The following is a 576,716-nucleotide window of genomic DNA, read 5'->3' as shown; positions in this document are numbered from 1 at the left end:
TTCCCGGTTCACATCGGTCTCATGGAGGACCACTGGGAAGGCCCCTGTCCTGGGGCTCTGCACCTGTCGCCTCCAACCTGGTGGAAAACAGCGAGCATAAACATGTCTGCCCCCTAACCTCTGTGATTTCATCATAGTGTGTGACTCTCAAACGTCACCGCTTAGGGGCAGAGAGTCAGGGCTGGAGGGAACAAGCCCATCCTGACACTGAGAGTTTTGTCATCTCGTGTTCAGGACTGATTTCCTCACAAAGAGCCCATGGTTGTTGTGAAATCACTGCTTTAAGGAACTTGGCAGGGTTAGGAAAATCTGGTCTGAATCAACGTGGAATTTTTCGCATAATACTGATTTTTAGTAAAAGGTACAATTAATCATCAATTTCTGATCATGACATATGTAATTAAGAAGCCACTTACTTTATCTCAAATAAAATTTTATTTCAAATCTATCTTATAAACAGCTTAATTTTACATGTCAAGAAATTATGAAAAATAAGGAAAACTAAATTCAGATCTATCACATACAATGAAATAATATAGATTAGAGGGAGATAAAATAGAGGAGAGAAAAACAGTATAAAAATCAACGAACAGTTCTTTGCAAAGATCCACAAGTATGACAAAACTTTAAATAGATTGCTAAGAAAAAAGGCAGAAGATTCAACTACTCAAAATAAGACAAATGTTGTGAGCATTACTGCTAAAATAATAGAAACAAAGAATTCAAAGAGAACACTATGTACGACTGCACATCAGCAGATTCGATAATCCAGACAAAAGGGACAAATTCCTGAAATGTTCCAACCAAGACTGAATCAAGAAGAAATAGAAAATCTGAATAGACCTATAATTAGTAAGACAATTGAATCAGTAATCCAAAAATTCCAATAAAGAACAGTGCCACATAGTTTCACTGTTGCATTCTACTAAACATAAAAATTACTTAATAATCATCGTTCTCAAATGCTTCTCAAAAATTGAAGAGACGGACACTCTCTCTAACTCACTTCATGAGGCCAGTATTACTCTTCTACCAAAACCAGAAGAAAACAATATGAAAAAATAAAACAATAGATGGATATACTCATGAATAATAATAGAAATATCTTCAGCACATACTAGCTAGCTGAATGCAGCAGCACATTAAATGGACTGTGAAAAATAACCAAATGAGATTTATTCCTGGAATCTAAAGATGGTCAGATTGATTACATTCTTTGCATCTAAAGATGGAGAAGCTCTATACAGTCAGCAAAAACAAGACCAAGAGCTGACTGTGGCTCACATCATGAACCCCTTATTGCCAAATTCAGACTTAAATTGAAGAAAGTAGGGAAAACCACTAGACCATTCAGGTATGACCTAAATCAAATCCCTAACAATTATACAGTGGAAGTGAGAAATGGATTTAAGGGACTAGATCTGATAGACAGAGTGCCTGATGAACTATGGACGGAGATTCATGACATTGTACAGGAGACAGGGATCAAGACCATCCCCAAGAAAAAGAAATCAAAAAAGCAAAATGGCTGTCTGAGGACTTACAAATAGCTGTGAAAAGAAGGGAAGCAAAAAGCAAAGGAGAGAAGGAAGGATATACCCATTGAATGCGGAGTTCCAAAGAATAGCAAGAAGAGATAAGAAAGCCTTCCTCAGTGATCAGTGCAAAGAAATAGAGGAAAACAATAGAATGGGAAAAACTAGAGATATCATCAAGAAAATTAGAGATACCCAGGGAACATTTCATGCAAAGATGGGCTCAACAAAGGACAGAAATGGTATGGACCTCACAGAAGCAGAAGATAATAAGAAGAGGTGGCAAGAATACACAGAAGAACTGTACAAAAAATATCTTCACAACCCAGATAATCACAGTGGTGTGATTACTCATCTAGAGCCAGACATCCTAGCATGTGAAGTCAAGTGGGCCTTAGGAAGCATCACTACGAACAAAGCTAGTGGAGGTGATGGAATTCCAGTTGAGGTATTTCAAATCCTAAAAGATGATGCTGTGAAAGTGCTGCACTCAATATGCCAGCAAATTTGGAAAACTCAGCAGTGGCCACAGGACTGGAAAAGGTCCATTTTCATTCCGATTCCTAAGAAAGTCAATGCCAAAGAATACTCAAACTACTGCACAATTGCACTCATCTCACACGCTAGTAAAGTAATGCTCAAAATTCTTCAAGCCAGGCTTCAACAATACATGAACCGTGAACTTCCAGATGTTCAAGGTGGTTTTAGAAAAGGCAGAGGAACCAGAAATCAAATTGCCAACATCCATTGGATCATCGAAAAAGCAAGAGAGTTTCAGAAAAAAAATCTATTTTTGCTTTATTGATTATGCCAAAGCCTTTGACTGTGTGGATCACAACAAACTGTGGAAAATTCTGAAAGAGATGGGAATACCAGACCACCTGACCTGCCTCTTGAGAAACCTGTATGCAGGTCAGGAAGCAACAGTTCGAACTGAACATGGAACAACAGACTGGTTCCCAATCAGGAAAGGAGTACGTCAAGGCTGTATATTGTCACCCTGCTTATTCAACTTCTATGCAGAGTACATCATGAGAAACACTGGGCTGGATGAAGCACAAGCTGGAATCAAGATTGCTGGGAGAAATATCAGTAACCTCAGATACGCAAATGACACCACCCTTACGGCAGAAAGTGAAGAAGAACTAAAGAGCCTCTTGATGAAAGTGAAAGAGGAGAGTTAAAAAGTTGGCTTAATACTCAGCATTCAGAAAACTAAGATCATGGCATCTGGTCCCATCACTTCATGGCAAATAGATAGGGAAACAGTGGAAACAGTGGCAGACTTTATTTTTTGGGGCTCCAAAATCACTGCAGATAGTGACTGCAGCCATGAAATAAAAAGACGCTTACTCCTTGGAAGAAAAGTTATGACCCACCTAGACAGCATATTAAAAAGCAGAGACATTACTTTGTCAACAAAGGTCTGCATAGTCATGGCTATGGTTTTTCCAGTAGTCATGTATGGATGTGAGAGTGGACTATAAGAAAGCTGAGTGCCGAAGAATTGACGCTTTTGAACTGTGATGTTGGAGAAGACATTTTTTTTTCATTTATTTTTATTAGTTGGAGGCCAATTACTTTACAATATTGTAGTGGTTTCTGCCATACAAGAGCCCTTGGACTGCAAGAAGATCCAACCAGTCCATCCTAAAGATCAGTCCTGGGTGTTCATTGGAAGGGCTGATGTTGAAGCTGAAACCCCAATACTTGGGCCACCTGATGTGAAGAACTGACTCATTGGAAAAGACCCTGATGCTGGGGGAAATGAAGGCAGGAGGAGAAGGGGATGACAGAGGATGAGATGGTTGGATGGCATCACCAACTCACTGGACATGGGTCTGACTAAACTCCAGGAGTTGGTGACAGACAGGGAAGCCTGGCGTGCTGCAGTCCATGGGGTCGCAAAGAATCGGACACGACTAAGCGACTGAACTGAACTGAAAGATGGTCCAATATGTGGAAAGAAATAAATGTAATAGCTCAGAGTAAAATGCTGATGCTCTTTCAGAGAAAGGTGCCTGCTTTTGCTGTTTCTACTCCACATAGTGCAGGAGGACCCTGCTAGAGAAAATAGGCAAGAAAAAAGATATGAAAAAAACTATATTAAAAAAGAAGCAAAAAATGATCCCTGTTTCCAGATGAAATGGTGTAATGTGTAGAAACCCTCAGATTCACACAGACACAGACAGAGACACACAATAACCAATGCACACATTTTGACTCATTGGGGAAATTCAGCAAATTGCACAATATAAAATCAATACACCTAAGTTATTGTGCTTCTTCATGCTCATGAAGAACAGTTCAAACAGGAATAAAAATTCTTAGCAATAAACTTAAGCAGTGAGGCAAAACTGTACTATCATTCAATGTGGAAGGGACAGACTTTTTTCAACAAATTACATTGAGTAAAGTGAAAAGTGAAGGTAAGATAGGTATTTTTAATTCAAAATGAGATCCAAGATGGAGTCCTTTCCATGGGATGAGAACAATCCCTGGGATGATCAGTCCTTTCAATTTGGCCAATGAAAGGGCAGTGTTTTGTTTTCTCTGGGAGAGACATTCATCCTGGATACAGATTTCCATTTCCTGCATGCGATGCTTCCAGGTGTATTATCAATCGTCATGGTGTCCAACACACACTGCACAGGAAATGAAGTGTGACAGTGAGCAACTGCTCACGAAATTCACTGGTCCTTCCCTTTTCCAACCATCCTGAAGCAGGTGGCCCAACACAACAGTGGAATGGGCTTTTGAGAACAGAGAGTCTGTCCTGGGTGGAGATTCCCCATAGGGATGGTGCACTGTTCTTTGGGGAGGTGCAAAATTTCTAAATCATCATCCTTTATGAGGCCCTGATTTCTCCCATAACCAGGACTCAAGGGTCCAGGGCACAAACACGAGTCTGTCCCATTACAGACATGGTTACCTTTGTGAACATATATTATTTATCCCTGTTCTCTCCACATGCTGACCTACACAAAGTCAGGAAATCTAGTTCACCTTTGCCCTGTTGTACCCCAGCAGCTAGCATATTGCCTGCTCTGTGTAAAAACCAAAGTTCTAATGAATGGGTAAACCAAATGTGGTACATCCACACAGTGGAATGTTTCCAGGCTTTCAAAGAAGGAAATTCAGATACATGCCACAATAAAGATGAACCTTAAGGATATTATACTAAATGAAATAGGCTAGTCACAAAACAACAAATACAGATAAATTCGTTTATATGACTTACCCAGAACAGTCAAGTATTTAGAGACAGAAAGCAGAAAGGAGGCTTCCAGCATCTAGGAGATTTTATGGAAATAGAGAGCTGTTTAATGGACATAGAATTTCAGTTTTGCACATTCTCAAGCTTGGTTGCACAACAATGTGAATATATTTAACACTACTGAACTGTACACTTAAAAGTATTTTCAATTATGAGTTTTACTTGACCTATATTTTACCACAATTTAAAACTCACCTTCCCCCAAGACTCTCCTTGATGTAGACCTGCTGATTGTCTGGAATCTCATCTCCTCTCTCTCTTTCCGTCTCTTGGCTCAGCCACACTAGCTTTCTCACTGCTAATTGAACATATCAAGCTCATTCCCATGCCAGAATCTTTGCCCATGCTGTTCACTCTGTCTGGAATAATTTTCATGCCCAAATCCTTCTTGCCAAACTGGAAAACAGTGCAGATGTCACCTGCACAAAGAGGTACCCCAAACCTCTGGGTGAAGCTGCTTTTCCCATCTCTCTTTATTGATGCTCTTACTGCGTTTGAAATCACTTTATTTAGATATTTATTCTCCTGTGAGGTGTCTGTTGTCCATGCTAGATGAGGGTAGTGGCACTGCCTGCTTTGTCATTGTGATTCCTACCACCTGTATCAACTGAATGAAAACATAAATGGAAAAGTGCTTCACAAATAAAAACAGTCCACAAACTGACTGGGAGAAGTGAAACTCAGTGGGCACAGACTTTCTGCTCAGGGTGATAAAAAGTTTTGGAACTGGTGATGAGGGGGCTTCCCAGGCGGCTATAGTGGTAAAGAACCCCCCTGCCAATGCAGGAGATATAAGAGGCCGGGTTCGATCTCTGAGTCAGGAAGATCCCCTGGAGCAGAGCACGACAACCCACCCACTTCAGCACTCTTGCCTGGAGAATCCCGTGGGCAGAGGAGCCAGATGCCATGATTTTAGTTTTTTTTTAATATTGAGCTTTAAGCTGACTTTTTCACTCTATTTTTTTTCTTTTTATTTTTTTATTGAAAAATAATTGCTTTACAGAATTTTTCTGTTTTCTGTCAAACCTCAACATAAATCAGCCATAGGTATACATATATCTCCTTCCCTTTGAACCTCCCTTCCATCTCCCTCCCCCTCCCACCCCTTTAGATTGATACAGAGCCCCTGTTTGAGTTTCCTGAGCCATATAGCAAATTCCTGTTGGCTCTCTATTTCACACAGGGTAATGTAAGTTTCCATGTTACTCTTTCCATACATCTCACCCTCTCCTCCCCTCTCCCCATGTCCATAAATCTATTCTCTATGCCTATTTCTCCACTGCTGCTCTGTGAATAAGTTCTTCAGTACCATTCTTCTAGATTCCATATCTATGTGTTAGAATACAATATTTATCTTTCTCTTTCTGACACACTTCACTCTATATAATATGTTCTAGATTCAACCACTGCATCAGAACTGACTCAAATGTGTTCCTTTTTATGGCTGAGTAATATTTCTTTGCATATATATATACCACAACTTATTTATCCATTCATCCGTCAGTGGACATCTAGGTTGCTTCCACGTTATAGCTATTGTAAATAGTGCTGCTATGAACAATAGGATATATGTGTCTTTTTCAGTTTTGGTTTCCTCAGGGGTATATGCCTGAGGAATGGGATTGCTGGATCATATGTTGGTTTTATTCCTAGCTTTTTAAGGAATCTCCATGCCATTTTCCACAGTGGCTGTATCAATTTACATTCCCACCAATAATGCAAGAGTGTTCCCTTTCCTCCACACCCTCTTCAGCATTTATTGTTTGTAGACTTTTTGATGATGGCCATTCTGACTTATTTAACTTATATGCAGACTACATCATGAGAAACGCTGGTCTGGAGGAAACCCAAGCTGGAATCAAGATTGCCGGGAGAAATATCAATAACCTCAAATATGCAGATGACACCACCCTTATGGCAGAAAGTGAAGAAGAACTAAAGAGCCTCTTGATGAAAGTAAAAGAGGAGAGTGAAAAAGTTGGCTTAAAACTCAGCATTCAGGAAACTAAGATCAAGGCATCTGGTCCCATCATTTCATGGCAAATAGATGGAGAAACAGTGGAAACAGTGACAGACTTTATTTTTGGGGGCTCCAAAATCACTGCAGATGGTGACTTCAGCCATGAAATTAAAAGACACTTGCTCCTTGGAAGAAAAGTTATGACCAACCTAAACAGCATATTAAAAACCAGAGACATTACTTTGCCAACAACGATCTGCCTAGTCAAGGCTATGGTTTTTCCAGTAGTCACGTATAAAAGTGAGAGTTGGACTATAAAGAAAGCTGAGTGCTGAAGAATTGATGCTTTTGAACTGCTGTGTTGGAGAAGACTCTTGAAAGTCCCTTGGACTGCAATTCTAATGCCTTGGACCAATCCATTCTAAAGGAAATCAGTCATGAATATTCGCTGAAAAGACTGATGTTGAAGCTGAAACTCCAATACTTTGGCCACCTGATGCAAAGAACCAACTCATTTGAAAAGACCCTGATGCTGGGAAATACTTAAGGCAGGAGGAGAATGGGATGACAGAAGATGAGATGGTTGGATGGAAACACTGACTCAATGGACATGAGTTTGGGTAAACACTGGGAATTGGTGATAGACAGGGAGGCCTGGCATGCTGCGGTCCAAGGGGCTGCAGAGTCAGACACAACTGAGCAACGGAGTGAACTGACTGAGACCTGTGATGGTATTAAAATCACTCAACAGTTTTGTTGCATCCTATGGATTTTGGAAAGTTGTGCTCTCATTTTTATTTTTTTAACTATTTCCTGATTTCCTCTTTGATTTCTTCATTTACCCATTAGTTTGAGTTTTTCTGGTGTTGTTACTTAGTTATATAGTGTTTTTTTAGTTATATGTTTGTGTGTTTCTCATTTTATTTCCTATTATTTGTTTCTTGTTTCATACCTCTGTGCTCCAAAAATGCAAGAAGCAATTTCTATACTTTTAAATTCGAGGCTCGTTTATTGAGCTTTCATGTGATCTACCCTGGAGTATATATTCCATGTACACTATAAAAATATGTGTCATGCTGTTTTTCTGAATTGAATCTCCTGTATGTATTTATTAAGTACAACTATTCTAATGTGTCATTCAAGACCACTGTTGATTTTCTGTCTAGATGATCAGTCCATTGATATAAATGGGGTGTTCACATTTCCTGTTGTTCTTGTATTATTGTCAACGTCTCCCTTTATATAAGTTAATATTTGCTTTATCCTTTAGTTTCTATTATCTTAGGTACATATATACTAGCAAATATATATATATATATATATATATATATATTAGTATATACTCTTGTTGTGTTGATTCCTTTCACATTATATAATACCCTTCTTTGTCTCATATAATAAAAGATAAATTTGTTTTGAAGCCTATTTTGTTAGATATGGATACTGAAACCCCTCTTTCTTATAATGTTCATATGCATAAAATATATTTTTGCAGTCCCTTACATTTATTCTTTGTGAAAAATTCAGCTCATATATGAAGCATGTATGTGTGGGCTCAGTCACATCTAACTGTTTGCAACCCCATGAACTTTTTAGCCCACCAGGCTCTTTTGTCCATGACTTTTTCTGAAAAGAATCCTGGAGCGGGTTCCATTTCCTTTTCCAGTTGATTTTCCCAACCCAGGGATCTAAGCCACATCTCTTACATTTCCTGCATTGGCAGGTGGATTCTTTACCTCTGCACCACTTGAGAAGCCCCAGCATTTATATGGGTTTTGTTTTCTTATCCTCTCAGCCACCCTATGTCTCCTTATTGAATTGTTTACTCCATTGGCAATTAAAGAAATTATTGATATATATGTAATTTAAAAAATTTTATTACTCATTTTTCAGTTTTTTGGATAATATGTGTCATTTGAGAAAAATTATTTTTAAGTAATCCATGTTTCACCAATTAATCAAAATTTCCAAGTCTTTCTTCTCTAAGGCTGGGAACAACTTTGTGAAAGTAGGAAAATACACAAATGAAAATGGAAAAATAGGGAAATGGACAAAAGAAATGAACAGAAAAAAAATTCATGAGAGAGGAAAACTTCAACAGGTGAGTATACAAATTGTCTAAAGTGTTGAAGTCAAAGAAATGGAAATTTTAAGAAATTAACAGAAGGAGCAAATTCAACATTCAGAATCTGATCAAAGAATAAGAATCCCTTGTTTTAAGGCTTTGAGTCCTTCTTCAAGGACACTTCTTCAGACTCAGAATGATTTTCCTTTTTTTAACTGCCATCTGGATGAACCCTTTCAGAGCCCTCTTTATGTCCTTATTTCTCAGACTATAGATGAAGGGGTTCAGCATGGGTGTGACCACAGTGTACATCACCGAGGCTGTTGCACTTGAATGTGAGCTGTGGGCACCAGTAGAACTAAGGTACACTCCTAGGCTTGAGCAATAATATAAGAAGACAACTAAAAGGTGAGATACACAGGTAGAAAACGCTTTATATTTCCCCTGAGGTGATGAGATTCCACGTATGGAGAACACTATCTTAGAGTAAGAGTAAAGAATACCAGCCAGGGGGCCACCACCCAACAGCACTGCTGTAAAATACATAATTATATCATTAAGGAAAGTGTCACAACAGGCAAGTTGTACAACCTGTTTGATTTCACAGAAAAAGTGGGGGATTTCCAAATCTGTACAGAAGGACAGCTGTAGCACCAGTAAGCTTTCTAATAAGGAAAGCAGGGCACTAATGAGCCAGCACACCAACACCAGCAGTCCACAGAGTCGGGGGTTCATGATGACTGTGTAGTGCAGGGGGTGGCAGATGGCTAAGAAGCGGTCATAGGCCATCACAGTCAGCAGAAAATCATCCAGTGCTGCAAAGAGTATGTAAAAATACATCTGGGTGATGCACCCTCCATAGGATATAGCTTTACTCTGGATCTGTATATTTATTAATATCTTTAGGACTGTTGTAGTAGTGAAACAGAGGTCAACAAAGGACAAGTTGGAGATGAAGAAGTACATGGGGGTGTGAAGACGGGAGTCTGAACTGACAGCCAGGATGATGAGCAGATTTCCAAACACAGTGATCAGATACATGGAGAGGAATATTCCAGATATGATTGACTGCAGTTCTGGTTCCACTGATAATCCCTGAAGAAGAAATTCTAAATTTTGTGTATCATTTCCTGGTACCATGTGCAGGTGTTGATGACTACGAATAAAAAAAATGCATATATGAATTTGCACAGATGGATATTATTCATTTGAAATGCTACAATGTATAAAGTAAGTATATGTATATGCATATAATATATATACATACATACATGTATTGTCTGAATCCTCATATTTAATGGATGTTCTGTGACATCTCTGACTAGGAATTCTATTAAAACGAGGGGAAATATATAGACTTGAGTGGGAAAAAATATCTAAAGTTCTCAGGTGATCCTGGATTATTATGTGGAGAAATGTTTCAGACTTTCTCCCAAGGAATCATGCATTAAACAATTTTAATGAGAAATATTTTCATGCATTTGAGGAACATATGGTGAGTACTGGCCATTTCCTAGGTTTAAGATGCTGAGAAACAGAAGCCAACAGATATAAGGACAGTGAAAATGTATAAGAAAATAAGTATCATATATTATGTGACATAGTGACATATGTGAAGAAAGAAAAACAAGTATAAAAACGATGAGGGTTTATTTATTAGTGAGAGTTCAGGAAGATCTAAATATGATGAAGACAAAATTACAAAGTTGATAACAGTTATTAATATATATGCATCTAAAATAGAGGAACTGACATGTATATCGCAGTTATTGAGACCTAATAGAGAAAAGTGACAGCAACACAATCATAGTAGAGGATTTTAACACCCTGCTGGCCACAATAGATCATTGAAACATAAACTTAACAGGAAACAATAGTCTTATATGAAGCATTGGATCTGAAGGACATGATAGATTTTGTACAGAACATTCCATCCAAATACACATTCTTCTCAGGTGCAAAGCTTGGAAACTTGGCTTCTCAAGAAGCTTCCAAGTCTACTCTTGGAAGCTTCTCAAGAGTAGACTATATGTTGGAAAACACTACAAATCTTAACATATTTAGACAACTGAAATTATATCAAGCATTTTCTGATCATGATGGTATGAGACTACAAATCAACTACAAGGAAAAGCTGGAAATATATATGCACATGAAAAAACATGCTACTTAACAGCATTTAGAATATTACAAATCAAACAAGTCATAATATTTATGCATACAAATAAAAATATGACATACTTATATCTTTTTAATAAAACAAAAGTAGTAATAAGAGGGAATGTTACAGTAATTCCTACCTACCTCAAGAAACAAGGAAGACCTAAACAATCAAACTTTACATCTAAAGGCAATAGAAGAAGAAGAACAAAGAGCCAAAAGTCAGTAAAAGAAAGAACATAATAAAAGTCAGAACAGAAATACATGAAATGAAAATGATTAAGATGATGGGGAAAAATCAATGATTTGGTTCAGTCAAGCTGGTTCTTTGGAAAGATAAACAAAGGCAGACAAAACTTGACTAGATTCATTAAGAGAAAAGAAAAAAAAAAGAGTATCTGATTAAAATCAGAAATAGGGACTTCCTTAGTGGTCCAGTGGTAGAGACTTTCCCTTCCTGTGCAGAGGGTACAGATTCAATGCTTGGTCATGGAACTAAGATCCCATATGCCTTGTGGCCAAAAAAACAAAACATAAAAACAGAAGCAATGTTGTAACAAATTCAATAAAAACTTTAAAAACAGTCCACATCAAAAAAAATCAGAAATAAAAGAACAGAAATAGCAATAAATATAATAGAAGTACAAAGGATTATGAGACTATTATGAACAGCTATAAGCCAACAAATTGGGCAAACTAGAAAAAATAAGATCTTAGACTCACACAACTATAGACTGAAGGTATATAAAGTTTGAGTAGACCAATTATTAGTACAGGTATTAAAGCAGTAATCAAATAGTTCCTTAAAATGAAGGGTTTAGGGTAACAATTTCAAGGGTGAATTCTACAAAACATTCCAAGATTTAATACTTATCTTCACCAAATTCTTCCCAAAAAATTAAAGGAGAGAAGACCATCCTTACTGATTTTATGAGGCCAAATTTACCCTTTTGCAAAACCAGACCATGAAAACAAAGAAAATGCAAAAATTATAGTCCACTATATCTGATAAATGTAGAGCCAAAAGTCTCAACAAAATGTTAGTAACTGAATACAACAATGCCTTAAAAGGATTACACACCATATCAAGTGAGGTTTGTTCCTGGGATGCAAGGACAGTGTAACATCTTAAAGGTAATCAACATGAAAAACCATGAAAAACTAATGAAGAACAAATATATGATCAACTCAACAGATGCAGAAAAGATGATGATGTTGAAAGAGTGTTCAAAAATTCAATACCCCTTTATGATAAAAACTCTCAATAAAGTGAATATAGAAGGAATGTACCTCAGTATAATAAAAGTCATCTATGACAAACCCACTGCTAACATCAGAATCAATACTGAAATACTAAGTGCTGGTTCCCTAAGGTCAGGAATGTGACAAAAACGCCCACTCTCCCCATCTTTATTCAGGATAGTCTTGGAGTCCTAATCAGAGCACTCAAGCAAAAAAATAAATAAAAGACAGTTGAATTAGGAAGGAAAAGGTAAAACTATCACTATTTGCAGATAACATGATTTTATTTGTAGAAAACCCTAAAAGCATTAGAAATAATAAATATTGTGAAGTTAGAGGGTATAAAATCAACATATAAAATTTTGTTTCTATACACTAACTGTGAACTAAAAGGAAAATAAATTAAGAATACCATCCTATTTAAAATTGCAACAAAATGTTATAAAAAATCAACTCAGAATAGATTAAATTCTTGAATATGAGACCTGATAAACCATAAAACTTTTGGAAGAAAACACAGACTATCACCTCAGGCCCATTAGAATGGCTATTACCAAAAAAAACAAGAAATAACAAGTATTGAAAAGACTGGGGAGAAAAGGTAAACCTTATACACTATTGGTGGGAATGTAAATTGGTGGTGCCACTATGAAAAATAGTATGGAGGTTTCTCAAATTTTAAAAATAAAACTACCGCATCATTTAGCAATTCTACTTCTGGATATTTATGCCCCTGTCCCCCAAAAAAACCCTCAAACACTAATTTGAAAAGATACATGCACGCCAATATTAACTACAGCATTATTTACAATAGCCAAGATATGGAAGCAACCTGAGTGTGTATTGACAGATGAATGGATAAAGAAAATGTGGTATGTATCTACAATGGAGTATTGCCTGGCTAAAATAGAAGAACTACTGACATTTTTTTTTACAAAGGTCCATCTAGACCTCGAGGGTATGATGGAAGGAAATAAGTCAGAGGCAAAAAGACAGACACCATATGATTTCAGCCATGTGTGGTATATAAGAAAGAAAAAAATAGACATTAAATAAGTGAACAAACCAATTCACATAAAAAGAGACACTTAGATATAGAGAACAGAATAGTTCCCAGAGGAGAGAGGAGGGGGAGGTAAAATGAATAAAGATGAACAACTATGTGGTGATAGTTGGAAACTAATATTTTGGTAGTGAATACAGTGTAGTAGAACTCAAAATATAATGTTGTGTGTGTGAAAACTACATAATGTTATAAACCAATGTCACCTCAATTAAAAAAGAACGTAGAAGTAGTGCACAATTCCAATTGATAATTCTCTCAAGGACATGTCAACATGAAGATCTATATTTATATGTCCATTTTATGTCTAGTATTTAAGGAAACATAAAAAAGATTCAAAAATGGAGAGTGAGAGAAGAGATCTACACATCAGAGATAAAATGATCTAGAATGCTCAGGTAGTTTCTGAGACATTATGATGAGAGGGACTGTTTTCTGGTTCTGGCAGCATTCCAAACCATATCCCCTAAATGCATAGAATACCTAATAAAAGGAGGGGAAAAACTCGCAATTTATTCTCCAGAGAAACAAGGAATATTTTATAATGTTCTGACCTTTTACTGATTAAATATTCTGTTAGATAAATTCACTTAGGAAATAAATTGTCAATTTACAACAGAAAATATACAAGGTAAAATAACTATTGAACATTTTTAAAGATGAAAGATGAAAATATGACAGATTTTTTAAATGGTATTATATGCCAATTTGGGGCATCAGAAAACTGAGCTTTGAATCCTGGATCTACCACATGCTAACTGCTTTTCCATGAGAAGCCAACTGAACCACTGTAAGTGTTAATATTTTCTTTTCTTTATTTACTTTTAAGCCTACAGCACCCAGTATTCCCAGGTGGCTCCCCATCATCCAAGTACCAACCAGTCCTAACCCTGCTTAGCTTCTGAGATCATTAAAGGTCAGGTGCATTTCGTATGGTATTGCTGTTGACTAACAATTCTCTTTCAAATAGTAAGCAGAACAATATTTGACTTTCTGTTAAACTTCTTACACACTCTCAGGAAACTTAACCACAAAATGCCTCTGTGTACAGCCCAACCCTGAACACTGCTGTTTTGATTATGAGTATTAAATCTTTGACCAAAGAGTTTGGTGGTTTTGAGTTCACATATTTACCTAAATGATATATTAATGATCACTTATGTAAAACATATTCTGTATGCTAACATTATAAAATAAAGTTCCATTAAAAATATAGCTTTGGGGCTTCCCTGATGGCTCAGGGGTAAAGAATCTGCTTGCCAATGCAGGAGACACAGTTTCAATCCCTGGTCTGGGAAGACATCCCACATGCCATGAAGCAACTAAACCTATGCCCCACGACTATTGAGCCTGCGCTCTAGAGCTCAGAAACCGCAACTGCTCAGTCCATGCGCTGCAACTACCGAAGCCTGCGGGCCCTGGAGCCAGTGCTCGGCAACAAGAGAACTCACTGCAGTGAGAAGCCCGCTTGCCCGCAGTTAGAGAGTACCCCTGCTCACCACAACTGGAGGAAAGCCTGCACAGCAACGAGGAACCATAAATAGTGAGCGGAGTACTATCCATTGTCTGGAGGTGCTTGACATATTTATTCAATGTATGTAAAAATCTCAGTTCCCTCCTGGCAATAAATGAAAGGTATTCAACTGTTGATGAGATGGGCCTGATTTTTTTCTTCTACCTTTCAAATGTCACCATTGCTTCGCCACCTCTAGATAGTGAAACGATTGTAAAGCTTGTTAGCATACCACTTTTTTTCATATTAAGTACAATTTGTTTCCCATATGAATAACCAATTTTTGGGTGCTCCAAAATCACTGCAGATGGTGACTGAAGCCATGAAATTAAAAGACACTTGCTTCTTGGGAGAAAAGCTATGACCAACCTAGACAGCATATTAAAAAGCAGAGATGTTACTTTGCCAACAAAGGTCCGTCTAGTCAAAGCTATGGTTTTTCCAGTAGTCATGTATGGATGTGAGAGTTGAACTATAAAGAAAACTGAGCATCGAAGAATTGATGCTATTGAACTGTGGCATTGGAGAAGACTCTTGAGAGTCCCTTGTAATGAGAGGAGCCCCAACCAGTCAATCCTAAAGGAATTCAGTCCTGAATATTCAGTCCTGAATATTCACTAATGCTGGAGCTGAAGCTACAATGCTTTGGCCACCTGATGTGAAGAACTGACTCATTGGAAAAGACCATGATGCTGGGAAAGATTGAAGGCAGGAGGAGAAGGGGCCGACAGAAGATGAGATGGCTGGATGGCATCACTGACTCGATGGACATGAGTTTGAGCAAGCTCTGGGAGTTGGTGATGGACAGGGAATCCTGGCGTGCTGCAGTCCATGGGGTAGCAAAGAGTTGGGCACAACTGAGCAACTAAACTAAACTGAACTGAACTGAGACAACTGTGAATTCTTTGCCTTGGGAGCTGATGTTGCAAACTAAATCATCTCCCTTAGTCTGAGTCTTTCTAATAAACACACAAACATATTCAATTTCATCCCATCTTAAATATTTAAAAACTGACTTCAATTCAGTGCACAAGTCTTCAAACTTAATACTCTAGTTTATAATTCCCCTTAACTGTAAACCTCCTCAACTGTGTTCTAATTTTACTGGAACCATTTTACGCTTCCTTTCCTTCTTCATCCTCACTAAACTGAACTTCCTTCCCAGCTATTAGTTATAAGAGTGACCCTTATATTTCTGAGTTGAAAAGACATTTCTTTTATATATATATATATATATATATATACATATACATATATATTGTAGATGAATTAGTCTACCTAACAAAGAAACATGACAATCTCTCATCTCAGGGCTAGGGTTGTTTGGGTCTCAGGTGAACTTAGGTAAAAATTTTCAGGTCCATTTTCCTCTGAACCTTTCTTCACATACCTACTGAGTTCTCAGATGTACCTGGGTAATGTCTGTAACAGGAGAATCTCTGTGCAGACGTCTGAATTACTCTTTGGGTAATTGATGATGGAAGTTGAAGCTCTGTTCCCAAACAGACCAGTAGGAAGGACTAAAACATTGGTTTCTGAGCTGCAATAGGGACTCCAAATGCAACAACCAAGTCCCTCCAGTACCATGGATTTACACATTGTGGGGCTGTAGTAGGAATAGTTATAGCTCCCTAGGATGCTCATTAGGTGCTGTTTCCATTGTTACTCCCACCTCTGAGCACATGAATTCCCTCTGGGAACACTGGTCTGAACACAAAGAAAATGATTCCTGTTCATTCTCTGTTCCCAGGAGATCAGATTAGAAGTCAGGTGAATCTAGTCTTTATTCTTCCTTCTCCATGAACTCTCCTGCATTCCACAGGTTTCACCTCTTTACAGCTTATTGAGAGAATTAATTCGTATGTAGATTGATAAGGAGTCTGGCATCCTCGAGGAGTTGAAAGGGGTCCGGTGGAGAAAAGGACAAACTTTTTTTCTACATTTCTGCCTCTTAGTCACACAAGACATTTTTTTCTTAAACTCTGAGTTGTTATGGAAACAAACTACTTCTTCTAAAACTAAATTTCTTTAAGCCCAGAGCTACTGATTACACAACAAAATAACTCATCTTGCTCAGTTCAGTTCAGTTCAGTTCAGTCGCTCAGTCGTGTCCGACTCTTTGTGACCTCATGAATCGCATCACGCCGGGCCTCCCTGTCCATCACCAACTCCCAGAGTTTACTCAAACTTATGCCCATTGAGTCAGTGATGCCATCCAGCCATCTCATCTTCTGTCGTCCCCTTCTCCTGCCCCCAATCCCTCCCAACATCAGGGTCTTTTCCAATGAGTCCACTCTTCGCATGAGGTGGCCAAAGTATTGGAGTTTCAGCTTCAGCATCAGTCCTTCCAATGAACACCCAGGACTGATCTCCTTCAGGATGGACTGATTGGATCTCCTTGCAGTCCAAGGGACTCTCAAGAGTCTTCTCCAACACCACAGTTCAAAAGCATCAATTCTTTGGTGCTCAGCTTTCTTCACAGTACAACTCTCACATCCATACATGACCACTGGAAAAACCATAGCCTTGACTAGACGGACCTTTGTTGGCAAATAATGTCTCTGCTTTTTAATATGCTCTCTAGGTTGGTAATAACTTTCCTTCCAAGGAGTAAGTGTTTTTTCATTTCATGGCTGCAATCACCATCTGCAGTGATTTTGGAGCCCCAAAAAAGTAAAGTCTGACACTGCTTCCACTGTTTCCCATCTATTTGCCATGAAGTGATGGGACCAGATGCCATGATCTTAGTTTTCTGAATGTTGAGCTTTAAGCCAAATTTTTCACTCTCCTCTTTCACTTTCATCATGGCTATGTTTTTTCTTAAGCTGCATACTAATGATTATATAACAACAATGTATCTTGCTTGAGAACATGTTTCTCCTTAAGAACCTTCTGACTAATTCTGTTACCTTAAAATGTATGTCGTGGGCCTGGGTCTGGTAAGACCTTGCCAACCTTGAGACATTCTTTTGATCTATTGTTAGTAACCAGTTAAAAAACTATATAGCTCCTTGCTAAAGACTAGTGATGGGGCACTCTGCCCTCTTCTGATGTCTATGTTAGAAGCGTTCTCTATCCCTTCTTCACTGTAATAAAGCTTTTGCCATATGAAGCTCTGAGTGACTGAAGCCTCGTCTCTGGTCCTGTAGCGAAATTCTCTCCTTTGCAGATGACAAATCTGACACAGTTCACTGTTACCATTATCCCAACCTTCAGTTACTGTTTCTTCCAAATCCAAGACTGATGACCTGTGTTTACTAGGTCCCATGAGCTTCCAAAATATTGACTTGTGACAGGGGTATCTCCCAATATCTCTAGAAAATTAGTATTCCTCTTCTCAACAAGAATCCTATGCGTACATAAATTAACTAAATATAAAACAGCCAGTTGGTTAAAACAATAACAACAAAACACCCTTTATCTTTTTAACAAATGGGAAAATGGGAATAAAAACACTATGACCTCACTATACAAAAGGAAAGGACTCCTAGAGATAATTTACAGTGGATAAAATATGTATCCAACAAACCCATAAATATATTCAGCTTCACAGATAACAAAATAAATGGAAAGTAATCATATTATATAGTTTCCTTTCATGTGAACACCCACAATGAGATGTGTGTCTTGAAAAGTGTGTCTCAAGAACTGTTGTTGCAAGAACACATTTTCAAGCATTCCCTGGACTGGGTTTTTCTCATTAATATGTAAACAGTCAAATATGTGCTGTCTTAAAGCTAAAAAGAAATCTCATCACTTCACTGTGTATCTCTCCTCAGCTAAAAGGATATTTCTCTATTCCAGTTAATTGCAAATGTCCTTAACTTATATTCTACTTTTACTGAAATCACTGCACCCCTTCCATTCACTCTTCTAATCCAGCTTCCATTCAACTTTCAACATTGACCCTGCATTGCAGAGTAAAATATTCCATTCTCTTTGGACATAATAAATAAATATATTAGTTAATTAATGAGGCAATCAAGCGAAAAGCCACAATAATTTTCATGCTCCAGGTTAGGCAGGAATGGGTCTCAGATGATCTCATTCTTGTATATCATTTTCTCTGACCCAGTCCTATGGCATCCTTGGGCTCTCAGACTCACCTGGTAAGCAGAGACTTGACTTTGCTGACAAAGGTCTGTATAGTCAAAGCTATGGCTTTTCTAGTAGTCATGAACGGATGTGAGAGTTGGACCATAAAGAAGGCTGAGCACCAAAGAACTGATCTTTCAAACTGTGATGTTGAAGAAGACTTTTGAGAGTCCCTTGGGTTCCAAGGAGATCAAACCAGTTTCCTAAAGGAAATCAACCCTAAATATTCATTGGAAGGACTGATGCTAAAGCTGAAGTGCCAATACTTTGGCCACCTGATGCAAATAGCTGACTCATTGGAAGAGACCCTGATGCTGGGAAAGATTGAAGGCAGGAGGAGAAGGGGACGACAGAGGACAAGATGGTTGTTTGGCATTACCAACTCAATGGACATGAGTTTGAGCAAACTCGGGGAGATGGTGAAGGACAGGGAAGCCTGGTGTGCTGCAGTCCATGGGGTCTGCAAAGAGTTGCACACGACTGTGCAACTGAATAACAGCAACACACTTTTTATTAATCTGTTATATTTAAGGTTTACAAATTTTCCTTCCATATATTGTCTTTTCTCTTGCTGCTTTTATTCAAAATAGTATTGGAAGTTCTAGTCAGAGAAATAGAGCAAGGAAAAGATAAAATGTCTTTAAATTGGAAGGAAGAAGTAAAACTGTAACAAGGTATAGATGACATAATTTTATGTTTAGAAAATGCTAGATAACACCAAAAAATTGTTAAGCATGAATGAAGTCAACAACATGCAGAACAGAAAATCAGTTGCAAACCTGTTGCACTTCTATACATTAACTACAAACTATCAAAATAGAAATAAAGAAATAATCCCTTTTACAATTACATCAAAAAAATTAGATACCTAGCAATATATTTAACTGGAGAGGCATGAGATCTGTACAATAAAAGTATAAGATATTGATGAAAGAAATTGAAGGAGACACAAATTAATGGAAAGATATACCCTGCTCATAGCTGAAAGAATGAATACTATTTAAATGTCCATATTACCCAAAGAGCAATGGGTAATATGAGATCTCTAGTCTGCCTGTTTATGTTTATGTACACATTGTATATGAGTTATCTCTACTTCTAAAAAGTAATATCAAAATTAAGACCACAGAAAGAGAGAAGTGTGGCCACAATATCCTTTAGACCCCAGAGAAAATTGGCTAAGACAAAATTTCTTTTGCAATTACAAACCAGTTCTTTTTGCATATGCAATTAAAAACAGCTAGCTTGTTAAAAACATGCCTAGAAAAAAACCTTAACATTAACTCTTATGATGTCCTTGAGATACACAGCCCACCTTGCCTGAAATTTAAACATCCCCCCAAAAAACAGAGGAAGTAGGTCTGGCTTACAGGTGACTATTTTTGAATGGGAAAAGATACAGAAAGTTAAAAAAAAAAAAAAAGGCTTGTGAAAAGTGGAACCCGAGAAAAGAATTTTGTCCATGGTACAAGTTTGCTTGAGATCTTGAACTTTGCCTGTGAAATCTTCCATTGTTATTTTGGCTAAATGAATAACATTTAAATCAAACAGTCAAGGCTATGGGAGATCCAAGACAGCCACTTGGCCTTTCCCAGACCCCTGACAAACCTCATGTTTATTTGATGGGATAAAGCCTTCCCTAATCAAGAGGTTAACACCCTCACAATAAAAAAAATTTTTTTTACTCATGTTCAGGCCACTATTGATATAACAAGATGAGGTCCCCTCATGTTATCAATCAATAATACCTGCCCTAACCTTGGCCATAAATAAAAATTTTCCACTATTACTCAAGTTCATTCAGAGCAACAAACAAAATTTCAACCAAGGAGTAAAACCTCCCACAGTTATGGGATGAATTTAGTTAACACTAGGCTATAGTAATTTAAATTTAAAGGCTCTTCTATACCGGGAACAATTAAATCATACTAAGGATAATAAGTCTAGTGACACTAGAAAATAGTGTGAGTGCCTTAAGGACAATACCAATATATAGTTTCCCTAAGAAATAAGGATTGGTATAGAACAAACTAAGTCAGGTGACTTAGGTATATACTGGAATATACTGGGCTACGCCTAATGGAAGTTCTTTAGTTCTTACTTATGACCTTACTATTACTGCTAGCTACATTGTTTCGTATATTGCCTGTTTCATAAAGTGTTGCCCCTTACGTTATCAAGTGTGTGACTGAGCCACTGATAAAATGATAATATACAATTAATATGAGATCAATGATTGTAACAGTGTAACTCTCGTTATGAGAAGAAACAACAAAAGGGATCATCTTGCTGGACCACAAGAGACCAGTAAGTACAAGTAGTCCAGAAAATTTTGAATACTCTTTTATGGCCTAGTCTAGTAACAGCACATTGAGTGGCCTGTCAATGAAATCTTCACAAGACCTGGGAATGACCATTCCTGGCACCATGGGACAAAATGGTCGTGTAACGCCCCCAAGCCAAGGTCAGATTCATGACCTTGAAGGAGCTCTACCAATTAGAAATTGGCACTTACCAACTATCTTTACAAAGTTTAAATCATAGCTCACTGAAGCTGCTCACCTTCAGCACTCCCTGAAAGGAATTCAGTGTGGAAATTAGGAATGAGGCACTCTGTGCTCTGGAAAAACTGCCTAAAAAGGCAGTTAGTTAGTTAGATACTTCAGATACTTCAGATAGTTAGACACTTTCAGGAGATTTTTATGAGCCCTGATTCTTGCATCTTCTCATACCTAGAGAAACACTAACATCGTTGACAGGGACAGTTGCTTTGGCTATTAAGGAAAAATTACAATTAAAGTCAAAATAGAGTAGCTATGAAAATCAGTAGGTGCCAATATGGTGTGATTTCAGACAAGTCCTTTTTTGTTAAGAACTTGAGTTTTCTGAGCTGTGTCGGACTTAAGATGCCATCAGACATTCTAAAAACAAAATCTGCCATCAGCAGGTGACTACAACCTTATTTTTAAAAGGTCTTTTCTTGTAACCGTTATATATTTTAACAATGAAATTGCTCTAGATCATATGTTGGGGGAAAAAAATGCATAATGACCCATAGCCACATTAAAGGTTAAGACCTACTTAGATAAACCTAGATAACTGGTTACCTGGCTACAAGTCTTCTCCAGGTATTAAATCTAAATTAAGATTCAGACTTAAATCTTAGGCTTAACTTTTTCTATTTTGTCTATGTTCAGGTTGCCATTCCTTCAATTACTTCTGAGTCCAAATGGCTCCTACTTAGTTAGGGTCACAGAGCTTTCACCTTGTTTTATTAAGGGTTCCCAGGGTGACTTTTGTGGATATTCCTGCAGGATCTGTTCAGAGGAATAGCTGTAATCTTTTGGGGGCATGGATTTTCTTTCTGCATCATGATTATCTTGATGTAAATGTGTTGTCATCTGAGGGAGATAAAACTTAACAGATATTTTTTAAAAAACAGAGGTTATAATGGCTGAGTAATATTCCATGGTGTATATGTACCACAGCTTCCTCATCCATTCGTCTGCTGATGGGCATCTGGGTTGCTTCCATGTCCTGGCTATTATAAACAGTGCTGCGATGAACATTGGGGTGCATGTGGCTCTTTCAGATCTGGTTTCCTTGGTGTGTATGCCCAGAAGTGGGATTGCTGGGTCATATGGCAGTTCTATTTCCAGCTTTTTAAGAAATCTCCACACTGTTTTCCATAGTGGCTGTACTAATTTGCATTCCCACCAACAGTGTAAGAGGGTTCCCTTTTCTCCACACCCTCTCCAGCATTTATTGCTTGTAGACTTTTGGATAGCAGCCATCCTGACTGGCGTATAATGGTACCTCATTGTGGTTTTGATTTGCATTTCTCTGATAATGAGTGATGTTGAGCATCTTTTCATGTGTTTTGAATCACTTCTAATGAGATGGATGAAACTGGAGCCCATTATACAGAGCGAAGTAAGCCAGAAAGATAAAGACCATTACAGTATACTAACACATATATATGGACTTTAGAAAGATGGTAACGATAACCCTATATGCAGAACAGAAAAAGAGACTCAGATGTATGGAACAGACTTGTGGACTCTGGGAGAAGGCGAGGGTGGGATGTTTCAGGAGAACAGCATTGAAACATGTGTATTATCTAGGGTGAAACGGATAACCAGCTCAGGTTGGGTACATGAGACAAGTGCTCGGGCCTGGTGCACTGGGAAGACCCAGAGGGATCGGGTGGAGAGGGAGGTGGGAGGGGGGACTGGGATGGGGAATACATGTAAATCCATGGCTAATTCATATCAATGTATAACAAAAACTACTGTAATGACGTAAAGTAATTAGCCTCCAACTAATAAAAATTAAAAAAAAAAAAAAAAAACAGAGGTTATAAATCAGTAAAAGAGTTATTGTAACTAGGGGTCAAAGAGAGAATAAGAACCAAGTTATGTTTGGTGACAATTTTGATGGTGGTCCAGGTAGGGTTAGTGCTTGGGTCATCCTCTCCAAAGGAATGGAGCCATTTGGACTCAGAAGTAATTGAAGGAATGGCATTGATAATGGAGGGAATACACTGACGGGGGGAATTTTGTTGCAGTGAAAAGGGAAAAAGAAGAATGAGTTTTTCCCTTTCCTGAGAACAAAGAAGATAAAGAGAACAGTAAGCAGGACTGAACATTCCTCGTGTTTTACTTACCTACTCCTAATTTTTAATGTCTGTAACTAAGCTTGCTTTTCTGCCCCTTACCTCTGCAGGAGTTACAGTTCACATTTTTCCCTTTAACTCTATGCTAAATACATCCCTTATCTGGTGTTTACCTTTACAATACCCTTCCCCTTGTAATTACATATCAAAAAGAAGGCCTCAAAGCTACCAAATTGCCACACTCAATTCCTGGGTTACTGACACCAGTTTATGACTGTCTTTGAAACAATGCAAGAGGAAGAAATCAAGATCCTATCACCTTTGTTCCCCATCACAGACTCCTGACTGCAAGCCCTTGCCTTATATAAGCCCTTAGACTCCTCATGAAGGCTGGGGTGGGGGGCACAGTTCTTGAGACAAGAGCCTACTGTGTTCTCCTCTCTGCCAGCTGAGAATTAAAGCCACCTTTCTGTTTCCTCCAAACTTTGTATTTTTTCATTCGGCTTCGGTGGGCAGAGAAGGCCAAGATTTTGGCCAGTGACAATTTCTGAAGAAGAAATTTTAAAATCCTGAAGCTAACTGACAAAATTCAAAAGAGGTAGAGTCTTGGAGCTGCTCTTATTACTGGGAGTTTGATTTCAGCTATTGTTTCTAGTGTAGAAAAGAGTGAGCATTTTAATCACAGGAGAATTTGAAAAAAATAAAAATAAAAAAACTGACAAATAGTGGGAGGATTTGGCTAGGAGGAGCCCCTGTGGGGAAAATCCACCCAGTACAGTCTTAGAGCCTGGCACTGGGACCCCTACTCTGGACCCAATGCTTTGAGGGCCCTCTTTGGTCCTCATCCAACTGCTCCTGTCTCCACCAGGTGAGAAGCTCTTGAGGTCCATGGAGCTTGCCACCTTGAGCCCTGGCTCCTTCTCCCTTAGATGCCATACCTAGGTCCCCTGCACCATGATCCCCTGCCCTAATGGCACTGATCTTGCTTTCTGGGTCTGCAAGAGCTATTCCTAGATGTTATCCTCTGAAGTGCAGCTGAGCCAAAACAGGGAGATGTTGAATCAAAGAGGACACGGTTTGCTCTGGTGGATGGTGGAGACCGCACCTAGATGTGCAATATGGGAACTTGAGTGAACTGGAGAAGTCTCTCATGCAGGAGGGAATAGGGTCTAAGTAGAGACAACACAAGCTGTAATCAAGATTGCTGGGAGAAATATCAATAACCTCCAATATTCAGATGACACCACTTTTATGGCAGAAAGCAAAGAGGAACTAAGGAGACTCTTGATGAAGGTGAAAGAGGAGAGTGAAAAAGCTGGCTTGAAACTCAGCATTCAGAAAATGAAGATCATGGCATCCAGTCCTATCATTTCAAGACAAATAGATGGGGAAAGAATGGAAATAGTGACAGACTTTATTTTCTTGGGCCCCCAAATCACTGTGGATGGTGACTGTGTTACTGAGTCCAGGCTTGCTCTATTCACTGCAAGACAGGCCAGTGAATCCAAGGGATGAGGTGTTGAGGCAAGGAAAATGACTTGAATCAAGAAGCTAGCAGACCAAGACAGCAGGTTAGTGCCTCAAAATAACCATCTTATTGGGATCTGGATGCCAGGTTCTTTTATGCCAGAGAGAAAGAAGCAATGAGGAAGTAAAGTCAAAAGGCAGAATAGAGAGTGAGAGGCAGTGGGGAAGTAAAGTGAAAGGGTCTTCAGTCTCCAAAACATCTCCAAGAGAATGGCCGGCCTTTGGAAGGGGTGTGTTCATCTCTCCTGTTCACAGGTGGGCAGGGACAAACTATCTCTCCATGAGCTGAGCAATGGCATTTTAGTTTACAGTCAAGCAGAGAGGCAGAGTCCTCCAGATAAGCCATTGATGGTGACCTGGAGAGAACTGTTTCTGTGCTGGGGGTGGGAAGGTTGGTATGGTGCAAGGGGAGGAGCCTGGTTATATAGAAGTTTGCAAAAAGGGGCAGGTAATCTGAATATTAAAAGATTAATTAAGAAAAACTATAACTGGGAAGGGTTTTGAATTCATCCTGGCTTTGCTTCTATGACTTTATCCCTTAGCTTGTCGCTTTTATTACTGTAGGCATACAAAATGGACTACCTCAGGGAGCTAGCCTGACCCTTCCTACCTGGGGTTTCCCAGGTGACTCTGTGGTAAAGAATTCACCTAGCAGCTTTTTCTCAAGGACACAGATATTGTGAAAACCACCGTTAAACCTAAGTGAAAATGGGAAAGGAAAAGACCCACATCAACATCATTGTCATTGGGCACGTAGATTCAGGGAAGTCTACCGCGACTGGCCATCTGATCTATAAATGTGATGGGATAGACAAGAGAACAATTGAAACATTCGAGAAGGAGGCTGCCGAGATGGGAAAGGTTCTTCAAGTATGCCTGAGTCTTGGAGAAACTGAAAACTAAACGTGAGCGTGGTATCACCACTGATATATGCCTGTGGAAATTTGAGACCAGCAAGTGCCATGTTACCATCTTTGATGCCCCAGGACACAGAGACTTCATCAAAAACATGATTACAGGCACATCCCAGGCTGACTGTCCTCTCCTGGCTGTCGCTGCTGGGGTTGGTGAATTTGAAGCCAGTATCTCCAAGAACAGGCAGACCCGCGAGCATGCCCTTCTGGCTTATACTCTGGGTGTGAAACAGCTTATTGTTGGAGTTAACAAAACGGATTCCACGGAGCCACCCTACAGCCAGAAGAGATACGAGGAAATTGTCAAGGAAGTCAGCACCTACATTAAGAAAATGGGCTACAACCCTGACACAGTAGCATTTGTGCCTATTTCTGGCTGGAATGGTGACAACATGCTGGAGCCAAGTGCTAACATGCGTGGTTCAAGGGATGCAAATTCACCCGTAAGGACGGCAATGCCAGTGGAACCACCCTGCTTGAAGCTCTGGATTGCATCCTCCCACCAACTCAACCAGCTGACAAACCCTTGTGTTTGCCCTTCCAGGATGTGTATAAAATTGGTGGTATTGGTACTGTCCTTGTGGGTCGAGTGGAGACTGGTGTTCTCAAACCTGGCATGGTGGTCACCTTTGCTCCAGTCAATGTAACAACCAAAGTGAAGTCTGTAGAAATGCACCATGAAGCATTGAGATAAGCCCTTCCTGGGGACAATGTGGGCTTCAATGTCAAGGACGTGTCTGTCAAAGATGTTCATCGTGACAAAGTGGCTGGTGACAGCAAAAAAGGACCCACCAATGGAAGCAGCTGACTTCACAGCTCAGATGATTATTTTGAACCATCTAGGCCAAATCAGTGCTGGATATGCACCTGTGCTGGATTGTCACACAATTCACATTGCTCGCAAGTTTGCTGAGCTGAAGGAGAAGATTGACCATCGTTCTGGGAAAAAGCCGGAAGATGGCCCTAATTCTTGAAATCTGGTGTTGCTGTCATCATTGATATGGTTCCTAGAAAGCCCATGTGTGTCAAGACCTTCTCTAACTATCCTCTCCCGGGCCATTTTGCTGTGCGTGACATGAGAGATGGTCGCTGTGGGTGTCATCAAAGCAGTGGACAAGAAGGCAGCTGGAGCTGGCAAGGTCACCAAGTCTGCCCAGAAAGCTCAGGTTAAATGAGTATTATCCCCAATACCTGCCACCCCAGTCTTAATCAGTGGTGGAAGAACAGTCTCAGAACTGTTTGTCTCAACTGGCCATTTAAGTTTAATAGTAAAAGACTGGTTAATTATAACAATGCATCTTCCTTCAGAAGGAAAGGAGAATGTTTTGTGGACCATATGTTTTGTGCATGCCAGTTTAAGTTATTAGTTTTTAAAATCAGTACTTTCTAAAGAAAACAACTTGATCAAAAATCTGTCACAGAATTTGAGACCCATTAAAAAATGTTTAATGAGGAAAAAAAAAAAATCCACCTACCAATGCAGGAGACACAGGAGATGTGGGTTCAGTCCCCGGGTTGGGAAGATCCCTTTGGAGAAGGATATGGCAACCCACTCCAGTATTCTTGCCTGGAAAATCCCGTGGACAGAGGAGACTGGCAGACTGCAGTCCATGGGGTCTCAAACAGTCAGAAGCAACTGAGCATGCCTGTTCAACTCAGCCCACCAGTGAAGGAAGTGAAACTAACACATCCCCCTGCCTGAGGCTTGCAGCTCTAGAAGATACTTGCAAGAATTGAATGGTCTTTTGACTTTGTTTCCTCACCTCCCCTATCTCTGATCCATAAAAGAACTTGGCATCCAGGCCCCAACAAAATGGGTTTTTTGAGCCTTTTTTTGAGCCACTAGCCTGCCGTCTTCTTGGTCAACCAGTTCCCAGAATAAAGTGCCTTCTTTATCTCAACACCTCCTCCCTAGGATTTATTGGTCTATTCTGGGGTGAGCAGAGCAAACTTGGACTCAGTAACAAAACTAGATCTCTCGTGTTAAGGGATTTAGCACTCTGATGCTGGAGCTGAAGTTCCAATACTTTGGTCACATGATGCGAAGAGCCCACTCATTAGGAAAGACCCTGATGCTGGGAAAGATTGAGGGCAGGAGGATAAGGGGACGACAGAGGACAAGATGTTTGGATGGCATCACCAATTCAATGGACATGAGTTTGAGTAAGCTCAGAGATGGTGAAGGACAGGGAAGTCTGGTGTGCTTCAGTCACAGAGTTGGACACAACTAAACGACTGAACAATGTATGGGAAAATGCAAGTGTCCAGGTTTACTGAAATCATTTCTTTCATATGTATCTCAGCTATCTGGAACCAAGTCCTGCTTTTTGATTGTTCTCATCCTTAATTCCTCATTTACCATAAGGGGTAGTGGGTGTGGCAGTTGGCTGCCTCTTATGTTTCTCACACCCTACCCAGGTCCTCAGCCCTGGCTGATGGCTGCCAGATAGCTGGCATTGTTTCACCTGGGCTCAGAAATTTACATTTGGAAGGCTGGAATCCCTGATGACTGTGGCATGGCTTTTTTATTGGTATAGCAGAAAATATTTTATTTCACAAAAATATTTCGTTTTACAACCAGCAAGAGGCGAAAAGTGAGGGGGACCCCAGGTACATGCCAATGCTTGTATGATCCTGGAAAGCTACCGAGAGACCCAACTCTGGAGTACAGAACCAAGAATAGATTTTAAAACCATCAGTTCAGTTCAGTTCAGTTCAGATGCTCAGTCCTGTCTGACACTGTGACCCCATGGACTGCAGCACGCCAGGCTTCCCTGTCCATCATCAACTCCCAGAGCTTGCTCAAACTCGTGTCCATCAAGTCAGTGATACCATCCAACTATCTCATCCTCTCTCGGCCCCTTATCCTCCCACCTTCTATCTTTCCCAGCATCAGGGTCTTTTCTAATGAGTCAGTTCTTTGCATCAGGTGGCCAAAGTATTGGAGTTTCAGCTTCAGCATCAGTCCTTCCAATGAATATTCAGGACTGATTTCCTTTAGGATGGACTGGTTGGATCTCCAAGGGCCTCTCAAGAGTCTTCTCCAATACCACAGTTCAAAAGTATCAATTCTTCAGCGCTCAGCTTTCTTTACAGTCCAACTCACTTCCATACATGACCACTTTACTGACTAGATGGACCTTTGTCAGTAAAGTAAGGTCCCTGCTTTTTGGTATGCTGTCATAGCTCTTCTTCCAAGGAGCAAGCACCTTTAAATTTCATGGCTGCAGTCACCATCTGCAGTGATTTTGGAGTCCAAGAAAATGAAGTCTGTTACTGTTTCCATTGTTTCCCCATTTATTTTCCATGAAGTAATGGGACCGGGTGCCATGATCTTAGGTTTTTGAATGTTTTCTTATAGACATGTACATAAATCCCATCCCCTAAAGGGTCAGTTGACTTCCCTCCTCAACCAGGAGACAATTTTGCCTCCATTTACACATTGATTTCACTATTTCTTATCTATAACTATGTTTGTTCTTTGTCCTATGAATTGGCTTTGACATCTTTGTTATTCTTTGCCTTATTAACAATGATTTAAATAAAATTTTCACATCTATGAGAGTCATGATTTTACCTTTTTCTGAGAATTATCTTTTAATAAGACAACTACAGTGACATTTGTGGTGGTAAAACAAAACAAAGTATCAAATCAACTGTGAGTCTCAAATGACAGGTGAATGGTTAAGTGGCTTAAAACTGCCAGTTAATGGAATGAAAACAGTAAAATCTATTTGGTCCACTTGAAAGATGTTTTTATATCTATATCTATACTTATGGTAGGATCTCATTTTTATTTTTAAAAAGGAAAAAATTAGTATGTGTATATCTAGGTATTTTTCTATGAGTAAATTAAGTTGTGGACAGAAACACACTACTAATGTTGTTTATCTCATGTTGAGTTGAGTTTGCTTAACATGAGGCTTTGTGATTAATCCAGTTAATATATATAAATATACATTCAAGTTATATATATTCATATAAATAATATACATGTCCCATATATATTTTGAGTTGACTGTTACAAACAGCATACTTAACTTTTGTAATTTATAAAACTCCTATTAAGATTTTTTTTAAGGTATATGGAATCCAGAAAAATGGTACTGATGAAACTATTTGCAGGGCAAGAATAGAGACTCAGACATAGAGAACAGACTTATGGACATAGATGGGGAAAGAGGGTGGGACAAATTGAGAGACTAGCTTTGAAATATATAAATTACCATATGTAAATAGATGATGGGAAGTTGCTGCACAGCACAGGGAGATCAATCTGGTGTCTATGACAAACTCGAGGGGTGTGGTGGGTTAGGAGGTGGGAGGGAGGTTTAAGAGGGAAGGAACATATGTACACCTATGGCTGGTTCATGTTGATGTTTGCAGAGCCCAACACAACATTTTAAAGCAATTATCCTCCAGTTAAAAATAAATAAGGAAATAAAAAGATTTGTTTTATGAAAAGATACCAGAAGTTTCCTGAGGGACATAAGAAAAGGCTGGGAAAAAAATGACAAGATTCACCTTGTGTTTGAATAAGAAAATTTAGCATTTTAGAGATATCAATAATCCTTACAATGTTTGATAATTAAGACGCTATGTAACTGATACCAGAATAGAGAAGCTAATTGGTGGAAAAGAATTAGGGGTCTACAACTGCCCCATATGAGAACTTAGTATGTGGAAAAATGTTTTTACAAACCAGTGTTAGACTGTTAAATAAATTATTTTGGAAAAACCAGTTAGCTGATTGAGGGGAAGTTAGATGACTATTTTACTGCACAAACTAAAATAAATTTAAGATGATTCAAGGCATAATATTTTGATCCAAATAATGAGGAAAATATGGGTGAAGCCAGGAAAAATAAGGGGAGATCTCTCACCTGTGGTTTCTGAAACACTAATAAAAGATGACTAGATCAATACACAAATATACAAATAACTCAGAGAAGCAATGCAGAAGAGAAAAAAAAGTAAATTGTCAATAAACATGAAACTATATTCAACTTTCACTAGCAATTGATTAATGAAAACTGAAAAAAATAACCAGAAAGGAAACATCACTCTCAGGGAACAAATTTTCCAAAATGATCAATATCAATCATTTTTTATACTGATACTGATATTTTGAGAGACATGCAAATCAGTATTATCTTTCTGGAAGGCAGTCTGGCCCAAGGGGATAATTACATGGAAATGGAATTGTACATCACAGAGATTTTGTCATTTTTTATGTAATAGCAATACATATAAAAACTGTAAACAAAATCCCTAGAGGCTTGTTTCCTAGGAATTCTTCTATGGACCTACCAATAAGTGAGGTAGGCGTACATTGAAATAAATTGAGTAAAATAAGTACCTTATAAGCAATAAGGTATATAAAATTACATCACCAACTAGACCACACCATGTTTCTGTTGGGAGAGCTCAGACTAAAGCAATTCACCAGGAATGACCTCAAGACTCATGGATTGCTAATGGAAAAGTTTGCCCTTAATCAAATTGTTCCTTCTCTATCAGAAACTGAAACTGACCCTCTCTAAAACTGAGTTCCTTTTTGTGAGTTTGTGATTAATCTCTCTATTCAAAACTTTATTTACTTTTATTTTGACCTCAGTCCTGTGTCAACCAAACACTAATCAATCAAAATCAGACAACAAAAATTGCTGTTGTTTATAACATTGTTAATGTACTAAAATTGCTGTTGTAGGTACTACTATTAACACACAAACTCAGGTTTGTTTCTCCAGGGCAGGATAAGCTCACAGATGCCCCAGGCATGGACCACCTGACTAGGGAATCATAAACTAGAGATATTCTTATTTCCACAACTATGATTAAGAGATGTCACAGAATTGTCACAAGATGAAGATTAATCTCAACTTATTTGTTCTTCTCCTTTAAAAACACCCCCAACTCAAAGACCAAGTTGGAGTGGATCTGACTTGCCTTCCATTCCCTTGCTTGGAGCCCTGCAATAAAACCTTACTTTGCTGTAAAAATTCACTGTCAGAGTTTGGCTTTCTGTGCCACGAGAGCCGTTGCTCAATAACAAAACCACATGCAGTTGACTTAAAAGCTAGGTTGAAAGTAACACTGAAGACTGTTACAGGCTAAGTATGTGTTACATCAGTTATTATTTATTTATTGTTTATAACACATTGGATAGCTATTCTTGTATTATCAGATGTGCAAGGCCTGTTGGAAGTGGGAAAGACTGGACCTAAGGGAGCCAAGAAGGAGGATTAATTAGAAAATGTGGGCCAGTAAAAGCAATTTTTCTATTCTGTCTGCTGGAATAGAAAGGAGAGGAATAAATTCAGGGGCTATTTTCAGAATGCGTGCGTGCTAAGTCCCTTCAGTCATGCCTGACTCTTTGCAATCCTATGGACTGTTGCCCACCAGGCTCCTCTATCAATGGGTTTTTCCAGGCAAGAATACTGAAGTGGGTTGCCCTTCCCTTCTCCAGGATTTTCAGAATAGAATGAACAAACGTTAATGACAGCTTTGGGTGGTGGTGATGGGGAAGGGATGTATAAGTAGACTTATACATCAAATGCCTTACTGAAATCAGCTAGAAACAACAGGGATAAAGGTTCTCAGCTGTGATCTCAATGAGTGAAACCCACAAAGTTCTATATCCTACAACCATTTCCATTCATCAGCAACAACCATTGCTTCCCTCAGCTCCACCCTTCATCAGTCACCTACACTGGGGTTTTTTACCTACATCTTCCAGTAGTTTCACCTCCTTAAATTTACTCAGTCACCTCAGTGAGACTTCATCATAATCTCCCATTCCTACATTCCCAAGCTCTGTGCTGCCCCTCACCATATTTTTACTTCACCCTTAGAAGGAAAGGAAATCACCCAGTTTTCTCTGTTTTGTGAGGGTCACAGATTGGGAAATTACCTTATCAGTACTTGTTTAACTTTAGTTCCAGGACTTTGGTGGCTCAAGGTTGAGGGGAAGCATGGGTGGGGGTGGAGGGCAGGGCAGATGACCAGCAGGGGTTGGGTGCAAGTTGGGGTACCAGTCTTCAGACTGGTAGGGTCGAGGAAAGGAGCTACCTGGGGAGGGCTGAGATGGAAGAGCATGGTTGTAGGGGCGAGGGAAGCAGGTCACTGGGGGGGGTGGTGTTGGGTAGGAGTAGGGACAAGAAGGCGGCTCGGGCAAGAAACCAGAGAAGGTGGTAGGAGACAGGTGGGCCAGTGGCTGGAGCAGTGACCGCTCTTGCTTCCTCTGCTTAGCTCTGCGGTTCTGGAACCAGACCTGAAGAGGGGGAAGAAGAGCCACATCAGAGCCTCTCTCAAACAGGTGGCATTATCACATGCACCCTCTCTCCTTGAAGTCTGAAGGTACAGGGCATAAAATTCCCCCACATCCCCAGAGGAGGCAAAGCTCTTGCAAAAGGTATAACTGAACCAGGCCTAGTGACAAAGTGAGACCACACCATTCCTCCAGTCCATGTCTAAATTTGCCCTGCTTCAATTTTGGGTGAGTAAGAAATGTCAACTTCCAACAGGAAAGAGACAAACATGACAAAATGACATTTCCCTTCCCCAGAGAATGGGAAACTTCCTCTAGGGTTATTCGAGTTTAAGACTATGGATGAGTTTAATTGTCATAGACCAAGTTGGCTTTAGGGTATAGTTTATTCTAAGATTAAGATTCCTAAAATATGGTTTGCCTGGTGGCTCAGATGGTAAATGATCTGCCTGCATTGCAGAAGACCTGGGCTCGATCTCTGGGTCAAGAAGATCCACTGGAGAAGGAAATGGCAACCCACTCCAGTATTCTTGCCTGGAGAACTCCATGGACGGGCTACAGTCCATAGGGTTGCAAGGAGTCAGACACAGCTGAGCAACTAACACACATACACAAGATACGGTTAGAAATAAGGGAATATCACGCTGATCAAGTTTCAAGGCCATGGTTAGAGACAAGGTTACATATATGTAGGAATATTTAAGACTGAAATTCTACTGTTCAGATCACTATTAAGGTTGGGGGTCGATACTGGGGTTGATGTTGGAATTCAAGTTAGATTAGGTTAGTGCCAGGGTTAAACTCAAGTGACATTCCTGGTACAGATGAGGTCACCTTGACTGTTGGATAAGACTCTGTTACAATGCCCTGAGAATTTATGCCCCAGTAGTTCCCAAGCACTGAATCTGCATTTCATCTTGGGGGGTGGAGGCATGGAATTCTGGGCCATCACCTGGATTCTGGCCTCACTGAGGCCTGTGTCCTGAGCGAGACTTTCTCGTGCCCAAATGTCAGGGTACTGGTTCCTCCCAAAAGCTGACTCCAGCTGTTCCAACTGCACTGGACTGAAGGTGGTGCGGTGACGGCGCCGGGAGTGTGGCCGACCCTTCTGTCCTCCTTGTGGGGAAAGCTTTGGTCTCCCCACTCTTAGACTAGAGAGGTTCCGGTAGGGCCGAGTGTTCATGTCTGAGGAGGAGAGGGGAGGGAGAGGTTGCTGCCGTAGAGACCCATCCATCCATCGCAGACCACATATGCTGGAATCCCCAGAGTCTACTCGAGCCCAGTGTATTGCTCATATACTCTGCCCCAACCAGAAATTCTTCAGCTTTCAGAACCAGCTGAATCTAGCTCAGCCTTGGCTCCACTTTGCTTCTGAATCCCCTAACTCAGGCTGCCATCTTCAGATGAGGTCCACACCTCAGACTCATTTGTCCTGGGCATTCACGCTCTTTCTGCCTCACTTCTGCACCCTATGCCCCCTTCCTATTACATTCCCCCAGATGTGCCCCCATGTAACGCATGCCCCTCCACAGCCTTCCACCTCTCTGAGTATACATACCACCTTCCTGGATCTTACCCTATGTACCTTATGTTCACTCTGACACCCTAACAAATTGCCCAGGTCTCTAAGACCCCTATTACTTGCTCCCTGCTCTCATGGCTCACATGCAACTTAAAACTTTATGTTGTTCCCGTCCTATACCCTTCACTTGGGAAGATGAAACATCCCTCCCCCTTCTGCTCAGATGCACCCTCCCCGTTCATGCATTTCATCTTCTCCCCTATCCCAGTCCTGGCCCGGCCACCAGGCTGCAGGAACCTGAGCTCGTGGGAAAGGCTTGCCTCTTCTCCCTACAGGCTTACTAAGCCCCCACACTAATTAGTCTGAGAGCCAGTCAGGGAAGAGAGAACAGGAGCAAAAGGAAACACCTGGAAGACACACACTGAAAAAAAGATGTCTGGAGTGAAGATCCCATCCCCATGGGGACCCAGGAGGTGGTCCCCACCTGGTGCTCAATGTCCACCTCAGCCCCCTACTCTACTCAGATCCAAAGCTCTGGTCCCTCCAGCTGTCTTCCTCAGAGAAGGCTATGCAGTCGGTGAACTCCAAGGTCAGGAGTGAGGAGACAGATTTCAGCTCTGCCTCTGCCTCCTCCTCAGAGCAGGACCTCAGTGACCTGACTCTGTAAAGTGTAAAGTTGTATCACCCCGTGTCTCCTAAGGTTCCCTTATTTTTAACATTCTAGGATTCTGGTTTTCTATTTCTCCTCTTCATCTTCCTCATGGCAAACAGTCACCCCATGGAGCCCACACACCAGCTGCTTCCTCAGGAACACCACCCAAAAGATTCACTCACCCACTGAGGAGGTCACAGTCTCAGCGGCTGGGTAGCCCTCGGGCCACAGGCTGCTGCAAACTTGCTCCTTCGTTTGCTTACCCTGCTCACTTCTCCCTTCCGCATCCATGGCTCACGAAAGAGACCAAAGACAGTCCAGTCCTGTGTCCTGAAGTCTCTGATTCTGAATCAGTCTTTCTAAGTTTCTGTTCCCCTCTATGCCTGGTATCTTGATTGTTCTCCCTCTATTTATACCTCTTTCTGTATCTCTCTCCCTAGGTAAATATAAATACAGATATAGATAGATATCTCTGTCTTTCTCCCTCTCTCCTTTTTTTAACTTTTGTTTCTAATTTTCCATTCCCTCACTTAAGTATGATCTCATTCTCTGTGTCTTGCCCTCACTCTTTTTTCTCTGTTTTAGTCTCCACTTTTCTCTCCCTACCCCTTCTCTCTGGGATGCCGTTCTCTCCCTTTGCTCTCAGCTGCCTACTTTCCCAGCTTGCAATCCCACACTACCTCTTTTCTCCCTGAGTCTTGGAGGAGTGACCTCCTCCTCACCCCTGTGGGCCCATCCAATCACTGCCTGGTCACCAAAACCCCCATCATCAAGGGAGGATCACAAGCCGGATGAGAGAAGGTGCTCTGTTGGAGGGTCCAGGGACTGGGGCCAAGAGCTCATATTCCCAGAAGGCCAAATTCTTTTGTCCTTTTAAATCCCCTCCTGGGAGCAGACAGGGGAAGGAGGAGAAAATGCATTCTGCCTGAGACCCCTCCTCAGAAACCCATCATGAGAAAGGAGAGGAGGTACAAATGAGGGCCAGGAGTAGGGCCTGCCTGGTATCTCATTATGCAGGTGATTCCCAAAGACTTCTTCGTAGGAAACTAAAAAGCTAAAAGACACAAGCACATTCTGATCCTTCCTAGATAACTTGATTTTCAGAATACTCTGGACACCCCCTCAGAACAACATAAAGCATAGAATGAGTCTTCTGGCCAACCATAGTTCTCAAGTATTCTCTGCTTTCCTTTCCCAAATGTCACCTCCTTATTCACCCGGAACCCCCCAGGACTCCCTGAACTTCCAAGGTTGCCCAGAACTTCAGAGTACCCTGACCCTGAAGAGTGTCTGAATTCCAAGTACATCCTAATTCTTCCAGACCCCAAAACTCTGCAGAAGACTGACATTCTGATTCTTCAAGGAAACCCTGACACACCCAGCCTCCCTGAGCAGTCAGGACACCCTGACACCTGCAATAGTCTGCTTCTTGAGATTACTTAGCTCCAGGAAGTACATTCTGACATCCCTAGGACATTCTGACCCTTTAAAGACAACCCAGTATCCTAGGACTCTAGGGTCCTCTAGGACACACTGAAGCCTAGAACATTTCACCTCTACTAGGAGATAATCCCTGTCACCCACCATGAAGTTTTGAAATCTCAGTGTAGGCTGAATCCATGAGAATACTTTATTAGTCTTGGAACACACTGTACCCATAGGATCCCCAAGGTCATGCTAATCCTTCAAGCATATCCTTTAAAACCACAATTCAACTCAGAAAACATGTAATCTTCTAGGACCCTTAAGATTACAATATGATCCAGGGATCAGAATAATAAGCAGCACACAAAACCTTGTTAGAAATGCAAATTTGGGAACCCCACTTGAGTCCTACTGAATCAGAATCTTCACTTTTACAAGATCCCCAGGAGAACTGACTGTACACTTGTCTTCATTAGCTCTGGCTGCCATAACAAAATACGAAAGGATGGGTGGTTAAAACAATAGATTTCCATTTCTCACATTTTCAGAGTCTGAGAAATCCAAGACTAAGGTGCTAGCTGATTCAGGTCCTGAGAGCCCTTTTCCTGGATTGCAGACAGCCACCTTCTGTATACCATTTCTCACATTTTCAGAGTCTGAGAAATCCAAGACTAAGGTGCTAGCTGATTCAGGTCCTGAGAACCCTTTTCCTGGATTGCAGACAGCCACCTTCTGTATCTTCACAAGATGGAAAACTCACTCCTGGTTTCTCTTCTTCTTATAAAAATACTAATCTCATCTTGTGGTCTCACCCTCATGATCTCTCTTAACCCTAATCACCTCCCATAGGCCCACCTCCCAATATCATTACACCATATTGGGTTTAGGACTTTAATATAAGAGCTGATTGCTGGGAGAAATATCAATAACCTTAGATATGCAGATGATACCACCCTGATGGAAGAAAGTGAAGAAGAACTAAAGAGCCTCTTGATGAAAGTGAAAGAGGAGAGTGAAAAAGTTGGTTTAAAGTTCAACATTCAGAAAACTAAAATCATGGCATCTGGTCCCATCACTTCATGGAAAATAGATGGGGAAACAATGGAAACAGTGAGAGATTTTATTTTGGGGGGCTCCAAAATTACTGCAGATGGTGACTTCAACCATGAAATTAAAAGATGCTTGCTCCTTGGAAGAAAAGTTATGACCAACCTAGATAACATATTAAAACGCAGAGACATTACTTTGCCAACAAAGATCTGTCTAGTCAAAGCTAAGGTTTTTCCAGTAGTCATGTATGGATGTGAGAGTTGGACTATAAAGAAAGCTGACTGCCAAAGAATTGATACTTTTGAACTGTGGTGTTGGAGAAGACTCTTGAGAGTCCCTTGGACTGCAAGGAGATCCAACCAGTCCATCCTAAAGGAGATCAGTCCTGGGTGTTCATTGGAGGCACTGATGCTGAAGCTGAAACTCCAATACTTTGGCCACCTGATGTGAAGAGCTGACTCCTTGGAAAAGACCCTGATGCTGGGAAAGATCGAAGGAAGGAGGAGAAGGGGCCGACAGAGGATGAGATGATTGGATGGCATTACTGACTCAATGGACACGAGTTTGAGTGAACTCCAAGAGTTGGTGATGGACAGGGAGGCCATGTGGTTGCAAAGAGTCAGACACAACTGAGCAACTGAACTGAACTGAACTGAGAGGAGACACAAACATTCAACTCATAACAACGTGATAGTCGAGAAGCAGTGGTCCAAGATGTGAAACTTCTCCCCCAACCCCAGAATATACTATGATCTCCTAGAGAAACCTGAGCCCCATGGCAGCCGAACCTCCCAAGACTCTTTTAGCCAACTTGGACCCACAAGCAGACACTAAATTCCCATACTCTTGATGCCTCAAGAGATCCTACTCTTATAAGGGAACTCAGATTAGCCATCCAGAGCAGCCTGATGATCCCAGGACACTCAGATGTTACAAAGAAATGCTACTACCCTGTTTCCCAAGGACACTGAGACTTTACAGGTTTGACTTAACAACCCAGAATACCATTATCTCTTAAGAGGCTGGGATGCTGAGAAGAGTTGGTTTTCCAGGGCATCCTGTTTTCTACTTCCAACCCTGACCTTCAAGGAAGACTGATACCCAGGAGACTCTCACTGTACAAGAGGCAGGATGGTGTGGTGGGGAAGAATACAGGTACTGGAGCCAGACTGCCCCAAGTTCTAATATCAGCTATACTATTTACTAGCTATGTGATCCCAGGCTAGGCTCATTCCTTATATCTCTGCACCTCAGCTTTATCATCTAGGAATAATAATACAATCAATTCTCTTTATGTGAGGTAGTTATATTCAATGAAGTCACGATAAACACTTAATCAGTGAATACTGAACCACTGCTATTAGGAGAAATAGGTTCCTATGAACCTCTGCTCACACTGTTATTGGTCAACCAATCAATACATAACCTTGTTCTATGTGTGTTTCTGTTTAAAGATATCTTCCTCAATAAATAATTTGTAAATTCATTAACATTGAGCTGACAGCCAACAGCACTGTACCTGGTGCCTGAACAAAGATTATTTTCTCCATTAAACACATCATGGCCTTCCTGCACTTAGGAACAGTAGATATCATTGCAACACCATGCTTGGGAGCCATTTTGAATTGAAAAAGCAAGAGAGTTCCAGAAAAACATCTATTTCTGATTTATTGACTATGCCAAAGCCTTTGACTGTGTGGATCAATAAATTGTGGAAAATTCTGAAGGAGACAGGAATACCAGACCAACTGAGCTGCCTCTTGAGAAATCTGTATGCAGGTCAGGAAGCAACAGTTAGAACTGGACATGGAACAGCAGACTGGTTCCAAATAGGAAAAGGAGTATGTCAAGACTATATATTGTCACCTTGCATATTTAACTTATATGCACAGCACATCATGAGAAATGCTGGGCTGGATGAAGCACAAGCTGGAATCAAGAGTGCCAGGAGAAATAATAACCTCAGATATGCAGATGACACCACCCTTATGGCAGAAAGTGGAGAAGAACTAAAGAGCCTCTTGATGAAAGTGAAAGAGGAGAGTGAAAAAGTTGGCTTAAAGTTTAACATTCAGAAAACTAAGGTCATGGCATCTGGTCCCATAACTTCATGGAAAATAGACAGGGAAGCATGGCTGACTATTTTTTGGGCTCCAAAAGCACTGCAGATGGTGATTGCAGCCATGAAATTAAAAGACACTTCCTCCTTGGAAGGAAAGTTATGATCAACCTAGACAGCATTTTAAAAAGCAGAGACATTACTTTGCCAACAAAGGTCCATCTAGTCAAGGCTATGGTTTTTCCAGTAGTCATGTATGGATGTGAGAGTTGGACTATAAAGAAACCTGAGCGCCAAAGAATTGATGCTTTTGAACTGTGGTGTTGGAGAAGACTCTTGAGAGTCCCTTGGACTGCAAGGAGATCCAACCAGTCTATCCTAAAGGAGATAAGTCCTGGGTGTTCATTGGAAGGACTGATGCTGAAGCTGAAACTCCAGTACTTTGGCCACCTGATGTGAAGAGCTGACTCCTTGGAAAAGACCCTGATGCTGGGAAAGATTGATGGCAGGAGGAGAAGGGGCCGACAGAGGATGAGATGATTGGATGGCATCACCGACTCAGTGGACATGAGTTTGAGTGAACTCCAAGAGTTGGTGATGGACAGGGAGGCCATGCTGCAGTTCATGGGGTCGCAAAGAGTCAGACATGACTGAGTGACTGAACTGAACTATGGCCTGTAGTGTTTTGTAGAGAAATCAACTGATAGTCTTATAGGGGTTAATTTGTAATTAACTGTTTAATTTTCTCTTGCTGCCTTTAGAATTCTTTCTTTAATAGTTACTTTTATTACACATAATGTATCCTGGCGTAGGTCTTTTTGGGTTCATCTTGTTTGGGACCCTATGTGCTTCCTGTATTTGGATATTTTCCTTCTTTAGGTCTGGGAAATTTTTAGTCATAAATTCTTTAAATATATTTTCAATTTCCTTTTCTCTTTCTTCTCCTTCTGGAATTCCTATTATGCTTAGCTTGGCTTGTTTTATATTATCCCATAGGTCTCTTACATTGCTTTCATGTTTTCTGTTTTTAAAATTTGGCTCTCTGCTTCTTTGATTAGGTAATTTCCATCAGTCTATCTTCCAGGTCACTTATCCTTTCTTCTGCATTGTTCATTCTGTTATTCATTGCCTTGAGCTCAGTTTTCATCTTGGAAAATGAATTTTCTAATTTTTTGGCTCCCTCTTACAGTTTCTAGTTCCTTTTTTACAGTAATATGCATTTTTTTTTTTCAATAGCTTTTCTTATTTCCTTCAGGATTTTCATTACCTCTCCTAGGACTCAGTGTTTGTTAGACTGAAGAGTTCTGTTCCATTGCTCAGGGGAATTTTCTTGATCTTTTGACTGAGAGTGCATCCTCTGCTTTTTCATTTTATTTGTATTTCTCTTATTATGGGAGTTTAGGAGAAACAACTATCTACTGCAGCCTTGGAGGGCTATTTATAAGTGAGAGCATCCCTGTGTGGCTGGTGTGGGTTTAATATATTTTTGGCATGAGGGCTGTTTTTGGTTTGGATGCTTGCAGTGTCTTGCCTCAGCATGTGCTGGCTGATATCCCCTCAATAGGGGGCATGCAGGTATGAAGGCATACAGCTTATGCAGGTTCCCAGGAAGGGCAGGGGCTGAGGCTGGCTCCCAGGCATGAGTCGCTCTGCAGCAGCAGTGTTAGCGGTGGCAGATCATGCATGTGGTTGGCACCAGGCTGCAGCGCCCGTGGCAGCAGTGACAGGCTGTGTTGTCTCCCAGGAAGTGGGGGCAGTGGCCTGCAACACTCATAGGAGCCTTGGTAGTGGCACTAGCAGTGATCCACATCCACCTCTGGAGCCAAGATGGCACCTGCCCCTGGAGCACATGTTGGCATGCCCTGCCACCTGCGAGAAGCTGGAGAAAGCGGCTCCTGCGGCAGGCCCACTCCTTGCTAAATGTCCCTCAGTGGTCCCTTGTCTCCCTGGCCAGGCCCAGATTCTCCCCATACTCCTCAGTTGTGGTGCACTACACCCTAGCTCCCTCAGGCTGTCTTCATGTACCTAACCCCAGTCCACTCCCCAGGGTGTGAGCTCCAAAGCCCAAGCCTCAGTATCCAGTCCCCACCCAGTGCAGTGAGCCAGCGGATGAGTGTCTCTAATGAGTGTCGGTTGGCACTGACCCTTTGTGTAAATCTCTCTCTGCTTTGCCCTCCGCACACTTGTTTCTGTGCTCTTCTCTGAGGCTCCAAAACTCCCCCTCCATTCCTTATTCTCACCAGTAAGGGGACTTCTCGATGTGTGGAAACATTTCCTCTTTTACAACTCCCTCCCAGAGAGGCATTTTGCTGTGAAACTAACACTGATCTAAAAAAACCAAAATCTATTAAAAACATTGGTAAAATTAACACTAAAGCTAACTAAAACAACAACAACAACAAAAAAGTTGGTTTGGACAAGAAGATGAAATATCCAATTCAAAACATACTAAGTTTGAGACAAAAAACAAAACAAAACTAACACACCACCAAAATCCACTCTCACCTTGTCTACTGCTTAAAGAGATCAAGCCCTGAGCCTTTGGAGTGAGAGCACTAACTCCAAGACCCTAGACTACCAGAGAACTAACCCTAGTGAATATCAAGTACTGAGGATTCACACAAAGGAAGCCACTTGAATACTACACCTGGCATCACCCAAAGACCAGTAGCACCCTTTCCAGGACACCTACTCTAAACAACAAACAAAACAAAAAATATAAACCCAATCATCAGCATGCAGGATTACCACTTCACTCAGCCTTGCCCGTCAGAGGAAAAACAAACAAAACCTCAGCATAAATCTCACCCTATATGAAGGTTACACAAACCACTGGATCAATCTTAGGAGGGCAGAAATCAAAAGAAAGAAAGAATTCAACCTTGAAGCCTGGGAAAAGGAGACCTCAAACACAATAAGTTAAAAAAAAAATAATGAAAAGGCAGAGAAATACTACACAAATGAAGGAACAAAGTAGAAAGACAGAAGTTCAAATAAATAAAGAGGAAATAGGCAAACTACCTGAAGAAGAATTCAGAATAATCAGAGTAAAAATGAATAAAAACCTTGAAAACAAAATGGAGAAAATGCAAGAATCAATTAACAAAGACCTAGAAGAATTAAAGAATAAACATACAGAGACAAACAACACAATTACTGAAATTAAAAATACTCCAGAAGGAATCAATAGTGGAATATCTGAAGCAGAAGAATGAATCAGTGAGCTGGAAGAAAAAATGATGGAAATAACTTCAGAAGAGCAGAATAAAGTAAAAAGAATGAAAAGAACTGAGGATAGTCTCAGAGACCTCTGGGACAATATCAAATGCACCAACATTATGAGAAAATTTTTGAAGCAATTATAGTTGAAAATTTCACAACATGGAAAGGGAAATAGTCAATCAAGTCCAAGAAACACAAAAAGTCCCATACAAGATAAACCCAAGGAGAAACATGCCAAGACACATACTAATCAAACTAACAAAGACTAAACACAAAGGAAGAATACTAAAAGCAGCAAGGGAGAAGCAACAAGTAACATACAAGCGAAACCCCATACGCTTAACAGCTGATCTTTCAGCGGAAACTCTGAAGGCCAGAAGGGAAGGGTAGGACATATTTAAAGTACTGAAAGGGAAAAATCTACAACCAAGATTATTGTACCCGACAATGATCTCATTCAAAATTGATAGAGAAATAAAAAGCTTTTCAGACAAGCAAAAGTTAAGAGAATTCAGCACCACCAAACCAGCTTTACAACAAATGTTAAAGGGGCTTATATAGTCAAGAAATACAAGAGAAGGAAAAAGATCTACAAAATCAACCCCAAACAATTAAGAAAATGGCAATAGGATAGGAACATATATATCAATAATTACTTTAAATGTAAATGGATTAAATGCTCCAACCAAAAGACACAGACTGACTGAATGGATAAAAAAACAAGATCCATATATACGCTGTTTGCAAGAAGCCCACTTCAGACCTAAAGACACATATAGACTGAAAGTGAGAGGATGGAAAAATACATTCTATGCAAATGGGAAGCAAAAGAAAGCTGGAGTAGCAATCCTCATATCAGACAAAGTAGGGCTTAAAATAAAGAAATTACAAGAGATGAGGAAGGACACTACATAATGATCAAGGAATCAATCCAAGAGGAAGACACAAAATTGTAAATATCTATGTACCCAACATAGGAGCCCCTTAATACACAAGACAAACACTAACAGACATAAAAAGGGAAATTGACAGTAACACAATAATAGTAGGAGACTTTAACACCCCACTCACAGCAATGGACAGATCATCAAAACAGAAAATTAATAAGGAAACACAAGTCTTAAATGAGGCATTAGATGAGATGGATCTCACTGTTATCTTCAGGACATTCCATCCAAATGCAGAAGAATACACCTTCTTCTCAAGTGCACATGGAACATTTTCCAGGATAGACTACATCTTGGGTCACAAATCAAACCTGAGTAAATTTAAGAAAATTGAAATCATATCAAGCATCTTCTCCAACCACAACATTATGAGACTAGGTATCAGTTACAAGAAAAAAAAACTGTAAGAAACACAAACACATGGAGATTAAACAACATGTTTATAATTAACCAACATGTTATTGAAGAAATCAAAAGGGGAATAAAAAATTCCTAGAGACAAATGACAATGGAAACACGACAACCAAAACCTATGGGATGCAGCAAAAGCAGTTCTAAGAAGGAAGTTTATAGCAATATAACCGTACCTCAAGAAACAAGAAAAACAACCTAACTTTACACCTAAAACAACTAGAAAAAGAAGAAGAAAAACAATTACAAGAAACACCAAAATTAGTAGAAGGAAAGAAATCATAAAGATCTGAGTAGAGATAAATGAAAAAGAAATGAAAGAAACAATAGTAAAGACTAATAAAACTAAAAGCTGTTACTTTGAGAAGATAAACAAAATGGGCAAACCTTTAGCCAGACTCAAGAAAAAAGAGAGAAGAATCAAATCAACAAAATTAGAAATGAAAAAGGAGAGGTTACAACAGTCAAATCAGAAATACAAAGGATTATAAGAGACTATTATGAACAACTGTATGGCAATAAAATGGATAACCTGGAAGAAATGGACAGATTCTTAGAAAAGTTCAATCTTATGAGACTTAACTAGGAAAAAATGGAAATTATGGAAAAACCCAATTACAAGCTCTGAAATTGAAGTTGTGATCAAAAATCTCCCAAAAAACAAAAGCCTAGGACCAGACGGCTTCACCGGAGAATTCTGTCAAACACTTAGAGTAGAGCTAATGCCTCTCCTTCTAAAACTCTTTCAAAAAATTGCAGAGGAAAGAACACTTCCAAACTCATTCTATGAGGCCACCATCACCCTGATACCAAAACCAAATACAACAAGAAAACTACAGGCCAATATCACTGATGAACATAGATGCAAAAATCCTCAACAAAATTTTAGCAAACAGAATTCAGCAACACATCAGAAAGCTCATACACCATGATTAAGCTGGGTTTATTCCAAGAATGCAAGGATTCTTCAATATATGCAAATCAATCCATGTGATACATCATATTAACAAATTGAAAGATAAAAACCATATGATAATCTCAATAGATGCAGAAAAAGCCTTTGATAAAATTCAGCACCCATTTCTGATTAAAACGCTTCAAAAAATGGGCATAGAAGGAACCTACTTTAACATAGTAAAGGCCATATATGATAAGCCTACCGCAAACATTATTTTCAATGGTGAAATATTGAAAGCATTCCCCTAATATCAGGAACAAGACAAGGGTATCCACGTTCACCACTGTTATTCAACATAGTTCTGAAAGTACTAGCTACAGCAATCAGAGAAGAAAAAGAAATAAAAGGAATCCAGATCAGAAAAGAAATAAAGCTCTCACTGTTTGCAGGTGACATGATACTGTACATAGAAAACCCTAAAGACAGCATCAGAAAATTACTAGAGCTAATCAGTGAATTTAGCAAAGTTTCAGGATACAAAATCAGTACACAGAAATCACTTGCATTTCTATATACTAACAAAGAAAAATCAGAAAGAGAAATTAAAGAATCAATCCCATTCACCATTGCAATAAAGACAATTAAATATCTAGGAATATGGCTTCCCTGATAGCTCAGTTGGTAAAGAATCCTCCTGCAATGCAGGAGTCCTGGGTTTGATCCCTGGGTTGGGAAGATCCCCTGGAGAAAGGAACGGCTACCCGCTCCAGTATTATGGCCTGGAGAACTCCATCGACTGTATAGTCCATGGGGTCACAAAGAGTTGGACACAATTAAGTGACTCACTCACTTAAACTTACCTAAGGAGACAAAAGAACTGTACACAGAAAATTATAAGACACTGATGAAAGAAATCAAAGATAATATAAACAGATGGATAGATATTCCATGTTCTTGGGTAGGAAGAATCAGTATTGTGAAAATGACTATACTACCAAATGCAACCTACAGAGTCAATGCAATCACTATCAAATTACCAATGGCATTTTCACAGAACTAGAACAAAAAATTTCACAATTCATATGGAAACACAAAAGACCCCAAATAGCCAAAGCAGTCTTGAGAAAGAAGAATGGAGCTGGAGGAATCAACCTTCCTGACTTCAGACTATACTACAAAGCTACAGTCATCAAGGCAGCATGGTACTGGCACAAAAGCAGAAATATAGACCAACAGAACAAGATAGAAAGCCCGGAAATAAACCTATGCATCTATGGGTAACTTATTTTTGACAAAGGAGGCAAGAATATACAGGGGGGGAAAGACAGCCTCTTCAATAAATGGTGCTGGGAAAATTGGAGAGCTATGTGTAAAAGAATGAAATTAGAACACTTCCTAACACCATACACAAAGATAAACTGAAAATGGATTAAAGGCCCAAATGTAAGACCAGAAACTATAAAACTCTTAGAGGAAAACATACCCAGAACACTCAATGACATAAATCAAAACAAGATCCTCTATGATCCACCCCCTAGAGTAACAGAAATTTAAAAAAAAGTAAACAAGTGGGACCTGGTTAAACTTAAAAACTTTTGCACAGCAAAGGAAAAGACAACCCTCAGAATGGGAGAAAATAATAGCAAGTGAAACAACTGACAAAGGATTAATTTCCAAAATATACAAGCAGCTCATACAACTCAATGCCAGAAAAACAAACAACCCAGTCAAAAACTGGGCAGAAGACCTAAACAGACAGTTCTCCAATAAAGACCTACTAGATGGCTAATAAACACATGAAAAGATACTGAACATCACTCATTAATAGAGAAATGGAAATCAAAGCTACAATGAGATATCACCTAACACTAGTAAGAGTGGCCATCATCAAAAAGTCTACAAATGATAAATGCTGGAGAGGATGTGAAGAAAAGGGAACCCTCCTGCACTGTTGGTGGGAATGTAAATTAATACAGCCACAATGGAAGACGGTATGGGGATTCCTTAAAAAACTAGGAATAAAACCACCATATGACCCAGCAATCCCACTCCTAATCATATACTATGAGGAAACAAAATTTGAAAAAGACATATGTATCCCATTGTTCATTGCAGCACTATTTACAATAGCTAGAATATGGAAGCAACCTAGATGTCAATTGACAGATGAATGGATAAAGAAGTTGTGATATGTATACACAGTGGAATATCATCATAAAAAGAAACACATTTGAGTCAGTTCTGATGAGGTTGATGAACCTAGAACCTATTATACAGTGTGAAATGAGTCAGAAAAAGAAGGATAAATATCATATTCTAATGCACATATACAGAATATAGAAAAATGGTACTGAAGAATTTATTTGCATGGAAGCAGTGGAGAAACAGACATAGAGAATAGACTTATGGACATGGGGAGAGGGGAGGGGAGGATGAGATGTATGGAAAGAGTAACATGGAAACTTACATTACCATATGTAAAATAGATAGCCAAAGGGAATTTGCTGTATGGCTCAAGAAACTCAAACAGGAGCTCTGTATCAACCTAGAGGGGTGGGATAGGGAGGGAGACAGGAGGGGATTACAAAAAGGAGGGGATATATGTATACCTATGGCTGATTCATGTTGAGGTTTGACAGAAAACAACAAAATTCTATAAAGCAATTATCCTTCAGTAAAAAAAAAAAAAAATAAAAAAAAAATACTGAGTTTGAGATACCTAAAAGAGACACTTGTTGAAGGATGAAAATGATACTGATAACTCTGTCAATTAACATTGTGTTTGGTGTGTTAAATACTGTTATACTATTATTTGCTAGAAATTTTCCTATAAAAATATTATGGATACTAAAAATTATTTTGATTAAAAAATCACCTAATTATTTAATAAGTAAATTGGTTGTCAGTGGCTCATTTTACAATATAAGTCCTGGTAACCAAGTATATACTAACTTGTCTTCTTTTCTGTATTAAAAAAGCTAACAAGTGCATTATTGTACTTTTGTAAGTTTTGTAAGATGTTGACACTGGTGAAACATTAAAGTATACACAGGACCTCTGTGTGATATTTCTGATAATTACATGTGAATCAATAATTATCTCAAAGCACAGTTTAATTTTAAAAACAACCAAAGAATTGGGGGATAGATTATAGGTAATAAGCTCAGGGAATGTTTTCTCTTTCTCTGATGAAAGAATTTGACCTTGGATTAGCATTCTATTAATAGCTCTATTCCCCTGGTAACCAACCAAGAAGTATGTCTACTGTTTCTTTCTAATCAATCTTTTTTTTCTAATCAATCTTATTTATGGTTCTGATTGCCTTGGTAACCTGCTCAAAAGATTCATCAGTTGAATAATGAGGCAATATTGCTTAAGATAAAAATGACTCCTGATTGGTAAAGTGTATTTAGACTAGGTAAGTCTCTTGCAGGATCCCTGGAAACTAAGCTATGCTCATAGGTTGTTACAAGATACATTAGATTTGATGGGGCCTAGGGCTTCAAAGCCATCATGAGTCTTGCTCCCTTGTACTTGAGCTATCACCTGAAACATCCAAGGAGACAGTTACTGAACAGCTGTATGCACTTTGAAAAGACTATTCCCACTGAATGGAAATGTCTGACAAATACCAGCTGGCACATTGTGGTCCTTGTATCTATTCAAAACATAAATGGAACAATAAAATGGTGTGAAGTCAGCTGAAATTATGGCTGCTGGGCCAGAAGAGATGTCTGGATACTTGGTCAGGTTGATGGCCCTAAAATTACACCTATCTAACCTTAACTATATATTCTTGGACAGAAGATATAAGATCTAAACTTTTCTGTATGTTAAGATGTATGGGTACATTTACTAATCATAACTATCAACCTTTTCCTATTGGGATAGAGAATGCTCACTTCAGCCAAGAGACTGTTTCTCAGACTTGTCCTTCTGTGTGGGCTCATTTTTACCTGGTGTCTGGAGGCCTTTAGAACACACAGAATCACATGCCTTATGAGCATACTGCTTTGGGCACAGGAAGAAATCTGTAAAGGGTATCTTGAAATCTTTACAAAATATATGCTATGGTACCAAGAGGTTAACATGCCACAGTTTGCTGCTACTTGATGTTTGCTAAATAAGTTATTGTCACTTGATTTTTGTTAATGAAGGGAACTCAGATTCTATGAATTTTTCTTCTTTAAAATATTATTCTTGTATCAAAAAAAGGTAGCTAAGGTTGAAATGCTGCCACTCATAGGTTACTAGAGGTGATTTAAGAATAGAATTGTTAGTTGATTTTGCACCACTAAGTCACATTTCTTGGGCTGATGTATTGCTGAGCTGAGAAATGAAAGAAAGTATTAATGTAATGTCATCAATAACATGAATGAGAACAGAAAAAGTGTGGATGACTTGTCAGAACTTGATCAAGTGTAAATGTTTCAAAATATGTGCACCTTAAACCAACCGATAATTTTTGCTGAAGCTCCAGTATTTTGGTCATCTATGTGAACAGCTGACTCACTAGAAAAGTCCCTGATGCTGGAAAAGCTTGAGGGCAGAAGGCAAAGAGGGTGTCAGAGAATGAGATGGCTGGATGGCATCACCAATGCAATGGACATGAACTTGGGCAAACTTTGGGAGATGGTGAGGGACAGAGAGGCCTGGTGTGCTGCAGTCCATGGGGTCATGAAGAGTCAGACATAACTGGGTGACAGCAACAACAATAGGACAAGATTAGATTTGTATTTCAAAGTTATTAACCGGTATAGGTGTAAGGCAGAAAGCAAAGAGGAACTAAAGAGCCTCTTGATGAAGGTGAAAGAGAAAAGGTGAAAAAATTCACTTAAAACTCAACATTCAAAAAAACTAAGATCATGGCATCCAGTCCCATCACTTCATGCAAACAGATGGGGAAACAATGGAAACAGTGACAACCCTATTTTCTTGGGCTGTGAAATCACCATGGATGGTGACTGCAGCCATGAAATTAAAAGACACTTTCCCTTTGGAAGAAAAGTTATGACAAATCTAGACAGCATATCAAAAAGCAGAGACATCACTTTGCCAACAAAGGTCCATCTAGTAAAAGCTATGGTTTTTCCAGTAGTCATGTACGGATGTGAGAGTTGGACCATAAAGAAAGCTGAATGCCAAAAAACTGATGCTTTCAAACTGTGGTGTTGAAGAAGACTCTGAAGAGTCCCTTGGACTTCAAGGAGATCAAACCAGACAATCCTAAAGAAAATCCAGCCTGAATATCCATTGGAAGGACTGATGCTGAAGCTGAAGCTCCAGTACTTTGGCCACCTGATGCCAAGAGCCAACTCATTTGAAAAGACCTTGATGCTGGGAAAGATTGAAGGCAGGAGGAGAAGGGGATGACAGAGGATGAGATGGTTGGGTGGCATCACTGACTAAATGGACATGAGTTTGAGCAAGCTCCAGGACATGATGAAGGACAGGGAAGCCTGGTGTACTGCAGTCCATGGGGTCACAAAGAGCCAGACAGGATTCAGTGACTGAACAACAATAGGTATAATGATATACAGTAATGATTACAGATATATGTTGTTATGTTATAGGCAATTCAATAATTAAACCTTATATAGAAAAATTTTAAAGATGATGCAAGGATTGGAACCATGAGGATGATGGGCAGTGTGACCCCTAAAGTCTACTGATAGAATGAGCAGGGTGCTGCCAAATGGGGTCATCTGAAGACACAGGCTGTGCTCAGGCACACAACTGAGCAATGATGAACATGGCATGTAATGAGAATGTAGAGTCTCTGCTCAGGATAAATTTCTTAACAGCATGAAATAACTGAACTGAGTTGATAAGTTTTGATATCAATTTTTATCAATCCGAGTTAGAAACAATTCAGCCAGGCCTTTCAGAGGAATTCCCTACCTACAGAACCATTGTTTGACACAACTAAATTTACCAGGGGAAGTTTAAGAGCAGCTAAATTAAGTTAATGTGATCAAAAGACTAAGGGACAGTTCACGTTTATACAGCATCTAGAGGTTTAATAAAATTTAATTTATGGCTGGGAAAATAAGAAAAATAGCTCTAATGGAGCACATTCCACATCACTGCAATTCCTATCTCCCCTCAGACCTGCTTGTATCCTTTGGTACCAAATAAATCATATTTCACATAGTCCTTGAAAACTGTGATTGTGACTTCAAAGAGACTTGAGCAGATATTTCACAAAAGAACATATAAAAATGGCCCATGAGCACCTGAAAAGGGGCTCAAATCATAAGTCTTCAGGGAAATGCAAATTACAAGTACAATGAGACGCCATTAGTACTCAATAAAAAGGCAAAAACAAAAGAGATGACAGTACCAAGCATTGGTGTACTTGTGGGACAAGTGGAACTCTCCTACATTGCTCCTGGATGTGTAAAATGATACAATCACTTTGGGAAAATATTTAATAGTTTGTTTTAAACATTCCCTATTGTTATGTTCTAAATGTCTATGTCCCCCCCAAATTCATATGTTGAAGTCCTAACCCCAATGGGATGGGATTTGAAGATGAAGCCTTTGGGAAGTAATTAGGGTTTAGATGAAGTCATGAGGGTGGGGCCCTCATGATGGCATTAGAGCTTTTATAAGACACTAGACAGCTTGCTCTCTTTATCTTTTCTACACTCACAAAGAAGAGGTCACATGGCAACAGCCTTCAAGCCAAGAGAAGAGGCCTCAGAATAAATCCACCATGCTAATCCCTCAATTTTAGACTTCTCAGATCAGAACTCCCCAGGACTTTGTAGCCTCCAGAACTGTAAGAAATAAATTTCTGTTTTTTAAAGCACTCAGTCTGTGGTATTTTGTTATGGCAGCCCAAGCACAGTAACACCCCTACCCCACAATCAGTTGTTCTGGTCTTAGGTATTTACTCAAGAGAAGTAAAAGAATGCCCACCAAAATATCTGTGATCCAATGTTCATGGCAGCTTTATTCATAATAACTTGTTATTGTTGCTGTTCAGTCACTAAGTTGTGTCTGACTCTTTGTGAACACCAGGGCTGTATCTCCCCAGGCTCCTCTGTCCTCCAGTATGTCCCAGTTCAGTTCAGTTCAGTCGCTTAGTCGTATCTGACTCTTTGCAACCCCATGAACTACAGCACACCAGGCTTCCCTGTCCATCACCAACTCCCGGAGTCCACCCAAACCCATGTCCATCAAGTCGGTAATGCCATCCAACCATCTCATCCGCTGTTGTCCCCTTCTCCTCCTGCCCTCAATCTTTCCCAGCATCAGGGTCTTTTCAAATGAGTCAGCTCTTCCCATCAGGTGGCCAAAGTATTGGAGTTTCAACTTCAACATCAGTCTTTCCAATAAACACCCAGGACTGATCTCCTTTAGGATGGACTGGTTGGATCTCCTTGCAGTCCAAGGGACTCTCAAGAGTCTTCTCCAACACCACAGTTCAAAAGCATCAATTCTTCGGTGCTCAGCTTTCTTTATAGTCCAACTCTCACAGTGGCCCCATACATGACCACTGGAAAAACCATAGCCTTGACTAGACGGACCTTTATTGGCTAAGTAATGTCTCTGCTTTTCAATATGCTATCTAAGTTGGTCATAACTTTCCTTCCAAGGAGTAAGCGCCTTTTAGTTTTATTGCTGCAATCACCATCTGCAGTGATTTTGGAGCCCAGAAAAATAAAAGTCAACCACTGTTTCCCTATCTATTTGCCATAAAGTGATGGGACCGGATACCATGATCTTAGTTTTCTGAATGTTGAGTTTTAAGCCAACTTTTTCACTCTCCTCTTTCACTTTCATCAAGAGGCTCTTTAGTTCTTCTTCACTTTCTGCCATAAGGGTGGTGTCATCTGCATATCTGACGTTATTGACATTTCTCCCTGCAATCTTGATTCCAGCTTGTGCTTCATCCAGCCCAGCATTTCTCATTATGTACTCTGCATAGAAGTTAAATAATTTGACGTGCTCAAAAAAAAAAAAAAAAGAAGTTAAATAAGCAGGGTGACAATATACAGCCTTGACGTACTTCTTTTCCTATTTGGAACCAGTCTGTTGTTCCATGTCCAGTTCTAAATGTTGCTTCCTGACCTGCATATAGGTTTCTCAAGGGGCAGGTCAGGTGGTCTGTTATTCCCATCTCTTTCAGAATTTTCCACAGTTTATTATGAACCACACAATCAAAGGCTTTGGCATAGCCAATAATGTCTATGTCCATGTCCCAGAGTTCGCTCAAATTTACATCCACTGAGTCAGTGGTGCTACCTAACCATCTCATCCTCTGCCACTCCCTTCTCCTTCTGCCTTCAATCTTGCCAAGCATCAGGGTCTTTTCCATTGAGTCAGCTCTTTGCTTCAGGAGGCCAAAGTACTGGAACTTCAGCTTCAGTATAAATCCTCCCAATGAATATTCAAGGCTGATTTCCTTTAGGATTGACTGGTTTGATCTCCCTGCAGTCCAAGGGACTTTCAAGAGTCTTCTCCAACACCACAATCTGAAAGCAATCCAAATGTCCATCAACAGACGAATGAATAAACATTGTACATTTGTGCAATAAAATACTATACACTAATAAAAAGAAATATCAATATAGAGACAAAATTATACAAAAGAATTAAATTCAAATTAATTAAATAAAATTAGTACAAAAGAATTAATTTCATAAATATCATGTTGAGGGAAAGAAATTAGACACAAAAAAGTACATACTACATGGTTCCATTTATATCAGGTTTTAGAACTGGCAAGACTAATTTACAGCAAAAGATATCAGAACAGTGTTTGCTTCTGGGTGGGTCGTTTTGAGTGGGAAGTAGTTTGAAGGAACTTCCTGGGATGACAAGAATGTTTTGTTTTACCTGGGGTCAAACAAATTTATCAACATTTATGAAAATGTACACTTAAAAATCTGTATTTAAAAAACAGAATAGATAAACTAAGAAGTATCATTAACAAGACTGCTGAAAGTTGCTGCTTTGGCTAGTTTGTGATATTGTGATTTATAAAAACAAATATATATATACACATGATTTTCTTCCAGTTTCCCAAAACCCTTGGGATTTCCTAAGTGATAAGAGTGATAATCAAATCCCGCTGACCTTCAAAGTCAGATTCACTGGGGATTCCCAGTCTCTTTCCCAGATCCCCAGGTTGGGAAGTCTGTTGTGGGGCCTAGAACTTTCCCAGCAGTGCAAGAACCTCTTTGGTATAATTGTTCTCCAGTTTGTGGATCATCTGCCTGGCGGCTCTGTGGTAGGGCTAATGACGCCCTCCCCCAAGAGGAGTTATGCCAGAACACCACACCTCCCAGGATTGTTGCTGTCAGTGTCTCTGTCCCCACAGCAGGCCACTGCTGACCCATGCCTGTGCAGGAGACCCTCAAACACTCACAGGCAGGTCTGGTTCAATTTCTCGTGGGGGTCACCTCTCCTTTCCCTGGATCCTGGTGTGCACAAGGTTTTGTTTTTGCCTCCAAGAGTCTCTGGCAGGTATGAGGGTTGATTTTAAGAGGACTGTGCCCCTCCCACAGTCTCATTTTGGCTTCTCCTTTGTCCTTGGATGTGGAGTGTCTTTTTTTTCAGTGGGTTCCAACATCCTCCTGTCAATCGTTGTGTTGCAGGGAGGAAGCCAATTCTGACTCCATGTTGGAAATTGTTTCTTTGACTTGCTTTTCACTGCTTTTATTATTATAGTTCATACACAATGGCTTGCCTGGAGGCCCCTGCCTCTCTGCTTGACTGTAAACTAAAGTTCAGCTCACGGAGACAGTTTGTCCCTGACCACCTGTGAATACAGGAAATTAACACACCCCTTCCAAAGGCTGGACATTCCCTTGGAGATGTTTTGGAAGACTGAAGACCGTTTCACTTTACTTCCCCCACTGCCTCTCCCTCTCTATTTTGCCTTTTCACTCTAGTTCCTCACTGCTTCTTTCTCTCTGATCTATAAAAGAACCTGGTATCCAGACCCCAGTAAGATGGTTATTCTGAGGTGCTAGCTTGCCATCTTCTCAGTTTGCCAGCTCCCCGACTAAAGTCATTTTCCTTGCCTCAGCACCTCCTCGCTCAGATTCACTGGCCTGTCATGCAGCAAGCAAAGTGAGCTTGGACTCAGTAACAGCTGTTCAGTATCTAGTTGTGATTTTGGTGTTCTTGCAGAGAAGATGGGCACACATCCTTCTACTCCTCATACTGTGGACAGTGACTCCAGCCATGAAATTAAAAGTGGTGTTGCAGAAGACCTTTCAGAGTCCCTTGGACTGCAAAGAGATCCAACCAGTCAATCCTAAAGGAAATCAACCCTGAATATTCATTGGAAGGACTGATGTTAAAGCTGAAGTTCCAATACTTTGGCCACCTGGTGTGAAGAACCGACTCATTGGAAAAAACCATGATACTGGGAAAGATTGAAGGTAGGAGGAGAAGGGGATGACAGAGGATGAAATGGTTGGATGGCATCACTGACTCAACGGACATGAGTTTGAGCAAACTTCGGGAGATAGTGAAGGACAGGGGAGCCTGGTGTGCTGCAGTCCATGGGGTGGAAAAGAGTCAGACATGACTGAGTGACTGAACAGCAATAACAACAAAGAGTGATAAATGTGTCTTTTGATATTCATAACACCCCCTTTTCAACCACACCAGACTTTATGTTCTGGTGCTTCTCTGGTGGTTCAGATGATAAAGAATCTGCCTGCAATGTGGGAGACCCAGGTTTGATCCCTGGGTTGGGAAGATCCCCTAGAGAAGGAAATGTCTACCCACTCCAGTATTCTTGCCTGGAAAATCCCATGGACAGAGTAGCCTGGTGGGCTACAGTCCATGGGGTTGTAAAGAGTCAGACACAACTGAGCAACAGCAGCAGACCTTATGTTAATGAGGTAATTTCTGGAAAACACCTAAGGATGGGGGCTAACTGCCAGAGAACAAAATGCTACTAAAGGGTCGAAAGTAGCCCCATCCCATTCTCAGGGGAGGGAAGAGGGGCTGGAGATTGAGTTCAGTCACCAATAACTAATGATTCAATCAATTATGCCTATGTAATAAAATCTCAAAATGACTAGGGTTCAGAGAGTGAATCTGTGGAGGTGCTGGAAAAGTGGTCCTCAGAGACAGCAAGAAAGCTCTGCATCCTTTCCCCATACCTCACCCTATGAATCTCTCCCATCGAGCTGTTTCTGATTAATACCCTTTTATAATAAACCGGTTAGTAAGTAAAATGGCTTTCCCAAATTCTTTGAGCTGCTCTAGCAAATTAATCAAACTGGAGGAGGGGGCAAAGAAACTTCTGATTTATAGCCAATATGTTAGAGCCACAAATAACAACCTAAACTTGAGATTAGTGTCTGAATTGGGGGTGGGGCTTGGGGTGTGAGACAATGTTGTGGGACTGAAGCCTTAATTTGTGGCATCTGATGCCATCTCCTGGTAAGTTCAGTTCAGTTCAGTCAGTCGTGTCTGACTCTTTGTAACTGAACTGCAGCACTCCAGGCTTCCCTATGCATCATCAACTCCTGGAGCTTGCTCAAAGCCAGATCTATCGAGTCGGTGATGCCATCCAGCCATCTCATCCTCTGTCGTCCCCTTCTCCTCCTGTCTTGAATCTTTCCCAGCATCAGGGTCTTTTCCAAGGAGTCAGTTCTTCACTTCAGGTGGCCAAAGTATTGGAGTTTCAGCTTCAACATTAGTCCTTCCAATGAATATTCAGGACTGATTTCCTTTAGGATTGACTGGTTGGATCTCCTTGCAGTCCAAGGGACTCTCAAGAGTCTTCTCCAACACCACAGTTCAAAAGCATCAATTCTTTGGCACTCATCTTTCTTTATAGTCCAACTCTCACTTCCATACATGACTACTGGAAAAACCATAGCTTTGACTAGACAGAACTTTGTTGGCAAAGTAATGTCTCTGCTTTTTAATATGCTGTCTAGGTTGGTCCTAGCTTTTCTTCCAAGGAGCAAGCGTCTTTTAATTTCATGGCTGCAGTCACCATCTGCAGTGATTCTGGAGCCCAAGAAAATAAAGTCTGTCAGTGTTTTCATTGTTTCTCCATCTATTTGCCATGGAGTAATGGCACTGGATATCATGGTCTTAGTTTTTTGAATGCTGAGTTTTAAGCCATCTTTTCACCCTCCTCTTCCACATTCATCAAGAGGTTCTTTGGTTCCTCTTCACTTTCTGCCATAAGCATAGAGTCATCTGTGTATCTGAGGTTATTGATATTTCTCCCAGCAATCTTGATTCCAGCTTGTGCTTCATCCAGCCCAGCATTTCTCATGATGTACTCTACAGACTCTTTGTGACTCCATGGACTGTAGCCTTCCAGGCTCCTCTGTCCATGGTATCTCCAGGTAAACTGTGTCACAATTGAGTTTACAGCTTGGTGAGTGTTATAAAAAAAAAAAAAAAAAGACAGGTCTGACATTTAACATCCTCTCCTGTAGATGAATATTGAGCAGAGCTGAAAACAAAGTTGACATCAATGAGTAAGCTCATTATGGTTCTCTGGTTGGCATACATTTAGAAATATTTTTCACATCATCTCTTGCAGAAGAACAATGCTTGCTTTTAAAAAAAAAAGTGGGTATGTGCCATTTTAAGCACTCAATATCGTCTTTATCAGAGCCCTCATTGTTTTGTTCTTGCCATTCACTCTTTCTCAAAAGCAGCGCGTTATTCGACAGTTTGTTGGCTAGATGAAAAGTGAAGTGAGGTGAAAGCTGCCCAGTCATATCCGACTCTTTGTGACCCCATGGACTATACAGTCCATGGAATTCTCCAGGCCAGAATACTGGAGTGGGTAGCCTTTCCCTTCTCCAGGGGATCTTCCCAACTGGATCAAATCCAGGTTTCCCACATTGCAGGTGGATTCTTTACTAGCTGAGCCACAAGAGAAGCCCAAGAATACTGGAGTGGGTAGCCTATTCCCTTCTCCAGTAGATCTTCCTGACCTAAGAATTGAACTAGGGTCTCCTGAATTGCAGGTGGATTCTTTACCAACTGAGGTATCAGGGAAGCCCCGACTAGATGAGAAGGCACTATTGAATTACCACCACTACCAAACTGTTGAAGTATCTGGTTCCAGAGCCTGCTTAGGGCCTGCTGCTGTTGCTGCTAAGTCACTTCAGTTGTGTCCGACTCTGTGCAACCGCATAGACGGCAGCCCACCAGGTTCCTCCGTCCCTAGGATTCTCCAGGCAAGAACACTGGAGTGGGTTGCCATTTCCTCCTCCAATGCATGAAAGTGAAAAGTGAAAGTGAAGTCGTTCAGTCATGTCCGACTCTTAGGGACCCCATGGACTGCAGCCTACCAGGCTCCTCCGTCCATGGGATTTTCCAGGCAAGAGTACTGGAGTGGGGTGCCATCGCCTTCTCCCGCTTAGGACCTGTAAACCCCATTTTTAAGAGAAACATGACTGAAGACAGGGAAACCCCATATGTAGGGTCTTTCAGTAATCAGGGAAGAAGTCTTCCTAGAAAAGACTCATTTCAGTATTCCTAGATTGTGGCACTCCAGAGAGTTTAACACCATTGGGCACTGCATGAGGACAAGAGTCCTCTAGTGACTGGGAAGAGGGCTATTTGAAGAGAATTAAAAGAGAAGAGGACCTTCCTTGCTCAGGAGAACAGTGGAAATTGCAGCCTAGACATTAATTCCCTTACAGCTAATTAAATAGGTTTGTTCTTGACGGTGGTCTACTTGACCTGACTATCATTTACACAGATGCAGAGCTACAAGACACTGTCCTCGATGAACGTCCGTTTCCTCTCAGAAGAACTCAGAACCCAGGAGTCAGCAGCCCATAGAGCGCGACGACGAACGGGGTCTGGGTCTGGGCGAGTGAGCAGCTCAAAAAAGAGGGGCCTCTCCTCGCAGACAAGGGCAGCGAACTACACGTCCCAGAATCCTTGGGTTCTCGCGTGAACTACATTTCCCAGAGGGGTATAGCGACAGTCCCTGCCCCGCCCCTCCTGTACCTACTTGGGGTGCCTGGCTCCTGCAGCTGGCGTGAGCAGCCGCCTGGCCTGAGGTTGGCCCAGGCAGCACCTCGGGCGAGTACAGACCCGAAGCTGCTGTCAGGCTGTGGCAATTCCGGAGCCTCCCACCTGCAGCCCACGGAACCCCAGAGGCCTAGGTGAGGTGAGCGGCGGAGGGTCGGTGGGATGCGGGAGGGAAGACCCGGCCTCGGGAGGATGCGGCGTCGGGGCGCGGGACACAGGCCCAGCATGAGCGAGCTGGGCCTTTGTGGGCGCCAGCGGGCCGAGGGCCGGGCATCCGGGCTCTGTCCGCCTGACGCCACCGCCTCCCACAGACGTGCCCTGAACGCCACAAGTCGGACACTTCCTCCCTTTTGGCCGGGCTCAGCCATCCTTCTGCTTTCTCCAGATAGGTTCCCAGCGCGCTACCTGCCTGGCTCCTTCCGGCGTTTGAATTGCTCTGGGCCGGCAGTGAACGTGAGAAAATAATTTCCTTCCCCTACCGTCGCCGCTGCTCTCCCTAGTGACAGGCTTGTTTTGCCTGAGAAGTGAATCGCCGGCTTCCCCCAGTGGCAGAATCAGGACTGGAATCCAGGTCTCTGGTTGTCTGTACCTCGTTTCTCAAGACAGCAGCCTCCTCCGCCATAGGAGAACTGATACTTTCCCTTTCCAAAGCAGTTTTCTCTAAAAATCTGGACATTGTTTCCTTGCAAGGAGGAGGACGAGTTGGGTGGGAAGACTCGAAGTGCAGAAAAGTTGTCACATATGCACGCAGGGAGTTTAGAGCAGATGCCAGCCTCCCTGGCTGTGTGGACTGGGGCAAGTTGCTCCCACTCTGCCCTCAGTTTCCTGATCCATAAAATGGGGGCTGACAGTGTCAACCGTACTCAGTAATGCACGTAGTGCCTGGCACTTCATGAGGCTCAAGGAGTTGCTGCTGCTGCTGCTGGTTGAATCCTAGGACGTTTTTCACTGAGCCAGGGAAAGAGCTGGGCCTGGAACAGGATGACCCAGCCCTTCTGTCTGGTCCTGTCTACCCCTGGCTGCTTCTGACTTCCTTCTCTGAGGGCACTTGGCATCATTCTCAGGGAGTGTAAATGATTCAGAGCTGCTGATTCAGAGGGGTGGAAAATAGAAGGGGCTTCCTCCTGGCTCGCTTTGTCTTCCCTCAGATCTGGCTTCTGGACACTTCACCCATCCTCAGGGGACACTGCCCAGAAAGAAGACATGGCTACTGAACAGAGGGAAGCAAGGTCTCAGGTGAGTTCATTGTCCTCTCAAGTCTTAAGGACAGGTGGGGTTTTTTACCCTCAAAGTAAAATTCTGTACCCAATACAGTTTTCGCCAGGATTTGGAGCTCAAGTCCTTTTCTCTTGAAAGAACTCTTACACTGGTGGATGATGGGTTCTGTAGAGAATATTTGCCTTCCCCCTCCCCATCCCACCCTCCCCCATCCATGTCTAGTGTTTCCCCTTTTTTTTTTTACCCCCTAATAGGTGCTCTTTTAGTCATTAACCTCAACTTACTATATGATTACTGGTTTGAGAAGTAAGATACCATATGTCTTATACCACTTGGGGTCAGAACAAACAAACATACACCCTTGGCAGAGTTCCTTTCTGACATACTCCCTTTGCTAACTCATGTCCCCCTCCCTACCCTTGGCCAGAATGCTTTTCTTTTTCTTTCCACCCCTGAGAATCCTCATGATACTTTCCGAGGCTTTGCCCAGTCCATAGTTTTTCGTTTTTTCTCCTTCTTAACTTTCTGGATCATGTAGCTTGTTTCCATCACTGCCTTGAAAACTGCTCTTGACCTGCCGTTTTCATCTTTATGCTGTGAAAGTGAGAGTGGGACCCCATCCCGCTGAGCTAGTGTGCAAATAAAGGATAACCATGTTGGAGGGGACGTAGATGGAGTAGTCTCTTGACTCCAAGAGTAGCGAGAAGACTCCTCAGGAAGCAGCAGTGAGAGTTCCATAGGATATTGGTAGTGGAGGGTAGGGTATACAGTGATTACTGAGTGGTTCTTTTGAGCCGGATGGCCAGGTTTGTGCCCATCTTCTCTGTTGCTGTTAATGTGCCTCAGTTTCTTCACCTGTGTAAAGAAAAAATCCATGCCTACCTCCTAGCATAGATGAGAGGATCCTGGGAATTAGTGCATGGAAAAAGTTTTGATCAGGGCCAGGCGCGTAATAGCTATTCAGTATGTGATGGTTGTGGCGGCTGAATGATATTAATATAATATATGATACTATTATTGTTGGTAGATAGAAATGACGGTACAGTGTTCGTCTTTTACTCATCCTCATCTAACCATAATAGGTAATGTTACTAGGGAATATCCCGAGGGCTTTAGCTTTATTCTCACTGTTATAGCAAAGTAGAAGTTATTACCCCCATTTTACACTTGCCACTGAGGCTCAACAAAGTCAGGTAATCTGAAATCAAACCCAGGTTCTAAGTTCATGTTGGTTATCGTCCAGTCATTCCTCTTTTACCTCTTTTCAGAACACAGGGCAAGCCTAGCCCCCAAATTACCAGAGCTGTCTGCAGTAGAATATTGTATATTTTCTGAACCCATGAAATGTGGTGGTTGATCTGCAGCTATGGCTAGGACCTGCCTATGCACATTTGGGTTGCTTTCTTCTAAGGCTTTCTCATTCCATTCCAGCAGAGCCAAGCTGCTCTCTTGCCCCAGATCTTCTCTGTCCCTGTGTATGAGTCCTATATGACATTTCTCCCTAACCTCACCTGCTGTCTGTACATCAGTCCTGTGTGGACATGTGTATAAAACTCAGTGACAGGACGTTTAAGACTAGAGAATGAATATACCCACCAAGTGCTGGGTTAAAAGACAACTTCAGTTACTGTCTTGTCTCTGCCATAGATAATGTAGTATGTGCCCTGGATCTTATGTTCCTCATCTCTAAAATGAGGAGTAAACTAGGAAATGGTATATAGTCTTTTCCAGCAACACTTTTTTCTTTCATTGCTCAAATTATTCATGCATTTTTCCTGTCTACCAGTTGGATTGTTACTTTTTTTGAGGGCAAAGATCATTTCTTATATCCCTCCCCTGTGCCAATAAATTATCTTATTATATGGCACTGCATGTTAATGTTAAAAAAATTCAGAAAATAAAAAATACATATATAAAAAAGAAAGTAAAATCACTCTTATGCCAGCATCCCCTGGACAAAATAATGGTCATTTCTTTGGTATGCAGCCTTCAGAATAATTTTCTTTATACCTTTATTTATTATTTATTTATGTACATAATGTATGTGTGTACTTTTCTTTTCTTTGCATTGTTCACTTAAGAAGACTTTCTTTTCTCTCCTTGCTGTTCTCTGGACTTCTGCATTCAGCTAGGTATATTTTTCCCTTTCTCCTTTGCCTTTCACTTCTCTTCTTTTCTCACATTTGTAAGGCCTCTCAGACAGCTACTTTGCCTTCTTGCATTTCTTTTTCTCGGGGATGGTTTTAGTCACCCCCTCCTGTACAATGTTATGAACCTCCATCCATAGTTCTTCAGGCACTGTCTACCAGATCTAATCTCTTTTAATTTTTCATTGTGATAATATATACATAAGATTAAATTTACCACTTTAACCATTTTTGAGTATATAATTCATTGACATTAAATAACATTCACATTGTTGTGTTACATCATTACTGTTTATCTTCACTGTATGGATTATCTCATTTATTTCTTAACCCTGTGAGATAGGCGTTGAGAGGAAGTTTTGCAGAGTGGTTAAGTATGAAGCCTTGGATGTTCCCTGGATTGGAATTCTATCTCTACCACTGACCAGCTGTGATATTGTGACTTATAATATGAAGTATATATTTGGTCTTTGTCCTTGTTTCTGGCACATAATTTCCCAAACCCTTGTGATTTCCTAAGTGATTAGTAATAAATGATTTTAATCCCTGAAATTACTTCAGAGCAATGAAGGCAAAATGGATGTGCTTTGTTATTCATAACAAGGCCTTTCATTCACACCAGAGTTCGTTTGGTGACTTTTGGACCCCACCTAAAGATGGGGACTCATTGCCAGGGAAGCTTCATTAAAGGGTTGGAGCTTTCAGTCCTGCCCCTTTTACCCATGTTACCCACCCACCACCACCCTAAGAGATGAAAGTTGAATCAGTTGCTAACGGTCAATTAATTATTTAATCAATCATGCCTATGTAATGAACCTTCATAAAAATCCAAAAGGGTTCAGAGTTCTTCCAGGCTGGTGAACATTTAAAGAGTCAGAGAAAATGGCAAATCCATAGTGCACCCCTTTCCTGTACATCTCTTTCATCTGCCAGTTCCTGAGTTACATTCTTTTTATCATAAACCAGTAATCTAGTAAGTAAATGTTTTCCTAAGTTCTGTGAGCCACTCTGGCAAATTAATCAAACCTTAGGAGAGGGTTGTGGAAACCTCCAATTTATAGCCAGTCAGTCAGAAACACGGGTAAAAACCTGGACTTGTGATTGACATTGAAGGGGGGCCAGTGTTGTGGTTCGGATCCTTTAACCTGTGGATCTGACACTACCCTCAGTGTCAGAATTGAGTCTCGTTGTAAGACCCCCAGCAGGTGTTGCACAATTGCTTGGTGTATGGAAAACCCCCCACATCTGGTGTCAAAAGTGAAATAGTACTGTGTTAAGAGTCAAAGAGGCTTACAAGAGGGGTGATTTTTCCTTCATACCAGCTGTGTGACTTGGATAAATTTCTCCTTTGCTTTCTCATGTGTAAAGTGGAGATATTTCATAGGGTTGTTGTGAAGACAAAGATTTACACTAAAGATTAATATAAAGCTCTAAGAATAGTACTTGGCCTGAAAAAAGCTTTCAATAAATGATAGCTGTTTTACTTTTCATTGTTACTGTCTTCAAGTTTCAGGGAGCACAAATATAGTGCCTTAAGTTATGTAAACTAATCCCTCTCAGTGATTATTTGTTTCCATTTCTTTGCTGTTAGTAGGACGACGATAAACATCCTTTTATGTACATTTTTGTTCACTGTTCATTATCAAACAAATACAGTAATTGGAGCATTAAAGAATATGCACATTTTAAAGCTTGTAATGTGTGTTGTCAAATCGCCATCAGAAAGATTATTCTAATTGACACTCCCACTAATGGCATTAATACCTCCACACATCTTTTGTAGTGGTTAACAGGGCCTGGTTCATACTTCATGCTACTCAGTATATATTTGTCACGGGTCAATTGTTCATTAAACAAATGATCTGGAAGTTTCACAACCCAGAATAGTATAGAAGCATTTCATGGTAGCCCATCTACTACCCACTGCCATCTTTTTCACCCTGTGTGATGGGTGGTCCTGGCTGAGCTGGGATGGCTTGTCTCTACAGGTGTCAGTGACGTTCGAAGATGTGGCTGTGCTCTTTACACGGGATGAGTGGAGAAAGCTGGCTCCTCCTCAGAGAAACTTGTACCAAGATGTGATGCTGGAGAATTATAGTAATCTTGTCTCATTGGGTAAGGAAATTTCCCCTGTAGGTACAGAATTCAGAAATCTGGATAACTCAGTACCTGATTCCCTGGATAAAAGCCCTGGGTCATTTAAAAACTTTATCTGAGTTTTTTTTTTTTTTGTCTTTTTGCCTTAGCACTGTACAAACTGGATCTCCATAAATAAATCCAAAAAACTTTTCCTCTTCATAGGCATGGAATTGCCCCATGGATGGGACAGTCTACAGAGCTGCACATTAGAAATTCCCTCATTGTAGGCACTTCCCTCATTTTCCCTCTAAGACTGAGCTATGATGTGTTTGCCCATCTCTTAACAGAGCATCCCTCAGCCCTCTTCTTTGACCCAACACTTGCTTTTCTCAATTATCTTTTACGGGGGTCAGCAAACTTTTTCTTTAAAGGGCCAGGGAGTAAGTATTTTAGGTTTTGTGGGCCATATATGGTCTCTGTAACATATTCTTTTTTTTTTTCAACCGTTCTTTGCTCAAGAGACATACATAAACAGATGGTAGTCTAGATTTGGCATATGAGACCCATAGTTTGCTGACTGCTGCCATCTTTCAAAGGGGTCAGATAGTGTTTTCTCATTTTAAACAAGCTTCTTGATAATCCTTTCCATAGATACCTTTTACAAATGTTAATTTAGTCTGTATATGTAACATGCATTTAACAGTGTATGCATATTCCCTCTTGTATAGAAAACTGTTTATCCCTATTAATCAAGGCTGCACATTTATCATGCCTCACTGGCATACAACTAAATGCTTCATTGTCCCTTGCCTTTACCCTAACATACCCCCTCACATCGTGGGGTCACAACTTAAGCACCCCACAGAAGTTCTTTGTATCATCCTTTGAGTTTTCTACTCAGATTTCAGATTCTTTTTTGCGTCAAGGCAAAATCAAGTCTTTTTGTTTTCTTTTTTTGCTCTATGAGCAGGACTCCTATTTCCCAAACCCAAAGTGATCTCCCTGTTGCAGCAAGGAGAAGATCCCTGGAAGGTAGAGAAAGAAAGCCCTGGAGGCACCTCTCTAGGTGAGTGGGTGGGGAATCTCTGCAGGCAGCAGTCTGGTAAACGAGTGGGTGTGTGACTTGAAGATGTTGGTCAGGGAAGTTTTCCTGGCTTCTCAGTGCTCAAGAAGTGGTAGAGAAGGGATGCTAAGGCCCCCGTTTGCAAGCTTCCTTTTTTTCTCTGATACTTCACAGGTGGCTTTCAGGATCTTTTTTCTTACTCTTTCCTGTTGTTTCAGAGGAGAGCTGCATTTTCAGGTATTCATTCAGCAAGCTTAGTGTACTGAAGGAACTGCAGCAGATTCATTCTGACTGAAGCCCAGGGTCATGGGAAAAGAAAGAGATGAGGAAGGAAATAGATTAGAAAGCCAGGTCGGGGTCACACTATGGAGTGCTTTGGTTCAATTCTTAGGGATGGGAGCTGTCCATGGTTGATTGGAAAAAACTCAAGGATTTTAAGCCAAAGAATTATATGGTCCTTGATATTCTAGAAAAAATGGCCTCAGTCTGAGATACTATAGATAACCTTCGGTAAAATCACGCCTAAAGAAGCCAAGCACACCTACACTGACGACACCATAGTCATAAAGAAAGAGCATTGGTGGAGGCAGAGCTCCAAGGCATGTAAGGGACTGAAAAGCGAATTGTGGAGCACGATTATGACATGTCATCATTTGTGTCTAGAGAAACTTACATGTATGTTTGTTGGTATGCATACTAGGTGTCCTGGGAGAAAAGTCAGGGGACACCTAACCTGGTAACCAGTTCCGTTTGGATTAGGATTGAGAATGGGCATGATGAAAAGTGACTTCATTTACATGTAATATAATTAAAATTTTCACAGAGAATATATTAAGTCCTTATTTTGTAATTTGAATTTAATAAGAATAGTCACTTCAAAAACATTGTTGGGCTTAGATTTGAAGTGAGGAAAAACTAGAGGTGGGAACCTTCTGGAGATTATTGCATAATGTAAGCAAGACATTACCTAGAAGACACATGCAGTGGGTTCAGAAGGAAAAAATAGGGGCCCCTTTTTTTAAAGGTATAGGACAAGTTTGGTGTGGGATGGGTTTCATTTGAGATATGAGCAAAATACAGGTACAGGTTACCCGTAAACAGCTGTAGAAGAATTTATGGGTTGTAACTGAACAGGGAAGTCAGGGAGGCGTCAGTGCGAAGGTGACATTTGAAGCCTTGAGCTGAGCAGATAAAGTAATAGAGGAGCAGACAAGAGTCCCAGGAACCCTCAGTGTTTATGAGATGGGTTAAGAGGGAAGAATCTGTGATTGAGCCTGAGGAGAAGTCACCAGCAGATGGACTGCAGGACAGGCCATATCCATCCCTAAAGCCCACACACCTTTAGGAGAATGCTTTCTTCCTAAGGTGAGATCGTACAAGGTGAGATCTTTTGAGGTGGAAACCACACGTTTTCTTTGTTTATATCTTTTAACTGTCATTTGGGAGAAATACACTAATTTTGTGGGAACTTCTGGAGACCACCACAGAGTAAACACAGAACTCAGGCAGCGAGGAGCCAGTGGAGAGTCAGGAAGGATGTCAGTCCCTCTGTCAGGTATGGGCTGAGTCTGGCAGGAAAGGTCAGAAGAAGAAAAGGAAGAATTGTTCCCTTTCCCTTCACCTCAGGAGACTCTGATCCATGAGTCCCCCTTCCTGAGTGAAGTGTTAGTTGGATTAAACTGAATAGAAAGTATGACTGGAGTCCAGAGCTGTCCAGAGAGACCCCAAGGCCACCTAGCAGAGATGTGGAGTCCTTCTCAGGTTTGGGAAATTGAAGGAAAACTCTGAGTGGGTGTCTGGAGGAAGTAAAGACGTCAGAGCCAACCAGTGTGTGCATTTCTCTTGATGCGATGAACTTCCTCTCTTTGGTCAAAGGTGACAGTCAGATGGGGTGTCCTGGGAGTGCTGGCTTGTGTTGTGTCCCTCCTGCACCCCTGGTGAATCCCCCATCTTCCTGGGCTAAAGTACCCTTGAAACAATTTCATTCCAAGAGGAACTCACTGCCCTGTGTGCTCAGGTGTAGGACCTGGATGTTCTTGGAAGCACTTCGATTATTAACTCTAGACCAGAGCCAAAAACCAACCCTTTGAACAACTAGTGACAGAAAAGCTTATGCTTCCAAGGTAGGACTCCTAGGATCTTTAGTTGCTTCCAAATATGTTTTTTAAAATATTATTTTCACTTCAAAACTACTCACAAATAGGAAAAACAAACAAAAAGGGAAAACAAACTGTCATCCCTAGATCCATATGTTTTATATTGAAATATAGGAGGGAATGGCTCAAAAGGTACACATCTAATCTGAGTCTCTTACTTAAGAAATTAGTCCAAAGTCTATAATCAGTTTTCTGGAATATTATGTATATTATATGTGTGTATATGTACATAATTGTTCAGTTGCTCAGTCGTGTCTGGCTCTCTGTGACTTCATGGTCTGCAGCATACCAGGCTCCTCTGTCCTCCACTATCTCCCAGAGTTTCCTCAAACTCATGTCCATTGAGTCAGTGATGCCATCCAACCATCTCATCCTCTGCCACCCCCTTCTCCTATGCCTGCAGTCTTTCTCAGCATCAGGGTCTTTTCCATTGAGTCAGCTCTTTGCATCAGGTAGCCAAAGTATTGGAGCTTCAGCTTCAGCATCAATCCTTCCAGTGAATATTCAGGGTTGATTTCCTTTAGGATTGACTTAGTTTGATCTCCTTGCAGTCCAAGGGACTCTGAAGAGTTTTCTCCAACACCACAGTTTAAAAGCATTAATTCTTTGGTGCTCAGCCTTCTTTATGGTCCAACTTTCACATCCATACATGACTACTGGAAAAACCATAGCTTTGCTTATATGGGCTCTTTTGGGGAAAGATATCTCTGTTTTCTAATACACTGTCTAGGTTTGTCATAGCTTTCCTTTCAGGGAGCAGTCTCATTAGATTGTTGCTATAGCATGCAGTGGTTTATATGGCATGTATATGGTTTATAAATATATATGTATATATAAAAACCAGGAATAATGTGATTAAATCAACTTGAACATCTCATGAGTTTAGTTTACACCCAATGTAAAAATATTCTTTAATTCAAAAATTAAAAAAACCCAATGATGATTTGGGTAAACAATTCCCTCCGATGAGAAAGTGCTTTTCTTTGTCTTTTTCTCTTCCTTTGTTGTATTTATGTGAGAATTCAGGCAGAATGAACCTGGCAGGATGGTCAGCTGAGCAGTCACTTATGGGCTGCCTTCAACTTGCTGAGATTTGTTGGGGGGGCTGCATCTGCACAGAGAGTAGGGATCTTTTTCTAATTTGCAGAGAAGTGCTGTAGGGGATATAGCAGCAATCTAATGAAATAGCATGCAGTAGTTTTAAACAGTGGATTTCTTATAAGGTGAAGTGTGTTTAACATGTTTAAGTTAGTCTTGTTCTTGCCAATTCCAGAGGTATTTGGCAGATAAAAGCAGCAGGACTTAGAGATGGATCAGATATGGAAGATAGAAGAGATGGAGTTGTCAAGGATGCTTCACTTGGTCTGTGGCTTGTTCTAGGATGGACAATGATATCATTCACTGAGATAGTGGTGCTAGGAGATCAGATTTAGGGGTTAGTATAAATATGGTTTTAGATGAATTAAATTGAATTGTCTTTTGGTTGATCCAGTTATTCAAGTGAAGATGTCAAATAGCCTGTTAGGTTTAGAGTTCCATCCCTCATAATATAAACTGAGCATTAAATGTGAAGACTCTGTCACTAAAAGATAATTGAAGCAATGCATGAGTTTGAGTTAACCTGTAGAGTGATTCAGGGTACAGCAAGAGCAAGAAAGAGGATAGGACTCAATCCAGAGAAACTCTGGCATTTCATGGCTAGGTAGAGAGAAATGAACCTGTAGGGATGATAAAGTGTACTACAGACTAGTGTCATTGAAGTCAAGGCTCATAAAGGACGGTATCATTAGAGGTAGGGAAAATTAAATGAATTTGAGACTTATTTAGATGTTAGAAGAAACAAGCCTTGGTAATCGATTAACTGAGGGAGAAGTATGAAGGGTGCCTTTTAAAGTTTTGATTCAGAACTGGTGCCATTTATAGAAACAACAGGTGCCATTTATAGGTTATACAGGTTGGAGGGAGGGAATAGTCATAAGTTCAGTTTTAGGCATGTTGAATTTGAGCTGTCTTTGAGACATCTAATTGCTGTTTTGAGTAGGATGTTGTATAATTAGGTATGGAGAATAGAGAAGTCTTGCCTAGAATGTTTGTAGATGAACCTGGCCTGTGGAAAGGGTACCGAGTGGAAAGAATTGGGGGCCTAGGACTGAACCCTGCAGAACTCCAAGGATGAAAGATCAGGTAGAGGAGAAGGAGTGCACAAAGGAGACTGAAAAGCTGCAAAGGAAATTGAGGCTGGTGGACCATGATAAGAATGTGGAGGCGAGCTCAGGCAGAGAACTCCGGCAGCTGCTTACTGTAGCTTAGGCAAAGAACTTCTCAATGAAAAGGAGGAGTCAATATTGGATGCTACTGAAACGTAAGTTAGGCGAGGACTGAAGAGCACATCTTGCTTTTATCACATGGAGGTCATCGTTGCCTTAAAGAGAGTGGTGGTAAGAATAGAAGCCAAAAATGAGCCCATGAGAGGTGCATGAGGAAATGAACACATGTGGGATACTATAGAAGGTGAGATGTGATGAGGAGGCAGCAGCTGGCGGAGCTCTTATTTGCAAATATAAATACATATTTCTTATTTTCCTTTGTCCACTCCAATTATATTATACAGCATACATTATTCTACCCCTTTCACTTGGTATATATTGAAGCTCTGTGTATGTCAGTTCATAGAAAGCTTTCTTACTCTAAGGAGTAGTTCTATGGTCTTCAGCTGACTTTCTTCCAGGCAGAAGAGGTGGTTTTGATTGTATGTGACTTTGGGTAATGTTAACCCAGTTAATCCAACTGTCCATCAAAGAAATCTGCTTGAATAAACTGGGTACATTCTCACCAAGAAATTCTTTGCAGCTGTAAAAAGGAATGAGGGGAGATCTCTGTAAATTCCATTGTGAGATGATAATATTACTAAGTGAGGAAAAGTGCAGATAGCAAAGAAAAGAAGAGATACCAAAAAAGAAAAAGTGTGTATTTGCTTGTATTTAAAAAAAAAAAAAAAAAGCCAAAAAAAAAAAAAAAAGGATGAAAGCAGATCAATAAAGAACCCAGCTGCCAATGCAGGAGACACAAATGCCATCCCTGGGTTGGAAAGATCCCCTGGAGGAAGGCATGGCAACCCACTCCAGTATCTTGCCTGGAGGATCCTATGGACAGAGGAGCCTGGTGAGCTACAGTTCATAGGGTTGCAAAGAGTCAGACATGACTGAAGTTACTTAGCACACACACACATATCAATAGAAAAGGTTACCTGTAAGGTGAAAGAAGAAAAACAAAAAGGATTAAGACAATGCTGCTGCTGCTGCTGCTAAGTCGCTTCAGTTGTGTCTGACTCTGTGCAACCCCATAGACGGCAGCCCACCAGGCTCCACCGTCCCTGGGATTCTCCAGGCAAGAACACTGGAGTGGGTTGCCATTTCCTTCTCTAATGCATGAAAGTGAAAAGTGAAAGTGAAGTTGCTCAGTCGTGTCCTACTCTTAGCGACCCCAGGGACTGCAGCCTACCAGGCTGCTCCGTCAATGGGATTTTCCAGGCAAGAGTACTGGAGTGAGATGCCATTGCCCTCTCTGGATTAAGAGAATAAGGATAGAATTAAATAAAACTGGAAAAGTGTTCCATAAATATTGAAAGCAAAATGAAACAAATGACCCTAATAGTATATCATATTGTTGGCTTAGTCACATAGAAAAGAATTATCTCAATTGCCTTTAAATCACAGCAGTTTAAATAAAGATCCTTAGTGATTTGTATCAATATTATGATTTATAATAAAAAATATATATTTGGTGCATGAGTGCTCAGTTGTGTCCAAAACCCTATGGACTGCAGCCCACCATACTCCTCTATCCATGGAATTTTCCAGGCAAGAATACTAGAGTGGGTTACCTTTTCCTACTCCAGGGAATCTTCCTGACCCAGGGATCAAACCTGCGTCTTCTGCATTGTCAGGATTCTTTACCCCTGAGCCGCCTGGGTACAGTTCTTAAAATCCATGGCTGATTCATATCAATGTATGGCAAAAACCACTACAATCTTGTAAAGTAATTAGCCTCCAACTAATATGAATAAATGAAAAAAATAAATAAATTTTTTTAAATGGTCTATAAGTTACTTCTATGACACACCTTAGCTTTTTTGTTCTTGAGGCTTTTTGTTGCTAAATAACATGGGATCTGGGAAGAAAAGAGGCGAGCGGATGGTCTCTTGGCGTGGTCCCAATTGTGCCGACTGTATTCCCGGTAGAGAGCTTTGTAGGTTCTGTTACGATGTCCCTCAAAATAAATCAAGCTTAATATCTGCTGGGTCCAGATGGTACCTGTAAAAATAATCTTGTTTTCAATTCTGACTTAATTTTTAATAAAAGTTCAATAGGAATGCCATCTGTCTCAAAATTAAAAAATAAAAAAAAACCCTGGGAAATCCTAGGTGATGAGAGCCCCAAAGCTTTCTTTGTTATGTTAATGATGTTTCTCTTGGACCCTACCTTAGAATGGGATTTGGTTTCCAGGACCAGTCACGTGGTGAAAGGGTTGAAACTTTTAGTACCACACCAGGGAGGGGAGGGGGCCTAGAGGTTGAACTGGTTGCAAGTGACCAATGATTTAATTAATCATGCCCATGTAATAAAGCCTCCATAAAACCTCAAAAGGACAGACTCAGAAAGCTCCTGAGTTTCTGAACATGTGGAGATTTGGGGAGAGTGATTCACTTGGGGAGGGCCTAGAAATTCCATGCCCTTTCCCCATACATTGCCCTCTACATCTGTTCCATCTGGTTTTTCTCAAGTATATCCTCTTATAATTAACTGGTGATCTAGTAAGCAAAAGTGAGTTATGAGCCACTATAGCAAATTAATCAAACCTAAGAAGGGGGTCATGGGAACTTTTGATTTATAGCCAATTGGTCAGAAGTACAGATGATAACCTGGGCTTGTGACAGATGTCTGAAGGAGGCAGGGCAAGTCTTATAGCACTGAGCCCATAACCTGTAGGATGTGATACTATCTAGGTTTTAGTAGGAAATGGCAACTCACTCCAGTATTCCTGCCTGGTAAATTCCAGGGACAGAGGAGCCTGGTGGGCTATAGCCCATGGGGTCACAAAGAGTTGGATATGACTAAGCATGCATACTAGGTATTATAGATAATGTTAGAGTTGGATTGTAGGACACCCAGTTGGTATCCAAGAATTGCTTATTGATGTTTTAACCACCCCTGAGAAGCACATTGGAACTGAGTGAAGAACTATCTTACAGGCAAAAATAAGTTCAAACAATTATGTTGGTTTTGGTGGATATAGTAAAAGTATGTGGTTGTGTTTATAAGTGGAATTTTATCTTTGATAAATGTGTTCTGAAATATTGATGAAATGATATAATAGGGCATTAGCATACTTTAGCATACTCTAATAGAAGAGATATAAGGGAATTATATTGGGTTGGCCAAAAAGTTCATTTGAGCTTTTCCATAACATCTTACAGAAAAACCCGAGTGAACTTTTTGGCTTTCTCAGCCTGTTCCAACAAAGTACCACAATTGTGTGGCTTTAAGCAACAGAGATTTATTGTCTCACAGTTTTGTGGAACCATGCTTTCTCTGAAACTCCAGATAGGGTCCTTCCTTGCCTCTCCCTACCTTCTCGTGGTGACCAGCAGTCCTTGTTCCTTGAGTTACAGCTGCGTCACTCCAGTCTATGCTTCTGTTGTAATTTGATGTTTCCGGGGGTATCTTGACATGATCTTTGTGTGCTTGCCTGTGTCCAAATTTCCCTACTATAAAGACACCAGTCATATTAGATCCCACCCTAATCAGTTCATCTTAACTTGATTGAATCTGTGAAGTTACTATTACCAAATAAGGTCATATTCTGAGTTACTGGAAATTAGGACTTCAACACATCTTTTTGGTGATACGATTCAACCCATAGAAAGGTAATAAATGTAACAGCATTAGTAATTGTCGATGCTGGCCTGGCCATTCATTGTACAATTCACTCTACTTTTGTACGTGTTAAACATTTTCTGTAATACAGAGCTTTAAAAATTAGAATTACACACGACAAAATTTTTAAAACAGCATTTCTCTTTTTCATCAACATATAAGCATTATGGAATACATTTTCAGATATGTAGTTCTATCCCCATTGTGGTGTTATGTGTAATTCTCAGCAAATAGCTCCCTCAGTTCTCTGACTGTGGAAAGTCTTGAGACTGCAAATGTATGTGACATTTTTATAGGAATAATTTTGAATCTGACCACCTGTAGAATAAGGTGGGGAAGGATATAGGTCTGGAAAGTTGGCTTGGGTTCAAAGATTTTAATGCTGCCTTTAGCCTTCACACTACCCCATCCATCTAACCTATGGCTAAGCCTTTAAAATCCCATTTTAGACATTTCTTCCCCAAACTTTTGACCACACCTCTATGCCTTCCCTCCTTGTGCTCACTACTATCTGAGGGTAGTTTGGATGCTGTTCTAAGCTCACATTTGTATCCATTTCTGTCTTGTGTTTTTGTTGTATAAATTATCACATTGCAATGTGATTGCCTACTCCTTTTTTGTCTCTAATGCAAAACAGTGAACTCCTTAAAGAAATTAACTGTTTCTTTTCATTACCAGATCTGGAATGTCTTGTGGATCATGTACCTAGGATAGAGCCTAACATATTGTAGGTGCTTTGTAAATATTTGAAGAATGAGTTAAATACAGTACAATCAGTGCTTTTTGAAATAAGAGTTCTATATAGTAAGAAGGTTAAATTTGGTAGGAAGTAATATTGGAAAGGTGAGAAACAGATCAAAGGATTAAATTGAAGGTCAATAGCAATAGTTACTATAGAGTAAGAAGGTCCCGAACTTGGATGTATTAATGATGGTTGTTAGAAACATCTTAGTAATACAATTTAAGGGAATTTGATGACTGACTAGACATGGAATGCAGGAGAGAGAAGGTTCTGAGATCAAACTGAAAATTTATGGCAAAGGAGCTGAGGAGGTTATGATATAATTCAGAGCTAGGAAAGACAGAAAGAAAAGTTTGAAAGGAATGTACTGGTTTCAGATTTGGACAAACTGAATTTGAAGAAAAATACACAAATGGAAAATCTAGCAGGCAACTGGAAATAACTCTCTAAAGTGATTTGAGAGTCAGTATAGTCATTGACATCGGAGGTGTGGGAGTGGATGAAATTATGTGGGAAGAGAAGGTTGAAGAGAGACTCACAGAGATTCATAAGCACCAAGGGAAGAGAATCTAGACCTAATGACAGGTTTTAGTTGGGATGGTAGTCATTGGCAGAATCACCTGGTCTCTAAACTTCTGACCTAAGTTATAGCCTTGTTTATGACATAACTCAGGCTCAGGCTTGATTCTGAGAAGAGCAGAAGTTGAACTGCACTTATGGAGACACCTCTGTGGACTTACCAGAAACAGATCACAGAGAAGAATTAGGATGTCCACAATCCAGGACTCATATCCCCTTCAACGCGCAACACGAATTTTGGACTACGCTATTGGCACTTGAAGTAGAGTGAAATGAGTTTCCCATTATTGGTATGGAACCTTGTAGCTGTAATTACTTCCATTAAAAAATTAAAACTGCCCAAATCCTGTTTCTCTATTCTCCTTTAAACAAAACTTTTCAAAAGCCTTTCTATACTTGATGTTTCTCCCAGTGTTTCTGTGCACTCCAGTGGGGCTTTTTTCCTGTTCCATGAAAAGTAGTTCCATGAAAAGTCTCCATCTTGGCACAATCAGGGTTAAGTTTTTAGTTCTCAACACACACAGTCTACTAGCAATTCCAGTTCTGTTAATAGGTGATAAGAATGTAGTCACCATATACTTTTGCCTTCTTTTTCACCTACTTAACTACAGGAACCTCGTAATCTTCCCTGTTTCCTGCTTCTACTTGTATGTCAACACTGTTCTCTACACAGTAGCCAACTTGAGTGAGGATGTAATTGCCTGTGACTTCCCAGCATACACAGAATAAAATTCCAGAGTCCTTACATGACCTGTTAGGCCTTATATGACTTGCCTCTACCTATTGCTTCAATATTATTTACCATTTTCTCTCTTGCTCAATGCACTCTAGTAGCCACACAGCCTCTTTGCTGTGTCTCAGAAGTCACCACACTTTGATATTTGCTGTTTCCTTCACCTAGGAAGCTCTTGCTTCACACATCCATATGGTTGTTATGTATTTACTTATTATTTGTCACACCTTCCCACACATACACACATACAAACACAAACACAAAACCAAGGTAAAAGCTCCTTAAAGACTGAAATTCTTAGTCATCACATTCTCTACATTCCCTAGAACTTTACCTGGCCCATAGTAGGCACTTAATAAGTATTTGGGAATGGAAAGGATGTCTGCAGCATATGCAAAGATAACACACACACACACAAAAACAAAAATGTAGGGCTCTGGAAATTGCATGTAGTTCAGCATACCTGGCAGGAAGCCAGGGAAAGGAGATGAGTTGCAAGCTGAACAAAGGTTAGATCATCACATACTTTGTTCACCCTGTTAAGTACTCTATACCTTATAAATTGAAGATAAGTTGGATGATCTTAAGGAAGTTTGCAGCATGGTAAAATGAGAATTTTAGAAAGATTAGTCTGTTACAATGTGGAGACTGAATTGGCAGAGAGCAAGACTATACAAAAAAATCTTCATGAACCAGATAACCATGATGCTATAATCACTCACCTAGAGCCAGACATCCTGGAATGAGAATTCAAGTGGGCCTTAGGAAGCATCACTACAAACAAAGCTACTGGATGTGATGGAATCTCAACTGAGCTATTTCAAATCTTAAAAGATGATGCTGTGAAAGTGCTGCACTCAATATGCCAGCAAATGTAGAAAACTCAGCAGTGGCCACAGGACTGGAAAAGGGCAGTTTTCATTCCAGTCCCTATGAACAGCAATGCCAAAGAATGTTCACACTACCACACAATTACACTCATCTCACACGCCAGCAAAGTAATGCTCAAAATTCTCCAAGCCAGACTTCAACAGTATGTGAACCATGAGCTTCCAGATGTTCAAGCTGGATTTTAGAAAAGGCAGAGGAACAAGAGATCAAATTGTCAACATCAGGTGGCTCATCAAAAAAGCAAGAGAGTTCCAGAAAAACATCTATTTCTGCTTTATTTACTACATCAAAGCCTTTGACTGTGTGGATCACAACAAACTGTGGAAAGTTCTTCAAGAGATGGGCATACCAGACCACCTTACCTGCCTCCTGAGAAATCTGTATGCAGGTCAAGAAGCAACAGTACCGGACATGGAACAATGAACTGGTTCCAAATTGGGAAAGGAGTACGTCAAGGCTGTATATTGTCACCCTGCTTATTTAACTTATATGCAGAGTACATCATGTGAAATGCTGGGCTGGATGAAGCACAAGCTCGAGTCAAGATTGCCAGGAGAAATGTCAATAACCTCAGATACACAGATGACACCACCCTTATGGCAGAAAGTGAAGAAGAATGAAAGTGAAAGAGGAGAATGAAAAAGGTGGCTTAAAACTCAGCATTCTAAAAACTAAGATCATGGCATCCCATCCCATCACTTCATGGCAAATAGATGGGGAAACAATGGAAACGGTGAGAGACTTCATTTTGGGGGGCTCCAAAATCACTGCAGGAGGAGAAGGGGACAACAGAGGATGAGATGGCTGGATGGCATCACTGACTCAATGGACATGAGTTTGAGTAAACTCCGGGAGTTGGTGATGGACAGGGAGGCCTGGCGTGCTGCTATTCATGGGGTCACAAAGAGTAGGACATGACTGAGTGACTGAACTGACTGGACTGAACTGAACTGAACTGAACTGAAAATCACTGCAGATGGTGACTGCAGCCATGAAATTAAAAGATGCTTGCTTCTTCGAAGAAAAGCTGTGACCAACCTAGACAGCATATTAAAAAGCAGAGACCTTTGCTGCCAAAGGTTTGTCTAGTCAAAGCTATGGTTTTTCTAGTAGTCATGTATGGATGTGAGAGTTGGACTATAAGAAAGCTGAGCCCTGAAGAATTGATGCTTTTGAACTGTGGTGTTGGAGAAGACTCTTGAGATTCCCTTGTACTGCAAGGAGATCCAACCAGTCCATCCTAAAGGAGATCAGTCCTGGGTTTCATTGGAAGGACTGATGTGGAAGCTGAAACTCCAATACTTTGGCCACCTGATGGGAAGAACTGACTCATTAGAAAAGACCCTGATGCTGGGGAAGATTGAAGGCAGGAGGAGAAGGGGACAACAGAGGATGAGACGGGTGAATGGCATCACCAACTCAATGGACATGAGTTTGAGCAATCTCCAGGAGTTGGTGATGGACAGGGAAGCCTGGTGTGCTGCAGTCCATGGAATCACACAGAGTTGGACACGACTGAACTGACTGAAGTCTAGAGGTGGTGATGGTTGTTGTTAAGTTGACCAATTGTATCCAACTCTTTTGCAACCCCATGGACTGTAGCCTGCCAGGATCCTCTGTCCAAGGGATTTCCCAGGCAAGGATACTGAAGTAGGTTGCCATTTCCTTCTCCAGAGGATCTTCCCAACCCAGGGATCGAACCCGCATCTCCTGTATTAGCAGGTGGACTCTTTACCACTGAGCCACCAGAATTAGGAGACTATGGTAGAACATTAAAGCATGAGAAGCAGAGTACCATTTAGGTACCCGAGTTCAGTGCTCAAGAGCTCTAGTAAACTTGTCAGTCATAAAACAGCAGTCTTTACATACAGGCCTATATAAAGGTATAGGTCTCTAACAAAGGCAGGATCTCTAACTTTACATTATAAATGACAATCCACAATTTTGGAATCTTTCTTTTTCCCAGCACTTGTAGCCTGCAACCAATGACTGGTGTTCACAGGGAAAGTACTCCAGTTTTATGACTGCCTCCCACTCTTCTACCCAAATAATGTTATTGAAAGTTGATCATTTAGCAAGATTTAGATGGACAAGGAACTTGGAAGGTATTAACAGAAAATTTAAAAAACAAAAACAAAACCTCTTGTTTCCATAACAGCAAATAGGAAAGATGAGAGAGATTTTGAAACAGCAGAAAGATTTTGTGATTGGCTAAATGAAAAGAAGCTATTATTACACTAAATACACACTGTGTGCTTTTCCAGAAGATGTGGTCCCTAATTGAATGAATGATTTGTTGATATTTAGTTTTGTTTTTTTTTTAATGAGTGTTATTCTCACTTGCCCTGCATGGCAAATACCAGTACCTTGAAAAATAGGAAAAGAAATAGTAAAAATGGGTGCATATAAAATTAGTCAAAGAGAATGTGTAGAGTGAAGGGAAAAAAATCCCAAACGCTAGAGAAAGCAATTTTTAAAGGGGGAATAGAAGAAGTTACCCATGAAAGAAACTGAGAAGTTAACTCTGGTAGAAGAAAAGACAAAAGCAAAATATATTATGTTCACCAAGCAGAGACAATCTGTACACAGATTGTGAATGTCAAGTAGAAATGTCAAAATACAGTAGGATGTAGAGGAACCCTTGAAATGGTTACTCTAACTCAGGAGAAAATAAATAACTATATGTATACTTGTTCCCCTGGCAAATTTTAATATTCAATTAATTGCATCCTTACCCAATTAAAATTTATTTAACTTAATTCTTTTCTTTACCATGTTATCATGTTAGCCCTTTTTACCTTTTTTATATTTGATCTTTGACTCTTTTATATGTTGCTTGCATAGCCTCTCTTGCTTGACGCATTAGCAAGGTTACTTTCCTATCTTGCAACCTTTGGTTTCAGGCCTACCTGTTGTTACCTCAGTAGATTAATCTAATTCCTTTCTGTTTGAAGTGGCTCTGAGACCCCTCATTACTTGTGTAATGTACTGTCCTGGAGGCAACTGCTACAAGTGTTTGAATGATGTGTGTGTGTGTGAAATTAATATATAAGTAATTGAAAGTATTTGACATTGTTCAAAAATTTATATATAAATTGTTGAGGAAGATTAGTAAAACATTTTGTATATAATTCAGATGCCATTAGGAGGATCTGCAGGTTAAAAGGGCATGCTAATCTGCTTGCAAAGAATACTTAGGATAGAAAAGGAAAGTGAAATATACTAAGATATAGGTAGATAGGTATAATTACATGTGTAGAATATATATATATATTTTTTATACTGTGATGAGTGCCTGTAATAAGAGGAATGGACTGTGTAAACTCACAGTACCCCTGTGTTCACTATTTACAATAGCTCAGACATGGAAGCAACCTAGATGTCCATCGACAGATGAATAGATAAAGAAATTGTGGTACATATACATAATAAAATACTACTCAGCCATAAAAGGAATACATTTGAGTTTGTTCTTATGAGGTGGATAAACCTAGAGCCTATTATACAGAATGAAGTAAATCTGAAAGGAAAAACAAATTTCATAATTAATGCATATATATGGAATCTAGAAAAATGATACTAATGAACCTATTTTCAAGGCAAGAAGAGAGATGCAGACATAGAGAACAGACTTTGGACACAGCAGGGGAAGGAGAAGGTGGGACAAATTGAGAGAGTAGCATTAACATATGTAAATTACCATGTGTAAAATAGCCAGTGGGAAGTTGCTGTAGGCACAGGGAGCTCAACCTGGTGCTCTGACAACCTAGAGGAGTGGGATGGGTGGGAGTTGGGGAAGAGGTTCAAGAGGGAGGGGATATGTGGATACTTACGGCTGATTCATGTTGTTGTATGGCAGAAGCCAACACTACTGTAAAGCAGTTATACTCCAATTAAAAATAAATATTATTATTTTCCACAAAACAATTAGAAACACTCAGTTAACTTTTGAATGGATTCTGAATGATACAAAGGAATTTGGCATGAGGGAAAAGGGATGAAGACTCTCCAGATTATGAATGATTATACAAATAAGAGAAATGTCAAGAAGATAATTTAAAATTCTGTCATGGGCTTTGGACTCTCATCCCAGACTGCCATTTTCAATTTATGTTCCTCTTTTAATCCTTCTTCTCCATTTTTCCATTAACTGATTCTCCTGGTCACTCTTACACTCACCCTCTTTAAATGGGTTTGTTTAATCTTTTCTCCACTCTCTTGTTCTCAGCTTGTATTGGCTTATTTCTCTGTACTGCTTAATTAAATCTCCTAAGTTTTTCTTATTATCTTTTGGCCAAATGAGACCTAATTTGAACACCATAAATATTCAGTCTATACATTTAGTAGCCAAATGCTGTATCACATGAAACATTTTCAGTTTTTTCTTTCCTCTCCAGGATGGAAGAACAGTTATAAAACCACAAAGTCAACTCAAACACAAGGTCATTCATTTCAGGAACTGATAATGAAAGGATCCAAAAGGAGTGGACCTGGGGACTTCAAATCAGAAAAACCCTGCAGATATGAAGGCAGATTAGAGAAAAAGCAGGAGAAAAAAGAAAGTGTACAGATAGTTTCAGTCACTCACAAAAAAATCCTCTCTATAGAGAGAAAACATAAAAATACTCAATTTGGCCAAAACTTGAGCCCAAAGTCAGTCTTTTTTAGGCAACAGGTGATCCCAAGAGAAAAAGCCCCACCAAAATGTGAAATACAAGGAAAGAGCTTCAAACAAAATTTCAGTTTATTTAATCAACAAAAAACCAACACAGCTGGGAAACGTTATAAATGTAGTATGTGTGAGAAAACTTTCATTAATACTTCATCCCTTCGTAAACATGAGAAAAACCACAGTGGAGAGAAATTATTTAAATGTAAAGACTGTTCAAAAGCCTTTAACCAAAGTTCAGCACTTATTCAACATCAAATAACTCATACTGGAGAGAAACCCTATATATGTAAAGAATGTGGGAAAGCCTTCACTCTCAGTACCTCCCTTTATAAACACTTAAGAACACATACTGTGGAGAAATCCTATAGGTGTAAAGAATGTGGTAAATCCTTCAGCAGAAGATCAGGCCTTTTTATACATCAAAAAATCCATGCTGGAGAAAACCCCTATAAATATAATCCAGGTAGGAAGGCATCTAGTTGCAGTACATCCCTTCCTGGATGTCAGAGAATTCATTCCAGAAAAAAGTCCTACTTATGTAACGAATGTGGTAATACCTTTAAGTCTAGTTCATCCCTTCGTTATCATCAGAGAATTCACACAGGAGAGAAACCTTTTAAATGTAGTGAGTGTGGGAGAGCCTTCAGTCAGAGTGCATCTCTCATTCAACATGAAAGAATTCACACTGGAGAAAAGCCTTACAGATGTAATGAATGTGGAAAAGGCTTCACTTCTATTTCACGACTTAATAGACACCGAATAATTCATACTGGTGAGAAGTTTTATAATTGTAATGAATGTGGTAAAGCCTTAAGTTCCCACTCAACACTTATTATTCATGAAAGAATTCATACTGGAGAGAAACCATGTAAATGTAAAGTGTGTGGGAAAGCCTTCAGACAAAGTTCAGCTCTCATTCAACATCAGAGAATGCACACTGGAGAAAGACCCTATAAATGCAATGAGTGTGGAAAAACATTCAGATGTAACTCATCCCTTAGTAACCATCAGAGAATTCACACAGGAGAGAAACCATATCGATGCGAAGAATGTGGGATATCTTTTGGCCAAAGTTCAGCTCTTATTCAACATCGGCGGATTCATACAGGAGAGAAACCCTTCAAATGTAATACATGTGGGAAAACTTTTAGACAAAGCTCATCACGTATTGCCCATCAGAGAATTCATACTGGAGAGAAACCCTATGAATGTAATACATGCGGGAAACTTTTCAATCACAGATCATCCCTTACTAATCATTATAAAATTCATATTGAAGAGAACCCCTAGGAAGTAGATTTGCGTGTGTGAAGTTCTGAAACCAAAGCTCACCAGAATACATGAGAGTGATGTGATAAATGTAATGGATATGAAAAGCCTTTCTATAGTTTAGTCCTCATCAGATGATAAATCCTAAGGACAAACCTGTGTAATGCATATTGAGGAAGGCTGTCAGACAGTAGTAATAACCTTAAATGAAGAATCCCTGACTGGAGACATTGACTTTGGGCATTTGTAAAATAATTGTTTTCTCTCCACAGCAGTGTAGACTACCTGTCATATGTAATTGTTACAAGCATCTGGGTGATGAGGGGAGGTGTGCACTGGATTTCCCATTGAAATAAATGTTAATGCTTTTTTAAATAACTGACATTGTAATAGCATATAACGGATGTGGTCAAAGAAATTATACATTTTTAGAAAAAAGGACCAAATAAAAGATAAAAATGAACTGTAAACTACCTCTCAATTTCTGGGGTTAGTCCTTTTCCTGAGTTGCTGTCAAACTTTGTGCATGGATTTCATTTAAAAATAGAAATAAAAGTCTGTTCTCTTCTTCTTTTGTTCTTCTAGTAATTGCTATAAATTTCAAATTTTCTACTCAGAATTTTTTTCTTTTTTTGCTCTGAATTAATTTATTACAAAAGTATACTTGCTAAATACTGTGAGCTGTCATCTTAGGGATATTAAATGGAAAAATAAGCAGTTTTCAAAGCTATTTAAAGTATTTAATACAGTATTGAAAGTTATTAAATGTTTAATGTATATGTATTTAATAATATAGATTCTAATTTCACACCAGAAGGGCCTGTCAAAAGTAGTTTAATGAATCTAGCATACATGCCAAAATGTTGAAAGGTACATTGATCACGTCATGAAATAGAGTATGTTTTTCCTTCTTGGTGTTCTTTAGTATCAAAACAATTTCAGGAAAACAAAAGGAATAATTATAAACAACTCAGTGGTTTGTTTTTCTCCTAGCCTTGGGGCAGGTACTGTATTGCACACTGGAAACTTCAATAAAAAAGTCACAGACCTTTAAGAAGCTATGAATGAAGTAAAGGGAATAGAGTTGAGGAACTATCAGATGAGTAAAGCAAATTATGTCAGTGTACACAAGTGTGGTTGTTTTAACAGGCAAATAGATTGTGAAAATATTTTGCAGTCCAAGAACATTGTAGCAATTTGGACATGAAGAAAGAGATTGAACCTAATTAAGGAAGCCTGATTACATCAGAGAAAGTTTTCCAGAAGCAATGATCCCTGAGTCAGGTTTTGAAAGAATAATAAGAACTCTCCAGAGGTTGAGATAAGCCTTCCAAATAAGAGGAAAGGTAGAGGTGGTTAGTACTGTGACATCTCCGTAGAAATTCAAGTATAAAACTAATGATCAGGAGAATGGCAAATGTTAGTTTGAGTAGAAGGCAAGAGACCAGATAACAAAAGCCCTATTTGCCATGCAACGAAGTTTAGATTTTATCCTGAAACTGATAGTTAAAAATGTTAAGCAAGGGACATTGTTTTGGCAACAGTGTGTGGAGAATGTATATAGGATTTATTAAAGCTGTGTAGACTGATGCCTAGAAATCTGAGCTATGATAATTCAAGTGATAGATAAATCAGAGTCCAAACTAGAACAGGAACAGCACATTTGGAGAATAGGATACAATATATTAGAACAAATAAGATGGTGTTCAGAAGCAAATAAATGAGGTTGGTGAGTGAGAAGAAAGCTAAGAAGGCAAGTAAGTTTGACAGGTATCCTGTATATAGTGAATATGTCTTGTATGGACTGATTAAGTTGCCCTTAATGTAACTAAGTTGTATTTTTTCCTGATAGTGAAAACTGAGCAGTTAGAGCTGTATTTCTGTTTCAATAATTGGCACTTAAATTACTTAAACAGCAATGCTAACTGAAAACTGTACCTCCACAGATCTGAACAATTCTTTATAGTCTATCCTATATTTTTGGCTGAGAAAAGACCAAAGTGGAGGGTTAGGTGTTGAGGGTGGGGTATGTGCTAAGCTTAGTCACATCTGACTCTTTGCGACCCCATGGATTGTAGCCCACCAGGCTCCTCTGTCCACGGGGACTCTCCAGACAAGAAGACTGGAGTGGATTGCCATGCCCTCCTTCAAGGGTCTTCCCAGCCCAGGGATCAAACCCAGGTCTCCCACATGGCAGGCAGATTCTTTACTGTCTGAGCCACCAGGGGAGCTGGGGGGTAGGGTGGGAGAAGGTAACTGAGAATTGAAAGTCTTCTTTTCCATGTTAAAGAAAAGACGTTTTTTTGGTCATAGTCTCAAGTTGTAAGCAAGTAATCACCATTAATTAGAGATTACTTTGGATCAGTACACATCCTCTAAAAATCAGCAGCAGTGACCCCTGCATCTGACAGTTAGCAAGTTAATGAGACTCCAGCTTCTGAAAGTCAGCCTATCATTTACCATCCCATGCCTGTAAACAAGTCAGTCATCAAACGCCTCAGTTCAGTAACTATATTTCTAAAAGTATAGAACAGACTTGTGGACTCTGGGAGAAGGCGAGGGTGGGATGTTTCAAGAGAACAGCATCGAAACATGTATATTATCTAGGGTGAAACAGATCACCAGCCCAGGTTGGGTGCATGAGACAAGTGCTTGGGCCTGGTGCACTGGGAAGAGCCAAAGGGATCGGGTGGAGAGGGAGGTGGGGGGGGACCGGGATGGGGAATACATGTAAATCCATGGCTAATTCATTTCAATGTATGACAAAAACTACTGTAATGATGTAAAGTAATTAGCCTCCAACTAATAAAAATAAATGGAAAAAAAAAAAAAAAAGAATTTAAGTCACATAAAATAAATAAATAAATAAATAAATAAATAAATCTGATTACTTCAAAAAAATAAAAATAAAAAAAAATAAAAGTATGCCAATCAATAACAGCTTTATTCTAGTGATCACACTAACACAATTGAAAGACTGTCATTCCATAAACACTCCTGCTTCTGAAAATCCACCAGTCCTTGGACTAAGCTTCCCAAAACCTTGTATAACATCAGCTGTGGCTTTCATTGAGAGGTTGTTCCTTGCAGATACAGCTCTCCCTTGCGGCCATACATGAAGTTCATTTTTTCTGCAGCACATACCAAAGTTCAGTTTGTTAGGTTGCAACCACTTCAACAATTCAACCTCAATTTACTGTTATAAATTTAGCTTCATGAGTGACAACTACATTAATGATATTATGAGACTATCAAATTCAATATTTTCAATTTCTGTGGTGTTTGCTAGCATCTAATTTTTATTTGTGTATTTGAATCTTGAATGCAAATGTAGATTTGTGATTAACTTTCAGAGCATTGGTTATCTATTAAATGAGAGAAAAGTCCCTTTGAAACTTTTTTTGCAGTATAAAGCTTCATTCAATACAAAAAAATGATAGAAAGTCAGTAATAAACCAGTATCTATTAACAGCTAAACCTAAGAGATATGTGGTTCCTCAGCTATTAAAAAAAAATACATTTTCTAATTAAAACAAATTCAGATGAAAATAATCACAGCAGAAGTTGTAAGATTGTTCACGTTGTGTATCATCATGATCAACCTTGTCAGCGCAGATAACTGGTCAAACATACCAGGAGTATTTTCTGATTCTAAAATTGAAAGGAAATTTTAAGTGCCAGGATAAAATGCTACAATAATAAAAAATGTAATAGCTCTATTTACTATTACAGAGATTATTAAAGATCTAAAATACCTCATTTTTTAAAAACATAGCCCAAGGTACAGGTAATCACAATATCAGAAAAAAATTCCCTTTCCTTGTATGTTGTTCCTCATGAAAAAGCCTTGCTTAGAAGGCTGCTGCTCACTTAATGAGTTAATGAGAAGTGTACTGCTTTTGATAGAGATAATAAAAATGCAAATTTTGGTGTATATGCAGAAGTGCGAACAATTTAAAGTTGAATCAAAGTGTAGTGGATTCTATGCAAGGTGTTGGCTATCCTGCACACATTCTGCACTTTTGCATAATTCTGCACAGACAACATCTGACATTTTATTGACCCAGAGTAATTATTGTGAAACTGTTGCATTACTTGAGCATTTAAACATTTGAGGAGTTAAAGAATTTTGTGACTTTTTTGCATTTTATAATCTCTAATTTTCTAACATTCAGAAACTTGTTTGGACTTCCTTTCTCAGCTTCTATGCTGTGAACAGTTTGAAAGTGATTACTCACATTCTTACAACAAGAATAAGTTGTTGGACAGGCTGAAAATCAATGACTTTCCTTTTATTTTCCTGAGAACTGAGGTTGCTGGGCAAATTGCAACACTGGTATGCAAAATCTGGTATGACAGGCATACTTGTATTCCAGAGAAATACAGCCAAGATCTGCTTACCTGGATCAGAAACTACAGGAACCACAAAATGTTAGAAATATTAAATGCTTATTTTGATAAATTGCCGGGTCTCTTTTGAGACAATTTTGATAAATTGTAGAGCCACCAGGGAAGTCCAAATGCAGACTGTCTTGAGAGTGAGAAATTCCTTGGGGGCTACGGTCTTAGGAGGTCATCCACATTTCCACTGCCATTAGATTCGGAAACTCTGATGGATTTGCATGGTGGAGACCTGAGAAATACTCCCTCAGTGCTCTAAGAGATGAAGGATAACCATTGTGAAACACATCTAGAGTTCACCAAAAATGTCTACTCTCCTGGGGAAGAGTTTACCAGAGTCTTATGCTAGCTAAGATAAGGCCATTCCTCCTACTTTAGCCCATCGAACCTTGCTGTCTCACTAAGGAGGAGAAAAAAACAAACATGGAGTTGGGGGTGGGGGGGGGGTTATTCAAGGAAAAATATTAGGAACGCTGCAGTCAGAGGAGGGAGCACAGGGCAAGGAGCTTGGGAGAAAGCTGTAGCACTGGATAAATATTTGTCCTAGATAGTCCCACTAAGACTGAGATTTCATTGGAAAATTATAGACTCCTCCACTACACCCTGACCCCCACCCCAGAACTTTCCGCCACACCAGCAACTCTGGATTACAGCAGAAAGACCTACAAGATACAGACTCTCTTTGAGGAGTGTTCTGCTTGTAATGTGGGAGACCTGGGTCCAATCCCTCGGTTGGGAAGATCCCCTGGAGAAGGGAAAGGCTACCCACTCCAGTATTATGGCCTGGAGAATTCCATGGACTATATAGTCCATAGGGTCACAAAGAGTCGGACATAGTTGAGAGACTTTCACTTTCACTTCAGGAGTGGTCAGTGTTTTGTCAATAGTGGAGACAAAGACAAGGATACTAGAGGAATTTGAAGACTCTGGCACCTATGGTTGCCCAACTCCTAGCCAGGAAGTGAAGTGAAGTCGCTCAGTCGTGTCCGACTCTTTGCGACCCCGTGGACTGTAGCCTACCAGGCTCCTCCATCCATGGGATTTTCCAGGCAAGAATACTGGAGTGGGTTGCCATTTCCTTCTCCAGGGGATCTTCCTGACCCAGGGATCGAACCCGGGTCCCCCGCATTGTGGGCAGACGCTTTAACGTCTGAGCCACCAGGGACCAAGTTAACATAAATCTGGGATAAAAAACTATGACCATGTGGGATTTATCCCAGAAATTGAGGATATGTACAACATAAGAAAATCAATCAATATAATGCACTGCGCTAGTAGAATGAAGGCAAAACACACATACACACACACAACCATCTTGATGCAGGAAAAACATTTCACAAAATTCAGTAACCTTTCATGATAAAGTTACTGAGCAAACCAGGAATAGAAGGAAATTTCCTTAACATTATAAAGTGCTTTAATGAAAAATCCACAGCTAATCTCATATTGAAGAGTGAAAAACTGACAGCTTTCCCCTAAGATTAGGAACAAACAAGGATGCTTGATTTTGCCACTTTTATTCAAGACTGTACTGGAAGTTGTAGTCAGAGCAATTAGGCAAGGAAAAGAAAGAAAAGGCATTCAAACTAGAAAGCAAGAATTTTCTCAATTTTCAAATGACAGAACTTTATATATAGAAATCCAAACAACCATCAAAAATCAGTTAGAACTTTTATGGAGAAGGAAATGGCAACCCACTCCAGTATTCTTGCCTGGAAAAGTCCATGGACAGAGGAGCCTGGCAGGCTGCAGTCCATGGGGTTACATGACTGAGCATGTGTGCACGAGGGTGGAGGGAGATGGGTTGGTAGCAATAAACTGGTAGAACTAAAAAAAAAAAAAAATCAGAACTTTTAAATGAGTTTACAGTGTTTCAGGATACAAGACCAGCATGTAAAAATCAGTTTTATTTCTTCATGCAAGTAATAGAAAATATAAAAGGAAAATTCATGTACAATAGCATCCAAAAGAATAATGTATTTAAGGAGAAATTTAACCAAGTAAGTCCAAGACTTATACAATGAAAACTACAAAGCATTGTTGAAATATATTAAAGAAGACCTAGATGTAAATAAATGGAAAGAACACTTGATATTCATGAACAAGAAGACATAACATTGTTAAAATAACAATACTACCAAAATGATCTACAAATTCAATGCAATCATTATCAAAATTCCAATAGCCTTTCTGTAGAAGTAGAAAAGCAGATCCTAAAATTCATGTGCAATTACAAGGGATCCCATACAGTGTAAGCAATCTGGAAGAACACATCTAGAAGAACATTTCCCAGGTTCAAAACTTACTACAAAGCTACAGTATCAAAAGAGTGTGGTATTGGCATGTAGAAAAATATATAGTTTAATGGAATCAAACTGAGAGTCTACAAAAAAAAATTGTAAAATTGATTTTTTACAAGAGTAAAAAGACTGTTCAGTGGGGAAAATAATCTCATCAATGGCTAATGCTGAGACTACTGGATATCCACATGCAAAAAAAAAAAAAGAAATTGGTTCTGGACACCTACTTCACACCACATACAAAAACTAACTCTGAATGAATCAAAACCTAAATGTAGTGCTAAAACTATTTTTAAAAACTATAAAATTCTTAGAAGAAAACATAGGTGAAAATCTGCATGACCTCGAATTAGGCAACATTTTCTTAGATATGACACAAAACACAAGCAAACAAAGAAAATGTCAATAAGTCAAACATCATTGAAATTAAGACTTGTGTATCGAAAGACACTAGCGAGAGAATTAAAAGGGCATCTCATAGAATGGAACAGGATATTTGCAAATATTTTCTAAAAGCCTCAAGTCTGAAATATTTTTTTTAAAAATTCATAATGCAACACAATTCAATTAAAAAATACAATGCAACTAAAAGTGGGGCAAAGTAATTGAATAGACATTTCCCTAAGGAAAATATACAAACAGCCAACAACCAAATGAAAAGATGTTCAACATCATTAATCATGATGCAAGAAATGCAAGTCAAAACCACATATATCTGAGATATATCAGATCCATTATGTGATATAATAAATCCAAAAATACCACAAATGGCTATTTTTAATAACAGATGTTAGTAAGGATGTGAAGAAATTGAACCCTTGTGCATAAATGATGGGACGTTAAATGGTGCTGCTGCTGTTGAAAACAGTTTAGTGATGTTAAATACAGAATTACCATAGACCAAGAAATTCAACTCCTAAGTATATACCCAAGAAAACTGAAAACAATTGTTTACACAAAAACCTGTTCACAATATTGTTCAAAGAAGTACTATTCACAATAGCCAAAAGATGGAAACAACTCAAGTATCTATCACTCAGTGAATGGATAAATAAAATGTAGTATATCCATACAGTGAAATATTACCCAGCAATAAAAAGGAATAAAATGTAGATACAAGCCAAAACATGGATGAACCTTGTAAACAGTATGCTAAGTGAAGGAAGTCAGACACAAAGGTTATGCATTATATGACTCCATTTATGCAAAATATCCACAATAGGCAAGCCAAGAGAGTAAATTACTGGTTTCCAAGGGCTGGAGAACAGATGAATGGGGAGTGACTGCTTAATGGGTACAAGATTTTCTTTGGGGGATGATAAAAATGTTCTGAAGCTAAGTAATGGTGAGGGTTGCACAAAAGTGGTTGTAGTAAATGTCACTGAATTGTATGGACTGAAAACAAATAGACTGCCAGTTATTTCACCACAAAAACTGAGTTTATTCAACAGAGAATTATAATTCAGGGTCTGCAAGCATGGCAAATCACAGGCAAGTCCCCCAAACAGCAAAAGAAGTAGAACTCAAATATTGTCTGCTTCAATTCTGGGAAATCTTTACTTTCAGGTCACCTGATGATATGCAGGTCCAGTTAGGGTAGGAATTTTAGAGTCTCCAGTAAGACTGGGTTGTTGTTTGGTCCAAATCAGAGCATTCTCTCTTTTTTTTTTTTTAAAGTAATTTTTAGTTAAAGAATAATTGCTTTACAATATTGTGTTCATTTCTGCCATACAACAATGTGGATCAGCCATAAGTATACAGAAATCCCCTCCCTCTTAAGCTTCTCTACCGTGCTCCCCTCCCCAACCCCCAGGACATCATAGAGCACTGGGCTAAGCAGAGCATTCTTTTTTTATCAAAACAATTACTGAATTTCCAATCTTGTTTTTCCTTTCCTGAGGCCAATTGTTGAACTTCTCTGGGCCAGTTTTCCTAAGTTATCATTTGGGGAAATACCCTTTTGGACCATGACAGAGGTTCAGCTGATATCGGTCCCCTTAAGAGAAGCATTCCTTGTGGAAATGTCAATAAGATAAATTTCCCTTAGCTTCTAGAGCATTAAGTTTAGAATGCCCCGAAATCTTAAGAGCTAAATTGGCAGGTAAAAGTATTGCATCTAATAACACCTAAACATAAGGGCCATTTCAAATTTTACTTCAGCTAGAAGTAAGCCATGACGCATTTACAACATTCCAAAATAATAAGCTACAAAACATACAGAAGTTTGTCTATATGAGAGAAACTTGAAATACATTTTCAGCAAAAGCTGACTAATCTGAGAAAACCTTGCAATTAATGTTTGTTTGGGGTTTGGGGACACTTAAGGACACCATAAAACCTATCTGGAACTAGGTATAGCTCTTGTTCTCATATCAAATGCCCTAAATATCAAACCTGGGTTTGGGCAAACTACAGTTTTCCTTGACAACCTCGTGTCCCTTTAATGGTAAAAGCTTCAGCAAGTGGATGCTGTCTTCCTGTGAAGAGGCCTGAGGACAGCAAAAAGCAAATCATCCACATACTGCAACAAAGCAGAATTTCTGGGAACTTTATATTATCTAGATCAGCCTTGAGGATTTGTGAGAAATAAGAACTCTCAGTAAAACCCTGAGGCATTACTGTACAGGTGAACTGGTTTTATTCCAAGGTGAAGGCAAAAATGACACACAATAGTCCATCGACTGAAATACTAAAAAAATGCACTACATAAATTGAATTACAGTGGGACATTTATATCCAGTGGGAATGGATGTTAGTAAAGTATGAGGGTTAAGAACAACAGGGTGGGAGGGATAACGACATTGTTTATTGTCCTGAGGTCCCCAGCAAACCTCCACCCTCAGCCCTCAGGTTTTCTCATTAGTAAAATAGGGGTATTACAGGAACTATTGCAAGAAATGGGTTTTTGAGACTTGGAATGTCCTATCATTGGCTTTATGCCATGAAAGGATTCTTTACTTATAGGATATTGATTAATTCTGGGGAGAGGTTTTAAGGGATCTATTTGCTCCTCCCTCCATAGGATTCTCCAGGCAAGAATACTGGAGTGGGTTGCCATTTCCTTCTCCAGGGGATCTTCCCAACCCAGGGATCGAACCCAGGTCTTCCGCATTACAGAAGGACGCTTTAACCTCTGAGCCACCAGGGAAGCCCAATTTGAATCAATGGCTAGTACACTGTGAATTTTGTCAATATCAATTAGTGATTTTGTCTATAAAGAAGGTAGTAGTTGATTTAATAAAGATAAATGATCAGTGTTTCCGGAATCAGCTCAGAGACAGAGCTGATAAAGGATGTCAAAAGGGATAGCCAGTGGGTGGTGGCCCTTGCTGGGGACCCGCCAGTGACCCAAGGGGACAGAAGTGGCTCTTAGTCCAGCACATGCATATCGAGGCAAGTTAAAGGATTTAGTATGAAGCCAAGAAGCAGATAATGCCAGAAAGCAAGCAGTAGTTGGTATACATTTAGTGAGTGGGGCAGCATTTCCTTCTCCCACTGCTGCTGAGATGGCAGAAATTAGTCGAATTCAGTAGGAAATGGAATACACCAAAGGTCAGTAAGTGAGGGTCCTGGAAAAATGAATGATAACACCAACAAATGCTGACCTGGAACAAGGATTCCAAGAAGAAGTTTCAAATGCTAGTGTGATTATGCAGATTCCAGAGAGAATTGTAGCAGGAAATAATGAACATTCCATTTTCAAGACCAGCAGATTTCAAGACCAGACCTTACACAGTCAACTCCCTTTAAGCCTATGGCACTAAAAACACCACCTCCTGTGCTTACCCTAAGTGAAAGACCACTAGATTTTCTGGGTATAGAAGGACCTCCTCCATCCCCTCAAAATGAAGAAATCCATGCAGTTGGCAGGCTAAAAATAAAGCTGTCTGTGAGTGAAAATGCTGTTCACCAAAATGGACAGCTGGTTAGAACTGACTCCATGTATGGCTTTTCAAATATATAGGCAATGATTGAAGGAACTTAAGGAGACATGACAGTTGTCGATACAGCATCAATACGACTACAGATAAACTAAATAGATGTCTGCAGCTTCTGGAAGAGGAGAACAAAGAACATGCTAAAAAGAAATGGTCATGTGTTCAATTACTGTAGGCTGCTTAATAGCTGGCTCTGGTTTTGCCACTAGAGGTAACCTCAACTCAGAAATGTTGTCTCAATAGCTGGAAACATAAAGAACTTGCAGACTTAAAAAAAAAAAAAAAAAAAAAAACATGTCAAAGAGTCACTTAATTCATCTGGTTGGCTGCTTTGATGGCTATTGTCAAATTCCAGAATTATTTTCCCTTCTCAGAAGAAAGCAATTTCAGCATGATACTACTTTAACAAGAATTATCAGCATAATACATGAAAGGGGGCAGAGGAACTAAGGAGAAAAGAGTGTGTGTCTCTCAAAGGGCCCAAATAAAAGGGAATCAGTTTACAGACAGGAATCTCTTGTGAATATCATTAGAGATCCCCATTATTTGAACTCAAGGCAGGGACTGCTTTATAGTAGTGGGGTTGAGCATCAAGAGTGGCTCAGATGGACTAGGAGAGATTCATCTCAAATGTGGAGGAATGGTTCTCCAAGCTGATTAAGAGGGAGGATTGAGAAAAGCCCCTACAGTTCCTTGGAGCCCCACAACTGGGAAATGGGAAGAAGTTAGAAAGCCCGGTTAGAGGGCTGATGGTGACTGAAGTGCTTGAGTCTGTTAACAATCTCTTTTCCAGTGTCCTCTTTGCACTAATAGCAGAAGCTAGGAAGGTTTTTGTTTCTTTTAGGAAACTTTATTTGCTGAAATTTAAGATTAAGAATTTAGGCAGTTTTCCTTTTAGGTGACTCATCCAGAGTGTGAGAGAGCTCGTTTATCAGATTAAGTAAATCTGGAGTGGACAGTTTCCCACTACACCCTGCTCCTTTTCACTAGATCCTTGTTCAGACCATTAATAATCAGAGTTAAATCTACATGAGTGGGATCAACATCTGAAAGAAGACCAGAATTTTCTTTAAAAATAACCCGGAGTTGATTATAATAGCGATGAACAGATTCATTAGATGTTTATATGTAAGCATGAGTTTTGTTCCTTTATTCCAATCATTAAGCTTTGGAAATGTGCTAGGAATTGCCCAATGAAGTCATCTAGGGATTTCTTGGGCCTGATGGTACAAGTTAGAAGGTTGCTCTCCTGGTTCTAATTCTAGAGACCTTTCAGGACTTTCCCAATCAGAAATTTTCATTCAATGCTGGAAATGGCCTTCACCAACAAGCATGGGGTCACTAAGAGTCGGACACAACTGAGCAACTTCACTTTCACTTTTCACTTTCATGCATTGGAGAAGGAAATGGCAACCCACTCCAGTGTTCTTGCCTGGAGAATCCCAGGGACCGAGGAGCCTGGTGGGCTGCCGTCTATGGGGTCGCACAGAGTTGGACACGACTGAAGCAACTTAGCAGCAGCAGCAGCAGCAACAAGCTTATGATCTAACTGATATAGATCAAAGAAACAAGATTGGTAAGATTGATATATTAAATTCCTTAGCAAATCTGCAAGGATCTTTGTTTACTTTGGGAAACACTTTGAATAATGCTTGCAGTTCAGTTTTAGTCCAAAGAATATAAAAATTTAAGAGTTTAGCCTCTGGATTCTCAGAAGGCTTACTTAATTCAAAGGGGCAGGTTCTGAGGGGTTCAGAAGAAAATGGGATGAGGAGAGCTTCAGGAGGAAAGGGAAGCTCAGTGAGAGAATTAGTGTGGGGAAACAGGGTACAGAGGAGGAATAGGCAGTGTAAAGGGGGAAGGAAAAAGGTGACCCTGGAGGCAGGGTCTGAGCACAAGTCCCCAGAAGAGGGGAGCAAGATAGTGCTAGAGGCAGAGCCTGAGACAAAGAGGCTGGGGCAGAACGTGAGTCTTCAGGAGCTAGTTTATCTTTCTTTAATCATTTGTTTGCCTCAGTTGATCTTAAAAATCTTATTTTGCAGTGAGGCAATTTTAGAACACCCGATCACCACCCTACGCTGGGTCATTTGCCCCTTCCAACATAAACACAAGGCTCTATCCTTTCAGGTTCTTAGCTGCGTGCCATAGAGGGTTGTGGTTTGTTTGTTTTCATCTCTCCTGTAGCATTTAGGAGGACAGGATATTGAGCTCAGAGCCCGACTGAAGTAGATTCTATTAGCTGTTGCTCGATTTCAAGTTTCTTGTTTCTATGTCCAGATTCAGAGTCTGCATGAGTATATCTGATTCCAGAAGTGCAGTGGGGAGGCTGCAAATGGAAGCACCTGTTATTTTCTGGAAGATTGTGTTATTTCTTCCCAAGACCTTTAAGTGGGGAAACTCCTAAAACATAAGATAGAGGCTCAGCAGCTGAGAAACTGAAAGGATGGATGATAGGTTCTAGAGGGCACTGCATACTTCAACTTATACAAAGAGGAAGCACTGGAGACCACGCGTGCCATCTGCCTTGGGATTTCCACTCTAATGCGCTGTGCTTAGTCGCTCAGTTGTGTCTGACTCTTTGTGAACCCATGGACTGTAGCCTACCAGGCTCCTCTGTCTGTGGGGATTCTCCAGGCAAGAACACTGGAATGGGTTGCCATGCCCTCCTCCAGGGGATCTCCCAACTCAGGGATTGAATTCAGGTCTCCTGCATTGCAGGCAGATGTTTTACACTCTGAGCCACCAGGGAAGCCCTTCTACTCTAATATTTTATTTTATAGTTGTTGATGCCACAAAGCATGTTCGACTCAACAGTCAGCTAGATGACCACAGGGAGTTGCCGTCTAGGTGAAAGCAGACGCCAGCTTTAAGGGCCCCTAGTAGGTGTTTTGTCAAGGACACCACTGAGAAGAGTTGGCATTTTAAGCAGATCTGAGAGGACTGGATGGCAGTGAATAAGACAGAGAACAGGAGACATTGATCTTAGTCCAGAGAAGGTGAAATTGGAACCAGCAAAACGTGGACTACAGCAGCTCAAATGGGTAAACAAAATGTGATATATCCATACATTGTATATTGTTCACTCAGAAAAGACATAAAAGGACAAACACTGCAGTATGGTTGAACCTTGAAGACATTAGGCTAAGTGAAAGAAGCTAGTAAAAATAATCCAATATTATATGATTCCATTTATATGAAATGTTAAATAGAGCAAATCTGTAGAGACAGAAAGTGGATTAGTGATTGTTTAAGGCTGGAGGTGGGAGAAAGAAGTGACACTCCATTTCTTTCTTTTTGTTTTTTGTTTCTTTATAGATATTCTCAGTATGTTAAGACATCATTTTTCATTTTTTAATGTAAATGAAATATTTATTTCAACTAAACAGCAAAGAATGTCAGACTACATATAAAAGCCATATTCAACTATATGCTACCAATAAAAGATGCACTTTTTTCTTTTTCTTTTTTATTGAAGGGTAACTGCTTTACAGAATTTTGTTGTTTTCTGTCAAACCTCAATATGAGTCAGCCATAGGTATACATATAGCCCCTCCCTTTTAAACCTCCCTCCCATCTCCCTCCCCATCCCACTCCTCTAGGTTGATACAGAGCCCCTGTTTGAGTTTCCTGAGCCACACAGCAAATTCCCTGTTGGCTATCTATTTTACATATGGTGATGTAAGCTTCCATGTCACTCTTTCCCTACATCTCACCCTCTCCTCCCCTCTCCCCAGGTCCATGAGTCTATTCTCTATGTCTGTTTCTCCACTGCTGCCCTGTAAACAGATTCTTCAGTACCATTTTTAAGATTCTGTATATATGCATTAGAATACGATATTTATCTTTCTTTCTGACTTACTTCACTCCGTGTAATAGATTCTAGGTTTATCCACCTCATTAGAACTGACTCAAAGGTGTTTCTTTTTGTGGCTGAGTAATATTCTATTGTGTATATGTACCACAGCTTCTTTATCCATTCATCTGTCGATGGACATCTAGGTTGCTTCCATGTCCTAGCTATTGTAAATAGTGCTGCAATGAACAATGGGATACATGTGTCTCTTCCAGTTTTGGTTTCCTCACAGGGTATATGCCTAGGAGTGGGATTGCTGGGTCATACGGTGGTTTTATTCCTAGTTTTTAAAGGAATCTCCATACCATCTTCCATAGCGGCTGTATCAACTTATATTCCCACCAACAGTGCAAGAGCATTCCCTTTTCTCCAGGGAAGTTTAAATCATTTGTAAGAGGGCAGTCTTCCATGTCTTTGTTTTTCTCTACCCAATCAACCTGCTTTGTTCTTTGACTCGGGGCCCTTCCCTCTGTGCTTGCACATCCTTTAGCCAAGATGGATTTTCGCACAAGGGCCTTTGGGAAGTTAGTAAAACTTATTATGGTTTGGCGTCCCCTCCCTTTTTGACCCCACAGAACCTTTCTGCACATCCACAGTCCAGGTCTCCCTGACCCCAAGGATGAGAAATACATGACCTCTTGATCTTTTACCTAGGCAGTGCTTAATCCCTCTCTGTCCCTGTCATTATTGTTATCTTAAAGTGTCCACAGGAGACAAAGTCCAGGTATTTACCCTGTTCTTGTTGTTATTTCTATCTTGAAGTATAAACAGGAGGCTGGCTGTAAACTTCTGATCTGGAGCCCATCTATACCCTGCCTCAAGAAATATGAAAAGGAGGCTAGTTGTAAATGTCTGACCTGGAGCCCATCTATCTCCTGCCTCAAATCTACACAGAAATGCACATGAGGAAGGACCACAGTTTTAAAACATAAAATGCAGGGTCCCTGTGGTTGATGGGGGCAGGGGCAAATGCTCCTTCAAAATATTTAGATAACTGGGATCCTATTTCCCAGAAGTTTTCCTCTAGAGTAGAAGGACAATTTACAAAAAGCCCTAACAGCTCAAAAACCCTGCAGGCATTAACACCAGCCAGTTTCGAGGCACAGCCCAGTCCTGAAAGACTCAGGCTGAAAGCTTAACAGCACAGATCTAATAGAAGAGTCCCTGTTCCAAAAGGAATCAAGCTGAAAGTGAGGGAATTCCAGTTGGAACAGCTTGATTTCAAGTCAGGTCAATGTGCCAAAAGAGTACTTGAAGACAAACAAGGCTTTAATCAGAAAGGACAAAACCTTAATATAGATCCTGAATAAAACCTGGAGATCTGCAAAGCAAAGAGGGCAACTCAGATCCAGGAGAAAGACTTAACCTTCAAACCCCAGGGTCCCTAAGAAAAGCATCAAGCATCAGTGAGCTCATTACTGGTATCACATCTGTTTGAGCACCCACCTTCCAGTTGTTGGAGGTCTTCTCTGGATCCCTATGTGGGCCAAAAATGCTGACCTTAAATAGACTGACAGTTATTTCTCCAGCAAAAACAGGTTTGTTCATGATCATCAAAGAATTGCAATTTGGCATCAGCAACCATGGAAAGCCACACGCAATCTTTTGCAATAAAGAGAGAACTTATTTATGGGGGGTGGGGAGTGAAGGAAAGAGTTCAAGCTATAGTAGCTTCTCATTTATTGCACTGTAACCATCTTTCATTGACTGAGTTCTTGCCAGGCAAGTGAAGAAAGTCTTTCACGTTCCACTATGGTTTTAGGGTGTTAGAGCTCCCCCTTCTGGCCTCCTGGCTCCATTTTTATCAACAGTTGAGATTTCTGTGTATTAATTTTTACAGGCATCATCTTTTGATTGAGCATTACTAGGTCTTCTCAATCCTGAACCAGTCAGTTGTTCTATACAAGGTTCTAACTGTTTCTTCCTGACCCGCATACAGAAACTAAAGAACCTCTTGATGAGGGTGAAGGAGGAGAGTGGAAAAAGCTGGCTTAAAACTCAACATTCAAAAAACTAAGATCATGGCATCTGGTCCCATCACTTCATAGCAAATAGAAGGGGAAATGGTGGAAGCAATGACAGATTTCCTCTTCTTTGGCTCTAAAATCACTTTGGAATAGTGACTGCAGCCATGAAATTAGACCATTGCTTCCTGGAAGGAAAGTTATGACAAACTTAGACAGTGTGTTAAAAAGCAGACATCACTTTGCTGACAAAGGTCCATATAGTCAAGGCTATGGTCTTTCCAGTAGTCATATACAGATATGAGAGCTGAACCATAAAGAAGGCAGAGTGTCAAAGAATTGATGCTTTCAAACTGTGGTGCTGGAGAAGACTCTTGAGAGTCCCTTGGACAGTAAGGAGATCAAACCAGTCATTCTTAAAGGAAATCAACCCTGAATACTCTTCGGAAGGACTGATGCTGAAGCTGAAGCTCCAATACTTTGGCCACCTGATGTGAAGAGCCAACTCGCTGGAAAAGACCCTGATGCTGGGAAAGGTTGAAGGCAGAAGGAAAAGATGGCATCAGAGGATGAGATGGTTGGATGGCATCACCGATTCAAGGGACATGGACTGGGGCAAAGTCCTGGGAGATGGTGAGAGAAAGGGAAGCCTGGTGCACTGCAGTCCAGTTCTTTGAGGCCTCAAAGAATCGGACAAGACTCAGCAACTGAACAACTGTTCCTCCTGGCAAATTTGCAGCAGGTGTTTCTTCCTTCAGTTTCTTTGACAATATAACATAGATACATGTTATTATCTCCGTGTCTCTTTCATCACTTTCTGCACATGTCCTAGGAGATATTTATCAGAAAGAAAGCACTTCTCCTCTGTGCAGACACTACTTTCACAAGTCTTCACCTTAAGCAACTTTTACATTATTCACACATATGAACATGCGCATACACACACATCACTTTATTTTCACTTCTCTAGTTATAAAAATACAAGGCAAAAAATATGAGATTTGCATCCCTTGTCCAATATTGCTTTCTAGGAGGAGATTATGAGTTTTGTGAGAACTCACTGGACTGTGTGGCCAACTTAGGGCTCCATTCACTAGTCCTTAAGGTGAAATATCCTCCAAGAATGTCAAGACCTTTGGGCTTGTTTGGGAAAACCCAGGTGATGCATGGGGCTCTGCCAGACCCCTTGGTTGTGTGCTAAGGACATGCTGGTAGGCCACTTAGGCAGGTGTAGTCACTGGCATCACATCAAGATGTGATTGCAGCACTCCAACCTGGGCTCAGTGGCCCTTCCCCATGGGACCTACTCATTGTACCCTGAAGATGCCCAGGGGCTCCAGATGTCCCAAAGGTGCCAAGTCCTTCAGTGGCTCTCCAGAGATCAGGCAGAAGAAGCAGACCCAAACTCATCAAGGGCTCTAGGGGCTGCCCCTGGGGTTTTCATCTAAGGGCAGGGGGCTTCCTGAGATGGAGTGACCCTAACCCTCTTTCATCCACTCTCCATCCCCCATCTGCCACAGGATGCTAGCAATAACATCGCACTATGAAGAGCATGGGAGTCTCAGTGGAATCCATGATGCTCTGTTTGCATGATGACCCAGAGGTCAAGGGCATCTGTCACCCCACATTCCCGCCAGAAGCCAGTCAGAGGAGTCAATGTGTCCCAGCTTTTAGAATGTGCTCAGGAGCACCTGACTTATGCTCTTAATTTCCTCTAACTATCTTGTACAAAGGAAAGAGTGTATTTATAACTGATATATAAGGCCCTTGTCCAAGTTGGTCAACAGTGTCTTCTCTGGATATGCTTCTCTGGATCAATTTACTCTTGTTTTGTTGGGACTGGAGCATTTCGCTTTTGAACTAAGGCAAATGCTGTCAACTTTTTTAAAAATTTGTATATTATAACTCATAGGAAGAAGGTTATCACCCCCAAAATAACCACTGAATTTGGGGAAATAATTTACTCATCCATTTTTTTTTTTTTACTAACTTCAGGGAAAAAATAAGACAGGACTATAATTTTTTAATCTTCATTGCACTTCTGCCTCTAAATTTCTTCCTATACATCAACAGGGCATCTTCATCCCACTTCAGGATCTAAGCATATAATATCCCCTGTCCTTGGAATGTTCTCCAAAAAGAAAGTTTTTTGGGGTCAACTTGTTTGTTTTTAAAATTTTTACTGGAGTGTGGTCAGGAAGATGCCCTGGAGGAGGAAATAGCAACCCACTCCAGTATTCTTGCCTGGAGAATCCCATGGACAGAGGAGCCTGGTGGGCTACAGTCCATAGGGTCCCAAAGAGTCTGACACGACTGAAGCAACTTAGCACACATGCAGTTGCTTTACAATGTTGTGTTAGTTTCAGGTGTACAACAAAGTGAATCATTTATACATATATCCATTTATTGTTTAGATTATTTTCCCATGTAGGGAAAATAATTATTTTCCCATATACTTCCATTACAGAGTATCGAGTAGAGTTCTCTGTGCTATGCACTAGGTCCTTATTAGTTATCTATTTTATGTAATGTAGTGTGTATTTTTCAATCCCAGTTTCCCAAATTACCCCTCCCCCCCCCACTCTTGGTAACCAAAAGTTTGTTTCTACATCTGTGACTCTATTTCTGCTTTGTAAATAAGTTCTTTTGTAACATATTTTAGATTACACATATAAACAGTATCACATGATATTTGTCTTGCTCTGTCTGACTTACTTCACTCAGTATGACAATCTCTAGGGGCATCCATCAGAGAAGGCAATGGCACCCCACTCCAGTACTCTTGCCTGGAAAATCCCATGGACAGAGGAGCCTGGTAGGCTGCAGCCCATGGAGTCGCTGAGTCAGACATGACTGAACGACTTCACTTTCACTTTTCACTTTCATGCATTGGAGAAGGAAACGGCAACCCACTCCAGTGTTCTTGCCTGGAGAATCCCAGGGACGGCAGAGCCTGGTGGGCTGCCATCTATGGGGTTGCAGAATCGGACACAACTGAAGTGACTTAGCAGCAGTAGCAGGGGCATCCATGTTGCTGCAAATGGCATTATTTCAATCTTTTCATGTCTGAATATTAATAATATTAAAAGGTACCAATTTACATTCCCTCCAACAGTGTGGGAGGATTCCCTTTTCTCCACACCCTCCCCAGGATTTATTGTTTGTGGATTTTTTGATGATATCCATTTTGACTGGTGTGAGGTGATATCTCATTGTAGTTTTGATTTGCATTTCTCTAATAATTAGTGATGCTGAGCATCTTTTCATGTGACTTTGGCCTTCTCTATGGCTTCTTTGGAGAAATGTCTATTTAGGTTTTCCACCCATTTTTTCATTGGGTTGTTTGTTTTCATAATGTTAAGTCTCATAAGCTGTTTGTAAATTTTAGAGTCACATCAGTTCAGTTCAGTTCAATTGCTCAGTCAAGTCTGACTCTTTGTGACCCCATGGACTGAAGCACGCCAACCTTCTCAGTCCATCACCTACTCCCAGAGCCTGCTCAAACTCATGTCCATCAAGTCACTGATGCCATCCAACCATCTCATCCTCTGTTGTCTCCTTCTCCTCCTGCCTTCAATCTTTCCCAGCATCAGGGTCTTTTCAAATGAGTTGGTTCTTCACATCAGGTGGCCAAAGTATTGGAGTTTCAGTTTCAACGTCAGTCCTTCCAATGAATATTCAGGACTGATCTCCTTTAGGATGGACTGGTTGGATCTCCTTGTAATTCAAGGGACTCTCAAGAGTCTTCTCCAACACCACAGTTCAAAAGCATCAGTTCTTCAGCACTCAGCTTTCTTTATGGTCCAACTGTCACATCCATACATGAAACACTGGATAAACTATAGCTTTGACTAGACTGACCTTTGTTGGCAAAGTAATGTCTCTGCTTTTTGATATGCTGTCTAGGTTTGTCATAGCTTTTCTTCCAAGGAACAAGCATCTTTTAAAGAATTTCATGGCTGCAGTCACAATCTGCAGTGATTTTGGAGCCCAAGAAGATAAAATCTGTCACTGTTTCTAGTCACATCATTTGAAATTATTTTCTTCCACTCTGTGGGTTGTCTTTTCATTTTGTTTAGTTTCCTTTGCTGTGCAAAAGCTTTTGAGTTTAAGTAGGTCTTATTTGTTTATTTTTGTTTTTATTTCCACTATTCTGGGAGAAAGATTGAAAAGCATATTGCTGCGAACTATGTCAGAGAGTGTTGTGTCTGTGTTTTCCTCTAGGAGTTTTATAGTGTCCCATATCACATATAAGTCTTTAATCTAGTTGAAGCTTATTTTTGTGTAGGCTGTTAAAGAATGATCTAATATCATTTTTTACATGTAGCTGTTCAGTTTTCCCAGCACCATTTGTTGAAGAGACGACCTCCAATATTGTGTAGTCTTGCCTTCCTGTCCTAATTTACTTGGCCATAGAGCATGGATTTATTTCTGAGGTTTCTATCCTGTTCCATCAGTCTATATTTGTTTTTGTGCCAGTACTATACAGTTTTGACAGTCTCTTCAACAAAAGGTGCTGTGAAAACTGGACAGCTACATGGAAAAGAACGAACTTAGAACACTTTGTGACACCACACACAAAGGTAAACTCAAAATGGATTCAAGATCTAAATGTAAGACCAGAAACTATAAAACTCTTAGAGGAAAATATAAGCAGAACACTCTCTAACACAAATCACAGCAATATCCTCTATGATCCACCTCATAAAGAAATTAAAAAATAAACATATGGGACCTAATTAAACTTAAAAGCTTTTGCACAACTAAGGAAACTATAAGAAAAGTGAGAAGACAACTCTCAGAATGGGAGAAAATAATAGCAAATGAAACAACTGACAACGAATTAATCTTCAAAATATATAAGCAGCTCAATATCAGAAAAACAAACAACTTAATCAAAAAGTGGGCAGAAGACCTAAACAACATTTCTCCAGAGAAGACATACAGATGGCTAATAAATACATGGAAAGATGCTCAACATTATTAGAGAAATGCAAATCAAAATTACAATGAGGTATCATCTTACAGTGGTCAGAATGGCCATCATCAAAAAGTCAACAAACAATAAATGCTGGAGAGCGAGTGGAGAAAAGGTAACCCTCTTACACTGTTGGTAGGAATGCAAACTGATACAACCACTATGGAGAACAGTGTGGAGATTTTTTAAAAACTAGGAATAAGACTCCCATGTGACCCAGCAATTCCACTACTGGACGTATACCCTGAGGAAACCAGAATTGAAAAAAGACACATGTACCCCAGTGTTCATTGCAGCACTATTTACAATAGCTAGGATGTGGAAGCAACCTAGATGTCCATTGGCAGATGAATGGATAAGGAAGTTGTGGTGCATATATACAATAGGGTATTACTTAGCTATAAAAATGAATGCATTTGAGTCAGTTCTAAGCAGGTGGATGAACCTAGAGCCTATTATACAGAGTGAAGTAAGTCAGAAAGAGAAACACAAATATTGCATATTAATGCATATACATGAGATCTAGAAAGATGGTACTTATGATCCAACATGCAGGACAGCAAAGAAGACACAGGCATTAAGAACAGACTTTTGGACACAGTGGGAGGAGAGGGTGGGATGATTTGAGAGAACAGTATTGAAGCATATGCATTACCATATGTAAAACAGATAGCCAGTGGGAGTCTGACATATGACCTACTGAACCCAAAGCTGGTGCTGGGTGACAACCTGGAGCGTGGGGTGGAGAAGGAGGTGAGAGGGGTGGTCAGGAGGGAAGCGACACATGTATGCCTGTGACTGATTCATGTTGATGTATAGCAAAAAACATTACAATACTGTAAAGTAATTACCCTCAATTAAAGTAAATAAAATTTTAAAAATTATATAGCTTAAAATATCCAAGAAAAAAAAATAGTGAGGAGAATAGGTCAAGTGCCAAGGTCTCAGATGCCAGCCAAGAGCCTACCCTAAAGTAGGTCCTTCTGAAAAGAGCAGCTTCAGGCCTGCTATGTTAACATTTTTTTGCACATTGGTCTACTTAGTTGTCTGTTACTGAGCTTGTTTTAATAGTTTATATTTACCTGGAAAATAATCTTTGGCTTGGACTTTTACGTTAACTGTTATATTGTTGTCCATTAAATTCCATTTTTGTTCCTCATGTTGTATGTGTCTCATTCCTAAAAATTGCTCCAGTGTAAAGCTTACTTGTTAGTCTTTCTAAAGAACAAGATCTTAGTTTTATTCTTTGACTTAATTTTTTGTTTTCTTTAACCTGTGCTTTGTCTTTATTGATTACTTCGTGTTTTACTTTGCTAGTTTTCTCTCTTATACAGTTGAACACTAAATTGAAATAAGTACAAAACTGTAAAACCCATTAATGACTTTTATAGCAAAAAAAATTTTTTAAGGGGCTGTCCTCTCGTTGATGACATTGTTAAAAAAAACAAAAACAAAAACAATGAAGTCACCCAAAAAAAAAGCCCAAAAAAGTACTGTTAAATACACTGTGAAAAAGGCACTTCTTTATAGTATGCGAGCTGGAACAAAAAGGCAGAGCATTGACTTGCTTGCCTTCAGGTGGGAATGTACACATTGATAGAGAAATCTTTCTGCTGCTGTGCTCACGTCCATGAATGAGCGTGGAGGCACTATGAGGATTGATTTGGGAGGAGAAGGGGGTGACAGAGGATAAGAAGATGGTTGTATGGCATCATGGACTCAATGGACATGAGTCTGAGCAAACTCCCAGAGATAGTGAAGGACAGGGAAGCCTGCCATGCTGTAATCCACGGGATCGCAAAGGGTCAGACATGACTGAGCAACTGAAAAATGACAACAAATAAATTTTAATGAGTAGCTAAATTTGTAAATGCAGAATCCCCACAAATAATGAGGATTGGTTATATACAAATATTTATTGGTATTTATTGGACATTTCCCCACAATATACTGCAAAGAAAAGTTACAACATGAAACAAGTAAAACTGTGGAAATTTGTTGCTTTACAAACAGGAATAAAGCAAAGATGTCCCTTATCATTCCTTCCTAGAAAGACAAAGTGGTGAAATAGAACAAAGAACACAGCCCTTGGATCTAGGAAAAAACTCTCACTGGTGGTGAATTCGGATGAGATTCAAATAAGAGGTCAAACACTAGCTTATGCAGTAACAGGAAGCACTTGAATAGTATAGGGGCGATAGCAATTATAAGAATTATTGGGTTATCTGCCTTTGGCTTCTCTGGTGGCTCAGAGGGTAAAGAATCTGCCTGCAATGCCAGAGACCTGGGATCAATCCCTGGGTTAGAAAGATCCAGGGAGAAGGAAAATGACTACCCACTCCAGCATTCTTGCCTGGAGAAATCTATGGACAGAGGAGCCTAGCAGGCTACCTTCCAAACAATCATAAAGAGTCAGACACGACTGAGTGACTAACACAACAAAATGACTTTGGTTAGCTGTTTTAAAACCTTTAAAAAAGGAAAACGACAAGATCAGGACAGCCAGCTGTCAACTTAAGGTACACTATAAAGTCAGCTGCCTCCTGTAGCCACAGTGAAGATTGTGTTGAAAATTAGACACAGGATCTAATTTTAAGGGCAACAAAGCTACAGAGTAAATTGAATGCATAGCCTAAATGGTCTTCTACTCTAAAGATCAGAATTCTGAGAAGCACATCTCTAGTGTATTTAATACCTTGCCCTTCCAATCTGTTCTCAAATCTTTATTTAAATATATATGTATCCTTGAAAATATGTAGTGTGGTTGGTGTTTTTAAAAATCTGCCTAAATGGGATTGTGTTATAAATTACATTTTCTTCTTCACTCAACATTAAGTTTTTAGGTCTATTTGTAAATCAAGTTCACTGCTTTTAACTAATACACAGTATACATCCATTTTACTTATCTATTCCCCTAGTAATGGACATCTACATTGTTTCCAGTTTTTTCTGCCTATCACAAAATGTCAAAATATCTTCACATACATGTCCATATGGGGTTAAATGAGACTTCCAATGGAGTTCTGTCTCATTTTCATGTGACCAACTTCTCTCCTTTCAGTTCAGTTCAATCACTCAGTCGTGTCCGACTCTTTGCAACCCCATGAATCGCAGCACGCCAGGCCTCCTTGTCCATCACAAACTCCCGGAGTTTACTCAAACCCATGTCCATCGAGTCAGGGATGCCATCCAGCCATCTCATCCTCTGTTGTCCCGTTCTCCTCCTGCCTTCAATCTTTCCCAGCATCAGGGTCATTTCAAATGAGTCAACTCTTCACATGAGGTGGCCAAAGTATTGGAGTTTCAGCTTCAGCATCAGTCCTTCCAATGAACACCTAGGACTGATCTCCTTTAGGATGGACTGGTTGGATCTCCTTGCAGTCCAAGGGACTCTCAAGAGTCTTCTCCAACACCACAGTTTAAAAGTATCAATTTTTTGGCACTCAGCTTTCTTCACAGTCCAACTCTCACATCCATACATGACCACTGGAAAAATCATAGCCTTGACTAGATGGACCTTTGTTGGCAAAGTAATGTCTCTGCTTTTTAATATGCTTTCTAGGTTGGTCATAACTTTCCTTCCAAGGAGTAAGCGTCTTTTAATTTCATGGCTGCAATCACCACCTGCAGTGATTTTGGAGCCCCCAAAAATAAAGTCTGACACTGTTTCCACGGTTTCCCCATCTATTTTCCATGAAGTGATGGGACCAGATGCCATGATCTTAGTTTTCTGAATGTTGAGCTTTAAGCCAACTTTTTCACTCTCCTCTTTCACTTTCATCAAGAGGCTCTTTAGTTCATCTTCACTTTCTGCCATAAGGGTGGTGCCATCTGCATATCTGAGGTTATTGATATTTCTTCCGGCAATCTTGATTCCAGCTTGTGCTTCTTCCAGCCCAGTGTTTCTCATGATGTACTCTGCATATAAGTTAAATAAGCAGGGTGACAATATACAACTTTGATGTATACCTTTTCCTATTTGGAACCAGTCTGTTGTTCCCTGTCCAGTTCTAACTGTTGCTTCCTGACCTGCATACAGGTTTCTCTTCTTTAGCCCTAAATGTCACATCTGCCAAGAACACTTCTCTTACCACCCTATGTCTAGCAAGCCCTTCTCAGATATTCTTTTGGTTTCTAGTTTGTCTTCTTCATAAGATATATAAAGTGTTGAAATATTTGTTTCCTTTTTTTTTTTTCTTTCCCCACTGGAACCTGAACTCTAAAAAGGCAGTTACTTTGATCTTGTGTGCTTTTTGCATCCTCAGCACCTAGGACATTGTTTGGTATAAGTCCGTGCCCAATAAATATTTTATGAATGAATGAAGGCAGAAAGAATGACTAGAAAAAGGGAGAACGCTCTTGAGAGAAAATGTGAGGATGATCCTAAGGAACTTGGCCAGTTGAGTCCTAAGGAGCTAAAAGCCAATAAGAAATCATCTGTGATGAGAAATGATTGGCACCTTCAGAACTAACTATGAATCCTGATACTAAAATGTAAGTTCTTTTTGTTTCTACACTGTACCTACCCAAGTATCCTCAACATTTTAAGCCTATTCCTCATAAAAGCTACATAGTCTTTAGAAAACCAAGGAGAAGAGGTCTGTGTCAATACTTGGTACAAAATGTTATGAAGCAAGGATAGCTACTGCAGATAATGTAGTATACAGGAACTGAGGGATAGAGCCAGGAATGGGAATTTAGAGAGGTGACAGGAAGCTCCAGAGAAGTTAACACCCTCTCTAGAAATCATCAGAATACTCTGAAGGATACTATACTTCCTACAATTACATAAAATAGGAACTTGATACTCATACACTAAAATAAAAGGTAAACCCAGAAGATTTGGAAACAAATATATGTATTACATGTTTTCATATACTTGTATAGGATTCTACAGTATTCTTAAGAAGTTTAGAATGTAAGTAAATGTATTTTCCCTCAATGGTTTCCCTGGATAGTTGACAGTTGAGACTATTGGTAGCATGTGTTGACAAACTAATTTACTAACTTAGGTCCAAAGCCCTTTCATATAGAAGTAGTGAAAACTGACAATAAGATTGGAAAGATCAGTCTATCCTATTCCTAACACAACGTCTGAATTAAATCATTCCTAGCACTCCTCCATTCCACACCTCATATACATGCTGCAAAGTGCATTGCGTATCAGGGGATGTTTCTGGCAGTGTTTGATGGGGCTGGATCCTGCTTCACAGTGTGCTGTGTGAAGATCCTCACAAGCAATCTCAGGAAATATTGGAGAAACCTGGGATGTTATCCATCTTCAGCAGCATGGGATGCACGGGAGACCCTTTGTGACCTGCTGCTGAACAGTGAATATGGCACCCTGAGATCTTTGATGGCCTTGATGTGCGGGTGATAAACTGACTCATTGTTTCATCATGAGGAGCCTTTGATGATATATCATCTTGAAAGGTATTTTTTTAAGGCAAACTCCTTTGGTCTCACTGAAAGATGGACTCAGCCAGTTTTCCCTAATGACTAAGTAAAGTAAGTTGCCATGTATCAACACTTTGCTATATGATTTGAAGCAGTCAGTAGAATGGGTTAAACACAAGAGCTTTGGAGCAAGTAAAACCTGAGATTGAACCTTGGTTCTGGTACTTGATAACTGTGAATGCAAGCCTGTAACCAATGATCACTTTATAGAGCTATTAAGGTTATTAAATGAGATCATGTATACCAAGTGGTTAGCACATAAATGAGTATAAACTGATAGCTAAAAGCACACAAAAATGTATAATTAAATATAAATTATCAGTAATAACAACTTAGAAATTATAAACCCGTAAAGGTTTATACCTTTGAAAAGGTTTCTCCATAAAAATGACAAGCTTTTGTTAAACTTAATTTACATTACAACACAGACTTTTACTCTGGAACTCTGCTTTCAGAGATGACTTTTACTCTAGAACTCTGCTTTTCCTATGCCTGAAGTTAAACCTATAGAATATCTATACTAGAATATACAATAAGAATATTCCTCTGGTTGCTCTTCAAAACTAAGATTTTCTTTACATATGGCTTACCTTAAGGTTTTCTTAAGACATACTTTTTCTTGTATTGAGATGAAGATACCAGATTAGACAGTTTTTTCTGGTGTTAGTAGTCCTTGGCATTTAGTCGCCAAATCATGACTGACTGTCTTGTGACCCCATTGACTGTAAGCCCACCAAAGGCCTCTGTCCATGGGATTTTCCAGGCAAAAATACTGGAGCAGGTTGCCATTTCCTTCTCCAGGGGATCTTCCCAACCCAGGAACTGAACCTGTGTCTCCTGCATTAGCATGCAGATTCTTTAACACCAAGCCACCAGGGACACCCTGGTGTTCATAGTAGATTCCGAGAAATTTAGACAAATTTTTGTCATTAATTCCTCTGACTCAAGGTGTTCATTTTCCAGGAAACTGACTTAATAGAAAGAGTTAAGATGTCACGTAAGATTATTAAGCCAACTAGCACAGGAATTTGGGGAGTGAATTTCAAACTTTGATTTAATTCAACTTAACTCAATCGAGCAAAACAGTCAAAAGCAGCTTTCATAAGCAACCTATAAATATGTACCAAGTTGTAGCACTAAGACACCAAAGATAATATAAATTAGGTTTCTGTCTCCATTCAAAGCACATAAGCTGCAGAGAGTAACTAGGGGCACCATGCATGTAATAAGAGAAATGCTACTCACAGGACATTCTCAGCCTCCTCCTGATCACAACACACTTTCAAATATTAGGCCTTAATATTTAATTGGCACACAAATTTAAATACTCAGAATGACTCTAAAGCAAGACAGCAACAACTACAAAGCACAATCTGCTACTGGGTAATGTTTTGTGAGGTCTATTTATCACTCTGTAGGTGTCCTTCCCACTTGGCTGTCTTTTAACTTTATATTGCTGTTTGAGCAAAACTGTGCACTTTCTGACCACTTTCCTGATCCTCATGAGACAAAGATCTTTCATGCTCCAGCAAAAACGGGAAGTTTTAAGTGCCAGCTTAATTTATGCCTTTGTATGCCTCAAGCTGAGTCCGACTTTACCTTGCAAGATGGCCCAGTCTACTTAGCTAAACATCCTAACTGATAGATGTTCTTGAAACAGTAAGTATAATCAGTTGTAGAACCAATACATTTCACTCTATGCGCAAAATTGGTCAGCATATTTTGATGGCTCCAGGCACACTAGTGTGCCTTGGCCAACTGTTTGAGGGCTTCATCTCTAACTGGAGTAGTCAAGAAGAGGGAGATGAGTGGGAACTAATGCAGTCGGGGACAGCATCTTAGAGACAGACATCGAAGGATGGCTGAGATTTAAAATTGTAAACACAGAAATGGTGGCTATTCCAGGTGAGGAGAATAAAGTTGTCTGTTTCATTCCACAGCATAGCAAATTTTCACTTCCAATTTTCCAATTATCTTTTCAACTTCACTTCTTCACATGGGATACAATTTCCATAACAATTCAGTTTATCCAAAGTGGGTGGCACGTTTTCTATGATACTAGATCATGAAATGACAGTTCCCTCCTTTCACCTAACAAGGTACAAACCCATGTTCTATTTGGTTTAGGCCCACCACAGTCCCAACTCTGCCCTCTCAAATTTGATTTCTGACTTTTTCTTTTATTCATCTGTTTGTCAGAACACAAAATCCTCTTGACACTTTTCAGCACCAACCCTTCCTGTTGCTTCTCTAGCAGCTGTCACTGTCAGTCTTTTTCTCATTTAACCCCTTCTCTCCTTTAATCAGGGCTTCCTGGACTTCCCAAGTGGTGCTGGTGGAAAAAATCTGCCTGTCAATGCAGAAGATGTAAGAGACAGGCGTTTGATCCCTGGATTGGGAAGAGCCCCTGGAGTTGTTGTTCAGTCACTAAGTTGTGTCTAACTCTTTGTGACCCCGTGGACTGCAACATGCCAGGCTACCCTCTCCTTCACTATCTCCTGGAGTTTGCTCTATTTCATGTCCATTGAGTCAGTGATGCTATCTAACCATCTCATCCTCTGCCACCCCTTTATCCTTTTGCCTTCAATCTTTCCCAGCATCAGGGTCTTTTCCAATAAGTTGGCTCTTCCAGTCAGGTGGCCAAAGTACTGAAGCTTCAGCTTCAGCATCAGTCCTTCTAATGAATACTGGAGTAGGAAATGGCAACCCACACCAGTACTCTTGCCTGGAAAACCCCACGGACAGAAGACTCTGGCAGGCTACAGTCCATGGAGTTGCAAAGAGTCAGACACCACTTAGCAACTGAGCACACATATCCTTACTCCTATCCGTTCTTACTACCTTACTCTGACACCAAGCTCTTGGTTCTCTCCTTCTGATCATTCCTTTTCAGGCTTTTTTCCTGTCCCATAAGTGCTCCCCGGGGCTCAAATTTTGACTCTCTCTTTTTTTTCCTCTCTCTCTTTTCTTACTTAAAGCTCACAATGGGAAACTGTCCAGGGATTCTTACAACTGTGAAATCCCTTATTTTAACTGGGCTCACTAGCTCTCATATATTATTCTGACTTGGTTGAATAAAACCCACAGGGGTAAATAAGAAAAACTTTGTTAGGGAAACTTCAGTTACCAAATCTGCTCAGGAGGCAGGTAAGAAGTCTCAACTGAAACTTCTCTTTTTGTTGCTGTTTCTCTCAGGAGTACAGGCCTTAAAAAGATAAGCACCTCCGAGCTTGTTTCCTAGGCTATCCTCTAAACTATCGGAATCCATTTTTAGACAGGAAGTTGCAAGCAGGCTCAACTACACTATCCCCAGCACCAGTCTGGACCTGGTAGTGAGCCGATTTGGGGCTTGTCTCTTGCGTGATGATTGTGCCTGAGTTGAGGGACTGAGGGTGGGAGTAGAAGGGGACGACAGAGGATGAGACGGTTGGATGGCATCACCGATTCAATGGACGTGAGTTTGAGTAAACTTCGGGAGCTGGTGATGGACAGGGAGGCCTGGCGTGCTGCGGTTCATGGGGTCGCAAAGAGTCGGACACGACTGAGCGACTGAACTGAGCAGGCAGCCAAAGTGCCATGGTGCGGCCCACTCGGGCAGAAGAGCAGGAAACGGAGCCACCGTTGGCTCTGCTCAGAGGTGCTGCGTTCAGAATAACTCCTCCCATAGCTGCAGACTAGCGCCACAAGCTTAGGGCGTTTCCTCCCAGTTTGACCCAGGTGCTTCCAGAACGAAAACAATCTAGGGCGCAGCCTCAACCAAAGCAGGTCTCGGGGCGGGGACTGCTTGGCCGTGACAACTGCGTGGTGGAGGGCGGGGCCAGCCCTAATGACACGTGGAGCCCGCCCCTTAAGGGGTGGGGCGGGAGCGCGCGAGCTCTGTTACGCAGGCGCGTTCGCCTGGTGTGGGCGGTGCTAGAGGCTGCGGGGGTTTGTAGGAAGACGGCGCTGCCGCCATTTTGTGGGGTGTTTGTCGCAGCTACTGGAGAGAGAAGACGGCGGTTTGCCGACAATTCTCGGCCAAAGGGCCTTTTGTTTTTGCGGAGGTAAGGCTTCGGTCAGTGTGTTCTGGGCCGGGCGGCTTCCCAGTTTTGTAAGTCTCGAAGCCAGGTGTGGGAAAAACGACGGGATTCGGGGCCTCGGTGACCGGGATGCGTTTGGGACACAGCTCTGCTCGTGACATTTAAAACCTAAAGTTGCCCAGGCGTCATAGTAGATTTAAAATATAAGGGATAAAAGGCCTCGGCTCTGCTGCTAGCTTTTTTCAGAGAACCCAGGCCTCTCGCATCATGGCTACTGAGGCCGTGCTTCGTCCGCCGGTCAGAGTCAGGACCTGTCTGGAGCCCTCCTAGAACCGCCTGGAGCAAGTGTACTCCTAGGTCAAGCCTTCCCCAGGGTGCCTGGCCTCAGCTGTTTGTAGCATTCGGGGATTTTCCGGGGTCAAATCTCTTTGAGTGCGCCAAAGGCCCTGGCCAGGTGCCCTGGCGGATAGGCTGGGGCTGTGGACTGGGCGTCCGAGGAACTGCGAGTCCAGGTGGTGGGATTTAGCTCGTGCTTATGAGGTTTAAATATGGAGAGACTCATCCTTTGTGCAAACTGTTTTTAAAGTGGAACGTGTCGTTATTGCAGCAGATCTGCATTTCTGATGCTTTTGAATCACACTGTCCTTGATTACTGAAGCAACCGCGGTATGCTTATCCTATCCTTAGGAAACAACACTCCAGACTGACCGGGTCAATCTCCTGGTCTCATTTGATAGATATCTTTGCTGGTGCTCCATACATAAACCTTCAGGCTTCTTGTTATCAGGTACAGCCCTCTTGGAGCCATCTAATCATACCTTTAACCTTTATAGGTATTTTAAAGCCATATATAGATATAAAATTGTTGGGTAAAATAGAGTGTTAAAAGGCAGTAGAGAATCAGGTTTCCAAGACGGATATAAGCATATCTGATGTTTTTTGTATCTGGTGTTTTTATTGGAAGCTGTCTGATGATTCTAACATGTAGAATTCTTTATTAATTACAGAGGTAATGCAATAATTCTAGGGGGTGGGGTTTTTTTTGTTTGTTTGTTTGTGTGTGTGTATGTATGTGAAGGAAGTTAATTTGTGTACCCTGGGTCTGTGATTCTTTTCTTGGCCTCCTGAGAAAATATTTCTAAACAGTAGTGAAGGAGGGCTTCCTAACAGATGAATTTAAAAAAGTAGTGAACTTGGCTAGAGAAATAAAAAACTTTGGCTCTCCCAAGACTCTTATTTTAATATTTGCACATTGATAACTGGTTATATAAGAATTATGTTTTGTTCACAGGTGAGCTAGTTACGGGTGGCTGACAGTAGAAGGAAAAAAGCTGAAGCAGACATGTTTTGCAAAAACTTATGTATTAGTCATAATAATAAGCATCAGTCATTAGATGGGATTTTGCTTGGTATGATTTAAGAATGCTTAACTAAGCAATTTTAAAGTTACTATGTGATTAAAATACAATTGGGGTAATCAAAGGGTCAGAAGAATTCCACTAGAAATACAGTTCTTTTTACGGCTTCTCTGATGGTCATTTTTGCTCCTTAATTTGTACTTCGGTTTATTTCCGTTTCCCATAATCAAATGACCTATGAATATGTCATAGGTCATATTCGAATGCTCACTTACCAATTTCCAGTGAAAACCTTGACTAGAGTTTGAGTTTTTGTTTGACTTAACCAGTGCCTTGTCTTCCTTTTTTAAAGCATGCTAAAAGAGAAGCTACATATGAGAAGTATGTTTGATGGGCATAGCGTTAGAATCAGCAAGAGAAGTGAGTTAAAAGGTCTGGATATTAGTGGCTTCAGGCTCTGATGGCATGTTACTTATATTTTCTTAGGGAATACCTCCCAGGAGAAGCCTCATTTCAAAATCTTGTTTAAACCATTTGAAATCATGTAGGTTTTGTTACTTGAATTCATTTCTTGTTACTGAGCCATCTGGTCAAACTGAAGGAGGTTAACTAAGCTGGCTTTGCTCCAGTTTACCTTTTTTTCAGCTCCTTGCTGGGTTGTGAAACTCACGGCCTTCAACTGATTTTGGACACCTGTTAAAAACGAAGCTGCTTTGTGAAAGAGCTAAGATGTGGAGAGGCAGATAGGGATGACTTGTTAGAACACCGATCCTGAAAAACCTAATGAAGTTTGTAGGTTGCTGTCTGATTTTGGTGTGACCATATTCATCCTCATAGGTTCATTTTCTTAGTCACGCCAGATCTACAGCAGATAACATTTAATTTTTTAAAAGCTGCAGGATGATCTGAAAACAAACTTGTGGTTAGAGGAAATGAGTTCATAAAATGACTTTTTATTGCTCTTCAGGTTCTCAGTTGAATACTGTATTCTGTTCACACCCTGAGTTCTATTCAAAGCTGAGAGTCATTCTCTCAAGATTTAGAGAATGGAACTCTTGAGTGTTTGAGAAAAAGGATCTTCATTAGTGGTTCTTTACCTTTTAAAACAAAGTCATCTCCTATATTAGTATCCCTAAGTATTTCTCTGACTGCAGTTATTTGTGTTACAATGTTTTACTAAAGGTGGGTGATACTTGGTGATACTTGTTTTAAACTAGCTCACCTTTAAAGTTAACATCAATAACTTACAGTTTGATAATAGCAGTAATTTAAGGGATTAGTAGTAATTTACCATAGGAAAAAGGTAAGCTTCCCAGATGGCGCAGTGGTAAAGAATCTGCCTGCCAAGACAGGAGACACGAGAAATACTCCAAGCCTGAATCCTGACTCTTTATTTTTAAAATAGCAGTTGGCGAATGTTAGTTGAAGACAAGCACCACACCAAACTAAGAATTTATCCAGAAGAATTGAAAAAGAAAGTATTAAGGTCTCACAGTGTTATCATTCAGTACCAGGATCTGTGTGCCACTTGGAACCTGTCATCTGACATACCAGTGGAATAGTGCCCCCATGCCTCAGGAAACATTACCTGCAAACATTTTAGAACCTGTACGACCCAATGTCTTGGGTGTTTTTGTATTTAATCAGTATTAATGTAAAGTACTGTGTTTACTAAACAAGCAATCTGTGATTCCACAACTCCCTTTTTATTTCCATTAACAGATGCGGCATTCCAAAAGAACTCACTGCCCTGATTGGGATAGCAGAGAAAGCTGGGGACATGAAAGCTACAATGGAAGTCACAAACGGAAGAGGAGATCCCACAGCAGTGCGCAGGAGAACAGATACTGTAAACCACATCACCAGTTTAAAGACTCGGATTGGTAAATTACTCTTGAACTAGTACCATTGTAACACAAAGCGTTTAAATGATTTGCCATTAGCTTGTATAGCTTTCATCTGTCAAATTGTTTTTATAAATCCGTCAACAAATACTCATTCAGAAAACATTTCCTGAGTGCCTATTATATGCTAGACATTACTGTGAGTAGAACAGAGTTCCTGCCCTCATGTATCCATTTGGGACCTGTGGGAGATAGTTGACTAAGTCTTGCTGCCAGTAACGTAGTTGTGTGAAACGAGACACCAAAGTGGTGATAGGACACACGAGTGAAGTGAGTGATTAAAGGACCAGCAGGTGCCTTCAATTTGTATGTGAATACTAGGCAGATGTGTACATTGGGCACTTATTAGAGTTCCACAAATGAGAGAGAATGAAGGGTGGGGAGAGTTATCCAGATTAGAAAAATAGTGTGCCCTGTGAGAATGATAACATGCTTTGGGGATTAGTTGCTTATGCTCTATTGAAGATAAGACCAGGGAATATATTTGGGATTTTTCAAAGCTTGGATGTTTTAAGAACCATTCCTTTGGGTAGGCAGTAGCCAGTAATTTAGGGAAGGGCCGCAATAAAAATTCCAAATGTCATGTGTTCTGTTTTAGTGTATTTTTACCAGTGTAAAATTTGGAGGTAATACATTTATGTAGAATTGGAGGAATTTTGTAAAGTTCCTAAATGATTATAACAAAGCCTAGGTGAGTAGTTTCTTTCATTTTGTCCTCCATTAATTTCCCTTTCTCATTTGTTTTTGTTGGTTCTATGTTTTCTCCTTGTTTTGTGCAGATGTTCCATTGGGACTGTTTGCCAGATTGCTTTCTAAATTAGCCAGCTGGGGTTACTTTAAAAAACAGTATGTAATTTTTTTCCTTTTCCATGCTAAAACAGACTTGTTCTGCAGAACAGTGAGCTTGTTGGTAATCAGTGCAGACTAATCCTTCTTCACATGCTATTGTATGAAGAGAAAAGAGAATCTCTGCCAGGATTTCAATGACCTAAGCTAAATTAATGTACTATAGAGGATATTTGTATCCTATATTAAAATAAATACAAAATACTCTGTAAGGCATAATGTCATAATACTAACTATTCATAAGTTTATTATACATTGTGTAGGTGAAAAATAACTCGTATGATTTATGAACAGTTCATTTATGTTATAAAAGGAGATGCCGGGGATCGAACCCAGGGCCTCATACTTGCAAAACATGTGCTCTACCACTGAGCTACATCCCCAGCCCTTTATTATGCATTGTGTAGGTAAAAAAGAACTCGTTTGATTGATGAACAGTTCATTTATGTTATAATTAACTGTATAAACATGATTGTCCAATAACTGCTAGATTAATAGTTTCTTCTTGGCACCAGAGATGTCTGGTGGTAATTACTCCCTATAATCTGGAGTAGTCTAATAGTCTTTTTAAGATTCAAAACTTTACGAGTGTTTTTTAATAAAAATATTGAAAAAATGAAAAATACAGAAGTGTATAAAGGTAATCTTGATAGGATGCTAATCCCCCATTATTTGGATGTAAAATTTTTTCTGATTATTTTTAAAAATACCTATGGGTACAAATCTTTGCCTCTGATATTTCTTGGAAATATTCTAAGAGGAGGCAGGACAGTTTAGAATGTGAACTCTTACAAGACTCTTGCTACATATTCATGTATTTTTCCAGAAAGTTTGTATCAAGTTCTATTCCCAACAACTTGTTTCTTCATTCTCTCATCAGTCTTGGTTATTTTGAAATGCCAAGAATAGTGTTTTGTTATAATTTGAATTTTTAAATTTCTGTTGAGTTTGTCCTCTGTCATATATTTACTGACCACTTGAGAACATTATTTTTTTTAATTGTAGTTCATTTTGAACATTATCTTGGTATCCTTAGCCTTTTTTTCTATAAAAGTGTATTTTCCTCACTGATTTATAAGCAGTTTTATTGTATATGAGTTATCGTACTTTTTTTCACATATATTGTGAAGTGTCTTTATTTTCCTGATTCGTAAGTAGCCTGTAAATTGCCCATTTTCTACAGGCTTGATCGATTAATTCTGCACAGGAAAACTGATGTAGCTGTGAACACTGACTTTGTATCCTTAAATGTCTTCCTGAAACATAGAGCTGTTGTCGTTTAGTCGCTAAATTGTGTCTGCACTCTTCTGACTGCAGCCCTCCAGGCCCCTCTGTCCATGGTATTTCCCAGGCAGGAATACTGGAGGGGTTGCCATTTCCTTCTCCAGGGGATCTTCCCAACTTGGGGATCGAACCTATGTTTCCTGCATTGGCAGAGGGATTCTTTATTGCTGAGCCTCCAGGGAAGTCCCTGTATCCTAAGAGTATCAAGCCTTACACGAGTGGTTCTCAAACTGTAGTGTGACTAGGATCACCTTGGAGGTATGTTTAAAATGCATATTACCAGCTTATTCAGTGAGCCTCACCTGAGACCAGGGATCTTCATTTTTAATAATTCAGTATTTTGATATTGTTAATAAACAAACCATCCTCTGAGAAACACTGTTTTAAGCTCTTCAGGCTGGCATGCAAGATTCTGGATGATCTGTTCCCGGCTTATTTGCTTATGCATCCTTATTTGAAAATTGCTCTTGCTGAAATTATTTCCTAAGTAATATGTAGACAAACTCATCTCTGAGCCACTGTGGTGAAAGTGCTCTATAAATAAAAGATGGTAATATGCCATTTTTCTCCCCTCTCATTTCTTCTACTTTTTACTTTGTCCAAATTCTGATTTCCCTTTAAGATGCAACTCTTCCCTTTTTCATGAGATTTTTCCGTGACCATTAATTTAAGGATTTTGAGATTTTTTTTTTCCCCTCTGTGACCCTAAGCACTCATATACAGGCTTTTGACATTTCTTGCATTGTTGAGTCATTATTTGTTGGCAGAGATTTTTGCCTCATATATATTTTTTATCTCCCACAGGACCTGTGTGGAAATAAAAAGGAATGGGCATAGCCTCATTAGTCTTGACTCTTTCGAAGAACTGTAGTGAAATATTCACTGGGTGATTAGTGAATATTTTTAGAAATGAAATCAATCTATTCATCCTGTTCACTCTGTCCATGTAGCCTTTATAATTCTGTAGGTTTTGTTCATGTAATCTCTAAGCTTTGGTTGTTACAGGTTGAAGAAGTCCTCAGCTTTTTAGTTTATTCTCATGGTATTACTTCACCCTTTGTTTGTTATTATGAAGATTATGGTTATCAGCAGCTCTAATCTCATGCACCAGTCCAGCTAAAGATAATTAGTGTTAGTTTTTTTCTGATAAATTTTAGCCTTTTATGGGAAGGATGCCTTACAGGATTAAACAGGTGCCCTTTAGAGTATAGTAATGTCTAGCTAAATTACTAGCTAGTATAGTAATGTCTAGTAAATCCCATATGGTTGCAAGCAACTGATAGATCTAAAGTCTTACCCTAACATCCTGAGTTGTTTCTCCAGTGGCTAGAACTTAAGGCTGACACTGGAGAAAGGGGAAAAGGGGTTTCTGCATCTCCCCAGCCTGGATTTGATGCCAGCCCTGTTGAGTAGGAGTTTTAGAGATGCTTCTCCTTTACTTCTGCCTAAAGCAGCTCCCCTGTGAAAAAGAATGACAGCATGTTCTGGGGGAAAGAAACCTATTGGTGAGGGCAATCTAGTGAACATCTGTCACTCCATTGCTTGTTAGGATTATTTTAGCTGATGTGTCTGACTGGGCAGGTGTCCCCTCTCTCCCTCAGTGCTCCATGTGCATCCCTCTTGAAGCTTCACACTCTGTTGAAGAGGACTCTCATCCCAGGTAGAGGGGGGACGGGAAGCTGGGCCAATTGAATGTGTGTCTTTTTCTTTCCATCAGATCAAGGCTGCTTAACTGAAATCCATTGACTTCCAAGGTCCATGGCCTCTGAAATTTCTCACCAAGTTTTGTTTATGCATTTTTGCATTCTTATGGGACAGGGTCCATATCATTTATCAGATTTTCAAAGGGATCTGTAGATTCAGAAGTTAAGCACTGTGGCACCAGTTGATGCTATTTTCCCTGAATTCTTGTTTATTTCTCAAGCAGGAATGACAGGAAATTCGAAATGCACAGGGAAGATAGGGGGTTGGGTAAAACCAAGGCAAGCAATTACAAGATCTTTTTCCCATTTACGAGGAATATATTTTAGATATCTTTTGGCACATGAAGCAGCCTTCAAAAACTGTGTTGTCTATTTCTCAGAGGATATAGGAAGCTCGAAATAAAGAGGAGAGATGGGATAGGTGAGGTGTAAAATTGGCACACACAATAGTATTTAGAGTGTGCTCTTCAACCATAGCAAATCATTTCCCTTCTAGGGATCTCAGTTTAGCCATGTAAAATGAAAGGACTGAAATATATTTGATTCCTTTTATCTCTGATTCAGCTTTCTTGAGAGAATTCTTTGTGCCAGAGAAATCTAAAATTCACTTCCATTAAGAACAGAATCCTTTTTTGCCTGTCTCATATTGTGTGTAGTTCTGAAAAAAGGAAGAGAGCTTAGTTACAGATGTGTATATCCTAAGACTGATGAATTTCGGAAGAGCAGGTTTTGTGAATTTTCTTTGGTCTTAACTTTGACCAGAAGATAAAGGGACTCTTAAGTAAGCACTGAGTATGTTGAATGATTTGACTCCAACTTTATTTCTTGATAGCAGTATATAGTAATACCGGATATATGAACACATTTACTTGTTGGTTAAAGTAATTAAGTTTTATGAATTAAGTATAAATCGATCCATCAGTTTGTACTTTTTTCTTTTATTGAGTTAGCTGTTTAAACCAGCAGTACTTTTTAACCATATTATTCTAGAATGAAGAGTGTAATTTTTAATACTTTAATGTGTTTGCAGTCATTATTTAGAAGCAAGGTCCTTGAATGAGAGAGATTATCGGGACCGGAGATACATTGATGAATACAGAAATGACTACTGCGAAAGATATGTTCCTAGACATTATCACAGAGACGTTGAAAGCAGTTATCGAATCCACTGCAGTAAATCTTCAGTCCGAAGCAGGAGAAGCAGTCCTAAAAGGAAGCGTAATAGACACTGTTCAAGTCATCAGTCACATTCGGTATGATTCATTTTGTTTTTATTTTGGGTGGATACTTGACTTGTGTGTAAAAGCTCTTATTGGGCCAATAAGTTTGGAAAAGTTTATAATACTGTATGAATATAATTGTGTTTAAATTACTTGAATCCTTAAAGGAAGTATCAAAATTCTTAAAACTAATCTGTATTTATTGATAGTTAGCTCTCATTTACCTACATTTACTCATTTTCTGTAGACCAGATCATGAGTTTCTTCATATTAATATTAAAAATATTTTTATGCTTTGTAACAATCTTATGAAAAGAAAAGGCACCCATCTTTTCTTTCATCTCAAATTTTTTTTCTAAAAGAAACCTGTTTCCCAATACTTGGAAACAAATGTAGAAAGTTGCACTGGTGGATACTTAATCCTGACTGTAACACAGTCCAGTAGCACAGTGCATCATCCTTGCAACTAGTTACGTTGGAGTTCTGAAAGTGGGTGCCGAATGGGAAAGTAATTGTCCAAAAAGCCCGTTCTTTTTTTTAATTCACATATCTTCACTTGTTTGATAAGTAAATTGAGTTAATTATTTTCTTTCCCTAATTTTCTTCAATAGAACTAGCATTGATTAGATTGAACATTAAAATTAGCCTTTATTTTCCCCTTATATTTTAATCATGTATGTTTAAAAATATGCTAAATAATAAATTTGTTGAACTAATATTGACATTTCAAAACATTTTTCTGACAAACTAGACATCCCAACTCACAGCATATGCTGTTTTATAACGAGATTAATAGATCATGACATATGCATTCTTTAAATTTCAGACTTCAATTAAGTCAGTATTTTAAAGAGACAATTGTGTTGTTTTTTTTCTATTGCCACTTTAAGTATCTTATCTGAAAATCTGTTCCTTGCCATGTTTTTCTTCTGTAACATAAACTGTGCCCTGTGAATTTCTGGGGACTGAATTTGAAATTGCTCCTGCCAACTGTTCGTGGCCTGGTGCTTATCTGAATGCCTGAATATCTCCCCGCTGAATGAATTGCGTATTCTGCCCTGAATTCACTCTGATATATTGATTGGCTGGACGATCTTGGTGCTGCCCACTTGCCGTTCCAGAAGAGCCACCGAAGGAAAAGATCCAGGAGTGTAGAGGATGATGAGGAGGGTCACCTGATCTGTCAAAGTGGAGACGTTCTAAGAGCAAGATGTATAGAATATTTTTCAACACTTTTTAAACTTTGCAGACAGAATAATCTTTTTAAGAATAGTTTGTCAGCGGGGGGCTAAAGAACTCTTCATTGCTTTTTTGTTTTGTTTTTCGTGGGTTTGTTTGTTGTTCTTTTGTATTTCTTCTTTTCTATAGAGTTTAAATATTTCTACTCTAAAGTTCCAAAATAATCAGTGGAATTTGAGATTAGAGCAAGAAAGATAGCTCTGTCTGAATTGTTTTTGTAACAGCTGAAAATAAAATAATTTTGAGTGCTGAAACCTTAGTTATGCTTTGATAGAGATCATTTGAAAATATTCCACACTTAAGCATTCATTGTTTGAATAACTGATAATTTGTACTCAGGTACTTATACTTCTTTCTCCCCCCCCCTCACTTTAGATGAAATCGTGGACACTTTGGGTGAAGGGGCCTTTGGCAAAGTTGTAGAATGCATTGATCATGGCATGTAAGTTTGTTGTTTTTTCTTTTTGGAATATTCTAATATTCTTGGTGGGGAAGGGTCATAATTTGGATGAAATTGAATTTAACTGGTAGCTGTGTGTTTCCTGGGACGTGTAAGTATTCAAAATTTCTTTAACTGTGTATGATTTATTTACCATGAATGTGAATTTTGATCAGGAATGTTGAAAATTTTTATCAGATGGAGTCGATTGAAATTAAAGTGTGTTCCAGTGAAGAGTTTCTCAGAACATAGGCCCTTAGCTTTCTAAAAAAGATTTGGAGTGCTTTACCCTACTTCTGAATTGCAGAGTCAATAGACCATGGCTAATCTTGGTTCAAAAACCTTTATTTCCAAAAGATATTTGCACGTTATGGTCAGCTTCTTAAACTATGAAGAAATTACTTAAAGCCTACAGAATAAAGTTCAGATTGAGTTATACAACCTTTTTGTTACTTGATCGTCTCTGCTTCACTTTTCATGTTTTGTTCTAGAATCTCTATTCTGTGGTTGCAAGTTTTTTTGTAAGTGAAACTCTTAAAACTGTTGAGTGAAAAGTGCACATTTTTAAATTGACATCTAACTTTGTCATCATAAAATAGTTGAGGGTATAATTTCCAGCTTATTGTTAGTGTTGATTTTTTTTTTAGTAAACATGTATCCTTATGTTTAGGGGAATGTAAGTACAATAGCTTCATACTTCCTGTCATCCATGAACAAACTTTTCTTGACTACTTATAAATGCTTTTTCCTTGAACTTACTTTTACTCCACTTTTCATAAAGAACATTTTCCTAAATGTCCTTTTCTCTCTACCACAAAAATGTGAACATAAAGTAACATTTTAAGATATTTTGAAATCCTTTGACTTAGCGAAAGTGTTAGTCACTCAGTTGTGTCCGACTGTTTGTAACCCAATGGAGTGCAACCCACCAGGCTCTTCTGTCCCTGGAATTCTCCAGGTCAGGAATACTGGAGTGGGTAGCCTTTTGCTTCTGCAAAGGATCTTCCCAGGGATCGAACCCAAGTCTCCTGCATTGCAGACCAATTCTTTCCCATCTAAGCCATCAGGGAAACCCCACTTTGACTTATCAAGGTTGCTAAAATAGTCCAAAGAATTCCCATGTATTCTTCACCCAGATTGCACAAATGTTAACATTTTACAGTATTTTTTATTTTCTATATTTTCATAATATATGTATTTTCAAATTTTGTCTACTAATTTGCAGGTTAGACTCAGATTTCACTAGTTGTCCCATTAAAATTTTCTTAAAATACCTTGAGATTCCAAGACTTAAGTATTTGAGACATTCCAATTAATAGTATTCAATTTGATCAAGTACACAAAGATCTGTTACAGATTTTGATACTAGACCTAAAATGGGTTTCACAAGGTGGCTCAGTGGTAAAGAATCTGCCTGCAATACAGGAGACCTGGGTTTGATCCTTGGGAGGGGAAGATCCCCTGGAGGAGGAAATGGCAACCCACTCCAGTATTTTTGCCTGGAAAATCCCATGGACAGAGGAGCCTGGCAGGCTATAGTCCGTGGGGTTGCAAAGAGTCAGGCATAGCTAAGCACGCACCATGCATGGTTACTATAGTAGCATTAGCTAACACTGTTACCCATCTTTCATTTTTATAACTATTAGCCCTTAGAAAACTTGGCTGTACAATTAAACAGATGAGACAAGAAGTTTTGCCATAGCAGTTTTATAGTAATTCTTTTTTTAATTCATTTATTTTAATTGAAGGATAATTGCATTACAGTGTTGTGTCGGTTTCTTCCATACATCAACATGGATCAGCCATAAATATACATAATGTCTTCTCCCTCTTGAACTCCCCTCCCCATCCCACCCTTCTAGATTGTCGCAGAGATCCCGCTTTGAGTTCCCTGAGTCACACAGCAAATTCCCACTGGCTCTCTGTTTTACATATGGTAGTGTATATGTTTCCATGCAACATATAGTAATTCTTTTAAGCCTTGAGATATATGCCATGCATCATAGATTTTATGATCATCAAAATAATTTTTGAATGATTTACCAGCCTATAACTTCATTGTGGCCTTCTTAAGCGAATTGGAAAGGTTTGCTATCCAGCCACTAGAAAAATTTGTTGGCCTCAAAGATTTTTTTTTTTTTTGGACAGCTTAGTGTACATACCTTGCCATATTAAGTTTCACATCCATGAGGTTTTCTTTTCTAACATGAAAAGGCTATAGTGAAGAAAACAGGTTTGAATTCTTGCTTGTCTTCAAGAAGCTCAGCTTTAGGAAAGAGGACAAAAGGAAGTTTCAGATTTGGAAACCTTTTTCCTCAAAATCATTCAGAGCTGTATCTTTTGGTGAGGTGGGTGGACCTCCTCACATGGCTTGCAAGATCTCAGTTCACCATCAGGGATCATACCTGAATCCACGGCAGTAAAAGCCTGTATCTTACCACTTGACCACCACCTCCCTCTATACTTTGTAGGAAGTATCCCTTGGTGGCTCAGTTGGTAAAGAATCTGCCTGCAGTGTAGGGGACTGTTTGCAGTGCAGACCTGGTTCAGTCCCTCAGTCAGGAAGATCCCCTGCAGGAGGGCATGGCAACCCATTCCAGTATTCTTGCCTGGAGAATCCCGTGAACAGAGGAGCTTGATGGACTCCGGTCCATAGGGTCACAAAGAGTTGGACACGACTGAAGCAACCTAGCACACGCATGCACATGGAAGCCCCAGTCTAAAGCACACTGCCCTGGATTGTAGCTGTTTCTACCTGTTGGCATCCGTGAATGAACTAAACATGGTTTCGGCTTCATGGCTTAATGATGGTGTTGCCTCTGCTGGGATTTTCTCCCAAATCTATTGGATCGACAGTTGTCTTTGAGGGCTCAGTTGTGTGTCTCCTCTTTTCTGAAGATGTCTCAACCCCGGTAACCCCAGTCACTAGGTTCTTTCTTCTGTCTACTCCATATCAAGCACTTGAAACCTTTATGATAGGTTGTTTGTGTCTGTCTTTTCCATTAAACTGAGAGACATAGGACAAGCCCTTTTTAATCAATAATATCTGTTCACCATCTGTCATAGTCTATCTTAGTGAATGACCAAATGCTTTCAGCAGTAGTATACTCTATTCAAGGTTTATATTTTTATCTTTCTTCTCCAAAAAGGGAAAAAAATCTCAGTAAATTTAAACTTTTGGAAACAAATATTAGCATTCACAGGTATTAAGAGAATCATCACTCCATGTAAACAGAATTTTGTTAAAAATGTTTTGAAAAAATATTATTATAGAGCTCCTTTAATAGGCCCTGTAAGATTATTTTAGGACACATGTCTTCAACCACCTCCTGTACATTTATCATTTTCATTTTATTTTTAAGGGATGGCATACATGTAGCAGTGAAAATTGTAAAAAACGTGGGACGGTATCGTGAAGCAGCTCGTTCAGAAATCCAAGTGTTAGAGCATTTAAATAGTACTGATCCCAATAGTGTCTTGTAAGTATAAACTTGGAACTGTGATCATCATGTTACATGAAATAATCAGAGTTTTATGAACTGAATCATTTTTATTTTGATCTGTTTTAGCCGATGTGTCCAGATGCTGGAATGGTTTGATCATCATGGTCATGTTTGTATTGTGTTTGAACTCTTGGGACTTAGTACCTATGATTTCATTAAGGAAAATAGCTTTCTGCCATTTCAAATTGACCACATCAGGCAAATGGCATATCAGATCTGCCAGTCAATAAATTGTAAGTACACTTTGTTAAATTTTTAAATACCAATAAAAGTTTTTATTATATAAGTAACATCAAAGTATTGTCACTAAAACTGCACATATTACAAGTAAAGATGAAACTGCTTTTGATTCCTACGTCTATCACCAATCCTCCCTTCCCCAGTATAGATTAAATTTGTCAGTGAAACTTAATAATGTCTTTTTGTTCTTTTGTAGTTTTGCATCATAATAAATTAACCCATACAGATCTGAAGCCTGAAAATATTTTATTTGTGAAGTCTGACTATGTAGTCAAATATAATTCTAAAATGGTAAGTTAAAGACTTGTTTTAATTTTGGTAGTTATCTTTAAAATTAATTTAGCTTGATATGATGCTTGGATGAGAAATTTTACCTCTAAGACTTATTATATCCTGGTGTTTAACCCAAGAAGGGTAGTCCTTTGCCTTTCTCGTGGGGTTATATTGAAAATCAAAAAGGCAGTTCATTGGCAAGCCTTTTGGAATACTGCTGTAAAGTATTTTATATAGTGATCTTTGTGTTTACTCAACTGTTTTCTAGAAACGTGATGAACGCACACTGAAAAATACAGATATCAAAGTTGTTGACTTTGGAAGTGCAACATACGATGATGAACATCATAGTACTTTGGTATCTACACGGCATTACAGAGCTCCAGAGGTCATTTTGGGTCAGTAGACACCAGACTTCCTAATACTTGAATTGAAAAAGATATTTTTGTTCTCTGTAGCTTCTATTGTGGGGGGCCCAGGTAGTGGGTGGATAGCTGTGATTTTCTTAGCAGTGTACAGAAAATGTTTTCTGTTTCCATAAAAGCTGTCTGGTCATTGCTATAATTATTTTTCCTGAGTGGGAATAATATGATACCATCTGTAAAGGTATTCCAAGTGGTCGTTATTTTTGAACAAGTCAGTCTTACGTGATCATAGAGAACAAATTCTGTTGGCTTAATTACATCGTAGTGTCTTTTTTGAACTGATGTGAACATCTATTTTTGTCTCATCACTAAAGCTTGGTGCTGATGAAAATGCTGAAGATCTAGTGGGCAGACATTTGTGTGCAGGGTGGATGATAAGAGGGAGCTTAGGGAAAGAGCATCTTGTGCCTCAAAATTTAGAAGTTAGTCACCAGGTCATGTTGATAGAGCAGGGAAGTCAAAGACAGCTTTGAGGGGCTTGGAGACAGTGGGAAAATTCAGATCCGGTGATACTGGGAGACATAATAGTTAAATGGAATAACGATAATACTTGGCTGAATGTAAATTTCAACTGAGGTTGGATAGTAAAAACATTTTCATGGAATCAGTCTTTTCCACTTTTTACGTTTTTGTCCAAGAAGACTGGTAGTTCAGAATAGGAGTATGAAATCAAACTAATGATAAGAGTAGAGGATTGGTAAAAGGGTAAGGATTAAGAATATTCTATAGTACTAGCCAGTAGAACTTTCCATGATGATACAAGTGTTATATCCACACTGTCCAATATGGTAGCCATTAGTAGCTATAAGCAGACTACTGTGTACTTGGAGTGTGACCAATTAATTTAAATTTTAGATTTAAATAGCCACGTGTAGTTAGTGGCTACTACATAGGACAGTGCAGGTTTAGAGCTTGTCTTCAAATTGAGGTTGATGTTATTAGGATTTCTGCTTAGTGTGGTCTGAAAGAATCTGCTTCTGTTGCAGTATTAGAAAGTATGTTTATGGTTGAGGACTGAAGGCTGCAATGAAGGTAAGAGAAAAGAGTGTGGAAAGAGATGTGGATGGAGAGGTATTTTGAGAGCTTAAAAAGAGTAAACTTGCTGGAACTTCCCCAGCAGTCCAGTGGTTAAGATTCTGCTCTTCTACTGCAATGGGTATAGGAAACTAAGATCTTGCGTGCTGTGCAGTGCAGCAAAAAAAATTAAAAGAGATAGCTTGCTGTGTTTCATCAATTTTAAGAAGCAGATTTTCTCCCACATTTTAACATGTGGGAGAACATAAAACGATGGCATTTTTTTTCTTTGTTATTGGTGTGTAAAACGGCAGTGTATATTACACTCAGTTAATGGTCTTTTCCTAGGTTGGGTAAGATAATACAGTCCCATGGGTGGCCAGGCTGGAAATAGTTGATATAAATCCGAAACTGGGGTTCTTGGTCTTTAGGAGAAGAAATGAAGAGATGGGAAGATTAGAAGCATTCATTATGTGTTTGTGTGAAGTGTTACTCCTGAAGATAAAGGCAGAATTAGGTTGAAGAGGAAGATATAAGAGGAAGACAGTTGATATTACGTCTTGGGTGTTGGTAATAAACAGAAGTTAGGAAATTCCGGTAAAACTGAATGATCTGAAATTCCAAAGAGTGTTAGAGCTAACCCATAACAGAATGAGATGATGTACAGTGGTATGCTACAGAAGGTTACAGTCATTTGCGAGAAAGCTGGACTGGGAGAAAGGAGTAGTTGGAAAAGAAAACTTTCATCTTAGGTTGAAGCTCTTAATCATTTGCAAATTTTTTATGTGTTACTATAAGTAGAAACAGGCTCCATCTTCCATTTGTTCAAATGATATGCCCTGTGAGGGTTAACAAAAATGACTAAATCATAAGTTCCTTGCATATATCGTTTCTTCCTTTGTCTTTAAATTCAGTGATATTACTGGAAGAAATTGAAATGTCTTTTAAAGTAGGTTTTCTTTGTACATTATTGTTGTATTAAATACTTAAACTTTGAAAGATGAAAACATCTGTGTGGTTTCCTCTTTTCTAATTAAGTATAGACTTAAGGCTAGGTGTCTTTTTCTTTTTTCAATATTACTATTGAGAGTTCTGAAGGAGAAAGTATAATATAGATCATGTATAAACAATCTGAAAGTACATATATAGATAGCTCTGTGTGAACTTTTAAATGTGTAATTCTGCTTATAGGTGCTTAGAATATCTGTAGTATCTATTATATCTGTATCTATTATAATATCTTACAATTCCTACATAATTTATGTGGTACAATATTTCTTTTAATGGAAACAAGAAACTCAGATATCAAGCTGACAATTGATAGGGGGTTAGTAATTATATTCTGAGGATAATTGTTGATCTATATTTGCATTAATAAAATGTAAAATTTCATAGAACAGCCATGAACTGGATATAATAGAGTTCCTCTTTGCACAATCAATTAAAGCACAAGCAATTAAAAAGACTATGAAACATTTGCTAGTCCCTCTTGTTTTACATAGAAAGCCTCTTCCCCTAGGTTAAAATACTATAATTTGATATGAGGATATGGAGGACTCAAAGGATACTGAATAATGTTTGATATAAAACTAAAAACATAAGCTGTGGATTTACCATCATTCTTCTAAATAGGCTATATAAAGAGAGCACCCACAGAGGAAAGGATTTAGTGTATTGACAGTTAAATTGTTGCATAATAAAATGTTTGGTTTTGTTTTTAAATAGCTTTAGGTTGGTCTCAGCCTTGTGATGTTTGGAGCATAGGTTGCATTCTTATTGAATATTACCTTGGTTTCACAGTCTTTCAGGTATGTATTTACTAAATGTTATTTACTAATTCTTTGCTTTATGTATATATGTATGTATTTTTGGCTGCACTGGGTCTTCATTGCTATGCACAGGCTTTCTCTAGTTATGGTGAGCAGGGGTTCCTCTAGTTGCACTGCACTATAATGAGCTTTAAATGTTACAGGCCTATTGAAATTTTGGTTTCTCTTTTGAAAAGTTGCCATTGTGTGTCATTATTTTTAAGATTAAAATTTGCATATGCAAAATAGTCATCCTCTAAAACCATAATGGAATGAAATACTACTCTCAGTGAATGGTCATAATTCATTCTGCATGTGATTGAAGATTTTAAACATATGGTTTGTATTGAATATGAAAAACATGGTTCATGTGAATGTGATCCATTTTTGTGTATGTGTGACATGCTTTCATGAATTTATATTAGTGTAACTGTGGTCAGTTTTCATTCAGTTCTGGTTATGTTGCACTTGTTTTTTAAAGGAATTAGGATACAGTATGTTGTATTAAGCATCTGTGACACTTGATAGGCACATTTCTAAGCACTACGTGTACAAAAATGAAAAGACAGTATCGCTGTCCTCCAGGAAGTCATACACAAGATAGATAATGCGAGAACTGTTAAAGAGTATAATGTGATATTTGTTAAAATGGAACAGTGTAAAAAGTGGTAGAAACCCAGAAACAGTGAACAGTTAAGTTTCCTTAGAGAAGGCATCACTGAGGAGTAGAGAGTTTAATCCATGCCATGAGGAGGAGTAGAAGTTTGTCATAAAGTTAGAGTGTGTGTGTGATGGGCATATCAGGAAGAAGAAATTGTGTTCATAAATGCAGCGGGCATGCAGGAAGCTACTCTAGTTGAAGAAGAATGAAGAGTGCTATCAGGTGTTTTGGATAAGTAGAAAAATAGTGTCAGTAGGCAAGTACTGACACTTGTAGTGTACTTGTTTGCCATAGAAAGGTATTTGTTTTATCCTACAAGTCGGTTCAGTCCCTCAGTCATGTCTGACTCTGCAACCCCATGGACTGCAGCATGCCAGGCTTCCCTGCCCTCCTGAAGCTTATTCAAATGCATGTGTATTGAGTCGGTGATAGAATTCAACCATCTCATCCTCTGTTGTCCCCTTCTCCTTCCAGTCTTTCCCAGTATCAGGATCTTTTCCAGGGAGTCAGTTCTTCGCTGATCCTACAAGTCAGTGGTTTCCAGATACAGACTGGTCTAAAATGAAAATGATTTTGTAGAGTTGCCATTCTGGCTTTCAAGTAGAAATTATCCCTCCTTGTTTTTTGTTGTTTGGTTTTTTGTGGTGTTTTTGGAATTAAAATGTCCCTTTTATGAGATGATAATAGTTATTTATTTTTTAAAAAATAAAAGTCCTCACTTGGCAAAGTAAAAGGGTGAAAATGTTATTTAGGTCTCCACATTTTTTCCTCATAATTTTACTTAACGTCTGAGAGCTCAAACTCTTGAAAGCTTCAAGTGGTTAACCATTGAAGAACTTGAAATAGGGTTGTAATGTGATCAAAGTATGTTCTGGGCAGGGTGAGGGCTGTTAGGGAGTTCCTGGCTAATTCTGTCAAGGTTGATTTGAGGTTATGACAGTGCAGGATGAGGAGGAAGCTGTGATGAATTAAGTCGTTTAGGTGGCTGTTGCAGAATACATGTGTTTACTACTGTGGGGCACCTCATGCTCTTGTCTGATCTGTAGCGATCTTGTTAAAAGTACTCTCGATAAGTTTGATATCTAGAAAGTAGCTATTGCAGCATTCCTAGGAGGTGGTATCTGATTTTGTTGTAGTAAGCTGTAGGGTCAAGGAAGAAGTTGAGCACAGTGCATGCTTTCTTCATTCTGACACACAAATTTTTTCAAATGGTTTTATGATTATAAATCACTGGGATCTTAAGCATGGATTATTAACTTTGGCTTGAGATTCGGTTTATATTTGGATATCACCCTCCAAAATGTCTTCAACTAAGGTGCTTTGTGAAGATATGGAGCTTGTATTATTTATTCCTGTCATGAATTAAGAATATCGTTTTGAAAGTAGTTAATGGGTTTAAAAAGCAGACTCCAGAGCAGAGGTTGGCAAACTGTATCCTGCCTGATGCCTATTTTAAAGAATGAAAAAGAATATGTGATAAAGACCATCTTGTGACCAGCCAAGCCTAAAATATTTGCTTTCTGGTCCTTTATAGAAAAATTGCCAGCCTCTGCTCAAGGAGTGTACGATTTCAGCTGTCAGTTTAACAGTTTATTCTACTTTAGCCAAAACTCTTACTATGTAATTTAAAAATAAAACATTTTCACTTGGGTTCATAGCTCGTGTTTCCTCATTTATGAACTATATAATATTGAGCTAGTATCTTAACCTCTCTGAAAGTCATGTTCCAACATACTTAGCTCTGGGTTGTAAGAGTTACTGGGATGGTATTTTTATTATCTAGGATTAGGAAGTGTTACAAGGTCGCTATCCACTCAATCAATGGAGGTTAGTTAAGCAACTGATAAAATGGGACAGAGTTTTGGTAATCTTCCCCACGCATCTTAAACACTGCAATAAATATAAGTAAGGGAAAACTGTTCAGTTTTACATTAAACAAATTATTCAAACTTTGTAAGTCAACTCTACGTCAATAAAATACATTTTAAAAACCTGTTCAGCATCTGCTATACAGCCCTTACTGATCCAATTCAGAAGGACTTCAATTTTACTGGGCTTGCATTAAATAATAACAGCTCATTCAGTTACAGTCCTCTGAAGTGGAGTGTAATATAAATTGTATAATTGTTTAACCTGGCCCTTTTATGGAACCACTGTTTTGTCTCCCTTTATTGCATGTAGAGAAATGGAAAGTGCTAAGTTTCTTTTTCCTACTTTTTTTAGACTCATGATAGTAAAGAGCACCTGGCAATGATGGAACGAATATTAGGACCGATACCAACACACATGATTCAGAAAACAAGGTATGTTTTTTAAGATTAAAGCCCTTGGGTACGTACAATGGCCTGTATTCAAACTACAGAAAATCCATCTTTGTTTGTTATTGCTTATTCCAAAAATTTGTAGATTGTGGGTTTTTTTCATGAAGTCAAGTTTTTTTTAAAAGTAATGCAGTATTTACTTTGTGATCTAGTTAATAAAATGGTGTTTTTATACTCAGGCGAACCTTTGCATAAATGTTTTCCTAGGTCAATACAAAAATAATACATAGAGTAGTAAAAAGACCTTGATTTTAGAGTCATGTCAGTCTTAAGTTTGAATTCCACACTTTTGCTAACCAGCTGTATGTCTTTGAACAACATACTATATAAGAGGTTTCAAACATAGCTTTACCACAAGTCACCCATGGAATTGTTAAAGATTTGCAGCCTCATTCCAAATCTAATAACATCAGAATTTACACAAATGGTTATAGGAACCTGTTTTTAAAGCTGGCATTGTTATATGTGTGGTTATTTGGGGACAACTTAGGTGGGATACTAAACCCTAATAAGGGTACAAGATTAAGAAAGATACCATTCAAGATATCTGATAAATAATTTTTGTTGAGATTTTTAGAAATTGTGTGCTTAAGTATATAGAGAGAGCTGCTTATGGTTCAAGTTTCTGTCTGTTACCCTTGTTCTCTGGTGAGGGCAGGGTAAGCATGTGAATCTTTTAACTAACCGAGACTTCTCTTTCCTGTAGAAAACGCAAGTATTTTCATCATAATCAGCTAGATTGGGATGAACATAGTTCTGCTGGTAGATATGTTAGGAGACGCTGTAAACCATTGAAGGTAAGAAAAAAAAGAACTAAGTTTTGTTTTGTTTTTTAACTTTTAACTATTTTTTAATGTCCTTCTTTAACATCATTTTTCTCCTCAGGAATTTATGCTTTGTCATGATGAAGAACATGAGAAACTGTTTGACCTAGTTCGAAGAATGTTAGAATATGATCCAGTGAAAAGAATTACTTTGGATGAAGCATTGCAGCATCCTTTCTTTGACTTATTAAAAAAGAAATGAAATGGAAATCAGTGGTCTTACTATACTTCTCTAGAAGAGATTACTTAAGACTGTGTCAGTCAACTCAACATTCTAATATTTTTGTAAACATTAAATTATTTTGTACATTTAAGTGTAAATACTGTATGTTTTGTATCAATAGCATAATTACCTTATTAAGCCAACATGGTCTTGATAATGAAATACAAAAGCTAAAATTAATTTTCCTTTTTTGAGATTACCATTTTTAAAAACCTTTGGAATACCCTTTGTGTCCAGTGATAATTGTGATTGATCTTGTGTTTTGTACATGAAAGTTGACTCTTTGAAGTGATTTTTTTTTTCCTGAGTAAAAGGAACTCTTGACTACTTCATTCTTAAATGACTATACCTCACACTTCTAATTTTTTTTTCTGTAGTTATTGAACAGGTAATAAGTATTATTAACTCTAGGTAGGCAGGTATTAGAAACCAGATCCCATAGGAAATGTTTGCTGTTGAAATTTCATTAAATTTTAAGTACTGTGTTCTGTTTCCTTGGGTGATGTCAGTGGTGGTAAGTAGCATGGAAAGATACCAACTTGTGCATCGTGATAGGTTAAGGAAACCACAACACACTTCATTTAAGATTAAATGGGAAGTTAGCCTGGAAAGCCCTATTTTCCAATGGCTATTTATATCACAAACATAGAAATAGAAGTTCTGATTACTGAGGTTTTCAATGCCAAATCTTCAGGTGTTGAAATTGTTTACTATCTATTTCCTTATCACATGAAGTATAAATACCTAACTAAACCTCAGCCTGTGAGACTTTAAGGTTATTATTAAGCAGCTTATATTTATGTTAATCTTCATTGGAAAAAAAAATAGATGATTTGAATGGAAAACACTTGGATAAGAAAACTGCAGTTTTCAGACCCTCATTGGCTAACATGACCTTTTTGTTTGCCTGGAAGTATTTTTCCTTATTATTACCTATTTGACACCAAAAACTATATGGTAAATTTTTTTTTTTTTTTTTTTTTTTAAGCTGTTGATCAGTCTGCAAGGTAAAAATTTTTTTTGTTGTAGAATTCATGATCGATTATCTGGATACAGGTTTTTTGTTAAAGGTATCCCCATTTCTGAAGTGCCTTACCAAAGATTTGAGTTTTACCGCTTTTGAACATCAAGTGCATGTAAGTTTTAGTTTGACAAATAGTGAAACCAAGGTGGGTTTCTGTATGGAATCCACTGGCAGCATTTGCACATACAGTATAAAGATAAGTTCCTGAGGTTGGCTAGAAATTTTAAAGCGCTGAAATAAATTTTGGCAAAGCATCACTGCATAAGTTAAGACCTCTGATGCAGTCCACATGTAATTGAACTATGTTATATATAATAAGGTTTCTTAAAGGCGAATTTGATAAAAAGGTTTTTCCTGAACACAGAGAGATTAAAGAGTCAGCCACCCTTTATTTTCCTCTCCATTTCCATATTGCTATGCCAGTGAACTACCTAAGCATCCAACCTTTCCCTACAAGTACTTCGAAGTTCCCAAATTAATATTTACATTCTCCCCTATCGGAAACTCAAATTTATTAGCTGATACCAGGATATAGGAGGAAAGGGAAAAAATCACATTATTTCTTACTAATAAGTTAATGATTGCTAATCCCTTTCCTTTCTGAAAAATGTTTGCATTCTTTACTAAAGGGTACTTGCTAGTGTCTAGGCCTAATTCATGAAAGTTTAGGAATTAAACTTCCGTGAATTAGGTAGAAAAAGTTAAGTGGTGTGAGGATGGTACTCTTATTACATGAGTATCTACTAATTTTTCCTGTCTTCTGGAAACTTTCCTTTTTTTTTTTTTTTTTTTTTTTTCGGCTTTGCTGAGTCTTTTTTGTGGTGGGTACCAACACCAATACCTGTGGGGTGTTGCTGCCGAGGTAGCTCAGTGATAAAGAATCCATCTGCCAATGCAGGAGACGCAAGTTCAGTCCCTGGGTCAGAAAGGTCCGCTGGAAGAGGAAACGGCAGCCCACTCCAGTACTCTTGCCAGGAAAATCCTGTGGACAGAGGAGCCTGGCAGACTACAGTCCATGGGGTCGCCAGTCAGACACGACTTGGTGACTGAGCACACACATGTGGGGTCTTACTAGGTTGGTGCAAACTTAGTTTCAGACCATGAATTGTAAATCTTTTTAACTAGGTTCAAACACATCATTATTAATCAAAATAGAAACCATTATTATTATTATCATCATGTTTTTTACCAATGAGAAATAAGTTTGTTTATTCCTGTAAAGTAAAGATCCATGCTTTGGGATTCAGTAAATTTTTGGAACACATTTTCCCTGCAAAAAGCTGTTGAGATGCTTAAGTCATTTGGCAAGAGGTCAGGTGAATGTGGTGGGTGAGGCAAACTTGGTGACCCAGTTTAACTTTTTGAAAGTATTGGTTATGTGATGTGCAGTCGGGTGTTGTCACGGAGAAGAACTGGACCTGTTGACCAGTACCTGCTGCAGGCATTGCAGTTTTCAGTGCCTCTCAATTTGCTTAGCACGCTTCTCAGGTATAATGGTTTCACCGGGATTCAGAAAGCTGTAGTGGGTCAAATGGACAACAGAGCACCAAACAGTGACCATGACCATTTTTTGGTGCAAGTTTGGCTTTGGGAAGGGCTTTGGAGCTTCTTGGTCCCCACTACTGAGCTGGTCATCGCTGGTTGTTGGGTGTATAAAATCCACTTTTCATTGCACATAATGATACAAATGAGAAATGGTCCTTTGTTGCATACAATAAGAATTTTTTTTTACTTTCTGGTCAGCTAGACAGGCACCCACTTAACAGTTTTTTCACTTTTCCAATTTGTTTCAGATTCTGAACAACTACAGAATGGTTGACTGAGTTCTTTGACAGCTGCTCATGTAGTTGAGAATCAGCTTTGAGCATCAGCTTTGCTGATTGCTGTCAGTTGGTCATTGTCAACTTGCAATGGCTGGCCACTGCACTCATCTTCAAGGTTCTTGTCTTTGCAAATGATGTTGCAAGTTGTCTCTGCTGTTTTATGACCCATTTTGAACTCGAATAAGAGAATTACTCAATTTTCCTTTTTGTCTTAACATCTCCCTAGTCTAAAGTAAATACAAACAGCAAGTATTGTCATTAGAAAAACATAAAGCGAGGAATGCACATTAAAATGATGTATAGCATAACCCTATTTAAGAATGTATTTCAGTATCAAAGCAAAGATCAACAATGCAAAACCACAATTAACTTTTGCACCAACCCAACAGTTCCCCGGCCAGAGATCCCGCGTTCCCAGTATTAGAAGGTGGATTACCAAGTTCCTATTCTTAATTGCCTTTTTCCTTGTACTTCTGAACTCATTTTCCGAAACCATCAGGTTTTTATTTGAAAGTGTTGGGAGCATCAGGACTAATGGGAGAGGTTTAGAGAATGGCCAGTGTATAAATATGCATCTTTTGTAAAAGCATTTTCCCTAATGATTTGATGTCTCATAATTTAGTATTTCTAGAAATCTCATTGACATCAAACTTGGCTTTAAAAGTGCAGTGAAATATTTTATTTCCAGTGTTAAATGTGCTACTGCTTATTTTCTGAGGTCTTGCCCACAGTTAGATACTGTGGTCACCTGAATTAAATTCACCCATTCCTATCCATTTTAGTTCTCTGATTTCTAAAATGTCAATGCTCAGTCTTGCCATCTCCTGCTTGACCACATCCAGTTTACCTTGATTGATGAACCTAACATTTCAGGCTCCTAAGCAATATTGTTCCTTATTTCATTGGACTTTACCTTCACGACCAGACAACATCCACAACTGGGCATCCCCGCTTTGACTCATCCTCTTCATTCTGGAGATACTAGTAATTGCCCTCCACTCTTCCCCAGTAGTATATTGGACACCTACTGACCTGGGGTGCTCATCTTTCAGTGTTGTATCTTTTTGCCTTTTCATACTGTTCATGGGGTTCTCAAAGCAAGAATACTGAAGTGGTTTGCCATTCCCTTCTCTAGTGGACCACATTTTGTCAGGCCCTGACTAGCAGGGACACGTCCTTCAGCTGCTCCACATAGCTGGATGACATGTCTGGCATCCTGGTGGTCCCACTGTTGGTCCTTGTTGAGTGTGTAAACCTTCACCAGCTGTTGCATGTTGATCACTGTGCTGCACGGGCGGAGGCAGAGGCCCTGCTGGAGTCACAGGGAAGGGGGTCCAGGGAAGTCTCGAGCTGGTGTTGGAGGATGCCCAGGAGTCGACGGTCCCTGCCATCACTGCTGCTGTTGGCCACCCTGGGGCTGATATGCTGCCCAAGACAGAAGGCGCCCTGGCCTCTCCACTGCCCATACTCTGCATTTAAGTTAAATAGAGAGACAATATACAGCTTTGACATTCTCCTTTCCTAATTTTGAAACAGTCTGTTGTTCCATGTTCGGTTCTATGCTTCTTGGTGTGCATATAAGCTTCTCAGATGATAGGTAAAGTGGTCTTGTATTCACATGCCTTTGAGAAGTTTCCTCAGTTTTTTGTGATCCACACAGTGCAAGGCTTTAGCGTAGTCAATGAAGCAGATGTAGATGTTTTTCTGGAATTCTCTTGCCTTTTCTATGATACATGTGTTGGCAGTTTGACCCCTGGTTCCTCTGCCTTTTCTAAACCCAGTTTGTACATCTGGAAGTTCTCGGTTCACATACTGCTAAAGTCTAGCCTGAAGGATTTTGAGCATTACTTTGTGAAGTGAACACAACAGTACAATAGTTTGAAGATTCTTTGGCATTGCCCTTCTTTGGGATTGGAATGAAAACAGCTTTTCAAGTCCTGTGGTCATTGCTGAGTTTTCCCGATTTGCTGGCATATTGATTGCAGCACTTTAACAGCATCATCTTTTAGGATTTTAAATAGATTAGCTGGAATTCTATCACCTCCACTAGCTTTGTTCTAAGTGATGATTCCTGTGGCCCACTTGTTTTCTCACTCCAGAATGTCTGGCTCTAGGTGAGTGATAACACCATCCTGGTTATCTGGGTTATTAAGACCTTTTCTGTATGGTTCTTCTGTAATCTTGCCACCTTTTGTTAATCTCTTCTGCTTCTGTTGGTCCAGTTGCTCAGTCGTGTCTGACTCTTTGCGACCCCATGAATCGCAGCACGCCAGGCCTCCCTGTCCATCACCAACTCCTGCAGTTTACCCAAACTCATGTCCATCGAGTCGGTGATGCCATCGAGCCATCTCATCCTCTGTTGTCCCGTTCTCCTGCCCCCAATCCCTCCCAGCATCAGGGTCTTTTCCAATGAGTCAACTTTTTGGCATGAGGTGGCCAAAGTATTGGAGTTTTCAGCTTTAGCATCAGTCCTTCCAATGAATACCCAGGACTGATCTCCTTTAGGATGGACTGGTTGGATCTCCTTGCAGTCCAAGGGACTCTCAAGAGTCTTCTCCAACACTACGGTTCAAAAGCATCGATTTTTCGGCACTCAGCTTGCTTTATAGTTCAACTCTCACATCCATGCATGACCACTGGAAAAACCATAGCCATGACTAGAACCTTTGTTGGCAAAGTAATGTGTCTGCTTTTTAATATGCTGTCTAGGTTGGTCATAACTTTTCCTTCCTGCTTCTGTTAGGTCCTTGCCATTTCTCCCCTCTATTGTGCCCATCTTTGTATGAAATGCTGTCTTGGTATCTCTAATTTTTTTTGAAGTGGTCTCTAGGTTTTCCTATTCTATGTCTTTGCATTGTTCACTTAAGAAGGCTTTTTTATCTCTCCTTGCTATTCTTTGGAACTGTGCATTCATCTGCGTATATCTTTCCCTTTCTCCTTTGTTTTTTGCTTCTCTTTTTTTCTAAGACATGTGTAAGGCCTCCTTAGACATCTGTTTTTCATTTTTCATTTTTCTTTGGGATAGTTCTGGTCACCACCTCCTGTACATTGTTACCAGTCTGTCCATAGTTCTTCAGGCACTCTATCAGATCTAATCCCTTGAATATATTTGTCACTTACACTGTATCATCATAAGGAATTTTACTTAGGACCTGAATGGCCTAGTGGTTTTCCCTACTTTCTTCAATTTAAGTCTGAATTTTGCAGTAGGAGTTCATGACCTGAGCCACCGTCATCTCCAGGTTGTGTTTTTGCTGACTGTGTAGAGTTTCTCCATCTTCAACTGCAAAGAATATAATCAATCTGATTTTGGTGTTGACCATCTGGTACTGTCCATGTGTAGAGTCATCTCGTGTTGTTAGAAGAGGGTGTTTGCTGTGATTACTGTGTTCTCTTAGCAAAACTCTGTTAGCCTTTGCCCTGCTTCTTTATGTATCCCAAGGCCAAACTTACCTGTTACTCCAGGTATCTCTTGACTTCCTACTTTTGCATTCCAATCCCCTATGATGTAAAGGACATCTTTTTTTGTTGTTAATTCTAGAAGGTCTTGTAGATTTCATAGCATCATTCAACTTCAGCTTCTTTGGCATTAGTGGCTGGGGTGTATAGACTTGGATTACTGTGATGCTGAATGATTTTCATTGGAAATGAATTGAGATCATTCTGTCATTTTTGAGACTGCACCCAGGTACTGCATTTTGGCCTCTTGTTGACTGTGGCAGCTACTCCATTTCTGTGGCAAAGGGATTCTTTGCCACAGCAGTAGATATAATCATCTAAATTAAATTCACCCATTCCCATTCATTTTAGTTCACTGATTCCTAAAGTGTTGATATTCAGTCTTGCCATTTCCTGTTTGACTATATCCAATTTACCTTGATTCATGGACCTAACATAACATTTCAGGTCCTATGCATCAGACTTTCACCACCAGACACATCCACAACTGGGCATCGTTTCTGCATTGGCTCATCCTCTTCATTCTTTCTAGGGTTATTTCTCTGCTCTTCTTTCCCTGGAGTATATTGGACACCTACCTACCTTTGGGGCTCATCTTCCACTGTCAAATCTTTTTGCCTTTTCATACCGTTCGTGGGGTCCTCAAGGTAAGAATACTGAAGTGGTTTGCCATTCCCTTCTCCAGTATACCACATTTTTGTCAGAACTCTTCACCATGTCCTTTCCATCTTGGGTAGCCCTGCAAGGCATAGTTCATAGTTTCACTGAATTACATGGTGCTGTGATCCAAGTGATCATGTGTCTCTTGTAACAGTCTTTATTTTATGGGTATTGATATGGGTATTGCTACTCTTATCTTTCTTTTGATTTCTATTTGCATGGAATCTTTTTCTTGTCCCTCACTTTTAGTCTATATCCCTAGATGTGAACTGGCTGTCTTCTAGACAGCATACATACGGTTCTTGTTTCACATCCATTCAGCCAGTCTCTGTCTTTTGGTTGAGCATTAATGCGTTTTCATTTAAGGTAATTATTGTTATGTATTGGAGCTTCTTAGATGTCACTAGCAGTAAAGAACCCGCCTGCCAATGCTGGAGATGTAAAAGATGCGGGTTTGATCGCAGGGTTGGGGAGATCCCCTGCAGGAGGGCATGGCAACCCACTGCATTATACTTGCCTGGAGAATCCCATGGTCAGAGGAAACTGATGGGCTACAGTCCATAGGGTCGCAAAGAGCCAGACATGGATGAAGTGATTTAGCATGCACGTCTGCATACTGATATCTATTATCCTATTACCATTTACTTACTGTTTTAGGTTTGTTTTTGTAGGTCTTTTCCTTACCTTGTATTTCCTGCCTAGAGAAATTCCTTTAACATTTGTTGTAAAGCTGGTTTGGTGGTACTAAATTCTCTTAACTTTGGCTTGTCTGTAAAGCTTTTAATTTCTCTGTCGAATCTGAATGATATCCTTGCTAGGTAGAGTAATCTTGGTAGTAGGTTTTTTTGTTTCATCACTTTAAATATATCCTGCCTCTCCCTTCTGGCCTGCAGAGTTTCTGCTGAAAAATCAACTGATAACCTTATGAGGAGTCCCTTGTAAGTTATTTATTGCTTTCCCCTTGCTGCTTTTAATGTTTTTTTCTTTGTGTTTAATTTTTGTTAGTTTGATTAATACGTGTCTTGGCGTGTTTCTCCTTGGGTTTATCCTGTGTGAGACTCTCTGGACTTCCTGGACTTGGATGGTTATTTCTGTTCCCATGGTAGGGAAGTTTTCATCTATGATCTCCTCAAATATCTTCTAATATACTTTTTCTTTTCTTCTCCTGAGATCTCTATTATTTGAATGTTGGTGTGCTTACTGTTGTCCCAGAGGTCTCTAAGAGTGTTTTCATTTCTTTTCATTTTTGTCCCTTTATTCTGCTCTGCTTATTTCCACCATTCTTGTCCTTTCTTCTGCCTCAGTTATTCTGCTAATGCATTTTGCTAGTATATTTCTGCCTCAGTTATTTTGCTAGTGTGTTCCTTTAGTGTATTTTTTTAATTTCAGTTATTGTGTTGTTCATTGCTGATTTGTTAAAAATCTGTTGTATCTTCTTGATCCAGGCCTTCATTTTCTTTATCTTTGCCTCCATTCTATTTCTGATATTTGGGATCATCTTTACTATCATTACTCTGAATTCTTTTTCAGGTAGACTGCCTATTTCCCCTTATTTGCGTGGGGTTGTGGGGTTTTACCCTGTTCCTTCATTGCTGCATATTTCTCTATCTTCTCATTTTGTTTGGGGTCTCGTTTCTGCAGGCTGCAGGGTTATAGTTCTTACTTGTTGTGTCTGCCCCCTGTGGGTGTGGTTGTACCATTGCCTTCCGTAGACTTCCTGGTGGGGGTCTGTGCCTCTGTTGTGGTGGGTGGAGCTGGATCTTATCCCTCTGATGATCAGTGCTGGATCCAGTGATGTGTTTTTGGCTGTCTGTGAACCTAGTATGGCTTTAGGCAGCTTGTCTGCTAATGGGTGGGTTTGTGTTATTGTTTTGCTAGTTATTTGGCGTGAATCATCCAGCACTGGCACTTGCTGGCCATTTGGTGGAGCCAGGTCTTAGTGTAGCGATGGAAACCTCTGGGAGAGCACTCACAAATATTCTAAGAGGTCTGGAGTTCTCTGGTGGTTCAAAGCCCTGGACTCAGGTCTCCCACCTCAGTGGCTCAGGCCCAACCCCTGGCTGGAGCATCAAGACCCCACAAGCCACATGGCACAGAAGGAGAGGAAAAAAAGAAAAAAACAAAAACCAACCAACCAACAAGCAACACAAATCTCTGACAAATGGTGAAAGCAAAACTAAACATACAAAAACACATAAAGAAAGGCAATTTGACTCTCACAAAAAAGGAAAAAGAGGCAACAAAAAAGAGAGCAATCAAATCAGCAAACAAACCCATAAATGAAAACAAACACAAAACCAAGAGCAAATCAAATGCAGAAAGCAAACTAGAAAAAGGCAAAGAAAGCACAGGCTGTGGGGATGCTGGTTGGCACTGATCTCTTTGCAGAATTCTCTCTGCTTTGCCTTCTGCATACCTGTTGCTACAGTCTCCAAAACTCTCCACTGTCCCTGCCAGTGAGGGGGCTTCCTAGTGTGGGGAAAATTTTCCTCCTTCACAGCTCCTTCCCAAAAGCACAAATTTTGTCCCAATTCCTTCCTATCTTGTTATGTGGACATGAGCTTGCCTTTTTGGAAGTCTGAGGCCTGCCAGAGCTCAGTAGGTGTTCTGTAGGACTTGTTCCACTTGCAGGTGTATTTTTGATGTATTTGTGGGGAGGAAGGTGATCACGTCTTACTCCTCTGCCATTTTGAAGAGACCCCTAAGTTACTTTAAAGTAATTGTGCTTCCTTACTTGGAATTACTTAGGGGTAATATCTATGTTACAGGGTGATTAAAAACATCTAGAAGATTACCTGGCTTTTAGTAGTCTCACTAGTAAATAGCAATTATGTACTTTGTTTTATGCTTTAACCCAGGTTACTTCATTAAAAAAAAAAATTCCCAATAATGTTTGTTGTTCCTCTTTATGGCACCAGGTATGACAAAGCTATCAAAAATTCTGCTTTTGACTCCCTAGTATAGTTGTTTTTATTGTGACATTCCACTGAAATTGAAGGGGGAATAGAATTTTCAAAGAAAAAAATTTTTAACCAATCAAGAATGTCTACTATTCAGATACATTTTCTAACATTCACTCCTTACCTGGATTCAGTTTGTTTTTAAATATAGTTCTAGAGAGAAGTTATATATAATTAAAGACTTTAATGTAGGTTTAATTATAAAGAGCTGAAACCACTCTAAATATCCTTTGAGGCAGGCACCTCATAGCCTAGATCCTATTAACAGCAGTTACATGTAATGAGGTTAGTTAAAGATTAACTGTAGATCTGGAGGAGTTCCCATGCATAGCCCCCCTTCGTGACTTAAAATGTTTCCCATTACAAATATAAGTGAAAAAAGTTTTTTAACTTAAAAAAAAAATCAGTGCTACTTTTTAAAATCATGAGGTTTGAAATTTTTTATTGAAGTATCGTTGGTTTACAATGTGTTAGTTTCAAGTACACAGCAAAATGATTTGGTAATATATGTATCGGTATATGTTTTATTTTCAGATTCTCTTCCATTATAGATTATTATAAGATATCAAATATAGTTCCCAGTGCTATACAGTAGGTCCTTGTTTATTGTACATGCAGTAGTTTGCCAATCCCAAACTTCTAGTTTATCCCTACCTCCCTTTCCCCTTTGGTAATCGTAAGTTCGTTTTCTATGCCTGTGAGTCTATTTCTGTTTTGTACATAAGTTTATTTGTATCATCTTTTTAGATTCCACATGTGGTATATTCGTCTTTGCCTGAGTTAGTCAATAATCTCTAGATCCATCCACATTGCTGCAAATGGCACTGTTTCATTCCCTTTTCATGGCTGAGTAATATTCCATTGTGGATATATGCATATGTGTGTGTGTATCTTTATCCACTCATCTATTGATGTACACTCAGGTTGCTTTCATGTTTTGGCTATTGTAGATAGTGCCACTATGAACATTGGGGTGCCTGTATCTTTTTAAATTAGAATTTTCATTGTTTCTTCGTATTTGCCCAGGAGTGAGTGGGATTGCTGGATCAAATGGTGGTTCTATTTTTACTTTTTTGAGAAACTTTGGTATGTTTTTCATAGTGGCTACACCAAATTACATTCCTACCAACAGTGTAGGAGGGTTCCTTTTTCTCCACACCCTCTCCAGCATTTATTTTTTGTAAACTTTTCGATGATGGCCATTCTAAATGGGGGAGCTGATAAATCAGTAGTTTTGATTTGTGTTTCTCTACTAATTAGCAATATTGAGCATTTTTTGTATGCCTGTTGAACATCTGGATATCTTCTTTGGAAAAATGTCTGTTTAGGTCTTCTGCCCAGTTTTTGACTGTTAAAATATATATATATATATATATATATATATATATATAGAGAGAGAGAGAGAGAGAGAGAGAGAGAGAGAGCACTGTATGAACTATTTGTACATTTTGGAAATTAAGCTTTTGTTAATCACATTGTTTGTAAACATTTTCTCCCAGGCTGTATGTTGTTCTTTCATTTTTTAATAGTTTCCTTTGCTGTGAAAATGCTTATAAGCTTGATTAGGTCCCATTTGTTTATTTTTGCTTTTATTTCTTTTGCCTTAGGAGGCTGAATAATGCTATTATTTCTGTAAAAGAACATTTTGCCTATGTTCTCTTCTAGGAGTTTTATGGTGCCATGCCTTATATTTAAGTCTTTAAGCGAGTTCATTATTATGTATGATGTCAGGGAGTATTCTAACTTCATTAATTTACATGCGGCTGACTGTCCAGCTTTTCAATACTACTTACTAAAGAGACTGTCTTTTCTCCCTTGTAAACTCTTCTTTCCTTTGTGAAAGGTTCATTGACCATCAGTTCAGTTCAGTTCAGTTCAGTCGCTCAGTCGTGTCCTACTCTTTGCGACCCCATGAATCGCAGCACGCCAGGCCTCCCTGTCCACCAACTCCCGGAGTTTACTCAAACCCATGTCCATCGAGTCGGTGATGCCATCCAACTATCTCATCCTCTGTCGTCCCCTTCTCCTCCTGCCCCCAGTGCCTCCCAGCATCAGGGTCTTTTCTAATGAGTCAACTCTTCGCCAAAGTACTGGAGTTTCAGCTTCAGCATCAGTCCTTCCAATGAACACCCAGGACTGATCTCCTTTAGGATGGACTGGTTGGATCTCCTTGCAGTCCAAGGGACTCTCAAGAGTCTTCTCCAACATCAACATCCAATTGATGTTCAAAAGCATCAATTTTTTGGACATAAGTGGGTTTATTTCTGGATTCTCTATTCTGTTCCATTGATGCATAGTCTGTTTTTGTGCCACGACCACACTATTTGATTACTGTAATTTTGTATTATTGTCTGAATTCTGGGAGGGTTTATTTTTTTTTATTCAGGATGCTTTGGCAACTCTGTGTCTTTTATGGTTCCATCTAAATTTTAGATCATTTGTTCTACTTCTGTGAAAAATATCATGGGTAATCTGAAAGGGATTGCATTAAATCTATAAATTGGTTTGGATAGTATGGCCATTTTAATGATATTAATTCTTCCAATTCAAGAACATGAGATATATTTCCATGTCTCTGAATCATCTTCAATTTCTTTTATCATTACATAGTTCACAGCGAATAAGTCTTTCACCTCTTTGGTCAGATTTATTCCTAGGTTTTTTTTTTTATGTGATTATAAAATATTATTTTTACTTACTTTTCTGATATGTCAACCCTAGTGTAAAGAAATGCAACAGATTTCTATATGTTAATCATATATCCCGTTACATTGCTGAATTAGTTCATCAGTTCTAATAATTTTTGTGTGGTGTATTTATGGTTTTCTATATAGAATATCATGCTACCTGCTTATAATGAAAATTTTACCTCTTCCTTTCCAATTTGGATGCCTTTTTAAAAAGAAATCCAGTGCTTTTAAAAACTGCTGGATTTACTCTTAACTAAAGGCAACATAGGTAGGTACAGTTTTGAGAATAAATGCCAAGAACAAGCCTAAATGATTAGAGTGTGTCATTAATAGAGAAGTTTTAAATTTAAAAGATGTTGCTATTTTTTATGTTTTTCAATTTTTTTAGAAACATTCAAATTATTTTGTGTATCCTCTGTAGTCATAGTTCAGTTCAGTTCACTCACTCTTTGCAACCCCATGGATTGTATGTAGCACACCAGGCCTCCCTGTCCATCACCAACTCCCAGAGTTTACTCAAACTCATGTCCATTGAGTCGGTGATGCCATCCAACCATCTCATCCTCTGTTGTCCCCTTCTCCTCCTGCCCTCAATCTTTCCCAGCATCAGGATCTTTTCAAATGAGTCAGCTCTTCACATCAGGTAGCCAAAGTATTGGAGTTTCAGCTTCAACATCAGTCCTTCCAATGAACATTCAAGACTGATCTCCTTTAGAATGGACTGGTTGGATCTCCTTGCAGTCCAAGGGACTCTCAAGAGTCTTCTCCAATGCCACAGTTCAAAAGCATCAATTCTTAAGTGCTCAGCTTTCTTTATAGTCCAACTCTCACATCCATACATGACTGTTGGATAAACCATAGCCTTGACTAGACGGACCTTTGTTGGCAAAGTAATAGTAATATAGTCATAGTAATCCAAGTCTGTGCCCCCAAACACTAATGCCAAAGAAGCTGAAGTTGACCATTTCTATGAAGACTTATAACACCTTCTAGAACTAACACCAAAAAAAAAAAAAAAAAAAAAACCATTCATCATAGGGGATTTTCCAATTTGCTGTCATATTGAGTGCAGCACTTTAACAGCATCATCTTTTAGGATTTTAAATAGCTCAGCTGGAATTCCATCATCTCCATTAGCTTTGTTTGCAGTAATGCTTGTAAGGCCCACTTGACTTCATACTCCAGGATGTCTGACTCTTAGGTGAGTGACCCCACCATCGTGGTTATCCGGGTCATTAAAACCTTTTTTGTATAGTTCTTCTGTGTATTCTTGACAGCACTTCTTAGTCTCTTCTGCTTCTGTTGGGTCCCTACCATTTCTGTCCTTTATTGTGCTGCCCATCCTTGCATGAAATGTTCCTTTGATATCTCCAATTTTCTTGAAGAGGTCTCTAGGTTTTCCCATTCTATTGCTTTCCTCTATTTCTTTGCATTGTTCATTGAAAAGGTCATTTTATCTCTCCTTGCTATTCTCTGGAACTCTGCATTCAGGTGGGTACATCTTTCGCTTTCTCCCTTGCCTTTTCTTCTTTTCTCTGCTATTTAAAAAGCCTGCTCAGACAACCACTTTGCCTTCTTGCATTTGTTTTTCTTTGGGATGGTTTTGGCCACTGCCTTCTCTACAGTTACAAACCTCCATCCATAATTCTCTCAGGCACTCTGTCTGCCAGATCTAATCCCTGGAATCTATTCATCACCTCTACTGTAAAATCATGGGATTTGATTTAGGTCATACCTGAATGGCCTACTATTTTTTCCTACTTTCTTCAAATTAAGCCTGAAGTTTGCAAACAGGATCTCATGATCTCAGTTACAGTCAGCTCCAGGTCTTGTTTTTGCTTCTCCATCTTTGGTCACAAAGAATATAATCAATCTGATTTTGGTATTGACCATCTGTTGCTGTCCGTGTGTAGAATTGTCACTCGTGTTGTGGAGGAGAATGTTTGCTGTGATCAGTATGTTCCCTTGACAAAACTATATTAGCTCTTCCCTGCTTCATTTTGTGCTCTAAGGCCAAACTTGCCTGTTATTCCAGGTTATTCCATTATTATTCTCTTGACTTCCTACTTTTGCATTCCTGTTCCTATCCTGGGCTTTATACTATTTTTGCCATACATTTTACTTAGCCATATGTTAAAACCCCACAATACATTGCTATTTTGCCTTAAGCCTTCTATTATTTTTTAAAGAGATAAAAGATGTTCTTTTTTTTTTTTTTTCATGTTTCAGTCTTTTTCCTCTGTTTCATTTTGGATAGTTTCTATTGTTATAGTCTCAAGTTCATTAATCTTCTGCAGTGTCTGCTCTGCCTTTAATCCCATTCAGTTTATTTTTCACGTCAAGTGTTGTCATTTTAACCTCTAAATTAGATCTTTTAACAAAAATCTTTTGTGTCTCCTAAACATGTTCAATCTCTCCTATTTCCTTGAACATATGGAATACTTTTATAACTTTTAATATCCTTGCTATCATCTTTTCATTTCTGAGCTTGCATTGCTTTTTATCATATCATGGGTCATATTTTCTTGCTTATTTGTGTGCCTGGTGATTGTGGCTTTTTGTTTTACCTTCTTGGATACTGGGTATTTTTATATTTACTTGAGCTTTATTATGCAACATGATTAAATTACTTGAATCATTTTGATCCTTTCAGGTTTGTGGTCTAAGCTCTGTTAGACAGGACCAGAGCAGCATTTAGTCTAAGGCTAGTTTATCCCCACTATTGATGCAAAATCTTTTGAGTACTTGACCCATTGCCCTCTGAATTGTCAGGTTTTCCATGCTGGTTGGTGAGAAGAGCTATTCCTGGCCAATGTGAGCTGTAGGGTTTGCTTTCTCTCTAATTAGAGTCTCATCCTTCTTCGTGGATCTGTCCTGGCCCCGGTAGTTTCCTCACAAATGTGATGATCTCAGATGGAGAGTTCTCTCTCTGTCTGCAGCTCTGCTCTCCAGTCTTTTACCCTGCAAATTCTGACTGCCTCCGCGTCTCTGGACTTGTAGCTCCTTCACCTTAGAGTAGCTGTGCCTAACTCCCCCTCTCTGCGCTGTCACCTGAGAACATCTCTCCAGACAGTAAGCTGGGACAATCCTTGGGCTCACTTCACTTTCCACCCCCATCTCCCAAGGATCACTGTCCTTCATTGTGGTCACTGTCCAGTATCTTGAAAACTGCCATTTCATACAGTTTCTCTAGTTTTCTAGTTTCAGATAGAGTAAATTTAGTCCTGGTTGGTATATCCATTTTACACACTAGAAAATTGAAGGTCTGAAACAGTAAGTAGCTGTGAGCTCCAGTAAGTAGTAGTGGAGCCAGAACTGGAATCTAGGCATTATAAGGCATTATACACCAAGACCTGGTGCTTTTCCCACAATGTCGTGCTGCCTTTTCTAAGTAGCAATGTCCTTATGTAATTGAAGTTTACCCCTTTAAGCCTTAAAGTTTAAGCTAAGCCATTTTTTGTTGGAAAAAATTAAAAAATGATTAAGTACTCCCTGCCTTCTTAAACCTCTTCCAAGGTGGTGCTAGTGGTAAAGAACCCACCTGCCAATGCAGAAGACCCAAGAGGTTCTGGTTGAATTCCTGGGTTGGGAAGATCTCCTGGAAAAAGGCATAGCAACCCACTCCAGTATTCATGCCCAGAGAATCCCATGGACAGAGGAGCCTTCTTAAACAGAGCATTTTGAACATATTTGAATCTCTACATTATTAATATTAGTTACAATTTTCTGTCGTGGTTATCAACCCTATCTGACCTAAGCAATCCCTTTTTATTTTTTATTTATTTATTTATTTTTTTTAGCAATCCCTTTTTAATGAAATAGTTAATTAGTTTAGTAGTTAGTCCCTTTTATTCTGAAGCATCTGGACCCTTGACAATCACCAGGCTGGGACTGCTGCACTTGCTGCAATTGTGATGGGCAAAGAAGTGCCAGCAGGTCCCTCACTTGCCCGACTGTACTAAGATGGCCCTCCTCTTCCTGCTGATGAGGGTCAGTTACCCCTGTGTTCAGGTCCCTAGACACAGAGTTCAAAGTGCCCTGGGGGGCAGCCATAGCTTATAGCTGAATGGACTCTTGCTGTGGGCCCTGGCAAGTGTAACCCTCTTGAGAAGTAGGACCTTCAACCCCGTAGGGCCCAGCTTTGTGAGAACAGCAAGGGTAACCCCACCACCACCACTGTGAGTCATGGGGAGTAACAGTGAATGGGGCTACTCTTGCTTCTATCCCTTGTGGTTCCTAGACCCACATATTATTGAGAAAGAAGGATCATTAGAGGTCCCTCATTTAACGCATATCCCACATTCTGAAAAATGGCAGTGCAGTCTTTTAGTGTATTGACTCTGAATACTATGAGTTGGTGCTTCACTTGTGCCTTCAAAAGGTAGTTCCAGTGTTCTGTGAGGCTGCTGCTTCTGGCTGGTGCAGGATGTAATATATAATATAACTAGTGGGTTCCATGGTCATGGGCTCACTCCCACACTTACTTTGCCATGAAGTGGGTTTCCTGGTTGGATGCTATGTTATATAGGATACTTGTGGATTGCGGAGTCTATATAGATAGTAGTGCTGGCTGAGGCTCTGCAAACAGGGAACACAAGCCCTTACGTAGAACAGCTATCCATCCCTGTGAGGAACAAACTGCTGGCCCTTTTGGGATGAAGGGAGTCTGAAGTAGTTGATTCGCCAAGTAGCCAGTTGGTCTCTCTGAGGATCAGTGCCTATCGCTGACAGGTTAGCCATTTCAGAGCAAGAGCAGCTAGACTGACCTTGGTGATCTATATGCACGTTAGGGAAGGCAGTGGATTCCCATCCCCCAGATCTTCCTTCCACCACTCTGACTCAGCTCTCTGCCCTTAGGAGGCTGACCTCTTTGTTACCGCATCATCTGGGCTCCCCTGCCCTATAGGTTTGATCACTGGGAGGCCCAGAAGATCAGAGAGTAAGAGGAAAGATTATCTCCTAGCTTATCTTCCAAGTCTTGGTTTTGCAGACCTGTCAAAGGACACACCTCCTCTAGAGCAGACCTTTGTCTAGCTCTGAGCATTCACAGGATTCCAACAACAGTTCCCTCTTCTCACTTCAGCGAGAAATAGTCATGGCCTCCCACTGTTTATACTCCAGAATGCTTCTTTCACATCCCCTGTCGGCTTCACTTAATCTGCCCCACCATATAAACAGTCTCTACAATCAAACTATCTTCAGTTTGAATACTATCTCTTCCTTCCAGGGTCCTAACTGACATAAGATAGAATATTTTCTTCCTTACCTTTTAAAATGATGTGTAGACAGTAAACATATTTTCACCTTTCCTTAATTCACTTGACAAATATTTGCCAGATCCTGCACTGTTCTTTGAGAGAACAGTGGCGAACAAGACAAAAGGGCAACTTTGTCTGTTAATAAAGAGGTAGCTTCAAACAGTGATAAATGAGTCCCCTGAGTAATCCTTCTGAAGACTGTGAGTGAAGCTTCCTTAGATTGGACAACATGGGTAGGTCTTTCGGAGATAGTAAGGTTTAAGGACCCGAGGACCTTATCCTAAAAGAGGAGCTTGCTCAAGATCCTAGAGCAGGGCATTGCAGACAGTGAGGCAGTAGGCAAGGACAAAGGCCAGAGGAACCAATGAGCTTGGCTTTTTTTATACACAGAAGCTTCTGGAATATAGTGAACAATACATGCAGGTGATGGGCAATTTGCCTATGTGTTTGTAGCAAGAACGAAGTGCCAACTTACAATATGGTGTTGACCTCTTTTCAAGGAAGACAGTCCAGTTTGCTGAGCAAATACTTTTCAGGCTACTTATTGGGCATATACTAGATTTTAGCAAGACCTTCTCTGTCTAACGACTCAACTGTAACTCCAAGTCACCTAAGGTCACAGCTATGAAGTTGCAGGGGTGAGGTGCCAACCATTTCTGTTTTACTCCAATCTCAGAGGTACTTTTCTCCTCCAAGTTAAGGGAGTAAGGAGGAACATGTCAGCCGAAGGTCCTCAGCAGTTTTAAGAGCTTTGTAATGTGTCCAAAGAAGCTAATAAACCCGAAGATACCCAGAGAGGGAGCAGGAAGATACACAGGTCCTTTTTTTTCTTTGTTTTTTTCCTCAAACCACTGCGTATTTGCCCAAATTACAAAGATCCAAGTTAGTCTGTTGTTTTTATTTGAGTATTACTGGAGTCAGTGGGAGACTATGTAGGACTCGTTTTAGGATATAATATGCCAAGTAGGAATTGAGCCAGCAGAGAATGCGCCTGACTTCAGTCTTGCCCCCCTTTCTTAAAAAAGACTGTTCCAGCCGCTTGATTATCATTCAGGTTTTCCTCCTTTAACCACGTGTTAAAGAATATACAGAATCACAGGATGGCTTAAATGTGGTACATACTAGATGATTATTTTTGGCCATATTGTGTTTCCATTGGGCTTCACTGGTGGCTCAGATAGTAAAGAATCTGCCAGCAATGCTGGAGACCCGGGTTCAATCCCTGGGTTGGGAAGAACCCCTGGAGAAGGACATGGGAACCCACGCCAGTGTTCTTGCCTGGAGAACTCCATGGACAGAGGAACCTGGCGAGCTACCAGTCCGTGGGACCGCAGAGTCCGACACGACTGAGCGACTAACACGTTCTTGTGCTTCCATTACAGAATGAAGCTATCATCAGCTCATCAAAAGTTGGAGTTCTTTCCCCCTATCTTTTGCACTTGTTAAAAGTGTTAATTTTCTCAAAGGAAAGCCTTTACCTAGGTCAGTAATTGTAAGACTTATTACAATGGTCTGGCACATAATAAATGGTGAGGGTATTAAAGATTCTTAGACTCACTCCTCTGCCAGACGCAATCCCGATTAACTGCGTCTGTGTGAATGCACAAGAGGTCCCTTTCCGCCACCAAACGGCGCTAGGACACCATCCAGAAACGACTCAGCAAGTTGGCCCTAGGGTTTAAAGTTTTGAACTCTTTAAAAAAGTGTCAGAAAGGTTAATTCACAAGTTGAGGGGAATCTTCCCAAGAAATGGGTGATGCCGCAGCCAGCGGTGGGCCGCCGAAGGCGCTCTCAGTCTCCGGGTGCACCTCAGACCTCTTGGGATTTTGCATCTGGAACTCGGGCTGGGGAGTCGCAGACGTGCGGGAGCGGCAGGGGGTGCAGCCCGACGGCGAGAGCAGGTAAGGGCAGAGGTGCGTGCTGAGCGCTCTGGGCTCGCCGGTTGCGCTCGGGGGGTGCTCGGAGGAGCGGGCTTCCTTCCCGCCCCCGCCCCCTCGCCGCGCCGGGCCGCCGGGGCCGCTCCTCCCCTGGGTGGGTCCCGGCTCCTTTTCTGGCAGGGTCTATTTGCATAGAGGAAACTGCCCAAAGTGGCCGCTGTAGAGGAGCTGGCAGCGGGGAAGGGGGTGTGCGCCGCGGTCCAGCAGCTGCCCAGAGGCCGCGTCCCGCGCCCGGCCGACCTCGTGCCTCGGGCTCTCCCGACCGCTCCCACACGCTCAGCCCGCGTCCCCGGGCTCTGTGCACCGCCGGTTCCGAGAGCTCACGCTCGACGAGCGCGCCATGAGTCCAGGCCGGCGCGCCTGCGAGGACGAGCGGAACGGAGAGCCGGCTGGCGGCGGCGGCGGCGGACCGGTGAGCCCGGCGACTGGAGCGCGGGCCTGGGCGGTGAGCGCGCTGTGCCTGCTGCTCTCCGCGAGTTCGGCGGTCGCCTGCCTGCTGCTGGGCGTCCAGGCGGCCGCGCTGCAGGGCCGGGTGGCGGCCCTCGAGGAAGAGCGGGAGCTGCTGTGGCGCGCGGGGACCCCCGACGCCTTGGCCGCCTGGGCCGAGCCGCGGCTGGAGCGCCTGCTGCGTGAGGTAGGGCGCGGCGTGCCGGGCGGGGAGTGTCCGTGCGCCGGGAGCCGTGGCGCTGGGGAGGGGTCGCCCGCCAGCGGTGAGCGCCCGAGTGCGTCCCGGCAGGCTGCACGGGGAGGGGTCGGAGACGACGGAGGCTGGGGTGCAGGCGGCCGAGCGATCGGTCCTACAGTTCCCGCCCCAGCCTCAGGGTCGGCTTGCGGGGAAAAACAAGCTTAGAAGGGCTGTTTCGGGGACAAGCAGGGGGAGGAAGAGGAAAGACTGCGGACTTTGAAGTAACAGATCAAGGGGCGAGTTTCCACGGGTGTGCGCGCTTGGACCGGTGGCTTCCCCCTGAGTTAAGCGCCTGCCCTCTTACCTGTGCCGGGATAATGAAGGAAGTGTCTGGTGACTCTTGTCGCCGGTAGCAGCTGCTGTCCCCAGCGCTGATATATTTGCAGAGGCGTGGGGCCTCCAGCAGACCAGAGGTTTCCTGGTGGCGGGAAACCTCTGTCAGACCCGGGCCAGGGTCCTTGTAGGGACATGGTCAATTCAGCCTGCCCTGTCCACCCTCTGACCCGTCAGCAAGGTGTTTCGGAGCAGCTCCATCTTGGGGGTGCTGTGCTGTTCCTGGGACTCCTTGAGCTCCGTGCGCACTCAGCGCAGTGGAGACTTGTGGGGACGCCAGCATCAGCTTGGCAGGGTGAGGGGAAGAAAAAACAGGGCCAGAAAACCCAGATTCTAGTTTGGGTTGACTCCATCTGGGCGATGCCACCTGGGCATTATGGACACAGTAGATCTTGAGTTTCCTTGCTAGAAGTATCATAAGAGATTCTGTGACACTTCTGTTAGGGTTGCTGCTATACGTCTTCAAAGCAGGAGTCACATTTGGGACTTCAAACTTGTACCCATCATGTTGATCAAAACCACCTTCTGTGCAGCGGGGCACCTCTCAACAGAATGGTGGTGATAGACTGACCGGCGCACCCCCGGCTGTGCTGTCTTCCCTTGCCTGAGCCATCCTCTACTTCCTAGGAAAGGCGGCTAACCGGAGATCCGCAGCATACTCCCCAAAGTGTTAGTCGCTCAGCCCTGTCCCACTCTTTGTGACCCCATGGACTGTAGCCTGCTAGGTTCCTCTGTCCTTGAGATTTCCCAGTCAAGAATACTGGAGTGGGTTGCCATGTCTTTCTCCAGGGCATCTTCCCCACCCAGGGATCAAACCCTGGTCTCCCACATTGCAGGCAGATTCTTTACCATCTAAGCCACCAAGGAAGCCCTCAAAGGACATCCTTAACTATAGTGTGGAAAGCACTACAGAGTTTCAAGGTAGAGGAGAGGAAGGGTAGGCTTGTTACTGTGGAGTCCCCTGAATTGTGCTCAGCTGTGATCTTTATTAATGAGCTGTGTATCCATTGTTGAGTTGATTCGAGTTCTTTAAAGAGAGCAGGAGAAGACTGCAGCATGCCTTCTTGATCACCATACCTATTTCTTAGTCATTTTAAGCTAGTATTACATCTCTTCTAGCTTGGTTTTGGACAAAATTGCTCCTTCATGAAATGATTTTCTATGTTCCTCCTGAAAGTGCCTGTAGACTTCAGAAATCTTTCTGGAGCACTGCTGGCAACTCCTGGTGTTGGTTTCATAGTTGCAGCCCATTATCTTTTGGCAAATCCTTAGAGACCAGGGTTTTGAACTGATTTATGGAAGTCTAGTAAAATTTCTACCTGTTAGTGCAATAATCATGGCTGTTCTTTTGAATAGGGGGCCCCTCTCACTTAGTAAAAAATAAACTCTAAGTTTGATTGAGTACATTAGAAATCCCGGTAAAACTCTTTATGAGGAACTTGCAAATTGTGTCCATTCCAACGGGGAGGACGGTCCTAGGAAAGCAGCCACCGCTGAGAAGTGTGGATTCTTAAGTCCTGAACTACGCAGATCATAGGAGAGACTGTAGTTGTTTCATCCTGCTTCCAAGGAGTTACTGGGCAGAGTATTCCATCTCTGCCTCTCTCCACCACCACCCCCTTTTCTCTTCTTCAATAGTGAGGTGAAGGAAAAATGTCAAATCCTGGGATTTTCACTTGAAATTTGCTATTCCATTCTGCAGGCTATGCCTTTAGTATAGGACACATCTCAACTAGCCAGACTTGATGTGGAAGAGTCTCTACTTGGAGCTTCTGAGATGCCATACTATGAGTGTAGACGGGGTTGAGCTTCTGGCTGTTTGTGCGTCCCTGTGAAACGGGATCTCTTTCCCAGGGCACCAGGCTGTTCCTTCTAGCCATTCTTCTCACAGATGTCGCTGGATGGGAAATGTACACAGCCTGGACAGTGACCCTGAGAGCCCCTGGCTGAGATGAGGGGACTGTGGGAAGTGCATAGTGGGAGTTGGTAATTGGCTTTAAATAGATCTGAATATAACTTTAAAAAAATACTATTCAATATGAAGGACAAATAAATGATGAACTGAAAAATCTCTTAAAGAAAGCACATTTGTACTTGAATATGTTTTTCAGTTCTAATTGTTCTCAGGAAGCATCCTTTCAGCCTGTGCTGAAGTGGTTGTGTATGTGAGGGTGCCTGCAACTTGTCCTTTTACCAACAAGCTTGTTTTCAGAGAAGAGAAATCCTTGCCAACTATACACAACTTTCATGTCAGAAAAATAGAAATAAGCCGACAAAAGCCACTGTTAACATGGAACCCACTGTCTTTGTTCCCTTGGGAACGGAACCCTGAAATAACTTCTTTGGGACTGATTGATGTGCCTGATAACATAAATACAGAAGCTACAAAAAAGAATATTCATGATAACTCATGATTATTAAAGACCCTTCCCATGGTATGAAATAAATGGTTTTCAGAAAATAAGCAAGACTTTGGAGCAAGAGTCCTTAACAGTATATCTTCAGTATGACCCCAACATATAAATGCAAAACAAGCATCTGATATGATGCTTTTTAAGTGCTTTAAATAGCTTACCTCAGTAGTCAAACCGTCCCATTAGTTATACCTAAAGTATTACAAAAGCTTAAATTTTAGAGTAAATAAAACAGCTGTTGCTATACCACAGTAAAAATCTTAATGCAAGGATTAAAGAAACATTTAGTATTAAAAGAAACTATTCCCAGCTTACAATGGATTTATTGTTGGCTGCTGGTCTTCCCTTGTCCAGACCAATCAGTTTAAGAATAAGAAAAACCCAAAGACTCAGGGTAAAATTCAAGCCCTTTCCTTCACTACCATCGACTATATATATATATTAGTAAAGTTAACATAAAACCCAGAATCAAATGGAGCTTTTTTGGCCTCTGTGGCAGCTTATCACTTGTCAGGATTGCTCTGTGGTACACACTTAAAAATGCCAGTTTTTAAATCCCTTGGGTCAACTGGAAATGGTGTATAAATCATAGCTACATTTATTTCCTTGACATTTCCTGGTTTCCAAACCAAAAAAAGTTTCTTTCCACTTACTTCCTGGCATGTTCACTTTATCTCTCCACTTTTTTTTTTTTTTTTCTTTTTGCAACAGTTTAGGAGAGCTTTATAATAACAGCAGCATGTTTAGAACAAGCCAACTGTCAGGGTATTCCTTTCACAAAAATATTTTTAAATTGTTGAATTGGAATTTTATGCATTGGCTTTAAAGATTTATGGCATCACTCCTGAAGTTGGGGATCTATAAGCTGAATAAATTTATACCAGCATGCCGAGAAGGGTAGATGATAAATGGGATTTCAGTCCCACAATTTACTAGTCCTGGCATCTAACCTCTTCAACTTCCTGAGCTCCAACTTCCTCTTTCCTAATATGATGGCCACAACTACCTATGCAGTGATTCGCAAATAAGGTAATGTAAAGTGTTGGTCAGTAAGCCTTTTGATGGCAAGTACCAGAATACCCTTGTGGCTCAGCTGGTAAAGAATCCGCCTGCAATGCAGGAGATCTGGGTTTGATCCCTGGGTTGGGAAGATCCCCTGGAGAAGGGAAAGGCTACCCACTACAGTATTCTGGCCTGGAGAATCCCATGGACTCTATAGTCCATGGGGGTCGAAAGGAGTTGAACATGACTGAGTGACTTTCACTTTCACCAAAATACCCAAGTGTGATCCCTTAAATAACACAGTTGTTGAATTTGCTTGCATAACCAGAGAAGCCTGAAAGTCAGGCTGCAGACCTTGGGTCAGTTCCATGACTTGGCCATGCCTGGGTTCCAGGTTATTATCTGCCATTCTCTTGGCCTTTCCTCATGGTCACAAGATGGCTGCTGCAGCCCCAAGCATGTGTCTTCACAAAAGAATAGCCAAGGTAGAAGGGACGAGAGCAGGAAAAAGCCATCTTCTCGTGAGACTTTCTCCTTTATTTGAGTCAGGGAAATTTCCTTATAGCCACCAGCCAGAATCACGACCAGTGACCATCATCATCCTGTCAAGGGTAATGGGGTTGCCACAGGAGACTTTGGCCAAGTTTGGTACATCCTCTGAGTCTGGGCATGTTGCCAGTGGAAGAAAATTGTAGCAACTAACAGGGGCAGGTGGGTGCCTTAGAATGTTGCCTTAGAGGAGGACAAGAGTGGGGGTAGGGGAGGGGAAAGTCATCAAACTGGTGCCAGAGTTTTCGTAGCCATATTCTCTTCACTGCTGCACACTTTGGGAATACTCTCCAGCCGCAAAATTTCTGTTTCCTTCAAGGTCCTGCTTTCCAGCTCTGCCTCTAGCCATAGTCAAAGACAAGGTTGATAGTTTGGGATTCTCTCTGGCACAATCCTATGCTTTGTAGTTTGTGATCTTGAATCCTTAAGCGCCTCCTGTTCTGATCCCAAAATGACTGGCTGAGTGGCTGGGGATGGCACTCTATGGTCCTGCTTTCCAACTCTTTCCACATCATGGCACACACAAAAAATGATGACACCTGCACAATACCGGGCAGTAAGTGGAAGAGGTTCCTCGGGCTGGAGGGAACTGTCCTAGCTGCTCTGAGGACCGAGGAGATCAGTAAACCTGAATCCATATGTGGTGCCTTGTACCCATCAGGTATGCCCAGACAGCTCTGCTTCCCCTCCTCACCCCAACCCCAACTGTAGGTCCCCTTGGTTTTTTTCAACATCCATATCTCACCATGACCTCCAGATCCCCTTCTAAAGTGTGTACAGTTACAATCATGGTCCCCAGAGCAGGATGTTTCTTTATCTTCACCGAGCATCATCTCATTAGGTTCCACCTCTCTAGTTGTCTTTGGATCCTTATTCTATCAAATGGCAATGTGATAGAACCCCGACTCTCACTTAATTAAAAAGGGAATTCATTGGCTGGAGTAACTGAAATGTCCAGGAAATGTCTGCTCAGGCACAGTTAGAGGTGCCTTGATTTTGTGTGTCTCTGTGTTGGCTCTGTATTTGTCAGAGATCCCCTTACTCTTCCCATGAAATGGCAGAGCAGCTGTCAGCAGCTCCAAGTCCATATCCTCAGTGTTAGAGTTTCTCTTTCCCGATAGTTCCCCTGAATCTCTCCAGTGGTCAATATGGTTTGCCTGAACTGGTCACTGAGATGAGCCAGGCAGCCTCTCCGATCACAGGGTCTGGGAGTGGGGGGATGGGTTGTGCACCTGTGCACATCTGTGTGTACCCCACTGGAGCTGAAAGGACTGGGGGTGGAGGATGGTCCCTAAAGGACAATTTGGAGTGTTGTTATTAGAAGAATAGGAAGAAGGCATGGGGCCAGTCAGATCAAGTAGATGATCATCCAAGGAATAACAAGAGAGGGGCTTGGGCAACAAGCTGGAGCCACATACTGGAGAAATTCTTCCTCAATTACTTGACATCCAGCTAAAGGATTTTTGATCAAATGGAATAGGCTGTAGGTTGGTAGAAACTTGTTCTGTAGGTGTTTATGTATATTGATAAATTGGGGTTTATCTGTGGTTGTATCAAAATCTATATATCTCTGAATATAGTATGCTCACAAAATGTAAGCTTAACAAGTTATAGGATAACTTTAAATCTTAAAACTTCCCCCACAACCGCATCATGAGTTTTAGAAGACAGAGGTTATTGTCCTTGAGGAATGTCACTGAGAGGAATGCCAGGACCTGTTCTGGGCACACAGGCAAGGCCTAGGCTCTCTTAGGGCAGCAGAAGTCTTTGGCAGGAGGAGTGATAAGGGAGGGTGCATCTTCTCCACCCTTGGTATGAGGTTCATGTCCAGCCGAGGGCAGTCAGGACCGCCTGCTCCCAGGGCCCACCTTCCTCAGCCCACTTCCATCCGCTTCCCAGGGAGTGCTCTTCCCATAGGAGTGTACATGTGAGGAAGGAGACTGCTCTCTGTCCTGGTTGAGGAGTGTTGGGGTGCCCTGAGTCTCGGTGACCTGGAGCAGTGAGGCCGGGAGGTTGCTCAGCTTTGCCTGGTGCTGTGGGTGATGGTGGGCTTGAGGGGCCTGAGTCTGAAGAGGAGGTACTCTGGACAAGAAATCAGAAGTCCACTGTCTTTCATTTGTTCAAGCTGCTGTTACAAAACTGGATGGCTTAAACAACAGATACTTATTTCTCACAGTTGTGGAGGCTAGGAAGTCCAGAATCAAGGTATCAGCAGGTTTGGTGTCTGGTGAGGACCTGCTTCCTGGTTCATAGATAGCTGTCTTCTCACTTTGTGCTCTTAGGGCAGACAGAAGGGCTGAGGGAGCTCTCTAGGGTCTCTTTTTTTGTTGTTTTTTGGTCAATAAGTTGTGTCTGACTCTTTGTGACCCCGTAGACTGTAGCCCTTGCTTGCAAGGTCTGATGCTGTAAAGAGCAATATTGCATAGGAACCTGGAATGTTAGGTCCATGAATCAAGGCAAATTGGAAGTGGCCAGACAGGAGATGGCAAGAGTGAATGTCAACATTCTAGGAATCAGAGAACTAAAATGGACTGGAATGGGTGAATTTAACTCAGATGATCATTATATCTACTACCGTGGGCAGGAATCCCTTAGAAGAAATGGAATAGCCATCATAGTCAACAAAAGAGTCTGAAATGCAGTACTTGGATGCAATCTCAAAAATGACAGAATGATCTCTGTTCGTTTCCAAGGCAAACCATTCAATATCACGGTAATCCAAGCCTATGCCCCAACCAGTAACGCTGAAGAAGCTGAAGTTGAACGGTTCTATGAAGACCTACAAAACCTTTTAGAACTAACACCCAAAAAAGATGTCCTTTTCACTATAGGGGACTGGAATGCAAAAGTAGGATGTCAAGAAACACCTGGAGTAACAGGCAAATTTGGCCTTAGAGTACAGAATGAAGCAGGGCAAAGGCTAATAGAGTTTTGCCAAGAGAACACACTGGTCATAGCAAACACCCTCTTCCAACAACACAAGAGAAGACTCTACACGTGGACATCACCAGATGGCCAACACCGAAATCAGATTGATTATATTCTTTGCAGCCAAAGATGGAGAAGCTCTATACAGTCAGCAAAAACAAGGCCAGGAGCTGACTGTGGCTCAGATCATGAACTCCTTATTGCCAAATTCAGACTTAAACTGAAGAGAGTAGGGATAACCACTAGACCATTCAGGTATGACCTAAATCAAATCCCTTATGAATATACAGTGGAAGTGAGAAATATATTTAAGGGACTAGGTCTGATAGAGAGCCTGATGAACTATGGACGGAGCTTTGTGACATTGTACAGGAGACAGGGATCAAGACCATCCCCATGGAAAAGAAATGCAAAAAGACAAAATGGTTGTCTGAGGAGGCCTTACAAATAGCTGTGAAAAGAAGAGAAGCAAAAAGCAAAGGAGAAAAGGAAAGATATTCCCATTTGAGTTCCAAAGAATAGCCAGGAGAGATAAGAAAGCCTTCCTCAGTGATCAGTGCAAAGAAATAGAGGAAAATAACAGGATGGGAAAGACTAGAGATCTCTTCAAGAAAATTAGAGATACCAAGGGAACATTTCATGCAAAAATGGGCTCAATAAAGGACAGAAATGGTATGGACCTAACAGAAGCAGAAGATATTAAGAAGAGGTGGCAAGAATACACAGAAGAACTGTACAAAAAAGATCTTCATGACCCAGATAATCACAATGGTGTGATCACTCACCTAGAGCCAGACATCCTGGAATGTGAAGTCAAGTGGGTCTTAGAAAGCATCACTACGAACAAAGCTAGTGGATGTGATGGAATTCCAGTTGAGCTATTTCAAATCCTGGAAGATGATGCTGTGAAAGTGCTGCACTCAATATGCCAGCAAATTTGGAAAACAGCAGTGGCCACAGGACTGGAAAAGGTCCATTTTCATTCTGATTCCTAAGAAAGTCAATGCCAAAGAATGCTCAAACTACTGCACAATTGCACTCATCTCACACACTAGTAAAGTAATGCTCAAAATTCTCCAAGCCAGGCTTCAGCAATACGTGAACCGAGAACTTCCAGATGTTCAAGCTGGTTTTAGAAAAGGCAGAGGAACCAGAGATCAAATTGCCAATATCTGCTGGATCATTGAAAAAGCAAGAGAGTTCCAGAAAAACATCTATTTCTGCTTTATTGACTACGCCAAAGCCTTCAACCGTGTGGCTCAGAATAAACTGTGGAAAATTCTGTAGGAGATGGGAATACCAGACCACCTGACCTGCCTCTTGAGAAACCTGTATGCAGGTCAGGAAGCAACAGTTAGAACTGAACATGGAACAACAGACTGGTTCCAAATAGGAAAAGGAGTACATCAAGGCTGTATATTGTCACCCTGCTTATTTAACTTATATGCAGAGTACATCATGAGAAACGCTGGGCTGGAGGAAGCACAAGCTGGAATTAAGATTGCTGGGAGAAATATCAATAACCTCAGATATGCAGATGACACCACCCTTATGGCAGAAAGTGAAGAGGAACTAAAAAGCCTCTTGATGAAAGTGAAAGAGTAGAGTGAAAAAGTTGGCTTAAAGCTCAACATTCAGAAAACTAAGATCATGGCATCTGGTCCCATCACCTCATGGGAAATAGATGGGGAGACAGTGGAAACAGTGTCAGACTTTATTTTGGGGGCTCAAAAATCACTGCAGATGGTGACTGCAGCCATGAAATTAAAAGACACTTACTCCTTGGGAGGAAAGTTATGACCCACCTAGATAGCATATTAAAAAGCAAACACATTACTTTGCCAAGAAAGGTCCGTCTGGTCAAGGCTATGCTTTTTCCAGTGGTCATGTATGGATGTGAGAGTTGGACTGTGAAGAAAGCTGAGCACCGAAAAATTGATGCTTTTGAACTCTGGTGTTGGAGAAGACTCTTGAGAGTCCCTTGGACTGCAAGGACATCCAACCAGTCCATCCTAAAGGAGATCAGTCCTGGGTGCTTATTGGAAAAACTGATTCTGAAGCTGAAACTCCAATAATTTGGCCACCTGGTGCGAAGAGTTGACTCATTGGAAAAGACCAATGATGGATGGCATCACCGACTCGATGGGCATGAGTTTGAGTAAATTCCAGGAGTTGGTGATGGACAGGGAGGCCTGGCGTGCTGCGATTCATGGGGTCGCAAAGAGTCGGACACGACTGAGCGACTGAACTGAACTGAACTGAGACTGTAGCCCACCAGGCTTCTCTGTCCATGGGATTCTCCAGGCAAGAATATCCTACTCCAGGGGATCCTCCTGACTCAGGAATGGAAGCTGCATCTTCTGTATTGGCAGGCTAATTCTTTACCACTAAGACACCTGGGATGCTGGCGTCTCTTTTACAAGCATACTAATTCCATTTGTAAGGGCTCCGCTCCCGTGTCCTAACCCCCTCTCAAAGCCCCCATCTCCTAATACCATCATATTGGGGATTAGGTTTCAACACATGAATTGCAGGGAGTGAGGGGCACAAACATTCAGTTTATAGCAGCCTCTACCACCTGCTGACTGTGTGGCCCAGGCTGCTCCAGAACCTCAGTTCTCTACGCATGAGGTGGGGCTGAGAGCACTGCTCATCCTGTGGGGAGGGGCCATGGCGATTCAGGGAGAGAAGGGAGGGCTGGACAGAATATTTTGTGCAGCCCAGGGTGAGCTCTGAGCCTTGAATCTCACTGTTCTTACATGTCAAGGCCCCACAGAGCTTTGGTGTAATCCTGTACCTTCAGGGAGCCTTCTTTTTCACCACAGATTTCTACACATTTCCTCCTTTTCCCCTATAATTCTGACTCCTGACCCCCACTAGGCATTGTTAGTTATTGGTGGGAGATGTAGTTCTTTCATACCCTTTCTCTTTGCTCAGGAATTTCTCAACTCATCCTCCCTTAGGATGTTAGACCCAGTGTTGGGAATTAACATGCCTGCTTGGCAACCCTTCCGCTTTCTCCTTTTTTAAAAAATTTAAATAACCAAGATGTATGCTAGTCTAACATGGTTAATATTATTGATGATCCCATCACCCTAAGACAAGGACTATGTAACCTTTTGCGTGATTTTCTCCAGTCTTTGTTTGGATGTACAGATTCATAGATCTCTAAGTGTGCACATCATTTACACCTTGCCTCTGTGTATTTCAAGCTTTTTATCAAAAACGTTTTTCCAAGTGCTGTGCAGTCCTTGTGGTCATGTTTCATGACCACATAGGATTTCATAGGTGGAATCTGCATCCCTCTATTAACACAACATCTAGGGCAGTTCACACCTTTGTTGGTACAGTACGGCTGATGGTTTTGTGGGGAAGGCTTCTTCTATTATTTTTTATGATATAGAGCAACTGCCTAAAAAGGATCATTTTTAGGGCTTTGTATTTTGTCTTGATTTTGAAACATCCAAGTTTGTCCATGACATACATGTTTATCCTCCTGTGGAATTCCCAAACTGTTAAATCATTTTGTTAAATGATTTTGTTATATCAAATTTAAATCAAATTGTTAAATCAGGCTTCAGGTTTTATGATGGGAAAAGTGGATTCAATCTGTCTTTCGGTTGAGCTTCTATGTCAGTTATGTCTGTTGTTGAAAGAAAAAGCAAAAAGCAAATGATAAAGAAGTCTGGAAATAAGATTTGGAAGAACTCTGAAGATTTCATTTCAGAATTAGGCTCATTTGTTGATTTGATGCAGAGTCCTCCTTAAGCAGTGTTTTGCGGAGCCGAGCACTGCACTCCGTCGGCAATGCAATTTCTAGTTCTGTGAACAAATGTAACAGTGTAAACTTCTCCACAGGCCACACAGGACCTCCAGCTCTTCTCCAATAGATTTTCTTTATGTGTAGGATCAGGATTAATCTTTAACTGTTGACACAGGCATTTAGAAAGCAGCCCCTTCATCATGTCTGGAAACATATTTCAGTACTAAGCACCAACCACTGGGAGAAAAAAACTAAGTTTGCAGATATAATTTTTTAAAAAATACTATGTCTGCCCTACCAGATTTTATTTTATCTTATTATTTATTTTGGCTCAGATGATAAAGAATCCACCTGCAATGTGGAAGACCTAGGTTTGATCCCTGGGTCGGGAAGATACCCTGGAGGAGGGCATGGCAACCCACTCCAGTATTCTTGCCTGGAGAATCCCATGAACAGAGAAGCCTGGTGAGCTACAGTCTATGGGCTTGCAAAGAGTTGGACACAACTGAGTGACTAAGCACACATTATTTATTTTTGGCCATACTGCGTGACTTGTGGGATCTTAGTTCCCTGACCAGGATTGAACCCAGACCCTCAGTGATGAAAGCTCAGAGGCCTAACCACTGGACTGCCAGAGAATTCCTTGCAGATATAGTTTTAAAGAAAGGCATGTCTGTGTACTCCTGAGGCTACAGGGGAAATGGTTAAGGGCCTCCCGGTATACACCTTGGGCAGAAGTCCACATATCCATTCTTGTGGTATTTCTTTTTATTTTATTTTATTTATTTATTTTTCTTGTGGTATTTCTTAACAACCCCATCCCAACCCCTGCTAGACAGGCTTCAGTCTCCCAGAAGGGGCAGTGACCAGCCCGAGGTGGGGCTGGCAGTGTACACCCGAGCCTGGATGACCTGACTGAGCCCCAGCTCGGCACCCTTTCTCCAGCCTCACAGCAGCCCCCCGTGGAAACAGTACCTTAGCTTTTCCTGTCAGTGTGGACATCCTCTGCAGGTGTTTGATGTGTAGAGCGGCAGGGAATACTTCAGCTTTAAGCAGAACTGGGTTCACATCTGAGCTCTGCCATTTCCCAGCTATGTTGTTGTTGTTGTTTAATCGCTGAGTTGTATCCAACTCTTTTGCAATCCCATGGACTGTAGCCCATCTGGCTCCTCTGTCCATGGGATTTCCCAGGCAAGAATATTGGAATGGGTTGCCATTTCCTTCTCCTGGGACTCTTCCTGACCCAAGGATCAAACCGGCGTCTCCTGCTTTGGCAGGCAGATACCTTACCACTGAGCCACCAGGGAAGCCCCCCCAGATGTGCAGATTTGAGTGAATGGTTGTTTTTCCAAACCTCAGTCTGCTCATCTACTAAATGGGGATCATTGTATTTGCCTCATAAGGTTTCTGTGGGGATTAAACCAGTTGATATGTCTGAAGAGCTCAACACATCGTATACATCCTGAAAATGGTTCTTTTTGTTGGAATACTTTCTTTGACTGAATCCAGAAGGAATGTCTTTGTCTGCTAATTGAACAGGAGGTCCTGTGGTTACAAGCATGATCTTAAGATCTTTTTACCACTGGGGTTCTGCCATCCTGTTAAGGACACACAGAAGAGAAAAAGGTATCAACATGTCCAGTCTCTGAGTCAGTGATGTGAAATGTGACTTGGTTGTTGAAGAAAACCAGACTGCATTAGTTTCATAGCCCCATTTTTTTTCAGTCTCTCATTTGAGCAAAATGAGATTTTTCCATTTAAATTAAAAATTTCAGTTTTTATCACAATAAAAATATAATTATTAATGAAAATTATTAGATGGATTTTCATTGTGAAAGGACTCTCAAATAGCCAATAAGTTTGCTTTAATTAATAAGTTAGTTGCTTTAATTAATAAGTCTGCTTTCATGAATATGCAGTATGGCACAAGTACTCCAAATGCTCATGATTAAACTAATGAGTTAAGAGGCCTCACACGTCTGTTTCGATTCATATTGGTAAATGAGAAAACCTTTATTTTTCTGATGTAGCCACAAAATTAGAGACGCAGGAGTACCATCCAATAGGTAATGTGAACTTTTAAAACAGAATTTGCTTCCAACTTTACTGTGTGAAATAAATCATAAAGTAGTTGGAAAGATTTCTGGTGTTTTCAGAAGACAACTTAAATACATTCTATCAATACTTAACTAGGGCCTCCAAGGAGGATCATCACACAAAAACCAGGGTCTGTTCATTTACTTAACTGTGCTTTTTTGTGTGATGTATGGGCTGTTAACATCTTGTGTTCACACCCATCTTTTGGTTCAGGTGAATGAAGGACAAGTTTACGCAACACTGGGATTAGAGTGTGTGTGTGTGTGTGTGTGTGTGTGTGTGTGTGTGTGTGAGGGTGAGTGTGTGTGTTTGTGTGAGGGTGAGCCAGTGCAGACTGGGAGGGCCTGAGAGTGTGCATGCGTATGGGTGTGTATGTGTCTATGTGTCTATGAGCAAGTGTGCACACGTGAGCATGAGGCCTGTGTGTGTATACATGTGAGTACACATATGTACCTAAGTATGTACATGAATGTGAGTGTGTGCATGTGTGGGGGTATGTATGAGCGTGTGTATACACATATGCAGATGCTATGTTGTCTCACTGCTCATCCCTACTACGCCATTGTCTTGCGATATCTCACTGTGCGCACTGTTCACTGAGCCCAGGGTAGGCAAGGTGAGAACAGGAAGCTGGAAGAAAACTCGAAGAGCTGTGGGAACTGCAGGCATGTTTATTTCCTCTGGGCTGGCAAAGCAGTCGTAGCAGCAGATATAACATGACCTCTCATAACATAACATCTCCTAAAATAACATCCCCAGGGCTTTCCAGGTGGAACTTATATATGCTTGCAGAACAAAAGTAGCCTGTGGCCAAGCAAGTATCTTGTATCACACGTGCAGTGCTATAAATCATCTCATCTGTTACATAATCATTATTCACAGAACACGGGGCAAGAGCAAGAGGATGTGGGGCGAGAGAGCCTGACCACACCATCTTGGCTCATTTGCTTTTTTCCTACATATGTGTACACGGGAGCTGGGAAGGAAGTGGGAAGGACGAGACCAACTTAACCTCTTGCCTCCCCACAGAAGTTGTCCCACCTGGAAGCCTGGCACAAATCAAGCCATTGCTTCAGAGCTGGGAGACCTGGGTTTGAGCCTGGAGCTACCTCTAAACTGACCACAGTGTCCTGGGACAAATTAGTCAACCTTTCCAAGCCTCAGCTTCCTCCTCTGGAAAAAGGGTGATGGTGTCTGCTTCACTACATTTCTATGAGAATGCAGTAAGGCCCCTTCCCCGGACTTCCCTGGGTGGCGAGGGGCCAGCCCTGCCCTCCTTACCTACTCCCCACATGGCTGATCCTGGCCATGGGGATCTAACTAACATCAGTGTCACATCCTTCCTGGGGACAGTTCCGCCTCCTCCTTCCAGCTCCTGTGATGAAGCTCACACCTTAGGAGTGGCCGTGAATGATTTGAGCCGGAAGAAGCACCATAGTATCACTCAGCCCAGCCAATCCAGGTTCTGCTGCGGATGTCTTCCTGGGCTTTTGTTTAATTAGTGCTCCCTGAGTCCATGCTCCACACGGGTCTGGCTACTGATCATCCTGCCCATTCCTCTTCTTAAATATGCTCAAAGGTGTCTCCCTTCCCTCACCCCCATCAACCCTCAATGCCTCTCATCGCCTGTGGGCTCATAAGGTGAAGACGTCTCAATCTGCCTGGCAGTCAGTCCCTTTCAGCCTACTCACCGCCTCCTCTCACCGCAGTGCACTTGGGGATAGTGAGGAAGTGGAGTGGGGTAGGGGCAGGGGTAAGTGAGGGGACCCCATCTGTTTTAGTGTACTGGCGCTGCCCTAACAAATTACCACAGCCAGGGTGGCTGAAACAACAGATGTTTCTTTTCTCATCATTCTGAAAGCTAGAAGTCTGAGATCCACATGTCAGCAGGCTGGTTCTTCCTGAGGCCTCTCTCCTTGGATAGCCATCTTCTCCCTGGTCCTCACACGGTCCTCCTTCTGTGTGTATATGTGTCTGAATCTCCTCTTCTTAAGAGGACACTGGTCATATTGGATCAGGGCCCACTATAATAACCTCATTTTAACTTAACTATCTCTTTAAAAACCCCATCACAAATGCAGACACACTCTGAAGGACAGGGGGTTAGGACTGCAGCACATGAATTGTGGCAGGGACACGATTCAACCCACCACCACCACTTTAATTAGACTTAACACATCAAGAAATGCCAGATGTTCACTGTGGACAGGATCAAGAGTGCAGGGGTCAGCACAAACAGGTGGAACCCAGTGTGGGGATTAAAGCAGGCCTGACATGGTAGCTGGCCTACGGTGTGGAGAAGGCTTGGAGGCCTCACATGGGAGCAGCCTGAGTGCTCTCAACATGTCAGAAGCCATGATGGAGGGAATTCCCTGGCGGTTCAGTGGCTAGGACGCCACATTCTCACTGCCAAGGGCCCGGGTTCATTCCCTGGTTGGGGAACTAAAAACCCCACAAGTCACACAGTTTGGCTAGAAAGAAAAAGAAAAACAAAGCTATGATGGAAATTGTTCATCCCCCTCGCATAGCTCACATAGTTGCTGGGATTTCTTTCTGTCACGCTGGTGTAATGAACCTTAGAAGAGGGGTTCTGACGGGAAGTGATGTGTGTGTCTTTGAAAAATAATGAATGGGAACATGAATTAACGATTACTGGAGACTTGCATTTTGTTTGCAGACCACACCTTTCAAAACACACTTACGCATTTTGGGACTGAACAAGGACCCTTAAGGAAATGTTTGCCGATGTGGTTTATAAGAGCCATTCAGCATGCCGATGGAAGTCACCCATTAAACTCACATTCTTTAGAGAAAAGTTTCTGAGCTCCTGCCAAATGCCTGGGTTGGGCTAGATGTTCTCATTGTCTTTACCTGGCTCTGCTGGGATGTTTACCTGGCACCGTGGTGGAAGCTGAGGCTCAGGGTGGCGAACGGATGCCTCCTGAGCCCAGGATTCCTGCCCCGCCGGCCAGCCAAGCCCGCGGGAGCCAAGGGCCTGGGCATCCTTGTCCTCTGGCCTTTGTTAGGTTGTATGTGACATATAGTGAACTTCATATATTTGAAATGTGTAATTTGCTACATTTTGACACATGTGTACACCTGTGAGATCATCTCCACAGTCAAGATAGTGAACACGCCCAAGCCCGTGACCCTCAAAACTTTTTCCTCTTTCTTCCTTGAATTCTGTCCCTTCCATTCTTTCCCACCTGCCACCCAGGTATTGCTGATTTCTTTTCACAGTTGATTAGTTTTCCTTTTTGTAAGATTTTTATATGAATGGAATCATACAGTATGCATTCTTTGGGGGTGGGGAGGGAAATCTGGTTTCTTTCACTCAATATGATTATTAACTCTTGGATACTTTTGCATACATTGTTTGTTCGTTCTTTTCTGTTACTATTACTATGTGGATTTACCACAACTTTTTAATCCTTTCACCTGTGAGTGCATATTTGGATTATTTCAGTTGGAGGCTGTTACAAATAAAGCATCTATGAACATTCATGTACAGGTCTTTGTACGGAGTATATGTTGATTTCTCTTGGGTATAAATACCTTGGAGTAGAATGGTTCATTGTCTGATAGATGTGTGATTAACTTTTTAAGAAACTGCCAAACTCTTATTCAAAACCATCTTGTCATTTTACATTCCTACCAGCAGTATATGCAAGTTTCATTTATTCATATAGTATGTCTTTTCTGGGGGGTGCTTTTAAGACTCTTTTTATCCCTGGTTTTAAGGAATCCAATTATGTGATGCCTTGGTGTCATTTCCTTCTTGTCTGTTTTGCCTAAGTTTCATTAAGATTCTTGAATCTGTGAGTTTATAGTTTTCATCAAAATTTGAAAAATTTCTTGGCCATTTCTTCTTCAGTTGCTTTTTTTTCCTGTCCTTTGTGGAACTCCAGTTACACACATATAAGTCCACTTGAATCCAAAAGCTCACTGACATACTTTCTTTTTAAAATAATTCTTTCTCTCTGTGTTCATTTTGGATAGTTTCTATTACTGTTTACTAATCTTTTCCTCTGCAGTGTTTAATCTTCCATTAATCCTTTCTGTCTTCTTTTCCATCTCAGACTTCATAGTATTCATCTCTAGAATTTCAGTTTAGGTTGTTTAATATCTTTGATGTCTCTACTTAACTTTTTGAACATAGACCACACAGTTCCAATCCTTGTTTTAAGGTCTTTGTGTGCTATGGCAGTTGTGGGTCGTTCTCAATTAACTGATTTTTTTTCTCCTTATTATGGGGCCTATTTGTCCTGCTGAAAATTTCTTATTATATGCCAGACATTATGAGTTTTACCTCTCTAGGTGCTGAATATTTTTATTTTTCTATCAATATTCATGAGCTTTGTTAGGTCATAGTTGTTACTTGGAAATAGTTGAATCTTTGGGGGTTTTGTTTTTAAGATCCATTAGGTGGAGTCAGAGCTATATTTAGTGTAGAGTTGATTATCCCCTACCCCTGAGGCAGGACCCTTCTTGGTACCCTGTTCAATGGCATAACTAATGCTCTTCCCAGCCCCGTGTGAGAGCTGGGCACCGTTCCCACTAATCCTTTCCTTGCCTCAGGTTGTTTCTTCACACACATGTGCCCTCTGCTGAATACCCAGTGAAGACGCTTGACGGCTTCCGTGGTTTTCTGTATGCAGGTCTCACCTACCAGGCCCTTTGTTCTGCAAACTCTAGCTACCTTGGTATCCCTGGACTCCTAGCTGCCAGCTTCCACCTGTATCTCTTCTTCTTGTGCCACAGCCTAGAAAACTCTTTCCAGGCAGGAAGCCAGAGTAGTTTTTTTCCTGTGTCTTTGAGGATCATTCGCCTTCCTTGCTTTATCTTAATATCTTCAAAACCATTGCTTCATTTTTTTGTTTGTGGATTTTTTTCTATTGTTGTTGTTTGGATTTTTGACATTGGTTTAGGCAGGAAGCTAAATCTAATCATTCCTACTCCATCTTGCCTAGAAGAAGAAAACTGTGATATAGCCTTAAAGATTTTTTAGAATAATTTTAGGTTGTGTGTTGAAACATTGTGGGCTTCCCTGATAGCTCAGTTGGTCATCTGCCTGCAATGCAGGAGACCCGGGTTCAACTCCTGGGTCAGGAGGACCCCCTGGAGAAGGAAATAGCAACCCACTCCAGTATTCTTGCCTGGAGAATCCCATGGACAGAGGAACATGGCAGGCTATAGTCCACAGGATTACAAGAGTTGGACAGGACTTAGTGACTAAACCACCACCAGAAACATTGTACGTGCATACATAACCACAGTGCATGCATGCTAAGTCACTTTAGTTGTGTCCGACTCTGCAACCCTATGGATTATAGCCCACCAGGCTCCTCTCTCCATGGGATTCTCCAGGCAAGAATACTGGAGTGGGTTGCCATGCCCTCCTCCAGGGGATCTTCTCAACCCAGAGACTGAACCCAATTCTCTTATGTCTCCTCCATTGGCAGGTGGTTTCTTTACCACTAGCATTACTTGGAAATCCCACATAATGATAGTACATTTGTCCAAAGTAAAAAATTAAATGTGATGCAGTACTCTGGAAGGCAGAATTCTAAGAGTGCTCCCCCATTCCTTGTTGTACACAAGGATAATTCCCTCCCCAGGAGTGTAGGCAGAACCTGTGATTATGATGATAAAATTGAGTTACTCAACCTATGATTGAGTTACTAATCAGTTAACTGGGTTAATTTAAAAGTTTATCCTTGGTGGGTCTGAGTTAATTTAATTAGGTGAGTCCTTAAAAAAGATTGGACCCTTCCCTAAAGCATTAGAGGGTTTGTAGACAGGACCACATGGCAAGAACTGGCAGCAGCCCCTCACCAGCAGTTAGCAAGGACTGGAGGCCTTGGATCACAAGGAACCACATGAACTTGAAAGAGGACCCAGAGGTGCAGAAACACTGAGATGACACATTGATTTTAGCCTTTTGAGACCCTGAGCAGAGAACTAAGTTCATCTGTGTCTAGACTTCTGATCTCATAAACTATTAAGATAGTAAATTTTTGTTATTTCAAAAACTTCTGATTTGGTGGAAGTTTGTTATGCAACCATGGAAAATGAATATGATTGCTGCTAACTAAAAAGAACCAGGTCAAATTCATGAGTAACAATAACCTACTATTCATCTAGAAAGATCTCAATAAAAATGAATGTGAAAAATGAAAGACTCATGTGAGGGCCAGCATGAAGCCATGGACCTCTCCCATCACCTCCAGTTGTCAGGGTGCTTGTTACACTCTCATACTGTGGTTCAGTTGGAGATAGTTAGAATTCTGATCAAGAATGGATTGATTTTATGAGAATATATTTGCAAATTATATATATGATGAGAATATAGTATCCAAATATGTAAAGAACTCTTATAGCTAAACAATAGACAAACAACCCAATTTAAAAATGGACAAGCAGCTTGAACAGACATTTCTTCAAACAAGATATGCAGATAGTCATCAAGCACATGGAAAGGTGCTCAGCATCGTTAGTCATTAGGGAAATGCAAGTCAAACCCATAATGAGATGCCATTTCACATCCATTAGGATCTGTTAGTGAGGATGGATCTTCATACACTGCTGGTGGGAATGTCAATTGGTTCAACACTGTGGAAAATTTTGGTGGGTCTTCAAATTGTTAAATATGGAGTTACTATATGACCCAGCAATTCCACTCCTATATATACACCTAAAAGAATTTTAAAGGATTCAAACAGTATATGCACATACATTTATGTTCAGAGCAGCACTTCTGACAATAGCCAGAAGGTAGAAACAGCCCACATGATCATCACAGAATATATGGATAAACAAACTGTGGTATGTATATACAAATGTAGTACTATAGTACTATTAAGCTGTAAAAGGAATGAAGTACTGACACATGATACAAAGTGAATGAATCTGAAAAACGTTTTGGTAAGTGAAAGAAGCCAGACACGAGGTTACGTGTTGTGTGATTCTGTTTATGTGAAATATCAAAATTAGGTCAAGCCATAGAGATGAAAAGCAGATTGGTGACTAAGAGGAGGGAGGAAAGGGAAGCTACTGCTTGATGGGTAGAGGATTTCCTTTTGGAGTAATGGTAATATGTTGGAACTAGATGGAACTCCATAAAAGGGGTGGTTGCCCAACATTATGAATTCCCTAAAGGCTACTTAATTTTTCACTTTAAAATGGTTAACTTTATGCTATGTGAGTTTTGTCTTAATTTTTAAAAAAAGAATAATCTGTTATAGAAAATAGCAAAGTTATATCCTAATCAGTGGTGAGTGAAAGTTGCTCAGTTGTGTCCAACTCTTTGTGACCCCATGGACTATACAGCCCATGGAGTTCTCCAGGCCAGAATACTGGAGTCGGTAGCCTTTCCCTTCTCCAGGGGATCTTCCCAACCCAAGGACTGAACCCAAGTCTCCCACATTGCAGGTGGATTCTTTACCAGCTGAGCCATAATCAGTGGCAAGTGACTGTAATTCTGCTACCCATTTTTTTAAAAGTCTTTATTGAATTTGTTACAATATTGCTTCTATTGTTAACATTCTGTTTTTTGGCCCTGAGGCATGTGGGATCTTAGAATCTTAGCTCCCCGACGAGGGAGTCAACCTGTACCTCCTGTATTGCAAGATGAAGTCTTAACCACTGGACCACCAAGGATCTGTACCCATTTTTTTTTCAATAGGCTAATTACTTTACATCATTACAGTAGTTTTTGTCATACATTGAAATGAATCAGCCATGGATTTACATGTATTCCCCATCCCAGTCCCCCCTCCCACCTCCCTCTCCACCCGATCCTTCTGGGTCTTCCCAGTGGACTCTGGGAGAAGGCAAGGGTGGGATGTTTCAAGAGAACAGCATTGTACCCATTTTTTAAGTGAACCACAGACTGCATTTAGATCTTCTCACCAGTTGTTCTTCTAATGTTCTTTTCCTATTCCAGGATCCCATCCAGGAGACCACATTGCATTTAGTTGTCTTATCTTTTCCAACCTATGACACCTGCTCAGTCTTTTCTTGCTTTTTATGACTTTGACAATTTGAAGGCATATTGGTCAGGTATTGTGTAGAATGTTGCTCAGTTTGGACTAGTGTGATGCTTCTCATGATTGGACTGAGTTCTAAGTGTTTGGGGAAAATACCAATCGGGTGGATTGCCACTGTCATGACATCATGTCAGTGGTCTGTGATGTCACATGACTTATCACTGTTGACATTAACCTTGATCACTTGATTAAAGTGGTATATGCTAGATTTCTCCATTATAAAGTTATTGTTTTCCTTTTCCTACTCTACGTTTTGGATGTAAGTTCCTAAGTCCAGGCCATACACAAGGAGAGGAGAATTTAGCTCTACCTCCTGGAGACAGAAGTATCTACATATATTACTTAGGATTCTTCTTTAAGAAAGATTTGTCTCTTCCCCCTATTTGTTTATTTATCCAATCATTTATATCAGTATGGACTCATGGGTATTTAATTTTTTATTTAGATTTTAATTCAATACTACATCATTTATTTTGTGGCTTAACTTGTTCGAGCTTTGGCCATTTGTCTTGTTTTTTTGATGTACCTGCCCTAACCCACCCTTAAAGCGTTTCCTTATATTTTGATACTACAAGATAACTCCAGGCTTATCTTATATTTTTCCTGCTCTGGCTCTAGAAGCAGTCTCCAAGGAGACTCCAAGGAGTCATGGTTCTTGGAGAATGGTATTTAGAAACCAAGATCTGGATGCTGAATGTGCTTATTGCTACTAGGGTGTCATTGGTTGTAGGTCTTCTCTGCAGACAGCAAAGGCACAAAGGCACTCTTTTATATTCACATAACTGTAATTATTTCTCTATGCATCTGTGTACATAACATAAGCATGATCTCATAGTGGTGTCTCTGACTAATCCAGCACCACACTGTTCATTTTAGCTTTCCCCCTTTGCTTATTTATAACTTATTTCTCGGATAGTGAGAAACCTGACTCTCATTACCCATAGTTTACTTATTTGCTCAACTCCAATATATATGCATAGTGATTTCAAAATTGCCACCCTATTCCCCTGTGTGAAACAATTATACCTACCAGAGTATTGCCTTTATGGGCAGTTCCTTTGGTCTTCAGCCCATAGTTCTCAATTGAAACACTGTTTTGCAAAGTGACTTAGGTCAGCTGCACGTTTTTCCCAACTACTTTCAGTGAGGTTATATCATGTAATTTTAATATAGTTACATTAATTTGTCTCAGCCTGCATTCCATCCTGGACTTTTTCAACATCCTAGTCAATTTTTAAAAAATTTGTATCCATTAAAGTTTCCTCTTTGTGATGTATGGTCCAATAGTTTTTGACAAATGCATGGAGTATATCCATCATCCTAGCACCATACAGAACAGTTCTCTCACCTCACAGCTCCTCCATGAGTCTCTTTGTGCTTCATTCCTCCTGCTCCCTCAACCTCTGGCAACTATTGACCTAGTTTCTGTCTCTGTCATTTTGTATGACTTGGATTTTTTATAGAAACTCTTTTTTATTAGACATGAAAAGTGCTTGTAAACAGAGGTTGTCTTACTTTGTGATTGAAGTTAGTTGATACCAGATTCAAGTCCAGTCCTGATGCTTACATTCCTCTCAGTCTTAATTTTCTCATCTGTAAATGAGTCTAAAACTTGTCCTATCTTCATGGGGTTCTTGGGAGGACTCAGTAAGATAACAGTTGTAGGGCACAGTACCTGGCACATAGTAAGTAATCAATAAACTTGATGGTAATAATACTTTATATTTGTTACCTTATCATCATCAAAATCATCATGACCATGGTGGGATGTTAAAAAAAGACTGTTAAAGAGGCCAAGATATGCTGCTCTCTTGAGTTGCTGGTAGTTATAAGAATGTACCCATGGGCCCTTCCCTGCAGGGGTTGGAAGGAAGGCAGAGAGGATGTGACTATAGCAGGACATTGATCTTCTGCAAGCCTTCCTCTGGTGTTTGTGGTGCCTGTGTGTTTTATCAGGGTTGATCCTGAAATTAGGGCTTCCTGAGAAGACAGGATCATGTCTGTCACTCAAAAATTGCCCTAGGCAAGGAAATTTTAGGGCTTCGTTTTGGCTTTTCTCCTCCCCAGGATTTTTTTTTTTTCCACTTAGAAGATATTACAACGTGGAAAAAACTTTTTAAAAAGTAAATCACTGTGATCCATACACCCAAGTGGGTAGATGTTTTGGTAGTTGCTGCCATTCCATGGCTGCATTTTTACACAGATGTAAACATTATTTATTGTATCATGAACATTTTTCTATGTTGCTACGTAGTCTTCATAATGATTTTTCATGAAGATATGACAGTTTCATGAAGGGGATTCATCATCCTTCACTAAAATATACCCACTGTTTTGCAGTGCAACAAATCATGAATGCAATTTTTTTGCTCCTAATGATTAATTTCCTTGGGATATACTTCCTAGAGTAGGAATTTTCTGTCAAAGGATAGGAATGCCTTTGTGGCTTTATTTGTAGCATTTTGCAGAAATAAATCATATAATCCCTTTTGTATATTAATCTTTATTTCATCAAAAGGCAGCTGTTCGGGGATGTGATCAAATAAGCGATGAAGTGTTTGAGACTAATGCTTCAATAGATCACTGATAAATTTTACCATCTGAAAATTTGGAAACCATGATTTTCCCTGGTTAGTTTTCTCCCAACTCTCACCACCCCTTCCCCCAACGCCAAGTTGTCCTCAGTTCTTTTGGAGGGAACTCCCAAAGTCTTGAGTCTTTTCTCAGAAATTCATTCTTTATTTACTTTTGGAGTTAGGACTTGTTTGCATATGTAAAACCAAGACCATATTGTTGGCAGATGCTGGGGTACATATAAAAAGTTGAGGCTTTTGAGTCATTTTTACAAAACAGGACACAAAAGATTTTCTCAGGAATTTAAAGAAAAGGCATTGAAATAAAGATTATGGGATTGGGTTTCTAATACAGACATTTCACTTTTGTGTTCCTAGTCAGTTTGTTTTCAACTCCAGAATTAGGGACTCTAAAATGAGGAAAGAGTAGAGGACTAAGAGATAAAATTTTGCAGATTCATCATCTAATCCAGAAAAACAAATACACAGAAGGAGTTAGAATAAATAACGAAACAAAAACTCAATCATTTATGATCCCATCTACTAGCCTTAACAGTACATTTTTTCCCCCTTTCTTCAATAGGCTTCTGTTTAGTTTTTGTCTGAAGATAAGAGTAGCTTAAAAGTAATTGTTTCCTATCAGCATTTGATAAAGTCCCCTTCCCATTGGGGAGCTGCCCAGATGTGATGGCACTTGTTGAAAGCGAATTGTGTTTTAGCATTAAATGCTTTTATTACTGAAAAAAAAAAAAAAAAAGAAATTGGTGTAGTTTCTAGTCTTTCTAGAAATGATAAAAACAGATGAGAGCTTCTGGTTCAAATTAACTAGCTTAAACTAAAAGGCTGGATTATTTAGCCAAGTGAATTCTGAAATCTGTAATAGTACCTGCAAGTACAGTGAGGGGAAAGTGAGTTTTGAGGTCCTGATCTTGTGCCTGCATCAGGGCAGCTTCTGTAGCATTCCAGTTCAGTGAGGATGGGCGTGGCCGGGATGCTCCGGAGTCCAGGGCACACGGTGAGCTGGGGGTGGGAGTGGCATCTGCTGCTGCTGGTGGTGTCGCTTACCTGGTCGGAGACTGTGACAGCTGTGGGGAGACCTCTTTAGGTTCTCCGCCACTCCGGGCTGCTCTCAGGGTGGCTCTGAGCCAGGTGGGCAGCTCTAGGCAGAGGGCCTCAGGTTTGAGCAGGAGTGAGTGACAGGTGGGAGTCTGGAAATGAGAACCTGGGGCTAAGAGGCTTAGTTAGCCAAGTTCCGATTTCTGGGACAAGCCAAGGCCTTTGGTTGGTGGGAGGGAGGGGATGGCACTTAAAAAGGTATGGGGAGGATAGAGAAGTTTTGTCGTGGTACTGCTTTCACAAACACCTCTATCACGGGGTTCATAATCGTACATCCTCCAGTTCTCTAAAACCTTGACCTTAACTCTAGCTCTTGCCAGTCAGTCTTTGTGGCCCATCTGGAAAGTGAGGGCGAGGCTAGTATGTTAGAGTGGAGGTGGAACTTGAAAAGTGCTTCGTAGCGACCAGAGCCTACCCTGATTGTTTTTTATCTCAGGCTCCTGGGCTGGCCTGTTCAGCCCCATTTATTGATTGACTGATGGCTGTGCCACATGGCTTGCAGCATCTTAGTTCCCTGACCAGGGATTGAACCCAAGCCCTCAGCAGTGAAAGTGAGGAGTCCTAACCGCTGGACTTTCAGTGAGTTCCCTGTTCAGCCCCTTCTTATGTGAAATTTCCAGGCTTGGTGGTCAAGGGCTCAAGACTGAGAGTGCCTTTCTTACTTCCTCTAAAACAGTGGTTTAAAAATTACATTTTAGTTTGTTTGCTGTGCTATTTTCCAGGTCTTTGTACTTGCATTTTTAAATTTTTATTGTTGAGAAAAATTACATTTTAAGGTTTGAACCTTCAGTAACCCTTTTAGTGGTGGTATGCATTTTTAACTCAAGTTAACACATTCCGAATTTGCTTTGCTTTATGTTTAGGAAGTTATTTTGTTTTGTTTTTTCCCCAAGAAAAAGGTTAATACTTTGTATATTCTTGTCAAGACTCAAGTCTTGGCTAGTTTTGGGATTATGGGTCAATTGCTTCACTCCCCTAAATCCAGATATGGGATTGGGGATTAATTTCTTAATTTTTCCAAGCTTGTGTCGCCTGTCTGTGAAGCAGGGACAATAATTCAGTCCTCACATCAGGTGATGATTAAGCCAGGGCTGGGCTGTGAGTTGTCATAGTAGCAGAGCTGTGACTTTTGACTGCATGTCTATGGTAATTCTTTTCCCTTCAGCCAAATCCAGCACAGGGCTGGGCGTGTGTAGAGATTCTTGTTAAATTGTACTAAACCAGAGTTCCTAGGCCAAGGTAAGAAAGAAGGAAAATATCATCAGGTTGCATTAAGCCTAAGCCAGTGGGTCTGAAGCCTATGGGCTAGAGGGGCTGCAGCCAAGGGGGCTCTGGGATTCCTTGAGGTTCAATGGGGGTGGTCTCTGGATCAGAGATAGCTATTAGGAGTAAGCTTTTTAAAATTTATTTATTTTTAGCTGAAGGATAATTGCTTTACAATATTGTATTGGTTTCTGCCATAAAGCAACATGAATCAGTCATGGGTACACATATGTCCCCTCACTCATGAAACTCCCTCCCACCTGCTTTCCATCCCCCTAGGGTGTTACAGAGCCCTGGTTTGAGTTCCTTGCGTCATACAGCAAATTCCCATTGGCTACCTCTTTTCCACAGGGTAGTGTATATGTTTCCATACTCTCTCCATTCATCCCACCCTCTCCTTCCTCCCCACTTCCCGCATCCATAAGTCTGTTCTCTGTTTGCATTTCCACTGCTACCCTGCAAATAGGTTCATCAGTACTATCTTTCTAGATTCCATATATATGCACTAATATACAATATTTGTTTTTCTCTTTCTGACTTACTTCACCCTGTATAATAGGCTATAGGTTCATCCATCTCTTTAGAACTGACTCAGATGTGTTCCCTTTAATGGCTGGGTAATAGTCCATCGTATATATGTATCATAGCTTCTTTATCCATTCATCTGTCAATGGACATCTAGGTTGCTTCCATATCCTAGCTATTGTAAATAGTGCTGCAATGAACATTGGGGTACATGTGTCTTTTTCAATTTTAGTTTCCTCAGCGTATATGCCTAGTAGTGGGATTGCTAGGTCATATGGTAGTTTTATTCCTACTTTTTAAAGGAGTCTTCATATGGTCTTCCATAGTGGCTGTATCAATTTACATTTCCACCAAGAATCAATATTGAAAATTACTCTACTACTAAATGCAATCTACAGATTCAGTGCAATCCCTATCAAATTACCAATGGTATTTTTCACAGAACTAGAACAACAAATTTCACAGTTAGTATGGAAACACAAAAGACCCTGAATTGCCAAAGCAATCTTGAATAAGAAGAATGGAGCTAGAGGAATCAACCTTCCTGACTTCAGACTATACTACAAAGCTACAGTCATCAAGACAGTATGGTATTAGCACAAAAGCAAAAATATAGGCCAATGGAACAAGATAGAAAGTCCAGAGATAAATCTGTACACCTGTGGGTACCTTATCTTTGACAAAGGAGACAAGAATATACAATGCAGAAAACATAGTCTCTTCAGTAAGTGGTGCTGGGAGAACTAGACAGCTTTGGTGTAAAAGAATGAAATTAGAACACTTCCTAATACCATACACAAAGATACTCTAAAAGTGGATTAATTAAGATGAATTAATTTAGATTAAGACTTAATGTAAGACCAGAAACTATAAAACTCTTACAGAAGTAAGTTTTGATTGGCCCTACCTGGCCTCCCTCTGCTCTGCCCTCCTGTCTTCATACCAGGGACTGCAGGTCCCTTTGTCATTTCTGGATTTATATTTGAAAGTGTTACAAAGAAGAAACCTGCCACTTTCTATTCAAGGACTCCCAAGTAATTGCTCAGTGTTTATTTCTGTTTCTCCTCCCATTCTAAACCTGCCTATAGGATTTAATGATCCTTTAAAAACCATTCTTGAGAGCCCCAGCACCAACACTGTAGATCTTTCACATATTGGCTTTTGCTGATTTTTCCACTTCTACCCAATGTCATCCGAAACTCATCCTTATTTTTCCCCCCTTTTCTTCCTGATTCAGAAGTTGGAGGGACCAGTCAAGCTCCGAACAGTTCGAGAAGCACCGACAGACTGTGTCTGCCCCCCAGGTAAGTGGATGTTCAATCCTTGCTGGCTCCTGACTTCTAGAGACCTGGCCTTCTCTCTCCTGTCTGCTCAAAACTGCCAAAGCCATGGTCAAAAGAATCATCTGAGGTTTCAAGCTATCTGTGGTACCTTGTGGATCATCCTTTCTTCCTACATCTTCGGCGGTAGGTGTGTCATAAATATTCAGGCAAAATTAACTGACTTGGGTAGATAAGGACAGTGGTATTGGTGGAGGAGCTAAAAACTCTTTGAGATGACTAATATTAAAGGCTCAAATGCTAGGAAAGTAGCAGCCATCCGTTTTTAAAGATGGAGGGAAAAAAGATGGAGAAACAAGCATGAACCATCCACACAGTGTTGACGTTGTGTTCTGTTTCAAACATAAGGGGGATGACAGATGGAATAATGGTACAGGAAGAGGAAAGGAGCTGCAAACATGGTCTGATTTGTTCAAATAACCATGTCTCTTGGATTTTGGTTGTATAGACCAGGGCGGCTGTGACTGGAATTGAGGATTTGTTGGTTCTTAGTCCATGTGACTCAAATCCCAATCCATATTGGGTCTTCTGGTTGTCCTCATTAGAGCTCTGTACATATTATGATTGAGAATTTAGGGTGTAGTCTCAGCCCCACTGTTTTTAGGGCTTAAACTTATCCTCTCATAGAACAGTGTATAATGCCAGTGAGTGAGTGAAAAATCATAACATTTCCCAGACATCTCACCATGCCAGACAAGGTGAGAAAACACAGGAGCTGAACCCAGGCACCCTGTTCCTTGCTATCATGCCTTCCATTAGACAAATTGCCTGGCATTTCTGAAGCCATTTCACCTGGTCCAGAAACTAAGCTTACTGATGGTTGTTATCTCCAGGTTGGGAGATACCCTGAGATTTGTACAAAGGTGGACCTGTGCTGTGGAAATTCAGTCTCTGGGGACCCAGTGGAGGTTGAGCTTGAGCTAGCCTTTGATAGGAACTCTGAGAAGGAAATGGCAATCCACTCCAGTATTCTTGCCTGGAAAATCCCATGGACAGAGGAGCCTTTCAGGCTACAGTCCATGGAGTCTCAAAGAGTCAGACACCACTGAGCGACTTCACTTTCACTTTCTTTCTGAGGTTTTAGTAGGATGGAAAAGGACATGATAAGTAATGACAACATGAGCAGATCAGGAAGTCAGAAGTTGCAGTTCAGTGGGGGAAAAAATTTCAGTTCCATCAATGAATTTCTGGCTGATCTGAAAAATGTATAAAATAATCCCTTTTGTTCCTTCCCTGTTCTGAGTATTGTATGGATGTAAAATCATGTGAATTATGTAGATGAGATTTTTCAAAACTAGGAGTCACTGGGAATTCCCTGGTGATCCAGTGGTTAGGACTCAGCACTCTTACCACTGAGGGCCTAGGTTCAATCCCTGGTTGGGGAACTAAAAGCTCACAAGCTGAGCAATGTGGCCGAAAACAAACAAACCTGGGAGTCACAATGCATTTATGAGACATGAAATCAGTTATGTGGGTTGTAGCCAGTGTTCTGAAATTTTGAACTAGCCGAGATTGGAATAAAAATATTGAAGTTTTTGTTTCAGCTATTTATATATGCAATTGCCAATGTTAAATGGGTTCCTTGCTATGGGTTGCAGACTGAAAGTTTGAAAATCATCGATACAGATGATAGATGGAGAGGGAGAAGGGAGGCAGTGAGGGGACTTGGAGCTCCCAAATATATCCAAACCAGGTCCAAATCTTGGTCAGCCATTCACTGTTTGTATCAGCAAATGATTCCAATACTGGAGTGGGCTCTGCAGGCTTTTTTGATGTTGTAGAGGAAATACAGGTCAAAGGCCAGGACCTGGAGACAGTCTTGTGTCCTGTCTTCCCTCAGGGACTCCTGACCCACCAAGAGGGTCTCTTGTATGAGCATGGAGGCTGAAAGCCTGGTCAGAACCATGGTGACCTGCCCTCCTCTCTGGTCATCACTGTTCTGCCATTCATTGTCCGAGGGGCTTGTGTCTGTAACCAGGCCATCCTGGCAGGTGAGGTCAGCATAGCCCAGGGGGTGTGGCATCACAGCCTGTGTCAGGCCCCAGTACACACCCATGTCCACATCTGCTTTTTCTCTCCTGTCATCTTGAGCTGGAGGATTGATCTGAGCCCTTCAGACTAGAACCTTTTATCAGTGTGAAACCCCATAGGCTAGCACATTCTCTCTGCCATAAGAAGCACAAAGACTGTTTCCTCCAACACCAGAAGCTTAACTCATTCCCTTTCTTTCTGGCTCTGATCTGCCCTCCAGAATTTTGGCGTCTGGACGCGGAGACCACCCTCTGTAACTTGGATCCCCATCTCATTTGAGATGCCCACGGATCCCCCTGGCCCAGTTCCTTCCCACGGCCCAGGGGACAGTGTAGTCTTTTGTCAGATCCTAGGATGCAGCAGGCAGATAAGCCAGGCCAGAGAAGGGGGCGGCTCTTCTGTGTGTATTGCCCATTGTGAAGTGGGTGCTCGGGGAGCTCTGAGGCTGAAAGGAGGGGTAGGCTTTGGGCTGGAAGGTCAAGATTCTTCTCTTACTGGAGTCAGTGGTGGGATGAGAGGCTGAACTGTGCTCTGAACTAGCCCTGTGACCTCAGGCAAATGAGAGGCCCTTGAACTCTTTGTCTATAAAACAGTATAGCTGAGGTTGAATTGTGTCCCCCCAGAAGATATGTCCCAATCCTAACCCCTGATCCTTGTAAATGCGACCTTACATGGAAATAGGGTCATTGCAGACCTAATTAAGGATCTTGGGATGAGGTCATCCAGGATTTAGAGTAGGCCCCCAAACCAATGACGGGTGTTCTTATAAGACACAGAGGTTTAAGCGATTTGAGACACAGAAATACCCAGAGGAGAAGTCCATGGGAAGTTGGAGGCAGAGGCCAGAGTGATGCTTCTGCAAGCCCAGGAAAACCCAGGATTGTCCGCAGCCACAGAAACTGGAGAGAGGCATGGGTGCAGTTCTCACTCAGAGCTTTCAGAAAGAGCTAGCCTTGCCGACACCCTGGTTTTAGACTTCTGACCTCCAGAACTGTGAGAGAATAGGTTTCTGTCATATTAAGTCACCTCGTTTGTGGTCATTGGTTGTGGCAGCCTCGGGAAACCAAAATAAATGGGGCTATTAATCACTCTAATTATGAAGTTGCTGAGATGATCAGAATGTAAGGGACACAGGAGCTTCCTGCACCACCAGGTGTGAATCAGGTGTGTGTGGGGCTGCATCAGGAGCCCCCTGATGCTGCTGGTTCTCATCCACCTGCCCCAGGAGAGACTTCTCTTCCTTCAGCAGAGAGTGCCAGGCTGTAGATTCATGTGGCTTACCCGTGTCCCTGGGGATTCCAGTATCTTCTTTTCTTATGTTACTTATGTACTTATATGTTTTCAAATGTGTTTAAAGTTTTAAAATATTCATTTTTGAATAGGAAAATAATACGTGTACTTTAAGTACTACAAACAATTACGTGTGAAAAATAATTCCCCTCCCCCTTTCCGCCCTGTTTCTCCTGCTCCCCTTTCCAGGGACCCATTACCCATTTGCTGAGGTCCTTTTGAGCAGTCCTTTCCAATAGAACTTTCTGTGATGATGGAAATGTTCTTTCTCTCTGCTAATATAGCAGCTACTGCTAGCCACATGGGGCTATCAAACACCTGAAATGTGGCTACTATGACCAACAAACTGAATTAAAAATTTTTGTTTTACAATGGATAAACAAGGTCCTAATGTATAGCATTATAAATAAGCCATGATGGAAAAGAATATAAAAAAAGAATGTGTGTGTGTGTGACTGAGTCACTTTACTATACAATAGAGATGAGCACAACATTGTAAATCGACTGTACTTAAATTTTACAAAAGCTTGTTTAATCTTAAGTTGCCATGTGTGACTGGTTGCTACAGAGTTGGACAGCTCAGTTTTTGAGGTCATTTAGATCCATTGCAGTGAGTAGCTCCCCTCTTGGCTTTACGAAAACATGTTGTGTGTTGCCTTCTCGGTCTGCCGCTTCCCTCTGAGATGGTCTGAATCAGTCAGTCCATGGATCAGAGAGCAGTGCTGCCCCATGTTGGGTTGAATGAGGAATCCTGTCAGGCTGTTGGGCAGTCCTGTGAGGTACCTGGCCTGTCCTCCCACCCCAAGGACATTTGAGTTGTTTCCCATCCTGTGTTCTTACAGACCGTCCTTCAAGGAAGTGTTGGTGGGAAGGAGGCCTGTTGTCTTGCCCTGTCCCCTACCTTCCTCTTGCTCTGTACTGAAAGCCATCACAAGGGAGGACTGCTCCAGGACTTCAGGTCGCGGGGCTGAAAGGCCAGGAGCCCTCAGTCTGTTCGGGGAGCTCCCTTCCCAGAGCAGCAATTCTGGAATGTTGCAGGAAGGGCAGTGGCAGGGGGTGGCCCCAGAGTCGGCTCTGTGGGAGACTTGGGCACCACCTGGTCCCCACTGTGCTGTGAACACGTGAGCATCCCAAGGGATGGGTCGGGACTGGCCCTAGAGCCTGAGAGGCCCGGATTTGACTCTCGACTCTGCCACTTTGAACAGCTGCCGTGTGGGTACGGCCTGCACCTCCTGGACATATGGGCCATACTGGTGTAAAAGCTCCTTGCGTTAACTAACTCTTAATTATGTTTAAAACGAAGAAAACAAAGAGATTAGCTCATACGACTGGAATGGAGAGGTTAGAGATAGAGTAGAGGTCAGGTATATCTGGGCCCAGGGGTTTCTCTCCATCTCTCAGCTCTTCCCTGTGTCATTTTCAGACACCATCTCCATGAGGTGAGAAGGTGGCCACTAGTGGCCCTGGCGGTAGATCAGACCTTCTGAGCAACCCCAGCAGGTAGAGCACTCCCCATTCTCAAAGATGGCTGTGTTGAGGAATGGGAAGTGTTACGGGCTGAATTGTATCCTCCTCAAATTCATATGTTCAAGTGCTTACCCCTCTGAACCGCCCCCCGCAACAGTACCTCTTAAAATGTGACTGGATTTGAGATGGCGGTCTTTAAAGAAGCAGATAAGATAAAGTGCGGCCATTAGGGTGGGCCCTCATCCACTAGGACTGGCGTCCCTGTAAGAAGAGGTTGGGGCACAGACATTTGCAGAAGGAAGATGACAGGAAGTCAGGGAGAAGATGGCCACCTACAAGCCAAGGAGAGAAGCCTCGGCAGAAACCAACCGTGCTGACTCCTTAATCTCTGACTTAAAACTTTCAGAATTGTGAGAAAATAGATTTCTGTGGTTTAAGTCACCCAAACTGTGGTACTTAGTTTTGATAGCCCAAGCAGACTAATACAGGGAATTATTGTTGCTGACTGGGCTTCCCAGGCGGAGATAGTGGTAAAGAACCCAAACCTGCCAATGAAGGAGATGGAAGAGTGGCGGGTTCAGTCCCTGGGTCAGGAAGACCCCTGCTGGAGGAGGGCAAGCCAGCCCACTCCAGTGTTCTTACCTGGAGAATCCTACGGGCAGAGGAGCTGGTGGGCTATGGTTCATGGGGTCGCGAAGAGTCGGACATGACTGAAGTGACTTAGCATGCATGGTTGCTGGGTACAGAGTTTACATTTGGAAAGATGGAAAAGTTCTGGAAAATGGATAGTGGTGATGGTTATACAACACTGTGAATGCATTAAATGCCATGAAATTGTGCACTTTTAAGTGGTTAAAATAGTTATTTAAACTTTGTCTATATTTTACCATGATTAAAGAAAGAAGCCCCAGAGTTGATCCTGATTTGCTGGCCTGGGGCAGATGCCTCTCCCTGAACTAATGCTGTGCCTGGAGAATGGGACACATTGATTGGCCAGATGTGGGTCATGTGACCTTCCTTTGACCTGAGGGCAGGCTGGTGTGGGGGAGGGTTGACACTACCACAGTCATGTGGGCTGAGACTGGGAAAGGGTGGTTACCTCAAGGAGAATTAGGGTGCTGTTCTCAGAAAAAGAAAAGGGGTGTAGCTGGGTACACACAAGTAATAGATAACTGCATTAGTCCTGCTTCTGGGGGCAGCTGGCCAGACGTGTCCAGGAGCTCCTCAGCAGGGACCCTAGGTCTGACAAGGGATTTGCCTCTACTTCAAGCACGTGAGTCTTGTCCCTCTGTTGAACTGGTCCAACAGACCGTGTGGCTCAGTGATCAAACACTTGAATTTTGGACCCAGACTGCCTGATGCAAATTCTTTGTTCCTTACCAACTCCATGACTTCCTGTTGCTTCAGTTTTTCATTCTGTGAAGTGGAGTTTCTAATAGTACCTACCTCATGGAATCATGCAGGACTGAATGAGCTTGTAGAGAGTTTGTAACAGGGCTTGGCACTGCTTCCTGAAAGTGAGTTGGTGGTTAGGAACCCAGATCCCTTACCCCCAGGCCAGTCCAGATCCACTGTGTGCAGCCTCTTACCTTCCTGATTTTCACTGAAGTCAGTCAGGGCTGAAAGATAGGGAGAAGGCGATTCAGAGTTGGTGGTTGGCTGGGAATATTCTAGAGGGAAACAACAAAGGCCTGGCAGACTTTCTTGGCATGTCCTTCTGAGACACGGTGAGAAAATGCTAGTGACAGAGCCCAGAAGTAGGGAACTGGAAAGGAAAAGAAAACCTGTGGCCTATGAACTCTTGTCAGCCACTAATGGCATATGAAAGACCCCATCGTGCCAAACATGGAGCTCCGTACAGTTTGCACTGGTTTTTAACTGGGCTCAACCTGCCCTGGAGAGTATCAGGAACTTTTCAGAAAAACAGTTAATAGTTTTCATTTCCTTTTTGTGCCTTTTTGTGTCCTTGCATAATATCCCAAAGATATGGCATGTGGTTTCCAAATGACAGGCACTGCGCTTGCAGTGTACGGTGACTTTCCAGAAATTAATAAGCAGATTAATCAGAGTTAGAAATTGGCTGGTCTGTGAAAATGTTTGGAAGTTTGAGCAGAGGAATGAAACTGCTTAGGAGAGCATGAAGTTCAATGGGGAAGTGATACAAAACCTGATACATTTTATGGCAAATGTCACATAGCGGAACATAAATGGTCAGAGTTACTCTGTTCAGCCTGTTTACTGTATTAGTTGCTTTAGGAACTTGCTTATTGTACTTTGAAGCAAAAAGTTACTATCCCCTTTGAGTTATTTATTTGTAGAATTTTAAAAATGATAGTTTTTTTAACTTGTTAAACCCTCATTGACTTGTGTTTATGGTAAAACCAAGTAGCTTAATGGCAGTTTATCCCACTATTCACACTGTACAAAGTTGAAGAAGATAATTTGTGTGTCTGATTTTTTTTTTTTTTCGCCAGAATTCTCTGGAGAATTCATTCATTTGTTCGTTCATTCATCTCTCTCTACCCCCAATTTTGTGTTTGTCCTATGGATGATATTGACTGAGATTGTTAGAGGACTTGCAGACCCAGTTGTTAGAGTAAAAAAGCCCAGAGAAATTAAAAGAAGGGAGAGATCACCTCAGATCAAGGAGACCTGGGGGAGAGACGACAGTTGGGCAGGGTGTTGAAGACTTGTTGGCATCTTAGCCATCTAGGATTGGGGGCACATTCCACAAGGTCTGGCACCTGAGCAGAGGCAGCGGGGAGCTCTGGGAGTGTCAGGGAACTCTGGTTGGAAGGTGGTGAGGGTGGGTCTTGATTATGAAGGGATGTGGGCTTCGTTCCCTGGGAGACAGTTGAAGGTGTGTCAGTAGAGTCCAGCTTTAAGAGGAGGACTACAGAAACAGCATGGTGGATGAACTGGATTGCATCACCCACTGAGAGGGTGCTCGGGATGAGGCTGGTCTTGTCTTGCTGCCTAACGCGTCCCCTGAGCCTAGAACAGTGCTGGAGTATGAAAGAGGGATGATAAATATCTGCTGAATGAGTCCCCTGGAGGAGAGGTCATGAGAACTTGAATGAGGGCCATGAGAGTTGACGGCAGGGAACAGCTGTGAGAGGCACGGGGCCGTGTGGTGGACAGAGCTCACAGACAGGGTGGATGGGCACTGGAGGGAACAAAGATACCCAAAGCCTCAAGCCCGGGGGAGGGAGACATCCTGAACAGAAACAGGAAATCCCCAAAGAGGGCATTAGACGGGAAGATGATAACCATAGTTTTAGACAGTGATCTTATGAAACCAATTTGTCAACCCACTGATGGATGGAAGAAAATAATTAGAAGTCTTCTCTTAAGGCATTGTCTAGCCACTCTGAACCTATTAATTATAAAATATACTGTGTCCTATAAACGAAGGTCTTGAGGTTTAGCTATGTATTGACCATTGGGATTTGAAGATTTTCTGTGACCACTAGAGGGAGCCCACTATATTCATTAAATTCTATAGAAATCTAACAGGATTTTTTTAGAAGGATAATTAATGTTTTAAAAAATATATTAGAAAGTACACAAAACTCAAAGCAAGGACAGTGAAATGCAAAGTTAACCTTTCACTCTGGTGTTTTGTTCCTACTAAAATGGAAGATCGTTGAGAATTTTCCAGATTCCAGAATTGAGTGGTGTGTTGTTGATTTCAGGTGATGTTGATTATGTAAGTGGTAAAATAGCCACTAGCAAACATATGCCTAAAATAGTTGTCCCATTCACCCAACATTTATTGAACACGTCTTGTTTAAACCCAGTAGAGACTTGCTGAAGCTGTGGGAAGATGAACCTGCACGTGTCTTGGCCATCTTGGCCAACTCCATGCCAACTGTTGGGTGACAGGTGCAACTCTTCACTCTGTGAGGTGTCATATAACTTTGTACATTGGGATTATTAAATGTCTCACATATCAAGAGCTACACACATGGTGGGACTGCCTTTTCCCAGGGGTAAGTTCAATGCAGTCATAATATTTCGTTTCTTAGCTGTCTTCTTATGCCAAAGTATATTCCACATGGATTGAAGACTTAACTGTGAAAAATAAAACCATGGGGGGCAAGATAAAAATATAGTGGGTCACTTTTAAAAATTGTGAAGTGGAACTAGCCTTTATAAGCACGGTCCTGAAGTCAGAAACCACAAAGCAGCAGTTTTCAACCAGGGACGACTTAGCCTTTGGAGGATTTTGACAGTGTTTAGAGACATTTTTTTATTTGTCTCAACTTGAAGGGTGTCTCTGGCATCTAGTGGGTAGAGGACAGGGAGGCTGCTGAACATTCTACAATGTACTGGAGAGCCCCCAACACAAAGAATTATCCCACCCAGATGTCAGTGCTTCCAATGTGGAAAAACTCTGCTATAGAATAAACACTTTCTTAAATGTTTAAAGCTTAAAAGCTTAAATTTTCTGTCTAGAAAGAAGATTCCACCTTAAAGTTTAAAGATAAATGGTAAGTTGAAAAAAATTCGGCTTATATAACAAACACATTGTTACTATTCATGAGCTATAAAGTGCTTTTGCAAAAGAATAAGGAAAAGCCAAATATCTTAGTGGAAAAATGGACAAAGGATATGAGTAGGGAGTTCCTAGTAGGAAAAATACAAATGCTGGCACTTTCCTTCAGTGAATGCTTCTGGAGAATGTGTTCTGCTCCGGGCCCTGGAAAAGATGGTCCACATCATGAATAATTGAGGAAATATATAGTAAAATAAGATGTTAGTTTTCACTGATCAGATTGATAATGTTTATTTGTTTCAATCTTTCTGGAGGACAGTTTGTCATATAAACGACATTTTTAAAAGCACAAACTTTTCCCAAGCATTTCCACTTCTAGTTTCAGTATATAAACTGACCCCTGTTTACAGGTGATGTTTATCAGAGCATCACTTATGGTAGCAAAAATGTAGAGAATAACATACATAGCCCTTTATAGGGGAAAGATACCCACAATATTTCAACAATGGGGAGAAAACTGTTAATATCATAGTGTGAGCAGTGATGATCACTGAGTGATTAGATTTGAGCATCCATTATAATCATAATCATCCAGCATAATCAAGAACAAAAAGCAAAACAGCTGAAAGGTATTCATTCAAAAAGCAAAAACAGAGTTTGTCTCTGGCCCTGGGCTAGTCACAGGCCTGTCCAAATGTGTTACTGGGTCACACCCATCCTGCCTACCTCATCGTGTGCTGCGGGTGTCTCCTCGACCCAGGGACTGAACTCGGGTCTCCTGCATTGCTGGCGGATTCTTACCAGCTGAACCACCAGGGAAGCCTCAGAATACTGCAGTGGGTAGCCTATCCCTTCTCCAGGGGATCTTCCCAACCCAGGACTTGAACTGAGGTCTCCTGCATTGCAGGCAGATTCTTTACTGGTTGAGCTACCAGGGAAGCACCCTGGGAGAGCAGCCCCTGTCTTATTTAATGTCCGTGGTCCACACAGCAAGATACCTGGAATATCACAGGTGCACCAGTGGTGTTTGTGTTTAATAAATATTATATTACTAAAGGATCTATTAAAGCTGAAAAGTGTGCTTAGATACTGGTTAATATAGACACCCATGAGGAGTGATGGACAGTTCCTCTTCTGGTGTGAGACAGACTTGGAGCTGAGTCCTGGATCTGCCATTTAAGTGCTGAATGACCTTGGGCATGTTATTTAACCTCTCTGTGCTCAGTTAGCCACTTTTTCATATTGATACCATAATCCTAAACTTAGAAGGTCGTTATTTGTTATTTTATTTATTCTTCATTCAAATGTACTTACCATGTTAGATTTTGAGGACACAGTAGTGAGCAAGACAAAGTCTGTGCCACATAAAATTTACATTCCAAGTGTCATGAATGGGGTAGAGGAGACAGACAAATGGAAACAGATAAACTTACAGATGAATGAGATAATTCTGAATTGTGATGAGAGCTATGGAGGCATGGACCAGGTGCTTTAGTGGAGGGTGCAGGTGGGTGCTGGTGTTGAGATTTTCTACTTTAGAAAGGGAGGTCAGGGAGGCCTCTCTGGGGAGGGAACATTGATGCCAAGATCTGCAGAAGGAGAAGAAGCCAGGCATCCTAAGATATCCCAAGGCCCTAAGAATAGTTATTTGATTCTTAGGTATCCAAAAGTTTGGGGTGTCTTCTAGGGATAGGGAGGGAGTCAGTGTTTGAAGCGGGCAGGGATGGGCGTGATGAGATAATGCAGTAGATGTGTCTGACCCTCTTGGCCACAGAGAGTGTATATGTCATCCAAAAAGCGTGGGAAATCATTGCTAGGTTGAAATAGAGAAGTGACATTGTGCAATTTATGTTTTGAAAAGCTCAGGCTGATACAGAAGGGAGAATGGTCTTGGAGGTGGGCCTGTGAGGAAAGTAGGAGCAGAGGAAGTGGGAAACCTACAAGGAAGTTATTGCAATTGTCCAGACCAGATGAGGGCATGGTGGTGGTGATGGAAAGACACAGATGGAGTTGATGTGGATTTTGGAGACTACACTGACAGGACTTAGAGGTGGACTCAGTAAGGGGGAGTGATTGGATGACTCCCAGCTTTTGGATGACACCCGAAATTTTTGGTCAACTCAGTGGTGCCATTTGCTTTAAAAGGGGTGATCAGAATGAGGACTCTGTTCAGATCTGTTCATTTTGATGTGACTAGTGGACACCTTAGAGGAGATGCACAGTCAGCTCTTGGATTAAGTGACACAACAAAGGTGGAGGCAGCAGCAGAGGGCCTCACTTTGAGTGGGCATGTGTCACGGTGTGTTGACTCTGAGCACACATGTATTCATGTGAAGATGGCCTGGGCTGCAGTGTGTCTTGGCCTGAAGTCTGGAAGATGTCTTTATTCCTTACTGTATTAGTCAGGGTTCTCCTAGGAAACAGAAACAATAGGATATGTATATCTGTCTATCTGTTTACTGGCCTGCCTACCTACCTACCTGTGTAAAGAGACTTGTGTTTTTTTTTTAATTTCTTTTTAATGGAAGGATAATTGCTTTACAATACTGTGTTGGGTTCTGCCATACATTAACATAAGTCAGCCATAGGTATACATGTGTCCCCTCCCTCCCCGCTCCCACCCCTTCTCACCCCTCTAGGTTGTTACAGAGCCCTGGTTTGAGTTCCCTGAGTCACATAGCAAATTCCCATTGACTGTCTGTTTTATATAGTGTAGTGTATATGTTGCTATGCTCCTCTCTCCATTCGTCCCACCCTCTGCTTCCTCCCGACAGCCTGTGTTCACAAGTCTATTCTCTATGTCTGCAGAGAGACTTATTTTAAGTAACTGGTTTATATGATTATAGAGGTTGGCAAGTCCAAAATCTCTAGGGTAAGTTAGCAAGCTGGAGGCTCAGGAGAGCCGATGTTCCAGTTAGAATCCTAAGGATTCTCTCTTCTTTGAGAATTCTCTCTTTTAGTTCTATTCAGACCTTCAACTGGTCAAATGAGGCCCACTCACACTGTGGAGGGCAATCTGCTTTACTCTAAGTCCTCTTGTTTGAATGTTTATATCATCCAAAACTCCTCATGGAGAAACACCCAGTATAATGTTTGGTCACATATCTAGGCACTGTGCATTCTTCCTCTTCTCTCTCTCTAGCCAATCAGTTCACTTATCCTGCTTCCCATGCATTTAGGATCAAGTATGCAATCCATAAGTTGGCATTTGTGAATCTGATTCTTGCTTCCCTCTCTAGACCCATCTCTCAAATTGTATCACCTTCCTAAGCCTGTCTCTAAATCATGTCATTCACTTGGAACCTGCTTGTCATTCCTTTGCTTGAAATGTCTCCCCTCCCAGCTTTTTACTGGAAGAATCCATATTCATTCCTCATGGACCAGCTTTGATCTTTCCTCTTCTGGGAACCTTCTTCATCTTCTAAGCAGAATTAATTGCCCCCTCCTCATGCGAAGAGTTGACTCTTTAGAAAAGACCCTGATGCTGGGAGGGATTGAGGGCAGGAGGAGAAGGGGACGACAGAGGATGAGATGGCTGGATGGCATCACCGACTCGATGGGCTTGAGTTTGAGCAAACTCTGGGAGTTTGTGATGGACAGGGAGGCCTGACGTGCTGTGGTTCTTGGGGTCGCAAAGAGTCGGACACGACTGAGCGACTGAACTGACTAACTAACTGTGATCTGACCGTACTCTGGGGACCCCCTCAAACAATTCCATATTGTAGTTGGGGTTGCTTCACTTACTGTCACCACTGCTGCCCCAGCCTGTGAAACTCTAAAAGGCAGGTGCTATATTCCATCTTCCCCTCACTCCTACCCCCAGGATCATAACAGATCTTCCACTGAGTGTTAGATGGGGGTGGGGGAGGGGAGGAAGGCCAAATACTGCTTTTACTATGGGAACATACAAAATTCAGCTCATATTATAAATACATTTAGGTGATTTGTGGAGTGACAGTGACAAGTCTGTTAGAGAGCTGTTACAGAACAGGGGTAATAAAAATCTATAAATAAAGCTGCCGCAGCCAACAATATCCTTGTTGAATTCCTCACTGTCCAGGAACCAGGCAGTCCTGTCTCAATGCCTGTGGAGAAGCCCATTGATGGGATGTCCACCCTCTTCTTATTTTTAGACTTTATCCTGACTCTCTTTCAGTTTTTCTCATGCTTTCACCATGTGACTTTTTACCTTGCTTATCTTAGACTTAACTCTAGCCAGGGTGCTCTGCTGAGTTCTGAGTTGGCCCCAGGGGCCAATGACTGGATGACTAAAGTTATCTGCATTTTGGTTGGGTGCTGGCCAGTGTCCCTTACCCCTGAGTCAGATCCGGTCCTGCCGGCTTGCCTTGGGTACTTGCCATTCTGTGTCAGAAATCTATTCCCTACAGGGAAAGAGTTCGAGAATCTCCCTGAGAAGCCTTCTTAACCATGTGCAGCTAATGTTCCTTGTACATTCTGTCCCAATCCCCAGATTGCCTAAATAGAACAAGCTTTGGAAACTGTGTAGACTCAGGCATTCCCAGCCTCCTCCCAAGGTTGGAAGGCCTAGCCTCTGAACACATATGTCTCCCTGAATTTCTTCTCTGTCCTTTGGCCATTGAGCCTGTCCCCTTCCCTCTTGTGGCTTCACCCTAGCTTGGAACCCCCCTCCCCCATGTACCATCCTAAAGCTGGGAATACACAGCCTTCTGGAGGTAACGCAGGCATGCTCTGCCGTGAACCTGGCACCGGTTGGCCTCAGCTTGCCGTCCGTCCTGGTGGGGCGATTGAAGTGGGTGGCATGGACAGAAAGAACCGCCCTTGCTGAATTGTACAAATAGGATTAGCTATGGCTGAAACCCATAGGAAATGTTCCTCTTTCCCTTGGCCTCTTAGTTTGGCTCACGCTGTCCCACTCTGCTGCTTGCATCCTTATTTCTGTCCCTTTATAAACTTGTCTCAGGAGCTGGGCCCTGGGGTGAGCCCCCAGACCTGACCGACCATGAGAGAGGCAGCTTCGGAGGGTAAATAACCAGCCTTGCAGGGTCTGTGCTGTTCTGGGGAATAGAGATGGGGGAAGGAGGCTGGATGGGTGGTGAAAGAGATCGTGTTCTCTGATCAGTAGCAACAGAAATCAACACAAACAGATTTAGATCCAAAAAGAAAGTATAGGAAGAAGGGCAGGAGCTCACAGAAATGAAATGTGTGCTGAGGAAGGAGGCTGGGAAAGGACAGGATGCAGGGCAGCTCTGGGAATCCAGCCAGCGGGAACAGAGGAGCAGTACCCTGGGGAGTAAGAGGTGTCTTGGATGTGTCTGTATCGACTGTTTTTTTGGTTTATCGCAATGCCTGAGGTTCAGGGTCTCAGGATAGAGAGCCCTCCTGGGCAGCCCTGACTCCTGTGTCCAGCCCTCTACCTGGGGCTTCCAGATCAGGGTTGAGAGGTGAGAGCACCTCCCCACCAGGTGCCAGGGTGCTGCACAGAGTAGGGGAGGGGAGTCTGGGTTTGATGCGGGTAGATTTGGTTATGAATGCCAGCTGTGGCCGCGCACTGGCTCAGTGAACTCAGGTAAGTGATCTGATTCTTCAAACTCTCCATCTCCTTGTGTGTAAGATGGGGAAAATCTCATGTACCTCGGGGGTTTGTGCTGAGGCTATACTGAGACAAGTGTATGTGGACATGCTTGGCATACCCTAGGCATCTCGTCATGCCTGTTCATTTATCCCTAGGGAAAGGGGTCTGTGGTCCCCAGGGGGTGAGAGGCAGACACAGGCCATTATTACAGGGCAGGGGGCACTTAGTAAGTAAAGCCAGCTCTTTCCTTTTGTTGTCTCCTCCACATTTTTGCTTAGATCCCTGGTTCATTTAGTGTCAGAATCCTCCAGCAAACCATCTGCTCAAAGATGGAGGAAGAACAACTCCTGGCTCCTCCGGGAGCCCTTTTACTTGGGGTTCCTTCTGTTGCCTTGTAGATGCTCAGCAGGCGTCTTGGTAAAGTCTTTTTCTCTTGGCTGGCCCTGAGGTTTCCTTCCCGATCCACCAAAGGCTCTTCTTCCCTGCTCCACTGTTCTTTTTTCTTTTCTTTTTATTCACTGTTCTTTTTCATTTTTGTTTAGTCCTGCTTTTAGAAATAGGATGAAGGCTTCTCACGAGGTGGTGATTTTCTTGACACGATCACACTTGAGGTGCCTGTTGTCTGGTCATTTCTTTAGAAGTAGGCTGTGTGGTCCACTGGCAGGGGAGCACAGGAGGAGTTAGAGCGCTGGGGCTGAGGCTCCGGAGGCAATGGGGACTCCAAGGGGCAGCCCAGAAAACAAAGGACGGTGTTGAGGAAGGGCTGGCTCCCCCATCGGAAGTACACACTCCTCCCTTCGTGGGGCATTGTGAAAAATGTACTTTAAAAATGCAGAGATGAGACCATATGTGTCCTTGAGTGGGTGGGGTCAGTGGATGACCTGTAGGCAGAGCAGAGAACGGGCTGTGCCACCCTCAGAAGGACTGGACAGTGACTTTACCCCTGGGTGTCACCCCCATCCTTGGCACTGCCTGCCCCACAGGTGGGGGTAAAGATGGACTGTGTTGGCCCAAGTGCTTGCAGAAAAAGGTCAGCTGTGCCTGGGAGCAGAGGATTTATTAGCTATGGCCGTGGGCTCACAGTGCCCTGTGGGAAGGGGGCGTGATCTAGCCACGGATCTTGATACTTTCTGTGTGTGAAATGGTGGGAGGCTCCAAGAGGACAGGGGACTGCCTCTGAGAAAGGCCAGGAGCAGCTGCCCAAGAGTGACCTCCCCCTCCCCTACATGACCCCCAAGGCAGAACTTGGGCTTAATTTCTAGGAGGTCAAGGTAGTACCTTCAGATCACCCCATGCCTGTTAGCTCCCTAAAGTGCACACCCTCTCCTCTTGCCCCCACCGCCACCCCCTTGGGATCCGGGAGCTCCGTCAGGAGCTGGAGGTGGAGGGTCTGTGAGGGTCCGGTTCTGCTACCTTGGGCACTCACCCTTCAGTGCTGGGGGTGGTGTGTAAAGAGCAGGGAGGTCTGTGTGTGGAGAGGGTGGGGGCTTGGGGGGGAGGTGATAGACTCAGGAGGGAGAGGGTGGGGAAAGCAGGGTGGATATGAGGTGAGGGAGGGGTACGGGAGTGGGGGAGAATGGAAGAGCAATGTGTGAGCCCTGGTGTACCTGCCCAGTGTCTGAGGGGCAGGGACTCTGAGCCCCCAGGGCTGGCTGTGGGAAGGTTCCAGATCCTCTAGCCAGAATCCTCTGAGGGCCAACTCAGTTGGTCCCAGGTCCTTTCTTAGGATTATTGAGAAAGGCTCATTTCCTACCTAGAACATACCACTTTCTTCTTCCTGAAGGTCCCCACCTCCCCACAGAGGCCCCCTTCTAGGCTTCTTTTATTTTTAAAAAATTATTATTATACAAGCAAGCTACCTTCTTAAAATTATCCTATTCTTTCCTTCCCCCAGAAAAGTCTCTCTTGTATCCCCACCTCACTACCCTATCCAATCCCAAGCCCTAGATGTATATGTTTGACCAGTTTAGTTTGCATTCTGGAGACCTTTTTCTGTGCTTCAACAAATAACATACATTTAAATTCTTACAGAAATAAAATAATGTGAGTTATTCTGTAAATTTTTTAACTTCACATTATGAGGGTACCTTTCCCTATTGGTCCAACCTGAATGGGCTCCAGGGGTCCACAGACCATTCTTCATGGAGACCCATTCAAACGAACACCAGAATGAGACTCAAGGTGCTTGCTGTGGATCTCAGCCCACTCCTTCCACTCTTCACCTGAGCTCTGATCTTTTTTTTCCCCCTCCCTCTGCCTTTCTGGCCTTTTTCCACATTTCCTTTCATACCGATTGTTTTCACTCTTTCCTGTGTATAAGTCTGTCTGTATGTTTCCCGCTGTTCCTGGCCTTTCTGTCGTTTCTTCTGGTCAGTTCATCTGAAGCTATGGTCACAAGCAGGCAAGCGCAGGAGCTTCTGCGGGAGGTGCTAGAAAGGTAATGAATCCCCTCACATTTAATACTGTGTCCCTGCAACCATTAAGAGCTTTTGTTACTATAACATCAACGTGTCTGTACATCTGATGTCTGCCTCATTATTTGTTTTAACTTTTTGTCAGATGGAAGTTACTATAGGCACTAGCACATAGCCTAAGTCTGGAGCTTGATGAATTTCCACAGCCAAAACACATCTGTATCCAGGTCCACAAATATGATCTGTTCTCCAGAGATCCCCAGATACCTGTTTCTCACATAATAGACTAGCTTTGCCTGCTTTTGAATTTTATGTGGATAGAATCACGCGTTGTAGATTCTTTTGTGTCTTTAGTTGAGCGTTATAAGGTTTATCTATGTTGCTGCATGTAGTGGTGGATTGCTCATTTATTTATTGATTGTATTATTGTTGGGCATTTGGGTTTGTTTCCAGTTTGGGGCTATTATGGGCAGTACTGTTTTGAGCAATCATGTATGTGTTTTGGGGAACATATGTATGCATTTCTGTTGCCTGGCATCTTATAGTGGCATTGCTGGACATAAAGTAAGATGTTAAATTTTAGTCACTAGTTCCACGTCATTTTCCAAAGAAGGTGATAGTTCTGCCAAGGGTGTTTGAGAATTCCTGTATTCCAGGTGAGTGACTGAATAGCAACAACCACTACATCCTCGCCAACACTTGGCATTTTCTGTTTTGTTTCAGCCATCCTGGTGGCTGTGCATGTCTGGATCTGAACCGCCTTTTCTGTTCCATTATCCTGTTTGTCTATCCATGAGTAGTTATCACCTTATTTTAATTACCAGAGCTCCGCTGTTGGTATCAGGTGGTATCTTGTGCAGAACTGCCTTTGCTGTTCTTGTTGTTCAGTCGCTAAGTCATGTCCTACTCTTTGTGTCCCCATGGGCTGCAGCACGCCAGGCTCCTCTGTCCTTCGCCGTCTCCCAGAGTTTGCTCAAATTCATGTCCTTTGAGTCAGTGATGCTGTCTAACCACCTCATCCTCTGCCGCCTTCTCCTTTCGCCTTCAATCTTGCCCAGCATCAGGGTCTTTTCAAATGAGCTGGCTCTTCATATCAGGTGCTCAAAGTATTGGAGCTTCACTGTCAGCATTTGTTATTTTTAGGCCTTTGCATTTTCATACAAGTTTTACAACCCGTTTGCGACTTTGTATTAAAACAATGACAATAAAAACCCCAACCCTGAGGTAGCTTTGAATGAAATTCATTGACTCTTGATAATAATTTAGAAGGAAATGACATCTTCACAATACCAAGGCCTTCAATTTATGAGCATAGTGTATTGTTCTATGTATTTGGTCTTTAATTTTATTTGACAGTATTTTCAAGTTTTTAGTGTAGAGGTCTTGTACATATTTTGTTAGCTTTATTCCTAGGAATTTAATGGTTTTTCTAGATGCTATTTTAAAAAATAATATTTTAAGATTTGCTTTTCATGTTCCCTTATTTTCAGTGTTCTTGCCACTTCAGTTTTTAACTCTGATAGTTTAATAGTCTTCTAGATTTTGTGTATTTTCTATTATGTCATCAATAAGTAGAATTTTATTTTTTTCCTATTCTTATATCTTTATTTATTTACTTTACTCATTGCTTTGGCTAGGACCTTCAGTGTGCTGAAGAGAATTATTACCAATTCCATTGCAGGCATCCTGGTTTTATAACTGAAGTCAGAAGAAGCATTAAGTATAACCATTGCTTTAGGTTTTTGTAGATATTGATCAAATCAAAGAAATTCTCTTCTTAGTTTGCTGAGAGGTTATTTTTTAAAGGTTATGATTGGATATTAAGACTTGTCAAGTGGTATTTCTATATTCAGGAGACAATCTTATGATATTTTCTATTTTCTATCAAAACACTGAATTACAATGATTGATTTTAGAATGTTAACTACCTTTGCATTCCCAGAATAAACCCCACATAGATGGGCTCTATTATTTTCATATGTTGCTGGATTCAACATTTTGTTTAGAGGTTTTTGCATCTGTCTTCATAGAGAGATGGTCTGTGATTTTTCTTTCAGGTTGTCAGGTTTGGCTATCAAGGTTATGCTGGTCTCATAAAATGAGTTAGGAAATGTTACTGTATTACCTGAAAGAATTTGTGTAAGGTTTAGTGTTGCTTCTCTTTTCAATATTTAGAAGAAATTACTAGTGAAAAATCCAGACCTAGGATTTTCTTTAGGTTTTAAATAATTTAATTAAATTGTTTTAATAGCTATAGGACTCTGCTTTATTTTTTTAAAAGGACGTTCTTTATAAACAATATTTCTTTCTTTCTTTGGCTGCATTGGATCTTAGTTGTGGCACACAGGGTCTTTGTTGTGTCAGGCAAGCTCAATAGTCATGGTGTATGGGCTTAGGTGCTCCTGTGGCATGTGGGATCTTAGTTCCCCGACTAGGGATCGAACCTGCATCCCCTGCATAGCAAGGGGGATTATTAAACACTGGACCACCAGGGAAATCCTCTGCTTCATTTTTAATAACAAGTTTATTAAGATATAATTTATATACTGTATGATTTGTGTATTTAAAGTGTACAATTCAGTGATCTTTTTAGTATATGCACAGAATTGTGCCAATATCACCACAATCATTTTTAGAATCATTTTTGGAGCATTACTCCACTTGTAAATCCAGTTCCCTCTAGCCATCATGTTCTAATCCCTGTATCACTCCTAGCCCCTGGCAACCCCTCATCTACTTTCTCTCTCTATTTGCCTGCTTTAGGCATTTCGTATAAATGTGGCCTTTTATATCTGGCTTCTTTCACTTTACATATTGATTTCCAGGTTTACCCAGTGGCGTGTGTCAGTACTTCATTACTTTTTATGGCTGAGTAATACTCCGTTGTATGGATATACTGCATTTTGTTTATCCATTCATCCACTGATGGACTTTGGATTGCCACTGTTTGGCTATTGCGAATAAAACTGGTATGAACATTTGTGAACAAGATTTTATGGGTACACATGTTTTCGTTTCTCTTGGTTATATACTTAGGAGTGGAACTGGTGACTCATGTGCTTCATTATATTTTATTGCTAAACCATAATACGGAGATACCAAAGTATATTTAGCAACTACTTTATTGATGGTCATTTAGATGTTTTCATTTTTGCTGTTAATCAGTGCTTCAGGCAATGTTACTCAAAATGTGGTTTGTGGATGGGTGCCAGCCTTTGAAATGTTTGTTACAGATCTGTAACAAGATTTGGATAGAAACTGAGAATGTTTGGAAACTTTTATTGTCTTTTAACCAGTAATTTTATGTCAGTTGAATCTAAAAATTTAAAAAATGGCCAATACTTTTATGGGTTTGGTTTTTAAATTTTTATTTTGTACATCATTTTTATCATATTTCACAAAAGTATTCAGTCAGTTCAGTCACTCAGTTGTGTCCGACTCCTTGCAACCCCATGGATTGCAGCACACCAGGCCTCCATGTCCATCACCAACTCCCAGAATTTACTCAAACTCATGTCCATTGAGTCGGTGATACCATCCAACCATCTCATCCTCTGTCGTCCCCTTCTCCTCTCACCTTCAATCTTTCCCAGCATCAGGATCTTTTCAAATGAGTCAGTTCTTCCCATCAGGTGGCCAAAGTATTGGAATTTCAGCTTCAGCATCAGTCCTTCCAATGAATATTCAGGACTGATTTCCTTTAGGATAGACTGGTTGGATCTCCTTGCTGTACAAGGGACTCTCAAGCCTTCTCCAACACTACAGTTCAAAAGCATCAATTCTTCAGCGCTCAGCTTTCTTTATAGTCCAACTCTCACATCCATACATGACTCCTGGAAAGGTAATAGCTTTCACTAGACAGACCTTTGTTGGCAAAGTAAAGTCTCTGCTTTTTAATATACTGTCTAGGTTGGTCATAACTTTTCTTCCAAGAAGCAAGTGTCTTTTAATTTCACGGCTGCAGTCACCATCTGCAGTGATTTTGGAGCCGCAAAAAAAAAAGAAAAGTCTGTCACTGCTTCCACTGGTTCCCCATCTATTTGCCATGAAGTGATGGTAACGGATGCCATGATCTTAGCTTTCTGAATGTTGAGTTTTAAGCCAACTTTTTCACTTTCCTCTTTCACTTTCATCAAGAGGCTTTTAAGTTCTTCACTTTCTGCCATAAGGGTGGTATCATCTGCATATCTGAGTTTATTGATATTTCTCCCAACAATCTTGATTCCAGCTATTGTGCTTCATCCAGCCCAGCGTTTCTCATGATGTACTCTGCATATAAGTTAAATAAGCAGGGTGACAATATACAGTCTTGATGTACTCCTTTCCCTATTTGGAACCAGTCTGTTGTTCCATGTTCAGTTCCAACTGTTTCTTCCCGGCCTACATACAGATTTCTCAAGAAGCAGGTCAGGTGATCCGGTATTCCTGTCTCTTGAAGAATTTTCGACAGTTTGTTGTGATCCACACAGTCAAAGGCTTTGGCATAGTCAATAAAGCAGAAGTAGATGTTTTTCTGGAACTCTCTTGCTTTTTTCGATGATCCAGTGGATGTTGGCAATTTGATATCTGGTTCCTCTGCCTTTTCTAAATCCGGCTTGAACATCTGGAATTTTATGATTCATGTACTGTTGAAGCCTAGCTTGGAGAATTTTGAACATTACTTTGCTAGCATGTGAGATGAGTGCAATTGTGTGGTAGTTTGAGCATTCTTTGGCATTGCCTTTTTTGGGGGGTTAGAATGAAAACTGACCTTTTCCCATCCTGTGACCACTGCTGAGTTTTCCAAATTTGCTGGCATAATGAATGTAACACTTTCACAGAATCATCTTTTAAGATTTGAAATAGCTCAGCTGGAATTCCATCACCTCCACTATCTTTGTTCGTGGTGATGCTTCCTAAGGCCCACTTGACTTCACATACCAGGATGTTTGGCTCTAAGTGAGTTATCATACCATCGTGATTATCTGGATCATGAAGATCTTTTTTGTGTAGTTCTTCTGTGTATTCTTGCCACCTCTTCTTAATATCTTCTGCTTGTGTTAGGTCCATACCATTTCTGTCCTTTATTGAGCCCATCTTTGCATGAAATGTTCCCTTGGTATTTCTAATTTTCTTGAAGAGATCTCTAGTCTTTCCTATTCTATTGTTTTTCTCTGTTTCTTTGCATTGGTCACTGAGGAAGTCTTTCTTATCTCTCCTTGCTATTCTTTGGAACTCTGCATTCAAATGGGCACATCTTTCCTTTTCTCCTTTGCCTTTCACTTCTTTTCACAGCTATTTGTAAGGCCCCCTCAGACAACCATTTTGTCTTTTTGCGTTTCCTTTTCTTGGTGATGGTCTTGATCTCTGCCTCTGTACAGTGTCACGAACCTCTGTCTGTAGTTCTTCAGGCACTCTATCTATCAGATCTAATCCCTTGAATGTATTTCTCACTCCACTGTATAATCATAAGGGATTTGATTTAGGTCATACCTGAATGATATGATTTTCCCTAGTGGTTTTCCCTAGTTTTTTCCATTTAAGTCAGAATTTGGCAATAAGGAGTTCATGATCTCAGTATTGGTCCCTGACAAACTGGAAGTTAGAATAAAAAACACAGCTGGCCCTCTACCACAGGTGGAAGGTACACCTGCTTGTCCATGTATGTTTCTGTTGGAATGATGGGCTGAGGCTACAATCAGTCTCTGGGATTCATTTGTGAGGAGGAAGGGGAGCTCCTCACCTCAGTTACTCTGCATGAGTGAGGTGGATAAATTGTAAAAACAGATAAATGGATAAACAAAATGTAGCATATACATGTGATGCAATAGTATTCGAGTTAGAAAGGAAGGAAATTCTGATGTGTGCTACCATGTGGATGAACCTGGAGGACATTACACTAATAAGGTAAGCCAGCCACAATAGGACAAATACTATGATTCCACCTAAATGAGGTCCCTTTAGCAGGCAAAGTTATAGAGGCAGAGAGTAGAATGTTGGGTTCCAGGGGTTGGCACGGGGGAGGAGGAGGGAAAATGGCAAGTTGTTTAATGCAGCAGTCCCCAACCTTTTTGGCACCAAGGACCAGTTTCATGGAGGACAGTTTGCCCATGGACCGAGGTGGAGGGTATGGTTTCAGGATGATTCAAGCACATTGCACTTATTGTGCACTTTATTTCTATTATCATTATATCACAACTGTACCTCGGATCATCAGGCATTAGATCCCAGAGGTTGGGGACCCCCAGTTTAATGGATACAGAGTTTCAGTTTGGGATGATGAAAGAGTTCTGAAGATGGATGGTGTAAATGTATGCAATGCCCCTGAAGTATACACTTAAAAATAGTAAGTTTCCCATTACATATATTTTCATACCATGACAAAAAAATATTTTATTTTTATGGGCTCTGAGCCTCTTAGTTCTTCAATCACCATGATAGTCACTGTAGGATAAGGGAGTTAGAGAAGGCGAGGTTTAGAGAAAGAATGAGACCAGCCTTTACGGGAACAGATCACCTTTAATGTGGCAAGAAGGGGCAGCAGTCAGATTAGTGAGCTGCTGCACTAACCCAAGAAAAGAGTAAGTGTATATAGGCATATATGTGGAAATCTACCGTCTTAAGGGAGCCTGTTCTTCTCCAAGGTTGTTTGGATTAGTTATCTCTTAAACGGCTGGGGCAAGGAATTCTGGAGATCGGCCAGAGGCTGGCACCAGCTGGGAGTTGGGCGTAATCAACCTTAATGTCCATTTTTTCCTTCCGGTGAGAGTTCTTTGTTTTGCATAGAATTGTGGGGAGGACCCAGAGGGGAGTTTTAACTCCAGGTTATTTTGAACCGTGTAACTTTCCTTCAGTCACAATCTCATTTACCCTTACAACTCCTAGTAAGGTGGGAATTTCCCCATTTACAGACAGGAAAAATTAGTTTCAGAGTGGGTAAGTGATTTGCTCCAGTGGTGCAGGGGTAAGTGAGAGAGTGCCAGAAAGGCTTCTAGCCTGTTACCTCATTGTTTTGGTCTGCTCAGGCTGCAGTGACAAAGTACCATAGACTAGGTGGCTTAAAAAACATAAATCTACTTCTTACAGTTCTGAAAGTCCAAAATCAGAGTACCAGTATGGTCGAGTTCTGGTGAAGACCCTCATCCTGGCTTGCAGACAGCTGCCTTGCTATGTGCTCGCATGGTGGAGAGAGAGAGAGAGAGTTCAGTCCCTTCCTCTTCTTTTAACGGCACTAATCCCATAATGAGGGTCCCACCCTCTTGAACTCATCTAAAGGTAATCACCTCCCAAAGGCTCCACTTCTGTATACCATCCCACTGAAGGTTAGGGCTTCAACATATAAATTTGGGAGAGATACAAACATTCAGTCTACAATACCTACTCACTTGTGTGTGGCCCTGGGCAAGTCCCCGCAATGCCTTGAGCCTCAGTTTTCCCATCTGTAAAATGGGGACAGTAATAGCCAGAGCACTCTTATGGGGGTCACCACATGACTCAAGTGAAGTGACAGGTGCAGCTTTGTAAAGTGCAGCCTGATGAGCTTAGACTTGTCTGAGATCAGCTTGAGTTTGTGTTTCCAGAACTTTTTTCTCAGAATACCTTGGAGGCCCTGTTAGCTGAATGCATGTGGCACAAGGTGCTCTTGCTTCTCCATCTCTATAAGGCTGCTCCCAAAAAGGGCCCTTTCCATTCCCATGTTTTTTAGATTAAGGCAGTCACAAAGTAAGCCATCTCCCAGGGCTCCAGACATTGGAGTTTCCTGTTAATGAATGATTATTTTTAAAGAGATAATACTAAATCACAGCTAGGTGAATAGCTTCAGCCAAAAATGTGCCTGCTGTAAAACCCCCAGTCAAAACTCTCAGCTTTTTAATTCCTCATGGAGTGATCTTGGGCCTTGACTGGGGCAGGACCTGCAATGGGGGTCTCTCTCTGAGTGAGCCTGCCCATGTCAGCAGCCGACCTCTGTGCATGGTCATGGGTGTGTGGGGTGTGGCAACACTTATTGAGAGCCTCCCTATTCTGTTTGTCAGATCAGGTCTGTGAATCTGTCCAGTCACATCTCTGAGGGCTTTGGCAGCCCAGGTCAGTCTGATGTTGTAGCACAATGACTGCATGACTAAGAAAAGCAGCAGGCACCTTTTTTTTTAATTCTTCTCTGGCCAGAGGGAGTGTGTAGAATGCCAGGAAAGGCTTGGCTCAGCTTAGAAGGCTGAGGGTGAGTGAGGGCCAGCTTGCTGTGAATAGAGGAGCATTTCTGGCAGCAAGCAGGGTAGTAGGGAGCTCTCTCAACTTAACCCCTTGACTTACAGCTCAGCTACAGAGTTTTTGGCAACAGTAGCAAAATAAGTTGGAAGCACCACAGTAGGAATTTTCAATCCAGTGGAGTTTGAAAGCCAATGTTATCAGTTAGGCATGCATTTGGCTGCAGATAACAAAAATCCTCTCTTAAATGCCTGAGGATTTCTTTTCCTTGTGTGATAATTCCGGAGGCAGGCAGTCCAGGGCTAGTGTGGCTCCCCGGGGATGTTTCCGGAACCCAGGCTCCTTTTATTCCTCCATCCCTCCATCCTTCATGGCAGGCCTTCTTCTTCACAGAGAGGTCAGGGAGAGGAGTTGGAATGGGTGTTGTGTCAGCCCTGGGCTGACAGTGCAAAGAGCACCCTACTTGCAATCCAGAGAGCTGGGCCCATGTCCTCATCTGATCACCTTGGGTCTTCTGGTCACTTTCATCTTCTGGACTTTTTCCCACCCATAAGATGGACAAGTTGAACTATATTACCTCTAAAGTCTCGTCCATCTTGTTCCAGTTATCTATCTGTGGCTTTTTATAAGCCACCTCAAAACCTTACAGCTTACGATGTCTATTCTGCTCATGAGTCTTCAGTTTAGGTAGGGCTCAGCAAGGACAGATGACCTCTGCTCCACTCAGTGCTGGCCAGGGGTGTCTGTCAGGGGTACTGGGTATTGTCTGGGACCGCAGCTGGAGCTTGGCCAAATCGTCTGCTCCTGGACTTCCAAGTGGCTGCTTGGCTTCGTCACCACATGGTTACTGGATTCTAAGGATGAGTGTCCTGAGAAAGAAGCCAGGAGAGGCTGAGTGGCTTTTTCTAACTGGCCGGGGAAGTCATGGAAAATCACTTCTGCATTCTCTTCTTTAGAGGTAAGTCACTAAGGCCAACCCCTGTTCAAGAGATGTAGAAGTAGACAGAAGTCTACAGGTTTAAAACTGTCATGCACCTATAGGTTTCAAATTCAGTGTTCCTCTTTTTTTGTGTGCTTACTCTCACTATTCTAGAAGACAAGAGAAGATGCTTCTCAGTGCAAGGATGGCAGGTAAACTCTTACAAGTTTTTGCTAGTCTTGGACCACTTTGAAAAGCCCTGGCCTGATCCCACTGGGACCAAGACTGGGACCTCCTCAGTCTTAAAAGTGAATGATATCTAGTTCATTTGGAGAGTTCCAAAAAGACCAGCACCAGTTGACTCCTGGAAACAGAAGTCTTGAGAATACTTATCCAGCAGCATTTGAAAGTGAATAGTATGATAACAGTTCATCAACTCACTTTCACTGACCATTTCTCAAGTGCCCAGCACTCAGGCCTGAGAGCTAGCCCCATCCCTTGCAAATTTGTAGTTTTGTGGGGTGACAGACCTCTAGGGACTCCTCCATGTAGCTAAGTCAGCTATATCTGCTTTCAGTTTGTGTCCCCAGTGTCTACCCTGGGCTTACCATAGAGGTGGCGTGGGTTACAGTATTTGTCAGTGGCAGAAACCTGACTCAGAATTATAGTTAAACACCAAAAACAAGAGTTTTGTTTATTTGTTTGGGGTTTGTGTAACTGGAGAGACTAGAGTAGATCTCTGACTTCAGGCATATATGGTTCCCAGGACTACAGTGATGACGTTAAAAACCTTTCCTCTAAAAAACAAACAAACAAACAAAAAAAACCTTTCCTCTGATTGTCTAACCTGTGTATTAGACAGTTACTCTGGTGGCTTCCAGTGAACCAAGTTTCTTAATATTCATGCTATGTGTAGCTCCCTCCAACACTCAGTCTGAGCTTGGATATGCAGTTTGTTTTGGCCAATTGGACGTTAGCAGGTGTGGTACAAGTAGAAGCTTAATGAACTGCTTGCATACTGGGGCTGGGCTTCTTGGAACCTAGCCACCTAGCTGTGAAGAAGCTCAAGGCTAAACTGTTGAAGGATGAAGGGCCACATGGAAAGAGACCTTGAAGGATGAGGCCATCACAGACATTCTAGCCATCTCAGACAGGCTCTCAACTGAATGCAGCCACATCAGTGACCTCAGCTGTCACTACGGTAACAAAACTGCTCATCTCAACCCAGTTAGTCCAAAGAATCATGAGAAATAATGAACAATGTATTAGGATACTAAGTTTGGGGTCGCGTTGTTATGTGGCCATAGGTAAAACTACTACACCCTAAGTGTTGGCAGGACAGCTGCCAACAGCTCCAGGCTCGTAAGTCCCAGTGGACCTAGAGTACCTCTTTTCTGTGGGATTGACTTATTTAACTAATAGAAGTTGCTACTCATCTTGGAACCAGTCACTGTGGCCAGGAGGTGAAGACCAGGCCAGAGATGTGTGCCCATCCTTGTAACAAGTGGAGGGTTGGGTCAGTCCTACCCAACCCATGAGTTGGGATAAGGTAGGGAAGGGAGAAAAGTGAGGCTTCTGTAACCAGAAAGTGGGAGATTTGAGACTTAATAGTCAGAAACCTCCACAGGGAGTGCATTAAATTGGTGAGGAGGTGAATGAATAATCATGAGTGTGGCTTTAGTTGATGAAGAATTTAAAAAATTTTTTTATTTGGAGGAAGATTGCTTAACATTATTGTGTTGATTTCTGTTGTACAACAACATGAATCAGCCACACATGCATGCATATTAAGTCATTTCAGTTGTGTCCAACTCTTTGCGACCCTGTGGATTGTAGCCAACCAGGCTCCTCTGTCCTTGGGACTTGCCAGGCAAGAACACTGAAGTGGGTTGCCATTTCCTCCTCCAGGGGATCTTCCCAACCCAAGGATCAAACCCACATCTGTTTTGTCTCCTGCTTTGGCAAGCAGATTCTTGGACCATTAACGCCACCTGGGAAGCCCGAATTAGCCATAAGGATACATATATCCCCTCCCTCTTGAACCTCCCTCCCACCCACCTGCCCCATCCCACCCCTCTAGGTTGTCGCAGAGCACTGGGCCGAGCTCTCTGTGTTATATAGCAACTTCCCACTAGCTATCTGTTTTACATGCGGTAATATATATTTTCAATGCTACTCTCTCAATTCATCCTACCCTCTCCTTCCCCCACTGTGTCCATACACTCTATGTCTGCACCTCTATTCCTACCCTGCAAGCAGGTTCATCAGTACCATTTTTCTAGACTCCATTTATATGTGTTGTGTTTCTCTTTCTGACTTCACTCTGTATAACAGGTTCTAGGTTCATCCACCTCAGTTCAACTGATTCAAATTCATTCATTTTTATGGCTGAGTAATATTCCATTATATACATGTACCACATCTTTATCCATTCATCTGTCAATGGACATCTAGCTTGTTTCCATGTCTTGTTGTAAGGACATGGAAATAGTGCTGCAATGAACATTGGGGTACATGTGTCTTTTTGAACTATGGTTTCCTCAGGATATATGCCTGTTAGTGGGATTGATGGGTCATATGGCAATTTTATTCCTAGTTTTTTAAGGAATCTCCATACTGTTCTCCATAGTGGCTGTATCAATTTACATTCCCACCAACAATGCAAAAGGGTTCCCTTTTCTCCACATTCTCTCCAGCATTTATTGTTTGTAGATTTTTTGATGATGGCCATTCTGACTGGTATGAGGTGATACCTCACTGTGGTTTTGATTTATATTTCTCTATTAATGAGCATTATTGAGCATCTTTTCATGTGTTTATTGGCAACCTGTATGTCCTTTTTGGTGAAATATCTATTTAGGTCTTCTGCCCATTTTTTGATTGGGCTGTTTGTTTTTCTGATAATAAGCTGCATTAGCTGCTTGTATATTTTGGAGATTAATCCTTTGTCAGTTATTTCATTTGCAGTTATTTTCTCACATTCTGAGAGCTGTCTTTTCATCTTGTTACAGTTTCCTTTGCTTTGAAAATGCTTTTAAGTTTAATTAGGTCTCATTAGTTTATTTTTGCTTTTATTTCCATTACTCTAGGAGGTGGGTCAAAGAATGTTCTGCCTATGTTTTCCTCTAAAAGTTTTATATTTTTGGCCTTACATTTAGGTCTTTAATCCATTTTGAGTTTATCTTTGTGTGTGGTGTTAAGAAGTATTTTAAGTTCATTCTTTTTCATAGAAGTGTCCAGTTTTCCCAGAACTACTTTTTGAAGAGGCTATCTTTTCTCTATTGTATATTCTTGTCTCTGATAAGGTACCCATAGGTACATAGGTTTACCTCTGCACTTTCTATCTTGTTACATTGATCTATATTTCTGTTTTTGTGCCAGTACCATACTGTCTTGGTGACTATAGCTTTGTAGTATAATATAAAGTCAAGAGAATTTGTTCTTCCAGCTCCATTTTTCTTTCTCAAGATTGCTTTGGCTATTCAGGGTCTTTTGTGTTTCCGTACAAATTTTGAAATCTGTTGTTCTTATTCTGTGAAAAATGCCATTGGTCATTTGATTGGGATGGCATTGAATCTGTAGATTGCTTTGGGTAGTATAGTCATTTTCACAGTATTGATCCTTTCAATCCAAGAACATGGTATATCTCTCTATCTGCTTGTGTCATCTTTGATTTCTTTCATCAGTGGCCTATAGTTTTCTGCATACAGGTCTTTTTTCTCTTTAGGTAGGTTTATTTCTAGGCATTTTATTCTTTTTGTTGCACTGGTGAAAGGGATTGTTTCCTTAATTTCTCTTTCTGATTTTTTCCTTGTTCATGTATAGATTTGCAAGGGATTTCTCTGTATTCATTATGTAGGGGAGGAATTTTTTTTCATTTATTTTTATTAGTTGGAGGCTAATTACTTTACAATATTGTAGTGGTTTTTGCCATACATTGACATGAATCAGCCATGGATTTACATGTGTTCCCCATCCTGAACCCCCTTCCCACCTCCCTCCCCATCCCATCCCTCTGGGTCATCCCAGTGCACCAGCCCTGAGCACTTGTCTCATGCATCCAGCCTGGACTGGCGATCTGTTTCACACTTGATAATATATATGTTTCGATGCTATCCTCTCAGATCATCCCACCCTCGCCTTCTCCCATAGAGTCCAAATGTCTGTTCTATACATCTGTGTCTCTTTTTCTGTCTTGCATATAGGGTTATCGTTACCAACTTTCTAAATTCCATATATATGCGTTAGTATACTGTATTGGTGTTTATCTTTCTGGCTTACTTCACTCTGTATAATGGGCTCCAGTTTCATCCATCTCATTAGAACTGATTCAAATGTATTCCTTTTAATGGCTGAGTAATATTCCATTGTGTATATGTACCACAGCTTTCTTATCCATTCGTCTGCTGATGGGCATCTAGGTTGCTTCCATGTCCTGGCTATTATAAACAGTGCTGCGATGAACACTGGGGTACATGTGTCTCTTTCAGTTCTAGTTTCCTTGGCGTGTATGTGCAGGAGTGGGATTGCTGGGTCATATGGCAGTTCTATTTCCAGCTTTTTAAGGAATCTCCACACTGTTCTCCATAGTGGCTGTACTAGTTTGCATTCCCACCAACAGTGTAAGAGGGTTCCCTTTTCTCCACACCCTCTCCAGCATTTATTGCTTGTAGACTTTTGCATGGCAGCCATCCTGACTGGCGTGTAATGGTACCTCATTGGGGTTTTGATTTGCATTTCTCTGATAATGAGTGATGTTGAGCACCTTTTCATGTACAAGGGTTTCTAAGCGGTAGGCAAGCTGAAGGGTAGAATAGGAGGTAAAAGAAGGCCCAGAGTGGGAATTAAAGCTCTGGGTAAGTGACAGCTGGATGAGGATGCCAGACAGATCATGCACTGCCCACTGAGATGACCGGATGTCTTAGCTGAAAGCTGTTGTGTTTGCTGAGACTTCAAATATGTCATAGACTTTTCCTCCTGAATGGAAAATTCACTTGTATTTTAAGAAAGAAAGCATCCAGGTGTTTCTGATTTATTTACACTTAAATCATTTGTATATGTGTGTGTGTATGTGTGTGTGTGTGTGTGTGTGTGTGGTGTGAATGTGGGGAGCTATTTAATGTCCAAGAACTCCTAAAAATGTTTAGTTTTGGCACTTGCCATTTCAGACTATTTATCTGAGGAGTTAGAGGCTACATTTGACTGGGATCAAGCTTCCTTCAGCTGTCCCAGGCTTGCGGCAGGAACCTGCTTGAGGTCTCAGTGTCCAGGCTGCCCAAGAGGCCGAGCAGGGGCTCTGAGCAACAGCTTGCAGCTAGCAGGCAGCTGGCCCCAGGAAAGACCTCCGAGGGTGCCCTAAAGCGGATTGCAGCCTACTGAGGACACACAGCTGTCTCAGCTCTTCAGAGACCGGGCAACCCCGCCCCCCACCTCAGCCTAGCTGGTCACCAGAGAATGAGGACAGTTTGTACCCAGTGATGTGCCCAGCGTTAAGTTTGTTACATACCATCCAGCCAGGCCAGCCACCTCCCGGAAATAGAAACGAGCAGGATCTGTTCTTACAGAAGGTAGAGGTGCGCCCCAGGGGCCTGTTGGAGCTGGCAGACACCCAGGAACAGGAGAGGAGGGGTCGGGTACTTATCTCAGGAGAATTGGACCCATGGAGAGGGCCACGGCTGCTCCTCATAACGGGAGCCAGGAGGATGGGAGAGACCGATGCCAAGAGACACATCTCGGGGCGAGTGACATTCAGATTAGTGCTGGGGCTTCCTCCTGGCTGCTGTTGCTCATCTTGCCCACACACATACACACACACACACACACACACACTGTTCTTGCCCCCTGTTCCCTGACCCTGCTGTCTATACCCCTCTGGCTGCCCCTCTGATGACCAACACCCCCACCTTTTCCAATTTGGCTTTGACCCTGCAACTCTAGAGGCCCTTGGCATGGCTCAGCTTCTGGACCCAGTCCCTCCCTCTCTGCCTGGCCATCAGTGTCCCAAGCAGTCTCTGCATGCTGGGGAACTCAGATGAACAAGGCCAGTTTTCTGGATGACAGCAATGTGAGGATGATTGATGATTTTAATTATTTAATGCAATAAATTAAATACATTATTTAATACAATAAACAGAGTCCAGGAAGCAGCAGAACGGAATCTTTCTTGAACTCTCACAGCAGGCATTTATCCACCAGGCATCAAGGCAGCAGGGGCATGTGGCTGAGGGAGCACTGGACAGCCGCTCTGAGTCTGAGCTCACATTTTGGGGTTCAAGCCCTTTGTGGCCAGCCTGACACCCCTGTGTCTAAGTCCCCCAAGCTCAGCAATGGAAGCACCCCATCATAGACTCAGAGTTGGTCCCTCACTGTCCCCCAAACCTCCACATTTGAATCAGGACTCCTTTTATTGCAGCTGATGGGAGCATAGCTCAAACTGGCTTAAGCCTCAAAGGAACGGTTGGGAGCTCTAGGGGATTCTGGATTCACGAGCAATTGACATCCTTGTGGTGGATTTGCCTATCTTTCTGCTCTGTGTTCCCATGTTGGGTCCATTCTCAGGTGGTCTCTTCTCCTGTGAGGGTGGAAACAGCCCCTGCCAGCTCCCGCATAGTACCAGCTCTTCTGCTCCAGTGATGCAAAGGACTTCCCCTGGTCTAGCCACAGCTGTGTATCCCCCAGATCTGTTACTGTAGTTGAGAGAGTGTGGAGATTTGCTTGGTCAGGTCTGGATCATATGCCCACACTCGAGTCAGGGATAGGATCAGTATCACCTACACCCATGTGGGCTGAGTGCGGCAAGGGGTTGGCTTTCCAGAGGGATGCTAGTAAAAGAATGAGAGGGACACTGGGAAGGCAAAACCCACAGATGTTGACTCCAGTGTCCAAACCCATCTGAGTACCTTTCTTTCCCATTCCCCAGCCCTGAATCTGCCCTCTACACCTTCTCTAGGTTCTCCCAAGCTCATCTCCTCTAGGAAGCCATCTCTGATTTATAGACTGAATAGGCAGTGTATGTGAAAATGATGCCTAGCAGAGTGCTGGACTCACAAACATCAACCAAATATGAGTCAGTGAATGAATGCATGAATGGTCAGTTAGTTCCTGAGCCACACAACTTGTAGGACTCTAGACAAGGAAATCCTATGAGAAAAGAAAACCCTATTTCATGGTATGGAGGAAGCCTCAGCATAGACAGCTGGACCAGAGCCAGCCCATGGCTACATGCCCTAGGCTAGGAAGTCTAGAAGGTGGGAAGTTCTGCAAAAGGATCAGCAAGTATGGTCAGCAATCCGCTGATGGTCAGGTAGCCCCATCTTGTGGAGAGGAGAAGTCTGGTAGGGTCTGTGAGCTGATCAGGTCAAGGCCAACCACCATGTTGATGTTTGCCTGTGCTGGGCAGCACCGCATCTGTCCCCACTTCTTATGGTGAGAGAATCCTGGTTTTCCTGGGGCAAACGCCCTTCTCTAGTCCCAGGCTATGGCTTGAGGGTAGGCTGACCCCACTATCTGGTAATTAGCACATGACCCACTCACCCCCAAAGAGGCAGATTTCAGACTTTTTCTGCACACTTTGGCATAGAGAGTGTCTTTTCCTGCTGAGGTTGCATAGGTGGTAGAATGCAGTCCTGGAGCCACAGGGGGCCTCAGTATGGATAGCACACACACATGCCTGCCATCAATAAAGCCAACATAAAGGAACTAGAGCTGAGAGATGGGGAAGAAAAGTCCTGTTGAAGTCACTGGGGCACCTGGATCCTGCTGTACCTGAATCTTTGTCGATTTTTTCAGTTAAAAAGAAGCAGTGTGTTCTTTGTTTTAAAGTTACTTTGATCCTGTTCTGACTTTGACAATAAAAGTCCTGGCTGCTATGCTACCCTACTGAAAGAAATTGTTCTGCAGAGATCCCAGCCGTGTGACACAGAATCAGTTTCCACATTGATGCTCACTTCTATGAGTAGTTTTGTCTTGAGGTCCTTGTTGGAGGTCATGCAAAGAAATGGTCATAGAGGTAGGAAAGTAGGAGAGGTTCTCAGGAAATCAATAATACAGTGAATGAATGCTGTGTTCAGAGCCCATGTACCAGAAATTGTCTCATTCTCAGTAACAGCACAGTGTCCTGTTGTGGCTCGGTCCCAGCGGCATCGGAATCTAGAACGTGTGTTGACCACATTGAGAAAAGTTTCCTTCCCATTATTCATCATTCAGGGTCTCATTTTGTTTTTTTCTGGGTATGCTCGTGCATATTTCACATGAGCTGTTGGTTCAGTAATGGAAATAATTACATGCACTGATAAAGCATGGCAGCAAATGAAAGAGAATGATATAAAAGCACCGCCCTTGTGCTTCCATGGACCCAGAAGATGAGAATTTCCACCCGTGGTTAAACAGGAACAGAGCTTTGGAGCTGCTCTTCTCAGGCTATTTCCAGGGACACATCTTCAGCTCTGGGTCACATAGATTGCTGGGAACTTGTCCACACCATGCATTTTTTTTCAAATTCATGTCTGGACCTAGATAGGAAGCTGTCCTAAGGATGTTCAATATAGGGCAGGGGTTCACAGCTCATTAAGGAAACTGTGCCAGGATTGTAATGTACTGGTGTCCAAGGGTTCAAGATGAACCTTCTTATTCTCAGAAGAGAGTAGGGGTGGGGGTGGAGGCTGCAAAATAAGAGGAAGGATGCCGTTTAGCATAAGTAATCAGTGGTCCCTGTGAACCGACTCTGGTCACCGGACAGTGAGCATGTCTCAGTGTTTAGTGCCTGCCTTGATGATGCCTTGTGGTGTCAGCGATGTCATCAAAAGCCCCATCCTGCTCTCCAGCACTGCCCGCTTGTCCTCAAATATTAACTCATCACCTCCCTTTGGGTACATTCTTTCTCCAAAGACTCCTGGACACAGCTCATGGCCTGAGATGGCTTGGAGTCATCCATCCCTGCTTGATGACTGAGGTTAGGGTTTGTTCAGCCTTCAAACCATCTCTCAGACACCTGGTGAGGGTGGCGAGGGCCGTCTTGATCCTGGTGTAGACTGCTGAGACCAACTGTTGTCCCTGTTACAGTATGTCCAACTGGAATTCATGTGGGCTAGATAAATACATCTTAATTTATGATGAGGAAAAACCTATTCCATGTTTTATTGCCTTCCAAAGGCAGTAACTTGCCTGGTTACTTTTTCTCTTTCTCTTCTCTCTTGATCCCAAATTACAGAAAGAAAATATCCAGGTCATGTTTCCAAATTTCATTTCATAGCTGAAAACACATTTTAGGTCTCAAAAGGCAAAAGACACCTTCATCTAGTTAACTCTTAGACTTTTTAATGTTTATACAACAGGAAGCCATGTAACTCTTTTCTTTTTTATAAGCAAAGTAGGAGAATTGTTACTTGCCAAGATTTCCTGTTCTTTCTAAAAAAAATTCTTTTACTGGAGTAAAACACATTTTTCACTTTAACAATTTTAAGGTCTACAGTTCAGCAGCATTAATTATAATGGTGTGAAACCATCACCACCTTTTGTTCCCAAAACTTTCTCATTACTCCAAACAGAATCTTTGTAACTGTTTAGCAATAACTCTCCATTTCCCTCCACCCCAGGTCCTGGTATAACTACTTTCTTTCTCTGTGAATTTGCCCAGTCTCTGTATTTCACATAAATGGCCTTTTGCATCTGGCTTTTTTCACTTAGTGTTTCCAAGGTTCAGCCATGTTTGAGAATGAGTCAGTACTTCATTCCTTTTTATGACAGAGTAATATTCCATTGTATGTATATACCACATTTTGTATATGCATTCATCAATCAATGGACATTTGAACCTCATCATTCTTAAGTTTTGGTCTTAAAACAGTTATGAGGAGTAAATTTAATATCAATGTTTTATTACTATAAAGTCTTCATTCATAATACCACTTGGACTATTGTATAGAATTAAATGGAACTAACATTTGTTGATTGTCTTCTATAAACCAGTCTCTGTGCAGGGCCGTGCACATAGTGTCATCTCATTTAATCTTCACAAACAAGGTATGAAGCAGATGTTATCACCCCATTTTGAAGATGAAAACACTGAAGCCCAGAGATGATAAGCGACTTCTTAAGGTCATGTAGCTAGTGGGTGGCTGAGCTGAACTTTGAGCTGGTTCCCCTCACTTCCTGCTGTTAAAGCAATGCTCTCAATATGCCTGCAAATTTGGAAAACTCAGCAGTGGCCACAGGACTGGAAAAGATCAGTTTTCATTCCAATTCCAAAGAAGGGTAATGCCAAAGAATGTTCAAACTACTGTACAATTGCACTAATCTCACAGACTAGCAAAGTAATGCTGAAAATTCTTCAAGGTAGGCTTCAACAGTATGTGAACTGAGAACTTCCAGATGTTCAAGTTGGATTTAGAAAAGGCAAAGGAACCAGAGATTAAATTTCCAACATCTGCTGGATCATAGAAAAAGCAAGAGAATTCCAGAAAAACATCTACATCTGCTTCATTGAATATGCTAAAGCCTTTGACTATGTGGATCACAACAAACTGTGGAGCATTCTTAAAGATATGGGAATACCAGACCATCTTACTTGCCTCCTGAGAAATCTGTAGGCAGGTCAAGAAGCAATAGTTAGAACCGGACATGGAACAATAGACTGGTTCCAAACCGGGAAAGGAGTACGTCAAGGCTGTATATTGTCACCTTGCTTATTTAACTTCTGTGCAGAGTACATCATGCAAAATGCTGGACTAAATGAAGCACAAGCCGGAATCAAGATTGCCGGGAGAAATATCAGTAACCTCAGATATGGAGATGACACCACCCTTATGGCAGGAAGTTAAGAGGAATTAAAGAGCCTGTTGATGAAAGTGAAAGAGGAGAGGGAAGAAGCTGGCTTAAAACTCAACATTCAAAAAACTAAGATCATGGCATCCAGTCCCATCACTTCATGGCAAATAGATGGGGAAAAAGTAGAAACAGCGACAGACTTTATTTTCTTGGGCTCCAAAATCACTACAGATGGTGACTGCAGCCATGAAATTAAAATACACTTGTTCCTTGGATGAAATGCTATGACAAACCTAGACAGCATATTAAAAAACAGAGACATTACTTTGCTGACAAAGGTCTGTCTAGTCAAGGCTATGGTTTTTCCAGTAGTCATGTATGGATGTGAGAGCTGGACCATAAAGAAAGCTGAGCACGAAAGAATTGGTGCTTTTGAATTGTGGTGTTGGAGAACTCTTGAGAGTTCCTAGGACAACAAGGAGATCCAACCAGTTCATCCTAAAGGAAATCAGTCCTGAATATTCATTGGAAGGACAGATGCTGAAGCTGAAACTCCAATACTTTGGCCACCTGATGCGAAAAGCCTACTTATTGGAAAAGACCCTGATGCTGGGATAGATTGAAGGCAGGAGGAGAAGGGGACGATAGAGGATGAGATGGTTGGATGGCATCACTGACTCAATGGACATGACTTTGAGCAAGCTCTGGGAGTTGGTGATGGACAGGGAAGCCTGGCATGCTGTAGTCCATGAAGTCACAAAGAGTCAGACATGACTGAGCGACTGAACTGAACTGAATTCTTCTCACTCCTAAATCCACATATTCCCATCCTGTCTGTCCTTTTTTATTAACCATGGATACAAATTGGTTCATGCCATTTTTTCACACTTAGAGATGTGACAAAGGTGCCTTCTCCCCAAATGCATCAACAGAACCTCAAGCCCTGGTCTAAAATGACCCAGATTTTTCCTTTGGCCTTAGAGTTTCCCTTATCAGCTCTTAGCGATGAAGGAGAATATGTAGGAATCACATAAATACTGTTGTTAGGGAGGTGTTGGGGGAGTTTGGAGGAGACCTTTGAGTAACTAACATATCTATTTGCATTGCAATTAGGGAACCAAAGACCAGCTACCTCACTGAGCTCTCTGATCTGGTAGCAAAATCAAGGACTATCCAAGTCAACAAATCAAGGACTTGTTGGTCACACATCAATTCTCTCCCTTTCCTTTTCTCCCTCTCTTCCCATTACCTATCTATCCACCCATCCACCCATCTGTGAATCCATGCATTTATCCATCTACCCATCCAGCCACCCCTCCATCCATACATACATCTAGTCATCTATCCATTCATCTCTTCACTTATCCATCCATCTATCCACTTATCTATCCATTCATCTAGATAATATTTGTTGTAGGCCTGATAGATGCTAGCTGCTGTTCTAGGTTCTTGGATATAGCAGAGGATAGTACCAATAACCAATGAGATAAACATACTTCAGTAGAGGATGGATCCAACTAGTGTATGACAGAAACCAACACAACATTGTAAAGCAATTGTCCTCCAATTAAAAATAAATTTTAAAAGGTCAGGAAACTTTATTTTGAAATCCCGATTCCTGACTACTCTTGGAAAAAATGCAAGACCAGGCTGCCCTAGAGCCCAATTTGCTATATTGCAAGTGCCGACCAGAGCTATGTAGCGCTGTGTCGAGCATTGACCTCTCGTTCATCACAGCCCTGGCTACTGCCTGTTGCCTTGTACCTGGATAATAGTGCGTGCCTGACCTGAGAGGGCTTTGGGTCTGTGCCCCCAACTAGGACTGGATTTGCAGCAGCCGCCGCCTTGCTTCACAGTCTGCCCTAGCCTGAGACCTGGGCTTTGTTCCAACACATTCTGCCCCTGAACTTGCCATCCCCTCATCTGAAAACTAAGGGTTGAGGGGAGTTGGTGAAGATGATAAAGGATCTGTAGACTGTAGAATGCTGTTCAAAAGAAGGGGCTGCTGTTGCTGAGAGCCTGAGCCTCTGGAAGAGAGGAGAGAAAGGAACCTGGTTAACAGGCTGGGTGTTCGACTTAACAGGCTATCTTGTTAGCTGAGGTAAACCAATGGGTGCCAACCTTCCTGCACGTTGCTTATTGCTGTCAGTGGTGGGCACGTGGTCCTGTTGCTCCTTCCAGACCCACGTATGGACAGGCCTCAGGGAGCTTCTCACCCTTCCCACTGAGTCTTTGATTATGAGACGTTGGCATTTGTCACTCCTTTCCCACTGGCAAGGGGCGCAGGTTTGCTTTTATCCACTCACTCATTCATACCGCAAATCTCTATTAAGCACTTATTCTAGACTTAAGAATAAGATGGGCAGTAGTGGAATAAGATTGACAACTGTTAAAGGGCTTACCTTTCCCCAGAAGAAATGACTGTACATCCTGCCATGCCCCGCTGCACTTCTCTAGTTGTTCTTTGGCTGGGGGATTAGGTGGATAGATGGGACAGTGGGTGTGTTGCTGAAGCTCTCAGTCAGCTGGAATCTCTGTTCCAGGTGGGTCCTGGCCCCAGGCTCAACTGCTTGCCATCACGGCCTCCTTAAGTTATAAGCATTGATGAGGGGACACCCCCACTAGAGCCCTGCCTGCAGGCTCATCTGTGCACAGTTCTGGATTGTTTGCAGATGCACAGCCAGGATGTTTCAGCTTTGTGTACAGGAAGACCCGCCCCATCAGTTACACAGCACGTCCTAATCCCTCATTCTTCTACTTAATGCTAATATTTAGCACTGGCATAAGTTTGAAGTGTAGGGACATCTGGAGGGCAAGATAGGCATGTCCCTGACCTCACGGAACATTTAGGGAGGACTGGAGGAACACTCAATCCAGGCCTGAGGTGTCAGGGCACTTTTGAAGGGAAGTGACACCTAAGTTAAGAAGCATAAGTAGGAATTGGGAGAGGAGACCATAAAAGTCTTCTCTAACCTGGAGTGTTCAAGGATATGAGTTCAGTCAATATGGTTAGAAAGTGGAGTTTGTATATATGAAGGTTGGGGGAGGTGAAGGCAAGAAGATAGGCAGGAGCAGCGATGCTTGAAAGGAATGAGACTAGAAAGAGGGTTAATTGGCATTTAGATTATTTAGTGCTTGTACCATGTTCAGGAGGTTTGAACTTATCCTAGAAGCTAGGGAGACCCATGGAAGTTGTCAGTTGGGGAAGCATTGAGATCTTTGGCATTCTAGTTGGGTGAGGATGGATTTGAGGGCCCAGACCTTGGGCAGCAGCTGGTGGGTGAGCTGGGATGTTGCTCAGGAGTATGGGGTGAGAAGAGTAGATAGTAGCTGATTCTTCTGGTGCTTAGGAGTAGAATTGCTTGGGGCTTGGGCTTCATTAGCTGTGAGAGGGGAGGGAGGGAGGAGCATGGGCAGGCTCTTGGGTTGCTGGTCTGGGTGGCTGTAAGGAACAGGAAGTTGGAACAGGTTGGGTGGAGAGAGGCTTGTCCAGGTGGAACATCACAGTGGAGGTGCCCAGGATCTGTTTCTCAGGCTCTGGATTGACAGAAAAAAATCAGGGAGGAGGTGGGATCTCTCAAGAGGGCTCTACAGAGACAGAAGAGGAGAGAGCTTGTCATGCAGCCTGAGGAGTCCACCCAGATGAAGGAAAAGATATAGGAAGAGAGGAGGCAGCAGACAGAAGCAGGGTGGCACCACGCTCCAAAGTGCGACCACTGGGTTCAGCAACAAAGAGATCATTTTAGAACTTGGTGGGTTATTTTGGGGGGCAGTGGACTGAGGAATGGGTGGGAGGTACAGAGGAGAGGAGGAGGTGAGACCAAATGGGCAGCACCTGGGAGGGGCATGGAGCACTGGGAGGTGCTCCCGAGGGAAGGGGTGTTAGCATGGTGGCCAGAGAGCATGGGAGACCAGAGGGTTGAAGCGAGTACAGTATTGAGGACCCTGAAGAGGTAGGAGGAGGTGGGGATCAAGACCAGGAGGAAGGACAGGTGGGGGTTGGGAGACTGAGAATGTTGCCCCTGTGGCTTCTGTTTCCTTGATGAAGGGGGAGGTGTGCTGAATGCCTCAGAATGAGAAAGAGTCACAAAGTTGAGTAGACTGGACCTGAATGTATGAGGAGAGTGGATTCTAGGCGTTCAAGGGCTGTGGATGATTTGTGGGTCTGGTGTGCCTTCCCTCACCACCACCTCCTACTCTGGCTGCTTAGGGCTCCCCACCCCTGAAAAGAAAAGCACTGATTCTGAACCAGAGCTTCTCCTGGGCTGACCCTGACTAGCAGGGTCACAGCAGGTATTGACTTGAGCGTGGTCCCATCCCCACCCAGGTAGGCAAGCTGCAGAAGGAGCCTGTGTGGGCCTGAAGACTAGAAACTGGGGGCTGCTGCCAGGCACATAGAGAAGCGAAAGAGGCCGTGAGCAATGTGGCTTCCAGAGGAAAGTCCCCTGCAGCAGATGTGCCAGGAGGGCTGTCTGGGAGCTGAGCCTGGCCAGTCCTCCTCCACATCTGCAGCTCAGCTGCTCCAAGAAGCTTGAGCAGCAGATGGCTCTTGGGTATCCATTGGAATAGGCAGCAACTTTCTTCTGCATGGAGAAGTTTTGCTCAAAGAGAATGATTTTATTTTCATTGGACTCTGGGGGGAAATAACTCTAAAAATTAGAACCTTGGCAGAAAACACAAATGGAAATTGGTCCTTTTACTCAGCTTTGTCCCTAATTATTAAGCCATGCTCTGAAAATCCTAAGCAATAATTGAATTTATAGCCAGTGTTATGCATTTGTGGGTGAGAGTAACCTGTGCCCTGTGAGGAACTGGGATTCTGAAGCTGGGAAAATGTGACCAGTCCTTAGAGTGTGATGTTTTTCCTCCCGTACATGTCAGTGACAAATGTGGATTTTCTGTGTTGGCCCACACCTTGAATTCCCAAAGTGTCCCCTTTGTATGTTGCTGGGAGTAGCAGGCTGCTGTGTCAGCCTCCCCATTGGGCTGAGTCCCAATTGATTCATGTCGTGGCTTCAGGCCTTATGGGCCCAGGATGTGGCACTGAGTGTGGTGGTGGATTTGGGATCAGTGGATCATTGGATGAACTAATGAACATATTAGAAAAAAAATCTCTGGGCCCCTCAAAGAGAACCATAGACTACAGGGTTTGTTTCATGCCAGCTTCCAACCCCTCAGTCTAAGCCATGTGCTGTCACCAAAATAGTCTTCCCAATGAAACCCTGCCTTCAGAGCTTCTTCCTTTCCTCAGAACCTTCAGTGCCTCCTTGTTTCTTCAGCATCAAGTCAATGGGTCTCAGCCTGGCACACCTTTGGAGCCTCTGGGCCAGCCAGGATAGGTTCCACCCTGCCCTCCAAACACACCTGCTTCCTCTTCCTCTGCGCCTTTGTCCCTAGGTCCTTGTACCCAGACCACCCTTACAGACAGCATGGAATTAAAGGCATAGGCTGTGCGTGAAGAATATCTGCATTCAGAATGTAAAATGGTGCAGCTGCTCTGGAAAACAGTATGGAGGTTCTTCAAAGAATGAAAAACACAACGACCATATGATCCAGTAATTCCACTTCTGGCAGTTCCATATACCCACAAAAGATTGAAAGCAGAGACATGAAGAGATATTTGTACCCTGGTGTTCAGAGCAGTGTTTTTCACAATAGCCTAAGGGTGAAAGCAACCCAAGTGTCCATGTATGGATGAATGGATATGCAATGGAATATTATTCAGCTTCCAAGAAAGTTCTGAACATGCCACAATGTGATGAACCTTGAGTACACTATGTTGAGTGAAATAAGCCAGTCACAGAAGGACAAATACTGTGTGATTCCTTTTATATGTTGTTCCTAGAGTAGTCATATTCTTTGAGAAAAAATGTAGAATGCTGTTTGCCAGGAACTGGGGAAGGAAAAAATAGCGGGTTATTGTTTGAGTATAGAGTTTCACTTTTACAAGATGAAAAGAATTCTGGAGACGGGTAGTGGTGATGGTTTCACAACAGTATGAATGCTACTGTACTGTATACTTTAAACTCGCTAAAATTTTTTGTTATATATATTGTTACCTCGATTTACAAGAATAACTTTTGCAAAAAAATGGAAGACGATTGAGAAAAGGTAAGTCAGAGATGCGCACTATGAAAAGGACTCCACCACTGGTGCTAACTTTGAAAATGGAGGAAGGAGGCCCTGAGTCAAGGAATGCACCAGCCTCTGGAAGCTGGGATCCACCCTCGTTTCACATCCAGAGAGAAAGAAATGTAGAACCTCAGTCCTATACCCACAGGAACTCAATTTTGCCAACAACCCAAATAATCAGAAAGGAGACTCTCTTCTAGAGCCTCCAGGAGGGAACATAGCTTTCTGACATCTTGGGTTTAGTCTGATGGGACCTATACTTGACTTCTGACCTACAGAACTCTTACGGTAATTAGTTTGTGTTGTTTTAAGCCAGATAGGGGCAGGGGGAGACTATTTGGGTTGGAATCATGGCTCTATCACTTTCCAGCTGTGTGGTCTTGGTCAAGTTTCTTAAGTGCTGTGCTTCAGATTCTTTATGGGATAGGGATACCTAAGAGCACTGCGAAATTTAAATGAGTTAATAGAGGTAGTGCTTAGTGCAGTGCCTGGCATCACAGTAAACCAACACATGTTGCTGTTGTTATTGTTGCCACCACAGTCATCAACTCCCTTGGGCCCTGTCAATTGCTTCCATTCTCCATGGTTAACCTATGCCCATCTTGCCCTCTGAAATGAGGGAGTTTACTATGCACTGGCATCTTGTCTTCTTTCTTTTTCTCTGTCCCTCTGGGGTGTGCAGTTCCTCTCCAGCTGGAACTCCTGAAGCACAGTGTACTCTTTTTCCATCCTCTTTACACTGGATGTGGTGCAGGGCAGTGAGCACTGAGCTCCAAGTACTAATCCAGATCTGCCTTCGACCGGCTATATGGAGGGAAACATGAATCAAGGATGGGGGGAATGGATGAGAAAATTCGTGTGATCCTGACATGAACAGAGCAGGCACAGGGCAATCGATGTTAGTCCCATCAGAGCTGGGTGCAGGTACTCAGTGAGTGCTCAGCTATCCCAGCAGAAGCCCCACAGCCTGCAGGAGCTGTGACGAAGGGCAGAAGGAGGCATCTCCTTGGGGGTTTGCAGCTGCAGCGGACCTGAGAGTAACCCCTTTGCTCCTCTCCAGTCACAAGGCTTCTCATCCTCTCTGAGCTGAAACACAGTGTGAGGGATTGCCGCCTCCCCCACTCCCCCGCCCCCAACAGTTCATTTTAGAGCCTGGGCCAGGCTGCTACATCTTTGGTACATACTGGCATGTTCCAGCTGTCTTTCTGTTGATCCCTTTCCCCTGCCAATCTTTGTGCATAGGTCTCTCCCTCAAGGGATAGGAGACGTGTTAATTTGCCATTTATACCCAGGAAGTACTGGGTTAAGAAAAGTCCATAAATAATATTCTCTTTCTCCAACTGGATATCCTATACATGGTACATGCATATCTTTATCTAGATATATAGTCTCTCCTCACAAAGCAGAATCATACAGTAAATATTATTGCTTAAATATTAATAGCTCAGTATTCCATTGACCATTTCTTTATGTGATTAAGTATACTTCTACAGCTTTATTATTGCTGAGTAAGATTCCATTGCATGCCTGTGTGAAAACTTATGTACCAGTCTTCTACCATTGAACACTTAGGCTTTTTCCAGTTTCCTGCTTATAACTAATACCTGAACATCCCTGTACATTCACATTTGCTCTTCTATCTAAATTCCTTTTGACAGATTCCCCCAAATGGATTTGCTGGGTCAAATGATATGCCAATTTTTATAGCTTCTGTTACACATTGTATTTCTAAATTGAGCTATCACTGGCCACATCAGTATAGACTCCCACTAGGATATATGAGTGTCCATCTTCATCGATCAATGAATGGCATCAGTTTAAATTTGTTCTCATTTTAAAAATTGATAGGATAGGGCAGAGTGGAAGGATGTGTGCTCATCTTCTCTTGCAAGAGCACCAAAATTAACTAGCTGTTGAACAATCATTGACAGGAAGACACTGGAACCCACACAAAAAAAGATACCCCACATCCAGAGACAAAGAGGAAGCCACAATGAGATGAGAAAGGGCACAAATATGATAAAATCAAATCCCATACCTTCTGGGTGGGTGATCCACAATCTGGAGAAACAATAATACTAAAGAAGTTCTCCCACTGTTGTGAAGGTTCTGAGCCTCATATCAGGCTTTCCAGCCTGGGGATCTGGCAAAGGGACTGGGAATCCCCAGGGAACCTGACTTTGGAGTCCAGTGGGATTTGATTGCAGGACTTTCACAGGACCAGGGGAAACAGAGACTCCACTCTTGGAGGGCACAAACAAAATCTTCTGTGTGCCAAGACCCAGGGGAAAGGAGCAGTGGCCCCACAAGAGACTGAGCCAGCCCTACCTGCTAGTGTTGGAGGGTCTCCTGTGGAGGTGAGGGTTGGCAGTGGCTTGCCATGGGTACAGGGTTACTGGGAGCAGTTGTGCTGGTAAGGGCCCCTTGGTGTAAGTCCTCTTGGAGGTCACCATTAACCCTACCATAGAGCCTGTAGACCCCAGGGCTGGGTCACCTCAGGCCAAACAACTAACAGGGAGGGAACACAACTCTACTTACTGGCAGATAACTGGATTAAAGTGTTACTGAGCATGGCCTTGGCCACCAGAGGAAGACCCAGTTTTTCTGACCACCAGTCCTTCCAGCAGAAAGCTTATATAGGCCTCTTAGATAGCCTCTTCCACCAGAGGGCAGACAGAAGAAGCAAGAAGAACTACAATCCAACAGCCACCAGTACAAAAACCACAATCACAGAAGGTTAAACACAATGAAAAGGCAAAGGATTACATCCCCGATGAAGGAACAAAATAAAACCCCAGAAAAACAACTAAATGCAGTGGAGACAGGCAACCTTCCAGAAAAAGAATTAAGAATAATGATAGTGAAGATGATCCGGGATCTTGGAAAAAGAATGGAAGAAATGCAAGAAATGTTTTCCAAGGACCTAGAAGAACTAAAAAACAAAAAGAGATGAACAACACACTAGAAGGTCTCAACAGCAAAATAACTGAGGTAGAAGAACAGATAAGTGATCTGCAGGACAGAATGGTGGAAACCACTGCTGCAGAAGAGAATATAGAAAAAATAATGATTAAAAATGAAGATAACCTAAGAGACCTCTGGGACAACATTAAATACACCAACGTTCACATTATAAGGGTCCCAGAGGAGAAGAGAAGGAGAAAGGACCCGAGAAAATATTTGAATAAATAATAGTTGAAAACTTTCCTAACATGGAAAAGGAAATAGTCAACCAAATTCAGGAAGCACAGAGTCCCAGGCAGGATAAACCCAAGGAGAAACATACTGAGACACATACTAATCAAAATGATGAAAACTAAAGACAAAGATAAAATATTAAAAGCAACAAGGGAAGAATGACAGATGACATACAAGGGAATTCCCGTAAGGTTATCAGCTGATTTCTCAACAGAAACTCTACAAGCCAGAGGGAATGGCACCAAATATTTAAAGTAATGAAAGGGAAGAACCTACAACCAGAATACTCTACCCAGCAAGACTTCCATTCAGACTTCAGAAATCAAAATGTTTCCAGATAAGCAAAAGTTAAAAGAATTCAGCACCACCAAACCAGCTTTACAATAAATATTAAAGGAATGTCTCTGCAGTAGGTAGGAAACACAATAGAAGGAAAGGACCTACAAAAATAACCCCAAACAGTTAAGAACCGGTAATAGGATCATACATATCAATAATTACCTTAAATGTAAATGGATTAAATGCACCAACCAAAAGACATAGACTGGCTGGGTGGATGAGAACCTGTGCATATATGTACTTCCACTTACCACATCACTCTACTTAACTTCCCAAATTGTATGTAATTATATTGTTAGATCAGTCATGTTTCCATTATGGCTTACAATTGTAATTACCTTTTATTTTTTATCTGGTTATTGACTGTGAAAACTGATAAACATCTTTTACGATTGTGATTGTTGTTCAGTCATTCAGTTGTGTCTGACTCTTTGTGACCCCATGGACTGCAGCACACCAGGCTTCCCTATCCTTCACCATCTCCCGGAATTTGCTCAAACTCATGTCCATCAAGTCAGTGATGTCATCCAAGCATCTCATCCTCTGTTATCCCCTTCTCCTTCTGCCTTCAATCTTTCCCAGCATCAGGGTCTTTTCCAGTGAGTTTGCTCTTCGCATCAGGTGGCCAAAGTATTGGAGCTTCAGCTTTAGCATCAGTTCTTCCAATGAATATTCAGGACTGATTTCCTTTAGGATGGACTGGTTTGATTTCCTTTCAGTCCAAAGGACTCTCAAGAGTCTTCTCCGACACCACAGTTCAAAAGCACCAATTCTTCAGTGCTCAGACTTCTTTATGGTTCAACTATTGTGATTTTGAAACTATTGTTCACTTAATAACATTGTATCATAATTAATCAACAGAAAATAACAGAATTCTATATTACTAAAACTATCATTTAATAGAAAAACTTGCAGTCACTTTTTAAAATCCAGATGCATAACAATTATCTTGGAATTTTTTGAAAAATACAAATGCCCAGGTATTGCTATTCTTATCCAAAGCTCCAGATATGTTTCTAATGAACAACCATGTTTTAATTTAAAATCAACTGGACTATATGATGATCTTTTACTTTTATCTAGTTTGTTTCCCTTTTTTATTTCATATTTAGTCCTCCATTTCATTTAGTTTATGTTTTCCAATTTCTCTGTCTCTTATTATTGTTTTTTCTCAAGCCTTTATCAACCATAGTAGAAAATCTTTTCTATACATATGTGTGTGTGTGTGTGTGTGTATGTGTGTTGGGGGGGGGCGGATAGGACTTCTCTGGTGTCTCAGAGGGTAAAGAATCTGCCTGCAATGCAGGAGATCCAGGTTCCATCCCTGGGTTGAAAAGATCCCCTGGAGAAGGAGAAGGTGGGGCTACCCACCCCAGTATTCTTGCCTAGAGAATTCCAGACAGAGGAGCCTGGCGGGCCACATTCCGGGGGGTCGCAAAGAGTCAAACATAACTGAGTGACAGTTTCACTTTTATATATATACATATATATATATATATATATATATATATATATAGAGAGAGAGAGAGAGAATGTATAATAAAATATATATATTTAAGAAAATTTATGAATTCTTGCCTACCTAAAAAAATTATATTTTGATTCCACTTGTTGACTTAATATGAATAGAATGTTAGATTTCTAATTTATATTCACTCTAAACTTGATGTAGTTTCATGTATTTTGGCATCTAGTATTACTGCTAAAAGTCTAGAAAATTTATTATCTTAGTGATTTAAAAAAAATTTGAATGAGGTTTGAAACTTCTAAGTCTGAGGATATAATGAAATACTATGTTATTAAAAAAGTCAGGAAATTAACAAGTGACTGCAAGGAGATCCAACTAGTCAATCCTGAAGGAAATCAGTCCTGAATATTCATTGGAAGGACTGATGCTGAAGCTGAAACTCCAATACTTCGACCACCTGAGGCGAGAGAACTAAGTCACTGGAAAAGACCCTGATGCTGGAAAAGATTGAAGGCAGGAGGAGAAGGGGGCAATAGAGGATGAGATGGTTGGATGGCATCACCAACTCAATGGACATCAGTTTGAGTAAGCTCCAGAAGTTGGTGATGGACAGGGAAGCCTGGCATGCTGCAGTCCATGGGGTCACAAAGAGTTGGACACGACTGAGTGACTGAACTGACCTGACAGTATTAATTAAAGTACAGATTTTGTTCGAATTGCACAAAATTTTATGCTAGTGTCCATTATTTGTTTTTATATCTTATTCAAGACTCCATATTGTAATTAATTGCATTGAGCAGCTTCAGCTGCATGCAACAAATTCTGGTAAATTGTCTTTTCATTTTTTTCTATTACAGATATTTTCTAACTTTCTTCTTAGATAGACCCATCATTTAAAAGTGGACATTTAACTTCCATCAACATAGGATTTGTTTAAGTATCTCTAATATTAAATTCTAACTTTGATACTAATTTTTCACTTAAATGCTTTCTTCTCTGCAGTCACCCTCTGTGTTTTTTTCAGTCTATTGAGACTTTGAGTGGCTAAGTTGAAGATCTCTCTTGTTAAATGTCACATTGCATTTGAAAATATGTGGGTTATTTTCAAATATCTTTTGATATTGCTTTCTAACACAATTCTGCAGTGATAAGAGAACAGACTACATATTTTCAATACTTTTTGACCATGAAATTTTTGCATCTTGTTTTATATCCCTGGGTATATTCCAGTGACTCCTAGTTTATGGGAACTTGAATAGAACTTGTATCCTACTGTTGTGTGAAAATTGTATAAGTCTTAATTATGTTGAATTGGTTCACAGTGCTTTTCAGATCTATTATATCCTTCTGCTTCTCTATATATTCATTCTATTAATTTTTGAGTTTGCTATTGAAACTCCAACTAAAAATCTTAATTTATCTACTTAAAAAATTATTGTAATATATAGTGGAATTATGTGTAACCTTGTTTTGTATTTTCCAAGTCTCCTGTAAATATGTTATCCTACTTAAATAATTTTAAAAAATTAAAAATTAAAAAATTGATAGGATATAGTCAATGTCTGAGATAATGTATTTTTTAAAACATTTTATTTTGTATTGGAATATAGCCAGTTAGCAATGTTGTGATAGTTTGAGGTGAACAGCAAAGGGACTCAGCCATACATATACATGTATCCATTCTCCCCCAAACTCATCTCCCATCCAGGCTGCCACATAGCATTGAGCAGAGTTCCAGGTGCAATACAATAGGTCTTAGTTATCCATTAAAATATAGTAGTGTGTACATGTCCATCCCAAACTCCCTAACTATCCCTTCCCCACATCCTTCCCCCAGCAACCATAAGTTCATTCTATATAAGTCTGTGAGTCTGTTTCTGCTTTTAGTGGCCTGTTTTAGAGGTCTTTCTTGTCTACTACTGTGTCCCCAGTGCTTAGGAGAGTGTCCAGCGCATAGAAGGTCCCAGTGTTTGTTGTTGTTCAGTCACTGAGTCATGTCTGACTCTTTGCGACCCCATGGGCTATACGGTCCATGGAATTCTCCAGGCCAGAATTCTGGAGTGGGTAGCCTTTCCCTTCTCCACGGGATCTTCCCAACTCAGGGATCAAACCCAGGTCTCCCACATTGCAGGCAGATTCTTTACCCACTGAGCCACAAGGGAAGCCCAAGAATACTGGAGTGGGTAGCCTATCCCTTATCCAGCGGATCTTCCCAACCCTGCATTGCAGATGGATTCTTTACCAACTGAGTTATCAGGGAAGCCCTGTGGACATTTAGGTTGCTTCTAAATCTTGGCTATAAATACTGCTTCGGTGGACGTTGGGGTGCACATATCTTTCAGACCATAGTTTTCTCTGGATATATGCCCAAGAGTGGGATTGCAGGGTCATATGGTAGCACTATATTTAGTTTTTTGAAGAACCTCCATATTATTCTCCATAGTGGCTGTACCAATTTACATTCCCACCATCAGTGCAGGAGGGTTCCCTTCTCTCCACACGCTCTCTAACATTTATTGTTTGTGGATTTTTTGATGATGGCCATTCTGACTGGTGTGAGGTGATCTCATTGTAGTTTTGATTTGCATTTCTCTAATTGTTAGTGAGATTTCTCCCAGCGGTCTTGATTCCATCTTGTGCTTCATCCAGCCTGGCATTTCGCCTGATGTACTCTGCATATAAGTTAAATAAGCAGAGTGACAATATACAGCCTTGACTTACTCTTTTCCAAATTTTGAACCAGTCCATTGGTCCATGTCTGTTTGTAACTGTTGCTTCCTGACCTGCAAATGATCCTATTAGGTTAGGGTTAGGGTAATGATCCTATTACCATTTTCTTACTTGTTTGGGGTTTATTTTTGTAGGTCTTTTCTTTCTCTTATGTTTCCTGCCTAAAGAAGTTCCTTTAGCTTTTGTTAAAAAGCTGGTTTGGTGGTGCTGAATCTCTTTTAACTTTTGCTTACCTATAAAGCTTTTGATTTCTCATCAAATCTGAACAAGAGTCTTGCTGTAAGTTGGTTGTAAGTTTTTCCCTTTCATCACTTTAAATATATCATGCCGTTCCCTTCTGACATGTAGTTTCTGTTAAGAAATCAGCTGATAGCCTTATGGGAGATTGCCTGTATGTTATTTGTCATTTTTCCCTTGTTGCTTTTGATAGTTTGTCTTTAATTTTTGTCCGTTTGATTACTATGCCTCTTGGTGTGTTCCTCCTTAGTTTTATCCTGCCTGGAACTCTCTGTGCTTCCTGGACTTGGTTGACTGTTTCCTTTCCCATGCTGGGAAGGTTTCAATTATTATCTCTTCAAATATTTTCTTGAGTACTTTCTCTCTTCTTCTTCTGGAGCCCATATTGGGAATGTTGGTGTGTTTAATGTTATCCCAGAGGTCTCTTAGGTGACTTTCATTTCTTTTCATTCTTTTTCTATATTCTGTTTTGTGGCAGTGATCTCCATCTGTCTCCCAGGTCACTTATCTGTTCTTCTGTCTCAGTTATTCTGTTAGTTATTCCTCCTAGTGTATTGTTCACCTGTTTGTTTGTCATTTAGTTCTTCTAGATCTTTGGGAAACATTTCTTGCATCTTTTCCTTTCTTTTTCCAAGATCATGGGTAGTCTTCACTACCATTATTCTGAATTCTTTTTCTGGAAGGTTGCCTGTCTCCACTTCATTTACTTGTTTTTCTGGGGTTTTATTTTGTTCCTTCATCGGGGATGTAATCCTTTGCCTTTTCATTGTGTTTAACTTTCTGTGATTGTGGTTTTTGTACTGGTGGCTGCTGGATTGTAGTTCTTCTTGCTTTTTCTGTCTGCCCTCTGGTGAATGAGGCTAACTAAGAGGTTTGTATAAGCTTTCTGCTGGAAGGGACTGGTGGTCAGAAAAACTGGGTCTTTCTCTGGTGGGCAAGGCTGTGCTTAGTAAAACTTTAATCTGATTGTCTTCTAGTTGTTTGGCCTGAGGTGACCCAGCCCTGGAGTTTATAGGCTCTATGATAAGGCTAATGACATCCTTCAGTAGGGCTCATGCCAATGGGCACATCCCAGAACTTCCAGGTGTGCTCTAGACCCTACAGTGAACCACTGCCACTCCAGCCCTCTGCAGGGACCTGCCAATACGAGGAGGTAGGTTTGGTTCAGTCTCTTATGAGGTCACTTCTCCTTTCCCCTACGCCCTGTTACACACAAGATTTTTTGTCTGCCTTATAAAAGTGGAGTCTCTGTTTCCTCCTATCCTGTGGCACTCCTGCAGTCAAATCCTGCTGGCCTTCAAAGTCAGATTCTTTGGGAATCCCTAGTCCCCTTTTGCTGGATCCCCAGCTGGCAAGCCTGATGTGGGACTCAGAACCTTTACAACACTGGGAGAAGTTCTCTGGTATTATTGTTCTCCTGTCTGTGGGTCACCTACCCAGGGAGTATGGGATTTGATTTTATTGTGACTGTACCCCCTCCTACCATGTCACTGTGGTTTCGCCTTTGTATTTGGGTGTGGCACATCTTTGGTGAGTTCCAGCATCCTCCCGTTGGTGGTGGTTCAACAGCAAATTGCAGTTTCTTGTCTGTCACAAGAGATGTGCACATGTCTTTCTACTCTGCCATCTTGAACCAATTCACCAGTGATAACATATATTCATCATTGCCCTATCACAGGAACCTTCAAAAATTTTCTCCCCTCATTTAATTTCTCCCTATGAGGAAAGCATAAATATCCCCATTATAGGCTCAGGGAGGAGGCTCAGGAACCTCTCAGGGAGCATGTAGATTGGGGTCACTGTAGATCAGGGGACAATGGGTCACCAGCCTGGATAACTGGGCCCCAGGACTTACCACTACTATCAGCATATGAGGGAAGTGAACTGGGGCTCCCTATGAGTGAGGTGCCAAAGAAAGGGTTGGTACATGGGCTAAAAAAATTTTTTAAGCTTTTCGTCCTTTAATGAGTACACATTTCACTGGCAGTATACAAATAAAGTTTTATTTTAGTGGGGATTGAGGGAAGAATGAATGATAACTCACAGCTACAGGTTATGAATTAACCTCTTTCAAGATGGTAATTTTCAGCCTTGAGATCTTTTGCCCTGTAGCTACTGAGAACTTCTTGATGCTGAGGCTTTGATTATTAATTCTGACTCACATCACTGTCAGATTCCACATAATGGCATTGTGGATGAACCTACAAAGAAAAGTTGAGCTTTGATCTATTCCTAAGTGAATCCTCCCAGAGTGATCTTGGTGTCACTATAAGAAGCTCATTTTTTTATTTAATGAAAAGTTGCCAGAATGAAAAATTTTGGAAAAAAATGAGTACAGGAAATTAAACCCATTCTCACCATGTTAAAATACCATTTCTAATTTTTTGTTCCTTCCTTTTTCATTCTTATTTGCATATATTATTATAATCAATAGCATATGTTATTTTCTATTCCAGTTTTCTTACCTAATATTGAATAAACATTTCCCTATGTTTGAATACAGCCTTCCTAATTATTTTAAACGGCTCAGTGGTAGTTCATCAAATGGAGATATACCAATTCTCTAATGTTTGACTTTTATATATCATGTCCCAGTTTTGCTCTCATTTTTTGCTGTCTTACAAATAAACTCTTGCTTTTGCTTTATTAAAATAAAGGAGTGGATTTTCTGAAAACATCATTTTGCTCCATAATATGTATTGCCAATATGTTTTCTAAAAAGATTGTGTCATTGTGAACTACAAAGTTTACATTGTAGTGTGTGAGTACCAGTTGTAGCACTATCTCTTCACCATTGAGTATTGTTATTTAAAAAAAAAAAAGTTTCCTTTTTGATATCTCAGAACAAAATATAGGCTTATTTATGCTCATTTTAAAGTTTGATAACTATAGTATATTCTCATTACTAATTTCAAGTAGGGACTTGAAAGCTGTACTTAGAGCACATTCTTGGTGAAAATGATTATGTATTTGAGTCTCTCCTATGTGTAGGGAACCAGATGATGAACAATAAAGCATGTGGAAGTCATGGTCTTTGCTCTCTAGGAGCTTTCCAGGAGCTGTATACAACCTCAGTTTCTGAAAAGATATTCAGTTCAATAAGTCCAATAAGAATACATGATACATGGTTTAAATAGTGGCTCAAGAAGAAAACAGGCAAGCTGTCACTAAGCCGATGATAAATCATCTTGCTAATGGTCTAGAGACGGGTCATTTAAGGCATTTAGAGGGTAGTTCAGGTTGTAGTGGTCAAAGAAAACATTATGCTTGGGATGGAGTGGGGCATGGTGGGATTGTGCTGCACCTTAAACAATTGTTAGTATCATGTGGCCAGAGTGGAAAGGTCAGAGCATTTCAGCAGTGGTCTGAGGGTGGGAAAGTTCAAGATAAGTAAAGTCAGGGCTGACAGTGGTCTTAAAGGTCACCCAGAGCACCACTTCTCAAGCTTCCTTCAGCCATACTCAGCTGAGGGTCTTGTTAAAATGCAGGTTCTGATTCAGTATGTTACAGGGAAGGGCCAATATTGACTCCATGTTGGGTCTGTTTCTTTGATTTTAACCTTTGGTTTTCTTTGTTTTTCTTATTATAATTATTCATAATGGACCTTCATCAAAGAACCCTGCCTCTCTGCCTGAATGTTAGATGACAGTGCCTTTGTTCAGCTCTCAGCGAGACAATCTGACCCTACCTACCTATGAATGGTTGCTGAAAAGAAGAAATTAGCATATCCCCTCCCCAAGGCTAGCCGTTCCAGGAGATATTTGCAATATTTATGACCTTTTTACTTGACTTCCTCACCTCCTCCTCCTCTCTGTTCTATAAAAGAAGCTGGTATACAGAACTGGAAAGATAGTTATTTTCAGACCCTAGTCTGCCATTTTCTCAGTCAACCAGCTTTCCAAATAAAGTTGTATTCCTTGTCTCAACACCTTGTCTCTCAGATTTATTGGCATGTCATGCATTGAGCAGAGTGACCTTGGACTCAGTAACAAGTAAGTTGAGCTTGGTGTCAGATTCTGCATTATTCACAAGCTCCCAGGGACTGCTATAGCCCATCCATTGAGCACCAGTGATCTACACCAATCCTTTTCTTTTAAAGATGAAGAAACTGAGTCCAACTGCAACAGGATTATAAACAATTTGAGCTAGAACTCAGGATTTATTTAGGAAATATTAGGATGTAATGTTGGAACTGATTAAGAAAAATAAAGAAGTTATTTATAGTATATGTTCTCAATGCCATGTACTTGACAGACTTTTATCTCACTTTCTCCTCATGACACTTTTACATAATAAATAGTTTGTTTTTTATTTTCCAGAAGGAAAACTGAGCTTTTGACAGCCAAAGCAGTTTGCCCAAAGTCAAATTAGTGTCCTTGCAGATCATTCCAGCACTACATCCATGACCTTTTATTAGCACCTTCACTGCCATCAAAGGTATTAAAGTATTTGCATCGAGCACTGTGACTATTTTACTTTGGCTCCACTTTGACATTTGAAACAATTTACTTATTTATTTTTTATTGATGTATAGTTGATTTACAATGTTGTATTATTTTCTGGTATAAGCAAAGTGACTCAGATATATATTTTTTTCATATCCTTTTCCATTATGGTTTATTACAGGATATTGAATATAGTTTCCTGTGCTATACAGTAGGGTCTTGTTGTTTATCCATTTTGTATATAATAGTTTGTATCTCCCAATCCCAAACTCCCAATCTATCCCTCCCCTACCTACTTCCCCCTTGGCAACCACAAGTCCATTCTCTGTGTCTGTGAGACTGTTACATAAAACATTTTAAATGCTCCAAGTCACTTTCACTTATAGAAAGATGAAGGAGAGATGCTTTTTCCTATTCTTCCTGCTAAGAACAACTAAAAGCCATGGACATTAAATAAGAAGCCAACATAAGATGACTGGTATGGTGGCGAGAAGACGGGACCTCAGGACACAATAAATGATAGTGGAGAACTCCCAATAAAAGCCTACTTCTACTAGCCAGATGAACAGGAAAGTCGCAGCCTTGCAAGAGAGAAAAGTTTAGATAATAACTGCTGGATTCCAGCCAAATGATGTCAGTGGAGGCTCCCTGAGGAGAGCCCCACCCAGCCAGAATGAGATCAGTAGAGGCTGAATGGGGAGATGAAACTCCCACTCCCAACCCACAAGTACCAAGGAGACTGTCCCCACTTCAGGTCTCAACAGAGGGCAGGTGAGGAACCTGGAGTCTACTCCCTCCTGTCAGTAATGAAAAGGTATCTCTTCTCCTGCTAGAGTGCTATCAGAGGAGTCAGCTGAAACAGAAGATTTACATATCTAACTCATGATGAATGTTTTACAAAGAATCTCATTTACACAGAATCCCATAATTCTATGTAAGATTTGCATAGATTTACACAGAATCTCATAATATAATACTCAAAATATATGGTTTTCTTTTTTTTTTTTAAGATTTATTTATTTATTTGACCGTGTTGGGTCTTAGTTGTGGCATGTGGGATCTTTGTTGGCACACGGGACTTCTTGTTGCTTATACACAGGCTTCTCTAGCTGTGGCGTGGGCTTAGTTGTCCCACGGCATGTGAGATCTTAGTTCCCTGATTAGGGATCGAACCCACATCCCCTGCATTGGAAGGCGGATTCTTAACCACTGGACCAGCAGGGAAGTAAAATATATGGTTTTCAGTTGGCAATGACTCATCATAACAATGGAGCAGGAAATAGCAACCCACTCCAGTGTTTTTGCCTGGAGAGTCCTGTGGACCGAGGAGCCTGCTGGGCTGCTGTCCATGGGGTCACATAGAGTCAGACACAACTGAAGCAACTTAGCATGCATGTATGAATTGGAGAAGGAAATGGCAACCCAGTCCAGTATTCTTGCCTGAAGATTCCCAGGGACGGAGGAGCCTGGTGGGCTGCCATCTATGGGGTTGCACAGAGTCAGACATGACTGAAGCGACTTAGCAAGCAGCAGCAGCATAACAAAAGGAGGAAAATTATAACCTGAATAGAAAAAGGCAATCAATGCTCACAAGTATAAAGATGGCAGAGATGTTAGAATTATCTGCAATGACTACTAAAGCAGCCGTCATAAAAATGCTTCAGTGAGCAGTTATGCTTGAAACAAAGGAAAAAAATACAGTTTCAAAAAAAAAAAATAGAAGAGATAAAAGAAAAGCAAAATGGAGATTTTAAAACTGAAGATTCAGATACAAAAATAAAAAAAACTCAGTAGATGGTATCAACAGCAGAATGGGGATAACAGAAGAAAGAATCAGTGAACAGGGAGATAGAGTAATAGAAAGTACACAATCTAAACATCAGAGAAAACAGAGCAAAACAAAACGAAAGTGAACAGAGCTTTAGGGACTTGTGAAATTACCACAAAAGATCTATCATTTGTGTTTTTGGAGTCCCTGAAGGAGAAGGGAAAGAGGGCAAGTTGAAAAGTACTCAAAGAAATAATGCCTGAAAACTTCCAAATTTGGCAAAAGACATAAATCCATAGTTTCAAGAAACTAAGAAAATCCCAAATAGGATGAACCCATAGAAATCCACACCAAGACACAATTTTCTGAAATCTCATGAAAGAAACAATCTTGAAAGCAATCAGAGAGAAGCAACACCTTACCTTAAAGGAAGAATGTAATTTGAATGACAGTATATTTCTCATCAGAAACCATGGAGGCTAGAAGGAGGTGGCATAATAATTTTCAAGTGCTGAAATAAAAGCATTGTTTTAGCCCAGAACCTGTGAAGGGGAATCAAAATGTTCTCAGCTGAAACGAAAACTAAGAGAATTTGTCACCAGCAGACCTACCCTAAATGTATAGCTAAAGGAAAATTTCTTAAAGGAAAGAAAGGAAATATTAAAAGAGGAATCTTGAACGTCAGGAAAGAAGACCAACAGAATGAGTAAAAATATTTTTCTTCTCCTCTTGTATTTTCTAAGTGTGATAGTTGAAATAAAAATACTACACTGTTTGATGTGGTTTTAAATGTATGTAGGGGAAATAATCAAGGTAATTATAAGTGGAGGAGGGTAAAGGAACTTAACAGGATATAAGGTTTCTATCTATATGTCATCAAACTGGTTAATGATTACGGTGATAAGTTATGTTTGTATGATGTCATACCTAGAACAACCACTAAAAAAACTATACAAATTGATATAACAAAGCCAGTAGAGATATATCAAAATGGAATTCCAAAAAGGTGTTCACATAACCCAAAAGAAGACAGGAAAAGTAAAACAGAGCAATTAAAATTAAAAGTACACACTTAAGCCCTAACAAAAAAGATCTTCACGACCCAGATAATCACAATGGTGTGATCACTCACCTAGAGCCAGACATCCTGGAATGTGAAGTCAAGCAGGCCTTAGAAGGCATCACTACGAACAAAGTTAGGGGAGGTGTTGGAATTCCAGTTGAGCTATTTCAAATCCTAAAAGATGATGCTGTGAAAGTGCTGCATTCAATATGCCAGCAAATTTGGAAAACTCAGCAGTGGCCACAGGACTGAAAAGGTCAGTTTTCATTCCAATCCCAAAGAAAGGCAATGCCAAAGAATGCTCAAACTACCACATAATTGCACTCATCTCACACGCTAGTAAAGTGATGCTTAAAATTCTCCAAGACAGGCTTCAGCAATACGTGAACCATGAACTTCCAGATGTTCAAGCTGGATTTAGAAAAGGCAGAGGAACCAGAGATCAAATCGCCAACATCTGCTGGGTCATCGAAAAAGCAAGAGAGTTCCAGAAAAACATCTATTTCTGCTTTATTGACTATGACAAAGCCTTTGACTGTGTGGGTCACAGTAAGCTGTGGAAAATTCTTCAAGAGACAGGAATACCAGATCATCTGACCCGCTTCTTGAGAAACCTGTATGCAGGTCAGGAAGCAACAGTTAGAACTGGACATGGAACAACAGACTGGTTCCAAACAGGAAAAGGAGTACGTCAAGGCTGTATATTGTCACCCTGCCTATTTAACTTATATGCAGAGTACATCATGAGAAACGCTGGGCTGACAGCGTAGTATTTTTGTTTCAACTATCACACTTAGAAAATACAAGCTGGAATCATGATTTCTGGGAGAAATATCAATAACCTCAGATATGCAGATGACACCACCGTTATGGCAGAAAGTGAAGAGGAACTAAAGAGCCTCTTGATGAAAGTGAAAGAGGAAAGTGAAAAAGTTGGCTTAAAGCTCAACATTCAGAAAACTAAGATCATGGCATCTGGTCCCATCACTTCATGGCAAATAAATGGGGAAACAGTGGCTGGCTTTATTTTTCTGTGCTCCAAAATCACTGCAGATGGTGACCGCAGCCATGAAATTAAAAGACACTTACTCCTTGGAAGAAAAGTTATGACCAAACTAGACAGCATATTAAAAAGCAGACACATTACTTTGCCAACAAAGGTCCATCTAGTCAAGGCTATGGTTTTTCCAGTGGTCATGTATGGATGTGAGAGTTGGACTATAAAGAAAGTTGAGCGCCGAAGAATTGATACTTTTGAATTGTGGTTTTGGAGAAGACTCTTGAGAGTCCCTTGGACTGCAAGGAGATCCAACCATTCCATCCTAAAGGAGATCAGTCCTGAGTGTTCATTGGAAGGACTGATGTTGAAGCTGAAACTCCAATACTTTGGCCACCTGATGCGAAGAGCTGACTCATTGGAAAAGACCCTGATGCTGGGAAAGATTGAGGGCAGGAAGAGCAGGGGATGACAGAGGATGAGGTGGTTGGATGGCATCATCAACTCAATGGCCATGGGTTTGGGTGGACTCCGGGAATTGGTGATGGACAGAGAGACCTGGTGTGCTGCAGTTCATGGGGTCTCAACGAGTCAGACACGACTGAACAACTGAACTGAATTGAACTGAAGCCCTAACATAAGTAATTACACTAAATATAAATGTAAATATTCTAAATACACCAACTAAAAGAGATTATCAGAGTGGATTAAAAAAAAGTATGATCCAACTCTAAGCTACCTACATAAATTCTCTTAAAATATATGACAGGTAGGTTGAAAGCAAAAGGATGGGAAAATACATGTCATGTAAACATTGATCAAAAGAAAGCATTAACTATATAAATATTAGATAAAGTTCCAAAGGAAATTATCAGAGACAAAGAGAGACATTATATAATGATAAAAGGGTTTATCCACCAAAAAGAGCCAAAAATCCTGAATATGTATTCTCCAAAGACTAGAGCTAGTTTTTGTGAAGCAAAAACTAAGAACTGAAAGGAGAGCTAGACCAGTCTACACTTACTGTTGTAGAGGGGTAGTGTGAGGAAGATCCTTATGATGACGAAACATTTCTGTATTTTGAGTGCAGTGATAGCAACACTAATCCACATCTGTGATAAAATGACATAGAAGTGTACACACACAGTGCATCAGTGTCAACTTCTTGGCTTTGATATTGCACTGTAGTTAAGAGTAAAAAGCTTCGCTTGTAGCTCAGTCGGTAAAGAGTTTGCCTGCAATGCAGGAGACCAGGGTTTAATCCCTGGGTCGGGAAGATTCCCCTGGAGAAGGAAATGGCAACCCACTCCAGTATTCTTGCCTGGAGGATCCCATGGACAGAGGAGCCTGGAAGACTACAGTCTATGGGGTCGCAAGAATCGGACATGACTGAGCGACTCACCGCACACATAGTTAAAGGCTTTAGGGTAGTCAGTGAAGCAGAAGTAAATGTTTTATGGGCTTCCCTGATAGCTCAGTTGGTAAAGAACATGCCTACAATGCAGGAGACCCTGGTTTGATTCCTGGGTCAGGAAGATCTGCTGGAGAAGGGATAGGCTACCCACTCCAGTATTCTTGGGCTTCAGAAACCAAAGTGACAATGTAACAGGCAGGACTGTGGAGGGAAGTGGAGGCCTCAGGATAAAATGCAAATAAATGCTGGTTAAGGCTGCACTTGGCAATGGAGCATTGCCTGTGAGACATCTTGCAGACTCTGATGGTCATGGACAGTGTTCCCCAACTTGCATCCGGGGAGGCTCCGATACCACCACCAATTCATTTGCATGCTGTTATCTGATTTCTGACATCACCTGGCTGACAGTTGTCCAAGTGAGATTCCCAGCCCTTCCTCAAGATCTAGAACTCAGCCTTCTAGTTTGGAAGTTGGGTTTGCTCTGATGATGGATGTCAGCCCACAGATGACTTTCCTTTAGTTAAAGCTACACAAGAGGCTACATTTCCTTAGAATCTTCCCACATGATTTTCTCTCTCCTGGAGAGTCTTTCCTTATCCCTCTAGTAACTAAGCCTCAGGCATCAGGCCTCCTCTGTCTACCTGGCGTACTTAATGTAAATGAGAACCCAATTCAAACTTGCCTAGTCAGAAAAGGACTTTCTTTCAGCCCACTTAACTGAAATCCCCAGTGTCCAAGAGACAATGTTGAGAATCTGTCCTTCTCCACCTCTTAGCTCTGATTTCTTCACATTCTCCCTTGCCATATATTGGCCCCTGGCGGTTCCAGGCTTACATTCAATGAGATTGACATTCTGGTGGAAATGGAGAGAGCCTCTTTTCTAATAGTTCCTGGTGAGCTCTAGGGCTGACCCTCATTGGTTGTGCTGGGTCTTGTGCCTGTTCTTGAGTCAATCATTGAGACCCTGGAAGGTCAGGCCTGGGTCATGTGCTAACCTAGGAGACAGGGGTTGTTGGAACTCCATGTGTTGAGAAAGGAAGCCTGGGTTGTGGTTTCCATAGGAAAGGGGTGGGTGGGATGGGCAAACCAGCTATCATGGACAGCCTCTCTGATCTCCACTGTTGTCCAGTAACACTTGTTCTTATACCTCTGGTAGCACTCAATGCATTAGGCAGATAAAAATTTACATTTCTCTATCTCCTTTCAGACAGTGAACTTTTAAAGCCCTAGGCTACAGGCAATTAAAATAGAATAGAACAACAGCAGCAGGAAACATTTATTGACTGTTCACTATGTGCGAGGCTCTGTGCTGGGTATTTTAAATCATGTTAACTCATTTTGAACTGTGAGCTAGATACTATTGTTATTCCCATTTTACAGATGAGGAGCCTGAGGTTTGGAATATTAAATGACCCTCTCGCTGATGAGAGACAGAGGGTTCAAAATTGAGCCTTTTAAAAAGAATGAAGTCATACATGAACAAGGCTATAATTTGCAACACTGTTTGCAAAGCTGAAGGTGGGGGATCTCCCAAGAATTCACCCAAAGGGAACTGATTGGACCAACTGTGGTACATTTGCACAGAGGTGTAGTGTAGAGCTGTGAGAGGTAATGAGGAGGGTCTGTATCACTGTGAAGTTATTGTCAGAATACTTTGCTAGCTGACTAGGAAAAGACAGGATATAGAACTGTGTATATAGTATGCTGCCTTTCATAGAAGCAAAAGGGATATAAATATGTATATGGGCTTCCCTGGTAGCTCACCTGTTAAAGAATCCGTCTGCAATGCAGGAGACCTTGGTTCGATTCCTGGGTCAGGAAGAGAAGGGATAGGCTATTCATCCCAGTATTCTTGGGTTCCCCTGGTGGCTCAGACGGTAAAGAATCCACCTGCATTACTGGAGACCTGGGTTCAATCCCTGGTTTGGGAAAATCACCTGGAGGAGGGCATGGCAACCCACTGCAGTATTCTTGCCTAGAGAATCCCCATGGACAGAGGAGTCTGGGGGGGGGTGGGGGGGAGAGGGTTACAGTCCATGGGGTCGCAACGAGTTGGACATGACTGAGTGACTAAACACAGTCCAGACACACACATACACACAGACACACACATACATACACATGTATACACACACACATATATACACATATATACATATTTGTATTTTGAAATAGAAGCAATAGAAGAACAACCCACAGTTTTACAAACCAAGCAAGGTACGATGCTTCATAAGTTGGCTTTGGAGCAATGTAAACATTTTACATAGCTAAAAACTACATGAAACCAAAAGAGAATGAAAACCATCTCTTAACATCAAAAACACATTGAGACAAATGATCCTGATAGCATAACTTCACAGAGAATTGTTTCAAGTGACTTTGAAACACAGTAATTTGTGTATTAGGAGTGGGACAAAGAGACAAAAAGAACCACAAACACACACACAAAACCTGCATTCCATGTCTTGCTGTTGGTAATAAAAATGGTATTGTTTTTTGAAGCTATTATATATACAAATATACGTAATTTAACCTTAAGTAATTATATTAATGTCTTGGGGAACCAAAGCTTTTGTTGTAAGAGAAGGGATACAAAAATCTTGGAAATTAAGTAAAGTCTTGTGGTCATAATAAGATTTAGAAACAGCAGTGTGAAGTTCTTTCTGTATTCCATAAGTAATTGTGTTAATGTCTTCAGGGGCAACTGCAGCCCCACACAAGGCCTCCTGCCTGAATCAGACCTTCCTTGCAGCTGAGCCTCATTTCTCCCACAGGCCTAGGCATTTATCGTCATTCATGATTGTTTGGGCCAATGTTCACTGGATGCACGGGAGTGAAAATTTCCGTGGCTTCTGTGGCTCTAAAGTCTGTTTGGAGGACTTACCACGGGGCCCTTGGATTTCCTGATGAAGTCCCCTGAGTATAGGCACCAGCTGCCCCTCTTGTGTGCAGGCTGCAGTGGTGTGGGGCACCCAGGAACCTGTGGCCTCAAAGAGCTGTCAGGAAACCACAGGCTGGAAACCACCCTCACCAAGGGCTGGAAACACACCCAGGCTGAGCCTTGACTGCCGGGACAGGCTTCAGCCCTGAGGAGTGGCAGCGTAATTCAGACCTGGTCAAGGAGTTGTTGCTGTTTTCTTTATCTTTCTTTCTTTATTTACTTGTTCAATCCGACTTCTCAGATCCTTCAGCAGATCTGGCTTCCCAGGTGCTTCACCAGCTCTGGGTGCAGTGCTGGTGGGTATGTCCCATCAGAAGCCTCACTCGGGGTCTGAAGGCCCTGGCAGCCATGGGTTTGACGGGCTGGTTTACCTGTGGTTCCTCAACGACGTGGAGACTTAGGATAGGGTCACAGCCTGCCAGGCTTCCTGGCCTCTTGTATTCTTCTCTCAGCAGGTGCCCATGCCCTTGTTGGCAGACTCAGTCTGGCACAGACCCTTCTATGGCTCTCATTCCAATGATTGGACACCCCATCCCTGAGTCCTGGCCCCACCCTGAGCCCCACTCTGGTTGTAGCATGATGCTCCTGGGCCTCAGTCACTGCTTAGATCATCTGCTGATTACCCTAGTGTTATATGTTGACCTGTGTCCTCCTTTGGGATTAACGTGTTGAAATTTTAATCCTCAGACCCATAAATAGGACCTTATTTAGAAATAGGGCCTTTGTAGGTTATCAAGATGAGGTCATTAGGGTGGGCCCTAATGTATGTATGCCTATGTCCTTATAGAAGGGGAGAAATTTGGACTCACACACACACACACACACAGACACACACACAGGGAGAACATCATCTGAAGGTGAAGGCAGAGATCAGGGTGACTCATCTACAAGCCGAGAAGCACCAAACACTGCAGCTGACCACCAGAAGCTGGGAGGGAAGCCCAGGACAGAGTCAACTCACAGAAGGACCCACCCCTGCTAACAGGGTGATCTTGGATTCCAGCCTCCAGGACTCTGAGAGAAGACGCTTTTTGTTGTTTAAGCCACCCAGTCAGTGGTACTTTGTTATGACAGCCCCAGAGAGTGAATAAACTTAGTAAGGAGGTCACCAAATGGTGGCCATCACATATTCATGAGGCCTGCTTCTTGTTTTAGAAAGCTTTGAGCCAACACTTATAAATCTGTCGATCTCACATAATGTTCAGTTTCCCTTGAAAAATCAGAGCAACTCTGGCCATTCCGATTCCAAAAATCAGAAAAAAATCTGTCAACTCTAGGCCGTTCCTGCTTAGTCACAGGTCACTGGACAGAGTCCCCCTCGGTTGGCCACAGATCCTACAGCCAACTCAGTGCGTGTTGACGCACATGTGTAATATAGACAAGGAGTTTCAGCCCCACCCCCTGGATGCGTTTGCTTCACTCAGCAGGTGACTGGCCTGGCCCCATGAGATATCTGAGTTTCTGATCTTTGCTCCGGTACCTCCAGGACAAAGACTGCACCTCCTCCTTTTCCCACCCCCGCCCCCAGTCCACTTCTCCTACGGCAGCCTATTGCCTATGCCCGCACCCCCTCACCCTGTACTTCTTGCTCCATCTGGGAGGCAACCCTTCTCCCTGCATGGACGCCCCCCCAGTGCTGTCCCCATCCTCCCCAGCTCCTGTGTCCCTGCTGCTCCTGGGAGCTGCCCCACCACGGGTAGCCTGTGGCTTACAGGTCAGCGCTCATGGCCCCACACCACTGTGGGTGGTCATGTGGGCCTACTGTGTCCCAGACCCAACAGTTGGTCCTTTCACCAAAGGGAGATTTGTGAACATTATTTTAAAACTCAAGAGTAGTAAACTGACCTGTCTGTCCAACTTAGCAGTTTCTCTTACAATTTTACTCTTCCTGCTCCAACCCAAAACTATCTGAAGGGAGGGATAAGATGGGAAGTTGTAGAATACATAAATCAAAGAAAAATATGAATCATTTTATCCTTCCAATGAAAAGATTCTAGGTATCAAGTATATATTCAGCACTCCAGTCAGTATCAGCCTGAAATGTCTTTCCTGGTATAAGATGTTTTATTTTTTTATCTTTTCAACTGTAATGTTTGATTGCATGCAAATGATAATGCCTGCATTATAAAGCATAATAATATAATGAACACCTGAGAACCTGTTTCCTACATCAAGAGTCAGAGCACAAAGGAACCCCGCATCCATCCCTCTAACCTAGCCTATTCCTGCCCAGCCTACCTCAGGCAGTTGTTATCCTGAATTTTACCATTCCCTGTTCCCTTCTTCTTCTGAACTCCTTACTTTGGAAATAATTTCACATTTGCAGAAAATTTAAGAAAGTAAAAAGAGTACAAAGAACACCATTAGCCTATACCCTTGATTCACCTATCATTAACATTTTACCCTGTTTTCTTTATCATTTGATCTCATTCTCTTTCTCCTTACCTGTCCCCCTTCCCAACACACACACACACACACACACACACACACACACACAGAGTTTTTGTGGGGAACCATTTGAGACTATCACATTATGTCACCCTGAAATACTTCAGCGTGTATTTGTTTTCCAACAGTAAGAATATTCTATTACTTAGACATTGCAGTTTTAGTAACCTCATAGAATTTCTTGCCTCCAGTACTAGATGTACAATAGCTGTGTCTCCTCACCATTGTTTAAAAAGGACACATTTCCTCAGACTTTCTTTTGTTACTGTGGACCATGTTGCTGGGAACATCCTTGCACATCTGTTGGCACATATGTGAGAATTTCTTTAGAGTTTACCTGGAAGTGGAGTTGCTAGATCATCAACTGTGGAATGTTCAACTTTTCAAGATAATTTCAAGTTGTTTTCCAAAGTGGATATGGTTACTGATCCTGTACTATCAATGAGTAAGAGTTCCTGTAGACTTTTAATTTTTTGGTCATGTAGTGTATAGTGTGTGTGAATTATTGCCTTGTGATGGTTTTAATTAGCACTTTTCTGATTACTAATGGTGTTGAGCATTTTTTCATATTTTTTGAGCATGCGTGTGCCATTTCTTGTGAAATAGCAACAATAAAAAGCCCTGGGCCTTATATATAAAACAATTCTAAAGAAAATTTAAGAGAGACTATTTTAAGCAAACACATAATTTAATCATAAAGCAGCCTAATGAAATAGGTGCTATTTTCTATAAAATAGGTATTTAAAATAGGTATTCTCTTTTCTGGGCTTTCCTGGTGGCTCAGTGGTATAGAATCTACCTGCAATGTGGGAGATACAGGAGACACTGGTTCAATTCCTGGGTCAGGAAGATCCCCTGGAGGAGGGAATGGCAACCCACTCCAGTATTCTTGCCCGAAGCAACCCATGGACAGAGGAGCCTGTCGAGCTACAGTCCATGAGGTCGCAAAGAGTCAGACACGACGGAAGCAACTGAACACGCATGCATTTTCTTTTCTCTTCATGAATTTTTTCCATTTTCCCATCAGGTTGTTTGTTTTATAATCCTTGATTCCTTTTACACTTCTGTTTTAGCTGACTTTCTCTGACACCACTTGGGCAGGGAAAGGGGAGTAAAGACGGAAGACAGACACCCCCCTCCTCTGCCTCTCTTGACACTCCAGGGGTCTCCCTCTGACTGCTGGGCTCAGTGGGAGTTCCAGTACCCAAAGTGGGCTCCAGCAATACCCCTGGCGGGGCTCGTTACTGATCTGCTTGGGTGAATGTCCCGGTCCCCTTCTTGGCCTTCTCTGCCTCCACGCCAGCAGCGGTGTCAGTGCGTCCTTATGCGGAGCCTTCTGAGGCTTGAATCTAGGCTCCGCACTCACCCCTCAGTGGCAGCGCTAAGAGTAGTCAGTTTTTCCTGTGTGGTTTGGCTGAAGTAGAGAGGAGTTATCTAAAAGTCTTGACAGGATGCCCTCTTCCTGGTCCTTTGGCTGCAGAGAGCAGGTTTCTATTTGAGGCTCTTTTGACCTGTGTTCCTTGCTGGCATCTCCAGTTCCAAGTCTGGGATCTATGAGACAAAAAGAAAACTCACCAGCATGTCATTCCTTGGGTCTTCCTTCTTCTTTTCACTGTTAGAGACGTCTTGTGTTTTCTCTAGAACTGTTTTATATATAAGGCCCAGGGCTTTTTGTTGTTCTTTGTGGAAGAAATAGTAAAAACCATATCCACTCCGTCTTCCTAGAAGTGGAATCCTTATTAACTTGTAAGAGTTCTTTATGTATTCTGAATACTGATTCTTAGTTGAGGAGTTTGACACTCCTTCTTTACTGAAAATATTTTCTCAGTTTGTGGGCTTTTTAAAACATTTCTTTATTATGCTATTGGCATCTGTTTTGTCAGATGTCCTTGATTTCAGTGTAATTTCACTTATCAATCTTTTCTTTGTTGTTTTTAGGTTAGTATTTTCTTTCTTGTTTAAGAAATAATACTTATCCCAAATTTAGAAAGATTGTCTTTCATAGTGCCTTATAAACTTTTTAATGTTTTTATTTCTCATTTAAACTCTTAATCCACCTGGAATTGGTTTTGGTATATGTATGTTTCGGGGTAAGGACCCAATTTCACGTTTTTAAACAGCCTCATTGAAGTATAAATTGATGTACAATAAAGAAAGCATATTTAAAGGGTACATTTGAATACGTTTTGATATATATACATGAACACTGTGAAACCATCTCCACAATGAAGAAAATGAACATATCCATCACTCCAGAAGTTTTTTCCTGCCCCTTTATAATCCTTTCTCCCTCTATCTTCCCATCTTTCCTCTAGCCCTAGGCAATTTCTGATTGGCTTTCTTTTACTCTAAATTAGAATGAATTTGTGAGGTTTTTTATATAAAGGTAGCCACACAGTCCATACTATTTTTGTTTGGTTCGGTTTCTTTCATTCAGTATAATTATCTTCTTAAAAGGTATCAATAGTTCTTTTTATTGATGAGTATTATTCTATTGTATGTCTGTAACACACTTTGTTTATCCATCCACTTGTTGATGGACATTCTGAGACTGTTTCAAATCTGCTGTGTACATTTGTATACAAGTCTTTATATGGAATATGCTTTCCTTTCTGTAAGGTGTAAGTATCTTGGAGTAGAACAGCTAGTCATATGAAAGACGTATGATTAACTTTTTAAGAAACTACAAAACTGTTTTCCAAAGTTTTACATTTCTACCAGCAGTGTGTGAAAGTTCCATTTGCTCCACTCTTTTCTCATTTTAGCCATTCTAACAGTGGTGTAGTGATATCCCATTGTTAGTTTAGTTTGCGTTTCCCTAATGACTAATGATACTGAACATCTTTCTATGTACTTTTATATAATTTTCACTTAAATCAATATTTAATGTTATTAAATCTGTTCCAGTATTGTTTATAGTTCAGAATGTGTTCTGGATTCTTTTTGTTTTGCTTGAAGTTAATATTTGCTTGGGGTTTGTATTTGCTTCATTTGTGTCTGTGTTTATTGCTAATTCTTCCCACATTGTTACCCAATGGCATTCCCTTTTTGTCTTATTCTTTGGGTCTCATGTCTTTTTCTTTTTCCTCTTATTTCATTACTTTGGTGGAGCATATCCTCCAGGAGTTTTTTGTTTTTTTTTTAAATTTACTTCCAGGAGTTTCATCAGGTTAAATAGTGGTATGGTGGTGAGAAGCATAACAATGAACACATCTCATAACACTGTTCCAATCTGGACTGATTGCCCTTTATGTTTGGTAACTCTCATTATCCCAGATGCTTTGTCTTTAATTTGGAGAGTTACTTATTTTTTTCTATATTACATTTTCTGTTTTCTGTATTTCATGTCTATATCCTTCTGAATTTACCCTCTTATTTTGGTGGAAATTAACCTTCATACAGCAGGATCCTCTATGACCCACCTCCCAGAATATTGGAAATAAAAGCAAAAATAAACAAATGGGACCTAATGAAACTTAAAAGCTTTTGCACAACAAAGGAAATTATAAGCAAGGTGAAAAGACAGCCCTCAGATTGGGAGAAAATAAGAGCAAATGAGGCAACAGACAAAGGAGTGATCTCAAAAATATACAAGCAACTCCTGCAGCTCAATTTCAGAAAAATAAATGACCCAATCAAAAAATGGGCCAAAGAACTAAACAGACATTTCTCCAAAGAAGACATACAGATGGCTAAAAAACACATGAAAAGATGCTCAACATCACTCATTATCAGAGAAATGCAAATCAAAACCACAATGAGGTACCATTATACGCCAGTCAGGATGGCTGCTATCCAAAAGTCTACAAGCAATAAATGCTGGAGAGGATGTGGAGAAAAGGGAACCCTCTTACACTGTTGGTGGGAATGCAAACTAGTACAGCCGCTATGGAGAACAGTGTGGAGATTTCTTAAAAAACTGGAAATAGAACTGCCATATGACCCAGCAATCCCACTTCTGGGCATACACACCGAGGAAACCAGATCTGAAAGAGACACGTGCACCCCAATGTTCATCGCAGCACTGTTTATAATAGCCAGGACATGGAAGCAACCTAGATGCCCTTCAGCAGACGAATGGATAAGGAAGCTGTGGTACATATACACCGTGGAATATTACTCAGCCATTAAAAAGAATTCATTTGAATCAGTTCTAATGAGATGGATGAAACTGGAGCCCATTATACAGAGTGAAGTAAGCCAGAAAGATAAAGACAAATACAGTGTACTAACACATATATATGGAATTTAGAAAGATGGCAATGATAACTCTATATGCAAAACAGAAAAAGAGACACAGATGTACAGAACAGACTTTTGGACTCTGTGGGAGAAGGCGAGGGTGGGATATTTCGAGAGAACAGCATCGAAACATGTATATTATCTAGGGTGAAACAGTTCACCAGCCCAGGTTGGATGCATGAGACAAGTGCTCGGGCCTGGTGCACTGGGAAGACCCAGAGGGATTGGGTGGAGAGGGAGGTGCGAGGAGGGATCAGGATGGGGAATACGTGTAGATCCATGGCTTATTCATGTCAATGTATGACAGAAACCACTACAATACTGTAAAGTAATTAGCCTCCAACTAATAAAAATAAATGGAAAAAAAAGTAAAAATATTTGACATCTCTTATGTCTGCAAATATTATTTTATTTTGACATTTCATGGGTAATTTGACTGGATGTAGAATTCTAGACTAGAAAGCATATGCCTTCAGAATTTTTAATGAATCACTCCATACCTTCTTGCTTTCAGTGTTGTTGAGAAATTTAAACTTGCATGGTTTTCTCTCTTTCCTCAGTGTTCTAAAAGGGCTTATTATGCTGGGTACTTAGTGGATTGGAAATTTGTATTTTTTGGTTCTGGGATTTTATTTTATTTTATTTTACAGGATGACTTCCTCTTCCCCTTGTTTCTCTCTCTCTCTTTTTTCTTGAACTCTTATTATTTGGATGTTAGACTGCCTTCTAAGTTGCTTATCTTTACTATTCTACTTTCAATATCTTTTTATTTTTGCTTTATTTTCTAGGATGTTAACTCTATCTTTCAACACTTTTAATGAGTTTTTTTTACTGTCAATTAAAATGTCTTAAAAAAATTTTTTACTGGAATATAATTGCTTTACGATATTGTTAGTTTCTGCTGTAGAGTGTTGTGAATCAGCCATATGTACACATGTATGCCCCTCTTGAGCCTCCCTCCTTCCCCCCACTCCTCCCATCTAGGTCTCAGGGAGCACTCAGCTGGTCTCCCTGCGCTATGATACGCAGCAGCTTTTCATCATCTGTCTGACACGTGGGAGTGTATATATGTGTCAGTGCTGCTCTCTCAGTTTGTCCCCCCGCCCTCTCCTGCTGTGTCCACAGGTCCCTTCTCTACATCCACACCTCTCTTCCTGCCCTGCAATAGGCTAATCAGTACCACTTTTCTAGATTCCACATATATGCAATAACAGGGTATTTTTCTTTTTCTGACTTATTTCACTCTGTATGACAGGCTCTAGGTTCATCCACATCAACTGACTCAATTTCATTCCTTTTTATGGCTGAATAATATTCCGTTGTACCATATCTTCTTTATCCATTCATCTGTTGATGACATCTAGGCATCTTCTATGTCCCAGCTATTGTAAACAATGCTGCTATGAACATTGGGATACATTTGCCTTTTTGAGATATGATTCTCAGGGTATATGCACAGTAGTGGGATTGCTGGGTCATATGGTAATTTTATTCCTAGTTTTTAAAGGAATCTCCATGCTGTTCTCCATAGTGGCTCTACCACCGACAGTGGTAAGAAGGTTCCCTTTTCTCCACACCTTCTCCAGCATTTACTGTAGATTTTTTTAATAATGGTCATTCTGGCCAATGTGAAGTGATACCTCATTGTAGTTTTGATTTGCATTTCTCTGATAATTAGTGATGTTGAGCATCTTTTCATGTGCCTCTTAGTCATGTGTATATCTTTTTTGGAGAGATGTCTATCTAGATCTTCTGCCCATTTTTTGATTGGATTATGTGGTTTTTTAATATTGAGCTCCATAAGCTGCTTGTATATTCTGGAGATTAATCAAAGAGTGTTTTCCTCTAAGAGTTTTACATCCTCTTACATTTAGGTCTTTAATCCATTTTGAGTTTATTTTTGTGAATTGTGTTAAGTAGTGCCCTAATTCATTTGTTTTAATTCTATTTATGCTTTTAATTTTAAAAAGCTCTTTTTATTATAAACATTTTAATTTTCAAATAGATTTTAGCTTATAGAAAAATTGCAAAGATAGTATAGAGAGTTCCCATATACCTCACACATAGTTTACCCTATTTTAACATCTTACATTACAAGGGTACATTTGTTCACTTAATGAACCAATACTGATACATTATTAATTAAATTCCAAACTTTATTCACATTTCCTTAGTTTTTGCCTAATGGCCTTTTTCTGTTACAGGATCCCCTGCAGGATACCATATTACAGGGGTCTACAACCCCTGAACCAAAGACCGGTACCTATTAGGAACCGGGCCACACAGCAGGAGGTGAGCGGTAGGTTACTGAGCAAAATTTCATCTGTATTTACAGCCACTCCCTGTCACTCGCATTACATCTGAGCTCTACCTCCTGTCAGGTCAGCGGCGGGATTAGATTCTCTTAGGAGTGGGAACTCTACTGTGAACTGCACATGTGAGGGATCTAGGTTGCATGCTCCTAATGAGAATTTAATGCTTGGTCACCTAAGGTAGAGCTGAGGAAACGATACTTGCACTGGGGAGTGGCTGCAAATACAGATTATCATTAGCAGAGAGGTTTGATTGCACAGAGACCATTATAAATCAGTCACTTGCAGACTCATATCAAAACCTGGTCAGTGAGTGGCAAGTGGCAATTAAGCTGCATCCAGTGGCACGCTTTGTAGTGGCAAGTGAGTTGATGCACTTCAATTGTACAGGCATCTGGTATAGGTGCATCAGGTGTCAGAATCCGATACTTATATTGGTCCATGAAAGTTCCACCCATTGTTTTATTGACCTCTTCTATCTGTGCCTCTGTCCCGCACTACGCACTTGTCTCAATCACAGTAAGTTAACCTGTGGTAAGCCCATAGGTTAACCCTAGACAAAATGAGTAAGAAATAAATGTCACTGGGGAGCTTCTTTGAAAAGGGGGTAAGACCCAGTGAGACAGCAGAAGACTCCCCAAGACTGCCAACAGAAAGAAAGCTGCATTGAAAAGAAGATCCTGACTCCTGCTTAAGCTATGGCTTCACTGCAAGAGGTGATTCACATTCTTCTTCATGCCAGTTTTGTATATTATGTGGCAACCAGCTATCCAATGAAGCAATGAAACCTTCAAAGTGCTTCGCCACATGGAGACTAAGCACCCTGCATTAAAAGACAAGCCTTTAGAGTTAAAAAAAAAAAAAAACCATGAAGAACAGAGCAGTTAGAGAAGACCACTACTTCATCAAATATGTATGCACTGAGAGCATTGTTCTTAATGGCTAACCACATTGCTCATGCTAAAAAGCCCTTTCCTATTGGGGAAGAGTTGATCCTGTCTGCTACTTAGAATTTGTCATGAACTTTTAGGAGAGATTGCAGTTCAAAAGGTGGCACATGTTCCTCTTTCGGCTAGCACCATAACTAGATAAATTGTTGAAATAGCAGAGGATATTGAGGCACGGTTAGGATTAATGAGCCACCACGGTACACAATCCAGGTTGACAAGTCTACCAGTGTTGACAGCAAAGCAACGGTGCTTGTTTTTGTGTGATCTATTTTTCAAGAGGATGTGCATGAGAATGTGTTATGTGCACTTTTATTGCCAACCAGCACCACAGTTGCAGAACTATTCAAGTCATTGAATGATTACATATCAGGAAAACTGGGCTGGTCATTTTCTGTTGTATTTACATGGACATAGCAACTACCATGACTGGACTACTGAGGTCAAAGACATTGCTGCTCTGCTAATATATGATATTTGTTTTTCTCTTCCTGACAAATTGAGAAAGTAGCATTGACACATATATACTATCATATGTAAAATAGATAACTAATGGGAAGCAGGTATATAACACAGGGGGCCCAGCCTGGCACTCTGTGATAACCTGGATGCGTGGAATGTGGCGGGGGTGGGGGGTGGGGAGGGAGGCTCAGGAAGAAGGGCATATATATGTATAACTGTGACTGATTGAGGTATGAAAGAGACCACCACAACATTGTAAAGCAATTATCCTCCAATTAAAAAAAGAGAGATCACTTCTGAATGTTAGTCTACACATTATGTCATCCATAAATGTTGGCTAGTAAAAAAAAAAAAAATGCCACCTGAACTTAACAACGTTTTGCAGGATGTAATTAAAATTATCAACTACATTAGTGTACATGCTTTTAACTCACATCTGTTCTCTCAGCTCTGTGAGAAGATGGATGCAGAGCGCACACGTCTCCTCTTATACACAGAAGTAAGATGGCTTTCTAAAGTATATCACTAGCCAGAGTTTTTGAGTTTTGAGAGCCACTCCAGAGATTTCTTTTAGAAAAAGTCACCAGTAGCAGCACATTTCAGTGACACAGAGTGCGTCACAAAACTTGCTTACTTGTGTGACATATTCAACCCCCTCAGTGTGTTATTTCAGAGGAGGATGACAACTATGTACAAGTCAGCAAATAAATTGCTGTATTCAAAGGCAAACTGGAGTGATGGGGGCTATGAACGAACTTTGGAATTTTTGACATATTTCAAGCATTAGCAGAGATTTTGAAAGACACTGAGTCATGGCATTCTTTTCCTAGCTGGTGCATGATCACCTGTCTAAGCTTTCAAAAGAGTTGGAGCATTACTTGCCAACCACAAAAGACACCCGAACTGGAAAGGAGTAGATCCGCAACCCATTTGTGAATAAGCCAGGTGAATTGACTTTGTCCATGCTGAAAGAGGCTCAACGGCTTGAGATTACAAATGACAGTGGCCTTAAAAGTATGTCTGACACGACTTCAAATCTCCATACGTTCTGGAGTAGAGTCAAGGTGGAATATCCTGAGATTGCCACAAAAGCACTGAAAAGCCTGCTTCCATTTCCAAAATACTGTCTTTGTGAAGCAGTGACAGTAACCAGAATGAGATTATGAGATTACGGAATAGACTGGACATAAACAACACACTTTGGGTGTCACTGTCTTCCCATCGCCCCCAAATGGGACAGTCTAGTTGGAGGAAAACACGCTCAGGGCTCCCACTGATTCTGCATTATGGTTAGTTGTATAATTACTTCATTATATATCACAATGTAGTGATAATAGAAATATGGTGCACAATAAATGTAATGTGCTTGAATCATCCTGAAACCATCCTCCCCAACCGGTCCATGGGAAAACTGTCTTCCATGAAACTGGTCCCTGGTGCCAAAAAGGTTGGGGGCTGCTGCTGTGTTACATTCAGCTGTCATGTCACCTTAGGCTCCTCTTGTCTGTGACAGTTTCTTAGACTTTCCTCATTTTTGATGACTTTGAAAGTTTTGAAGAGTAATGGTCATGCATTTTATAGAATGTCCCTCAACTTGGATTTGTTTGTTTTCCTAATGGTTGGACTTGGGTTATGAATTTTTAGAAGGGAGACCACAGAGGTAAAGTTCCATTCTCATCACATTATATCAAGGGTACATGCTATTGATATAACTTCTCGTTGTTAATCTTGATTATTTGTTTGAGGCAATGTGTCTGGCTTACCCACTGCAAAATTATTCTTTTTTTTCCCCTTTCCATAGAAAGAGCTCTCTTTATTCCCCTAATTTTAAAAATAGCATCTTGTCCCTGTTTTGTGGACATTTTTCTTATCTCTCTGAAAGTGTTGATGTTTGTTTTGAAGTGTTTTGTTGTTGTTTTGTTAGTATTTGTCAAATATATCTTTTCCCAGTTTTTTGCTTTTAATGTTTCCATGTCCTTATGTTTTAGGCAATATATGTTTTCTCAGTTTTTTGCTTTTAATATTTCCATGTCCTTATGTTTTCAGCATGTCTCTTATAAACAGAACATGTTAATTAGTTGGATCTTATTATTATCCAACTATCCATCTGTTTCTTTTAACCAATGAGTTTTGTCTACTTATTTACATAGTGATTTCTGATATAATTGGACTTGTTTCTTTGATCTTCTTAAAAGTTTTCTAATTGTTTCCCTTTTTCTAGACTTTTTTACTTCTCACCTTTTGCTTCATTATTTGTTTTGTTGTCTATATTCTCTTTTTTTATATGTTTCCTTTCTATCAGTCTATAACATGCACACTCTACTACTGTGCTTCTCATTTTTTTTTAATCAAAGTAAACTTAGTAAGTAGTAAGATGCACAAACTTTATGTATATGGCTTGATATTTTTACTGAACACACAATTTTAGACCATCTTTTTTTTTTTTAACACTTTGAAGATATTTCATTGGCTTGCTTCCAATGTTTGTGTTGAAAATTTTTTCTACTGTCACTCTATTAGTCCTTCTTTTAAAGGTGAATTGCCTTTGCTATGCAGATACTTTTGAGATCTTCTCTTTGCCTTTGGTCTTGTGTAGTTTCAATGTACCTAGGTGTGGATTTCTTTTTATTTGTCTTTACTTGGATTGTGTTTTATATCCTAGTGTTGTGGATTTTTTTTTTCCTATTTGACCCTAGGAAATTCATAGACATTATCTTTTCAAAATATTTTCTCTTCTCCATTTTTTCTATTCTTTTTTTGAAGATTCATTCTGTTCTCCGCATCTCTTAATTTCTCATTTGTGCTCAAAGCCTGTCTTACTCTGTTGCATTCTTGGTGATGTATTTTGTATGTACTCCAGTTTATTAATTCTCTCTTCAAAAGTATCTTTAACATATCTATTTAATTTTTTTATTACAACTATTATATTTTCATGTATAGAAGCTACACTCCCCCCTACAATATCTGTTAATTCCTCATAGTCTTGATGCCAAAAGCTCAGCGTCTCTGTACACTGATGCTGAACTAAATCTCGGAAACAGAGTTTTGAGTAAAGTAGAAAAGGGTAGCTTTATTACTTTGCCAGGCAGAGGGGGACACAGAGGGCTCCTGCCTTGAAAAACTATGTGTCCCCCAACCCAGGAGGATTTGATAAGGAGTTTTATAACAATACTTCTCGAAGCTGATATTACTGGTAAGATTAGGGTGTGTACAGAGTCTCAGGATCTCCTAATCCTCTTTTTTCCTTTTTAATATTTATTATTATTTTTATTTATTTTTTTGCCTATGCCAGGTCTCAGTTGTGGGACACAGGATCTTCAGTCTTTGTTGCAGCATGCTGGATCTTTAGTTGCAGCATGTGGAGCCTAGTTCCCTGACTAGGGATTAAACCCAGGCCCCCTGCTTTGGGAGCATGGTGTCTTAGCCACTGGACTACCAGGGAAGACCCAGGGTCCCCTGATCTTGATGAGCTTCTCTAGTCTTTTTAATCTTGCTTCAAGTGGTTTCTTAACTGCTTCTCTCTTAATTAGCAACTGTTTGAATCTACCCTTTGAACTCAGGGAAGGTCGCGAAGGCTGGAGTATTGCCTACAAGAAAATGGGGGATAAAAAATAGGCCTCCATACCCAGGAACCTCACAGGGCCCCACTTGGTTTCACTGTTTCCCCCTTTGCCTGGCAAAGTAATAAAGCTGTCCTTTTCTACTTCACTCAAAACTCTGTCTCTGAGATTCTGAAACTGTGCAACTCAGATTGGGACTTAAGCCAATGTTTAAATTGATATGACACACATGGTCCCAGGACTTAATGAAGCTCAGGTTCTTGATGGTCTCATTGCAGAAAGAATTCAGTGAGAGACAAAGTGATAGGTAAGAAGTAGATTTATTTAGAGAAGAACCACACTCCACAGGCAGAGTGTGGGCCATCCCAGAAGGTGAGAGGCACTGATATATGGTGTGGTTAGTTTTTATGGTCTGGGTAATTTCATAGGCTCCCTTCATGGATCATAGCAAAGTTGTGGTGAAGGTGCTTGAGTAATTCAATCAAGTTGTTAAAATAAGCCATGCCATGCTGGGCCACCCAAGACAGACAGGATCACGGTGGAGAGTTGTGATGAAACGTGGTCCACTGAAGGAGGAAATGGCAAACCATTGGCGAACCCCATGAACAGTAAGAAAAGACAAAAAATACAACACTGGAAGATGAGCATCCCAGAAGGTGTCCAGTATGCTACTGGGAAAGAGCTGAGGGCAATTACTTATAGCTCCAAGCAGCTGGGCCAAAGCGAAAATGATGCTCAGTTGCGGATGTGTCAGATGGTGAAAGTTAAGTTTGATGCTAAAGAACAGTATTGCATAGGCACCTGGAATGTTGGGTCCATGAATCAAGGTAAATTGGACGTAGTCAAGCAGGAGATGGCAAGATTAAACAATGATATTTTAGGAATCGGTGAGCTAAAATGGACAGAAGTGGGTGAATTTAATTCAGATGACCACTATATCTACTACTGTGGGCAAGAATCCCTTAGAAGAAATGGAGCAGCCCTCATAGTCAAGAGAAGAGTCTAAAATGCAGTATTAGATGCAACCTCAAAAATGACAGAATGATCTCAATTTGTTTCCAAGGCAAACCACCATTCAGCATCACAGTAATCCAAGTCTATGCCCTAACCACTGATGCCAAAGAAGCCAAAGTTGACTGGTTCTATGAAGACCTACAAGATCTGCTAAAATTAACACCAAAAAAGATGTCCTTTTCATCATAGGGGATTGGAATGCAGAAGTAGGAAGTCAGGAGTTACCTGGGAATAAAAGGCAAGTTTGGCCTTGGAGTACAAAATGAAGCAGGGCAAAGACTAACCAAGTTGTGTCAAGAGAAAATGCTGATCATATCAAACACCCTTTTCTAACAACACAAACATGGATATCACCAGATGGTCAATACTGAAATCAGATTGATAATATTCTTTGCAGTCAAAGATGGAGAAGCTCTATTCGGTCAGCAAAATACAAGACCAGGAGCTGACTGTGGCTCAGATCATGAGCTCCTTATTGAAAAATTAAAGTTTAAATTGAAGAAAGTAGGGAAAACCACTAGACCATTCAGGTATGACCTAAATCAAATCCTATATGATTATACAGTGGAGGTGATAAATAGATTCAAGGGATTAGCTCAGATAGACAGAGTGCCTGAAGAACTATGGATAGAGGTTTGTAACACTGTACAGAAGGCAGTGAGCAAAACCATCCCAAAGAAAGAGAAATGCAAAAAGACAAAGTGATTGTCTAAGGAGGCTTTACAAATAGCTGAGAAAAGAGGAGATGCAAAAGGCAAAGGAGAAAGGGAAATATATACCCAACTGAATGCAGAGTTTCAGAGAATAGCAAGGAGAGATAAGATAGCCTTCTTAAATTAACAATGTAAAGAAATAGAGGAAATCAATAGAATGGGAAAGACTAGAGATCTCTTCAAGAAAACTGAAGATATCAAGGGAACATTTCATTTAAATTTGGGCATAATAAAGGACAGAAATGGTATGGACCTAACAGAAGCAGAAGATGTTAAGAAGAGGTGGCAAGAATACACAGAAGAGCTATACAAAAAGTGTTTGAATAACTAAGATAACCACAATAGTTGGTCACTCACCTAGAGCCAGAATCCTGGAGTGTGAAGTCAAGTGGACCTTAGGAAGCACTACTATGTTCAAAGCTGGTGGAAGTGATGAAATTCCAGCCAAGCCATTTAAAATCCTAAAAGATGATGCTGTGAAAGTGCTGCACTCAATATGTCAGCAAATTTGGAAAACTTGGCAGTGTCCATAGGACTGGAAAAAGTCATTTTTCATTCTAATCCCAAACAAGGGCAAAGACAAAGAATGTCCAAACTACTGTACAATTGCAGTCATCTCATGCTAGCAAGGTAATGCTCAAAATCCTCAAGCTAGGCTTCAGTACTGTGTGAATCAAGAACTTCCAGGTGTACAAGCTGGAACCAGTGGTCAAATTACCAACATCTGTTGGATCATAGTAAAAGGCAAGAGAATTCCAGAAAAGCATCTACTTCTGCTTCACTCACTATGCTAAAGCCTTTGACTATGTAGATCACAACAAACTATGGAAAATTCTTAAAAAGATAGGAATACCAGACCATCTTACCTGCCTCCTGAGAAACCTGTATGCAGGTCAAGAAGCAAGTTAAAACTGGACATGGAACAATGAACTGGTTCAAAATTGGGAAACAAGTACGACAAGGCTGTATATTGTCACCCTGCTTATTTAACTTATATGCAGAGGACATCATGTTATATGCCCAGCTGGGTGAATCACAGCTGGAATCAAGCTGCCCAGAGATCTAGCAGCAACCTCACATTTGCAGATGATACCACTCTAATGACAGAAAGTAGAGAGAAGCTAAGGAGCCTCTTGATGAGGATGAAAGAAGAGAGTGAAAAAACTGGCTTAAAGCTCAACATTCAAAAAATGAAGATCATGGCATCTGGTCCCATCACTTCATGGCTCGTAGATGGGGAAAGAATGGAAACAGTGACAGACTTTGTCTTCTTAAAGGGTTCCAAAATCACTGCAGACAGTGACTGCAGCCATGAAATTAAAAGATGCTTGCTATGACAAACCTAGACAGCATATTAAAACATAGAGACATCACTTTGCCATATAATCAAAGCCATGATTTTTCCAGTAGTCATGTACAGATTAAGAGTTGGACCATAAAGAAGACTGAGCACTGAAGAATTTACGCTTTTGAACTGTGGTGCTAAGGAGACTCTTGAGAGTCCCTTGGACTGCAAGGAGATCAAACCAATCAATCCTGAAGGAAATCAATGCTGAATATTCATTGGAAAGACTGTCACTGAAGCTGAAGCCCAATACTTTCGCCACCTGATATTAAGAGCCAACTCAATGGGCATTAGCTGGAGCAAACTCCAGGAGATAGTGAAGTACAGGGAAGCCTGGTGTGCTGCAGTCTATGGGGTTGTAAAGAGTCGGACATGACTTTGCTAAGTTAGCAACTGAACAATGAACAGTAGCAACCAATATGATATTGTTGGAATTTTAGAAATACATTTTTATATAGTTCAAGTTTTTTGAAGGTCCAATTACCAGTGGCCTATGGTAAATTCTGTATCACCTGCCAAAGTCCTCTTCATCCATTTCATTTATTTACACATGTCTGTTGGATGTTCATTTGAGCCGACTCATTGGAAAAGACCCTGATGCTGGGAAAGATTGGAGGCAGGAGAAGAAGAGGGCGATAGAGGATGAGATGTTTGGATGACATCATCAAAACGATGGACATGAGTTTGAGCAAAGGCTATAGCAAAAGACAGGGAAGCCTGGCTTGCTGCAGTCCATTGGGTCACAGAATGTCAGACATCACTGACTGACTGAACAACAATTGGTTGCTCACTGTTCTTACTTTGCTAAGGGCGGTGGATCCGTGGGGTCAATGTTCGACATCTTAAAGATACCCGGTTTATTACAGACTCTTTACAAATACATATTGTCATCCATTGAAAAGAAATAAAGCATCATTTATGGCCCCCTGATGCTTGGACTTTGAGAAGCTAGACATATAAGCAGCCATAATGTCACATGGTCATTATTAGTAGTCTCCTGCAAAAGGTCCATGGGGTGGGAGGCAAGAAGATTTGCCTAAGTTAGGAAGGACTTCACAGAGAGGAATCCGGAGCTGACCTGGAGTGAGAACTGGTCCTTGTTCCTTTGATAAAGTCCTATTCCTTTGTTTGGTGTTTTTGCTTTGCTTTAATATAGTTTTCATTATATTAAACAGAATGAAAACAAGTTCCGTTTGAAAATCTCTTACCTAGCACAGGATTGGTGCCAGGATATAGTGTTCTGTAATACAAGGAAGCAAGTGGGCATTGCTGAGTCTGCAATCTTTTTCCTTTTGTGCACATACTGACTACAGTATAAAAGTTTCCTTTTAAAGGCAAGCCCCGTTGCTCAGTGCTGCTTACCACTTTGTGGAGTAAAGATGGTCAAGTTGGAATTGAAACCCACAAACAAATCAAACTGAACCTAATATTGGAAAGAGAGACTCAAACCAAAACAAAATCAGAGGAAAATAAAACAAAACAAGCAAGGGAGGGATCTGTATGCATAGGGATAAAAGCCAAACTTTTCTGAATATGCCTTGTGGTTTTTAGATTTGACTTTGGAAACAAGTAAATATTTAAACATATAAAAAGCTAAATGATTTTTGAAAACCAGACCTCATACTTCTTATTTTTTCACATGTGTCTTCCCACTCTAAGTGGTAGTCAGTCAAGCTACCAGAGAGGGAGATATGAACAGAGAGAATCTACAAGTTCCTTGTCTTGAGATAGTTTATTCCTGTGCAGCCCCTTGTTCCTTGGAGCTGAATTTCAGTAGCATCTCACTGGGGATGCTGTCCAAGCACACGGTCCCACCCTTTGGAGAGTCTTTTTATTAAAAAAATAATAATAATTTCTGTTTCATGGGACAGTTAATACCTTTTATAATAAATTCCTATAAAATTATCTCCCTAATAATACATTTTGAAGGAGAATTATATTAAATAACATGTAAATGCTTAACTCTAAGTGTCTTGATAGCTCAGAATTGATACTTTACAAGCCTTACCAATGTGCCAAAATGGTTATTAGTGACCTGTTTATTAGCCCTATTCACTTTTTTGTGTGTATGGTAGTATGTACATAACACGCAACAGACCTAAGAGATGTGGATTCGATCCCCAGGTCAGGAGTATCCTCTGGAGGAGGACGTGGCAACTCACTCCAATGTTCTTGCCTGGAGAATCACATGGATACAGGAGCCTGATGGGCTACAGTCCACAGGGTTGTGCAGAGTCGATCACAACTGATGCGACTCAGCATGCATGCACACATGTACATAACATAAAAGTTACCTTTTTAACCATTTTAAAGTGTACAGTTCAGTGGCATCAAGTGCATGTACATTGTGCAACTATCCCCACTATCCATGTCTAGAACTTCCTCATATTCCCCAACTGAAACTCTGGATCCAGTAAAGAATAGCTTCCTCATTCTCTCCCAGGCCCTGACAACCACTATCCTACTTTCTGTGTCTCTGAATTTGACTACTCTATGTACTTCATGTAAGTGGAATCATACAATATTTGTCCTTTTGTATCTGGGTTATTTTGTAAGAGCATTAGCATAATGTCTTCAAGGTTCAACCATATTGTAGATGTATCAGAATTTCATTCCTTTTTATGGCGATATAATATCCCATTCTATGTACTATAAATTGAATGTTTGTGTCCTCCTAAAATTCATATGTTGAAATCCTAATCCCCAAGGTGATGGTATTGGAAGTGGAGCTTTTGGGAGGTGATTAGGTCATGAGGGCAGAGCCCTCGTGAATGGGATTAGTGCTCTCATAAAAGAGGCTAGAGCTCTCTCTCGCCTCTTCTGCTATATGAGGATATAAGAAGTCAGCAGTCTACAACACAAGGAGGACTCTCACCAGAACCTGACCGTGTAAGCACCTTGATCTAGAACTCTGAGCAGTAAATTTCTGCTAATTATAAGCCACTCAGAATGAACTAAGCAATGTTCATATAGCATCCAAAATGGACTAAAACAACGTATATACAACATTTTATTTATCCATTCATATTTTGAGATTGTTTCCACCTTTTGACTATTGTGAATAATGCTGCCACGAACATTGGTGTAAATGTGTCTGTTTTGAGTCCCTGTTTCCTTTGCTGTAAAGCTAAGAATGGAATTTCTGGGTCATGTGGTAATTCTACATTTAACTTTTTGAGTAACTGCCAAACTATTTTCCACAGTAGCTGCATTGTTTTTTACATTCCCAGCAGTTCTGATTTCCCCATATCTACACCAATACTTGTTATTTTCCTTTTTTAAACAAAAAATCATAGCCACACTAACAAGTGTGACATGGTATCTCATTGTGATTTTGATTTGCGTTTCACTAGTGACTAATGATTTTGAGCATCATTTCATGTGCCTAACAGAACATTTGTATATCTTCTTTGGAGAAATGCCTATTCAGGTCTTGTACATTTTACCTTGTGTTTCTTGTAAAGTTTTAGGATTTCTTTATACATTGTGGATATTAATCACTTATCAAATATATTATTTGCAAATATTTTCTCTTATTAATAAGGTTGTCTTTTCACTGTATTGATTGTGTCCTCTGATGCACAGAAATTTTTCATTTTGATGAAATCTGGTTAATTTTTTCGTTTCTTGCCTCTGCTGTTGGTGTCATATCCAAGAAATCATTACCAAACCCAATGTCATGAAAAATTTCCTGTGCATTCTTCTAAGAGTTTTATACTTTTAACTCTTATTCTTAGGTCTTTGATCCGTATTGAGTTAATTTTTGTATAGTGGTCACATGCACTTTTGATATTAAGAATGTTTATGAATATCCCTGGCATCTTATACAAGATGAAATTACATATTCACATCATTGTTGACAAGACACCAGGATGTTATCTGTGAGAAACTTTGACTTTTACCTTGGGAATTTCCACTGTGAAATTACCTTTTGCATTTGAATTCATTTGTTGAATGCAAAATAACTGAGACCCTGCTGCTGATTGCATTGCAGTACTGATTGCATTGCAGTACAAAGACGTATCATTCAAAGCAGGAGACTGAAAATCCCTGAGGAGTGTTCACAGACCACGTGTTTTTAAATGAGTTGCAGTGGTGTGGCAGGGGTCTTGGGATGGAGTGGTGTACATCCAGTTCAGGAGCTCCGGAAACGGGGCTGTGGGCCAGGGTCCAGCTGGTTGAGCATTCCCTCAGCCTCCTGGGGAAACTACAGTGAGGGGCCTGGGGTGGCCAGTGGACCCAGGACAACAGAACTCATTCTGGAACCTGGCCCATCTGAGATATTGAAAGTCACTCAGTCGTGTCTGACTCTGCGACCCCACGGACTATAGTTCCTGTAATTCTCCAGGCAAGAATACTGGAGTGGGTAGCCTTTTCTTTTTCCAGGGGATCTTCCCGACCCAGGGATCGAACCCAGGTCTCCCACATTGCAGGGGGATTCTTTACCAGCTGAGCCACAAGGGAAGCCCAAGAATACTGGAGTGGGTAGCCTATCCCTTCTACAGCAGATCTTCCTGACCCAGGAATCGAACCAGTAAATACAGTTTAATTTGGTTTAGAGAATAATCTTAGAATCCCCTGATCAAGCCACCCCTCTAGCTTCAACAATTATCATCAATTTGATCTGGCTTCATCCATCATCTCTACCTGTTTTTCTGGAGTATTTTAAGCAAATCCCAGACACCTTATATTTCACTTGCAGGTACTTCATTGTGCATTTCTCAAGGATTGGAATTTTTCCCCCTTATAATCACAATACCATTATCACACCTAAAATTAACATGAATCTTGAATATCATATAATTTCAATCCAAGTTCAGATTTCTCTACTTTTCCTAAATGATATATCATCAGACTCCCTCTGGATACTTCCTGGGAACTGGTTCCACATCCTCTGGCCTGAAGGAGCCAGAATTCTTCCTGTAGTGTAATAAAGAGTTGAAAGTGAAAGTGAAAGTCACTTAGTCGTGTCCAACTCTGCAGCTCCATGGACTATACAGTCCATGGAATTCTCCAGGCCAGAATACTGAAGTGGGTAGCCTTTCCCTTCTTCAGGGGGTCTTCCCAACCCAGGAACTGAACCCAGGTCTCCCACATTGCATGAAGATTCTTTACCAGCTGAGCCACAGGGGAAGACCTGTGAGTTGAAGACACCTGTTTTATGTTGTATGAAACATACATATTGTATGTTGTATGAAAACACCTATTATATGTTGTTGTGTGTTGGGGGGAGATGGTCATGGGGTAAACTGGTGTCCCCAGTGATAGCACAAGTGAGGCTACCTGTAGGGGAACCAAGAAGAAAGGGGAGCCAGCAGCCAGCTGCTGTTGCTGCTAAGTCACTTCAGTCGTGTCCAACTCTGTGCGACCCCATAGACGGCAGCCCACCAGATTCTCCAGGCAAGAACACTGGAGTGGGTTGCCATTTCCTTCTCCAATGCATGAAAGTGAAAAGTGAAAGTGAAGCCGCTCAGTCGTGTCTGACTCTTCGTGACCCCATGGACTGCAGCCTACCAGGCTCCTCCGTCCATGGGATTTTCCAGGCAAGAGGACTGGAGTGGGGTGCCGTTGCCTTCTCCGAGCAGCTAGCTAGACGTGTGTATGTCTGTGGTTAGGAGCAGGGGCTTGGGATAAAACAACCTGTGTTCAGGTCCTGGCACCCATCCCCAACACCTGTTTGACCTTGGGCAGGTGTTTTTATCTTTATGAACCTCCATTTCTTCAGTTATAAAATAGGGATAATGAGTACTTGCTTCATCCTAAATAAAGCACATAAAGGACCTGGACAGTGCTGTTAAAGAATTCAGTGCAGGTTGATTGTTGTCATCAACAGTGCTATCACTGTCATCCTTATTGGGGTAATCATTATTATCCTGGTGAAGATCATGGGCCACTAAAGTTCCCCTACCATGGCCCGGGAAAATCAGGGTTACAAGGAAGCCCAGGGTTTTGAAGAGTGGTCCCTCTTGGAAGACCAGTGGCATTTCGATGCTCAGAATGGTGTCCACATTCAGAAATCCTGGCAGAGTCTCTGTGCCAGCTTGCATTTTGGGACCCTGGCATCTCTGTGCTCTTGTTCTCTGGGGGAGGCCCTTGGACTATGTCTTCTCCACATCAAGGGGACAAAATGGAAGGCACTGATATCTTCAAAGGGTCATGTTACCTTCTTTTGTAGCTATTTCTCTTTCAACCCAAGTATATCTAGCTTCAAAGATAAAACAACTGGCCTTGGTTCTCCTTCCCAAATATTAATTAAAAATATTTATTTGATTCTTCCAGACAGTCTCTCCATGGACACAGGAAGGGAGGAATTGGCGCAGGAAATATTTGCCACCCAGACAGGACCCATGCTGGGGCATCCAGCAGTGCAGTGGGACTTGATGCTAGTATAGAGGATACTAGAAAGAAAGAGCCACTTCCAAGTAAAAGGGACCAGAGCTAGGAAAAAACAGATAATAAATAAATAGCATGTAGATTATATAAGAAACAGCTATTGTTCTGAATCTGGAAGCCATTCCTCCTGCAGTAGTCAGACACATAGCCCAGGGGAACAATTGTTCCAGTTAGCCCAGAATAATCCTGGTTTGTTTCCCTCATGTCCCAAACCTTCACTGAATTCTCCTGACCCCCTCAGGCACTTGGCAACCGCTGGTTCTTCTGGCTAAACCCTGGGATCTTCCCATCTCACATGTACACTTCCTGAACAGGGCTCAGAAATAGCTTTCATCTTTAATGCCCCAATGTGGTTCAGTGGGGCCTGCCAGGGTGCCCAAGGCACCATCTGGCCCTACTGGGTTGAACCTTACCAGATTCCCAGCCCTGGCTGCTTTCCCACCTGCTCCCCCCATGGCTAGAGCCTCTTCTCTTCAGCTCCATGCCCTGTGTGCCCAGTTATGTCCTCACTCTGAGGCCTCCCAACCAAAATGAGGTGGCTCCCCTGGTAATTGTCACCTACCTTCTTGTGTTTAGTTCTCTATGGGCCTCAGTTTCCTCATCTGTGAAATGGGGATGGTCATTCCTGTCTCAGAGTACTGCCATGAGCTTCAGTGTGGCAAGCTTCACCCTATAGAATCAATATCCATAACAGTCCTACTGTGTAAAGCAAATTTCTTGTCTTGTTGTACTTCAAAACATTTTTCTCCACCGTATTTTATGTTCTCTTGGGAAGAGATGGAAGAAAGGAGGGATATGTTGACAGTTGTAAACATACGTGTTTTCACTTGAAGAGGATTCAAGCTGTTTTGCATTTCTCAGAGGAGCCTTCAGATGATGCATGTCCTTCAAGGTCTTTGCTTCCCAATTAGGCAACACACACAGTGATTTACCACCCCTCCTTTTGAGGCCAAATTGTCTAAAAGACCCAGTGGCGCCTAATGAGGAGCATAAGAGATACTCCTTTGAGAACAGTTCTGCTTACACTGTCTGCTTTTCATTTAAACAAGTCATTTGTTTGCAGGCAAGATGGATTGCTGGGTTACACGGGTGACTCAGTACCCTGCGTGAGTATTGGTAACACTGGAAGATTCTACTCATTTGTGTTTGCTTTGAGCTTGCCCAGCCATTCTGCTTCTGCCAAAGAATTGATGCCTTTCCTTAAGCCCCAGTCACTGTTTCTCCTGCTCAGAGCTTTATTATCAAAGATGACTTCATGGTTTGGCTGTTTTCTGAAACTTTGGGTTGCCTAGAAAAACAATTTCTTCCAGTAAATGAAAGTAAAAGTGCTTAAAAATAATGTCAACAGCCACGGTCATTCAGCCTTTTTTGGCCTTTGCTGTTTAGAAGGTGCAGTTGCTTAGAGAATTATTGCTTAGAAAATCCAAACACTAGTCCTGACAGGAAAGAGGCACAGATATTTTGTTAACTTCACTATAGCAAATGAAAGTCATTCAGTTGTGTCCAACTCTTTGTAACCCCATGGACTGTAGCCTGCCAGGTTCCTCTGTCCGTGGAATTCTCCAGGCCAAAGTACTGGAGTGGGTTGCCATTCCCTTCTCCAGGGGATCTTCCCAACCCAGGGATCGAACCCAGGTCTCCCGCATTGCAGGTGGATTCTTTATTGTCTGAGCCACCGGGGAAGCCTGCCATATGGAAGGGCAGACTGAGACTCAGAGCAGTTGGGTGACACAGATAGAAAGTAATAAAGCTAGAACTGGAATCCTGACTTTTTGATTGGTGGTTTAGTTGCTAAGTTGTGTCTAACTCTTGCAATCCCATGTACTGTAGCTCACCAGGCTCCTCTGTCCATGGGATTTTCCAGGCAAGAACATTGGAGTGGTTTGCCATTTCTGGGCTTCCCTGGTGGCTCAGGTGGTAAAGAATCCACCTGGAATGTAGGAGACCTGTGTTCAATCCCTGGGTTGGGAAGATCCCCTGAAGAAGGGATAGGCTACCGATCCCAGTATTCTGGCCTGGAGAAAAATGATATAGAAGACTTTTTAATACCTTGAGTTCAAATCCTGGTCCTATCTTGGTATTTAGGACCTTAGAGAAATAATTTAAGTCATTTGAACTCTAGTTTCCTAATCTGTTTAACAGAGAAATTAATAATGCCAGCATTGAAAGGAGGTTTAGATGTTGTACATACAAAGTTCCTAGAATGGCTGGCACAACCACGTGGGCCCTGCCCCTCTGCCTTTTTTCTTGCTAAATCGGTGGCAAAGAGGCAACCCTGCTCAGCTTGTTGACAGGTGCACACTAGGCACAAACGAAGCATTCTTGCAATTTACTGGTGGTTACAGTACTGGGAGTGGAATATGGGTAGGGCAGGAAGAATCCTAAAATAGCCCCCAAGAGTCCCACCTCTGGTGTAAAGCTCTTTATCCTCTGCTGTTGAGTGTGGGCAGAAACTGTAAGTATGATGGGATATTACTCCTGGGATTATGCCACATTAAGATCAGTTCAGTTCAGTTCAGTCGCTCAGTCGTGTCCGGGACCCCATGAATCGCAGCACGCCAGGCCTCCCTGTCCATCACCAGCTCCCAAAGTTTACTCAAACTCATGCCCATCAAGTCGGTGATGCCATCCAGCCATCGCATCCTCTGTCGTCCCCTTCTCCTCCTGCCCCCAATCCCTCCCAGCATCAGGGTGTTTTCCAGTGAGTCAACTCTTCGCATAAGGTGGCCAAAGTACTGGAGTTTCAGCTTCAGCATCAGGACTATTGCAGATGTGATTAAGGTTACTAATAAACTGGGTTTGAATTAATCAAAAGGGAGATTATCCGAGCACATCTGACCTAATCACAGACTTCTTCAATTTGCATCTAGAAATCAGAGACAGAAGTCAGGGGATTTGAAGTATGAGAGACTTTTGTAGAGGCCACATGGCTAGGAACTGTGAGTGGCCTCTAGCAACAGCAGTGGATCCTGGCCAACAACAAATGACAAATGAGGATCTCTACCCCACAACTTCAAGGAACTGATATCTGCCAACATCAGCATGAGCTTGAAAGAGGCCCTCAAGCTCCAAAAAGGAACATAACCCTACCAGCACTGTGATGTCAACCCTCCCAGAGCTTGCAGATCCTTAACATAGTGCCCTGAACATATTAATGACCTGCAGAGAGCAGCGATGGCGACAGACCTTGAGAACAGACTTTATGGACACAGCTGTGATGGGGAGAAGGAGAGGGTGGGAGATATGGAGAACGTACATGGAAACGTGTATTTCCATATGTAAAGTAGATAGCCAAGGGGAATTTGCTATATATGACTCAGAGAACTCAAGCCGGTGCTCTGTGACAACCTAGAGGGGTGGGATGGGGAGGCAGGTGGGAGGGAGGTTCAAGTGGGAGAGGACGTGGGTAAACCTATGGTTAATTCATGTTGATGTTTGGTAGAAACCAGTGCGATACTGTAAAGCAATTATCTTTCAATTAAAAATAAATAAATAAATAAATAAATAAATGATCTGCGGAAACTGTGAGTTAAAGTTTTAAGTTGTCAAGTATGTGGTCATTTGTTTTCAGTGATGGAAAAGTAATACTACAGGCAAGTTTGCTTCATGATGACCGTATTAGTTATCTGTTGATGCAAACAAATTACCACAAAACTTTAATGGCTTAAACCACAAACATTTATTATCTCACAGTTTCTGAGAGTCAGGAATGCAGGTTAATTCGGTGACTCTGCCTCAAGGCCCCGGATGTCTTCTGGCTCATTCTTTCACTTCATTTATGTCTCTGCTCCAGTGACACTTCCTTCAAGAGACCTTCCCCAACATGCCAGCGCCTGTCACTCTCTGTCTCCCATATAGTCACTTAACTTTTTTCATGATACTTGTTGTAGGATAAATTGTATTCCCCATATATATGTGTAGTATATGATAGTTTTTCTCTTTCTTACTTCATTTTGTATAACAGGCTCTAGGTTTGTCCACCTCAGTTCCACTGACTCAAATTCAGTCCCTTTTATGGCTGAGTAATATTCCATTATAAACATGTGCCACAACTTCTTTATCCATTCATCTGTCGGTGGACATCTAGGTCGCTTCCGTGTCCTGGCTGTTGTAAACAGTGCTGCAGTGAGCATCGGGGTACATGGCCACCGCAAGGGAAGGGAAGGGTGGGATGAACTGAGAGAGCAGCATTGAAATATATACACTACCATATGGAAAATAGATATTCAGTGGGAAGTTGCTGCGTAACACAGGGAGCTCAGCCTGGTGCTCTGTGACAACCTAGAGGAGTGGGACAGAGGCTTAAGAGGGAGGGACTATATATATATTTATATCTGATTCACATTGTTGTGGGCTTTCCTGGTGGCTCAGTGATAAAGAATCCGTCTGCACTGTGGGAGCTGCAGGAAATGCAGAGTCAATCCCTGGGTCAGGAAGATCCCCTGGAGGTGGGCATGGCAACCCACTGCAGTATTCTTGCCCGGAGAATCCCATGGACAGACAAGCTTGGCAGGTCAGACCATAGGATCGCTAAGTCAGACACAACTGAAGCGACTTAGCACATACACTCGCATGTTGTTCTATGATAGAAACTGATACAACATTGTAAAGCAACTATCCTCCAATTAAAAGAATTTGTATCCCCCCCTACAAAGATAGGTTGGAGCCCTAGCTGAGAATGTGTCCTTATTTGGAAACAGCATCTTTGTGGATGTAAGCAAGTTACGAGGTCATGTTGGATTGCGTTAGGATAGGCCCTAACCTTATGACTGGTGTCCATACAAAAGGAGGGAATTTTAAACACACAAGCACATGGGGAAAACATCATGTGACAAGTGAGACAGAGATTGAAATGGTGCATCTACAGGTCAAGGAATGCCAAGAATTGTTGGCAACCACCAGACTCGAGGAGGGAGGTGAGGAATGATTCTCCTCTAGGGTTTTCACAAGGCCCTACTGACCCCTTGATTTTAGGCTTCTGGCCTCCAGAGCTCTGAGACAATAAATCTCTGTTATTTTAGCCATCAAATTGCGGGTATCTGTTACAGCAGCCACAGGATACTAATATAGTGCTCATCATTATTTTCTATCTATCTGTCTATCTAGTTTATGGTTTATAGTTTATAGCCTATATTCCCCACTGGCATGTAGTTTCTTGGGAGCAGTTGACTTTCTTTTGTCCCAGTGGAATCCCTCTGGACCTAAATCAGAACTTAATAAAAATGTGCTGAGTGAACTGATGAATACTTATTTAGTTAAAAAAAATAGTGTCTATGATATAAATCCTCTCTATGCCACATTCTTCTACAGTTAGAAAGATTAAGAAAGATCAGTAGCAAGTTCCATTGATCTGTTTCAATATGAATATTTTATTTTTTACTTCTCACAGGGGAAGAGAAGATACTGAATCTTTAAGAAAAAGAATATTTTCAATAAAAACATCAGACATGAAATCCAATAAAACAATCATTTATTATGAATAAGATAAAGGAATAGAACCATTTAGAATTTATTTTTTGTGTAGTCTACTGTAATATTACCATAAACATTTTATAAACTAAATTTCACTGCCTGCTTTTAAAGCAGGTCATACTTTCATTGAAAATCAGAAAAAGGAAGAATAACTCTTAAAGTTAATTAGGAAAGAAATTAAAACAAAATTCTGACTTTTGAGGGGGCTCCTTTGAAAATCTGATGAAAGCTAAGGCCTTAGACAAAAGTGCCCATTCATGTAAAATCTCACATGTAATTTCAGGGTTTAAGGATTTGCTGAAGCCAAGTTCTGAAGAATTTATCAAAGCAAGTTCATGTTCTTGACTGGAACTGACTCCAGTCCTTTTGCTGAGGTCCAGTTTCCTTTCGCCGGGGATGAGATGGGGCTGGTGCCTACACATCAAAGCTGAGCATCATTTCTTTAAGTGCTAGTGAAATAAAAGTGATTAGATCTCATTAAAGGAAATGAAGTTATTTAAATGCAAAATGAATAAGTAACCTTGTGTGGCTGTTCAGCATCTTTCTTTCAAAGCTCTCAAGGCACTTATTTTTTTAAACAATTATAAAACAAAACCCCATAAGGGATGCTGAATACCACTGTAAGGGTCATGAGAGGGCCACTCAGTGAGGTTTTGGGACGGGCGAGGGTATTTTTAATCAGTTGCAGGCTTCATCGTTCAGAGGTGGATGTCAGAAAGCACAGGAAAAACAATACCAGTTTTTGGGTCAGACTCCAAATGGCAACTCTCCCATTGACTAGCTATGTGCCCTCAAATGAATTATTTAAGCACCCTGAGCCTCATTTTTTCCATCTATATAAGGTGAGAATAACACTTACTGTAAGGGCTGTGGTGGAAATTAGGAGTTATACATTACAAGCACCTGCTCTGTAAATGGTAGCTATTACTGCTGCTACTGTTATTAATATTCACAAATACCTTATATTTTGTAATGTATATCCCATATCTGGCTGTGTATCAGAAATATCTATGAAGCATTTAGGAAAAATTCCCAGGCCCCACCCAAGAACTATTGATTGAATGAGACTTTCTTAGGTTAGTGCTCAGGGTAGGCAAGCTGAGTAAGTTTAAGATTGCCTGGTTTGAATAATTTTGGCAGGCTCTGGGCTAAAGGGATGATCCTGGCTCTCTAGTACCTGGCCCTGAGGTGATTTAGGGCAGGGGAAATATTGGCTTGGTGTGTGAGCCTATAAAAGAGGTGGTAACAGGTATGGCCTTTAGATTGGTTGGTTTGCATATGAGAAGTATGCTGGAGGCAAGCTGTTTGCTATCTTTGGGAATTAGCAAACACTGAGAGGGGTAGTCTCTCCCTATTCAGCAAAGCATCAGATGTTACAACATCATAAAATATCAAAAAAATATAAGTAAGTCTATGTGGAAGGAAGATGTGGGGACAGCTGCAGCATGGTGCAGCTGGGAATGAATGGAACTACAGGCTTTGGGGGTGTGAGGAGGGGCTCTTGGGCTTTCCCAGGCATTGACTGCAGACCTCAGACTGGCTTCTCCTAGATGGGTTTTTGGATTGGGCAGCTGCTCCAGGAGGTCCCAGAGCAGAGGGTCAGCTCCTTAGAATGGGGGTGTCTAGGTCCAGTGTTCAGAGGGAAGAACCATTTTCTTTCAGTGAGAATTCTGTGAGAATCCAGATGATTCCAGGCAGTAGGTACCCAGGAACACTGGGGACATTTCTGGATTTTCTGCGAAGTGGGGTGGTTCTGTAGCATGAGCCAGACCTTGTCTTTGATCCACATTGCGGTGTCCATCCCCCTCCCTGTCTTGCTTCTCCATGTTCTTTTTTCCCCTCTGGTCTATCAATGAGCTTATATTTAGACCTTCCCCATCTTTCCCCCAGCGTCCCCTCCTGTTCCATACTCTGGGCTTGCTCTGACTTCTGGATTCTGGCTCTGGGTGGGAAGCTGGAGCCTTGATGGCCTGGGCACAGGGTGTGGGGTGGGGGTGGGGTTGCCCAGCTCTGTGGTTTTGCAAGTTTTGCATGATTCTTTTAGGCAGGCTCTAGAGTCAGGAAGACAGTACTAATTAATGGGCTGGTTTTGCAGGGATCCATAATCACAGGAGCCCAAGCCCTCTTGGCTGGCCCGTGAACACTGGCTCCTGGCTAAAAAAGGATGCAGAAACAGAGAGGGTGAGGCTAGGTAAGAGCTAAGAGGTCCAAAATAGCGGTGCTAGAGGAGGAAGGATTGTGAAAGCCTGGATTGTCAGCTCAAAGCAAGCTACGGTTCTGAAGAGAGGACTGAGGAAGGGCTGAGCCAGCAGCTGATCAACCAAGTGTGCGTGCGTGCTAAGTCACTTCAGTCGTGTCCGACTCATTGCAACCTCATGAACTGTAGCCCACCAGGATCCTCTGTCCATGGGCTTCTCCAGGCAAGAATACTGCAGTGGGTACCATGCCCTCTTCTGAGAGATCTTCCCTACCCAGGGATCAAACCTGCACCTTTTACATCTGCATTGGCAGGCAGGTTCTTTACCACTAGCACCACCTGGGAAGCCCTGATCAACCAAGACTTCCTGTTAATTTATGAGTGTGGCCTGACAACTGCTGTGTGTTTGTCAGGCAGATGTCCCATGCCAAACCTCCAGTCTCTTGAAGTGGAGGGGTTGAAGTCTTTGGCATGTGAAGGGTAAGTTTCAGAGTGGTTCAGCTGTCTGGAGTAACCACTTGCTCTATTAGACAAACTGGGCGAGGTGGGAGGGGTGGTGGTGGGGCATTTTTAAATGAATGGCCCTTATTATGGTGATTGCTATCAGAAAGGCCAGTAAGAGGAGATGCCTAAGAAAAATAAATTAAAACCATGTTAGTGTGATGAAAGCCCCATCTGGACCTCTGCATAAGGGGCTGGGAGGACGAAATGCTGGTGACCCATCCTTGCTTTTAGGACTGGAAGGCCCTGTCCATCCTAGGACTTTCAGGAGGGAACATGCCCTCTCTTCCGTGACCCAGTCTGCTTATCACCAGTTTCCACCAGTGTGGCTAGGAGACTGCTTGACTGGGCAGCTTGACTGCTATGTTGACAAGCAGGGGCTCTCTGAAGAGGGCAGCAGATGACAGGATAGAGATGCTGACAGACACAGTCGTTGAGTCCCAGCTACCTGCCTCACACTCTCCTCACTCAGGGGCATGGAGCTAACTGGAGCCTTTCTCCAGGATCTGGAGTACCGAGTGTCCCATTTCCTGTTCCTGGAACTGATGCTCCTTCAGAATGTATGTATAGAATGTATTGAATGTGTAGAATGTGATGGGGCTTATGAAACAAGATCTCAGAGAAAGGCGTGAATACTGCCCAGGCAGACTAGGCTGGGATCAAAGAGGGATGGGCAGAATGGAGGGAGCCTGCTCCTGAGCAGTGTCCCAAAGATAACAAGGGCCTTTCTGATCATGTTTAAGCTGAGAATGTATCCACTTCTGGGCATACGCTCAAAGGACTTAAAAGCAGGAACTCAAACAGATGCTTGTACACCCATACTCATAGCAGCGTTATTTACAACAGCCAAAAGGTGGAAACAACCCATGTCCATCGAGGGATGAGTGGATAAGCAAAAGGTGATCTATTCATACAATGTAAAATATTTAACCTTAAACCAGGAAGGAAATTTCAGCATATGCTGCAACATGGATAAACCTTGAAGACATTACCTTAAGTTAAATAAGCTGGTCACAAAAGAACAAGCATTGTATGAGTCCACTTATATGAGGTCCCGGGAGTAGTCAAATTAATAGAGACAGAAAGTAGAATGAGGTTGCCAGGGGTGGGAGTGGAGAGAGAAAGGGGAGTTACTGTTTAATGGGGACAGAGTTTCAGTTTTGCAAGATGAAAAGATTCAAGATGCTGGTGATAGTTGCCCAGCAATGTAAATATACTTAACATCATCAAACTGCGCTTAATAATGGTTAGAATGGTAAATTTTATGTTCTGTATATTTTTACCATGATAACAATGTTTTTTAAGTTGGGAATTTATAAGTTAAACATCAGGTCCTGTCCCCAGGCACACCTTGAACGGTACTGTAGGCTCCAGTACCCCTGCCCTTCCCTCTGAGCTGCCTCCCAGGCAGAGGGGCCAGGCCTGTCTGGGCTTCAGAGGAGCCTGGAGACTTGAAGGAGGTTGAGCATGGATGCTGAGAAGCGCTTACCTCTGCGCCCAGCCCCACAGTCAGCATCTCCGCCTCATCTGGTCCTGCTGGCCACCCCAGCTGCCCAACTCAGGGGGCCAGCAGTGGTAGGGGTATGGTGCATGAGGTGAATCAAGTTCAAGGACAGTTTTGGAGGCTTTCACAGAGGAGGAGGGCAGCGTGGGAAACAGTCTTTGAAGCTTGAGGCCAAGAACTACATGGTCTCTCACAGTCAGGTAATACTATTCCTCTCCCACCTTGTCTCTTGCTGTTGAGGCCAGGAAAGGATTAAAGTGAGATGATGCTCTCAAGTCCTGAGGGCAGTGCCTGACCCCCAGGAAGCCTTCGGTAAAGCGGAGTTGCGGTTGTCTTTGGTATCCTTGCACTCACCATCATCTGCACCAGTTTCCCCCTCACCCCTTGAGCTCTGTCCATTTCCTCCACAAACACACAGTCACTCCTGCAGGCCCCCACCTTTGCCAGCTACAGCAGCTTCTCCCAAAACAAGGGTCGTGCACTCCTGGGAGAGGATGTGATGGGATGCACACACAGGGCATTAGGTAACATCATCTTACTTTGGAGAATGTTGCCCTGTTCTGCTTCTTCCTAGAGGATGTTGAGGAGAAAGTCTCATTGGTGCTGGTATATCCTTGACACCTCTCGAACTCTCACTGGTTCGCTTTTGTCCCAAATGAAGAGCGTAGGCCTCAGACTCTGAGACTCCAGCAAGCTGCAGTGTCTGGTTATAATTTAATAACTTCCTTTCCTTGTATTTACTTTTAGGGTTTCTCTCTTATTTTGGCAAATGGAACTGGTTTTCTATTTACTGTAATATATAACATTTACTGTTAAAATATTTTTGAGTGGGGGAAAAAAAAGCATGTATCAGATTAAAGGGAAATATTAAATCAGCAATAGAAGAAGCTTGGAACTCTGGCAGGAATGGGGGGTTGCAGAGCGGGGGCACCCTAGGGAGTTTCTATATCTCCTCCCAGTGCTTGCTCAACGGTAACCTCTTTTCCTCTGTAGTTTTCCCTGATGTCCTACCCTCCCTGCAAACAAGACAGCGCAAATAGCAGCCGATGTTCACGGCACATGCCACACTATATGGAACTTGAGTCTTTGCAGGTGTAAAGAATACATTTCCTAAGACAGGGAACATGGCAGGGCCATCACTGGGTCCCCAACCTCCAGCTCAGAGCTGGGCCAGAGCAGATGTGAGAGAGTGTTTGTCACTTCAAGACTCGCAGCTGACAGGGGTGGAAGGGTCTCCTTGTAGGAACAGGGACCTGTCAGACCCCTGTGTTTCTGTAAGGTGAGGTCAGCATTCCCAGACCTCTCTCTTTTCCCCAAAGACTCTCTTGGTCCAGGCAACAGAAATCCCTGTTCGTGACTCTAAAGACATCAGTTTAGGAAGGGAACAAGGAGTTCCCTGTGAGAGTGAGGTAACTGAAACTCAAGGAAAGGACTCCAACTCGGTCTCCAAATCAGGATTATTTTAGTCCTTTAGTCCTTGTGTCTCAACTCACCTTTTTGTGCACTTCTTCTACTTAATCTTCTAGTAACAACAGTAATATGTTCCTATGCCATTTGCTGTTTTATAGATATATTTTGCGTGTATTTTTAAATTTTTCTTCTGAATAAGCCCCGATGGAGGAAATGTTATTCCCATTTTACAGCTGGGAAAGCTGAGGCTAGCTTGCCACACTGACATGCAGCTACAAAAGGGACCCACTCTGCCTTCCTCCGATTCCCACCCTTGTTCATCCTGCTCCCCTGCCTCCGGGAGCTGTGTTATCAGCTAACCTTCCAACAACGCTGCACCATACCTGGCCTCAGCTCGTGGGGTTACAGTTGCTCTGGCGGCCCCTCTCAGGTAGCAGAAATTGTTATGGACTCCATACAGGCACACACTCAGTTCCAAATGAATGATAATGGTGGCTCTGACTTTTTCCAGTGTGGCCAAGAGGCAGCAAGTGCAGGGTCACCACTCCCAGCTGCAAGGACCCAGGAAACAGCAAAGTGCCCTTGGACTGTGGCAGGATCCAGAACAAGGGGCCCCTGACATCTGGGCCAGGGACAAAGGTGTGGCTTCATCATGCCAGAGGCCCCTGGAAAGCACGAAGCCTGGCACACCCCAGCCAGTCTTGGTTTTCCGCAACTGTGTTTGAAAGTACTGGGATGCTCAGAGTGATCACACAAAGAAAGGTCAGCTCTTTCTTTTGTGGAAGCTATAGAAAAATAAAAAAACTCAGCTTTAAAAAGCAAGCTACTAAATTTCATATATATGTGTTAGTATACTGTAATGGTCTTTATCTTTCTGGCTTACTTCATTCTGTATAATGGGCTCCAGTTTCATCCATCTCATTAGAACTGATTCAAATGAATTCTTTTTAATGGCTGAGTAATATTCCATGGTGTATATGTACCACAGCTTCCTTATCCACTCGTCTGCTGATGGGCATCTAGGTTGCTTCCATGTCCTGGCTATTATAAACAGTGCTGCGATGAACATTGGGGTGCACGTGTCTGTTTCAGATCTGGTTTCCTTGGTGTGTATGCCCAGAAGTGGGATTGCTTGGTCATATATGGCAGTTCTATTTCCAGTTTTTAATCTAGAGTGAAACAGATCACCAGCCCAGGTTGGATGCATGAGACAAGTACTCGGACCCGGTGCACTGGGAAGAGCCAAAGGGATGGGATGGAGAGGGAGGTGGGAGGGGGGATCGGGATGGGGAATACATGTAAATCCATGGCTAATTCATGTCAAAGTATGACAAAAACCACTACAATATTGTAAAGTAATTAGCCTCCAACTAATAAAAATAAATGAAAAAAAAAAGCAAGCTACTGCAACAACTGCTCCTCCTCCCACTAACAGCCAGCATACTGACGTGTCCGCTCATCTCACCTCCACAGCAGCCCACGTGTCCTATTCATATTCTATTTAGTTGCTCAATCATGTCTGACTCTTTGCAAGCCCATGGACTATAGCCCTCCAGGCTCCTCTGTCCATGGAATTCTCTAGGCAAGAATACTGGAATGGGCTTCCATTCCCTTCTCAAGGGGATCTTCCCAATCTGGGATTGAACCCAGGTCTTCTGCATTACAGGCAGACTCTTTACCATTTGAACCACCAGGGAAGCCATTCATGTTCTATTTTAGAAATGTGGGCACAGGCAAAGCAAGAGAAGAGACTGAGAGGAGTTTAGAAGGAGGGCCAGGCAGCCCTTGGGGACAGTTGATGACGGTAGTGACTTCATGGCTTGAAACTCATCACTTGGAAGGCAGATGAGTTTCATCTTTTATTGAGATAGGGTCCACAGTGGAGCAACTGGGAGGCCTGAGAAGTGGGTTGGTGTGGACTTGTAAGAGCCTTTCTCCAAGATTTTCTGGTGTTTTGTTTTTTGAAGTGTGCATCGCACATGAAGGTCTGTCTGGAGTTGATCAGGAAGCTGGACTGTTTCCAAGGTCACCATGGTACCCATGTTAGTCACTGGTTAATATTTAATATCACACAGTGGGACAAATCCTACGTGATCCCATTTGTATTAGGAATCTAAAATAGTCAAGCTCATCAAAGCACAGAGTGGTTGGCAGGGGCTAGAAGGAGGGGGAAATGAGGAGGTGATGGCCGAAAAATGTGAAGTTACAGTTATGCAACGTAACTTACAGTTATGCAAGCTAAGTAAGTTCTGGAGATCTACTACCCCACACAGTGCCTGTAGCTCACAGTACCATGTGGTATACTGTAATTGTGCTAAGTAGGTAGATCATGTGTTTAGTGTCCTTATCTCTCACACACTAATAATTAAGAGAGCAAGAGGAGACTTTTGGAGGTGTCGCATCTTCTGGGCATAGTTGTGGTGGTTCCACAGATGTGTAAGTGATAGTCACTCAGTCATGTCTGACTCTTTGCGACCCCATGGACTGTAGCCCACCAGGCTCCTCTGTCCATGGAGATTCTCCAGGCAAGAATACTGAAGTATTCCCTTCTCCAGAGGATCTTCCCGACCCAGGGATCGAACCTGAGTCTCCTGCACTGAAGGCAGATTCTCTACTGCCTGAGCCACCAGGGAAGCCCTACATATGCTCACCTCCAAAATCAATTTACACGTTAAATATACACAGCTTTTTGTATATCATTTATAGCTACAAAATGTGGCTTTAAAAATATATTTACTATCACAGGTCTCCCTACTTTCAACACTCCAAATCCCCATAACACTCCCTAGATAAATGTTCGATGTTATCACCTTGCCCTCTTCCACCCATTTCCTGTGAGAATCTGGACTCCAGGAGGGCAAGACTCCCTGCGGTTTTGTTCACTGCTGTGTCCCCAGCATTAAGGGGCTCAGAACGTATGAGAATATGCTACAGGGTCCAGAAGGCACACCCAGGCCAAACCAGGCCTCTTCTCCAGCCCCAGGTGGACTGTGTGGGAGCTGTACCCACAGGCCGGCCCGGCTCGGCCTTGGAGCACAGCAGGCTTGCTAGGAGCCCGTGTCGGGGGTTATCTGCAGCTGTGTGAAGAATGCTTTTAAACCTGTGCCTGGGCTCCTGACCTTTTAAGAGAGAAAACAGATGCACTGTTTAACCCCTTCTTGCACAAGAAGGGCCCTATCATCTGGGGTTTTAGGAAGTGGGGTCAAGCTAGAGAATTTCTGGCCCCTGGGCCCCAAGGATTAATGAGAGCCTGGTGTTCCCAGGACCTGAATCGTGTGAGTCCCAGCGCTCTCAGCAGGATTTCTGAAGGCCTGTCTCCTCAGAAGCCTGCCGCCTATCAGGGTCCTGATTAGCAGAAGGCAATGCTTGTTTCCTGATGGATTCAAGGTACACATTGTGCAAGGTCGTAAAGGTGGAAGTAGTGTTTTCTTTTCATTTTTATTGGAGTGTAGTTGATTTACAATGTTGTGTTAGTTTCAGGTGGAAAGCTAAGTGAATCAGTTATGCGTTTACATATATTCACTCTTTTTTTTAAAGATTCTTTCCCCGTATAGGCCATTACAGAATATTGAGTAGAGTTCCCTGTGCTATACAGTAGGTTCTTATTAGTTATCTGTTTTATACAGAGTAGTGTATACATATGGGCTTTCCAGGTGGCATTATTGGTAAAGAATCCACCTGCCAATGCAGTCAGAGACTCAAGAGACGTGGGTTCAATCCCTGGGTCGGGAAGATCCCCTGAAGGAGGAAATGCCAACCCATGCCAGTATTCTTGCCTGGAGAATTCCATGGACAGAGGAGCCTGGCAGGCTACAGCCCATGGGGTCACAAAGAGTCGGACACAGCCGAGTGACTGAGCACATTGTATTTAAGTCAATCCCAATCTCACAGTTTATTCTGTCCCCCTTTCTTACCCCTGGTAACCATAGGTTTGTTTTCTACATCCATGACTGTACTTCTGTTTTGTAAATAGGTTCATTTGTACCCTATTTTTAGATTCAAAATATAAGCTATATCACATGATATTTGTGTTTCTGTGTCTGACATTTCACTCAGTATGAAGCTCTCTAGGCCCATCCCTGTTGCTGCAAATGGTGTTATTTTGTTCTTTTTTATAGCTAAGTAATATTCCACTGTATATATGCACCACATTGTCTTTGTCCATTCCTCATGTTGATGGGCATTTCCATGTCCTGGCTATTGGAAAGAAACGATGTTTTCTTTTGCCACCAGGAGGTCAGATGCAGTCCATACAACCTGTGTCCGGGCTTTGGATATGCTATCCAAATCTCATTAACATTTAGGACTCTATTCAGAGTCACTTCTTCACTCATGTTAACAGTAATGCATTAAATATGTGGCCCACACTGTCATTTATGAAGCATTTTCACAGGGGCGATGCAACACATGGTGTTTTGGGAGGAGATTGAGCTTAGAGCTGAAGACTTTTCCTCATGCACTGGTGCTGCTGTGTGACCTTGGTCTGATCTCTTAACCTCTCTGAGCTATGCTTCCTCGTCTATAAAACTTGCTGCACAGAGTTGCTCTAATGTCTTGGTCACATGGGGGATCTACAAGACATGGTGTTTTAAAGCATTAGAAGTAACAGTTTAAAAATATGGGAGATTTCCCTTAAAAATTCCATTTGCTGTGTCCTTTAATAAGTGGGAGGCTCTAGCAGCACTTCTGGTCCTCCCGATTTTCCACAGTTAAGGTTGAGTGATAACAAAGCCTTCTCATATAACCCCGGAGGGACAGTGCCTTGTAGCTAGTGACGTGGTGTAACCACACATTACACTGAGAAGATACTAGTTCTGCAAAGGATACATGAACATGGAAGCAACCCGGTGTTCCTCGGTGGATGAATGGATGAACCAAATGCGGTCTGTGCAGGCAGTGGAGGGGTGTGCGTGTGTGCTCACTCGTGTCTGACTCTGCGACCCCATGCACTGTAGCCTGCCAGGCTCCTCTGTCCACGGGATTTCCCAGGCGAGAATACTGGAGTGGGTTGCCGTTGCCTCCTGTATGGATCTTCCCCACCCAGGGATCAAACTCGTGTCTCCTGCGTTTCCTGCATTGCAGGCAGATTCTTTACTGCTGACCCATCGGGGAAGCCCACAATGGAATATTGTTCAGCCTTAAAAAGAAGGAAGTTCTAACACATTCTACAACACAGATGAACCTACAGGACAGCGTGTTAAGTGAAATAAACCAGTCACAAAAAAATCTGGTATCATACAATCCCATTTATATGAGGTACCTGGGGTTGTCAGACTCATAGAGACAAAAAATAGAATGATGGTTCCCAGGGGCTAGGGGAGGGGCAAAAGGGAGTTATTGCTTAATGGGTAAGGAGTTTCACTTTGGGGTGATGAAAAAGTTCTGGAGATGGATCGTGGTGAGGGTTGCAAAACAGTGTAAATGTACCCAGTGCCACTGAGCTGTGCACTTAAAATGGTTAAGATGGTCAATTTTATGTTATGTGTATGTTCCCACAATAGAAGATGGGGGGATACTTGAACATGATTTGTTAATTGATGCCGTTAGACCGAAATGTCACTTCCAGCTCCTCAGCCTGCATCCTTGCCCAAGCCAATTGTTGGAAACCCTGTGCAACTAGAGACATGCTTCTCTCCCTGACCTCTCCATAACCAGGCTGGTTTCCCAAAGAGCGAGGCCTCCTGCTATTTATGCCACGTGGCCCAGGCAGGCCAAAGGGCCCGTACCTGCACAGTGTCCAAGGCCGCACGGGAAGGACCAGATGTTTGAGCTCTTCCTTGTTTATAAACGAAATGTCTGTTCTCATCCAGACCCTCTGTGTTTACACGACAGTAGGGGTTGGGGGTAGCTGTGTGCATTTGGGAAGCATCTCTGGGCAAGTGCTCCAAGGCACTCACCGCTCACTGTTTAGCTGTGGAACCTTATAGGAATTCATCCCGTAGAGAAGGGAATGGCTACCCGCTCCAGTATTCTTTTTTTTTTTCTTTCATTTATTTTTATTAGTTGGAGGCTAATTACTTTACAATATTGTAGTGGTTTTTGTCATACATTGACATGAATCAGCCATGGATTTACATGTATTCCCCATCCCGATCCCCCCTTCCACCTCCCTCTCCACCCGATTCCTCTGGGTCTTCCCAGTGCACCAGGCCCGAGCACTTGTCTCATGCATCCAGCCTGGGCTGGTGATCTGTTTCACCCTAGATAATACACATGTTTCGATGCTGTTCTCCTGAAACATCCCACCCTCGCCTGCTCCCAAAGAGTCCAAAATTCTATTCTGTACATCTGAGTCTCTTTTTCTGTTTTGCATATAGGGTTATCGTTACCATCTTTCTAAATTCCATATATGCGTTAGTATGCTGTATTGGTCTTTATCTTTCTGGCTTACTATTCTTGCACAGAGAATCCCCATGGACAGAGAAGCCTGGCGGGCTGCAGCCCATGGGGTCACAAAGAGTCAGACATGATTGAGCAACTAACACACATAGGAGTTCATGTCTTCTCTTACCTGTTTCTTCATCTGTGAAACAGAGAAACTGACCTCAGAGGGCACTGTCTCAGGGAACGTTTGCAAAGCGCTGATAACAGTGCAGGCAGCAGCAAACTCTCAGGACATGTTCATTAGTGTTATTCTGCCCCCTCTTTTCCTGACTTTTTTCCCTTCTTGTTTCTGCTGCCTCTTTCCAAACACAATAGCAGTTTTACTCAGCCTCCGGCAACAGTTCAGGAAAATAAAGCCAAATCCATGGACATCTTGGGCTCTGTGAGAAAATAAACTCATCTGTACACATTTAATAAATAGCAGAGTTTTTAAAAACACTTAGAATTCAGAATGTTTGTTTATTCTTCGGTGGTACAGAAAGAAATCTGTCTTTCCCTCACATATTACCTAGCCTGCTGTAAAAAAGATCCTTGTCGTGACTAAAAGGTGTGTGGCTCTCAAAATCACTGGAATCCCCAGAGCAAAACAGCCCATCGGAGCGGCTAAAGTTCAATTACACTTAAAAAAATATTTCCCTTTATTTAGCTGTGCAGTGAGGCATGAAATTGCACCTAACCATCCACTTGCTAGACCTTTTGAACATTTCATCCTCCCTAGCATTTGGGCAAGGTATTTGGGACTAGCCTTCAGCTGGTTCTGCTTTGCTAGTTATTCCAAATAAATAGCAAATGCTCCTTCCTTTTTCTCTCCTTGTTCTGCAGTTGTCTACTGTTCATAAATGTTCACTAATTTTCACACCAATTTCCATTTTGGCTCTAGTTATGAAGAGGGATCCATGGGGATGTTTGTTAATGAAAAATCTGGGAAATTTGATTTGGGAACCATTCTTTTTATATAAGCATTTAATTGTTGAAAGGATCTGACGTGTAATTTGTAGTTAAATTTGTTAAATCCTGCAAGGTTTTGATTTTTGTTTTTGTTGTTCCAGTAAGGCAGAGTCAAAATTAAGTTAAAAAATTTTCCAACTTTGTGTTTGGCTTGGTTTTATGTTTTCATCAGCTGTTATGGATGGGGGATATTGAATAGCACAACAATAGTAATTTAGGGATTTCAGAGCTCGATGGGGATGATTTATAGAAACCTAAAGTTCTTAACATAATATTTTGTTAAAAATGTTTCCTCTTATTGTGCCTGATTTAATACAGATTCTTCTCTTTTGTTCTCTATGTCTTTAAATGGCTGAAATAAGTTAAATGCATGCAGGTTTATCTTACCCTCAAATGCAAAGATAAAAGGAATCAATATGAAAAACTCCCTGTAAGTTATATCAATGACAGAAGAATGTTGAATTTTCATTACTGACCCGGGTAAATGCCTCAGCTGCTTTTGTTTAAAAGCTTTGCTGGGGATTGGACCTGATTGCTGGCGGGGGAAACCTCTGACTTAACCTCCTGGAGACCCAATGCCATCTGTGAAATGGTAGTAATAAAAGGAGAGTTAAATTATGTGGAAATGTTTACCGTGCCTGGCAGAGAGCAAGTGTTGGATAGATGACTGCTTTTATCATAATTCCTTCCATAATGTTGAATAAGCTCCTACTATGTTCCTGGAGCTATGCTAGGTGCCAAGAATATAGTGCTGAGCAAACTCACCCATTCAAAACTCAATTTGTAGGACTCTGTCTGATTGCTTAGGCAGGAACTTTTGGAGCAACTTTTTCTTTCTTTTTAACTGGAGGATAATTGCATTACAGTATTGTGTTAGTTTCCACTGTTCAACAACGTGAATCACCGATAAGTGTAAATGTATCCCCTCCCCGTTGAGCCTCCTGCAGCGCTAGGTCATCACAAAGCCCCGAAAGTTTCTTTCAAATATAACTTGTCCATATCTCCCTCTGAGGTTCCTCCTGAAGTCCTGCCTTGACTGGTTTAGAATTCTCTCTGTGTGTTTTCTAGTTTGCATTCCTGTTATCCTGAATAGGAAAAAATACGACAACAAATATCCCTAGTGCTTATTGAGACCACACAGTGTGGTGGTTGCGGGGACTGCTTCACACTCATACCCTTATTGCTTCCTCTCACAAACTCCCTATGAGGAAAATACCATTGTCTTCCTCAAGTTACCAAAGAGGTGAAGCAAATTGCCCAGGCTTGAAGCAATTTCTGGATGGGGCACCTCTGTATAAACTTTTGCAGGTGGCTACTCAGGTGTCTCCAAAGTAGAGAAATGGTTTAAAATATCCCAAAGCCTTCCCACAGTCGTCCGAGCTAGTAAAAGTTGGTTCTGTTTTTCCAGACAGCAGTACTCATTCACCTTGCCAGCAACAGCCCCTTCCCTGGGTGGAATCCAGGCCCAGTGCCTGCTAGAGCCGGGCTGGGGAAAGCAAGGGGCACAGAGCTGTGGCTTGCCCCTTGGCCCCTTCCACCAAGCTTTGCCACTGCGGCCCCTTGTGGTGTAAAGCCATTGCAGTCGGGAGAGGTGACCAGATGGCCTGCCCATTTCTCAACAGTGACCAGCCTGAAAACACACGCTGCACCTCTCTGGAGGGTCCTTCTGGCTGTAGTGTCAGGGAAAGGGACCTGCCCCCTAGGGGCAAGGCAGCACCAGGAATTCAGCTCTGGGCTGCAGCCAGTTCCCACCCTGCACAGTCACACAGAAGGTACCCGGCCCTGCTGCCAAGACGGTGAAGTGGCTTGTTTCTGCTTGCCAGCCTTCGTTAAAGAAGGGCTCTCTTAAAGGTGATACCATCCGGACTTTCCCATGAGAATTCCTCCTGTTTATTTCCTGAAGTTTAAAAAAAAGAAAAAAAAAGTGCTGGTATGAACGGAGATGTCCCACCCACAGGCCCCCAAAACTCAAATATCCCAAAATAGAGGGAAGGATTCCAGGAGCTCTTGTGTATCTGTCTCCAGTGCCAGTGGACTTCAAACATACCAACAAGGTCTGGGATTTACTTTTCATCCCCCATAGGTCCTAAACACATATGGCTGGTAAAGCTGATAAGACCTTTTTTAAAATGTGAAGCACAAGAAAATTTTTCCCAGGCGAGCAAGTGTAAGGCCAGAAAAAGGAAATGGATTTTATGGATATGTCTATTTCCACTGGAACACAAGGCAGCTAGGTAGGGGGTAGATATTTGTTAGACTAGATGGTAGAGCATTTTGGAAACTAGGCTTCTGCAACATTTTGAATCTTCAAGTGGGGAGATTGGCCACACACAATGAGCATCCTTACTGTGTCACCCTCTCACAGAGCCTCTTCTGATGCCTCAAATTATGTTTTCTCCTTGGAATTAGCAGGTTATTAGAGTTGGTTTTTTTCATTGAACAGAACTTTCTTTTCAGGTTTTGTGCGTGTTAGCATGGGCCTACTGCCTGGTTCTGTTCTGTCCCTGTGGGCTGCAGGCCCCTGCTGGGCCCCGGGCTGGGGCCAGCTGTCCCCTGCTGGGAGGGGCACTGCTGTGCTCATCTTTGTAAAGGATTTTTTTCTGCTTGGCTAGTTTTCCCTTGATGTAAAAAATTGTGGGCTCTGTTAAACCTTCTCAGCCTGAGAAAGGTGCTTCTGTATTAGGTCTGCTGTACAATGTTTATGTTATTAAGTCTAGGATTCTCTCTCTGCACAGAAAAAAATCTCTGGGTTCATGGCAGTTCCAGAGACTGTTGGAATTGGTTAGGCCAAAGCAGAAATAAACACCCTATGAACATAATAAATTTGCTTTCCCAGATAAATTCCAAGTTAAATGCTTTTAAAAATATATTTCTATAATTATAAAGGAAGGCCTCCTGACTGCAGAAAACTGAAAATATAAGGAAGTAAAAACCACCCATTACATCGCTATAAAGAGAGATGACTTGTTATTAACTGTATGTTGAATTTTTTTCTTCTTGCTTCCGAATTCTTTATGTGTGACAACACTGTTAGTTCTGTAGGTTTGTCCATCATTACCATATCATGGGCATTTCTCCATGTCACTAAATCGTTTTGAGAAAAATCTCATTTAAAATGTTTCTTAAATCTTTTATTTTAGAAAATTTCAAACATTTTACATAAGTAGAGAAACTAGTATGAACCCCCAGGTGCCAATCAGCTGGTTTTGGCAATTATCAAATCATAATCAGTCTTGTTTCATCTAGACCTATGAACCACTTGGGATATTTGGAAGCAAATTGCAGGCATCATATCATTTTCTGGGTATCTTGGTATAAATATTTAAAAGTCAAGGGCATTTAAAAAAAACAGAACCAAAATACTATTCATTATACCTAAAAATTTCTTAAGTTTAAAAGTGCTTAAAACCAATTAAATATCAAGTTTCCACAATTGTTTCATAGTTTTTTAATAGTTTGACTCAGGATCCAAGTAAGGTTCATCTATTGTGATTGGTTGATGACTCTAAGTCTCTTTTAAAAGTCTATAGGATCTGCTTTCTCTTTCATTTATTCCTTTCAATTTATTATCGAAGGAATTGGTCATTTGTCCTGTAGAGCTTCCCACTGTCAGGATTTTGATGGTTGCATTCCTGCAGTATCATTTAAAATTTTCCTTTGCCCCTGTATTTCCTGTAAATTGATGAGTAGATCTAGAGGCTCGATAGGATTCGGGTTTGTTTTTGGGTAAGAACACTTACTAAGTGGTGATGTGTGCTCCCACCAAGAAGCATTGGGTGAATGTGTTTCTTTTGTGATGTGAATAGTCATTGGTGATTATTGCCTAGATCCATTATTTTATTAGGGACATGTAAAATGGTAATATTCTAATAATGCTATTTTTCTTTATTATCCAGAATACTTCTATGAAGACAAACTGCTTGATTACACTGTGGTAGAGTTCACTTAAGAACAACACGATGTTTTATTTTTTCCCAGTTGCTTACCAGTTTTCATAATATTGAGTTGGTTCCCTAGCTCCCTCCAAAGGTGACCACTGAATTTTATTTTCAGTCCAATATGACCACATGCACTCAAGCATATTTGGTGTATTTTAATCTATTGCACCTATTTTTACTGATGCCTGATGGGGCCCTATCTTTAGTCAGAGGGAACCTCTTCAAGTTGAGTCATGAGTCCTTTTGTTATGACCCTTGTAGTTTCTGATAGTTTATTTGCTCTTACTGTGACCATATCCAGACTCATCTTATATATTCCTTTAATTAGGAAATATATGGAGATCATAATCTGGATGTTGTGAGTAGCTATTGGTTAGTCGTTTCTTTTTAGGCCTTGTCAGTGGAAAGGACTAGAAAATGTTTATCTGTTTCTATGATAAAATGTACCCTGAGCACATATTGCTAATTCCAGTTTAAATTCAGAGCTAAAAGTTTGTATTTATTTATTTTATTTTTATTGAGGTAACATTGATTTACAACATTACATAAATTTTCTTATGCATTGTATTTCTACTTCTGTATACACTGCAGTGTGCTCACCACCAAAAATTCAGTCACCGTTGTCACCATACAATTGATCTCTTTACCCATTTTGCCCTCCTCCTTCCCTTACCCTGTGGCAGCCACTACTCTCTTCTCTGTATCTACATTGTTTGTTTTTGTTTGGTTTGGTTTGTTCATTTATTTTGGTTTTGTTTGTTTATTTAATATGATCTTTTTCTTATGCTGAAAAACCTGCCTCTCAACAACACACACCAAATTCACTTGTTTATCCTATGATACACATACAAATATACATACAATACATACACATAAAACAGTCTCAGAATAACAAGGTCACACTGCCTTCAACAATAGGATTACTAAACACGTTTTTTAGCATTTCTTTTGGACCTTAAGGAAAATCTTTCTGATGGGGGCATGATAGTTCATATTTGATGTAGAAATTTCTCTCCTTGTGGACATTAGGCTTGCCTTCAAATTTTTGCTATTATAAAGAATGCTGTGATAAACATCCTTGCCTTTGTCTTTTATTTCTAATCAGTTCTTTAGGCCAGACTTTAAGGAGTGACATGAGACAGTCAGGGGTAGTGGACATGTCTAAGCGCCCCGGCCCTACCCTCCACCTCCCTGGCCACATAGTTCCCAGAGCCTTTTTCAAAACCATCTGTGCTTGGAAGAACCTGCCTCCCTGCACCCTGATCAACATTTTTCATTACTATTAATAACTAATGTTATTATTCTTTACCAAACAGATCAAAAACAGGGTACCTTGTGGTTAACGGGTTTTTTTTTACTATTATTAGTCATATATTTATTTCACAGTTATAGTCCTATTTTGACTTGTCTTTGGGGTGAGAAGTCCAGTTTAAGTGTTTTTTTCCTGTTGATTTGCAATATTTTGCGGGGGGGCCCACACTGCATGGCATGTGGTATCTTAGTTCCCCAGCCAGGGACTGAACCCTTGCCCCTTTATTGGAAGCACAGGGTCAACCACTGGACCTCCAGGGAAGTCCCAATTTGCAAGGTATTTTTAATATCTTGAGGACAACTATCCTTTGCTGTTTGTTACAAATGTTCTTCTCACTTGGCATTTGACTTTCAATTTTATGGGGAGGGTTGATGTTACAAAATTTAAAAATTTTAATTAACCAAATTTGTTGATCTGTTTCTTCCACTGCTTTTATACTTAGAGAGTCCCACCTGATATTAAATATTTACCTCTCTTTCCTTCAAGTTTTTGTAATACTTCATGTATTTTTCCATCTTTATTGTTTCTTTCCTCTTATTTTAAAAGGAATACTTGTTTACTATAAAGGACAGGGTGGGGTGGGAGGGAGGCCCCTCAAAGAGGGAGGGGATAATATATGTATGCCTGTGGGTGAGTCACTTCATTATACAGCAGAAACTAACACACTATTGTAAAGCAGTTATATCCCAGTAAATTTTTTTTTTAATTTTTAAAAAAGGAAATAAAGAAGGTTTGGTCTCTGCACCTGAAAAAAAAAGCTTATGGGAAATATGGAAGTCTTATTTATTTTTATTCTTAACTACTTTTTAAATCTGTAATTTATTATGGTACACAATGTGAGGAGAAGATCTAACTTGAGGATCTTCCCAATAACTAGTTATCTCAAAACCATTTGCTGAGCAGCCTGTTTTTCTCTTGAATTATACAAAAAATTATTTGGTACATGAACACCGTTTTTTTCCAAAATATGTACCCCTTCCAATTTGTTTTAATTCCTATGGCTAGGTAATATTCCTTAACAGTTCATATCACTTTCTTGTTATTTTTCTTTTTCAAAAACACTTTAGCCAATTCTTGTCTGTTTATTCTTTTAAATACACATGAAATTATTTTTGTCGAGTTATACCAATGACAAAGGGATTGGAATGGCTTTAAATGGGGTTTGGGCTTTCTTCTGATGGGTGTGCTGAACTGGGGTGCGTTTCGGACAAGGGAGTGATGCTGGGGTCTGTTTCCCATGGCTCCTCTGATCTGACACTCTGTGGGGCATGGGTAGGAGGTGCCACAGCTTTCCAGGAGAAAGATGCTAGGCTGGAATGACACAGAGGAAGTACTTTAAATAGATAATAAGAAGTGGGATGACATTGTGCTTGGGTGTGCAGACTGGAGCAGAAGGGAACCTAGGATTATCCCTTAATCTCCCATTTGATCAACTAGGTAAATCACGGTGCTTTTTACCAAGACAGAATTAATGGCTCTAAGTTTCTGCACTTTTGCTACTTGAGAAAAAATGGACTACGTGCTCTGGGCATGTGTATGTGTCGGTGTTTATCCAGATAGTGAAGTGATATTATTCGTTTCACACAGGAGGAACTGAGGCTCACGTCGGTAAATGACGTACTCTCGGTCAGGCAGGGTGTATGTGGTGGTCCTGAGATTCACACCCTGTTGGATCTGCCAAAGTTGAGGCTGATCCTCATACACAGAGTAAGCATTGTCTGGCCCTTCCCAGTATCACTCTGTGCCAGACTCTCTTTTACCCAAACAGACGCTAAGTAGAAAAGGTCTAGAGCAAGCGCTTGGTCTTCTTTGTCACCCTTACATCGATGGACTCGATAAAGGATTGCTCAGTCTGGATTGTGTATCCCCAACAGATTTCTTAAAGTCCTAACCCTCCCTACTTCAGAATGTGACCTTATTTGGAAATAGAGCCATTGTTGATATACTGTAATTGATTAAGATGAGGTCATAATGAAGTAGGTGGACCTTTAGTCCACTATGACTGAGGTCCTTCTAATAAGAGAGATGACAGACAGGGAGAATGCCTTGTGATGACAGAGGCAGAGACCAGAGTGATTCCTGCCTTCATAGGAGGGAGGATGTGTTGTCTATAGTTATCCTGTGTGTTGGGAAGAAGGGAATTCTGATGCTGAGTCCCTGCTGGGAGCCAGCTTCTTAGTCCTCAGCAAGTTTGCTCATCTGAGCCTCACCATTCTGTAAAAAGGATATTATTATATCCATTTTACAGATGAGGAAACTGAGGCCTACAGACATTAAATGTCTCACCCAAAGGCCAGCCTTCTACTTCTTCCTGGCTACACTCAGCTGAGTACCTCTGCCCATTTGTCATTGCTGGAAGGCTGTGGGGATCCGGCTGTCACACAGGTGTGTTTCAGCTGACAACGTGCAGGCCTATGGGCTAGGTTATTAGTACATTTGATAATCATAAAGGAAGTGGTCATTTTGTTCACATTTTGATCTGAGCTGCTTTTTATAGGCTTTTAAATTTAGAAATTGGTTTGAATGAAGTACTATCATGAGCTTTTAAATTTCATGTCAGTAATTCTCAAGCGTTGCCTGAGTTTGTTAACCCAGTATTTGAGGTGGGATGGGGGTGGGGGGAGAGGAGAGGAAGGGGGGAGGGCTGTGTGTAAAAAAAAAAAAAAAGCCCTTTCAACTTCATCTGTGATCACTTTTCAGGGCTGCTACTTAACTACCCAAATGTTGAGTCTGAATGTAATAATTACTGTGCTCCATTTTGTGAAGAGAGAAAGAAAGCTTGCAAAAGCAAAAATAAATGTCTCCTTATTCTGAGAGTGTGATACTTGAACTCTATGAAATGACTTTATTCTGTATTTACCTGGGCACAAATAGTAACTATACCCCCGTTCCTAAACAGAAGCTCCTGAAATATTGGGGGTGATTTTTTCTTTTATTTTAATATCTTTCGTTCAACACATGCATGACAGGGAGTGGCCTCCGAGCATCAGTATGGAATCATGGTGAGAGACAAGACAGACTCCCTGGATCTAAATCCCTACTCTGGCACTACCAGAGGAAAAGAAAGTGGCTGTGGGCAAATCATTTCCCTTCACTGTGCCTCAGTTTCATCATCTGTGAAATGGGAAAAAAATCAGTCAGCAGCAGCATCTTGAGGCTGAACTTTCGTCTTCATCATGGCCAACTGGTTGATTGAAAAAATGAACTGGTCTCTAATAAATATATTGTGGACCACTCTTAAGAATCCTCTTAGCTCTGTGCTCTGGGATTCTATCAAAGTTGAAATTTTTTAATTAAGGGGCGGATTTTACGTCCAACTAGAACTTGGGTGCCTGAGGATGAATATTGCAATTAACAAACAGAATTGAAAAAAGATTCCAGATCCACATTGCAGTTACCCCATAGCACTTATAACAGTACCATGTACATAGAAAGTACCCAGAAAGTGAGTGGTTCAGTGAGATAAGAAGAGAAGTGCTACAGTATGTTTGTTTTTTAATGGCTGAAAAAATTTAGTAGGTCAAAAAATGTTAAGGTATGTAGGATGTACTGTGTAAAAAATATGGTGTTGTCCAAGTGTGCAGTTATCTTCCCCACAGAACACTGGTGCTTTAGTTTTATTGTACATGCCTCCAGAGATATTTTACACATATAAAAGCATATATTAGTATGTATCTCTTTTCCCACTTCTGTACAGCACGGGAACACATAACTCATGCTGCTCTGCACCTGTTTCCCTCATTTAACAATACATTTAACAATATTGGAGATATTTCTCTACTAGTATGTAAAGAGCTTCCTCATTCAGTTTTCTAACTGTATAGTATTTCTTTGCTTGGATGTGCCCTACTAGCTTTAGCCAGTCCGCTATTTATAGATGTTTAAAAGTGTCTGCTTGCTTGCTTTTACAAAAAATACCATGAAATAAATTCATGTATCCATCATTTCCCATTCATAATATATGCATCTGAGTAATTTTAGTGGATATCAAGTGGGTATCAAGGACACACATATATTACTGATCTTGCTGGATGTTAACAAATTGCCTATTATCAAGGGTGCACCATTTTACACTCCTGGTTTTACCCTTGCTTCAGTGTGCTATGAGTCTGGGCCATTCTCAAGAGTTAAAAATAGTATCTCAGGGAAGTTTTAATTTGCAGCACTCTTATTTTGGGTGAAGTTGAACATCATTTCCTTTCTGTAAATTATGTCATTGTAGCTTTTGTTTCTATTAGATTATTGGGCTTTTTCCTAACAATTTGTGGGAGGTCTTTGTGGATGAGGGAAATAAGCTCTTTGTTAAATGAGTTGATTTCTTCTCTGTGTGTTATTATTATTTTGATTTTGTTTATGTTAGTGTTTTGGTCTCTAAACATTCTTATTTTTATAAACAGTCATCCTACTTTATCCCCAGGTTCTCTTTACATGGTTTCGGTTACCTGAGGACTTCCAAAGTCTGAAATATTAAATGGAAACGTCCACAAATAAACAATTTATAAGTTTTATGTTGTGTGCTGTTGTGAACAGCATGATGAAATCACACTGTCCCATTCCATCGCATCCAGGACATGAATCATCCTTCTGTCCAAAATATCCCACCTGTTAGTCACTCAGTAGCCACTTACCAGATCAGATCTCAGTATCACAGTGCTTGAGTTCAACTAACCCTTATTTTACTTATTAATGGCCCCAAAGTACAAGAGTTGTGATGCTGATAATTTAGATAAACCAAAGAATAGTTGTAAAGTACTTCCTTTGAGTGAAAGGTGAAAACTTCTCAATTTAAGAAGAAAAGCAAAAAATGTATGATTGTATCCTGAGATTGCTAAGATCTACAGTAAGAATGAATCTTTTATCCATGAAATTGTGAAGAAGAAAAAAGAAATTTGTGCCAGTTTTGCTTTCGCACCTCAGACTACAAAAGTTATGACCACTGTGTCTGTTAAATGCCTCGTTTAAGATGGAAAAGGCATTAAATTTGTACATGAAGATATTTGGGGAGAGAAAGAGACCATATTCACATAACTTTCATTACAGTAATTACTGTAATTGTTCTATTTTATTATAAGTTATTGTTGTTAGTTTCTAATTCATAAAGTAAACTTTATTGTAGATATGCATATATAGGGAAAAACAATGGATACACAGTGTGGTACCATCCTAGGTTTCAGGCACCCACTGTGGGTCTTGAAATTTATCCTGCACAGAAATAACAAGGGGAAAACTATAGTCCATTTTATAAATTCTATTTTTTATATTTTTTATTGTATTCCATTGATCTTTCTATTCGTGTGTCAATGCTAGATTTAATTATCATGATTTTATTATACATTTTAATATATGATGGGACAGTGCTCATGTGCTTAGTTGCTCAGTATTGTCTGACTGGTTGCAACCCCATGAGCTACAGCCCACCAGGCTTCTCTGTCCATGGGGCTTCTGCGGTGGTTCAAGTCTTCTTTTGTATCTCTTAGAAGATTTAAGATTCTTCATGCACATATTGTAAATTTCTTATTAAATCTATTCCTAGGTATCTTATATTTTCAAATAGGATAGGATAAAATAGAATAGAATTAAGATCTTTTCTGTCATTATCTCTTCTAACTTGGTTATTTTAACATAGGAAAGCTATTTCAGTTCAGTTCAGTCGCTTAGTCATGTCTGACTCTTTGCGACCCCATGAATCGCAGCACGCCAGGCCTCCCTGTCCATCACAAACTCCCAGAGTTTACTCAAACTCATGACCATCGAGTTGGTGATGCCATCCAGCCATCTCATCCTCTTGTCCTCCCCTTCTCCTCCTGCCCCCAATCCTTCCCAGAATTAGAGTCTTTTCCAATGAGTCAACTCTTCGCATGAGGTGGCCAAAGTATTGGAGTTTCTGCTTCAGCATCAGTCCTTCCACTGAAAACCCAGGACTGATCTCCTTTAGGATGGACTGGTTGGATTTCCTTGCAGTTTTATATTAAATTTCTATGTCACCATATTATTGGATTCTTTCATTGTTTCTGATTCTCTTGGGATTTCTAAATAAGCAATTATATTGAGAATCAGAGTTTTGAGCTAAAACTTGGATAGAGAATGAAAATAGATACGAATTATACTGATTTAACAAGAAAATTGGATTTGGGAATTACGTGAACTGATGTTTCTCCTTTGGGAGAGTGTATTTTGAAAACACCAATTCTTAAAACATAAATAGCCATTCAATAGATTTAAAGGTTTCCCTTTTTTCTTCTTTTTAATAGAAAACCTTGGTTTGAAAATGAAGTCAATGTAGAAGTTGAAATTTCAGTTCTGATAGGATTTCATTTTAATCAAATAGAAATCTATAATTCCTTACACTATTTGTGGCTCAGAAATTTTGACTTTGAAGTGGTATGCTCTTAAAAATAACCAGGTAGAGAGAAAAAATAATTCACTTAGAGCAAGTAAGTACCCAGCACAGGGTAATAGGAAGAGCCCAAAATTGAAAGCTTAAACACTCGAGTTCAAGCCATGGCTCTGTCAACAGTTCATTGCAGTGTTGTCCACCTCGTTGGGCATCAGGTTCCTAATCTATTAAATAGGACTGATGATAACTATCTAAGAGAGTTATTGTGAAAGATCAGATGAGATCATATAAATTGAGAGCATCTAGCACACTGCATGGCACATGGCTTATATACAACAAATGGTGGCTGTTATTATTAATACATCTATTAAAAGTCATCTTTGGTGTGTTAAAGATACAGATCAGGCTGCTACAACATAGACTACTAAATACTATAGTTATGAAAATGTGTTTTCTGCTTGTGTAACAATACGAGCAGTGGTACAGTGGCACCAAGGTACTGTACACCCAGGTTCTCAGAGTACTGAGACTCTACCATTCTCAACACATGGTGTCATCCCTTGGTCCCAGAAGACTGCTGCAGCTCTCATCATTGCCTGATCACTCAGCCTGCAGGAAGTGAGAAAGAGAAGGCAGGATGAACACACTTTCTCTTTAAGATCATGCCCAGGGAACTGCTCACGTGACTTCTGCTCACATGCCATTGGCCATAAACTAATCACATGGCCACTCCTAACTGCAAGGGAAACTGGGAAATGTAGGGTTTATGCCTTTCTAAAATAAACACCGGGGACAACTAGCAATTGGAGCCATACTTGGTATATGAAAATGACACTTCCCACATATCACCAGATATCCCTGTGTCTGAGCCCATTTGTGACCTACTTTGGTGTTGGGGTGGGGGCTGGTTACAAGTGCGAAAAGGCTCAGGATCTGGTGTCATGCCTTATTTAACTGTAGGGTCATGAAGATATACAACTACCATATCCAAATCAGCCCTGCCTATTCTCTGGGACTTGCTTTGGGAGGTTGCCTTTTCATGGTAAGTGGATCTTATGGTGATGAGGCAAAACCTAGACTCAGCATCTTTTTTTTAAATAAACTTGATTTGTTTGGTTTCTTTGGTTGTGCTGGGTCTTCACTGCTGTGCAGGGCTTTCTCTTATTGCCGAGAGCAGGGGCTACTCTGTAGCTGGGGTGCACAGGCTTCTCATTGCAGTGGCTCCCTTGTTGCAGGCACAGGCTCTAGGGCCCGAGGCCTTCAGCAGTTGCAGCTCCCGGGCTCTAGCGCAAAGGCTCAGTAGCTGTGGCTCACCAACTTAGTTGCCTCACAGCATGTGGGATCTTCCCTGGACCAGAGATCGAACCCATGTCTCCTGCATTGGCAGGTGGATTCTTTACCACTGAGCCACCAGGAAAGTGCTCAGTCATCTTGCTATTTGCTAAGATGTGGTAGACACTGTGGGTAGAGGTTGAATCTTGATTGTTTTTGCTACCATCTCAGTGCATGGACAGTGCCAGACACACAGCAGAGGCCTGCACATGTTGATTGATGACAACTAGGCTGATTCTAATGAAAGGATCATTTGGACACAAACAATGAACCTCGGTTCACATCATTTGCTTAAGAGCTCTGGATGTGATCATGTGCCAATGCTTTTATCTCAAGAGTTGTAGAAGAGAGTGCTTTATGTATCAATTTTCTTATTAAGACCAGACAACAAAACCTTCCCTGTCTCTCAGACCACTTCTCTAATTAGGAAAAGTAGTAACTAAAAAGATGAGGAGGAGTGGGGGAGGTAGGCATCTTTCCACTTTGAAAGCTGTATTTAGGCTGGGACCGTTGTGCCTGTAATTATCCTGTCTGAGCTGACTTTAATAAGCATTATTTTTAATGCTTTCCTCTCAAAGGGAAAAAAGTGATTTTTGCATCCAAGTGTATAAAACAGCTTTATTCACTAAGCTTGAAAGACATAGTCATCACTGTTCGATCTGTAGAGACTCTGAGCCAGAAACCTCATATCAGAGCCTTGGCCAGAAGGTAAGAGTTGATTGCTTTCAAGGAATCACAGGATTCAGGCTGGCTTAGGCCCTCCTCCTCTTCCCATGACCATCTCCCAGTGGTAGACATGTGGGAAAACAGTGCTGGGTTCAAGGCAGGCAGGATCAGCCTCTTGAGAACCTGACATATAAACCATGTCCTCTTTCTGGGTTTAAGGCATCACCATCTGCTCACTGCCCCAGCTAGAAACCTGGGTCAATCCCTTTAACCCTGCATTCCAAGGGTCCCCACCAGGCTAATCAACACCCTCCCTACCTTACTTCAGACCCTTCACATTCTCCTGCTTCCATCACATTTTCTATCTTGCCACCTAACTTACCTCTTCTTTTTCTTCTCTTCAATAAACAGTTTTGTAAAAAGAATAAAAGTAATATGACTACATTTGGAAAACAGAAAAAAGTAAGAAACAATCTTGTATAATACTACATCATAAAAGCTATCATCAACTTTTATAACATTTCCTTGTAGTATTTTATTTATTTATTTATTTATTTATTTAAACCACACTGTGACATGTAGGATCTTAGTTCCCCAGCCAGGGATCAAACCCACACCCTCCTGCGTTTGAAACAGAGTCTTAACCACTGGACCACCACGGAAGTCCCTATTTCTAGTATTTTTTAATCATAAGCATAATTATTCTTATAATTTTAATTATAGTTTACAAACAGCCTTTTATCAAATCAATGGGTTCCAAAGCCTTTTCCAAAAACTTCTAGCCAGTTCTCTAGACATATCATTTTTTATTTTATGACTCTCCTATTATGAGATACTTTGGTGGGCTTCTAATTTTTCATATTTACAAATAGCTCTGCAGTGAACGTTTTTATTTGCATATGCATAACCTTTTCAGTGTTTGAATTATTTTTTTGTGATAGATTCACGAGTTCAAAGGAAATGAAGTTTTTAATATCACAGAATTGATGTTCAGAAGTTGTACACCAATTTGTAATGCCATAAACAGTGTTTGAAAAACTTTTAATACCTATGAGTCTCTTGATTTTCTGAATTTTTGTTGTTGTAAAAAAAGGTAAAATTATCCATGGAAAAAAATTGTTTTATTCTTATTGGAAAAAGTAATACATAGTTGTATAAAATGAGAGAAGCCAAAAGAAAACTAAACTCAACTATAATTTTTCCCTCAGTGAACCATAAACACTGGTAATATTATGGTCTGTATTCTATCTGAAGTTTTAAGCAAATGTATAGGTAATTTCTTTTGCTTTCATTCTTTCTTTTCATTTCCCTTTTTTTACATTGACTAGAAATATTTTCCACATAACAGTTTTATGCTATGTTAACTTTTTAGGACATTAAATATTGTTTTCACACAATTCCCCATTTTTGGAAATGTATATTATTTTCAATTTTCTGCTATCTTAAATAATATTGTATGACCATGTTTATAACTAAATATTTACACATTTTAAACAAATGAATAGATAAAGAAGTTGTGGGCATTTATACAATGGAATATTACTTGGCCATAAAAAGGAACAAATTTGAGTCAGTTGCAGTGAGGTGCATGAACCTAGAGCCTCTTATACAGAGTGAAGTAAGTCAGAAAGAGAAAAGCAAGTATCATATATTCATGCATATATGTGGAATCTAGAAAAGTAGTATCAATGAACATAGTAGAGAATGGACTTGTGGACACAGTTGTGGAAGCTGAGGGTGGGACGAGTTAAAGTACCATTGACATATACACACTATCATATGTAAAACAGATAGTTAGTGGGAAGTTGCTAAATAACACAGGAAGCCCAGTCTGTGATGACCTAGAGGGGTGGGATGGGGGGCGGGGGAGAGAGGTTCAGGAGGGAAGGACTATATATATTTATAAATATATAATTATGACTGATTTGTATTGTTGTACAGCAGAAACAAACACAAAATTGTAAAGCGCTTTTCCACTAATTAAAAAATAAACAAATTTTTTTTTAATGGAAAAAAAGACTTGTTTGTAAGTACTCTCTCTGACTTGTGTCTTCTGCACTGGATATTTATTACAATGTTAACAAAGATATACATTGGAAAACTTTTAGGTAAAAACCTGTCTTGTTTGACTTGTAATTCATGTAATTAAAAAGGCAAAGTCTTTTTCATATGTTTATTGGACAGTTGTACTTCCTTTGGAATTGTTTGTTACTTTCTTAAATTTTCCACTGGATATTTTAACTCTTTCCTATTTTGCAAAATAATTTTCAATTTTTAAACTGCCTTCCAATTTTCTTTATTCTGGTTTAACTTTTTTGTTTATTTGTGGGGTTTTTTTAATTTTAAATCTTGTTCTTCATGATATCTATGTTTATTGTCATATCCTGGAAAGGTCTTTTGCCTCTCAACATCACAAATATTTTCTTCTAATACTTTGAAGGTTTAATTTTTTACACTTAAATCTTTAAACTCTCTATACTTCATCTAGCCAGATGCTGAATGTGGATTATAATCTTTTCTTCTCCAAATAGGTAGTGAGGAGTTCCAAATGGTAATGTCATAGAGGTCAATAGCTGGTTACTTTAAATGTCATCTCTTTTCAAATTAATATGTACATTTTGTATAATTTCCGTCAATCTTAATGAGATATTTTGGGAATTTGACAAAATGAGTCTAAATTTTATCTAGGAGAATAAATATTTTAAGAACAACCAAGAAAATTTTAAAAGGAAAAAGTTTCAAAAGGAGGGATCTTAGGTTTTCAGATAGTAAATTATATTATAAAGATATAATAATGAAAATGAAAGTGTGTAATCAGTGTAAGAACAGTCAAATCAATGAAACAATAGAAATTTCAGAAACTCAAGAACATAGAATTTGGTATAATTTAGTATAGCGTATCATTAAGAGTGTGACTTCCCTGATGGATCAGATGGTAAAGAATCTACCTGCAATGTAGGAGACCTGGATTCGATACCTGGGTTGGAAAAATCGCCTGTAGAAGGGAATGGCTACCTACTCCAGTATTCTTGCCAGAGAATTCCACGGACTGGCAGGGCTCCAGTCCATGGAGTTGCAAAGAGTCAGACATGACTTAGCAAGTAACACTTTCACTTTTCACTTTAATCATTAGAGTAAAATAGTTCAGATCAGCGAGAAAAGGAAGGATTGCTTTCATATTGAAATTTCATCCTTACAATTCTAGAATGAATAAGATTTGGACACCGTGTATTATTCTTTTAGGCTGTGTTTAAATTGGATAGTCGATTTAGGACATTAGGTGCCACTAATAAGTGACACTGATCCATATAGCTATAAAGTTTGGGTGTCAGAACTGAACCTCATATTGCTAATCATCCTCCTCCCTCCCCCACTTGCCAGGAATCCAGAATCATCATATCTCCCGCATTTCACAAAGCTATCTGTGCCCTCATTTTCCACTGTACTTCCCTGGGCTCCCCACTTCCACTTAGACTTCTGCCCCACCTATTGTCCTAACAGCCACATGGACTTTTTTTTACATAAAATGTCTATTGAATTTTAGAATCAGAAGTGTAAGTTGCTTAATTAGCTTTTAAAATATTAATATTGAGGTGAAATACACACAAAAGCTACCGCTGTAACTGTTTTAAAGTGTACGATTCAGTGGCATTAAGTATATTCACAATATTGTGCAACCATCACCATTATCTAGTTCCAGAACTTTTTTTAATACCCCAAATGGAGATTGCATGCTTATGAAGCAGTCACTTCCCATTCTCCCCTACCTCCAGCCTCTGTAACCATTCATCTGCTCTTTGTCCCTATGGATCTGACCCACTCTGGATAGTTCATATAAATGGAATCATGCAGTACACAGTCTTGTGTGACTAGCTTATTATTTAGCATACTGTTTGCAAGATTCATCCATGTTATAGCATATATCTGTACTTCATTCTTTTATGGCAGAATAATATCCCATTGTATGCATATATCACGTTTTCTTTATCCATTCATCCATCAGTGAATGTTTGGGTTAATTCTACTTTTTGGCTATCGTGATGAAGCTGCTATGGACATTTGTGTACAAGTATTTGCTTGAGTATCTGTTTTCAAACAATGGACCTGTTTTTGATGGAAGAATGGAGTTGCTGAGTCATGTGGTAATTTTATATTTAGCTTATTGAGGAACTGCCAAACTATTTTTCAAAGCAGCGGATTCATTTTACATTCCTACCATCAATGTGTGTATGAATGTTCCAGTTGACTCTACATCTTTTCCAACACTTACTATTTTCCTTTGAAAAAAATTATGGTCACCCTAGTGGTTTTGAAGTGATATCTCATTCTTTGGATTTGTATTTCACTGATGACAAATAATGTTGAGCAGTTTTTCATGTTTTTTTGACAATTTGTATATCTTCTTTGAAGATAATCAAATTCTTTGCCTATCTTTTAATTGGGTTATTTTTCTTTTTTTTTTTTGTTGAGTTGTGAAAGTTTTTTATACATTCGGAACACTACACTCTTACAAGACAAATGATTTACAAATATTCTCTCTCATTCTGTGGGTTGTTTTTCACTCTCTTGACAGTATCCTTTGATGCACAAAAGTCTTAATTTTGATGAAGTCTAATTCATCTATTTTTTTCTTTGGTTACTCATTCTTTAGATGTCATATTTAAGAAGCCACTGCCAGATTCAAACAGTTACTGTTTAGAGGAGTGAGGGAATGCAGAAACAATGAAAAGGTAGTCAAGAAACAATGGTGCAATGATGGGAAGGGTCCTGGTTCCTCCTCAAGGGATATACATAACAATCTGATACAAATTTCTGAGTTCTTCTACAGGACCTAAGGCCCCCACTTAGGTGGAGGATGGTAACTTCAGGCTGAGCACAAGCACTTGGACGCCAGACTGTTTGGTACCACAGGCTGATGATTGAGATCCCTGTTATCTCCCTTCCAACCAATCAGAGGAAGGTCACACACCCTGCAGACCTCACCTCAGATTTTGCCTTTAAAACTCATTCCCTGAAAATGATCAGAGAGTTTGGGTTTTTTGAACATTAGCTGCCCTGGCCTCCTTGTCCGGTGCCTTACAATAAACACTGCACATTCCTTAAAAAAAAATAGATAAAGACCATTACAGTATACTAACACATATATATGGACTTTAGAAAGATGGTAACGATAACCCTATATGCAAAACAGAAAAAGAGACTCAGATGTATAGAACAGACTTGTGGACTCTGGGAGAAGGCGAGGGTGGGATGTTTCAAGAGAACAGCATTGAAACATGTATATTATCTAGGGTGAAACAGATCACCAGCCCAGGTTGGGTGCATGAGACAAGTGCTCGGGCCTGGTGCACTGGGAAGACCCAGAGGGATCGGGTGGAGAGGGAGGTGGGAGGGGGGACCGGGATGGGGAATACATGTAAATCCATGGCTAATTCATTTCAATGTATGACAAAAACTACTGTAATGATGTAAAGTAATTAGCCTAAAAAAAGAAAGAAAGAAAAGAAAATAATAGAAATAGCTAACAAAAAAAAAAAAATAGAAACCTTTGCCAAATCCAAGGTTAAAAAAAATCTCTCCTCTGTTTTCTGCTAAACTTAGCTCTTAAATTTAAATCTTTGATCCTTTTTGAGTTAATTTTTGCATATGATGTGAGGTAAGAGTGGAGAAGGAAATGACAACCCACTTCAGTATTCTTGCCTGGGAAATCCCATGGACAGAGGAGCCTGGCGGGCTGCAGTCCATGGGTTCACAAAGAGTCAGACATGACTGAAGTGACTAAGCATGCATATGTGAGGTAAGAGTCCAGCTTCATTCTTTTGCTTGTGTATATCCAGTTCATCTGCTCCATAGGCAGAGTGTGGTCCATCACAAAAAGTGAGAGCAGTCCTAAAATATGGGGTGGTTAGTTTTTATGAGCTCAGTAATTTTATAGGCTAATACATGGAAGGATTATTCTAGCTATTTTGGAGAAAGGGCAAGGATTTCCATGATTTGGGCTACCACACACTTTTTGACCTTTTATAGTTAGCCTCAGAACTGTCATGGTGCCTATGGGATGTCATTTAGCTTGTTAATGTATTAAAATGAGCTTATAATAAGGCTCAAAATCTGCTGAAAGTCTAATCTTCTACCATCTTGGGTGTAATCAGTTGTTTTATCCACAGTGGTTCTACCATTCTTCTAAAGGTTGTGCCCTACCCATTTCCCTCCTGTTTAAACTTGAGGTCTCCTCAGGCCCATAAAACTCTTTATTGCCCCAGGGCCTTTGCACATGCTCTTCCCTCCACCTTCCATATCTCTTCTTGTTGCATGTCAGCTAGTTAAGTGTGACTCATCTGTTGGGGAGCCTTACCTAAATCATCAACCTGCATATAGTAGTTAGGTTTCCTCTGGTTGTTCTCTTTCATAGTTCTTTGAAGTTTCTTGATAGCAGTGACCTCTGTTGTAATTAATTGTTGATGTGGAGCCCAGCTGGCTCCTACTGGGGTCTTGGGGAGGGGTAGCCTGGTGTGCTGCAGTCCATGGGGTTGCAAAGAGTCAGACACGACGGAGAGACTGAACAACAACAAGGGTGTTGTAACTAATTAATGATATGACTTTTGGTTTATTCTTGCTTTTCCCATGGACTTTTGGTATCATGATGGTAGGTACCATGTCTGTCTTTAGTTCACCACTAAAACCTCTGCCTGGCCAGGTGTCTTTCACATGATAGATATTTGGTCAATATTTACCAAAAGTATGAAGGATGATAGTAGCTAGTAAATAGAACTGGGAAGATTTCTATATTTCTTAAGATGTATGTAACAAAGTTTAGAGTAATTTAAAATTGTCTATTCCTTAAATGGCTCAAGCAACATGATTAAAACCTTAGTTGAACCGCAGACTGGCCAATTTTCATAATACTTATTTTTCTTTTAAAAATGTTTTTTAAATGCTGGAGGGGGTATGGAGAAAAGGGAATGTTGATGGGAATGTAAGTTGGTGCAGTCACTGTGGAAAACAGTATGGAGGTTCCTCAGAAAACGAAAAATAGAATTACCATATGATCTAGCAATCCCGTATCCAGACAAAACTGTAAGTCAAAGATACATGCACACCTATGTTCATAGCAGCACTATTCATGATAGCCAAGATAGGAAACAACCTAAATGCCCATTGACGGATGAAATGGATAAAGAAGATGTGGTACATATACACAATGAAGCTTTACTCAGCCATAAAAAGTAATGGAATAATGCATTTGCAGCAACATGGATAAAACTAGAGATTATCATACTAAGTGAAGTAATCAGAAAGAGAAAGACAAATATCACATGGTATCACTTATATGTGGAATGTAAAATATGACACAAACGAACCTATCTATGGAACAGAAACAGAATCGGGGACATAGAAAATAGACTGGTGGTTGCCGAGGAGGAGGGAGTTGGATTGGGAGAGGGTTGGACTGGGAGTTTGGAATTCGCAGATGCAAGGTGTTGTATAAAGGATGGATAAACAACAATGTCCTGCCGTATAGCACAGGGAGCTATATTTAGTATCCTGTGATAAACCATAATGGAAAAGAATATGAAAAAGAATGTGTGTGTGTATATATATATAACTGAGTCACTTTGCTGTACAGTTGTAATTAACACAACATTGTAATTCAGTTATACTTCAATAAAAAACAAATTTTAAAAAATGGTTTTTGAGTTGTATGTGGTATTCTACATTTTCCTGTCTCTCATACCTCTAACTTTCGCTGTTAAGTATAGTGATTTTACTCTGTTTATTCTTAAATAGGCTTTCCAAATATATATATGGTTTATTTATGTGCAATTGAAGCTTTGATTTTTCTTTTGGACCTAAGCATTTTAACAGATTTTCTTTAAATTATAAACTCTTTTTACATTTAAACTTTTACTGTTTACTTTTAGTTGTAGAGCATAATGTTTAGCCTATATCCTTTCTGATATTGGAGCTATATTGTAACTTAATATATGGCCACCTATAAAAAATATATTATGTTCAGATATGAAGAAATATCAATTCAATAATTTTCTGAAAATATCAAGATAGATCTCTTCTTATTAATTTTACCTGGTTCTCAGTGAGACTTTTTGAGCTTAAGACTCAATTTCTTTCATAGTTATTTTCCTGTGTTCTTTCCTGAAATTTCTATTTTGAATCTGTGTAGGTAATACATTTTCTCTCCATGTCTCTTTTTTTTAGTAAGAGGCAAATAAGATGAGGCAGTAAGACAGTACAGTTTACTGGACATAAGGCAAATTATTTAAGCTCTCTGCCCAATTCTCCATCTGTAACATCGGGATAGAAGAGTACCTACATCATGTGAGGATTTTTTTTTAATATTTCTTAATATTTATTGATTTATATGGTTGAACCAGGTCTTATTTTTTTTTTTCATGTAACTCCATGGCTGATTCATGTCAATGTATGACAAAACCCACTGAAATGTTGTGAAGTAATTAGCCTCCAACTAATAAAAATAAATGAAAATATATATCATGTGAGGATTAAAGGAGATAAAGTATCATTTGTGGTTTGCCTCCGAGAAGCAGCCATACTTGGTGCTTGTATCTCCAATGCAAAGCAAGAGTCGTATGGGCCTGGGACCCAGGGTGGAGACCAACATTTCATGAAATTGAAATATCTCCATGTCCTCTCTGACTAAATTGAGTTCAGCTGGTGAAGAAGGTGAGAAGGAGATATGGTTGTTGGGTAGATGTTTGAACTTGGTTGGCAGTCTTTTTCAGAAGGCACTTATATATCTAGTATACATGGGTATCATGAGAGACTTTTTCACCTGACTGTTAATTCATCATCAGTCCAGATGTGATAAATAAGGGACATTCTGCTTATACTATGCCCACGACATTCACCTCACTGTTGAGAAACAAGACATGGATAGTTTGTAATGATTTGTCCTTAGTGCACAGCACTTCCAGGACTCACCATTGTCTGGCTTCAGGAGTTTTGTGTCTACTGGGTTTGTTCACTTTGCAACCCACCCAGCCATCTCTAGCTGTATATCCTTCTTCCTCAGCATCACCTATGAGTCAAGAGTAGAGATAAATAATGAAGCCTGTGAGTGGAATTGCTCTTTTCTTTGAGACCCAACAGGTAAAAAACTTGCTACTCTCATGTTCTTGTTCTGGGGCTAGGTCACTGGAAGTCAGTCTTAGTGGTAAGTTTCCTGGACGATGTATAAAAAAGCCCATGACTACGCTGAAACCTGGCAAGAGGAATTTTTTACAACTGGTGCACATGCAGAGAGGCATGATCATTTGTTTGACTGATTCAGTGTTGGCTTTTTGCTGTGTGCCATCACCATGCTGAACTTGGTGTGGATTAAAAGATAAATTAGAGGCTACTACTGAAGCAGGGGGAATACTGGATATGAAGTTAGGAGACTAGGTGGGAGGAAGATAAGCCTCTTAATTTTTCTACCCTCTAGTTTTCTTTACTGTAAAATGAGAATAATAATGTCTACTTTCTCGTGCTGTTGTGAAAATTAGATAAGATGATGTATATGAACTTGAGTGGTGCCTGGAATTTAGTGGGCATTCAGAACACCTGATTGAATAAAAAGAAGCCCAAACCCTCATGGGGAGATAGCACATTTGGACAACTTTATTACATGGTAGAAAGTAGATGCTGTGCTTAAAAATTTCTGACCATGTAAGATTGGTTCAGTGTGCTAAAATCAATCAATGAAATCCACTATGTTAACAACTAAATAAGAAAAATCACAATTATATCAATGCATGCAGAAACAGAATTTTATAAAATTCAACATTCATTCACAATAAAAACTCTTAACAAACTAGAAGAGAAGTAGAAAGAGACTCTCAGAAATAGAAAGAAATGCCTTTAACCTGAAACCAGAGGTAGATCTCAAAAGCTGTTATTCCATTTGCATGTCATTCTGGAAAAGGCAAAACTTGTAATGATAGATCAGTGGTCTTCAGGGTTAGGGATCAGGGGCTAGAATGACTGATAAAGAGCATCTGCCAAAATCTGCAACTAACATCATACCACATGGTGAAAAGTTGAATGCTTTCTCCTATAACCAGACAGAGAGCATTCCTATTCATTATTGTACTGAAAGTCCAAGCAAGTGCAATAAAGTATGAAAGAGTAATTGGAAGCATTCAAGCTGGAAAGAAAGAAATAAATTTATCTATACTCATATAAGATATGATTGGCTACATAGAAAATCTAAAGAACTATCAATAAAAAGCTCTTGGAACTAATAAACGAGCTGTATTATGGGATATAACGTAAACACTAAAAAAATAATTGGAAACTGAAATTTAACGTGCGGCCCATTTACAATACTCCCTCCTATTTTAGACATAAACATAACAAAATATCTGCTGAAAACTATAAAATGTTGATGAAATAAGTCGAAGAAAGACTAAATAAATGGGGAGACTTACCTGATTCATGAACTGAAAGATTCAGTATTCGCTGTCAGTTCTCCCCCAATTGATCTATAGATATAATGTGATCCCGATCAAAATCCAATTAAGATTCCTTATAGATATCAAAAACTGTATTCTAAAATTCATATGGGAAGGCAAAGGAACTAGAATAGTGAAAACAGTTTTGAAAAAGAAGGACAAATTTGGAGGAAACCAATCACGACAAGGTAATATTGACAAAAGGATAGTCACATTGATCAATGGAAGAGCATAAAGAACCCAGAGACAGACTCAGGCAAATAGAGGTAACGAATTTTTGGCAAAAGGACAAAGGCAATTCTTTGAAGCAAGGACAGTGGTTTCAACAGTGGTTCTGGAATAGTTGAACTTACATATGCAAAAAAAGTGCCTCCCATCCTAAACCTCAGACCATATCCAAATATTAAAATGGATCAGAGGTATAAATACCAAGCGTAAAACTTAAAACTCTTAGAAGAAACCATCAGAGAAAATCTTCACGATCTTGGATTAGGCAGAGAGCTCTTAGAGATGACAAAAGTGCAATCTGTTTTTTTAAAAAACAGTAAATTGAACATAAGCCAAATGTAAAACTTCTGCGAAAGTGAAAGTCACTCCATCGGGTCTGACTCTTTGTGACCCCCTGGACTATACAGTCCATGGAATTCTCCAGGCCAGAATACTGGAGTGGATAGCCTTTCCCTTCTCCAGGGGATCTTCCCAACCCAGGGATCGAACCCAGGTCTCCTGCACTGCAGGCTGATTCCTTTCCAGCGAGCCACCGGGGAAGTCCTCTGTTCTGTGAAGAACTTCCTAAAATAGAATGAGAGGACACCCAAACACTGGGAGAAAATACTTGCAAATCATATAATGAACAAAGGCGTTGTATCCAGACTATACAAAGTACTCTCAAAATTCAACAATAAGAGAACAAAGAACCTGATTAAAAATAGGCAAAAGTTGTTAATCCCTGGAAGTCCAGTGGTTGAGACTCTGAGCTCTCACTGCTGAGGGCCTGGGTTCAATCTCTGGTTGCGGAACTAAAATCCCACAAGCCTCATGGAGCAGTCAATAAATAAATAAGCAAAAGTTATATGGAAGACAAATAAACCCATGGAAAGATGCTTGACATCATAAGTCATAAGGAAAATGCAAATTAAGACCACAGTAGATACCACTATACACCTATTAGAGTAGCTCGAAAAATACCAACAACACCAAGTGGACGAGGATGTACAGCACCTAGAATTCTCCTGCTTTGCTAATGAGAATGAAAATGGTTGAAAGTTTCTTAGGAAGGTAAACTTATTCTTGGCAAATGATTTAGCAATATTACTCCTGGGCATTTATCCCAAAGAAATGAAAACATATGCTTACACAAAATCCTACATATGAATATGTACAATAGCATTATCTATAATCACCAAAAATTAGGAAAAAACTCAAATGTCCCTCAGTGGGTGAATGGATTTAAAAAAAAAAAAAACTTGTACATTCATATAATGGTATATTACTCAGAAATGAAAAAGGAACAAACTATTAATGCATGTAATAACTTGGATGAATCTTAAATATACTAAGTGAAGGAAACTAGTTTCAAAAGGTTATATACCTTTTGAATCATTAATAAATGATTCAAATCATTAATTAATTAATTAATTATTTCATTTATTAATATGTCACATCTGGCAAAGGGAAAATGGTAGTAATGGGGAAAAGACCAGTGGTCACCAGGAGTTAGGGGTAAGGGATGGTCTGACTGCAAAAGTATTGCATGAGGGAATTTTGGGGTTTTGATGGTAATGATCGTCTTTTGTCCTATGTGTTAGTCGCTCAGTCATGTCCAACTCTGCAACCCCATGGACTGTAGCCCACCACGCTCCTCTGTCCATGGAATTCTCCAGGCAAGAATATTAGAGTGAGTAGCCATTCCCTTCTCCAGGGGATCTTTCTGACCCAGGGGTCGAACTCGGGTCTCCTGCATTGCAGGCAGATTCTTTACCGCTGAGCCACCTGAGAAGCCCTCCTTTATCCTTTAGTGAAGTCGCTCAATCATGTCCGACTCTTTGCGACCCTATTGCCTGTAGCCTGCCAGGCTCCTCCACCCGTGAGATTTTCCAAGCAAGAATACTGGAGTGGGTTGCCATTTCCTTCTCCAGGGGATCTTCCCAACTCAGGGATCGAACCCACACTGCAGGCAGACTCTTTACCGTCTGAGCCACCAGGGAAGCCCCCCTTTATCCTATAAGCAGTAGCAGTTACTTACAAGAATTACAAGAATCAATGCATGTCTTAAAATTCATAGAACTGTACAGTTAAAAGTTTTTATTGTGTTTTAACTTTTTAAAACTCTTGCCAGAATCTGAACAAAGAGAAGGCAGGTGGCCATAGAGCATTGGCCCCTCCGTGTCTGATGTTGAATCACCTTCCTTAGGAAGGGGGTTCAGTACTGAGTTTGGTGGCATGCTCAAGCCTCCCAAATTTCAGCTCCCTTTAAATGTAGGGTTCATTTGCTACCTCGAACCAAAATGGCACATGGTAAGTGTTTTCACATGGGTACCATTTCTGTGCCTCTAATGGGTTTCAGGGAAACGCTGTAGGTGGGTCGGGGCGCAGACATGCAGATGAACTTTCTCTAACTGAGGACTGCAGGCCACACAGGCCGGAGTGAATGCAGTGGCACAGATGGGACTGCACTGGGACCACACAGATGCACAACCTGCTTCAAATCTTTCAGAGCCAGAAATTCCCGGCAACTAAGAGGAAACAGAGAGGCAGCCTGGGGTGCTGGAAATATCACTGGCCTGGAGACAAGGGAAGGTTTGGTGAGACAGTAGGCTGGGTAACGAAAGGGATGCAGGAAGTCAGGCCTAGGTTCCCTGTGCCCAGTAACAGCCAGAGCTGTTCCACTCTGATTCTTTTATAGACTGGACCTCTGCAAGATGTCTTCTATTTAAAGAGCAGCTCTCTACTGCTTTAAACAAGGTTTAATCACTACAGGGGGCTTCCCTGGTAGCTCAGCTGGTAAAGAATCTGCCTTCAATGCAGGAGACCCCGGTTTGATTCCTGGGTCAGGAAGTTCCCCTGGAGAAGGGATAGGCTACCCACTCCAGTATTCTTGGGCTTCCCTGGTGGCTCAGATGGTAAAGAATCCACCTGCAATGCAGGAGACCTGGGTTCGATCCCCAGGTTGGGAAGATCCCCTGGAGGAAGGCATGGCAACCCACTCCAGGATTCTTGCCTGGAGAATCCCCATGGGCAGAGGAGCCTGCTGGCTACAGTAGGACATGACTGAGTGATTAAGCATAATCACTACAGGACCAAGTGATCTCTAAGATTCCTTAGTCGACTGAGTGACTAAGCACAATCACTACAGGACCAGATGATCTCTAAGATTCCTTAGGTGCCTTATGATTCCCTGTGCCAGCAAGAAGTGAGCTGTGGCTCCCCCCGCTGTGGGCGGTGGCCCCAGCTCCTAGTGAGGGAGAGATACAGACCTAGGAATTCCAGATTCATGAGAGCTTCACTCTGGAAAATTGCTTTTGATGTGCCTGGGGGTAGGAAGTATCTCGAATGAAGCTCCAAATAATTTAAATGTGATGACATTGTAAGTTGTGTGGAGGGGAGGGTAATCTTAAAGAATGTTCCCATCTAAGTTTGCAAACCTGTTTGTACAAACAAGTCAAATGCAATTTTCTTCGTGGAATTACCAGCACATAGTACCTTATATTTTTGTGCTTGAGATAAGCTTCTTCCTCTTTTCTGACCACACACAGCCCCCAGCCTTTCATAAGACAAAGACAGACTGAGTTCAGACTCTTTTCCCATTAATTTTGGGGATTTTGGCCAAGGAGAAGAGAGAAAGCAAGGGCCAACCTGGGTGGATGGATGAGGCTGCAGGACTTGCCATCAGTTGGATGACCCCGAAGACAGGCCAGTCGGTGCGGTGGAGGGGGGCGGTCATGTTGAAAGTCAAAGACCTGGCCAAACAGATGGGGATTCAGGACAGAGCAACTGAGGCATGAGCTTATTGATGGGCCCTCTGCCTAGTCATGCTCTGGCTATCAAGTCCAGTTTCTTTTGTAAAACCCAAGTCCTTCCATTATGGATGATTTGGGGCCCCTGTCAAACATTTGATGGGTTTCCTTTGTCACTGCCATGCATTGGGGCAGGTTGACTCCTGAAATCTGGGCAGTGTCACATGTTAAACCTAAAGACAGGGAAGAAGATAATGCTGAATCTTCCAGCCCTGTATTATCAGTTAGAGGTTCCTTGGCAATTTTTTGGTTTGTTTCTAAAGCATTTTTGAACCCTCTATACATCAGGAGTTAAATGAGATCTTCTGTGCCCCACACTATTAAGACCAAGAGGAAGCACTTATAAACTCCCCCTCACCCCAGGTCTCATGAGGTCTTTGTGAGCTGGGGTCAGAGCTAACTTTCATTGGGTGAGACCCTGTGACCCTGCACTCAGAGGGCCCCCTCTTTGGTGTAATGCTCTGTTATCATTAAATTCTTAAGAGTTTTTGAATGAGGGGACCCAAATTTTCATTTTGCACCAGACTCTGCAAATTAGGTAGCCAGTGTTGCCAGGCATTTTAGGTCTGAATTATTGCTATTACATTTTTATTTTTATGTTGTATATCTTAACTGTCAAAGTGTACTTGAAAATTAGAGTTAGTGTTAACAACTCAGATATACAGTGACTATTTGAACTTCTTGCCTAACTTGCTGCCTAACTATAGGAGAAGGTGTACTGTGAGCTAACAAACAACTTTTTAAAATCCATGTGTGGGTTGTGGTCATGGAAAAAAATATAAGACACAAATGGATATATAACTGAGTTTTGGGGGGATTTTTACATTCACACGAAACCACTCTTTCGTTGAGCAGACACTATATTGGGTGACTTTTGGGTTCCAACCCCGTGCTGAAGAAGGGACTACAGAGAGACACAGCGCAACACCTGCCCTCAAGGAACTCCCTAATTAAGCGTTTTTTCAGACTTTTTAAACATCAACACAGAGTATGGAAAAAGCCATGTAGTCCACATTCAGAAAAGGTGAAACAATAGTTTCATAAGGCTTACTACTCACAGTGCATTCTATTTTCTATTGTTTCATTTTTTTTTTTCATTTTTTTTTTTAAATGCTGGTTGTACCACATGAAGTTGATTTCACAACCCATTAGCCTAAGTTTTAAAAGCATTGCTGTGGAACTTTGCTGGTGGTCCAGTAGTTAAGACTCCATGCTTCAGATGCAGGGGGTGTGGGGAACTAAGATCCACATGCCATGTGATGCAGCAAAAAAGTTCTTTAATTTTTAATAAAAATACAAAATAAAAGCACTGCCATAATGGGAAAGATTAACGTGTAAGCAAATAATATTTTGATAATAGGTAAGGGTGATGTGGACTTCTCAAATGAGTGTTATTTGCTCTGAGTCCTGAAGGATAAGGAGTTTTCCAGGGTGAGAAGGTGGCTGTGGAAATGAGAAATTCCAGACCCAGGGGCCATGTCTGTGACTGAAGAAAGGTAAGCATTCCATGGGGTGTGAGAACCTGGGAGTTGTCCTGGAAAGGAACATACAGGGAGGCTCAGCATGCCAGGCAAGGAGCTCCTTCACTATCCTGTGTAAGCCATCAGAAGATTTTTTTAAAGTTTTATTTGAAGTATCATTTATACATCATAAAATTCACCCATTCTAAGTGTACAGTTTCTTGATTTTTAGTAAATTTATATAGCTGTGCAACCACCTTCATGATCCAGTTTTAAGACCTTTCCATCAGTCCAGAAATTTCCCTTGCTCCCATTTCCAGTCAATCCCCAATCCTACCTACAACCCCAGTCACCACTGATCTGCTTTTTGTCTCTAGAGATCTATCTTTCCTAGAAATTTCATACAAATTCATACATTACATGATGTTTTGTGTCTGTCTTCTTTCCCACGACATCATGTTTCTGAGATTTATCTGTGTTGTTGCATGTATTAGCATTCCACTGATGGGATATACCACAGTTTATCCATCGGCCAATTGATGGACATTCGGATTGCTTCCAGTTTGGGGCACTGTGAGCCTTTGCATCCAAGTCTTTGTGTGGACATTTGTTTTCATTTCTCTGGGGCAATCCTAGGAGTTGAATTGTTGCCACAGTGGCTTCTGCAGTGGCTGCACCATTTCACAATCCCATCAGCAACCTCCAAGGGTTCCAAGAGTCTCCATGTCTGCTGGGGGTTGTGAGCAGAGAAGAGACAGGATGGGGATTGCATTTAAAGAGATTGCTCCAGCTGCAGGGTGGGGGTTAACTGGGAGGGAGAGGGAGGGGGCTGAGGCAGAGACAAAGGGAGAAATCAAGGACTTGGGCTCAAACTAAGGCTGTGGGTGTTTAGAGAGGAGAGATGCACCTGATGGGGCCAGGAGTCAAAAGGACAGGAGCCACAGAGCACTTCTCCTACTGGCTCCATGTCACACAGTTAATAAGAGGGAGAGAGAAGGTAGTGACCTGAAAGCGAAATTTGCAACTAGACTGAAACGATGGTGCTAAAGCCCATCTCAGGTTCCATCAAGAAAGTTGGGCTCAGCAGTCACATCCCTCAGGACTGTTCACAAATCCTTTGAAGGAAGTGGTTTCCAGCCCTGGATTCCATCTGAATCACCTGGGAAACTCTAAAATCTGCTGACTGGTCCTGGTGATCGTCATGGGTGCAGCCAGGACATAGAAAAGTTTAAAGATCCCAGGTGAGTGCAGTGTGGACCTGAGCGAGCACCACCCTCCAAGGCAAGTTCACCGACTCTGGTACACATGCTGTTAACCCCTGGGGAGTTTCACAAGCTGCAGATGCCTGGGTCTTATCCAGAACTTTTGAAATAATTGGCAAAGAGTGACCACTAGAACTTAAAAAATCTCCACAGGTGATTATATTGTGAGGCCACGTTTGAGAACCACTGCTCAAGGCAGTTTGTTTGGAACCAAGAGTCAATTCTGAGCAGATGCTTCCAATGCCAGCATTTCCTATGTGTGTTCTTGATTCTCTTGGATTTCAGAAATAGATCAAGAAATCTTTTTTTTTCTTTTGAAATGCACAGATCATTTTCCAAACAATTCTATAGTACATGTTGTTAAAAAAATGAAATCAGATTCCAGTGTACATGTTCTATAAATCCATCTGGTTTACATACAATATTTACAAATACAGTTACCAAAAGAATTCAAAGATGTTTGTGGGTAAGGAACCAGCATGTTAGCTATGTATTGCCTGCTCTGTGGTCTATACAGCACATGTATACATAAACACACATCAGACGCTTATGATGAACTGAGTAACTATAGGTAAAACCGTTTATTTTGCCAGGATCCCAGATCATAATGGAAAGCTCATTTATGCATACTTCTCTGGCCTAAGTATTTTCAGACAGTAAACTAAATAAACAAAAATGATGGCTTGTACCTTTTAGTTCCTCCAGGTGTTTGGCACTTGTGCATTTCTACCCATGAAACTCAAGTATCTTTTAACTCTTATAGCAGTAACTTAATAAAGAGGCTGGTTTTATTTTTTTAAGCTGGGTTGTTTTACCAAATGCCCTGCATATTAAGTTCTCTGGGTACTGTTTGCAGTCTTCAAACTTATGCCTTAATCCCTTGGTGTGGTCCAGAGCAGAGTCTCAGGGGGAGGCAAGTGCCCCAGAGGAGCCTTGCCTCTGCTTGTTTTCGGCCCTGGGATTATGGCACACAGGCTAAGGTTTTTTGAGGCCTGACCAGAAGCCTTGGGTCAATTTTAGGTCAACTTCGGTGTTTATTCCCTGTGGCCATCGGGGACCTTTAAGCCTATAGTGGGCACATAGACCTGTTCCCCCAGGCCTAAGCGGAGGCCTACCCCACCATTCTCCCTCTCCCTGGGTCCACTTTCTCAGTGACCTCAGATCTAGGTCAGTTTCTTGACTTCTGCATCTTGAACAATGGAAATGATCCTGAGCCTGGCCTCAGAGGGGGCTGATGAGTAATGGAGAGCACAGGGTCTCCGCTAGGGGGACCCAAATGGGACAGTGGCATCCACAGGGCCTGTTTCCTTGGAACTCAGAGCAGCACCAGGGCTATAGGCTCAGAGGCTGGATTCCCTAATCAGGGGCTGGCCCCCACCCCCACCCTACCACACCTTTACTCCTCCACGGCAGTCTCACGGGTGGGGCCTGTACTGGATCCAGACTGACATGGATGAGGACCAGCTGATGGGGCCCTCCAGCTCCTGTGCTCCTTTCCTCTCGCCTCTCCCCTCTGCCCAGGCCTGTTTCACCCAAGGTAGAGCATAAAAAGTCAGAAGGTGATTCTGATCACACCACCACCCCGCCTCCTACCAGGAATGAGATGAAAGACCAGGAGTGTGGCCCACTGAGGTGGAGGCGATTATACTGTCTCAAGGAACATTGTACCTGGAGACAAACATCCCAAGTTCAAGTACCCTTTCTATCACTTCAGAGCTCTGTGATTCTTGGGGGGCAGACAGCTGGGAAAAATAGTTTTCATGGCGATGAGGCTCCAAGAGTACTCTGTCAACTGCATAGGCTAGACTGACCCTGATTCTACTACCTTCCACTATGCAGCTTAGACTGACAAGGTGTACACTTCCTTTGCAAAATGGGGGTATCTCCCCTCAAATATTAAATGAGTGGAACCCATCAGGAGTTTAGCACACTTTCCAGACAGTTAAGCACCTGATCAATGTGAGCTGTTGGTTCTATGCCCTATACAGATGCCCTGTGAGGTGAGCAGGGCTCATCTCTGGGTTCCTACCCACTTAGCTCAGTATGGACGGCTTAACTGTGTCACCAGAGGCCACACAATGACACCATGAGAAAAGCAGCAGCTCACCCACCATCCTGGTGCTTTTGTTCTGAGGCATTCCTGATGAAACCTTGGCTATGGTACAATTTGGGGAAAGCACGTGGGGCATTTCCAGGTGGTTTTCAGCAGAGATGGTGTTCTGTGCATCCTGTGAAACAGCATCACCACCCCGCCTGCCCCTCTGCCCCCTGCTCTTCCTGCCCTCCCAGCCACCCTGATCCCCCGGGTCTTCTGTCCTCAGTCTCCCTGCCTTAGCCTTGGCCTCAGGCGTCTCTGGCAGGCTCCCAACTAATCGCCCTGCCTCTATCTCTGTCTCTCCACACTGTCAACACGGCTAAACACCAGGCACCTGAGTTTGGGACTCAGAATCCTCCTCCTGAGATGGTATTCAAGGCCATTGGCTTCCTTACCTGGCTTTTTTGCTGGATGCTCTTTGTGCCCTCTCTTTCCACTCTTGCCAACCTCTGAATGCCCTGCCCTGAGCCCTGGTGTGTCCACTGAGGCTCAGTTAAAATGTTACCAGTTACCAGCTCTATGAAGTCAACCCTGGATGCCCAGGAAGAATTAAACTGGCTCTCTCTGCCCTCTCATAATGCTTGGCACATTGTGATGCTGTGATAATGGCCAGTATGGCTGCCTCTCCCGCTGTTTTGTGAACCTACCCAGTATCCTGTTATTAACAAATACAACAATAAAAAGAATGACAGTCAGCATATTCCATGCTAACTAGGTGGCAGACATTGTGCTAAGCGATTCTCATACGAGATCTGATGCATTCCCCTGAAGCAAGGCCAGGGAGTTGTGGGAGGCTAAGGGGAGCCTTTTCTATGGCCACCCCCAAAACATACCATCTAAGTAAAAACAGTGCCCTTCCATGCAACTGAGACTTCAAAAACAGCTCCCACCTCACCACCCTGAAACCAGATTGCCTCCCTTCCCTATACTTTTCCTAATGAGAAATTCTGGAATGCCAGGGCCTAGGCGATAGGTCCTATTATTGTCCAGTCTTAGAGATAAGGAAACTGAGTCTTAGAGAGCTGAAATCCCCACCCCCAGGTCACAAGGCAGAGCCAGAACTGGAATCACACGCGTCAGCCACCATAAACCTGTAGTTAAAATCAGGGGCCTCAACTGCCTTTCTGTGTGCCCAGCTCTGGGCTCGGCTACAGGCATAGCTTTGCTGAGTTGAGGTTTGAACCTGGGACTCCTGAACCGTCTCACATACAGTTGAAGGTCACTTCTGGTCCCAGTGGAGACCCTCTGTTCCCTGGGCTCCATGTATGCAAATGACTGATTCAGAGTGAACTTTGGCCAAGGAGGTAGTGCAGCTCCAATCTCTTGCCCTTACCCCTCTCCACTTCATCTGCTGATTAAAAGGGAAGAGGAAAAAAATATAATACATGCCTCCCCTAGGGGTCCAGAGCTGCAGGATCTGGTTCCAGAAAGAGAAAGTTTATTAGCTGTCAAAGAAATTTCTCTGTGACCCCAAAGTAATTTCCCCAGAGAGACACAAATCTCCAGAAGCCAAGAAGAGATGAAAAGATTATCGCTCATCCTGCTGGGCTAGCGGCCCCTGATTCCGGCGCCATTCAGAGTCTGGATTGGTGCCTACCCCCTCCCTCAACCTCAGAGGCTCCTGGGAAACTTGGGTTCTACAGAGGCAGCTGCAGGGTCAGTTGTGGGGTGCCCTGTGTGAGCCTTACTTTGAGCACAGAGACAGATGTGACAGGTCGGGCAGGGCACTCTGCACTTCAGAAGGGAATCATGGCCTCTCAGGAAGGGCTTGGAGCTTCGAATTCAGACTGGGTTTGATTCCACCTCTATTAAATTCTAACTCCGTGGTCCTGAGAAAATTATATCCTCTCTCCACCAACAGCCCAGGCCTCAGTTTCCTGGGCTGTGAAATGGACGTGTGGGAGAGGTGCCCGGTCTCTCTGGGAGCACAGTTCTCCTTCTCAACAGCACCGTCACCAAAGTCCCCTGCCCAGAACTGCCCACATGATGGACAAGGTGAGGTCACCAGACTGAGGTCCTGGGACATGTCCCCAGAGGGAGCACTTACTCCGGGCTGAGGCTCAGCCCAGGCTGGTCTCTGGGCTTGGCAGCCTCCGCTACCCTTGGCCAGCCTCACCATTTTACAGATGAGGAGTGAAGCTCCATTCCCACCAGTCACACAGCCACCACATGTTCCAAGTCAGGTCCAGTCATTTCTCCCAGCCCCACTGCGGGGTCTATCTTGGGGGGACCACGTGTGGCCACAGCATCTGTCTAGAGAGGAGCCACTTGGGGCCACTGAGAGTGTGTTGAGGAGATGCCGGAAAAGCAGCAGAGTAGGCAGATCATGTTCCCCCACTTTCCTGTGGTGTGGCTTAGAGCGTGAGTGCTTGACCTTGGGCACACAGCTTAGCCCCTGTCACCCTTGATTTCCCCATCTGTAAAGTTTCCCTGGTGGCTCAGACGGTAAAGAATCCGCCTGCAACATGGGACACCTGGGTTTGATCACTGGGTTGGGAAGATACCCTGGAGAAAGGAATGGCAACCCACTCCAGTATTCTTGCCAGGAGAATCCCATGGACAGAGGAGCCTGGCAGGCTACATACAGTCCAGGGGGTCGCAAAGAGTCAGACACAGCTGAGCAGCTAACACTTTCTTTTCATTTTCAAAGCACAGATAGTAATATTACCTGCCTCCTGGGGGTGTTGGGAGGGTGTGTTTGTATACTCGGGCTGCTGTAAGAAAATAGCACAGACTGGGTGGCTCAGACAATGTAAATTTATTATATCACAGCTCCAGAGGCTAGGCATCCAAGATCAAGGTGTTAGCAGGTTCAGTTCCTTCTGAGGCCTCTCTCTTTGCCTGAAGATGGCCACCTTCTCCCTGTGATTTCACATGGTGTTCCCTCTGTGATTGTCTGTGTCCTGATCTCCTCTTCTTATAAGAACAACAGTCATTGGATGAAGGACCACCTTAATAACCTCATTTTAACTGATTGCCTCTTGACTGGCCCTATCTCCAAATACAGTCAAATTCTGAAGTTCTAAGGGGTGGGATTATCACTGTATGAATTTGGGGCAACATAGTTCAGCCCATAACAAAGGGTTAAAAGAGGGAGAGTATGGTATGTGAAAAATAAATAGGTGGTCTTTGTCCCTGGTTCCTAGTATACAGCTCTTAAAACCCTTGGAATAGCCAGTGTTAAAAGTCTTTTGTGGGACTTCCCCGAAGCTCAAAGGGTGAAGAATCTGCCTGCAATGCAGGAGACCAGGGTTCAATCCCTGAGTTGGAAGATCCCCTGGAGAAGGGAATGGCAATCCACTCCAGTATTCTTGCCTGGAGAATCCCATGGACAGAGAAGCCTGGCAGGCTACAGTATGTGAGGTCACAAAGAGTCAGACACAACTGAGTGATTAATTTGTGCACACACACGCATGCACACACACACATACACGTCTTCCATATGCTAATAAGATGACTGGTGGATGAGGGGGCCCTTCCCTAGCTTTGGGATGTAGACCGGTAGCTACAAAGCCCAAACCAGGATTACAGGTTTGGAATTTCAACTTAGCATTTCCTTCACCTCTGGGGAAGGGAGACGGGGCCAGAAGTTGTGTGCAGTCAACTTGATCAATCTGGCCTGTGTAATGAAACCTAAACTACAAACCAAGGCTGTTTCAGGTTCAGAGAGCCTCTGGATTGGTGAACATATCTACGTGCCAGGAGAGTGGTACACCCCAACTGCATGGGACAGAAGCTCCTGCACTCAGGCCTTCCCAGACCCTTCCAAATGTATAACCTCTTCATCTGGCTATTCATGCAGGCCCCTTATGGTAAACCAGTGAACATAAGTAAAGTGGCTTCCTGAATTCTGTAAGCCACTCTAGCAAATCATCGAAGCTTGAGGGTGGGTCATGGGGACCCCCAGTTTATAGCCAGTCAGTCAGAAGTACGGGTGGCCCAGTACTTATGACTGGCGTCTGAAGAGGGGGCAGTCTTGTGGATCAGCGCCTTTGAACCTGTGGGGTCTGTGTGCTAACTGCAGTCCAAGTTCACGTCTTTGATTGAGTTGAATTGTGGTACACCCAGTTGATGTTGGAAAGTTAGAGAAGAATTAGAAAATACACCGTAGTTTGGGTGTCAGAAGGGCAAAAACCTCTCAGTAAAAAAAAAAAACCAGTAAGCTTGAGTTCTGATGGTCTCAGCAGTTCAGAGCTCTAGTGAGGGTTGGAGGGTGATGGTCCTTAAGATTTGAGTTGGCTGATGAAGGTGAGGGGAGCTCTGAGGGGCACTAGCAACCAGTGCAAAGAGGATAAGGGCCCTAAACAGAGCGACTGAATAGCTGCAGTGGGAGTCTGTGCCTGGGACAGAGCTGGCAGAGCAGGAGAGAAGCTAGGTGCACACAGCCAGGAGAGATGCTCAGGCCTCAGATCTGCCAGTGGGGTGGAGGCACTTGCTGTCCCCTGTCCACAAGACTTGCCTGCTCTCTCCTTTCTGCTTCTGCCCAGCATCCCTCCTTCCCGGCATGAATCTCTTTAGTGGGAGGGTGACACGGGCATCACTGGGTCCAAATCTATGGACCCAGCTCTGGGTGTTGGAGAGTCAGTACATGACTGTGCCTATTTACAGTCAGCCTGTTCCTTCTCTGCTCTGATCGTAGAATGACTGGGCCCTGAAGACTGTGTTCCCCTGCCTCTGAGGTCTTCTGAATTCCTGCTAGGTTTGGCCAAAGAGAGTGCAGAAAGAAGGTTAGAGGATGGGAGAAGAGAGACACCGCCTGCCTCCCTCCCCGCCATGGGCTACACTGCCTGCTGCCGCTCCAGCTTTTGTTGGCGACCTCAGTCCCTGGGCTCCAGTAACACACACCGCTCTCGTTTGTCATTCTCATTTAGGGGTGCTAGTAGCTTTCTGCTGTAAACTTTGGATTATTTTAAATGTCGTCTCTTTGTCTTCTCAACTTCTCTAACACCTGTGTAACTGGCTCCCTGCATTGAATTCCGTCTGTTGTAAATACTTGTACTGGGTTTCACTTTTCTTCATTAGATCCTGTCTACATAAGTATCAGAACTTTGTTCTGAAGCCTTCAGAATAAAAGGAAAGTGTTCTAGAAGTTGCTTGAAAGTATCAACAGTGATTAATGGCAACCAGAGTCCTAAACACTCAAGGAAATGCCAGTTCTTTATTCCATGACCTTAAAAGCACATTGTAAAAACCCCTATCTTTTTCAGTAGGACTTTTAACTTCTTATGTTTCTAATCAGAATTTGTAAATCATTTCTTATTTCTTATGGATTCCTGATTGATTTCTGTTCTCTCCCTAGAGAAAGTTTAGGTAAAAGATTTTTCTCCCCATCCCATGTTTATTTTACTTAGCTGAGGTTATCACAGACAACTTTGATATAATCCTTCTCAAAGTGAGATGTTTTCATGGCTGGCAACTTGCAGCAATTCAGGAAGGGTCTGTATAAATTTTCTGTGGTTGCTGTCATGAATTACCACAAACTTGGTGGCTTCAAACATCATACATTTATTCTCTTAAAGTTGTGGAGGCCAGAAGTTCAAAATGAGTCTTACCCTAAAATCAAGGGTCAGAAGAACCGGTTCCTTCTGCAAGGGAGAATCTGTTCCTTGTTTCTCCTAGCTTCTGGGGGCCACCAGCATTCCCTGGCCTGTGACCACATTAGTTCAGTCTCTGCTCTGTGGTCATATTGCCTTCTCCTCTTCCAAGTCTAATCTCTTTTTGCTCCCTTCTTATAAGCACACTTGTGGCTCATGTGTGCGTGACCGGCAACCTGGATCTCACAGCCTGGCACAGAGCAGACAGTCGGGGAACATGAATTGTTTTGACTCAACCAAGCAGATAACCTTATTCTCATTTCATCAGAATACCCTAGTTCCCAAGTTGCCATTTAAAGGAATCATGTTAATTCTGTTGATTTCCTTTCTCAACATCCTACCTGGTAGTTGAGAATGAGCCCCAGTATTCCTTGCACACTCATATGTGTGTGTGTTTATTACATGTGTACACACATGGACCTTTCCTACAAGGTGGACAAGTCAGATGGTTGACAGCTCCCAGGAATAAAGTTTACCTTTTTAAACTTCTAATATTTATTTATCTATTGGCCACACAATGAAGCTTTCAAGATCTGAGTTCCTGAACCCGGGGTTGAACCGGGACCCAGCATTGGAAGTTTGGAGTCCTAACCACTGGACCACCAGGGAACTCCCAAGTTCACCTTTTGAGAAAACAAAACTACTCTTCTTTCCCTCATCTTCCCAGGGCCATTTTGTCCTTTCCAGGGAACAACCATTCACATCCTTGGGAAATCAGAACCCAGTTCTGGAATTCTTGGCAACAAGTGGCAGAATTCCAGTGGGTGGAGGTCATGAAACTTTGGCCCGTGGGGATACCACCTGTGTGATATCACCTGTGTCTTTGTTAACTGCTTGCAAGGAAGAAATTCCTCATGGGGTGTGATTACTTATTCCCAGCAGGAGGAGAATTAAGACACAAGCTCTCAGGAGATAGGAAATAATGCAGTTGAGATAATGCAGTACACTTTAGATTAAGCAACTTACATTCAGACTTCAGGATTCAAAGTGACAGTTCTACCTATGAATATTTAATGCTCTTAAAATTCAGCACGGTGGCAAACCATTGCACACATGTCTTTCTGGGTAGAGGTCTAACCTTTCTGTGGAGAGGCCTGACCTCTGGCTGACCTCCCTGACTGAACAACACCTAGGAGAGGACACAAGGTATGAAAGCTGACTCTCTAGCCTACCTGTACAAGGAATGTGGAAGGGCAATGCCAGCAGAAGGAAGGGCATGGCCAGTGGGGACAGACTGAACCTGAGCTCTTGCTGTGCCTTGGAAGGGCCAAGCAGGTAGTAGTGTTAGAGCCAGGCCACAGGCCACAAGGAAGAAGCAGAACCACCCCACCTGGTGAAACCCTCTCACAAGAGGCTGAGACACTTAGCTCCCAGAAGGAGCCATGGGGAGCCATGGCAGATAGAGTAGGGAGGAAGGGACAAGGTCAGGGCCCCAAGCTCAAAAAGTCCCTCTGTCATCAGTTTGGAAACATGCTGGGGGAGACAGTTAGGGGTCTTTGCAGGGTCCAGGCAAGAGACTATACAGCCTCACCAAGAAGATGGAGCCTTAGACAGGAATTCTGGGTCACCCCTCACATAAGTGCCCCATGGGCCTGGATTACCATGAAGCTCAGATCAAGGGGGGCTTCCCTGGTGGCTCAGTGATAAAGAATCCGCCTGTCAGTTCTAGAGACACAGATTCAGTTCCTGGGTCGGGAAGATCCCCTGGAGAAGGAAACAGCAACTAACTCCAGTATTCTTACCTGGGAAATCCCCTGGACAGAGGAGCCTGGCAGGCTACAGTTCAGGGAACTGCAAAGAGTCCGATACGAATGAACGACAACAACAGATCAAGGGAGCAGAGGAAAAGAGAGAAGAGGAGAGGAAAGGCACTGTACTCTTGGGGTGTTGAAGTGGGGAGCTGTGGTGTGGTGGCAGGAGTGTGGGCCTAAGGCAGGCAGACCTGGTCACCCAGCTGCCCTTTGTTTTCTGAGATGCATCACTCTGCCTTCCTTATCTTCCATGGTGGCTCAGATGATAAAAACTCTGCCTGCAGTGCGGGAGACCCAGGTTCGGTCTCTAAGTTGGGAAGATCCCCTGGAGAAGGAAATGGCAACCCACTCCAGTATTCTTGCCTGGAAAATCCCATTGACAAAGGAGGCTGGTGAGCTACAATCCATGGGGTCACAAAGAGTCAGACACAACTGAGCAACTAACACACACACATGTGTGTGCACACATACACACACTATGCCTTCTGGAGGGGCTTAGACCCACCCATCTACCCACCCCCCACCATCTCTAGAGTGGGGACGACACCCACCTCCCAAGGCTGTAATTGGCAGGTGTCCGGTCCAGGCCAATGCTCCTGCATATTTGCTTGTTCCTCTCAGTCTCTCTCCCACACCAGGGCCAGGAAGCAAGGTTGTGCACCTCGACAAATACCAGTGAGAAGGATGCTGGCCTCTGTGGGAGTAGGGTGCAGCAGGGTCTCAGGAAGCCAACCAACGGGCTGCCTCAAGTACATGCTGGCCCTCGAGAGCCCTGGATGTGGGAAAGGAGTTGGTTGGGCAACGATGCAGGTGTAGCAGCAACCCCCTCCCTCACCAGAACACCTGAGGCCTGGAGCTGATGGGCTCATGGCTTCTGCTTCCACAGCCCCCATCTTGGCAGCAGAAGGGTTAAAATCCAGATGCTGGGCCTTGTTTAGGAACAAAAATGTGGCACTTCAGTGAACTCCTGCAGGCACAGAGAGTGACAGTGTCCTGGAGGGACAAGAGACAGCCTGTCCTCAGCCCAGCTCAGCCCTCACACACAATCCAGGTGCTGACATAAGGAGATCAGGAGAAATAGCTGCTGTCCTGGTTCAAGGCCTGCTGCCAGCCTCGAGAAACCATCCAGTAGGCCAGGCTGTGGTGTTCAGCTGTAGGTCCAGCTTTGTGTTCAGCTTTTATATTATTGCTCCATGTAATTAGGTTTGATTGCTTTATATTTTGGAAAAATAATGAGGAACATGCAGTCTTAAGGGACTCATCTCATCCTGGTCCCACAGTGTCCGACTGGTTAAAGTGTTTTTTGTTTTATAATTTTATTTATTTATTTCTGGCTATGCCGGATTTTCTCTAGTTGTGGTAAGTGAGAGCTACTCTCTAGTTGTGGGGCACAGGCTTCCTTTTGCCGTGGCTTCTCTTGTTGCAGAGTACAGACTCTAGGGTGCATGGGCCTCAGGAGTTGGGGCTCCCAAGCTCTAGAGCACAGACTCAATAGTTGCGGCACATGGGTTTCATTGCTCTGTGGTTTGTGGGATCTTCCTGGAACAGGGATCAAACCTGTATCTACTGCATTGGCAGACGGATTCTTAACCACTGAGCAACCAGGAAAGCCATGGTTGAGATTTTTAAGAAAAGTATTTTAAATGTTTTTGGTTGAGGATGGCTTCTTAACATTCTTCTTCTTTCAATTTAAAAAGCAGAAGAGCTGGTGCAGGTTCCCTCAGCTTTTGGCAGAGGTAGCCAGCCTTGGCAGCTGCCCAGGCACCTTCTTGCTTGAATGGAAGTTGGGTTGGGCAGTCAGAGGCCTCCCTCCCAGCAATGCCTCAAGGAGCCTGGAGTGGAAGACTCGGTCACTTTGCCAGCTCAGCCTTGTTCACTTGAAGATCTGGTTGTGCCCTCCTGAAAGGTTTGCAGTGACACTTCCCCTCCTCACCAAAATCATTCCTCTGAGCCTTGAGGCTGCAGGGCCTTCGGCCTTGCTTGCTCTGATGCCTGGTTCTGATGAGGACAGTACTTCCCTCTCTCCCGTGATGGGGTCAAGAGGAAAGGGCCCTGGATTGGAGTCACAATGTCTGAGTTTAGTTCTCTTATTAATCAGTTGTGTTACTAATCAGTTGTGATGCAGATCCAACTACCCCTGCCCTTAGTCTCTTTTTTGGGCTTCCCTGGTGGATCGGATGGCAAAGAATCTACCTGCAATGCGGGAGACCCAGGTTCAACCCCTGAGTTGGAAAGAGCCCCTGGAGTAGGAAATGACAACCCACTCCAGTATTCTTGCCCGGAGAATTCCCTGGGGCAGAGTAGCCTGGCAGGCTACACTCTGTAGGGTCACAAAAATCGGACACAACCAAGCATCTAACATTTTTACTTTTTAGTCTGTTTACCGGAAAAATGAACTCAATGGCACAACTCCATGGGGCACCTAGAAGATGCAAATAATTTAGTGAAAACACAGGTAGGGACCTCCCTCCATGCTGGTCCCTCATCCCCCTAGCACGATGGGACTTGATTGCACTGTGCGGGGTACCACGTCCTGTCTTTGGTCCAAGTGGTTCTGGGGCAAACTCCAGAGAAAACAAGGCTTGAGGAGGCCGCGGGAAGATCTTGGAGCAGACTCACCTGTGTGGTTACTGGCACAGTGGGACTCTGGGATGTTCAGCTCCCAACATACGGGAAGGGTGACCATGTAAATGTTAGCATGGTGTTGGTGGTGGCCTGGATTTCAGCCATTCTAATGGGTGTGCAATGATTTCTCGTTTTAATTTGGTGATATATGATGTGGAACATCGTTTTGTGTGCTTATTTGTCATTTAGTGTATCTTCCTTGAAGTGTCTATTAAGGTCTTTACCTGCTTGCTTAGTCAGTCGTGTTCGACTTGGCAACCCTTCGGAACGTAGGCCGCCAGGCTCCTCTGCCCTTGAGATTTTACAGGCAAGAATACTGGAATGGGTTGCCATATCCTTCTCCAGTTAAGATCTTTACCCATCTTTTAATTGGATTGTTTGTTTTCTTACTGTTGAGTTTTAAGAGGGGGTTGTATATTTGGGGTAACAGTGTTTTTTTTTTATTTATTTATTTATTTTTTTTGTCTTCACTCGGTCGTCATTGCTTTTACTTGGGCTTCCTCTAGTTTCAGTAAGTGGGGACTGCTCTTCCTTGCAATGCATGGGCTTCTCATTTCAGTGGCTTCTGTTGCAGATCACAGGCTCTAGGTACATGGGCTTTAAAAGTTGCAGCATGCAAGCTTAGTAGCTTTGGCACACAAGCTTAGTTGCTCGGCAGCATGTGGCATCTTCCTGGACCAGGGATCAAGCCAATGTCCCCTGCATTGGCAGGTGGATTCTTATCCGCTGTGCCACCGGGGAAGTCTGGTAACAGTGTTTTATTCGATGTGTCTTGCAAATATTTTCTCCCAGTTTGTGGCTTGTCTGACAGTCCAAATGGTTGTTTTAGATCCTGCCCAGTAGAGAAACTGACAGAGTCACATGCTGACTGCTTTTGACAGTGGGCAAAAGTAAGGGATGTGTCCGAGCAAGACCAGGATCTATGCCCTGATTTCAGCACTGAGTGTGACAGGAAATGCAAGCCAGGTCAGTGATCAACAGAGTGTTCTTAGGGTGGGCACATGAGAACACCATGGCCCCAGGCATTTCTCACAAGGAACCTATTAAAACTGGTATTTATGAAGATGAGGACACAATGTGGGAAAATGTGAGTCACCAGATAATGTAGCAGAGAACACAGGCCACAGAAAGGCATGAGCTGCAATGAAAACTCCAGGAGTTTTGTGCGTGAGATCATAGACTAGAAGGGAAAGCACCAAGAGTTCTGTTGGGTCCATGGACTTGAAAGTGAATTTTTCTCTTTTCCATTTTCCAAAGGAAGGATAATGGTCTAATATCGTTGTTTATAATGATAACTTTTAATGAATATCTATTTATTTTTAATTGGAAGGTAATTGCTTTACAATGTTGTGTTACTTCTGCCATATAACAACATAAATCAGCCATAAGTATACATATTTTTCCCTCCCGCTTGAGCCTCCCTCACAGCCACCCCAACCCCCATCCCACACCTCTAGGTCATCACAGAGCACAGGGCTGAGCTCCCTGTGTTATATAGCAACTTCTCACTAGCTATCTGATTTGCACATGGTAGTGTATATATGTCAATGCTACACTCTTGATTTGTTCCCCCCTTTTCTTCCCCAGCTATGTCCACAAGTCCATTCTCTAAGTCTGCATCTCTATTCTTGCCCTGCAAATAGGTTCATCAGTACCATTTTTCTAGATTCCATATATATATATATACATATATATATATATATATACACACACACACATATATGTGTGTGTTAATATATGATATTTATTTTTCTCTTTTTGACTTACTTCACTCTGTATAACAGGTTCTGGGTTCATCCACCTCAGGTCCTCTTTGGAGAAATGTCTCTTTAGGTCTTTCAACCATTTTTTGATTGGCTTGTTTGTTTCTCTGATATTGAGCTGTATGAGCTGCTTATACAGTTTGGAGATTGATCCTTTGCCAGTTGTTTCATTTGCAATTATTTTATCACATTCTGAAGGTTATATTTTCATCTTGTTTATTGTTTCCTTTGCTATGCAAAATCTTTTAAGTTTAATTAGGTTGCATTTGTTTATTTTTATTTCCATTATTTTAGAGATGGTCAAAGAGGATCTTGCTGTGATTTATGTCAAGAGTGTTCTGCCTGTGTTTTCTTCTAAGAGGTTTATAGTTTCTGGCCTTATATTTAGGTCCTTAATCCATTTTGAGTTTATTTTTGTGTACAGTGTTAGGAAGTGTTCTAATTTCATTCTTTTATACATAACTGTCTACTTTTCCTGGCACCACTTACTAAAGAGGCTGTCTTTTCTCTCCATTGTATATTCTTGCCTCCTTTGTCAAAGAAAAGCTGCCCATAGGTGTGTGGGTTTATTTCCGGGCTTTCTTTCTTGTTCCATTGATTTATATTTCTGTTTTTGTGCAAGTGCCATACTGACTTGATTACTGTAGTTTTGTAGTATAGTCTGAAGTCAGGAAGGTTGATTTCTCCAGCTCTGTTTTTCTTTCTCAAGATTGCTTTGGCTAGTCAGAGTCTTTTGTGTTTCCATACAAATTATAGAATTTTTTGTTCTAGTTCTGTGAAAAATGTCATTGGTTATTTGATAGGGATTGCACTGAATCTGTAGATTGCTTTGGGTAGAATAGTCATTTTCCCAATATTGACTCTTCAAATCCAAGAACATGGTATATTTCTCCATCTATATGTGTTGTCTTTGATTTCTTTCATCAGTGTCTTATTGTTTTCTGCATACAGGTCTTTTGTCACCTTAGATAGGTTTATTCTACATATTTTATTCTTTTTGTTGCAATGGTGAATGGATTTCTTTTCTTAATTTCACTTTCTGATTTTTCATTGTTACTGTATAGGAATGCAAGGGATTTCTGTTTATTAATTTTCTATCCTGCAACTTTACTAAACTCATTAATTAGCTCTAGAAATTTTCTGGTGATATCTTTAGGGTTTTCTATGTATAAGATTATCTGCAAACAGTGAGATTTTACTTCTTTTCCAAACTGGATTCCTTTTATTTCTTTTTCTTTTCTGATTGCCATGGCTAGGACTTCCAAAAGTATGTTGAATAATAGTGGTGAGTATGGGCACTTTGTCTTGTTCCTGATCTCAGAGGAGATGCTTTCAGTCTTTACCATTGAGAATAATGTTTGCTGTGAATTTGCTGTATATGGCCTTTATTATGTTGAGGTAGGTTCCTTCTGTGCCCATTTTCTGGAGAGGTTTTGGTTTTTTTTTTTTTTAATATCATAAATGAGTGTTGAATTTTGTCAAAAGATTTTCTGCATCTATTGAGTATATCATATAGTTTCTAACTTTCAATTTGTTAATATGGTGCATCACATTAATTCGAGTGTTGGTACATTTACTATGGTCCCAGAGGTCTCTGAGACTGGCCTCAATTCTTTTCTTTCTTTTTTCTTTATTCTGCTCTTCAGCAGTTATCTTCCAACTCAATTATCCATTTTCTGCCTCAGTTATTCTGCTACTGATTTCTTCTGGATTATTTTTAATTTCAGTAATTGTTTGTCACTGCTTGTTTATTCTGTATTTCTTCTAGGTCCTTGTTAAATGTTTTAAATGATGTTTGCATTTTCCCCTTACTATTTTCAAGATTTGGGATCATTTTTAATATCATTACTCTGAATTCTCTTTCAGGTAGTTTGCCTATTTTCTCTTTGTTTATTTGGTCTTGTGGTTTTTACCTTGTTCCTTTGTCTGCATGATATTTCTCTTGACATTTCATTTTTGTTTAACTTATTGTGTTTGAGGTCTCCTTTCACCAGGCTGTAGGGTTGCAGTTCTTGCTTCTGGTCTCTGCCCCTAGTGGGTGAGGTTGGTCTTGTGACTTGTGTAGGCTTCATGTTGGGAGGGACTAGTGCCTGCATTCTGGTGGGAGAAAGTGAGTTTTTTTCATTCTGGTGGGCAAGGCCATGTAAGGTGGTGTATTGTGTGGTGTCTGTGGGCAGCCTGACTGCAGATGGTTGGGTCTGTGTTCCTGTCTGGCTTGTTGGGTGATGTATCCAGCACTGGGTGCTGCAGACAGTTGGGTGATGCTGGGTCCTGGATTTGGGTGGACGCCTTTGTGAGAGTTCACATTGATTAATACTCTCCCGGGGTCAGGAGTTCTCTGGAGGTCTAGTATCTGGACTCTGTGTTCCCATTCCAGAGGCTCAGGCCCAACTTCTGGTTGGCGAACCAAGACCCGCCCTCTGAAGCCATTTGTCATGGCAATAAAGAGGAATTAAAACAAACACACACATGCACACACAAAAAAATGAAACCCAGACAAATGGTAAAAGCAAAATCAGGCAAGCAGAAACAAAACAAAGGAACATACATACACATTCATACAAACACACTAAAGAAACCAGAGCAGACTAAAGAAAACAAAGTACAAGAGAGTGACCCAGAGAACAAAAGAAACCAAAAAAATGATATCAACCAATTAAAGCAAACTAACTAAGACAGAAAACAAAACCAAAGGAGAGTGCTGAGGAATAAAGCAATGAGAACAAAACAAACAAAAATGGTGGAAAAGTTAGAAAAGTAAAGTTAAAATACAAGTACATAAAAAAGATCTGTATATATTGAAAAACAACAAAAAAGAACCAAAATTTTTTTAAAAAACAAAGGGTAAAAAACACAAACCAGCAGAAAGTCAAATAGAAGTATTAATAGAAATATATAAAAAATTAAAAAGTGTGATTTAAAAAATCCCCAATGCCTAAATAGAAATTTATGATAATAAATACAATAACTACAACTGAGAAAAAAAGAAAAAGAAAAAAAACAGAACCAATAACAGAACAAAACAAACATAAAAAAATAATAACAAATATTTTCCTGCAGTATCGACTGTCAGTGTCCTTGCCCCCATTGTGAGCTACAGTCCACCTCCGCCTCCCTCGGAGGCCCTCCAGTGCTGGGGAGGGCTGGTGTCGGGACCTGCTGTAGGGACAGCTCAGACTCTAATCTGGCCTACTCCTGCATGTACTTACCTCCCATGTCCACAACTTCCAGAGCTAAAGTGTTTTCTTTTGTGGGTACATTATAGTCCTTTTATATATTCCATAGACCCAGAGCCTACCTAGTTGATCATGTGGGCTTAATCTGCAGCTTGTGCAGCTGATGGAAGATTTTCGATCCTCTTCCTTAGTTGCTCTGACCCTGGAGCTTAACTGTGGTTTTATTCCCACCTCTGTGTGGGGGCCGTCCACAGGAATCTGCTCTTGAGGCTGCCCTGGAGGACGTGGGTCTGGTCTTCCTCAGTAAGGACAGGACATGGAGGTGGCAGGGCGGCTTGGATCATGGGGACGCTGGTGGCATGAGGTGCACAGGGAAGCCGGTGGCCATGAGCCAGGAAATATGGCTCTACTAGAGTCTTTTCTAGCCTCTGGCGGTTGGCACTCAAAGGGCCACCCTGGCTGGTCCTTCTCTATTATGTATCTGCCAGTCCTAGCACGTGAGGAGAGAAAGGCTACAATGGTGAGTCCATCCCCTGTATGTGACTCAGCAGTAGCACCCCGCTTCCTTGGCTGCTGAGTTTTCCTCCAAAGGCATTCCCTGCTGCGAATTTCCTCTTTCCTGTTCCCTCGAGCCATCTCCTGCAGTCAACAGCAGTCTTTCCCCAGAATTGCTCTCCAGTCTCCATGCTCCATGGAGAAGGAAATGGTAACCCACTCCAGTATTCTTGGCTGGAGAATCCCATGGATGGAGGAGCCTGGTGGGCTGCCATCTATGGGGTCGCACAGAGTCGGACACGACTGAAGCGACTTAGCAGCAGCAGCAGCTCCAAGCTCCTGCTCCCAGCTACCTTGCACACCAGTGGATACGTATCACTCTCCAGGGTATGTAGGGCCTTGGCATGGATTGTCTGTGTGGTTCTCACTCTATTCAGACTATCACAGATCAGCTGCCTCACCCTCCGACAGCCTCAGATGCTTCCCTTCCATCCCAACCAATTTCACCAGATGCAGGAATCTCTCCCCTCCTCCAGCCCCCCAACACCTGGGCACAGGTCTGGTCCTGCTGGCTCTCCTCCTCCTTCTCCCTTCCTTCTTTCATCCTACCCAATTACACATGGATTCATATAATCCTTTCCAGTGGTCAGGGACTTCTGCCAGTATTCAGCCAGTGTTCTGTGAGAGCTGTTGTATCTGTACATGTATTCTTGATGCATTTGTGGGGAGAGATATGCTCCACATCCACCTACTTTTCCACCACCTTGTCTGAAGTCACATCAGTTGTGTCGGACTCTTTGCAACCTTCTGAACCATAGCTCGCCAAGCTCTTCTGTCCATGGGATTTTCCAGGCAAGAATCCTGGAGTGGGTTGCCATTTCCTTCTCCAGGGGATCTTCCCAACCCAGGGATCAAACCTGCATCTCTTAAGTCTTGGGCATTGGTGGGCAGATTCTTTACCACTAGCACCACCTGGGAAGCCCCCCGGGACAACTATTTATTTAAAACAACTGATTCCTGAAGCTTCTGCTGCCATTCTTGACCACGCTAACCATGAGTTCTACAGTGGCATTGAGGGAAGAGCCAGGAATGGGAGCTCCCCCTAGCTGTAACCCCATGCTCTGGAAAGAATAGAGAAAGGAGTTCCTGCCCCTGAACTGTGGGGCCTCCCTGGGGGTGTACTCAGGGAAACTGGAAGTAGGTGGGGGGAGCTGGTTTCTTGCCCTCTGTCACCTGTGACCACTGTGCCACTGTGCTTTCAGGGCAGAAATGTCTCATGCTTTCCCAGTTGGCTGATATCAAAGCATCTTTCCAAATAAAAGCTGAGGCCAGATAACAAACCAGTAATTGGAGGCAGGCACTGATGGTGGCTCCTGTGTTTTTTAAAATTGAAAATGACCCCCCCTCCCAAAGCCGTAATTCAGTGTGTTTCATCTCAGCTCCTCCAAGGCTGCCTACAGACCCACACTCTACATTAATTGAGCACCCATTGCATGCCAGACACATGCTAACTGTTTCCACGGCTGTCATATCATTTGATTTTCACCCATCTCAAAACAGCCTGTGGTGTCAGTATGAATACCGCTGTTTTACAAATGAGGAAATTGAGGCAAGCAGTAAGACTGGAAAAGACTACCCCTTTGCACAGCTTTAAACTTTACAGATAGCTTCATTTTTTTCTCTCCTGGTTTTCTCAATGATCCTGCCAGAAATTCATTGGAATCCCCTACTCTACAAAGGAGGAAACTGAGGATTAGAAAGAAGGGCCCCAAGGCAAATAAGTAGTAAGTAAAGACAGACTCCAGAGAATTGCATGGCAACTCACTCCAGTATTCTTGCCTGGAGAACCCCATGGACAGAGGAGCCTGGCAGGCTATAGTCCATGGGGTCGCAAAGAGTCAGACACGACTGAGGTGACTTAGCACACACACACGAAGACAGACTCACACCGCCCCAGTTGGTTTCCATTTCTGCTTCTTCCTACCCTGACACTACTTCCTGAGAAGGAAGTAAAGGCAGGACCCCTCTTTGGTTTCCTCAAATGAGAAGGGTACCTTAGGTTGTTTGCCGAAGCCTTCGCACTGTATAATTTTACACCTGAGTTCTCATTGAATCCTCGAGATGACCTGTGAGAGTGGACCGGGGAAGAGACTACAATCTGTGTTTTACGGATGTCATGTCTGAAACTCAGAGGATACATAACTTGCATCTAGCTGGCAGTATTAGAACCAGACCCACAACTATAACCACTCAGATTTAACTGAGGAATTATTATTTTAAGGAAGAAACTCAAGGACTCTTAATCCTTACCTGTAGAACACCAAGTGACTACAACCACCCAGATAGTTCAGTTCCGAGAGTTATTAGAATGTCTTGTCCTTGCCCTAACACTGACTCCAGAGAACATTAAATGTTCTCTCTCCAATTGGTGTGTACTGCCTCTTCCAAGGCAGTGACAAAGCAGAGAACACAACTGGGACCTGGATCAAAGAGTTTTCCCTGAAGCCTCGCTGTTCTGTCTGTGTCCAGTGGAACAAGTACTCACCATGGGCAAGCGGGCCAGATTTTAGATTCACAGGACATTTCCTGCCCAGTGCAGTGAAGCTGCTTTAACAAGCAGTTTCATAGCCTTTGTCTTGGAGAGGATTGTAGAATTGCTTTGGCATGTAACACAGGGGAAGCCACTGTGAGTGAATCAATGAATGCACGATGCTGAAACTAACATTTGTTTGCCTGCCAGTGAGGCTGCATGATTTAGTTCCAGGCCACCACCTTGCAGCAGGGAGTGAGCAGGAAATTCCTCCAACTATGATGTCATCACTGCTGCAGATAGGAGAAGGCTGTGGTTTCTGATATTTAGTTGTGTGATGGGTTAAGGAAGCCACTGAGCTCTGCCAAGCCTCAGTGCTGCTGCTGCTTCTGCTAAGTCGCTTCAGTCGTATCCGATTCTGTGCGACCCCATAGATGGCAGCCCACCAGGCTCCCCCGTCCCTGGGATTCTCCAGGCAAGAACACTGGAGTGGGTTGCCATTGCCCTCTCCGGCCAAGCCTCAGTGTCCTCATGTAAAATGGGCTTTTCCCACCTCTTGATCCTCAGCCCTCCTAATTATCTGCTCAATCAGGAGGGTGGGAGCGCCAGCTACACCCTTCCCTGAATCTCAGTCTCTGCCATTCACGGACATCTCTGCTCGGAAGGAACGAGCATCCTGACCTTAATATCATGAGCGTGATCATGATACAGAGAGCCAGGTGCCCATCCTGCTGGCAGCCTTCACTGCCCCAGTCTCTTGGTGGTACAATAAGGACAGTAAATGTCCCTATAGGATCACTGTACTAGAGTGAGGACCAAATGAAGGGAGGGAACATGCTAGGGCTTTGCATGTGTTTATGGTTGCATTTTTATATAGAATCATCATTTAATTATAAATACTACAAGTGCTGTTTCATGTCGTGATGACATACTCAGGCAAGGGCTGAAGGACAAAGAGCAAACACACATAGAAATGCAGAAAGTCCATATTCCCAGCATCTTGGTAACCATTAGGGTGATGACAAGACACACAAGCTTGTCAGGGATGAGTTAGCGGGATTTGCGGGGGGTGTTAACAGGTCCTGCTCAACCACCTCCCAGGAGCTGTGACTTGGTGTGCCTACCAGGTGGGCCACACTTGGGCACAGCCGGCCTCTGAATGGTCCATGTGGCCACTGCCTGCTGGCTATTCTGTCCCTAGGTTCCCAGAGCTGAATGTCTCCTCCAACTTGATTTTTGCCTCTAGTTGCTTAGGAGACTGTTGCTCTCAAGCCTGTTTTTATTTGTTTGTTTGCTTGTTTTTGTTTTTGTTCTTTTGGCCTTTTTTTTAACAAAACTTGATACCGCTTTGGAGCAAGTGCAGCTGGGAAGTAATTATTCCATGGGGGAGGGGAGACCTTTGTACCTGGAAGATGTCTAGTGTTTGACAGTCAGACAGCATTGTTCTTCACAGAACTGGGAACTGTCCCCCCTAGGAGCACCAGCAGCTCACCTGTTACACCAATGCTGTATGCTTCTAAATCTTGATGGAGACGTGGGGATGGGGTTAGCTAGCTTTTTATACAAACTTAGGACTGGGGAGCGTGGAGAGCCCTGAGATCAAGCCCAGGTCCTTATGGTACAAGAGAGACAGACCTGGAGGGAAGGGGTGAGTCCACAGTCACCCACAAGGAGCTGTCTGCTCAAGACAAGCCCCTGGCGGCCCCTGCACCATCTTTGTGCTGTCTCTCCACTGTCCTTAGCTTCAGACTTGCCCCCAGTCTGTCCCACTAATGCAGCGAGCCTGACATCCTTCTAACCAAGGGCAGCTGGGGTGGGGCCTCTGCAGAAGCCTGTGACACCAGGGGAGGGGTCATCTCATGCTGAGACTTTAATTCATCATCAAATTCAGTTCCCAGAGCAGATGTAACTATCTGCATTTTATAGAGGAGGAAGCAAAGCTCAGAAAGACTGAGTGATCTAAGCAAGACCACACAGCTAGTAAAGGCTTGGGAATCCAGACCCTTCCAATGTCCATTCAGCTGACTCTCCAACATGTTTATTCTTCTATAGAAAAACATTTTCCTCATGGAACATACTCATTAGTCAAGCAGTATCTGTAAGATCATGACTGTTGTTACTGAACACTGTGGAAATTTTTAACACTTACAGAACCTTTTTCTCAGCCTAAACTACTTATTCAGCAGATAGTGTTTTCAGCTTCGCAGTAAACAAAGAACACTAGTTATCGTCTCTTGGGTTGAGAGTCTGTGACTGCCCTCTGGGGGAGGGGAATTCTGTTTTTATTTCTGCTTCCATGGGGCTTTTTCCTTGAGACTGGAATTCTGTCTCATGTCCTACAAATAAAGTGAAAACAGTGAGGGCCCTCTGAGTTCAGCCGTCCCCACAGGGGGGCATGACAACCCCTAGAAGAGCCCAGTGTTTCCCATTTTGGGGGACGACCTTTGCCCTTCTGAGGCCCAGAGCCCACGTTCCCCTTGTGCTGTAGCCAAACAGGAAGTAACATCTCACAGCAGGAAAGAGAATTAGGACCTGTTCTGTACAAAGCTGTATGCTTCTTGTTTAATCTGCACCGCAGCCCCATATACATACATACATACATACATGCTGTCACTTCAGTCGTGTCCGACTCTTGCAACCCCGTGGACTGTAGCCCACCAGGCTCCTCTGTCCATGGGATTCTCCAGGCAGGAACACTGGAGTGGGTGGCCATGCCCTTCTCCAGGGAATCCTCCCAACCCAGGGATCTGACTCACATCTCTTATGCCTCTGAATTGGCAGGCAGGTACTTTACCAGTAGTGCCGCCTGGGACAGTCCCACAGAAGTGCTTTATTATCCCTGTTTCACAGAGAAGGAAACTGAGAAATATAACATTACTCCCCTCCAGTAGAGCGGCTGTAAGTGATGGACTGAGACATACACTCAGCCTTGCGGACAATTGGACTCTTGGTTGAGCCCTTCCCTGAGTCTGCAAGCAAGGCAGGGGGGAAAGGGCTGAGACCCTCCAACCCCGGGGGTCCGGCCGGTGCCTTGAGGGAGGCAGCAAAGCACCAGAGGCAGTGCTGAGTCTGGGTCCTGCTGCCTGGGTTCAAATCTAGCTCTGCGATTTACAGCCCTGTTCTTGGCCTGTTGCTTATCTCCTGGTACTTTCCTTCTCAACCTACAAAATAATAGTAATAATTATATTTACCTCGTAGATTAAAAGAGATAACTCAGGTTAATGGTGCCTAGCACAGTGCCTGGCACAGAACAGATTTTCAGTAATTATTTATGTGTTAGGATCAATGACTTAAAGAGATGAGAATACCAGACCACCTTACCTGCCTCCTTCAAAACCTGTATGCAGGTCAAGAAGCAACAGTTAGAACTGGACATAGAACAATGGACTGGTTCCAAATTGGGGAAGGAGTACAGCAAGACTATATATTGTCACCTTGCTTATATAACTTATATGCAGAGTACATCATGCGAAATGCCAGGCTGGATGAAGCACAAGCTGGAATCAAGATTGCCGGGAGAAATATCAATAACCTCAGATATTCAGATGACACCACCCTTATGGCAGAAAGTGAACAGGAACTAAAGAGCCTCTTAATGAAGGTGAGAAAGGAAAGTGAAAAAACTAGCTTAAAACTCAGCATTCAAAAAACGAAGATCATGGCATCAGGTCCCATCACTTCATGGCAAATAGATGGGGAAACAATGAAACGGTGAGGGACTTTATTTTCTTGGACTCCAAAATCACTGCAGATAGTGACTGCAGCCATGAAATTAAAAGACACTTGCTCGTTGGAAGAAAAGATATGACAAACCTAAGCAGCATATTAAAGAGCAGAGACATTAACTTTGCCAACAAAGGTCCATCTAGTCAAAGCTATGGTTTTTTCACTAGTCAGGTATGCATGTGAGAGTTGGACTGTAAAGAAAGCTGAGTGCTGAAGAATTGATGCTTTTGAACTGTGGTGTTGGAGAAGACTCTTGAGAGTCCCTTGGCCTGCAAAGAGATCAAACCAGTCAATTCTAAAGGAAATCAGTCCTGAATATTCATCGGAGGGTCTGCTGCTGAGACTGAAGCATACTTCGGCCACCTGATGTCAAGAGCCGACTCACTGGAAAAGACCCTGATGCTGGGAAAGATTGTAGGCAGGAGGAGAAGGGGATGACAGAGGATGAGATGGTTTGATGGCATCACCAACTCAATGGACATGAGTGTGAGCAAGCTCTGGGAGATGGTGAAGGACAGGGAAGCCTGGCATGCTGCAGTCCATGGGGCTGCAAAAAGTCGGACATGACTGAGTGAGTGAACAGCAACAACAAATCAGTGACTTCAGCCTTGGCATTGAATGGTTGGAAACTTGCCTCACTCAGCTCTGCTGGTCTCCCCTTGTCCTGGGGCAGTGACCCATGGTGTGGCCTTGGCCAAGTTGAACACCACAGGCATTGCCACTCACCTTAAAAACTAATGCTGAGACCTGGATGGAAGGAGTCAAAGATCACGCAGGGTGGGGGCAACTGTATTCTCTTCTGTCATTTTACATTTTCTTGAGCATCTACTATGGGTCAGACATCATTCTGACACTAAGTAGTAAATAAGGCAACAGGGTCTTTGCTCTCCTGGGCTTACATCCTAGAGAGAAGAGGCAGGTTATAAATCTGCAGTTTCATGATCTAGTCTGCAGAATACCTGGGTCTCTACATTCCTGCTAAAACTGAAGCCATGTAGTTTTCTATCTCTGACCAAAGATTCAGGGCCTGGCTGCCTCCAGACCCAGATAAGAAAAGACTGATAAATGTGTCTGAGGCTTGTTTTCAGATTCTTTCTCTGATTTTCTCATCTCCATCCTACTGCCTCCAGAAGGCCTGAGTGGGACATGAGGTTAGAATCAGCATTAAAAGTGAGTCTTTGTGGGGCTGGAGGACTGGCTGAAGAGTTAGCCAGCTGACCAGTACCCCAGCCGCAGTAGGTTTAAGTAGAGTTAAGGGTTGAGGTAGGAGGCCCTGCCTAGGGGCAGCAGGCTGGACTAGGCAACCAGGGGCAAGACCACTCAAACTGGAGGCATATGGCTGAAATGTGCACAGGGGCTAATTCCAGTTTCTCGTTAAAGGGGCCACAAGGTCAGTCTGACCAGGAGGGCAAAATTTAGGTAAGGGCTCTAGTCCATGGAGGAACTTTAACAGGGCGAGAAAGCTAAGACTGGAGCTCAGACAAGAAAATTGAGCTAACTTAATAATTATCATGATCATGATGTTAGTAATAATAATAGCCAACCCTTACTAAATGCATGAGACCCTCGTACTTTATGTGTTCTATCTCATCTAGTCGTCACAACCCTCTGAGTACATGCTATCATTGTTCACAGTTTTCAAAGTATGACATAAAGACACAGAGAAGTTAAGTAACTTAACCGAGTCACACAGCTTCCTGAGTGACAGAGCTAAGACTTTAACCCAGTGAGGACATGGGGGCAGGCCCTCCAGACACTGGGTCCTCCACACAGGACTGACTTCCTGCAGTCCTACTTGCTGGCAGCCTAAGGCTGTTTCCCTGGGGCTGATTCTAGTATTAGGGAGCAGCCTTGACAGAGAAACCCAAGACTGAAACATGAAGCCAAATAAATAACAGGACCTGAATAAATGTTTGTTAATTGAACTGGAAGGGGAAAATGCCATTTTCTTTGGGCCCCAGTCAGATGTTGTTGCTGCAGCCCAGGTTCAGAATGTCCTTGTTTCTGCGGGTAGTTTGTTATCTTTATCCTTAGGATAGAGAAAAGCCACATCTGTTCTGCTAATGAACCCAGTCTCCTTGGCCTGCATGAGGGGGGCAGCAAAGGCGCAGGGGCCTCACTCCCTATAAAAACCATCTAATCAGATGCTGGTGTTTCTGGGCATCCTTTCAAATGTGCCTTTATCAGCGAGGGTTCGATTTCCCTCTGACACAGACCCCATGGTTTTCTGCTGTATAAGGATATCTCACTGGGGGAATGTAGGGTACAGTGAGGGAGCAGTGCCATGGCTTTCTCCCAGATGAAGAATCCAGAAAGCTGCGTGCCTGGCTTGAAAGTGCTAGTCACTCGGCCATGTCTTGATTCTTTGCAACCCTATGAACTGTAACCTACCAGGCTCCTCTGTTCATGGGATTCTCCAGGCAAGAATACTGGAGTGGGTAGCCATTTCCTTCTCTAACGGATCTTCCTGTCCCAGGGATCGAAGCTGGGTCTCCTGCATTGCAGGCAGATTCTTTACTGACTGAGCCACCAGGGAAACCCATAAAAATATGGGCAGTAACTAAAAGGTTTTCATAGCAAGGAGGCAGAATTTCTCAGCATTGATCCAAAGGCAACAGTTAGTAGGATCAAGCCCTCGTAGCTAGATTGTGCATGTGTATGTGTGTGTCTTTGTGTTGTGTGCATCTGTGTATATGTGTCTGTCTGCACTCTCTTATGGGCTTCCCAGGTGGTGCTAGTGGTAAAGAACTCACCTGCCAATGCAGGAGAAACAAGAGATGCAAGTTCGATCCCTGGGTCAGGAAGATCCCCTGGAGGAGGGCATGGCAATCCATTCCCGTGTTCTTGCCTGGAGAATCCCATGGACAGAGGAGCCTGGTGGGCTACAGTCCACAGGGTCACAAAGAGTCAGACGTGACTGAGTACGCACACACATACTCTCTTATGGTGTACAGGTGCCATGGGTATGATTGTATTTAGGCTGTTTGTGTGCATCCATGTCTTATGCACCACTGAGCGACTGAACAACAACAATTTATATTCAGTGAGCGAATGAATGCATGAATGAGCAAATGGGGGGGTCTAGACTGAGTGGGGAGAATGGCATCAAGGCACCTAATGCTTAATTCCATGACCTGGCAAATTACCTCTGAACCTCTATTCACAGTCCACGGCTGAGGGACCCTGGTATACCCTGACCCCTTGCCACCCTTCCACCCACCTGTTGGCTGTGACATCCCCCACTCCCTGAAATTTCACTCTGGCCCTGTCTAGCACCCTCGTCTCTGCAGCAGGGCCCACCTCTTGCAGTCCTGCCTTTGAGGAGCTCACAGTCTAATTGTCCCTCAGAAGTTTTGGCACAGATGTGGCATCATGGCGTCTGCTGACTGGCCACCTCACTGAACACCCACAAGGCCCCTCTCTCTTTGTGGAGACAGAGATGGGTTCAGAATGGAACTATCTTTGAATTTTCACCCCAAGACCTTCCCAGCAGCAGTGAACACACCTCATGCAAGCAGTGGATTTGTTTGCAGTGTGTCTGAGAGGAATATGCATCCTCCTGGCTGTAGAGACTTTAGCTGAGAGTGGAGATGTTTTTGGAGGTAAGATCTAAACAGAGCAGTTGCCTCGTGGAAGGAGGGGGAAGGCAGGACAGGTGGTGGTCCAGAAGAGATTGGCCCTGAGCCGGGCAAAGCTGAGTAAGGCTGCAGCCTGAACGCTGAGTCTGTGGGACACATGACTACTTGTAGACATGCACCTCATTTGGAACCCTGAATATTCATTGGAAGGACTGATGCTGAAGCTTCAATACTCTGGTCACCTGATGCCAAGTGCCTACTCACTGGAAAAGACTCTGATGCTGGGAAAGTTTGAAAGGCAGGAGGAGAAGGGGATGACAGAGGATGAGATGGTTGGATGGCACCACTGACTCAATGGACATGAGTTTGAGCAAACTCCAGGAGATGGTGAAGGACAGGGAAGCCTGGCATGCTGCAGTCCATGGGGTCGCAAAGAGTTGGACATCACTGAGCAACTAAACAATAGCATCTGGTTCAGCACCATGGACTTGGGGTCTTCAGCCCCCTACTGCTGGCACAAACCACGTCACTCACCCTGCAAGGCAAGCTCATGCTCCCCACCCTGACCTACATACCACGTAACCAACTAAATGAGGACCTCAATCAGGGAAAAGTGTGTATAACTATTCCAAGCAGATGTCAGCATCACTGACTGGATTTTAACTTCTTCCGAGAGGGTCAGAGGCTGAATCCAAGTAGCTCGGCTCCCTGCGGGGAAGCAAAGAAAGTGGGCAGACTCTTCAACCACCAGCCCTCATCTTTTCTTGGGAGCCAAGAAGCAAATCAGCCACATCTGAATTTTGGATTCCAGAAGCCTGACCCTCCCCACACATACCATGCCACGTGGGTGGGCTCAGTAATGTTGCTTGTCTTCAAGCAGGGTCATGGGCTATGGATTGCAGCTGCCTTAGCTGTGTTGGGGGTGTCTGAGAAGTGGACCCAAAACAGGGGGTTCTGTGTTTCTGATTCCCTATTTCCACATAGACATTTACCTGCCATTTGAGGAAGCAGGAAGTGGGAAGGGAAATTGTCTAGTTCTTCTTCTTTTTTTTAAGAATGTGTGTGTGTGTGTGTGTGTGTGTGTGTGTGTGTGTGTGTGTGTTATTCGTTCAGTCATGTCTGACTCTTTGCAACCCCATGGGCTGTAACCCACCAGGCTCCTCTGTCCATGGGATTCTCCAGGCAAGAACACTGGAGTGAGTTGCCATTCACTCCCCTCTCCAAGGGATCTTCCCGACCCAGGGATAGTTAGTAGTTAATGTCAGAGTCTGAGCACTCTCCCAGGCCCCCTCCTGGGTGGTGATGTTGCAGAGCATAGCTCCTGCCCTCGGCGACTCATGCTCCGGTAGATAAATCACATGGTCGATGCTCATCTGATAGCAGTGCTTTGGCTGTGGGGGTGGCCAAAGCCACGTGATGCTGGCCCAGCACAGGAAGGTTGTCTCTACACATGAAATCCACAGAGACACCAGTGTGGCAGCCGGAGGCCCAGGACCCCTGCCTCAGTACAACTGGTGTCTTCCCATTATCTGGCCCAGGCCCCGTATGTTCAGTGCCCTCCTAGCTACCCCAGTTTGAACTCCAGGCTCAGAGCAGACATAGAAAAGCTGTCACAAGTACAAGTGGAATAGGATGGGATCTAAGGAGTTCCTGCACATATTGTCTGTTGGTGGAAACAGCCTAGATCAACTAAAGAGGAAATCCCCACCCCAACCCCCATAATAAAGCAATAGTATAGAGCTTATACAACAACAGGGCTTCCCAGGTAGCACTAATGATAAAGAACTCACCTGCCAAATGCAGGAGACACAAGGGACATGAGTTCGATCCCTGGGTTGGGAAGATCCCCCGGAAGAGGGCATGGTAACCCACTCCAATATTCTTGCCTGGAAAATCCCCTGGACAGAGGAGCCTGGCGAACTACAGCCCATGGGGTCACAAAGAGTCAGACACAACTGAAGCCACTTAGCATGCTCGCACACTTAACATGCTTTAAATTTCTTGTTGGGCTACTGTTGACTCATTACTCGTTTTTTTCAGAATTATCAAAGCTATTTTATGTGTTTTCTCCACACGAACCCTAATATTATTTTAAGTTACAAAGTAAGATTATAGATATGATTTCTGATACCTTATCAATTTTATAGATTAATTTAAGGAGCATAAGCATCTTTCCATGTTGAGTATCTGTTTAGCTCTCTAAGTCCAAGAATGCTTTCCATCATGCTTGCATTGTCAATATCCCTCAGTAGAGTCATTTTAGGTTTTCTTCCTATAGATCCTTTGACTTCTTGTTGAGTTTAGTCTCCAGTGTTTTATCCTTTTCTTGTAGCTATTATATAAATGGAGCACTTTTCCATTATGCCTTCTAACTGGCTATTATTTGTATATGGGAATGCCATTCATTTTTTTCAATATATTCTATTTATTTTTATGAAGTATAGTTGATTTACAGTGTCATGTTAATTTCTGGTGTATAGCACAGTGATTCAATTTTACATATATATTATATATCTATTTATATATATATATATATAATTTTTTAGATTATTTTCTCATGAGTTATTTTAAGATGCTGGATATAGTTCCCTGTTCTATACAGTAGGTCCTCACTGGTTATCTGTTTTATATACAGCAGTGTGTAATAGTTAATCCCAACCTCCTAATTTATCCCTAGCCCTGCCTTCCCCTTTGGTAACCATAAGCTTATTTTCTATGTCTATGAGTCTATTTCTGTTTTGTAGCTAAGTTCATTTGTATCTTTTCTTTTTAGATTTCACATATAAGTGATATCATAAGATTTGTCTTTCTCTGCCATTCATTTTTATGTATTAAACATATATCCATCTACTTTAGTATATTCTATCAGTATTTCTAGCGGTTTTTAGTTTGTTGTCATGCACCTGAGGTATCAAATCATACCATGTGTAAATAATTATATTTTTCATGCTCTACTCCAACATAGCATTCCTTCCTTTTTGTGGCCTTCTAGAAAGCTGTTCAGTAAAAGTGGAGGTGGCATGTCCTCGCCTGGTTCCTCACTTTAATGGGGGTGCCTTGAGTGTTTCAGCATTAGGTGTGGTAGCATGTTGGACTGTAGTTTGTGATACTATTTTTTTTTTTAATATCACGGGGAACGGACTCATCTGTTTCTATTCTTATCACAATGTAATAAGCCAGGCATGAATAACAAAAGTGTTTAGACATATAAAAACTTTGCCATCTGGAGATTTTAAAACACTCTCTTAAATAACTATTGGGTCAGAAAGAAAATACAAAGATTGAATTGCAGTGTGTTTAGAGAATAATCTAAACAAGAATGGAGCTGTATTAATCAGAAGTCTTAGAACATGTAACAACTTAAACTAGCTTGAGTAAAAGGGGGAATTTACTGACTCACAAAACCAAGCAGCAGGAACATCAGGGTGCAGGTGGCTTTAGAGTGTGACTGTGATTCATCCGTCATGATTTTCCAGAACAAACACAGAACCGAATATGCCGCAGGCCATACAAGCCCTTCTGGCCCCAGGGCTGCTGGTGGCCTGCGGTGCCTGTGAGGGAGGTCGGGACAGCCTCTCAGGGATGCTAGAGTGTTGAGCTGTGAGTGGGACCGCTGAGATGGAGGTACCTGGTCCAGGAGCAGCGTGGGGGATGTGGCATCAGTCAATAGTGAAAGGACCAGGCTTTGTGAATGATTTCCTTTTGTTTTCTAAATGAAAGCAAAATCAAGGGTAGCAGCATAGTGGCCTCATTCTCACACCCACCTTGTCCTTCTATGTTTTCCTGAGTAGGAGAGGGAGGAGAGCGTTATAGCCGGTGCCCGCAGGGGAATGCAGAGGGTGTGGGCCCAGGTCGCATGTGAACCCCGAGAGCCTCCCCGCCCTCAATGTCATGTGAGCATCTGCCTCTCTGCGGGACAGAGGAAGCAAAGCTCTGCGTGTCCCTTGTAGCATCAATTTATTAAGTGCTTACTGTGTGCAGTAGGGATCAGGGATCACGGGAGCCAATGGAGGGGCCAGTCTGGGCTCACTTCATGGCCCTTCCTATACCCCATACTCCCACCATAAATAATGACTTGTATTTCCCCAAACAATTCTTGTTATTTCATACCTCAGTGCCTTTGTATATGTTGTTCTTTCTACCTGAAATGACCTTTTCTTCCTGGCAAACCCCTCCTCCTCACAGACTAAGCTGAAGAGTCTCTTCTTCCATGAAGTGTACCATATCTCCCAAAGCTGATTTCTCTCTCCTGCGGCCACCACAAACCTGGTGCCCATCTCACTCACTGCCCACACTACAGCCACCTCCATGTCCCTTACTGGAGCATGGTCCTTCCTTGTTAAGTGGAATAAATGAATGAATGATGATGGTGATCATTATGACATTGCTCACTACGAAGGTGCCAACACCCAGCAGTGTGGCCACTCCTTCTAATGGGCCTGGTATCCCAGGGGGTATCTGGGAGAGAACCCCAGAACTGGAGGTGGACCTTGCTTGGCACACAGTAGGCTCTCAGTGAATGACTGCTATATCTTCCAGTTCTGACTGCTCAGCAAGCGAATGGTGGCAAGGTGAGTAGAGGGCCTTGAGAAGACACAGTACGGACACCCCAATCTGAGCCCCTGTCTTCTTTGCCTTTCTGTTTCCTGGAATCTCACCAAAGGGAAGAAAAGACCCTTTGAATTTCCCTTTAGGAAATTCTCTTGTTCTTTGAGACTTTCATTGTGAGAAATAGCACAAGCCTGTGGTTTCAAGGCTTCAATGGCAGCCTCCCACATCTGTCACTTTCTGAGTTGCCCCAAAAGGCTGGAAGGCACCTTCAGATCTGTGCGTTTTTTCACAGAAGTGTTTGTTCTTTTCTTTCCCTCGCCCTCACATTGTCTTTCCTGGAAAATGTTGCAGATGTTGGGCAAAGTTGGCCAGGGAAGGATCTTCAAACGATGACTGCACATTTCAGAGGCATCCCAGCCAGGAATCAGAGGGACCTCTAGGGCCCTAAGGCTTCTCTCTCTTGGCTTTTGTTTCCAGTGGGCATACCTGATGCTCAGGCCTTGTGTCTGAAAGTAGCAGTTTGCGCACTGTGAATATGGCATGCTGCGGAAAGCTGTTGGGCCTCTGGAAGCAGATGACCCAGACTCCAGGGGCTGTGCCTCTCACTGGTGAGTGAACCTCACCTATAAAATGGGAAGGATAATCCTACTCTCAAAGGGATGTTGCAAATGGGGACAGTGCATTTAAACTCTCCAAGGGGAGGAGGGAGAAGCTATATTTGTTAGCACCCATCTGTATATAAGGGAGGCACATGACATGGTGGGTCGGAGCCTGGGTTCAGTGTGGCTCAGCCACTACTAGCTGAGAGACCTTGGGCAGGTGATTTCTCCACTCCGGGTATAAGTGTCCTCCTCACTATGTTGGGGGTAACATAAGGATTAAGTGAGATAATACTTAAAAAGCTGTGAAGACCATGTCTGGCACACAGTAATAGATTGATGTGTCTCTGATTTATAGAAGATCTAAGCTATAGTTTTCATTCATTCACTCACTTCCTACTATTGTAATTATTCTTTTACTTAGGACTGGCAATTAGTGGATACTTAATGGATTTAAAAAACAAAGGCAACTGACAATTGCAAGTTTAGCAAGGATGTGGACCACCTAGAACTCTCATAGACTGCCAGTGGGGATACACAATATTTGGGGGATGCAAAATAGTTCAGCTACTTTGGAAAAGAGTTTTGGAAGGCAGTGTCTCACAAAGATAAACTTCCACTTTTCATATGACTCCACAATCCTACACTTAAGTATTTACCCAAGAAGAATAAAAGTTTATGTTCACACAGAAATCTGTATGAAAACATTTGTAGCATATTACTCATAATCATCCAAAATTAGAAATGGCCCAAATGTCCCTCAAATGAAAACTGGAAAAACAAACTGTGGTATATCCATATAATGGAATCTCATAAAAGGAATAAAAAAGGAACACACTATTGGTACCTGCAATATTATCAGTTTAGTTCAGTCGCTCAGTTATGTCCGACTCTTTGTGACCCCATGGACTGCAGCACGCCAGGCATCCCTGTCCATCACCAACTCCCAGAGTTTACTCAAACTCATGTCCATCGAGTCGGTGATGCCATCCAACCATCTCATCCTCTACCGTCCCCTTCTCTTCCTACCTTCAATCTTTCCCAACATTAGGGTCTTTTCTAATGAGTCAGTTCTTCCCATCACATGGCCAAAGTATTGGAGTTTCAGCTTCAGCATCAGTCCTTCCAATGAATATTCAGGACTGATTTCCTTTAGGAAGGACTGGTTGGATCTCCTTGCAGTCCAAGGGACTCTCAAGAGTCTTCTCCAACACCACAGTTCAAAAGCATCAATTCTTCAGCACTCAGCTTTCTTTATAGTCCAACTCTCACACCCATACATGACTACTGAGAAAACCATAGCCTTGACTAGATGGACATTTGTTGGCAAAGTAATGTCCCTGTTTTTTAATATGCTGTCTAGGTTGGTCATAAGTTTTCTTCCAAGGAGTAAGCGTCTTTTAATTTCATGGCTGCAATCACCATCTGGCAGTGATTTTGGAGCCCCCCCAAATAAAGTCTGCCACTGTTTCCTCTGTTCCTCCATCTATTTGCCATGAAGTGATGGAACCAGATGCCATGATCTTTGTTTTCTGAATGTTGAGCTTTAGGCCAACTTTTTCACTCTCCTCTTTCACTTTCATCAAGAGGCTCTTTAGTTCTTCTTCACTTCTGCCATAAAGGTTGTGTCATCTGCATATCTGAGGTTACTGATATTTCTCCCGGCCATCTTGATTCCAGCTTGTGCTTCCTCCAGCCCAGCATTTCTCATGATGTACTCTGCATATAAGTTATATAAGCACGGTGACAATATACAGCCTTGATGTACTCCTTCCTATTTGGAACCAGTCTGTTGTTCCATGTCTAGTTCTAACTGTTCTAATGCAACGTTATGGCTAATCTCAAATACACTATGCTAAAATAAGGAAGCTGGACTCAGGAAGGAGAGGGTGGAGAGAGTATGGAGAGAGTAACATGGAAACTTACATTACCATATGTATAATAGATAGCCAATGGGAATTTGCTGTATCACTCAGGGAACTCAAACCAGGGCTATGTAACAATGTAGAGGGGTGGGATGGGGAGGGACGTGGGAGGGAGGTTCAAGAGGAAGGGGACATGTGTATACCTATGGCTGATTCATGTTGATATTAAGCAACACACACACACACACACACAATTCTGTAAAGCAATTATCATTCAATTTAAAAATAAATAAATGTTTAAAAAATAAAATAAAATCCTACAGACTACGTCCTGTATGCTTCCATTTATATGACTTTCTATAAAAGGCAGATGGTAGGGACATAATTGAAAGTAGGGACTCAAACAGATACTTGTTCACCCATGTTCATAGCAGCATGACTTATAATAGTGAAAAGGTGGAAACAATCCAGATGTCCACCAATAAATGAATGGATTGACAAAATGTGGTCTATCATTACAACAGAATATTAGTCAGCCTTTAAAAGGAAGGAAATTCTGACACATGCTACAACATGGATGAACCTTAATGATATTCTGTGAAACAAACCAGACACAAAAAGACAATCACTGTATGACTCCACCTGATGAAGGTAAAAGAGGAAAGTGAAAAAGCTGGCTTAAAACTCAACATTCAAAAAATGAAGATCACAGCATCCAGTCCCATCACTTCATAGCAAATAGATAGGGAAGCAATGGAAACAGTGACAGGCTTTCTTTCCTTGGGCTCCAAAATCACTGCAGATGGTGACTGAAACCCCAAAATTAAAAGACGCTTGCTCCTTGGAAGAAAAGATATGCCCAAGCTACAAAGCATATTAAAAACAGAGACATTACTTTGCCGACAAAGTTGTGTCTAGTCAAAGCTATGGTTTTTCCAGTAGTCATGTATAGACATGAGAGTTGGACCATAAAGAAGGCTGAATGTGGAAGAATTCATGCTTTTGAACTGTGGTGTTCGAAAAGACTTTTGAGAGTCCCTTGGACTGCAAGGAGATCCAACCAGTCCATCCTAAAGGAAATCAGTCCTGAATATTCACTGGAAGGACTGATGCTGAAGCTGAAACTCCAATACTTTGGCTACCTGATGCGAAGAACTAACTCATTGGAAAAGACCTTACTGCTGGGGAAGATTGAAGACAGGAGGAGAAGGGGATGACAGAGGATGAGATGATTGGATGGCATCACCAACTCAATGGACATGAGTTTAAGCAAGCTCCAGGAGTTGGTGATGGACAGGGAAGCCTGGTGTGCTGCAGTCCATGAGGTCACACAGTGTCAGACACGACTGAGCAACTGAACTGAACTGTATGATTCTACTTATATAAAGTTCCTAGAAGAGTCAAATTCATAGAGACAATTCCTGGTGGTTGCCAGAAGCTGAAGAGTAGGAATGAGGAGTTATTGTTTAATAGGAACAGCATTTCTGTGTGGGTTGATGAAAATGTTCTGGAAATAGGCTATAGTAATGGTTACACAGCATTATGAATATACTTAATGCCATTGAATTATACACTTAAAAACAGTTAAAATGGTAAGTTCTATGTTATGAATATGTTATGAATATTTTACCAGTTTTAAAAAAAAAAAAGGGGATGGAGAGGGAGACAGGAGGGGGGATCGGGATGGGGAACACATGTAAATCCATGGCTGATTCATGTCAATGTATGGCAAAAACCACTACAATATTGTGAAGTAATTAGCCTCCAACTAATAAAAATAAATGGAAAAAAGGAAAAATTAAAAAAAAAAAAAAAAACTAGGGACAGAGAACACACTGGTGATTGCCAGGGATTAAGGGCAAGAGGTAGGGTAGGATAAGGGAATTTGGGGGATGATGGAGGTATTCTGTGCCTTTCCTGTCATTGTGGTCATGTGACTGTTCATTAGTCAAGAGAACTGTACACCAAAAGAATGAAATTTACTCCATGTAAATTTAAAATTAAATTTTAAAAAAGACCAGAGTCCTGCCAGCTGAGCTCTGGCTCTTCATGCTGGTTCATTCAGCAAGCAAACATTTAGTAGCTCCACCTGTGCCTTGGCACAGCGCTGGGAACAAGTGTCCCTGAACCCCAGGGATGGGCATGGAGCTCTAGGGGTAGATCCTGAGACAGCTGAGCAGGAAGAGATGGGAACAATGTGTCTTAGTATCATTTTGATAAAAATCACACCAGTAAGTTTTCCCCTGGAGGCCAGTTCTGAAATCTGGTGGCCCTGGATGTTTCACTATCATTTTTTAGATAAGTATGTTTATACAGCCGCCCTGCACATCTGCCTCCTTTTGATGCTCTAGTTTTAAAAACCATCTCTGGCTTTCGTTTGGATTTGTTTTTTTAAAACTAGGAAAACAGCCCATGTTTTGGGGGCTTTCCATGAGCCTCCTGGACCTTTCCCAAGGCAGAGGCTGAGGCTTTGTCCCCCAGGCCACTGTGTTCCGCCTGCTGTCAGCTGCTCCCTCCCGTGTTCCCAGAGATCAGATAAAAAGAGAGAGTTCAATTACAAGTGAGGGAGGCTGACTTCAACAAAACAGAGAAAGTGCTGACTCATGAAACTTAAAGGCCCAGGCTGGGCTAGCTTCAGTCATGGCTGGATCCAGTAGATAATTAGTGTCTTTAGGATTCTCTGTCTCTGTCTTTTCCTCCTTCTCTCTCCCGGAGTCCTGGCCCTTCCTTTAACTCCCAGCCTCTTTCCTCTGTACTGACCACTCACAGCCACAGCTCCTCAGTTAGGCTCTAGGGAAACTGACAGCACTCCCTGTGTCATTTTCCTTTCATGATTTTCCTCACGAGAAGCGGTTTGTCAGGGTCTGTTTGGATGTCGGCATCCATGCACATAACAAGGGAACGTGTCCTCCTGCTTATGCCTAGTGTGTGTCCATCACTTGCACGAGGACCTCCCTCCCTCTTCAAAGTCTCAGCTCAGCACAGCACTAAATTAAATCCACAAGCACCAGAGCCCCCATGCCACCCTGTGGGGACCTTCCAAGCCTACTTCTTCAGATCCTGAGCAAACATCCCAGAGAGTGACACAGAAATGCAGTTGTTTCTCCATTTCCTTTTCATTCATCTATTTAACAGACCTTGCAGGAATGTCCATTATATTCCAGGCTGCATGGGACCCAGGAGTGAAGATGAAAAGGTTACTCCCTGCCCTGAGAGCATGGTCTAAAGAGAGACAGATCTGCAGAAAAAAGCATGCTCAGGAGATCCTATTATGTAAGGACACTGGGGCCCAGAAAAAGGCCTTTTATTTCCCTAGAAAAGAGTGAAATAGAAAGCCAAAATAAATTAATTTTTATAATATCTCATATTTAACTATGTTGAAGTTATAATTTCAATTGTTTGAGAATTTTTTAATGAGAAAAGAATTTTTTCTTTTTGGTTGAGTTTTACCAAAGTTACATGAAAGCACAGTAAGTTTTTTTTGCAATTGAATGTCACAGCATGTCAATAAAGAGAATCACTCCCAAATCAGTCTTCAAGGGCTGCTATAATCAGTTTTCCCATAAGTTTTTCTCAATCTTCTTTTTACCTGAATCTCCCTCTTTTGAAGCGGCCACCATGTCCTTTTCCTTGGCTTGTTTCTCTGTTTTGGTCATTACCCGGCTGACTCGTCCAGAGCCAGCCCCGTCTGTGGACATGTGATCCCAGCAGTCCTCCAACATCATGGCCATCAACTCCATGGAAGTCTGCACCTTTTAACAAGGTTTGCATTTCCTCTTGCAATGTATTCACATCGTATGATTTACAGTCACAGATAACCACTTCAAACAGCAGGTACATTTACAACAAATAGACATATCGCCCAGACACAGCCTAACAAAGACAGGGACAGAATGAGTGGGCCCAGGAGCTGGTGCTGCCAGGCAGGTGTGCCTGACAGGGGATGAGCTTATAAATGATCTGCACGGTTCTCACTGTTCCTGTGTTGTGGTATTTCGGCTTCTGTCTGTGAAGCCGCAGATATTGGATGGTCATGTGAGGACCTGCACAGTGCCTGAGAATGTTTTTTCTCCTGCAACATAAATCTGATCCACTGCAGCCTTTAGCTCCTTACACCCCTGCCCAATCTCAATTCTCCAAGACCCCTTCAGTGAGGCCCCAAGGAAAGTGTGAGCTCCTAGCACAACCCACAAGCCTTCCACAAGCTGCCCAACTTGGCCAGTCCTGTTTCTTACTGTTTCCCCATTTGGTCTATGCTGGTTCACATCTCAGTGGTTTCAGTCACACGTTCCCCTCTCCTTGAACACCCCCACCCCTTGACTCCTTTGACAGTCTTCTCCTCCTTCCAGATCCCCCCACCAAGGATCTTTTCCTCCATGAATCCTCCCTGCCCACCCTGGCAGGGCTGATTCTTCCTTCCTGTGGTTCCCACAGGCCTGTTTGTCACCACTGCCCTTGAAGGACATCTTCCTCCTTCACCAGACTCCTTGTGCCCAGGGCAAAATGCAGAATATTTATTCAGTTAAAATGAAAATAGGGAGAAGTAAAAATATTCATTTTTTGTACCCATGAATAGGTTTAGCATTTGAGCCTTAAAGTCTTTCCCAGGGGCCAGAGCAATAAGGGTCAGTGGGTCCCCTCTTCCCGCATGGGGTGTTATAGTCTCCAGCCTCGGGTGCCCATACCTATGTGAACATCAGCGTCACCAGGAGCCAGGAAAACGCAGGTTCCTGGACACCTCTCCTAAAGGTTGTCCTTCAGCCTGTCTGGGGTGGGGCTTAGGAGTCTGCATTTCTTGTTTTCTTTTTCTTTTTCTTAAATTAAGGTATAGTTGATAATGTACATGTTTCAATGCTATTCTCTCAAATCATCCCACCCTCGCCTTCTCCCACTGAGTCCAAAAATCTGTGTCTCCTATGCTGCCCTGAATGTGGGATCATCAATATCATCTTTCTAAATTCCATATGTATGTGTGTTAATATACAGTATTTTTCTTTCTCTTTCTGATTTATTTCACTCTGTATAATAGGCTCCAGGTTCAGCCACCTCATTAGAACTGACTCAAATGTGTTCCTTTTTCTAACAGAGTAATATCCCATTGAAACATGTACATTACCGTATGTACAGTAGATGACCAGTGCAAGTTCAGTGTGTGAAGCAGGGTGCCCAAAGCCGGTGCTCGGGGACATCCCAGAGAGGGAGGTGGGAGTGGGGTTCATGATGTGGGGGACACATGTATACCTATGGCCAATTCATGTTGATGTGTTGAAAAAACCATCAGAATACTGTAAAGTAATTATTCTCCAATTAAAATTAATTAAAAATACTTTTTAAAAGGTATAGTAGATTTTTCAGTATTATGTAAGTTTCAAGTGTACAACATACGGTTTTACTCCATTTATAGTTATTATAAAATATATTGGCTGTATCCCCTGTGCTATTCAGTATATCCTTGTAGCTTATTTATTTTACACATAGTAGTTTATACCTTTTAATCCTCCATCCCTATCTTGCCTTTCCCCTCTTCCCTTTCCCTACTGGTTACCACTAGTTTGCTTTCTATATCTGTGAGTCTGTTTCTTTTTTGTTATATTCACTGTTGTTTTATTTTTTAGATTCCACATGTAAGTGATAACATACAGTATTTATCTTTCTCTGTCTGACTTATTTCACTAGGATAATACCATCCAGGCCCATCCATGTTGTTGCAAATGGCAAAATTTCATTCTTTTTATAGCTGAGTAATATTCCAAATATTCCAAAACAAATTAGAAATTAGTATTTCATATACCACATCTTCTTTATCCATTCATCTATTGGATACTTAGTTTGCTTCCATGTCTTTACTATTGTAAATAATTCTGCTATGAACATTGGGATGCGTGTATCTTTTTGAACTAGGGTTTCTATTTTTTTCTGCTGTATAATCAGGAGTGAAATTGCTGGATCATATGGTAGTTCTATTTTTAGTTTTTAAGAAACCTCCACACTTTTCCACAGTGGCTGTGTCAAATTACATTCCTACCAGCACCATGGAAGGGTTCCCTTTTCTTCCACATCCTCCCCAAATTTGTTATTTTTGGTCTCTTTGATGATAGTCATTCTAACAGGTGTGAGGTGATATCTCATTGTGGTTTTTATTTGTGTTTCTTTGATGATTAGCAATGTGGAGCATTTTTCATGTGCCTGTTGGCCATCTGTATGTCTTCTATGGAAAAATATCTGTTCAGATCTTCTACCCATTTTTAATCAGTTTTTTAAAAATATTGAGTTGTATGAGCTATTTATGTAATTTGGATATTAATTAATAACAAATAAATTATTAATAAATAATAATAAAATATTAATCCCTTAATCAGTCATATCATTTGCAATATTTTCTCCCATTCAGTGGGTTGTCTCTTCATTTGGTTGATGGTTTCCTTTGCCTTGCAAAGCTTTTAAGTTTAATTAGATCCAATTTGTTCGTTTTTGCTTTTGTTTCCTATGCCATAGGAGACAGATCCAAAAAAATACTGTTCAATTTATATCAAAGAATGTTCCACCTATGTTCTCTTCTAAGGGGTTTTATGGTTTCCATTCTTACATTTAGATCTTTAATCCATTTTGAGTTTATTTTTGTATATGTTATAAGAAAATGTTCTAATTTCATTCTTTTATATGAAACCCCTCACAAGGGTTTCCCTTGTGGTTTCCCTTGTTGGTAAAGAATCTGCCTGCAATGCGGGAGACCTGAGTTCGATCCCTGGGTTGGGAAGATCCCCTCGAGAAGGGAAAGGCTACCCACTCCATTATTCTGGCCTGGAGTTCTTACATTTAGGTCTTTAATCCATTTTGAGTTTATTTTTGTATATGTCATAAGGAAATGTTCTAATTTCATCCTTTTATATTTAGCTGTTCAGTTTAGCCAACACATATTAAAGAGACTATCTTTCCTCATGGTATATTCTTGCCTCTTTTGTCATGATTAATTAACCATAAATATGTGGGTTTATCTCTGGGTTCACTGTGCTGTTCCATTGGTCTATGGGTCTGTTTTTGTGTCAGTACCATGCTATTTTGATGACTGTAGCTTTGTAATACAGTCTAGGAGTCTGCACTTCTTAATAAACCATGCCAAGAGGTGAAGCAATTTAACCTGGTTTAGACCTATCAGGGTGAGTCAGTAGCCTCCAGTGTATACCAGTACTGTCAAGTGACTTAACTGTGCTCATTTCCTGGAGCTGCTGAAACAAATTGCCATAAACTTGATGGCTTAAAACAAGGCAAATTTATTCTCTTGCAGTTCTAAAAGGTTAGACATCCAAAACAGGCCTTGAGGGGTTAAAATCAAGGTGTCAGCAGGACTGGTTCTTTCTGGGGGCTCTAGAGGAGAATTTATTTTAGAAGCTGCCTGCATTCCTTGGCCTATGGCTTCATCACCTCAGTCTCGACTCTGTCCTCGTATCACCTTCTCCTTTCTGACCTCCTGCTTCCTTCTCATAAGGACCCTTGTGATTACATTGGGTCCACTTGGATAATCCAGCATATATTGGTGGATCATGGTGTCATGATATTTAATTTAATCACACCTGCAAAGTCCCTGTAGGTATTTTTGTAGGTATTCCTTTCTCAGTACTGCCACAACAAAGTACCACAAACTTGGTGGCTCAAAACAGCAAAAAGGTGTTTTCTCCACTCTTGAGACCAGAAGTCTGAAATCAAGCCATAGGCAGGGCCATGCTCCCTACAAAGCCTCCTGGGAAGAATCTTCCCTGGCCTCTTCCTGGCTTCTAGTAGCTGCTAGCAATCTTTAGCTTTCCTGGCTTGTCACTCTTTACATGAAAACTGAGATTCAGAGATAGTCCTTGATCTGCCCAGGGTCACATTCTATGAATGGCCAAACCCTGTCTTGAACTGGGTCTTGAGTCCCTAGGTGGTCCTGCCAGCCGGACCATGTGCTGCAGAAGCTCTGCCCACTCCTTCCTGGCGCCTGCATGTGCAGCTGGCTGGGGCAGGGCAGGCTGGTCTCAGAAAGCCTCCACCCATGTGACAGGTGGCCCCACGGGCTGTTCACTGAGTGAACACCAGAGAAACCCCAGATGCTCAGCTGTCCTGGTTCTTTGAAATCCACGCCAAACCACATTGAGGGGAGAGAGCCTCACAGGGGAGCCTGGGAGGTGGAGCTGAGAGCTCAGCGCAGCCTAGTGGGCTTCAGTCCTGCCGACTTGCTCAGCCCTTGCCCAGCACCCAGGGGCTTGAAATTCAAGCCCTACTGCTGTGCAGCTTGTAATGCAGGGAGTCCCTTCTTCTCTCCAGGTTGTAGCCTGAGAGGGTAATGCTGCCAACACTCCCCTCTTCTTTTCAAGATGGGTGCAGGAAACTGGAGCTGACCTTTGAGCATGAAACTCTAGTTCAGGTTCATTTCTGGTTTCCTTAAAGATGTGACCCTTCAGGCCACATGGAAACCGGTGGCCTTGAACAACCTGGACACCACATTCAGGACAGCACACCAAGGCTTTGGAAATGAATTAATTTCTTGGGATATAATATCACCCATTCCTTTAAATACAGTTTTATTAGCTGGAAATCTTTGGGAACTGGAGCTAGGAGAGGGTGAGTAGAAGCCAGCCTTGGCCTTCCCAGGGGGAGAGAAGCATGCAACAGAATACAGATTTGCTATAGGCAGTTGACTCATCAGCATGTGTCAGGTGCCTGTTCTGTGCCAGCCCTGAGCTAAGCACAGGGCACAGGGTGAACCCTGCACAGGGCCTGTCTCTGGGCATCTCCGAGCCTCGCAGTTCAGAAGACATGGCCAGGTAGTGGTTGTAGACTCTTGCGGGCATCAGAAGGCTTGGGCCACCTCCCTGTCTGTCTCAGCCCTGGGGATATCCTTGTCCTCAAGCAGATCCTACCCCTTCTCTTTTCCAACCTTGGAGTCCCCACTCCTGCCCTCCAAGACTTGGATGTTTTTCACTCCAAGTGTTAATGAGCTGTGGCCATACCATGCACCTGCTGCCTTGGAATAAAGGGGTTATGTTCTGTCCCTCATTCCTCACTGACCATAGTGGGCAGGATGATGGGTCCTCCCCACTCCTCAGTGCCCGGCAGACAGTGGTTAAAAAAAGGAAGAAAGTCTTAATTGATAGTTGTTATCAATTCACTTCCCCACACATTGCACTTCATCATTGATTGGTGCCAGGACTTCTTTTGAGCCAAATGTTTTATGCACATCCAGCAAGTCATTGAACAATATTGTTTGAATTAGAGGACCATGTATTTGAGCTGTTTTCCATCATATGCCTACTGTGGGTGGGTGCTCAGGCTCCTCTCCTCTCTGAGCCTTGATTTCCTCTGTAAAACACAGATGCCTCAGCAGATGATTTCAAGCATCTCTTGCCACGAGAGGATGGAGGACAAGGCACTGGAAAACCTTCTGGATGGCCTACCAGGATGAGATGGGGGTGGTGTGGGGGCCTGTTACACTTGCAGCATGGTGCCCAGACTCTCCGGAAGTGGTTTTGTTGTGTTCAGACACTGCTGGCACTCACTTAACCCACATCTGCATTTCCTTTCTTGCATGAACACATGGTTGTTCTCCCGGGGCCTCTTCATCAGAGATGGCATCTTCTACTGAACCATCCATGCAGCTGTGTGTGAGAGGTGGCTCACTAACACGCAGATGCAAATATAAAAAGCTGCAGGTGGGTGACCTGTCCTGGGAACTGCTGTTGGGCTGAGATGGCTGCAGGTGAGAATGCACTGGCATGCTGCTATCCTGGGTGTGCACACTCTTTGCCCCTCTGTGGTCCAGTTCACTTTGCACCAGCTCACCCTGGGCTGCTGTGCTTATCGACAGCTTCTCCATGCAGCTGCTTATCAGCCATATTATTCCCTGTTAGAAGCTATCTTGACTTCTGATCTGGAGTGTGCTGAGGCCACACTGCTTTGAGCCAGGCCATGCTTCCATTAGAACTTCCCTCATAGCTCAGTTGGTAAAGAGTCTGCCTGAAATGCAGGAGGCCTGGGTTCAATTCCTGGGTCAGGAAGATCCTCTGGAGAAGGAAATGACAATCCACTCCAGTATTCTTGCCTGGAAAATCCCATGGACAGAGGAGCCTAGCAGGCTGCAGTCCATGGGATCGCAAGAATCAGACATGACTTCACAACTAAACCACCACCACTGAAGCTGAAACTCCAATACTTTGGCCACCTGATGCGAAGAACTGACTCCTTGGAAAAGACCCTGATGCTGGGAAATATTGAAGGCAGGAGGAGAAGGGGACAACAGAGGATGAGATGGTTGGATGGCATCACTGACTCTATGGACATGAGTTTGAGTAAGCTCCGGGAGTTGGTGATGGACAGGGAGGCCTGGCGTGCTGCAGTCCATGGGGTCACAAAGAGTCAGACACGACTGAGTGACTGAACTGAACTGATGCTTCCATTGCCAAATCGGTATCACTTTAGTTCTCTGAGACTGAAGCTCTCCAGATACAACTTTTTCTCCAAACCTTACTCATTTGCAGCAGGAAACCTTTTTAAAAAAAGTATCTAGGTCCAGGATGGCCTTCCTGAAATAAATGAAAAGCCAAATGATCAGGCACAGGACCTCAGTCCTCTGTCCCAGTACAGACAGGCAGAACCCCATGGATCACCCCCATCTCATGGGGACAGTGGTTCCTTAGTCCTGCCCGGGGCCATATCTTGGCAGTCATCCTCTTATGTGCTAAGTGATCTGGTTCCAGGGACAGGTGGGAGAAGCAGGTGATCTACTTCTTAAATGCATGGGGATCAGGGATGGAGGTCCTGAATGGGGTGACTTGGCTTCTCCCCACTTTTTTCAGGAAGGCCAGCCAGAACTGCTCTGACTGTGCTAGTATCAGCTATGCTGTCTGACCCATGCTCCATCATCCTATGCTCATGTATCACAGTAAGAAGGCAGAGAACATGTAGTTTCCATTCCTTTGTGCTTCTGCCTGTATTAGAAATTGTTTATGTTCTGACAATCATCGATCGCCTCTGCCTGTGAGCATTCCCATCTGGGGGTTTGTTTGCTGTAAGATGTGTCCCATAGATGTAGTTTCTTCCATATTTTACAATAAGGATGGAAATGCAGTAGGTTTGCTCTTGGAAAGATAGAAGATGAATGTGCCTTGAGACTCCTGAGGGGCAGAGCATGATGCCATCTCCACGCTGGCCTAGCGTTTTGGGTAGGTTTTGTCATGTGACAACCTTATAGAGATTTATTTTACTTACTATACAATTCACTATTGAAAGTATACACTTTAGTGGTTTTTAGTATATTCAGAGAGTTGTGTATCTGTCACCACAATAAGTTTTAGAACAGCTCATCAATTTGAGGGAAAATACCCTGGAAGAGGGCATGGCAATTCACTCCAGTATTCTTGCCTAGAGAATCCCATGGACAGAGGAGCCTGGCGGGCTACAGTCCATGGTGTCGCAAAGAGTCAGACGTGATTGAAGCAACTTAGCATCAACTTGAAAAGAAAGCCCACACCCGTTAGTAGTCACCCACCATTTTCCCAGAAACCCCTTAGCCCTAGGCAATCACTGTTCTTTATAGATCTCTCTGCTCTGAACTTTCATGTGAATGGAATCATATCATCAAAGGTCTTTGTGACTGGCTCCTTTCCCTTAGTGTGTTATCAGAGATCATCCATGTTATAGTGTGTATCAGTACTTATTCCTTTTTATCTCCAAATAATACTCCATTGTATGGGTAGACCACCTTTTATTTATCAGTTCATCATTTGATGGACATTTGGCTTGATCCTACATTTTGACTATTATGAGTAATGTTGCTTTTTGTGTACAGGTTTTTGTAAATACATATGTTTCATTTCTCTTGGGTAATTACCTAGGAGTGGAATTGCTGGATCATGTATCAGTCTATTTTTAACCATTTGAGAAATTACCATACTGTTCTGAGAAGTTGCTGCACCATTTTACATTCTCACAAGCAGTATCTGAGGCTCCAATTTCTCACCAACATTTGTTATTATCTTTCTTTTTGATTCTAGCCATCCTGGTGGTTTTGAAGTGGTGTCCTTTGATTTGCATTTTCCTGATGACTGATAATGTTGAACATCTTTAATGTGCTTATTGGCCATTTGTTTATCTTCTTTAGAGAAATGTCTGTTCAGGTCTTTTGCCCATTTTTTAATTGAGCTATTTGTGTTTTTACTGAGTTGTACGGGTTCTTTATATATAATCAGTATAAGTCGGTGTGTTGCCTTTTCACTTTCTTGATGGTATTTTTTTTTAATAACACCAAAAACGTTTTGTACTGGGGCATAGCCAGTTAACAATATTGTGATAGTTTCAGGTGAACAGTGAAGGGACTCAGCTGTGCATATACATGCATCCATTCTCCCCCAAACCCCACCTCCCATCCAGGCTGGCACATAACATTGAACAGGGTTCCATGTGCTATACAACAGATATTCATTGGTTGTCCATTTTAAATATAGCAGTGGGTACATGACCTTTCCAAAGTCCATAACTATTCTTCCCCTACTGGCAACTATGAGTTCGTTTTCTAATTGCCTAATCCAAGGTCATAAAAAATTATGCCTGTTTTATAATGGGATTTGTATACTTTTAGCTCTCATATTTAGGTAGGTCTCTGATCCATTTTGAGTTACTCTTCTGCATGTGTTGCGAGGTGGGTGTCTTTTGCATTTGGATATCTGGTTGTACTAGGCTCGTTTGTTGAAAAAATGGCTTTTCCCCATTTGATTTTCTTGGCACACTTCTCAGAACAAACAGGTTTTAAGAGCCTTATTGAGTGTAGAATGGCAGCCACCACGACATGGCCCGTGGGCAGCCTGGTGTCCGCGTAGCACTGGGAGACCTTACAGGGCCTCTGATGAGCTATCTCTGCCTCCTTAAGCCCTTTACACTTTGGGGTGGGAGCAGAGTGGGGTCTGGGCTGGAGGAAGACCCTTGGGAGGGGAGTTGGTTAGAATGGATGGTGTCATGTCTTCCCTGACATGGGTACACCTTTGTGCCTGGAAAGGACACACTTGGTGACCAGGGAATGCCGCACCATGCCTGAAGAGCGCCAACAGGTGGCCTGCTTCAGAGCAGGTGCCTCACTGCTCTTCACCACCCTCCTCATAGCTAAAATGACCATGTGCTATATATATGTACACACTATACTGGGACAATCCCAATTTATGCCTATTCTTCCCAAATAATGATTAATCACCCTCTTTTTCTCTTAAAATACCTTGGTTTGAATGATAAACTATACAGTCACCCTAGTCATAGAGCAAGGGCTTGGGGTGCAAATGCCTTTGTGATTAACCCAGATAGACAGCTTACCGGCGTCCTGGCCCAGGCTGCTGACTCTGCTTCAGAAAGTATGTACCTGGAACCCAAGATTGGCCTTTGTATCCTCTAGTAGCACCAACAGGGAGAACTGTGAGCTTGCACCTCAAAGTCTGCAAAGTCTCAGCAGATGTGGTCTGGATCCCACATATCCACCCATGAGTACAAAGGCTAGCAGGACTGACAGCCTCTGCAGGCTCCTGCATCTGAGAAGCCTTCTCTGGGAGCGTTCAAGATTAACCCCGACGCAGAGCTTACCGACGTCCTGATCCAGGCTGCTGGCTCGGCATCAGAAAGCGTCAGAAGGGCCAAATATGGCTGTCCCTGCCCACGCCACCTGTGTGTGCCCCACCCATCCTTGAGGTGTGGTTTGCCTTGTTTATTCACACCTTCCTTGGGTTCCCCATGGCTTCAAGGAGAAGACACGTGTCCTGCAGCTCTGTGTCACTCACCTGTCCCTAAATGATGAATGAGACACCTTGGGAGGAACCCTCAGACTAAGATGGGAAGGACACTTGCACATAGGAGGGAATGTGGTTTTTGTTTGTTTGCTTTTTCACTAGGTCGACTCTTTTATTTTACTTTATTTTCATTTTCTTAATGAATTTTTTCATTGATATATAGTTGATATATAGCACTGTACTAGTTTTAGATGTACAGCATGATTTGATATGTGTGTATATTGTGAAATGATTTCTACAGTAAGTTTAGTTAATATCACCACACATAGTTACAAAAAAAATTTCGTGTGTGATGAGAACTTTTAAGATCTATTCTCTTAAAACTTTCAAATAGCCAATACAGTATGGTTAACTATAGTCACCATGCACATTACTTGTACATTACATCCCTAGGATTTGTTTATCTTATAACTGGAAGTTTGTACCTTTTGAAACCTTTTACCCATTTTGCCCACTCCCCACCCCTCAGAATACTGTTGAATACACACACTTAACTGATGCAAACTCAGATATAACTAAGCAAAAAGGAAAAAAGTACAGATGGAATAGGGAAAAAATAGAGGCAAGTAATTTAAGCACTGCTAGCAGGTCCCTTTTGTGGGGAAGGATGAGAATCTACAGTCCCCACAATGGGCATCAGCTCCTTGGACCCCATGTGAACATCTGACCATCTGAATGAACGCTAAAGTTGTCATACAGCTAGTCCTTTAAATGCAGATTAAAGAGTCACTGTGACTGCAAGCAAATGTCACTGTGAGCCCTGACTCTGTGTAACTGTCACACTGGGAGAAAGTGTAGCAAAATCCCAATACAGAAAGGGAGTGGGGAAGGGCTTCCTGAAGGACGTGACCAGGGAGCTCTGTTGGGAGGAGGAGTGGAAAGGAGGAGGGAGGGAGCCTGGTGGAGCTTTCAGGCAGCAGAAATATCTGTAAAGCAAGTACTGAAGTTGTGCAGGAGTGTGGGGGGTGCGGGGGGAAGGTGAGACCAGGCTATGCAGACTTCAATTACCTTTGTAAGGAATGTGAGTTTTAGCCTTTATTAGTTAGTGATTCCCGAATCAGTGTCCTTGGAACACATATGCTGCTAGGACAAAGGATTCCACTGTCACACAGGTTTGGGAAATCTCACATACAACCCCCCCCACCTACCCAAATCCCCACCTTGGAGAGTTGTAAGGAATGTTAGCATACTAAAGGACCTGAGAAGTCTTGCAGTAAACATTCTTTTTGGCTGATTACTCAGGACTTCCTTTAAACCATCCTGTAGCCTTTGTGCTCCAAAGGAAGTACAGCTCAGGCAGTAGGGAGCCAGTGCAGATTTCAGCGCAAAGGCGTGACAAGATCAGTGTCACCCCCAGTGACGGGGGTGGATGGATGGTTTGTGCTGCAGGCAGAGAGAACCCTGGGCGCTAGTCGCTGGTTAAGTCAGAGCTTCATCGCAGTAGCTACCTCAGTGTCTGGGAAAGACCCAGAAAGAGTCGACCACAGAGAGCGGCAGAGGCAAGCAAGAAGGCAGAAGCCACCTTCCAGGCACTGCTGATGCCTCCCTCCTCATGCAGCTTCAGTGGCCACAGCCCCCTGCAATCTTCGGAGGACGTGGAAAGAACAGTTGAAGACTTTCTACTGCCAATGTGTGTTTATGTTCCACAAGTGCAGGTCATGTATCCTGAGCTCTTCTCCTGAAGTTTCCAGGGAACACCTGTTCCCAACAGGGCGCATCTGCCTTTCTTCACTTTTCAAGAATAGGGAAAACATAGGATTAAAAGTGATACATACCCGTGCCACCCCAAGCCCTAAAAATTCTCTTTTTTAATGTATTTTTTAATTGGAGGAAAATTGCCTTACAGTGGTGTGTTACTGTCTGCCATCCAACAATGCAAATCAGCCATAATTATACATCTATCACCTCCTTCTTGGGCCTCCATCCCCTCCCCACATCCCACCCCTCTGGATCATCAGAGTGCCAGGTTAGACTCCCTGTGTTATATAGCAACTTCTAACCAGCTGTCTGTTTAACACATAGAAGTGGATATATGTCGATACTACTTTCTCCATTCATCCCACTCTTTCCTTCCCCTACAAGTCCATTCTGTATGTCTGCATCCCCATTCCTCTCCTGCAAATAAATTCATCAATACCATTTTTCTACATTCCATATATAGGGTTAACATACTATATTTGTTTTTCTGTTTCTGAATTACTTCACTCTGTATAACAGGCTTTAGGTTCATCCATTTCACTAGAACTGGCTCAGACTCGTTCTTTTTTATGGCTGAGTAATATTCCATTGTATATGTGTACCACATCTTCTTTATCCATTCATCTGTTAATGGACATCTAGGTTGCTTTCATGTCCTAGCAATTGTAAATAGTACTGCTATGAATGTTGGGGTGCATCGTGCTAAGTCACTTCAATCATGTCTGACTCTCTGCAACCCTATGGATTGTAGCCTGCCAGGCTCCTCTGTCCATGGGATTCTCCAGGCACGAATACTGAAGTGGATTGCCATGCCATCCTCAGTGATCAAACCCATGATGCTTCAGTCTCCTGCATTGGCAAGGGGTTTTTTTTCAACTAACACCACCTGGGAAGCCAAATATTGGGGTACACATGTCTTTTTCAATTATGGTTTTCTCAGGGTATATGCCCAGTAGTGGGATTGTTGGGTCATATGATAGTTTTAGAAGCTTCCCAGGTGGTGCTAGTGGTAAAGAATCCACCTGCCAGTGCAGAAGATGGGGAGATGTGGGTTCGATCTCTGGGTTGGGAAGATCCCTGGAGAAGGTTATGGTAACCCACTCTAGTATTCTTGCCTGGAGAATCCCATGGACAGAGGAGACTTGTGGGCTACAGTCCATAGCATCACAAAAAATTGAACATGACTGAAGTGACTTAGCACACATGCATGTACACATGATAATTTTATTCCTAGTTTGTTTGTTTTTTTATTCCTAGTTTTTTAAGGAATCTCCATACTCTTCTCCATAGTAGCTGTATCAATTTACATTCCCACCCATAGTGCAACCTTTCTCCAATCCTCTCCAGCATTTATTGTTTGTAGATTTTTTTGATGATGACCATTCTGACTGGTGCGAGGCGTTACCTCATTGTAGTTTTAATTTGCATTTCTCTAATAATGAGCAATGTTGAGCATCTTTTCATGTGTTTATTAGCCATCTGTATGTCTTCTTTGGAGAAATATTTGTTTAGGTCTTCTGCCTATTTTTTGATTGGGTTGTTTGTTTTTCTGATATTGAGCTATATGAGCTGCTTATACACTTTGGAAATTAATTCTTTGTCAGTTGTTTCATTTGCAATTATTTTCTCCTATTTTGAAGGTTGTCTTTTCATCTTGTTTATTGTTTCCTTTGCTGTGCAAAAGCATTTAAGTTTTTTTTTTTTTTTTTTGCATTTAAGTTTAATTAGGTCCCATTTGTTTGTTTTTATTTCCATTACTCTAGGAGGTGAGTCAAAGAGGATCTTGCTGTCATTTATGTCAAAGAGTATACTGTCTATGTTTTCCTCTAAAAGTTTTATAGTTTCTGGCTTTACATTTAGGTCTTTCATCTGTTTTGAGTTTATTTTTGTGTATGGTGTTAGGAAGTGTTCTAGTTTCATTCTTTTACATGTTGCTGTCCAGTTTTCCCAGCACCACTTATTGAAGAGGCGGTCTTTTCTCCATTGTATATTCTTGCCTCATTTGTCAAAGATAAGGTACCTATAGGTGCGTGGGTTTATCTCTGGGCTTTCTATCTTGTTCCGTTGGTCTGTGTTTCTGTTTTTGTGCCAGTACCATACTATCTCAATGACTGTAGCTTTGTAGTATAGTCTGAAGTCAGAAAGGTTGATTCCTCCAGCTCCATTTTTCTTTCTCAAGATTGCTTTGGCTATTTGGGGTCTTTTGTGTTTCGGTATAAATTGTGAAATTTGTTGTTCTAGTTCTGTGAAAAATACCATTGGTAGTTTAATAGGGATTGCATTAAATCTGTAGATTGCTTTGAGTAGTATAGTTGTTTTCACAATATTGATTCTTCTAACCCAAGAACATGATATATCTCTCCATCTGTTTGTGTTGTCTTTGATCTCTTTCATCAGTGTCTTGTAGTTTTCTGCATATAGGTCTTTTGTCTCCTTAGATAGGTTTATTCCCAGACATTTTAAATGTCTTTTTTTGCAATGGTGAATGGGATTGTTTTCTTAACCTCTCTTTCTGATTTTTCATTGTTAGTGTATAGGGATGCAAGGAATTTCTATTAATTTTATATCCTGTGACTTTACTATACTCATTGATTAACTCTAGTAATTTTCTGCTGTCATCTTTAAGGTTTTCTATATATAGTATCATGTCATCTGCAAACAATGAGAGTTTTACTTCTTCTTTTCCAATCTGGATTCTTTTTTATGTCTTTTTCTTCTCTGATTGCTGTGGCTAGGACTTCCAAAACTATGTTGAATAACACTAGTGGTTACCATATTAACAAACTGAAAGATAAAAAAAAAATATGATCATCTCAATAGATGCATCAAAAGATTTTGACAAAATTCAACACCCATTTATGATTTTTTAAAAAACTCTCCAGAAAGTAGATCTGGAAGGAACATACCTCAAAATAATAAACCCATATATGATAAACCCACAGCAAACATTATTCTCAACAATGAAAAACTGAAAACATTTCCTCTAAGATCAGGAACGAGACAAGGGTGCCCACTCTAGCCCTTAAATTCTTACGTGGAGTGGAGAACTGAACTTCCCATGGGATTATCAGAACACTAAAAATACTTCTTGCATTTTAACTAGACATGCCTGTTGGCAGGCGACTCACATTTCAGAAATAATTGCCCATAAGACACGTTTCAAGCCAGGGAACATGTGAGCCTTTGAGACAGGGAATGAAATATTCAGTTGTAACTTACAGATCCTCACAAGCTGCCTCATAGAAGTTTGTACCATGCCGAGAAGTGGGTTTGGTGGGAGGGTGGGAGTGCACAGAATAAAGGTGTGGGTGGGGGTGGGTGAGACCACGAGGAGGCTTTCTACATTATTCTGCTTCCATTTAATATTTTCTGTTCACAATCATGGCAATTTTTGTCAATGCTGCTCTGGCTCTGAAATCCCGGGAGAAATCCTCAAAGGCAGTTTGCTTACAGCTCATTGTTTTCTATTTTTCTGTTTCTACAAGGCCTCCAAGGGTCTCCACAGATCTGCTTTCTTCCCTGGTTGTGAAAACAGGGAGAGAGAGGGGCAGGGCACTCAGCTGGAATGCCACAGGGCTGGGATGGTTCCACATGGCCGGCAGGGAGAACTCAGACTCACTCCCCCATTCAGTCATTCACCACGTGTTTATCGAGCATGACATTTGGCCTGAATTTTGTATTTGTGTTTGGGATAAAAGAACAGTGATGGGCCTCTGGGAGTCCTTGGTCCAAGAGGGGAGTTTGATGAGTAAGCCTCAAAATACAGTCCATGTGAGGAGCTGCACGACAGGACTGTGTGCCCAGGGCACTGAGCACGGCAGGCAATTCCTGATCCCACCTGGGGATGTCGTGGGCAAGAGGCAGAGCAGAGCTGATTCTGGAACTGAGATTTGAGGAGAGAAGTAGGAGTGTGGGTGGGCAGGCTTTGGTGGGAGTGTTCAAGGTGGAGGAATCTGGGTGTGCAAATGCATGCAAACTTAGATGAGCACAGTGTCTAGGGGGCTGTGAGTGGTTTGGTTTGACCAGAGCTTGAAATGTGAAGGTTATGTGAAAGATGATTTGGGGAGTCTGGGCCCAGGGAGTTGGGGGCTTGATGACCAGACTAAGGAGTGTGGCTTTTGTCCAGGAGGCTGTGTATGGATAGCCATTAAAGGTTTTTGGATGGGGTGGTTATAACTATCAGTATCAAGCTGGATAAAACGAAAGAGAAAAGAACTAGGATGATGCCAGCTCCAAAAAGGGAAAGGGGAAGCCTCCACAATAAGCGGAAGAATCAGGATAATGTGGAAGCCTTGGCAGCAGGAGGTCCTGAGCAGAGATGGGCACCAGAGCTGAAGTTTAAGGGCAAAACCAAGGTTGCATGGGAACATTTTGATGGTGTAATAATGAAAGCTACTTCGATGTCTGAGGGGGGAATGGCCAAGTAAATTATAAGGGGAAGTATGGAGCTGTTAAATGTTATGCAAAGAAGGCTGTCCCAAAAAAAATTTTTTTAATAAACTTAAATTTTTGGTGGTGTGCACACTGTAGTGCATACAGTACAAATTAAAATTAAAACAAAACAAAACAAAACACAGTCCTACATGCAGGACAGCAAAGAAGACACAGATGTAAAGAAAAGACTTTTGGACTCAGTGGGAGAAGGCAAGGGTGGGACAATTTGAGAGAATAGCATTGAAACATATGCATTACCATATGTAAAACAGATGACCAGTACAGGTTCCATTCATGAAGCAGGGACCCAAAGCCAGTGCTCTGTAACAACCCAGAGGGATAGGATGGAGAGGGAGATGGGAAGGGGTTCAGGATGGGGGGGACACATATACCTATGGCCGACTCATGTTGATGTATGGCAAAAACCATCACAATATTGTAAAGTAATTTTTCTCCAATTAAAATAATTAATTTTAAAACATTAAAATAAAACAAACAAGAACAAGGCTGTCTCATTCACAGCCGTATGGACTGTGGGTCTCACTGTCTCCTGGGCTCTCCCCACCCAGGAACTGAGCCACAGCCCCTCCTTCTCCTGGAGCCCATGGTTTCCCCCCAGAGTCTTCTGATGGCTCAGGAGTGGGGGGAGATGGCACAGTCTTCTGCCCCACTGATGCTTTCCTTCCCTGGGGCATGGGTGCCCCAGGCCTCAGTGAACTGTGAAGGCAGGAATTTCAGGACAGGAATCAGATCCCCACTTTATCAAACATCATTGCTCCACGCATGCCCACAGGTCTTCATGTCAACAGGCTGGAAACAGATGTCCAAAAATGGAAATATTTATGCTAGGTTGATGGGATTGTGGGTGGGTCTTATTCTTAAAAGTTCCTGGAATAGTATATTGCCTTTTCAATAATAATATTGAAAAAAAAATTCACATATACAAAAAGTCCTGGATGGGTACAAATGCAGTATTACATACCCACCCACATAAGCTTTCATTTTTCCAGCTGTCATTAATGTAGCTACGAAGTTGTAAATTCTGCATGTCTTGCTTTGATACTAGATGGTCAGGACACATGGATTTTCATTTCCCAAGAAAAGTCAGGCTTATTATGAATGTAGGAGAAATTGATAAGATATAACATGCAATCCAGGCTGAAATGGACTGAGTACGTCTCTTAACAATCTTGGCACCTGACACAGGCATTCTGAGCCTGCATTCCCAGTTTTATCATCCATACTATTGAAGGCGGGTGTGGTGAGCCAGGCTCTGGCCTCTGGGAAGTGGTCACATTGGGTTTGCTGTTCCCTTCATCAGTTTACTCGGAACACAGGTGTGAACCAAGAAGTTACAGCAGATCCTTTGGGTAGAGTCCACAGATAGCAGACCACCCATCTGTGGAAAGCTTCCAAGGAAGGGCCCAAGAGTAACTTCCCAGTGGGAATGCTGTGGCATGGGCCCATACTGCTGTCAGAAGGGCAGGAAGAACGTGGTCATCCAGGCTTTGTGACCACCATTAGGGTGGAGGCAAGCAAGCCTCCTGAAGCCCCAAGAACCTGGGACCCATGACCCTCGGAGGAGTAACTGAGGCAGAACTAGCACAAATATTTCCATTTTTGATCATCTGCTTCAGCCTGTAGACATGAAGACGCGTGGGCATGGGCAGAGGGATGATGTTTGATGATGTGGGGGGTCTGCTTCCCACCCTGAACTTGTTGCCCTCTCTAGGTCACCAAGACCTGAAGCACCTATGCCCCAGGGAAGGGAGGCTTCAGCAGCACAGATGAGTCCCCCACCACCTCCCACCCAGTTCTTGGGTAGGGAGACCCTTGGGAGAGTGGGACCCACACTCCGTAAGGTCGTGGGTGAAACAGGAGCTGCTGCTGTGAAGGTCTTCAGGGATGACCCCCACCCCATCTCGACCAGTTGTTGCCAAGCTATAGTCACATGTCCAGCCACCAGCAGACTGTCCCAGAGGTCCCACCCCTGTCAGAACCTGCTTTAGTCTTTAGGGGTGGAACCCCTGTCAGAGGATGAGGTGGACACGTCAGTCATCCTGGTTTCATTTGGGGCTCAGAGGCATCCATGTGGCCTCCATTAGGCTGAGGGCTTAGGGGACCAAGAGAGGGGAAATTGGTCTTTGAAAAGCTGTGGCCTTGTTTATGACCTGGACAGACATCTCTAGGATTTCCTGAGGCTTCATCTCATGTCAAGATGGAGGAGCCACAAGCTCATGAAAGTTGTTTTATGAGAAAACAGCCAGGTCAAGCGGAGGTAGTAAGGGGGCTGAGTTTGAAGCCACATGAAGTGGTTAACATGGTAGGTCTGCAATCATGAGCTTGGTGTCTTTGATGTGTCCAAGTTGACACCTCTCTCGTCACGATAACGACTGTTATTTCTTAAAAAAAAAAAAAACACCTTCCTCTCAACCCTGGCCTCTGGGTCTTCTCACTGGTCAGCCTCATTTTATGAATCACTCCCTTTTGGAAATGAGGAGCATCTGCAGAGAGGTGAGATCTTCCCCCAGGGACATCTTAAAGTGGCATTTAATACATTCACAGAGTTGTACAACCATCACCACTACATTGTTCCAGACCTTTTTCATCTCCCTGAAGGGAAATCCAGCTCTTACTTCCCATGCCCACGCCCACCCCCCAGCCCCCCGGGAGCCACTACTGTGTCTCTGTCTCTATGGATTTATCTATTCTGGACATTTAATATAAATGGATTCATACAATACGTGACCCTTTATGTCTGTCTCCTTTCACCTAGCATAATGTTTTGGAGGTTCATCCATGGTATAGCCTGAATCAACACCTCATTCCTTTTTATAGCTGAATAATATTCTACTGGATGAACAGACCACATTTTGTCCACTTTTTATAGCTGAATAATATTCTACTGGATGAACAGACCACATTTTGTCCACTCATCAGTTGAGAGACATTGGGTTATTTCTACTTCTTGGCTCTTGTGAGTAATGCTGCAGTGATCATCTACAATGTTTTTTGTTCTCAGTTTATTTTTCAAAGATAACAGTTTATTAAGCAGTAAATGGATTTACAGGGTTTCCCTGGTGGCTCAGTGGTAGAATCTGCCTGCCAATATAGGAGACATGGTTTCGGTCCCTGGGTCGGGAAAAATCCCCTGGAGAAGGAACTGGCAAGCCACTCCAGTGTTCTTGCCTGAGAAATCCAGCCTGGTGGGCTACAGTCCATGGGGTCACAAAAGAGTCAGACACAACTTAGCAACTACACAACAACAAAAATGGATTTACACAGATGATTTCATTTAACCTCAGGGAGCCCTACCAGGTAGGTCCCATAATGATCTTCATTGTGCAATGAGAAAACTAAAGTACAAAGAAATTGTCCAAGATCACATGGCTGATGGGCAAGACATCAGTACTGAAATGAGGTTGGTCCCAGTGCCTCCTACCGTTGAGGCCTTTAATTCATGGCTCCAGTGTGCCAACAGTTTGGGGGTTGCCCCCACGTCACATGTACAGCATGCCTCAACCTGAAAGTGGTCCAAACTGACCTCTCCTCTGACCCAGAAGAGCAACCAGGAGATGTGAAAGACCCTACCAAATCCTTGCTCGAGAAGTCAAGGGTGGATTCATGTGGCCATTCACCCTCACCCAAGCTATGAGGAGAAAGCCTTATTCTACCTCCAGGCTGAAGGCCCAGGTTTCCACAGAAAGTCCTGGGGCCCAAGGTCACAGCTGAGTGAGAACTTCTGAAATCCCCAGCCCACCTCCCAAGAAAGAACAGGGCCTGACAGAGTCCCTGGAGGACAAGGTAGCCACCAGCCCATGCAGAGTCTTGGGCCTTCAGAGACAGGGAAGGGAGCAGCTGAAGCTAGGGAACAAACCATGCTTGAGCCCTCTGTGTGACTTTGTCCTGGGTTTACTGACACAGACAAAAATGAGGTTAGGACTGGGCCCTTGTTTGAGAAATTCTAATCGGATGGGACAGGGGTGAGGCACGACAGGTCCCTATGGGAAAAGCTGGTTCCAGCTGGAGTGGAGCATCAGGCCTAGAGCATGCGTGCATGCTAAGTTGCTTCAGTCGTGTCCAACTCTGTGCGACCCTATGGACTGTAGCCTGCCAGGCTTCTCTGTCCATGGAATTCTAGAGCAGTAGTTCTCAGTGTGGTCCTCAGGCCAATGGCAGCAGCAACATTGCCTGGGAAGGTTCCAAAAATTAGAAATGGAAATTATCAGGCTCCATCCAGACCTAGCTTGGAGGTGGGGGTTGGGTTGAGGGAGCAGCAATGTGTGTGTGAACAAGTTGCCGCGTGACGCTGCTGACACGTCTCAAGTCTGAGAACCCTGCACCAGAGGCCAATGGTCCTGATGACAGAGACCCTCCCTGCCCCTGCCAGTTTCTCAGGGACCAGGCCAGAGACTGAGGCCAGCTGTCTGCTCTCAGCTCGCCACTTCCCACGTCTGCACTTAGGGGTGCCTCTATCTCCTCCCCTTCAGCTTCCCTCCCCCACTCCTTGCAGACCCTAATTGCTGACTGGATTCACTTTACTTCCCAACCAGCAGAAGAGTAAGGCTGTCCTAAATCACAGCTGGACCGGAGTGGCTGCGGGTTAGGGGGGCTTTTAGAAGGGGTCAGTGGGAAGAGTGTGGTCACAGCAGTAGAAGCCAGGCTGGACTTCTCCATCCGCAGTCCCATCTGAGTCCTTGGGTCTGGGCTCTGGTTTTCCGCGGCTTAAGAACACACTGGTACCTTGGATGGGGGTAGTTCCCTTGAACTCAGTGAAGCCCAAAGAATACTGGCAAAGCCCCTCCCCACAGGCTCCCTTTCTATAGTCACCAGTGGAGCATCTGTGCCCCTGCCTCCCCCAGAGGTCAGGTCCTCCTCAGAGTCAGGTCCTCCCCGAACCCCTGCTCCTATTAGGCCCTATCATGTGAGGAGGAGGCAGAAGATGGGTTCCCAACTTTACCCTCGCTCCACTGTTATGACATAAACTTGAGGCCTGTACAGGATTCCCAAAAGAACCAATTTGAAAACAAACCTGGAAGTTGACCTTTTTTTTTTTTTTTTCTGAGCTTTTCATCCCCACCCTAATAGCCTGACTTTCCCTCTAGACAATGTAGATGCCTTTGATCAGGAGGCAGGGTGCTCTCTGGCCCCAAACAGCTGATGCTGTGGCTCTGTCCCTGCCAGCTCTGTGACTTTGAGCAGACAGCCCAATCTCTCTGGGCTTCAGCCTCTCACTTTAGAAATCACAGTCCCACAGGGACTGTGCCAGAACCATGTTCTCCAGAAAGACTCCAGGGTAGTGTGAAGCCCCAAAATAGGCATTTCTATGTTGGTCAGACCATGTCATAAGGAGAGTCAGGGTCAAGACTGCTGCTCTCAGGAAGTCCCTGGTTTCTTCATAGAAGAGAAATATGCCAATTTAATCAAAGCAATCCAGGCCAGGGCACCCTTCTTTTGGTTAGTGCTGGACAGATGTAATACCATGGTCATTGTACTTTCTGGGCAGTATAAGGAACTTTCCAGGTAATTATTAACCCAGCCACTCCCTTCATATACCCCTTTAGGTGCTAATTTCCCAGTAGGAGGGCCTTCACCATGTCTTTCTGGGGGCAGCCAGGGGAGCCTGCTGGGTGCCCTTCCTGCCTACCTAGAGGAGGTGGGGATAGAGTGAGCTGGCAGCTCCCACTCATGCAGCCTCCATACTTCCCTAAGTCCTGGCGAGAGCTGACTGTTGACTTTACTGTCTTCTCCCTGGAGTCGAAAGGAGCCTGTGAAAGCCACTTGCTATTTCTTCTCCTTCATGGATCACAGCTTTGTTGTGGTGAAGGGGCTTGTGTAACTCAATGAAGCTATGAGCCAGGCCATGCAGGGTAATCCAAGATGGACGGGTCATAGTGAAGAGTTCTGACAAAAAGTGGTCCACCCACTCCAGTATTGTTGCCTGGAGAATCCCATGGACAGAGGAGCCTGGTGGGGTCACAAAGAGTCAGTCATGACTGAGCATGCATGCACACATATACATATTATTTTATATTTTATACACATAGACACATAAATATATACATATATACATTTCATTCAATACATTTTGGCAATGAATGTCAAAGTCCACCTTTATGCTTCCGTGATCTCTGTCCCCTCAGGTTCCACTATTACCAGATTTGTGTGGGTACAATGCAGGCCTTTTCCTATACATTTAAATACACATGTGTGCACAGTGCATGTAGAGAGCTTTATTTAGTATTTTTCCACTTTTTTCACTTTTCTAATGTCAGTGCCTGGAAAAGTGCCTAACTTACTAGATACTTTGCAATTTTTTGTTACATGATTAAATTATTTTTTTTAACTTACCTCTATGTCTTTGAGACCTTTCTGTGTTTTGTTTTTGACTGCCAGACAGATGTACAGTAATTTAATCAAACTTACCCTAGTACAGTTCACAATCTGTTATCTCACCCCTTGGGACTTGATGTGTCAGAATTCAAAACCGTTCTACAATAGAAGGTAGTGTCGGACATGTTCGAAGCAGTCCCCGTAACCAGATACATTAACATTTCTGCAATGAAATGAATAAATATGCCCCCAAAGTGGAATAAATTAAGTCTCTAAACAGCCTCACATAAGTCAGACTTAGCTCTAGATCAATCTGCAACTGACGATAGTCCCTCTGCTTAAAGCTTCTGGTGCTCAAAGTAGGACAAGGAGTGTGGGCTTTGGCACGGAGGCCCTTGTTGGGCAAACACGGCTGAGACAGGATGCCACTCACCTCCCACTCCTTGGTCTCACAGTCTGTGTTCTCCCGGCCTCTCGGAGCTGGCAGTGAGGGGAGGGCAGGGAGGGGAGTGCAGTGTGGGCGCTGGGGAGGACAGCTACTGCAGGCCTCTCCCAGCCACCCCACCCCAAGACAGATTCGCTTCCTCTCATTTTCTACACAGGGACTTCTCCATCTCCATGACTGCCTTTTCCCTCCGGATTGCCATTAACTTCAGCTATAACCCTCTCTTTGGCACTGTTCTTAGCACTTGGATCTGGCAGGAATTTGCCAAAAACCTTTGCGTTATCACAGGGTGTTTCCCAGACCCCCACTTCTTGTGCTCAGCCTCCGCTCAGCCATCTTCCACATGCTTCTCAGACACAGGCACAAGGGTGGTCTTTTCCTACTCGATGAGACCCACTTACCATGGGGCAGCAACAGCGCCATTCAGGGGGCAGATGAATACCCTGAAATTGGAGCAGACGGGCTGTTTGGATACAGGTATGCATTCTGGGAGAGGGGATGCTCCATGGAATTAGTTAACTCCTTGGAGGGTTAACATCGAGGATACTGCGTAAAGCCCTTCTCACTCAATCCTAGCCTGCCTCTCCAGTGTCTTCTCTGGCCCCGTGTGATGGGCCCGGGACTCCTGCTACGTGCACAGCATCGCTCACCATCCCCTAGAACCATCTCTCCTCTTTGCAGTGTGCTCAGTCGCTCAGTCATGTCCGACTCTTTGAAACCCCGTGGACTGCCTGGAATTTTCCAGGCAAGACACTGGAGTGGGTTGCCACACCCTCCTCTGGAGCTCTTCCTGTCCCAGGGATTGAACCAGCATCTCTTGCGTCTCCTACATTGGCAAGCAGATTCTTTACCACTGTGCCACCTGGGAAGCCGCCTCTCCTCTCCACCTTTGCACAGATGATTTCCTCAGCTCTGGCTGCCCTTCCTTCTGTTCTGCCTGCCTGCCCTCCATCCATCCCTACCATAGCTGCATCAGAGTCTCTGTTCCATCACAGGATGGGATCTGCTGCCAGTGGGAGATGAACAGCATGGGGACTGCTGTCGCCAGGAGACTGGTGGCCTGGCCTTGGAGAATGTGAGGCCGCTGTGGAGGTGGGGTGTGTTGGGGAAATGTACTCCGGGAAGTAAGGTGGTAGAATCCTAGGCCCAGATGGTGGGTTTCAGGTGAAGGAGAGGAGAGCATCTAAGAATGGGGATTTCTGGCTTCACTGTGACTTGCCTTGAGCAAGTGTGGTTAAACTGACTTCAAGACTGCCCAGTGGGTGCCTTGGGGTTCCTTCTCAGCAACTATGGGGTAAGTCATTTGGAGAGGGGGCAGGACAGAATTTGGCTTCTTAAACACCATGAGGTCCATCCCCTGCACGCTAGAAGCTGACCAGGCCAAGTGTTGAGTCTGGCAGATATAAAACAGTAGCCCGTTACAGGACACTGTTTATTCACATTACAGTGATAGCGACTCTACCGTAGGACCAATACACCTTTCGTCCTGCCCTGCCCGATGCTGATGCAGACGGCACCCTGGGAAGGCGCCCGTGTCTTACCATCAGTCCTGTTCAGCTTCCTTCCAGATCCCATAAAATAGGCTTTGGGACAGTTGAGTGTGTCCTTGAGCCATCCCCCCTCGAGTGACCCCCATCCGAGGACTGATTAGATAGTCAGGTTACTGCAACTCTTGGCCTGCCAGATGGAGCAAGGGCCCTTTCCACAGCATGATGGCTTCTACAGGGAAGATAAAAGTGGCGGGTTTGCTTTGAGGATGTCCTGAGAGAGTGCCCGTTGATGTTTCCCTACCACTCCCCATCCTGGGAAGTCCTAATTTAGCTTCCTGCCCACTCTTTTCATCCATGGGTGCTTATCTCGTGGAAGTAAACAGGACGTGACTTATACATTGGGCGGAGGGGAGGGGCTCAGTTGCATCTATAAGGCTCAAAACCCCTTTCTATAAATAAACATTCACTAGCCACAGGGCCTTGAGCAAGTCCCACAACCTTTCTGAGCCTCCATCTCCTTTCTATTAAGTGGAAATAAAAGGCCAAACATGCATAATCACTTCAAAGTAGTGAAGGGGTAATGAAAGTATGTAATGAAAGCATCTAAGTCAATGCCTGTTTCATAAAGAGCAGCTGTCATCTCGTCTCTGCTTTTAGGAGTCTAGTGGCACCTCTGCAACATAGAGGGGGGTCAGTCCTTGCACAGGCAGCCCTGGACTCCTCCCCAATGCCCTTTGCCAGCTGGGAGGATGGGGTGGGACTGGGGGGGCCTTAGGGAGGTTATTTCACCTCTTCCAGCCTTTGTTTCCTCATCTGAGAAGTGGGAATAATAAAACCTACTTCTCAGAGATGCCGTGAAGACAAAATTCTCTGCTTTTCGCCAAATGTTTATCAAGTGCCTGCCAATTCAGCAAGAGGATACATAAATTAACAAAAGAAAAAAAATCCCTGGCCTGGTGGAGCTCCCATTTAGCAGGAAAGTGAAAATGTAGTCACTCAGTTGTGTCCAACTCTTTGTGACCCTCATTTACTATAGTCCTCCGGGCTCCTCTGTCCACGGAATTCTCCAGGCAAGAATACTGCAGTGGGGAGCCATTCCCTTCTCCAGGGCATCTTCCCGACCCAGAGATCAAACCCAGGTCACCCACATGGCAGGCAGCTTCTTTACCATCTGAGCCACCAGGGAAGCCCATGCAGACAATAAATAAGCACTAGAATGAGTTCATTGCATAGTATTTCAGAAGATGACATGTGCTATGGAAAAGAGCAGATAGAGGAAGGCAAGCGGGACATGGAACATACATTTCCCACCAACAGGGTGTGTCGTCCATTTCTCCACAAGCGACCAATGCTTGTTATTATCTGACGTCTTGGTTCTAGCCACCCTGGGGCGGGGGTTGTACCCACTGTGGGTTCACCTAACAGGTTTTCAGTGCTTGCTAAGGCCAGAGGCTGTCAACACCTTAAGTGCCTTCACTCACCCAGCCCTGCAAGGAGATGCTTCTCCCAGCCCCACCTTCCAGATGAGGAAACTGAGGCATAGAGCAGTCACAGGGGGCAGAGCTGGGATGCAAACCCAGGAGGTCTGGTTCTGGCCATGCCCAGAAACCTCACAGTGCAGTGGGAGGCATGTCACGAACTGCTGGCCACAGGGTAACTCCATAGGTGCCCTGGCACAGGAATGCAGGAAAACCTGAGCGGACAATGAGACATCAAGGGAGAAAAGGGGTGATAGTGGAAGTGGGCCTGCAAGGGCAAGTAGGAGTGTGTCCAGTGGAGAGAGGTGACTGGAAGAACACTGCAGGAACAGAGGGGTGTGCAGAGACTGGGAAGAGCAGAGGTCTGGTTCAGGTGATCAGGTGGCAAGACCCTGGCCACCTCCTCCTTACAGCGCTTACTAGTCTGTCCTCCACTTCAGCAGAATATCTTTGAATCAAATATTTCAGTTCTGGTAGAAGCCAGTGTGTGCTGGAAAATTATAGCCTCCAGGGTCCACTTGATTAAAGTTAAGTGAACAAATTATTTTAAGACCTCCTGGCATGTGGCATAATGGCTATCATGGTGGCTCAGGTGGTAAAGAATCTGCCTGCCGTGTGGGAGACCTGGGTTCAATCCCTGGATCAGGAAGATCCCCTGGAGAAGGGAATGGCAACCCACTCCAGTATTCTTGCCTGGAGAATCCCCATGGACAGAGGAATCTGGCAGGCTACAGTCCGTGGGATCACAAAGAGTCTGGCATGACTTAGCGACTGCATTTGAATTGACTTGGCATATGGAAGGCTCAAACATGCAAATCCAACCTAAGCTAAGCTAACCCCTCCATATGCAACCAACAGAAAATCAAGATACATGGTATGTAGCACTGGCGTTCTAACCACCCTCCTGCCCCAAAGTGCTTCCGTAGTCCCTGGAGTGAGTGAGTGCAAGAAGGAGGGGATTCACCCCTAAGTGAGCAACAGATCAGCCCCGAGCAGGCCATGCCTCTTCCCAGGTGAGCGTCCTGCTCGGGCATGTTTGAAGGTAACTCTGACTGCTCTGCTTTTATCCCAAGTGATGACTTTAGTACTCACCCATCCTGTGGGAGGGCCCCCAGCAAAACAAGGTAAGAAGTATTTGTGGGGATTGTGCCTTGAAATGGATTTTGTCCCGATTGATCTCATATGACCAAACTATGGACCTTAATACCTACAGGGCTACCTCCAGTGGTGGCAGTTGTGTTGGGACTTGCAGACTCAGGTCTATCACACCCAGGTGCAGAGCGAGGGTCCCGCCCCTGAGAAGTGGCCTGAGTCCTCCTGCTCAGGTGCAGGCAGGCTTTCACATCATGCTTTCATCTCATCCCCACAGCAACCCCATGTGTTCATCTCATGCCCATAGCATCCCCTGTCTAGTTGTTGTTGCTGTGCTCATTTTATAACTGAGAAAACCAAGACTAGGAGAGATGCCCAACCCACCCCATCTCCACCCCTGGGGGTGGTGGTGCCTGAGAGTACAAAGCCAGCTGATGAGTGGTAGCCATGATGTTCCAATTGAGACAGAAGTTTAGAGGATCTTTAAAGCCTTCCATTTCTTTCCAAGGAGGTTGATTTCTTGCTGCTACGGTAGTCTTCAGTTCTCCTAAGAAATCCGAAGTTCCTTGCAGTCCTCGTAGCTCCTGTTTCCCATCCCATCCTGTCCACCAGCCCACCCCCCACCAAACTCACCGCTGATATTTTACTCCTGTAGATGCTGCTCTGGTTTCTTAGTCATATTTTCCCTCTTTGGCATCATTTGTCCTTCCTCCTTCATTTCCTCTTGGCTGTATATTTCTGTTTAATAAGGCCAGGGCTAACTCTGGCACCAGAATCAGCAACTAAACCCTTTGCCTAAAAGCTTTAATTAGAAACAGAAAACTGGAGGAAATCGTTCTCCTGCCAAGTCTGTAAATTACACCAGGGCTCGCAGCCAAGTCAGGTCTGTGCTGGGAACTTGGAATGTTCAGTGCTACTTCTCTCGTGAGCCACACTCGCCCTCAATGCTTCCTGGGCCTGGTGGAGCCACCCCCTCCTCCCCAGTACCCACCTTCACCCTCCTGAATCAGTCCCCATCCTCAGAGGGTTAGCCTCTGCTGCCTCATCAACTTATTTCTTAAAGAGGAACCAGAAATCCTGAGCTGTATGCAAAATTGCCTTTTAACTCTGGGCAATGAATTCACATGTTTTTAAAACTCTCTGCAGGCCAGACAAAAATATGTCTGTGTGCTATCACTGCACAACTTCTAATCAAAAAATTTTACTGGATTTCCTAGTGTAAAGTTGGTCAGACTTATGTTTGTTTTTTTCCCCAAAATCCTTCTTAACCAACATATTAGATCTTCAAAACTATAGTTAGAGAGTTTAAGCTAAATCAGAAGGATTTAACCCTGGTTAATAATAGCTATAAAATTAACACTTAGAAGTATTTTCGGGCTCAGACTCACAGTTGGATATAATGGTGTGAGACTCCATGGTGTGCTGGGGTGGAGTGGGAGATGGCTTTGTATAGAGAGGACATTAGAGGTTCAGCTAGGGGCCAGGAGATAGGCTCAGAGATGAGAGGCAGGGAAGATGTTTCCACTTTGGTAGAAAATCGACCACCCAAAAGGGAACCCGGAATTCGGGCTCTCCCTTGAAAGGCAAGTGGGTAACAGAGCACTGAGTCCGGCCAAGGTGGGGATGCCAGGGTCAGCCCATCCCAAAAGCCAGGGATGGTGCCTCAGTAGGAGGCTTGGGCTACTCATGCCCTGAACTACCAGTGTCAGCCTGGTCACCACCAAGCTCAGCCAAGGAGCCTGGGCAGCTGAATCCCTGGACACCTACCTGCAAGTAGAAAAATAAGGCCCACAACTCATGTCTCTTTCACCTGTCCTCCCTGCTCGGCATCCCTTAATATAAAGGTCTTAGAGTAGATGGACCAGTGATGCAAACTTGGGCACATCATTTTGCCCATCTCAGCCTATAAACAGGAGATGTGGCACCTGTCTTGGTTTGGGGGCTGCTGGCTGGTGATGCTGCTTCAACCCACTTAGGATAAGGAAGTACAGACACTCGGATGTGTGTTTCAGGTTCTGACTCCTTCTCTTTAAGTCTGCACAGAGCATTTCCTTTGAGACTTTAAACATGAAGAGAAAAAAACCATGCTCAGGGTCTATAGCCTGACTCTACACACTCCTGTGGGGCGGGTGGGGTGAAGATGGTGATGATGGGGATGTCTTTTTAGCATTTTCCCATGCACCCTTCATGATTCCTTTAGCTCAGTGCTGCCCAACAGATGAGAACTGTGCCCAAGGGTCACTGTGTTCATCACAGGGATGTTGATATAGGATCCTACTGTGGGGACAGTTGGCTTCAATTTGGTCCTGGCCTCAGGGCTAGGACTAGCTGTGCTAGGTTGCTGGCTGGTTTTTCTGCTATGTATGTTGTAAATGGTTTCAACAGCTGGGTTTCCATATCGACTTCACTCTGTAAATTGGGACCCATGTCTCAAAAGGGTAATCCTTAAAGAGCCACGGCATGTGAGCAGTCCTTCGTTTCCCTTTCTTCTCCCCACTCCCACCCATCTGTGTTACCACTCCCAATACCAGGTTGTACCAGTCTGGGTTTGCTGCAGTGAAGAGCAGTCCCTGTGTGCCGGGGGGAACATGTGTCTGCCAGCAGGAGTCTGTTAGCAGGCAAGGCCACATCAGAGGAGAAGCATGTTCATGACCTTACAGCCCAGGAACAATAAAAAAGAATCTAGTATCCAAATAAACAGGTCCAATGTACCAGGTCTCCCTGGAGGAACTTCATCACCTCCGTGATGCTTGCTGGTTGCACTCCTTCAGAGGAGTATGGCTTCTGACGGCCCAGCCTGGTCCTGCTGCTCCCCTGCACAAAACACTAGACCCTCTCTGCCCAGCCTGTGGGATTACCCCTCCTTAGCCTGCTATCCTGGCCAGGTACATTTGATTTCCCATTCTGCCTTTCTCACACCACAAGTTATAGACAAAAATGAGTTGATCCAGCCCTACCTGCTTCTGTGTGCGTGTGTGCTCAGTCATGTCCAGCTCATTGCAATCCCACCAACTGAAGCCCACCACGCTCCTCTGTCCATGGGATTTTCCAGGCAAGAATACTGAAGTGGCTTGCCATCTCCTCCTCCAGGGGATCTTCCCAACCCAGGGATCAAACTGGCATCTCCTGTGTCTCCTGCATTGCAGGCAGATTCTTTACCACCAAGCCACCAGGGAAGCCCCACCTGCTTCCATATCTTGTCTCCAACTGTCTCTATGGCTGTTCTTTACCTACCCTCTCAGCAAATCTAAGACCTTCTCACCCTCAAAGCCCTGCTCCAGTATTGTCTTCTTGATAAAGCCTTCCCTGAGACCCTCTGTGCAAAAACAAAGCCTGCTGACCCCATGAATTTCCTTGGCTCATTGTGGCATCTCCCTCAGAGCAGTTCTCCTACATGCACAGCCCGCCACCTGGCCTGGCCCTGAGCTCCTCGGAGCTGGGAGCGCCTGGCTCTCGTCCGTCTCACTCCCTGCAGTGCCCAGGTCAGCTGAGGCCCTAGGAGGGTGGTGAGTGTACCCCTGAGAAGCCCTGAAGCCCTGAAGACTAGCATTCAGGTATACCTCTACCTGCAGGTGCCCCAGAATGGCTTCTAAATTGGGGAGCAAGAAGTCCCCCAAAGTGGGAAGAGGATGCATTTGGATAAGGCGAAAGAAAGGAAAGACATGGTTGTGTGATGACAGCCTGCATTTGTTCAGAGCCAGAATAGGATGAGTCCTCTGGAGCCTGCTGGGCCCCCAACTCCCCAACACTTGGGGGCTTCCAGCTTGTGTTATACAGCAAGATCTCATGTCCAGCTCTGGGTCTCCTCCCTTCCACGAGGTGGTGAGACCAGGTGCGCTAGCCCACAAAGGAGCACACCTCATCTACAGTGGGCTCAGAGCTCAATATGCGAGTGCAGAAAACTTGATTTCATAGTATAGACTGCTTCAGGAAAATGGGGGTCAGCTCATGTTTTCTATGAAGTGGCTGATAAGCCCACCATGCCCCCTCCCTGCTACAGAGGAGAAGCAAGGCACACAGAGGGGTGACCTGCTCAAGGCCAAGCGCCCCTGTGAGACTCGGAGCTCCTGTCAGCTCAGTTACAGAAAATGCACTGCAGTGCCGCAGCCCACATCTGGACATCATCAAGCAACTCGGAGCCAATGCCATCGGTCGTTTCCAAGCAGATGGAGATAGTGATGATTTATATTCCAGCGGTACCCTCGGATAATGATTTGGCCATAGGAAAAAATTTGACCTGACCACAACTGAATTTTGTCTAATAGCAAATGGCCAGTTCAACAGTCAGATTGGGCTTCCCTGGTGGCTCAGCGGTAAAACAATCTGCCTAAAAAAAAATTAATAAAATAAATAAAAAAATAAATAAAGCAATCTGTCTACAATGCAGGAGACGCAGGTTTGATCCCTGGGTCGAGAAGATCCCCTGGTGCAGGGCATAGCAACCCACTCCAATATTCTTGCCTGGTGAATCCCATGGACAGAGGAGCCTGGCGGACTGCAATCCCTCGGGTCACAAAGAGTCAGACTTGACTGAAGTGACTTAACACGCACATATGCACAGCAGTCAGACTAAAACCTATTCTGAGAAGGGTCTTAAACACACACTGTATAAAATTCAGTTTCAGCAAGCAGTCGCCAAGTGCCCATTCCATTCCAGACCTGGATGAGGTGCTTTCTGGTCTGGAAAGCATGGCTCAGCTTTGGCCAGGAAGGCTGGAACACAAAGTATGGATGCAAATTGGATCTCCTAGGCTGTGGAGGAGGGTGAGATCTGCTCCCTAGTTGGAGGAGAGAGCCAGGAAAGTCTTTATGGAAGGGATGATTTCTGCTCTGAGCCTAAACAATAGATATGATGTTGACAAGTACAGAGATGGGCAAGGAGGAGGGAAGTGCTTCCAGAACGGTGGGAGCAGCTCTGAGTGGCCACACTGTGGATCGGGGCAGGATGCTCTTCAGTTCTAGGAGAAGCTGAAGTGGTTGGGGGTCAGCTAGAGAGATATGGGCACTTGTTCTAGTTGCAGTATTGGGTTTTTGAGGAGGGGTGCTCTGAAAGCCCTCTCCTGAGGGCAGGGTGGAAAATGGCTGAAGGGTTCAGATGGGCTGCGGGTACAGAGGAGGCTGTGGACAAAAGTATATGTGACAAAAGATGGGGCCAAGTGGGGCCAGCTCAGTAGGTGAGGAGGAGGGCCAGCAGAGGGGTGGAAGCTGGATGGAGCTGAATGAGCTCAGAGTAGAGGTGACGTCGTGCCTTAGAGGATGGAGGAGGTGATATCAGTCTGTCACAAGGTGCAGAGGAAACCCTGGGCACAGGCAGGAACTCCCCTCTTCTCCAGACAGTTGGGCTGGGTTGGGAGCAGCCCCTGCAGCCAGCAGAGCTCCTGGAGTGACCATCTGGGCCCAGATGGGAAGGAAGAGATAAATCAGACCCAGCTCTGTTGTGGGGACTCACAGGGAAGATGAGTCTTCAACAGATGGGCTACCCACTCTGGGGCTTCCCAAGTGGCCCAGTGGTAAAGAATCCACCTGCCAAGGCAGGAGACACAAGAGACATGGGTTCTACCCCTGCGTCCAGAAGACCCCCTGGAGAAGGGGTAGGCTACCCATTCCAGTATTCTTGGCCTTCCTGGTGGTTCAGATGGTAAAGAATCTGCCTGCAATGCGGAAGACCTGGGTTTGATCCCTGAGTTGGAAAGATCCCCTGGAGGAGAACATAGCAACTCTCCAGTATTCTTGCCTGGAGAATCCCCTTGGACTGGTAGGTTACAGTCCATGGGATCACAAAGAGTCAGACACAACTGAGTGACTAAGCATGCACACACGTACCCACTCCAGTATTCTCGCCTGGAAAATTCCACAGAGGAGCCTGGTGGTCTGTGATCTCAAAGAGTCAGTCACAACTGAGTGACTGAGCATGGGTGCACACACAAACACACCACACACACACACACACACACTGATGGAAGGAGGGAAAACAGTGCCAGATGATGCCTGTCACTGAAAGGATCATCTTGCAGGCTTTAAGGAATGACCCAGCTGGTGAGAGTGTGAGCAGGGTTTGAACCCAGTGTGTCTGCCTCCAAAGCTCTTGCTGCCCTGACCACTGCCCTTCTTGCCTCGGTCCTTGACCCAGCCTGAGGGGACCCAGGCTCTGCCCTCAATGAGCTCCCAGTGTGGCAGGAAGACCATTACCAGGCAGAGTGGGGAGAAGGTGATGTCAGAGCTGGGCTCAGAGAATAAGGAAGAGAAAGGGTCAGGAAACAGAAGGGTCTATTGCTGTCAGGGAGGGAAAAGATCACCAAATACCCCAATGGGCTGAACTCAGTTCATGTGGTAGAGTCTGGGAAGCAGTTAGGTGGGCCCAGGACAGTCCTTAATACTTCCCAAGAGGCATGTTTGGGCTTCCCTGGTAGCTCAACTGGTAAAGAATCTGCCTGCAATGCAGGAGATCTTGTTCAGTTCCTGGGTTGGGAAGATCCCCCGGAAAAGGGGTAGGTTACCACTCCAGTATTCTGGGGCTTCCCTGGTGGTTCAGACAGTAAAGAGGCTGAAATGCCAAAGACTTGGGTACTGTTCACATGTTAAAGAGCCTGCAGTGAGGGAGATCTGGGTTCAATCCCTGGGTCGGGAAGATCCCCTGGAGAAGGGCATGGCAACCCACTCCAGTATTCTTGCCTGGAGAATCCCCAGGGACAGAGGAGCCTGGCGGGCTGCCATCCATACGAGTCACAAAAGAGTCGGACGTGACTCTCAGACACGACTAAGAGCCTAAGACACGTACTTAGACATGACTGAGCGACTAAGCACAGCACAGCACAAGAGGCATGTATGTGGTCAAGAGGACGCAGGAGGGCTTGGGTGAAGAGGAAGGCACCATGCGAGTATGAGGCAGCCAGTGGGAAGCTAAGCCAGAGATGGTGGAGCCTGGGCCTCTCAGGAAGGCCTTCATGCCCCCAGGATGCCCCCACACTACACATCAAAGTATAGCCTCCTTCGCCCACACTGTCTGCTTGCACAGGGTTTCCTGTGAGCAGCTGGGGCTGGATCTTGGATGAAGTCCCAAGAAAACAATTTTGCTTATTGAAACAACAACACAGTAACATTGCAAAGCCCACCCCAAAAGAGAAATTGTAAAAAGATCATCATGGCCCCTACTGTTTATTGCTTCATTGATTTATCTGTTTAGACATATGTTTATTGGCCTGACTGGATGGTCCCTGTTGCTTAATAAGCCCAGGCTGTATTTATGAGGGTTGTGGAAGTAAAGCAGCCCCTAGCTCAGGCTCCCAAGCCCTTAGTCATCACAAGGTAATGGAAATACTAGGCTGGGCCCTGGGCACGCTCTATGAGCTTACCCTGGGACCCTAGCAGTTGGTGCCCTATGCCAGGTGCCAACTACCCTGTGGAAGTGGGGGGCTCCCAATGAGGCTCATCATCAGAATCTTAGCACCTGGGGGTTCTTTTTATAAATACAAGTGCCTGAGATCCACCCCAAACCTCATGGCTCAGTCTCTGGGATGGAGACAGGAAAAGCCTTCCAGGTGATGCTGCCAGTTAAGGTGCACCCACTGGACTGGGTGATTTCCAAGGCTCCCCTTTCTAGAAACATAATCTAGCATTTCTCAGTGTTGGAGATGGAAGGGCTGGATGAAGGAGATATAGACTGTGAGGAACCACCCTGATCCTTAGCACTACCAGGTAAAGGGGCCCTTGCATTTCAGGGGCAAGGCTGTGGTCTCTCCACACAGAGAGTGCCCTTGTGAGCTTTCTCCACCATTAGCTCACCATCCTGGGCACCTGGAGCTGCTGTCCCACAAGGCAAAAGATTCATATCCTGCAAATTAGGAAAGTCGATGTCAAGGTGTTTGAAGGGGGAAAAAAAGGGCTTCTCCCACAGGATGGAGGATGCACGAACTTACTTCTCAGACTTAGAAAGGATGTGTGTGTGTAGACAGGAGGAAGAGGAGCAGGGCCAGGGCCCAGAAAAAAAAAAAGGCCCAGGGATGGCAAAAATGTGCAGAAGAGCACGCTTGGCTTTTTAAAATCTGTTCGGCATAAGGAGAAGAAAGGGGAGCCAGACATGTGACCAGAACGCCACGATGTGGATTTAACAGGCAGCAGTGAGAGCAAATGATGGCTCGGGTCCTGTGTTCCTGCTTCCACTCCAGGTAGAGTGAGGGGGGCAGTTGTAAGAAGCTCTGTCACATATCACATGCAAAAAGCATTTGCTGGGTCTCATTGCATGAATTTGAGTCTCTAGATCCAAGTGAATTGTTCCTGGAGCACAGGTAGAACTTGCCAGTGTGATTGTAGAAATATGGCCTTGGCTTTAAGGGAGAATAGAGGACAGGATGTAACATCAGAACTGTCCTGTTTTCAGAAGGGGGATTTCTAGAAACCCCAGGTGGCTGAGCCAGACAGGGACCTGGGGCTGCTGTCTCAAGCAGATGAGGAAGCAAAGGGCCCATAAGCCCTGTGGCCAGTGGACAGTGAGCCCCAGTGCCCACCAGGTACAAGCCACTCACCGAGCTAGTCTTCTGCACGACCTCAGGTCAGGGGAGTGTTTAATCTCGGTGCCTTTGGACTTCAGCTGGGTTGACAAAATGCCCAGTCTTTTTGTCTGAGAACTAGTCATTCGGACTAGAGTCAAGCTAGGAGTGTAGCTGGTTGGTTAATAGTCACAGTAGTCTAATCAGAACATGAGTTGTCCATAAGAGGACTCAATAAATGCTGAATGAATGAATGAATGAGTGGGCCACTGTCAACCAGGAGGCAGTTTTCTTCTTTTGGACTATAGCTTCATACTTAGGCCTAAACTGTTCATGGTTTTTGATAACTTGGAAACATAAAATGTGTCCAGTGACCACATTTGCAGATGACAGGAGGATGATAGTAACTATAGCAGAAGACAGAATTAAAATTTACTAAAGCCTTGATAAACTATAAATGGTAGTTCAGTTCAGTCATGTCTGACTCTTTGCAATCCCATGGACTACAGCATGCCAGGCTTCACTGACCATCACCAACTTAGAGTTTGCTAAAACTCATGTCCATCAAGTCGATGATGCCATCCAACCATCTCATCCTCTGACACCCCCTTCTCCTCCTGCCTTCAGTCTTTCCCAGCATCAGGGTCTTTTCTAAAGAGTCAGTTTGTCTCATCAGGTGGCCAAAGTATTAGAGCTTCAGCTTCAACACCAGTCCTTCCAGTGAATATTCAGGACTGCTTTCCTTTAGGATTGACTGGTTTGATCTCCTTGCAGGCCAAAGGACTCTCAAGAGTTTTCTCCAACACCACAGCTCAAAACATCAATTCTTTGACACTCAGCTTTCTTTATGGCCCAACTCTCACATCCAAACATGACTACTGGAAAAACCATAGCTTTGACTAGACACATCTTTGTCGGCAAAGTAATGTCTCTGCTTTTTAATATGCTGTCTAGATTGGTCATAGCTTTTCTTCCAAGGAGCAAGTGTCTATTAATTTCATGGCTGCAGTCACCATCTGCAGTGATTTTGGAGCCCAAGAAAGTAAAGTCTGTCACTGTTTCCATTGTTTTCCCATCTATTTGCCATGAAGGGATGGGACTGGATGCCATGATCTTAGTTTTCTGAATGTTGAGTTTTAAGCCAACTTTTCCACTCTTCTCTTTCACTTTCATCAGGAGGCTCTTTAGTTCCTCTTCACTTTCTGCCATAAGGGTGGTCATCTGCATATCTGAAGTTATTGATATCTCTCCAGCTTGTGCTTCATCCAGCCCAGCATTTCTCATGAAGTACTCTGCATAGAAGTTAAATAAGCAGAGTGACAATATACAGCCTTGACATACTCCTTTCCCAATTTGCAACCAGTCTGTTGTTCCATGTCCAGTTCTAACTGTTGCTTCTTGACCTGCATACAGGTTTCTCAGGAGGCAGGTATGATGGTCTGGTATTCTCATCTGTTTAAGAATTTTCCACAGTTTGTTGTGATCCACACAGTCAAAGGCTTTAGCACAGTCAATGAAGCAGAAGATGTTTTTCTGGAATTCTCTACCTTTTTATATGATCCAGTGAATGTTGGCAATTTGATCTCTGGTTCCTCTGCCTTTACTAAAACCAGCTTGAACATCTGGAAGTTCTCAGTGCATGTACTGTTAAAGCCTGGCTTGGATAATTTTGAGCGTTACTTTGCTAGCGTGAGCATTACTTTGCTAGAGATGAGTGCAATCATGCAATGGTTTGTATCATAATGGTAGGCAATGGACTAATTTTTTTTTTATTAATGTGAGACTGTTGTGCCATGTGGGTCCCCCTAAAACTCCACCTACCTATTAGGATATGTTTTGTGGCCTGTCACAATAAACCTGACTCAAACTGGTTTAAGCCAAGAGAGAAAAAAAAGATGGATCACTGATTTGACTTCAGTAGGATGTGTCTGGGTGCTCCCCTGGTGACATTAAAATGTCTTTGTCTCCAGTGCTTGGGTCGGTTTTGCTCTGTGCTGGCTTCTTCTTCAGAAAGTGGGGCCCTCAAAGCTCACTCCTCACTCCTTTCTTGTAGCTCGGCCAAAGAGAGTCTCTTTCCCAACAGCAGAAGTCCATGACTAAGTCTCCTTGGTGGCAGGTCCATCTCTGAGTCAATCATTGTGGCCAGAAAGAAAAGGATGTGCTGACAGACCAAGCCACAGTTACATACCAGAAGCCAGGGTACCTGTCGGGGGTCAAGACTTACCAAACCCACTGAACTGAGAGGAGGGAAGAGGGATGGTTCTCCAAGGAAAACTGAGATGCTAAAGGCAAAAGAAGAGAGAGAAAGGCAGACCAGGCAGCCCCGTGTGAGGTTATCCAGGGCTTAACCTGGATTCTGTGGGCTCAGGGTTCAGTGGGTACTCCCACCTCGGGTTTACCTTCAGGTTGGGACCCCATCCCTGAGGCTTCCTATCCTCTTTCTGGCCCTGGGTCGATGGTTAAGCTGGGATTCAAGCCCTTATCCATCTGTCTCCAAATTCAGGTTCCCTCTATTCCCTTAGTCTCTGGATAGGAAAGGGACAGGTGTGTTCCCACCTGCTGGCCCCCAGTCGGGGACAGGGGGATCGGCTCTGAGGCTCGCCCAGAGACTCCTGGCTGGCAGGTGTAGAAGGGGCACTCAGGCATGCTTCCTACCACATGTCCCTGCAAACCTACCGTGTGTCAGCTGGAAGAAGCTAGACCCAGGAACTTCCTCATTGTCAGTAATAATGGCCTCACATCCTAAGGGAGGAAGAGAGAAACCTTTGTGTAAATATCAAAACTCCTTTATCTCCCACTCAGTATTTTCTAGGCAGTGCCTGTGGCCCTCTGTCTTATTTCAGCTTGTGGTTTGCAGACAGAGGTCCAGAGTGATGCGGGGGGGAAGACTTCAGAGGGAGGGCGGGAGTCAGGATATGGCACCTGCCTGGCTGTCAGCCAGCTGTGGGACCCATACCGGTCAGCTAGTCTCTCGGGACCTCACTTTCCTCATCTGTAGAAGGGGACAGTAAGAGCTTGTGCAAAAGCGTGAACATACATATGTGAAAGCATCTGAGGTGACTGTGTGCCTGAAGAGGATGAAGGTCCCGCACAGAATGGGTGACCCTAGGAACGGAGAGAGGAGCAGCTTGGAGAGATAGCAGAAACAGGAATTCTCAGCCTGGAGTTTCCAGGGGAGGCTGCAGGAAGAAATAGGCCTTGCAGGCAGGTGTGTGAGGGAGACGAGGATGAGGGGCCAAGGTTTGGGCTGAGGGCGGAGATGGAGAGAAGACCTCAGAGGAGGGAGACAGAACCTATAGAGGAGTGGCAAGGAGATGTAGGATGAATGAGAATGCAAGGACATTTGTTTACACATCCCTCGGGCCATGTGCTGTGCTATGCTTAGTCACTCAGTCACGTCCAACTCTTGCAACCCCATGGACTGTAGCCCGCTAGTGCCATCTGGGCTTCCCAGGTGGCGCTAGTGGTAAAGAAACCACCTGCCGATACAGGAGATGTAAGAGATACCGGTTCTATCCCTGTGTTGGGAAGATCTCCTGCCCACTCCAGTATTCTTGCCTGGAGAATTCCCGTGGACAGAGGAGCCTGGTGGGCTACAGTCCATGAGGTCACAAAGAGTCGGACACGACCGAAACGACTGATCACATGGGCCATGCATGCCCAGGTTTACACCAGGGCATTTTCAGGGCAAGTTTTGCTGAGCAGGGACACAAGAGCGTTATTAATTCAGTATCAAAGGCACCAGCTCTGTATCAGAAAGCCCTTCTTCAAATCTTGCAGTCCTTCCATTTGGCCCAAGAGTTTGGTCAGTTTAGTCCTACTGTATCTTTAACATCCCTTTAACGCTTGTTAATCTCCCATTTTGCAGAGAACAGACTTCAGGCTAAGTGCTTTCAGGCAAGGGTTTTGGCTAAAATGTGTTGTACCGTGTAGCTTTCACTGTACTTTTTTTTTAAACTGTAACCATTCTATGGCATGGAAGACTGGTTTTCCTTTTGTAGAAGAGATAGAATTTCATTTCCAAACCTATTTGCTTAAATAAGAATAATTAGTATAAAAAATAAAGTAAAAAAGACGGTAGAGATGGCTCACTCCATGCAGGACCTCAGCCCTCCTAAGTGAGGCCCAGCCAGGCTCCGTAGGAGGGCATGTTTTCACAGGTGGAAGAATCTGTGTGTTTGTCATTCCTTCGTAACTGCCAGCACTTTAAACTGACCTGTCCCCACTGAGGAAGATTTTGCAACCTGATAAAGAAATGCATAGTAGTAATGTTAGTTGCTCAGTTGTCTTGGACTCTTTCGAACCCCAGGAACTGTAACCTGCCAGGCTCCTCTGTCCATGGAATTCTCCAGGCAAGAATACTGGAGTGGGTTGCCATTTCCTCCTCCAGAGGATCTTCCCCACGCAGGGATCAAACCCAAGTCTCCTGCATTACAGGCAGATTCTTCCCTGAGCCACCAGGGGAGCCCTAAAGAAATGTGTATTTCCTTAAAAATAATTATCAGTTTCTATCCTTGTTCCATGGAGAAGGAAATGGCAACCCACTCCAGCATTCTTGCCTGGAGAATCCCAGGGATGGGGGAGCCTGGTGGGCTGCCGTCTATGGGATCGCACAGAGTCGGACACAACTGAAGCGACTTAGCAGCAGCAGCAGCATCCTTGTTCCACCGTCCATGAAGTTCACAATGATTGACATTTCCTAACCAGAAATACCTACTCTTGGTCTAACAAAGAATTTGAGGCCATTTTTGGCAGAATGGGGGCTTCTCTGGTGGCTCAGACGGTGAAGCGTCTGCCTGCAATGCAGGAGACCTGGGTTCGATCCCTGGGGTGGAGAAGGAAATGGCAACCCACTCCTGCACTCTTGCCTGGAAAATTCTGTGGATGGAGGAGCCTGACTGTCCATAGGGTCACAAAGAGCCATGACTGAGCGACTTCACTTTCTTTCTTTCTGGCAGGATGGGCTCTCAGGGAGCCGTGGTTTGCATGTCAGAGGGCTGGCATCCCAGGGCATTTGGGCAGTTTATGAGGACCACCAAAGAGAACTGTGGAACTGGAGCTGTCGCCATAGCCCTGTGATCTTGAAGGCATGCCTGCATGTCTCACAGGAGGCCCCAGTCTCACAAAAAGCTCTTCCGCTTCCGTAACTTCACCCTTAACCCCACCCCTGCTCCCTGAGACCTTCTCTTCAGCCCACCTCTTCCTCCATCCAGCTCCTCTGCTCCCACTCCCTCCACCCCTTGAGGAAAAAGCTTCATTTCTGGGAAGCATTCTAGCCCTGCTCCGTGTTCTCCCCAGAAATCAGCTGAGCCACTGGTGGAAGCTGAGGCCTTACAGAGGTTAAGTGGTTACCCAAGGTCACACTAATAATTACTGCAATGCCAGCATCAAAGCCAGGTCTGACCTAGAAAACCCACGTTTCTCTACCTGCCCACAGCTACACCGTCTGCACCATCTGTCCCTTCAGTCTTCCAGACCAGATCAGAAGTCTTCATTAGAACGATATGACATCTCTCTTGGAACAAAACACAGTGAATTTTAAACATAGTCCTATAAAGATAATGAAATCATAAATTATTTTCTCCCTTTATTTAAAAATTTTTTTCACTGGAATTTTATAAAGAAAGCATTTTAAAATATATTATACATGTAGCTCTTTTATATGTGTGTGGGTTTTTACACATATATTAAGTTTGACATGGGTGTGTCATGTTTCAACATACACACATTCACATATTTTAAACTTGACCCGTGGTATTTAGCAAAATAAAAACTAAGAATTTCAGCGGATGGGTAGATTCTTTTATGTTGGGGGCTAACATTTTGAAACTGAGGGGAATATTCACCGTTAGCAGAACTCTAACCTAAAGTCAAGGGCAGCCTCTGAAGAGTGCCTGCCCTTGTGGTATCATTCAGAGAAAATTCCAAAATATATCTTCCTTTAAAGAAGTCGCTGAAGAGTCTCCTCAGCAGACAGTTAAAACCTCAAAGGCACACAGTTCCTCAGAGTGTGGGATTCCCAGCAAGACCACCATCTCTCCCTGGCCTGAGCCTGCCTAACCTCGTTTCATTGTAAATGCTCTCAGAGACAGGCTGCAGCCACACTGCCCAGCGCCTGGGGGCACGGGCCTGCTTCTGCCCCCTCCAAGCTCAGAAGTGGTCGGACTTTTATAAAAAGCATAGACAAGGCATTCTTCCAAGGGCCAGGCCGGGCCAGATGAGGAAGCCTGTGAGAAGGGAAGGTCACATCAGAGGGGACATGTCACCTGGGACTTCAGAGAGTGGATTTCTCGGCAGGCAGACCTCCCAACCAGGGAGGGAACTCGAGCTTAATGCAATTAGGGACTGGAATAGCAAAAGGGAACGGGCAGTGTCTTGTAAAGGGAATTAAATCATTTCCTTCATTCAGACAATAATTTGATTCAAAGCATTAAAAAAAAAATTAACAAACCCAACCTGTTTTATCAAGCACTTACTAGTGTCAAGTTCAATGCTAGTTTTTTAAATTATTTTATTTATTTTTGGTTGTGCTGGGTCTCTGTTGCTGTGCAGGATTTTCTGTAGTTACAGCGACCAGGGGCTACTCTCCATTTGTGGTACGCAGGCTTCTCATTGCAGTGGCTTCTCTTGTTGCGAAGCACAGGCTCTAGGACGCACGGGCTTCAGTTGCAGCATGTGGGCTGAGTAGTTGGGGCTCATGGGCTTAGCTTCTCCATGGCAAGTGGCATTTTCCTGGATCAGGGATCAAACCCGAGTCCCCTGCATTGGCAGGCTGATTATTCACCACTGAACCACCAGGGAAGCCCTAGATTATTTTCTATACACAGTATCTCGGATTAGCTGAAGAAGCAAGCACAAGTATCCTGGTTTGGCCAGAACTGAAAAAGATACACATACCCCAATGTTCATCGCAGCACTGTTTACAACAGCTAGGACGGGAAAGCAACCTAGATGTCCATCGGCAGATGAATGGATAAGGAAGTTGTGGTACATGTACACAGTGGAATATTACTTAGCCACAAAAAGGAACATTTTTGAGTCAGTTCTAATGAGGTGGATACAGAGTGAAGTAAGTCAGAAAGAGAAAGACAAATACTGTATATTAACACATATATATGAAATTTAGAAAGACAGTACCAATGATCCTACAGGCAGGGCAGCAAAGGAGATATAGACGTAAAGAACAGACTTTTGGAGAAGGCAAGGGTGGAGTGATTTGAGAGAATAGCACTGAAACATGTACATCACCATATGTAAAATAGATGACCAGTGCAAGTTCCATGCATGAAGCAGGGCGCCCAAAGCCAATGCTCTGAGACCACCCAGAGGGATGGGGTGGGGGGGAAGGTGAGAGGGGGGTTCAGGGTGGGGGGCCACATGTATACCTGTGGCCGATTCATGTTGATGTGTGGCAAAAAGCTTCACAATATTGTAATTATCCTCCAATTAAAATAAATTAATTTTTCAAAATAAAATTTTTTTAAAAGTATCCTGGTTTGAAAATGGAGGCTCAGAGAGGCTAGGTGGACAGAGGACTGGGCCTTAGCCAGCACCAGAACCTGTGGCTGGAAGCCCAAGCTCTTTCTCCTGCTCTGTAGCCAGTCCACAGGCCAGGCACAGTTCTGGAGGCTGAGATCACAAGGTGAGGGAGGTGAGTTCCTGATTTACTACAGACCTTTCTCCATAAGAAGACAAAAAGAAACATCTTTTTCTAAAAATTGTTTTTAACAAAAAGAGAAATTGGTTTTGTCTGGCTTTGGACTTAAACAGTCAGCTGTCAGTACCCTGTGTGAAAGGCTAAATAGAAGTTTGGGTCAGCAAAGTAAACTTCTTGAGTATCTCAAACAGACTCTGAAGGCAATACACCACTCTCTCAGAGAGCTCTAAGCTGAAGGAAACAGCCTTAAGGCAAGTGTCCAGCTCTGACCTGATGTGCAGTGTGAGCTCAGCCATGTCATTTCTCTTCCTAGACCTCTGTTTCCTCAACTAGAAAATGAAGGGAGCAAATAGTCCAAATGTTCCATTAGGTGGAATGTGATTTCTAGCCAGGTGGTGAGTTCCCCAGCATAAGAAGTAAGCAAAAATAGGCTGAAGAGCCATGATGGAAAGGAAGTTGTATTAGACTCCATTAAACTGCCCTCATGAACGGGGCCAATTCTGAAGTGTATCTCTGGCACGAAGTCTGCTGTTTGACAACATGTGTGTATGTGTTAGTCGCTCAGTCATGTCTGACTCTTTGCAACCCCATGGACACAAAGTCTCCTCTGTCCATGGAATTCTCATGGCAGGAACATGGAAGTGGGTTGCCATTCCTTTGTCCAGGGGATCTTCCTGACCAAGAGATCGAACACAGGTCTCGAACTGCAGACAGTTTCTTTGCCATCTGAGCCACAGGGGAAGCCTGACAACATAATAGATGATGCTAAATAAATGTTGGATGGATAGACACACTTCCTGCTTAGCGGGAGGTTGACACTAGATGGCCATGAAGGTCCCTCCCGCCTGAGATCGCTGACTTCCTTGCCATTCTCCCAGAAGTCCTGACTCACACAACTTCTCCCTAACATCTTAAAGTGGAGGCTTGGACTGGAAACACTGAGCTCTGTGTAAGATGTTCCCAAGACTTGTCATGAAGGCTTGGAGGTGAACTTCCTGAAGATTAAACAAGGCAGTGGGTACCAAGTGTCAGGCATGTAGTAACCACTGGGGAGTTTTAGCTGCCACTGCTCATGTTGCAGGAGGTGGAGGGAAGTGGGGGAGATGAAGGTGATGATGGGGAGGGAGGAAGAAGACGATGGTGGGGACCATGGCTCATGCATGCTCTGGTGGGAGGCAGGTAGCCCGGTTCTCTTTCTGGTGGTCTCCATGTCAGGGCCTGTACCTGAAGGAGCAGGGCATGTACTTGTTACTGAATTGCTCCTCTGCACCCTGTGAATGCCTGCCAACTTGAAGGGCAGCTTCAGTGGAATGAACACTTGAGCTCTGAGTCTATAGATTTATGTTGCATGCTGGGTCAGCACTGACTTTTTGGTGTGACTTGAGCAAAGTCATCTAACCTCCCTGACTTCTACTGTCTGCAACCAGTTATTATCAGCTTTACTGCAGGGGCCTAGAGGGGAGGCCTACAACTCTAGACTATACATTGTACCATGCCCTGGAACAGCAAATAGAGCCCCATCTTTAACACTGCTGGAAAAGGCCCTCATCTTTTGGAACCTTAAGTGGGCACACTTTCCCCTACATGGTTCGTATCACTGCAGTCAGTCTCTAGGCTCAGTGGGGCTCACATAGCCTGTGGAAAGTGGCCGCCTTCTCTGCTACAGGATCACCCACTCATGTATTTCCTACATGCACAGCAAACCACACAGAAAAATGCCCCTCTTTCAGAAAAGCTATGTGTGCTTTACATACTGTTCTGCACCTGGACTTTTTAAAAAATGGCTTTATTAAGACATACTTCACATACCATACAATCCACTCAAAATGTACCATCAACTCAAAGTGCATGGTTTTTAGTCTATTCACACAATTGTGCAACATATAACCACAGTCAATTTTAGAACTTTTCATCACCCCAGAAAGAAGGCCTGGACCCATTAGTAGTCACTGCCCACCCCCACCTTTAGGAAACCCCTAATCCACTTTCTATCTCTATAGATTTGCTAGTTCTGGACACTTAATATAACCATAATCATACAATATGTAGAGTTTTGTGCTGCTCCTTTCATCCAACATGTTTTCAAACTTAATCCATGTTGTAGTATGTCCAGGTACCTTGTTGTTAATACTTCAAGGTAAGTTGGAAACATCCCTTATCAGAACATATAAATCTGCCTCATTCTTTTGATTTTATTGTAGTAATTTTAGTAGGCAAGATATTTATAATTCAAGATTCCAATGGTATAAAAATGTATTCGGGGAGGAAAGTCCTTATACCTCTGTCCTGTAGCAACCCTTCCCTAGTCATTTCTCATGTATCCTGTTAAGGGTATTTTTGACCCATCTAAACAAACACATGTATAAATACAGTCTTTTCCAGGTCTTTTTTAACTCAGTGGTAATAACAAAACACACATTGTTTTGTCCGTTTGTTTCTACTAAATAGAATATCTGAAATGTTTTTGTCTCTTAGAAAGAGCTTCCTCATTCTTGGTTGATTATTTCCTTTCCCATGTTAGGGATGGCTCAGTGACCTTCCCAGGTGGTTCAATGCATAAAGAATCAGCCTGCAAATGCAAGAGACTCAAGAGATGTGGGTTCAATCCCTGGAACAGGAAGATCCCCTGGAGGAGGAAATCGCAACCCATTCCAGTATTCTTGCCTAGAGACTCCCATGGACTGAGGAGCCTGGCAGGCTGTGGCCCATAGGGTCTCAAAGAGTCGGAAAACTGAGCATGCATGCATGTTAGGGAAGTTTTCAGCTATTATCTCTTCAAATATTTTCTCAGGTCCTTTCTCTCTCTATTCTCCTTCTGGGACCCCAATAATGTGAATATTCATGCATTTAATGTCCCAGAGGTCTCAGGCTGTCTTCAGTTCTTTTCATTCTTTTTTTCTATATTCTATTCTGTGACCGTGATTTCCACTATTCTGTCTCCAGGTCATTTATCCATGCTTCTGCATCAGTTATTCTGCTGTGGATTCCTTCTAGTGTACTATTCATCTCTGTTTGTTTGTTCCTTAGTTCTTGTAGGTCTTTGGTAAACATTTCTTGCAATCTACTCAGTCTTTGCCTCCATTCTGTTTCCGAGATCCTTAATCATATTTGCTATCATTATTCTGAATTCTTTTTCTGGAAAGTTGCCTATCTCCACTTCATTTAGTTGTTTTTCTGGGATTTTTATCTTGTTCCTTCATCTGGGACTTAACTTTGTGCTTTTTCATGCTGATTAACTTTCTGTAATGTGGTTTTGTTTTATTCACTGTGGGACTGTGGTTCTTTTTGCTTCTTCTGTCTGCCCTCTAATGGAGGAGGCTAAGAGGCTTGTGTAAGCTTCCTGATGAGAGGGACTGGTGGTGGGAAAAACTGGGTCTTCCTCTGGTGGGCTCACTAAAACTTTAATTCAATTATCTGCTGATGGTTGAACTCCCTCCCTGGTAGTTTTTTGGCCTGAGGCAACCCAACTCTGGGTCTACAAGGGCTCTATGGTCTGGTAATGGTGACCTCCAAGAGGGCTTATGCCAAAGGGGATATTCTCAGACAGCTGCTGCCAACCCCCCATCCCTGTGGTGAGACTCTGCTGACCCACACCTCCAAGGAGAGCCCCCTACACTAGCAGGTAGTTTTGGTTCAGTTTCCTGTGCAGTCAACTTCTCCTATCATCTGAGTCTTGGTGTACACAAGGCTTTGTTTGTGCCCTCCAAGACTGGAGTCTGTTCCCCCAGTCCTGTGGAAATCTTGTAATCAAATTCTGGCCTTGAAGGTCAGATTCCCCGGGGATTTCTTGTCCCTTTGTCCGGCTCCCAGTCCCTTTTCCCAGGCTGGGAAGCCTGATATGGGGTTCCAAACCTTCACAACAATGGGAGGACTTCTTTGGTTTTATTGTTTCCAGTCTGTGGGTCACCCACCCAGCAGTTAAGGGATTTTATTTTATTGTGATTGTGTCCCTCCTGCTGAAACCATTTACCACAGATTGGGACTTGAACCCATGTGCCGGGACCCAAAACTAGCCAAAACCCAGTTTGGGACTTGAACCCATGTACCTGAGACTCAAACCCAGCCAAAACCCTGCTTGTTACTTGAACCCACGAGGCTGGGACTCAAACCCGGCCAAAACCCATGGTACCTGGTTTCATGACCTAGTGAAGTGCAGGTTCTTGATGTCTCATCACAGAAAAAATAGAGTGAGAGACAAAGTGATAGGTAAAAAGTGGATTTATTCAGATTCAGAGAGAAGCGCACTCCACAGAGTGTGGCCCGTTGCAGAGGGCAAGTGCGGCTGCAGAATGTGGCGTGGTGAGTTGTTACAGGCTGGGTGATTTCATATGCTAATAAGTGGGAGGGTTACTCCAACTATTTGGGGGGGTGAAAGTGACGGTGAAAATCACTCAGTTATGTCCAACTCTTGCGAACCCATAGACTATATGGCCCATGGAATTCTCCATTTTCTCCATAGTGGAGTGGGTAGCCTTTCCCTTCTCCAGGGGATATTCCCAACCCAGGAATCGAACCCAGGTCTCCCACATTGCAGGCAGATTCTTTACCAGCTGAGCCACAAGGGAAGCCCAAGAATACTGCAGTGGGTAGCCTATCCCTTCTCCAGCAGATCTTCCTGACCCAGGAATTGAACCACAGTCTCCTGCATTGCAGATAGATTCTTTACCAACTGAGCTATGAGGAAAGGGGTGGAGATTTCCAGGATTTGGGCCACCGCCCACTCCTTGGTCTTTTGACAGTGCTTTGGAACTGTCAGGGCACGTCTGGGTGTGTCATTTCACTTGCTGATTGAAGATCAAGGTCTAGTCTTGTCCGCCATCTTGGTCCCATTTGATTCTAATCAGCTTATGTTGTGTCCTTGGGCTATGTCATTCTTTCAAAAGTTGTGCCTTGCCTCTTTCCCTCCTGTTACACTACCATCTCACTGTGGCTTCTTTGTCTTTGGATGTAGGGTATCTTTTTTGATAGGTTGCAGGTCCTCCTGTTGATGGTTATTTGACAGCTAGTTGGGATTTTGGTGCTCTCGCAGGAGGAGATGAGTGACCATCCTTCTACTCTGCCATCTTGAGCCCACAGAGCTTCCTCATTCTTTTGAATGCCTGCATACAACGGTGTGCATGCTGGTGACTATATCTGAGCAATTAATTCCTAGAAGTGGGATTGCTGGATTAAAATGTTTTGAAGAGAGTGCTGATCCACTTCAACATCCACCCCCTTCTCTCTCATCGCTCTTCCAGGCCCTACCAGCCTGCTACTGTTTCACTGTATGTTATTCTAAGAGATGAGAAACAACATCCCAATAGAGTTTTAATATGCAATTCTCTTTGAGGGTTGAGCATTTTTTTCATATGTTTCAAAGAAACTTCTGTTTCATTCTCAGTGAATGGCCTGATCCTATCCTGGATCCATTTTTCTGTTGAGTTGGTTCATCTTATTGATTAGCTTTAAGGAAATTTTCATATGAGTTGGAAATATTTTCTCAGTTTTATACTCTTTCTTTGCATTTGTTTTTTCATTTTCCTTTTGGGTCATGCAAAAAAATTTTAATGTAGTCAAATTTATCAGCTTTCTATTGTATGGCTTCTAAAGTTTGTGTCGTATGCAAGAATCTCCTCAAATCAGAGAAGATAAAAGAAATTTATGTCTCCTTTTAGTACTTCTATGGCTTCATTTCACTTCATTCTTTTTAAAGGCTACATGGAGTTTCATTGTATGAGTATGTCATAATTTACTTCACCATTCTTCTGTTATTGGGCATATGGCTTGTTTCCAATCTTTTCCTATTAAACCTGATGCTGCTGTGAATCCCCTCCTACATCATACTTTGGTGCACATGTGGAATATCTGAGGAGGCATTCCTAAAAGTAGAATTGCTAGATCAAAGAGTATATGCATTTTAGATTTTGAAGCATATTGCCAAATTACTTTCCAAAGAGACTGTCCTGTATTCCTTCTTTCAGTTGTTTAGGAGAGGGCCTTGCCACTCTTTTTCTTAATGGGAAACATCTTCATTTATTTTCTTCTCAAAATATTCAGTGCAGGGATGATGGACAAGGAGACACGCTGGAATGTTCAAACAGAGACCTTCCTCAGCAAGCTGCGCTAGTGAGTGTGTTTGTCTTATCCTGATGCCTGCTGGGCAGCCTGTGGCTCAAACAAAAAAAAAAAGCCAAATATATACATGTCTTAAAACAATTATCCTTCGATTAAAAATATGTAAATTTAAAAGAAGAAAAAAAATAGTCTTTAAAAGATTTTAGCATAAATTGTCTATTGTGGGGGCGGGCGTTCAGGATGGGGAACACATGTAAATCCATGGCTGATTCATGTCAATGTATAGCAAAAACCACTACAATATTGTAAAGTAATTAGCCTCCAACTAATAAAAATAAATGGAAAAAAAAAATTGTCTATTGGGCCACAAGAAACTCCATGCTCCTTCTCTCTTTCTGGAAGAGAAAGTTAAGACAGAAGTATTGAAGACAGAAGTTTGAAAGAGCTGCGCATCCATGTTTTAACTTTAATTAAAAGCCTTCTTGGTATTGAATTAGTATCATTTTATACATTTTAAGAACAATCATTCTAAATACTTGAGGCCATTAGGGTTTTGTCTCATCCCCTCCTCCTTCATCTTCCGTCTCTTTAGCATAACCTGTTGTGTCATTTCAGTTCAGTTCAGTTCAGTCGCTCAGTCCTGTCCGACTCTTTGCGACCCCATGAATTGCAGCATGCCAGGCCTCTCCATCAACAACTCCCAGAGTTTACCCAAACTCATGTCCATCGAGTCGGTGATGCCATCCAGCCATCTCATCCTCTGTTGTCCCCTTCTCCTTCTGCCCCCAATCCCTCCTAGCATCAGGGTCTTTTCCAATGAGTCAGCTCTTCGCGTGAGGTGGCCAAAGTGTTGGAGTTTCAGCTTCAGCATCAGTCCTTCCAATGAACACCCAGGATTGCTCTCCTTTAGGATGGACTGGTTGGATCTCCTTGCAGTCCAAGGGACTCTCAAGAGTCTTCTCCAATACCACAGTTCAAAAGCATCAATTCTTCGGTGCTCAGCTTTCTTCACCGTTCAACTCTCACATCCATACATGACCACTGGAAAAACCATAGCCTTGACTAGATGGACCTTTGTTGGCAAAGTAATGTCTCTGCTTTTTAATATGCTATCTAGGTGGGTCATAACTTTCCTTCCAAGGAGTACGCGTCTTTTAATTTCATTAAAAGAAATGTTGTGTTATTAGCTGATGTCTATTTTTATTTGTTAAATTTGAATAATAGCATTTCCATCTTGCTAATTGAAAAGGTAGCCACTGTCTCTCTTTTCATTTAAGAGAGAAATGACACAAAGCAAGAAGGTGTTTTTACAGCTGTGCTCCTAGCTCTGCAAACTTGATCAAGTCATCAAAGTCCTTTGGCTTCTTTGCTCAGAGTGAGGATGGTGAAGATGATGGGCTGCCTGAAAAGTGAGAGGGAAAGCGTGGGTGAAAGTATCTAACTTAGGACCCACGTTATCAGTCTGTTCAGGCTGCCATTCCAAAACACCACAGAGGGCTTAAATGCAGAAATTTATTTTTTCACATTCTAGAAGCTAGAAATCAAAGAACAAGATATCATCAGAGTTGGGGCCTGCTGAGAGCACCTTCTTGCTGGCTCCTCATGTGATGGAGAAAGAGAGAGAGATCTATTATCTCTGTCTCTTTTTATATGCACACCAGTTTTATCAGATTAGGGTCCCACCTTTATGACCTCCAGTAACCTTAATTTGGGCTTCCCTGGTGGCTCAGTAGGTAAAGAATCTGCCTGTAATGCAGGAGACCAGGGTTCAATCCCTGGGTCGGAAAAATCCCCTGGGGTAAGAAATGGGAACCCACTCCAATATTCTTGCCTGGAAAATCCCATGGACAGAGGAGCCTGTCCATAGGGTCACAAGGAGTCAGACATGACTCAGTGACTAATACTTTAAATGTTAATTACCTCCCTGAAGGCCCACTGGGGTAGGGCTTCAATATATGAATTGGGGGATGGAGTAGGGGACACAATTTTTTCCCTAACATCCTGGGACACAAAATGCAGCCCACAGGCTGAGCATCATGAAATCAGCGTCTCCCCCACTGAGATAAAATCCACGGTCCCCATAGTGAGCCCAGGTCTGGATCCTGACTGTGCTGCCAGCCTCATGCCTCCCCTACGCTGCGAACACACCACTTTCTCTTAGATGCACCCTCAGACCACATGCTCCTCTGCTTTGGGCTCCTACATGTATCCCTCACCTCCATATCCTCTCATCATCCAAACCCTACACAGTCTTCCTGACCCCCGAGACCTGGTCAGGCCCCAGGCTACCCACCTTGAGAGCCCCATGCACGTCCTCCTGAGCCCCACTTGTATCATCTGGAATGGCTTGCCATTGAGCTAAGTTCCCTGAGCAGAGGCCTGCTGAGATGTCTCCAGCAATCCACAGAGTCTGGCGCAAAGTAGACACTCAGGCTGTGCTTGCTGTCAGACCACCTGCACGGTCTACAGACGTTATTGCTCATTTAAAGTCACTTCGCTGATGGCAGAAATCGTACTTCTTCCCCCCTCGTCTTAAACTGCTGGTAACTGTTGGCACCAGAGCTGAGAGCTGTCCTTCCTCAGTCCTTATCACACTTTGCTTCTCCTCCCCTCGTTCTTTGCGTGGAGTCAGACGCCTCCTTGTCCCACCTCTGCAGCCGACTGTGTGGCTCGCTCTTGGTTTGTTACTGAGCAATCCAACGCCACACGGGCAGCTGGTTCCTGAGCCTCCAGCCTGATGTGGCAAGAGGTCACTTCTGCACCAAACCGTCAGACAGGTGATGGAGTGTCAAAGCACCTTGGTCCTCTTGGCACCCCAGAGGACAGCCCCAGCTGGCTTTGTCACAGGCCAAGGGAGAAAAGGATGGCAGGTGGCCCACCCAGCTCTCCCTCTCTACATCCAGTCATGTTTTCTGTCTGTTCCGTCCCACCCCGTGCTGGGTGCTAGGACACTGTGCTGGCCACAATCCTCTTTCACACATCAGCCCAGCAAACATTCTGTGAGCACTTGCTGTGTGCCAGATACTGTGATGGTTCTGAGCTCCCAGGAGCTCTCACTGGGGGAGCCAGTGATATCCAAGCACCAAGGACTGTGATGGAGAAATAGGCTTCAGAGCAAGGTCGGTCCAGGAACAAGGAGGAACAGAGGGGCAGGACCAGGAAGGCTTCCTGGAGGAGGTGACATGAGCACTCTGCCCTGAGGCATGAGTCAAAGCCAGCTAAGTGGGGAAGTTCTCATGGTCATTGTAGGCAGGGGAATAGTGGGTCCCAGACCTAGTCTCTGGGGGTTCAGCCAGCTCTGCTTATGGAGAGCTTAGGTTAGCTCTGCTAACCTGATCATGGAGGTGCCTGGAGAGGAAAATCAGCGAGCCTGAGGACCAAGAAGGCCAAGAGACGAGCTTAGAACCAGGTCCCTGTGTACGCATACTTCACTGGGTTGTGGAAGCCATTCCCAGCTTACACTCTCTCCACCTCCGAAAGAGAGAAAAACCCAGGGGGACGTGGAGGCTTACCCCCATCAGGGCCCCTGCAAGGGGCTGTCTCCACCAAGCCACACCCACTAGTGAGACACCCCAACCAAAGAGGAGGAACCGGGTGTCCAGGTTGGGGCTGGAAAGGCAGGAGAAGGACTCGGTCAAAAGGCAGGAGAAGGACTCGGTCACTCATTCATTCATGCATGCGGTCAACAATCCCGCATCCCTGTGGGGCTTGCCTGCTACAGCAGAGAGATTGAAATTAAAAAAAACAGCCTCTAGTGACATCTGATGCCCATGGTGCTGGGGAGAGAAATAAGGGCAAGAGAGATAGAGGAAATGGCAGACCAGGCATGGGGTGAGAGGCTGGGCTGATAAGGGCTGCTAGGGACCACTTTTTTTTTGCTGCCAGTTCCATCATGACCTTAATAAAGTGAGAAAGGAAGCCAGTCCCAGCATCTCCATCATCACTGGTTATTTGCCTACTGGGCCTTTGTCTCCCAAATCTGCCTGCAATGCGGGAGACCTGGGTTCAATTTCTGGGTTGGGAAGATCTCCTGGAGGAAGGGCATGACAACCTACTCCAGTATTCCTGCCTGGAGAATCCCACGGACAGAGAAGCCTGGTGGGCTATGGTCCATGGGGTCGCAAAGAGTCGGACACGACACAGCACAGCACAGCACAGTCCCAAAGAGTGAGAGACTTCCCTCCACCCCAGCCCGTCTTTTGGTCTGGTTGCCCCCAGCTCCTCCAGCCCCACCACCACCCAACTGCCTGTCCCTCTGCTGTTTCTCTGCTCCCAACTTATCATGGATTTTTACCTTGGGAAAAAAAAAAAAAACAAGCATGGAAATCTCTTAATACAAACCAGATGAAGGGAGCTGGTAAAAATGTTTTTCTCCGCATCAATCACCCTGGCCCTTGCTGTGCTGAGAATTTGGTAAACCCTCATCAGAGCTCCTACCAAGAATCCCTTCCAGACTTTGCCTGATGAGACGCCAGAAACAATGCCGCCTTCTGTGAGTTCAGGGCAGCACCTTTGCACGCGTGCTCACCCCCACTCCCACTTGGATCCAGGTAGGATTTGGGGGTCAGCCTGTCCTACTGGTGATGTCACTGGGGGAGCTGACCCTCTGCAGTGAGGAGAGCTGCAGCGTGGAGTTGGGCCTCCCTCCCACCCGCAATCGGTGGCCCCGTGGTCGCTCCCCTCACCCTCAAGCCCTATGCAGTGCCTGATAAGGGGTCAGAGATATGAAAGGCTGGGTTTAGGGCAGGTGGCCAGCAGGTCCTGGGATCTCTAGGAAGCCCTTCCTCAATTAAGCCTAGGAGTGCAGGAGCCATCACGCATCCACAAGGGCTGGTCCTGGAAGGGGAGCCTGCAGACCTTCTCCCACTGTTCTCTCCCAGGGCAGAGAGCTCAGCCCAGAAGCCAAGAAGCCATATTTTTTAAAATGAGATATAATTCACACAACATAAAATTCACCATTTTAAAGTGTTACGATTCAGTGGGTTTCAGTGTATTTACAATGCTTGCTACCATCTCCAGTCTGATTCTAGAACATGTCCATCACCACAAATAGAAGCCCTAGCAGTCACTTCCAACCCCTCTTTCTATGACTCCCAGCAACCACTGTTTCTGTCTTTGTAAATCCAGAGTCCTATTCTGGACATTTCATATAGATGGAATCATGCAATGTGTGGCCTTTTATGCCTGGTTTCTTTCACTTAGCTTAATGTTTTCAAGTCTCATCCATGGCTACTTTAATTAAAGTCCAATTAAATTTAAAGTGTAGTTCTTTAGCTGAGTTGGCCACAGTTCAAGTGCTCAATAGCCAACATGTGGCTTTTGGCTTCCACATGGGGCAAACATGTTTGGCAAACGCGCCCGTCATCACAGAAAGTTCTCTGGGGCCGCGCTGCTCCACGGTGCCCTCAGCGGACAGTAAAGACAGTGAGGAGCAACCGAGGATGTGAACGAGATCCACTTCTCTGCTCCCTAAAGGTCACAGTGGGATCCACCAATGAATTTTGCTATTTCAAAAACTGATGAAAATCATGCCTTACAGGGACGCAGCTCTCAAGCCAATCCAACACTATTTTTCTTGGCTTTCTGCCAGAGTTCCATCAGCCTGATGTGGGAGTCTGCCTATCTGAAGCCATCAGAGGCTCTGACTGGCCGCTGCAAATGACTCTGATTAATAATGATGGGAAAACAAGTTAACTGTTACTATGTAAACGCAGCTTGGGACACATGATCTTTTGGAGGGGAAGGAGAATAATAAAAAGGACGCTTGTGTGATTTTACCATCTAGAGGCAAACATTATTAGCATTCTAGTTAATGGTCTCAAGATTCAGATTTGGGGGAGCATGTGAGGGTACACACATAGACATATGCATAAATGTATGATATTAAAATGTGTATATATTTGTGTTTCATTTTAAAAGGTCAATTTGTAAATAAAAGAACTTTAATGAACTTTAAAAAATAAAATAAAAGGTCAATTTGTATACACAATTTAAACACACAAAACACCCCTGCCAACTTACAATGATCTTTCTAAGTAGAAATTTGGGGCATTTCCAGATGCAATACTATATCCTTACCCAATAAAACCAATTCCTCCAAGTTCATTTCTATTTAACCATTTCTGAAAGCTCAAGTGATGACACAGGGCAAATAAAAGCAATTCATAGCTGTTTTGAACTTTTGGAAAAGAGAAAAATCTTGGTCAAAAACATGCCTTTTTAAAAAAAAAAAAAAAGCATTTTTGTAATGGAAAAACTCAAATGTTTGCAAAAGTAGACAGGAATAGCATAATGAACTCCCACGGACCAAATCCAGCTCCAACGAATTTCAGATCTACCCCATCCATCCCCTTCTCCTCTTCATTACTTCAATTTATGGCTTAACTGTCTGTCTTGTAAAAAGCCTTAGCCGGATTTTGTATTTTATCCAATCAGCCATCTGCCATTTTTACTGAGAAGTTTATGGTTTCAGCTTGCCTCTGCTTTTTCTATGCTTCCTTGTTAATCCTTTCTTTTTTCTAAATAAAAATTGTAATCCATATGTGCCTCTGTCAAGACAAAAATTTTCCTGCACCCTCATGTCCCCGATGTCCCCTCCACCTAATTCCCATCATGTTGTGATTCCTCTGTTTTGGTTCTTGGTCTTAGCTAATTAGGTCGCAGGGTGGGGGGACCAGCAGTCTTTAGGGGATCTGACCACCCCTTAGTCAACTTCCTTGGGTTTGTCTCTTGTCTGAGTTCTTCCTCCAGGATGTTTTCCCATGAGGGCCTTTGACAGACCATCTAGGGCCTTCTGTGTTTGAGACTGCCCTGGTCATCTTCTCACACTTGGATGCTAGTTTGACTGGATGTAAAATTTCCGGGTTCAAAGTTCAGCACTTAGAGCTTCGATACTCACGGTGATTCCCAAAACCATTACTCCTTTATCATCTTGCCGGCAATGCTGCTCTCGGAAAGCAGGGTGCCAGTCTGTATTCTGTCCCTTTATCACATGCTCCGCTCTCTCTGGAGAATTTTAGGCCTCTCTCTGTCTCTAATAGTCTCCAGTTTCTGGAGACTGCCACAAGTTGAAGCATGAATTTTCTCTTAACTCTCTTTAGTTTTCTGTGGACTTTTGCAATTCGAGTGCTTTCATCTTTAATTCTGGAAATCTATCTCTATTACTTCCCCTCTGTTTTAATGATTTCCTCCTACAGCTACTATTGGTGGTCTATATATTATATGTTAATAAAAATTGATTTCTTATTTAATAAGAGTACATATAAATGGAAAGGGGCTTGCAAAAGAAAGGCTTGAGAAATGTTGGCATATCACAGCCATCTTCTCTTTTTAAAATAAACAAATGTTCCCAAGAGCCTGGTCCATCCTCACCTTGTGCTGGCTCTGTGTGGGGGTTTTCTCATTATCACTCTCATGAGCCTCTCACAGTAGGTCCTGCTTTGCAGACAAAGAGAATACAGCACTAGGAGGTGAAGGGCCTGTCTAAGGTCACACAGTTGGCCATGGGCAGTGATGGGGAAATACCTCTCTCTGACTCCATCAGCAGAGCTCTTTGATTGGCAGGGGACTGTCAGAGTTGCTGAACTGCTTCTGCTGAAGGCTGCTGGGTATCATTCTGGTTCCCGCATGACCCAAAATGAAGGGACATTTGCGAGAGAGCAGTGTCTCTCACCTGGAGCTCTGTGGCAGGTCTGGGATGAGGCATACCCTCTCTCTGACCAGGTTACAGCTCACTTCGTGAAATCTCTAACAACAAGGACCCTTCTCCTTGAGCCACACAACCTCTGCAATATTTGTCCCCCTGAGCCTGTTTCTCCTGGTCTCACCATCCTTCTCCCAACTGGTGAGCAGATGGCCTCCCAGGATGACATGTATCTCTGCCACATTCCTGATCATGCCAGCCCAGGCCCATTCAGCCTGGCAGGGCATGCAGGCCTCCTTGTATGTCTGCAGGTGCCCTGGGCAGAGGCACAGATTGCTGCCCTGGGTTGAGTGATGCTGCCTTGCCCATGTGCCACTGGCTGGAGTATCTGAGGCTACCTGTTGGGCTTGTCCACTTACTCTTCCCAAGCTTTTGCAAATAAAGACACAATGCAATGAAACTGCACATTAAACTTTTAATGTGGGAACTACCACCCCCTCCCCAGACCTTTTCTGTCCCAGATCAGCTGCTCATGTTGGACATACTTGGCACCACACCACACATGTTGTGTGGGGCACATTACGTGCTCACACCCTCTGGCTCATATATCTGGTTCATAAACCTCAGCTCCCAGAGGCAACCATGTGGGCATCACAGGCCAGTATTGGTTTTTGTGTCTTTTTTTTTTTTCAATTTATTTATTTTTAATTGGAGGATAATCGCTTTACAATATTGTATTGGTCTCCGCCATACATCAACAAGAATCAGCCGTAGGTATGTCCCCCGCCTCCTGAACCTCCTTGCCACCTCCTACCCCATCCCACCCCATCCCCTAGGTTGTCACAGAGCCCCAGATTGTAACTCCCTGCATCACACAGGAGATTTCCACTGCCTATCTATTTTACATATGGTAATGTATATGTTTCCATGCTACTCCCTCAATTCATCCCTCTGTTTTCTATGTCTATGTCTTCTTTCCTTTCCTGCAAATAGGTTTATCAGTACCATCTTTCTAGATTCCCTATGTATTCATTAATATATTTGTTTTCTCTTTCTAACTTACTTCGCTTTGTATAACAGGCTCTAGGTTCCTCCCCCTCATTAGGACTGACTCAAATGTGTTCTTTTTTATAGCTGATAGATATTCTTTTGTGTATATGTACCACAATTTCTTTATCCATTCATCTGTTGATGGACATCTATTAATAGGTTGCTTCCATGTCCCAGCTGTTGTAAATAATGCTTCAACGAACATGGGTTACATGTGTCTCTTTCAATTATGGTTTTCTCAGGGTATATGCCAACAAATGGGATTGTTGAATCATATGGAGATTAATCCTTTGTCAGTTATTTCATTTGCAATTATTTTCTTCCATTCTGAAGATTGTCTTTTCATCTTGTTTATTTTTTCCTTTGCTGTGCAAAAACTTTTAAGTTAAAGTCCCATTTATTTTTGTTTTTATTTCCATTACTTTAGGAGGGAGGTAAGTCAAAGAAGACCTTGCTGTGATGTATGTCAAATAGTGTACAGCCTATGTTTTCTTTTAAGAGCTTTATAGTTTCTTGTCTTACATTTAAGTATTTTATCCATTTTGAGTTTATTTTGTGTATGGTGTTAAGAAGTGTTCTAGTTTCATTTTTTATGAAAAACTGTCCAGTTTTCCCAGCACCACTTAGTGAAGAGGCTGTCTTTTCTCCACTGTTTATTCTTGCCTCATTTGTCACAGATAAGATGCCCATGGGTATGTGGGTTTATCTCTGAACTTTCTATCTTGTTCCATTGGTCTGTATTTCTGTTTTAGTGCCAGAACCGTACTGTCTTGAGGACTGTAGCTTTGTAGTATAATCTGAAGTCAGGAAGGTTGATTCTTCCAGCTCCATTTTTCTTTCTCAAGACTGCTTTGGCTATTCCAGGTCTTTTGTGTTTCCATGCAAATTATGAAATTTTTTGTTCTAGTTCTGTGAAAAATACCATTGGTAGTATAATAGGGATTGCACTGAATATGTAGATTGCTTTGGTTAGTATAGTCATTTTCACAGTATTAATTCTTCCAACCCAAGAACTTGGTCTATCTCTCTATCTGTTTGTGTCATCTTTGATTTCCTTCATCAGTGTCTTACAGTTTTCTGCATACAAGTCTTTTGTCTCTTTAGGTAGGTTTATTCCTAGGTATTTTATTCTTTTTGTTGCAGTGATGAATGGGATTGTTTCATTAACTTCTCTCTGATTTTTCACTGTTAGTATATAGGAATGCCAGGGATTTCTGTGTATTAATTTTATATCCTGCAACTTTACTGTATTCACTGATTAGCTCTAGTAATTTTCTGGTGGCATCTTTAAGGTTTTCTGTGTTTATTTTCATGTCATCTGCAAACAGTGAGAGTGTTACTTCCACTTTTCTAATCTAGATTCTTTTTATTTCTTTTTCTTCTCTGCTTGCCGTGACTAGGACTTTGAAAACTATGTTGAATAATAATGGTTATTATTATTATAATAATAATGGAGCACCCTTGGCTTTTTCTTGATCTTAGAGGAAATGCTTTCAGTTTTTCACCATTGAGAATAATGTTTGCTGTGGGTTGTCATGAAGTGAAGTGAAGTGAAGTCACTCAGTCTTGTCCTACTCTTTGTGACCCTGTGGACCGTAGCCCACCAGGCTCCTCCGTCCATGGGATTCTCCAGGTAAGAATACTGGAGTGGATTGCCATTTCCTTCTCCAGGGGATCTTCCCGACCCAGGGATTGAACCCTGGGTTTCCCGCATTGCAAGCAGATGCTTTAACCTCTGAGCCACCAAGGAAGCTCGTGGGTTGTCATATATGGCCTTTATTTTGCTGAAATAGGTCCTTCTATGTCAGGCCTGTATTGTTAACAAATACTGATTAGGTGCCTACTGTGTGCCCGGCACAGGTCTGAGCCCTGGGGAAATAATAACAAAACAGATAGCAATTCTTGCAGTATTCTGTTGGGGAAGATAGGCAGTCAAGAAGGTTTCAATATGCTAGAAAGTTGGTGTGTTATTAAAAAAAGAAAGAACAGCCTGGAGTGTTGGGGTGGCAGAGTAAGGAAGATGTGACAGTTTTCAATGAGAAGAATGACATTTGAGAAAAGAAGTGAAGGAAGTGATGGAATTTACCAGGTGGCCGTCTAGAAGTAAAATATTCCAGGCAGCAGGAGCACTGAGTGCAGAGATCATGAGGTAGGAGATGATGCCTTGTTTGGAAGAGCCGCACAGAAACTAATGTGCTAGAGGTGAGTGAGACAGGAAGCAAATGGTGGCAGATGACATCAGGGGATAACAGAGGCGCAGACAACTCAGGAGTTCAGATGGAGAGGGATTGGCCTGTGGTCACTCAGGCAAGCCACACGTGGGGACCCAGCATCAATACTCCTGATCTCCCCCAGCCTCCACTACCAAGAACCTGGAGCAAAGCCCAAGGCACAACGTTGCATGGAAAAACTTGTCTTTGTCAGCTGTCTTGTGTTTACATGTAGATTTTGAAAACAAAATGTGGGCTCCATGGCACAGGAAGGCAGAGGCTCGTAAGTGCTCTGTAGCACTGATTCGAACAGGAGCCTGGGAGAGGGGTCAATGGTCCTTGAGCAACTGCAGGGCCCGCAGGAGGTCTTGACTCAGGGCGGATAAGGGCTGTTTTCAGGGGGAAGCAGGAATTGTCTTCTGTCCTCTCTGGAAAGATCAGCATGGAACAAGGAGTAGAGAGATGGGATCGGCCCTGCGCACTATCCATGTGGCCGGAGGGAGCGCAGCCCAAGTGTCTCAGCACAAGGGACTTAGCTTCCTTGTCATCAGAATGAAGGAAAAGAGCTGTTTGGTGTTTGGTGAGAGGTCTAGTGTGACCTGAATCCAGACTTTCATCTCAGCTCCCCTGACCAGTGCACATTAACTCTGGGTGCTTTATTTCACAGTCCTTTTCCACAAAAAGAACAATGATGGTGTGACTTTTTAAACAGAAGATGGGAGCATCATGTAGGAAAAGCTGTGCCTGTCCACCTCTGTCCTGGAGACCAGACTCACTCCATTCACCTGGGTGAGACTCACAATTATACCATATATTTGTCAGACCAGGAACCTTGTAGATAGTCCCTGTGCTCTTGGCCACGCACATCAGCTCCTCCTAGGAGAATCTGCAGCCTTGCCCCAGATCTCTGCCCCTAGACCTGTATTATAACAAGATCCCCAGGTGAGTTTGAGAAGCCATGACCTAAAGGATGGGGAAGGGGTGGGGGAGCAACCCTGACTGCAGCCAAAAGCTGACCTATTGCTAGAGTTGGGTGTATTGAGTGGGCTTCTTCCTACCTCCAAGCCAAAAGTGGGAGTGAAAGTTAACTGCCCAGATGACCAGCTTTCATTACCTTTTGTATTACTTCCACTCTAGAGACACCAATAAGGCTGTTCTGACACACACACACCTTTTGGAAAACTGTCTATTATTCTCATGTGGTTGTATTTTGGTGATGCTAGTCAGAGAGGTCTATCCTCTCTGGCCCGTGGCCCATCCTTGCCTCAAGCTCCAATCCCATCTTCTCCCACCCATCCATTCATCATGCATCCATGCAGCCAGGCCTTCCCCTGAGACATCCCAGTGACTAGACTGTGCCCTAGGGATGTGAGTAACCAAAATATATGACCCCTGCCTTCCCAGGGGGCAGGTACAAAGTAAGTCATTGTTACAAAGTCATGTTTTAGGTGGGATCTTTATTCTAAAGTCATTACAGAAGGCAAAAATTATGCATAGTCCAAATTCTTCTGAAAAATCCCTCAGGTTACCCATAAGAAGCTAGAATGCACCTCTCTCTGAAACTCTACAGAGCCAAGTGTTCGCTCCAGTGCTGAGGGGAAAAAAAAGATAAAACTTTTTTAAAAAAAGAACAGCTTGAACTTGCATTCAGGAGCCCTTGAGTACTAGAAAGTCCTTAGCCACCGAACTCAGGACCTCAGGGCTGGAGCACACACCTCACCCCACACAAGGCCCACAAAGGAGCAGGCAGACTCACGTCCCCAGCTTGTGTTGACTCCAATGCATAAGTGAAGCTTTGGTATTTAAATCATTACATCTCTTGTCTATCCCCAAACATGCCTAGTTGGCTGTGAATCAGTGAGAATGCTGTCCGCGGCACAACCAGGGACACTGAGCCAGGGACATCATTCACATAGCCTGCACCTTCCCATTCTTACCTCCATACCAGATCAGCTGGACAGAAACTAGGTAGACCTGTGCACACTTTACATATGTGGAAGCTGAGGCCCAGAGAGGGCAACATCAAGGCTTGGCTGAGAAACTCATCATGGTGTTGACTGCCTATGTGTCAGGGCAGGATCTGAGACTGTATTAACAGGAGCATAATACCTTCAACAAGGAAGGGGGTTATTCTGCTCCCCTGTGAAGCTTGCCCTGAGGATTCAATTCTGGAAACCATGGTGTAGAGGGAAGGATGCTGTTCGATGGGGCAGGGCTAGAAGAAGGCTTCCAGGATGGCAGAGGGTTAAGGAACGCACATCTCCTAGAGATGCAGAACTAGGGTTGTGGCTTTGCCTGTCAATTCGCAGCCTTTGCGAGGGGTGGTTGGGTTCATTCTGTATGATCCCTAGGGATCGTCTAGGGTTTAAACGCATGGTTTCCACTAGACACAAGCGACTGTTTCATCTGGTGTTGGTGCACACTCCGGAGCAACCGGCTCTGGGAGGAGCAAGCCGGCTGCTCTGTCTCCTTAAGGGGTTGAATGCTGCTTCAAGCAGTACATCTTCCTCAGGCTTTCCAAGAGGATTTCAGCCCTGGCTGGTTTGGCCGGACTCGCTACCTCTGGACCTAGGCCACTGCACTGCGCCGTTCAGGGAAGCCCACCTTTGTGATTTACAGGCTGGAGGTGGGAGGACAGCGCCTCTGTGTCCGAGGTGCATCTGGATGCTGGATTCACCTTGCTTATCTCCCTGCACCTCCCAGTGTCCTAGAAATTCAGCCCGGAGTGACCAGCTGAGGTCTCACTGACCCCTGGGGTGAGTCTGACTTTCTCCCCTGTGTGCTCTGTACTATCCAGCTGCCTCCAGGGTGGGGTGCAAAGAAGCTTGGGAGTCCTGAGGGTTCAGGGTGTAGAAAGTCATAGTTTAGAGCATGGCCCCTGGAGAGAGACTGCCTAGGTGGAACCCCATCCCTCCCCTGTTCACCTCTACCTGGAATAGCCAGACATACACCTGGACCACACACCTGCAGACTTTGAACCCAAGGTACAGGACCCTGAGTACTTCATTCAATCTCCCCAACCCTCAGTTTCCTCAGTGATAACAGGGGGATAATGGTTCCTACTTCTTGGAATTGTCTCGAAGCCTGCATGCAGTGATCCACACAAAGCACCTAGCATGATGCCTGCCATGTGGTAACTGCTCAATGAATACCAGGTACCCTAATTATCACTGTTATTATTTTGACCCCTCCATGACCCCATGAACCTCTTTTCATCACGGAAAACTAATGGTCAACAGAGGCAGGTTGGTGAAGCAGCCCCCCTCTGCTCGGAGAAGGCACCTCCAATAAACGGGTGCCGCGCGGATAGCCCTGCAGTGCCCCTTACCCCAGAACACCCCCACACCCCAGTGCCATTCCCACCCTACAGAGCCCACGTATCTCAGAGTGGAGACTCATGGTTCTGGAAGGAGGCAACTCCACTCCCTCTCATTCTGGAGCTTGGAGAGCCTGGCAGGCAGCCCAGCTTGTGGAAGGGTCTCACATGTTTGAATTCACTTCGTTTTATGGAACTAATTTTAAAAGTGGGGAGAGGTGATGTCTGGACTTTGCCATTAGAGCCTGCCTCCAGTTTGAAAAAGTAGGAGAAACCTATTCACATACAAAACACGCCTCCTGGGGGCTGGCAGGGAGTCAAGCGGTCAGGGAGCCCTTTTCCCCATACACCCATCTCTCCACACTCAGACCCCTCTGAGAAGGGCAGCCCCCCACAGGCTGCACCCAGCAAGCTGCTGATTTTCCGATGTTCTCTGAGCCTCCCTCCCTGGAAAATCGAGCTCCTCTCTGTCTGAACCAGGAGAGAGGGAAGAGATCTGAGTTCTTCCTGTATCTGCTGTTCTGAGCCACTGGCTTTCCTGGAGAAGCATTTTTATTCTTTACAAGTGAAAACCATCCCTCAGGAAAACAGAGGGATTGGAAAACCAGCTGCACTAAAGCTGCACTTGTTTTGACTTTGCTTTCTTTCCCCTTCTACCCTCTTAGCCTAACCAGTTCCCCACTTCTCCCCATTTAATTCTGATTTATTTTTAAAAGCATCATTAGAGATGAAACAGAGGCTGTACTGCCAGAAGCAAGATGATCTATTAGCTGGATTCTCTCTTTTTAACATTAAAGTGAAATTCACCTAACCCAGAATCAGCCAATTTAAGTGAATAATTCAGTAGGATTTAGTAAAATCAATGTCATGTAACTATCATTCCTATTCAGTTCAAAAACATTTCAGCACTCCAAAAGGAAATCCTATACCTGTTAACAATCGCTCCTCACCCCCCATCCCCACTCTCTGGCCAATAGTAATCTACTTTCCATCTTTAGATTTGCCTATTCTGGGTATTTCATGTAAGGGAAATCATACAATATGTGGCCATTTGTGTCTGGCTTCAGCAAGCTCTTTTCAAGTTTCATCCACATTGTACTGTGTATTGGTACTTCATTCCTATAGCTGAATAATATCCCATTGTGGATTTGTAACATTTTATCCATTCATCCATTGATAGACATTTGGATTTTTTTCACCTTTTGGCTATTGTGAATAATACTGCTATGAACATTCGTGTAGAAACAGTTATTTGAATGCTAGTTTTAAGTTATTTCAGCTTCCCTGGTGGCTCAGAGGTTAAAGCATCTGCCTGCAATGTGGGAGACCTGGATTCGATCCCTGGGTCGGGAAGATCCCCTGGAGAAGGAAATGGCAACTCACTCCAGTATTCTTGCCTGGAGAATCCCATGGATGGAGGAGCCTGGAGAGCTACATTAGTCCGTGAGGTCGCAAAGAGTCAGACATGACTGAGCAACTTCACTTTCACTTTCAGTTATTTGGTCTATATACCTAGAAATGAAATTGCTGGGTTTTATGGTTACTCTATGTTTAACTTTTCTAGGAACAGCTGGATTATTTTAGATGTTACTGAACACCTAGTGTGCATTCTAGCCTGCTGTTGGCTGAATGTATTATGTCCCCTCAAAATTCGTCTGTTGAAATCCTAACCTCCAAAGTAATGATATTAGAACGTGGGGCCTTTGGGAAATTAGGTGGTGGGGGTGAAGCCCTCATAAGTGGGGTTAGTGCCCTTATAGGAGAGCCTTGAGAGCTTCCTCACTCCTTCTGTCTGCCCTGTGAGACACAGCAGAAGACAGCTGTCTATGAACCAGGAAGGAGGCTCTCACCAACACTCAATCTGCTGGCACTTTGGTCCTGAACTTCCCAGCCTTCAGACCATGAGAAACAAATTTCTGTTGTTTATGAGCCACCTAATCTATGATATCCTTCTTATAACAGTTCAAACAGACTAAAACACAGCCTGTATCAAGTCCTGACTTCACCTTCTCCTCCGCAGAGCACCAAGACTCTGTGCCTCTCTGTTTATCCTCATATCACAGAGGGCTTTTTTCCTCATTAACCTACCAGCTCATATAGGGCAACACAAAACCCGAAACCAGACACCAGGCACAGCCACCTAAGAAGCTAGCAATAGATCAAAGTTAGTTGCACACCCTGAATCATTTGGAATTCTTTGCAAAGACATGGTGGATTAATTATAGCTCACATATGATGTGCAAACTAGCATTTTGCAGTAACTTTGCAAATTATTACAGTGTCCAAACATTGATTCTAAGCCCTCTGTGCTTCTTGCAGACCCTCCCTCCTGATTTGTCAGTCTGTACTGACAACAGGCTGAGCAGAAACTCCTTTTTGAGTTTACTTCTTCCCTCTAGGGAGATACTGAAGCTGCCATTTCATATATGGCTGGAAGCATTGGCAAATTCTGGCATGAGGGGCTCTATACATTAAATGTAGACCATACCATTTGTCCTGGCTCAGAGGTTCAGGAGGGCATAACCAGTGTGTGCTCAAGTATATCCAGTTCATGCAATAAGCAGGAGTCATGATCAGCAGCTGCTGCTGCCTTTATTTTTGTCTTCCTTGGTCTTTACATCTGCTCAAGGGGAATGTTCTCCCCCAGGCACTGGATGAAACCTCCATTATGCCCCCACAAAATTCCTAGTCACCAAGGGGTAGCAGAAAGTTCTTCCATCACTTTAAGTCTAACAGCACAGTTTTGATTTGGAAATTATGTTATCTCTTTAAAATAATTATGAATTTTATTCAAAGGTCTGAGTGGGTAAGAGGTTCAAAATGTGGCATTCCTGTGAAATCCGACCTTATGTTTCATTAGAAAACATTTTACTTCTGAAAGCCCCTTTTGGCTGGTGCACAGTGGCTGGCCTTCAGCAATCAGAAACCTTGCCTTCTCATCTCGCTCCATCTGTCTTTAGTCGTGACCAGCTCTGGGTCTGGCACAGGGCCTTCCCACCAGCCAAGTCCCCTTGCCTTAGGGGCCACCATCTCCATCTATTGAGGGAACAATTTTTGCCTTGAAGAAAATTGGGACTGAGCCCAGGCTGATGCAGGCCCAGGGTGTGGGGAAGGAAGTCCACTGCCCTGGGAGTCCCAGCACCATCTCTTACTACGTGTGTGACCTCAAGACAGCCTCGTCTTTGGGCTCCATCTCCTTATCTGAAAATGAATAATAAATTAGTGATAGTATCTGCACCTCCTAAGAGTTTGAAAGACCACAGGAGACAACATATGAAATACCAGCACTGCCATAGATGCTTGGTTCCTGTCATCCATGAGGTCCATTGTTGTCCAAGTACAGAGGAGGGTTAAGGTCGAGGACCAGTAGTGCTTTTCTAAGGCAGTTCCCCCCCGCCCCCGCCTTCAGATTTCCCACTTTCAAGAGAAAGCTCAACATAGGAAAAGCACTCCCAGGGCACCATGAATGTAGTGGTCCCCAGCTATAGGCTCTCGTGTGCAGGTGGCAATCATGAAGCCACATCCCATGAAATGCTGAGCTGGACGTGCTCCCAGGAGCTTGGCTCTATTCAGGGCAGGAGACGTGGAAAGTGGGCCAGTCCTCCTGACGGCTACCCTCTGGCCCCACAGCCAAGAGTCATTTCTCTTGGAAAGAGGGCAGGACAGGCATCAGGGCCATGGCCAAGCACACACCTTAGGGAGGTCACTTCACCACTCTGAGCCTGGGTTTCTGTAAAACGGGCATGAGACCAACATCAGGCATCATTGTGAGGCTTCCCTGAGATATGGGCACACCCTGCACTCTTCCAGGCAAAAAGCTGGAGCTTTGTAACTGTGAGGTGAACCTAGTTAGAGTTGGGTGAACTGAAATGCATTGCCCCACTCAGGAGGACAGGAGGAAGGCAAATCTGCAGTTAGAGAGGGAGGCGAGGATGGAACAAGGCCACCCATACTGCGGCCTGAAGGCATGTGGTGGAGGACAGGTACAGGCCATGTGCTTGCCCAGCTCCTCCCCAGAGGAGAAAGGGAAACTCTTTCCTCAAAGTGTGCGTATGTTTCCAAGCTCTAGAAGGAGGGCTGGCCAGGGGCTCACTCATTGGACAGTGAGGCCAGTTGAACCCCACACACCCCATTTCACTAGGATGGAGATGCCCTGAGACCTGAGAATCAGCGCATCTCCTTAGGGGACCACACAGGCTTCCCCTAAAGGTGGACATGCTCCTGGCACTGGTCTAGGGACACAGAGGCCCTGGTGATTCTCTTGGAGTGAGAAACTTCAGAATGAAAGGACATAGAAGGAACTGTGGGAACCCCAAGACTGAATATCTGGGATTCAAGAGATGGGAATACATTTCACAAAGGATTGATCATTGGGATGATCTTAGAGGATATGTAGGTGTTTTGCCAGGTGGGAGAATAAGGAAAGAAATGAGGCATAGGGTAAGGGGTCTGTGCATGCAGCTGTGGGGGAGGGCAGGAAAGGAGTGGGTGGGAGGAAATGAGGTTGGATTTATGTAAAATGCCATAATAAAGAGCTGAAGCTTGATCCTATGGTCACAAAGGGGCAACCACAGGCCAAACTCATATTGAAAGGTGTTGTTTCTCTGGTTTTTTTGTTTTTGACTCTCATTGTGTTTGCAAAATGATTAAAGATATGGGACATCCTAATTTCAGCCTTCTCTTAGAAAATGGAAGGATCTAGAAACAGTCTGTTACGACTACATAGTAGTTGCCCCCTTAGAGAATACTTTCCCCAGTGCGCCCCAGTCCCCACTATCTCTCCTTGAGCTCTGGCCCTGCAGTTGACAGTCAGTCCCCACTTACTCTGTAGCTTGCACTTTCTTTTCTCCTAGTAAAGAAAGCCTTCTTTGAATCAAACATAGACCAAAATGGCAGCCTTGTGATATTTGCTACATGAGTTCTATTTAATCTGTATAAGCTGCTTATTCTATAGGCAGATTTTGAAACTCTGCCAGGGAGTCCTTGGAGGAGTTTGTCAGGATTCATGGTTGCAGACAACAGAATCCACTCCAAGCTAATTTAAGAAGAAAGGAAAAAGATTTATTAAGGGATACAAAGCCCTAGGTGGAGGAGCTTCTGAGAATGGGTCCCTGCATCACATCTCTGAACCAGCCTACCAGGAGCACTCCCAGCAGATCAGGAAGCTTCCTCAAGGCTGCTGGCTTAGAATCACACTACTTCTACCTGAAGATTGGAAGCCCTGAGCCCTGCTTCCATCTTCACCTAACTCAGCTCTGAGTCAAGTGGATCTGAGTGTAGAATGTAGATGTCACCTACCCTTAGCCCTAAGAAAGCAGAGAAGTTTCCAATCAATGTTGGAAAGTTGGGTTTATGTTCTGGGAAAGCATCTAAATGTGAGGAGGTGACCAGAAGGTTTAGAGCATCCACAAATGACCATTGACCACTCCAGGCTCTGGGGAAGGGGATAGCTTTGGTATCTGGGAGGTCACCCAACTGGGACCTAGCCAACCCACCCCTCTTGCATCATGGGGTGGTCTTGGAACTTCACACCACTTTGGCTCCTGGGTTCCCAAACACAAAGGCACTCTTCAAAGAGATGACTCCTTCCAGCCTTCTGACGTTCCAGAGCCCAGGATGGTCCCTGGCAGGCCAACTGCTTAGCCTCCTGGCAGCTGTGCCCACCCTCCTGGCCAAGTGCCTTTGCCTGGCTTTCACATGCCTTCTTCTAGCCTAGTCCTGCCCCTGCCAGTCAGGCAACTGTGTCACCCTCTCAGAACTCTTTGTTCTCTTCATGGATTCAGAGAAAGATTCTGACAGCTTGGAGCCTGGCTCTGCTCTTCCTAGCAGCTGATAACAGATGAGATTAAAAGATGAAAACCATGCAAATGTCTGAAATTGCAAAACCAAGTGTATTTGTCCACACTCCTGAGCCTGTGGCATTTGTGCCCACCATGCCCTCCTGCTGGCAGCTGTCTCTGTCCTCAGAGCCCTGCCCTGATGACCCTACCCAATGTGGTGGCACCATCACCTGCTCCAGAAGACGCTGATTCCCTGCAGGCCGCTTTTAGAGCCCTGGGGGCACATTGAGCTCCACATCTCAGCCCCTGGCAGGCAGAGCAACATTTTCACTTTCATTGCAACATCACCAAGTGCCAGGCCTGTGCTCAGTGTTCAGTACTCCAGGTCTTGAACAAGCTTCACAAGTTAAGAAGTTAGATGCCATGTAATCCCGGGTTTACAGACGGGAAACTGAGCCTCAGGGAGAATAGGTGACCTACCCAGGGCCACTCAGCTAGTGAGTGGCAGAACTAGGAGTCAATCCAGGTTTGCTTGGCTTCAAAGTCTCTACCCACAACTACTGCACTTTGTTCTACAACCACTATCTCTGCAAGATAAGCCCAGATGCAGCATTTCTGCCTTTCACAAGGTTCTTTTGACCAGGAAACATTCATCAGAGTACTTAGCCACACAGAGTTACTCCAAGCTGGCCAAGCCAGTACCAGACCTGTATCCAGGCCTGATAGGCCTCTGTCAGCTTGTGGGGTGGGGTGAGTTACTTCTCTGCAGGCCTCCATTTTCTTATTTCATTCACACAACTAATGTTTCTGAATTCTACTCTATGCCAAGCATTAGGAAATAAGAGAGACAAGATCTGTCCTGTGGAGGAACTTACATTCTAGCAGGAAGAAGGTCTGTGTGGTTAATTGGGGTAGGGGGATTTGAAATGAGGTCAAAGATGTGGTGACCACCAGACAGATCTGACAGTGTGCTTAGGCCAGGGAAAGGTGGCGGGTTTTGACCCCAGTGCAGAGGAGGGCTTGGGGCACTTGAGCAGGAGAAGGACATGCCCTAAGTGACACAAAAGGCATGAATAACACTGCACAAGGTGGCTCTGAGGATTGAAGAAATAGAAGATCAAAGCTCTCAGAAATACGCAGGGGGTGAGTGGGGGAGGTCAATGCTTCATAAATGAGAGGTGGGCCTTTAAAAATGGGCAGGAAGGCAGGAGTCCCTAGGCCTTTCTCCCACAGGCCCTGCTGAAAGAGGACAGCTGTACTTGGGTCCCAGAGTCTCTGCAATGCTTGCAGGAACCATATCTCCCATCAAACACTTGCCTTCCTGGAACTAACCAGCAGGAGGAATTGCACAGGCCTCCAGTTCCTGGAACTCACCATGTCACACGTGGGCAGCCTTTCATTTGAGCCTCAAAAGTATTAGTTGTTTAGTCATGTCTGACTCTTTGCAACCCTAGGGACTGTAGCCCACCAGGCTCCTCCGTCCATGGGATTCTCCAGGCAAAAATACTGAAGTGGGTTGCCATGCCCTCCTCCATGGGATCTTCTGACCCAGGGATCAAACGCAGGGTCTCCTACATTGCAAGCAGATTCTTTACCATTCGAGTTACCAGGGAAGCCAAGCCCCATTTGAGCCTCATCCTGTGTCCAAATATGAGTGGACTAAGATTGAAAGGGACAGGGAAGGTCTCTGGGGGCAGGCATGACTCAGGGTCAATGAAGGCCTCATGTGGCACCTTTTTGGACTTTTGTTGGCTCTTATCATGGCCACGAAATAGCAGCCTCTCCCAGTAGGGAACTGGGGAGGCTTGGTTGCTTTGCAGGGTCTGCTGTTGACTCCCTCCTTGCTGTCAGGAAGAGCCTAAAGCCTGGAGGGGCCAAGGCTGGCTCACTCCATCTGTTGAGATTCAGTTGGAATTGAGGCTTTGTTCAGTTGTCTTAGAAATGGAAGCTGACTCTGATGGATTCTAAAGTCAGACAGCAGATTTCCATCTTGGCTAAGTCATCCACAGAAGAAATCAGATAGAGTAGTTTTCACCTGGGAATAAATTTATTTCACAAAACTTAGAAATCATCTTGGCAGTGAACCTTCAGGCAGGTTTGAGGAGACTAGGAACAAAAAATCCAACTGACACTTGAAACCTGAAATTGGCCACCTGGAGGAGGGCTTTCCAACTGACGAAAAAGCTGACAGTGCTCATTGACTGGGGAGCCTGAAATCTGATCCGGAACCCCCAAGACCAGAGTCTCCAGGCTCCTACATACTCTTTGGCTCTTGTTGTCCTCAAGCCATATTCAGACCCGCCTGTCTGCCTTGCAAAACCATCCTGCTCTTTCCCACTGAGTCTCTTACCAGGGTTAGTGAGGCCCCATCCTCTACCCACTGCTTTGCTGCAGGAGGTGCCTGCCCATCCCCCTGCTCCCAGCCCTCTAGTAGCCTCTGAACATGAGCATCCAAGTCAATACTCATTGTCAGGCCCTGCACAGCCCAAGGTGGGTTGGCACCTGGAAGTTTGTAAGCTCAGCCAGTGCCCAGATGATGCTCCCATTTGAGAACCACTAGCCTGAAGAATTGGAGAAGGCAATGGCACCCCACTCCAGTACTCTTGCCTGGAAAACCCCATGGACGGAGGAGCCTGGTGGGCTGCAGTCCATGGGGTCGCTAAGAGTCAGACACAGCTGAGCGACTTCACTTTCACTTTTCACTTTCATGCACTGGAGAAGGAAATGGCAACCCACTCCAATGTTCTTGCCTGGAGAATCCCAGGGACGGGGGAGCCTGGTGGGCTGCTGTCTATGGGGTCACACAGAGTTGGACACGACTGAAGCGACTTAGCAGCAGCAGCAGGAGCAGCCTGAAGAATAAAATACAGATTCCTTCTGATTGGGCTCTGCAGATATTTACATCAGTGCTTCTCAGACTGTGGTTTTAGAACAACAGCATCAACATCACCTGGGAATTTTTAGAATTTCAAATTCTCAAACTTATTAAATCAGAGATTCTGAGGGTAAGACCCAGCCATCTGTTATAAGATCTCTTAAGGTGATTCCAATGGGGGTGCAGAGTTGAGGCTCTGCTATCTCCTCTCACTGCAGACCCTTTGTACCTGCTGTTCTTCCAGCCTGAAATGTTCTCCACTCTGCCCAGTCAGCTCTGAGCATCTCTCTGACCTTATCTCAAGCACAGGTTTCTCAAAGAAGCCCAGACCTTCCAGACCAGATCGTGTTCTCTTATTATGTACTGTAAGAGGTCCCTGTACTCTTCCTGCATAGCAATTGTTGTTCAATAGCTAACTCATATCCGACTCTTTGTGACCCCATGGACTGCAGCATGCCAGGCTTCCCTGTCCTTCACTATCTCCCTGAGTTTGCTCAAACTCATGTCCATTGAGTCGGTGATACCATCCAACAATCTTATCTTCTGTTGTCCCCTTCTCCTGCCCTCAATCTTTCCCAGGATCAGGATCTTTTCCAATCAGTCTGCTCTTCACATCAGGTGGCCAAAGTATTGGAGCTTCAGCTTCAGCATCAGTCCTTCCAGTGAATATTCAGGGTTTATTTCCTTTAGGATTGACTGGTTTGATCTCCTTCCAGTCCAAGGGACTGTCAAGAGTCTTCTCATAGCACTTACCAGTTTGTAATTTTGTATATTATTTGACCAGTGCCTGTCTCTCTTACTAGTCTAATGATGGTAGAGACTGTGCTATCTTATTTCCATTTTATGCCCAGTTCCTGATATAGCACCTGGCCAATAGTGGGGTTCTGTTGGTAATTATCACCTTCCTCTAAATAACATGAGTATCCTGCAACTTCTTGATATTTCAGTTTTAGGCATTATCTATTAGAAATCCAAAGTTTTCCTCTTTTTTCAGTCCTTTGTGTGATACCTGCTATTGCTCTCCCAGTATTTTCAGAATCATCTGTTGAACCTCAGAGTTTTGAAATTTCCCTTGTGTGAAACCTGCTATTTCTCTGTGGGCGTTTTCAGAATCATCTGTTGAATCTCAGAGTTTTGACATTTCAAGATGAAGTACCTTAACAAGGTCTATTTTCTTTTTTATTATTAATAATTTTATTGGACTATAATTGTTTTACAATGTTGTGTTCGAGTCAGTGATGCTGTTTAATCATCTCACTGTGCCCCCTTCTCCTCCTGCCTTCAATCTTTCCCAGCATCAGGGTCTTTTCCAATGAACTGGCTCTTCACATCAGGTGGCCAAAGTATTAGAGCTTCAGCTTCAGCATCAGTCCTTCCAATGAATATTCAGGGTTGATTTCCTTTAAGACTGACAGGTTTGATCTCCTTGCAGTCCAAGGGACTCTCAGAAGCACAGTTCAAAATTGTCAATTCTTCAGCTCTCAGCCTTCTTTGTGGTCCAACTCTCACATCTGTACATGACTATTGGAAAAACCATAGCTTTGACTATATGGACCTTTGTCGGCAAAGTGATGTCTCTGCTTTTTAACACACTGTCTAGGTTTGTCATAGCTTTCCTTCCAAAGAGCAAGCATCCTTTCATTTCATGGCTGCAGTCACTGTCCACAGTGATTTTGGAGCCCAAGAAAATAAAATCTGTCACTGCCTCCACTTTTTCCCCTTCTATTTGCCATGAAGTGATGGGCCCAGATGCCATGATCTTAATTTTTTGAATGCTGAGTTTTAAGCCAGCTTTTTCACTCTCTCCTTTCACCCTCAACAAGAGGCTCTTAGTTCCTCTTCCCTTTTTGCCATTAGAGTTTCCACTGTACGGCAGAGTGAATCAGTTATATGTTTACATATATCCCCTTTTTTGGATTTCCTTCCCATTTAGCTCACCGCAGAGCATTGAGTTCCCTATGCTATACAGTAGGTTCTCATTAGTTATCTATTTTATATATCATATCAATAGTGTATATATGTCAGTCCCAATTTCCCAATTCATCCCACCCTCCCCTTCCCCTGCCCCTGGATCCATATATTTGTTCTCTATGTCTGTCTTTCTTTTTCTGCTTTGCAAATAAGATCATCTATATCATTTTTCTAGATTCTCCATATATGATTTAATATGCAATATTCGTTTTTCTCTTTCTGTTTTACTTCACTCTGTGTGACACTATCTCTAGGTCCATGCATGTCTCTACAAATGGCATGATTTTGTTCCTTTTTTGGCTGAGTATTAGTCCATTGTATATAGGTACCACATCTTTTTATCCATTTCTCTGTTGATGAACATTTAGGTTGATTCCATGGACCTGGCTGGGCTTCCCAGGTGGCTCAGTGATAAAGAATCCACCTGTCAATGCAGCAGCTACAGGAGACTCACGTTTGATCCCTGGGTTGAGAAGATCCCCTGGAGTAGGCAATAGCAACCCACTCCAGCATTTTTGCCTGGAGAATCCCATGGACAGAGGAGCCTAGCGGGCTACGGTCCTTGGGTCGCAAAGAGTCAGACAGACACCACTGAGCATGCTTTCCATGTCCTGGCTATTGTAAATAGTGCTGCAGTAAACACAGGAGCACATGTATCTTTCAGAATTATGATTTTTTCAGGGTTTATGCCCAAGAGTGGGATTGCTGGGCCATATGATAGTTCTATTTTTAGTTTTTTAAGGAACCTCCAAACTCTTCTCCATAGTGGCTATAACAATTTACACCAAGAGTGTAAAAGTGTTCTCTTTTTCCACACCCTCTCCAGCATTTATTGTTTGTAGATTTTTTTATATTGGCCATTCTGACTGGTTTAAGGTGATACCTCATTGCAGTTTGGATTCACATTTCTCTAATAATTAGTGATGTTGATCATCTTTTCATGTGTTTCTTGGTCATCTGTAGGTCTTCTTTGGAAAAATAACTATTAGGTCTTCCGCCCATTTTTGATTGGGTTTTTGTATATATATATATGTATATATATATATGTTGTGTATATATATATATGTTGTGTATATATATGTATATATATATATGCTGTATATATATATAGAGAGAGAGAGTACACACATAGAGAGAGAGAGTTGCATGAGCTATTTATATATGTTGGAGATTATTCCCTTATCAGTTGCTTTGTTTGCAATTATTTTCTCACATTCTGAGGTTTGTCTTTTTAAGGTTTCCTTTGCTATGCAAAATGTTTTAAGTTTGTTTATTTTTGTTTTTATTTTCCTTAGTATAGGAAGTCAATCAAAAAAGATTCTGCTATGATTTATGTAAAAGAATGTTTTCCTCTAAAAGTCTGGCCTTACATTTAAGTCATTAATCAATTTTGAGTTTATTTTTGTGTATGGTGTTAGGAAGTGTTCTTGTTTCATTCTTTTGCATGTATCTGTCCAGTTTCCCCAGCACCACTTATTGAAGAGACTGTCTTTTCTCCATTGTATATTCTTGCTTCCTTTGTCATAGATTAGGTGACCATAGGTGGGTTTATTTCTGGGCTTTCTATTCTATTCCCGTGATCTATATTTATGTCTTTGTGCCAGTACTATACTGTCTTGATTACTGTAGCTTTGTAGTAGAGTCTGAAGTCAGGGAGCCTAATCCCTCCAGCTCTGTTATTTTTTAAGATTGCTTTGGCTATTCAGAGTTTTTAGTGTTTCCATACAACTTGTAAAAATTCTTAATCCTAATTCTTTGGAAAATGCCATTGGTAATTCAATAGGGATTGCATTGAATTTGTAGATTGCTTTGGGTGTTATATTTTCACAGTATTGATTCTTCCCATCCAAGAACATGGTATTTGTTTATGTCATCTTTGATTTCTTTCATCATTATCTTATAGTTTTCTGTATACAAATCTTTTATCTCCTTGAAAAAAAAAGAGTGTTAATCGGTCAGTTGTGTCCATCTCTTTGTGACACCATGGACTGTAGCCCACCAGGCTCCTCTGTCCATGGAATTCTCCAGGCAAGAATACTGGAGTGAGTAGACATCCCTTTCTCCAGGAGATCTTCCCAACCCAGAGATCCAACCCAGGCCTCCTGCTTTGCAGGCAGATTCTTTACCATCTGAACCACCAGGGAAGCCCTTTGTCTTCTTAGATAGGTTTATTCCTCAGTATTTTATTCTTTTTGAGGCAATAGTAAATGGGACTGTTTCCTTAATTTCTCTTTCTGATCTTTTGTTGTTAGTGTATAGGAATGCAAGAGATTTCTGTGTTAATTTTATAACCTGCAGCTTTAATAAATTCATTGACTAGCTCTAGTAGTGTCCTGGTGGAATCTTTAGTATTTTCTATGTATAATATCATGCCATATGCAAACAGGGACAGTTTTACTTCTGCTTTTCTAATTCAGATTTCTTTTTCTTCTCTGATTGCCGTGGCTAGAACTTCCAAAACTATGTTGAATAATAGTGGCAAGAGTGGACACCCTTGTTTTGTTCCTGATCTTAGAGGAAATGCTTTCATTTTTCCACTATCCAGAATGATGTTTGCTGTGGGTTTTTTATGTATACCTTTTTTGTATGGTTCTAATTTATTTATTTTTTAATTGAAGGATAATTACTTTACAGGATTTTGTTGTTTTCTGTCAACCATCAACAAGAATCAGTCATAGGTATACATATGTCCCCTCCCTCCTGACCCTCCCTCCCATCTCCCGCCCCATCCATCCCACCCCTCTAGGTTGTTACAGAGCCCGTGTTCAAGTTCCCTGACCATACAGCAAATTCCCATTGGCTCTCTATTTTACAGATGGTATTGTGAGTTTCCATGTTACTCTCTCCATACACCTCGCCCTCTCCTCCCCTCTCCCCATGTCCATAAGTCTGTTCTCTGTGTCTGTTTTTCCATTGCTCCCCTTCAAATAAATTCATCAGTACCATCTTTCTAGATCCATATATGTGTTAGTATACGATATTTACATTTCTCTTTCTGTCTTACTTCACTCCATATAATAGTCTCTGAGTGCGTCCACCTCATTAGAACTGACTCAACGGCATTCCTTTTTAGGTAATATTCCTTTGTATACATGTACCACAGCTTCTTTATCCATTCATCTGTCGATGGACCTCTAGGTTGCTTCCAAGTTCTATCTATTGTAAATAGTGCTGTAATGAACAATGGGGTACATGTGCCTTTTTCAATTTGGGTTTCCTCAGGGTATATGCCTAGTAGTGGGATTGCTGGGCCATATTGTGATTTTATTCCTAGTTTTTTAAGGAGTCTTCATACCATCTTCCATGGTGGCTGTATCAATTTACCTTCCCACCAGCAATGCAAGAGAGTTCCCTTTTCTCCACACCCTCTTCAGCATTTATTGTTTGTAGACTTTTTGATGATGGCCATCCTGACTGGTGTGAGGTGGTATCTCATTATAGTTTTGATTTGCATTTCTCTAATTATGAGCAATGTTGAGCACCTTTTCATGTGTTTGTTAACCATCTGTTATGTCTTCTTTGGAGAAATGTCTGTTTAGGTCTTTTCCCACTTTTTGATTGGGCTGTTTGTTTTTCTGGTATAGAATTGTATGAGCTGCTTATATGTTTTAGAAATTAATTCTTTGTCAGTGTTTCCTTTGCTATTATTTTCTCCCATTCTGGAGGTAGTCTTTTTACCTTGTTTGTTGTTTCCTTTGCTGGGCAAAAGCTTTTAAGTTTAATTAGGTCCCATTTGTTTATTTTTGTTTTTATTTCCATTATCTAGGAGGTGGGTCATAGAGGATCTTGCTTTGATTTATGTCATCGAGTGTTCTGCCTATGTTTTCCTCTAAGAGTTTTATTGTTTCTGGTCTTACATTTAGGTCTTTAATCCATTTTGAGTTTATCTTTGTGTATGCTGTTAGGAAGTGTTCTAATTTCGTTCTTTAACATGTAGCTGTCCAGTTTTTCACAGCACCACTTATTGAAAAGGCTATCTTTGCCCCATTGTATGATTCTTGCCTTGTTTATCAAAAATAAGGTACCCATAAGTGTGTGGGTTTATCTCTGGGCTCTCTATCTTGTTCCATTGGTATACATAGTTTTTATTATGTTGAGGTAGGTTTCTTGTGTCCCCATTTTCTGGAGCGTTTTCATCGTAAATTGATGTTGAATTTTGCCACAAGCTTTTTCCTACATCTGTTGAGATTTTCTATTGAGATTTTCCTGCATCTATTGAGATACAGTTTTTATTCTTCAGTTTGTTAATATGGTATATCACATTGATTGATTTCTGTTTATTAAAGAATCCTTGCATCCCTAGGATAAACCCACTTGATCCTGGTGTATGATCCTTTTAATATGTTGTTGAATTCTGTTTGCTAGTATTTTGTTGATGATTTTTGCATCTTTGTGCATCAACGATATTGGCCTGTAATTTTCCTTTTCTGTGATATCTTTGTCTGGTTTTGGTATCAGGGTGATGATGGCCTCTTAGAATGCATTTGGGAGTGTTCCTCCCTCTGCAATTTTTTAAAGAGTTTGAGAAGGATGTGTTAGCTCTTCTCTAAATATTTGAGAAAATTCACCTGTGAAGCCATCAATCTGGTCCTGGACATTTATTTATTGGAAGATTTCTAATCACAGTTTTAATTTCATTGCTTGTGATTGGTCAGTCATATTTTCTATTTCTTCCTGGTTCAGTCTTGGAAGTTTGTACTTTTCTAAGAATTTTCCCATTTCTTCCAGGTTTTCCATTTTATTGGCATATAGTTGCTTGTAGTAGTCTCTTATGATCCTTTGTTGAGATGGTTGGGTGGCATCACCGACTCGATGGACATGAGTTTGAGTAGACTCCGGGAGTTGGTGATGGACAGGGAGGCCTGGCGTGGGGTCTCAAAGAGTTGGACTTGACTGAGCAACTGAACTGACTGATGATCCTTTGTATTCTGCGATGTCTGTTATAACTTCCTATTTTTCATTCACAATTTTATTGATTTGAGTCCTCACCCTTTCCTTCTTGATGAGTCTGGCTAATCATTTAACTATTTTGTCTATCTTCTCAAAGAACCAGCTTTTAGTTTCATTGACCTTTGCTATTGTTTTCTTTGTTTCTATTTCATTTATTTCTGCTCTGACATTTATGATTTCTTTCCTTCTACTGACTTCTTTCTCTAGTTTGCTTGTTCTTTTTTCTCTAGTTGCTTTAGGTGTAAGATTAGGTTATTTGATGTTTTCCCCATTCTTGAGGTAGGATTGTATTGCAATAAATTGCTGTTAGAACTAATTTTGCTGCATCCCATAGGTTTTTGAGTTGTCACGTTTTTGCTGTAATTTGTTTCTAGGTATTTTTTTTATTTCCTCTTTGATTTCTTCACTGATCTCTTGCTTATTTAGTAGCATGTTGTTTAGCCTATATGTGTTTGTATTTTTTACAGTTTTTTTCCCCCTGTTATTGATTTCTAATCTCATAGCATTGTGGTTGGAAAAGATGCTCGATATGGTTTTAGTTTTCTTAAATTTATCAAGGCTTGATTTGTGACCCAAGATGTGATCTGTTCTGGAGAATGTTCCATGTGCACTTAAGAAGAAAGTGTCTTCTGCTGCTTTTGGGTGGAATGTCCTATAAATATCAATTAAGTCTATCTGGTCTAATGTGTAATTTAAGGTTTGTGTTTTCTTATTAATTTTCTGTCTAGATGATCTATCTATTGGTATAAGTGAAGTGTTAAAGTACCCACTATTATTGTGTTACTTTCAATTTCCCCATTTATGGCTGTTAACATTTTTTTCATTTATTTTTATTAGTTGGAGGCTAATTACTTTACAATATTGTAGTGGTTTTTGCCATACATTGACATGAATCAGCCATGAATTTACATGTGTTCCCCATCCTGAACCCCCCTCCCACCTCCCTCCCCATCCCATCCCTCTGGGTCATCCCAGTGCACCAGCCCCGAGCACTTGTCTCATGCATCCAACCTGGACTGGCAATCTGTTTCACACTTGATAATATACATGTTTCAATGCTGTTCTCTCAGATCATCCCACCCTCGCCTTCTCCCACAGAGTCCAAAAGTCTGTTCTGTACATCTCTGTCTCTTTTTCTGTCTTGCATATAGGGTTATCGTTAGCATCTTTCTAAATTCCATATATATGCATTAGTATACTGTATTGGTGTTTATCTTTCTGGCTTACTTCACTCTGTATAATGGGCTCCAGTTTCATCCATCTCATTAGAACTGATTCAAATGTATTCTTTTTAATGGCTGAGTAATATTCCATGGTGTATATGTACCACAGCCTTCTTATCCATTCGTCTGCTGATGGGCATCTAGGTTGCTTCCATGTCCTGGTATTATAAACAGTGCTGTGATGAACACTGGGGTACACGTGTCTCTTTCAGTTCTGGTTTCCTCAGTGTGTATGCCCAGGAGTGTGGCTGTTAACATTTGCCTTTTATAGTGATGTGCTCCTGTGTTTGGTGCATGAATACCTACAGTTGTTATATCTTCTTCTTGGATTGATCTCTTGGTCACTATTATTGAGCCTTATCTCCAGTAATTATCTTTATCTTAAAGTCCTTTTTGTCCCATGTGAGTATTGCTACTCTGGCTTTCTTTTGATTTCCAGTCTCATGAAGTATGTTTTTTTTCCATATCCTCACTTTCAATCTATATGTGTCCCTAGGTGTGAAATGGGTCTCGTATAGACAGCATATATAGGGTCTTATTTTGGTATCAGCCAGTCTGTGTCTTTTGGATGGAACACTTAACCCATTTATATTTAAGGTAATTATTCATATGTATGTTCCTATTAACCATTTTTTAATTGTTTTGGGTTTGTTTTTGTACATCCTTTTCTTCTCTTGTGTTTCCCATCTAGAGAAGTACCTTTTTTGTTGTTCCGTTGCTAGGTCATGTCCGATGCTTTGTGACCCCATAGACTACAGCACACCAGGCTCTTCTGTCCTTCACTATCTCCCAGAATTTGCTCAAATTCATGGTCACTGAGTCAGTGATGCTATCTAACCATCTCATCTTCTGCCACCCCCTTCTCCTTTTGCCTTCAGTCTTTCCCAGCTTCAGGGTGTTTTCCAAAGAATCAGCTCTTTGCATCAGGGGTCCAAGTATTGTAGCTTCAGCTTCAGCCATCAGTCCTTCCAGTGAACATTCAGAATTGATTTCCTTTAGAACTGACTGGTTCTATCTCCTTGCAGTCCAAGGGACTCTCAAGAGTCTTCTCCAGCACCACAATTCAAAAGCATCAATTCTTCAGCACTCAGCCTTCTTTATGGTCAAATGCTCACATCCATAAATGACTACCATAGCTTTGACTATACAGACTTTTGTCAGCAACATGATGTCTCTGCTTTTTAATACACTGCCTAGGTTTGTCATAGCTTTCCTTCCAAAGATTGTGTCTTTTAATTTTGTGGCTACAGTCACTGTCCACAGTGATTTTTGGAGCCCAAGAAAATAAAATCTGTCACTGCTTCCACTTTTTCCCCTTCTATTTGCCATGAAGTTGTGGGACTGGTTGCCATGATCTTAGTTTTTTGAATGTTGAGTTTCAAGCCAGCTTTTTCACTCTTCTCTTTTACTCTCATCAAGAGGCTCTTTAGTTCCTCTTCATTTTCTGGCATTAGAGTGTTATCATCTGCATATCTGAGGTTGTTGATATTTCTCCTGGCAATCTTGATTCCAGCTTATGATTCATCCAGCATTTCACATGATGTACTCTGCATGGAAGTTAAATGCAGGGTGACAACATACAGCCTTGTACTCCTTTCCCGAGTGAACTTTCCCAGGCCTGTGGCCATTGCTGAGTTTTCCAAATACAGGAAAAACCTAAGGAGAAACATGCCAAGACACATATTAATCAAACTAACAAAAATTAAACCCAAAGACGTAGAAGAACTAAAGAACCAACAAACCGTGATTAACAACACAATAACTGAAATGAAAAATACACTCGAAGGAATCAGGGAGTTTTTTACTTTGCTCCTTCATCTGTAACATATTTCTCTGTTGTCTCATCCTGTCTTAGTTTTGTTTGCTTGTTTTGGATTCTCTTGTCTAATTTCTTGTTTATGGTCTCCTTTCTTGCTTCTGTTGTCTGCCCCCTGGTGGTTGAGGTTGGTCCCAGGGCTTGTGTAGGCTTTCTGGTGCGAGACTGGTGCCTGCACTTTACTGGGTGGGGCTCAGCCTTTCCCTCTGATGAGCAGGGTTGCATCAGGTGGTGTGTTTTATGGTGGTATCTCTGAGCTTAGTATGACTTTAGGCAACCTGTATGCTGATGGGTAGGGCTGTCTGTGTTCCTACCTTGTTGGTTGTTTGGCTTGAGATGTCCAGCACTGGAGCCTACAGGCAGCTGGGCAGAGCCGAGTCTTGATGTCAAGATAGATACTTTGTCATACTTGCCACAGACCATCTGCTGTGTTCTCCTTTGATGCCCCAAAGGTCCCTTTCTGCCTCAGCTAGTTTACCCACTCTAGGTGTAAAAAAAAAAAAAGGCGGGTGATGGTTTCTGAGTGCAGGAAACTCTCCTCATGTCCAGCTTCCTGCCAGGGTTCAGTCAGTCAGCGGTCGTGTCTAACTCTTTGCGACCCCATGGACTGCAGCACGCCAGGCTTCCCTGTCCTTCACCAACTCCCAGAACTTACTCAAACTCATGTCTATCAAGTCAGTGATGCCATCCAACCATCTCATCCTCTGTTGTCCCCTTCTCCTGCCTTCAATCTTTCCCAGCATCAGGGTCTTTTCAAACGAGTCACTTCTTCGCATCAGGTGGCCAAAGTATTGGAGTTTCAGCTTCAGCATCAATCCTTCCAATGAGTATTCAGGACTGAGTTCCTTTAGGATTGACTGCAGTTTAGGATTGGATCTCCTTGCAGTCCAAGGGACTCTCAAGAGTCTTCTCCAACACCACAGTTCAAAAGCACTCAGCTTTCTTTATAGTCCAACTCTCACATCCATACATGACTACTGGATAAACTATAGCTTTGACTAGACACACCTTTGATGGCAAGGTAATGTCTCTGCTTTTTAATACGCTGTCTAGGTTGGTCATAACTTTTCTTCCAAGGAGCAAGCATCTTTTAATTTCAAGGCTGCAGTCACCATCTGCAGTGATTTTTGGAGCCCCCAAAACTGAAATCTGTCACTGTTTCCATTATTTCCCCATCTATTTGCAATGAAGTGATGGGACCGGATGCCATGATCTTAGTTTTCTGAATGTTGAGTTTTAAGCCAACTTTTTCACTCTCCTCTTTCACTTTTATCAAGAGGCTCTTTAGTTCTTCTTCGCTTTCTGCCATAAGTGTGGTGTCATCTGCATATCTGAGGTTATTGATATTTCTCCCAGCAGTCTTCATTCCAGTTTGCGCTTCATCCAGCCCAGCATTTCTCATGATGTACTCTGATGTAAGTTAGATAAGCAGGGTGACAATATACAGCCTTGACATACTCCTTTCCCAATTTGGAACCAGTGTGTTGTTCCTTGTCCAGTTCTAACTCTTGCTTCTTGACCTGCATACAGATTTCTTAGGAGGCAGGTCAGGTGGTCTGGTATTCCCATCTCTTGGAGAATTTTCCACAGTTTGTTGTGATCCACACAGTCAAAGGCTTTGGCGTGGTCAATAAGGCAGAAGTAGATGCTTTCTGGAACTCTTTTGCTTTTTTGATGATCCTATGGATGTTGGCAAGTTGATCTCTGGTTCCTTCTCCTCATGCCCAGCTTCCTCCAAGGGTTGCTGGACCCTCTTTTGATTCCTCTTTTCTCTTTTTCTTTCTTCTTTCTACCTTGTTGTGAGGGAATTTTTCTTGCCCTTTCAGGTGTCTGAAGTCTTCTGTTAATGTACAGCAGTTTTTCTCTGAGAATTGTTCCATTTGTAGATGTATTCTTGATGTACTCATGAGGAGAGAAAAATTCTTCATCCTACATTTCTACTATCTTGACTTCCCCCTCTCACCCCCGACAAGGTCTGCTGTCTTTTACTGAGCTGGGCTCTCAGAAAACCAAATTTCTTGAATTTTTTATCAATTTCTTCTCCATATTTCTCTGTTCCCTCTTTCTGAAGTTTTTTGTTTGTTTGACTCGGTGGTTGGATGGGAGTCTGTTTTTGTATTTTTGCTTTGTAAGATTGTTTTTTATTGAGGGGCAAAGAAACAGGGGGCAGTCCCTTGTCAAATCATGATTTCCTGGACCGATTTTCTTATCTCCTCTTTCCAATTATCTGCATCTGTTTGTCTTGTTCTCCTTTCTTGATGACTTCCCCCAACCTTTCTCCCACAACTCTTTCTCATGGAATTTCAATCTTTGCTGTCATGTTTTTAATTTGAAAGAATTTTTGTGCAAATGTTCTCCGTGTATTCCTTTTTAATAGCATCCTGATCTTGTTTCATGTATATCATATCCACTATTATCTCTGAGCTTATTATTTATGGATTTTTTAAGTTTTATGTTTTTGAAAGCCAGTTTCCTCTGAGTTACTTTCTCCATTTGTTTTGCCTTCTGTAAGAGGTGTCCAGTACCTTAGACTTGTTTTTCAGAGTATAAGCCTAAACAGCTGACTGGCAGCTCCACTGACCCATATGGAACTGCTCATTATGGCTCCACAGGAGCATGAGGTGGTTGGGTCTTTCTCCTGGGTTGATCACATTCCCAAGGAAGAGCCTTCCCACCTCCCACCTGGCCGCAGAGGAAGGGATCTGTGTCGAGAAGGAGAGATATGTTGGTCTCCATATTCCGTGTGTAAACTTTCACTTAATGGTAACCTTCCCTTGTCTGTGCCTGGTTTCCTGAATGTGCTATAGCCTTTCCTCTTTCCTCTGTCTGGAAAATAAACCCCAAGTTTCTGCACAGTTTGAAGAATGGCATCTGCCAGATCAGAGACTAATACAATCTCCATGGCAACTACTTAACTCTACCTTTGTAACATAAAAATAGCCATGCTGCTGCTAAGTCGCTTCAGTCGTGTCCGACTCTGCGACCCCATAGACGGCAGCCCACCAGGCTCCCCAGTCCCTGGGATTCTCCAGGTAAGAACACTGAAGTGGGTTGCCACTTCCTTCTCCAGGGCATGAAAATGAAAAGTGAAAGTGAAGTTGCTCAGTCGTGTCCAACTCTTAGAGACCCCATGGACTGCAGCCTACCAGGCTCCTCCGTCCATGGGATTTTCCAGGCAAGAGTAATAGAGTGGGGTGCCATTACCTTCTCCAAAAAAACAGCCATTGGTAGTTCATTTAAAAAAAAAAATGAACATGGCTGTGTCCTAATAAAGTTTTATTTACAAATATAGAGGGTGAGCAAAATTTGGCCTGTGAGCCATGGCTTGAGATTCCTGGTCTAGATTCTAGCTCATCAGCTGTACGATGCTTCCAGTTTCTGGGCTTTGGGTATTTGTTTTGGTTGCTTTTGAGGTGTCCTGAATCCTGGCTTAAAATACTGGTTGTCCCATTTCTGCATTCCTCTCATTTGTCTACTCCCCAGCTTCCTAAATATTGTTGCTTGTGTTTCCTCTCCTGACCTATTTTGTCCTTGGAACTCAGGTTTCTGGAAGTAGTAGAAATAAATTCCATCTCCCATCCTTAAATTCCTGGATTCTTTTATTTTTTTTTTTAATAGATTCCTAGGGTTACCTCTTTAAGCATCTAGAAAGAAAGTGAAAGTGGTAGTTGCTCAGTTGTGTCCAACTCTTTGAGATCCCATGGACTATAGCCCGCCAGAATCTTCTTTCCATGGGATACTGGAATGAATACTCCAAACAAAAATACTGGAGTGGGTTGCCATTCCCTTCTCCAGGATCTTCCCCATCCGGAGATCGAACCCAGGTCTCCTTCATTGCAGGCAGATTCCTTACATTCTGAGCCACCAGGGAAGCCTCTAGAACTGATGTTAATTAGGAATGGTTTAGGTTGTGTATTTTTACCAAATGCTACTTTGTTGCTATTTTTTAAATAAACTAATTGGGCATATACCACATGAAACGAGAGGCTTCTCTAAAGACTTGAATATAAAATGACTCCTTCCTTTCTGAGGCATTGTTTTGGGAAAAAGCTTTACTTTATATTGCAGCCATAATTCTAACAGAAACTGCTTTGTGAGAAAGGTATTAATATGCCCACTTTATAGATGGGGGAACTGAGGCCCAGACTTACCTGAGCTTGCTGGATAGTATGTGACAGAGCAGAATTTGAACACATAACTCTTTTAATGATCCTACTTCTATGTTAAGGAAGTGGCCATTGGCTCTGATGTTCTTCTAAGGAAGAGTGACATGGCTAGATTTATAAAGGTGCCTTGGATGGGGGAATCAGGGAAGACACTGGATAGAAGAAACAAGCCTGGGGAAAGGGAGGTCCATGAGGAGGCTGCTATAGGTGGTTGAAAGCAGTGAGGCTGAGAGGGCCCATTTGACAGGGATTACAGAGACCATGGGCAGGGCTTATAACTGAACCAGGGTATGTGGACAAGGGAGGCATGGAAGATGACCCTGTGATGAAGGGGAAACACTCAACCAGAGAGGGCAGAGGGACTGCCTTACCCAGTGGAGGGAACACCCTGCCATCCTCACACAGGCAAGGCAGTGTTGGTCAGTCCAGCACCCACAATGCTTGTTGAACCATAGCCATTCTCTGCAGGTTCCAGAGCCTAAGGCTTGGCCAGAGCCTAGACTTTGAGAGGCATGGTCCCTGCTCTGCAAGCAAGATCCTTGTTCTCAGCCCTTGGCATGAGAAGGGAGGCGCTGAAATATCAGGATTTGAGGGGTCCTTTGAGCACTCTGCTTCCCAGAGAGGGACCACAACTTACCTGCCAGGAATTTCTAGTTAGCTCTGGGACAAATGGGGTACAGAGAGAGCCTGGATCCCAAGCAACAGGGCCCGAGTCCCAAGCACTCTAGAAGCTTTCAAATTGGGAGTAGATAAGCCAGAGGTTGGTGTTGTCCTGAGGGCTAACCATTGGCCAATGGCTGCAGCAGGCTGCAGGGGCTCACCACCTGTCCTCAGACTCTGATATGAAGGTTCTGCTGATTCTTTCTGCCTATCCCTCCTCCTGAGCCCCGGGTTGTCCTCTGCAGAATGAAAATGCAGGATCACTAGAGAGTACATCTGAGTGGGCCCCATCAAGAAGTGTGTTTCTGACAGTAAATGTCTGCAAGGCAGAAGTGGAATGGCTTTGAGAGACTGTTGACTCCATTCACCCCAAGTTGCCACCCCATTAGTTCTAGGAGATAGGGAAGGCGGGCATGTTTTCTACCTGTGGATGGCTCTATATCCCCTTCTGTGCTGGAACTGCTCCCAGGCCTCCACGCCCCTTCCCCAGGCCCCCCACAGCACCTGCACATCTAAGATCACTTCCCACACTGTGCTGTAATTGACTGTTTGCATATCATACCCCAGAAACTTGTGAGCTGCTTAAGAACAGAGCCAGATGTATTTATTTGAGTATCCCCAGAGCCTGGCACAGAGTGGGTTAATGTTGGATGGATGGAAATACAGACGAATGATTGAATGGATGGATGAGTGGATGGGTGATCAAAAGGAAGAATAAGCAGAGATTAGTAACTTAACAGCTGGATGAATAGATGAACAAATATTTAGATGGATATTTGATTGTCTAGATGAACAAAGTCTTTCTTTCATTCAGAACTATGTAGTGAGTAGTTTTTCTACAGCGGGATATATGGATGAGCACATGACTAGAAGGAAGGAAAGGGAAATTAGGATGGAGGGAGAAATAGCATAGCAGGTGAATAAACTGAGGAGGAACTAGAGAAATGCCTGGGCAAAGAGATAGCCCATGTTCACCCGTTCACATTCTCCTCTGGGGGTGTCAGTGTCTGTGAGCCGAAGGAGTTGTTCCCAAGGTCTCAAAGGGGAGGGGTTAGGAGAAAGAATTCACAAATACTCTCTGTCTACTAAAAAACTTTTTTTCTCTAAATAAACTTTGAGTCCACTTCCAAGTATGTTTAGAAAGACCAGTGGTGGCTTTCATGAAGGATGAATTATAAGTGCTTCATTCGGAGCTATGTTTAGGGACCCTCAGAAATACATATAGTCACCAAAGCAAGTGCTAAAATGCGTATGAGACAAGAAACATATGCCGGGTGTGATGATGTCAGGCAGGCTTACTGCAAGCATATGTGCTGTACTGTTGATGGAATACTCAGCAAGTGTTCCAGAAAGAGGCCTTTCCTGAAAGGGAGGTCAATGAGAATACTCCCCCTTCTCATAAATCTTTGGGGAAAAAACAGGCCTGTCTCCCACACACATGCAGCTAATTATTTGGGGGCTCAAGGATTTCCCCAGAGAGTGGTTTACTAGGGCTAAGTCTGCCCCAAGTGATTTCCAACAGCCCCAGCTAAAAGACCATGGCAGCTGGCCGTTGGTTCATCACTAGGCATCTTCCTACTCCAGTGGGCAGAATGGGTCAAGCACAGGTGCTCAATAATTAAAGAGACAAACTTACATCTTTTCCTTTTCCAACCCCCAACAAAAATCAGACCCTGAGACAAGCTGCTGATGGACACCCTAGAGTCCAGAGCATTTTTGCATGGCTGCTGGTGACCATCCACCTTAGTCCAGTTTAACTGGATTTGACCTGAGCCAGGGCCAGGCTCTTGGAGGACCAAGGCAAATTGAATGTGGCCTCCACTTCCTGAGGCTCACAGTCTAGCAGACAGACAGAGAGAGAGCTGGGCAGAGAGCCTCATCCCAGTGCAATAAGTGCTGAATATCCCTGGCCCAAGAGTGGCAGCCAGGAAGGCTTCCCAGGGAAGGGTCCATGTCTTAGCTGGGTCTTGAAGGATGAATAGGAATTATTCTGGCTGGTATTTGAGAAAGGACATACAGCTCAGGGGCCTTGGTGTGTTCTGGGCCAGGAGTAATATATGGAGGACAAGTAGGAAATGGGCAGCGCAGGCCAAAGTCTGGCTCAACCTGGAAGGACCTTGGCCAAAGATCTCAGGCTATGGCCCAAGGTCAGAGGGGAGCCTGTGAAAGGCTTTGATCGGGAAGCGGCATGATCAGGTTTGTGGTTTAGAAGGACTGTACTGACTGTGGGACAGAGAATGAAAGCAAACACGGGAGCCAGGGATGAGGCTGTGACCACTGACCCAGGGAGAGATGCTGGTACCAGACCCAGTAGGAACAGAGAGGGGCAGACTCTGGTTCTTTCTCTTCTGACTCTGTCATCTGGTGCATGTTCTTTAACCTCTTGGTGCTGTAAAATTGGCATAATAGCCCCCACCACATGGAGTTGTTGTGTGGTTCACAGTAATACACATAAAATTCCAGGACAAGGCTAAGACCTGGTCAGCTGCTCAGGAAGTGTGAGTGGAATGGATCCACCCACATTCCTGATGGCTCCTGGGTAAATGGTAATACTGTTCACAGAGACTGGGAATTCAGATAGAGAATTGGGGTGGAGTTGGGGTAAGAACTTTGATTTAGGCCATTCCACCAGCTTCCACTAGGATTCATAAGGGGCTTCTGCCCCACCTCATCTAATCCTAAAACAGAATAGCCTGTGGCTCAGAGCATGATCTCTGGCACCAGATCACCTGGTCAAGTCCTGACCTTGCCACTGATAGTGACCTCAAGCCAGTGACTTGTCCTCTCTGGGTCCAGTTTTCTCCTCAGTAGAATGAGGTATAGGGTTAGTTCCATTCAGTTGCTCAGTCATGTCTGACTCTTTGCAACCCCATGGACTGCAGCACGCCAGGCTTCCCTGTCCATCACCAACTCCCAGAGCTTACTCAAACTCATTTCCATTGAGTCAGTGATACCATCCAACCATCTCATTCTCTATCTTCCCCTTCTTCTCCCGCCTTCAGTCTTTTCCAGCATCAGGGTCTTTTCAAATGAGCTGGTTTTAGCATCAGGTGGCCAGAGTATTGGAGTTTCAGCTTCAGCATCAGTCCTTCCAATGAATATTCAGGACTGATTTCCTTTGGGATGGACTGGTTGGATCTCCTTGCAGTCCAAGGGACTCTCAAAAGAGCCTTCTCCAACACCACAGTTCAAAAGCATCAATTCTTTGGTGCTCAGCTTTCTTTATAGTCCAACTCTTACACCCATAGAGAGGCTATGAAAATTACAGGAAGACTGACATGACAGAGCTCAGAACAGTACCCAGGACACAGTAAATTCTGAGTGTACACTGCAGTAATCCTGGTGGTGGTGGTTGTAGAAATAATGGCTGGTGGTTTATGAACCCAGAACTGGTGTCCCTTGGGTATTATAAACTCAAAACTTGGTTCCAACCTCCCCATCTCCTGAGCACTAAAAAAGAAATAAAATAAATAAGCCAGGTAGAGGTAAGTGACTGTAAGAAAATAAAACAAGAAAACATGCCAGAGATGGTGACCAGTGAAGGTGTCCAGGAAGCTCAACAAAGAGTCAACCATGCAGAGATACCCCAGCCATGTGAGGAGAGCCCCAGACAGAGGGAGCACAGGCCTTGAGACAGGACAAGGCCTGGCTGGCTTGAGAAGCAGAAGCAAGACCACATAGCAGGAGGTGTAGGTGTGGAGTGAAGGGAGACAGTGGGAGATGGGACTGTGTGGAGAGCCTAATTCCTCACAGGCTGCCCGCTGAAGCGACCAACCATCTGGTTTGCCTGGGCCTGTCCCACTTTTAAAACTGAAAGGCCCAGAAAACTTCTTAGTCCTGAGCACACTGGGGTGGCTTGTTGCTTGATTGCTCACTTGCTGCCCTCACTTCCTGGATGTGGACGTTAAAGCACCCCAGGCCTTTCTGGGGGCTGGCATGCCCTTCCCTCAGGAGAACTCTGTTCTCCTGTCCCCAGGAGTGGAAGGCCTAGGTCCAAGGCCGTTTAGAGTCATATTACCTCGGAGCAGGGTGGGGCAAGCTGAGTGGCCAGCTTTTTCCTGTGGGTTGCTTCCTAAATCCGTGACCACCAGCATGTTGGCCATGCTCTGAAGGCCTCACTTGCTTTTTCTAGGACTTTCTGACTGGACTTTTAACATGTAGGTTAGGAGGAATACTCTTGGAAATCAAAGCTCACATGGGTGGCTTTTAAGTTTAAAAAAAAATAAAAGCTTTTCATTCTCTGAAAGCAATAAATCCTGGCCTTCATTAAGTTTGAGGGGATACATTGGCCCATGTGTCAGTGATTAAGGCTTTGGGGTGAATGGAGAACTGAGGAATTTGGTGTCTTTGGGGTTTCTGTGTTGCTTCTCTGGAGTCTGTTTTCCAACTGGAAACAGAATCCCGGGAGATGATAGGCTCTGGGAAGAAGCCAATTCTCACTAGCACAGATCTGGGTCTGACTGAGCCCCAGAGACCTGCCCTCGGCTCTCCCACTCACTGCTGACCACCCAACACCGACCCCTCACAGCCGATGGCTCGGACACCCTCGCCGCCTGCACAGGAACCAGCAGTCAGGGGCCACAGTTTCTTTACATGCCTTTCTTAGCCTGGGCACCAGCTCTTTTCATGTTCAGGTTAACCTGACTCTACCTTCACCCTTGAGGAGCTCAAGAAAGTCCTTCTCCCTTTCCTGGAACTTCCCACTCAGCCCTTTCAGTCCAAGTCAACTGGCCAATCAGGGCCTCTCTAGTCCTGGAGATGTACTCATGGCCTTGAGCCCAAGAGAAAAGATGGGCCGTTGTCTCTCTCTTTCCCTCGGAGGGGCTTCTCACTCTTCGTGCAAGTTTACTCAGCCCTCCCTTCAGCTGCCTGAGCCAAGGGTTGTGACTTACCCATCTGTCACTTAAAAGAACCCCTTCAAATAGTCCCTTGAAATCTCCACTCTAAGGCACAGAGGCCCTTTCCTGAAAGCCCTTCCGTGATCCCTGTTGCTCTGACCCAGAAACCATGTACTAACACCTCATCCCCTCCACTTGTATTCTCCTTCTCTCCGGATCCCCTGGGTGAGGCAGTCCATTTCTTTAGCTCTGGTGCCTATACCATGGTCCATTTTCCCAAAAAGGAGACACTTAGGAGTGTCGTGCTAGTAGCAATAAGAGCTCTGGTCCAGCTCCTGGCTCCTGACCAGCCCTGAATTGAACAGGTCACCTCACCTTGGGCCTTGGTTTCTTTGCTGTGAGCAAACCCATTACATCCACATCTCAGAGTTGCCAGCAGAATTAAAGAGACAGTAAAATCACCCAGCATATAGCCTGCATTGGCTCAGCATGTGTCAGCCGCCCCACTGCCCCCCCCAGGCCTGCTCCACCCCGTCTTCTGAGTCCCCTCCCACTGGGACCCTGGGGACTCTCAGGAGTTGGCTCTTGGGTCTGGGGTGCTGCCAGCGTAAGTAATGGGTCTGGACTCCTTGATCCCATTTTAAATGCCTTGTTATGATGTATGGCAGAAACCAACACCACATGGTAAAGCAATTCTCCTCCAATTTAATTTTTTTTTTAAAAAGAGAGGAAAAAAATAAAAAACAAAATGCCTTATTAAAGTTGCTCCTGACTTGGGAGGGAAACCAGCCTGGAAACAATAGATATTTCTGATGGGCATGCCAAAAGCAGGCCAGAGTCTGCTCCAATGTTGGCAGCATGTGGTCTTTTATTTCAGTATTTAATTCACAGACTTCTAAGAACCACCTCTGGGCCCCTTCCATTTTGTGTGATTCACAGTACATTTTTTAAAAATAATAACAACAGATCATAATAGTAGCTTTCCTCCAAGGTTAGATGTGAAGAATATGAGTTAGTACCATGAAATCGAGGTTAGTGCCACATGTAAACAATGGTACCACCTGTCTCTAGTTTTTCTTGAACAGAGTTAGAGGGGCTGCTGTGTCTGTCCAAAACTGTCCACTCCTTTGGAGGAAGCATCAGCATTCATATCTGAGGCCCTTGGTGAATGTGAGTTTGGGGCCATCCACCAGCCCTAGCCCAGCCCCCCACCCCAAGGTGGCCTCTGCTACTTTGGCATGATGTTCAAGCAGGCTGACCAAGTCTGATCACTGGGGCAGTAGGGGTCTTCATTCACCTGGACAACCATCATAGTTCCAAACAAACATTTGCCTTACAACCCCAGCAGCCTGTGGCATTGCCTCTCCAAACTCCTTCGGGACCTTACAGCAAGTCGTTGGGCTTACAAGTGATATGGATGGTGAAGGATGAGCCTGCAGGACCTAAATGCCTTGAAGTGAGCTGTCCTTGCCGAGCAAGAGACTGGGATTTTAATTCCTGGAGGACAGCATGACCTCTGGAACCCAAGCAGCCTGCCAGCTAGCCAGCCTCTCCCAGAGTGCAGTGTCCCCCAGGCCATCCCAGAGGCATTCACAGGATGCACTGCCTCCCTCCTCCGAGGGACAGAGGGCCCTGTGAGGCCAGGCTGGAAACGAGCATGGTGGAAGTTTCCAGCTCCGAGGCTGGTCTGAAACTTGTAAAACAAATGTTCTAGGGAGATGTTTTAATGATGTGGTCATGGAAGCTCAAATCCAGGAATTCCCCCTGCCTTCTATGCTCAAGGTACACCCCACCATGGCCCTGGGGCCCTGGGCAATCTTATGGAACTCCAGGCTGAATGTCTAGGGGATTCAGAACCACTCTCTTCCTGGAGTCCTGGGAAGAAGGTCAGATAAAGAGGCCTCCAATGCCAGAGGACCGGGTCTGAAGACCTCAGAGGAGGTGGACACATTTGGGGACAGCCTTAATCACAGTAGCCAAGGAGTTTGGAGGATGGGCCCTGGAGTCACCTCCTTGCTATGTACCCTGGGGGACAACGCCACTGTCCCGCATGACCACACAGTTCCAGGGTCTCAGCAGATGCTCAGTGGCATCATGATAACTGTGCTGCCAGCAACATTACCATGGTCTCCACTAGGCTGACCTGAGTTCACATTTCACTCTGGCCCTTGGTGGCTGAGAACCCAGGGAGCATTTCTTTTCTTTTGTTTTTAATTGTGGTAAAATACACATAATTTAAAATTTACAATTTTTAAGTATATAATTTAAGGGTATAAGGTACATTCACATCATTGGGCAACCATCCATCTACAGAACTTTTTTCGTCTTCCAAACCACAACTCTGTCCCCATTAAACACTAATTCCCCATTCTCCTCACCCCACCCCACCCCCAGCCCCTGGCAACCACCGTTCTTTCTGTCTCTATGAATTTGACTACTCCAGATAATTCACATAAGTGGAATCATACAGTATTTTTCCTTTTGTGATTGGTTTATTTCACTCAGTATAGTGTCATCAAAGTCCATCCATGTTGCAGTATGTGCAGGAATCTCATTCCTTTTTAAGACTGAATAAAATTCCATTGCACATATATATTGTAATAAATTTTGTTTATTCATTCACCCATTGATGGACATTTAAGCTGCTTCCACCTTTTGCTCTTGCATCTGGGAAACTTTCTTGATTTCTCTGAGCCTCGGTTTTCCCAATATTTAGAGAAGAGGGTTTAAAGCATTTTCAAAACTGAGTATAGATTCAATTAGATAAGTTACACAACAGCTCCCACCCTTAGGGCCTTGCAGGTGAGAAGAGTGGGGGCTTGGGGGGGTGGCTGGCTCAGTAACTGTTGGATCCAGGGGAAGCAAGAGAGGGAGAGGCCTGGGCAGGCTGGCCCCAGGTTGGCCCCAGGGTTGTGAGAGGACAGCAATAAGGCAGGCATTGCTGGAGGAGGCGTGCTCAGTGGAGGGAGGTGCCCAGAAGGATTGAGGGGGACCAGCAGGTCCTCACTACTCAGGCCTCCCTGGAGCCTGTCAGGGTTCAGGCCCCCTTTGAAGTGGGTCAGTGACACGAGTTCTCCAGTCCAACCAGAGGTCAGATTTTTATCAGTTAGAAATGATTCCACTTTGTCTGGCCTCAAAGGGTGCTTGAGAAGAGCATCATCCTCCCTGGAGTTACTTAATATGCAGATGGTTGTCACAAGCAGAGCCCTCACTAGCCCATGCTATGCCTGAAACCTCAGGATTTGTTCCAGAAATCTCGTTTCCAGACCATTCTACCCATGCATCCTGCTCCCCGGGTCCGCAGGTACATGGAAAGTCTCCAGACTGGCCCTGCTCTTGTGGGCTCAAGATCAGGGTGTGACTGAGGGTTCAGCCAGCCTCTGGACTCAAACCCTGCCCACTACCCCATACTTAAGCTAAACTGAAATGTAGCTACCCTGTCTCAGGCTTTACGCACCTTGGGAAGCATGTAATCCAGTTACATCAAACACCCAGATGCTAATGCTCCAGAGGCCCCTGTGTTATTTCTTTCAATCCCAAATAGGTCCCTCCTTTGTGCCCCCATGCTGGTGTGTCTGCTATCAACTCATCTGTTGAATAGTTCTGCAAGGCAGGCGTGGTTGCCATCGCCCCTAAACTTTTATCCTTGTGATTGGGAACCCAAAGCACAGAGAGGTTAAACAGCTTTTTGTCAGTCATGTTTTTTCCATTTTTGCACCAGCATCACCTGTGGGTGTCTGTTGCTCAAAGCCTCTGGAAAGAAGCTTTGCAGACGCCGCCACAGCAGCACCCACTGTGAAACACCAGGGTCCCCACGACCACCAGCCCCTGATCCAGAGCTGTGTGGGTCACACAGAGGTGAGGACAGACTGAGTTGGTCTTCATCACCTGGAGACTCTCCAGCCAGGACTATTCTTACAGCAGCATCCTTGGGCAAGACCTTATTTTCTCCATCTGTACATCAACAAGTTGATCAAGACAGATTCCCGGGTGCCTTCCAGGGCAGCCTGAGTGTCTGAGTCTGTGCCAGCAGTGGGAAACATTGTCCTACTGTAGAAAGGAAGGAACAGAGAAAAACCAACACGTGGAAAACTCTGGGGCACACTGCTGGGCCAGAAGCCTGATTTTGCTTGTTTGGAGAACATCTGAGCTGCAACCAGCTGGCCCAGCTATCCCTGGGAGCCCAGGACAACATGCTGTAGGCCTGGCCCAGATGCCAGGGGGTGGCCTATCTGCCCTGTTGCTCACCCCAGGGTGGCCACCCCTTCTGTTGTCAAGGCTGCTTGCCTGGGAGGTTGACATATCTGGCACAACTGCCCTTATACCTTAGGAATCACAGACTGATGATGAAGGGCACCCCAAAGCACCAGCTGCATAGCCTTGTATGCAGGCATATGTGCCAAGTCGCTTCAGTCATGTCCAATTCTTTGTGACCCCATGGCCTATAGCCCCCCAGGCTTTTCTGTCCATGGGATTCTCCAGGCAAGAATACTGGAGTGGGTTGCCATGCTCTCCTCCAGAGTATCTTCCCGACCCAGGGATCGAACTCACGTCTCTTACATCCCCTGCATTGGCAGGTCGTTCTTTACCACTAGCGCCACTTGGGAAGCCCGTGTGGCCTTAGGTAGGCAAGTCCTGTAGCCTCACTTAGCCTCAGAGTTGCCCTCTGTACAAGGCATATGAGAGGGATGAGCAGGAAATAGTGGAGCTCCTGAGATGAGCCACAGGAGACCCGGAGCACAAAGGGTTCCAAGTTTATGTTTGCTAGATAAGTAACTGGAGTGGTGCCTAGTAGATGCTGAACCAGGGCTTCTGCCCCTGACCAGCCCTCAGCACCTGACAATCCAGAAATTCATGAAGGGCTGTGCTTCCTGCCGTTCCACCCCACCACTGCCCCCACAACTGCAGGTTTCACCATGCAAGCTTCTTGTGTGCAAGGCCTCTCTGTTTGCAAAAGAAGCAGATCGGGAGACTAGTAGTCAGCATGAGGCTCAGCTCTGGCACTCCCCTCTCCCAGGGCCTCTATTTATCAAGCATGGCAGGCCTCACCACCTACATCTCCTGCCATGGGAAGAAAAGAGGAGGAAAAAGTATCCCTCATCTCAACAACCCTGGGCACCAAATTAGGTCATCTTGCGTCTCTTCTAAGCCATGGATCTCATTGGATTTGACAGTCTCTTTAAAGAGAATGCCAAGATATAGTGAGGAGGGAACTTAGGCTGCACACGTTGCAGACTGCAGGCTGCAGTGGACTATCTTCTATTGGGAGAGAACATGCAAGGTATGGCAGGAAGGGTAGGTGGGAGAGGCTAGGTGTGAGGGCAGCCTTTGCCTGATGCCAATGAGGAAGAGGTCTCAGGTGTGGGGAAAGGAGGATGCCACAGACGGCTTCCATGTGATTTTTGGCTTGGCTTCATGGATACTGGTGATCCCCACACTTAGGTGAGAAGAGAACCCTGTCAGGGAGCACATGGAGAATTGGGAGGTGATTTTGGCTTTGGACATGTTGCCTTTCAATAGAATTATCCTGGAGGCAGTTGAAGGTTTGGTGTGAATTTCAGAAGAGAGGGTCAACCAGCTGTCTGTTTGTGACCTGTTCACACAGAGGCTGCTGGGATCTGATTCGGACCGGCTGCAGAGGGTTCACAAGCAGCAGCCTCAGTCTCCTTCTTCACTTAGGCCATTTCAGCTTGGAGTCCTGTCCAGCCTGTCAGGCCTACAGCCCCACAGGCCACGTGCACTCATCAGTACCCAGGCTCCTCGCCCACTCCAGGCCTGCTGGGAGCTTCCCCCAAAGGCCCTGGGAAGCGGGGGCACCCCACCACGCCTGGACAGCTGCCTGCCCACTTAACATCCTCCTTATTGGGCCTTCTGCCTAACTATGCCACCCAGAAGAACCACCCAGAAAAATCCGTTAGTTCAGCTCCCTCAGCAAGAACAAATGTCTTCTTCATCTGGCTTGTGTTACCCAGACAGAGAATTTTGCAGTCATACCCCGTTATGACCATCAGAAAACCATAGTGCTGCTTTAGCTTTCAGATCCAGGAAGAGCATGGCTTACTCTCCCACTCTTGGGCCCCTTTCCTGCCCTTACCTTATATTATACATAAAAATTAGCTCAAAAGGTTAAAAGTTAAAATTAACTTAATGGTCAAATAGGTTAAAATAGACAAATTGGGCTACATCAAACTTTGAAACTTCTGGGACTTCCCTGGTGGTCCAGTGATTAAGAATTCAACTGACAATGCAAGGGACATGGGTTCAATCCCTGGTCTAGGGAGATTCCACATGCCGAGAGACAACTAAACCCGTGCACCACAGCTACTGAACCCACACTCTAGAGCTCATGGTCTGCAAGAAGTGAAGCCACCACAATGAGAAGCCCATGTGCCACAACTGCAGAAAGCCCAAGCACAGCAACAAAAACCCAGTTCAGCCAAAAATAAAATGAAATAAATAAGTAAAATTTTAAGGAAACTTCTGCACAGCAAAGGAAATCATCAACAGAGACAAAAGGCAACCTACAGAATGGGAGAAAATATTTGCAAACTCTATACCTAAAAATGGGTTAATATCCAGAATATATATAAAGAACCCAAAACAGCAATAGAGACTGAGACAGAGAGAACAGACTTATGGACACAGTGGGAGAAGGAAAGGGTGGAGAAAATTGAGAGAGTAGCATTGAAATATACATATTACCATATGTAAAATAAATAGCCAGTGGAAATTTGCTGTATGATGCAGGGAGCTCAATCCAGCGCTCTGTGACAATCTACTGGGGTGGGATGGGGTGGGAGGTGGGAGGAAGGTTCAAGAGGGAGGGAACATAGGTATACCTATGGCCAATTCATGTTGATGTATGGCAGAGCCCACACAACATTTTAAAGCAATTATCCTCCAACTAAAAATAAATAAATAGAAAACCCCTACAACTCAGCAACAAAAGAACAATTCAATTTAAAACTGGGCAAAAGATCTGAATAGACATTTCTTCAAATAAGATATGCAAATGGCTAACAGGTACACAACATCACTAATTATTAGAGAAATGCAAGTCAAAACTACAAGATATCACCTCATACCCATTAGGATGACCACTATCAAAAAAAAAAAAGACAGAAAGTAACAAGCGTTGGCAAGGATGTGGAGAAATAACAAAACACATGTGCACTGTTGGTGGGGATATAAAATAGTGTAGCCACCCTAGAAAACAGAATAGCGTTTCCTCAAAAAATTAAAAATAGAATTACCATATGATCCAACAATTCTACTTGTGGGTATGTATCCCAACCAGTTGAAAAAGGATCCTGAAGAGATACTTGCACACCCATGTTATTGCAGCATTGTTCACAAGAGGTAGAAGAAACCCAAGTTCCATCAACTGATAAGATGAATGGTTGAAGACAGGACTTCCCTGGTGGTCCAGTGTTTAAGAATCCACCTTCTAATGCAGGGGATGAGGGTTCAATCTCTGGTCAGGGATCTAAGATCCCATATGCTCAAGGGGCAACTGTGCCTACATACCACAGTTAGAGAGCCCATGTACCGCAGTGAAGACCCAGAACAGCAAAAAAAAAAAAAGATGAATGGATGAAGAAAATATGGCAGACACATACAATGGGTTATTTTTCAGTCGCTCTGTCCTGTCTGACTCTTGGCAACCCCATGGACTGCAGCATGCCAGGCTTTCCCATCCTTCACTATTTCCCAGAGTTTGCTCAAATTCATCTCCATTGAGTTGAAGATGTTATCCAACCATCTCATCCTCTGTGGCCCCTTCACCTCCTGCCCCTCAGTATTTCCCAGCCTCAGGGTCTTTTCCAACCAGTCAGCTCTTCACATCAGGTGGCCAAAGTATTGGGGCTTCAGCTTCAGCATTAATTCTTCCAAAGAATACCCAGGGTTGATTTCCTTTAGGACTGAGTGGTTTGATCTCCTTGCTGTCCAAGAGACACTCAAGAGCCTTCTCCAACACCACAGTTCAAAAGAATCAATTCTTCGGTGCTTAGCCTTCTTTAGCCTTAGCCTTCCACCTTTAGCCTTAGCCTTCCACCTCTCACATCGTACATGACTACTGGAAAAACCATAGCTTTGACTATACCAACCATTGTTCAGCCTTAAAAAGGAAGAAGGGCTTCCCTGGTGGTACAGTGGAGAAGAATCCGTCTGCCAATACAGGGGACACGTATTCGATCCTGTTCCAGGAAGATCCCACATGCCACAGAGTAACTAAGCCTGTGCCACACACCTCCTGAGCCCACACTCTGGAGCCCCATGCTCTGCAGCAAGAGAAGACTCTGCTATGAGAAGCCCACACACCCCAGCTGGAGAGTAGCCTCCCCTCACCGCAGCTAGAGAAAGCCCACGCACCACAATGAAGACTCAGCGCAGGCAAAGATAAATAAAGTGTTGGTTGCTCAGTAGTGGCTGACTCTTTGTGATCCTATGAACTGCAGCCCACCAGGCTTCTCTGTCCATGGGATTCTCCAGGCAAGAATACTGGAGTGGATTGCCATTCCCTTCTCCAGGGGATCTTCCTGACCCAGGGATCAAACCCAGGTCTCCTACATTGCAGGCAGATTCTTCACCATTTGAGCTATCCAAGAAGCCCACAAATGGGAATGACTACCTGCTTAAAAATGAAGAGAACAATAAAGGGAAACACACACAGGCACGCTTATTTCTCACTGAGCCCTCCTACCGCAGACCTGCTTCATGGCTAGTCTCTGCCTCTACTCTGGTTGTTCCAGGAATTTTTGAGGGGGTTTAAAGTTGGCTTTTTTTTTTTAAGTATTTTTTTGATGGGGACCATTTCTAAAGTTTATTGAATTTGTTATAATATTGCATCTGTTCTATGTTTTAGTTTTTTGGCCCTGAGGCATGTGGGATCTTAGCTCCCCTACAAGGGATCAAACCTAAAACCCCTGCATTGGAAAGCAAAGTCCTGACCACTGGAACATCAGGGAAATCCCCTTAAAGTTTTACAGGAAAGTGAAGTTGCTCAGTCGTGTCTGACTCTTTGCGACCCCATAGACTGTAGCCTGACCAGACTCCTCTGTCCATGGGGATTTCCCAGCAAGAATACTGGAGTGGGTTGCCATTTTCTTCTCCAGGTTTACAGGAAAGGACAGTGCTTATGACACAGGCTGTTCCTCAGTTGCCTCCAGGCCTCGCCCAGAGCTGGGAGCACGGTAGGGGGCAGGAGGAAGAGAGGTATAAATTACAATCTAGTGCCTGCGTCTTCATTTCTGCACACCTTCTCCAGCACCTGAGAAAACAGGAGAAAGAACCAGGGGTAGTTAGACTAACGAGGAGTGAAAACAGACAGGGAGGGGAAGACAAGGAGGCGTGAGCCCCGCCCTCCACTCCAAGGCCAGGTGAGCTGTTCTCTGAGCCCTGCCGCCTGTTCCGGCACCCAGAGCCCTCTTCCGCTTCAGCATCTCGGTCACTCTGGTCTTGGGGGCTGATGTAGGCCCAGGGGCAGAAGGCGAAGGCAGGATGGTCTACATCAGATTCAGAAAATGCAAAAACATGTGGATGAGACTGGATACCAAAAAGCACATGCATCAGTGTGCACATTATGTGCAGTAAATCACAAGAACCTCCCATCTGTCCTCTAGCTCCATCCCTAGAGCTGTGGGGAAGGGCAGGGAGGTACCCGAGCATTTAGCGAACAGAGGAAGGAGGTAGGTGGATAGGATAGAGCCTGTTATCACTGAGTTTAAGCATCTGAGATGCCATGATAGTGTCTTTTGCAGAAGAGCATCAGATGGTAAAGAATCACCTGCAATGCGGAAGACCTGGGTTTGATCCCTGGGTTGGGAAGATCCCTTGGAGGAAGGCATGGCAACCCACTCCAGTATTCTTGCCTGGAGAATCTCATGGACAGAAAAGCCTGGTGGGCTACCGTCCATGGGGTTGCAAAGAGTCAGACATGACAGAAGCAACTGAGCATGTACACTTGATAGTGCTTTTATGTGGTGTGCTCTCTTTGTTGTTTTATTTTAGTGAGTATTAAAAAGCATTTGTCCAAGCTTTCGTAAGATAACTGCCATCCTCAGCCTTATTTTTCTTGTAAGTCTGAAGTTTCTCAGCAGCAATCTCCTGCCTCAAGGGTTTCTAGGCGGTGTACATTTTTGAATGGGAAAGAACTTGTGAATGAAATAATAAACAGATAATTGAATAACTAAATGAATGAGTGGGGGATGAGAATGCAACCAATAAGGACGATCCAAAGGAGCAGGGGTAAGGGAGGGGCAGGAAACAGAGCTTTCTTCACACTCCTCTCCACTCTCCCAGCCAGCAAGGTGGTGGGCAGGCTGTCCCCACGGCTGCTGCAATGCATGTGAGTTGGGGGCAGCTGGCAGCAGGCAGGCTGTACCCAAGCCCACTGGCTTCCCATCTTAAAGAGTCCATCCTTGTTTTCCTGTCTAGGCCCCCCTGGACGGCGTGGCAAGCCCGGAAGAAGAGGTGATCCCGGTGAGTCCCAGGTTTTCTAGTTCCTAAACCTTGACCTGGAAGTCTGCCCTTGACCTGGAACCTGGCTGGAGGTGCCAGTCCCTGCACCAGCCCATAACTAAGGACCAGGTCTCTGTCTCCCCCTCCAATTCCAGCCACTGTCCCCAGAGCTGCAGTGGCCAGTGCTGCCTTCTTGGCTTCTTGACATCATTCCAGTGTTCCAATTCCAGTGACAGTCCCCTCTATGCTCTTGGCCACTCCCTAAAGCTCATTATCAGCCTCAGAAATTTTAATCCCCCGTCTCCCACTCTGAAACAACCTCCTGTCTTTGTGGGAAGAGATGGTGATCCCACACCCAGGGTGGCTACCCTGGGTTCCTTGACACAAGATGGTTCTCCTCTGTGTCCCCATCCCTCCCCAGACCTGGCCGGTCCTTCCCTTGGCAGAACCACCAAGAGAAGACCCCTTCACTTTCCTGCCATACAACCTGCAGACTCGCCTGCACTTGCTGCCAGCCTCCCTCCTGCCATCTTCCTTTCACCCAAAATGCACTCTCTCTGTTCATACCCTTTCCCCAACTCACAGTGAAGCTTCCCTCAGAGGCTGCACACCCCTATCGGACTCCCATCTCCTCCACCTTGCCTTTTCTCACGGCCACTCCACTCACATCATTTTGGCCAAAGGTTACCACTGACCTCCAGGTGGCCACACGGGCAGACGCAAGTGCATTGCTGTCTCTCTTTCTGAGCCTCATGTTGGCTGTTCCCCCAGGCCCCCCGCTGACTCTTGCCTGTGTTTTCTCCCACATCTCTGACCCCTTCTCATATACCTTTCCTATGGGACCCCACTTGCCTCTTAAATGGATTTGGCCTTCTTTGTCTCCCACCCCTTGGCTCTGGCACCCCCATAATGCTGATAATGCCCCTCTTCCTTCCTCTAGCCAGGTCATCCCCTCTGGACCCAGAGGTTGAACCTGGCCCCACTGAACCCAGCACCTCCCCTAGCCTGCTCTCATCCAGCTCCCCATTGCAGGGAGGGGACCTCCAGCCACCTGCTTCCCTATGCAGACATCCCTACGCAGACAAGGGGCATCCTCCATGATCCTTCCCTCCCCACTCCCACACCAAACCTCCCATCTGTCCTCCTCAGTCTGTCTCAGCACAGTTCTCACCACTACTCCTCCCATGCCCCCCACCTCCAGCTATGTCCAGGGTCCTTCCCTTCTGAACCTACACGCATATCCTCCCCCACCCAGATCTCTCCTCCTGTACCTGGACTGTTACCCCAAGTTCACTATTCTTTGTCCTTTTGGCCGAGCTCAAGCATCTCCTCCAAAAAGTCTTATCTCATCCCTCTGGCTGGGGATAACACCCCAAGTCTACAGCATGCAGTAAACAGCCTGGTACAGAGGAGGCTCCAGGGAATGGAAATGCACAGAACAGTGAATGAATGAATGCACACGTGCTCAGCCCCTAGGCAACTTCATAAGGAGAGCATGGTGGTGACCATGCTCCACCATCAGGAGGACCCCAGGCAGACTGAGTCTGGGAGAAACAAGGCAGGTTCTCTGTGAAGCTCAGATTCTTCTTCCTGGCCCTAGGCATGGGCCTCTTGTCCCCTCGATTTGCTGCATGCTTACACCCAATCTAGTTCCTTGCTAGATAAACTCCCCAGAGTTCACTGGCAGGAAATGCCTTTCATGGTATTCTGTTTGCTTTGACTTCCAGAAGCTGGAGACTATTTTGCATTTGATTACAATGGATTTTCTGTGTAATCACCCCCCCTGCACCACTGCCTGCCAAATACACACTTCATCACTCAGTTCTCATTGCTGCCCTCGTAAAAGATCTTATTGCCTTTTATTGTAAGCTCCTGATGTCCCTTTTGGAAGAAAAAGAGGAATAGATAGTGACTTTTTTTAGGACAAAGTATATTACTCAACTTAAAAACTCATTAGAATTATGACTCCAGTTTATAACTGATCTAAAAGTCAAGGGAAAATCAAGGACTCAATGGACCCCTGACCCTGTGCTGTGTCCTCTCAAGTCCTTCATCTCATGTGATCCGTACAGAGCTCTGCAAAAGATAAGAATTTGTTATTATCCCCATTTTGTTGATAAGGAAACTGATGCTTCAAGGGAAGAAATGTCCTGTCTAAGGTCAGCTGCTGGGCCAGGGGTGGGCAGCAGCTCCTCCCCTTCACTGCCCTTTCCCACGCGATGCCCTGATGGTCTGCCTGTCATAGAATGGTGTGAGTAGCACAGAGCAGATGTCCCTGTCTGATTAACTTTGGCTGGGCCTCATGTTTATTTCTAGATAGTTTCACATACGTGCACCTCTTGGCTTTGGGTCCTTCCCCTGTACAAACCAGGCTTTTCTTGAGCCCCAGGGAGAAAGGTTTGTTTGTTTGTTTGTTTGCCTGGTGGGACAAGATCTGATTGAGAGGTTTTTTGCTGCTGCTGCAGACAGAACTGACCCAACCCACCTGTGGAGATGGGGCCTCTCCATCTCCCAGTGGGAGCCTTTGCCTGGAATATACTTCACAGGTCCGTCAGTGTTTTTGTATGTTTATCATAATAGAACGGATTTTTCGTCTCCCCAGTAGCCTATTTCTCAGCTGGGGAAGCCCAGCAGTATCCTTGGGATCCTCTTTCTAGGGAACTTAAGCAGGATTTTTTTCTCCTTCCGGATTCCCCTTTCTCCATAAGCATCGATCAGTCTTTCCTGGCTCCCCCAGCCCTAGATCCCTCCCTCGGTCCCAGAACTCCCTGAAGGGCTGGTGGTCTGCTCTGCAAACATGTCCTTCTCCACCAAAGTGTGGGCTCCTCAGAGCAGGAGTTTGACCCCAAGCACTAAAGAGATGGCCAATAAATACTTGTTGACAGGAAATAGGGAGGAAAGGGAGGAGAGAGAGAAAAAGAGGGACTGATGGGCAAATGAAGGAAAAAGGGTTAGGAGGCAGGAAGGGACAAGGATGAAATTTTGCTTGGCTGTGCTAAACCTGTAGAGACAGATGGAGCCACTCACCAGATCTCTGCAGGTGCCAGCCTTAGATCAGCAGTTTTAGTGTTAGAGTTTTCTATCCACCCTGGTCCTAAGAAATCCTTTCTAAAAATACAGCAGAAGCACTGCCGGAATGGTAGAGTAGGGACCTCTGAACATCAAGTCCTCCATCAAGTCCTCCGTAAAAGCCGCAAGAACACTAGAAAGAAAGTGACCTTTTCCGAATTCTGAAAATCAATGTCTGGTAACAACCTAAGAAATGTTAATTTTATAAAAAAGGTCTGAACCTTGCTGAGAGCAGTGAGGTTTGTAGCTTTTTAATTTGCCCATCTCCCCAGCCCCAGGGTAACCCTAAAACCATCACCGCCTCACAGTCACAGTACCTGTGAAAACGAGCAGTCACTGGAGGTGGCAGAACAAGTTTGAAGCTCCTCACATGCTCATACTCCAAAAACTGTCACTATCAGCTCCCTGGAAAAGCCCATACACATGACTTGTCTTTTTTTTGAACTGATGCAGAGCTCACTCACTGGGAAAAGCCATATCCTAAGAGTGTTTGCCAGAAACACTCAGCAACAATCGTTTAACATTGCAGCTGCCTAAGGTGGTAATACCAGTTGTAGCAAAGAAGAAGCAGACACAGCAACTTAAATGAAAATCAAGGGGATGAACTGTCCAAAGAAGCTTTAAAATGCTCCAACATATACCTGGGGATCTAGAATACACATGCCTGTGTAGGGAAAGACCTAAAAGAACCCCAGTCTCTCATCTCTCGCTGACCTTGAGGCTCCATTCAAGCAAAAAGTGAAGGCAAAGGCAGAGTTGTAACCTGATAGAGTGTTGAAATTATGCTCAACACACAAAGAGTCCCTTGGCACAGAATGGGAGATCTACCAGTTCAAGGCATTAAAGAAGACCTCTGTCTTAAGCTGACAATTAAGCAAACCAAGCAGAGAATTTAGTAACTGCCGTGACAAAGAGTACACATTTCAGAGAATTATCTCAGAAAAGCCCCTGAACAAACAACAACAACAAACTCTGGAAAGCAGAAGGAGTATCTAGTTTCTAGAGTGGCCATATCAGACTATTTGAAATACTGTTTTTAACAAAAATTATGAGATACACAAAGATATAAGAAAGTGTGGCAATGAAGGGGAAAAGGGGAAAAAAGCAGTTAAACTATCAGTGAGTAAGCCCAGATGAACTTACTAGACAAAGATTTTATAATGGCTATTACAAATATGTTCAAAGAACTGAATGAAATCATGTCTAAATAATTAAAAGAAACTATAAAAATCATGTACTGCCAAATTTATCAATAAAAAGAAAGTATTTTTAAAGGAACAAAATAGAAATTCTGAAGCTGTAAAGTACAATACTGAAATGGTTAATTCACTAATGGGGCTCAAAAGTAGATTTGGACTGGCAGAAGAACCAGCAAACTTGAAGATACATCAATTGAGATGATCCTGTCTAAGGAAGAGTGCTTTCTCCATACACACATGAAAGAAAGAATCTTAAAAGCAGTGAAAGAACAATGACTGATCACAAAAACAGAATCCTTGATAAGATTAAAAGCTGATTTTTTATCAGAAACCACAAAAGTCAAAAGGTAGTTGGTATGACATATTCAAAGTGATGGGAAAAAAGAAAAAATTGTCAACAAAGAGCTCTATAACAAGAAAAACTATTCTTGTAAAGTGAAAGAGAAAATAAGACATGCCCAGGAAAGCAAAAATGAAGAGAATTCATCACTAGCAGTCTGCTATACAAGAAATATTAAAGGGATTCCTTAAGTCTAAAATTAAAGGGCATTAGACAGTAATTTAAATCCACACACAGAATTAAAGAGTTTCAATGTGATTACAGATAAATATGAGAGACAATATAGTTTTTTTTTTCATTTTTAACTGCACTGTGTGGCATATGGGATCTTAGTTCCTCAACCAGGGATCAAACCCACACCCCCTGCAGGGGACCCAGGTTCGATCCCTTGTCGAAAAATTAAAATTAAGATCCCACATGCTGCATCATGCAGGCAAAAAAAAAGATATAAGACATATAGAAATTAAGTAGTAAATTGATACACATAAGTCCTACCTTCTGAGAAATTATACTAAGCATAAATAGATTTTTCTATAGATCTAAGAAACAGACCCAGGCATATTACAGCAAAATACTGAAAGTCAAAGAGAGAGTCTTGAAAGCAGCAAGAGAGAAACGACTCATCCATACAAGAGAACTTCAACAACATTAGAACCCTGACTTCCCACCAGAAATAGCAGAGGCTAGAAGGCAGTGGGATGACCTGACCTATTCAAGTGACTAAAAAAAACCCATCAACCTAGAAGCTTATGTCCAGCAAAACTGTCTTTCAGAAATGAAAGGTAGGGCTTCCCTGGTGGCTCAGCAGGAAGAATCATTCTGCCAATGCAGGAGACGTGGGTGTGATCCCTGATCCAGGAAGATCCCACATGCCACAGACCAACTAAGCCTGTGCACCACAACTATTGGGCCTGTGTCTAAAGCCTGGGAGCCACAGCTGCTGAACCCCATTCGCCCTAGAGCCTGTGCTCCACCTCAATGAGAAGCCCACACACCACAACTAGAGAGTAGCCCCTGCCTCTTGCATCTAGAGAAAATCCCTCAGAGCAATGAAGACCCAGCACAACCAAAAGTAAAAATAAATACATACATACATAAAATTATTTTTAAAAGACACATTCTGCCAGTCAGAATGGTTGCTATCCAAAAGTCTACAAGCAATAAATGCTGGAGAGGGTGTGGAGAAAAGGGAACCCTCTTACACTGTTGGTGGGAATGCAAACTAGTACAGCCACTATGGAGAACAGTGTGGAGATTCCTTAAAAAGCTGGAAATAGAACTTCCATATGACCCAGCCATCCCACTCCTGTGCATACACGCCAAGGAAACCAGAACTGAAAGAGACACATGTACCCCAGTGTTCATCACAGCACTGTTTATAATAGCCAGGACATGGAAGCAACCTAGATGCCCATCAGCAGACGAATGGATAAGAAAGCTGTGGTACATATACACAATGGAATATTACTCAGCCATTAAAAGGAATACATTTGAATCAGTTCTAATGAGATGGATGAAACTGGAACCCATTATACAGAGTGAAGTAAGCCAGAAAGATAAACACCAATACAGTATACTAATGCATATATATGGAATTTAGAAAAATGGTAACTATAACCCTATATGCAAGACAGAAAAAGAGACACAGATGTACAGAACAGACTTTTGGACGCTATGGGAGAAGGCGAGGGTGGGATGATCTGAGAGAATAGCATCGAAACATGTATATTATCAAGTGTGAAACAGATCGCCAGTCCAGGTTGGATGCATGAGACAAGTGCTCGGGGCTGGTGCACTGGGATGACCCAGAGGGATGGAATGGGGAGGGAGGTGGGGGGTGGTGTTCAGGATGCAGAACACATGTAAATCCATGGCTGATTCATGTCAATGTATGTCAAAAACCACTAAAATATTGTAAAGTAATTAGCCTCCAACTAATAAAAATAAATTTAAAAAAAAAGACACATTCTGTTTTTTTAGAAAATTAAGGATAAGGAAAATTTTTGCTTTATTGACTACACCAAAGCCTTTGACTGTGTGGATCACAACAAACTGTGGAAAATTCTTAAAAGAGATGGGAATACCAGACCACCTGACCTGCCTCTTGAGAAATCTATATGCAGGTCAAGAAGCAACAGTTAGAACTAGACATGGAACAACAGACTGGTTCCAAATTGGGAAAGGAGTACATCAAGGCTGTATATTGTCACCCTGCTTATTTAACTTATATGCAGAGTACATCATGCGAAATGCTGGGCTGGATGAAGCACAAGCTGGAATCAAGACTGCCGGGAGAAATATCAATAACCTCAGATATGCAGATGGCACCACCCTTCTGGCAGAAAGCGAAGAACTAAAGAGCCTCTTGATGAAAGTGAAAGAGGAGAGTGAAAAAGTTGGCTTAAAACTCAACATTCAGAAAACTAAGATCATGGCATCCAGTCCATCACTTCATGGCAAATAGATGGGGAAACAATGTGACAAACTTTATATTTTGTCACATTTTATATAAATATATATAAACTTTATATTTTATATAAATCTGGAAATAAAGTGACAAGCTTTATATTTTGGAGCTCCAAAATCACTGCAGATGGTGACTGCAGCCATGAAATTCAGACTCTTGCTTCTTGGAAGAAAAGTTATGACCAACCTAGACAGCATATTAAAAAGCAGTTTTATTACTTTACCAGCAAAGGTCCATCTAGTCAAAGCTATGGTTTTCCAGTAGTCATGTATGGATGTGAGAGTTGGACTATAAAAAAAGCTGAGTGCCAAAGAATTGATGCTTTTGAACTGTGGTGTTGGAGAAGACTCTTGAGAGTCCCTTGGACTGCAAGGAGATCCAACCAGTCATTCCTAAAGGAACTGAGTCCTGAATATTCATTGGAAGGATTGATGCTAAAGCTGAAACTCCAATACTTTGGCCACCTGATGTGAAGAACCGACTCATTGGAAAAGACCCTGATTCTGGGAAAGATTGAAGGCAGGAGGAGAAGGGGACGACAGAGGATGAGATGGTTGGATGGCATCACTGACTCGATGGACCTGAGTTTGATTAAGCTCTAGGAGTTGGTGATGGACAGGGAAGCCTGGTGTGCTGCAGTCCTTGGGGTCGCAAAGAGTCGGACATGACTGAGTGACTGAACTGAACTGAGGACTAGTTTCTTTTTTTCTTTAATCCGATGAGTTTACTTTTCGCTTAGAATTCTAATTCGCATGACTGCCTGCCCTGCACAGAGTCTGAATAGGGTGATTGCCAGAGCAAACTTCCATGCCAAAATGCTGGAGACCCATCTCAGGTGCCGTTTCAAAACGAGACTCTTCAAACCTGCTGTGCAGTCAGTGTTTGTTCAGCAACATGAGCCAAACAATGGAAAACCACCATCTGTGTTTCTCTTTTCTGTGTGTCTAGGTGTGTGTCTGCATAGAATGCCTATATGTGTTAGAAAGAGAAAGAACACTGTACTGTAATTGCAGCCAGCATTGGGTTTTGGTGCCTCCTCTGTGCCACTCTTGTCCTGGGCACTTTATGTACACACAGTATCTTACTCAGTCCTCCTAGCAGTCCAGAGAAGCAGGAATTGTTACTCCCCATGTTTCTCCCAAGCAGACTTTGTTCAAGGTCTAGAGCTCATGAGCTGGAGAGCCAGGTTCTAAGGCCTCCACACTCCCTGGCAGTATTGGCCTGATTAAATCCAGGGCCTGAGGCCTGACTTAAGTGCTTGGCTTGCTGACTCAGTACTGGCTCTGGATTTGCCAGCCTCCAAGCCTCATTTCATCTACCTGCAAACTCAGTTCAAAAGCCTTGGACCACTCTGCTCCCCTGGGGAAAGCCCCAGAGAAGCATGGCTGAAGGTCATTTCCTCATGGGTCAGTGGGCTTCCAAGAGTAAAGAGCCAGGCCCTGTAACCCGAGCTTCTGAGTGGGAAGAGGCAGGGGGCTGGATAGGAGCCAGAGCCTGTTGGGCAGAGCAGGGAGCCGGCAGAGTGGGAGTCAGTAGTCCAGGCACAGGCCAGAGGGGCAGGCGTGGGTTGTGAGCAGGGACAGTGACCCCAGCAGCCTTATGCACTAAGGCCAGCCCCACCTCCAAGTGTGCAGGCCACGTACGCGCCAGACTGTGGGAATTCTTCCCAGTTTGCTTTTCCGGGAATACAGCCTTTGGGAAACACTCAGGAAATAATCATCCCCAGAAGGGCTAAGAGCTCTAGGTAGGTAGGCGTTGTAGGCCCCAGGCCCTCCGCCCACCTCTGCTTGGCTGTCAAAGAGCAGTTCCTGCACCCTTCTAACCCCGAGGTATGAGAAGACTTGGCTCCCCCTCTGGGAAACCTTGTCCCTGTCCAGCTGTATCAGTTCAGTTAAAGAGGCTCCAAAACCATTGAACTCTCTGCTCCCTCAGACCCATTTTATTCCCCACATTATCTGGCTCCCATTAATTGCTCCCACATTCCCAGTAGCAAATAAAGCATTCAGCCAATGCCTGAAACACATACTTGAAAACTGTGTGCAGAGTGGAGCCAGGCCCTGGCCGGACCACCCCATGGCCTCCTGGAGACCCTGCAGCCAGCCTCACTTTCTAAGCAGGGAAGCCCCTGGACAGCCCAAGCTAAGCCTTCCACCCCACATGTGACTCTTGACTGGCCAGCAAGTCCATCTCCAGAGGCTGCTGGCAGCCACTGCACAAATCCTGTACAGTTTGCCCTCCATGGAGTTCACCAACCATGTATCAGAATTTTAATTTCCAGAAGGTTCCAAAAAGCAAAACTTGAATTTCCTGTGAGTCAGCAACTATTTATATAGTATTTACACTGTATTTACATTGTGTGAGGTATGACAAGTAATCTAGAAATGCTGTCAAATATACAAGAGGATTGCGTTGGTTATATGCAACTATAACTATTTTATACAAGGGATTTGAGCATCCTTGGATTTCGGTATCTTGGGGAGTCATGGAACCATTCCCAACCTTAGATATCAACGATTGACTATACAATGAAGTCAGGAGTCGAGGGCTCGGCTCTCCTGACCTTCTCCCCTCTCATCCATTCAGCATGTAGTTACAAAGTGCTTATGTCTGCCAGGCCCTGTTCTAGGCCTCAGGGAAATGGTGGGAAGCCAGATACACAGAGCCCCAGCTCTCAGGGAGCTGCCTTGCTGGTGGGGCTGACAGACAATAAACAAAACACACATAAGTGGATTTCAGGAGTGAAGACTGTGATAAGGGCTTGGAAGAAAATAGCAGGCAGCTGTGATGGAAACAAGAGCAAAAGGTGAGGAGATGTCTTCAGTTTCACGATTGTGAAGGCAGGTGTGAATGTCCTGGGGCTGAAGAGAGCTGGGTCCTCGGTGAACTGAGAGACAAGTGAGACCCAGTGCATAGCTAAGCATGATTGAGCAAGCAGCAGGGCCACACCGGAGTGCTGTGTCTCCTGAGAGTCTGTGTTGTTATTCCATGTGAATGGGAAGCCCTGGGAAGGGGTGAGCATTTTTAAAAGCCCCTCTGGGTTTCCCTGGTGGCTCAGATGGTAAACAATCTGCCTGCAATGCAGGAGGCCTGGGTTCAGTCCCTGGATGGGAACGACTCCCTGGAGGAGTACTGGCAACCCACTCCAGTACTCTTGCCTGGAGAATTCCGTGGATAGAGGAATCTGAAGGGCTATAGTCCATGGGGTCAAAAAGAGTCAGACACAACTGAGCGACTAAGCGCACGGCACCTGTTGGCTGGTGGGACTGAGGTGCCCAGAAGAATGAGGTTGTAATGCTAGTGCCAGTGCTGAGTAATGGTGACTGGTGATGTGGTGCCAGAAGGGCTCATGAGAGGTGATGGTGTGTTTAAAGTCTCTCAGCTGGGCTAGAGGGTTTCCCTGATAATTCAGATGGTAAAGAATCCTTCTGCAATGCAGGAGACCCAGTTAGATTCCTGGGTCAGGAAGTTCCATGGGAGAAGGGATGGACTGCCCTCTCCAGTATTCTTGGGCTTCCCTTGTGGCTCCAGCTGGTAAAGAATCCGCCTGCAATGCAGGAGACCTGGGTTCGATCCCTGGGTTGGGAAGATCCCCTGGAGAAGGGAAAAGCTACCCACTCCAGTATTCTGGCCTGGAGAATTCCATGGACTGTATAGTCCATGGGGTCACAAAGAGCGGGACACCACTGAGTGACTTTCACTTCACTTCACTTCAGCTGGGCTAGATGTGTCCTGTCCCACCAGTGATGGGACCGGTCTCTGGAATGCTGCCATCTCCACCCTGGCCACTCTTCTGGGGATGGTGGGAGGTGCTGTGGGTTTGGGGTCCCACAGCTCTGCTTCCAGCCTGAACTGCTCCCCACTAGCTAAGTGACTTCAGACATGCCACACACCCTCTCAGGGACCTCAGGGGACATTCGGTGAATGTAAGAGCTCTTTCTGCCAAAATAGTTTGCCCTTTGTTAGACTTGAAGTCAGGCTGCCTGGATCATTCTGGGTTCCAGCAGGCCATGACCAAGGCATAATAACCTTTCTGAGCCTCAGTTTTTTCACCTGTAAAATGTACAAGTGTAGTGGCATCAGGGGTTAAATGAGATGTTTGAGGAAAGGAGATAGTGGAGTTCCCAGAGCATGATGAACCCTAAGTGACTGATGGATACTTTTTCTTTTTTTTCTTATTTTTGAGAGAAGTCATTTTTAAGCTTTTGTTTTATATCAAAGTATAGCCAATTAATAATGTGGTGATAGTTTCGGGTGGGCAGCATAGAGACTCAGCCATGCATATACATGTATCCATTCTCTCCCAAACTCCCCTCCCATCCAGCCTGCCACATAACATTGCACAGAGCACCCTGTGCTACCCAGCAGGACCCTGCTTGTCATCCATCCTAAACATAGCAGTGTGTGCATGTTATCCCAAACTCCCTGACCATCCCTTCCCCCATTCTTCCCACTTAGCAAGTTTGTTCTCTAAGTCTGTGAGTATTTCTGTTTTAAGGATAAGTTCATCTGTATCATTTCTTTTTAGATTCCACTTATAAAGGATAGCATACGATATTTCTCCTTCCCTGTCTTACTTCACTCAATATGACAGTCTCTAGGTTCATCCATGTTGCTGCAAATGGCATTGTCTCATTCTTTATAATGGCTGAGTAATATTCAGTTGTATATGTCTTCTTTATCCATTCCTCTGTTGATGGGCATTTAGGTTCCCTCCATGTCTTGTGATGTGCTTAGTTACTCAGTCATGTCCAACTCTTTGTGACCCCATGGACTGTAGCCTTCCAGGCTCCTCTGTCCATGGGGATTCTCCAGATAAGAATACTGGAGTGGGTTGCCATGCCCTCCTCCAGAGGATCTTCCCAACCCAGGGATCGAACCCAGGTCTCCCGCACTATAGGCAGATTCTTTACCATCTGAGCCACCAGGGAAGCCCATTGTAAACAGTGCTGCAATAAACATTAGGGTGCATGTATCCTTTTGGACCATGGCTTTTTCTGTATATATGCCCAGAAGTGGGATTGCTGAATCTTATGGTAGCTCTAGCTTTTAGGAGCCTCCACACTGTTCTCCATAGTGACTGTACCAAATTACATCTCCACCAAGCAGTGTGGGAGGGTTCCCTTCTCTCCACACCCTCTCCAGCATTTATTGTTTGTGGATTTTTTTTTTATTTTTATCATAGCTATTCTAACCAGTGTGAGGTGATATCTCATTGTAGTTTTAATTTGCATTTCTCTAATAACTAGAGAAATGTTGAACTTCTTTTATGTGCATATTGGCCATCTGTATGTCTTCTTTGGAGAAATGTCTATTTAGGTCTTCTGCCTATTTTTGATTGGGTTGTTTGTTTTGATGATGTGCTGTTTGTAAATTCTGGAGACTAATCCCTTGTCAGTCACATCATTTGCAAACATTTTCTCCCAGCCTGTGTGTTGTCTTTTCATTTTGTTTATTATTTCCTTTGCTGAGCAAAAGCTTTTAAGTAGGTCCTATTTGGTTTTTTTTTATCCTATTTGGTTTTTTTTATCTTATTTCCATTTTTCTGGGAGATGAATTGAAAAAGATCTTGCTGCAGTTAATACCAGAGAGTGTTCTGCCTATGTTTTCCTCTGAGAGTTTTATAGTCTTCAGCCTGTGTAGTTGGATACAAAGGTATTTTTACAAATCAACTCTGAAAACATCAATAATCTAATAGAAAAATGGTCAAAAGACATGAAGAGAGAATACACAGAAAATACAGCCCTTAAGTATGCAAAGAGCTGTTGAGGTCTTTAATAGTGATGGTCACTCTTGCAGCTCCTCCTTCATCTCCTGAGCTGTACCTTACACCAGGCCACAGGCTCCTATCTCAGGTGCCCAGGCCCTCAGAATGATAATCACAGTCTGAGCTTCATTGAAGGTTGCTTAGAAGTGAGTGTGAGGAAAGGCAGCAAAAACTGGAGAACCAGACAAAAATACAAGAGCTGAATCCAGCCATTTTTAAGTTAAAGTTATTGCTCTGTCTGACTTGGGAGCTACACATGTATATCCAATGGCATCAAAGAGTCCGTGGTGAAAAGATGTCTCTCACCGCCTCTCCTGTTCTCCCAACTGTTCCCCTGCCCAGAAGTAACTTGATGACCAAATTCTCCCGATCACATGGAGATGTTCCACATTTACACAAACAAAATTCTACCAATTTTTTTAGTATAAATGGCTACCTATTTTGTAACAATATACCATGTCAGAACATACAGAACTACTTTAGTCTTTTTCAAAGCTGCTTAGTATCCCACTTTCATAATCAACCCATCATTTCTTTAAGCCATTCCACTTGTGCTATTTCTAATGTCTTTACTATCTCAACCACTTCTGCTGTGAGTATTCTTATACACCTATCATCTTATACATATGTTTATATATCTATGGAATTCATTTCTAGGAGGATCATTGTAGCAATTGGTACAAAAATTTTACATCTTAATTAGTATTGCCAACTCACTGTCTGCAGTTCAGTTCAGTTCAGTCGTGCAGTCGTGTCCGAGTCTTTGAGACCCCATGAACCACAGCATGCCAGGGCTCCCTGTCCATCACCAACTCCCGGAGTCCACCCAAACCTATGTCCATCGAGTCGATGATGCCATCCAACCATCTCATCCTCTGTCGTCCCCTTCTCCTGCCCTCAATCTTTCCCAGCATCAGGGTCTTTTCCAATGAGTCAGCTCTTCGCATCAAGCAACCAAAGTACTGGAGTTTCAGCTTCAGCATCAGTCCTTCTAATGAACACCCAGGACCGATCTCCTTTAGGATGGACTGGTTGGATCTTCTTGCAGTCCAAGGGACTCTCAAGAGTCTTCTCCAACACCACAGTTCAAAAGCATCAATTCTTTAGCACTCACCTTTCTTTATAGTCCAACTCTCACATCCATACATGACTACTGGAAAAACCATAACTTTGACTAGATGGACTTTTGTTGGTGAAGTAATGTCTCTGCTTTTTAATATGCTGTCTAGGTTGGTCATAACTTTTCTTCCAAGGAGTAAGTGTCTTTTAATTTCAAGGCTGCAGTCACCATCTGCAGAGAACGTACCAATTTATCCTCTCAACCAATGTGTGAGGTGGCTGTCCTCATTTCCCTTGACATGATAAGCCATCAGATTTTTCCACTTTTTCTCATCTGATATGATATAGTTTTAACTTTCATTTCTTTTATTGAGAATAAAGATTTCTTGTTTCACATACTTAAGGGCTATATTTTCTGTGTGCTCTCTATTCATATCTTTTGACCATTTTTCTGTTAGATTATTGATGTTTTTAGAGTTGATTTTTAGGAATACTTTTATATCCAACTATCCAGCCTTTGTGACATGAGTTGGAAATGTTTCCACTCTGGCTTTTGACTTTCTGCCTTGCAGACATTTTTGCTTTTGTATGGTTGGATCTGACTTTATGGCATAGCTTCTAAATTATGAACTGTACTTGGGAAAACTTGCTCCTCTCTGTGGTTAGAAAGAAATTTCCCCACATTTTCCTTTAGGATTTTTATGATTTTTTTTTGAAGCTTGTAAATCTTTGATCCTTTTGGAATTTATCCTGATCCATGCAGCAGTATGAATCCAACTTGACTTAGTCCCAATAACCACTAGCCTGCCCACCACCTTCTATTAATTACAGCTCTCATACCAACAGTTTGACAGGCTCAGGTGAAGAGGCATGGGCAGCCCCCAGCGAGGACAGGGCTTTGGATTTGAGCTTTGTCTTAAGAACAATGGGAAAGTGAGGAGTGGAGGGACGGGCCCTGGTCAGATTTGCATCTAGCCTCTGAATGGAGACTGGAGAAAGTGAGGTCTACATATTTGAGGCTGCCTCTGATCCCAGGCACATCACTTTCACAGCTACTGGGTTTCAGTTCCTGGGTCTCCAGTCCTCTTTCCAACACCACTTCTAGGTGAACTCCTGGGGATCTTGATAACCTCATAGAAGCCCCTCACACCCTCAGCCTCTTAATCCTCACTCGTGACTCACAGCCTCAGTTCCTACCTCACTGGCATAGTTGGGGCAGTTGGGAGAGAACTTCCACAAATCCCACCTGCAGGGCCACACACCTGCATGCTCTCCCTCCCTGCCCATTTCCACAGATGGACTGTCTAGGCTGCCACCCGCAGCTGTGCCAGTCCCAGTCCCTCTTGCCTCTTCCCCCTTTCTCCAACACGTCAGGTCTTCCCTTCCTGCTGAGGACTTCCATTGTGCAAACATGCTGCTGTACTTCTCATCCTGGAGAAATACCCTGTCCCACTGCTTCTCTCTTCCCATGACACTGTCCTCTTCCAGGTGATGTACCATTGATTATGCTTATTGTATCTCAGCTGTCCCCTCACTAGCAGGGATGCTCCTTAAGACAGGGATGCTTGTCACTTTCACTGCTGTATCCCACTTTTCCAGAGGAGTGTCTGGAACGGTGGGCACTCAGTGAATATCTGTGGGATGAGTGAAGTGGGAGGTGGGTGAAGAAGCTATTGCCACAGTCAGGAGATGCTGGTAACATGGATGAGGTTGTGGTACTGGGGAGAGACCCAGTGGCTGAGCTCCAGAGCAACAAATAGACAATGTGCCAAATAGATCGTGTCAAGGAGGACTCCTTATTTTCCTGTTCACCAGCTGGGAAGGAAGGGATGACATTCATTGAGTTCAGGAGCTGGAGAGGACCATGTTTGAGGGCAGAAAATCATGAGCATGACTGCGCATTCTGGTTTAAGGAATCAAGGGATTATCCAAGGGGAAATCAAGCAGGCAGCTGAGAAAGGGAGCCTGGACTTTGAGGTATGGTCAGCACTGGAGATATACACTTGGGACACTTCCATCTAGTGTAGCCGTGAGTGTGAAAGAGCTGTTTGGGGAAGATGGAGAGAGGAGACTGATGAGCAGAGAACTGAAGAAAAGAAAGCTTAAACTTGAACCTTGAGAAGCCTCAGCATATTGGGCTGGGAGAGGAGACTGAGTCAGCTGAATAGTCAGGGAGGTGGAAGGACGTGTCATCTTGGAAGCCAAAGAAGGAGAGTGCTTCTAGAAGGAGGTAGAAGATACGTTTAAGGAGAAGAAATCCTTGTCAGGATTATTGATTGGAGGAGGTCCTTGGAAATTTGGTGAATGCCATTTTGATGGAGAAATAGGAATGAAATCCAAATCAGAGGGTTACAAGGTGAATGGAAGGTGAGTGAGAGGAGACCCCTCTTTCTAGCAGTGCATCTGTGAGGGAGAGAGGAGCTGGGGCAGGAACAAAGGAGGCCATGCAATGAAGGGTGGTTTCTCATGTTCAGATCTGTGGGGAAGGATGTGCTTGAAAGTCAGGCTTGACAGTGACTGCGGGAGCGTGGGGGCGGCAGGGTCCCAGGAAAGAGGAGGTGGGTCAGCTCCTCTGAGTTGTCCACAAAAATAATCAGTAAACAGTCTGTAAAAGGAATAGAAAAGTGTTTATTTGAGCCAAAGTGAGGACGGTAGCCTGGAAGCCAGCCTCCCAGATAATTCTGAGAAATTGCCTCAGAGAAGCATGGTTTTCAGCACACTTTTCTGTCATGTCAGAACAAAGAACTTCCATTAAAGGAACAATTATAATGAGAGCTTATTTGTAGCCACTGCGCTACCAGGAAAGTCCCAAGATGATTTTTTAAATTATCATTTTTGTACAAATGTCAACTAAATGTATGCATTGAGGTGTGTCCATATGCCTCAGGTTTTTTTATTTGCAATATTAGTGGTTGCTATTCCTGAAGAATGTGTTTATTCTAACCTGATAATAGAGTTAAGTAATGCTAACTCATTAGTGTTAACTATAATGGTGATTATTTTAGTATTCTTTTAAAAATTTTTCACATGCATAAGTAAAATTCTAATACATTGTTTATATATTTGTCTATTGCTAATGACAATCTAAAAATGCAAATGTGAATTATTGAATAGAAAGTTGTCTGGAAAAACATAGCAAAATTTTACTATTTATTAATAAATCAGAAAAGAAGGGACTGCTGCTATTTTCTGCCTTTAGAATTTTTAAAGCAACATATAAACAACAGAGGGTGTTTTAAAGATACAATCATTTTGTGTGCCTGTCTTCATCATTACCTATTGACATCTTGGAAGTGTTGGGCTATTGTATCCAACTCTGTACTCCCAGTGACTGTTATGAATAGTTTTTGAGTGATCCTGAAGAGCCTGTGACTTATATACTAGTGCCGCAGAGAATTGTACACAGTGAAACAAGATTATCCACAGAAAGAAGGGAGAAGATGGGATTTGAGGTGAACATGGTGAAAGAAAGACCTAAATAACTTGAGGATCTGTCATCATCAGGAACATTCTTCTCCCTTTGGAGTTCCTTAATGTATAAATCTCAACTGTAAACCACAGGGAGATGATAGTTCCAAGAAAATATGCTTTTGTCTTCTTTGTTTCTCATCTCAACAATTGGTAGCACCAGACCTGATGCAGTATTCCTCATTCCAAATGTTCTTCACTCCTGCCTCTGGGCCCAGGAGAACCCCGTTGGTGATAATGATTGTGACTAAATAGGAAAACTGATGCCATTGCTTCTACACCATATTCAGTAAAGCCAAGACAGTCTTCAAAAAGTATGGAGATTCCTCATCAATGTGTTGCAATAGACACTCCCTGTAGATCAGAAAAACAGGCTGAGAAGGCTCAAGTTTGAAAATGACCTAAAGGGTGATACTGGAGAGAATAGTAACCAAGCAAGTTGACTGTTTCATTGCTGCCATTGGACTATATCCCAGGAGCTTAAATGATGGAGATATTGTTACACTGCTCAGGATGGTGTAATTTCAAGGCTTCATTTCATTGCTCCCGTAACTGCATATATTTAAATTTTTAACTCATCACAGGGAAATTTAAAATTAATTCATAAAAAATCATCTTTTTCAAGCTTTCAAAGGATATGGCAATTTGTGAAGTGTAATATTTTACTTATTAAATGGCTTTTTCCCTCCTCTAATTCTGCCACCTCTGTGTTGTCTACTATTAATGAAATATTGTGCACATCCTTTTGGATTTATTGATAAATTAATATGCATGTCATTTTGGGGGTATGTATATTAGCTACAAATTTTCTATGTGGTAAACATGGTTTATATAGATTAAATTTATCTGACTAATTTGTAGAAATAATTCCAATAAATTGAAACTGCTAGGACTAAGGATACCCAAATTTTATAATTCTGAGTCCAGGTAACCATGCCTCACCCTCTGGACTCAGCCTCGCCGCCCATCCCAAGTCAGCCCAATCTGGCTCTGGTCTCTCATGATGTGCTGGGAACTTCTTGTGCTTCCTTCCTGTGTCGTTGTTTTCTCAAGTATCAATCCATCCGAGGAAAATTCTGTGAGTCGGAGATCTTGGCCTCTTTCACCCCTGGTCCCACTACCTGCACCCAACGCTGATCCATCAAAATGTGGGGGTGGCTGACTGCCGAGGGCCGCCTCTGTGTTCTGGCCTCACTCTCCAGACTGAGGTCTGGGGTTGGAGGGGAGCAAGCAGAGGAGTGACTGGTTTGGCAGCACTGTGGCTTTTAGTGGAATATGTGTAGGATCTCAAGTCGGGAGACTTCCTTCAGGCGTAAGTTCCATCCCTAACCAACAATGTGTCCTTAGACAAGTCACTTCTTTCTCTCTGAGCCTCTGTGTTGTCATCTGCCACATGGGTATGTTTGTCATACCTCAAAGATAACTGAGTAGGTCAAATGCTATCATGGCTATGCAATGTGTTTTGTACACTCTAAGGTGAGGAACACCTGCATGTTCTCCATGGTGCAAGTCTCAGCTTGCTGCACCAGCCTTACTGAAGCTGCCACCTGTGCTTCTAGACTGGCCACCTTCAAATTTCCCTACACACAGCCAGGCTCAGCACCGCTAACCCCAGAGCTGGGCTATGGGCCCCCTCCACCTCCTTACACATCTATTCAGCCACACAAGCACATGTCCAATGCCTCTTAGGAGTATTCTCCCCTCTGACCAAAATGTTTCCTTTCTCAAGTATTTCCCTTTCCACAGAAATGAACCAACCCCCATTGAGCTCCAAAATATATTCTTCAAGAAGGAACAGATCTGATTCCTACCCTGCCTACCAAAGCCCAACACGGGTGTGCCCCTAAGCAGGAAGCAACAGCAGCCTCATGTCATGAATGCACGAACCAAAACTTGCTGGATTGTCATAACCACGCACATGCCCATCCAGTCCCTCCAAGGACAGGGGTGCTCCCTCTGCCCTGACACTTGGCTTTGGGGCTGACGACAGCATCAGAGCCTTGCAAAGAGGGGTGACCAGGAGCTGTGCAAGGAAGGGGCTGGCCAGGATGAGGGGACCCTCTCTCCCTTTGATACTTACTGTGGCTTCTCTGCTTGTGTTTTGCAGGTCCTCCTGTAAGTGTCCTGGATTATGTTCTCTGCTCCTGAAAGATAAGATATTTTGTTTTCTCTGTTGTTTCTCTGTTGTAGCACTTCTATGAAAAGAATATTTGATTAGAGAGGTGTATTCTTAAAAAAAAAAAATATTCAGTCTCAGCCAGAGGACATGTTCTTTTGGCATTTGTAGATGAATGCAAGCACAGGATTCCATGTGCTTGACTTGCCCAGTGAAGCATCCTGTGACCATTTTCCTTCCAAGAGAGCTGGCACGAGCCTGGCTGCTCCTCATCAAAATCTCTGGCTCAAGGTTTTTAACTTGGTACACAGAAGCGCAAGCACCATGCCTGTATTTCCTGACCCTCCTGCAGCAGTTGATCTGCGTAAACATTTTCATCTCACGTGCTTTGGCAGAAAGGACTCTGGAATCAGGCAACTATGTCAAGAATAAGTGGGGCTTAACCACTAGCTTCTGGGGTCTGTTTTCCTTCTTTGCCAGAATATTTGACTCTCTGGGCTGGGCAGCAGAGACCTTCGAGAGTACAGCTGGCCAGTAAGGGTGCTGAGTTGGAGAAGGGTGTGAGGGAGGGGGTGGCTAGTGGATCCACAGCAGCCCCAGAAATCCCATTCCTTCTCCAAGACCCATGACACGTCTGCCTTTGATTCATCTTGGCAGTTTTTCAGAGGCTGATAAATCCCAATGAATTCATTCAAGAAACACAATGACAGTATGCTTGAGCCAAAATTAACCTTCTAAAGGAATTCCTTTCAGATGAGCAGCTTCATTTTTACTTCCACTTAACCATGATTCATTTCCCAATCTGCACCCTTCAGAATCTGAATGTCTTGGTGCATGTAGCAGCACCCCTTTGAGAAAGAAAGCTGGAATGTGTAGATTTATGGGCCAGAAGCAGTTTTACGCAGTTGAGTCATTCCTGTCATGTGGAGGCTAGCCTGTGTGAATTCACCAAAGTGCAGAAGGCAGAGGGCTATGGAGCGAATTTGTCTTGTTGTGTGTGTATGTTTATGTTTTTTAACTTGGCTGTAAAATGACTAAGTGAATTAAACAAATGCAGAATTCTCAAGCTGCACATGGCAAAGACCCCATGGGATTCTGGAAGGTGGCTCCGTAGCTCCCACGGCAACCTGAAGTGGAGGCCGATGTGTGGTCCAGGGTCTGGGCAGCCACTACTACAAGCACATGGGGTCAGAGAAGCATCCGGTAGCAGTCAACGTGTCCCCATACCTCTGACTTCCAAAGGCTGTCTTCTTTGGGTCACCCCATTCCCAGGAACAGACAGGAAACCCGTGAGGCCCTTTGAAGGAGCGTTGTCCGTGGTAGCTAGGATGCCACCCCCTAGAACTCCACAAGGTCCTTGCCATGTGCCTCGGCTGATATGAGGAAGACACTGTGGTGTGTGCCGCGGCGACCCCTCCAGCCAGGTCAATGAGGTGGGGACTAGGTGCTCCATCCCCCAGACCCGCTGCAGCCTTGCATTCCCCCTTGAAGGAGTTCATCAGCAGCGTCTGCTGCGAACTCCGCAGACACAGGGGTGGCGGGATCTGGGGCCCTGGCTGAGTTCTAAGTGTTGCCATATGGTGTTTCTACTGAAGGTCTAATTATTAACGACATATTAATTACCACAGGGGCAATCGGGACGAGATGGCTACCCGGTAATTTGCCATTTATTTTTTTCTCTCTCTTTGCCCTTTACTCTCTAGCCAATCTTCTTCCTCTGTGCCTTTATTTAACTGTCTGCACCCCTCTCCTCCCCACCTCCACCTCTGCACCTCAGAGGCCGCAGTCTCTGTGGATGGATTAGCGTTAGTTCTGTGGAGATGCAAAATGTGCAGGTCTGCAAGGCCCTGGCCTGGCAGGAACCGTCTGCCCCTCCAGCGGCCCTGCAGACAATTCAAGAGTCTCATGGGCATGCTGAGACCACCCAACACTGCTCTTCCCAGCCAGTATGACAGCCCTGAGCCCAGGGTCCAGTCCTTGACCGTGGAGTGAGTGCTCCCCCACAGGCTTGGATGTCATCCTCTTCCCAGGGAACAGGAGACTCCCTGTCCCAGCTCCCCATCTGCTGTCCCCACTCCAAACCGGAGACTGATTGGTTCCCGTTTGGCCTCTTTGGTGTCATTACTTCTCAGATCTTTTACAGTTAAACCTAAAAGCTAGCTTATACCTGGAATGGACGACCCCAGCCTGGGCCGAGTGAGCGCCACAGCAGAAGCACGGTGACATGAGGTTGTGCCGCTGTCTGGTCCTGCCCGTGACAGCAGCTTCCAGAAGTCCTGAAAAAGAAAGAGCAGGGGATGAGCCCGGTGAAGGGGAGTACAACAGGACCATCCCGTCAGGAGACACTTTTGTTCTGTGCCTCAGGCCAGGAGGATGCAGGAAGAGTAAATGTCCATAGATTCAGGGGTAGAAGGTGGGTCCCCCCAGTCTTGCAGGAGTCACCTTTCAAGAAGGCTGTGGAGGGCACTCCAGCCCCAGGCATCAGGGAGACCTGAGCATGGGTTCCAACACTGCTGTCTCGTATATGGATGACTTTGGGGAAGGCTCTGGCCCTCTGTGAGCTTCAGTTTCCTGTTCTGTGACCCGGGGCAATTCAAAGCCTCCCTTACAGCATTGGAGCTGGGATTAATTAAGACAGAGGAGGTGTTAGCTGCAAAAATGTGTCACAAACCTAGCCTACAAGACTTGGTGGAAATTTAGGGGGCATTTCCCTCATGTCTGGAGTGGTCCATTCGGAGTCCGGAGTGGAGTTTGGAACCTCCTGGCTGGCCAAGGCAGCTCCCCCAGCAGCAAGCAGCCTGGACCCTCAGATTAGAAACACCCAGCCCTGCATGGGTTAAGAATGAAATGTGAAGCCAGCCATGATCCACCTTCATCCCACGGGAGCACATGGCGGGTCAGAGCGCCACCACCTCCCCAGCAGCTTTTCTTGATGAGGGAGGAAGGAGTCAGGCCTCACATTCCCAAACATGGCAGCTAGGGTCTTGGGGAGCTAGAAGCTTTTGCTAGAATATTTCACCTTCATGTCTTGGGCCTACCCACTTCGCTAGCCCAGGAGCTCTGGAAAGTGTTCAACAGAACCACTCCTGGCATGACCTTGTTATATTTTACACTCCAGGGTTACTTCTCTTTTCTTTCTTTTTTTTTTTTTTGGCTGTGCTGGATCTTCGTTGCTTCGCGGGCTTTTCTCTAGTTGTGAAGAGCGGGGGCTACTCTTTGTTGAAGTGTGCAGGCTTCTCACTGTGGGGACCTCTCTTGTTAAGGAGCACAGGCTCTAGGGCCCGCAGGTTTCAGTAGCTGCTGCACACAGGCTCAATCGTTGCGGTTACCGGAGTCTAGAGCATCGACTCAGTAATGTGGCGCATGGGCTTAAGTGCTCCGAGGCAGGTGGGATCTTCCCGGACCAGGGGTCGAACCCATGTCTCCTGCATTGGCAGGCAAATTCTTTACCACTGAGCCACCAGGGAAGCTCCAGGGGAGTGAGTGGTGGCTCTTCCCCTATTACTGTCTCCTCTGAGCGCATGACACCCAGAGGTTCTTTCTCCCTGGCTGTGAGCATCAGAGAGGCTGCTGGCTGCCTGTGGGAGTCATTTAGCCCGGGTAAGGGGCAGGGAGCTCTACACCAGCTGCCAGAGGGTCCAGTCTACCTCCCACAGAGCCTCAACTCCCTCTGCCACCATCCCTGCCCTTCCTCCCAGGACGGAGCAGGCTGTGGGGGTGGTCAGCAGGCTCTGTGGGTCACGGGCCAGAGTCCCCCTGCAGAGTTCGGCAGCTGGGAATTGAATCCCACTCACTACTGTGAAGTAGGGGCCAGCCCCTCAGCAGCGCTAAGAATGTTTCCTTCCATGTGAAGAAGAGAGCTGGGATTAGGTAAAGTGAGATCACAGTAAACGGTGGCCAAGTGAGTGGGGCTGTTATAGGGCTGGCAGGAAATTAAGCCTGGGGTCTGGGGCTTCCCTGGAAGCTCAGCTGGTAAAGAATCTCCCTGCAATGGAGGAGACCTGGGTTTGATTCCTGGGTTGGGAAGATCCCCCGGAGGAAGGCATGGTAACCCACTCCAATATTCTTGCCTGGAGAATCCCCATGAACAGAGGAGTCTGCCGGGCTACTGTCCATGGGGTCCCAGAGTTGGACACAACTGAGCAACTAAGCATATAGTGTGTGAGGTTTCTGGTGCTGAGCCCAGGTCAGAGATAGCGTCTGTGAATTTCAGATGGGGAGGCCAAAGGAGGGGTGTGTTCACCCGGTATGAAGTTGGGAGCTTTCTGGAAAGGAAGCAGGTTAGAGCCCAGCAAGCCTTCCCCACTGCCTGTTTGCAGGCAATGCTGGCAGTCTGTGCAAACTTGGCCCCTTAGGCTCCTTGTCTCTGGGCAGCCCCAAGCAGACTGGGCCTGGTGAGAAGCTGGTATCACACCCATGGTTACCCCAGGGCTGCTTTGCTCCCTTTCCTGAGGTCACCCAGCCATAGTTTGCAGGCAACTCCTCCCTTCGGACTTCTCATGTGGCATTAGTGATAAAGAACCCGCCTGCATGAGAGACACGGGTTGGATCCCTGGGTCAGGAAGATCCCCTGGAGGAGGAAATGGCAACCCACTCCGGTATTCTTGCCTGAAGAATCCCATGGACAGAGGAGCCTGGCAGGCTGCAGTCCACGGGATCACAAAGAGTCGGACAAGCTGAAGTGGCTTAGCATGCATGCACCATTCCACACAGATCTGGGCATCTTCCCTGGGTGGGCTGGCCTTGCTTGCTGCTGAGTTCAAGGTGTTCATGCCTCCAGTGCAGGGAGCCAGTCAGCTCACCCAGCTGTGTGCTTCTGAGCACCCTTGTTCCAGCAGGCCTCAGAGGCTGTCCCTTTGGTGGGCCCCCAGGGTGAAGGTGACACCCTGCCTGGCTTCCCCCCATAGGAGGGAAGCAGACCCATGTGGGCAGGGGGGGGGAAGTTGGAAGGGAATTCTGCAGGCTCAGGGGTCCATGTGTTTTAGGCTGCAATTCGGACCTCTCAGCTGAGAGAGGCCCTGGCTCCCAGCCTGGGCTCTGCTGACAGGTGGTCCCATGTGGTCACCCAGAGGTAAGGCGACCTCTGCAGTGCCAGGGGCCTGGCTGCCCGAGAGGCACCTCATGTGCTGAGTATTCACAGGCTTTGGACCTGTCTGACCCAAGTCCCATCCTGGCTCAGCTGGGCGAACTGGGGTACTTGGAACCTGGGGAAATCACATCAACAGAGTTAAAGGTTTAAATGGGAGAGCACACACGGAGCCCAAGTGTAGGATGTCAGATGGCTGCCCCTCAATAATACCTCTCTCTTCCTCACCTCACACATCCCTGATGCAAAGAAAGACAGGCTTAGGAAATTTATCCACCAACACACATTGGCAGCATTTAGAAAGGAAAATGGCTTTGAGGGCAGTCAGTTTTCTTTCTTTATTTCTTTTTTATTTTGCAGTGAGGAAGTTTACTGGAAGGAAACAGAAAAGGCTTCTGACATAGACATCGGAAGAGAGGAAAGGAGATTACCCCCATCGTTACCTTGAGCAGAGCTTTATATACCTTCTAGCGGGCTACCAACAATAGGTTAAATAAGCATTTCAGAGTTGTAAAAGTTTTACCGAAACCCTGAGAATGGTCAGTTTTAGAAAAAGTTTTAGGGGCTTTTTCCTGCAATTTAGTAAACTTCAAGACCAGCCTCAGGGAGGTTTTTCTTTTCCTTTGTGCTAAAAACATGTCACTTCCTAAAGGGAAGTAAGCACAAGAAAAGAGTTAAGCAGGGTGGCTGCGCTGAAGACTGCACCAGCTGCGTGTTCTGGGTTAATCCAGGGTGCCCCTCCCCACCCCGTGAGGAGAGCAGCTGAAACTAAGTCCATATGTGGACCCAATAGAAGCTAAGTATGTACATGGGGCAGGCTGTGGGCCGAAAAGGGCCTGAGGTCACCTTGTCCACAGTCTCCCTATACAGAGGCCAGCCTGTCCTTTTCTACTGCAAGGATTCATGAGTAGCTCTCTGCTGATGACGAAAGAAGCATGTTTTTTATAAAAACCTTCCCAAAATAGAAAAAAGCACAGAAAGAAAAAAGCAATTATCTGTAATCCTACCACCCACAGATAAGTCCTCTCAATACTTTGGTGTTTGTTCTTCCCATACTTTTTGTGTACAAGTTTGTTTTTATTTTTATTATTATAAAAATGAGATTACAGTGGACATACTTTTTTGTGACCTATTTTTTTCACTTAATATAGAATGAGACTTTCCTACATCATTAAGAAATTTTTATAGAAAGTAACAGCTGCGTAGCATTTTGCCATATATGTAATTGATTTAACTAATCTCCAAGTCATGTTATTTATTTTGACAATCTTTCACTCTTGTAGTCAACATGATGGGAATAAATCTAGGCTTATTTGCATAATTATCTCCTTAAAATAAAAGTCTAGAAGTTGACTTGCTGGCCCAAAGGGTTTGCACATGTTTAAGGCTTTTGATGTGTACTGCCAAATTGCCCTCCCGGAGACTGCTAATTTATATTCCCACCAACAGCACATGAATGCTACGTTTCCCAAAGCCCTGGCCAATCAAGGGTATTATACTTTTAAATCTATGTCAATATGATAAGTAAAAATTTATGGATGTATGTGTAAGTATGTATCTTGTTTCAATTTCGGGTATATTTTCATTAGAAGCAATCACAGATGAAACTAGTTTTGATAAAATTTGTGTAATCCTAACTGCCATCTGGTGGTAGAACTTGAAATTGCAGGTATAGAATTTCAAGAGATCACCAGGCATTTAAAAATTTTCAAATTTCAATTGATCCAGGGACAGCAGATATCATGAAATGAGCAGCACAGGGGGAATTTTAAACTCAGGACATTGTCAGTCCAAGGTGGGACCTTCAGAGGAGCCCTTAACACAGAACTCTTACATTTAGGAGTAGTAATCAGCATTCATGTTGATAAAGTGAGTTTGTCATCTCATAAATAGCAGAATTGGCCCTGCTCAACAAATCCAAGAGGTGTGTTGTATATGAGGGTAGCATGAAGAGAATCAGACCCAGCTGCAGTCTTTGGGGAACTATGGGGGAGGGGTAGCCAACAGCCAATTAACATGGGATAGAGAGGAAGGGACAACTAGGGGTCACTGTGGCCTTCCTGGAGGTTTCTTATCACAAACTCTCCTTTTTCCTCTCCAAACTGTGGCTTCTCTCTGGGACAAAAAGATTTTTCCCTCACACAAGGCTCAGTAGTGTCTACACCTTGACTTTGGCATAGAAAAATTCTCACCATCTCCTATTTACAACATCAAAATCCTCACATTTCCTCTTTTTTTTTTTTTTTTTTTTTTTGTATTTGGACTTTTAGACTCTTAACATTGAGCTTTAATGACTTTCGGGTTTGTTTTATGCCTTCAGAACACAATTTAAATAGTTCTTGAAAATGTATACTTAGTAAATTTTCCAGAGCTTAAGATTTGTGTATTTGAATATATGAGGAGAGTGATAGGCTGTGAGGCCAGAGACACGTGGAAATGATGAAGCCCATTGAGGGCCAGTGGCGCAGAGTCCCTGGAATAGGGGAGTGTGCCCACTTCAGAAACACCATCGGCCATCGTCTCGACGCGTTTCCTGGGCCTTTGGACTAGCACCAAACAGGAGTGCCAAGGCCCCTCCCTGCAGTGATGAGGGGAGAAACAAAGTGAAGAAGCCAACAAAACAGTAAAATGTCCTAGACAGAGGATAAAGCAAGGAACGTGAGGAGAGCGCTGACTGTGTGGGATAATGCGGATTAAGTAATCAGAAAGCTCTTGGGGAAGATGACACTTGAACTGAAAAGATGTCACAGTTTGGGGAGGTGGTGAGAAATGCTCCTGGCAGAGGAACAAGTGCACAGGTCACGAGGCTGGAACAAGTGTCGTGTGTCCAGAGTATGTGTAAGGCCAATACGGCTGGAGTGAGTGCGCAAGTGCCAGGAAATGGTAGAAGGGGGAGTTGGAAGGGTCTCCAGGGCTGCATGGAGTAGAATCTTGTAGGTCACGGTGAGAGGCTGACCCAGGCAGGAGGCCAAGAAAACTTGGCTCTGTTTACTGAAACCACCTGTCCACGGGGGCAGGCTGTCTTGACAAGCTGGAAGACACTCTCCTTCCAGTGCTTAATCGCTCAGTCTTGACCAACTGTTTGCGACCCTTTGGACTATAGCCTGCCAGGCTCCTCTGTCCATAGGATTTTTCAGCAAGAATACTGGAGGGGGTTGCCATTTCCTCTTCTGGGGGATCTTCCCAACCCAGGGATGGAACCTGCATCTCCTGGGTCTTCTGCATTGGCAGATGTGTTCTTTACCTGCTGAGCTATAGGACTGTCCACTCCCATCCCCCCCAGAGGCTTTTCCAACAGGCCAGGGACTGTAAGGGCTGTAAGTGCATGGGCTGAGTGTTTGCTGGAGGCATGCTGGCCCATGTTCACACCCTGAGAGATTGATGGTCTTGGCCTTGCTGCACAGAGGAAGAAGCTGGGCTCAGTCCATGATAGGACTTGGCTGAGACACCAGGCCCACCCTCATGGCAAAGCCTGAATTAGCACAAAGCCTGCAGACTCTCCACCACACCAACCACCCTATCAGTAAACTGGCTACGGCAGCAAATCAGGGCTCAGACTGTCTGTGCACTGGCAGAAGGGTCTTTCTCCTCTCATCACCCAGAGAAACAGATGTTTAGAGTGAATGTTCTCCTCCTCATCCCTGTTTCTATCCGGCCCTGGGATTCTCATCCCATTCCACACCACCACCACCACCCACCCCCCCATTATGAAATTGTTAGGACCCTTTCCTGCTTTCCATTAAAAAAACAAAACAGAAAACGAGGTCTAACTTAAAGAAGAAAATTTCTTCATTCCATCTTCCCTCCTATTCCTCATCCATATGTCTGTCAAACTCCTACTCATCCCTCAAAATAGGCCCCAATTATTAGAAATTGGTGGTGGCAAGAAGGGGGAAATCTTCCTCATGGTGAAATGTCTAATTCCATTTCCCTGGCCAGGAGCAGCTGAGGAAAGCAGGGAGACCACAGCCATTAATTGACCCCCTCCCCACCCCTGCCCCTAAGGCATGCACTTAGCCCTTCTGTCCACATTTGCAGTGTGAGACTTGGCCTGGATGAAACCATGAGGGATCGGATCTGTGCAGCACTTCACAGTTTCGGAGTACATCCTATCCCTGGACACCACGACTTGTGCCCATTTTGTGGACTGAAAAAACTGAAGCTTAGAGTGGCCGTGCCACTTTGCCAGATCTCACAGTGGCAAGCACGAGGGGCCCGGCTTCCCCCTGAAGGCTCTCTAGACCTTCCCACGCAGCAATCTTTATGGCACAGTGGGTAAGGCTGCAATGCAGTCAGACAAGGCCCCGGACCTCACAGAGGAAGGAGGAGCTAACTCCTGCTGGGACAGGGGAGGCCTCACCGAAGAGGGACAGTTGGAACCTGTTTTGAGGGATGAGTAGGAGTTTGACAGGGGTAGGCATTCCATGCAGCATCAACACAGGCACAATGAAAATGGCAGGGGCCAGAGTGTGCCAGTGGACAGTGACTCTGTGGAAGGGCAGGAAAAGGCAGGAGGATGACACTGAATGAAGGGCCCCCATTCACCCAGAGGGATGAAGACAGATGTATATATTAGAAGGGCTTCCCTGGCTACAGGGCAGAGACAGGGGCAGGGTATATGTGGGGGTGTGGGGTGGCGTCCAGACAGAAGGTGGCTATCAATATCAAGCGACTGAAACAAGTCCCAGTAAGGATGAAATGAAAGAGGGAAGATTGGAGAAGAGAGGGCTGGCAGGAGCTGCAGCCTGACTCTGACAGGTGAGAGGCCAAAACCAGAACTCCTCATGCTTGGCAGCAGCCAGTTCCCCAAGCATCCTCTAACCGGGGCAGGGGTGAAGAGCAGGCAGAGCTGCCCATTGCATGCAGAGTCAGTCATGGTGGGCATCGACAGCCTAGGCCCCAGGAGACCAGCATAAGCCCTGAGCTGAAATGCAGGATAGGAGACAGGGCCTCTGCCTGGGACCAATTTTGAAACGAATAACTCAGACTGTTCGGAATTAATCAAGTGAACAAAAAAAGGACCACCAGGCACCATGCATGCATGGGCTTCTTTGCACCCTCATAGTTCAAAAACAGCTTTGATTGTAAAAATGTAATTAGTTAAATGATTCATCTGTAATATCCCAAATTCATCTGTTTTTAGGCTTCAGCATCCTACATCTCATTTTCATCTGACCCCTGCAGGGCTGCTCCCCAGTTCTCCAGATTCCAGGTGGAGCAAATGAAAGCAGATTTCCTGAGCAGCCCCTACTAATGGTCCCCAGATTGGAACCTTGGGGAACCACAGTTGGGCCCCAGGGAAAAGGCCACCATGCTGACTTTCCCTTCCTTTTCCCCAGGGTCGCCTCAAAAGCCCAGTACAGGCGCTTCTGGACCTGGGCTCCTTGCCTTGGGCCCATGTCCCTCAAGTATCACATGTGGAGCAACCAAAAGAACAGAGGGTTGAGCTGCTGCTCCTGCCCCTGGTCTCTAGAAGCCCTACTTACCCTTGGAAACATTTTGCGTCTTCCCAGCAGTGGCCCAGGAACCCTCTGCTCCTATTACAAACTTCCAAGGGAGGTACCACCTTCCCATCTTGTCTAGTTCTGGGATTGCTCTCAGCAGGGGCAGCCCATGGGAGGCCAGCAGAGGTTTGTCCAGCTCTTTGCAGCACCTTTGCAGAGTGATGCCCTCCAGGCTGATCTCTGACCCCCTTTCCCCCCAGGCAGCGAAGCACCTTCACCCCACTGCCGGGAAGAGCATGTTCACAGACCTGCACTAGGTCACTGGGGCAAACTCAGGTCTTCCAAGTAAGTAGACTTGAAAGAAAGCAGTTATTTGGAGTATGAAGCTGGTCCACTCAGTATCCTCCTGAAATCAAGGACTGGCCCTCTGTCCTGCACGTGAAGTGGAGAGAGAGTGGGCTTTGGGGCTCCACAGACCATGTGACCCCTCTTCAGGCATTTGGGGAGCCAGTTAGCTGACCCCCTGAGAGGCCTAGCACTGGACATACAAATTGGGTTCAGTGAGTGCCAGTTCCTGCAACCACGGTGATCACCGACCCCAGCAGGGGGAGCCCTTGAGGCTGAAGGAGGCCCTCCCAAGCCAGGGGCCCCAGCCCCCAAGATGTGGCCCAGAAGGGCAGGCGGCAGCTGGTGCCCATGACAGCCTTTGACAGGTCTGGAGCGCCCTCTGGTGCTCCCAGGCCAAGCACTGGTGCCAGTAGGGAACTTTATAGAAGAATTCACTTGGTGATTGGTTCACTCAACAAATAATCATTGTGTCCTCTCTTTGTTTGACATTTGGGATACAACTAGTGAGACATACATCCAGGGCCCCTCGCCTCATGGAGGCTGGGATTGAGTGGGAGAGAGAATCAAATGCCAGGGCTGAGAATGTGCAGGTTGTGACACGTGTCTGTGACCCAGGCCGGGCGTGGTGGGGGTCAGGGCAGGAAGAGAGGTGTGAGCCGAGTTTGGAAGGCCAAGGAGGGGCTGACAGATGGGAACTTCACAGATAATGTCCAGGGAGAGGGTGCACCTGAGACAGGCCAGGCTGGGAGGGAACAGGAGAGGAGGGTCAAGGCCAGCAGGCCTGGAGCACTCAGCTTCATTGACAAGTCGGTTATCTCCGTAAAGGGGGCACAAGGTGGAGAGAGCTTGCAATAGCATCCAACCTGGGAAGGTCCAGGCTTAACAGAAACCCTGCAAATCCGTCAGGTTCCCCAGGAAGCAGTGAGTTCCCTGTCACTGGAGGTATGCAAGCCTGTGCTACATAACCACCCTTCAGGAGGGGCTTCTAGGGAGAGATTGGCCCCAGTGGGTCATCTCCCTACAAAGGCAGGTCCTTCTACTCATGTGAGTGCTAAGTCGCTTCAGTCGTGTCCGACTCTTTACAATCCCATGGACTGTAGCCCGTGAGACTCCTCTGTCCATGGGATTCTCCAGGCAAGAACACTGGAGTGGGTTGCCATTTCCTCCTTCGGGGGGATCTTCCCGACCCAGAGATCGAACCCACATCTCTTAGATCTCCTGCATTGGTGGGCAGGTTCTTTACCACTAGTACCACCTGGGAAGCCTTTTTGGGCTACTCAGACCCAAACTCGGTGGGACAGGATGGCACAAGCCCATCTGGAGAAGGGGGCACTTCAAATAGTCACAGACACCATTCAGAGGCAGGCCTCTGGTGGGCACTGGATCCTCAGGGAGAGTCATAGTGGGGAGGGGAGGTGGCGGGAAGACAGTGCAGTGGGTCAGTTACTGAGGAACTGTGTGGGCTGAGGAAAAGATGAGGAGGACTTCTCAGAGGTGGCTTGTGGGTCTGGAAGGAGGATCGTGGGGGCAGACAGGGGGTCCTTGAATGTCAGGGCATGGGGAGCTGCAGCTCTGCCCTGAGGGTGGAGGTGAGGCCGTACCAGGTGCAGCCAGAGAGAGATGGTGAGGTGGGAAGCATACAGGGTTTAAGCAGGAAATTCAGGCTTGGGTCCCAGGCCAAACTGGCTATGCCTGGCCTCACCAAGCTTCAATTTCTTCATCAGCAGAATGGAGGTACTAACGGTACCTGCCCAACAGGGCTATGCTTAGGGTCAGTGACTTCCAGGTGAGAAGGCAAAGGTGTGTGTGTGTCTTAGCTCTGCCCCATTTCCTGGATTTTTACACTGAAACTGGCCCAGCACATTACAGTCACACTCGTTTAACCCCCTGTGTGCCCAGCTCTAGTCTGGACACTGTCACCTATAGGAAATCATTCCATCCACACCACACCTACATTACAGAAGAGGAAACAAGCTCCAGGGAAGTTAAGCAGCTCACTCCAAGGCCTGCAGGGTAAAAGCAGAACAATGGGGATGACTCCCCGCTGCTTCACTGTAGGAAGAATAGGCACTGGGGAAAGGAGGCAGGGAGGCTGGTGGAGACCGTTCCAGGAGAGAGGCCAAGTCCTAGGCAGGGTAAGTGGAGGACTGGACATATACGCGGTTTGGAGAGAAGATTCAGAGCTGGAATTGCAGGCTTGCAAGCTCATTGGTGCATTCCAGGGGCCAGCCAGGTGACAAAATAGGAGAACTGGCTGGGTGCAGGAGAGTGGAGGGAACAGTGGGCCTCGACTGAACTGGGAGGGCACATGCCCCATCTAAGGGGGTCACTGTAGCTCAGCCCAAGCAGGTCGATCATTACCACATCTTCTAACATTTCAAGAGAAGCTGGAAGTACAGGTTTTTATATGAAATCTTTGGATTCTTAAGGATTCCAATCAGCCTGTTAATTCTTGCGACTCTTTGCAACCCCATGGACTGTAGCCCACCAGGCTCCTATGTCTATGGAATTCTCCAGGCAAGAATACTGGATGGGTTGCCATGCCCTTCTCCAGGAAATCTTCCCAACCCAGGGATCAAACCCAGGTCTCTTGCATTGCAGGCAGACTCTTTACCATCTGGGCCCCCAGGGAAGCCCAATCTGTTAACAGTGGGTGACAACTGTGTCACCCATGGAAACCAGGGAGGGCTTACCTCAAAGCCCAAGGTCTCAGAGAGGCTGGGGGTTCAAACATGAGTGAGGATGGGAGGAAGCAGGCAAGTGGCCCTGCAGACTACAGCTCAGGGCAAGAGGGCAGATCAGGTGTGTAGCCTAGGCTGTCGGGATCTCTGCAGCCTCAGCGTCTGCTGTGAGCGCTGTCAGTCTTTCTTGTCCCCTGGTGTCCTGGCAATGCTGTGTCTCAGACCCGCCAGCTGAGCTGTGCTGTTCTAGGCAGGCCACTACCCATCGTATAGTTTCAGCCACACTGGGACCGTCACCCTCTGATCCGTCCTGCTAGATCATCGCACCACCAAATGGGTGCCTCAGCTGGCCTGCCATCCCCACAGCCTTCCATCAGACCAGCCCCATGTGCCTGAGCTGGAGACACCAGGCTAGAGGCAGCTCTCAGCAGATAAGCTCAGTTCACTGATCCAGCTTCCATCCTCCCCTACCCAATGGGAGTCAGGTCTGTCACTCCCCTTCACCCCACCCTGAAACAATTTTTCCTGATATCTGACAGGGTAATCATGTAACAGGCAAATGTGTAATTTAGGCAGGTATTTTGGGATCTGTTCAAAGGCATAGCACCCCTTCTTCTAGCCCTGATGTGTAATGGACATACGTGTAATTGCTTCCAGGGCACACAGCGTGTTCACTGATCATGTCTTCTCCCCAGAATAGAAGCCAGCTGGCTTTCCGGCCTCACAGAATCACAGAGCTAAGGGGACCAATGGGTTTTCTCGGCCAAGGGTCACAAAGCCAGATGCCCCTACCGAGCTGGCAGGTCACTTCAGCAGGACAGTAGGCCAGTGGTGAGGCACTGGGAACTGCCCTGGACCCAGCAGCCACTGCCAGGCACAAGTGAACCCAGGGTGCCAGATCTTCAGGTTTTCAGTAAAAGTCCACACTCCAGATATTTATGTGAAATGTTACAATTTTTAAATGTTGTAACTAATTTAGTTATGTTTTACTTTTTTTTTTTTTTTAACTGCATGGACTAAACCAAACCTGGCTCCAAGCCAGCCCTACCCTCCCTTGCCCAGACAAAGAGTAAGAGGGGCAGCATGGGAGGGCCAAGGAGCAAGTGAAGGGCAGGGCTCCGACCTTGGCAGGCTCCTAAGTCCCCGCACAGCTGGAGTCCCCACAGCTCGCTCTGAGTTAGGTGTAGTAAGTGACTGCAGAGACCACTCTACAAAGGGCCCGAGGTCCCAGGAAGGGGCTCCCCAGAAGAAGCCACGTGCCACCACCAAGACACAAGCTGCAGCCAGCCTGGATGTAAGAAGGGGGGTCCTTTCTTCCCTTACCCTACAGTGGAATTCAAGCCTGGGAAATCGCTAAGCCCAGACAGTCGTGCTGTGGCCCATGTGTACGCAAACAGCCTGACCTGAGAAATCAGAACCACATGGTGCTGACCTGCCCGAGGGCGCTGCCCATCCACCGCCTTGCCCACTGGACAGCCCTAATGAGAGAGCCTTTGCACAGAAAAGCGTGCGTCCCAGGCTGGGACTCTGGGCCCCAACAGCCTTGTAATTTGATGAATTGTCAACATCTGGGCCATAATTACTGGACCCTGGACTGATAATCCTGGTAAGCCCCCCATCCAGGGGCCCTGTTCTGGTGCATTTGCAGGGGCTCCATTCCCCGACAGGAGCTGTCAGCATTAATTACAACCAGAAAGCAAGATAGTCACCCAGCTCCGGCTGGTCTGAGCATTTACTCCTGTCTCCATCTAAACACAGCCAGTGTATTGATTCAATTCCATACAACAGATACTCTCGCCAGTTGGGAGGCCTGAGCCACAGCTAACAGGGAGGAACAGAGCCAGCCTCACACAGAGGAAACAGTCTGCACAATTTCTTTGCCTCGGGGTCCCTCCAAGGCTTTGTTCCCTGGCCACATTGAGACGCTCCAGTGATAGAGTTGGCATACTCCATGACCCAAACTTACTTCACGAAGAAACCTCCTCTCTTTTGCCATACTTGCTAATACTTTTTTTTTTAAAGATAGCTCCATGGAACCCTGCTTAGGAAATACCCAAGGGGTGAGGGCGGGAGCAAACCCACAAAGGTAAGAGATGTCAGCATTGGCACAGCCTGCATCTCACTGCCAGCCACTCGGAAGGCCACACAAATGTCCCTCCCCAGCACTGCCCACCCCAGGGCCAGTGCAGGCTCCACTCCATGTCTGCTTGCCTGTAGGTCTCACAACTTGGGTTGATCTGAAAGAAGAGACCAAGAAGACTATCTTGGGACCCATGTTGAACTTGTCATTTAAGAGAACGGCGTGACCTCCATTTTACAGATGAGGAAACTGAGGTTCCAGGCTGCTCAGATTGTTGAGCGAGGCAAGGGGATGGGCCAGCACAGGGGCTCTGTCCTTCTGGCCCGAGATTCAGCACAGCACAAGTTTCTGTTTGCTTCTACACATCCAGGATCGCCCTGGAGCTCAGCTGATCTGCACCAGGGAAGAATGATTTAAAGCATAACCCAGGCTTGTAAACAGCTGTCTAGATTCGTGGAGGGCAGAAAGAGTTGAAAACCTCTGGTGAATTCCACGGCTTTGATCAGGCAGGGGAAGGAGCCAGCAGGGACTGAGCGCCTCCAGGCACAGCGCTGTGGCATCTGACCCTCGGGATCACCCGTTCTGTGGTCCAGGCACAGCGCTGTGGCATCTGACCCTCGGGATCACCTGTTCTGTGAAAGCTGAGGCTCAGAGAGGGGAGCTGAGCCCAGGGAAGGCCCAAGTCCTGCCTTTACTCTGCAGGCTGCCCAGTGTCATTCTTTCGGCTCCTCTGGTGGGAGATGCAGGGAGAGAAGCAGCTGGAACTGCCGATAGTCAGGGAAGGGAGGGCTGTCTGGATAGGATAAGACCCCCTGCCACCAAGGCCCTGCCACCACCCCATCTGGGGCTCTGCTCTTCCAGATGGCCTGGCTTCCCAGTACATTCCCCTCCTGCTCAAAATCAGCTTGTCAGCAGCTGGGGCACTCAGCCTGGACTTGGTCCAGCCCACCTACTAGATCCACCCTTTCCCAGAATGTTTCCCTCCTCACAGAGCACTCAGGGCCAGGCCTGGACCTCCCTCCAACTCATGGAAACACCAGGTTCATCCACACAGCCTGCCATCACAGTTGCTTTGCACAGATCCAGCCAGGCCCTGAAACAAGGGACCCAGTGAGGCTGGGAACATTGCCTTCTAGGAGACCCACAAGCAGAATGATGGCTCAGACAAGTCTTGCAGGAAAGAAACCTATTTCACAGGGTATAACTCCTTACTTCACTGCAGATGGTGACTGCAGTCATGAAGTTAGAAAACGATTGATTCTTGGCAGGATAGCTATGACAAACCTAGATGGTGTATTAAAAAGCAAAGAAATGGAGGGGGGACCGGGATGGAGAATACATGTAAATCCATGGCTAATTCATTTCAATGTATGACAAAAACCACTGCAATGATGCAAAGTAATTAGCCTCCAACTAATAAAAATAAATGGAAAAAAAAAAAAAGCAAAGAAATCACTTTACCAACAAAGGTCCATATATTCAAGGCTATGGTCTTTCCAGTAATTGTGTACAAATACGAGAGTTGGACAGTAAAGAAGGCAGAACGCTGAAGAATTGATGCTTTCTAACTATGGTTCAAAAAAGCCTTCTATGGAGAAGACTCTTAAGAGTCCCTTGGAAAGCAAGGAGATCAAACCAGTCAATCTTAAAGGAAATAAACTCTGAATACTCTTTGGAAGGACTGATGCTGAAACCAAAGCTCCAATACTTCGGCCACCTGAAGCAAACAGTTGACTCATTGGAAAAGACCCTGATGCTGGAAAAGATTGAAGACAGGAGGGCCACAGAGGATGAGGTGGTTGGCTGGCATCACCGGTTCAATGGACATGAACTTAGACAAACTCCAAGAGACAGTGAGGGACAGGGAAGCCTGGAGTGCTGCAGTCCCTGGAGTCTCAAAGAGTTGGACACAACTTGGTAACTCAACAACAACTCCTTACTTGACCATAGAATTCCTTACCACCAGGCAAACCCTGCAAGATACCAGTGTTCCATGGACACCAGTTTGGTAAAGGCAGTATTAGGGTGACTGTGGGCAGGGCCCATCCTCTAAGGGTCACAGCCCAGGCCGCAGCCTCTCCCAGGATAAGAGGGGTCAGAATCATGCCCCAAAGCTGGGCAAGTCCATCTGACTCCAAAGCCAAGCTGTTTCCTCCTCCACCCCACCCTCCTATGAGCTCCCTCCTCCCTGACTTCCAGTGACCCATGGTCACCAAGCAGCCTCTCCAAGCATCAGCTATTTCCCCAGACAGAGAATTCAAGGGCCTGGGCATAACGTTCCTACCTTGGTGTCATCAGAGATGAGCCCAGAGCCACCTCCACAGACCAAAGCCATGGCTCTGGGTCAGCTGCATCCCCGAAGTCAGGCCAGCACCCTCTAGTCTCTAAATATCTGCACATCACCATTCTCTGTTTGCCTAGGGAATCTTCTTGGCATCATACCTAACCACGTGTATGCTATGTCATTTCACTCATGTCCAACTTTGTGACCCAATGAACTGTAGCCCGCCAGGCTCCTCTGTCCATGGGATTCTCCACATACAGCTCCAGCTTTGAGTCCCTGAGGAACTCAAAATTTCCCTTCAGCCTCACTGTGGGCACTTCCAAGGTTGCGGCTCTTTGTGCCCTCTCTGCCATTATTCTGAAACTACAAACTTTATCAAGTCCCAGGAGCCAAGGGCCCTGTGACCCCAAATACAGGCAGGACCCCGGGTTGAAAACTTGGTTTTCTGCTACGTAGGGGGCTTCTCACAAACTAGTAAGCTGGGAACCAAGGCTGCACTGTCAGTGACCCACTGGGACAGTCTTGGAGGTGGCAGGGGGGAGCATCCTGCCTGGAAGGCAAGAGGTCCCTGATCCCTCTTAGGAGGGGCTGCTGAGGTCTGGCCTTCAGAATGCTCTTAGAGACAGGTGGTGGCACTGAGCTTTCCCCTCTGGGGTCGAAGCCGAGGGAACATCCCCAGGCTCCCTTCTGTAGCAGGCATTTCTAGAAAAACAGGGCAGCATAGCACCGCATGCTTCACGCCAACTGGGACTGGGCCTGGCAGAGGCTCAAAGTGAAAGAGGGTCCAGAGAGCCCTTCCCCAGGGACAGTCTCCTCACTCAGGGAGTCAGAGGTACCAGAAATCCTGGCAGGAAGGCAAAGCCTATGAGCCTTCTCCCCAGATTCCCTGGATAGCCATCTGTCCCTCCTGCTACCCTGTGCTGCTGGAGAGAGAGAGCGTTCCATAGAGAGTAGGGCCTACTTCAAGCCCTTGGACAATCCCACTGGTTCAGCTTCTTCATCTGTAGGAAGGGACATGGCACCAGTCTCCCAGAGCTGTGGCAAGGGCAGACCCTGTGAAGGAAATGGAGTCAAGTCCCAAAGCAAGCCCTGCTCTGTGTCCTGGCCTTTATCAGGAGTGTCTTGAACTCATCATGCAATCTAGTTCCAAGGCCAGTTCATGTCCCCAGCTGCTGCTGGTGACTTAGCAGTGAGGTCTGCTGTGCTCTGCCCCTGGCATTTGAAGAAAAGAGCTTCATTTAGTTCTAAGCTGTACCTTAGTCTCTGTTTTGTTTTGTTTCTTGAGATGAAGACTTTGGAGATCTACCCTCTTAGTAACTTTCAAGTATACAATACAGTATTGTTAACTCGAGTCCTGATTGCTGTAGATTACATTCCTAGAGCTTATTTATCTTGTAACTTGAAGGTTGTACCTTTTGACCCTTTCTTCCATTTCACCCACCCCCCTACTTCTGGCAACCTTCAGTCTGTTCTCTCTATCTATAAGCTTTTGTTTTGGGTTGTTGTTTGGTGTTAGATTCCACATATAAAAAGAGGGCTTCCCTTATAGCTCAGTTGGTAAAGAATCTGCCTGCAATGCAGGAGACCCTAGTTCGATTCCTGGGTTGGGAAGATCCCCCAGAGAAGGGAAAGGCTACCCATTCCAGTATCATGGCCTGGAGAATTCCATTGACTATAGTCCATGGGTTTGCAAAGAGTCAGACACAACTGTGTGACTTCCACTCACTCACTCACTCATAAATGAGATCATGTGGTATTTGTCTTTTTCTGCCTGACTTTTTCACTAACATAATGCATTTCACAGTCCAGCCATGTTGTTGAAAAGTCAAGCTCCTCTCATTCTTTTCATGGTTGAATAGTATTTCTGTGTGTGTGTGTGTGTGTGTGTGTGTGTGTGTGTGTACCACATCTTCCTTATCAATTTATCCATCAGTGGACACTTAGGTTGTTCCTCTGTTCATTATTGTGAAAAATGCTGCAATGGAGGTGCAGGTATCTTTTTGAGTTATTGTTTTCATTTTTTTTGGATAAATACCCTGACGTGGAATTGCCAGATCATAAGGTGGTTCTGTTTTTTATTATTTGAGGAACCTGCATACTGTTTTCCCTAGTGGCTACACAATTTACTCCCATCAATAACACACAGGGCTTCCTTTTTCTCTACATCCTTGCCTTCTTATTTCTTGAAAAGGAAAGAATGTTACTTAGTTCTAAGCTGCATCTTTGTCTCTTTTTAATTTCCATCTGCATTATGACTTTTTAAAACCATGCAGAATAAAGAGGGGCAAAGGGTGCACTATGTTTGGGCTCAGGTCGGCAGGACAGACAGACACACTCAGGGCCTGGGCACAGAGTCTGCCCTGGCAACCACTCTGGTCAAGGTGACTGGGGGTCCAGGGACAGGCAAGATCCAATGGGCAATGGGATAGAGCAAGGGAGGTTTGAACAGAGGAATACAAGGGCAGACAAGAGGAGGAGAGAGTGGCCAGAGGCCAGGTGAGACCACTGCCAGAGCTTGAGTGCAGTATGGGCTTCTGTGTCCACACAGAATTGAAGTCCCTGCCATCTGGGCACCAGTCCCCACTTCTTCTGGATGCCTGGCCTAGGGCAATGCCTTCCCCTCACTGGGCCTCAGCTTCCTCCTCTGTAAAATGGGAATAATAACACCTGCCTTACACAGGACTTCTGTTACGATTCAGGCAGAGTATGGAGGCCACCGATAGCCCCAGAAGAGACCCAGGATGGGACTGGGCCCTCTCTGAGAAGGCCAGGCCAGGGTGAGGGGTCTCAGGTAGAGATGCCCAGAGGGACATGGCCCTATGAGAGCCGGAGCCGATGGTGGGTAGATGGGAGCGAGGCCCACTCTTAGTGAACTGCTGAAGAGAAGAGCCCTTTCGTACAGATCCAGGTCAAGATGGGCAGGAGCTGGCCCGAGGAGACAGGCCAGCTCGTGCAGCTCCTGCTGCGCTGCAGATGGTGGGGACTGAAATTGCACCTCACCAGGAAACCCCAGGGCCATTCCCCCTGCTCCTGGGACCCCAGCTGCCCCCAGGCCATTGCCCTGACATCCAGACCCTTGACTGAATGTGAAGCGAGTGGCCGGAAGCACTTAGGGCACCAGCTTTAAGAACTGCCCTGATTTCCTTCCTGGAGTGAGGCCCTTCAGCAAGGGCACCAAGAGGTAGCTGTTGTCGCCGCACCTGGGGAACTGGCGGATGACTGTCTGCCAGGGCAGTCTGGAGACCCAGCCGGGGAAACTAACTGTTTACAGCTAGACCTCGCGGGCAAAGGCTGGTCAAGACCAGGCAGACCCAGTCCATGGCACCCCCATTGGATTCCTCTGTTCCCCCGCAAGGAGGTGGAGCTCAGCAAGGCTTTGTCAGGTGTGAAGACAGGTGAAGGGGAGGTAGTGGAAGCTTCTGTGCAGTGGGCACTGGCCGTCTGCAGACACCACGAAGCTAAAGCCCCACCATTCAGAGTCTCAGGCATGACACTCATTCCTGAACCATGCAGCCTGGCAGAGGGAATGTGGCCACATGCCCAAATCCTGTGGGGTGATGGAGGCGGGTGGCTTTGAAGGAGAAATGGGCTCTGTTTCCGGAGGAGGGGGTTCTGGGCAACAAACCCAGAGAGTCCGTGTGAAATGTACCCAAGACCATGAACTCAGGGCAGGCTTTGGTCTCTCGTCACTCAGTGCCTCTGGGTCATAAAACACAGAAGAGATATAACCTCTGTGCTCTCTCTGTCTCTCTTTCTCGTTTTCCAGGGGCCACTGGGTCTGGATGGAAAACCTGTAAGTGATGACAGGGCAGTTGTAGGTGTCCTGGGATGGGGCTGCCCCTGGGGTTGGGAATGACCGTGGACGCCAGAGGGAGGAGCCACTGAGAATGTGGTTCAACATGGAGAGAAGCCATTTGACCGTCAGAGTTGAGTTCAAATCCAGCCCCACCCCCTACTGACTGCAACCTTTTCACCTCCCAAGCCTGAGGCTTCTTTTTTTGTCAAACAGTCATATTAACTCTCCCCACAGGGATGCTGGGAGTGCAAAAAACTGTGAACAACACTGTCCCTGATGTCCAGTCAGCCCTCAAAACACCTGCCCTCCCAGTAGGCCCTCAGCACATAGCATCCCCTCACTTAGAGTCTCAGGAGTTGGATGGCGGACACCACACTGAAGAGTTTTCAACACCTGGGTCAGAGGTGGTCCATGGGCGTCCTTAGAAGAATAAATAAGATACACACAGATAGCATAATTAAATTAATAATTGGATATGGACGGAAGAAAGGAAGGACAGATGGACGGATGAGTGGATGGATGAGTGGGTGGATGGAAGGACAGTCAAGTGAGGTGATGAATCAAACACTGTACAGACAGTTGGATGCAAGCAAGAGTAGATGAGTGGGGATGTATACATGCATGATGGTTGGGCAGACAATTGAGTGCAAAATGAATAGATTAACAAATGATTGGAGAGCTGACTGATGCTGGGTGCATTATTGAAGGAGGGGAGGAAAGAACCCAGTACCTAGACGGATGAGTTGTTGAAAGAGTGAATGAGCAAATCCATTACTAGCTGAAGAGAACATGATTTGGGATGGAGTGATCCATCCCAGGGATCGAGGCTCCTGACCTAGAGTGTGAACGCCAAACTGGCCCCACTGCAGCCTAGCCCCCACCCCAGGGTCTCTGAGCCCCACAGTCAGTGCCTTGTGTGTGACCTGACCCGCTTCCCTAGAAGTCCTGGTGTTAATAACTTGGCAAGACTGAAAGAGACATATTTCCTGCAGCCAGAGGGTGATGGCAACCACCGTGGCCTGCCAGGAGCCACCTCCACCTTCTCACACCTCCAGACCCAGAAGTCAGTGACTCCTCACTGGTGTCTGGGCCCAGCAAGGGCTGAGCGGGGAGAGCTCTGTTCTCTGGGGGGAGTGACTAGCACATTTGCCCCTGTTCAGAGAGGATGCCAGTGACTTCCCCAGTGCCCTGTCTTCCTCATGGTGAGGACTGAGGTGCAGAGCTCCCTTGGGGCCAGCACGGGCAGCTAAAGGCTGATAGGTTCACATGTCTTTTCACTGAGCCACTCACAGCTCTGCTTAGCCTCACAGGCCTTTCTGCCCTCAGAGCCTCAGGGAAACCAGAAGGGGGTCAGCCTAGTCCTCTTCACTCACCCATGTTCTTTCTCTGTCTCCCTTCTCCAGGGACTTCCAGGCCCCAAAGGGGAAAAGGTAAGTGATGCTGGAGGCTGTCCAGATGTGGTAGGCTGAAAAAGGAGGCCAGAAACCTGCCTTCAAACCCCAGTCCCAGGGTGTGACCTTGGGCAAGTCACATCCCCTCCTGGAGCCTCAGTTTCTTCATCTGTGAAGTGGGGTTAGTGGTGCCTACCTCCTAAAATGGTTACAAGGCTTACATGTGACAAGTTAAAGTACCTGGAGGGTTGAATCTGAGTTCTTCTGGCACCAGAGTGTAACAAAAGTCAAAGCATAGTCCATCCAAAATGACGGGTTTCCAAAATTATCAAACCTGAAAAAGAGGAAGGTACCAGAAAAGCCCGGGGAATTGAACACTGTTGACAGCATTCCTTGTGGGGAGAACACCTCCCAGGAAAACAAATGGTAGAGAGCTAGCCCCAGGATATTTGTAGCCCTTTGTGAGAAGGACTTCCCTGGCATATGGGCACTAAATGTCACAGTCAGACTCCTGGAGGGCTGGGACTCCAGGTGCCTTGGAGGATAGCAGGAGAGAGGAGAGACCTGTGTGTCCCACAGTGGAGTCAGGGGCCAGAACAGCCCTGGGTGTGGTAGAACCAACAGACACTTCTTAAGCAGGACAGAGCCAGGCTGTGCTGCGCCACCCCCAACCCCCACTGCCATGTGCCCTGTGTGGGTCAGAATAGCCAGGGTTCCCGTCCACCACTGGGGCTGAGCAAGGCACGGGATCTGGTGTTTGGAGCCTCAGGTGTGCATTCCATCTCCACTGCAACTGTGTCATCTTTGGCAAGTTACTCCATCTGTAAATTAAAACCAACTTCTCATGGAGAAGACTGCGCAAGGTAACAGAATAAGTGTTCTTTGTAGATGAACAAAGAATAGGCACCAGCTGGCAGGTGGAGTGGTTGCCTTCATGCCAATTCTGGCTAATGCCACTGAGTCATAGAAATGAGGAAGGAAGGGAGACCTCTCTCTTGAAACCAGAGAGAAATTGTTGTCTTGGCATCTACTGCTACATAGCACACTGCTCCAAAGCTTGGTGACTTCAAGCGGTGAATCAGTTATCATCCGTCATTATTTGGAAGTTCGAGGGTTCTATTCCGCTGTGTCTGGAGGCTGGCAATAGATAGGGGACCGCCGCACTCCAAGCCCTGGCTCTGCTAGCTGTGTGACCTTGGGCAAGTTACTTAGCCTTTCTGTGCCTCAGTTTCCTCAATGGAAATGGAGATAACATAGAGCCTGTCTGTTATATTTGTTGGAATTGGAGTGAGACCATGCATGTGAATCACTGAGCATAGAGCAGACGCTCCACACATGTGTAAAAGTAATAGAAGTAGTGGTGATGTATCACCCTGTTTTTTGTTCCTAGGGTGCACCAGGAGACTTTGGCCCCCAGGTAAGAACCAAGCAAGACCCTCCCCCAGCCCCACATGGTTTGTTTTATATCATAATAAGTGTTTCTTCTGGGTCCCTGTGCTTATCACAGAAAGAAGTGAGTGACAGCCCCCTCCCCACCCGTGGTCTATCTTGCTGCCTGTTTTTACTTAAGCAGCCATCGGGTAGAAGCCCGAAGCACCTTGATCTGGCCAAAGCTTCCATTCTCTGCACAGACAAGCAGACATCCTGGTCACCCTTATCACCATAGGTAGGCAGAAAGTGGGGCTGGCACCGGGCCCAGACTAGAGACTGATCTTCCTGAGAGCAGCCTGCACCCAGGAAGAGGGAAGGCTATGGTTGGAGCCAGATGCCCTGAGCCCAGAGTTCAATTCTGTCGCTTACCAGCCGAGTGACGTGGAGTGAATCACCTCCTCCTCTGAGACTCAGTTTCTCCCACTGTGAGTGGGGGTGACGTCCTATATCCCAAGCCCCTAAAATGAAGGTTCATGGCAATCAGGAAAGTGGATACTCAGCTGAGTGGGAACGGTAGGTCAGAGTCTCCTCTAGCCCTCCATGCCCCCTGGGCCTGGGTACCCAGAAGTGCCTCCTGCCAAACCAGGGGTCTCCTCAATAGAGTCTGAAGCAGAGTGAGGACTCCCGCTGGATGGGCTCCATGGACTCCACAAAACATGTCTTGGCAATTCATGTGGCTATTGGTGGGGAACTCAGCCGGAGATGCCCGCTCATGGATCTCTGTGTGGCTCAGGCCTCTCCCAGCCTGGTGGGAGAAGGGCCGTCCCAAGAGTAGCATTCCAAGAGGCAGGAGGCCAGTTAAGAGCCACCTCCAGAAGGGACACAGCATCGTGTCCACAGCATTCTATTGGTCACAGAAGTCACAGGACCCATCCAAGTCGAGAGGGTGAAGAAATGGACTCCAGCTCTTAGGGGAGGGCGAGGTCCCTTTGCAGAAGAACCCGAGGGATGGGATCAAGCATAGCAGCCCTCTTTGGAGACTGTTGAAAGGTTGCTGCTGAACCACGAAAGATGCAGGGGTTCTTGGCCTCTGAAGGAGAAGAATTCAACTGGGGACCAGTGAACGGGCTTGATCACTCAGAGCTTTTGTGTAATAAAGTTTTATTAAACTATAAAAGTGATAGAGAAAACTTCTGACATAGACATCAGAAGGGGGCAGAAAGAGTGCCTCCCTGCTAGCCTTTAGCAGTATGTTACATACCTATCAGCAAGCTGTTAATTAGAGAAAGGAGATGTCTCAAAACTCAGAGTGAAAAAAAAAAAAAAAAAAACTCAGAGTGGCACCAGGCCCCTCACCTACAACATGCATTTTGAGATAACATTGGCACCAGGTGAGTCATAAAACCCAGACCATAAAACGATTGACATGAATCTTGAAGAAAGGGAAGTTTCCAAGTAAATACACAGTTTCATTAACATAGATTAGAACAATGTATGAGTAAAACAGGTTTGTTGAGCCCTTATTGGTTCTGAGTCTTAAGCAGAACCAACTTGAAGAAAGACAGAGTCTAAGGTAAATACATAGTTCATTAACACAGCTGAAGACAAACGTCCATTAGAAAAACACCTCGGTTAGCTCAAGGTTTGAGAAAAGTTAAGTTCAGGTGGAGCCAGCTGTCATCATGGCAACACAAAATTTTAAGAGAAACCTCTTTTTAAATTTGTATAGAGAAGGAAAAAAATCTGACACTTGTTTATTTCCTCCTGATGCTTAAGAGAAAGATAAAAAATGTCCAACACTTGCAGCCTATTTCCTCCATTTAGAGACCCCTGGCCTTCCTGCCTGTTACCCTCTCACTGTGGACCGTCACTTCCAATGCCCTTCCTCTCTCCAGGCTGGGTTAAGTGGTTTTGCCTCCAGAAATAGCCTGGTGGTTTCCAAATCACCCTCCTGCCTTTCTCATCAAACACCTGTTTGCTGACTAGATGGTCTTCCCGAGGCTCAGTCCGGACTTTATAAGTAGAGACCATCACGTGTACGGTCGCCGCATCCTCAAGGTAGACTGGCCGAGTCTGGGCTGCTGATGTGCACGCTCCCCTCAACTCATCCCGCGTTCCTAGGGGAAGACCTCAGCCATCCGATCCTGGGGGGAGAAGGGTGTCCAGCCTCATTCCAAGTACCTCAGAAGTTAAACGCCCTCTAGAACATGCTCGAGTGTCAACATTCATTTTCTGCCTTGATAAGGAGAGTCCAGATCAATGGTTCCACCCTGAGCCTTAGAATTGTTTAGCAGCTGATCCCTAACACAGGGTAAAATGAGACAGGAATCACCCACCACCACTGCCCCTCTGATTGGGTAACATTTCCAAACTCTGTTGTCTTTTGGCTGGAGTTCTATTCTCTTGGTGAGGACCCTGGCTAAGTCAGACTGGTCAGAAGATCTGTGTGGTGGACACTGAGAATTTCAGTTAATTTTTTAATTGGGAAGACAAGTGAGCTATGTCATATGAGCTCTGGTCTAGAGAGGCAAGTTTTCTCATATCGTGGGGTCCACAGATTGAAAAAAACTGTCTAAAAGAGATTCTCGCCTCAGTGGCCAGAAGAGACACTGCCTTTCCTAACTCTGTAACCCTGAGTAAATTATTACACTCTCTAACCCCTGGCTTCTTCATCTGTTAAAAAAGTAGCAGTGCCCTGGCCAGGTGGTCACAGGGCTGGGTGAGACAACCTCACCCCTCGGCGCTGGACACGCAGCAGGGGCCCGATCTACAAAAGCCTTCTTCCTTTCTTGGCAAGAGGTGGGTTGGGCGTTGTTGGCACTGTGAGCCCGGGATGCCCCATTACTGTGCCCGGAGCCAGTACTGGGCAGGCGCCCCCGAGAGCGGCAGGAAGTGCCAGGGGCTCTGAAGCCTCTCCTCGCGGGGACCTGCCACAAGGTGAGGGCTCTGGCTGCCTGAGGTCTAACCCGTTACTAACACAGCCGAGAGTTAGAGATTGGGTGCTGCAAGTGAGAGACGGTGTGGCCCTTTGTCGCTTTTTTGTTTTTTTAAGATAATTATAGATTCACATGCAGTTGTAATAAATAATACCCCCCGTACCCATCATCCAGTTTCCCTCAATGGTGACATCTTACATTGCTATAGTACAATCCCACGACCAGGAAACTGACATTGATATAATACACCAACCTTATTCCAGTTTCACCCATTTTACTTATTTGTGCATCTGTGTATTTCCATGCAATTTTATCACTCTTGAGATTTGTGCAATGACCACACAAAAAGCCTTCCTGCTCTCCATCTATAGCTATAGTTATCTCCTTTCCAGCCCCCATCCCTAACCCCTGGCCACTGCTGATGGTGCTCCATCTCCATAAATTTGCATTCCAAGAGTCTCGAGTAGCTGCAGTCATCTAGTAGCCATCTTTGAGACTGGCTTTTTTCACTCCGCGTGAATCTCCTGAGACGCATCCATGCTGTTGCGTGTGTCAGCGCTCTGGTTCTTTTTATTTATTGCTGAGCAGTGTTCTGTGATATGGATGGACCCCAGTTGGTTAACCATTCACCATTGAAGGACATCTGGATTGTTTCTCGTGAGGCGCTATTGTCAATAAAGCTGCCGTGAGTGTTCACGTATGGGTTTTTGTGTGGACATGTTTCTAATTTTCCATATTTTCAGTGTTTCTCTGGGACCAATGCCCGAGAGTGTGCCTCTAGCACTTAATAAAGCAGGAGCTGAGCGACCAGGAAGGTCTTTCAGGAGGCAAACAGTCCCCTCCCTTCCAAGAGGAAGGGAGCTGTTTGGGCACATGTGTTTTGTCCCACACCTAACATGTCTCATCTCTCACCTAAACTCCGTAGCTGGGCTTCAGGCACTGACAGCTGGAGCAATGATGCATACCGTGGAGGGTACGAGATCCTATTGGCCTCATGCAGAGGTGTAGGTCATGTCCCTTTATATACCAAGGGACCTGTCCCGTCCCTTTGTATACCAAGAAGTAGCAAGAGGCCCAGTAACAAGGCCCTTTCCTCCAAGCTGGCCACAGGCTGGGAAGGCGAAGGCATCTGGCCACCCCTATGAGGAGGCCTCTCTCTCTCCTCTCTCTGGAGGCCAGAACTCCCTCTGCCCACCCTCAGAGTCATGCTGGCCCCATCTTTTTCAGGGAGATCCTGGGCAAGATGGAGCTGCTGGGCCTCCAGGGCCCCCAGGACCCCCTGGGGCCCGGGGCCCTCCTGGTGACACTGGGAAAGATGGCCCCAGGGGAGCACCAGGCCCAGTGGTAAGATTGAGCGTGGAGCTGGACCACACAGGATGTGGTTACCAAACCTCCCAACCCTGATCCCAGAACCAATCCCCACCCTATCCTGTCCCCAGCCCCAGCCCCAGCCCAGACTCCTACTCCAATCACACCTTAATCTAACACAAGCCAGGTCCTTGACCCCAACGCAGGCCTTGATCCCAAGTGAAAGAGAAAGTGTTAGTCACTCAGTCATGTCAGATTCTTTGTGACCCCATGGACTGTAGCCCACCAGGCTCCTCTCCTCTGTCCCTGGGATTTCCCAGCCAAGAATACTGGAGTGGGTTGCCATTTCCTTCTCCAGGAGATCTTCCCAACCCAGGAATCAAACCCAGGTCTGACCCCAAACTCATTTCCAAATCCAGATCCACACCCCCAGTTCAGACTGTTATCCAAACCCTAACTCACACCTGCAGACTCTGACCCAACTCTTAAACCCACTTTCTAACTGCACATAGATTCTGACCTTGGTTATAATCTCAGTCCCAGTCCTGACCCTGAGACCCTGTCTCTGCAGCTCTCTACCAACCTCTTCTCCCTCTCTCTCTCTTTTCTTTCCATCTCTCTCTGTCTTTCTCCCTAGTATGAAGCCACTGTTGTCCTCCCTTAGTCCTAACCCAAACAGCGGGGTCAGACCCCATTGTACCGCCCCCTCTCCTTCCCCCAGGGGCTCAGGTTGGACCATGCTTCCCCTCCAGTGCAGAGCTGGCACCTCCCCTAGACTGCCTCCGGGGTTCCCTATCAACGGGCTCACCGATTCCTTGTCATGCTGGGCACATAACTCCCTGAGCCTCAGCTTTCTCATCTGTGAAGTGAGGACAGTGACACCCACTTTTCAGAGGTTTGATGAGGACAAAAATGTACTTGCATGAGAGAATGTACTTGCAGCCCCAGCCCAGGGTCTGGCAGGAGATACAGGCTCAGGCAACTGTGACGCCCCCACCCCACCCCACCTCAGTGCCCTTCTCTTATGCCTCCTCAGGGTCCCAAAGGAGAAGCTGGACAAGATGGTGCAATGGTCAGTATCCAGGGCATTTCAGAGGCCTGGGCAGGCAGGACCGTGGTTCAAGGCCCGGAAGCTCCTCTCCCCTGCACACCCACAGCGGGACTGGGCATGCAGCCCAGCGTGCATACCTGGGCTCTTGCCCCCCCCCCCCACCACTGGGGAGCAGATGGGCCAGGACCCCAACCCCAGCAAAATTCTCACAACCCCACACCCCTGGGAGAGAGCCTGCAGTCCACTCATCATGGCTTGGGATCTAATGCAGATTTCTGTCCAAGATACAAACAGGTGGCTCAGCTGGGTTCCAGAGACAGCTCTGCCACCCTCTGGGACTTGATGTCACCCTTTATAAAACAAGGATGTTAAGGAAGACAACGCAGGTGCAGCCTCTGGGATGATGTCTAACACTCCTTCTTCTCTTGTTCCAGGGCCCAAGTGGACCCCCAGGGCCCAAGGTGAGTGCCTCTCACTCCTGTCTCAGGCCTGGGCATAGGGGGCTCCTTCACCCCACCACTTCCTCCTCCTCCTCCCCCACAGAAACCAAAGCAGCAGGGTTAGAAGACCAAGCTCTATAACCTTGAACAAGTGACTTCATCTCCTCTCTGGGCCTCAGTTTACTGCCCTGTCAAATGAGGTTATGATAGATTTTTCCTACCTTACCTTCACAGCAGGTTGTGAGGATTGAATAATAAAACCCTTTAGCTTGTCAGCTCTCTTTTCTTCCTTCCTTGAGCAGCACCTGCCAGGGTGGAAGGCAGGCTATTGTCCTCCTCCAGGAGCCAGGGCCCCTGGACTGGGCAGGAGAGAAAGTGGGGGGAAGGAGCTATCTTTAGTGAGCATCTTCTGGGAGCCAAGGGCCTTCAATGCATTCCCTCTAATCTCGCAACCACCTTCTGAGACTGGGGGCATTATAGCCTCCATGAGCAGTGACTTGCCCAGGATCACTCAGCTTGGGAAGGACCAGGTCAGGGTCAGAGTGGAGTCCAGGACTATCTGCCCCATCACCCATGCGAATCTCTCTGAGGAGCTCAGGGTCTATGGGCTATGCTGGCTGGTCATCAGAGCCTCTTCTACCAGAGGAGGAGGAGCCTCGTGTCCAGGTGGTTCTGACCAGGGTGAGCCCAGTGTTTCTGGGAAGAAGATGGGGCGGCTGTGGTGGGCCTTCTTGGCAGGGATGTGGGAAGTGGCTGGAGATAAAAGCAGGGGCTGGGCACAGCGGGTCCAAACCCAAGTCCTCACTGTGGGTGGCTGCTCTTACCTGTCTCAGAAGCCAGGATCACATTCATTCATTCATTCATTCATTCACTCATTCTTAGAGAAATACATCAAACACATAGAATTACTCAGGCACATCATTCGTTCCCACCACAAATTGGTTCTCAAAGTGTGATCCCTGGACCAGCAGTATCATCAGCATCATTGGGCCTCATTAGACCCACGTGTTTGGGGCCCAAAGGCACTGAGTCAGAGACACTAGAGATGGGCATGCTCTGTTCAAGCAGCCCTCAGGTGCTAACGTGCACTCGGGAAACCACTGACCCAGATTGATCTTCCTCCATTGTTTCCCATGGGCGGGCCTCCTCCTCCTACTGTTCTCAACAAAGCTGTGCCCTCCTCCGAAGGGCCATCCCCAGCCATCTACTGAAGCCCACATTCTCCCTGAGTCCCTCTCTATCCCGCCATTCCTTCTTTTGGCACATCTTTCTGGCACATCCACTACCCAACATGAGGCTATGAATTTACCTGGATATTTCCTGGCCCTTGGTCTCCTCTGACCCACTGAGCAGGGATCTTGTCTGCCTGGCCCGCAGAGGGTGCTCAGACTGAGGGAATGAATTACCTCTCCTTCAGCCGATCCATTCCTTTTGCACACACCTACTCAGCTTGTTGGGGACAGGGGACAGAAGTGGGTCTTACCCCACCCCTGCGCTAGATGGACAAGGAGGGGAGGGAGCACTGCCCTGCTGACCCAGTGTGATCAGTGCCACTACCAGGAGTGGACTGGTGTGCTAGGAAGTGCAGAGGGGGGATGGCCAGCTGACTGCCAGAGGACCCAGCCAATGTGTCCAAGTCTGAAGGCTGCAGCCTCCACTGTTCTCTCTTCAGGGGGATGACGGGATACCAGGCCAACCAGGGCTCTCTGGACCCCCAGGGCCCAAGGTAGGTACACATCCCTCCTCCAGTGGTCCCCCTGCCTCCCATCTCCCCAGTTCCCACCTGCCTGGTGAAGCACCTACCCAACCTTTTTACATCACAAGTACATGGGCTGATGACCAGGGCAGGCCAGAGGGAGGCCAGCAGGAAGGCCAGGGTCCCACTCACCAACAGGCCTGGCAAATCATCCAGACCACTGACCTCCCCTTATGCCCTCAAGTCCTCTGGCTCCCATCTCAAGTGGCCCCACTCTGCCCTTCCCCCAAGCCAGGAACTGGCTGTGTTCCCTGGTCCCTCATCCCCTTAAGACAACAGCCAAATCCTGGCCAGGCTTCCTCTAACCTGACTGAGCCCCTGAGCTCCTCCAACCAAACCAGAAGGGGGCCTGGGGCCTGAGTCTTGGGGCTGTACTGAACTCACCACCCCCACCCCAGGGTGGGCTCGGGCAGGTTCCTCCTCTGGAAGCCCGCAGAGCCTGGAAGCTCCACAGCAGACGCCTCTGCTGCAGGGCCAGTCAGGGAGCAAGGGGGCCTCAGGGAGAGAAAGGCACAGACAGAGCCCTGGGGCCCAAGGTGACACCATGTGAGCTGCTCCGGCTCCCGAAGGCCCATCCCGGGGGAGACTGGCTTCACCTGCAATCTACCCTTTCAAGCTGGGAGTCCAGAAGGTCCCTGGCCCAAGGGTCTGGGCCCTGGCAATCAGAGGCTGGCCTGGAGTCAGGTGGCATGTGGTCTCAAGTAGTGACAAGGCCTTCACCGTGTAGCCTTGGGCCCCTGGGCCTCAGTGGCCCATCTTGTCTACACAACAAGGGGTCAGAGGAGGATCCCACAACTTGGTCTCTCAACTTGGGAGATGCTAGTCACAGCCATTCAGCCCTGTGCTCTTTGGGGAAGAGGGGACTGGTGGGGGCAGGGGAACTTTTGGCTTCAGCCATACACACCTGTAGCCACGTGTCTCCACAGGGGGAGCCCGGCCACCCAGGCACTGATGGAGCTGCGGGGCAGCGGGTAAGCAGTCCCCCCGCCCCGGCCACACCAGTGAGATCCAGGGACCTGATTCCTTCCGAAGTCCCCGTCCCCAGATACCCCAGAGCAGCAGTGGTGCTCCAAGAACTTGGAGTCTTTTTTTTTTTAACACTAATATTTCATTAGTGGATTGGCTTGGGTTTTGTTTGTTTGTTTGTTTGTTTGCTGTTTAATCCTTAATACATGCTTTGGGTAAAATGTTCACTTGTGGATATGAAAAGAAGAGTCCCATCCTCCTCCCTCTTCTCCTCCTCCCCAGGCAAGTGTCTGCCCTCCTAGACTCTTTTCCTTGGCGCATTCAACATAGACTTCAATATGTCATGCATGGCGTTATCCTACATGACCTACATGGGGCCTTGCCTTTCCCCCAGCCCCACTTCACAATTCACCCCTGTCGCTGGAGCACAGACACCACAACTGGCCCCAGATCTTTCATGATGAGCCCCCTATCAGCACACCTTGTTCTTGGCCCTGTGATCTCCAGCAATCACATCCCCCTCGCGCTCCCACAGGCTGCCTCCCTCCTCCAAGACAAAGGTCTAAGCTGGCAGCCTGGTGGAGCAGATGGCCGGGGAATTGGATTAAGCACTGAGTGCGGCCGTTCAGTGTGCACCTCACGGTTCCATAAAGGCCATGACCATGGAGGCAGCTGGCAAATGAGGCCCTGGCCTCTCCAGTGCAGCCGGCCTCAAGCCTGACCAGAGTGCTCACGTCCCCTGCTGCTCTAGCAGAGAAGAGTCTGGGGGGAGGGGAGGTTCAGAGGGGAAAGGTGAGGCCCACAGCAGGGCACACGTCTGTGCCTGTGTCGACAAGTGCGTGTGCAGACACGTACGTGTGGACATGCGCGTGGGTGGGTGTGGACTCAGAACCAGGAGTGAATGGGAGTGTCAGCACCGCATGCGTGCAGCCTCCCCCCGAGGTTAAGAAACAGGTACGAGGGCAGCCTCCAGCTGGCAGGTCTCTAGTTGGCCTGCACAGTGTTTGGGAGGGTTTGGGTGTTTTTGTTTGCCAACATTTAAAAATCTGAAGAACTTCACATCAAAGTCAGGCTCTCCGTTTTCTCTCAAGGACGAGCCTCAGTGGGCTTCGGTTCTCACGCGAAGGTGAATCACAGCCATCTCCAGACCTGGTGGAGGTGTGTTCCTCAGCTGGCCCCAGGCCTCCCCTCTCCCTCATATAACCCCCTGCCTGGCCCCCAGAATGCTCACTCAGTGAGCCAGGGTGCCAGTTCCTGAGAGAATTCGAGAAGACACCATGCTGGGGGCTGCCCAGGGTCTAGCTGAGACCTGGCCCACAGTTCACAGGCCTGTGTGCAGCCCAGTTACTAGGTTCTCGGGGTGAAACAAAAATGCCCACCATCCCTGAAATTCTTCCTCTTCTTCCTGCCTCAGGGTCCCCCAGGCCTCAAGGGTGAACAAGGAGACACAGTGGTAATTGACTACGATGGCAGGATCTTGGACGCGCTTAAGGTAGCATTACTGGTGGACCCCTAGCATTCCTTTCCTGGGGGAATATCCACTCACTTTGCACACTTTTTTACACAAGGGACCAGGGGTAGCTTAACACAGAGACTTAACACATATTAGGTAACGTCACCAGCTACCTAATGTGGAAGTCAGTACTATGTGGAATCCCACACGATGCTGAGAGAGCTGCTGTAAATGGGCCCATGCGGCCCTGAGCTCCACAGAGGCCAAGGCAAAAAAGGGCAGCTCGCCCTTCAGAAGCAAGAGGCAGGGCCTCTCGGGGCCTTTCTAGAAACCAGAGGCTGGAAGGCTGGATCTCCTAACAACCACTGGGTGAGAAAGAAGAGTGTGGCAAGGCCTGCTCCAGGAGACTCAGGAGTTGTGTGGCCTCAGCCCTGTCCCAGCGCGAGGCAAACCCGGGACCCATCACCAGTTGGAGAGAAGGGTTGGAGGCCAGCTGCTCAGAGGTACCAGGGAGAGGAGCTGGGGTGGGGGGAGGCGGTCCTCAAAGACTGGGGATCAGCACCGAGTCCCACCTGGGCTTCGATTTCAGTTATCTCCCACAGGCCTCAGGGGCACACAGGCTGATGGTAGCGGTGCCCACCCCAGGCCTGCACGGCGTGGTGTGGTGAGACGTGGCCCAGGGGTGTGCCTGGGCATGGTTGTGCCAGAGCCGCAAGGAGAAGCCCTGAGTGCAGAGAAGGGGGAGGTGGATTGTGGATGCCAGGCGGGGAGGACGACTGGATTCACTGGGCAGACATAGAGGGGTGAAGTCGAAAAACATACTGAGGGCCAGGCCAGCTGGGGAATGGTGCGGAAGGTGGAGTCACTGGAGGCAGAGAGGCCACCAGGAAAGCAGGTGCTGGGCCTGAATCTGGAGGAGGGTGGGTGGAATGGAGGAAGGAGTAAGACCAGGGCATCTCAATGGAGGCACCGACAGGAAGGGGCAGGTTGCAAGTTACAGAACAACCTTAGTGTCCATCAACAGATGAATGGATAAAGATGTGTACACACACACACACACACACACACACACACACAGGAATACTACTCAGCCATTAAAAAAAATTGCCATTTGCAGCAATATGGGTGGATTTAGAGAGTATTGTGCTAAGTGAAATAAATCAGACAAAGACAAATACTATATGATATCACTTATATGTGAAATCTAAAAAAATACAACAAACTAGTGAATATAACAAAAAAAATAAGCAGATGCACAGATATGGAGAACAAAGTAGTGATGACCAGTGGGGAGAGGGAAGGGGGAAGGGGTGATGGAGGAAAGGATTAAGAGGCACAAACTATTATGTATAAAATAAGCTATGAGGATATGTTGAACAACACAGGGAATATAACCAATATTTTATAATAACTATAAATGAGTATAACCTTGGACAGTGATTTGAAGCACTATATTATAGTGATTATATTATATAATATTGTATGTCATATATAGTATTGTATATCAACTATACTTCAATTTTTAAAAAGGAGGGGGTAGGTAGGTGAGAGGAGGTAAAGGGAAGAGGCCTGGGGCTTGCTGAACTGTGAGCTGGGTAACAGCAGCCTTTGTGAAGGGACATGGGGGAGTGGGGGGTGATGGTGGGCAGGTGGCCTGAGGGAAGCCTGGACAGGGACGGGAGCTCGGGAGTGAAGATACGGTCCCCTCCCCATGAAACCAAGGGATGCCCGGGAGCAGCGCACAGCACCAGAGTTCACAGGAGAGGCAGAGAGCACAGTGCTGGGTCTCTACTGGGGATATGATTTGGGGCTGGCTTTGAGTGCCAGCAGGGGTTGGATTTACATTTGCTTCTAGAGGCAGTGCAGAGCTATCATGGGATTAAGCAGGAGTGTATTGTGATGAAATGTATACTGAGGGCAGAGGGGTAGACACTGTGCTGTCTTACCCGATACCTGGTGCCATCTGCCGGGTCTCCCGCAAGACACAGGCCTGACCTGACTAGGTGGGAAGGGGGCTATATGATCTGGGGCCTCAGGATGGAGAGGTGGGTGGGCAGTGATGGGGAAGCCCCTCCTAAACACTGACCCCTTGACTTTCACACACAGGGTCCTCCTGGGCCACAGGGGCCCCCAGGGCCACCAGGGATCCCCGGAGCCAAGGTCAGTGCAGATGTAACTGCGTGGTCCCCCCAGGTCTCTGTCTCCAGGGCCCGCCTCCAGGGTCTCCTCTCTGCCTCTGCCTCTCTCCCAGCACCTTGGCCTGGCCTCTAGGGCTCAGGGGAAGTGGCCCTGCTCCTTCATAACCAAGCAGGGTGCCTTCTTCCTGGCCCTGGCTTCTCCCTGCAATGCCTCATTCACACATATAATCCATAAATGGGCCCCCTGTGATGTTACCAAGTCCTGTAGGTTACAGAGCCGTTCCTATGGCCTGTGTGTATCGTTCACACCTGCCCACTTGGCTCAGGAGAAGGAGCCTGACTTTAAAATCAGGCAGGATCTGGTCCCGGCCATCATCCCTGGGCTATGTGGCCTGGACCCTCGGCTTCTACCTACCACAGCCATGGCCACACCTGCCCATAGGGACTGAGGAAATGGAGAAGGGGGTGGCTTGTGCCTGGCACTGTGCTAGGCACGCAGTGAGCTTCTTCCTGAAGGTCCAACCTCAGGGACCCAACCCAGGGCCAGTGTGCTGGTCAGAGGAGGCAGCCTGCCCACAAATCCCTGCCAGGGGCTGGGGCACCATAACCCCCACCTTGCTGTCTATTCCGTTCCAGGGCGAACTCGGATTGCCTGGTGCTCCTGGAATCGACGGAGAGAAGGTCTCTGGGCCTTTCATTTCCTTGGTGATGCTGTGCCTGATGCTATGTCGCTGAGTGTGTGTGTGTGTGTGTGTGTGTGTGTGTGCACGCTTGCGTGCAGAGTTCTAGAAAACAGAACATTTGCTCTGGAGTCTGTGTGCAAATCCCAGTTCTGCCCATAGACCTCAGGCAAGCTACTCGCTTTCTGGCAGCCTCGGTTCCTTGGTCCCTCAGTTCCTGAAGATGGTTAAAGGGCTGAGGGTTAAATAATGGCACACGGAACACACTCGAGAGTAGTGCCTGGCATGTAATAGCAAAGAGTCATCTCACTGTCATTATTAGTATTAGTGTAAGTATACATGCATGTGTATGATCCTGCATAGACGGGACAGTGTCCATGGGTATCACTTAACATTCGTGGATGTGCCTTTAGCATTGGGTCCCTGGTGTGTGGCATAGAGTGGACATTATACAATCAGTTGAATGAAGGAGTGCAGCAGCAACAGCAGCTGGTTGGGTGACTGAGGGATGGTTGGTTGTATATGGGGTTGGGGGCTCTCACCATTGGCTCCTGAGATGTGAGCACAGGGTTGGCCCTGACCCCATATTCACCCCGTTAATAGCTACCCAGTCCCACTTGCTCCACCCCCTCTGCCCCCTACCCCACCCTGCAGCCCTGCTTGCAGTAAGACAGGCGGGGACTGCCCCTTCTGTGTTGCCAGCCAGGCCCCTCTGTTCATCCATCACTTGGTCTGCAGGAGAGGACCCACAAGGAAGAAGGGAGGGTCTGGCCTGGCTTAGAATAAGCTCTGCATGGGGGAAGGGAAAGTGCCTACTGTATCTTGTTCTGTGATTTTCAGGGTCCCAAAGGACAGAAAGGAGACCCAGGAGAAGCTGGACCAGCAGGACCCAAAGGGGAAGCAGGAGAGATGGGCTTGTCAGGCCTCCCGGTAAGGTAGCTGGGTAATCCCCCCTGCTACTTGCCCGATGTGAGGGTCCCAAGGTGAATACATGCCCACCATGGTGGCTGCCAGGGTCTGGGACTCTGCAGTTCTAGTCTCAGCCCAGTCTCAGCCCCAGCCCACTGGGCCTTTGAAGGGAAGCGCTGGGATGCCCTGACTCTGAGCCCCCAGTTCCTCCCCTGCAGACAGACCTACCACTTACATCGAGAGGCCTCCTTCAGGTGAAATAAGGAGGCCCCGCTTAATGGCAGATGACTAGACGGGGAGCTCTGACAGCCCAAGTTTGCATCCTGCTCCATCTCACTGACTCTGGAACCCAGCACAAGTGACCTAACTTCCCTGGGCCTCAGTTTCCTCAGCTCTAAAATGGGAGTCATACCCTCCCCCTCCCACAAAGGGACACACAGCCAGGGCTGGGAATAGCGACCCACTGTCATCATTTTTATCATTGCTTTTGTCATGCATGGCCAGATGCGAACAGCTGCCACCACATCACGTCCATTGTCCACCCACGAGGCTCCCTCGGCTAGAGAGCTGGTGCCAGGATTTGAACCCTGGGTCTTTGCTCCTAGAGCGCCTGGCTGCCCCACAGGAAACAACTTACACTGCTGTTAAGATGCTCTCTGAATACCCACTGATTTAGGGAAAGCTCCTGACGATGCACTGCTTAATGGGGGAAGGAAGGGGAGGTGCTGAGCCCCATGGGTGGCAATTTTGGTGATAGACAGAAAGGGCTCAAGGCCATCCTCCCCTGCAGGGTGCCAACGGCCCCAAGGGAGAGAAGGGAGAGTCCGCATCTGACAAGCTACAGGAGAGCCTGGTAAGGGGGCTGCCTGTTAAGGGGGCTGAAGGTCTCTGCTGAGGGCTGGCTGGGGCCCTGAGCCTTGGGTCACAGGGCCACCAGGCCTGACCAAGCTCAGGGCAGTGGGGGAGTGGGAAGGGGAGCCTCAGGCCCATCTTTGGACCCAAGGCCAGCACTGGGCCTCCCACCACGGTGCCTCTTGGGGGCAATGTGGAGCTCAGGGCCAAGCACCCAGGGAGTGCTCCTCCAGTGTCCGATGAGCTCAAGTGTGGGTAAGTGAGGGGTGGTGGGGCAATGGGCAACTAATCCACCTCTGACCCTTCCTAGGCCCAGATCATGGCAGAACCTGGGCCCCCAGGCCCTCCTGGTCCCCCAGGCCCCATGGTAAGAAAGTTTGACTTGAAGCAGCTGGGATGTGGAGAGGGTGGCGGGCTTAGGCCCAGAGGACAACAGGATACCCCAGGGGGGAGGAGACACATCAAGGCAAGCCGAGCAGAGTCCAGGTCTGGGCTTGGGAGGCCAGAGTTCAGGGCCACAGGGCCAGTGAGTGGCCTGGAAGCCTCCGTGGCTGCTGCAAGAGGGCCTGGCCGGGAGGTCTGGACCCAGCCTGATGGCGTTTCTAATCTGGGGCTTTCTCGTCCTCCTCCAGGGCCTTCAGGGGATGCAGGGTCCCAAGGTGAGTTCTGAAGCATGGATGAGAGCCCCGCCCCCTGCTTACTGCAGGCTCACAGCCTGGCTGGTTCCCCAAATTCTTGCTTGTAGGCAAAGTGAGGGCCCCATACCCGGCCCTGGACCAGCCCCGCGTCTTCCCATGGCCTGGCCATTCCCAAGCCCCTGCCAGTGTCCTCAGAGCTGGTGCTCCCCAGCCCACACTCAGCCTCTCCGTTCCCTGCCCCCTCCCCTCTTCACCCCTCAAGTACCACCCCACAGCCTGGATACAAAGTCCTGGCTTCAGTGTATTTTACATAACGTCATGTCCTCTGCTCTCCAATTAAAACTGTGAGTGTGGTCTGCCCGTGTCCCCTCACCCAGGGAGGCCAGCTGGCCTCACTGCATCTCCCTCGTTTACCCTGGGGGAGACCACATCTCCGTACCCCCAGCTCAGAGGCCAAGCGGGGCCTCAGAGTCATGAAATCCCAGAGCTGAGTGGGGCCGAGCATGTAGCTTGAGCAGATGTGCAGCTTCTGGTTCTGTTTTATTCCGAGGCCTCCCCAGATCATGTTTAGAATAAACAGCTGCTGTCAGGGATGAGGTCCAAGACGGGGACTCAGAAACCCAGTGGCTGCTTAGCCCTGCCACTTCCTGCCTGTGCAAGTGGGCCTGTCCCTGCCTGTCTCTGTACCTCTCTTTCCTCATCTGTGAAATGGGTGTGACCATAACCCACCATCCAGGATTACTGAAAAAGCCCATGTGTAAGAAAAGATAAAACATGCACACCCGCATTCTGGTATTTGCACAAGAAGGAAGTCAGGGCTAGGCCTGTCAGAGCCTGGAGTCTGTCCCTCTGCCCTGCACACCTCACCTCCCAGTCAGGCCCCAGGCTTTCCTGTTCTGCCATCTCTCTGGCCTCCTTAACTGGTATTTCCCCTTTGCTTCCAGGGCTTGGATGGAGCTAAGGGAGAGAAGGGCTCGTCGGGTGAGAGAGGACCCAGCGGCCTGCCTGTGAGTGTCATGAGCCTTGATCATCCTTAGAGGGGCTAATTTCTGTAACAATCATGACTCTTGACACATTCCTTTTCCACCCAGGGGCCAGCTGGCCCACCAGGCCTTATTGGGCTGCCAGGAACCAAAGGAGAGAAGGTAACCACCTTCCTTTAATGCCCCCCAACTATGGTATCACTCAGTCCTGGGGGCTCAACCCCTGCGCTTCACTGGTCCCTGGGGCCAGAGTTCAGGTTCTGTGGACAATTCACAGGGCTGTGAATTGTGTTCCCAACACCTCCTTCTCAGCCTCCTCACATCTCCTCTTTGTCTCTTCTCAGGGCAGACCCGGGGAGCCAGGACTAGATGTAAGTAGCTCACTATCCACTGTGGCTGGGTCTCTCCCATGTGTAACTTTTGCCCTCATGCTGCCCATACAGAAACTTGATCTGGATGGCTTGGATGTGTCCCCATTCCCCATGGCTGGGACTACAACTGACTGGTTCCACCCATGTCCACAGTGCCAAATCCAACACATAGCCCAGAGTAGGTGCCTTCCTGATGGATGGATGGGTGGTTGAGTGGATGGTGGATGATGGATAGAGAAGGGAGGATGGGTGGGTGGAGGGATGGGTAGAGGAAGGATGGGTGGATGGTATGTAAATGAGTGATGGATGTAAGCGAATGATGGATGATGGATGGTGGATGGATGGGTGATAGCTGGACAGATGACAGATGGAGGATGATCGAGGATGGAGAGTGGATCCATTGGAGTAGGGAGGTAGGAAGAGCAATGAGGAGCATGTTGTAATATCCTGGTGAGAGATGATAAGGCTTCACCTATGGCAGTACTGCGAGAAGGAGGGGAGAAGTATTAATCCAATGTTGATTGGATCAGGTATCTTTTGGTTGCAAGAGATGGGAAACACAAGTTAAACTAGTTTAAACTAACTCATAACTGAAAAACCCATATGTGTGACATATAGATCCAGGGCTCAAGTATGTCAACACACCCCAACCTCTACCCTCTCTTGTCTCTTCTTCCTCTTGAATCGTTCAAATTTCCACCTGATGATGAGATGGAGCCAAGGACTCCAAACTTGCATCCCTCTAAGTCCAAATCCTGGAGAAAGGCATTTGCCTCACTCTCTACTCTTTGAAAAAAATCTCATCAACGCTTATCAGCCCCAGCTGGGCCAATGCTGAAGTGTCACTTGGCCATAAGAATGTGGTTCCCTAACTGGCCAGACCTGCTCATAATGCTCCATCCTGGATCTGGGGGCAGAGTTGGTGAATTGTGAGAAGGGAGAGTGGTTCCCAGGAAAATCAGATAGCTATTGCAAGGGAAATGGTGACCAGATGCAGGTAGGGCTGCAAGGACTCTGGTGCCTACCCTAAACTTTAGGGAGAAAGTGTCACCCTACAGACAGGAAGAGGAAGAACTCTAGGCTGAGTTTCTGACTGGAGGGTTCCATTGATGTTCCAGGAGAAGAAGACACTACTGAATCCAGCTCAGGCTGTGGACCCAGAGAGGCAGTAGTGGTGGAGAAAAGGGACTCTATGCCCCCAATACTGTGGCCACTGTGGTCCAGTGGTTAAGACTGCATACTTCAATCAGGCGGCAGGGGTTTGATCCTGATCCCTGGTCAGGGAACTAAGATCTCACATGCCACATGGTGAGGCCAGAGTAAAAAGTCAACCCACTCCAACGGGCCCAGCTGAAATGGGGAGTCTGCTTGGAAGCCTTTCCTGACCTCACACCTGGACAGAAGAGCCCCTCTTCCTGGTACCCCATGGTGTCTGGCTCAGATCTCTATCACTGAGTATTGATCATCATCTTCTGCACCCCACTGCCTGTCATGTTAAGCTTTGTACCTTTGTACCTGCGGGGTTCTAACTTATGGAAGTGACTTAGTGATGACACAGGTCAAATGCCTTTGAAAGAAGAGCTTATTGCTTACAGTTCTCAAGGAAAGGGCATGCCCCACATGGGACCACATGGAGACATAGTAGTTTTGGTTGGCAGGCAGAAAGGAGTGGGGGAGAAACTTAGGGCAGGGATTTTACTGGCATTTCTCTAGGGAAAGCAAGGCAAAGCAGAGTCAACAGTTCAGGATTGGCTTGTTCGAATAATCCTGGCAGGCTTTGGGCTCTAAGGGTGGTCTCTAGTTGCTTGCTACCTGGCCCTGGGATGATTTGGGGCAGGGAAAATATTGACTTGGTATGTAAGTTAGATAAAGGAGGTTGTTCCAGGATTGGTTGGTTTACATCTGAAAAGCATGCTCCCTGCCTAGCTCTTTGCTATATCTAAGGGTTGGCTACCTCTAGGAGAGGCAGCCTCTCCCCAGCCAGCAAGATTTTGATGATATCAATACATCAGAAGATACAGAAAATAAACAGCGTAATAAATATAAGAGTGTGCATGCTAAAGTTGCTTCAATCATGTCTGACTATTTGCGACCCCAGGGACTGTAACCCACCAGGCTTCTCTGTCCATGAGATTCTCTAGGCAAGAATACTGAAATAGGCTGCCATGCCCTTCTCCAGGGGATCTTCCCAATCCAGGGATCGAACCCAGGTCTCTTATGTCTCCTGTATTAGCAGAGGGGTTCTTTACCACTAGTGCCGCCTAAGAGGGAACTCATCAAATCTGGTTTTCTGCCCTCAGCAGTCAACCTAAAGCCCAATTCCTAGTGGATGCTTAGAAATGTTGACTGGGAAGAGGGACAGATGAACAAATGGGTGGATGGGTAGGTGGGTGCATAAGAGTTTCAGCCAAGTGCAGAGAACAGAGAGCACCATCTCTTGGCCTGCTGAAGATGGTGATATAAACTTCCATGGGCTTCCTGTATCTCAGTCCCCAGCCGAGCCTGGGCCAGTGTCTGCTGCACCTGACTTGACCTAAGACAAAGCTCTTTGCTAGCAGTTCTGCCTGAGGGCTTCCACCCAGAAACAGCAGTGGTGTTCTACTTTGGAGGAAGCTGTGCCAGTGTCCTGAAACCAGGCTTTTCTCTGCATCATCCTCATACCCAGCATCTGTGTCCCCTAGGAGCCAGGGATGGTCCAGCTTGTACCATGGATATGTGTGGAGGGAAGGGGCAGAGGTGGGTGGGAGAGGTAGAGAGATGAAGAGATAACCAGAGCACACTTCAAACTTCATCATCAGGTTTAACCTTTAATCTTTTTGACAGGGTTTTCCTGGACCTCGAGGAGAAAAAGGAGACCGGAGTGAGCGTGGAGAGAAGGTGGGGGAGGTGGAGAGAAAGTGAGGGGCAGGAAGAGAGAAGGAGGGAGGCAAGCAAAGAGAAGGAGGGAGCAGGTGGAAAGGAAAGGACATGGGAGGCAGGAAGCCAGCAGAGAGAAGGCGGGGGTGGGTGGGGAGAGGAAGGCTGGAGAGGCTGGTCTGTGGGCAGCAGGGCAGGGGGCTGCCGGCCCCAGGCCCATCTCTGAGGGACGTTGGAGGCATCCTGGACCTGGCAGCCACCATCACATCTCATCTTCCTTCTTACCCAGGGGGATCGCGGTGTCCCGGGTCGGAAAGGAATGAAAGGCCAGAAGGGCGAGCCGGGACCCCCAGGCCTGGACCAGCCATGTCCTGTGGTACGTGTTGGTGAGACATAGGAGGCCCCAACCCAGGTCTTTGCAGTCCTCGGAGCTCAGCTGCAAGTCCCAGAGGCCCCGTGGGCCCTGCTATGGGGTGTCCACACTGCTGGGGCTACCCTCTAATCTCTACCATCCCTCTCGCTCTGGTCGTAACCCCTCCATGGGCAAGGCCCAGGGACCTACCCTGTCTAGAAGATGGAAGCCCAGTCAGGGATGGAGTCTGATTGCCACATCACTGCTCCTCTTTACTCAGCTTCCTTGGACCCAAAGGGAGATGGAACCACCCTTCCCTCTCTGAGGGTCTGTCCTGTCCCAGAGGAGGCTTGTGCTGGTCTGGGTAGCTGCACATTCACCCCTTGCTTCGCCTCCGCGTGTCCCAAAGCCTTTTCCCCTCACAGTCTTTCTCCTTTCATGCCTTTTTACCACAGCTTCTTGTGGCCCACCAGACCTGATACCTGAAATAACCAAAGTTCAGTCCTCTTCTTCTAGAAGGCAGGGAAGGTTTCCATGTCAAACTTCCAGTGGAACTCAGAAAAGACAGGAAAAACAACTGAGTTTCCATATTGAAACTCACCAGTTACTCACATCCCCCCATCTCTGCCGGGGTTGTGGGGAGGGGGGAGGAGCCATGTTGTGTAGCCCTTTCCAGAGGGGCAGGGCCAGGGACCCCCAAAGTCCAATCTTCTGACCTCAAATGGGTCAGTTAGCCCTCTGTTCCTTAGTCTTCTTATCCTTGCAACACGGGTTCTAATCCCTACCTCCAGATGGCCTGGAGGAGGCAATGGGAAAAAACAGGAAGAGCGGGGGGAGGCAAGCACACACTAAAAGGATCAGGGACAGCAGGGGAACAGGGCGGCCCGGCCCCAAGCCCCAGACCCTGGCTCAAGACTTCCCTCCAAGTCATTAAGCCTTTGTCTCTGAAACAGGAGAATCTTAAATGCCGAGGCAGGCGAGGGGCGCCAGGTTCCAGGGGCCTGGCCAGGGGCGGTGGAGGCTGCCCTGCGGTATGCAGCCTGGCCTGCTGTGTGCTGTGTGTTCTGCTGTGCTGGGCCTTCTGCGCTGCCTGTGCCCGCTGCCCTGCCCTGCCTTCCTTTCCATTCTGTCCCTCCTCCCCACTTCCCCTTGGGTCCCAGCCTCAGACCGCAGGGATGCATGAGAGTGCTGGGGTGGGGGTGGGGGGGCGTGCTCCCCCGTGTCCATGGTCTGCCTCTGTGCTTCAGAATAGGGTGAAGTCTTGTCCGCTATGGTGTCCCCCAGGGATGCTAGGCTGACTGACGGGTCAGCCTTGGTCCATCACCAGCTCTCCACCTCCAGGCCGCCTGCTTGTGTCTGATGCCTCCAGACTATGCCCACTCCAACCACCTCCACACACACACACACACCTCCCCACCCTAGCCCAGTATCCACCCTGACCTCAGCCCATCCTGTCTGCTACTCAGATCCAAACACAGGGACCAGGACAGGCCAAAAGGCAATCCCATTTCCTGGACTGTCCTTCAGATATTCTTGGACACATGTCTGAAAGCTCTCAGGACCACAGGGTGAGCTGCCAGAACCACCATCACAGCTGCCAGACAGAAAGACACACAGGTGCTCAGTGGGACCAGGGCCAGGCCTGCTTCTAGCCTGGGGATGTCTAGCACGATGCCCTAACTCTGTGGTGTCCTGGTTCCGCCCACAGCTACTCGTGTCCCAGCAAAGTCCATGGGGGCATGCTTAGAACAAGCACCGAGGGGGGCTATCATGTCCCATGACCTGACTACCCGGGTGGACGGGGCAGGCATTCAGGCCCTGCCTCAGTGGGGTCCAGTGGCCTCAGCTCCCTGGGCTGCAGCTAGCTCCTCCTGGGGCAGGAGTATGTGGAGCACAGGTTGCTGCTGACCAGCCCTGCCTCCTTGTCACCGAAACCTTCCTTTCCAGGGCCCCGATGGACTGCCTGTGCCTGGCTGCTGGCATAAGGTAACTTTCAGGGAAGAGTCTCCAGGGCAAGCTAGGAGGAGTGGGGGAGCCAAGGGAACCCTGGGGCTGTGTGCCTGCCGCTCCCTACATCCTCGCTACATCGTGAGGGAACAGCCAGGTCTCCCTGAGTGACCCTGGATTTGACTCTTCCATCGTGTGGCCCAAGGCCCGGGGTTGTGATCCTGGTGGTGAGCAAACCACCCTCTTGGTCATACAGGGCTCACTCAAGCCCTGGCCCAGCCAGGGCAAAGCCATCAGCCCCTGGGCCTTTGTCCATACTGTCCTCCCCCGCCCCAAGAGAGGGTGGAATTCAGGAGGTTGGGATGAGAGGATTGGGGGGCCATAGCTCTTCCCAAGGAAATAGGCAGGACAGGAATACCCAGATCAGAGGCAGGGCTTCTGGGGCCCCTCAGTTCCCTCCTCACCTTTAGTCTTTCTCTCCATTTCTAGTGATCCTGAGCACGCAGTTTACAACCTGTATAGATCCATATGGACATTTTTAATTTTTGTAAAAACAAAACAGTAATATATTGATCTTTTTTCACGGGATGCATCACCGATACCTGTGGCCTTTTAACATCGGAGAGTGTGCCTAGCCCAGCCCCAGGACAATCAGTGTGTGAAGCTGGCAGGAAAGCGGACAGGCCTCCTGGGGGCACTGTGTACTTCCGGGGCTCCCTCGGGGCTTGGCTTTCCCAGGAAGGAGATGAAGGTAAATTGCCTGGCTCAGGAGAAGCTGCAGAGAGGCCAGGTTAGGCTTTCAACCGAAAGCAGAGACTGAGAGCAGAGACTCCGGCTATTCCGCTGCCCTGCAACAGCCTGCCCTCTGAAGCTCTGGAGCCTCGGAGCCATGCCATCCACAAAGGCTCGTGGCATGAATAGCAGACACAACTGATCTTGGCCTCTCTGGCCTCTGCACTCAGCCACAGCCAGCTGCCCACCATTCTGGGCCCCCTTGGGCCCTGGCTTCACCAGGGCAGGACTCCCACCCAGCACCCATAGCTGGAGCTGTGGGAAGCAACCTAAGCGGGCTGAGCTCCCATCGAGTGCCACAGGCCTCAGGAACCAGCCTGCCTGCTGTGAGAAGAGGTGTCCTCTGGCCAGGAGTGAAGGCCAGGCTCTGTGATCACCACCACGTGGACCCGGCAGCAGGGAGCCCTGTGATCCTCGAAGGCGGAGGTCCCAAGCTGGAATGTCTGCTGTTTCCTGTTTTTCACCACACCCCCACCACATGAGGGACATGATGGGACTGCCAGCCTGAGCAGATGGACCGCCAGCCCAGAGTTTGGGTCTCAATGACCCCAAGTCTCCCCACCCAGGGGATTTCTGGTCAGTCTGCCAAAAATGGGTCCTCTGAGTGAGCTATGCAAATGAAAAGAGCCTCAGGGCTGCTTCCACGCCTGTCTGAGTAGGCGACCTATGCCCTCAACCGATGATGCTCTGAGAAGAGGTTCCCCCCTCTGACAAGGGGCCCCGGCCACCAGCTCCAAACCAACTAGTTGCCTCCCCTCTCTGTGTAGATGGATATTGTTGTGTGTAATAAATCACAAATGTGTGTCTGGGTATGTCTGTCCTTGCAGACTGCCCCTAGTGCCATCCCTAGGTGAGGTTTCAGCTTGGTCTTTGCTGTGTGGGGAGGGATAAGAGAACTCTCCCTGGGCCAGAGCCACCTCCAGAAACCAGAATAAGTATTTCAGGCTCAAGGCAAAAATGGGGTTTGGAGTTAGGAAGACACAGACTCAAGGCCTAGCCCTGCTAACATACCAGCTGAGCCCTCTGTCCAGTCACCCATGTCACTGAGCTCCTGTGTGTTCTCTGATCTGATGAGCCATGACTACTGCATAACAAATCACTCCAAAATCTGTTGCCTTAAAATAATGATCCTCGGAAATTCCCTGGTGGTCCAGTGGTGAGGACTTGGCACTTTCACTGCTGGGGCCTGGGTTCAATTCCTGGTTGGGGATCTAAGATCCCGTAAGTCATGCAGCATGGCCAAAAACAAACAAACAAACCAAAAAAAAAAAGATTCTTTCTATTTCCGTCTTATAGTTCTGGGAGTAATGGGCTCAATTCAGCAGCTGTCACTCAAGCTTTCCCACATCCAGTAGTTGATGTTGGCTGGCCTCACACCTCTGTGTGTTCTGGGCTTCCTCACCATAAGGCTGTTATTCCCAAGGTGAATGTCCCAGGTTAGCCAGATGGAGTCTGTGTCACCTTTTGCAACCAAGCCTCAGAAGTCATAGGGTATTACTTCCTGCCAGAATCAAAGGTTCACCCTAATTCAAGGGAAAACTGTCGATGTCATATTTTAAAGAGAAAATGTGGGATAGGGGATCTTGTTTCAGCCATCTTAGAAAATTCTACATCCCAGTTGGTCCTTAATCCTGAGAGAGGGGTCCAGCAAGTGTGCCCATTTCTCAGGTGGCAAAACCAGGCACATGACGGGGCCTGCCATGATGGTATCCCAGCCTTCTCCCTCCAAGAACTGAGCCCTAAGGAGGCCGTGGTATGAGCAGTACCCCAGGCCCCACCATGTGGCCTCCTAACTAAAAAATAAAAAAACAGGTCCAACCACATGCTGGCTGAGGAGAAGGAATAAGTCAAATCTCTGCCCGTTTCCCTCAGTTTCTGGGAATAAATGGCAGGCCATGCTGCTCAGCCAGTCGTGTGGGTCACCAGGGAAGTCAGTAACATGAAAATGAAGGAAAACACAGAGGGGCTGTGATGACTGACGGAGACCATTGGACATCCAGGTGTCCCTTGGAGCTCCAGCATCACTGCACAGATCTTATCAGTCATCCCTCCAGTATTCTTGGGCTTCCCTGGCGGCTCAGACGGTAAAAAATCTGCCTGCAATGCGAGAGACCTGGATTCAATCCCTGGGTTGAGAAGATCCCCTGGAGGAGAGTATGGCAACCCACTCCAGTGTTCTTCCCTGGAGAATTCCCATGGACGGAGGAGCCTGGCTGTCTACAGTCCATGGGGTCACAAAGAGTTGGACAAGACTAAGTGATTAAACACAGTATAGCACACCACCCAGGTAACTCACTGGATCCCCTCACCAACCTGTAAAGGGCATATGTGGTTGGTATCACTATTTCTGCCTTACACGTGGGGAAAGTGGGGTTCCAAGGAGTTAGTCCCCTACCCAGGGATGCATAGTCAGGATGCGGTAGCAGGCTTGGGGCATCAAACCGAGGTTCTTGGATGTCTTTCAGTTTGTCTTTCCAAATTGTTTGGCAGAGCATGGAGTCTATGGGAAGCACCATGATGCTGGGTGGGCAGAACCTCATGAGAGTAGAAGCCACATGTTCCCCCTTCCCCAGATACCTGGGCGGTGGCGGGGAGGGGGGGGGAACGGGGAGGGGCGGGTCTTTCCTGCTCTTTTGGGCAGGACAGGGCCATTCATGGTCCATTGCTGCCCTCTTCTGGCCTTGTGCTGTATATTCTCAGGTTTTGCAAACTTCCAAATTGAGAGGCTGCAGAGTCCTCCAAGACCTTGGGGTAGGGGCAACAGACTATACAAGAGTGATTGACTTGCTGCGGTCCCAGCAGAGACACGAGGAGCACGCTGCCTTAAAACTGAGGCTTCAGGACTGGGGACCTCATGTTCCCCTGCCAAGAAGGGCAGCTGTGCCTCCAACTACCCCTTCCAGAAGCAAAAGAACACATTTTTGGAGCCCCACTGTGTGCCATAGCATATAAACTAGTCACAAAAATGACTTCCCCCTTTTGCAGATGAAGCTGAGGCCAGAGAGGAATGGGCTTACCCCAGTCTCCGTCCTCCTGATCCCTAGAATACTACCAGAAATGCATGGTTTGCTTTTGGTTACCACGATTGGGGGACACTCCTGGCATTACTGGGTAGGGCCAGGCACATCAAACATCTGAAATGCAAGGGACAGTCCTGCCCATTGATGAACCATCTCAGTGAGAATGCCAATGCTACCTGTGTTGAGAAACACATGCCCTAGCTTCAAATCTTGACTCAGCTATTCCTCTCTTCCCCTGCCCCACTGGCCTCAAAGGTCGGACATGAGAGAATGGGCACAGGAGTGCTTAGCATGGGGCCAGAGGAAGAAAAGAGTGGGCTTTTCTGAGCAGGAAGGGGGAGGCTTCCTGGTGTTGTCCTGCCCCTCTTGTAGATACTTTCAGCCCAGGAAATGGCCAGTCCTGGTCTGACTTCCACCCTCCTGATTCTGGACATCCCAGGAGTGGGTGAGATGTGAGCTGGGCCTGATTGTGGCCTTCTCACCCTCTTCCTCAAAGCTGGAAAAGTTCCTGTGATAACCTGACTTCTCTGAGCTGTCCTGAGTCACAAGACAGGCTTATGTTTGGGCTCAAGACAGGGCCAAAGATAGCCCCTCACAAGACTCTCAGACTCCCTCTGCCAAACAAACACATACACACTAGCATACTCCTGCCTACCTGCTAAGTCGCTTCAGTCATGTCTCTGTGACCCCATGGACTATAGCCCACAGGCTCCTCTATCCATGGGATTCTCCAGGGAAGAATACTGGAGTAGGTTCTTATGCCCTCTTCCAGGGAAATCTTCCCGACCCAGGGATCAAACCCACTTCTTTTATGTCTCCTGTATCAGCAGGTGGATTCTTTACCACTAGCACCACCTGGGAAGCCCACAAGCATACACATTACATATACAAAGCTGGAATTGCACAATGTACAGACATCTATGGGTCTCTCTACCAAAGAAGAGGATCAGATCCATTGAGAAAACCAGTGACCACATTTCATATGCGGCGGGTTGGGGGGTGGGGGGGCGCTTGGCCCTCAGAAAAAAAGTACAGGCCATAAGCAAACTTCCTTGGTTAATTTGGGAGGAATTTTTTTCAAGAATCATACCTAAAGTTTAATTCAGCTTTACATTTAAAATTAAGAAACTTCATTCTGTGTGTGAAGATGAAAAAGTTCTGGAGATGGATGGTGGTGATGAACGCACCTGAGTGTATGCCGTTAATGCCATTGAACTTGTACACTTAAAAATGTTAAAATGGGGACTTCCCTGGTGGCCCAATGGTTAGAATCTACCTTCCACCACAAGAGATGCGGGTTCGATCCCTGGTGGGGGAACTAAGATCCTGCATGCCACAGGGCAATTAAGCCCTCACGCCTCAACTAGAGAGCCTGTGTGCTGCAACTAAGACCCAACATAGCCAAAAATAAAATATTTTTTAAATGTTAAAATGGTAAATTTTGTTGTGTATATGTTACCACAATAATGAAACTCCAAATATTCTTTAATAAACACCTTAAGTAGGAATTCCTTGGCAGTCCACTGGTTAGGACTCAGCACTTCACTGCCGGGACCCAAGTTCAATCTCTGGTTGGGGAACTAAGATCCCACAAGCTGCACAGTGCAGCCAAAAAAAAAAAAAGGCCTTAAGTCTTGGAGAAGAAATGAAGAAATCAGCAATGAGGGGGTGATGAAGGGGTGAAGCAGAAGGCTGAGACTCGTGAAGAGGTGACAAGAAGGACAGCAGGAGCCTCCTCTTTCTCCAGCCTGCTCAGGCCACCCAGCTCAGGCTGCAGCCTCCTGCCCTGGTTCTAGGCTTCACCAGGGCAGAAAGTTCCCGGAGGGGATATCTCTCCGTATCCTGCTTTCCAGTACCTTAGGGGCGTTCTCCTGTCACTCCCTGGAGTTGGGAGTCCAGCCTCCGCTTCACTCTTGCTATGTGTTTAAGAACAGCCGTTTCCCTGTCTGAGCCTGCGTCTCCTGGCCGTGGATAAGGCTCAGGAGGCCTCCTACCTCTCCTTCCACCTAAACACTGTAAGATTCTCATAGTGGTTCTATAGCTCGGGTTCACCCTGCCTGGATTCCAGCAGGAGTCCCAGAGGTCACACCCAGGACCTCCGCGGCCAGCCCCAACAAGTGGCCCTGTGCTCTCCTTCTGCCCTTTCTGCTGCTTCTTCACAGGGCTGTGCAGTGGCGCCCTTTCCGCTGCTCCTGGACTTCGCCTGCCTTGAGACCCGAACCAGGCCGGGTGCCTGTCACACGTTCCCAGGGCAAGCTTATGGCGCATCCCATTTTATGCTCGGGGAGGGAAGGCAACTCAAGGACTGAGCCTGAGGCCCCAGGTGAGGTCTCTCGAAGCGCAGAGCCCCCTCGGGTGCAGGCGCAGCGGCGGGATCACCAGGGTACACTTCCAGAGGAAGGAAACCACAGCGGTCGGGAGCGCGAGGTCAGTGATTTGGAGATTTGTCCGGAAACCAGAGCTGGGGCAGCACTAGGCAAGGCGAGCACAAACCCGGCTTCCGCTCGTGACTGTCTATGGAACTTCGCTGGGGTGAGGAACCCACCAGACTCTAGCCAAATTAATTAAGGAACAAACGCCTAATAGACCGCCTGGGGGCGGGGCCGCGGGGCAAACAGGAGCCCTGAGTCGCTCTTTGCTATGGGCGGGGCCGCTGTTGGGCGTGGCTTTGGGCGGAGCCCGGACGCTCCGCCCGGCGTCCCCCAGCGACGGCCCGCGAGCGCTATGGCGGCGGATCAGCGTGGGAAGGCCGCGACTCTGGCCCTGAGGCGGCGGCTGCTCAGGTACAGAGACAGCGACGTGGGGGCGGCGCGTAAGACGTACGCACGTCCGGCGCGGAGCCTACAGGGCTCCCCTCCGCCCGGCCTCGTCCAGCTCCCGAGCCTACGGCTCCTGAGACCCTGCGGCGTTCAGCCTGTGGCAGGCGGTCGCTTCCTGCGCCTCCCCCGCAGCTGCAGCCGGGCGCCTGGGAAGACCTCGCCCAGTGGTGGCCCGCTCTCCGGACCTGGGGCAGGCCAGACAGTAACCCAGGAAGGGATTGAAAGTCCAGACGAAAGGTGGGGGTGGGGGAGTCGGCTCACAGGCAGCCTTAGAGAAAGTCTACCTTGACCTGTGTCTGAGGGGCTCTTGGTGGGACGTGGAGTGTGAGGCAGCCTTGGGCTAGAGCTTGGGCCTGCAAGCTAGGACCACTAGGGCCGAGAGTCAGCCCTCTTCACACTCCCAGCAAAGAGACACTGCCCTAGGGAGCCCGTGGGTCTGGAGCAGCCCCCTTTTTCCAGAACCCAAGGAACTCTGGGCACATTCATTCAGATATGTATGAAGCCACATAGTCTTCAAATGACTTAAACAGTTTAAGTTTTAGCAACTTCTTAACCCATCCTTCACCTTTCCAGCCCCCTGTGGAGTGGGGAAACTGGAGGCAGGGACACAGCACCTTGCCCTTCAAGCTTTTGTCCTTTCCAGAAACTGGGAAGATGTTGGGGGAGGCCTGTGATGGGTGGATTTCTTCCTTCAGATCTTCAGACATGGCTGTCCATTTGTTGCCTGTCCCTACAGCAGTTCCTGCAGACTCTTTTTTCCTGAGGATCCTATTAAGATTGTCCGGGGCCAAGGGCAGTACATGTATGATGAACAGGGGGCAGAATACATCGATTGCATCAACAATGTGGCTCACGGTCAGTATCATACTTCAAGATGGGGCAGGAGAGGATGCCAAGACAGAACCTAGTTCAGGGGTAATCTTCAGGTTGCAGACAGGCGCAGGGAACTCAGGTTCAACTTAGCCAGCATCCATGTGCAAAGGAAGCCCAGTGTTTCTATGGAAACTGTGGAAACATCCAAACACTCGCTGTGCTAAAATGCTTCCCTGGTGGCTCAGATGGTAAAATGTCTGCAGTGCAGGAGACCGGGTTCAATCCCTGGGTTGGGAGGATCCCCTGAAAGAGGAAATAGCAACCTACTCCAGTATCCTTGCCTGGGAAATCCCACGGATGGAGGGGCCTGGTGGGCCACAGTCCATGGGGTCACAAAGAGTAAGACATGACTGAGTGACTTAACACCACTAAAGCTGTCCTAAACCAGCAGGAGTCAAAGGCCTGAGTCTAGCAGTTCAGTTCCACTTGGAACTGATGGTGAGCTCAGAGAACAGCAATCAGCCTAGCCATGATCAGCAACCCAACAGGACCCTGGCCAGGCCCTGGCAGTCACAGCAAGGCTTTAGCCCTGGTCACCATTTCAGGTCCTGGACTAGGAAACTTAAGTAGGAATCCAGTTAACTAGATGAGGCCACCAGAGCTCGTGGAAGGAAAGGGAGTCCAGTGACCCAGTAGGGAAATTGGAAGTTAGTAGAGCTGAAAGCAGAGGCTTTGGTTCCAGGCTTCCTGTGTTCATATCCCTGTCCTCCACTTACTCCCTTTGTGGTCTTGGGCAAGCTTCAGTCTCTGTTCGGTTTGCACATTTGCAGAATGGACATGATGATCCTAGATACACACTTCCAGATATTTGGAGGGATTGAGTTAATTCATGTAACTTGCTTTGAGTGTGCCTGACACTTGGTGAGCTGCCAGTAATCTTCATTCTCTGGTTATAAGCCTTGGCTGTTGGCAATCATTACCTCCAGCCTCCCTAACTGGTAAAGTCAAGCAGACACTCCGATGCCATCTTCATCCCCGAAATCCCACCCCCCCATCTTTGTCAAGAAGAAGGCCTCAAGAAGCTTCCTTAAGAACATGGGTTTTCTAGATCAGGTTTCTGCCAGAGAACTTTGCCTCCTGCCAGAATCTCAGGGACTCCTTTCTAGGGCTTCCTTTCCAGACTGGCACCTCTGTCTTCAGACTCCCCTCTTTCCTCTGTACCTCTCCCTCCATAACTGCATCTCCTCTAGTTGGGTTTACAGATTGGGGCTGGGGGTGGCCTGGAGGGATTGGCTGCGCGGAGCCAGCCTTATGATAGAGGTGGCCCTCTTGCAGTTGGGCACTGCCACCCTCTCGTGGTCCAAGCAGCACACGAACAGAACCAGGTGCTCAACACCAACAGCCGATACCTGCACGACAACATTGTGGATTACGCACAGAGGCTGTCAAAGACCCTGCCAGAGAAGCTCTGTGTGTTTTATTTCCTGAATTCTGGGTAAGTGCACTATGGTATGGCCAGCCCCCAGCAAAAGAATGAGGCAGTGATTTGCTCACATGGGCAAAACATAGTGTAACTGACTGAGTTGGGGGAGAGGCAGCCCTCAGTGTGTTGGGCACTCACACTTCCCAGCCGCAGGCCCTGCTTCTTCTCTGTCAGATCCAGTTTCCTGTTCTCTTTGTAAGGGGTGTCGTTACCTCCCTTCTAGGATTATTGTTGGGGCTTACCAAGGTAATATGTTCCTTTGTCTGCTCTAAGAATATAGGGGCATGGTGCTGGGAGCTGCAGCCAAAATCGGCTCCATAAGAGCCATAAGAAACAGAAACATCCAAGGTTCTTCAAAGAAATACAAAATGCCAAAGAGGAGTCTTGATCTAGAGGAAAAATACAGAGAATTGTGAGGCATAGAAGCAGTTGGGGGGCCTGGCCTCCTCTGAGAGGGTTGGGGAAGACTTCCCTGAAGAAGTGATGTTAGGCTAAGCGTTGACTGGGGGCTAGCTGGATGAGGAGGAAGAAAGGTTGCTGCCAGCTCCATTTGCAGTATTGTCAAGGTTGGTTACCACACAGAACAGCCTGTGCAAAGGCCCTGTGGCAGGACGAGTATTTGCACCCCAGCACAGTTGAACTGAAAGGCAGCCATTGAGGGAGGGCAGAGGGTGGACGGAGACACTGGGGAGGGAGGCAGGGCCCATCACTCAGGGTTTCTTTAGTCAGGTAAGGTACTTGTTTATCCTCAGAGCATCGGAAAGCCATCAGAGGGCTTTAATCAGGTAAGTGATGTCACCAGGGCTGGAGGAGCGCAAGAATGGACACCATTAGGCACCAGTTCAGTGACTGGGTGACAGAAGATGCTACGCTGGGAGTAGCGGTGGTGGCCAAAATGGCAGGTGAAGGCATGTACATAGAACCTACCCAGTGTGCCCTGGAGAGAAAAGTACAGAGAATAATGAGGCATAGGAGTGGGGAGACCTGGTCTCTTTGCTGCCTTTGTCTTCCTGTGTCTCTCAGTAATACTGATAGTTACCACTCTCTGGAAATGCTTTCTGGTCTTGCTTCCAGAGCATTTCACGCTTCTGGTTTTCTGCCAACTTCTGGCCACTCCTGTCTCCTTTGCCGATTCCTCCCCTTCCATTCCTCAGGACTGGTCTTCTCTGAGCCCCTCTCCCTTCCTGACCTCATCCATTCCCGTGTATTATATATTGTCCACATGCTGCTGACTCCCACATTTGTATCTTAGACCCAGATGTCCCCATGTGTTTCTGCCTCAAGGTTCTAACCACCCACTTGACTTTGGAACGTGTCTAACATCACCTGTCCAAAAGAGACAAGAGCTGATCTACTTCACTAAGACCTGGCGTGGGACCGTGGCATTGGCTCTTCCCGACATTCTCAGGCAGCCTCCCCAGACCTTCCCAAGACGACCGGCTGTCCCTCACCACCACTACCGCCACCACCCTATCTCTCCTGGCAAATGACAGTGGCATGTGCACCTCTGCTCAAGTTAGAAACGCACCCTCCTTCCAGTCCTGCATTAAGCCTATCACATCTGTCTCCATGTTGTCTCCTAACTCCATCTGTCTCTCTCCATCTACATGGCCACCACCTGCTCTCATCTTTGTGTCCTTCTAGTTCTCCTCACTTGCACCTTAGTTGCTTTCTACTCCATTAGATACACAGAGAGGTTTCCTCCTCATATGGGTGCTGAATCATGTCCCTTCTCTGATTAAAACTTTACAGTGGCTTCCTCTGGCACTGAGAAGAAAATCCAGGCCCCTTCTGCAGCCCTACCTGTCTTCCCCACTTCCTCGCTCAGGTTTCTCCTGGCCTTCTTTGTCGTCTTGTGGTTTCCTGAGCTCTTTTCCTTCACAAGGTCTGTGTGTGCTGCTCACTCTGCATAGGAACTTTATCCTCAAGACTCTACAGGTATGGCCTTAGTCAGCTCTGGCTGCCATAGTGAAAACACTGTGTACAAGGTGGCTTAAACAGAAATGTATTGTCTCATAGTTCTGGAAGTCATAATCCAAGATCAAGGTGCTGGCAGGTTTGGTTTCTTTGAGGCCTCTCACCTTGATTTCAGCTGGCAACCTTCTCACTGTCTTCACATGGCCTTTTTCCAATCATGCACAATCCTTGTCTCTCTGTATGTCCAAATGTCTTCTTATAAAGACACCAGTCATATTGGTTTAGGGCCACACAGATGGCCTCATATTAAGTTAATCACCTCTGGAAAGGCCCTGTCTCCAAATATGATCACATTCTGAGATATTAGGAGTTAGGGCTTCAACACATGAATTTTGGGGGACATGATTCAAGCCCCTAACACCCCTTATCAAAGGTAGAGCCCCTTCTAGTTCTTGACGCCCTGGGTCCATTGTAGCACTTACCAAACGATCATGCTGTCTTCGTTTTCGGGCTTTTGTGACACATACTAGAACGTAAGTTCCAAGAGGGCCAGGGCCTGCCTGTCTTACTTTTTTTGCCCCCAGCTCCTAGCACATAGAAGGCATTGATAGCTATTTATTGAATGAATAAGTGAATGACTAACGAATGGTGTCCTAAGAATCTTCTTGCTGCTAGGAGGGTTCCTCCTTTCCCCTCCAGGTTTCTCTGTAGAAAGCAGTTATCCAGGAGGGAAAGCCCTGGACAGCTGTTCAAGAAGCACCCACCTTTTCTGTCATAGGTCAGAAGCCAACGACCTGGCCCTGAGGCTGGCACGCCAGTACACGGGACACTGGGATGTGGTGGTATTAGATCAGTAAGTGCCATTTCCAGGAGCGTGGGCCTGCTGCTTATTGGGAATCAGTGAGGCTCTGACTTTAGGTGCCTTGGGCAGGAAAGATGAGAGGCCTCATCTGGAGAGGATCATGAGGACCTGGCCACAAAGACAGTCCCCATGTGGATACCCAGTGTCTTTTCCCCCCGGCATCTCTTCCATAATGGCAGCTTCTGGGGAGCAGAGAATGCTTTATAAGGTGGTGAGAGTTGGTCCCACATTTTAGGTATTAAAACTGTAACTCCCAGTGTATTGAGTATCTGCTATGTGCAGGACCCAGGCCCAGGGTTAGAGCATTATCACATTTAAAATCACAACCACAAGAGAGAAAGAGCACCCTGCCCCAACTTTACAGAGGAGAGGACTGAACCCAAAGATTTTAACAGTTAGCTACTGTTACATAGCTAAATAGTGGCCTTGCAGGAAGGCTTGCTGACTCTAAGACCTGTGTTCATTCCTGGCCCCAGGACTTGGGGGCTGTGTCAGAAAGCTTGGTCTTGCCTGACTGTTTCCTGAGATGGATGGACAGTTGTCAAGGCCAGGCCAGGAAGTAAAAGCCTAAGTCCTCTCTCCTTTCTCCTCCCCAGTGCTTATCACGGTCATCTGAGCTCCCTGATCGACATCAGCCCCTACAAGTTCCGGGACCTGGATGGCCAGAAGGAGTGGGTCCATGTGGTATGCGCTGCTCACGTGGGCGACGGGTCGGTGCTTGCACCCCAGCCTGGATGACATGGCGCTGTCACTCCCCACAGGCACCTCTCCCAGATACCTACCGGGGCCCCTACCGGGAAGACCACCCCAATCCAGCTGTGGCCTATGCCAGTGAGGTGAAACGAGTGGTCAGCAGCGCACAGGAGAAAGGCAGGAAGGTAACCACATCCATGCAGGTCTGGTCCAGCAAGCCCCAAATGTTGCTTGCCCTGGACTGGATCTTGGGAACCCTGAGAGAAATTGGAACCAGGGCCTGCCCTTTGGGAATCTAGGAGAGGGGTTAATTGTTCAACTGAGAGTTTAGGTAGAGATATATCCTGGACACTACTGGGGTCCAGGGGTCCAGGCTGGACTGATGTGGGTGTGAAGGTGGGCCTGTCAGGGGACAAGCGGGTACTGACTAATTTTAGTAATAGAAGGTAAGTAGGCATTAGCCACTCAAGGCAGGGTAGGAGGTAGACAAGGAAAGACATCTTCAACAGACCAGTGGCCTGTGCAGAAACCATGTGACTGCAGGGTCAGGCTGTGCAGGCAGAAGATAAACCTAGAGAGGCAGGTGGGACCATAGGTCAGAGGACTGCAAGTGCCCTTCTAGCTGAGGGACTGGAGCCTATGAGGTACCTTTACAGAGTTTTAAGAGAGACGGTAATGGGCCCAGGGGATGCTCTTGAATGGTGTCAGTCTGACATGGTGCTGTGCAAAGACCTGATGGCCTGAGCAGTGGGGAGACAAGAGATTGCCTTACCCTGAAGAGCAGCAGCTACAGCAACAGTTGAAGGGAGGCAGCTAGCAACTGGTGTGAAGGCTCTCTAGAAGACTTGCTGAAAGAGTGGCAGCTGAACACAGGATATACAGAAAAGACAGGCCAAAAAGGTTGGCAGAATCAGAGCTGGGAAACTTGGCTTATGCATTTCAGATGCTCTGCACCTCCTTCTATTAAATCAAAAAAGAGATTGCTCTGAAGGTTAGCATGGGTGGGTGGCCAGTTTCCCACCCCACTGGTCCTTTCTTTATCCCAGCAGTAGTCTCTGAAACGGCTCCAAGGCAGAGCAGAGTTTGGAAGTCGTTGTCGTAAGCAAAAGGGTTGGTGATGGGTTTTAAATAGGACATTGAGGAGCTCAGTGTCTGGGTTGAGGCTTTACCCTGGTGGCCAGTGAAGGATGGACTGGAAGAGATGTTCAGTTAGAAAGCAGCTGCAGGAGGGCAAAGTAGAAACTAGCAGATCTGCCCAGAAGCGGAAAGGAGGGTACAAAGATGTTACAGGGATAAGAGTCAGAAGCTGTGCCAGCTGATGGGTGAAGAAGGAGCCTGGATCAAGGATGGGCCCAGATTTCTGTCCTAATTAGGAGGAATGGGATTCACCGTATGGGGGGAGGGAAGGAACAGGTTTATGGGGGAGAAGTCAGTGAATTTCATCTGGAACACACTAAGTACAGGGGGTCTTACCTCCAGGTGGTAAGAATTGATTTGAGGCCTGAAAAATCTACATTGTAGATACTCAGATACGATGTGGACCCCAAAGTGGGGGCACGGTGATAATAGTAACTCATGTTTGGAGCCAGCACTGAGCCAGCATCAGCAGGATGCACCAGCTTGCCACTCAGCCCCACCACAGTGCCATTCCGTTCTCCTCCACAGATTGCAGCATTCTTTGCTGAATCCCTGCCCAGTGTGGGAGGGCAGATCATTCCCCCTGCTGGCTACTTCCCAGAAGTGGCAGGGTGAGTAGGTGGGAGAGGCTGCCTGAGGGTGGGGTCTCCCAGCCTTGCTTCCAAATTCCAACCTCAGCCTGGCCTATTGCCAGTTGTCAAAGTCCCTGAAGAAATGGTGGCTCCCAAAAGGCCAGATATCTGCCTCAGGACCCGACCTTATTTTTGGCAACACCAGGATTCAGAGTCCCAGGACATCTCAGCTCCTGGTTTGCTCCCTCTCACCACAGTCTCCCATCAGCCGTGTGTCCTCTGCCACAGGCACATCCGCAGGGCCGGAGGGGTCTTTGTTGCAGACGAGATTCAAGTGGGCTTTGGCCGAGTAGGCAAGCACTTCTGGGCCTTCCAGCTGCAGGGGGAAGACTTCGTCCCCGACATTGTCACCATGGGCAAGTCCATAGGCAATGGCCACCCTGTAGCCTGCGTGGCCACAACACAAGCTGTGGCCAGGGCATTTGAAGCCACCGGAGTCGAGTACTTCAACACGGTGAGTAAAACCTCCAGACCAGGAAGCACCATGGTAGCTTCTGTGCAAACAAACTCACTGCTGCTCACTAATTTTTTTGTAAATATAATTATTTTTTCATCAATATTAATAGATATAACCCATATAAACAAAACCTTTTCAGCTTCCTCACAAATTTGGGGGAGTATAAAAGGTTCTAAGACCAAAAGTGTGAGAACCACTGCATTATCATTCAATTCTAGTTTTTTCAAATCTTTTTATTAACTTCTGACTTATTGCCACTTTTTCTTTTGATACTTTTTCTGTAAAATATTGTGAGGTGATCTGGTATTTGATTGTTCTATGTGTCCTTAGGAAATTGTGGGTTCTCTAAATGTTGTTTGTCAGACTCTCTGAATGTCTCTTGAGTAACACTTGTTAATTATGTTGTTTGAATCTTCTATATTCTTGCTGGATTTTTTTTTTCTACTTAATCTATTAATAATTAAGTACTGTTTAAATATCACACTATGATGAAAAATGATCAACTTTTTCTCATAATACTATTAATTTTTACTTCAGATATTATGAAGCTATTAAGTGTGTGTGTGGGTGTGTGTATTTTTAGGGGGTGTCATGCCACTTGGCTTGAGGGCTCTTAGTTCCTCTGCCAAGGATTGAACCTGTGCCATTAGCAGTGAGAGCACAGAGCCCTAACCACTGGACTGCCAGGGAATTCCCAGTATATGTATATTTTTGTTTTTGTATGTTCATTGGGAATTGAATCTTTTTCTTGACTGAGTTATAATTAACATTTGTTTCAAATTTACAAGATAATGATTCAGTACTTGTATGAAAGTAGTGAAAGTGTTAGTCACTGATGTCTGACTCTTCACCACCCCATGTACTATAGCCTGCCAGGCTCTTCCTTCCATGGAATTCTCCAGGCAAGAATACTGGATTGGGTAGCCATTCCCTTCTCCAGGGGATCTTCCTGACCCAGGAATCAAACTGGGGTCTCCTGCATTGCAGACAGATTCTTTACCAGCTGAGCTACCAGGGAAGTCCATTGTACAGGCATTACCGCTGTCTTAGTTTTCGTTATTATACATTTTCAATCACCCCCCAAAGCATCCCCATACCCATTAGCAGTCACTTCCTGTTGCTTTCTCTCTGCAAGTCCTAGCAATCACTAGCTTACTTTCTGTCTCCATAGATTTGCCTGTTCTTGACATTTCACATAAGTGGAATCACACAGTATGTGCCTTTTTCTGTCTGACTTCTGTCACATAGCACAATATTTTCAAGGTTCATCCATTCTCATAGCATGAGTCAGTTCTTCATTTCTTTTTATGAGTGAATAATGTTTCATTGTATGAGCATATCGTTTCGTTTATCTGTTCTTCAGTTAACGTTTTAGCTATTTCCCTTCCTTGGTTATTATGAGTAATACTTCAGTTGACCATTCAGTGTGAATGTTTTGGCATGGACACACGCTTTCAATTCTTTTGAGCATATACCTATGAATGAAATTGCTGGGTAACATGGCAACTCTAAGTTTAACTTTGCAAGGAATGAAAGACTTTTTCCAAGCAGCTATACCACTTTACATGCAATGTATGAGGGTTCCAATTTTTCCATATACTCTCCAGCATTTATTTTCTTTTATCATAGCCATACTAGTGAGTGTGAAGTGAGTGTGATTTGCATTTGCCTGATGGCCAGTGGTGTTGAGAATCTTCTGTGCTTATTGACGACACACACACACACACACACACACATTCCAATGTATATGACATATATATTCCAGTATGATGTTGTTCTTATTCAGTTGCTAAGTTATGTCCAACTCTTTGCAACCCCATGGATTGCAGCATGCCAGGCTCTTCTGTCCTCTGCTCTCTCCTAGAGTTTGCTCAAATTCATTTCCATTGAGTTGATGATGCTACCTAACCATCTCATTCTCTGCCACCCACTTTTCCTTTGGCTTACTATCTTTTCCAGCATCAGGTCTTTCCCAGTAAATAGACTCTTCACATGAAGTGTCTGAAGTATTGGAGCTTCAGTTTCAGCATCAGTCCTTCCAGTGAGTATTCAGGGTTGATTTCCTTTAGGATTGACTGGTTTGATCTTGCAGTCCAGAGGACTCTCAAGAGTCTTCTTCAGCATCATAATTCAGAAGCATCAGTTCCTCAGCACTCAGCCTTCTTTATGGTCCCAACTCTCACATCCATACATGACTACTAGAAAAACCGTAGCTTTGACTATACAGATCTTTGTCAGCCAAGTGATGTCTCTGGTTTTTACATATGCTATCTAGGTTTGTCATAGCTTTCCTTCCAAGGAGCAAGTATCTTTTTAATTTCATGGATGTGGTCACAGTCTGCAGTGATTTTGGAGCCCAAGAAAATAAATCTCTCACTGCTTCTACTTTTTCCCTTCTATTTGCCATGAAGTGATGGGACCACATTCCATGATCTTAGTTTTTTAAATGTTGAGTTTCAAATCAGCTTTTTCACTCCCCTTTTTCACCCTCATCAAGAGGTTGTTTAGTTCCTCTTCACTTTCTCCAATTAGAGTGGTATCATCTTCATATCTGAGGTTGTTGATATTTCCCCTGGCAGTCTTGATTCCATCTTGTGATTCATCCAACCCAGCATTTCTCTGATGTACTCTGCATATAAGTTAAATAAACATGGTGAAAATATACAGCCTTGACATACTCCTTTCCCACTTTTGAACCAGTCTGTTGTTCCATGTGTGGCTTTAACTGTTGCTTCTTGACCTGTATACAGGTTTCTCAGGAGACAAGTAAGGTGCTCTGATATTCCCATTTCTTTTAAGAATTTTCCACAGTTTGTTGTGGGCTACACAGTCAAAGGCTTTAGAATAGTCAATGAAGCAGAAGTAGATGTTTTTCTGGAATTCCCTTGCTTTCTCTATGATCCAACAAATACAGGCAGTTTGATCTCTGGTTCTTCTGCCTCTTTGGAACCTAGCTTGTATATCTGGAGGTTCTCGGTTCACATATTGCTGAAGCCTAGCCTCGAGACTTCCCTGGTAGCTCAGGCTGTAAAGCTTTCCACATACTGCTGAAGCCTAGCCTAAAAGATTCTAAGCATAAGTTTGCTAGCATGTGAAATGAGCACAGTTGTTTAGTAATTTGAACATTCTTTTGTATTGACTTTCTTTGGGATTAGAATGAAAAGTGACCTTTTCCAGTCCTGTGGCCACTGCTGAGTTTCTCAAATTTGCTGACATATTGAGTGCAGCACTTGAACAACTTCGTCTTTTAGGATCTGAAATAGCTCAGCTGGAGTTCTGTCACCTCACCAGGTTTTCTCATAGTAATACTGAAGGCCCACTTGACTTCACACTCCAAAGTGTCCAGCTCTAGGCGAGTGACCACACCATCATGATTGTCTGGGCCATTTTGTATAGTTCTTCTGTATGTTCTTGCCACCTCTTCTTAATCTTGTCTGCTTCTGTTAGATCCTTCTGTTACTGTCCTTTATCATGCCTGTCCTTGGTGAATGTTCCCTTGATGTCTCCAGGTTTCTTGAAGAGATCCCTAGTCTTTCCCATTCTATTGTTTTCCTCTGTTTCTTTGCATTATTCATTTAAGAAGGCCTTCTATTTTTTTCCCTAAGAAGGCCTTCTTATCTCTCCTTGCTATTCTCTGCAACTCTGCATTCAGTTGGGTGTATCTTTCCCTTTTTCCCTTGCCTTTCACTTCTCTTCTTTCCTCAGCTATGTGTAAAACCTCCTCAGACAACCACTTTGCCTTCTTGCATTTATTTTTCTTGGAATGGTTTTGGTCACTGCCTCCTGTTCAGTGTTACAAGCCTCCATCCATAGTTCTTCAGGCAGTTTGTCTACCAGATCTAATCCCTTGAATTTATTCATTACCTCCACTGTATAATCATATTGGATTTTTTTTTTTTTTTTTTAGGTCATACCTGAATGGCCTAGTGGTTTTCCCTACATTCTCCAACTTAAACCTGAATTTTGCGATAAGGAGTTGATGATCTGAGCTAGTTAGCTTCAGGTCTTGTTTTTACTGACTGTATAGAGCTTCTCCATCTTTGGCTGCAAAGAACATAATCAGTCTGATTTCAGAGACTGAGTCATCTCTTGGATTGTTCGAAAAGGGTGTTTCCTATGACCAGCATGTTCTTTTGACAAAACTCTGTTAGCCTTTGCCCAGCTTCATTTTGTACTCCAAGGCCAAACTTGCCTGTTATTCCAGGTATCTCTTGACTTCCTACTTTAGCATTCCAATCTCTTATGATGAAAAGGACATCTTTTTTTGGTGTTAGTGCTAGAAGGTGTTGTAGGTCAACTGGTCAACTTCTTTGGCATCAGTGATTGGGCACAGACTTGGATTACTGTGATGTTGAATGATTTGCCTTGGAAACAAACCAGGATCATTCTCTTGTTTTTGAGTTTACACTCAAGTGCTACCTTTCAGACTCTTTGGTTGACTATGAGGGCTACTCCATTTCTTCTAAGGGATTCTTGCCCATAGTAGTAGATATAATGGTCATCTGAATTAAATTTGCCCATTCTTGTCTATTTTAGTTCACTGATTCCTAAGATGTCAACATTCATTCTTCCCATCTCCTTCTTGACCATGTCCAATTTACCTTGATTCATGGACCTAACATTCCAGGTTCCTGTGCAGTCATTCTTTATAGCATCAGACTTTACTTTCACCACCAGAAACATCCATGACTGAGTGTCATTTCCACTTTGGCGCAGCTGCTTCATTCCTTCTGGAACTATCAGTAATTAGTAAATTAGTAATTAGTAAAGAGCCCTCTGCTCTTCCCAGTAGCATATTGGACACCTTCCAGCCTGGGGGCCTTATCTTCCAGTGTCATATCTTTTTGCCTTTTCATACTGTTCATGAGGTTCTCATGACAAGAATACTGGAGTGGGTTGCCATTTCCTCCTCCAGTGGACCACATTTTGTCAGAACTGTTCACTATGACCTGTCTCTCTTGGGTGGCCTTACAAGGTGTGGGGCCATAGCTTTATTGAGTTACACAAGCCCCTTTGCCATGACAAGGATGTGATTCATGAAGGAGATTCCAATATATGTGACATATATATTTGAAAGAATATATCCTTTGCACATTTTTTAATTGGGTTACTTATCTTTTTTTTTTTTTGGCTGAGTTTAAGAGTTCTTTATGTATCCTAAATACTAGATTCTTATCAAACATAAAATATTTCTCCCTTTGAGTTGTCTTCTTTTGAACCACAAAAGTTTTTAATTTTGATGAAGTCCAGTTTATTTTTTCTGATTGCTTGTACTTTGGAGTCATAGCTAACAAACCATTACCTAATCAAAGATCAAGAGGATTTACACCTATATTTTCCTCTAAGAATTTTCTAGTTTTAGTACTTATATTTAGGTCTTGGATCCACTTTGAACTAATTTTCAGATGGTATGAGCTGGAGTTACTCGACTTTGCATCCAGTTGTCCCAGTACCTTTTTGCTGAAAAGACTATTCTTTGTTATATTTTACCCCATTAAGTGGTCTTAGCACCCTTGTCGGGAATCAATCAATCATAAATATATGGATTTAATGGTTTCTTTATGAACTTTCAGTTCTGTTCTGTTGATCTGTATATCTACCCTCTTGCCAGGTGCACACAGTCTAGACTACTATACTTTGTAGTATGTTTTAAAATCAAGAACTGTTAGTCCTCCAGTCTTTGTTCTTTTTGAAGATTGTTTTATCTATTCTGGGTCCCTTGCATTTCATTGTGCATTTTCAGAATCAGCCTGTCCGTTTCCACTAAAAAAGCAGCTTGGAGTTTGATAAGCGATTGCATTGAAGCTGTAGATCAATTTGGAGAGTATTGCCATCTTAGCAGTATTGTCTTCTAATCTATAAACATATCTGTCCATTTATGTAGGTCTTTGATTTTTTTTCAGTTATGTTCATAATTTTCTTCATAAAATGATGAAAAAAAATTTTTGGCTGCACTACACAGCATGCAGGATCTTAGTTCCCTGACCTGATATCAAAACTGCACCCCCTGTAGTGGAAGCATGGAGTCTTAACCACTGGATTGCAGGGAACTCCCTGTAAAAGTCTTGAACTACTTTTATTAAATTTACTCCTAAGTATTATTTTTCATGGCTTTATAAATGGAATTGTTTTCTACATCTTACTTTAAGATTCTTCATTTATGGTATATAGAAATATAGATGATTTTTGGATATCAGTAACTGAATGCACTTATTAGCTCTAATAGTTTTTTACAGATTCTTTAGAATTTTCTATGTACAAAGTCATGTCATCTGTGAATAGAAATAGTTTACTTGTACCTTTCCATTCTGAATGCCTTTCTTTTTCTTCCCTGATTGCCCTAGAATCTCCAGTATAATGTTGACTAGAAATTGCAAGGGTAGACATCTTGTCTTGTTCCTAATCTTAGGGAAATACATTCAGTCTTTCACCATCAGGTATAATATCAGCTGTGAGTTTTTCATAGAAGCTTTTTATCAGGTTGAAGAAGTTCCTTTTTTTCCTAATTTGTTGAGAGCTTTTATAATGAAAGGCTGGGCTGGTTTTGGGTTTTTTTTTGCTATATTGGGTCTTAGTTGTGATCTACAGGTTTTTCTAGGGCACAGGCTTCTCTATAGTTGTAGAGTGCAGGCTCCAGAGCATACAGGCTTAGTAGTTGTGGCACATGCTTAGTTGCTCCACAGCATGTGAGATCTTAGTTCCCCAACCAGGAAGCAAACCCATGCTCCCTGCTTTGGAGAGCAAATTCTTAACCCCTGGACCACCAGGGAAATCTGGAAAAGCTGTTGGGTTTTGTCAAATTCTCTTTCTTCATTTATTGTAATGATACATGTGATTTTTTTTTTGTCCTTCCTACTATTAATATGGTTAATATTTACATTCCTGAGATTAAACCCACATGATCATGATGTATAACCCTTTTTATATGTTGCCAGATTCAGTTTGTTGTTATACTTTTGGAGGATTTTACATCAAGTTCTTAAGAGATACTGATCTATAGTTTTCTTGGGCTATCTTTGTCTGGTTTTGGTATCAGAGTAATACTGGTTTCAAAAAATGAGGCAAGAAGTGGTCATGCCTTGTCTCTCTTCTGGAAGACTTTCTGAAAAGATTGGTGGTAATTCTTTAAACATTTTGGTAGAATTCACCAGTGAAACCATCTGGTTCTAGGCTTTGCTTTGTGGGATTTTTTAAATTACTAATTAGTTGCTTTTACTTGCTTCATGTCTATTCAGATTTTCTATTTCTTCTCAAAGCAGTGTTAATACTTTTTATCTTTCTGGGAATTTGTCTATTTCATTGAAGTTATCTAGCTTGTTGACATATGTTCTTATTATTCCCTATACTCCTTTTTACTTGTATAAGATTGGCAGTGATATGTCCTCATTCATTCCTGATCTTCATAATTTGACTCATTTTTATCTTGGTCAGTCTAACTGATGTCTGTCAATTTTGTTGATTTTCTCAAGGAATCAGTTTTTGGTTTTGTTGATTTTTTTTTTCTGTTGTTTTTCTGTATTTCTGTTTATTTCCACTATATAGTCTTTATGATTTCCTTTCTTTTTGCTTTGGGTTTAGTTTGCTCTTCTCTTTTGTACTTTCTTAAAGTGGAAGTGTTCATTTGAGTTTTTTTAACAAAAGTATTTACAGATACCAAGTTTTCTGTAAGCAGTACTTTTATTGCATCCCATGAGTTTAGGTATGTTGTGCTTTTTTCCTTTATCTCTAAATATTTCCTAATCTTCCTATGACTTCTTTGACCCATTGCTTAAGTTAATTTCTACATATTTTTTAGTTTTTCAGTGTTCTTTGTTTCTAGTTTCATTCTGCTGTGGTGAGAAAAGATGCATTCTAGGATTTCAGACTTTTAAAATATATTAACACTTGTTTTATGGCCTAATATATATAGTCTATCATGGAGAGTGTTCCATATGCACTTGAGAAGAGGATTTATGCTGCTTTTTTGAAGTGGAGTGGTCTGTATATAATCTGTTAGATCTAACTGGCTTATAGTGCTGTTCAGGCTTATTTCCTGGTTGTTCTGTCTAGCTTATTATTGAAAATGAAAGATTGAACTCCAACTATTTTTGTTGAGCTCTGTATTTCTCCTTTGAGTTCAGTTTTTGTTTCATGTATTTGGGGGCTGTTTTATCATTATAAAATGTTTTTCTATGTTGCTAATAGCAGTTTTAATCATGCAGGTCTTTTATGTCTGATATAGCCACCCCAACTCTCTTGGTTTCTGTTTGCATGGCATACATTCACTCTCACTTTCAACCTACTTGTGGATTTGAGTTACTATCTGATGTCCTTACACTGAAGAAATACTGTTGGTATTTCATGTAAAGTAGATCTGCTGCTGACAAATTTTTTCAGTTTTTTGCTTATCTAGAATTATCTTAGTTTTTCCTTTATCTGTTTTGAATTTTTTTTCCCACACCATGTGGCTTGCGGGATATAGGCTGTTAGTTTCCCTGCAGGGATTGAACTCAGGCCCTTGGCAGTGAGAACGCGGAACTCCTAACCATGTGAGAACTCCTAACCATGGGACCGCCAGGGAGTTCCCATCTCCTTTATATTTGATGGATACTTTTACTTTTGAATTCTGGACTGAATATTTTTCTTTCATCACTTTGAATAGGTCATCCCACTGTCTTCTGGCCTTTAGGGTTTCCAAAGGGCTTCCCTGGTAGCTCAGTAGTAAAGAACCTGCTTGCCAATGCAGGAGATGCAAGTTTGATCCCTGGGTTGAGAAGATCCCCTGGAGAAGGAAATGGCAATCCACTCCAGTATTCTTGCCTGAGAAATCCCATGGACAGAGGAACCTGGCGGGCTGCAGTCCATGGAGTCACAAAATTTTGAGTCAGACATGACTTTGTGACTAAAAAACAACAACGGTGAGGAATCAGCTATTAATCTTGTTCAGGATCTCTCGTATGGGCATTTAGAAAAAAGCCTGAACATGCACGTAGCATGGGGTATGAACATATCCCTGCACATCTGCATGGCTTTTCAAATGCCCAAGACTATGGGCACTTAGGAAAAAGCCCAGGGCTTTTTTCATTTTCCTTCTATTGTTCCTCTGTGGTGACCTTGTGGAAAAGACCTATCTGTTATGCTAGTTCAGCATGTTGACCAGGCCACAATTCTAAACCAAAGATGCTGTGGGTAGGGACTTTGCTGGCAGTCCAGTGCTTAAGACTTCACCTTACAATGCACGGGCTTGATCTCTGGTCAGGGAGCTAAGATATCCCGCATTCTTCTAGGCGAGAAAACCAAAACATAAAACAGAAGCAATACCGTAACAAATTCAATAAAGACTTTAAAATTGTCCACATCAAAAAAAAAAAACAACACTGAGTGGAACATAACACCTTGTAATGAGTTCACAGTTGGTAATAATATACAGTTAGTAACCTCAATTCATCCCCTGTGTCTGTTCCACATATAATTTGTTGTGACATTATCAGAAAGCTGCTTCATAGCAGAATCACATAGGAAGGTGTTTATGATCTCAGGTATGAGATTCTGCATACAAATTTCCAAGATGGTCTACAGGATACCACTACATACCCATCAGAATGGCTGCAATTAAAAATACCACAATCCCAGATGTTTTTGAGGATGTGGAGCTACTGGGATTTCATAGACTAATGGTACAAGTGTAATATGGTAACAACCACTTTGGAAAACAGTTTCACATTTTTTATAAAGTTAAATATACATTTATCAAGCAGTCTAGCAGTGCCATTCCTAGGTATTTACCTAAGAGAAATGAAACCATATGTTAACAAAAAGACTTTATTATAAATTCATAAGTTTTATTCATAAATAGACAGAAATCAAAATAAGCCGAGTCTATCAATAGGAATTTGGATAAACAAATTGTAGTATGTCTATACAATGGAATACTATACAGCCATAAAATGAACAAACTACCAATACACACATTATGGATAAGTTTTTAAAAACATTGAGCAAAAGCTAAGCACAAAAGTGTTCATATTTTGTGATTCTATTCATATAACATTCCAGAAAAGGCAAAACTGGTGAGAAAGCAGGTCAGTGGTTACCTGGGCCAGTAGTGGAGGGACCACGAGGAAGTTTGGGGAATGGTGGAAATGTTTTGTATCTTCATGGTAGTGGAGTTTCTACAAGTATATACACTTGTCATGTGAGTCAGACACAACTGAGCAACTAAGCATAGATTTGTCAAGTCACACTGAACTATATACACTTAAAATATATGCAGTTTATTGTATGTACATGCTAAGCTGCTTCAATCATGTCCAGCTCTTTGCGAACCTATGGACTCTAGCCCACCAGGCCCTTCTGTTATGGAAGTCTCCAGGCAAGAATACTGGAGTGCGTTGCCAGGCTCTCCTCCAGGGGATCTCCCTAACCCAGGGATCTTATGTCTCCTGCATTGGCAGGTGGGTCCTTTACCACTAGCACCACCTGGGTATGTATACTATACCTCAGTAAAGGTTTTAAGATACACTTTAAAAAAAAAAAGTGGTCTGTAGGAGGTCCCCTAGCCAGATAGGCTAGGTTTGTTTTAAGTGAGACATAACATTTTTATGTGAAGTCCCTTCTTTTAAGACATTAGTACCTAATTCAAAACCTTTAATTATGTCACAGAAGCCGAACAAAATGAATCCTCAGGCTCCATGTGGCTCACAGGCAGCCAGCTTGTGGTCTGCGCCCTAAAATCTGCCTTGAGCTCAGCCAGTAAACCTGTGAGCTGAAATTACACAGAGTGACTTTTCCTGGGTGTGGCTCTGGCATGTTGCTCTTGATTCTCCTTGAAAGAGGTGATGGGTAGTAAAATGAAGTGGGTCTGGGTCCAGTCCATGAGATGGGACCCGGAAACCTTTTGACAAAAACCAGCTCTTTGGGAATGCCCAGAACACCCTCTGTTCTGATTTTTGCATCTTCCTGGGGATCCTACTACATCCCTGGCTTTCTTACTGGATCCCTGCTAATGCATCTCCATCGTCCTGGAAAGGCAGGACGATCCATGGGGGCCTCAAGAGAACTCCATATACTGCCCAGAACACTTGAGTCCTTATGGGTTCATACCTGTCCTCATCTGCCTTTGGAATGTGTGTGGCAGTTTTGCTGCCCTTCACGCTCCCTGGGGCATGGCCCACTCTGCTGGGCACCTGAACTGCCCTTTGTCCCCTGGCTCAGTTTGGGGGCAGCCCAGTGTCCTGTGCTGTGGGGCTGGCCGTCCTGGATGTCTTGGAGAAGGAGCAACTGCAGGCTCACGCAGCCTGTGTGGGCAGCTTCCTGATGGAGCTCCTCGGACAGCAGAAAGCCAAACATCCCATTCTTGGGGACATCAGGTGAGGCTGAGAACAGCAGTCATTATCTGCCACGGGCCTGGTATGGTTCCTTCATTCACCTTGTCACCCCCACCTGGGATGGTGGCAACTTTTATCTCCACAGAGAAGGAACTGAATTTGAAGCACCTATAGGTGCTGTTGCCCAAGATGGCACCTGGCGGGAGGTGGGGTGGTGAAGCCAGAATCAAACTTTACTCTGTCCACACTGAGGGTTCCTCCCTCAGTTAGTTCCTGGAACTGTTTCACCACCCTCCAAGGGTTCCTGCAACTCTCAGCCTCCCTGGGAGGTAGAGTTGTGGGCCCTGATCAGCTTTCTGACAGGGGCTTGGCTGAGACTCAGGCAGAGGGTGAAAGCAAGGACCTTGGTCCCTCAAGCCCTGTCTCCTGAGATGTCACCTTCTGCTCCAGGGGTGTTGGGCTCTTCATTGGTGTGGATCTGATCAAAGATGAAGCCACAAGAATGCCAGCAACCGAAGAGGCTGACTACGTGGTGTCCAGGTATTTTTTCCTTGAAACAAGTTGCCTTTGTAGTGTCTACTGCTCTGACTAGGAAAGAGCTCCTCCCTTGCCTCTCCTTTTTGGCCCATGCCCCCAGACATGCTGGGCCCACAGAGTGCAGGCCATTCCCAGCCTGAGCAGCCACTTCGAACAAGACAGTGCCAAGCTGCTGGAGCTCTCAAACCCAGGCAGCCACAACCCTGTGTTTCACAGCCCCAGGCTGCCTGAGAGAAGCAGCTTCTCCAGAGCCATAGTTGGGGCTGTGGCAGAACCAGATTCCCTGATACTAGAGGTTTTCAGGTAGACTCCTGCTCCTCATCTGGGTGGGGAGTGTCTAGAGGACTCGGCATCTCAAGACTCAGAAGCCCTCACCCCCAGCCCTGGTTTGCATGTTCCCTTGAGCCCCAGGACCCTTTCCTTCTTGTTTAGTTATCCCCTTTCTTCCATTCTTCACTCCTACCCACTTCTCCCAACCTTGGAAAACCCATCTACTGTTTGATGTGTGTTCTTATTCAAGTTGTAAAATGTGCATCCTTCTGTTTTGAATTCATACAAACTGTGTGGATGTAAAAATCTCTCCACATGGTTTTGGAGGCTGACCCCTCCTGCATGGCCGCCCAGCCCCTGCCTTCTTTCTGCTGGTGAGCACATCCACCAGCTTGCCCATCGATTCTCTCAGGGAGCCTCAGGACTTCAGAATGATCTCTGGGAAGGAAGGGGCCAGCTCTTCAGCCAAGCCTGACTGCCTCCATCTTACAACCACCCCTCTCTGCATCCCACCCCAGCCCAATGTAGTTTCTCCAGCTGAGTGAGTGAAAGCAGTCCCAGTGTTTCACTGGCAGTCACCCTGCTAGTAGGAGCCAGAGCTGGATTTGAAGTCAGAACCTCATCTTTCAAGCATGGCTGTTGTCAGTGCCAGGAAGACTGGGACGGGATAAGAGAGCGAGAGGCAGGCTGAGGACACTGCTCCTAACAAGACTTACATAAAAGTAATAAATCTAAAAATGAGCAGGGGTCAGAGAATGTAAATACAGTCATATCACATCCCTTCTCTGAGAGGCCAAAATACCTTCCTGGGTTAAAAGTATAAATGTGGACTATTAAAAGTTATTACTAGGTACCAATGATAATGCTGAACAGAGTAATCTTCTAAAAAGAACTGGAAATTAAAACTGAATACTCCAGTCTGGAGTTAGAAGATAATCTGGGGGTAGGGTAGAGAAGGGGTTGGCAGGAGTTAATGAAGCTAGGCTACGTGAATTCACTGCACTCTTCTATTTGTGAATGCTGGACCCTTCCTATAAAAAAAGCTAAACCATGCATGACATAAACCATACATCAAAATGGAAAAAGCAGGGGATCTTGACATCCACATTGTTGCCCCATGACCATTCTGTTTGGCTTACAGTGGGCCTCTAGGGATGGATGAAGCAAGACCCCTGCTCTGGGTGGGGGTGGCAGCAGGCTCAGGGCCAGGTACAGGGCACCTCAGATGGGGGTGCTGTGCTTGTCTTTCATGCTGGGCCATAAAGTTGGGCAGGAAATCTGGGTGGGGGTTGGCCAGTGCTGTTATTTTAGTGGGAACTGGCTTATGGTGGGTTCTGAGAGCAGTATGGCTGCCAATACCAGGCTGAGAAAAGTCTGGAAGATCTATAGGACGTGCCCTTGGCTGGTGGGCAACAGGTCCTGCTGTGTCCTACCTTTACAGGCTAAAGGAAAACTACATTTTGTTGAGCACCGACGGACCTGGGAGGAATGTCCTTAAGTTTAAGCCCCCGATGTGTTTCAGCTTGGAAAACGCACGACACGTGGTAGCAAAGCTAGATGCCATCCTGACAGGTGAGCCTGGAGGCCAAGGGGCAGCTGATAATGTTCTAGAATCTAGCCTGGAGTCACAGCCTCCCAGTATGCCCAGGGACAGGCGTCTAATAGCTGAGCCAGATGTCTTCTGAGCAGTGCAAGGAGTGGGGAGCTGGAGTTGAAGTGGAGGCCTATTCCTGCCTGTGCCCCCAAAACTCAGAGCCCTGGGCAGGCACCCAGTGTGGCGTGCAGGACAAGGGAAAGCAGGGCTGGACCCATCAGAACCACAGTGGGAGAGTTCCATTATATCTTAGAGCTTCTTAGACCCTCATAGCTTCCCTGAGACAGGTGGCAGCAGCTTTGTTTTTCAGCTAAGTGGCTAAAATGAGATATGTGCTCAGGACTGATTCAATGAGAAATCCCTTTCCACATTGCTAATCATTTAGAAAAGTCAAGGTCTCCCCTGTAGACTCCCCTACCGCCCAGGGACAACCACCCCACCATCCCTGACCAGATTACTTTACTACTGTACTGCCCCCAGATCTCCCTAGTAGAGACATTTGGAGGTGGAACGGGACCTGCTGGGAGAAGGGAATGTATTTTTGAAGGTGGACCATTTGAGTGGTCCTGTGTTATTTTTCAGACATGGAAGAGAAAGTGAGAAGTTGTGAGACCCTGAGGCTCCACTCCTGAGGCAGCCCTGCTGAGGTGTCTTTTCTCTAGGTAGGTGGCCTTGCTTCTTGTTCCCAGAAGACCCAGAACTGGCTTCCTTACCATCCATCAGCAGCTCCTATGTTTGTTCCAAGTGGTTTACCTTTCTCACAGGTTAATTTCAACACTGGGAGGCTCTGGGTGCCTTGAGCTCCACATCCCTCACCCCTGAAAATCTTGAGTCCTTAAGTTTGCATTTGATAGCTATTTCCTTCCCCAGCCAGTTCCTCTGTAAGATACAGAATTTTTGTGAGGCTTTATCCACCTGGCCCCAGACAAGTGCTGCATCTTAAAACCAGCTCTTAGGTCTCAGTCACTAGATTTGGGGTGCTCCAGCCAAGCCAGCAAATATCACTGCCAGATGGGGCTGTTACAGGACAACCAGGAGGGACACTGTTGCCCAGATCCAGCTGGTCCTTTGTGTATCCCCTCTTGTCTTTAGGTTTCACAACTTTGCTGGGAGAGAATCCCATTTTCAATGGCAAGTCGAGACAGGTGTTCCAGGGTGCTCCAGACTCCAACTGGCCTGGGCCAGCATCCCCACTGAAGGTGGTAACCCTCACTGTACTGTCTTCACCTCTTTGAACAACTGCCTCAAACCTCTGCCACTCCACTTTCTTTAAAGCTACACAAGTCCTAAGCAGGGCCAAGTCATTAAAGGAAACTAATCGAAGATGTAGACAGTGTGTGGTTATGCCTGACAGGATGCCTTAGGAGGTCGTGGAGGATACTGGAGCTCTGGAGCACCTGCCCCCCTTTCACAGTGTACCCCACACTCACCCAGGCTTGGGGGTTTTTAAATTTTTATTTCAAAAGCTTGGATAGCTTCAATATCCAGGTCGTGGCAAAATCAGGACACGTGTAAAATACCTTACAATACATTAGATTCCCGAAAGGTACCAAAAAGTACAGTAAAATTAACACTTCCATTATAGGAAATGTATGACACAAATAATATAAAACTAAAAGGTGAAAAAAAGGTGACACTGGTTTTCTAAGGTACAATTTACTCTTTACAACCAGGGTCCACAGGTCCAGGCTGCAGAGCGGCAGCAGGAAGCAGACCCTCCAATCTGGTTCTGGGGAACCCGGTAATAAAAATCAGCCCATAATGCCGCTCTGGCCTCTTGAGAAACCACACGCTGCCTAAACAACTAGAGCTCTGGAAATATTAAACAGGAGAGTGATTTCCAGGGGGGAAATTTTAAATAAGATGCACATGGGACAGGCCATAGAAAGTTTGCCAAGTTAAATTTGGTACATAATTGTGTTCACTCGATATCCAAACAAAGCGTGTGTGGTCAGTCAGGCACTCCTGCTGAAGCCTCAGTATGGCTTGTAGTTATTCTGATGGCCACCGCGTCGCTGGCTCTTCCCGTAATTTGTACTACCCTGACCTAGGGACAAGAACAACAATGAAAGTAGCTACAACTTGCTGACCATTTACCCCTGTGCCAGGCGCTTGATATGCATCCTCACCAGAACCAACAACTCTGTTGGTAGGATGTCACCCCACCTTCCTGAAACCCAAAAGTTCAAAATCCACTCAGACAAAAGCCCAGCCTGTCCGACTCCAAAGCCCCTGCTGCCAATGGCCCCTGCACTGTCTGTCCTGCCTCCCGGGGTGGGTGAGTGGATGGGGGCCTCCCTCTCCTACTTACTGTAGTCGTAGCCGGGGCCGTAGCCGTAATAGCCATAGGGCGAGTAGTCGTAGCCGCCATAGCCGGGCCCGTAGCCCTGCTGGTAGCCGTAGCCCTGGTTCCAGTAGCTGCCGTAGCCCTGATTCCAACTCTGACTCTGACCTGTGGGGGGAGCAGGGCACAGGGGCCCATGGACCATTTAGCACACGCAGGAGCTAGGATGGAGGAAATCCTGCCCTTTGGGTGGCGAGGTTACTATGGCAACTCAGAAAAGCCAAGGGGCTGCTGTCCTGGTGTAGAGGGCCTGAGAGACCCAAGCTAGAGCTAAGAAGGCCAGGCCAGAACACTAACTTCACTGGGGCAACCAAGGCAGCTCACTTTCATTCACATCACCCACTGATCACCCCCACCCTCCCTGGCAGCTTGGCCTTAAAAAGGATGGAGTTCAGGCTTTGGAGTCAGAGGGGCCTGGGATGGATGGAGGATAAGCGCCTGGCACAGCATTGCCCTATCCTTCAGCCCGCCCACCCACGGGTGTACCAAGACTCAGGACAGCCACAGAGCCGAGCACACTCCTACCTTGCCCCCTCAAAGCTTGTGGAGTGTGATGCAGAGGCCCCTTCTGCCCTGGGGCCCCAGGCCACATGAGAAAAATGGGCTCTTCCAATCCAAGCAGCAACATAGCATCAACTCAGGAGCCATCCCTGATCGCACCCACCCTGCTGCAACGAGCACCAGAGAACCCCCAAGACAAACACAGAAGCTCCATGCAGGCAGGGAAACAGGACCCGTCTTCATCTGGGTTCTACTCACCTCCACTTCCGCCGCCGCCACCACTGCCTCGGTTCCCTCGATTGCGATTCCCACGGCCCCCAGAGCCATACTGCTGCTGTTGATAAACCTCTTTGGGCTGAGCCACCTTGATTTCACACTAAAAGTCAAGAAAACAGTGGGTCATGCCAATAGGACAAGCCCTAAACAGGGAGGGTACACAAAAGCCTTCAATGACAAACATTAAGGGGGTAGATCTTGTCTATCTGCTCAAGACATGCTGGAGTAGGAAACCATACTTGGACTAGCTCAGAACTTCAACTAAAACTCAGACCAAGATTCACACTGGCCTTTTTTGCTCAAACCTTTTCCCAGACTGCTTGGAAAACAATGACACATCCGCAGGTCTGCTGATGGTCACCCTTGGCCACTCTATACCTTAACAAGTGGGAGGAGAGGGACAGCTGAGCCAGTGCCAGTCCAGTGTAGCAAGACACCACCATGAGCAAGGAAGTCAGAGAAGGCTTCCCAGGTAAGGGAACTTAGAGAAAGCAGGTTCCTTCCCACCCCCTCCCCACCCCAAGAAGAAATAAAACATTCCACTCTAATACACAATTGAGGTGGCAACCCTGACCTCCATCTTACAGAGGAAAAAAGCCACTGGGGCTCAGGACAGCATTCCTTAAGGCCATCCCGCTGCTCCTTCCTCCTCCAAACACTGATCTACGATTGCGACGGACCAGGTGTATCTCCCCTGCTAGGACATAAAAGTCAATTTCCTTTTTGCTCAAAACTCTTGCCTACTGTGAGTGGAAACACCAAGGACTTTCCTGTGCTCCTGCCTTTAAGTGTATTTTTTAAATAAACTTCACCAACATTGGTCTCCCATTAAGACCAATTAAAAAACCATTCTATAAGACATCCTCATCCAAGCATAGTCAAAAATTGGCAGGTTACCACCAAGTGATGCAATCTCATGTTTTCTATCCTACTAGGTTAAAGCTGCTGAATACAACCACCTAAATTACACTTATTTCACAACCAACCATCAGCAGTTTGACTAATAGCACCGTAAAACGGGCACTTCATGCCCGTTTCACATCATGGCAGAGAAAAAGGCCTCTTTCCATGTCAATGTCCACTAGGGTAACAATGGCTCTCACCCAACAGCCCCCTATGATCCTCTCTCTTACATAAAATTTAAGGGCCCAATCCCAAATCCAATCTTTCAAATTCCCAGCCAGGATTGAGACTTCCAGGAGCCCCACCCTACCTGTCCCAGCTTATCTGGCTGCCACTCCTGCTCAGGCAAAGCCTACCACACCCTGCCAGTGGGTCACACCCTCAACTCCCAACTGCCTCAACACTTAAAGCATGAACTACCTACCCTTTCTCTTGTCCAGAGTTCAGGAGAAAGAGTTGCCCGAGTTGCCCCTCACTGCAAAGGACTCTGCTCTTTTGAAGTCAAAACTGGCCTTGGATTTAAGGTGGCCAGGACCCTGGGAGCTCTTTGGAAAGGATCTTTGGACCAGGGGTTAATTTAGTCAGCGACCAAAGGGGATGGAAATGAAGAGATGTGGTTGTGGCTGGAAACAGATAAGAGAAAAGCTCTGCAACAATGTCCATAGCAGGAGAGACTTCACCACAGAAATCACTAAACAGCAATTTTAGAATCTTCTGAGACCTTAACTGCAGGACTTATACACACTGCATTCTAGGTCCAGAACACCTTGACCTCTAACTTTAGGTCAGGAATTGAAGAGACTACTCAGCACACTACCTATCCCATGGGAGCCTCCCATCCTCCAGTATTCTCCTGCCTCCCTCACATCCTGTCCTACCAGCCTAGGAGCTCTGAAGGACAGGACCACTTGTCCCTATCAGGACAGCAGACACTGCACAGAAACAGTAACGTCCACCCTGGAGAACTCTTGGAGGTAGTTCAACCCCTAGTCCACACCTGCAAAGGCCAGTTCCAGCAGAAGGCTAAGTGCACACACAGCTGGGGACACCTTACCTTACTTCCACTGATAGTGTGGAACTTTTTCTCCAGCACTTTCTTCACAGGTTCTTCTTCTTTAAAGGTGATGAAAACAAAGCCTCGTCTTTTGTTCGACTTTGGATCCATTGGAAGCTCAATGGCTTCAATCTGCAAACACAGGCAAAGCTCTACCTCAGAGCCTATAGAGAACTCATAGGAAAAGGCCCACAAACACCACAGTGGAAAAAAGTTCCAGTGAGCCAAAGTGTCAAGGACCAGTAAGAAGGCAACATCACTGCAACTGGCAGACCATTGTGGGGGCCAGACACTCACCTCCCCAAACTCGCCAAAGTACTCCCTTATCTTCTCTTCAGTGGCTTCAGGATTTAGACCCCCTACAAAAATTTTCTTTACTGGGTCTTTCTTCATGGCCATGGCTTTTTTGGGGTCAATGACACGGCCATCCAGCCTGTGCTCCTTCTGGTCTAGAACCTGTTCCAACAGAAGGGAGTTGGGTTCTAACTCAGCAGCATGACCCAAGACAAGGACCTTCTTTCTCTCAGCCATAAGACTCCCAACACAGGCACACAAAATTGTTTCATCTCCTCCAAACTCTACCCCCAACCTGACTTCCCAACCCAAACTTCACCTGGTTTACCTAAACACTTATAAATCTATCCTCAACCCACTCCCAAGTCTTTTGACCATGCCCTGGCACCCCTCTTCTTGCCCAGCCAGTCCCAATTTAAGGCAGTAAAGCAGCAGAAACTTAAAGCACAAGCTAGAATTGGGCTGCTAGGGCTGGAATGCTCGCAATCCACCCTTTACTGGCTATGTGATCTCTTCTACTTAACCTTCTCTTTTTTTGCAAAATGAAGTTAAAGTAAAGCCTATCTCCTAGCAACTATGGGCTCTCTTCTAATGTTCTCAATGTTTGCTTTAGCAAGGTCCAGAATAGGCACAAGATAATAAATGGTCCACTATAAACCTTCCTTGATCACCCTAGCCCATACTCACTCCTCCACTTAATCTCTACTTTTAATCCCTTGGAAAAGGATAAGCTAAATTCTCAACCTCTCTGCTCTTCCCAAAGCACTCAACTGTGCAAAACATACGCCAATCATGGTCTGAGAATGGTGTCTTAGAACACACTGTGACTCCCGACTGTGAACTACCCAGCTTACCTTCTCCACACTGGCTGCATCTTTGAAGAGGATAAATCCAAACCCTCTTGACCGGCCAGTGTTGGGATCCATTTTTATTGTACAGTCAACGACCTCTCCAAATTTGGTAAAATAATCTTTTAGATCCTTTTTGCTGGTATCCCAGCTCAGGCCACCAACGAACATTTTTCTGAAAGAGTGGGGTGAGACATATGGCAACAAGCCTTATAACCAAGCTGTGATTTTGGAAGGATAGACCCTGACAAAGCTCTCACCGGAAGGATTATAAATAAAGCCACCATTCGGAACAGGGCTCTACCTCTGGGAAATGATAACGAGTCTCCCCTACCGCTCCAAACTCAACCTTGACCCTAATAAAACCTAAGGTGACTCCGTACCCTAACCTGGTTGAGGAAAGAAAGCACAACCTGGCCGGAGAGCTAGGACCTGAGGTCTCACAACCGGAAGGAATCTAATTTGTCTTTTCAATTATGTATCAAAACACTACAGTCCCTGCCACCTCCGATCACTTCAAGGAACTCGAGGCTTCCGGGGCCGAGCCAGAGTTTAGACCGGGACTCCGCCCTCGGCAGGAGCCGGAGGAGGGAGGCCCGGGTGCGCGCCAACTCCGCCCACGCAGCCTAGGCAGCCCGCGACCCGCCAGGCCCCTGCTCCGAGCTCACTCCCCTTCCGGGCCTCTTGCCGCACGTCCCCGCGCCAGCGGCCCCGGGGCGGCGCCAAAGTCGACCCAACAAACTCTTGCAAACTCCAGCGCGCGCTGTAAGCGGGCGGCGTGGAGTTGCCGGTCTGCGGGCCGCGAGCAGGCCCCGGCCGCCCGCCCCTCCCCCCGCCGCGTGGCGCCAACAAAAGGCGGCCCCGGAACAAAGGCGGCGCCCCCGTCGGCCCGCAGCAGCACCTACCCCGCGTCCTCCTCATTCTTGCTGGCGTTGATCTGGTCGCCCTCGGCGCCGTTCTGGTTGCCGGCCTGGGGCGCCGCGCTGCCGCCTCCAGCTCCCGCCGCAACGCCGGTACCAGTCCCGGCCGGCGACTCGCCTTCGGGGGCAGCCTCATGTCCGTTCTCGGTAGCTCCCGTCGTCTCCATGGGCTGCTCTTCACCCGCTTCCGACATAGTAGGCCGAGGCGCGCGGCTCCTGCAACGAGCAGCCAGAGCGCGTCAGGCCGGCGCCACTCCCGCCCAGGCTCCCGCCCGCGGGCCCGGCCGCTCACCTCGCCGCCGATGACGCCGCGGGGCCCGCTCGTCCCCACCCGCCGAGAAGACACCGCGGGCTCGGCCGCGCTCACGCTCGCGCTACCGGGCCTCTCCCCCGTCTACCGAAGGAACCACTACGACCTCGCGCTCTCCTAGTCCGCCTCCGCAGCCACACGAAACACCGACTCAAAAGCTCGCCCCGGCCGCGCGGTGCCGCCGCCTGACAATGCCGACTCGTGGCGCTCTTTATAATGCCGGAGCCGAGGGCACCTCGCAACAAGGTGCATGCTCATTGGCTTCGCCGGTCTGTCACTCAGCCCCGTGCCGGCTTCCCATTGGCCGCAGCGGCGCGCGCACGGTAGATCCGGGCGGGCTTTGTCCTCATCTTAGAATCCGCGCGAGCTGGGGCCTTGCGCAGGGTCGCCGGCTCTACTGGCTTGCCAGTCCTGTCCCGATCGGCCGGCGGTCTGAGCCCAGCACTGCAGAGGCGCAAGACTGACCCTTCGCCTTCTGAGGCCGTAGACCCTGGTCCCCGTGCGCCCTAAACCAGCACTGGCAAGCCTTGGCCATTCCATTTCCCAAAGAGGAAACTGGACTCCAGGAAGTCTCGGAAACCAAGGTCGCCCTGCTGGAAGTGCAGAACCCGGCCTTCGGAGATTGGGCGCGTAGTGTCCTCCAAGCCCCAAGAAATTGGGACGGAACCCGCCGTCCCCCTTGACCTTGGTGCCGTCAAAGCCACTCGCTCCAGCCCCTTCTGCCGCCTCCCCCCGACGCGAGAAGAGAGGAGGGGGCGGAGTTCGCTGGGTGGCCAATGGTGCTCCACGCGGGAGAAACGGTGGGACTGCGGGGTTCCCCATTCTTAGGTCGCTTGGCACCACCTTGACGATTAGCATCACATTTTTACTTTTGATTACTTAATATTTTCAATTAGTTTATTTTTGCTGAAATTATTTTTAAGAAGAATACACCATTTCCTTAAAATCATACAGTTTTGGGGAAGGGAAGAATAGTTCTCTTTTTCTAATGTACAAAACCCCTTAATACTTATCTTCTTGACCAAGCTTGAAAGGCCTGTATAGTCATGATTCCTTTTAACCATATGGGTGAGAAATACCAAATGAAAGAGGATTAAAACTTCTGAAGCTTGGGGATTGCCAAATAACAGCAGAACAGAAGTAACTGACATCTCCCACTGGAATTCTGTGGCCAGGCCCAGTGTGGTGGGCTGGGCATTCTGTTTTCTCATCTGGTCTTGTAACAACCCTATGGAAGTTGACAACCAGTTTATAAATGAGAAAACAATCCCAGAGCCCTGGTCTGAGGCTCACTTCCTAAGCCAACCTGCTCAGTCGTGCCGGCAACCCGATGGTCCCAAAGAGCCTGACTATAGTCACTACAGTCTCCTCTGTCCATGGAATTCTCCAGTCAAGAATACTGGAGTGGGTAGCCATTCCCTTCTCCAGCGGATCTTCCCAACCCAGGGATCGAACTCAGGTCTCCTGCATTGCTAGCAGATTCTTTACCATCTGAGCAACCAGGGAAGCCCAGTGAAGTTGCCATGAGAATGTAAAATGTCACAATTTCACATTTGGAAAAAAATAAATTTTAAAAAATCTTAAGGTTTAGCCACACAATGCTGCATCTCCCCCAAGGTATCAATCACCTAGAGTTGGGACACCCACCCCCAAGTGAGCAAATGGTTCATCCCAAGGCTCACCTGACCACTTCACTTTCAGGCTATATTCACATATCGCTCTAAAACCTTGGTGGTAAAAAAAAAAAAAGCAAAACACCTTGGTGGTAAGGCTTGCAGGGAAGTCCCTAACAAACTCTCCAATCCAGTCTTTGCTCACCTACAGAAATAAGAACTGGGGTTTTTGGTCACAAGCAATGATGGGCACAACTGACCAAGCAGTGAAGAAAATTCAGGTGATCAAGGTCAAGTGCAGCTGCAGGACATAACCACTGAGGGCATGTGTGTGTTAGTCACTCAGTTGTGTCCGACTCTGCAGACCCATGGACTGGAGCCCACCAGGCTACTCTGTCCATGGGATTTTCCAGGCAAGAATACTGGAATGGGTTGCCAATTCTTTCTCTAAGGCATTTTCCCGACCCAGGGATCGAACCCAGGTCTCCCACATTGCAGGCAGATTATTTACTGTCTGAACCACTAGGGAAATCGGCTCTTTTCCAATTGGATTCCATTAGCACAATTTGGGAAACGCTTTCAATGGCATGTCAAGCCTGAAGGATGACAACATTTGGATGGAGCTTCACAGTTTGCAAAATACCTTCACCGACCTTGTTTTTTTAGAGCTTCAAAATAACTTTGTATGCAATTATCCATAGTTTATACACAAAAACACTGAAATCAAACAGCTAAAATCTTAGCCACAAAGTAAACACTTCCAACTCTACATTGTTTCCAGTGCTCCTAACTACTGCAGGACAAGGGGGTTCTGAGCTTCTGAGTTCTTTGGTCTAAATTAAATCTCAGATTCGGAGAAGGCAATGGCACCCCTCTCCAGTACTCTTGCCTGGAAAATCCCATGGATGGAGGAGCCTGGTAGGCTGCAGTCCATGGGGTCACTGAGAATCGGACACGACTGAGTGACTTCACTTTCACTTTTCACTTTCATGCATTGGAGAAGGAAATGGCAACCCACTCCAGTGTTCTTGCCTGGAGAATCCCAGGGATGGGGGAGCCTGGTGGGCTGCCGTCTGTGGGGTCGCACAGAGTCAGACACAACTGAAGCGACTTAGCAGCAGCAGTAGATCTCTAAGTGATTTTGAGGCTCAAAGGAAACATACTTTACAAAGAACTGCAGACAAATGGGGGTCAGTCTCAATATAGAATGTTTTTATATTCTACTCAAGAGTGCTTCTGACAAAGGCAGGTCACCAGGCTGTTTGGAACCAGTAGGAAGTCCCTTTGACACAAGGGACTCTTGTTATTTGGTCTGAATTACAGACCTGAGTTGAGGGCATCTTCTAAAACAATGAGGTTCTCAAATCAGCAAGGAGCCCAGTAACAACAGCGTAGAATAGAGGGGATAGACACAAAATGAATTTTGAAAGTTGTTTAAATTGCATGAATTTTTCTATTTATTTGTTTATTTATTGGGTCTGGGCCTACAAGGTGGAAACTGCAAAAGTTAATTGCAAATATGTCGACTGTTGTGGCTGACTCCCATATGGGCCACTTCCTTCACCACAGTTCCATGGGCTGCAGCTCCTTTGCTTCTGGGCTGACTCTGGATCCAGCTGGAGAAGACTTCCTAAAACACAAGTCAGATCTTGTCACACTCTGCATGAAAACTCTCGCTGACTCCCCAGTACTCTAAGGATGAATATGGGTAAGAGAGACAGCTGAGGCTCACAGAAATCCTTGCCCTCCTCCCTCCGACCTCCCTTCATCTTGAGTAGAAGAGTCAGCTGAGACACCTCCTGTCAGTTGGGCACCTCCCCCAGGCCTCTTTTTTCCTGGACACATGTGTTCTGCATGGTAGAGCTACATTATAGAGAAGAGCTGTTTAACCCACCAGACTTGATGTAAGAAATGAACCTGTACTGGGTCAAGCCAGTGAGATCTCTAATTGCAGCCTAGTCACACCTGACCATTCCACATGGCTTGAGCCACCCCAGTCACATCTCATGCTCAGCTCTCCATGCTAGCCATGCTGATTTCTTTTATTTCCTAGAACTCATCTGCACTCTTCTCTTTCCACATGCTGTTCCCTCTACCTGAAATACTCTTCCACAGATTTCACTTGCCTACCCTGCATATCTGTTTTGGGTTGAATTGTATCACCACAAAAAATCTGTTCAATTCCCATCCTGTGGTACCTGTGCCTGTGACCTTATTTGGCACTAGGGTTTTGCAGATGTGATCCAGTTAAGATGAGGCCAGAATGAAGTAGGTGGCCCCTTAATTCAATAAGACTGGTGCCTTATAAGAAGAGAAGACACAAAAACAGACACAAGGAAAACACTGTGTGATGACGGAGGCAGAGACTGGAGTGATAAGTCTACAAACCAAGTGCCTTGGTCAATTTAGGCTGCTATAACAAAATACTATGGTCTGGGTGCCTTAAACAACAAACTTATTTCTCACAGTTCTAGAAGCTGAGAAGTCCAAGATCAAGATGTCTGATGAGGACCTGCTTCCTAGTTTGCAAATGGCTATTTTCTTGTATCTTCACATGGCAGAAAGCACAGAGAAGCAAGCTCTCTCATACCTCTTCTTAAAAGGGCGCTACTTACATCATGAGGACCCCACCCTCATGACCTCATCTAAACCTAATTGCCTCCCAAAGGCCCCACTTCCAAATATAATCACAATGGGAATTAGGATCTCTGCATATGAATTTGGAGGAACACAAACATTCAGTCCATAACACAAAGGGATACCAAGGATTACTAGCAGCACCACAAGCTAGGAGAGGGGCATGAAGCAGATTCCCCCCTAGAGCCTTCAGAGTAAATGTGGCTCTGCCAACACCTTGATTTTGACCTTCTAGCCTCAGAACTGTGAGACAATAAATTTCTATTGTTGATACACCCCTCAGCCTGTAGTGCTTTGTTATAGCAGCCCTAACTGACTAATCCAACATACATCAGAATTCAGCTTCCTCCAGAAAGTGCTCTGTCAGGCCCCAAAGAAGGGAACCTCTCAGAACACAGACCACATGGTATTGACACTGACCATGAGCTCAATGAGATCCTGCACCAGGGCTGTCTCCTTCACCTCGACACCTGCAGTGGGCACCACAATACTTGCAGAATGAATAAAAGAATCTCCTAACCCAAACTGACACATGGATTCCTAACAAGCTGAATCTGTCAGTTGTGCTTGCTTGCCTATACAATGTCTTGAACATTGTAAAAATATATATATATTTGCCAACATTTATAAAGCATATTTCTACAAAATGTTACATTTCCAGGTACTTTGGAAAAATTTTAGATGAAGTCACACTGGGCCACAGTCTCACATGTTCATACTCAGCAGGAGCTGAGTCATACTGCCCCTCAACAGGTGGAGCAGGTGCTGTCCAGCTCATTCCAGCCCCTACAAGGGCCTGGTGTCTTGCTCCTGGGCCCTCTAAACTCATCTCATCAACTGAAACCATTAGGGGTGCCAATCCCTAGCTAGGCCTCCATGAAACTCAGTTTCTTCATCTGTAAAACAAGGATGACAACACCTGCCTCTCAGCACTCCTGCAGGGATCAGGGACTGTCTGCCAAGAGTTTAGTATAGTGCCAGTAGGTATAACTGTCATTGTTAGTGCTAGGACTGCTGACAATAATAATATTAGCTCTCAGGGACAACTCCCTCACTTGAGGAGCTCCCCATCACAATCAAATCTTCAAAACAGGAGTGGAAGACCTGGAGAAGCTCTACTAGCCAGCATCCCCCACCTGCTAAGATCACATTCTTGCAACAGCCACCTGTGCCTAGTTTGAGTCTCAGAGGCAGCCTCTGACTAGCAGAGACCAATCAGAATTGCCTAGGACACCCTTCTGGAGTCAGACCTTAATGGAATATGTGGTTCACATACAGACCTAACCCTCCCAATCTCCTCTGAGCTCGCGAGGCTGCATTAGTGGCTACAGCATGCAGAGGGGCCCAGCCTGGCTTCATGTCACAGATCTCCTGTGTAGCTTCTAAGACTACTGCTATTTAGAGCCATAAGGTGGAAGGGGCGTGGGTCACTAAATGACCCTGTGGAAGAACACTGCTTCTCTAGCCTGAATACCACCTGGGACTGTTATTATCTCTAAGAAAGGGACCCACGTCCCTTCCATTCTGTGGCCCTAAATCCAGGCCCCCGTGGCTAGATTCTCACTTTTTACAGTATTCTGGGCACAGACCATTGGACAGGGATGGATTCAGGACACAGTGCTGCTGACCAGGTCAGGGAAAACCTTATGAAACCAGGAAATGCCCATCTCCTCTCTGAAAGAAAGCAACACCTACTCATCAGAGCAGGCTTGGAGGCGTGTGTGTGTGTGTGTGTGCGCGCGCGCGTGTGTGTGTGTGTGTGTGTGTGTGTGTGTGGTTTATCCCTGCCACTAAGTCAGGGTGGCCCCAGGGGTCTCTCCATTTGAGCTTTAGTATCTGATTACACAACAATTCATATATTCATTCATTTACTAACAGCTCGGGCTTCAACTGCCATCAATGTGCCCCTCAGGACAGATCTGTTTTTTGAAGGTGTAAACCCACATGAGTCACTATCCCTCAACATCTCTCCTGAAATGTCCCCAAGGGCCCTCCATTTCAGCATGTCTAAAAGAGAATACATGGCGTTCCCCTGAGCCCAGACCCTCTGCCAGTGCTCTTGGCTGCAAAGAATGCTTCTGCCACCCACCTGTGCAGGCCAGGAACCTGGCTGGACCAGCCTTAATGCCCCCTTTCCCCACTCCTCCCCTATCCAATCCATCACCTAGACCCCAGTGTGCCTTTATGACTGTCACCTGCACTGAGGTTTGCACTATGGGAATATCAGTCAGGGCAGGATATCCTGTGTACCAAATATATCTAAAAGCCACAGAAGATTTTCTTACAGATCACAGTCCCAGGTGGTATTCAAACTAGAGAAGTGGCTCTCTTCCAGAGGGTCATTTAGGGACCTATGCCCCTTCCATCTTATGGCTCCACCAGCCCCTCAGGCCTTGTCATCGCAAGCAGCTGGCAGAAGGAAACTCACAGAGAGGAACTGGTGTGAAGCTTGATGGCCCAGGCCTGGAAGTGGCACATGTGGCTCTCACTCACTCTCCATTGGCTGGAACTGTTCGCAGCCTTGCGTTACCACAAAGGGCACTGAGAAATAAGTGCAGGGAAGGCAAGGATAGAATGGGTGCCTGGTTTTTCACACTAGGCTTCAACAACTGCATGTTAGTGACAGTGAACGGAGACTAGAGGAAAGCTTTCCGTCAGCAAGCCTGCCTTTCAGGGACCGTCATCAAGTGTCACAACTATGAGAGGCCACCCCTGCCCTTGTCCTGGAAGCAGGTCTACTTTCTACGTGGTAAGATGAACACCATATCAGGGAAGCACAGGAGGACAGGGACACACAGGAGACATGAACCAAGCCCCGGAAGTGGGCAGGAAGGACACGGCTTTTCACAGGAGCAGATGCTGGGCTATGCCATGGAGACTGAATGGGGGTTCAGACAGGGATCGGGGAGAAGGGGTGCAAGGCAGAGGAGACCAAGTGAGCAAAGGCTCAGCATTCAAGAAAGGAGACTGTTTTAGAGAACTGCAAGTAGCCCTACGTGACAGAGAGGGGTTGAGACTGTGTTACTGGGCAGTTTTACAAGCCATGACAAAGGGTTTCATTTATCTACAGGAAACAGGAAGTCAGTGAGTTCTGTGATGGCAATGGTCCACGGAAGGAGGGGGTGATGAGAGACATTAAGGAGGGTATGTGGCTACAATCCCGACTCCATGCATAGGGGTGAGATGGGAAGTAAGGATGGAAAGTTGGACCAGAACCACCAGGTGGAGGGCCTTGAATGCCAGGCCTGACAAGGAAGGCAGAGGGCAAGTACTGTCTGCCTCTCTCAAGGAGAAAACCATCCCACCACAGGTGATGACCCCCTCGCTTCCTTCCTGCGCCAGCCTCCAGCAGCACAGTCTATTTGTCCATTTCTTCTAGTACATTAGTCCCTAATGGCTAGGAAAGGATCAAGAGATGACCCATTTCAAAGGTCAAGTCCCAATCACTCATTACCAGGGAAGAAAACCAAAGGTCAGGGAAGGGAGAGTCTCTTAGTCCATTCAAGCTGCTATAGCAAACTGGTTCAAAATTGGGAAAGGAGTACGTCAAGGCTGTATATTGTCACCCTGCTTATTTAACTTATATGCAGAGTATATCATGTGAAATGCTGGGCTGGATGAAGCATAAGCTGGAATCAAGTTTGCCGAGAGAAATAGCAATAATCTCAGATATGCAGATGACACTACCCTAATGGCAAAAAGTGAAGAGGAACTAAAGAGCCTTTTGATGAAGGTGAAAGAGGAAAGTGAAAAAGCTAGCTTAAACTCAACATTCAAAAAATGAACATCATGGCATCCAGTCCCATCACTTCATGGCAAATAGATGGGGAAACAATGGAAACAGTGAGAAAGTTTATTTTCTTGGGCTCCAAAATCACTGTGGATGGTGACTGCAGTCATGCAATTAAAAGGCACTTGTTCCTTGAAAGAAAAGCTATGACAAACCTAGACAGTGTATTAAAAAGCAGAGATAGCACTTTGCCAACAAAAGTCCGTATAGTCAAAGCTATAGTTTTTCCAGTAGTCATGTACAGATGTGAGAATTAGACCATAAAGAAGGCTGAGCACCAAAGAGCTGATGCTTTTGAACTGTGGTGTTGGAAAAGATTCTTGAGAGTCCCTTGGACTGCAAGGAGATCAAACCAGTCAAAATTAAATCAACCCTAAATATTCACTGGAAGGACTGATGCTAAAGTTGAAGCTCCAATACTTGGGCCACCTGATGTAAAGAGCTAATTCATTGGAAAAGACCCTGATGCTGGGAAAGATTGAAGGCAGGAGAAGGGGACGACAGAGGATGAGATGGTTAGGTGGCATCATCGCCTCAATGGACATGAGTTTGAGCAAGCTCCAGGAAATGGTGAAGGACAGGGAAGCCTGGTGTGCTGCAGTCCATGGGATTGCAAAGAGTTGGACACAACTGAGCAACTGAAGAACAATAGACTACATGACCTATAAATAACAGAAATTTATTTCTCATGGTTCTGGAGGCTGAGAAGTCTAAGATGAAGCACCAACAGACTGAATGTCTGGCAAAACCCACTTCCTGGCTCTCAGATGGCTGTCTTCCCCCTCTTACTCCTTTATCAACTGGCAGAAGGGATAAGAGAGCCCTGTCTTATAAAAGAGTCTCTTTTATAAGGGCACTAATCCCATTCTAGATAGTTCTACCCTCATGACCTAATAACCTCCCAGGCCCTACCTCTTACCACCATCACCTTGGGGAGGGGCTGTGTTAGGGTTTCAAGATATCAATTTGGTGGGGAGCACAAACATTCAGTCTATAGCAGGGAATAATATGTCCAGTGGCAACAGGCCTAGAAGCCAGACCTCCGTGTGGCGTGTTCTCTCAGCTTCTCTAGCACCCTCCCAAGCTCCGAGCACTTGGGAAACAAGATACCAGAGGCATGCTGAGGATTTCATCCTGTCATCTCAAGTGCTGAGTGTAAGAGACCACAGATATGAACAGAGAAACCCCACCTTTCTCCTACAAGCTAAGAAACAGGAATCCATAGACGGGTACCATCTCCTTGGCACCTCCCACCCTCTTCCCCTTCCAGAGGACATGGCCAAGCTAGCTCCTGGGTGTGAACACCAAGTGAATAGAGCCATATTTCTGACAGTCATGTCTGCTCCCAGCACAAGGCCAGCGTAGGCAGGACTGCCAATGCTGGGCAGAGCAGCTGAGAAAACAGGAATGATCTCTAGCCATGAGACTCTCCTGATGTGAAAAGCAAGGATTTGGGGGTAGATGCTGCCACTTAACATTCTGTTTCCACATTCTGCCAGTGAACTGGCCAAACCACTTCTCCAAATAGGGGGCACCATCTAGGCTCAGAAGAGAAGATAAGAGCATGTTGTCTCCTGATCCAGGGGATTTGAGGAATGGAAGCTCCTCAAGGGAGGGTCTTCATTCCGCACTCCCTCTCCTGGCTGACTGCTCGAGAATCTCTTGCATCTCAGAAGCTGTCTTGCCCTCTAACTTCTCATGGCTGCCCCCTAAACAACTCAATCCCACTGCTCAATCCCACTGCAGCCCCCTGACCACCACCAACCTAGTCCCACAGAAGCCTGCTTGGTCTGCATATCCATTTCACCCTGGCCTTCCACCTCTCCTTAATGAAATCCATGTCCCCACACAGCCCCACACACCACTCCTGAATGCCTCCTCTCACTTCTCTCAACACAAGTGGAGGAAGGGGCCACCTCACCCTCCACTCCCCAGTCTCATTCCTTGAGCAGCACTACAGTACAGAAATACGATGCACACCGCAAATGCAAAATCATGGACAATTTAACACTTTCTAATAGCCACATTAAAAGACTATTACAAAATTAGCAAAATAGTAAAAAAACAAGAGATGAAACTAATTTTAATAATATATTTAATGTAGACTAATCTACTATATTTAATGTAGACTAATCTACTATATTTAATGTAGACGAATCTACACAAAATATTGTAATTTCAATATGTAATCAGCATAGAAAATTATTGAGATATTTTGCTTGTTTTTTTAGATTGCCTGAAATCCGGTGTGTATTTTACACTTACAGTGCATCTTAGTCCAGACTACATACTTTTAAGGTGTTCAGTGGCCACATGGGGCCAGGGGCCACTATACTAGAGAGCATAGATCTAGACCAGGGGTTGGCAAACCAAGCTCACAGCCTAGATCCAGCTGGCTTACTGTTTGATTCTGTATGACTCTTGAATAAAAAGTGATTTTTGGTGGAGGGAGGGCACACCTCGAATCTTGTGGAATCTTAGTTCCCTGATCAGGGATAGAACCCAGGTCCCCTGCAATGGAAGCATGGAGTTCTAAGCACTGAATCACCAGAGAATTCTCAAGAGTGGTTTTTTAATATTTTTAAATGAATGAAAAAAATAAAAAGAATAACACTTCATGACACAAATTCTATGAAACCCAAAGTTAGTATTTATAAGTAATGTTTTAAATTCTGTCAATAAAAATGTATGGAAACATGCTTCATCTCTTCTATATATTTTACTTATCTACATAATACCCTTTAAATTTTCCTCTTGGCCCACATAGCAGAAAATATTTACTGTCTGATCCTATACAGAGAAATACTTTCCCAATTCTATCCTAGGCCATTCTCCTACTCCCTAGACTCCAATACAGGAGAGCTACAGATCTGGCTTTGAAATCAAGAGGCCCAGCTCAAATCCCAGCTCCCCTGTATCCCAACTCTGGGATTTAGAACAAGTCATTTCCCCTTTTGGGGCCTCCATTTTCTTCATTTGAAAGTCAGGTCAGCACTCAAGTGGGTATAAAGAGGGTGAAAACAAACCCATTGCCAGCCACAGAGCAGGTCACTCATTCTCTTGTTTCTGGTCCTCCAGTCTCTTCCAGTTTCCAGTCTTCACACCTGTCTACCAAGCCCCCCCTCACCTCACTCAGTACCTCATCCAGGTGACAACTACCCCAGTCGCCTTCTCCCAGCATCCTCAGCAATCCCTGCCTCCACTGACAAAAGCCCCATTTTGTTGGCTTTTGAATCATTCTGGTGGCACAAACCTCTGTCTACCTAGAAGAGCCTCCCATCTCCCTCACCAAATTCTGTTTCCTCCTAGATAACACCCCTGAAGCCCCAGCAGTGCCCTTTGGCTCACAGCTCTGCCCCTCTGCCGGCTTGACTTCGCCATGCCTGAGAGGTGATCTGGCTTGCACACAGCTGTGGTTCTTCCAGGTGAGGACCAATTCCTGGCCCAACCCAGGCCAGCCCTCGGCACACACAAGGGTCTCAACAAATACTTTAGACTGGCCTAGTGAGGCATAGGTCGGATTTCCAGGGCCATGTCCTTCCTTTCCCCTCTAGCTCCATGACAAAAATCTCATCAACTCTGATATCCGACGTGATAATCCTGACTGCTCCCTGTTTCAACAGATCCTCCTCCCAGGGACACCCTTACCAATCTTGCCCAGTCCTAACAGCTTCTGCTTTTCTAGAACCAGCTCCAGTTATGCTCTCTCGCCAGCCAATGTCAGTCTGATCACCAGCTTGTGTTAGGCTAGTGTAGGCTCTAGCTCAGGGCCCATCAGTCCTCCTTTGTCAAATCCTGACAGTAAATCTTTTCCTGCTAGGGAAGTGTTTCTTCTAAAACTGACTCTCCCTTTAACTGTTAGGTCAGAACTCCTTCTAGCAATAAAGAACAATGGCCTAGAATTGAACTTATTGCCAACAAGTACTCTTGGCCCCCAATTAATGTTCCTCCATTTGGCCAAAAAGGTGAGAACTAGCCTCCCACTGGTGGGGCTTTGAGCCCTGACCCATGATGGGATCAGCTTCCTCATGCCAATCACCAGATTTTCCTTCTACGCTAGCCACCTCTCAGTTTCCTTTTCTCCCCTACAGTTTTTATTGAGATATAATTACATATCATAAAGTCCACCCACTGACAGTGTACAAGTCACTGGTTTTAGCATATTCAGAGTGGGGCAATGGTCACTATACTCTCAGCTTAGCATGCTTTCATCACCTACAAAAGAAACCCTTTACAGGTCTTCACCCTTTACCCTTTAACCCTTTACCCTTACCATCCTCACTCTCCCCTAGCCCTCACAACCACTAACCTACTTTCTGTCTTTATAGATTTGCATATTCTGGACATTTTATATAAATGGAATCACAAATATGTGGCTTTTTGCGTCCGGTCTCTTTCATTTAGCATAATCTTTTCAACGTTCATCCATATGATAGTGTGTGTCAGTACCTCATTCCTCTTTATTGCCAAATAATTTTCCACTTCTTTTGCTGGTTCCCTGGCAGAGGCTGAGTCTCAAAATGCTGAAGCACCCCAAGGCTCAATCCTCTTGCCCTCTTTGTCCCTATGTCCTCAGTTCCTGGCTGATCTCATTCAATCTCTTGACACAAAATAACGCCTACGTGCAAATGACTCACAAATCTCTATCCAGCCCTTTTCCATGAGTTCCAGACACACAGGTCCCACAGCCTCTTCCATATCTCTGCCTGGTCACCCCAGGCATGAGGTTTGACACAACCAATTCAAGAAAACTACAGTCTGAGGTCAGTTATGAGTGGTGATGGAAAAATGCTAGTAAGGCTTAGACGATAAAGAATTCGCCTGCAATGCAGGAGACTTGGGTTTGATCCCTGGGTCGGGAAGATCCCCTGAAGAAGGGAATGTCTACCCACTCCAGTATTCTTGCCTGGAGAGTTCCATGGACAGGAGAGGCTGGAGGGCTACAGTCCATGGGGTCGCAGAGTCAGACATGAGTGGACGACTAACACTTTCATTTCCACACTTCACTTCATAAGCAAACATGCTCTAACAGCACATTAACAATATTCAACGAAGGTTTACTCCAAAAAGACAAGGATTATTTAATATTAGGAGCTCTGTTAACATAAATTACCATGTTATTAGATAAAATAAGAAAGAAGTCTCAATACATGTTAACAAGGCAACTGATAAAATTCAATATACGGTGCGGCTGGATTCACTGGACTCGATCAGAGCTGCCCGGGTGGCCGAGGGCGCGCAGAGGCCCGGTCGCGAACTGGCAGACCATGCTGAGCGGAGTGTGCGGCCGGCTCGCGTCAGCGCTGCGAGGGACACGCGCGCCGCCGTCCGCGGTCGCCCTGAGATATGAAGCATCGACAAATGAATTGATTAATGAAGAGTTAGGCATAGCCTATCCAATTATTGATGGGATTCCTAATATGGTACCAGAGGCAGTTAGGATGACACATCAAAATAAGAAGCAAGAAGAAGTGGAGCAGCACTAGATCATACTTAAAAACACAACACACAACTAAATATTCTGAATACCACCTACCTTGTAAAAAGTCAGAGTGGCGGGTGATAAGTGGAGGAGAAGGATGTTTCTGTCTCTTCCTACGTTGACTGTCCTGATCCCACTGGTGTCTTTGGCAGGACTGTTTTCCTCAGCCTCTGTGGAAGAGGACTTCCCTCAAGGCTGCACTAGCACCACCAGTCTGCTTTTACAGTCTGCTCTTGCCAACCACCATACCTGTCTATGTGTTCTTCCACCTTTGGACTTGGATGGGTATTAAACTCTTCAGGCATAATTAACGAAGCCAGAGCCAAGATGGTACATCTAATGATATGCTTGAGTGCCTGTCTCTGAAAGCTCGTCTACATGGAAATACTGGAAACTGGAAAGATGCTTTGCCTAGGTTTCTGTCAGGGGTCTAGGCCTATGGGAGGCTTAAGCTGCAGAGGCATCTTTACTGTACTTTGGTTCTGCCCTTGTTTTTTGAAGGTTCTCATTTATACCTGGGGTATCAGAAGGAACATTTCAACAAAGTGTCTTGTTGGAAATGAACAGCCCCAGCCATCACTTGATGGCTTACCCATTCATAATTAAAAGTTACTATTTTGAAATTTTATGTTTAGATTCAAAGTCTTTGGTAATGTCACATGTTAACGATGACTAATTCCAAAGGAGCTATGTTGGAGTAGTTGTAGAGAAATGCATTTGAACTAATGTGATATAAAACTATAATAAAATGGAAACTTCATGGACTTGCCAAAATTCTGAGTTTTTAAAATCACCATCATTTCTTTGGCATCAAATGCTTACATTAATTTTAATAAAATAATAAATAAAAAGAGATTGACACTTGCCATAAAAAAAATTCAATATATATTTTTAGTAAACATTCTTGATAAAAATATTGATAGAATAAGGTAAGTATTTATAAAAAAAACAACCCAAACAATCATCTTCCAGAAGCACTTTCATTAAACTAAGAAGAAACACAAGTTGTCTTCTTCCGTTCATTATTTAACCTTTTTTGGGGATACAACAAAAGCAGTTCAATAAGAGAAAGAAACTAGAGGTATAAAAACAGGAAAATAGTAGATAAACCCATCATCATTTGCAGATAATATGAAAACATAGAAAACCCAAAACACTATTCCAAACTATAAAAGAAGTCAATATGGTGGCTTTTATAAATGCCAACAACACTCGAAGCTATAAAAGAAGGACTTAAAACACCTAGGAATACACTTAACAAGGTAAAGATGAAGAAAATTTGAAATCCTGAGCACACAAAAGATCTGAGAAAATAGGAAGATTCAACATTAGGAAGATGTCAACCTCTTGTAAACATTTGATGAAGTAATCTGCTAATGCTATCCTGATAAAAATACCAAAATGTAATAGGAACACTCTCCTACTGAAAAAAGCAAGATGCAAAATGCTATGCCTAGCACGCTATCAGTTCTATAAAAAGGGGACAAGCATTTGTATATAGATAAG

General features: G+C 43.8%; 8 protein-coding genes, 2 non-coding genes and 3 pseudogenes across 26 annotated transcripts; 9 read left to right on the top strand and 4 right to left on the bottom strand.

Moving 5' to 3' along the window:
* Positions 1–9,008: 9,008 nt before the first annotated feature.
* On the bottom strand, positions 9,009–10,001 carry LOC110142624 (olfactory receptor 7A17-like). Its single transcript, XM_020901885.2, has one exon. The coding sequence runs from the start codon at positions 9,975–9,977 to the stop codon at positions 9,009–9,011; it is 969 nt and encodes a 322-aa protein (XP_020757544.2). The 5' UTR covers positions 9,978–10,001.
* Positions 10,002–25,760: 15,759 nt separating this feature from the next.
* LOC110142630 (elongation factor 1-alpha 1 pseudogene) lies at positions 25,761–27,259 on the top strand (annotated as a pseudogene).
* A 5,641-nt stretch (positions 27,260–32,900) lies between these two features.
* PROP1 (PROP paired-like homeobox 1) lies at positions 32,901–35,701 on the bottom strand. Its single transcript, XM_070458933.1, has 3 exons — positions 35,593–35,701; positions 34,189–34,421; positions 32,901–33,239 (listed from the first exon to the last, which is right to left on the bottom strand). Exons 1-3 carry the CDS (start codon positions 35,699–35,701, stop codon positions 32,901–32,903), a joined length of 681 nt encoding a protein of 226 aa, XP_070315034.1.
* A 23,669-nt stretch (positions 35,702–59,370) lies between these two features.
* Positions 59,371–83,467, top strand: ZNF354A (zinc finger protein 354A). 6 transcript variants are annotated; one of them, XM_070465192.1, is made up of 6 exons: positions 59,371–59,550; positions 59,797–59,982; positions 60,560–60,647; positions 64,765–64,891; positions 65,826–65,921; positions 81,353–83,467. In XM_070465192.1, exons 3-6 carry the CDS (start codon positions 60,615–60,617, stop codon positions 82,915–82,917), a joined length of 1,821 nt encoding a protein of 606 aa, XP_070321293.1. In that variant the 5' UTR covers positions 59,371–59,550; positions 59,797–59,982; positions 60,560–60,614; the 3' UTR covers positions 82,918–83,467. The 6 variants fall into 6 exon arrangements, with proteins under 6 accessions (XP_070321293.1, XP_070321294.1, XP_070321292.1 ...); XM_070465193.1 differs by lacking the exon at positions 59,797–59,982 and having other exon boundaries at positions 59,371–59,545; XM_070465191.1 differs by having other exon boundaries at positions 59,371–59,545; positions 59,797–60,647.
* A 9,603-nt stretch (positions 83,468–93,070) lies between these two features.
* On the top strand, positions 93,071–93,821 carry LOC110142625 (mitochondrial fission factor pseudogene; annotated as a pseudogene).
* Positions 93,822–109,756: 15,935 nt separating this feature from the next.
* CLK4 (CDC like kinase 4) lies at positions 109,757–135,576 on the top strand. 5 transcript variants are annotated; one of them, XM_020901892.2, is made up of 14 exons: positions 113,699–113,830; positions 116,887–117,047; positions 117,848–117,914; positions 121,932–122,154; positions 123,243–123,333; positions 123,736–123,802; positions 127,162–127,278; positions 127,369–127,535; positions 127,739–127,833; positions 128,084–128,213; positions 130,980–131,062; positions 133,947–134,026; positions 134,751–134,841; positions 134,930–135,576. In XM_020901892.2, the coding sequence occupies exons 2-14, from the start codon at positions 116,945–116,947 to the stop codon at positions 135,068–135,070; spliced, it is 1,455 nt and encodes a 484-aa protein (XP_020757551.2). In that variant the 5' UTR covers positions 113,699–113,830; positions 116,887–116,944; the 3' UTR covers positions 135,071–135,576. The 5 variants fall into 5 exon arrangements, with proteins under 5 accessions (XP_020757554.2, XP_020757551.2, XP_020757553.2 ...); XM_020901895.2 differs by lacking the exons at positions 113,699–113,830; positions 117,848–117,914 and adding an exon at positions 109,757–109,838; XM_020901894.2 differs by lacking the exon at positions 117,848–117,914 and having other exon boundaries at positions 113,700–113,830.
* On the bottom strand, positions 118,226–118,297 carry TRNAA-UGC (transfer RNA alanine (anticodon UGC)). The gene has a single exon. It is a non-coding gene; the product is annotated as a tRNA-Ala (tRNA).
* Positions 135,577–155,065: 19,489 nt separating the features above from the next.
* On the top strand, positions 155,066–527,547 carry COL23A1 (collagen type XXIII alpha 1 chain). The gene is made up of 27 exons (XM_070465188.1): positions 155,066–155,536; positions 183,436–183,502; positions 460,284–460,328; positions 479,781–479,788; positions 481,418–481,444; positions 501,479–501,505; positions 502,912–502,938; positions 504,290–504,316; positions 508,434–508,550; positions 509,551–509,586; positions 510,000–510,026; positions 511,678–511,731; positions 512,688–512,732; positions 514,142–514,219; positions 516,287–516,340; positions 516,955–516,999; positions 517,839–517,928; positions 518,698–518,760; positions 519,070–519,126; positions 519,392–519,418; positions 520,342–520,404; positions 520,489–520,542; positions 520,725–520,751; positions 523,575–523,628; positions 523,897–523,983; positions 525,907–525,945; positions 526,396–527,547. The coding sequence occupies exons 1-27, from the start codon at positions 155,243–155,245 to the stop codon at positions 526,396–526,398; spliced, it is 1,542 nt and encodes a 513-aa protein (XP_070321289.1). The 5' UTR covers positions 155,066–155,242; the 3' UTR covers positions 526,399–527,547.
* Positions 527,548–527,837: 290 nt separating this feature from the next.
* Positions 527,838–527,909, top strand: TRNAE-UUC (transfer RNA glutamic acid (anticodon UUC)). Its single transcript has one exon. It is a non-coding gene; the product is annotated as a tRNA-Glu (tRNA).
* A 4,511-nt stretch (positions 527,910–532,420) lies between these two features.
* PHYKPL (5-phosphohydroxy-L-lysine phospho-lyase) lies at positions 532,421–555,565 on the top strand. Of its 6 annotated transcripts, XM_020913422.2 has the most exons (13): positions 532,421–532,501; positions 533,274–533,392; positions 534,686–534,845; positions 537,529–537,603; positions 538,209–538,296; positions 538,374–538,490; positions 539,971–540,053; positions 540,303–540,528; positions 551,725–551,879; positions 552,288–552,377; positions 554,086–554,216; positions 554,821–554,900; positions 555,331–555,565. In XM_020913422.2, the coding sequence occupies exons 1-12, from the start codon at positions 532,443–532,445 to the stop codon at positions 554,868–554,870; spliced, it is 1,353 nt and encodes a 450-aa protein (XP_020769081.1). In that variant the 5' UTR covers positions 532,421–532,442; the 3' UTR covers positions 554,871–554,900; positions 555,331–555,565. The 6 variants fall into 6 exon arrangements, with proteins under 6 accessions (XP_020769081.1, XP_020769079.1, XP_070321286.1 ...); XM_020913420.2 differs by having other exon boundaries at positions 554,086–555,565; XM_020913423.2 differs by having other exon boundaries at positions 532,431–532,501; positions 533,277–533,392; positions 554,086–555,565.
* A 109-nt stretch (positions 555,566–555,674) lies between these two features.
* On the bottom strand, positions 555,675–561,896 carry HNRNPAB (heterogeneous nuclear ribonucleoprotein A/B). Of its 3 annotated transcripts, none has more exons than XM_070465187.1 (8): positions 561,795–561,896; positions 561,364–561,594; positions 560,465–560,633; positions 559,614–559,772; positions 559,317–559,448; positions 557,342–557,459; positions 556,550–556,690; positions 555,675–556,285 (listed from the first exon to the last, which is right to left on the bottom strand). In XM_070465187.1, exons 2-8 carry the CDS (start codon positions 561,570–561,572, stop codon positions 556,215–556,217), a joined length of 999 nt encoding a protein of 332 aa, XP_070321288.1. In that variant the 5' UTR covers positions 561,573–561,594; positions 561,795–561,896; the 3' UTR covers positions 555,675–556,214. The 3 variants fall into 3 exon arrangements, with proteins under 3 accessions (XP_070321288.1, XP_020769085.1, XP_020769086.1); XM_020913426.2 differs by having other exon boundaries at positions 561,671–561,895; XM_020913427.2 differs by lacking the exon at positions 556,550–556,690 and having other exon boundaries at positions 561,671–561,893.
* Positions 561,897–574,924: 13,028 nt separating this feature from the next.
* Positions 574,925–575,297, top strand: LOC110150459 (protein preY, mitochondrial-like). Its single transcript, XM_020913418.2, has one exon. The coding sequence runs from the start codon at positions 574,996–574,998 to the stop codon at positions 575,212–575,214; it is 219 nt and encodes a 72-aa protein (XP_020769077.2). The 5' UTR covers positions 574,925–574,995; the 3' UTR covers positions 575,215–575,297.
* On the top strand, positions 575,237–575,525 carry LOC139034366 (phosphatidylinositol N-acetylglucosaminyltransferase subunit Y-like; annotated as a pseudogene).
* The last annotated feature ends 1,191 nt before the right edge of the window (positions 575,526–576,716 follow it).

The sequence above is a fragment of the Odocoileus virginianus genome, chromosome 3, assembly GCF_023699985.2.
Source record: "Odocoileus virginianus isolate 20LAN1187 ecotype Illinois chromosome 3, Ovbor_1.2, whole genome shotgun sequence".
In the NCBI taxonomy this organism is placed as follows: domain Eukaryota; kingdom Metazoa; phylum Chordata; class Mammalia; order Artiodactyla; family Cervidae; genus Odocoileus; species Odocoileus virginianus.
This window is presented reverse-complemented; position numbering and strand designations above follow the sequence as displayed.

What these genes read in the sequence shown, in the direction of transcription:
- COL23A1 (XM_070465188.1), top strand. Translation starts at nt 155,243, where the DNA reads ATGAGTCCAGGCCGGCGCGCCTGCGAGGACGAGCGGAACGGAGAGCCG. An exon ending in CTGGACCCCCAGGGCCCAAG is followed by an intron (nt 511,732 to 512,687) that starts GTAGGTACACAT and finishes GTGTCTCCACAG; the next exon opens with GGGGAGCCCGGCCACCCAGG. An exon ending in CCGGGGAGCCAGGACTAGAT is followed by an intron (nt 520,752 to 523,574) that starts GTAAGTAGCTCA and finishes TCTTTTTGACAG; the next exon opens with GGTTTTCCTGGACCTCGAGG.
- PHYKPL (XM_020913420.2), top strand. Translation starts at nt 532,443, where the DNA reads ATGGCGGCGGATCAGCGTGGGAAGGCCGCGACTCTGGCCCTGAGGCGG. An exon ending in CATCAACAATGTGGCTCACG is followed by an intron (nt 533,393 to 534,685) that starts GTCAGTATCATA and finishes GCCCTCTTGCAG; the next exon opens with TTGGGCACTGCCACCCTCTC. An exon ending in TACTTCCCAGAAGTGGCAGG is followed by an intron (nt 540,054 to 540,302) that starts GTGAGTAGGTGG and finishes CCTCTGCCACAG; the next exon opens with GCACATCCGCAGGGCCGGAG.
- CLK4 (XM_020901892.2), top strand. Translation starts at nt 116,945, where the DNA reads ATGAAAGCTACAATGGAAGTCACAAACGGAAGAGGAGATCCCACAGCA. An exon ending in TCAAATATAATTCTAAAATG is followed by an intron (nt 127,834 to 128,083) that starts GTAAGTTAAAGA and finishes ACTGTTTTCTAG; the next exon opens with AAACGTGATGAACGCACACT. An exon ending in CACATGATTCAGAAAACAAG is followed by an intron (nt 134,027 to 134,750) that starts GTATGTTTTTTA and finishes TCTTTCCTGTAG; the next exon opens with AAAACGCAAGTATTTTCATC.
- LOC110150459 (XM_020913418.2), top strand. Translation starts at nt 574,996, where the DNA reads ATGCTGAGCGGAGTGTGCGGCCGGCTCGCGTCAGCGCTGCGAGGGACA.
- LOC110142624 (XM_020901885.2), bottom strand. Translation starts at nt 9,977, where the DNA reads ATGGTACCAGGAAATGATACACAAAATTTAGAATTTCTTCTTCAGGGA.
- HNRNPAB (XM_070465187.1), bottom strand. Translation starts at nt 561,572, where the DNA reads ATGTCGGAAGCGGGTGAAGAGCAGCCCATGGAGACGACGGGAGCTACC. An exon ending in ATGCAGCCAGTGTGGAGAAG is followed by an intron (nt 559,773 to 560,464) that starts GTAAGCTGGGTA and finishes CTGTTGGAACAG; the next exon opens with GTTCTAGACCAGAAGGAGCA. An exon ending in TGGCGGCGGCGGAAGTGGAG is followed by an intron (nt 556,691 to 557,341) that starts GTGAGTAGAACC and finishes CTCCCCCCACAG; the next exon opens with GTCAGAGTCAGAGTTGGAAT.
- ZNF354A (XM_070465193.1), top strand. Translation starts at nt 60,615, where the DNA reads ATGGCTACTGAACAGAGGGAAGCAAGGTCTCAG. An exon ending in AGAGGGAAGCAAGGTCTCAG is followed by an intron (nt 60,648 to 64,764) that starts GTGAGTTCATTG and finishes TTGTCTCTACAG; the next exon opens with GTGTCAGTGACGTTCGAAGA. An exon ending in TAGTAATCTTGTCTCATTGG is followed by an intron (nt 64,892 to 65,825) that starts GTAAGGAAATTT and finishes CTCTATGAGCAG; the next exon opens with GACTCCTATTTCCCAAACCC.
- PROP1 (XM_070458933.1), bottom strand. Translation starts at nt 35,701, where the DNA reads ATGGATGCGGAAGGGAGAAGTGAGCAGGGTAAGCAAACGAAGGAGCAA. An exon ending in GACTGTGACCTCCTCAGTGG is followed by an intron (nt 34,422 to 35,592) that starts GTGAGTGAATCT and finishes TCTCCTCCTCAG; the next exon opens with ACATGAACACTCGGCCCTAC. An exon ending in TCAGTGAGGCCAGAATCCAG is followed by an intron (nt 33,240 to 34,188) that starts GTGATGGCCCAG and finishes CCCCCTCTTCAG; the next exon opens with GTCTGGTTCCAGAACCGCAG.